This window comes from Acinonyx jubatus, chromosome B1, assembly GCF_027475565.1.
Source record: "Acinonyx jubatus isolate Ajub_Pintada_27869175 chromosome B1, VMU_Ajub_asm_v1.0, whole genome shotgun sequence".
In the NCBI taxonomy this organism is placed as follows: Eukaryota; Metazoa; Chordata; class Mammalia; order Carnivora; family Felidae; genus Acinonyx; species Acinonyx jubatus.
This window is the reverse complement of record NC_069382.1, coordinates 60,494,929-61,071,644: the sequence shown is the minus strand read 5'-3', so window position 1 is coordinate 61,071,644 and position 576,716 is coordinate 60,494,929. Positions and strand designations below refer to the sequence as shown.

The following is a 576,716-nucleotide window of genomic DNA, read 5'->3' as shown; positions in this document are numbered from 1 at the left end:
CTCACAGTATTCCTTTTATAGAATGAAACTTCAATATGTGACAGAACACTGAATTTTATTAGATGACTAAAACCATTAAAAAAATACAAGGTTATTTTTAGAGAATTGGGTGATGGAGGTCTTGTGAAGGTTTTATTAGTAACTATCAGCTGGACTTGACAAAAATTTTGGTTAAGCAGGGAGGAAACCTGTGTGCCTTGTCACATTCAAAATGCTTTCAATAAAAGTTAGTATTAGGGTACAAACATACACATATACAAAACTGCTTTGCCTTGATGGGTCCAATCTTAGTATTACCAGTCTCATGAATTTCAGTCCTCCAAAATAGGTTTATAAAAGGCAAAAGAAAAATAAAGAAATAGGGCTTCCAGTAAAGGCATGGGAGACTGTGAAGTCTTTATCCTGCAGAATAAAAAAAAGCAAGTATTAGGAGAATCAGACTTCATTTTTGTAGACTTGGTTTTCTTATGTTCAGTCTGTGCTTTCTCAAATATTTCCTCCATTTGATTCCAAATTTTGTTCTTTTCTTCTCTCTTCAAAACTTTTCTTAGACTCTCCCTTAAAAAGTAGTATTTCTATTAATAACCAGTATTGATGAGGCAAAAGATTTTTAAAGATACAACACAAAATTTATTGAGTGTACTAAAATAAATTCCAGTATTAAGATAGCGTAATTGTATTCTAGTTTTAATTGTACCCCTTGTGTTTCAAGGAGAACATCATCTGAGAAAACTATATTGAAGGTAATTACAGAACAAACTTCCACGTCAAGGATGAAGGTATATGTTAGTCAATCAATTTTCTTAGTTCAAAACAACTGTGTAAATGGACTAGAAAATAATTTAAAATCTGCTTTTAGGAATCACAGTGGAATGAGGAGCCTTAATTATTAGAATAGGGAGAGATTTTTAAAATCATTTAGTTGTGCTCTTCATTTTATAAATGAGGGAACCAAGGCCCAGAGAGATCACTGACTTTTGCAAGACCATGCGGCTAGTTAATGGCAAAACCAAAATGGCTACCAAAGACTCCTGTCCCCCATTCCAGTCCTGCGTACATTATACCATGCTAGCTCTTCTATATCAGCAAAACCTATAAGTATTGTTATGGAACAACATGTGGTTCTAAGAACAGAATGAGAGTAAATCTTAGGATACAGCAATTAATAATGTGTGGTTTTTCAGTTAACTCTATTTTTCTCTAGCTAGTCTCTATCTCTTCAGAAAAATGTAAATATTGTGATGAAAATCTTAAACTTTTAAGGAAAAGTCACTCTATGGCTAATGTTAGGTAAATTGAAAAAGGAAAATAAATTTTTGTCAATAAGCAAGGCACAACATGGAGAACAGACTTCTCAATTCCACCCATTCTTGGACTTGTCCCAGTAGGTAGCAGGACCTCTGTACCCACAAGGGCATTGGAAGGTTGATAATTTTTCTTCTGGTGCAACATATCCATTGAGTGGTGTTCAACTTTGGTTTAGACATGAGAGACCACCTTAAGAGGATCATGTACAACCTTGTGCATTGCCCTTCTTTCCTCTCTTCCTTGCAGAACCCTCTGAAAATCTCATGTCATTGCTTTGCAAAACTCAAATTATGTATTATTCATCCTTGAATATCACAGTAGTATATATTTTATTTTCCAGATGGAAAAGTCTTTGCCATAAAAATCAATAATTTTAAAAAATATATACTAGTTAAGAGTAACTTGGTAATGATTCAAAGGAAGAATAAGGCTATTTTCACCATGAGTAAATCCAAGTGAATCATAAAACTTTCAGTGGCGTTGGGATCAAAACATGGACTGTTCTCTTTTCAGTACATGGAAGCCACATAAGAATGTAAGATAATCTAATATGAAACTTTTAAAAAATCTTTTATATTTTTTATTATATATTGCCTTTAGTTTAAATTTCTAGATAGAACTAAAATGGTCAAGGCATGTTTTTAAATCTAACTGACTGCACATTCAGAAAAGCATTTCTTTTCAAATATCAAGAGCAAAGAGTGTTAATGTCAGATATCCCAAGCTCAAAAACATTTTAAGGCTATTTTAAGCCTTATGTTAAGCTAATTTATACTTAAAGTATTCTTACATTTTACATCACAATTTTGGCTGCTTAAAATCTAAATGGAAAAATATTTTTAAAGCCCAACAGAAAGATTTCTGAGAAATAATTTTAGTGGAAGTTAAAATATACTAAAACCATTCAGGTATACAGGAAAGGAGATGTCACTGTGTTAAATGTTAGAGTTGCCTTTAAAAAATATATTTTAACATGTAAAATATAATTTCAGAATGTTATTCAGTTTGGGTATGTGATTATAATAGCAGTGTTTTAAAACTGAAATCAATTAATTGTTTCATTATTCAAACTGAACAAGATACTAAAACAGTAAAAAAAAAAAAAGGTCATGAATTAAAATATGTAGGTGGTGGCTGATTTATGTCTTTTTCGGTCTTAGCCATTTCAGATAACTTGCAGTTTAATAATTTTGTTTAATAGCAACAATTAAACTCTTTCTCTATGTATCCAATTTCTTTTTGACCACGCCACTTCCATGTGTTCTCTTAGATATGAGTTAACAAGATAAATGAGCGCAGAAACTACGAGTAGGCTGCAAAAGGGAAAATGCTCCCGGAGAACATCTGTTTTGGGTAAAGCAATTTAATTACAAAGATCATGGTGGTATCGTCAGGATTTATTTCAAGAGAAGAGCAAGAAGCAAAAGAGGGCGGTGGGAACCCTTGACACCCTCCTTTATCATCAGCAATGTAGGAGCCAAGAAAAATCTGCCTCCTTTTGTTTGCCTTTGTATCAATTTCCTCTTCTGAAATAAAGAAGTCTAAGCAAAGTGGTCTGGCTTTTGAAATAATATAGATATTCCATGTATATAAAATACATACACATAGACACACTTGTACATAATAGATACGCATACGTGCACACACACACACACACACACACACACACACATTCCAGTTTTAAGTGTATTTAGATGTATTCTCTGAGCAGTAAAATCCACCTTAGAGAGTTATAGACACTGCTAAGTTTTCTGAGCTTTCCAGGCCTATTCTAATTCGTATAATGATTTAACATCCTTGTTATGAATGTGTAGGCTCAGGAGTAGTGGTTCCCCTATGTGCCTTCAAGACTAACTAAAAAAGCTTTCCAACAAAGCTTATGCTGGGCAAAGACTTGTTTAGGAAATAACATGAAGTTGACTGTGATTTATGGAGAAATAGCAGTTTACACTAAAAACAAAAAAGATAACAGGAGAAATCAGCTATTGTACCATTTGTTTAGATACTAATTTTAGCATCATTAAAACTTTGATGGAATAATAATTGTGTAATTCATTAACATATTTCTTTTTTTTAATGTTTATTTATTTTGAGAGAGAGTGCACACATGTGTGTGAGTTGGGGAGAGGGGGAGAGAGAGGGAGAGAGGGAATCCCAAGCAGATTCCACACTCAGCACAAAGCCCTAAGTAGGGCTTGATCTCATAACAGGGAGATCATGACCTGAGCCCAAATCAACAGTTGGACATTTAAATGACTGAGCTACCCAGGCGCCCCTAACGTATTTCTTTAGTGGCGGTATTTGAGATAGTGAATATTCAGAATCGAAGGCATTTGTCACATCTACTAGGACAAACAGGCAGGAGCACACAGTGAAGTCGAAGGCGGTTCACAGGAGGTTCACAGGAGGTTCACAGGAGCCCATGTTGGTTCTTCTTTCTCTTGGGCTACCTTAGTTGCTTCTCAGGTCCAGACATGAGCCAAGAGCAACTCTTTCTGATCATAGATGAAGAGAAGGAAGAAAGAGGTGTCTTATGATACCATTTTGAATGAAATGGAAAAAAAAATGTGGGTTATATGACAAGCAACCACATTCAAAACATGGATTAACAGACTGAAGTCAGATGTGTCCCTCAACATGTATTTCAAGGTCCACCAGTGGGCTGTGGAAGCTTCCCTGAAGGGTTTAACATGCATCCAGACTTGCAAGTCCTTTCCTTTTGTTCTGACAGGTAAGTGGTCCGAAAGTCCTTCGATTTCTATTTTTCTTTGTATAATTGAGGGTTAATTACTGAAACTAAAGGACATTTCCGATAGTTGCTAACATAGTATGCATACACTAAAATTAGCATGATAATGAAGTTGCTGAAGTCTCTAATTCCATAATCTTAATAGAATTCCAGTGATTTAATGTGATAAAGCTCTTCCTACACAGTAGAGCTAATAAGTGGTAAAGTCAAGACTTGAAAACATTTCTCACACTAGCAGAGTGCTCTTTATAGTTCATTCAGCTGAGTACTAGGTTGGATCAAGGAACCAGGTTTCAATACCTTTATTGTCTGGAACAGGATGCCAAATCTAAGAAGAGGAAATTTAATTAGGAGTAAAAAGTACACAGTTTTGGACTTCATTTTGAAATACCAGTTGCAAAATATAGAGTTAAGGAGTCCTTATTTTGTGTAGCCCAGACCTCTGGGAGCCCCATGTCCTCTACCTTTGATATCCCAAAGCGAGTCCCTTCATTCACTCCAAAAGTCAATTGGGGGGGACTCAGTTTATAGCAAAGGAAGTGAGACAGCAGGCACATGAAATCTAGTGACTGTATCTCATACCACACCCTTGAGAAGCTGTTGGGCTGAGACAGTGATATTACTCAGTGATGAAAAAGAATGAAATCTTGCCATTTGCAACAATGTGGATAGAACTAGAGTATATTATGTTAAGTGAAGTCAGTCAGAGAAAAACAAATACCATAGGATTTTACTCATATGTGGAATTTAGAAAACAAAAAAGATGAATACAGGGGAAGGGAAGGAAAAATAAGATAACAGAGAGGAAGGCAAACCTTAAAAGACTCTTAAATACAGAGAACAAATGGAGCATTGCTGGAGGGAGGTGGGTGTGGGGATGGGCTAAATGGGTGATGGGCATTAAGGAGGGCACTTGTTGAGAGGAGCACTGGGTGTTATATGTAAGTGATGAATCAGTGGGTTCTACTTCTGACATCATTATTACACTATATGTTAACTAACTTAGATTTAAATAAAATTAAAAAAAATTAAAACAAAACAAAACAACTTGTTGAAAGCACTGCATTCAGGATGGTGTTCTAAATCTATAATTGTTATATAGTGGTATGTTTCCAAGGGATAGAATTCAGGAGTTTGGGAACCATCACTCTCTGTTATCCTATTGGTGAATTTATGCTTCCCTTCCCTAAATCTCTTAGATTCTGTGCGTTTAGAGGTCTTGGTTCCCAACAAGTTCCAGCAGGAAACATAGACGCATTCCACTAAACTTAAAGCTTCATTTTTACTCAAGCCCTTTAGGATTCTTAGGCTAAGGGACCAGCAGGCAAGAAGAGGAGTTAACATCATGGCAGAGATAATTGACCATGATGATGAGGGAGAAGAACAGTTGTTGGTACACAATAGGGGCAACGAGGAAGGTGTTTGTCATTCAGGTGATCAACTTGGACATCCTTGCTCAATTTTGGTGGTAAATGTATATGTGCTACGATCCTTTCTTAAGTTTTTTAAGTTTTTCGTTAAGAAAAGCGTTCTATCAGAACCATGGAGAAGTTGCTCTCAGAACATCAATCCCTCTTTGGGGCCTCTGGGTAGTTCAGTCAGTTGAAGGTCTAACTCTTGATTTCAGCTCAGGTCATGATCCCAGGGTTGTGGGATCGAGCCCCACTCAGAGTGGAACCTGCTTGAGATTCTCTCTCTCTCCCCCCCTCAGGCCCTCTTCCCCGCTGCTTGCACTCTCTCCCCCACTCCACAGAAAAAAAGAACTTCAATCCCTCTTCACACTCCAATACCACCTCCTGGTCCACATAACTACTGTTTTGCACCTGGAACAGTATCTATCTTGTCTTTTTGCTTCTACTCTTGCGTCCCACATCTTCCACCATGTCATTCACTATAGTTCACTAGAGTGAACCTGTGACAACAAAAATCAGTCATGTTATTTCCCTGCTGAGAACACTCCAAAGGTTTTGCATTGTCCTCAGAATAAACTTAAACCCCATAGTCTTAGGCTATACAGAACTTCCTTCCTCCTATCACTCTCCCTCTTGCTTACTCTGGCCAACCACATTGGCTTCACTCTTTCTTGATCATGTCAAACTCCTTCCCACATCAGAAGCTTGCTTCCCTCTGTTGTCCCTTCTGCTTGGAATGTCCTTTCTCCTAATCTTTACATGGCTGGTGGCTTCACTTCCTTCAGGTCCAGGTTCTGGTCCCTGGACAAATGTCGCTTCCTCAGAAAAGTCTTTCCAGACCACTCTATCTAAAATACCCTCACACCATCCATCACAACCTATCTGCTTAATTTGCTTTAATTTCTTTCAATGTATACAAAACACTGTACATGTAACAATTTCTCATAAGATAGTAATATAAATATTAATTTGTTACTTAGGTATTAATTGCTATTTAGGGATCATTGTCAAAATCCCCACTCAGTGTAAGCCCCATGAGGATGAATCTTTTTCCTCTCTTGTTTATCTTTATAACTCGAACACTGCTTGGCATGTGTTAAGTGCTCAGTAATTGTTTAATTAATGAATGATGACATTTATTAAATGTTGACCAACTGATGGCCTCAGTGAATCTGTTGCCTCCTTTTGCAGTGTATCTGGCTTCTTTTTCTATCTAAAAATCAACTAAATGGAAACATTCTTAAAGATATTGTGAATGAAAGATCATTATATTCATCCTTTTTACAAGAAAAGGTACTTTTTACATGGCAACGTTATACAGTCTATTGCTCTGAAGAAAACGTCTGCTCTTGAGCTTGCTTTGGTAAGAGTGTTTCATATGCCTGGCCCAGATTTTAATTATAAACTTCCAGATGAGTCATTCTTTCTTTGGGAACATTTGTCCTACCTGTTTCCACCACTTCCTCTGGAGAGGTTAATCTAAATTCTGATAATACTGAGAAGAGCAGAACTTGCGTTTTGTTCTTTTTATTAACAAGTTTAAACGAGTTCTTTGGAAGGTTTTCTTTGATTTGAAGCACATTAATTATGACTTTTAAAATTGAAGTCAGCTGTTAATACATAATTCACAGTACTGACGTCACTGTTCTCTTTCTCAGTAGTACAAAGCACTATGTGAAGTAAACCTTTGCCTATTGTTACAATAAAGTTCATGAGCCTTCAAGCCTAATATTTTTCAGGTAATCTTTCAAGTAGCTATAGACGGTGTAAAGCCATTCCTAAGCAAGAGAACTTACTGATTTACATTTTATTTAAACCAAAAGTTCTGATGAAATGTCCAGCTAATCAACTTAAGAGGTTTTTTTTTGCTTTTGTTTTGTAAGAAGTCAAGACCACTCTATATTTAACTTAGATATTAAACTGTGTTTCTCAGGAACATTCATAATTAGAGAAAATTGCAAAAATAAAATTGGAAACTATCTTGCCGACAGCCCTGATCAGAGATTTGGGGGCACGGTGGTATTGTCTTTAGGAGACTAAAGTGACATGGGCCAAATAGCATCTTACCTTCTCCACATCCTTCCTCCTCCAAAGGCAAGATCCTCACTCAGAGAAAGACTTCTTTAAAATTCAACTCAAGACAGAGTATAAAGGAATGTTTGTAGTCATCTGCTATGGTAGATAAGATAATGGCCCATAAAGAATGTCCATAGCCTAATACCCCGACCCTGTGAATATGTTAACCTACATGACAAAAGGTAGTCTGCAGATGTGATTAAGTTAAATACAGATTGGGAGGTTATCCTTCATTATCCGGGTAAGCCCACTATAATCATAAGGGTCCTGATAAAAAGGATGCAGGAGAAGTCAGAGTCAGAAGAGAAGGTGATACAACAACACAAGCAGAGGTTGAAGTGATGTGGCCATGAGCCAAGGTTTGTAAGCAGCTTCTAAAAGCTGGAAAAGGCAATGAACAGATTCTACCCTGAAGGCTCCAGAAGTAACCAGCCATGTGAACACCTTGATTCTAGCCCCCTAAGACTCATGTTGGACTTTGGACCTCCAGAGTTGTAAGATAATAAAGTTGTAAGGTAATAAGCCACTAAGTCTGTGGTAATTTGTTACAGCAGCAATAAGAAACGAATATACCTACTGAAGCTAGATGGGACATGTGTTTCACAGACTCCTGAAAAATGTCCTGTCCATGTGGGTTACCAGGTAAAGCCTTCCTGTTGTGGTTACAATGTCAGATTTGCAAACGGGGATGATATTAATTTAGTTTAAAATCTGTTCCACTGGGTGTTGTATGGAAACTAATTTGACAATAAATATCATATAATAAAAAAAAATCTGTTCAATGACAGAAAGTTATTGAGTACTTAGCATGCTGCAGAAATTATTTGAGGTTGAGGGTTACTACAGCCAAAAGACATCATAATATCAAGGAACCCTACTTGTCAAATATTTGCCTACAACCCAACCTCTAACTTTTGGGATAAAGAAGCTCTTTAGACTGTGGTTTTGAGGTAGGTGATACTGGCAAATAGAGATCCATTTTCGCATATAAGATTAATTTATGTTTCAGCATACTCCGTATCTTAATTCTTTTCTTTATCTGTTCAAATCTAGTCTGAATCTAGTGCAATGGTTCTTGAGCAAAGGGCATTATTCTGTGGAAGACATACCAAAATCTCAAGAAGTATAGGTGTAATTTGTGTAAGGGCACTTTAAAATTGCCATTGCTTTAATTTTTGTTATATTATTTGATACATTTGCAATTTACAAATGAAATTAAATGAGCACATAAAATTTAAGGTTGAGAAACACGGATCCAGAGTAACTGAGACCTGTAGGCTTTTTTCTGGGAAATTCTTCTCATATCTTTTTTCACTCTTTGCTATTATTATGAAATCTTCCTATTGCATTGTATTTAGTTCCTCAACTGTGTCATTAATTCTTCCATGATGAGGACCACTTCTTACTCATCCATGTATCCCACAGCTAGTACAGTGCTTACCATTTAGTATATATTTAATGCATGCTTAATGAATTTGAATTCCTATTCTAAGATATTTAAGATTATTTGCCTAATAATTTTTAAATCTCAGAGTAGTTTTCACAATGTTGGTGCCAGCAAAGACATTTGGTACTTCTGATCAACCAATTAATCATTTGGTTAGATTACAGTTACAACCTTGTATCCTATGTCAATCTTATCTTTAGATTATTTAATTAATCCTCATGGATTATTCTGATTAATTTTTTCTGCAGTTCTAATTGAGGGGTCTTATAAAAAATTACATTATATTTTTATAAAATTAATTAATTTGTATCATGAGCTGGCCAGTTAGGGCTCTTTTGTATTTTGTGCTTCATAAATTATTAAATTTATGTGAAAATATTTATCTCCTTGTTCTTTGATTTCTTTTTTTCCTCCACTGAAGTGGCAATTCTTTTTTCAAAAAAGTTCTTGATTTATAAATGACTTCCATAATGTATCTATATCTTATTTTGTTTGTAAACTATTACGTTAATTTGAAAACTAGACTTTTCTAGTTGACATAATCACTTATAATCCTATCAATTTCTCTGTTAGAAAATATTATATTGATAATAAAATTTCAATCTAGTTTATCCTAGAATGAGAATTTTCTTTGAATTGCTAACTGATCCACCACCCATACCCTCAGTCCCTCAGTCCAGACAGGGCAGAAAGCAGGAAGAGTTCCTTATCTCTTTTCTTATGGATCTTAAAAATAAATTTCAAAAGCATCACTGGGAAAGATTACTACTCCCATTAAATTTTTAATTTGAGTGATTATAATATAGAAAAATGAAATTGTGTGAATTCTTTGCAGATGAAGTTCTATAGTTTTATCTAAAGATAACTTACTTTGAGGAACTCCCTTTTTTTATCATCTGAAGCAGCCTTTTCCAAATACCTAACATAGCTAAATGAAATACATTGACTTTTTAGAGTACTAACCACCTTGATCATACAGAAAATTGTGTTGCTGTTGCTTTCAAGAGATATCTTGATGCCTATAGTGAAAGCTCATGACACATAGCAGTGCAATAGTTTTATCTCTTTCATGAAATAATTGCTGAATGGGAATGGGCATGTCCACAGAAGGAAAAAAGGCAAGGAAAGAAAACTTCCAGTAATTTGGACTATGATGTCAGCAAGATAGCAGAATAGGATGTCCCAGGCCTTGTTACCCCATAGATATAACAATAATAATAAGAACTCCAGAATCTAGTCAAGAAGTTACAATACCTCAAGTGAGAACAAAATTTAGAAAAAACACCTTGAAATGGTTAAGTAAAGCAGTTTCATTTTGCTCAGGTCAACCACTCCCCCTAGCTTGTACAGCTCGGTGCTAAGAGAGAGATCCACCCTGTTTGTAATTTCTTCCTTAGAGTAAGCAGTAACCTTGCAGCATAGAAGGAAGTGGAATGATATGGTCATAGTACTAAAAGAAAAAACTGCCAGTCAGAAATACTATGTCTGGCAAAACTATCCTCCAAACATTAAGGAGAGATAAAGACATTTGCAAACAAAAGCTGAGGAAGTACATTACCACTAGGCCTGATTTACAATAATGGCACAGGAGTTCCTCAAGCTGCAGTGAAGGGATGCTAACTAGTAACATGAAAACACAAAAGTATAAAGGTAAGAATATAAACGAATACACAATATTGCAATAATAGTGTGAATTACTTTCAATTTTAGAATAGAAGTTATGAGATACAAAATTAAGAACATGACTATAAAAATTTGTATTGGATTCAAAATATAAAAAGATGCAAACTGTGCTGTCAATAACATAAAGTGTGTGTGGACGAAGTAAAATTTTAACTTTTAGTATGTGATTCAATTGAATTATGGGCTTAAAGTAGACTCGGGCGCCTGGGTGGCTCAGTACGTTGAGTGTCCGACTTCGGCTCAGGTCACGATCTTATGATCTGTGAGTTCAAGCCCTGTGTCGGGCTCTGTGCTGACTGCTAGGAGCCTGAAGCCTGCTTCAGATTCTGTGTCTTCCTCTCTCTCTACCCCTCTCCCACTCATGCTCTGTCTCTCCCTCTGTCAAAAATAAATAAAATTAAAAAAAAAATTAAAGTAGACTGTAATAACTATAAGATGTTTTATATAATCCTTATGGTAACCATTTATACCTCATGGTATTACTTATATGTATGATACCCAAAAGAAAAGAGAAAGGAATCAAAGAACATTGTTACAAAAAAATCAACAAAACACAAAGGAAAACAAGAGAAGAAAAGAGGTATACAAGCACCACAAACCACACATAAAACCATTAACAAAATTGCAATAGTAGTCTTTTCTTATTGCAAAAGTCTTACTTATTTTAAAAAGAAATGGACTAAATTCTTCAATCACAAGACATGGGGTAGATAAATGGATAATAAAACAAGACCAAATTGTATGCTGCCTACAAAAGATTCACTTATAGATTTAAGGTACACATAGACTGGAAGTGAAGGGATGGAAAATGATATTCCATGCAAATGGTAACCAAAAGAGAGCAGGGTGGCTATATTTATATAAGAAAAAATAGGCTTTAAGTTAAACACTGTCACATGGGACAAAGAAAGACATTATAAAGTAATAAAAGATATAAATGATATATAAGTATATACTCCAATTCATTAGGAAGATCTAACAATTATATCAGTACCCAATGCTAGAGCACATAAAAATATAAAGCAAATATTAACAAAACTGGAGGGAGAAATAGACAGCAGTGCAATAGCAATAGGTTACTTTAATATCACAGTTTTAAAAATGGATAGAACATCCAGACCAAAAAAATCAATAAGGAAACAACAGATTTGAACACTGTAGACCCAATAGACATAAGAAACATATACAGAACATCCCACTCAACAGCAACAGAATGCATATTTTCCCCATGCATGTACATAGGACATTTTCCAGGATAGACTCCATGTCAGGCCACAACAAGGTCTTAACAAATATAAGAAGATAAATATTACACCAAATTTCTTTTCTATACCATAACGGTATAAAACTAGAGATCGATAACAGAAAAAAAAAAATTGGAAATTCCATGCATGCATAGAAAGTAAATAACATACTCCTAAACAACCAATGGACCCAAGAAGAAATCAAAAGGAAAATCCGAACATGTCTTGAGACAAATGAAAATGAAAACACAATAAATAGATCAAAACTTGTGGGATGTGGTTAGGCAGTACTAAGAGAGAAATTTATAGCAATAATTGCCCACATTAAAAAAGAAGAAAGATCTCAAATAAGCAACTTAAACTCATACCTTGGGGAACTAGAAAAAAAGGAACAAACTAAGTGCAAAGTTAGCATAAGGAAGGAAATAATGAAGAACAGAAATAAAACAAAGACTAGGAAAAAATGCAAAAGAATATCAACAAAACAAAGACTTGGGTGTTTTTGAAAAGATTAAAAAAAATGTGGCAAACCTTCAGATGGACTAAGGAAAAAAAAAATAAAGAAGACTCAAATTTAAAAAGCCAGAAATGAAACAGAAGACATTACAACTGATGCAACAGAAATAAAAAGGGTCATAAGAAACTACTGTGAAAAATTGTAGGCCAACAAATTGGATAACTTAGAAGAAATGGATAAATTCCTGGGTACATACAATTTACCAAGACTCAGTCATGACGAAAAAGAAAACTCGAATAGACCAGTATAGAGACTGAGTTAACAATCAAAACCTTCTCACAAAGAAAAGCCTAGGCCTAGACTTCACTGAGGAATTCTACGATCATCTAAGAAAGGATCCTTCTCAAACACTTCTAAATAATTGAGAAGGAGGGAATACTTCCAAAATCATCTTATGAGGCTAGTATTACTCTGACACCAATCCAGACTACAAGGAAAAAAAAAAAACACTATAGGCCAGTATCCCTGATGAATATAGATGCAAAAGTACTCAACAAAAATACTAGCAAACTGAAATCGACAGCAAATACACTGTGATTAGGTGGGAGATATCTAATCCCCACCTAGGATGCAAGGTTGGTTCAACACATACAAATTGATATAGGTGATTCACCACAAAACAGAATGATGGTGGTGGGGGGATCATGATCATCTCAACACATGCATAGGAAAGAAAGAAAGAAAGGAAGGAAGGAAGAAAGAAAGAAAGAAAGAAAGAAAGAAAGAAAGAAAGAAAGAAAGAATCTACCAAAATGTGGCATCTTTTCATGATAAAACCTCTCAGCAAATTGAGTATAGAAGTAATATACCTCAACATAATAAAGGCCATATATTATAAGTCCACAGCTGATATCATACTCAACAGCAAAAAACTGAAAACTTTTCCTCTAAGATCAGGAACAAGGTAAGGATGCTCACTTTTGTCACATCTATTCAATATAGTACTAGAAGTCCTCAGCAGAATAATTAGGCAAGAAACATAAATAAAAGACATTGAAATCATAAAGGAAGAAGTAAAATTATCTCAATTTGTAGATGATATAATCTTATATGTAGAAAACCCTAAAGACACCACACACACACACACACAAAACCCCCAATGTTAGAATTAATACACAAATTCAGTAAAGTTGTAGGATACAAATAATCAACATACAAAAGCCAGCTGTATTTCCATACACAAAGAAGAAACCAGGTGAAAAAAATTAAGAAAAAAACTTTTATTGACAATAGCAGCAAACAGAACAAAATACCTAAGAATAAACTTAACCAAGGAAGAGAAAGACTTGGACACTGAAAACTATAAAACATTGACAAAAGAAATTAAAGGAGGTACAAATAAATGGAAAGACATCCTGTTCATGGATTTAAAGACTTGATATTGTTAACAGGTTCATAATACTGATTCAATGTCATCCCCATCAAACTCTACATGGATTTTATTTTATTTCACAAATATAGAAAAAAAAATCCTAAAATTCGTATAGAACCACACACACACACACAAAAACAGAATAGCCCAAACAATCTTGATAAAGAAGAAAGCTAGAAACACCCTACTTCCAGATTTCAAAAGATGTTGCAAAACAACAGTAATTAAAACAGTATGGCATTTGCAAAAAGGCATAAATATGGATCATTGTAATAGAATAGAGAGCCCCAAATCAATCCACGCATGTACAGTCAAATGATCTTTGATAACATGCTGAGAATACACAATGGGGAAAGGATAGTCTCTTCAACAAATAGTGTTAGCAAAACTGAATATCCCTATGCAAAAGAATGAAATTGGATCATTATCTTACACCATACACACACAAAAACCCCCAACTCCAAATTGATTAAAGACTTAATGTAAGATCTGAAACTTAAAACTGCTAGAAGAAAACATGGGAGGGAGGGGGAATTTCTTGACACTGGTCTCAAAAATGATTTCTTGGATATGACACCAAAAGTAGAGGCAACAAGAGCCAAAAATAGACAAGTGAGACTATATCAAACTCGTAGAAGCAGAGGATGCAATGACAGTTGCCAGGGGCTCCAGATAGAAGAAATGAAGAGTTGTTCAATGGGTATAATGTTTAAGTTATGCTAGATGAATAAATTCTAGAGGTCTGTTGCTTAGAGTTAACAATATGGTATTATACACTTAAAAATGTGTTAAGAAGGTAGAAATCAAACAAAACAAAAACAAAACAAAGGGACATAAGGAAACTTTGGGAGGTGTTGGATAGATCTTTACCTTGATTGTGGTGATGGTATTGTAGGTGTTTGCATGTGTCCAAACTCATCAAATTGTACACATTAAACATGTGCAGTTCTTTGTATATTAATTATACCTCAGTAAAGATGGTAAAAAAGAAATTCTGTCAAAAGTAATGGTTTACGTAACTGTGAAAGTGTCTCTACAAGTATTAGTGATGTTCCTTTAAATTTAACGCTGACCACAATGCTTTGTAATTTTCCTTTCAAACACTGGATTTTCCCAGCATGACACCCAGGGCTGGCATTAGTAACAGACACTTAAAAACACTCATGCCAAGGAGTTAACAGGAAATATCTTGGCAAATTCAGAGTCAAAAGGAAAGCACAAAATTGTCAGAACACATATCGTGTTTCTCAGAATTATCTGTATCATGTTGGAAGTTTTTATACGGAAGTGTGTGTTGACACAAATGATTAAGGCCAGGATTCCTACAATTGACAGGAAAATGACCTATAAATAATGACCTGTGATGGACTTGTCATACAGTCATTAAGTGAAATATTCTAGTACCAGTTTCCTCCCTTTGGTATCCCAGTTTCCGGCTTCTGTGAAGTACTTTTCCTCTGCAAAGATCACTCACTTTATCTGAGACCATCAAGTTTTCTTTGGGCTTTATCAAATGATAATTTCATTCTCTCTCTTAGTAGATAACAATATCAAATAGAGTTTCACAAGCCTTTTTGGAACACATTTTGCTTGCACAGAAATTTTCTCTGGAGAGTTTCTTATTTCTCTGTCTATATCAAAAGCAAAATAAAATGCTTGAAGTGTTGAAAGTTTAGAATTTCTTAAGTTTAAGATAAAAGCTAATTTGTATAAATCATTAAGCAATCAGCTTGGCAATTATTTTATGCACAACAGAATATATATTTTGCTATGAAATTAATAAAGTTCAACATAACTCCTTGGGTAATGGTATTCAGAAATGTGCAAATGAGTTACATATTAAAATTCCATCATTTTACCATATACATACATGAGATTCTCTCATATTTTTGTATTACCCAGCTTTCCTTTTAACATAAATGTTGTAGCTTCTAACATTTCTCATGATATATATTTTTGGAAAAATTATTTTATTAACTAAACACTGAATCAGTTTCTCCAGCTGAGGGATGTAACTCTCAAGGCTTACAGAAAAGTAATAGTGGGGGCAGTGAATGAAAGTATAGTTCTCTTCCAGTTTTTAGGGGCTCTAGCAGGGTTGTGTTTTGTCATTTCCTCCTTCTCAACCCTAAAATACCCTGTGGACCAGCGCTCCACCTTTTGTCCTTCCTTTTTTCCTTCTCTTCTTCCTTTCTTTCCTTCATGTTGATGGGTTGAGGATCCTAGTGGGAAAGTAATATGTGGTAAGCACTATCTTCTAAATCCACAAGCAAGACGCATATTTTTAGTCACTTATAAGAGAAGGAAATAGAGAATTTAAAACCATGGTACAACGATCATATTATATTTGATCAATGTACCATATGATAAAAGCTAACACGTAATTAAGCCTAAGAAATGCTTACAAAAATCACTCCATCACCAAATAAGGAATAAATACCCTTTACATACTAAATTCAGTGATTTACTATGTTGCTTATTCTAAATTCTATGTCTGGGATAACTTTTTTTTTTTTTTTTTAGAACACAAATGACCACGTTTAAGCCCCCTACATAAATAATTTTTAAGAAAGAAATAACACATTGATTTTGTACCAGTGTTTAGAGGTTCAGAGATAAAAGGCACCCTAATAATTATTTCATTTAAACCTCTCATTTCATAGATAGTGAAAGCGAATTTGAGCGAGTTAGGGTAAATGTGACCTTCCTATGTTTACATAGCCAGAAGCGAAACTGGTTTCTAAACAACTGAGATTTTGATACAACACGATATATGTCTGTAAGGCAATGGTGGTTATGAGACCAGGACTAATATTTCCCCGGAACTGGCAGTTTCTATTTTGTGTCTGCCATCCTCCTACACTCTCTTTGGCTACCTGTGTATCAATCCACACTTCTGTGTCATTTACTCTACAGGCTAAAGAATATGAAAAGAGGAGTAAGTCCCAGCCATGTCCTTAAAAAACAAACAAACAAACAAACAAACACAGAATCTCTCATAATCACAATGGAGAGACAGAATATGAATGTGTGAAAATAAGTAAAGGAGAAATATAGTACTAACAGTAAAGGCCAGTCCTTTACAGTCCTAAATTGTGTCTCTCTCTTCAGTGTCTTTGCCCCTTGAATTACTGTCACCAAAGTTACGTGAAAACCTTTCTAGAGCGCCCCTTTGACTCTAGAAACCACCCTGAAATCATCCATGGGTGTCCTTCAGAAAGAATCCAGAACGACTTAGGTAAGCAGCACTTGACACACTATGAACCATCTGGAAAAGCCTCCGAATTACTTTTCCAGTCTTGGGTCTCATTATCCACCTAAAATGGAACTAGTCTCCAAACTGCATGGCCCACTATGGCCTGAACACTCCCTATTTTTTAAAAAATTACCTCTGTGCTCCTGTTTATGCCATGCTATATTTGATGCCTTATCTTCATCATGTTCATCAAAATTCTGCCATCACCTACAGCCCAGGTTGAGTGCTGCCTTTTCCATCAAGCTTTCTTTGCTCAGTCAGCAGTGATCCTCTGGTGCCTAGGACATCTTAAAAAATATGGTTATATTGTTCTTGAGGCACTTAACACATACACCCTTGACCTCTGCTTCTTTTATTTCTCTTAATATAGTGCATATTCACTAAGAACTGTAAATATTGACTTCTGATCTATCTATATTATTTAGAAAAATTACTAATACATAGAAATAGATTTTCATGGAAAATCTCAGGAACTAATTTTTAAAAAAGTACTAGTTAAGAAGGAGTTTAACATTTATCTGGCCCAACTTCTCACTCAAAAAAGGAAAAACAGTGGCACCTAGGTGGCTCAGTCGGTTAATCGTCTGACTGTGGCTCAGGTCATGATTCACAGTTTGAGAGTTCGAGCCCCACCTCAGGCTCTGTGCTGACAGCTCAGAGCCTGGAGCCTGCTTCAGATTCTATGTCTCCTCTCTCTCTCTGACTCCCCCCCCTCACTTGCGGGCTTGCTCGTGCGCTCTTTCTCTCTCAAAAATAAATTGACATTAAAAATTTTAAAAAAAAAGCAAAAGCATAAGGAGAGCTGGGGGGAACCTGGGTGGCTCAGTCAATTAAATGTCTGACTTCGGCTCAGGTCATGGTCTCAAGGTTCATTAGTTAGAGCCCACATCATCTGAATCCTCTGCCTCCCTCTCTCTCTGTCTTTCCCCTGCTCATGCTCTCCTCTCTTTCTCTCTCTCTCTCTCTCTCAAAAATAAAATAAATATATTTTTTTTTAAAAAGGAGAGTTAGTATTATTTTTGAACAGTTATAATCAAAGAAAATCTTTGCAGCATTAGGGTAGGCAAAGACTTCTTAGGACAAAAAAAAGCATGAAGTACCCAAAAAATTTTAATTGGACTTAATTAAAGTAAAACATCTGCTCAGCAAAAGACATTACTGAAAATGAAAGCCAAGTCACAGGCTGAAAGAAATGTTCACAACACATGTGTCTATTTAATAAAGGACTTGAATCCAGAATACAGAAAGAACTCTCATAATTCAACAATAAGATGACCAAACAAGGGGAGTAATATTTGAACAAACACTTCACAAGTAGACATACAAATGGCTAATAAGCTCAGAAACAGATGTTGAACTTCATTAAGTCATCAGGGAAATGCAAATTAAAACCATCATAAGATACTACTACATACCCATTAGACAGCTGAAATTATTAAAAACAAACAAACAGGGATGCCTGGGTGACTCAGTCGGTTGAGCGTCCAACTTCAGCTCAGGTCATGATCTCATGGCTCATGTGTTCAAACCCTGTGTTGGGTTCTGTGCTGACAGCTCAGAGCCTGGAGCCTGCTCCAGATTCTGTGTTTCCCTCTCTCTCTCTGCCCTTCCCCCATTTGCACTCTGTCTCTGTCTCTGTCTCTCTCTCTCTCTCTCAAAAATAACCATTAAAAAATAAAAAAAAAATAAACACACACACACACACACACACACACACTGAAATGAAACCTTAATAATAACACTTGTGTTGAATATGGTTACCAACTGAAACTCTGATATACTGTTAGTAGGCATGTAAAATGGTAAACCACTTGGGAAAACAGTTTAGCAATTTCTTACAGTTATATATACCCTTTTTGTTTGGACACATAGATTTCACTCCTAGATGTTTACCCAGGAAAAAATGAAAATATATGCCCGCAAAACACTTGTACATGAATGTTTATAGCAACTTTACTCAAAATAGCCCTAATGTAAAAAAAAAAAACCAGATGTCCACCAACAGGTAAACAGAAACACAAATCATGAAATATTCATATGCTGGACTAATCCTCAACAGTAAAAAGAAACAAACTACTGATACCTGAAGGAAGATGATGAATCCCCAAATCTTCAACCTGAGTGAAAAAAGCAAGGCGGAAAAGAGTCCATATTGTATAATTCTACTCTCTAGTAGCCAAATGGTTGGCCATGCTGCCAGTGGAAAGGGGATTCACTGAAAAAGGGCTTGGAGAGATTGTTGGTGTGATGGGGATGTCCTATATCTGGAGTGTTGAACTTTTACAACTTCACAGAAAAAACACCACATTGGCCTCCGCAGAGAGTGGGTGCCCTCTCCTTGGGAGTCCACTTATTCACATGTTAACAAATTAATTACAAAATATGTCCTATGCTTCAGGCTAATTTAAAATATATTGAGCTAGTGAAACTTTACTATATAAACTTAGGGTAGCTTTTATAGAATTGCAACAGAGCTGAACATGAAAGAGAAATGCATGGTTTGAAAGGTCATTCTCCAAAACTCTTGGGGCCAGATGTGTTTTGGTATTCAAAATTGTTTGGATTTTAGAACAGTAATGTGGTGTATATACCATATATTACATACTAGGTGCAGCATCCGTTGAAGTGTTAATATTTTTGTAGTGAAGCACGTGAAAATTCATATAGAGGTTAATGTCAGTTTAAGGCACATGTATAAGCCAAATAAGTTCTAGTACCACATTCATTCAAAACTTTCAGCTTTTAAAGTGTTTTGGATTTTGGAATTGCAAGTAAAATACTGTCTGTAGTTCAATTTACCAGGAATTAATAAAATGGCTCAACAAAGAATATGCCTGCTGTGTTTCAAAGTTATATAAGTGATAAAGTGATAAACTGCTTACTTTTATCAAGTATAGACATCTTGGCCAACATTAAAATCATGGCCTTGTTCTTTCAGTGGAAAAGATAATCCCAGCCGAAGATAAAGTTTCTGGTTTAGCAGCCTTACTATGAAGATGAAATAATGTTTCTTACTTGAGTGAAACATCCTTCTACTATTTATTTTCACTTTAAAATTTGTACCTGTATCATAAAGCTACATGAAATGAAAAATATTTCTATGGAAAATAAGTTTTCTTCATTAAAATGAAAAACAAGGAAGCTCAACATGGAATTGAAGACAGAAAATTTAGATTTTTCATTAGAATCACTGCTTAGTTCTCATTCAACTGGGTCTTACGTCTCCCATATGCTGGCCATGTGCCTACTGTCATGCACGTGTGTGTATTACACATTTGCCTCCATTCTGAAGGAAACGCTGGTAACTATGGTCTGGTATGGGAGGTAATGTGATATAGTACAAAGAGCCTGGGATTGGGAATTAGTAACTCTGGTCTTAAATCTCAGGTGCTCTCTTAAAAATGTTGTGACTGCAAATAATTTAAATTTTCTGAGCCTGCTTTATCATCTGTAATTTCAGAGCTGTAAAGAAAACTTTTCTGGATTGTTTTTAGGATAATGTGAGATACTGTCAATCATCCAACACAGAGTAGGCACTTGATAAGTGGTAATTATAATAATAAGTTTAGCACAGTATTATTAAGACCTTAACATCAAAATCTATGATTGATTAAAAAGGGAAGTATAATTATGTCAGAGATCAGCTTAGAACTTCATCTTATGAAAATGCTATTCTGCCTCTCCCTGAAAGACTATTACATGTTTCACCACCGGAATTTGGCAAGCGCTACATTTGATAAGAGCTATATTTGATGAAACTGCACACTGTCTGCTGTTTTAAAACATCTTAGGGACACCTGGGTGGCTCAGTCGGTTAAGCGACCGACTTTGGTTCAGGTCATGGACTCGCAGTTCGTGAGTTCGAGCCCCACGTTGGGCTCTGTGCTGATAGCTCAGAGCCTGGACACTGCTTCAGAGTCTGTGTCTCCCTCTCTCTCTCTGCTCCTCCCATGCTCTCTCTCTCTCTCTTTCTCAACAATAAAGATTTAAAAAATTAAAAACAAAAATCCTTTGTGAAGCCTGTGGTCCGGAATTACAATCTAACTAGTATAAAAAAGGTTCAGAATTCTAGAAAAGGAAAGAAAATTTTCACTCATAAGGAAAGATGTAAATTATAACTAGGGATCATTAAAAACTTAAGGCTCGGGGCGCCTGGGTGGCGCAGTCGGTTAAGCATCCGACTTCAGCTCAGGTCACGCACGATCTTGCGGTCTGTGAGTTCGAGCCCCGCATCAGGCTCTGGGCTGATGGCTCGGAGCCTGGAGCCTGCTTCTGATTCTGTGTCTCCTTCTCTCTCTGCCCCTCCCCCCTTCATGCTCTGTGTCTCTCTGTCTCAAAAATAAATAAAAGTTAAAAAAAAAAAACTTAAGGCTCTGATTGAATTTTGTCATAGTGAATGAGATTTAACTCGTTTGAAGAAAGTTTGGCCATAATATCTGATGATGCAAATGAGGGAGGGTATTTCCTTGTAAAATATCAGCTAGAAATAATCAACTAGAATCCAGTAAGCCATTTATTTTTGAAATAATTTTTTCAGGCTAATTACTTCGGTTTCAAATTCAGTTAAGCAATTGACTTATTCCTCTTTTATTTATTTTTCACTACTCAGTTCTTATGGGAAATCCTATCCAGGTCATCATAGTACAATTGAAAACAACTGATAATGAAAAGAATGCTAATTGGTTTCCTCTCTGTCTTATCACTGATCTGTATACAAACTAATGCTTCCACATTCTTCCTCTTGTTTGTATCCAACCTCTCTAGATATCTAGACTTGAAAAATTTTTGAAAGTAATCATGAACTACCAAAGCAATTCACAGCATTGATAAACTATATTGGTTAGTAGACAGTGCAATGAACTTGGACTAGAAATAGTGTGTTTAAAGTCATTGGATCAAATATTTATTGAACAGGCACTAAACCAAGTGTTAAGGATAAAAACATAAGACTCAGTTTTTGCCTCTGGGAACCCAGAGTTTAACAGGGGAGGTTTGTAAATAAACAAAGGCAATGCAAAATGATACATGCAATAACAGATTATAGTCAAAGTAATAAATATTTAGATGAATAATAAACATGCTGGGTTTATAGAGATGGGGCCATTACACCACCTAATCCCGGTGTTCTGCTCAAAGATTCCTGTGGCCAAACCAACATTGCCTCAAGTTAGGTGAGCCAAGAACTATCAATCCGTCAATTCTGCACACTTTAGAGACTGTCACGACTAAATTATTGAATTCCCAGGCTCTTAATTCCTATTTAATTTATTCAGTATTCAAAGTTTCAATGACCTCTTTAAAAGAATTTATAACCTATTGCAAAAAACAATCTATTTCCTACCGCATTATGCTGTTTATCTTCCTGAGACAATTTCTTCTAGCCCCTCCTCCTCTTCCTTTCTCCCCACCCATACAAAAGTTCCCCCTAAAAGATCTACTTCATAACAGAAAAGTCCGCCTACAACATCAGCTTCTTTTTAGAACATTCCTCCCACCTCTGCTTCAACTCGATCCTGGCTTTCTTGAAAACTCAGTTTCCCTTATAGGTCTCAAGATGTAACTTTTATTTTTCTGTCATCTCCATATATTAAACATCAAGCAGTAATGTTAGCAGATTTCAGACATTTGCTTTTCCCACTGTCCAGTGAGGGCTCCCACTGCTCTGAGGCTCGCCACTTAGTCATAGCACACACTCACATACTTTACAGGTAGCACCTATCAGCCACTCAATAATTCCTCATGATTCACTGAACACCTTGACATCTGAGTCACGGATAGACTGCCCCTCCGCCCTAGATTTCTGCTATTATCCTGTAAGATTTCCAGGTCCATGGCCAACCCATTTAGGACTCTAATTACTTGTTTCCAAAGTTCTCTTCTACATCATTCTGACATCCATTCTTAAAGCCATAATCTTGACAAGGCCATAGCCTGAAGCTAATAATAAGTTTATTTTTCAGCTAAATCTATGATGACCATTCATCAACCTTTGCAGGGTCGTCAGTCCTTTGACCCTTCCACACTCTACCCTACCCTTACTTTATCCCAACCCCACCTCCAATCATGACCATGACCATAACCATAACCATAATCCTTATCTTTTCTGCCTTCCTGTTTAGTTTAGATTCCATGGTCTACTCTTTAAATTACTCCTTTTTTCCTTGTAAACCCCAATTCCTTCCTTTTTTCTTTCATTGCATTCATTGAGCAAAACTAAATTCTAAAGGAATCCATTTTCTGTGTCTTGGGCAGCGAATGATACCGGAAGAAATAACAAACAGAGCAAAGTAACACTATAAATTTATCATCACCAACTTCATCTAGGTCATTACCAAATCTCTCACTGGCCTCAATTATTCACACATTCTATAGTTTTCTCAGTCTCTATTTACATCACATCAGACTCATCGTTTTTCAAGCGCAGGTGAATTTACTTCCTAGACAAGAAAAATAGGAGCTATCAGATGGGCACACCATTATTTCCCAACCACTCAACGTATAAACCTAATTGCATTTGCACCTATCCACTTCTTCTCCCCTCCCGTCCAAACAGAAGTATTGTCCTTGATCCTGCTTAAGGTCAGTCCTTCCACCAGTGCCCTAGATTCAGTTTCCTCTCACTTTCCCAGGAAGCATGGACTGTTTCTTATCCCATCGTTCTCCTATGTAATCAACCTCCTTCTTTCAAACAGATCCTTCCCATAAATATTTGAAGAGTTCTTTTCATCTTAAAAACAAAACAAAAAAATACCCCAAAACATAAACAAAAATAAAACCTTCCTTGACCCTGTTTTACTTCTATCATCTTATCTCTCTTCTTATCCTGAGCTTGACAGCCAACTTTCTTGACACAGTTGAGAACCTTCATTATATCCTCTTCTTACCTTCCCATTCTCTTCTCAACATACTCTGAAACAGCTCTCACTATTATCAACAATGACCTTCATGCTACTAAATCCAAAAATCAGTTTTGTGTTTCATGGCCTACTTTTCTCTGTGTAGTTATGACCACTTTGGTTAGAAGTTAGTATAAAGTAGTTGTTAAAACTGTGGGCTCTGGAGTCAAACAGGCTGGGATAGATTCCCAGATCTGCCAATTACTAGCTGGGGCTGAAAGCAATTAGTTAAAAAAGAAATCTCTCTGTGCCTCAGTCTCTTTCTCTATAAAATCGAGATAAAAATAATACTTACTTCATAGGTATGTTGTAAGAATAAAGTAAATGAAAATATGTGAAGTTCTTAGAACATAGCTTGGCTCCTAGTAAGTTCTCAATAAATGCTACTATTAATTCTATTGACCTCTCCTTTCTTCTTGAATAACTCTATTTTTTTGGCAACTAAACTTCACACTTTCTTGGTTTTGGTAGAATGGCTGCCCTGGAGACCATATAAAAAAATAAATAAACAACATACTCAGTGGTTTAACAATGTCAATTCAAATAGAGCTTCTCTTGTAAACCTAAATAGAAGTCATTCTTTTGTATATACGTATTTATTTTTATTTGTAAATGGCAGGGCAGAAACGACTGAACATTAAACTCAACATTTAGTATCTGGGTTAGTTATAGGATCAAAATGTAAGGTGTAGGCACAGACTATCCAAGCGCCCTAAGTAAAAAATAGGACATTGATTAGGAAGAGTAGGGATATTGGGGTAGATGTTAACAAAGATGAAAATCTTGAATCTACTTTAAACTTGCTTTCAGTGGGATGCTTATTCTCTTCAAGACCTATCCCTACCATCCTTATTGTGTCCAGAGCTTTAATAGAAAGATCTGAATACATCCCAATGTAAAAAGCCCAACCTAGGAAGAAATAGTTTACACTCCAAAAGATTGCAATATTTGTCTAAGTTATGTTGACATAAACCTAGGGAATACACATGAGAATATTTTAAGAATGTTAGACTTTATATTTCAAACAAACTCATAAAAATCTCCACTTAGATATTTGCAAAAGAGAACATTCAAATTCTATATATCCAAAAATAAACTCATCATTAATCTCTTAGAGATAGTTACATTGGAGGTTCCTCCTCTGTAAATGACTAAGCTATCCACTCATTTGCATGAGTGACAGACCTGGGATTGACTCTTGACACTTCCTTCATCTCCACTGCCCATAACCAATGATCAATTACTGACTTTTTACCCACTAAATAGCTTTATACATATTTTTTTGTTTCTCTTTTTTATAAATTTTATTTTGGAAAATTTCAATAATACACACATGTAGAGTATTATCATTAACTTACATGTACATCCCCCAGAATTATCAACCTTTCCCAATTAAGTTCCATCTATCCTCTGCCACCATTTTTCTTCTGGACTATTTTTTTAAATTTATTTAAATCCAAGTTAGTCAACATATAGTGCAATAGTGATGTCAGGAATAGAATTTAGTGATTCATCACTTACGTATAACACCCAGTGCCCATCCCAGCAAGTGCCCTCCTTAATAGCCATCACCCATTTAGCTGATCTCCACACCCCAGACCCCTCCAGCAACCCTCCACTTGTTCTCTGTATTTAAAAGTCTCTTCTGGTTTGTCTCCTTTTATGTTTTTATCTTATTTTTCCTTCCCTTCCCTTATGTTCATCTGTTTTGTTTCTTAAATTCCACATATGAGTGAAATCCTATGGTATTTGTCTTTCTCTGACTTATTTCGCTTAGCATAATAGTTCCGTCCACACTGTTGCAAGTGGCAAGGTTTCATTCTTTTTGATTGCTAAGTAATATTCCATTGTGTGTATGTGTATATGTGTGTGTGTGAATATATATATATATATATATATATATATATATATGCATATACCACATCTACTTTATCAATTCATCAGTTGATAGACATTTGGACTCTTTCCATAATTTAGCTATTGTTTTTTTTTTAATTTTTTAAACCTTTATTCATTTTTGAGAGAGAGACAGAGTGTGAATGGGGAGACAAAGAGAGAGGGAGACACAGAATCTGAAGCAGGCTCTAGGCTCTGAGCAGTCAGCACAGAGCCTGATGCAGGGCTCGAACTCACGAACCATGAGATCATGACCTGAGCTGAAGGTGGACACTTAACTGACTGAGCCACCCAGGCGCCCTTATAATTTGGTTACTGTTGATCCACTAAATAGCTTTCTAAATCTTCCACTGTTATTTTCACATTTCTTCATTCCTCAAAGATTCAGCACCTGCCACTGTCTTTAACATTTCGATATCTGTGTAGCTCATCTGCCAATATCATAGACTCTAAATCCTTGACTATCTCTCTCCCAGTGATCTTTCTTGCCCCCTATCTCAGATACTAAACTTCAGAGTTTCAGGGTCCTGCTTTTGTTAACAAAAGCAAAACAAAACAAAACATTATAGTTCATGAAAATTTTCCAATTTAAGCAATACATTCTCAACCAGTACCTCCTGTCTTGCCAGCTAATACCCACTAGAATGGAGGCTCTCACAATCCTTTCATGACTCTGGCACCTCAGCACATCAAGCCTCACATCTTTGCTCTCTCCTTGTGTTCTCTCTTTCTTCTTATCCAGTTTAAATTTATGGTCAGTCACAGTCATTCCTCGCATATGCTCTGAACACCTTTGCCTTCCTCTCACCTTTGTGGTACTGTTGCAAAATGACAAACTTGGTCCAAATCTTTGCCTAATTTCTGCTTGCAGGACGGACCTTGTCTCTTCTTTCACAGAGATTGGCTAATAGTTCACCAAAACTATTTTCCTTTCCATCTGGTCACAAAGCTAGACAATATTTCCCAGCCTCTGTTGACTTAAGATAGAACTAGGGCATTGAATTTTAGTCCATGAACTATGAGTAGAATTCTGCATACCACTTCCAGGCCTGGCATAAATAAAATTTCTTGAGATCCTCCATTTTCTCCCTTCCCCAATTTTACAATTAGATGTCAACATCGAGGATAACCTTGGAAAACATGTGTTGCGCTTTAGCCAGGATCACTGAAAGTCACATTTGCACCACCTCGGATTCTACCTCCACTGCTATGTCCCACTACCCATTAGACTTTAGCTTATTGAAATATAAATTTCTATTGTGTTAGGCCTTTATGATTTCAGGGTTAATCTGTTGCAGCAGCTATTATTACCTTAACAAATAGAACCACCATAGAATCATGTCTGTAGAAAATACAAGCTGTGCTAACTGGTGTAACTTTAAAATTCATGATCACTAATCACCTGACATTAACACTAAATTTCTGTGCTTTATTCAGTCTTCTACTCTCCTTGATAATAATTCATACTTTTCCTCTTATCTGAAAACTTACACCTGGTCTCTCCGCAAATCCCATTGTCAATACCTTCAAATATATTTTGAATATATACAGAATCTAACCACTCTTTCACAGTCAGGTTCAAATATTTCTACTGAAATAGTCTCCTATTTGATCTCTCCTTTCGGTCTTTTCCAACACAGCCACCAGGGTGATCCCACTAAAATGCAAGACAAATTATTCCAGATCTCAAAGTCCTTCAATGGCTTTCTATCAGTGAGGGCATAGTACAAAATCAGAAACAACACTGGACATTTCAAACTGAGGGGACCCTCACATAGGCAGGTGTTGGACAACTTAAAGACTGAATGGGTAACACAGCAATTAATAACTGTGAGCAACAAATGTCATCGTTGGGCCTGTGAACAAAAAGAAAAGAGCTAGGATACTAGAGGCTAGGAACTTAGAAGGAGGGCTCCGCAGAGCTGTTTCTCATATGTCTAAGGGGGAACTACTGCCAGGGTGCTGCTGGTTTCTCTGAGAGCATGCCCCAGGACTTGCTAGAAACGTCATAACATACTGGAGGCTGGAATCAACTGCTGCTTCTGGGCAATGTTAGCAAAGACAAGGAAAACAGGAAGGAAGTTCCTTCCTCTGTCTTCTCTTTACATATCCTGAAGGTAGAATCTAAAAGGAAGTCAGCTGGCAAATGTAACTGGGAAATATAATTTGCAAAATTCCATCCCTAGTCTCAGCACCATAAAGACATCCATTTTGGCTACCCAGCACTCATAAAAACTCCTCTACACATATTTTAACTTCCATGCAACAACAAAAAACAATCTCATGCTTCCACCCAGCAGGGTCAAATTCTTTTATCCAAATGAAGTCACTCTTGCACTTTTCCCCATAAACAAGAGACTCAAGTCTTAACATTTACTGTGTCCCATCTCTGGGGGATGTTAAATCATCTTGTTCAGTTACAATCTCACTAAAAATCCTTACATAAAGTAATAGGGATAAAATAAAAGATGAAACAAATCAGTGATTCCTCTGGGCTCAGATGGATTCATTCATCTGTCTGTGGTCCGCAGCTGGGATGGCTGGTCTTTGGACTCTCTTGTGTGTCTGGGGCCTTGGCTGTAATGGTTTGTCCGTGTTCCATGTGGTTTTTTAACTTCCAGATGGCAAGGAGAGGCTTTTTTATGTGGTAGTTGCAGGGTTCCAAAAGAGAGAACAGAAGGATACAAATCTCATGAGACCTAAGTTTAGACTCACATAGTCACTTCTGCCATATTCTATTGACCAAAGGAAGTCACAAGGGCAGTCCATTTCAAGACATGGAAAAATAGACTCTACCTCGAAGGGAGGGGCTGTGGAAATTGCTATTTTGCCCTATGCTACATAAAACAAGGAAGGAAACATACATAGCTCTACTTTACCCACTACATCTTCTCCCTCAACTGGCCTACTGTGAGATGGACCTTTTTACTCACTGCCCAGTCATCTACTTTGAACAGTGGTCCAACACAATTTTTGAGTTCTTATATAAATTAGCATCAACTTACATCTAGTGCACAGTTACCTATTAAATGTGTGCAATCATATTTTGAGAAAGCTTGGAAAGGTCTTACGGTTTATACTTGTGGCTATGTTGTAGGGTCTTTTCTCAAAAGTATCTAGTCTTCTTTGTAATCACAGAACTCCAAGTCAATGAATTGGCTTAGGTTTGGGAAGTGGGTGAGAAGCCGTGAATACTCAAGCTAGATTCCTACTTAGAATTTACTATATTGACTAATTAACACTTTAGAAATCTATCCCTATATTTTACTCCTAGGATATTTCATGCTTAGAAATCAAGTAGCCATAGTAAAAGATCCCTGCAAGGCAAGATATTCAGATTTCCAACCCTTCCTTGGGATCCCTTATAGTAATCTTAAAAATCTTGATTCTTGAAGTTGCTACTTAACTTCTGCTACTCTATGATCCCATGATCTACTGAAATTAGGGATTCCTGTTCCATTATAGAACCTCCCACTGTCATCTTCAGCCTTTTTAGATGACAGCGACTATAGAGCTTTACAAGGATACTGGTGCATGCCTTAGTGAAGGCAATATCCCCTGGGCTCCCCTGAGACATGTGGTGAGGTGGTACTTATGCAAGTTTCACAAGTCCTCTTTTATATTCCTATATTATCCCTAAGCCTTTTCTTTATATTAGGTTAGTAAATTCTCATCCAACCTTACTGAAAAAGGGCCACCATTGAATTAAATAAACCAAAAAAACTGTTAGGACAAGTTTCATCTGGTCAACCTACCATATTAAATCTGGAATAAGAACACCTATGTTGACTATTTTATCCTGATTCAGTGTCACATTCCATCCATCTTGTTCTAACAGCCTTATGACATATTCTCACATATAACCCTTAGATTCATGCCAATATAATTTAGGAAAATATTTTAATGCTTTTGGGGTATAACCTGTTTCTCCCTGGGTCAAATTTTTCACTTGTCTCTATTACAATGTGCTCAGATTTCTCTAGCTGTAGGACTAGACACAATAGGAATGGTATATCTTGAGGAGAATAAGCATCTCATTGAAAGGAAGGCTCAGAGTAGATTCAAGATTTTCAGCTTTATTTGTGTCCACCCAGATATCCCTAACTCCTTCCCAATCAGTGTCATAATTTTCACTTAGGACAGTTAGAGAATCTGCACAATAGACCTTCCATTGTAATTCTGTATCTAACCCAAATACTTAAATGTTGAGTTTAATTTTCAGCCATATCTGCTCTTTATATACAAATTAAAATAAATGCATTCATACAAAAATCAGAGATTTTTTTAGGATCACAGGAGAAGTTCTGAGATTGTTAAACCCCTGAGCATGTCATTTTCCTTTTATATATCCCTAGTGCAGTCATAAATAGCCATTCTACCCCACAGTCATCATAGTTATCATTACCACTGTATCAGTCAACTGCAGCAGCCACTTGGTCCCCTAAGATATTTATTTCAATAAGCACTTTATCCCAAGTAACTGCAGGTGGTAATTTAATTAAATAGTGCATGCCATGGCAATATCAGTATCCCATTTTCTATTGACAAGGAACTTAGCATTAATTAAATTCAAGGTCAAGGACATATCTAAAACAATTCTATAATCCCATCTTTGAGGCTTTCCTGGGATTACTCTTGTTACCTGACACTGTAATCATCAAGAAAACAGAAACCACATTAAGCGTTTTTAACAGAGGGCACTTATTTTATTTTTTTAAGTTCATTTATTTATTTGGAGAGAGAGCAAGAGTGAGCAAGAGCTGGGAGAAGCAGAGAGAGAGGGGAGAGAATCCTAAGCAGGCTCCGCACTGTCAGTGCAGAGCCTGATGCAGGGCTCAAAAACATCAACCGTGAGATCATGACCTAAACAGAAATTGGATGCTTAACTGATTAAGCCACCCAAGTGTCCCTAACAAAGGGCATTTAAACAGAGAATTTGTAACATAGGTGTTTGAAAGTGAAGGGGGAAAAAAAAAGGAACATTGTAGTAACCCAGATGTTAATAACTCAGGAGGGAACTTCCATTCTTAGGTCCTGGGAACTGGGGGTAGGTGGGAAAATTACCAGAACTTAGAAGATTAAATGAGGAGCCCTATTGCATTGGTCCTTAGACCTCAGAGAAAGGGGTCCCAAATGGCTGCTGCTGGAACCTTTGAGGAGGTGCCACAGGACAGGTCCTGGAAGTGCTCAAAAAAGGTGAAAGTTGAAGCCATCGGCTGTTGTCAACCAATACAAAGAGAGACAGGAAAAACAGAAGAGTGTGTCTCTTCTCTTTTCCCCTTGCCTTCCAATCTCCCTTTACTGCCTTCTACTGACAAAAGTCAATAGGAAGCTATTTGACTGACTGGGAAATGTAATTTACAGTCTCAGCTCCAGCACCGTAGACAAGAGTATTGAGGAAAATAGGTAAATAGCTGACACGGGCTCCCTATCTCACCCAGAGTAAATGCCAAAGACCTGCAATGATCTCTAGGTTCTGCATAACTCAGTCCCTTGTTAACCTTCCATTTTTATCTCCTATTCCTCTCCCCCTACTCCTTCTGTTCTTTCCACACTGACTCCCTGCTCATTGTTGATCACATTAGGCATGTTCTTATCTCACAGCCTTCACATTTGGGGCTCACTCTGCATGAAATCCTCTCCCAGAAACCTTGAAGGCAGGCTCCCTCATTCTCATCTTCTCAAAAGTTACTTTCTCGAGGAGGCCTTCCTTGGACATTCCACCTAAAATTTCAACTCATCATAGCATTTCCCTCCCCTGGTTTCTTTTTTCCCCTATGGACTTATCATTCTGTAAAATACTACATATTTTCCATATTTATCTTATGGATAAATATACTACAGAAGGAGTAGTATAGCTTCAATGGTAGAATTTTAGTTTTAGGGCACAGAGACTTTCACTTGTTTTGCTCCCCTAGTGAAAGGACAGTGCCTGGCACATATTTGACATTCAGTAAATCTTTTTTGGATTAATGAATACCTGCTAACATAACCCTAGTCCTAGCCAACTCTCATCTGAAAACATCCAATAGTCTAACTGCTATCTCTTCATCCATTCTTAACCTGTAGGTCCATTTTCAACACTGGTGCCATAGTGGTTTTTAAAAATTAATTATATATTACAGTATATTGCAGGCAGCTAGAGGACAAAAGACTTGTATTACTTATAATTATATCCCCATTTCTTTGGGTCCTGTATCTAAAATTGACTTACTTAGATAAACTTGACTCATTCAGAGTTCTTTGTTATATAGACACAGGATGGGGATGTGTATATTTTATGTAACATAAAAGTTATGGTCTTGAAATCTTGTCTGTGGACCAACATATATGTTAAATGCTAGGTTTTATTTCAAAGGAGTTTAAAATAAATATGCATTTCTTTGGAAAATTCCTTGGGAATGAGGCATAACAAAATCTCACTTAAGATAAGCAGGCATATAATAATCAAAGTCCTCAAAGTCACAAAATATGAATGTGTCTTTCATATTTAGCAGTTATTTAAAGGTCTAAAGAGAATAATTGTTTAACAAAACATCTACTAAGTTTTCTCTGATTTCTCAAATATAGTAGTAACATGTCCCCTTTTCTCATTGTCCAAACTTTACTTCTATGATCTCTGGAAAAGCTGCATTCTTTTAGAAATGAACAGGTTGGTAGAGTCTGATGGAAGAGTCGGATACAACATGAGTCTGGGCAACAATTCAGCATGTCTGCCTGGTTGCTTCTCTTGCTTCTGAACTACCATACCTTTGAGTTTTGCTTATGCCAGGCTGGTGGCTAGAGGTATATACCTTCTCTTAATGGACTGCAATGGCCTGGAGGTTAGGTTTTATTCCCTTTGTGTCCACAGAGGTTTTTTTTCAGGTAGGTATTAAAATTGGTTGATATAATTAATTTAAAAATTGGACACAAAGAAATAAATGAAGCAACTTTACTAACACATCGATGGAACTTATTAAGCACAGCAAAAATTGTTAGATTCAATGCAAAGAATGAATGCCCATATTTATCCATTATGTAAAATTTGGTGTTCTATGCAATGATCTAGGCTCATAGGTCTTGTGCGTGAGTTGAGTGAGTGAGTGAGTGAGTGAGTGAGTTGGTGTGAATGTGTGTGTGTGTTTAATGGTACAAGCCTAATTGAAAGGAGGAGTTTTGATAACTCTCAAAACAATGCTGGCTTTTTTTTTGCACAAAATACAAACTGCTTTAAATAATTATGAATATAAATTCATGCATGTTCATTTCCTACCTTCAGCTTCTCCCCTGCAAATCTTGGGTCCTAGGACTTTGCAGAGCTGTCTTCTTCTCGGCTCATGCTCCCTTACTTCCTTTGGAGTATATGTTACGCAATGTATTGAAAGGCAAATTGTCTATCTTAATCTCCAAGGAAAATGCAGAGTCACACAAAAATATGCACAAACAGCTGGGGTACAGGTTGACGATAGTGAAACCAAACTTTTTTTTTTTTTAATATTGGAAAATGTGAGTGAAGTTACTTTTTATAAAACTTCCCTGCTGTTTTCACAGCACAGCATGTAGCCCTATGAGACTCTATACACTATATTTTCAGAGGCTTTTAAAAAAATGAGCCAGTGCTGATTGTCTAATCTTTACAAAATACTTACATCTCTGATGAAAAAAATCAATCCTCCACATCTAATGGTAGGGTTCTCAAAAACAAATAATATAAAGGCATTTGTTGGAAAAACTGTGTTTCCAAGCATATGAATATAAGAAATATTTACTTTTTTCTTAGAATTATTTTCACTGGTTCATCTTTAATGTCATTAGTTTTTGCTATCATGAATTAACCTTGGCTTTGTGGGATCTATATGGTTGGATAGCCACCAGTATTTATCTTCCTTTAATGTTTACTGAGTGCTTACATATATATTGTCTTACAAAGAAGATATTCTTCTTATCTCCACTTCACAAATGTTTGATGACTGCTTTTGCAGGTGTTATCTAATGATGTTAAGGTAAAATCTAAAGATCCAAATAACTTAGAATATTTAAGAGATATATTTTTGATAAATTATCAGATACTTGTGTCATAAAATAAATATATTCAAGTTTATCCTTGTAAACCAATTAAACTAGGAAGAAAAATAATAATAAATCTAATGTATCTGTTTGCATGCGATGTCAGTATTTCATCATTAAAAAGATGCTAAGAATTATATTTTAGTACTAGTGACAGTAGTCTAAACAAAAGATATATAGCTCAGTGGCATGTTAAAGGAATCTGAAGCTAGGAAGCTCAACACGGTTGAGGAAAGCATGTTATATATATTATACATATATTGTGTACATACTATATATAGGGAAAGAGGGTCTTTCTTTCTGTTCTGTGGTACTCAGCACACGTTTTCCATTTTCCCAGGCACAGAGTGGTTTCTGGAGCTCACTGTTTCTGTTAGCATACAGGGGAAAGAGAAAGGCCGGAAGGTTTTTCCAGAAGTTCCACCCAACAGCTTCCACCTATATCTCACAGGCCATCCTAGTTGCCAGAGTGCATGGGAAAAGTAGGCTCTTGGCCACCTATCACCACAGGGGTAAAACTCGAGACTAATTATTGAAGCAGAAATGGAGAATGGGTTGGGGCTTATAACTTACTGTTTTTGCCACTCACCCATAAAGGAACATAGAATTTTCCTCCTTTTAAGGACAGTATCTACTTAATCCTCCAAACTATTACCCTACATGTAAACAATGCCCCGCTCAGGGATTAAAAAGGATCACTGATTAATTTAATCCTCTGATTAAAAAGTAATCAGAGAAAACAAATTGAGTTTAGTGAAGGTGACCGTTGAAAATGGAAAGTTATCTACTGTCATTCAAAATACTGTATGATGGCAGTAAAACAATGACCTAGAACTCGAAAATGTGAAATTACCAGTAGTCACTGGGTGCATGGTAATTTACTAAGAAGTCTGGTAAAGAGTAGAAAGTCTGGTTACACACAATTTTCTCTATTAAGGAGTTTGCAGTACTGGTTGTTACCCAATAAAAAGCTTATATTATTTTTAGGAGAAAATAAATGGCTATAATTTCTACCTCATTTATGAAAAATCTATATTTTTCCTCTCTAGGGATCATTTGTTGAAAATGCCTTGGGACCATTAAGGAACTGTTTAAATTATGACTATTGTTTTCTGGAGTTCTGAAAGCTAAAAGGAATCAAATCCTCTTTCCAGAGTCTTACTCATTCCTATCGTGGGCATGACTTAAAATATAAAATCCATCAGGCTACTGACATAAAGCATTTAGAAGAACAGTAAATGACTGAAAATAACAGTAACTCACCATCTCAAATGTATGTAATAACATGAAAACGTGCTAGACCACACAAGTAATACAGCACAAGTATATTAAATGAAACAAGATAGAATTTAATATATAATTTTATCGAGAACTGGTTAGGAAAAATGATATAAATATTGCCTTTCATTTCTCGGAGAAGACTCATTGGCAAAAACATTTGGAAAGATACATACACACATAAATGCCTTTTTAGATATGTGAGTGAGTATAAATATACATGGAAAGTATTCAAACAGTCATAGTCTTTAACATAGTAATTCCACTTCTGGAAATCTATCTTAAAGAAATAGTCCTAAATACTGCAAAAGAAGGAAAAAAAGCTTTATGCTTCATCGTCATGGCAGCAATGTTTAGAAGTAAAAATCTAGAAATAGTAGTTGTTCAACAAGGGCCAATAACTGGGTAACTAATGGCACATTTACTCATTGAAATACTGCATTGTTAACTGAAAGGACAAAAAGAGAACTCTAAGGTATCACAGAGGTAGTAACTGCTGGAAACACCTATCACCCCTGGGGCTGGGGGTACAAAGAAAAGAAATTGAAGTCATTAAACTTAGTTCCCTACTACCATCTTACCTGAAGTTCAGACCTCTGAAAAGGCAGCCCAGCCAGTCGACACTGATGTATTGAGGCGAAGCATGATGAAGCTGGCTCTCTAATCCTCGAAACTGCAAACTGGATTCACCTGCTGCCACGGGAAGAAACCGCTACTTGCATCTCTAGGGCGAAGTTCAGGGCTCAAGCAGCAGGTAGGAAGCTCTCAGGAGGCTGCTTTCGCCTCCAGCCTTCCGCTCTCCCTGTAGCGCCCCCTGTTGGCAGAGTTTAAAGCGAGAACCAGCGGGCAAAGCACACACCTTTCAGCCCTACCTGTGCTTCTACCTGCGGGAGATCTTGGCAGCTGTGCTCTGCCCATCTCCGCGTTCATCTTCTCTCTCATCAGCTCCTATGGCTTCTGGCTTCTGGCTTTTGGCAAATTGAGGGGGAATTGGGGTGGGGTGAGGGGGAAGGGTGCTCCCTGGATCCGCAGGGCCTAGCAGGCGCACACTCCCCCCTGGCTCACGCCAGACAACAGATAGCCAGGGCCGGCTGAGGAGGGATGAGCTTGTGCCCCACCATCGCAAGGCTGGGTGTAGAAGGGTGCTTTGGAGATGGGAGACAATAGCCCAATAACCGACGTACTCTTTATTCATTGCCTGTCTTTCCATCTGGAAAATGAACTCAAAGGACAGGGTAGCTTTGGTTCTTAAAACCATGGCCCATGGCCAGTGCCCCATAAATATTGTTGACTTAATGAAAAGAAACTCTCTGTTACTGAAGGAAGAGGGAAAAACTGTGAACAAAAATTAAGGCATCTTTATTTTTGTCTTTTAGATTTTCCTAGTCCACAAATTAATAAATAAAAGGCATAAGCCAGCAGGACCCTTCTCCTCTCAGTCATCCTTGTCCTGTCTCTTTTTAACTGTTTGTAACTTTGGAGTTACTTAACTTTAGGGATCCCGGTTTCGTAATCCTAAAAATAGAAACAACACTTTCTTTCAAGTGTAATCTAAGGCCTGCTAGGATGATATATGCAGGATACCTCCTACCATGCAGGGCACGTGTTTGTTCATTGGATTGTGCTGCGGAAATCAAAACACACGGTCCTACACCCTCCAGCCAATGTGCACCTGGCATCATTTCCACGTAGATATGGTTTCTAAATAATAATAAAAACTAACATTTACTGGGCATTGATATTTGTGCCACACACTGTAAGTGTTTTGACTGTGTAAGTGTAAGAACTCATTTAATGCTTCCAACAATTTATGAGGCAGATGCTTTTATTTTTCGAATTTTACCGAAGAGAAAATTAAGGCGCAAAAAGCTAGATAACTCTTCTCGGGTTGCGTAGCTAGAAAGTGGCAGAGCTAGAATTTGCAGATTTGCCAGGCAGAATTCGCCAGGCAGAGCGAGGCAACCTGGCTTGAGGGTCCATCCTCTGAGCCCCTGTTACGTTGTTTCTTTAATAAGACTCCTAATGATCTGATTTATTAAACTTTTTTTAATTTATTATTTTTCCAAGTTTTCATTTAAATTACAGTTAGTTAACACAGTGTAATATTAGTTTCAGGTATAGAATTTAGTGATTCATCACTTAAATACAATACCCAGTGCTCATGACAACAAGTGCTCCCCTTAATAAGGGATGGGTAATAATCTTATTCTTCATGCTGATTCTGGGTATTTGCAGGACTATCCTGTGTGACTGTTAATAGGCACTTCACCCAGTTCAGCCAAAAATTTTAAGGAGACTTACTGGCTTAAACACACACACACACACACACACACACGCACGCACATCTGAGTGAATTGGATACAGCAAGATTGAGAAGAGATGGTGTCTCATGAAGGCATCTGGGTAAAGCTTAAATCCAGCCAACCTAATTATAAACTGTTGTCCCCCTATTATGGAAAAACCCTGTAATTGGATATAAGAAAATCCTCTGTAAAAGCTTGCTCCTCAGGCAAGGTTTAACACTGGTCTTAAAAGCTCAATTAAATATGATCAAAAGAGTATTTCAAAAAAGTTATACTTAAAAAATTGAAGGTAAGCACTTTGCCACATTAATGCAGTGGTCATTGGATGGTACTACAAAGGGTAATGTTTTTTGTTGTCTTTTCCTTTTAAAAATAGCTTTTGATAAATTTTTCTAAATGAGAGTAAATTATTCAAAACAGAATGTTTGTCTCTTAAGTCTGAGAGAGAATTGGTATTACAAGGAGAAAATTTAGATTAATAAAAATAAAGGGAATTATACATAATTGCGTCATTGTGTGTTAAAACTTTTCTGTATTTTCCAGACTTTTTCCAGTGTAAAGACATCATATACTGCGTACGTGTGCAGAAATTTTGACCAAAAATACCAGATCATGTTATTCATACTGCTTTATACTCTGTTTTTCTTTTCACTTCTCAGAATCTGTGAATGTCTTCCTCTGTGAATAAGTACACATATATATCAGACTTTACAATATATTTATGCATATTAACATAATTTTTAACCAGTCTTGAGTTGTTGGATATTTAAGCAGGCATTTTATAGCCAGTATAGCCCCAAATTGATACATTTATTTTTAACCACTTGCCTGATAAGTTCCTCAGTATAAATTCTGAGAATTAAAATACTTGTCAGTAGGCAGATGCCCTAAGTCTTTTAGTGCATATTGAATATTTGTCCTCCAGAAAGATGACCCTAAATAACTCTTCTGCCTCGTAGTATATCAGAATGCCAGTTTTCTTAGAGACACATCCTGCTCTTCATCACCTTTCTCAATAAGATAAACTAAACAAAATCAACAGACACTATTTTATTTTCCTTTCTTTGATAACTGTTGAGCCTTATGTGCTTTTGTCATTTGCATTCCTTCTCCGAATTGCCTGTTTTTGTCCTTTGTCCATTTTATTTGTGGGATTTTTTTTTGTAAGAGTTCTTTATCTTACATTGTTTTTAATATGTTGCAAAAACCTTTACCACTTTTTTACCCAAAGCTTGGTGAATGAATTATATAGAAATTCCCATTCACATGTATTTCATATATTTCACTCTAAAGTGAGGATAAAATGCACATCCAAAGGAGTCCTGGAGTGTCCTAAATCCCCAAGCAGAAACAAGAGCACGAAAATCCCTGAAACACTAGAGACTCCTAGCTTGGCACCGAAGTCACAGGAAGAGACAGTGCTGGGCTCATGACACACTCTCAGGAAGAAAAGCCAAGAATTCAGTCTGGCTGAGAACTATCCCTTTGGCCACAGGGAAACATTTCTCTTCATCAGTTTCTTCATTGGACAAAGCTAGAGATGGATATCAAACTCCACTGGGTAGCCTTCCCGGTTCCTCTCTACTGGGTCAGGGTCACTCGTCCCTTAGATCTCAGCTCAAACACCACTTCCTCAAGGAAGTCTTCCCTGACCTGGCTCCCAGGTCAAACCTCTTTTTGTGTGTTGTTCATGAGACCCTGTACTCCTTTGCAGCATTTCCCACTGTTGTGATTTTATATTTATTTACCTGCTTATTTGATTCAGATCTCCTTCTCACTCACTGGAATGGGTGCTCCCTGAGGGCAGAAACTGTCTGGTTTTGCAAGTTTTCATGTCTCTACACTTAAGCTTGTCACACAGAAATGCATAACTAGGATTCGTTAGGCAAATTGATTGCATATAAATATGCATTGTAAATTACAATTAATATCCATAGAGAGAGGGTTCAGCCATTCTCCGTGAATACTTGGGACGTTTTCACGAAGTGCTGACTTGAAGAGCCACTTCAGATATTATTAAATAGAAAAATCTAAACATGGGAGATCTAGCTAAACAAGGCCTGTGTAAATAGAATGACTTTCCATTAAACCCCTCATAACTTTTACAAAGGCTATTGATTAGATGCACAGAAACGAAAGATTAAAGGAAAAAAAATCCTCTGCACTTGTGTAGTCGAAAATGATAGCCACCAGCCGCACGTGACTATGGAACAGTTGAAAGATGGCTAGTCGAAATTGAGAGATGTTGTACCTACAAACTGTGCATAGGATTTCAAAGATTTAGTATAAAACAAAAGAGTGGAAAAAACACCTCAATAATTATTGTACTTGAAGTGATATTTTGGATATATTGGGTTAAGTAAAATATAGTACTAAAGTTAATTCTAGGGTGCCTGGGTGCTCAGTGAGTTGAGCGTCCAACTTCGGCTCAGGTGATGATCATATGGTTTGAGCCCCGCACCTGGCTCGCTGCTGTCACCCCAGAGCCGGCTTCGCCCAGAGCCCGCTTGGGGTCCTCAGTACCCCTCTCTCTTTGCCCCTCCCCTGCTTGCACTCACTCAAAAAATAAATAAATAAACATTGAAAAAAATAAAAATAAAATTAATTCCACCTGTTTCTTTTTACTTTTTTATCGGGTCTGTTAGAAAATTTACAGTTAAATATATGACTCATAATATATTTCCATTGGAGGGTGCTGCTCCTTACTATAACTCACAGATACAAAAGACTTCACCTAACTCAAATTAGCTCTACACTTATTTGCTACCTATTTAAAAGAACTGAAACCTCAGAATTCCACAAAAGAGAAAAGTTTGAGTAATAAAAACATGTTATAAACATCTAAATACTAAAGCTTTCTCAATGGAAGTCTTCAAGTTGCTACCTAACATTCATTTTCTCTCATTTTATCCACAGTTTAACACATTTTCTTATTCACTCTCTCTCTTTTTTTTAATGTTTATTTATTTTTGAGAGACAGAGCACAAGGAGGAAAGGGAGACACAGAATCCAAAGCAGACTCCAGGCTCCAAGCTGTCAGCACAGAGCCCAATGCGGGGCTCAAACCCACAAATTGTGACATCATGACCTGAGCCAAAGTCGGTCGCTCAACAGACTGAGCCACCTGGGGCGTCCCTTCCCTACTCACTTTCTAAACTCCAAAAAGTCTACTGCAAGTATTGAGCAAAGTAACCAACAGCAAGCACACGTATTTGAAAATTCAAACTCTTACTCCTTCACTTTTTGTGAGGCTGGCAGCCTGGTACCAAGGTAGGCAATAAGAAATACAACACAAAGAATACTATGAAAAAATACTATGAAGGTAAGATAGTACAACAAATCTAAGTTGTGGGAGAGGGCAACATGTTCCTGCTTTGTGCAGGAACAAAAGTGATACACCCTCTGTAGTCTAATATAATTGATCTAAGAAAAGCTAAGTGATTGATTATAGGGCATATTCCATTTAAGAAAACATAGGACAAGTTCTATCTGAAATTATAAAAAGGAAACATTGAAGTTTAGTGATTTCGTCTACCAAGAACAGCTATTCACCTAAGGTAAAGGGGACAACAGTGACAGGTGGAGAGAGGTAATAGGAGATAAGAAAGAATAGGGGCTGTGTGCTGGTTAGTCAGTTTTATTATAAAGGAGCTTACTTTAAAAATCAGTCATCTTTTATTGTGTAATGTAAGGAAATTTAGGACAAATATAGATTTGATAAACAGAATGTTGCGAAATAACATCTTAATATCGATATCAGTTATTGCAACCCACCTATCAGTAGGAAAATGTTCTGCCCTGCCTCCTGTCAAGCGCCATCCTCCCCATGCTTTTATGACAAGATTTTAGTGGAACCTTTGGATTATTATACGCTTTGGCCGCGGTGAGTGAATGACCGTTAGGTCTGTTCACTGACTTCAAATCACATGTTATCAGTGAAACCTTCACTGCTGAGTTTCCTTTCATTGTATCTCCAGGCTGACCATTTCCTGTCAATGTCCTTAGAACGGAGAATATACTAAAAACTGGGGTCAGCCACTATGCCACTACCTCTACACTTCTGGCTTTGAAAGATAAAGCAGTTTTTATTTTGTTTTGTTTCAAAATATTATTTTTTTCTTTAAAAAAACCCCAGCATTAGATTTTTCTGTGATTTGTTTCATGTTAAAAATCAGCAAGATATATTTTAAACAATATATAGTGTTGTCCAAAGAGTCACTCACTGCAAAATGAAATAATTTCTCATTGTTCATATTTTGCTTCATTCAAGAATTCTCAAGCTCTGTCCAGCATAGTCTTTGAGACTGCACAGAATAGGAGCAACTCAAATCTGACTATGACCCTTGTGATACTGGGACTTAAGAAAACACGACGAAGACTGTATAATGATTGGCTCATGGAAAATAACTAATTTTTTAAAAAGCTCACAGTGTATTAGTTAGAACTAACATGTAATATATTTCAAATATCTATCTACAAAATTTGTGTTCACCAATTGTGTTCCTTTAGAATAAATTTCATTATGGGTTGTTTCCTTATTTTGTCATCTTCAGAAGTATAGTTGAGTCATTATTTTGACCATATTGGGGGAAAATGAGCTTATCAATCTATAAAAGAAAATAAACAAAACCCCAAATCTAAATATCAAAATAAGAAGACTGTAACTGTGCCTGGTGACTGCGGACAGTTAGCACAGCTGCTTGAAAGTGTGACAGTCATCCTCGCCCTTTGGATTTCTCACGTTATTATTAGACTGGCTAATGACCAAGGTGTGAAGGATTAGGATTCTGGGCTCTCAGTAATGAGCAGTATACAACCTGCTTTTATTGGAATGACAGAAGGAGATGGAAGCCACGTGTAGGTGGGGGGAAATGGGATGGAAGAGGACGTGGTTAACTGCTTATTTTTGAAAAGGCTTGTTATTGTGTTGTTGTCATTGCTACTATTAAAGCGAGTTCCTTCCCTGTCAGCTTCAGAGCACATTTCCTGCTCTGTGAGGAGAGAGCTATCTTCATGAACAATAAAATAAACTGATAGTTGTATAATATGAAAAAAAAATCACTTGAACCGAGGGGTAAAATGGTCCAACTGTTTTATGTAGTCACGTGGCGAAGAATGTTCTTAATCAACAGCTCCAATGTAACTGGCAAGAGTCACAAGCAGGGCTGGATTCCCACACAGTAGATTAACATAATTCTGACAGAGGAAGGACTCTTCTCTGGCAAGAGGGCCTGGGCAGGGTTCTCTGGGCAGGTCTGACTCAAGGACACAGTGTACTATAAGAAGAAGAGAAAAGACAGTAAGTGACAGTAAATGGAGGCCTGAAGAAAAGATGCCCTACCTTTTGTTTTAGTTTCACTAAGCTTCTGAGCGAGAGTGAGAGAGAGGGAGAAAATATATCGGTTGTATGGTTGTTTTCAAATTGTTGTTTGCTATTATTATTTTGTATTTTTGTTTGTTTGCTGATTTAGGGTTGGTTGATATTTTTAACTAAGCCGGTCACTTAGTTTTTCTCATTGATTGAATACCAGCTGAATCACTTTTTGCTTCTAAATGAAAAATTTTGATTCTCTTGCAATTGTCCACACTAGTATAATCCTTTCTTTCTTGCTTGCTTGCTTTCTTGCTTTCTTGCTTTCTTTCCTTCTTGCTTTCTTCTTTCACAAGTTCCAGGGTCTCTGCCTCTCTGTTACATGCACTCCAGGGACAGATGGCAGAGGAAGGCACCACCTGTCTGACAAAAGACACTACCTGGTTGGTGCTCTGAATGTCATGCTGAGAAGCAGTAGCTGTCACCGAGGAAGTATCAATTGTTATATAATTGCACAGTCAAGCGCTTGGTCATATTCAGTTTTGCTGTTAATTATGTGCTGACTTATATTTTTAAACGTGGTTGTTTATGTGTCTGCAAACTGTGAACTCCAAGAAGACAGAGATGTCATGCTTCTTTTATAGCCTCCAAATTACAAGAAACCTAAAAGAATGAAACAAATATTTGACAAATGATATTCCACACCGGACTATAATGTTCACGAGGGCAGAGCTGGTACCGTTTTCTTCACCATCGTATCCCTAATGTTACACACAGTTCCTGACATATAAAGTGCTCCATCAGTATTTGTGTAATGGACAAATAAATGAATTTTTTATATATATCATGAATTGGCTTGTCAGCTGAGACTGAGGTTGCCATGAAGGGCAAGAAGGGTAGAGTGGAGAAACTTCCTGCTCTTGGCTGATACAGACTACTGTACAGGAAGACCATCTTTTTACAGTTGGTTTTCTCTACTCTATTGGCCAATGGTGAAAAATAAGGGCAGATTCAGAGAACTCTCAATGGGATCTATTTGTGCTTTTAGATCTTCTGAACCAGGATATATGCCACCAGCCTCTACCCCTATTCCCACCTCCCAATTTCCCCATCAGAGAATGGACTCGGGCCGAGCACCTCACTTTGTTTTGGTTAGCAGGACCAGCTTATATTTTCTCATCAAGTAATATTATCCTTTGTGAAATTCACAGCATATGGTTTTGATTATTTTACACTTCAAACTCAGAGGACAAAAAAGAAAAAAAACAAGCACAAAACCTCTTGTCTGTAACATTTTTTGCAAGGCCAGTTACAGCTCATGACTCCACGAGAACCTAGATTCATACACAAGGCTCGCGGGTTTCACCCACAATTTGTTAGTTCTCCTGTTTCAACACAATTCCCTTCATCCTCTTCACACACCCTAGATTAGGAATTATTTTTCTATATCCTGCTTGGCACATGGCATGTGGACAGCAGTATTTGTTAAGTGAGTGAATGAATGAATGAACGGATGGCCTGGCATTTTCTCTTACTAACACATTTTCTTTTTCTCCTTGAGAGGAGCTGCTATTTTTCACAATACATCCATTTCGCCTCTGATTCATGTTCATGCTCTCTATTTTAAGACCTCATGCTGGGAAATCCTAATTTCCTATGTCATAAGGTTGATTTGACTACTCAGAATCTTCTTAACCTTGGTTTGTTACAGCAAGTTCCCAGCATTCTGATTCATGATCGCCTCATTAAAATCCAAACAAAATATACAGACACGCCTTAGGATATATTTATTAGTTTTTGTTTTTAGCTCTCCTTCTCCCCACCAAATTGAAACTATAGTTAGAATTTTTTTTTTTAAAGCAGCCAAATGGGCATTTCAAATTACAGTTTGACTTACCTAGAGATAAATATGAAGTTGAAAAAGCAGTCTAACCATGATCATGTCAAATAGTTAGGAATACATTTGGGCATCCATTTTAAAAATGCAAATGAAAATAATAAATATATATTTTTAATGCCCTTAGGATGTAACATCTAACATGATGACTACAGCTAGCATTGCTGCATGATATTTAGTGAAGTTGTTAAGAGAACGGATCCTAAGAGTTCTCATCACCAGGAGAAATTATTTTCTTTTCTTTTTATTGTATCTATATGAGATGATGGATGTTAACTGAACTTATGTGGTACTCACTTCACAATATATATAAATCAAACCATCATGCTATGCACCTTGAACTAATACAGTGATGTATGTTAATTACTTCTCAATAAAACTGGGAAAAGTCTCTTTAGCCTTTGAGCTCATAACTTAGATCTCTTATCATCATATTTATTTTCCATTACCAGAAAGATAACATTTTAAATTAGCATGCCCTTTAAAAATTTTTACTGTCTTTCTTTGAAGTAGGCCATCAGATAAAGGAGTACAGGATTTTTCGCCTTGTGTTTAGAAGCAATTAGAACAAATTGACTGAAGGGAGAAATTATGAAAATTTCTGATTCTAGTTCTATCCCCTTTGAGATTCCCAAGACTGTCCTGTGAAATGCTTGGACTATTTTTCTTTTAGAAACTTTCTACTTTTTGTTTTAATCTGCAAATCTGATTTCCTGAGATAGTTTCTGAATGTACTCTTTTTTGTTTCCAGGTAATAACAAGAGGAGATTAATACTTTATCTTGGAATAACTTTAAGAACTCTCACAATTATCACATAGATAAAACTTGACCTTGGTCCCATCCCTCTGTCTATCCCATCTGTTTGGCCCCAGCCCCCAAGGCCTCTCATGAGCCAAAGGACCTCACTCTGAGCTGGTTATTAAATAGCCTGGAAGAGTGTGTGGCTGGTAACTTAAATGGTATTATTTGCAGTAACATATTTCATCACAGGATTTTATAAACAGAATATCCCTGAGTCCAGGAGAAATGGTTGCTAATGATGATATTTATTGGGGCACTATTTTAAAGTGTCCTGTGACAGTCACCTGCTTGAGTCAAGCCCTATGAACAGATCCTTTAGGAAGCACTGGGCTGGTGGCAATGTTGAATAGATGTTGTAAAAACAAACAAACAAATATTGTTCACAACAGGCACCAATGTATGAGGATCAGATAACACAGATTGTCTCTATTCCCCAACGGTAAAAAAAAAAAAGAAAAAAAACCCCGGCAAATTACCCACATTTATGCCTGAAGCTCTTCAGTGGGTGGTTTTGTAGATAAAAAGGAGGGGTAAGTTCTAAAACATGCAAGAATGAGAAAGGGGTTTGTTGGTGTACATCCATTTACACACAGGATGAGTCAACTACCAGATTCTAGAAACCCAACTAATTTTCTGAAGAAAAGTTGTCACATGGCAAGTGTTCTTAAACACTGTGAAAGTCATTACTAAGATTTATGGATTCAATAGCTACAGCTACAGAATCACCTATTGGGTTAAATGACCCAAGGCTTTAGATTTCAATTCTTCAAACTTTCCAGATGAAAACTAAAATTACCTTTAAAATATATACATCTTATATCATCTTATTTTAAGTTTCCTAGAATATTTTATATATATATAATTAATTTGTCTGTATCTGTGTGCACGTTTATTAATTTTTTTAATTTGTAGATACTCGTGTTCATTTGCATTTTTTTCATAAAAACTAAAAAAGACTTCTACTTCATATACATGTTAAAAATACAAAAAATGTTAAGTATGAATAATAAGTACACTATACATGCAAGTTAATATTAAAATAATTGATATTTACAAATCTAGATTATAATATGGATATTGACATCTGATTTGTTTTCCTTGTCATTCCACAAAAATTCTCATGAAAACACAAAAAAGAGAAACAAAGACTCAGACCAGTTTTATTCTCTCCATTTTAAATTCTGCTTTTTGATCTTATTAAGTAGCTCTTTTTTTAATGTTGTTTATTTAGTTTTGAGAGAAGGAGAGCACAAGCAGGGAGAGAGGTAGAGAGAGAGGAAGAGAGAACATCCCAAGCAGGCTCTACGCTGACAGTGCAGGGCTTGAACCCACGAACTGTGAGATCATGACCTGAGCCAAAATCAAGAGTTGGACTCTTAACTGACTGAGCCACCCAGGCACCCCCATTTAAGCAGCTCTTAACACTGTTGTATTTTAATTTTTCTTTTTTCTTTTCCATGCAGTATTTGTTATTCCAAAGAATGCATGTGACATAGATTTAATTTATAAAGCATACTAATAAAATGAATGACCATGAGCTCTTTTCCTACCCCATGTCCTGCCTCACCCTCTAGGCATAACCACTATTCTGAATTTTCTGTTTGTCATTTTCCCCACCTTTTTTAGTCTTACTTCATATGTATACAGTCCTAAACATCATCTTGTTTATTCTTCATCTCTTTCAAAATATCACATGATTTTCTGAGGTTCGCTTTTTTACCCAACATTATATATTTAAGAGTAATCTTTGTGGTATATAACTCATTTACAGTGTTTAGTTGTAAGCATAAACCATTATTTACTTTCTGATGAACATTTGGCATCTCCCAGCTTTTTGATATTGTAAACTGATACTATGAGTATTCTTTTACTTCCAGTGCACATGAATAAGTCTTTCTCTAAAGTAATTATCTAGAAGCACTGCTGAATTGTAGCGTATCAATGTCTTCAATTTTACTAAGAAATGTTGATTATTTTTTTCTCTAAATCTTTTGCTTATACATCCTCACCAAATACTTGCTATTATCAAAGTTCTTTTTCCCAATTTAGGAGAATAAAATAGAATCTCATGATGTTCTTAATTTGCATTTCCCTGATCATTTATGAGGTTGGATACTTTTTTCATGTATCTATTTACTATTCTTATTTTCTCTTCTGAGAAATGCATGTCAATGTTTTCTTCCAATTTTTTTTCTATCATATACACTGTCTTTTATTGATTTTTAGGACTTCCTTATATAGTATGCATACTAACTATTTATTGGTTAGAGTGTGGCTTGTTTTTTTCACTTTATGGTCTTTCGTGATGAATAGAAATTCTTAATTTTTAATGTAGTGTAACTTACCAGTCTTTAATTTTATAGTAGTGCTTTTTCTGACCTCTTTCAGAAATCCTTCACTGCTCTGAGAAGATTGGACTTTCCCATGACAGTATTTTCCTGTTTTTTGCCCTAAAAGTTTTAAGTTTGTCTTTCACAGCTAAATCCTTAATCTATCTGATAATTATTTTCATATGTATTGTGAGAGTGGGATCCAATTTCATTTTTTCCACATGGATACCCAACTGTCCTAGCACTATTTATTGAATATCTTTCCTTTCCACAGTTATTAAACACACTTCCTGTTTCATACAGTAAGTGTCCAAATAAGCAAGGGTTTGATTCTGGGTTATCTGCTGTTTCACTGGTCGATTGATCTATTACCATGCCACACCACACTGTCCAAATTAGTACAGTTTATGAGTAAATCTGAGTAAGTATGAGGCAGGTTCCCCTACTTCAGTTTTCTGTTACAGGAATGTCTGTTTTCTTGGCTGTTTGCTCTTATGCATTAATTTTAAAGTCATCCTGTCAAATTCTACCCAAAATTCTAAGGGATTTTGATGAGAATTACATAAAATCTGTAGATACATTTGAATGACAATTAAAACTTTGTGATATTGAGTCCCCTTAGCAACAAGTGCTGTTTATCCTCGTTTGTTTAGGTCCATTATTATTATTTTTTATCTTTTAAAAGTTTATTTATTTCTTTTGAGAGAGAGGGAGAGAGTGCACATATGCGAGAGGGGAGGGGGGAGAGAGAGAGGAAGAGAGAATCCCAAGCAGGCTCCGGGCTGTCAGCACAGAATCCAAAATGGGGCCCAATCTCACCAACCATGAGATCATGACCTGAGCCCAAATAAAGAGTCAGATGCTTAACCGACTGAGCCACCCAGGTGCCCCTAGGTCTATTATTTTTAATTGAAGTATAGTTGACACACAATGCTACATTGGTTTTAAGAGTACCACATAATGATGTGGCAAGTCTATGCATTATGTTGTGCCCACCACAAGTATAGCTGCCGTCTGTTACCATCCAACCCAAATACCATTGACTGTATTCCCTGTGCTGTATTTTTTATCCCTGTGACCTATTCATTACCTAACTGGAAGCCTGTATCTCCCACTTTTCTTCACTCATCTTGCCCCTCCCCTCTGGCAACAATCAGTTTGTTTTCTGTATTTATAGGTTTGTGTCTGCTTCTGTTTATTTGCTCATTAGTTTGTTTTTTAGATTCCACATATAAGTGAAATGATCCTGCATTTGTCTGATATATTTCACTTAGCATAACACCCTCTAGGCCCATCCATGTTGGTGCAAATGGCAAGAACTCAACCTTTTCATAGCTGACTAATATTCCATTGTATATATATGCCCCATCTTTCTTTATGCATTCATCTGTTGATGGACACAAGATGCTTCCATATCTTGGCTATTGTAAAGAATGCTGAAGCAAATGTGAGGGAGGGGAAGTTACACTGACTTTTATACCTTTCAAAAAAGTTTTCCAATTCTCTGAATAAAATATTTCACAACTTTTGTTAGAATTATTCTTAGGTATACAATTTCTTTTCTTCCTATAGTAAATGGCAATAGTCTTAAAACTGGATTTTCTTAGCATTTGGTGCTGACATACAGAAATACAATGGCCAGCTAAGTTGGTCATAACACTAGCCAGCTTGCTAAATTTGTGTTACTAATAATCTGTAAATTTGTGGGGAGGTGTTCTTTTGTTTTGTTTTGTTTACAAACAATTGTATCATTTGAGAATAATGACAAGTTTGTTTCTTTTCAGTTTGTATAACATTTATTTCTTCTTCTTGCATTACTATGCTGGCTAAGATCTCCAGTACCATGTTCAATAGTGCAGTAAGATCGTGTGTCCTTAACTTGTTCATGATTATAAAAGGAGTTTTCCTAATGTTTACTCATTAGCCATGGTGTTTCTTTTAGCCTTTCTGTGGCCTCTCTAAGACTGAAGGAATTCCCATTTATTTCTAGTTTGCTAAAATTTTTTATCATTTGCAATGCTGCGTTTTAACAAATTTTTGTTCTGTATATAGTTGATCTTGAATGTGATAACTAATATTTATAGATCTTTGAATGCTAAACTATTTTGGATTCCTAAGATAAATACAACTTGGTCATCTGTGAATAATGCTTTTTATCCACTGCTGTATTCATTTTGGGCCTATTACATTTTTATTCATGATTGGAACAAGTCTATAATTTTCCTTTCTCATATAGTTCTAGCCTGATTTTGGTGTCAAGGTTAATGTAATGTCAAAGGAAGGGTTGGGGAGAATTTCTGTCTCATCAACTATCTTTAAAAATGTATGTATATAATATAATATGAATATTGTATATATGATCAAACAATTGGCACTTTAAAAGTTTTGTCTAATTTGGCTGTAAAACTATTTGGGCCTAGTGTTTATTTTATGCACATTCTAACTACTGATTCAATTATTAACATATATTTAAAGTATTCTTTTTCAAATCCGTTTTATAAGTGCTACTTGTCTCAGAATTTGTTCATTTTAGATATATTTTCCACAATTTAAAGGTTTTCTTGGGGCGCCTGGGTGGCTCAGTTGGTTAACTGTCCTACTTTGGCTCAGGTCATGATCTTGCGGTCAGTGAGTCAGAGTCCCACGTCAGGCTCTGTGTTGACAGCTCAGAGCCTGGAGCCTGCTTCACATTCTGTGTCTCCCTTTTTCTCTGTCTCTCCCCCACTAGCACTACATCTCTCTCTCCAAAATAAATAAACATTAAAAAAAGTTTAAAGGTTTTCCTGGTATTTTCTTACTCTCTTTTAATCTCTGCTATAACTATAGTTTTGTTATCTTTTTAATTCCTATGATGGGCCAGTTGGTTGTGTTTTCTCTCCTTTTTCTTGAACAATCCCTCTAAAGATTTTCTTTTGGTTTAGTTGATCCTCTTAGGTCACTTACTTCTGACATTTAAAAAACTATCTCCTAACTTCTGCATTCGTTCTTCTTCTGTTTTCTTTCTTTCTTTTTTTAATGTTTGTTTATTTTTGAGAGATAGAGAGAGAGCACAAATGGGAGAACGGCAGAGAGGAGGAGACACAGAATCCAAAGTAGGCGTCAGGTTCCAAGATGTCAGCCCAGAGCCCAATGAGGAGCTCAAACTCACAAACCATGGTGTGAAAGCACAAGTCAGGGAGGGGCAGAGAGAGAGAGAGGGAGACAGAGGATCTAAAGCAGGCTCTGAGCTGACAGCAGAGAGCTCCATGTGGGGCTCAAACTCATGAACTGTGAGATCATGACCTGAGCCAAAGTCAGACACTTCACCAGCTGAGCTACCCAGGGGCCTCTTTTCTTCTGTTTTCATACACTGGATGATTAACTCATTAATTTTCATTTTCCTTTGAATACAAAATTTGCGGCTATAAACATCTGTACTTCAAAGTACTACTTTCACAGCAATTCGCAGGGCTTGATATGTAGTAGTTGTATGATTGTTGATTTCTAAGTACCTTGAAGTTCCCATTAGGATGTGTCTTTTTAACCCGTAAATCAGTGGAGGGTACTTGCTGGGACGAGCACTGGGTGTTGTATGTAAGCAATGAATCATGGAAATCTACCCCCAAAACGAAGAGCACATTGTATACACTGTATGTTACCCAATTTGACAATAAATTATATTTAAAAAAAAAGAAATGTGTTTTTAGATTCCAAATATTGTTACGTTGTTTTTTGTAATCATATCTGAATTGCAGTGTCCAGAAAACATGTTCTTATAACATGGATTTTTAAATTACTTTAGACCAGATTTGGGGCTAATGTGTAATTAATTCTTATAAATGCTTTATACACACATTACATAATGAATATTCTCTAATTATTATGTGTTGAAATCAAACTTGTTAATCCTATTGTGCAGATCTTCTCTGTCTTTACTAATTTTTGACTATTTCAATTGTCAATAATTGAGTGAAATGTGTTGAAATTTCTCCCCCTGATGGTAGATTTGACAATTCTTCCCTTTTGCTCAATATACTCTTACTTTCTATATTTTAAGACTATTTTCCCCTCCACAGGGATCTGAGTTTAGATTTGTTAGATCGTCTTGATAAATTAAAATTTTATCGTTATCTAATAATCTTTTTTAACCTTTAACAATGGTTTGATTTTAAAGTTAATTTCGTCTAATACAAACCTAGCTACCCCATCTTTCTTTTGACATTATTGTTTTGGTGTATTTTTATTGTAGCCTGTCTTCAAGATGACCCCCAATGGTCTTCAACTTCTGGTAATCACTTTCTTGCATAGTCCCCTCCCACAGTGAATAGGTTTGACCTACATAATCATTAAGATATTGCATAAGTGGCAGTGTGTAGTTTCAGGCCCAGCTTACAAAAGACACCATAGTTTTTTGGGTCACCTACTCTGAGGGAAGCCAAGTGCCATGTGTTGAGGGTACTAGGCCTATAAGAGGTCCTTCAACCCCAAACAGTCCTTGAGATAACCATAGGCCTAGCTTACATCTTGACTACAATTTCTTGAGAGACCCTGAGTCAGAATTATGCAGTTCAGCCATTTCTGAATTCCCGATCCTTAGAAAATGTAAAACACTGCATGTTTGTTTTAAATCTTTAAGTTTTAGGGGCGCCTGGTGGCTCAGTCGGTTTAGCGGCCGACATCGGCTCAGGTCATGATCTCGCGGTCCGTGAGTTCGGGCCTCGCGTCGGGCTTTGTGCTGACAGCTCAGAGCCTGGAGCCTGTTTCAGATTCTGTGTCTCCCTCTCTCTGACCCTCCCCCGTTCATACTGTGTCTCTCTGTCTCAAAAATAAACGTTAAAAAAAATTTAAAAAAATCTTTAAGTTTTAAATACATATCGATAGTGAGGTAGGTAGAAGGTAAAAGCTAATTGCATCCTTTTACTTTGGCCTTCCCATGTTCTAATATTACAGGTAAATAACATAGAGCTATATCTCAAAATCCAATAAAATAGTCTGTCTTTTAATTGAAGACTTTACTGATTTACTATTATTGATATATTTTTCACATATTCCTACTACCCATATATTTTTTTAGTTTCACACTTTTTTATGCTCTTTTTTTCCTTTCTTAATTAATTGAGTTCTTTTTAAAAAAATGTTTTAATGTTTATATTTGAGAGAAAGAGAGAGGGAGAGAGAGAGAGCGTGATCGGGGAAGGGACAGAGAGAGAGAGAGAGAGAGAGGGACAGACAGAATCTGAAGTACACTCCAAGCTCTGAGCTGGATCAGCACAGAGCCCCATATGGGGCTCAAACCCACAAACTGCGAGATCATGACCTGAGCTGAAGCTGGATGCTTAACTGACTGAACCATCCAGGTGCCCCTAATTGATTGAGTTCTTATTTCATTTATCCCTCTTTGATGTTAGCATTTATATATTACTTTTTCTAGTGGTTGTTATAGAAATTTTTGCCACTCATATTTAACTTACAATGTCCCAAGGTATCTAAACTCCTGTTTGAATTTTATCAAGCAGTAAGAACACAATAACACTGATTACCCACCCCTCTGACATTCTATTTTTGTCTACTATTTTAGAGTTGTCCATTTAAATAAAACCGCAAAAATCGGACACTATTTTTATTACTTTATGCAGACGCTATTGTTTAGGTTAAGATACGTCTGCCATTTTATCATTATGTTTTTCTTGCATCTCAGAATGTCCCTCTGTAATAGTTTGCTATTTGCTGAAATATATCTTTTAGGAGTTCCTACAGTTAAAAAAAAAAAGTTAGCGGTAAATACTCTGTTTTTGTTTATTTAAAAAAGACTCTGTTTCACTTCTGGTTTTGAAAAATAATTTTTCAGGGTAGAAAAGATTTGATTCGTTTAGGACCTATTGTTGAGAATTCTGCCCTTTAACTTTCAGTCTTTAGTAGGCAATAGGTCTTTATTCTCTTGATGCTTTAAGAGCTTCTCTTTGATTTGAGTGTTCTGCTGTTCTGCAATTTTTCCAAAACATATCTAAGTGTAGATTTCTTTTTATTTATATTGCTAGAGACTCATTATGCTTCCTAAATCTGCAAATTCCAATTTTTCATTTATTTTGCAACTTTTCAGCCATTATCTACTTACACGTTTCCTCCCTTCCACTGTCCATATTCTATTCTATTCTGGCTTCCAACCCTACATGTCTTGAAGCTTCTCAACTTCTATCTTCTATGTATCTTAACTTCTTTTTTTATGTATTGTATTTCTTTTTTTCCCTCTGCGCTACATTCTGGGTAGTTTCATTAGATATATATTCAGTTTACTAATTATTTCTTTAGCTGTGTCTAAAAGCTGTTTACCTAGTTTATGGAGATTTTTTTTTAATTCAAAAATTGTATTACTCATTTAAAGAAATCACATTTTGTTTTTGTAAAGTCTTCTGACCATTACTGATGGTTGTGTATTACCTACTCATATTTGTGTCTCTGCATCTTATTTTCTTAAGCATTTATGATATACCGTGTAGTAAGGAGAATAATGACCCACAAAAGCACCCATGTTTTAATCACCAGAGCCTATGAATATGTTAGGATACATAACAAAAGGGAATTAAAGTTGGAGATGGAATTAAGATCACCAATCAGCAGATAGGGAAGTTGTCTCAGATTATCTATGTGTGCCCAATGTGATTTTAAGGATCACTAAAAGTGGGAAAGGGATGTAGGAGAATGGGTGCAGAGGAAGAGATGTGATGGCAGAAGCAGAAATATCCGAGAGGTACAACATGGCTGGCTTTCAGGGTGGAAAAAGAGGGTTATGATCCAAGGAATATGGGTGCTCTCTAGAAGGTGGGAAAAGCATGGAAATAGATTCATCCTCAGAAATTTGAGAAAGGGACATAACCCCATCACACAGAAATTCTAAGACATCTGACCCCCAGAGCTATAATACAATAAATTTGTCTCCTTTCAAACTACTCAGTTAGTGGTAATTTGTTACAACAGCCATAGAAAACTTATGCATAGTTATTATATATTCCATATCTAACTACTTCAATATCTGAAGTCCTTAAAGACAATTGTTTCTGACATCTGCTGACCATTACTCTTGTGGCTTATTTCTTCTTCTTTTTTTTAAGTTTATTTATTTATTTTAAGAGAGAAAGAGAGACTGAGAATGCATGCATGCAAGTGGGGAAGGGGCGGAGAGAGGGGGAGAGAGAAAAATCCCAAGTGGGCTCCACACCATAAGCACGGGGCTCAAACCTACGAACCACAAGATCATGACCTGAGCTAAAATCAAGGGTCGGACACTTAACTGACTGAGCTACCCAGGCACCCCTGTGGCTTATTTCTTCTAACTCTTTGTGATACTTTTATTTTCAACTTGTATTTTCTTGATCTTAATTTGTAGAGAGATTCTGTAGGACTCACAGGTCACGTTTTCCTCTGACTCTACCAGGGGTCTGGGACAATAAAAACCTGGAAATTAATTTAATTCTCTGGACAAGTGATTTTTATATGCAGACATAGCTATCAATTGATTTCTTTAAAATTTAAGGGAAAAATAACATACATATATACATTTGAAAAAAAAATTCTTTAACTCATTGTTCCAGTTTGCTCATTGTAATGGTCAGAGGTAAAACCAAAACAAAAAACCAAAATATGTTTTTTTCTCTTCAGTTGAAATGTTCATGCAAACGAGATTATGGATTGTGACCTTTGTCCATAACATGTTTACATACGGCAAAAGGAAACCTTGAAAGAGTTGGAAAATCAGAAAATGTTGACTATGTGTATAATTATTGACAGATCTTGTGTAGGCTTTCTAATTAGGACTTAATTCTACAGGATTTTATTTTGGTTATCTAAACTATAGACACAAATGTATTACTTACTTTTTTTTAAATATTTATTTATTTTTGAGAGAGAGAGAGACAGAGCATGAGTGGGAGAGGACCAGAGAGAGAGGGACACAGAATCGGAAGCAGGTTCCAGGCTCTGAGCTGTCAGCACAGAGTCCAACGCAGGCCTTGAACTCATGAACTGAGATATCATGACATGAGTCGAAGTCAAACGCTTAACTGACTAAGCCACCCAGGCGCCCCAAATTTATTCAGTTTTAGCCAGTTGTTTTCATTTATACTTCCATGAGATTTAGATAATGGAAAGCAAAAACATGAGAGGCACTACAAGTCAATGAATTTGCCATCACAAACTTGGATAAGAACCTTGGAAGGAAGGAATTTAAAGCCAATGATGGAAATTAGATGTTACCACGTTTACTTCTTTATCATTGATGACTTTCACCAACCAAAGTTCTTCATATATCTTTTCTACACAAATAAGGTAAAACTGTTTGTATTTCATATCAAATGATTGTATGACTAATTCATAAGTGTGATTCTCTAGTTCTGTTTAATTGCCCTATGGGAAACAGGTTAACGTTGTCAACACCATCTTTTTAATGTACACTATGATCTATTGCAAATGCAAATTGTGGTCATCTGTGGGAAATGATTTATTTTATTTTATTTTGTTTTATTTTATTTTTTTAAATTTAATGTTTATTTATTTTTGAGAGAGAGAGAGAGCAAGGAAGGGAGAGAGAGAGAGAGGGAGACACAGAATCTAAAGCAGGCTCAAGGCTCTGAGCTGGCAACACAGAGCCCGATGTGGGGCTGGAACTCACAGACCACGAGATCATTACCTGAACCAAAGTCAGATGCTTAACCGACTGAGCCACCCAGGTGCTCCTGTGGGAAATAATTTATAAGTGTATGGAGCTAGAATTTTTTTATCTGTTTTAAAGAAAATGAATTCACTTTGAGAATGAAATCATCCTGTTTATTCCTCTTCATTTCAAGATTTAAGTATGAAATTTAACTTGCCCTTTCTTCCATTATTCATAGTGCATGTGAGCATGACGTATAAACCTTCCAGCAGTTGGATCAAAGTCCTAGGTAGAAAGCACATATAGACGTGTGTAATGTGCATGTGTATCACACAGAAGTATGTTTTAGAAATCCAATGATGATGGGGCACCTGGGTGGCTCAGCCAGTTGAGCAACAACTCTTTTTGTTGTTGTTGTTGTTAGTTTTTTTAATGTTTATTTTTATTTTTTAGAGAGACATAGAGACAGAATGCAAGCAGGGGATGGGAAGAGAGAGAGGGAGACACAGAATCCGAAGCAGGCTGCAGGCTCTGAGCTGTCAGCACAGAGCCCGATGCGGGGCTCCAACTCACAAAATGCAAGATCATGACCTGATCTGAAGTCAGAGGCTCAAGTGACTGAGCCACCCAGGTGCCCCTAGCATCCAACTCTTGATTTTGGCTCAGGTCATGATCCCAGGCTTGTGAGATCAAGCCTCACATCAGGTGCTGCCCTGAGTGTGGAGTCTGCTTGGGATTCTCTCCCTTTCTCTCTCTCTCTCTCTCTCCCTCTGCCAACCCCGCCTCTCTCCCCAGCTTGCATGTGCTCTCTCTCTCTAAAAAAATAAAAATAAAAATAAAAATAAAAATAAAAGAAATGCAATGATGATTTTGACTTATTCAGTTGACACTTCAGAACAGAGTCTTGCATCTCTGCCTGACTTGTATAACCTAGAATGCCTTCTCCTACGAGTATCCTGAGGTTTCATCTACACTGGCTAAACAGTTAAAAAAAAATCACTAACTTTTAATAAAAGGACTTCAAAAGTTCAGGCAAATTTCCAGGATGGTTAATTCAATGCTCACCAAGGTCATCAAAGACCAAGGTTTTTTCACCTCTTGTGTCTGAGATCCTTACTTTTAGCTTCCTCCTGAAGTTTTGGGAAACTGCCTGCAGCTGCTCCAGATATCCCTTTTGAACATGAAAATACCAGGGGGAAAAGAGGAACGACTTTTCCTGTGACTTTCTCCTAGGATAGAGGGAACATTTCTTATAAGGCAGACATCGTTCTTGTCTTATTGACAGGATGAAACAGTGCTCGTTCCTGAATTGGTCATTGGCAAGGAGATGAGGGTTAATCTTGCAATATTCAGGCTCACTCTGAAATCAGAGGATGGTGTCAGTTTCCACTGAAGCACTTACATTAGTGGGAAGGTTTTATTAGGAAAGAAGAAGGCAGATGCCTGGGTGGCTCAGTCGGTTAAGCGTCCACTTCAGCTCAGGTCATGATCTCATGGTTCGTGGGTTTGAGCCCCGCATTGAGCTCTGTGCTGACAGCTCGAAGTCTGGAGCCTGCTTCGGATTCTGTGTCTCCCTCTCCCTCTACCCTTCCGCTACTCATGTTCGCTGTCTCTTTCTCTCTCTCAAAAATAAATAAACATTAAAAAAAGGAAAGAAAAAGGGAGAAAGCAATAATGAGTAGGCAAACAAGTGTCAATTACATCACTAAAATATTTATGTCTTTAGGTTTCAGATTGTTACAAGAAAGTCCCTTAATCTTTAAATTAAAACTTCTAATTTATATTCTTAATAAAGATTTTTAAATGGCCAATATCTGAACAGTTAACTCTCTTGCTATATGATTGAAATAAATTCTTATGACTGAAAAACAGGGTTAATTGGTCCACCAGACAATTTCACAATGAATCGAATCATGGGAATGAAACACCAAAAGTATATTAGCACTCCTCAGCATTGCTATTTTGTCCAGGCAAATGTTCAAATGCAACTGGGACTAAAACCAACCTTATTTTCTAAGCAGAGTATGAATTCTTCTAGAGGGGAAAATAAAGCAGCCATCTTTAAAGGTATAGAAGCATTTGTTTCCAGTCATTAACATCCTTCAGGATGTGCACTAGAGCGTAGCTTAGAAAATGTGTCTTAATCTACTGAATGGCAGAATATTAACAAAGAACAAAAGCGCAAAAGTCAAGGGAATGGCTGAAAAATTACATCCAGACAAGTGGAATAATGCACAGCCTCTCAAATCATATTTTAAAGAATACTAAATGACATGGAGGAATATGTATAATGTAATTTTAATTAAAAATTAGGATGCAAACTACTTATTAGGATCCCATCAGCAAACCAATTGGAAAGATGTAGACATTTTTCATTGTTTTCTCTCTATATTTTATGCTTTCCAAAAGTTCAAAGTTGTGACAGATTGAAGTGTTACTGGGTATTCTCTGTCCTCCTTGTCAAAGAATTGTGTTTTCGCACCCCATCTCTTAGATTACTTGCTTTGATCAACTAAATGTGTGTGGTGTGATGTCTGCTACATTTGAGCAGAAGCTTTGGGACCACTGTGAGCCTCTGTCACTGCTCTCATCTCTCTGCTCTGAGCACGACATGACCAGATAAGGGTCATTTGTCATTCTGCATCCATGAATTAAGAACCCACATGGAGCTCACACGTAATGTATAAAAGACAGAAACCTCCGTCATTAGAACCTATTGATATTTGGGGGCTATTTATTACATCAGCATAACTTAGCAAAAGTTACCTAATAAAGAGGTCTTGGGCTTTGTGTTTCCATTCAGAAGAATAATAAATCTAAAATCACACTGAAAAATATGAATGTCGTGTACAATTACGCCACAGATACTGCTGGGAGGAGGAACATGCCATTGCGTTCTGGACCTCAGGGAGAAGAAACGGAAGAGGATTTATTCCAAGTCCATTTATACAGTCCTGCTGTGCAGTGTTGAAGCTTTTCTTTCTGTTTGATATGAGCATCCTTTATTCTTTTGGTTCTTTGCCTCCTTAGGAATGCTTCCACTATCCCCAAGCAACTATAAATAATCCAACAAAACATCTAGATTGCTGTTCTTCTTCACTTGTCACCACCTCTCCTCTCCTCTCCTATCCACTTCAATCTGATCAGGAAGGTCACCATCACTGTCAAACCTAATGGCCTTACTTAGTGCTCATTTTCTTGTTGTTTTGTTTTGTTTTCTAGGCTTTGATTCAGGTGTGCACCCCTGTCCTTCCTGAAACTTTTTCTCTCTTGGTTCAGGGGTGCTGTAATCTTGTCTTGCTTCTTACACTGCTGGGACCATTCCTGTCTGTTCAGTTGGCATTTCTTTATTTTGCCTTCTCTTATATGAACGTGTGTCTTAAGTTCTGTCTTTAGAATTCTTTTCCATTCTTTTTTTTTTTTTTTAACAATGTCTTCCTTGTCACACGTATCCTTTTGTGTCAGAGATGCATAGAGGAATGAGCAATGTACCTGTAAGTTGCTTGGATCTTTCTCATCAGGAAACAGTGGCATGGCTATTGGTACATAAATCCTTTGGGAGACTGTACTGCATCTCTGAGATTAGTATAAAATTACACTACAGGAGTTAAACCTGTCTTTGTTCATTAGTGAAAAATCTTCTCATCGGTGAAATTATTCTAAAAATTGTCCCATGGCAATTTTAATATCTAGCCTCATTTTCCAGAGCCTTTTCTGGTATGATATACGATCACTATTCCTCATAAACCACATTCAACAACAAGAAATAGTACTGATCTTGGCAAGATTAATAAGTTATGTAATTGCTTGGGATTCCAAATATGAGTTCATGGACTGTTACATTCGTGTAGAAAAAGAGCCAAAATGTAAGCTAACAATTTTACAGAGCCTGCAGCAACAACACTTATGCTAGAAGATGTTTATTTTCTGTGAAGCAATGAAAGCTTCTGTAAAACTTTGCTTGTTTTCCCAGTTGTTCTATTGGAATCTAATTAATGGATTTTCCCATCTTAGGTATTTTTTAAAGAAATAAAAATCTTACTCCTAGTCAGAAAAATTCATACTCACCCTGAAGTCATGTATTGTGACCATCTGTCTTCACACACAGAGCTGTCCTGAAGATATGAAATGTATTGTGTTTTAAAGACCCCTAGAGAAAATGATTTTAGAGCTTACTTTTGGTGACTTATTCCAATGACTAAATCCCCTCAGGAAATTATTTCTCATCTAACCTGAATATTTCACAATATGCTTAAATGTTTCCTTTTACTATGTCGTCACTGAAAATGTCTGTAAAGAAACCTGTCTAAACTGAAAAACCATTTTTTAAACTACTCCTTGCCAACTTTCTTTAATCTAACTCAAGATTTTTTTTTTAAATAGTGAATCCTAAATCATTTCTGAGATACTCTGAATGCTTTCCAACGAAGGTTCTCGCTTAATCCCCAATGTTTAAGTTATGTGTTATATATATTTGTTTTCTTAATTTACAGTTCTATAATTCAGAATATCCTATGTTATGACCATTTAAATATACATTATTGTAAAATGTGTGCATTTAGTTATGCTTACAAAAAATGATCTTTGAACAAACAAACCCTCCATCAAGTTCATAGCAATAACTGTCAAAACAAAAAGATGGTCTAAGAAAAAAGTTTTTTTCTGTTAATTTTTTTTAACTTCCTGGCTTTTGTGGCTGCTGTTACTCTCAGGCAGGATTATCACAGTGTAACATAAATAGGAGATTAACTTTACAGTCACTCTCCATTCACCATAAAACTTCTTGACCTACTCAAGTCCAGTAGGGTCAGCGTTTTCTTTGGCCAGCTTGAATCTTTGGCTGTGGTACCGTGGGGCTCACGCCATGGAATACTGTCAGCACAAGGGATATCCTTTGGAAAACAACGCAAACTCGCCCTCCTTTTTTTTTTTTTTTTTTTTTGCATACAACTGTAGGGAAACTCTCATTCCTCAATTCATTAATGTCAAAGAGTCTAGAGAAGTTTGTAAGGATAAAGAAAACCCTGCTAATTAACCATTGTGTTGCAATCATAATCAAGATTTACAAAGCACTTTTTGTGCCAGGTAGCACATAGATTGCACAAAAGACAATTTCTGCTGACAAATTTTCTGCTGGCCCTGTATCTCAAGTCTCAATAGTTGGACTCTTTGTGCCAAAGACTTCTGATTAATTAGGAAAATTCAGCAAGCAATTATGAAAATAACGCTCCAAGTCACTTAAGCACGAGGTAGTGTTTTCCTGTTATATTTCAAGTAAACAAAGGGATACTGGTTGATTGTTGGAGAGGAGTTGATTGTAACCTTTGACTCTAAATAATGAGCCTGTTTCTTAATTCCATTTAATGGTTTAGAATTCCAAAGCTATGGAGTTCATTAGGGAAGCAGAGGAAGTAAACACATGGAAAACAGGGAAAGAGAACCACTCACTCCCAAGTGGCTTCCTTTCCCTAACATTAATTTGCAGGTGGACCAAATCCATAGCCACTTCTCATCACATACAGACAAACGAAATAACTTTTAGCTGTCCTCATGCTATTTTTCATCCTAGAAGCTGGTTGTACATGTGGTCAAATGAACCGACGATGGGAGCGGTGCTGAGGGACTTTGGACTACGTATGAGTGGAATTACTGAGAAGTTGATAGAGACGGATGTTTTCAGTTACAATTTTAACTGGACACAATGGCTTCTCCACAGGAAAGTTCATGGATCCATAAACCTACTCCACTGCTCCCTTACAGGAAAGGAGCTGTTTATTACTACATCCCATGCCACCTGCTCAGCTATCAAGTGTTCATTTGTTCTCTTGGGAACAACAGGGTGGGGTAGTTACTAGAAACAGGGCTGAAAGCCAGCAAGTATTCCACTTCCAAATTCTGGCTGACTCCTCGAGTGACCTCTGTCTAGTCCTCTCAATAAAGCTAACCACTGCTTGTTTAAAACTGGAGCCAGATATGTACTGCCATGGGAAATATCCACACTTCACTGGTATTTTTTGGGCACAGAATGCATACAAAATTATCCTTGTCACCAATAGGTGTCTATTGGGCATCTTCTATTAATATGTGGTAAATGAGTTAAAGGGCATGTAGTATGTATGCATAGATTTACATATATGCATATAATAAACCGAGTTTGTTATAAAGGGATTATTTTGTACATTGTTTTGTAAAGCTTGTTTTTTGTAAAAAGAATTTAGGTAGATTATGTAAATTAAGAAATTCATGTAATTAATATACATATTTACATAATTAAGAAATTATGTGAATTAATGTACAAATCTATTATGTAAATTAATGCGCAAATTCCATAAAGTGAATTAGCCCTGTCACAGTTAGTTGTTAGGTGTTGTCTATGCTGCACAAAATCAATTTTAAAGATAACCGTCAGTGACAAAAAAAAGAGTACAAAAGTTCTCCCCACAAAGAGCCAGAAGGCTAACACACAAAATAATTTTTTTTTTTTGGCTGTTGTTATTAGAAGAGAGCAAGAAAAAGGTACCTGCCCTTTGGACTGTATGTTTGCACGATTAGAATCATGAGAGTGTATAATGACAAAATATCCTCTGTACCGTCTAAAGTGCGTGACAGCTCCTGGGCATGGTGATATTTCATAAATGGCCCAGGTGGCAGAACCCCTCCCCACCCTGCCAGCAGCAGACCTCACTGGTAGCTGACAATTGAATGTACTATCCTTGACTTCAACAGTTGTCAGAGAGAGACAAAAAAATATTCCAGAAATTAAAGATGTTCGATAGTATGGATGTCCAGACGTAGAATGTGGGGTAAGAGAAATGCTCCTTTCACACTTTAGCAAGCTTTGGAAACAAGGAAGTGATCACTCCAGAGATTCCCAATGGTTTAGAAATACCAAAGCTAACAAAATCTCCCAATATCTGAAAACCCAAACCACCCAGCTTAGATTCTTGAAGAACTTTAATGTTACTGCACTATGCAAGAAAAACAAGTACAATACCAGTAATAGTGAAACACGATTGGAAGCTCCTAAAACCCCCACTCATGAAAACGGTTAGGACAAGGAGCTGAGTCTTATCGAGGTAGCTGTGGACAGTAGCACTCAGCCGCAGCACCCAACCCCACCAACTCCCAGGACCTCCTGCTACCATAGGAGTCCTGGGTTTTTCAAGTGCTTAATGAAGTAATTAGTTGGGAGTTGAAGATGGAAGAGAACAGAACGGTAGGAGCACAAAACATGACAACGTACTGTTAGTTAGAGCCTCTGCTGTCTAGCAGCTAGCTTTTCTAGGACTCCGTTCCTCATTTTAAGCATGATATCACCCCAAATATTTTCTTTGTCACAACTATCTCGTTATTGACAGCCTCAGGACAAAGTACCCAGGAGAGGAGCTATAAAGGAGGAGATCTAAATTGATTTGCAAGGTATACCAGACTTTTCCTGTCATTTTTTAGGGATGCACATAAGGTGTCAGTTATCTGAGACAGGTCTAAGTTTTGCCTTACGGATGCAATCTGTTCTTTTCATGATTTTGCACATGTGATATCATTGTTCTTTGATATCATCAGATCCCCATCAAGAGTGATATATTAGTCAGCTTGGTCTGTCACAACAAAATGTCACGGAGTGGGCCACTTAAACAATGGAAATTTATTTTCTCACAGTCCTGGAGACTCAAAGTTCAAGATCAAGGTGCCTTCAGGTTTGGTTCCTGGTGAAGACTCTCGTGGCTTGAGGATGGCTGCCTTCTCACTGTGTGCTCACATGGCCTTTGCTTGATGTCTATCCTGGGAGAGGGAATTCAAGAAGGAGGAAGACCTTTGGTGTCTCCTACTCTTTGTATAAGGATATCAGTCTTTTTGGATTAGGGCCCCAACTTTATGATCTTATTGAAACTTAATTATCTCCCTAAACATCTATCTCCAAATACAGTCACATTGGGCTTACGCTTCAACGTATGAATTTGGAGGAGACAATTCAGTCCAAAACACATAATAAATATTGATTAGTATTAATCAGGCATATGCACGGGGCACTGGTATTGTTCAACTAACTTGGTAATACTAGATAATAATTGTGTAGATTAAACTAATTAATAAAATAAGCCAATTGAGAGCATTATGCTAAGTGAAATAAGCCATGCAGAGAAAGACAAACACTGTATGATCTCACTTATGTGTGGAATAAAACAAACAAACAACCAAACAAACAAAAACAACTCCTCTGGAGAGAACAAACTGTGGTTGCCAGAGGTCAGGAGAAAGTATAGCCATGGTCAATGTATACAAAATTCCAGTTATAAGATAAGTTCTGGAGTTGTAATATACAGCATGGTAACTATAGTTAACAATACTGTATTGTGTATTTGAAAGTTGCTAAGAGAGTAAATCTGAAAAGTCTTTATCATAAGAAGAGAATTTTGTAACTGTGTGAGGTGATTGACAGTAACTACATTTACTGTGGTAATCATTTTGTAATGTGTTATGTATCAAATCATGTTCAATACCTTAAATTGACACAATGTTATATGTCAATTGTATCTCAATAAAGCTGGAAGGTAAGATAAGATAAGATCTCACTTTATGCCATACACAAATCTAACAGGAGACGCTTCATAGTATTTATTGGGATCAAACAGACTGACTTAGAATCCCAATTCTATCACTTACTGGTTATGGGAACTTAGGCAAATAGCTTAAAGACTGAACCCCAGATGTTTCATATGAAAAAGGTTACTATAAGGATTAATATGAAGTACTTTATATTAAGTGTTTAGCACAATATCTGGCACATAATGTATATCAGTAAATGGTAGTTAATATGAATTATCATTCCTATTATGCTAATGTAAAGATCAAAATCAAATGAACTTTATTAGCAAGTAGACAGTTATCAGAATTCTGTGTTAAGTTGAAACTTGTGTATTCTTCACACTGCCAGGAAGGAATTTTCCTGGTCTGCTTTAGGGTTGTAATTCAGGGCAATGTTCTCTCTCGTGTACCTAAAGCCCCCCAAAGGCTCGTAACTTGCCTTAGGCTCAGAGATGGGCAGCTGGCACAGTCCACACAAGATGTCAGATGCTCAGGTGCCTTCTTGAGGCTGTACTCTAAGAGAAGAGTCATGGGCCATGACAGACCAGAGTCCCGAGAGACGGGTCAGTGGACAGCATAGAGCTAGTGACTGTTGTATTCTTGAATGTGACACCTAAAATCACATGCACCACACACGCAGGCCGAAACACTGCCTCAGCCCACAGACCAGTATTTGCTTATAAATGTGAGTGAAGATGGATCTTTTGATTTTAAGCTATTAAACCTCCTATTTTGGGCCACATGGGCTTCAGGGTATTTTAAATCTTCCGAGCAAAGCAGTAGATTTGATGTGATCATTTTTAATTACTACTTTTCACACAGCTTTTGACATTTATAAGCAATTTGGTTCTTTCCTAAACATGAGTTTATAGATTTCTCTAGGTTTGGCATTGCCCTTGTTTCTTGGCACAACATTATGTTACTATTTTTAAAAACGAGCGTGACAGTGTAGATACTGAAATGGACACTTTGAGCCAAAACAAAGTTTGCATTCAGTTGGAAGGACCAAGAGGCTGACATTCAAATGTCAATGGATTCCCCTGCTCACTTTTTTTGTTCACATTGAAAGATTTGCTTTAAAATTTGTTATCACATGAAACAATGTCAGTTTGATTTCCAGCATGGGGAATATTCATAAGTGCATTTAATTTCAATTTCAGTTGCCTCTTAATGACTTTATTTTGGAACATATCCTTAAAAATTATGCTATTCAAATAATTTATCTCTTTCAACCTTCCTCCCCATAAAAAATTTAAGAGCACGAGACATTGTAAAAACCCTGTGTTACATAAGGGTGTGGTGGCTATTATTACATAAAATTACTGAAGGTATTTTAATTCCTAAATTGCTCTTGCCGTCTGGATTATCTATATTTGATTTTTCTCAAGCTAAACTTTATGTCCCTTTAATGGCTCTCAGTGACATTATTATTTAACATGTAACAGGATGATCTTCCAGTTTTTTTTTTCCTTTTCTAAAACCTAAGTTTTTTCTTCTGCTAAAACCTGATAAGGTTAAAAGTTGTATCTGAGTTTATTGGTTTCATAATCAGGGAATTTACTTTTTGCAAAGAGGAAAATCAATATCAGATCCTTTGGAAATGAGTGCAGTGAAATTTTGGCTGGTCATTTTTTGAGAGACCAAGAAAAATGCTGTCAACCATAATGCTAAATTTGGAAGTGCAATGTCGAGCCAACGGGTATTTTAGCAAGGCTGATGCTATACTTGGGAATTTGTCAAGTACATAAATAATATTTCATAGCACATTTGGCTGTGTGCAAAGTAGATACAGAATTTATTCTTCACCCTAACAACGAGAAATACCACACATTTAAAAATGTATTAGGGTGAGTTCCTCCATTCTGTTCTATTTATTTTCATGGTGTTTATTAAGGAAGCACCGAGGCTTCTTTTAAAATGTCATATCTGAGCTAACACCATGGGGTTTTATCCACCACATGAACTTTACTTGTATTCAGACAGCTAATGGAAAAATAAATAATTTAATCTGTACTCCTGGACAGCTATTCCTGTGGGTTAAACCAGCTGCAGGCTGGCCCAATGAGGATTTTTTTTTTCCAACTGTCCATCCTTAAACACTCACTCCTCTCTCTCTCTCTCTCTCTCTGTCTCTCTCTGTCTCTCACCACTAGCTATTGTTCTTCCAGAGTCTTTGGTGAACACAAGGACAAATGTGCAGGGGTCACTGAATGCACAATTATGTCTATGGTGAAAATACAATCCACTGAGGAATGACATTCTATTGTTCCTGGAGACAGCGTTTTGGAGCTCAGACGTGCCTTGGAAGAACAATTCATATCTGCCTTGCAGGAGCGGACACAGGTTTCAGACAAGTTAAGTCAGACTCTGACTGTCATCTGACTTGGGGTCCTTTCCATTTGTTCCACAGCACCTCTTGCCTGAAAACAGGTTATTTTCATTTCCATGTTGACAAAGAACTCTGATCATTTATGGATACTTGCATTGATTTGTTATACCTAACTTTCTGTGTTTGACAGTCATAATTTAAAAAAGAGAAGAGGGTCCTGTTGCCCTCCCACAGATCCAGAGAGTTTAGGTTTTGAAAAGGATTTGACTTTTTTACATGTTTATTTTTGAGAGAGAGAGAGAGCGCGCACCCACAAGTAGAGGAGGAGCAGAGAGAGAGGGAGACAGAGAATCCCAAGCAGGCTCCAAGCTGTCAGTGCAAAGCCTGATGTGGAGCTGGAATCCATGAACCGTGAGATCATGACCTGAGCCGAGGTCAGACGTTCTACCAACTGAACCACCCAGGCACCCTAAAGAGGTTTACTTTTTAAGAGAAAGACATTTTGTTCCTCTGAACACCCAGAAAGAACCCTAGGTTTGAGGCCCCATTAAGGAACCCCAACAGTGCTGTCCGGGCACTCTGTGAAATACTCATTTTGGAAACCAGGAAAGCACAGCTGAGCACCATTTGTCCTGGTCTACACGTGGCAAGGAGGAGGAAGAGGAGGAGACCTGTTGACAGGACAGACACAGCCTTCCAAGTAATCTGTCACTAATTTGACAATAAAACCTATCGAACATTTTGCATATTTTAAACTGTAAAACAACCCATGACTGTTATCATCTTTATTTCATAGAGAAACTGAGTAAACTGTGCAAAATCATACAGCAAGTAGATAGGAGTCAAATTGACCCAGAAAATTCAGTTTCTGAGCCTAAGCATTTAATAGTTTCTCAACCTCCTGCCTTCTCTCTCTAGAACTAAAAGCCAGCCATGTTCTAAGTAACGTTGATTAGTATCTTTTAGGTTTTAACATCTCATAATAAGGAAAGTTTTCCATTATGTTTGCCTTATGACAACATAATTGTAACTAAATAAATCACCCCTTTATAATGTTATGGAATTTAGGCAGTTGAATTAATTGTAATCCTTCATTTATAACACATTATAACAATTTGTCCATGTAGGACTCTGTTTTTTCTTTAAAATTTTATAATGATTATCTGGGAACTTACTACTCGACTTAAGAACTAGGATGCTACCAATAATTTATGCCTCAGCTGACTCCTCCTTCACCCCTACTACCAATTCTATTCCACAGTAACCTTTATCTTGAATTTCATGTTTGTCTTTTTACTTTTTAAAAAGTTTTATCATTTATATGAGAGAATATTTTTTTAAATCTTTGTTTTTGAATTTTCAGTAGTATCATATTGTGTCAATCTTCTAGTAGTGGATATATGGATATAGCTATAGCTCATTAATTTTCCCTTTTGTAAAATCGTTAATTCGAAATATATTGAAATTTATTTATCCATTCTTCTACTGATGGATATATGAATTATATCCAGCTTTTGTTTTTTAATGAGATAGTGGTATAAATATTCGTACATGTCTTCTGGTGCACATGTCTTCTCAGTTATAAAACTGGGAAAAAGAATGCTGTGTTATAGGATTTGTAAATACTAAAGTCTGCAAGAAAATGCCAAATTGTTTTTTTTTCTGAAGGAGTTGTACCAATTTACACTCCCACTAGTAATTTATAAGCAAGACCACTGATTTATTTTTCCTTTGAATTTTTTATTGCTAAACTTTGTATGATAATAAAATGGTAGCTCACTGTGGTTTTGATTTGAATTTTGCTAATTTAGCAAAACTGAATTAAAGTTGAAAACTTTATATTTTAATTGGTTTATGTGTTTACTTTTTAAAATGTTCATTTGTTTATTTTGAGAGAGAGATAAAGAGTGCGTTCAGGAGGGGGGCAGAGAAAGAGGAAAAGAGAGAGAATCCCAAGCAGGTTCTGTGATGCCAGAGCAGAGTCCGATGGGGCTGGAAGTCACAAACTATGAGATCATGACCCAAGCCAAAATCAAGAGTCATATGATTAACCAACTGAGCCACCCAGGCACCCCCTTTTTGTTCACTGTTAAGACAAATGTTCCTATCTTTTCTCCTTCTCCTTCTAAGTTGCTTAGTAGGAATTCAGTATGTAGTGTATAGCAACCATTTTATACTGGTTATTGATGTTTCAGAATCATCTTAGTTATTGCTTTATCCTTTTAAACATTTTCTCTGATCAACAGTTGTTAGTTTTCGTAGTCTAATTTGCCATTATTTTATATGTAGCAATTTTTATAGCTTATATAAGATTAGATACACATTCCCTAATTTTTTTAAATTTTGCTTTTGATATTTATGTCAAAATTTATTTACAGTTAACATCCATGTAAGCAGTGAGATAAAGGCACATTTTTGTTTCCCTCTCACTGTTAACTATTTTCCCAGCTCAGTTATTTCAATAGTCTCTCCTTTCTTCACTGATCTTCCATGGCACCTCTGACAATATTAACATTCCTTCTATTTTTAGATCTGTTAGGGTCCTTCTACTAGCTTCCACTGGTTAATTTCTTTCTTTCTTAATAAATGTATTAATTTATTTTAATTAATTAATTTATTAATTGTAATTTATTGTTCTACACTTACCTAATTACTATAATTTACAATGGGGCTAGCTCTCTGGTTGGAAGTCTTTATTTCATTTCCTCCCCCTAGTTTAGATATATTCTGGCAACACTTAATTGTTTGCTTTTCCACATAAATTTTAGAAAAAGCATGCTGAATTCCATGAAAAATACTATTGAAATTTTAATTGGTGTTCTATGGATTTGTGAGACATTTGGGAGAATTAACACCTTTTTTAAAAAAAATTGTTTATTTATTTATTTATTTATTTATTTATTTATTTAGAGAGCAGAGAGAGGGAAAGCAAGAATCCCAAGCTGACTCCAAGCTGACAGTGCATAGAATCTGACTCAGGACTTGACCCCATGAACTGTGAGATCATGACGTGAGCCGAAATCAGGAGATGGACATGTTACTGAATGAGCCACCCAAATTGATACCTTTTATACATTGCTTTCCTAGTCATGGACATGGGCCACCTCTCCACTTTTTAAAGTCTTCTGTATTTCCTTTAAGTCAAATTTTATCCTGTACTTCATCAAGGTCTTGCAACTCTTTTTTTAGGTATGTTCTTTAGGTATGATACTTTGTTTTTGTTGCTAATGTAAATGGTGTTATTTTAAATTATGTTTTGTATTTTTTCCCACTGTATAAAGCTATAATTGACCTTTGAATATTGATTTTATATCTGGCTATCATGCTGACCTATATTATTATGTGTAATGATTTTTAAAGATTTTATAGATATATAAAAATATATAATAAATGGACACTAAACAGTAACAATTTTTTTTGCCTTCATTTAATAAGATAATCTTATGTACTTTTCTAATCTGTTGATCTGGTTGAAGGCATTTACAGATTTTCTAAAATTAAACTAACTTTGTATTCTGGATATAAACTGAGTCTTGGTTTATTATCTTTGTCTACCCACTGGTTTCAGATTGCTATTATTTTGTTAAGCTTTTCTTTAATAATTGCTATGAATGAAACAGGCTTTCAGATTTCCTTTTTAGTTCTTGCTTCATTGGAAACATGGGAATATATTCCTAGTTTGTTCTCTAGAGAATATATCTAAGATTAGAATAATCTGTTACTTGACAGTAATAAAAGTATCCCATAAAATGGTTTGATCCTGGTGTTTTCATTGTAGAAAGATTTTAATTATTGTCTCAAGTTTATAATTATGGCACTATTCGAGTTTCCTATTTAATCTTAAATCAGTTTTTGATGTCATATTCTTCTATAAATGTATTCATTTCATCTAATGAATCTAAAGCTTCATCTAAGCTTTCAAATTAATTTACCAAGCTATTGATCAATAACATTGCCTGTTTAATCTCTTGTATCTGTATATCCTTTTTAACTATAATCTTACTCATTTATACCTTTGGTCCAGAGTTCAGTTAAGCTACTCCATGGCACTGCTGCCTCAGCATCCATTTTGTTTGGGCAAGTGACTTGCAGGGGCCTTGAACTGACATTAGCCGCTGAATAGCAGCCACAGAGTCACAAGCAAATGTAACTTCCTATTATGACTTCTTCAACAGCCCTTGTGATCAGATCAGCTGTCTTCCCTGCCTCCCATCACCTGAATGTTTATGTACCTCTTATCTGAGACCCCAGTGGAGCTAACTGCACCCCGACTCTTCTGGTTGGAATTGACCAACTCTAATAAAAGACATGTGTCCCAGATCCTGCCTCTTTGTCTACATTTTGCATTAACTTCTCTCAGTTGCCCCTTGAAGGGGGATGTGCATTTCCTCCAGGACCTGTGAGTAACAAACTGCTCTATTTTAATTCTTCTTCTGGTCTGCTCACCATCTGGCACCCTGTGCTCCACTTAACCAATGTTAATTTAACAAAGTCATAACATTTTATTTATATTTTTCCTGAGAAGTCTAAGAAAAATCACCATTTTACTTTCATTGATCTTTTCTAATGTATTTTTTGTTTTCTATTTCATTGACTTCTCATCATATAGTTATTATTCCCTGCTTTCAAATTCCTTAGGGTTTACTTTATTGCTTTACTCCCCTAACTTCTTAAGTAGGACTGCTTATTAATTTTCAGTCTTTTTTACTTTAAGTACTTAAGGCTACAGTTTTCCTTTGTATCACAACTTTCGCTCTACCACCCACCCCAGGTTTATATATATATATATATATATATATATATATTCAGTTATCAGCATATTTAAATGTCTGTTATGATATATATTTTTTAATATATGGATTTTGAGAAGTGTATTATCTAATTTCAAATTTTCGGGAGTTTTAATACTTTTATCTTTTCCTATTACTTTCTAACAAAATTTCCTTGTGATCACAGTGCATGATCTTTTTGAAATCTATTTTCTGATATTTGTTGAGACTAACCTGTATTCTCCTACTTGGTGAATTTTGGGCACTTTTCGCAACTGCCTAAGAAGAATGTGTATTCTCTAATAATGGCATGCAGAATTTTACATATTCCCGTTAGATCAAATTTCTTATTTGTGTTATTTAAATCTTCCTCACCTTTGCTGCTATATTTGTTTGCTTAACCCATTAAAAATTCAGAAATGTATTGACTTTTTTCAGTTTGATGGTAGATATGTCAATTTCTTCCTTAAGTTTCTAGCAATTTTTGTTTTGCGTATTTCAAGTTTATTTTATTAAGTGTGAGAGTGTTTAGAATCATATTTTATTAGTGAATCACATTTCTAGCGTTATGTAGTAAACATGCTTAAAGGTTTTGGGGGAAGTTTTTTGACTTAAGATCAATTTTCCTCAGAAGTAAAATAAATATGCTGTCATTTCTTCCTGGTATTTGCCAGATACATATTTTTCAGTTATTTTTTCAATTTTTTGTACTTATAGTTTATGTTTATTTCTTGAAATAGACAAGAAAGCCAACATAGAATTGTTTTTTTTAAGAATCAAATTTGAAAAATTCTCTCTTACCCCATAAGTATATTTGAACTTTTTTTCTACTTGCTTACTTCTGATTTCCATTTGTTCAGATTATTATGTTCTTTTTCCTCTCTTTCTTCCATTAAAAAGAATAACTGATTTTTTTGGTTGTTGTTCTTTTCCCTATTTTTTTTGTTGTTGTTACTGTTGTACTTGCTTGAAATGTACAACTCCATTTCTATTCTGTGTGTGTGTGTGTGTGTGTGTGTGTGTGTGGTCACCTTTGACATTTTACCAAGAATTTTAACTTGACAATGTCCAAAGTCCAAAATAAATAAAATAAAAAAGACTCAACTGCAAAAACAATAAGATATTTTAGAGAATTTTAGCTTCAGTATTGCAGTGTGCTTTGTTTTTAAACCCCACAAATTAAACACCACCATCTTTTTTTGATACAGAAAATATTGTTTGGATTTTTTTTTTTTTTACTTTAAATATCTTTTTGAGAAGTTTCTTTAGAGAAGTTCCCTTAAGGGGAAGTTCTCGCCATTTTATTTAACTGTAAAAATCTTTATTTCGCCCTCTGAGGGTTCTATTGAGAATAGATTACAAAAGGGCATAAATGGCAGTTAGCAGGGAGTCAGCTAGAGGCTCCATAATAACACAGGCAAGGGAAGATGGTAGACTGGCTAGGTTGATAAGGGTGGAGTTGGAGAGAAGTGTATTAGTTCCAGACATATTCTCAAGGTCCAGTCAAAAGCATTTCCTGATTGAATGTAGCCTGAGATGGAAAGAGAAGAGTCAAATTTGAGAAAGAGTCAGGAGGACGTGAGAAACTGAAAAGACGGATTTGCTATTAAGATGAGGGACTGCAGGTGAATAACATTTGGGGAAACCCTCAGGGTTTCAGTTTGGGGTATGCTCATGTCATACGTACTAGAAACCAAGGGAAATTTTACTTATATGAGCCTGGAGTTCAGGGGAAAACTCTATTTTCTGGTCAGCTCCATATAGGTGATTTTTGAAACAATGAAACTAGATGAGACCACCAAAGAAGTGAGTACAGGGAGGGAAGGTCTAAGAATTGAGTCTTAGGAGACTCTTAACCTTAAAAGAGAAGAAAAAAGTGGAGGAATCAGCCCAGGAGATAGAAAAGGTGCATCCATTGAGGCAGGACAGAACGCATCCTTGAATCCAAGTGTGTAAAAGAGAAAGATTTCACGGTCTGTGTTTCATGCTACTGATAGGTCAAATATATAGAGAACAGAGAAGTGACCACTCATTTAACAATGTGGATGAAACTAACGATGACCATGACCCAAGCAGCTTCGGTTGAACAATTGAAGTAAAGGACTAATTGGATTAAAGTGGTGGAGAGTAAGGGCAAACAGCAATTTGTGAGAAAATTCTCTCCAATTGACAAAAATTTTGAGAGAAAAATCCCATTTGAAAAAATTTTACAGCTAAAGAGAAATGTATCAGCAGCTGACAGAGAAGGGGGGTAGATACTTGAATCTCAGCTTGAGCTGAGTAGTGTAGTAAAATCACTAGCCACAGCGACTGTTGAGAACTTGACATGTGATAAGTACTAACTGAGATGCACTGTAAGTACAAAATATACACTAGATTTTGGGGCACCTGGTTGGCTCAGTCAGTTAAGTGACCAATTCTTGGTTTCAGGTCATGATGTCACAGTTCATGAGTTCAAGCCCTGGATCAGGCTCCACGCTGACAGCACAGGGTCTGTTTCTGATTCTCTCTCTCTCTCTGTCCCTCTCCTGCTTGCATGCTCTCTCTCTCAAAATAAATAAGGAAACTTTAAAAGTATATATATATATACATTAAATTTCAAAGATTTTGACCAAAGAAAAGATAAAATATCTCCTTAATTTTTATAGTGATTACATGTTGAAATGATAATGTTTTGGATCTATTAGATTAAAAATACATTATTAAAATTAGTTTTATCTGCTTTTGAGTGTTCTTTGAAATGCAGATACTAGAAAATTTAAAATTACATAATGACTCACTGTCTATCTCTACTGGACAGTGCTTGTCTAAGCAATTATGTCATCTAAGCAACCTCTCTATGCCCAAGGGTATGAAGTGTGAGGGATACAAAAATAAAGAAACTCCCATCCAGTGGGAATTTAAACACTTGGTAAGTAAACAGTCTTGTCTCAATACTTCTTTTCTGGACTCTATAATACAAATTTATGCATAATTAAGGATAATCAAAGAAAACCTTAAGAATAGGAAAGATATCTGAAGCAACAATGAAAAAAAACCTCCTCCCAGGCCTTTGAGATGTTTGTTTTAAAGCTTTCAGCAAGATTTCATGGAAGGGAGGCTACGATGACTTCATCTTCTCAAGGTCTCACTGAAATTAGTAGAACTTCACAAAAGTGTTAGTTGCTATAAAATTTTATAAGTATTGTGTCCGTTTAAATATATGATTGCATAAATATGAGACACTTTAGCTAATAAGTTCCCTGAATATTCTGTGCCATTGATATTTTGAAATTAATTTGATTTCATGGTACTTCAAGCATGAAAGGAATGCAATTTTCACTAAAAACTGCTTAATCTAGTTATTATCTGACTATTTGTATTCTCATTGGATATTTGATGAATGCTTGCTAAAGATACGGCTTCATCCCATGCCCAGTAATTACATAATTACTAAGGATGGAGGAACCCAGCTGTGTTTTGGTTTCACTGAACGTCTTGAACTATTATTCAAACATTTTGGGTAAAATAAAATCTAAAATGCATTTTGCCAAGGACTTTTTCCATTTAGTTTTAAACCCACGTACATTTCAGAAGGAAACATTCGTTTACAATTAACTCATCAAAGTTTTTGCTAAGTAAGAACTGTATAATGTTCAAGAAGCTGGATAAGCCATTTAATGGTGTTTATTTGTTCATGCATTTTTTTTCATCCTCTAACAGAATGTCACCTTTGTGAAACAAACACCATTTTAAACCATTTTGTCATAAAACAAAATCTACACTTTAACAAAACACTGTAAAACACTGTTTTAGTTGTTTTAACTGTGTCCAACATGGAGCCCTCCTTTATTATTGAAAAAAATTTTTGGAAAGCTGAGTTATCATTAGTTAGAAAAAAATTAAAAGCCTAGAGATAGAAACTTCTGAGGTTGTGTAATGCTCCCTTCCACTGGCAGCATTAAACAGAGATTGTATATTTGCTAAGTGACTATTTTGTATACTGTTTTTAATTTACATAAAGTAGGCAATGACTATCACAAAGACTGGCATGAAACAGTTACTTAATATTTTCAAATGGATGAATGAAAAAATTATAAATGAATGATCGAATATATTAAACTAACTGGAAAATATCCTGGACCTATGCTACACAGATTTTAGATTCCATTTAATAGAACTGCTACATAGACAAAACAATGTAATAATATCATGTTGGTAATTTTTTAAAAATTGTTCGTGTTTAAAACAAAACATATTTGGGGCACCTGGGTGGCTCAGTCAGTTAAGAATCCGACTTCGGCTCAGGTCATGATCTCGCAGTCAGTTAGTTCAAGCCCCGCGTCGGGCTCTATGCTGACAGTTCAGAGGCTGGAGCTTGCTTCGGATTCTGTCTCCCCATCTCTCTGCTCATCCCCAGCTCATGCTCTGTTCTCTCTGTCTCTCAAAAATGAATAAAGTTTTTAAAAAATAAATAAATAAATAAATAAACAAAACATATTTATGTAAAATGAAAAATATATACATTCATTTGCTTAATCATCTTGAATAAGGTGCACATATTATATGCACATATTATATGATATGCATCATAGAAACATGTAATATATTATATGTTATGTATATATTACATATATCCATGCTATACTGTATAACATATATACAAAATATGCACATGTACATATAGTATATAAAATACACATATTCAAATTATATATACTATATTTTATTATATATTTTAACATTTGTATGTGTATACTTGTGAATATATGTATATATATTATATTTGTATTATATTTTATGTATGTTGTAAATAAAATTAAAAATATAGATACAATTATAATAAAAATATACATAAAAAAGAATTTAGACACTTGAAGAGTAAACAGCCTTATCTCAAATCTTCTTTTCTGGCCTCTATAATACCAATGTAGGCATAATTAAGAGTAATAAATGAAAACCCTAGGAACAAGAAAGATATTTGAAGCACAATGAAACAGCATCCTCCCAGGCCTTTGAAATGTTTGTTTTAAAGCTATCAGCGAGGGTGCTCGCTTTGGCAGCACATATACTAAAGCTATCAGCAAGATTTATATATATATATCAATATATATTATATATTATAATATATAATATATAAAATATAATATATATTATATAAAATTGTATTTATATAAATCTGTTATATATTATATATAATATATATCTGTATTACATATACTAATATAAATATATATTTACATACATATATACCCAAATATATATACAAATAATATACTGTATAATAGTATATAGTATATGTATTTCTAATATGTGTATTTTATATACTATATGTATATGTGCACATTTTGTCTATATAGTATAACATGGATATATAAATATATGTATTACATTTATATTTTGTATGTACATATATGTATATGCAGGTATATATATGTTTATATATTTTTGTATATATATGTGTGTGTGTGGATATATATATACTTACACTATCTCTTCTGATCATCACAGTGATACCATGATATATTAACCCGATTCTCTAGAGAAAAATACAGAAGGAAGAGGCCATCTTGTTATGTAAATAATCAAAATATATCTGGAAAATCTAGTCTTTTTTTTGAAAAGACTTCCAAGATGAGATATTACCATTGCACTGGATTTCTTGCTTTCTTTGGCTGTATTCAAAAATACATATTCTCTAGATGTGTTCTAGATTCTCCTGCAGATTTATATATATACAAGATTTACTCCACAAAAGGGATAGGATAATGGAGGTCATATAAGACTCTTGAAGTCTCGCCAGGCCAAATTCTTGAAACCACTAATGTAGGGTATTTTCCCCACCACTGAGCTATCTCAGATCTTCCTCATCCTTTCATATACAGCTCTCTTTGGTCTTTTTATGTTCACAATAAGTTCTTGTTGTATAACTGTTGCCATAGGTTTATCTGTCCTTCAATTACTTTACACTTAGTATATTATTTACACGTATTATTTATTTCACATTTAAAATCAATAATATAATTTTAAAAAAGAACCCGGTAAGGTTATACATAAATAAATTCCAGGACATATGCATCTAATTTTGCTTTGTCTGTGTCCAGTAATAGGAAATAAGCAATTTTTGGTATTCTTTATATCTTTGTACTCAAGGCTAACTGTCTTAGTGATTGTCAATGAACTCCCAGAGGAGTGAATATTTCACAGAAGCTTGTGCTGCCTGATCTGTTTCATAAGTTGGAGGACATGGAGGTTAGATATTCTTAGAAAAATTTTCCTCGTTTCGCTTTTACTCTGAGTTATGTGCTTAGGGTGCATTGAAAGACCCAATTTATCTCAATCAAGCTCTCACTTCAGTTCATCAGATCTTCTCTCAATTCATTACCACACATTAAATTTGGTTGAAAATGTGCCCAGAGACATACGCATTGTGTGCCTTTTCTTAAACTAAAAGATAAACAAATAAAGAGTGTATTCTGTTAAGTGAACAGATGCCGAAATCCCATATTCTATATCTATCACCAGACTGTGAAATCCTCATGTCTTTCTGAGAACTGTTAGAACTTCAGTTCTGGTTTGAAGTGCTATTTTACTGGCAGGCTTGCACATGCCATATGAATTTTATGTACACATGTGAAGCGCGGCGGTGGCTTTGCTGCCAGAAAATGAACTGTTCGAAGACATGATCGATTTCTGATGCTGGCAGCACACAGATTGGCTTTCTGTATACAGAGCATAATACACAGTGCTGCTCCATCTGACATCTCTTTTTAAGACTGAGATCCTGTTAAGTTACTCCAGACTATATGCTGAAGTCAAATAGACTGGCTATTCTCCATTACTACAGTTGAATTCTGGTTTAGATGAACTTCCATAGCAGGTGTAATGTCTCTTAGGTTTGTACCGCAAACTGCCGGCAATTCCTTTGCCAACCTTTGCTAGAACAGAAGCAATGAACTGTGTCTTGTTAAGGGTCCCTCCATAGCCTGAAGAGGGAGTCCCCCCTTTCTCCCAGCCACCTTGAACCTATCCGTGTGAAGAAGTCACCCATACAGGAAATTAATCTAGCACATGTTGACCACAGACACCGATCATGTAGCTTTTCTTTTTAAAATAAACATTTCACCACGCTCTTTCAGTTTTGGGGCAGTGAGGAGCTGCCCAAGCACACACAGAGCTAAGCTGAAACTGACCTTTCCACTCAACTCCAGAGAAAGGGCAAGTGTGCCTGCACAGATGGTGATGTGCACTGCCGTGTGCAATCCATTTCCATGTCAGTGGGCATTTTGGACTTTTCAGAAGCAACTTCAAAAGTATTTTAAAGTAGAATATGATACAGTGGACTGTGCTCTAAGTGTTTACATTAAACAGACAAACTTTTTTTTTCCCTGCTTTAAGGGCTAACAAAAGTTAGGTAAGTGAAACCAAGTTATAAAAGTAATATTTTGTGCTTTGCGTGTATGTGGTGGGGGGCAGTGGATTTCACCTTAAATAGTATAAAAGTCTTACTGAACCTCCAGCTTTACGACCAACAATCATTTGTGAGACAGGAAAATGTAGTGACAAAACTGTATCATAAAATGTGTTAGCTATTATATTATATAAAATATTAGTCAGAAAAGAAGGAGAGGAAAAAAAAGTCACTGGACAAAAACAAGATCTACAATATCCAGTCATGTCTTTGCCATTAGTCAGCCACTTAACTCCTCTGGCTTTTAATTCTATCACATAGAATAAGAATTCAATTTACATTGGCACTTCTAAAATAACCTGGTGGGAGCCTAGCTCCTCGTGATCCCCAGTAAAGAGTTTTCTAATCAAATAAGTTCAAGAAATTCAGATATGGTATTCTCTCCTTGAACAAATTTAGGAATATGTGAAGAAATTGGCATTTGAAAAACTTTGAGAATTCCGGCAATCAGAAATCATGTAACATTGTTTGACACAGTGTTTGTAAATTTTATTTGACCTTGAAACTTTATATCATTAAAATGCTGGGAGGCATACTTTGGGTATCATTGCTTTAAATACTTTCTAAAATTCTGTTGTTCTGAGTTTTTTTAATATTTACATTTCACCATCGAGTTGATGGCAATATTAAAAAATTGATATTTTTAATTAATATAGCACTAATTTGATGTTTTACCACTTTAATTTCACTCTCTCGTGTATTGAATATCTTCTATCTCAGAAATGAATGTGAATAGCATTGAGGCAATAAACAAACTCTGGTCTCCAGATTCCATGATCATGTTCTGTATCCTCATAAACTTGTGTATTTGATGTCTTTGATCTTCCAATTAACTGGCCATGTAGGGGAGCAAATTTTCTACACCCAAAATTTGTCTCTTTGGCATATGGATTATTTTAGGTTGATTATTTTTGGGAACAGAAGGATCAGGAAGATCGCTTGACCTATCCCCCAACCAAGGGCCTAAAATTTAGATAGAGGATCTGCTCCAGAAAGGAGCTATCACCACAGATAACTACAGTATGATATGAACTGGGGGTGGTAGACAAGGAAGAACTTACAAAGTCTGCTAAAATTCCTCTCCATGTCCCAATGTTTCTGGACGACCCAGCAAACATTTGTGTTTACCAAACATTTACTCTTTCCATTCTTTCTATAAATCGCTCTCCTTCCCTGTGAAGTCCCAGACCCCTTACCCGTTCTCCTTAGTCTAGAATGACATATATACCTCGTTTTGCCAGCCTGGCTTTGGAATGTCTCAGGTTTATGTGGATTCCCCATAGGTATATAATTAACTTTGATTTTCTCTTGTTAATCTGTCTCATGTTTTAGTTTAACTCTTAGAAAAGTCAGAAAAACCTTGAAGAGTAGAGCAAAAAATGTCCTACCCAACAACCACTTTAACTCAGATACTTTATACGCACTTTGTACACTGTTAATTTTACTAATGCAATCTTAAATGGCAAAAGAACTTAAGGTCCAGCAAATACCTGCCAACATTAGAATTCAAAGTTCAAATTCTTTGCTGTGTGTCTTAGCTTACTGGACTCTGTACCATCCGAAGGACTGACGTGATCCAAACACTTTAAAAGAAAGTAATAGATAGCTTGTATTTAGTGCTCTAGACAAATTACTCTGATGCTTGGTTCACGGGCAAAGTTTGCAGTAGAGGAATTGAGGAAATGCTATGGGATAAATCAAGTGCGGCTTAAGAATGGCACTCTTTATGGTTACATGACAAGAAAAAGAAAAATATTTGGGAACACCCGAATCACATCAGATGCCATATAGCTTTGTTACCTTGAAATGACTCAGCTAATCATCTGTCAGCTGCCACATTGGGCGCCATATGTCTGGTGATCTCACGCAGCTAAGATGCTGCCTTCTGAATCAGTCGCATAGCTGTGATTCATACTATGCTAGATAATCTCCCCCTACATTCTTCTCCTCTCATGCTATTTCAGCATAGAAAGAGAAGGAAATAGAACTTCCTTTTCTTTTTCATCAAATGTGCATTGAGAGGTACATATGACGAGGAAGTTGAAATAAGTCTATGGATGCTTCTTTTCACCTATGGATGCTGAATTCACCTAGAATTCAGTCACGACTGTTTAAATTTTTTTTTCAACGTTTTTTATTTATTTTTGGGACAGAGAGAGAGACAGAGCATGAACGGGGGAGGGGCAGAGAGAGAGGGAGACACAGAATCTGAAACAGGCTCCAAGCTCTGAGCCATCAGCCCAGAGCCCGATGCGGGGCTCGAACTCACGGACCGCGAGATCGTGACCTGGCTGAAGTCAGACGCTTAACCGACTGTGCCACCCAGGCGCCCCAGTCACGACTGTTTAAATGAGTCTATGCAGAGACTTAACACAGATATAGTTTATCCCACCTCTCAATAGTTACCAATATTCTTGTGTTAGAAATTGACACAAATGTATTACCACGGGTGCCAAGTAGGATTTTTTTCATGTGTTGGCTAAAGTCAACAGTATGTAATAGAATATTATAAAACCTCTCATTTCACCTGATTGTCACACCTATTTTGGGGAAAAAGAATCATGCCTTGGCTATAGTCTTGATCACTTTTAGGTGGAAAATGTAAACATTGTTACACATAATATTCCCACCAAAAGGAGATTTTGATTTTAAATTGTATCCGGCTGGAAATATCAGTACCATAAATGCTAAGTGAAACAGAAAAAAGTGAATTAAGAATTTAAGACAACATTAAAAACTGGATTGATAATCTAATACAATAAATAGAGCTGAATCAACAAAATATTTGTAAGATTGTACGTCACAGCATGCCTAGATTTTAAGTCATGAAACAGACACTGTCTTAACAACGTGTGAAAATATCACACATCTCTCATAATAAAATAATGAATAAAATAGATGCATTTTAGCTATTATGCATTTCACTATTACAAAAGGGCTAAATTTTGAGACAGCTAAAAACAAGTATACCAAAACCCCACTCACTCTGGTCCCACCTTTACCACTGCCAGTAACTTCACACATCCGTACAGAGTTAGCAACCCCAATAAGGCATCTGAACACCAAATGAAGGGAGAGGACAGAGGAGTCTATCCTTGCATCTTGAAACATCTAGTTTCAGGACGAGCATATTTTTGGTAGCATAAGAGACAGAAAGAACCTGGAAGCATGAACTGGGAGTCTCAGTACTTTACATACAACTTTGAACTGTCAAGGGAAGCATATTGTGGGATAAGAAGAAGCCTCAAAATACAGCACACTATCAAATAATGAATGTTTATATTGAGAACTATCCATATTGATCATTTTTCCAGTGAAACTTTCTATCATGCAATCTGATCATAATTCACACTCTCTAACAGCTGATGAGCTATTAGACTGGATAAATTTAACCTTGATAAATACGGGAAAAAATATAAACCATCTTAGAACCTATAAAGAGTTTGAGAAATAGCAAAATAAAGGGAAAGGGATTATATTCTAAAGCTCAAAGTAAGAACATATCTCTGAACGTGATATTTACATATCAAAAAAAGTTTTCAGTCAACTGTTGGGCATTCTCTGAAAATACATACAGTATCGAGAAATGGGAGGATGTTGAACAATTGAGAAAGGCTGAGTTGGAAAAGAAGGGGAGAGGCAATCAGATGAAAAGGAAATGAAAACAAATAGATGACAAACAGTCCTAAGAATAATAAAAGGTAAAAGCAAATTAAAACGTACAAGATAGGCAGTAAAGAGAGGAATTGCTATTTCAGGAAAATGTTAAAGGCAGCAAACGTAAGATGATCTATGAAATATAATATGTGAGTGATAAACTGAATGGGTAGCCATGCAGAAAATGGCAAAACCCCTGGAAGCATACATCAGGATAAATACCAAGTAGACCCTAGATGCAAATGAAAAAATAAAAACACACAAGTTCTAGAAGGCATTGTTATATTTCTCTATAATCTCAGAGTGGGGCAAACTTTCCCAACTATGACTCAAAATCTAAAAACAATAAAGCTCTACTTGCTGGCTCAATCAATAGAACACACAGCTCTTGATCTCAGGCTAAGGCATGTACTGCTACGCTCCTATAGTGATTTCTCGGATGGATCTTGGCAAAGTCCATTGAAAACCTTCTGGAAAGGACTCACCATTCTAGATGCCATATAGAACACTTGTGATTCATGGAAAGAGGTCAGAATATGAACATTCACAGGAATTTGGAAGAAATCGATTCCAACTTTCAGAGATGACTTTGAGGGATTAAGACATCAGTGGAGGAAGTAACTGCAGATGTGGTAGAAAAATCCAGAGAATTGGAATTAAAAGTGTAGCCTGAAGATGGGACTGGATTGTTGGACATCGTGATCAAACTTGAATGGAGGAGGAGTTGCCTCTCGTGGATGAGCAAAAAAAGTAGTTTCTTGAGATAAAATCTACTGCTGGTGAAGATGCTGTGAAGATTGCTGAAATGACAACAAATGATTTAGAATATTACACAAACTTGGTTGAAAACACAATGATGGGGCTTGAGAAGATTGACTCCAATTTTGAAACAAGTTCTACTACTACAGACAAATCATTCATGAAGGGAAAAGTCAATTAATGTGGCAAACTTCACTGTCACCCAGCCATTCAGCCATTCACCACCACCCTAATCAATCAGCAACCATCAACACAATGCAAGACCTTCCACCAAAAAAAAGGTTGCAATTCCCTGCAGGCACACATGGTTAGCAATTTTTAGCAACAAAGTACTTTTAAGGTAAGTTCATTGGTTTTTTTAGACATAATGCTATTATATACTTAAAAGACTACAGTGTAAACATAACTTTTATATGCACTGGAAAACTAAAAAATTCATTTGTCTCACTGAATTGCACTATTCGCTTTATTTTGGTGATCTGGAATCAAACCTACAATATCTACGAGATATGCCTGTATGTCACTTTACTGCTTCCATCATTACTTATTCGGTAAAATAAATTCATCGATGTTTTCATTTCACATATATATGAGTTACAATTTCAACATTATTTAAAAATTATTCTTGCGGTGCCTGAGTGGCTCAGTGGGTAAAGCGTCTGACTTCGGCTCGGGTATGGTCTTGTAGTCTGTGAGTTCAAGCCCCACATTAGCTTCTGTGCTGTCAGCTCAGAACCTGGAGCCTGCTTTGGATTCTGTTATCTCTCTCTCTCTCTGCCCCTCCCTTGCTCACACTCTGTCTCTCTCTCTCAAAAAAACAAACCTTAGCAAAATTATTCTTTAACATAAGTTTCTATGACTTTTTCCTCAATAAACTATTTTGAATTATGGGTCAACTTGGCTAAGACAACATTTTTCAAACAACAGAAAAGATTTAATGACATGTAAACTCTTTACAAAACAAGTTAAGTGAAAAAATAGGTTACGAAACAGAATGTACAGTACTTTTTCTTGCCTACATGTTCAACAAATTCAATAGGGTTATTTCTCTCTTATTATCTCTGCCTCCTGGCTGCTGTCTTGGACCTTTTGGTTTGTTGACTTTTACATTTTTTAGTGAGTCTCCTTGATTGATTTCATTTCAAGTATGCACAAGTACTCTCTCCTTAATTTTTCTAAAACCCACCTAACAACAAGCATAGAGTTTGCCAAAATGTTGAAAGCTTGGGTGAAAATAAAGGGGGAATTAAAATGCAAAGAAAACACTAGAAGTCTTTTCTTTTCTCTTTTAATGTTTATTTTTGTATTTTGAGAAAGGGAGAGCACTCACATGTGCACGTGCTAGTTGGGGAGGGGCAGAGAGAGAGAGAATCCCAAGCAGGCTCCTCACTCAGTGTGGAGCCCAATGCGGGCTCTATCTTACAAGCTGAGCCGTGAGATCATGACCTGAGCTAATATCAAGAGTCAGATGCTTAACTGACTGAGCCTCGTAGGTGCCCCATAAAAGGCTACAAGTCTTAATGCTAAAGATTCTTTATCACTGTACATAGAATCCACTAAGAACAATGTCCCAAAGAGGGCCATTCACCATTGGCTGTTTCTCTTCTCAGCTGTGTTTATCTTCTCTGCAATGTTGTAGAAACTGCCCCAATTTCCTATGAGAAAATGCTGCTTTCATAATAATCTCTACGAAGATCTAATTGTGTCTCTAAAGAACAGGTGACTTAATGTTTCAGTCAGAATCCTCTACATTTAGATTTCTTTCTTATTGAGATGGTCGGAAGGAGCCAACCTAACACCTTCATGTCTAATCCCTCTTAAAACGAGGGGAGAGAATGCCCCAAACACCAAGTGTATCTTTCACACCATGAAGAAACAATTTTTCATGCCCCTAATTGCTACTTTCTGTCTTTCACAATGTTTAATCTCCACTTACCAAATTCAGCAACAGGAAGACATTTTTGACAGCATAAAAAACAGCAGCTTCTCAAAGTTACATATATTTATAATATTTTCTTCAAGCCCCCCAAAATAATAATAATAATAATAATAATAATAACAGCAACAACAAAAATTACAACCATGATAATGATTATAATGGAAATGCACTAAAAACACATGAAAGAACATCTAAATGAAAGGGTTTGAGTGGTGCTAACCAGGTTGCTCTATAGCAAAATATAATATTTAGTAGCATTTGGTTACTTCTTAGTAGTTATTATTTGCATTATAGCAATACAGTCTCCAAAAAAGTATGAGGCCTAGGCTACAAACCATCTGATGTTCATTTCAACAGAATAGAAGTATGTTCTATGTATTTATTTATTTATTTAAATTTTTAGAAGTTTATTTATTTATCTTGAGAGAGAGAGAGAGAGAGAGCACAAGCAGGGGAGGATCAGAGAGAATGAGAGACCGAATTCCAAGCAGGCTCCACACCATCAACACAGAGCCCAATGTGGGGCTCAGACTCATGAACCACGAGATCATGACCTGAGCTGAGATCAAGAGTCAGACGCCCAACCAACTGTGCCACCCAGGCGCCCCTAAATGTAAGTTTTATTTGCAAATAAAGATAAAATCCAAATCTGTGTATTTATATTTGACTTTGCAGTGAATATTTTTCCTGAACAGTTGTCTGAGCTCTGAGGGCAGAGTGCTGTACCACGGTCAGGATGGTGAGTGTTTCCCAGCACCGTTAGGTTAGATATGGGCTGGATGATCTAACAGATTTCTCACTGAGTTTTAACTAGCATATCTGAGGTTTCACTAAAATGCTTTGATACACTGAGATCTTAGTGTATAATGAGGCCAGAAAAGCATACATCCACACACACTTTTCTGTCATACTTTCTAATTTTTGTCTTTTTTTAAAATAGCAAAGTGGTTCCATAGCTGTGTTTAATCTTGTTCAGATCCCCTCAGTTTCTCTGACTGGCGTTAGATGGTTTGGTTTTCTTGGCCACTGTTAATAACTCAACTTTCTGAACTCAATACAGAATAATTTATTTGTCTTCCTTAATGTATAATTTTTTTGTGTGTTATTTGCTTGATATAGGGGTTTGGTGTTTATCATATCCTACTGAGAAGATACATCCTTTGGAAAATCATTGGCAGAGATGGTTTTTTTGCATTTTTTTTACTTAGAAGTACTGTCCTTTGGGGCATTTGAAGGGTCTGGAGTGATACTGGGGAAAAAGTCCTTTAGTTCCAACTATCACTTTAAATTAAAAGAAAGTTGTAGTGGCGTCCAGGTGGCTCAGTCAGTTAAACATCTGACTCCTGGTTTTGGCTCAGGTCATGATCTCCCGGTTCTGTGAGTTCGAACCCTGCATCAGACTCTGTACTGACAGTGAGGAGCCTGCTTGGGATTCTCCCTCTGCCCCTCCTGCTCTCTCTCTCTCTCTCTCTCCAAATAAATAAACTTCAAAAAAGAGTAAAGTAATTAAAGTTAAAAATATTTAAATTAATAGAAAGGTAAAAAAATTAAATTGGCAGAAGATTTATAAATTAAGGAATTTACCCAGAATTTTTTTCTGCCTTTTACTTGGAAGAAAAGGGGTAATTTACTTTGTATTTTAAGGCACTATATGAACAGTTTAATTTTTGGTTCTGTCCAAAGAAGGCAAACAGTGTCAAATTTGGTCATTCTTATTTTACAAATTGAACAATATAAAATGAGAATTTGGTGCAATAATATGAGATAGTTCAGTAGGTATTAAGACTTTTGACTTCTATGTTTGATTTTTATTTGTTTTGTTTCTTGCCTGGTGTTTTACACACAAACACACACACACACACACACGCATGCAAACACACTATACCAACAATATGATATGTGAAATCCAATTGTTGATGAGGAAAATAATAAACCCAAAGAAAATTTATTCTCTCATGAATATTACTCAGAGTTTACTATGAAAGAATCAGTTCTAAGCCTGGTGCCTTTTCTTTAAAAAAAATTTTTTTTTTAATAATCATTTACATGAGAGAGAGGGAGAGACAGAGCAAGAGCAGGGAAGGGGCAGAGAAAGAGGGAGCCACAGAATCCGAAACTGGCTCCAGGCTCCGAGCTGCCAGCACAGAGCCCTACGCAGGACTCGAAATCACGAACCGCGAGATCATGACCTGAACCGAAGTCGGACGCTCAGCCGACTGAGCCACCCAGGCGCCCCCTGGTGCCTTTTTCATGCTTGTGTTTATTTATTCGGGTAACCTATTTCTTAATCTCCACTTGCGGAGCAGAAAGGCTTCTTTAACCTCAGATTACTCTTCTCTCACTTCAGAAAGATTTCCAAATATTTAGAATTTAGAATGATTCTAAGTAAAATATTGAGTAGTGATAGTGGTTTTTTCAAAAATTTAAAAATTTGTAGGAAGTCCTTTGTTGTACAAGCAATGAGTAGAATTGTTTGAAGTTTAATAGATGTAAGAAAAAATATGACAGGTTATGGACACAAAAGCATTGAAAGATACTATGTATTTAATACACTTAGTTATAAAAAATTTCAATTCTTGTTGAACTCTGTGGTTTTTTTATTTTTCACAAATTGCTATTTGATTGCCTCCTTCTAATTTGATAATAAAAATAAATGCAAAATAAGGAGTATAGATTATTCTGATAACTTAAGTACATTGAACAGTACTTTTTCTTTACTTTGTATTTTTTCTTTGTAATTAAGTATCTGATGGAGTACTTATAAAATATCTTTTTTTTAATGTTTTATTTATTTTTGAGAGACAGAGATAGAGCATGAACTAGGGAGGGGCAGAAAGAGAGGGAGACACAGAATCCGAAGCAGGCTCCAGGCTCTGAGCTGTCAGCACGGAGCCAGATGTGGGGCTTGAACCCACCAACCGTGAGATCATGACCTGAGCTGAAGTCAGGTGCTTAACCAACTGAGCCACCCAGGTACCCCTATAAAATATCTTTTGTAGAGAATATGACCTTTTTAGGACAATAGTACTCTTTAGGAAAATATTGGGCTTAGGTACTAGTTTTGTGGGCTGCTATAGAATGAAACAATTAATATGAAAACTTTTACATTAATTTTTTTCCTGCAGTGACTTCCTACATCTAAAAGCTGGCCAATACGTAAACAATGGGTGATCCTACTATAGAGATGAAAGTGTATGTATTATCATAGTATAGACTTGTAAGAGTATATGCTAAAAAAATAAATGTGCAATGTATTCATTATTATGCATATAAGGCTGGCACTGTGCGATTCAGTCATATTCCTTAACAGTCTGGATTTAAAATAGATGTATACATGCGTATCATTGTCACCATTATTTGCTCACTGTTGATAGCAGAACACTGTCTGAAAGACAGTCTTATTTTTAGCTTATTTACATCACAGGCCTATTCTTTTCTGATTTGGCAAAGTCTTACCATCCCACACAACTGAAATATTCGACTTGACATTTCACAGATAAACTATTATTTGAAGCAAATAATGTAGCATTCTTATGGAAAACATTTTTTATAATTCAAAGATGCTTGGACTTTTCCACATTCTAAAACCAGAATTTCCTTTGTGTAGATTGGGCAAGTACTTAGTATTATTTTAGATGAGTGTTTCTAGAAGTTACAATCGGTTGAACATACATCCTATACAGAAATTGCATGGAAAATGTTATCCTATCATATACATTGTCACTGTTAAATAACATACTTTACGTGTATAATGGTAGTGAAAAATAAGACTGATTCTTTATTGTCTTAAATCAGCTTTCTACAGTGGTGGAGGAGTGGGAAAGCGTTCAATAGCTAACATTTGGTAGGTGAGGGAACTGAAGTTCAGAGAAAATGGATTGTTTGCTCATGGGTATGAAAGATACTATGTAAAGTGACTGATTCCAGTGTGTATCTGTTTGACACTAAAGTCCATGACCCTAAAAGACTTACTTTAAAGACAGACAATTCAGCACTGGAAGGCACCGTGTTTTAGCCACTTGGCAATATGTTCAAATGTAATAGGGCTGACCGGGTCAAGAATGGGGTCTAGAAGGCATTTATCACTTTACAGCCTTATGCGCTTTATTTAATTCAAGTATTCCCTTCCATGTGCACAATACCAAGAGTGGCTTGTTGCAAGATTCCAGGGGCCTTCACATTGCATTCTATGTCACTTGGATTCCTAGGAGTATATCTACGTCAGTGTCATTGACCTTATGAGAAGTACACAAGAAGTTTAAAGATGCTTCCAATCTTTGCATACAGTTCTTCCATAAGCAAACAAACAACATGGAGACCACAAACGAATTAAAACAATTTATCATGAGTTAAACATGAAGGCACAGTTGTTAGCGAATGTGCAGACTTCAATTTAACCTTTTCTCTACTTGCTCTACATATGCATCCATGTGTCATCACACTGGCTTCTACAATTGTTCGTCATCGCAGGCATGTTATAGCCTCTAAACTCATTCCTTCTGCCTGTGGGATTCCGTTAAAATGCTCTCCTTTTGTCTAGTCATTTTGGTGAAGAGGACATTAGGGAAGGAAGTGATATCTGATTTACCCAAAAGACTAGAAGACCTCATCCTTTCCAGGAGTGTCTGAATGTCAAGAAGAAATAAGATTTTAGTTTTGGAAAGCCTTCCTAAGAAGAAGCTTGAACTTGATCTGGAAGCTTGAGTTCGATCTCAGAAGCAAGCTTGAACTTGATCTGGAAGCTTAAGTTGGATCTCAGAAGCAAAGGAGGCAAATGCTATTCTGGGAGTTGGGAAGAAATAGGATGGCGAACCTCGTAAATGGAAGATAATAAATATTTTAGGCTTACAGGATATACTGTTTCTGCCACAACTACTCAATTCTGTTGTGTAGCTCAAAAGTGGCCAAAACAATACATAAATAAATGGTTGTATGTTTGTTCCAATAAAACTTTATTTACAAAGGCAGATGACTAGTTCACTGACTGTCATTTGTTGATCCCTGTTAAGGTCCTTAAAACCATAAATGATCAGTGTTTTTATTTATTATTAATATCTTAATAGAATAGAAGTTGACAATAATAAAGAAATTAACTTAAGAAAATGAAGTCCATACCTTTCCTCTAAGTTAAATTCTCTGTGCCTCTCAGCTCTTCCCAGGACCTAGAACCTGGCTGATGCAGAATGCCAGTTGGTCATTGTTTAATTATAGAATATTTCTATGTGGTGAATACTTTATATATATCATTTTGTTATGTCCTCACTTCACAATGAAAAGCTGAGTCTTGGGGCGCCTGGGTGGCTCGGTCGGTTAAGCATCCGACTTCGGCTCAGGTCATGATCTCACGGTCCGTGAGTTCGAGCCCCGCGTCGGGCTCTGTGCTGACCGCTCAGAGCCTGGAGCCTGTTTCAGATTCTGTGTCTCCCTCTCTCTGCCCCTCCCCTGTTCATGCTCTGTCTCTCTCTGTCTCAAACATAAATAAACGTTAAAATTAAAAAAAAAAAAAAAAAAAAAAAAAAAGAAAAGCTGAGTCTTGGTGGTATTGGGTTAGTAACGTGCCCAAGACTGCACAGCTGGGAAGAAACAGAGCTAGGTTTCCAACCCAAATCATCTGAACCCTACCTTTAACCGCCCTTCCTCCAGGTCTCTACTGAGCTGATATTAAAGATACAGACTTCGCGTAGTAAATTTAGATGCCACCAGAAATATTTCTAGAATAATATGAGGCAAAATGACAAATGCCTAATCCTTAATTCCAAACATTAAAATAATCCACTATCCAACCATGTCGAGAACACTGGCTGTGGCAACTTTGATTTCAGGGTTACTGATCACTGAATCAGAGTCACCAGAAACTGCTCCATTCTCAGTGAGTACAGAATCCCAGTTAATCCTCTTTTATCCTCTTTAATAAATCCTGTTAGGACAACAGAAAATAGTAATAAAGTGAAAACTGCCAAAATTATGATGCGGTTCAAAAGGCATCTTTTATTTTGTTTTTCCATTAGATACTTAGCAAACATTTTAAATAGTCCTATTACACAGACAACATTGCAAAATCGTGAAAACCCAGTCGTTTTCTTTACTGAAGTGATCTCATCTAGGACTTGAGTTGGTAACACAAAAATGTATTTTCCACTTTTTTTTTGAAGAGTTTAAACACAAAATTCTTACTATTTTATTCCTTTACGCCTTAATTTTCTTTTTCATTTTCTTTTAACTACAAAATGCCTGGGCAAGGCAGAGAAACACAAAAATCCCAACCTCTTTGGTTTTCATGCTTCAAGTCTAGTGATGGGGAAGTATTTCTAAAACATGATAAACCCTAGTTTTCCCATAGGACTGAACAAGGGAAGGAGAATAGAGGACTTAGCAAGACAAGATTCCCAAAGTAAAGGATCAGGAACATAGAGAGAGTCAGGCAGGCTGGATTCTATTTCAGCCCTGCCATTCACAGTGACTCTGACCTGCCTTATTTGTTAAGTTAAAATATTTTGGTTTTTAAAAGTGTTTCTTCAGGGGTGCCTGGGTAGCTCAGTTGGTTGAATGTCTGACTCTTGATTTCGGCTGGGGCATCAGGGTGGTGGGATTGAGCCCCATGTGGGGCTCCGTGATGAGTGTGGAGCCTGCTTGGGCTTCTCTCTCTCTCTCTCTCTCTCTCTCTCTCTCTCGCTCTCTCTCCCTGCCTCGTTCCCCCCACCCCCCACCCATTCCTGCCTCTCTCTTTCTCTCGCTCTCTCTAAAATAAAAAATTTTTTAAATTTTTCATAAGCTCTACTTTCCATCATTTTGATCACTTTGATTATTCCAGGAGTCATGTACAGTTTTCCTGTATATCTTTTACAGTTTTGTGAGCAGCAGACATACCCAAAAGACATTGGTATTGGCTACCAGCAACACTGGCTAATGTTGATGAGGCACATGACCCTCTTACCTTAAGAGCATGCACTTAGAATATTGTGGGCTGTTTTGTTTTCATTTTGATTATATGCTCTGCTTTCTTATTACCCTAATGTGGACTTCATCAATTTTTTTATGGTATTGTCTTTAAAAACTAATTGGAAGTTTATTTTCCAATCTAGATATCAATGCATCTCCGGTTAAGTGTTAAAACTATGTTCTCCTGACTTATGGGTTGCCTTTTCTTTAATTTTGGTGTATTTTTCACCAACAGTTTTGTGCTTTTTGTGTTTAAAATATCCTTTCTTATTCCAATGTTACAATATTTTCCTGTGCCACTTTGAAAATTTTCATAGATCTATCTTTTTAATTTAGGTCTTGAATCTGCTTAAGATTGATTTTGTGTATGCTGAAACGCAGTGATCCATTTTTTTTCCGTTAGTATGATCAATTGTTCTTACCAATTATTAAAAAGTTGTCTCTTTCCCCAGTGATCTGTATGACAGTTTTTCTTATACTAAATTTATATGAGTTAACCTATGCCGATACCACAAAATATTAATTAACTTAGTCTAATTAGGTTTATTATATGCATATTATGTTTTGATATCTGGTAGGGTGAATCTCCTCAGCTAGTTCTTCATATTTAGGAGTTTCTTGATTATTGAGTTTTTATTCTTCCATAAAAATTTAAGATTAATGTTCAAAAATAATTTTTAGAAGTATAATTATAATTACATTGAATCTATAGATCAATTTGAAGAAGGTTGTGGAATTTGCAACATCTAATAATCTTCAATAATAATATGAATAATGTTCATATTCATGGTAAATATTTCCACTTACTAATGTCTGTTAAAGGTTTTCAAGAAGTTTCACAATTATTTGCATATCTTTTATTGAAATTATACTTAGATATTATATGTTTAAGAGTAAATTTTTGTATCTTTTGGTAAATTGTATTTTTTGAATGTTTGCTGGTTAATTCAAATACAATTGATTTTTCCTATTAAATTTGTCCCATCCACATTCACCAAACTTTGTTAATAATTCTAATTATTTTTCTGTGGATTTCTTTGATGTTCCTAGTAAACAATCATGTCAGTTACAAATAATAATTTTGGTTTTTCCTTTTCTATTTTTTAAAATCTTTGTTTCTTTTTCTTTCCTTAATGACTTTATTTGGCTGATGTAGTGATGGTGGATATTATTTCTGATCTTCAAGGGAATTATTTTAATGATTTACATTAAGTATGATGATTGGTATAGATTTTTCACTGATACACTTGCTAAGTCTTAGAAAGTTGCCTTCTGTTCAGAGTTCTCTAAACATGCATGGTAAAAAACCATGAATGGATTTGAATTTAATGAACATGTTTTCTGAACTGTTGAAATGTTTGTTTGTTTTTAATTTTTTTTAATTTTTATTTTTGTGAGACAGAGCATGAGCAGAGGAGGAGCAGAGAGAGAGAGAGAGAGAGAGACAGAATCAAAGCAGGCTCCAGGCTCTAGAGCTGTCAGCACAGAGCAGAACCCGGCTCTCCAACTCATGAACCACAAGATCATGACCTGAGCCGAAGTTGGAAGCTTAACCGACTGAGCCATCCAGGTGCCCTGAACTGTTGAAATGATTATATTGTCATATTCTTCTAATATGTTAATGTGGGTAATTTACCAATTGATCATTAATCAATTTTCTAATATTAAAACAACCTTCATTCCCATTTATTTACCTAATTTTGTTCTACAAATATTTTGTTCAGGTTTTTGCATCTATGTTTTATAAGTGAAAATGGTTTTATGAGTGAGAACATTTTTACCTTTATCGTAAAGCCCTTATTTGTTTTTATATCAAACTTGGGCCAGACTTTTTTAAAAAAATGGATTTGGAAATAGTTGCCACTCTTTCCATGTTTTTAATATTTTCTACAATTCTTAAGACAATTATGGTAGTGTATACCGAGAAAACCGTCTCAGTCTATGTTTCTTTTGTGTGTGGAATTACTTCAGTGGTTACAGGGTTTTTTATTGGGGTTTTCCATTCTTTTTGAGTTAATAAAAAATTCTTAGAATTTTACAATTTTTAGAATTTTTTTCCCAGTTTGTTTACATTTTAAATTTATTGGTATAAAATTCTTCATAATAAGCCTTTTGCTATCTCTTTAATCTCTTAGCATCTGTGGTTAGATACCTTTTTTATTTCTGTTGATGCTTATTTTGTTTTTTTATTTTCTTTTCCTTCATCAGTCTCACTAGAGGTTTCTCATAGAACCGATTCTGGGCTTTCTTGATCCTCTCCATTATATATTACTGGTCTATATTACTGACTTTACCTTTATTATTTCCCCACTTTTATATATTTTGGGGCTTGTTCTACTATCTTTTTTTTTCATCAATCAGGTAATTCATTTAACAGTTTTCAACTTTTCTTCTTCTCTAATGGAAATGTTTGAGGCTATAAATGTCCCTCCAACAATTAAATTAGAATTTATTTCTCAATATTTGGTATTTTTTGTTCACTTTTAATGTAGTCTATACATATTCTCCTTTTCATCATTTCTTCTTTGCCCATGAGGTGTTTAGTTATTTTTTCGCTCTTTTTTTAAATATTATTTTTCCCAACTCAGAGAATTGATATCTCAAACAATTATGGAAATTTGACCATTTAATCTGATCATTGACTAACATTTATTCTTTCTGTTACAACTAATTTTTACATGTAATTGATTTTTAATTGGATTCTGGCAAATAATGTAATATGAAATATACAAATCTTTTGATATTAGGGTTTGTTGATGGCCCAGGACATGTTAATTATTTGTGTGCTGAAAAGCATATGTTCTATTTAATTGTTAAGTATAATGTATACATATCTTTAAATAAAATTTTTTTATTATACTCTTTAATAGTACATGCAAGGGGCGCCTGGGTGGCTCAGTCAGTTGAGCGTCTGACTTGGGCTCAGGTCATGATCTCACAGCTCTGTGAGTTTGAGCCTCGCATCGGGCTCTGTGCTGATGGCTCGGAGCCTGGAGCCTGCTTCGGATTCTGTGTCTCCCTCTCTCTCTCTGCCCCTAACCCACTCGCATTCTGTCTCTGTCTCTCTCAAAAATAAATAAACATTAAAAAAAAATTAAAAAAAAATAATAGTACATGCAAGCAATACTATGGCACTATTAAAATCTGAAATATTTTCCACAAATGATATTTTGTTCTTTCAATTACTGAAAGAAGTGTTTGAAATATCCCACAATGATGGTTGTTTTCTCAAATTTCATTTCTGTGAACTTTTGCTTTAAATATTTGGTGTTACGTTATTATAAAAGTTACACATAAAAAGTTTAGAATAGCAATATTCCTTATAAATTAAATATTTTTCATACAAGTATGTGTGTCCTTGTATTGTTTCATGCCTTAAAATCTAACTGGTATTGTGTTAAAGTTGCTTCAAGTGTTCTTTTTTTAGAATTTGCTTTTGCAGTCTTTCCTCATGTTTTAAAGAATGTTTGAAAGCGAAACATAAAATAGATATAATGTGGAAATATATATTCTTTAGGCATTATTCTTACAGCTGTCTTTTCTACCTTTTTCACCAACTTTATTGAGGTATAATTGAAAAATAAAAGTATATATATTAAGATGTGTATTTGAATTTTTTTTTTTTTACCATTTTTACTTTTTGAGCTTTGTATCTGCCCTAATTTTTATTTTTATTTTACTTTCTCCTTATTTGCCTTCTTTTGGATTCTTTTTCTCTTTATTACTTTTTATCCTTCTAGTAGCATGAAAGTTTAATAGTTTATTTTTATTCCTTTCAGGGCTGTATTATAAAACTTAACATGCATATTTTAAAAAGCTTAGTATTAATAATTTTACCCTATTCCTGGACTTTCATTACTCCCTTTATTTTACATTCTACTCTTGTCCATATTTTAATTCAATTTTTTAATTCATTAAATCAGCCATTAATGTTATGTTTTACACAGATATTTTTAACTTAAAATAGTTACCATTGATCACCAGTCCCTTATGCAGTTCAGGCCATTTACCTGGAATCATATTTGTTTTCCTAGAGTCATCCTTAAAGTTTCCTTTAGTAAGAATCTCTTGGTGTCCAGTTGTCTCCGTTTGTTTTTCCTCAAGTGGTATTATTTTGCTCTCTGTATTGAAAGGTAATTTAACTGCTTGATTGACAACTGATTTCTCTCAGTTCTTTGAAGATTACACGGTCTTCTGGTTTTGATAGTTGTTGAGGAGACAGATATCACTCTACGTATCATTTCTCTGTACATAATTTGCCTTTACCTCTGGTAGCTCTTAAGACCCTTTCCTTGTCTTTGGTGCTTTGAGGTTTGCCATGATGAGTGTAGGTATGGTTTTAACTGTGCCCAGCTTTCTGAATCTGAGCATTGCTGTCTTGACAATTTGGGAAACGTCTGTGTCATTATCTTTTCATTATCACCTTTCTCCCATTGTTTCCCTTCTGTCTTTATTTTAGCTTTCATGTCTTTTTAATCTGCATTTTGTTTATGTCACATTCTAAACAATTTCTTCAGATTTATCTTTGAGTTTACTAATTCTCCTTTTGCAACAGTGTAATCTGCTTTTAATACAAGAGCCAATTTAAATTTTTTTAGTTATACTTTTGTTTCTAAAAGTTCTTTTTTTTAAATAAATCTTAAACTCCTTTCAGTTGTCTTTTTAAAAAAAAATTTAATGTTTATTTATTTTTGAGAGAAAGACAAAGTATGAGCAGGGAGGGACAGAGAGAGAGGGAGACAGAGAATCAGAGGCAGGCTCTAGGCTCTGAGCTGTCAGCACAAAGCCTGATCAGGGGCTTGAACTCACGGACCACAAGATCACAACTTGAGCTGAAGTCAGGCGCTTAACCAACTGAGCCACCCAGGCACCCCTGTTTTTAAAAGTTCTGATTAGTTCTTTTCCAAAAATGCTTTTTTCCAGTTTCTGGGTTCTTGTTCTAGTTTTTAGTTTTATGCTTGTATATATTTTCAGTGTCTTCTTTTTATTTATTTAAACATAGTAGATACTATTATTTTATATTTGTACCTGATTTTTCCAGTATAAAGAATGTCTGAAATCTGTCCCTTCAGTCTTTTGTTTCTGTTGCTTCATCAGATATTTTGTAATATTTTACTGTACACTCATGTGTTTTGAGAATTTATCTGTGGGAATTACTACTTTGGCTGAAATTGAGTTTTTCCTAAGAAGATTGTGTTTATTTATACTAGGTATCTGAAAACACTTTTGGTTCAAGACCAATTTAAAATAAGTTTTCTAGGGTGCCTGTGTGGCTCAGTGGGTTAAGCATCCAACTCTTGATTTTGGCTCAGGTCATGATCTCAGGGTGGAGACTGAACCCTGAGTCAGCCTCCCCACTGGGCATGGATCCTTCTTGGGATTTTTTCTCTCATGCTCTGCCCCACTGGTGCTCTGTCTCCTTCTGTCTCAAAAATTAGATAAAATAAAATAATAAAATAAAATAAAACAAAACAAAACAAAATAAAATAATTAAAAAATAAATACATAAAATAAAATAAAATATGTTTTCAATTTGAGACTTTGAAAACCTGCTAGTAAATTCTGGCCACAAACCCAGGTGTGTCCTAATTTATTATTCTTAATTATCAGTATATTTTTTTCCTTTTACCCCAACAAGATAGACATGTTTTTTGAGATATATTTCAGTCCTTAGTTTCATTTTTTTAAAGTTTTTATATCTATCTATTTATTTAAGTAATCTCTACACCCAATGTGGGGCTCAAACTCACAACCCTGAGATCTAGAGTTGCATGTTCTTCCAACTAAGCCAGTTAGATGCCCCTGTCCTTAGTTTTATTTTGGATTTTCTTTACACTAAGGGCATAACTCTTGCATTCTCCACTTTAGTTAGGTGTTTCTGTTAGCTTTCCTGTCCTGGGAAATCTGTAGATTTTGTTTTTCTTAGCCTCTCAACATGATGAAAGCTGACTGAAGAACTCCAAGTTTTGGTGAATGCCCTCAGGTTAGAAACCTTCTTTGGTGCTAGCTTACCTCCCAGATTCCCTCTATTACCTCATTTTAGTCCTCTTACACTCCCTTCCCTTTTGTAGGCATGACAATAACTTCAAACTATTTTAAAAATATTTACCACAAACAGCACTTAAGAAAGAAAGAAAGAAAGAAAGAAAGAAAGAAAGAAAGAAAGAAGCAAGAAAATAAAAGGCAAATGCTAGAGGCAAATATCTGGTTCAAAGAAGAATTTAACTACCCAGAGGAGAGAAATGATGAAGTATCAAAGGAAAATTTGGTTGTTACTATGAATATTTCTGTGAAATATCAAGTAGCAGTGTTCTGTAATCTGTCCTATTTCACAGTGGAGGATTATTCCTTATGCGTGGCATTGATCTGCTTTTGGTAGCATTGTTTTCTCCACCCACAGGACTCACATAGTTTGTCCATCAGTGCCCTGTTATCTTGTGCCTGGAACACATCTCCCAGAGCCTGCTAAGCCTGTGGTCCTTTCTCCCCTGTCAGTCCTGTACTGTTAGATCGACCAATGTAGAAAAAGGATGGGGGGGCGGAGGTAGATTTGGAGATACTAATAGGGAGGAGAAAACAAGTCCCACGGAAGTTTGAAGCCTCTATACTAATTATTTAATCATAAAGTTCCTCCCTACCACCCCTCCTCCCTGACTCACTCCATATTCTCTTTGACCTGTAGTTACAAGGATTATCTCTTGCCAAGTCTCAATCTGGGTTCATTTTAGCAGCTCGAATCCAACCAGAAAAACACATGTTGTTTTTAAATTTTATTAAAAAAAATTTTTTTAAGCAGTCTCTATACCCAACGTGGGATTGACTCACGCCCTGAGATCAAGAGTGAGATGCTCTACTGACTGAGACAGCCAGGCACCCCTCATATATGCTGTTTTTAAAAGCTAACACATTTTGTTTCTGTTTCCTTACGCTGTCTTATAATTTTTGTAGTTGCACAGATCTATGCTGCAACAGGAAATGAACAGAGTTATTTGTACTGATTGATATTCCCTGCCTACTTCCTTCTTATTTTTAGTTTTATTTATACAGGATGCATAATGTTTAATAAATAAATGAGCCATATTTATTGTTAACAATTTCTAAAGATTTTAACTTCAATTTTAAGTCTTTTGCTGACAAGGTTTTCAGGAACTCCAATTCTCCATATGGCTAGAATTGGAAGTCCCCACTAAGTTTTTCTCACAATAATAAGATTGATCACTTCAAAGAAGTGACTTCCTCAAATGCAGTTTTGATGAACACCATGGCGCAGTTGTAAGGAACCTAGCAGTTGCCAAATAACAGACATTATTCATGAAAATACTGTCTCAGAGAATTTAACCTGGTGGGTAGTTGGCAATTCATTAGGACTTAGAAAAGCCTTCGATAAATCTAGTCCTATGGGAGCCTCACTATATTTCTGAAGTTCCCTTCCCATCAGAAACAAAAATACTCTGAAACCAGTTGTGAGCCCGAACGAAGGATGCAGAACAGTCTAATGGCAAACAGTAGGATAAGAAGCAGCGATTTGACCCCCACTGGGTGTTTTTGGGCATAGTCTCACACGGGAAAGTTGAAATTAGTTTGCCTTGATTTCTCCATTTGTAACAGAGACTTGTTACAAGAAGCAAGCAAAAGAATAGATAAAAAAGCTCTTTTGAAAGAAAAAAAGTGCTTCCGACATATGAAATAACACCAAACTCGTAAGAAATGTTAACAGGATCTCTTAAGACTATTTTTTCCCCCTTGGTTTTATTGACCTTGTGACTCTTTAAACCAGTGCAGCTGCCTGAGGAATTCAAATAGCGTTAGGGTGACTTTGGACACTCACCCAGGGCATCAACCCCTCATCAGTGGCCTGATGAGTTTCAAATCATCCTTGCTGTTCTAGTGCCCTTCCTGGTGAACTGGGAGTGTTAGGCCAAAGAAGTTCTAAGAGTTAATTTTCAAAAGTGGTAAGAACAAAGTAATGATTACTATTTATTCTACAAACAGAATAGTTTAATTTTAATGTCCTTTGTTCTTGATTCCTTTCTCATGATCATCCAAGATGCTTCTCGAACAAGCACAACATAACAAGAACATTTCCAGGGCACTTCCCAGAAGGTGCTCTAATATTACAACTGTCACTCAAAGATTCTAGATTTTGGTTAAAAAGGAGTTCCCAGAAAAAACTGTGGTTTGCACAGCAAAAACATTCAACTTGCCAATAGTCTTGTTTTTATTTAGTTACTGTGTACACAGATATAGAAAGAGGTAGAAAGAACATGGTGCTGAGGAAGGGGATGCCTTCCCAATAGTGAGGAAATTGCCAATAATTCACAAAGGTGGAGCCTTAAAAAGTTGAAAAGGTCACTTTCCCAGCTGTGACAACAGTAAGCATTTGTTTTATACAAAAGTTATGCTCAGTGTTATCTGTTATATATTATCTGTATAAATCATTTTGACCCATGTTACTTCTTAAATAAAATTATCTACTTTACAGTTGCTTCCTATTCCTATGTCATCAATATTTATTGCTTTTTCTTAAGTTAAAGCCCTAGTGTAGTTTTAACATACTATTTTTGAAACTACAATTTTTACTTGCAACATTCTGATGTCGTATGTGAATTGTAAGGGAAAGTCAAAGGTTTTATGAAGCCAGAGTTTAGGAATAGGAGAATTCAATTCTTCTGTGGATAAAATAGAAATAGAAGCTTTCCAAAGCTTCTATAGTTATTGTTAAGGTATTAAAATATTAATTCAGTTATGAGTTCATTTTAAATTCATAAAAGTAAGCATGATGCAAATTTAGCAGTTAAAAGGGCTTAAGAATCATTATGTCTGATAACAGTGACTTACTGTGAAATACAGCATCCCTACCATATAATGGTGTCTATACAGAGGTCTTTATTAATTTAGAAAAGTTTCTGATTTTTTTTTGTGGTCAAACAATTCTTTTTAAAAAGAATGCCTAATATGCAGACTTGATTATCTTAAGACCAAGAGTGGAACTGGAAAAGAAGAAAACCGAAGGGTAGCTATTCTATAGTACTCATTTTCTCCCGATGTGAGTCTGTAAATTGTTTCTAATACCTCATAAATGAAAAAGAAACATATGTCACAAAGGACACTTGACCACAATAGTGTACAATAAAGGCAAATCAAAAAACATATTTTCCTTTCTCGAAGTAGCAAGGTATGGCCAAATTGCTTCTTTTAGAAAAGACTAATAGAAATGGAGTATTCTCTTCAAATGTTGTAAGAGTAAAAACTCTCAAGTGATATTCTGTTATCCATACCATTTGTCTACTGCTCCTCATTCTTCATTTTCTCTTTGTATGTCAGGTGAGCTGTTCCCTTGAACTGGACTGTGAATAGTATTCCTCCTGCATAGAATTCTAACTGCGTGCCACATTCTCGAGCATGCTCTGACATATTTGGAAGTGTTTTCTGATCCATCAAGACTTTGAGTAGGTTTAATGAGGGTTATTGGTTAAATACTCATTTTTATGTTTGTTTCTTACCTGTCTACGACAGATCATTCACAACATGTTATTCATTAGACCGCAAGTGAAAATCATGTGACTTCTGGTATGATTAATTTTAGTCCACATGCTATGTCCTTTAAAGAGTATAAATCAAGTGGTATGCTTCAAACACTTCCTTTGATTTTTTTTTCTTTCTCATCTTTTTATACCTTAGGCTTCTTTTCAAGCATGATATGAATAGGTGAAGAATGGGGCCAAGTATTAATAACATAATAAAGTAATACTATTGATAATTAAGTAATACTATTATTATTATAGTTCTTTGTTTCCATTGTGTTCTCAAATCTTCTGCCTTTTGTAAGTAGTTTCTGTCACAAAGTTTAAAAAAAGTACCTGTGTCTATGAATGTAGATATATGTCTGAGAAAGAAATGAGGAGAATACTAGCACGATTTAAATCTAAATCTCCGATCTAGATCAGTGAGACATCTTTATAAAAAATGAGAAGAAAAATGAGATAAAAAATGAGAAGAAAAAAATCCATTACAGTGTCTTGTTGGGGTCATTATTTATCTGTTGCAAATGAGGAATTATTTGGATCATAGAATCTGTCCGATCCTTTTGCATCTTCCTTTTCCCAAGAATTTATTCAGTTTCCGTTGTTCTTAGCACAACTTGCACGTGCAACTCGAGATCACTCTGCCTGATGAAAATCACCAGAAGAGAGAAATCTGGATTACTGATTACGTACTACCATCCAAACCTAAATCTAACAAAGGGGATTGCTTCTGTTGGTTTTATTTGCTCCAGGTCAGTTTGTGGGGGCGGGCCAAATAGAAATGAAATATTTATTGCTGATGAAAATAAAGCGTTTATCTGATAAAAAAAAAAAAGAGGCAAATGGAAGACCTAACAGAGGCATTATATATCAAATAGCTGCACTATCAGACCAAGTTACACTGCCCCATGCTGCGGTCAGCAAGAAGATAAGGTCCCCGCCGTCTGTTCTCTGAAGGTCCTGAGTTTAAATCTCAATGGGAGATGGCTGCAGAATGCCAGGGCACATGGAAAGGTACTTTGTAAATGTTGCTTTCTTTATGCCGAAGCAATAATGATTCTTACATACATTTGTTTATAAAAAGGATAACATCCCACCCATACACTAATTTTAAACAAACTAATATATAATAGAAAGTCGAGATCCATTTTAGCTTAGCTTATATGTTTCAATCTCAGCTAACACTCTTTGGGACGTACTATATACATAGAAGAAAAGGCGTCAACGATTATACCTGCACTGTTTAGTTTGTCTAACCATTAATGCTTCTGGATTCCAATGTTGTTTAAATTCCAGTTGGAGGATGCAATTTTAAAGTATTTAAAAGAGCCATCAAGTGAAACCCTACAGTTCTTCCTAATGGATGGCAATGTAGTAAGTGAAGAGTTCGCAATTAGGTTGAGGTTGCTTGAGTTATTAACACAGAAGGAAACAAACTTACTCTTAAATGTGTGTTCCTATATTTGGAAATAACCTGACAAATGTTGGCATCTGGTGCTTAGACTGGATTGTAACATAGGTGCAGGTAACTTGCAGTGGTTGTTATAATACTCAAGAGGAGAGGGCTCATATGTCTCTCTCTGGGGTTTCTGCATTATGTCCATTTCAATTTCCTATGTCTCCGAGTCTCCTGTTTATATTTCCTGGTCTCAGCATTTATGTCTCAAATGATCTTCAATCCTGGAAGCTTTTACAAAAAATTACAACATCTTTTTTTTTTTCTCAAAATAAATGTCCTCAAAATGCAAAAGCTTCTCCTCCACTTCCTCTCCTTTCACTGCTCACTCCACCCATGTATGTCTTTCTCTCTCACCTCCGTGCTACTAGTAGTCATTTCATAATGAATAATAGCATTATGTGCAAGGAATCCCAGTGGGTCTCTCAAAGGAAGGATTTCTTGTCTGTGCAATCCAACACATAATTCAGCGCCCTACATAAGGACTCTAAGGAAAATTTTGATCTTTCCTTTCTTCTGGACACTGTAGCCAAAACAACCCTGATAGTTCCATAGTATGTTACTCTTTGGTCAAAGCCTTCCTTCCTCATTGCTTACAAGCGTGGACATTCAAAGCCCTCCACAATCTGACTTCCCCCGTCTCTTCCAGGCTTGTTTCTAACTGCATGCACTACACTCCTGCCAACCACGCATCATTACCGTAACAAGTCATGCCTTTTCCTGCCTTTGTGTTTTCGTTCAAATTTGTTCTTCCTAGAACATTCTTGGGACCTTTCTAACAGTTCTGTTAATTGATTTTTCAAGCTGTAGGCAAATACCACTTCATTCATGATCTTCCAGCTACCACCAGTGAGAAATAACTTCTCCCTTCTCAGTATTTTGTAACTGTTTTTTTTTTTAATTTTCTTATTTAAAGCACTTTTTTTAATGCTTATTTATTTTTAGAGAGACAGAGAGCACGTGAGTTGGGGAAACACACCTCCGGAGAGAGGGAGAGTGAGAATCTGAAGCAGACTCCGCGAAGTGCAGAGCTGGACCTGGGACCTGAGCGCACAACCATGAGATCATGACCTGAGCTGAAATCAAGAGTCGGACGCTTCACAGAAGAAGCCAGCAGGCGCTCCTGCAACTGTTTTTTAGCAATTACTTTATTTTCAATGATGTTAAACCATAATAACCAATTGCATAAAGCAAGAGTTACGTCATTCATCTTGGCAAATGCTTTCTCCATGTGATGTTGCGTACTCCCTGATAGAAAGTACTTGATAATTATTGAACCGCATTTGCTACATATCAAATAGGTGTTGCTTGTGAAAACCGAATGCTAAAGGTATGTAGAGCAGTTCTGGTTCTCTTGTCTTGGTTTTTATTCACACGTTCATCTAACAAATATTTATCGAACACCTGCCTGACACTTTGTAAAGCACTGTAGGTATAAGAATTGACAAAACAGTCTTGGTTCCTGCTCTCACAGACCACCGCTCTCTGGACTGACCGGTTTCATGGGATTTCAATTTCTTTATCTGCAAAATGAAAGGCTTAGGTTATGCAATCTCAGAGGCTTCTTCCAATTTTAAAATTATGAAGACTCCTAAGCAAAACACACTTTGTAAGGATATCCTTATTAAAAAAGACACGAACTAACTTATTATGCATTCTATGTATATATTTATAAATAAAACACACACACACATGTTTTCTTTATAATGTGTCACAAAAATATGACTGTCATAAACAATTGAATAGGGGGGGTAGAAAATGAATTGTCACTTGTTAATTAAGTATGGTAGTCAAAGAAGTTATCAGATATAACCTCCATCTTTTTATTTAGTTTTTATTTATTTTTTAATGTTTATTTATTTTTGAGAGTGAGAGAAAGACAGAGAGCACATACATGCTCAAGTGAGCAGGGGAAGAGCAGGGAGAGAGGGGGACAGGATCCAAGGTAGGCACTGACAGCAGAGAGCCAATGCGGGGCTCGAACTCATGAAGCATGAGATCACGATCTAAGCCAAAGTCACGAACTCAACCTACTGAGCCACCCAGGCACCCCTATACTCCATATTTTTTAGATTTTGGATGAAAATATTGTTCTTTCTCCTTATAAGAATCAAAAATTAGGATGATATTAGAAGATATGGGAATTTGTATATTGTATATACTTTTTGTCAGATGGAGGTAATCTTTCTACATAACAACTTCATCATTATATTAAAATTCCCCTTTACTAATATGTATTTTACAAGTAACACTTGGAATGTTTCCAGTAGAAAATATGGTGATGCTCTTGGTATAATGGGGTCTGGTTGAATTAGTTCTTACATTACTTATTTTAAGTAGAAATTATGTATGTTATCGAGTCTGCAATCTGAGGAAACTTTGTAAATTTTCTTCAGACACTCGTTTACAGTAGACTGTCTCCCATGAACCCTTGAACATGGCTAGAAATAGCCCTGCAGCTATGAGATTTTCTTTCACCAGTTAAATGTTGTATAATATAATGACAGTTAATCCTTTTAAATCCTTCAAAGCATTTTAAAATAAAAAGGCACAGTATATTTCCAGCTATGTACTAATGCTGATTATCCCTGTTGTTTAAAAACCTTTAGAAAACTCCAGTATATGAAAAATGAATAAAAATATTCTGTATTCTTTGAGCAAAGAAAGATGCAGAGCTAAGGTCCAGAAATGTGATATCCTGATTGTTTGATTGAAGGCTGTCTTTTCAGATATCTATAGGTGCTTTCAGTTGGAGAATCTGGATCTAGCACATTCTCAATGAAAGCGAGGTAAAGAGGGTAGAATTGAAAAGTAGAAAGGGTAAAGTGGAAGAATTGCTTAAAATCAAAATAATACCAACATAATAATTACACTGTTATCACTTAAATAGAACCTTTATTCTATTCTGAGAAATTATCAGACTGAGTTTATAAAGTGAATACATGTTTACACAGATGTGAAACTGCTGTCTAGGCTCATTATCCCATCATGATTCAGTTAAGTCATACTCTCAAAGGAGAGTGATTTGTTATATTTGTGAACAGGTGGCAGCTTCATCTACTCAGCGACCAATTATGTAAAGCAGCATGAAAAGAGCCAGGGTGCCAAGGCTGGCAGAGAGAGAGAGAGAGAGAGAGAGAGAGAGAGAGAGAGAAAATCTGTCACATGTTACAAAAACAATAATCATTTGATTTTTGAATGAGGAATTTTTTTTCTTAAGTGAAATAACTCGCTATATAAATGTCTATCATTGTAACATCCGTCTGAGTATCTAGTAGTGATTCTATTAGTGCAGGTAAGAAGAATGAAACTTACCACCATTATATTTCGATGGTGTTTTGCTCTAGGATAGGCTGCTGGAACTCGTTTCCAAGAGAACTGACCCTTAAGAGACAGACTATCTGTTAAAATTTGAAAAATACTGACAGATCAGTTTGCAACTACAAGAATCCTGGCTGCAGGGTTAAAAACATTGCCTATCAGAGCTATTGTTCACATGCAAATGTATCTATTAAGTACAGATTTTCTTATTGAATTAACTAGTCATCTCCTGAAAATGTGTAAAGAGGGTCCCTAGAGAAATGGGGGACAAGTTTGGTTAATTTTGAAGAAAGTCAAATGATCAGAGAAGTTTCTGGAGACTGAAAGTTTCTAGAAACCAGGAACAGCATGAATGAATGGGACCCTAAGAGGGTGAGCTGACTGGGGAAAGACACAGAGCCAGCTCTTTCTCAGTCACCAATGACTAGAACTACCCACAATTTATAAACTGCCTTTCTCCAATACTTCTTGGTAAAAGCCTTTTATGCTAAAGCTTGTTGAGTTTTGGTGGGTGATTAATTTATCTGATGACTTAATGAAAATACCCAAAAGCCCAAAGATGAGTTGAAGAAAAGTTATTATTCCTTAAGCCTGGAAATGACTTAGGTGATGATTAACAAGTGAAAAATGTAAAGGTGTTTAGACTATTGAACTTTAACCCTACTTTTCATTTTTTATATGGTAAAGCTTGCCTTCAGAAAGTGAAAACAATAATAATCAAAGCCACTGTATTTGTTGTGAGCATTGGGAAAATAATGAAGTCTCTTTGTTTCAAAATAAATATTTTCTTTTCAAAAATGTTTGAGATTCAAATTTCTGCTAAATATATTGATTTAGTAGAATCAGCATCACTAGATTTGGGCCAATCAGACACAAGCATGTAGGATATTTAAAATTTACTGGGAACCATTCTAACTGAACTCATCTTGGCTTTACCTTGTTGCTGTATGTCATAATGGATTTCTTAGGTTTGGGAAAAATTGAGTTTCTAATGAAAACTTCCTGGAGAAATGATGATTTCAAGTCTCTGATGGCATGTAGTTTCTTTTGGCATTTGGGGATGATACAGTTAAAAATGGGAATAAGTATTCAGTTGTGCCTATCTGAATACGTAAGTTGCCTGAGAGGTCTTCAGTGGAATCTGCCTTAACTGAATGTTTTGTAGAACACTTGATGTTGAATAGTTCATTAATGTCTTATGTAAATTTAAGCTTAAGTTAATAAGCAATCAGTAAAAGTTCACTTACTATATAGATGTTTACACATAATTTAGTGGATAGGCTAATTCATGCTTAATTTGAATGAATCAAAATTTCTATCTGTATTTAGTTTAGATTTAGATAAATTTTTCTAACTTCCATTGTCTTACACTTGTGTCTGCTTTTCTAAGGAGCTTACTTGAGTCTTTGGGCTTAGCTATTTCTGCCTGATTTGGGATAAAGATCTGTTAGAGATACAGGAAAAGAGAAATGTACAGCATTGAGAATTTCTATGGGAATGGAATATTTCTCACTTTTATAAATCAGATTAGTCAGATATGAATTATTAAAATAGTCCTTTTAATCTGTCTGCAAGGTTAGTTGGAGAGAAAATCAAGCTGTAAACCTTTGGGGTTTTCAGTACCTCTTAATTCAGTATTATTTGTGAATTTGACTATTTGTAAATTTGTAAATTTTTGACTAGATTTAAATAAAATCAGGAAATTCTGATCCCTCTGGCAACACATAATAATCCTTTCATGTTTCATTACCGACCCCCAAGTTTTTTATCCTGTTTTTTAAGGAGAAAACTTCACTCTGGTTTTATCCCATCACTGCTGGTCTGTACAATTTGCTTCCACTTTTTTTCAAGTCTCTTTATCTTTCCATTAAGTTCCATTTCAAATAATTAAATTTTAGTTACTTATATTTTCCAGTCTCCAATCTACCAGTTTATTAATTTGTGACCATTCATTTGAAGTTTATCCATGGTAGAAAACTATTCTAAAGATCATTCTTTTTTTTTAACATTTATTTATTTTGGAGAGAGAGAAAGAAAGAGAGAAAGGAGTGTGAGCAGCAGAGGGGCAGAGAGAGACGGAGACACAGAATCCAAAGCAGGTTCCCGGCTCTTAGCTGTCAGGACAGAGCTCTATGCCTGGTTCCAACTATCTGGCGGGGAGATCATGACCTGAGCCGAAATCAGATGCTTAGCCGACTGAGGCACCCAGGTGCCCGGAAAACTATTCTAAATGTGGGGGGAAAAGTAACAAATACCTGTCAGAAATACTTTGTGTCTATAACAGCAGAGCAAAAGACTCATGCTCCTGTAGAGTATTATTTAAAGTGATTGTGAGTGGTAAAGTATTTTTTCCAAGTATTTTAAGAGTCTATAAACTAGCTTTTCTTTTGCACATTCATGTGTGGGAATGAGCAAAGTGTATAAAGGGAAAAGGAGAAGGGGAAGCCTTATAGGTGCAAATATCTTTCCTGAATCTGTCTGATCCACTGAACTGGTTTAATGTCTCCGGAACTATAGCCAAGGCCTGTACAGTTTGGCTGAGATTTCTAGTTGGATCTCCTCCTTTTTTTGTATAAATACAGAAAATGGTAACCAGCATATATTAATAAATGAAAGATTTTACTATGCCTTGCACACACTTTCAGGATTGGTAAGGCAGTATTTCATATGTTAATGTTGTTTATCTCAAGTAAAATTTACATATACACAAGTGACATTTTCCTATCATTCCCTAAATGAAAAGGATTTCTTTCTTAATATCGTGATTCCTTTTCCCTATAAGAATTAATTGCATGGGCAGCCTGTGAGAAACTTTGTTACTTATTACACATGAGTGGAATTTAAAAGGACATAAACGACAGGATTTTATATCAAGAATAAAAGACAATTTCCACATGGGAAAACAACAATTTGAGAAATCCCAGTTATCAGAGAACCTGTAATCTAATCAGCCATCGATGTCTATAAATTCAGTAACTAAATCTATCTAGAAAGCAGGTAGTATTTAAAATAACATTATCTTGTGTTGAAAGATTATGTTAAAATAACATTCTTGATGGCACCCAGGATCTTTCAGCACATGGTGATCTCATAAAGATGTGGACTGTACTCATTTTCTTATTCAGCCTCATCTGTAAGCTGCCTTCTGAGCAGATCCGGGTAACCGAGCTCCCTTATCAGTTCATTTCTCATGATTATTTCTCTCTATAGATTCAGGAAAGCGCATATTCCCAATGTTTTACTTTCCACAATTTATTCCTAACCTCCTCTCCAACTTTCCATTTTTCTTTTCCAAAGCAGCAAAAATCTCTAGTATTGAGATACGTATATACATATGTGTGTGATCTCACACACACACACACACACCCCGCTCTAAAATTTTTCTACTCAATGTTTTTTGTGTGTATGTATCTCTTGCTCATTTTTTCAATGGATGTCTAAAACTTTCATGAAAGACAAAAGCTGATTTAAGAACTTACTATTTACTGCACACTAGAATTCATCTTATAATGAAAGTCACTTTCAGTTCATTTAAATGAGACAATTCCTTTACTCACTCTGGAGAGGATTGACTATCATGGATGGCAGCCAGTTGATTCTGCCAGAGAATTCTATTTCCACAGTCATTGGAAATTTCTCACATAGAGATAGTAATATCCCTGGTGAGGACAGTGATGACCCTGCTTAAAAAAAATGCTACCAATGATTGGTCAGATTTGGAATATATCAAGCTGTTTACAAATTGTTCTACTAATATATCTTCCATGACTATAATTGGGAAGGAAGTTACGCAGGCTAATGGAAGGTTCCAGGATTTCCCTGTTCTCTTTGTTTGGCATTTACCTCCATATTTATTTTTCTTAATTTACTCTGACACCTGCCTAGGTTTCTTTTTAAGCTTATTTTTAAGTCCTGTTAAAAATATTAGGTTGTTATATTTGCTTCTAATTCCCATTTTTCAATTCTCTATATCAAAATTAAACAAATTATACTTCACTATATTTGTGAAGTTCTTTTATATTCCATTATCAACCTGGGAATCATCCTCATACTGTCTTCTGTAGTTTAAGATGATTATACCCCTTAATTTATACACTCTGCCCTCCTTTAGTCCCAAATAACTAGAATTTTTTCTTAAATTGTTCACAAAATAATTACCCTTTATTATTATCACATTAACAGCAATAATTTATATTTCTGGATTACTTAATAAGTATAATGCTAAATGCTTTGCATTACTTCAGTCAGTCTTAGAAGCAACTGTCTCATGTGAGTACCATTTTAAAGATGGGGAAATTGAGGCACACAGCATAATAAATCCACCCCACATTTTCGGTTATTCTCCAGTTTACCTATTCGTTGGCTCGACTCATGCCAAAGCTCTCTTTTAAACAATGACCCTTAACCTCTGCAGCTGTCTGGAGCCCCTTTTCCTTTACTGGCTCCCCTCTATCTTTTTCCTGCACTGGCTTTTCCTGACATGATTCTGTAGTCAGGCTGAGGTCCTTCCCAATCACCTTTCCATTTAAATTGCGAGTTCTTTTTCACCTCATAAATCCCTAAGTATTATCTGGGAGTCAGCTGTAAATCTGGGCCCTGTATACAGGTGAACTCTTAGATGCCATGATATCCAGGAGCTGGGAAATTCATCCTCATGAGTGTTTCTGTCAGTAGAGGGCAGGAAAGCATGCTCCTTCTGTCATGTGGATTAGCGATGATTGTAACTGCTTAGACTTCTTGCTGGAACGCATAGCCAAAAGAATAACTTGATATTTGATTCATCTTCTTGGTAAACCAGACTTTTCTTCCACTGGGAATGTTTGTTATATATAAGTCTTCTCTGTTGTTTGTTAAAGGGTGGGAAGGGGGGGGGGAGGGAGGAAGTACATTCACCCTGTTGTCTTTCCCTTCCTTCAAACCTGGTGTGAAATTCCACTGGGCGTACTTTCCAAAATTTGGCCTGAGTAGCACGCACAATGATACATAGTGTATACAGGAAGCAAAATTCAACAGAGTACCTTTGGCTACCACCCATGCTTATACAAAAGAGGAAATGGGCCATTATCCTACTCTCTACTTGCTGAACTTTGGCTACCATTGCTGTGAGGACAATATTTATTCTCATCTCACTTCATTGAAACTATTGTATTGTTTTCAAGGCACAGTATGAGGCATGAGGAATAAAACCCAAGCAAAATAAAACCTTACCTGCCACATCAGCCAAACAGCTGATAAGTCGAAGAGAAAAGAACTTTACAAAATTAGGTATACTTAAACATTGTATTTGGATATAAGGTTGTTTATAACATGGGAGTTGATAAACCACTAAGATTTAGTTCCCTGAGGGCAAATTGTAGAATTCATAAGTGGGAAGGACATCAGGAGTTGTCTGGCTTATAGACAATTTATCAATTTTATGATGTTCAGAATACAAATGTACAGAAATTCAGAATCAAAGAGAATAAATCCATTGCCCAGTGTTAGTTACTAGACAGTTAGGGACAGAATCGAGTTGTGGATGAGGACCTCTGGATTTTCTGAGTAACATCCTTCACATGTACGACACACTTAAATACTGCTCATCAGGTAGGTGATGTAAAGTCTGAGTAGCTATGGATTTGATTTATAGTCAACGTTTGCTTATCCACATTTAACATATCCTATTTGTAAATTTTCTGCTACAAAAATGTAATCTTCTGCTAGTTTTCCTCATGCTGCGTCCAACTTTACTTATACTGATATTATTTCATTGTAACTAAATACTGCCATTATACTCCTTCTGCAGAAACACAAAGCGATTTTTTTCTGTTTGGAGGAAATTGGGGAAGCCTTCACAAAAAGGCTTTTAGCTCAGGATTCAAGACGAGAGGAAGTTTACTAGGATGAGAAAGAAGGAAGCATTGACTGAGTCAGTAGTTTGTGTGCTTAGCCCCGAGGACAATGCCTGGCCCTGTTGTAGGTATTAATTGGAAAAAGTCAGGGTTGTAAAAACTTACCTTACAGGAGGGAGGGAGAAAGTTAGGCAAGAAGGAGGGGAGATAGATAGAAATAGATGAGGGGGAGACAGAGAGAAAAGGAGGGGAAGACAGCGAAGAGGAGGAAAAGAAAAAGAAGAAGGAAGAGGGGAGGGGGAAGGAGGAAGAGGAGGGTGAGGAAGAAAGGGAGAGAGAAATTAAATAATTTGTTACAATTACGCAGTGAGAAATATGTTTCATTTGTTAGAGTATTTCTGCATTAGGAAACATTTAATGGGTCACTTAAGTAAGACATGATAGGCCCCTTGAGGCTAGAAGGAACCGGCATAATAATATAGTATTAAAAGTACGTGTAATTACACTGCATTAAAAAAAGGAGAAAAAAATAGTATAAGCAAAACAGAACCTTAGAGACACCTAATTTTTAATTTATGTGACAGAATCAGTGCTAGAAATAAGCAATGACATAAAAAGTACTATTTCAGAGACATCTCAGCTCTGTTTATTAATACAATATTATAACATTGTCATCTAATATTGTCATCAAATCAATGTTTTTTAAATTCTCATTTAGCCAAAAAGACAATCATTGTAAGTCACAAATGTAGCTCACATCTAGGATTAGAACGCAGAAACTCTTGTTCACATACTTAAATGCTCATTTTGTTGAGTCAGATGTATAGCATCTCACTTCGTGGGGGTCTATGAATAGCAAACAATTATTTTTATGGATTTGTACACTATGAGAAAGAACTTTTGAGATCCATCAGAATGGATCTGATAGAAGCTTTTTATAGAAGCTTCTGATAGAAGCTTTTTAAATTTAAAACAGTGTAAACCTGTACTTTCTTATAGAGAAATAAGTTACTCTATAAACCTTAATTTATTTATCCATAAAATGGAGATTATAAACTTATAAGTTTCTTTTTTGGAGGATTAAATCAAAATAGATATAGAAAGCATCTAACACAATGCCTGGTATACATAGGATGTGCTCAAGTGTAAATTCCCTTTCCTCTTGTCTGTATCATCTAAGAACTGACATTTGCTTTTTATCCCCAGGGAGAAAAAAAATAATTCAAAAGACAGGAAACTGAGTTATCTAGTAAATTTGGGCTAGAGTAATATAATATTTAAGATAATTTAACTTTTTACCTAGTGCTAGAAAAATCACTGCTTGATAAGCAATTAACTTGGTGCTTAATAAATCCTTAGATTATTTCTATGGACAATTTTGAAATCGTCAGACAAGACTACAAGAGGTAGTCTTGTTTATGAATGAGACATCTTGTCCTTGCATTAATGTATCTAATCAGCGTAAGCAACTAGAAGGGGGAGCAAAAAGAAATACAAGTAAAAAGACAAAGTATATGATAATCCAATGCCCTATCTTACCTCCCTTTCTAAATAAAAAAAAATTCTAAATATATAGACCTATGTTGGGTTATTGCTCATTCTTTGTAACATCTTGATCATGAAGCACTAAAAATAGATTCAAGTCCTATTTATGTAGTTTCCCTATCAAATAGACATTTCAATCAATCAATCAATCAATACAAATATTTCACAAAATTTTGACTCCTCTCCTATCTCTATTTCTCGAAAGAACAAAACAGAAAAAGAGAAGCTAACTCTGCTAATATTTCCCTAAGCTTTATTTTATTTCTATTAATTCAACTTAGATGAATTAAATGGATCATCAGTAGGTTAATGTCTCACAAGGACACCCTAGATCTCTGAATACTCTCCCATCACTGTTAAAAAAAAAAAAATCCTCATGGAAGGTGACGTTTTAGCTGTCTTGAGGTGTTTTTATTCTAAATTCAATTATCTCTAAGACAGAAAGAGGGTATTAAATTTCTCACTATAGTAGACCATATAATGCTAGATGTTTTGTTGATAATGTAGAGCTTCTAGTTTTAAGAATAACTAAACTCAAAATATGGCTGTCCATTAAATCAAGTTTCCTTGTAACACTCAAATCTCTCTTTTTATTTAAGTACAAGTTTATAATTAAAAATAAATTGTGGTAACAATATTCATACTGAAAATGCTATTAAATTAACACTTTTATCTATGTTATTTTTTTCTTTTTTAAAAAAAATTTTTTTTCAATGTTTATTTATTTTTTTTGGGACAGAGAGAGACAGAGCATGAACGGGGGAGGGGCAGAGAGAGAGGGAGACACAGAATCGGAAACAGGCTCCAGGCTCTGAGCCATCCGCCCAGAGCCTGACGCGGGGCTCGAACTCACGGACCGCGAGATCGTGACCTGGCTGAAGTCACGCTTAACCGACTGCGCCACCCAGGCGCCCCTATGTTATTTTTTTCAAATTTGACTTGTGATGGGTGAAATGATTTTTTTATATTATTTTAAGAAAGATTGATTAAACTTCATTTTAACTAACCAAGTAGGGAAACAAGAATCACAAAAAATATTACTATATTAAATTTTTTTTTTACGTTTATTTATTTTTGAGAGACAGAGAGAGACAGAGCACAAATGGGGGAGGGCAGAGAGAGAATGAGACACAGAATCTGAGCGGGCTTCAGGCTCTGAGTTGTCAACAGAGCCCAATGTGGGGTTTGAACTCACAAACCATGTGAGATCATGACCTGAGCCGAAGTCAGAAGCTTAACCAACTGAGCCACCCTGATGCCCCAAAATATTACTATATAAGAATGGAAGTTATTATTGAAAAGATATGTAGAACCCATAACTGAATTATCATTCGATTTATCCAGTATTTTCAGAACTACTTAGATATAAATACACCCTTCTCCATATCCCATATCCCATCTGCTTTGCTGTGAACCAGGATCGATAGCCTTCTCAGTTAGAATAAAACAATTCACAGACTATCCCATTTTTTTTCTCACAGAAGCAGCATCCCTCTATTATGGGCAAACTCTTCTGGGCAATGTGGTCTGTGACATTAATAGTGTGCATGCTATCCTCCAGGATATTCTGTATCCTCAGAGCTTCCTTACCTACAGCTGCATTGCTCTGGATTGTGCAAAAAAACGGACAGTGCTATGGAAGGAGCAAAAGCAAAGCATAGGTGCCTTTTTTTTTTTTTTTTTTGGTACTTGCTTCTCCCCTGCCCCCCCATACAATAAAATAAAAAAAAAATAAAAATCTTCTTTAGAAAGTTAAAAACTTTGATGAATATACTTATAATTTGTTTCTGGCTTAGTGTTAATATTTAGCATTTCTAGGTCTTTATCCCACCTTTCCCTGCCCTTGAATGCCAAAGAAGCACTTATTCCTTAACTTCAACCTCAAGTTCTCACCTATTGAGAGGGTCCCCTCCTTTTGTGTATACTCGATTGGATTCTCTTCTTATGTACCTTCTGGCCTCTCGTTATTACCCTTATCACCCCCCCCCCCTTTTTGGATTTACACTGTATTATAGTTAATTAAAATAGAAGGATTTAATTGTACTAGATACTCATTTATTTGTATTATACAAATATTGCTTGAGTTACACTTTCCTCCAGGCTTAGACAGTTTGGAACATTTCTCAATAAAATTTAAACAATTGTCTAAATGTCAGATTTTAGCCTCTGTGCATCCTTTTTATTTAATGTGAAAGATATCATGCATGTTTTCTGACTTGTGTCTGGCCCTCTGAATAAAACCATGTTTGACTCTGCTCTCTAATTAATGGAGTTCATTTTCCGGACAGGTCTCTATTGGCAGTGCAGGATGGATCAGAGCCAAATTTCTGAGGTTGGTTGCTCACAGAGTAGCCTAAACACACACGCACTCACGCACTCACTCACCACTTCAGCAATGGAGGTTTAAGGGGGTCCTTCTGGAACAGCTTCATCGCAAATGGAAATTTCTTCTCTCGTCCTCTCCAAAACTTCCACTTTAAATTATATTTAGGCATAAAAACTTGCTTACTTTGTCCTGAGCTTCCATGCCCTATCACGGGAGATACTGACCACTCTCAGTGTATCTTCTCTCACTTTCCCAGAGATTTAAAAAGAAACAATTTTGGACTGTAAATTAATTTCAAACCATGTACAATGGGGAACAGGGACAGCATAGGGTGTTGGTAAGGAGTATAGTCTCTGGAATGGACAAGATCGTATCATGGCTAAACCACTTACAGGTGTATGACTGACACTGGTGATCAACCTCTGTTAATCTCCATTTTCTTATCTAGAAAATGGGAAAATTTTAGTACCCAGCTAATGGTGTTGTTGTACAGATTAAATGAGATCTAGTAGGACACATGGGTGGCTCAGTTGGTTAAATGTTCGGCTCTTGGTTTCAGCTTAGGTCATGATCTCACAGTTCATGAGTTGAAGCCCCTTGTCGGGCTCTGGGCTGACAGTGGGGAGCTTGCTTGGGATTCTATCTCCCTCTCTCTCTGCCCTTCCCTGCTCACACTCTCTCTCTCAATAAATAAATAAACTTTAAAAAGTATAAATAAACAAATGAGATCTAGCATAGTGTCTAAATGATAGCTATTACTATTGTTTAAATTATTAACATTTTCTCCACCATGAAACAAGGCTGTAATTAAGTATGATCTGTTGTAACTTGGTTAAAATTGATCAGCAGCCTCATCTGATTTGGAGATATTTTAGCTCCCAGAAGCTCTGAAATATTTATAGCAGCTAAGGGAAATTCTATCTAGGCTTTACAGTAGATGGGAGCACAGCTCAATATGTCTCTGACAGATGTCATAGCCTGGGATTCTCTTATTTTTTTTATGTTTGAAAAAAACTATGTTCTCTCTAAGAATAAAAATATTTAAATTTTATTTTACAAAGTGAAATATTTTCTCTTAACAAAAAAAATATTGGGAATATTATAAATAAATGCAGAGGTTTTGTAGACTTATTATTTTGAAATAAAACCCAAGGATACTACAGGTCCTTGGGGGAAAACATTTTATGTAACCTTATGGAAAGATTTTTCTGTAGCAACATGGGCAAACAAGCAAACTTGCAGCTCTAAAAGCTGCCAAAGACACTGAAGTTAGGTGACACGTTTGCAGAGAGAATGGCACGGAAGATTGTGGCTTGCAAGAGTTCCTTATAGCCGTGTGTATCAAACTTTGAAATTGAGACAATACACCAACCGGTAAAAGTATTAAAAAATATATGGAGACTTCTGACATACACCATTTTATTGATTTCTCTTCCCTAGGGAACACTCAAACACAACCAGATGGAACTAAATGCTTTGGAAATTGCTTTCTCTTGAAGGCAAAGGTCTGAGACTGATTCTTCCTTATTTATTCTGGGCCTGTATACAAAAATACTTCTGTTTCTGGAGTGTCTAATTTGAGGTTTTGGAGTAGCAAAATATCATATCACTTGATTATAAAATGATAAAAATAACTTGTTCTATTTTAGGAACATGCAGTAGGATGAAAAGAGAAGGACCTGACTGTAAGTTTATCTTAGATTTCAGTATGTAAGCATTCTAGAAGTGTAACAAAAATTATTATTTTTGAAAGTCCTTATCATTTGAGAGAGAGAGAGAGAGCATGAGTGAGAGATGGGCAGAAAGAGAGGGAGACACAGAATCCAAAGCAAGCTCCACGATCTTAGCTGTCAGCACAGAGACCATCGCGGGGCTGGAACTCACTAGCTGCGAGATCATGACTTGAGGCTAAGTCGGATGCTTAACCAACTGCGCCACCCAGGTGACCCCAAAATTATTTATTTAGAAGTCCCAAGCAACAGAATTTTCTACTAATATATTTCTTTCATTCTTGTTTTCTTACCTGTCAGCCAGATTTCTAAAATGTAAGTACAATCAAGAGAAGAGGTGTATTAAAATTGTATTCAAATTAAGGAACTACTAGGAATTCCAAATTCTATCTCCAATAATAACTTCATTTCATTCTCTTTGAGAAATCACAGATCTTATATATGTATATAATCTAAGGAGTCTATTGATATACAAACTATTGACTCAGGGATAGTCATTTACAAAAAGCAATAAAAAATAAAACTGAAATGGAGCTCTGGGTTTTATCAAAAATAAATAAATAAAAGGTCAAGACTTTCAACCTGAAAGGAAATGGTTTGCACTTTAAAAAAAACTTATTGATCAATAAAATATACTCTTGTGAATTACTGCTACTACTATGTGACATTTTTTATTCTAATAAAAAAGATTTTAAGCTACGTATGTTTTTCTTAAGTAATGACGCATAGAGGTACTTGTCAAATCATTTATACCACTAATCTAAGTCATACTGATAACCTTTAATAAAACAGTAACAATTAAAGATCATAGGCTAAAAGAAATGGCACTTAACATTTGACTTAAAGCTTGACATGTTGCCACAGATACTAAGATTAAAGAGTATTTTTAAATTAATTGCTTTTCTTTCCAATAGAGTGAGGAAATCATAGAGTGTGTTGGGCTTCCTAACACATTTGTAAAACAAAAACAAACACAAACACAAAAACAAAAAGCAAAAAACCAAAAACAAAACCCTCAAAGTTTTCCTGTTGCAATAGTGATCAGTCCTATACTGTATTAGATAAAGTCCAATAAAAAACAAAACAAACAAACAAACAAACAAAAGACACTTTTGTGATTGGAGGTGGGAAGAGTGGACATAACTGGTATAAAAGATTTTTCAAGTGGCAAAGTCTGTGACAGCTCTCATTCGCTTCTCATGCCTGACCTGGGTCTGCTTCCTGAACAGTTTGTTATCCCTGGCGGTGTCCACAGGATAAACTCAGGTTTTCAAGTTATCCAGGGCCAAATATACATGAGGATTTTATTTCCGGGGCCAAATATCCTTTAGGATTTTATCTGCTGGCTTCAGTCATTTGTGGGTTTTGACTACTCGAGGGAAAAAACAAATGAATTCAATATGCTTTGCAAAGCTTTTTTTTTTTTTTTTTTTTTTTTTTTAAAGGATCTATTATTTATTTGGAACCTGTTTTGTTAAGAGATCTTCCTGGACCAAAATGTAACCATTGATCTCAGAACAAAAATACCCTCTTGAAAACTCAAGAGGAGTATAGGAAATTAGTGAAAATTGCCTGAAGAGTAACTGCTGTCTTCTCTATGTCACACACACACACACACACACACACACACAAATATGAGCACACATGAGCACATGCACTTTCAAATCTGTAGAGATGATTAGCCATGTGAATCTGCTCTGTGTTCTATAGATCATGAAAAAAGTCCGCTTTCCTATAAGGAAAGAAAATGTAGTTGCTACTATTCATTAAAAGGCCTGAAGATTATATAGGCTAGGTAACAGAATGAATTAAGAAAGAAGTATATTTGACATTATTCTTTCAACAGTGTAACCAAATTTCGTGTGAGATGCCAGAGCCTCGAATCATATGGTGCCAATTCATGATCATCGGTCGGTATTTATAGCATGCCTACTTAATATGTGGCATTATTACAAATTCTTTTTCTTCAGGCCGTGGTTCCTAAAGATGACCCTTAAAGGTTTATAAGCAATTACAAAAAATAAACAAAATAATATCTACTCAGAAAAATCTTAATTAGTGATGTCCCTTGAGGAAACCTTTGGCCAGAAAAATTTCAATTAATTCAGAATTGAAATCCCTCGTACTTTTTCAAAAATCCCAAAAATATTTTTTTACCAATTTATAAATCTCTATTTTTTCATACACAATTTAAAAAGTAAGTTTTGAAAACCTGTTCTATTATGCCAAAACTTTCTCTGTGTCTTTGTCTCTCTCTCTCTCTGCACACACACACACACACACACACACACACACACCACTACTTACAATGAATTAGACATTGTCTTTAACAAGGTTTGAAGCTTCTGGCTTCAAATTTGCCAATTTTGGGGCAATCATTAGTATCAATTCTTCCAGAAGATAGTTAGTTTTCATTCCCAGAAAAAATAATGTATTTCTACCATAATCTAAAAATTTCATAAATTGTGAAGATGAATTGGAATTTCCTATTAGATATTCATATTAATTAGATAGAAAGCTTTTTCTTAGTAAGAACTTAGCCACGTATGTGGAGGTTGAATACAATAATTTGAAGAGGCCCCAGCTTTTCAAAATGGACTTAATCAATCGTAAAAACAGAGAGAAAACAGTAACTTTGCTGAAAATTCTTGTGCCTTTTTCTTACGTAAGAAAAGAGTAGATTTTTCTATGTTTATAAAGTTAAAACAAAATTGTTTTTCTTATATCAGACTATTAAGTGGCAATAAATTTTGAGACACTATTTTTTAAGTATATAAATACATAGAAAGACTCTATTGATATGCATATTAATATAATGTGCAATACAATTAATATTATAAATGTTGGTATGCATATTGATATCATCATGGTTTATATGATGAGAAAAATTCCTACGTCTTCAAAATGTCAAAAGGAGATATCCAATCTTTTCTTACCAGCATGGTATTAGTCATTATATTTGTAGCAAACTTTATGATGCCAATAGACATACGGAATATATACAATGAATGATTTTCTAATTGTCTAGAAAATTTAGGCTTAAAGTGCCTTGCTTGGAAGAGAACTCTGAAAACAGAGTCACCTTCTTAGCTCTCAGTTCATAGCATCTGTCTCTCCTAAGCTAACCAATGATTTGTCCTCAAGAGCTCTGCATAATCAGCAGCCACTGGAGTCTCTGAAAACCCCCAGGAAGGGAAAAACTGAAGCCAGGCCTCCTCTCTGTGGCTTGATGGGAGCCTGGTGTCGACTGATGGGGGAGGTGTAGCTGGCAGATCAGAAGGGTAAATCCTGGAGGAAACTGCACCTGTGTGAGCCTCAGGAATTGAAGATGAAGGCCAATGGTGGTCGTACCCAAGTGTGTCAGGACTTCCTGGCTTCCAAGAAGACCATATGGAACTACAAGGGAAGGCCAGCTGTGTATATACATGGTAAATATTTGAAAATAATAATAATTACGATGTTAATGAAATTATCAAGATAATTTAACTGTATAACTTCCACTCAAGAATCTCTTAGATGGTGCTATAATTATCTTGTTGTAGTTTTTTGTGTGTGTGCCTTACCTGATCTGGACACTTAGCGAGATCAAGGTCTGCTCTTTAATATTAGCGCTCATTTTCATAATTCAGTTTAAAGTTTAAAAAACTTTGAGAGTTAACACTGAAAGTGGTACAGACCAATACTGGCCGACAATCTTGAGATGACAGGTCACTTGTCTGATGCCTTGTTTTCTGAACCAAAAAATGAAGGTAATGTCATAGGCCATTCAGTGGTATATTTTTGTTTGTTCATTTTTAACCTTCTTATTTATCCTCTTTGAATTTAGTGAGGCTCTGAATCTCATTATTTCTTTGAGCTGTGAGTTCCACAAGCTTATCTCCTCATTTCATCTCTAATTTTCATTTACTCGTATGGCCTCTAATGTTTGACATGATTAAGTTTGCTATGACTTGACAAAAGAGTTGATATTTTGGTTGTAATATAGTATTGACTCTAAGGAATTTAATTTTTTTATGTTTCCAATTGAACTCTGAAAACCACGTAGGTCTCTAATTGAGCCTTTTATGTTGGATTAACAGGGCACCACTCAAATGAAATGTTTTAATCTTACATTTTCTTAATATGAAAAATTACACATATATTTTTGTCTTATCTAAAGATACATTATACCAAGAATATTATTAAATTTTACTTTGGCATTCAAACTGGATTCATTTTCTTTGTCATAATCTTTTTTAGTTCAAAGAAAAATTTTTTTTTCTCTTGAATCATTTCTTGCCCTGTGAGCCGCCATGGTGGTGAAGTTGGCATCTGTTCCAGATATGAATGTGTTTAAAGCTGGTTTGTCTTTCTCTCTCTTTCCCACCTGCACACAGCCACACACAGCCACAGATGACACACACACCACATATTGTGCTCACACACACTCCACACATCACATACACGTGCACTGAGAAATACTATTAATCTGTAGCAATCCAGGGGAATTCTAGACGTAGAATTGGACCACCCATGGGAAAGTGCATTTTTCATAAATGAACTTCTGTGCCAGGATTTCTGTGACTGCTGAGATGTGCACCATGGTCATATGGGAAGAACAAAATGCTCCTTTGCCAGAGCTCAGTTAACAAATTAGTACTATAAATACTATCAGCAGTCATATAATATCTAGCAACAATAGAGGTATCATTTTCTATCTTATATTGCCAGTAGAGCAGTGTGTAATTGCATATGGCTCTGCGAATTATTCTTTACTATCAACTTTGATAATCTCCAAACCACAAGTTAAATAATTCAAGATTATAAGCTCAAGTAATATGATATATAAAAATTAATATATTACTACTTTTTAAATATTCCTGACATAGAGGCTGACGTAAAAGAGCTATTTTTACTGTTCTGACAACCATCTGAAGACTCTGGCCGATGTTTGAAAGCTCTTTCAACTCAGAACTCCCTCAGATGTTCTTTTATGATAAGGAAGAAAGGAGAAAGCAGAACAGCTTTGTGTTCTGTGGTAATGAAGGAAGGTCAGAAACCACAGCATATAGATTTTTGGAAGAGTCAGAACTTTTTAGAGAGAAAAGATAAAGATTATTAGCAACATTGACCTTGCCATCCCATGTAACCATTCCTAAAGCTAAACTGAAGTCTTTGTGAAACAAATAACATGTTGACCCTCAAAATAACCTCATGGAGACTATGCACAATGGAGCAGCAAGGCAGAGGTGACCAGGGATTCAGTCTTAAATTACAGCAGCAACATCAGACTCATAGAGTAAACTCTAAACAGAGTTTCACCCATACTTTATCTTTTTTTTGTATAGTAGGAGGACTGTAAATACTATTTTTTGTTTGCGATATCGCTATAGTAATCATATTAGTTACCATGTAAATAGACATTTTTGAGAGTGGCAGGGACAGTGCGATTCTGGAGCAATGGGACCAAACTGGGACTCACTGGGGGAAACCAGGATGCGTGGTCACTGTATGAACATACTTGTGGTGGAGAAGTGATTTTATTATCACAGGACATACATTAGTGTATACCCTATGGAACCTCATTAGTAGCTTCTAATTATTTGAGACAACCTAAAAATAAAAAACAGTTCAACTGAGATGTGTTGCCAGGAGGAAAGAATGACTGGGTGTTATCCAAGTTTTAATCAATGACACTTTAAAAATTATGTTCAATAGACAATGATAGCATGGCTTAATAAATATCAGAGTGAAGTCTTGTGTATGCATTGCAAATATGATATAAAACTTTGGTCTAAATATAGGTGAGTATCAGTGAAATATTCCTAGGATGTGGTTTTTAAGCACCAGCAGAACAGTGTGGAAATTCCTGTAAAATATATGATCCTCTCTCAGAAATTCCATTATGTTTCTATTTTGTGGAAGGATGTTTATAATTAACACCTAGCCCAAAGACTGAAGTAATTACAACTAAAAATACTGAGAAATTCTTTAAGAAAAAGTAAATCTTTATTTGAAATAGTATTACGATATACATAAACACAAAAGATTGGGCTAAATTTAGCAATTTCCCCCAATTGCCCAACTTAATTTTTAAGGCTGCTTTTATGTAAAAATGTTATATTTCACTAAAATGTAAAATTTTCCCAAAGTTAACTTTATTTGATGTGGGACAACTAGTAAATACACACATTTATTTTAAGTTTTAATTGAATAAGTGAACTTAAAAAGCTGAACCAGTTATATGTAGTGGCACAATCTATTTAGGATATTCCAAATCCAAAATCCATCTGTACAGTTCACCGATGAATGAAAAGAATACTGACATCACATGGAGGAGACCTGCCTTGGTGGAATTGGTCCTGAGCAACTGCAGGTTCATGGTTAAGCCTCTCTAGACTTCAGTTTTCTTAACGTGTAAAAATGAAAGTACTGAATTAAAGTGTACAATGGTTCCTTTCCAGCTCTGACACTAGATACTTCTGTCCTAGTGACTCAAACCACAGAAACCATTTTGCTGTCATTTGGCCATTAATCTTCAGAAAATTATCCTCTTGTCGTTGTAAGAATTTATGTCTTACCAAGAATTTATCATAGAATGGCTTTCATTGAAATGTGTCAAAAGTTAACTGTATTTAAATGAATCTTGGTAGGAGAATTTTTGGTTTGAACAGTCCCCTCCCCTCCTCCGCTGCAGAACCATGGGATGCAGGGGCTGTGCGGCCAAGCGCATCAACTTCCTCGTCCTCATCCTCAGAGGCTCTGTCCTCAGGCCCTGGCCGCGGGTGCTGTGGTCCTCCCGCCCTCAGGGAGTGGCTCTCCACACCATCCCAGCTTGGACTGTTCCAGAGAAAGCGGCTTCCTGCCCAAACTGGATGGGACACGCCTTGGAGGAGGAGCGTGGGCGGGGAGGAGGGGCAGGGAGGGGGAAGGTTATTTCCAAAGTTAATTCCTCAGAGCAATTAAAAGGGACTCATCCGTCTGGCCGCACCTAAAAAAAAAAAAAAAAAAAAAAAAAAAAGAATTTGACCTGTAAGGAGTGTGCCTTTCTAACAGTTTCCGTCTACGTATCTTCATGTTGACAATCAGTTGCGCAGAGTGGCATATTCTCTAAGTAGTGTGCTTCAGCTGCATTTTTATTTCACTTTTACATGAGAAAATAATCAGAGTTGGTTCATAAGGATTCAATTTCTGGAGAGATACGGAGGAAATTTCTGATTTGTTTTTTTCCTCCCAAATCGCTGCCAGCTACAAGTGAGATTCCATATGTTGTGTGGTATTTAAAGAGAAACTGCGCTTGATTTTTTTCACACCTGAACTACCCTATTTCAGATGTTTCAAAGAATGTCTACCTAAAAAGAAGCTGCAAAATAGATTATAAAATTATTTTGGCATCATTTACTGAAGAAAAAATGGATAGTATTTACTAACATATTATCACACCATCACATATAAAAGAAGGAAGCTGATTACTAGTTACTAGAGTACCATTTAAAGCAACTGATCAAACAAAAAGAATTTTAAGTCTCTTTATCTTGCTTGGAGTGACTTCCACACTGAATAGTTACACCTGGCTATACATTTTCTGACTCTGATTTTTCTCTGTAACATTTACAGTTACAAGAGTCATTTACAATTTCTAGTATATAGTCATTTATTACCATAAACACTTGTAATCGTGATTTTGTAATGACAAACTTGAACATAATTCAAGTGATCTGGGTCTCTTGTAAGTGTTCTCATGTCCATAATAAGTTGAACATGCTCCTATTATCCACAGTGCTGTGGAGAATGAGAACTGTGTCAGCGCTAAATCAGTACCTACTGGTGGAGGCTGTCATAGCAGGTCTGTCTGTGGGTGCAAAGTCAGATTCATAAAGCATTTATTAAGTCAGATTCCACAACTTTAGGGTCTCAGTAATCACTGAATCTTCAGAGCCTTGAACATAGTAAGTATTAATAAAAAAATCTCTACTAAAACCATAGGGAATGAGAAATCACCCCAAGAATAGATACCCTCTTGGTATGATCATAAAATTTATACCATCTCTCCTTTTTAAATAAGTGCTCTCTAATAACTCAATCCAGTAAAAAAAAAAAAAAATCAGAACATAATTACTTCAAACTATCTTCTGCTATGCAATTTTATGTATTTTTTTCTTTTTTAGTTGTAGCTATTTTTACAATACCCATCATAAAACTGGTTACATGTTTTTACTATGGCATACATCTTGCACGTAGGCTTAATCTAGGCCTTTTTCTCCGGGAATCTTAAGAACAATGGAATGCACACGGTGATGCAATGGTAGGGTATCTGTGGTTTGAATCAAACCATAGAATGCTGTTAACTGTTTTCTCAACTACAAATAATGGAATATCATTTCTAAAATATGCCAAATAGAATTAGGCTCTAAGAATGTTATAGCATATATTTCAAAGCATCTTATTTTTCAACCCAGAGAATGCCATGCAAAACCTTGGAAGTGCTTATTCATGCCTAAAGTAGAAACATAAATATAGGCTTTTTTTGTTTTTTTTTTTTTTAACCAACAGGAATTTAATCATTTGGTCACAACTTGTTACGTTAAAAAAATAAATAGTCCAAGAGATGTCTTAAAGTCTTAAATGGGCTCTTCCAAAATTAAACATAAAAGTTACATCCTATGACATGAGGAACAGTCCTGTACACAGAACTATTATAAAGCAATGCTGACACCTATAGAGAATGTATGCAAATATCCAACTTTAATTGGTATATACCTTATTGATTGGTATTAATACTTTAAATTCCACCTATCTTGATGTACAAAAAAAAAGACAGCTTAAATTTGATGTGCTGCTTTTAGAAAGGATTTTTAATTTCTAATAAAAAGGATCTTTTACTGTCCTTTCAATAAATTTCACTGTTGCAACAGTATTAATGTGAGTGGCAAATCAAAATGATTTGATTATTTTAATAGTCAAGGGTGGAACCGATCTTACCAGCCTCACTGCTGTGGATTCATCTGCTGGTGCTAACTGATGACATATGTGAAACATGCTGACAATAACAAACTAACAAGCTTATTCTTTTTCCTCCTATATTTGTGTAGTATTTCTAGTGAGGTAGGAGAGCTATCTTTCTGAGAGAGCTAAGATAACGAGTTCCCAAATGTATTACTGGAGGCCAGAGAGAAACAGACTGCCTTTGTCCAGTAGTTTCTTTATTGGCTCTTCAACTCCCATGATTTAGAAGAACTATTCTCCCAAAATTAAACCATGACGTGAACTTGGACCAAAGAATATTTTTTATATAAGTAAAACTCACTACCCTCTTTAAGGAGCATTAGCTAAAGGAAGGCAAAAACCATATCCTTTATTAAACAAATATTTGAGTGCCTAGTTGTCATGGGAAGAAATCAGGATCCCACAATGATGAACAATCAGAGTCTACTGGTACCAACTGAGCTCAATATCTCATGAGCTATTCTCATAGAAAACATCCCATTTATTTGCAATTAAAAATACCTAAGAATGACTTTACTAATGAAAGCGCAGTAGCTTTATCAAGAACAAGTACAAAATTTTATAGAGACAATAAACTTGACTTAAATGAAAAAGAAAGATGTTTCTGAATAAAAATATAGATTAGTATAGAGATGTCAATTATCTCTTAATTTGTAGATTTTATATGATTTCAAAAAAAAAAATCCTAACAAGTCTTCATTGGACTTTTATTTGTTTAAACTCGTTAGAAGTTGTAGAAGTCAGAGTTTTCTAGAAAAACCAAGCCTAGGCTCACTGGCATGGGGGAGGGCCATCTACTTTACTTAGTCTACCAATTCAAATGTTAATTTGATTCAGAAGTAGCCTCTCAGACTCATGCCAAATAATGTTTAATCAAATATCTGGGCACCCTGTGGCCCAGTCAATAAAATTAACTCTCACAGAGGCTTATGGGTCGAATTAGCTAAGAGCTTTTTGAACAAGAAGACTAATAAGAGAATAGTGTTGCCAAATAACTATATGCCTATAAAATGTATATTGCATAATATATATTATATGTCATATTGTGTGCATATAATACAAATCCAAATAATTAGAACAATGTAGATCCAGCATTATTTAGATGGACACTTGGAAAGGACAAAGTCCATAGTTTATAAATAGATTCTGGTATCACAAATTATTGCAAAAGGAAGAATTAGTCAGTAAAATAGTGTTAGGAAATTTATTTCCCAGTTTATTAAGCTAGCAGAAATATAAATAAAAAGTACAGATGGTAAATTGAATTTATTATCTAAACTGTAGATATGAATAGAGAGATCATAAAGTAAAATAAAGAGTGACTGAATTAAGACCATCATAAGTGGAAATTTCTGTGCCACTAATATGTCACATTATGTCACATTAATTAAAAAAAATAACAAACTTGGGGAAAATAATTACAGTGATTACAAAAAACACATGTGAAGAAAATAAAAAAAGTCTAATTGAAAACTAGGCAAGGATTATAAAAGGTTATTCCATGAAAAACTAATAGAAGTGTTTAATAAATATAAGAAAAATTGTTCAACACCACTATTATTTAATCAAATAAATTCTAGTTAATGTGATAATACTTCTTTGCACTTTAAAATTGTCAAAGATTTAAAGTAGATTATATTCTTTATTGGGTAGGAATATGGTGAGAATACACATTCTCATATGCTGCTGATAGGACATTAACACGGTAAAACCTTCTAAAAAGGTAATATATAAAATGGGCTTAAATATAGATCATGATTTTTGACAGTATTTTCACTATATGCTTTTCTTCTATTGAATTATCCTGAAAAAATATAGTCTAAGTAAATAATGAAAGTGGTTTAAGATCTAAGTATATGTGAGAATACTCATTGAAGCACTACAAATTGGGAATAAGTCTAAAAGTCCAACAATTGAGATATGGTGAAAGTGACTTTGTTGCTTCTATAAGGTAGACTATTATGTAGCTAATAACAAAATATTTTCAAAGAAATTTTAATATGCATGCAGAAAATTTATTGAGATAAGCAATATGGCTACAATATGGGGTTCAGTCAGGGTGGAGAAGACCTGTTTGGATTTAAGAACTTAGTTTGAACATGCTAACTTTGAGATGTGTAAGGAATATGCAAATAGAGATTGGCAATTCAATATATGAGACTTGAGCAAAGAGGAGATATAAATAGGGAGGTGAACATATTTTACTGACCTTTTCATTTCTGTTTTTAGCATCTCTGGTCATTCTGGTTAGGACTCTGTGTAGTTGTTGACTATTCTTTTTCCCTTGCTATCCTTTCCACTGGAAAACAAAAGTTAACCGAGTTTATCAAATTCTATGAATGACTTCTTCATAGCAATTCATTTTTTTAATGGAGTACTTAATACTCCATTGAATGAACTGACAGTTTCGCTGTCATGACTGTGACATGAATTGTGGCAATATATTCCTCCACACCTTTTTGCTTTTGAATAATTCCTGGAAATGACACCAGATTAATCTTCCAAAACCATCAACTCTATTATATTTCTCTCTTTCTCAAAATCGTGAATGGCTCATCAGTATGTAACTCTTCTTCCCAATATGTAACTCACATTCCAGGCAATCTGTATCATTAGCTTTAGCAACCATTTTTTTTTGTCACAAGACCCACCTTGATTATTTGTTCCCATGGGCTATAACCTCTTTCCCTCTTCTGTAACTCTTCACGTTTAAAAAATCACATAAAGGGGCGCCTGGGTGGCGCAGTCGGTTAAGCGTCGGACTTCAGCCAGGTCACGATCTCACGGTCCGTGGGTTCGAGCCCCACATCGGGCTCTGGGCTGATGGCTCAGAGCCTGGAGCCTGTTTCCGATTCTGTGTCTCCCTCTCTCTCTGCCCCTCCCCCGTTCATGTTCTGTCTCTCTCTGTCCCAAAAATAAATAAAAAACGTTGAAAAAAATTAAAAAAAAATAAAAAATCACATAAAATGTGTTATCCTGTATGGTGTCTTCTTCCAATCCCCACAGACAAAATGTTTCATCACACTGAACTTTTTGTGGTTCTCATATTTACCCTTTTTATTTTAAAGTAATCTCTACAGCCAGAGTGGGGCTCAAACTCACAACCTTGAGATCAAGAGTCACACGCTCTAGTAACTGAGCCAGCCAGACAACCCTATGTTTATGTTGTAGATTACACTTATCCCATGCCAGTCTATATTTTGCTGATTTGTTAAAAGTCTTACTTCATCTCCTAATTTTAAGTTATTTGTAGCAAGTTGCAAACTTTAAACATCCCTATTTTGGCAGATCTGTCTGACCCAAAACAAAACACAATGCAACAACAACAAAGACAAACAAACAAACAAAAAAGCAAAGGTAGTGACAGTCTTCATTTATATGAAGACATTAACACATACAAACTTAGCTTCCTATTTTAAAGCAGAGACAACCTGTTCCTTTTCCATGCCTATGTGGGCTTTAGCAATGCTGGCTATATTTTGGCCACACAAAATCTTAATACATTTCAAACAGCAAAAAAATATGCAACATCACCTTCTTTGATAACAATAAATAAAAGGAAATTAAAATTAGTATTAAATTGATAAAAAGAGAAAACAAAAACTCAGTTGCTTTGAAATTAAAAAATAAATCTAAATAATTCATGAGTGAAATATAATAAAATTAGGATAAAACCACATACTATCAAAAGTCATTACAAAGTGAAGAATAAACCTTAGGAGATAGTGTCTGAGCTTCTTACTAAAAAATACATCATATGGAACATACAGTGACTTCACTTGCTCAGTATTCTTTCAGCTTTCAATTAGGAGGGCTCTCTGAATGACAGGCACTACAGAGCTAAACCCTACTTTTACTTCACTTCCTTGCAACTAAAGTTTTGGATGTGAAATTGGCTCTTCTAAAAGGTACACTCTCATGAGTTCTAGAATACCACTGTCCAACAGAAATTTAATGTGAGCCACTTACAAAATTTTTAATCTTCTAGCAACTCCATTACGAAAAGTAAAAAGAAAACAATGAAACTTTTTAATAATGCATTTTGTTTTATCCAATATATTCAAAATATTATCATTATAACATGTAATCAATAATTAAGTATTGTGATATTTTACATTCCAGTTTTCCCCTTTAATCTTTGACATCTGATATGTGTATTAAGCTTAGAACACATTTCCATTTGGACTATGTCGAATGCTCAGGAGCCATAGTTGGCTATTGGCTACCATGGTGGGTAGCAGTATTCTAAAAGATGACAATGAGAGGAGCCCTTTCCTGCTTTTAGTAGGCACTGAGGTAGACAAGTTGGGTATTCGACAGTAGAGTTTCAGTGTTGCTTCAGAAATAGGTAGTGACAATAACTTTTTAATTTCTGTAACAAAGCTGAGGAATGTGTTCTTGAAGTCAACATCTCTAGCAAAGGCTTTCTGATTCCTTCTTTTCTGACTGTATCAAATGTGGTATCTCCCTTGGCAGGCTAGTTCTGTTGTCTTTTTCTGGGGTCATTCCTGCTGGATTAGAATCAAGCTTGCTTTTTCAGGCCTTCTAACATCTCTCTAAGCACACAATTCCACCAAATTTATTTCTGTATAAAATAGAATGTTTTTTGCCCCTACAACTGAAATCCAAGGGTTTATTATATGACATTATCATAGATATTTTCATGTTTAAAAGGATAAAAATGCACTGAGGATTTTAAAATAATTAAAAAAAACTTTAATAAAATGCACATAAAATGAAGAAATAACTAATAAAGAAAAAGATAAATTAGCTAAAAAAAGAAAATCTTCTTGACTAGCCTAATAAATAAGTAAAAGCTAAATTGGAAATGCATACAATTGGAAATGAAAAGAGCATGAGTTATTCAATAACAAAACTAAATATAATACAAGACAGTATTTGCATCAATGTTTGACATTGTAGTGTTGAAAATCTTGACTAAACAAATGAAATGGAGACTACAACTTTAAAAAAAAATGAAATGATCAAATTTGATTGAAGATATAGTAAAAACTTCAATATCCATGAAAGAACCAAGCATCTCAGAAGATAGAATATTATCGTTTTACAAAGGAACTTCCACTGATGGAAAAGTCACTCTTGCAACAGTTTAAAAGAAGCAAAATCAGGGGCGCCTGGGGGGTTCAGTTGGTTAAGCCTTCAACTCTTGTTTTCAGTTCAGATCATGATCTCATGATTTGGTTCATGGGATTGAGTCCCACATCAGGCTCTGTGCTGAGAGCACAGAGCCTGCTTAAGACTCTCTCTCTCTCCCTCTCTCTCAACCTCTTCCCTGTGTGTATGCATGCATGCTCTCTCTCTCTCTCAATATAAATAAACTAACTTTAAGAAAGAAAAGAAAAGAAAAGAAAAGAAAAGAAAAGAAAAGAAAGAAAAGAAAAGAAAAGAAAAGAAAAGAAAAGAAAAGAGAAAAGAAAAGAAAAGAAAAGAAAAGAAAAATCTTTCTCTAACTTACTGGCATTGTTAAGTTGAGTGCACTTTTCAATTCAGGTAACCAACAAAAGAATTGATAAAATTACTCAAGAAGAGAGACAGGTATCTAGCATGTAACTGATGAATTATAAATGAATGTTTACTCACAGTTTTTTAATTACTAAAGAAGTCAGAGCCTATTCTACCCAGCATCATGTTTGTGAAAGGATGAATAAAACAGAAATAGAAAATATTGTACGCTGTTCACAAGACTTCTTGTGTTCACAGTTATTTCTTTAGTCATCATTTTATGATGATGTGCCCACTTTGAATTTCCATGGCAGCCAAATAATCAGCTCCTGGGTCACTATTTGCACGTAGTAAAAGCGTACTTTTCTTCAGGTAAGAAATGATGTCTTTTGTGTTTGATTCCCTAGAGTATATAACAGAATGATGGGTGAATTGGAAATAAAATAAAATTGAATTTATTTCTTTTGTTGGTTTACTTTGTGTGTCAGGTTCGTTTGAGAGCAATAAAACAACACCCATACTTACAACAAATTCTACCATATAATCTTTGAATATCATTAAACTTGCTACTAATTTCTCTCTGAGTAATTAGATAGCTTCTGAGTTATCAAGTCTGTTTATGGTGGGTATAAGATGATGGCCAAGTGAGGACCAGGACAGCAATCTGGATATGGTTGGCCAGTTCCCCTCCACTCATTAGGTAGAAGAAATGCCTTTATCCATATCCTTGTATATATGGAGACAAAGTTAAGCAATGTTGCTCCCAATGGCTGGTTGCAATGTCAAGTCCTTTCTAAAGTGCTAACACACACATACCTTACAAAGAACTTGTAACAACGAAAGATACAGGCATTCAGTTCAGATCCTCAGTGAGAAACTTAAAGAGAAAATTCAGACTAAACGCAAAGAAAATGACTACAGCTAAGATTTTTATTGGCTACCTCTCACTCAGGTGAAACTTCAAGGTAATAAAATGTTCAGTTATGCTAGAAATGGGCATCATCTGTGATTGTTTCAATTGCTATCATTCTGATGATCCATGCTCACAAAGTATCAAAGATTCAAGTAGCTGATGTTTTAAAAATCAATATAAACTTTTGACTATATGTCACCTAATTCCACATATCTGGTTGAATTATATCTGTTGATTAATTGAAATTACACTTTCAAAATTACTAATACAAAATTTTAAACCAGCCCAGTATTGTCCAATACGATGGAAGAAAAAAAGTCACATAAATCCCTATTTTTTCTTAGAATATTCTTTAGTGTAAAAACCAATTTATAAGACACAGGCTTGTCAAATCACTGTTATACACCTGAAACTGATATAACATTGTGAGCCAATTATTCTTCAATTAAAAAACAATCTATAAGAATTTTAGGAAGCTAGATTTATAAAAATAGTTCTAGGAATATTTAGACTAAATTTCCTACCTAGAAGGAAGAAAGAGAGAAAGAAAAGATAATCAGAGAAAAAGTTATATGGCCAAATCTAATCAATTAATTGTATGCCCTATTAATTGACTATATAGGAAAATATTTTGTCATTATATGGGTAGATTTTATCCGATGAAATATTATTTTTTTAATGTTTATTTATTTCTGAGAGAAATAGAGGGAAGGAGAGAGAGAGTGCGCAAGTGGGAGAGAGGCAGAGAGAGAGAGAGAGAGAGAGAGAGAGAGAGGGAGACAGAATTTGAAGCAGGCTCCAGGCTCTGAGCTGTCAGCACAGAGCCATGCAGGGCTCAAACTCATGACCTGAGCTAAAGTCAGATGCTTAACCCACTGAGCTATCCGGGCACCCCTGATCTGATGGGATCTTAGGACATAATGAGAATCACTCTCACAGTCAAATCTCAGAAAAATTACATTTACTGTAATAACTATGTACATATATACATATGTAGAGTTCTGTAACCACAGTTTAACATTATACATATTATATGTGTATGTGAACATAAAATATTGCTGTGCTAAATATTTATAGGCATAGTTCTCAAAAAAAACGGCCCTGGAACAGAAGTTTTAAGAGATGGTCAAAAAAAGTTTGAGATTATCAACAACAAAGATGACTCCCTAATTACGCTAAGTGAAAAAAGTCAACCTAAAAAGAGTTTATGCTATATTGTTCCATTTCTAGAAAACTCTAGAAAATGCAGACAAGCCTACAGTGACAGAAAGCAGATCAGTTTGTTCGGAAGGGGAGTGCAGGGTGGAGGAGCACAGGAAAATGAGACATGAAAGAATACAAAGGGACATGAGGGAAATTTGGGAGGTGACCCATATACTTGCTATCCTGATTGTAGTGACGTCTTATGGGTGTGTGCATATGTGAAAACTTACCAAATTGTACATTTAAAATATATATGCTTTATTTTATCTCAATTATATCTCAATAAAATCATTCTTAAAAAAGTTGGAGATTCAGTTAAATTACATACATTTATTTAGTCTGGGGGACATAGATATTTTATAAAATAAATAAAATATAAAATATGTTATTCATGAAACGTATCTCCAAGAAAATATTTATTTGATCAAAAGACTTACCTTATTGGGGGCACCTGGGTGGCTCAGTCAGTTAAGCGTCTGACTTGGGCTCATGATCTCATGATCTCATGATCTCATGGTTCGTGAGTTCGAGTCCTGTGTCAGACTCTGTGCTGAGAGCTCACAGCTTGAAGCCTGATTAGGATTCTGTGTCTCTCTCTCCCTCCGCTCCTCCGCTGCTCGCATTCTGTGTCTCCCTCAGAAATAATTAATGAATTAACAACAACAACAACAACAACACAAACACCTTACCTTTTTTCAAGAAGAATTATAGATTGAACTCATGCTTCTTGGAACATCTTTACATGTTATGGCAGTAAGGAGGTATGGAGTGTTCCAGTTTTCTAAGTGTGGATACATTTTATAATTCCTATAGCAACTATAGCCCTGAAACACTGAAAAACCATATATAAGTGTTTAAGTGTAAAGCTCATTTGAATTGTATTAGTTATACCAAATGTCCTGATATAAACAAATGCATTAATATGCTTACTGTTATTAACATCAGAAAGATTAAAATGTAGAATGTTATAGAATATATGTGAAATTTGGGAAGAAATATAAGAGTATTACCCAAGGTAAGATCAAAGAAATAATATTTTCCATCTTTGCCTGAGAGATTAAGTAAAGGCTAAAATAAGGCCAAAGAAGATGAATGAAATTTATATGGCATCGAAGGAAGCTGAAAGGTGCTTGTTTGTTCCTCTTTCCTTCTCCCTTATATTCCTTATTAAAGTCCAACAACCGTATAAAAATTCTTTCCTTATTTCCTAAAGCGAGAGTGATCATTTTTCATAGAACATCTGTGATTTTTCATTGTTCATCATATAAGGTACTTATCACATTCTATCAAGTTATACCTGTTGTTCATCCTATTAGATTGTACATTCAGTCAGGGTGGCAATCATGTGTCATTTGCCTTTATGTACCTATGTTATACTGTTAATAAATACATTTGACCTCAAACAACTATGCATCATTATCAAAGTTATTAGCTATCACAACTAAAGTTTCTAGCATGCGCAGCATGCCAAGTGGTACACTTTGTGCTTTGAGAATTAAGGCCATGATATTCTTACTCATGCCTCATTCACTTATTTATGCATTTACGTTTTGCACTGAAATGCACTTAATTAATATCTTCATTTCAGAGACTAATACTATGCTTTATAGGATTACTTAAAATACAGTATAATTATATACTCTCTTATACATACAATTTGCAAAAATTTGCTGGAAAACAAATATCAAATGACTGCCCACTTTAAATTATTTTATTTTTTCCTTTGATACCCAGCTTATGTTGTTATTGGATGTTTCACCATTTTCCCTTTCATTTGCATGCATTTTAATTTTTTACAGTGTAGTATTAGAAGATATTTAATGACTGCAATGTAATTCCTAGAAAACCTGAGCAAAAACGTCTAAAGGTACATATTTTTAAACATTTTCACTCTCTCAAACCTGAATTAATGCTGTGATCTAAAAAAAAAAAAAAAAAAAAAAAAGAAAAAAGTATTCTATGAGCCTTCCCGAAGTTCTTTTCTATCTCTGCAGTTCCTGTAGGGACTCAGACCCAGCAAGGAAATTTATGTTGGCTGACAACTTCTGGTTCTCACTAGAGGTCGCAGGATGTCAAAAAACTGACCAGCAAACAAGGACACAGTTGCCAGAGGTAGTCTGCACAAAGCATCCTCTTTGTATGGTCCGGGCAAGGCCTCAGACAGTGAGCCAATTAGAACACCGGACTCTAAAACCTGTTAAGGCTAATTAGTGCTCACCTCCTGCACCGCTTCTGCCTTTGAAACTAAGAGCTTCAGCGCCGCGTGGCCTTTAAAGACCTAGCAGAAGAATAGGATCTGAAGGATTGCTATAACATTCTACAGAGTAAATGCTTCAATACAGTTAAGGTTATCTGATGGCTAGGGTTAGTAGTCTATTTTCTGTCTTGTGAAGTGGCAGACATATTTAATTGGTATCCCAATGAGTATTATAAATTCAACTCTTACAAACTCATTATTTCTTTAAATATTTTAGTAATCATATTGCTAGAAAAGGAGGTAACGCTACCTTGTCCTTTTCTTAACACGCTCTATCTGGTAAGTTTCACATGCAAATATTCCTCTGGTAATTTCCGTTTTCAAGTTTGATTGTAACAGCCCTTTCAATATTCAAACTCTGATATGGATCTCATACTTATTTATTTATTTATTTATTTATTTATTTATTTATTTATTTATTTTGCCCTTCATAGTAACTAGAGTATTATCAAAACAAAATAATGCTTAAAATATACAAAATCTCTTGCAATTGTGGTGCAAAAGTACCAATTATAAATCCTCAGGAGAACTTTTAAATGGAGCAACCCTTCTGAAAACTTACCCTGAAATGAGCCAGCATAGTTAAAGGATTAGTCTTATGGAAAAATGTGACAATTGGGGAAAAACAGATCTCCTCTTTGAGGGCAATTCAAAAGCCACAGGGAATCTTACAGATCAAAAAAGTTGTCATCACTTCAGCCTATAGTATTCGACATGTGAGAGAAGAAACAACTGATTCTGCAATAAAATAAGTTCTATTGAGTTAAATTAAAATTTATCATCCCATTGTTCCCTTTGATGTTTCTTATTTGGGGAAATTATTAAAAATAACTCAGATACTGAGATCAAAGCAGTAAATATTGATTCAGTTAGGAGCAAGTTAATTTTGAGAGGTAAGAAGAACACAAGTTAGTAATTGGTCATTCCTGATATTATATTTTTTGTATAGTTAAAATCACTTATCGGCACTTACTCTGTTTTATGAAGAGCTACCTGTTTACGATAGGTTTATTTATTATTTATTCTTCGGGAACAGGTCCTGAGAACTGAGGCATTTATGTGCTGGGTTATTATAATAAAAATGGCTAATAAAAGGTCCTACAACATATTGAATTAATTGCTCTACTAATTGCTTTCCTGTTTTACTAGTAATTAAGAGCAAACGGCTTTATGTTCTTTGCATGTGGTCTGATGATTTCAAAAGAGTAAGTCATAAACTTTGCACTGATTTTAAAGCCAAACACATGACAATTTCCATTTCTTGTAGCAATTGCTATTATAGGGCAAGAAAACAAAGGAGAACCAAATTCATTTCTACAGGTTATCTAGAAATGTTTAAATCTTCTGTTATCCTTTTTTGAAATTACTAAAACATTTTATTTTAAAAGGCAGCCTGTGCTTAGAAATTGCTCTAGCAATATGATTTAGTTACTTTTTATGTTAATGTTGGAGCCATTATGAATGAGCAGACTTTTTGAAATCCTTCTGTAGAACAGAGAGAAAAAGGGACAGCAACCCAGTCCATCTCTGTGACAACCAGAATACTCAATAGTGAGGAGTGTGATACTAAGCACAGCCTTACAAATGAACTGTGACCTCAACTCACAGATGGTGGTGTTTTTAGAGGAGTGGTAATAATTTGGAAAGCACTGGGTATAACCTTCTATCAAATACATGCTAACTAAAGTAGAAAACGGAGGAAATTATCCGGAAATGTCAGCACTTTCCCTCTAGCAAAAAATTAAAGCACCACACCCATTGTCCTCTGAAATAGCTAGATAATTGAGGATGAGGGGTGCTTTCAAAACCTTGTCTGGGTAATTAGCTTTTGATAACCCAGCGCTCCTGTGTACCCTGGCAAAAGCAATGTGGATATTCTAGTGCTCTACTGACCTGTGAGACAATCGGAATCCACTGTTCAGACAATTGGTATCCTTGGCTCAGTTGTGCTCAGTTCTGTTGACAGATTTTTTTTTCTTTTGGGTGTCAGACATAGAGTAAATCTGAATGAAAACTTTCCCCAGGAAGCGAGGAAGAGAAATCACATAAAAGGAAATTGTCCCCTCCGAGTTGGAGCCGCCTCAGCGTCTCAGGATTTTAGAGCTGGTGTTGCTAGCCTTGAGCACACCATGTTCACCTATTTTAGGGACCATTAGTTAATGTTGTTAAAGTGCTGTGCAGATGAAAAGCAATACATATATAAATAAACACACCTCAGATGCTTCATATTGATCGGAATTTGGTTTTATGGTGCAAAATTACTGCTTTAGGAGTTGCAAAAGTGACCCAAAGTGAGTTATAATGCTTGAAGATGAAGGCCAAGGTCATTAATTATTGCCACCTGAAAGCTCAGTGCAGCTTACCAAGTGAATTTGGCCTGGCCCCGAAACCAGCCCAGAGCATAATGGTGAGTTTAGAAGTACAGAAAAACCAGTGTGTAAGTGCAGCTGCATATGATGAATAGAGTTAAATAAGTTATAAAATAACCTGGTGATTTTACAATGCATCATAAAACCTGAAGTCATACATGTTGTAAATATATACCAACCAATTACCCAACAACTTATTCTAGAGGCTGGTAGAGAATGTCAGCTTTTCCCAGCTAAGTCAGTTTGGCATATTGTGTTTTTATTTGCTAATTACTGCAAGAGGCTTGCTTTGATAAGTCCAGGCTGTCAGAAATTTATTTTCAGAAGGTAAATTAATAAAGTTAGTTATGGGGATCACTGCTATTTGGACATTTAGTCCCTAGTACCTACAGAATGGGATGATGTAATCCTGAGGTAAATGAGTCCTGTTATGAGGAAAGGCATTCCCCTTCTCCAGTCTCCCTTCAGATTCTCTTTTTACCTGTGATGGGAAATCTTGCTTTCCCCTACTGTTCTATAAGTGCTTATTACAAGTTTCCTTTCTGAGTCTCTGATCTGATTGTTGATGCTCTCATGGATGTTTGTAATTTGTGGGCGGGAGAAGAGACCAGGACTTCCTAGCCTCTGAGCTGCTGTCAAATGCCCGGCTCCATGCTAAATGATTCATGTACCCGACGTGTTTGCATTGCAAGATAACCGTATGAAGTGAGCATTTTATTTTGAAGGTAAGAAAAATTGAGCTGAGAAAGAGTAAGCGTCCAAAGACATCTTGTCCAAGGGCAAGGATTCAGAGACATTTTCTGATTCCAAACACTGCATTTATGTTAAGTAGGTAGAGTTTAAAATTAATTTTCAGGCTTATTCTAGTGTAAAATATTTCCTGTGATGGAATATTAGAATACTACTTAGCTTTTTGAAATAAACTGAATTCTATTTTTGTTAGTTAGAGATATGTATCTGGTGGGATTCATGCACAGAAAATATGGGGCCTTTGTCATGGAAAAGATGTGCATGGAAAAAACATGGCGTCTACTTCTCAGGACTTGAATGGAAGGCAGAGTAGGGACACTTCCGTGTAGAATATAACCTGGGGAGTCAGGACGGATACAATGCAAAATGAGGCTTCACCAGAGGCTTGAAGAAAGACTGGGCTTTAGCTGGGGCCAGAGGTTCTTGGCCACTATCACACATGCATTTCTCCCTGCCCATCACTGGTCAGCAGGAAGGACTAGCAGAATTGCAGGCCCCCAAAGAGCAGACAGCTTAGGGAGCCAGTGGAGGATCAGAAGTTATGAGGTGACAGTAGTGTGTTTATGAAAGACATACTTATTCTCTTATCGCTTATTTTTATTTATTCATCTATTTATTTTTACATTTTTAGAAAAGTTTATTTATTTATTTTGAGAGAAATAGAGAAAGCATGAGCAGGGGAGTGACAGAAAGAGAAGGAGAGGGGGAGAATCCCAAGCAGGCTCCCCTGGCAGTAGGCAGAGCCCTACGCAGGGGCTCAAATTCACGGAACCGTGAGATCATGACCTGAGCCAAATCAAGAGTCCGATGCTCAACCGAGTGAACTACCCAGGCACCCCTATTTATGTATCTATTCATCTTAGCCCTTTATAATAGCATAGGATCAGAAGAATGTTAGGAAGTGATTGACTTGGATAATGGCCCTTATGTAGTTTGGGCATTTCTATCTCACAAGAAGCTGGTACTACTTAGTTATTTTATTTTTAAAATTAAGTTATCCTCATTGCACTGGAAGTATATAGTATGTTTTATTGAAGATGTCAGTGACTATTTTTTAATCTTCTTGAGGAAAGTTGAATGAAATGAAGTACACATTTTATTTGATAAGGAGATTGCATAGCAAAAGTTGGGAAACCTACATTCTAGACACTGGTCACAGATGTATATTATTGGGGAATTTATAAGCAACACCACCAATGTCACCTAAATCTTTATTTCAAACTGATACAGGCTGTATTAGAGGGATTTACAAATAAAATTGTCCTAGCTTTATTTAATTTGTACCCAGGTGTGTGTATGTGTGTGTGTGTGTGTGTGTGTGTGTGTGTGCGCGCATGTGTGAGTGAATTTCTTGCCTGACGGTGGAAAAGCTCACAGTGTACAGGATTTTCACACAAATCATTAGGAAAATGCCGATTAATAATAATAACCACCTTTTAAAATATGCTTACACCCACCCAAAAGTACACTGCATGCATAATCTTACTTCTTATTTCAACACTATCGGATATTTTATTCTTGTTTCAAAAACCAAGAGAGAGAAGCTAGGGAAGTAATTTGCCTGAGGCAAAACCGCTACTAATTGACAAGGTCAGACTTAAAACTTTGTTTTCTGCTAGTGAAACCCATGCCCTTAACCAATCTGTCCGTTGTCTCTTTCCAGCATCACCTTGAATAAATCACTCTACCTTAGAGTTATACCACTTAGTTCCATTTAGTGAAGGAGAAGGCTCTCTTCAAATAATATGTTTAGAGGGGCTGGATATAGTTTGACTTTTCAGAACTCACTTAGGATGATAATAATAGCAAACAGATACCAAAAGTGCCCTATATATGGAATTGTAAAGCGTATCACATATATTAACTAACTTAATCCTTATAACAACTCTATTAAATATTATTATTACCCCTAAGATTATCCCTGTTTTATGGATGAAGGAAGTGAGGACAGACAAGGTTAAAAAAAAAGTGGATTCAAAGTTACCACTACTAAGCTAATAAACAGAGCACTGGAATTTTGATTGGGGGATCATTTCCAAGCTCCATATTTTTGTACCTCCCTCGCTAGTTGTTCAGGGGAAAACAGTGAAGATTCAGTGTAGGCCTGGAGGTCACATAGTTGAATACCTGTTAGTGGACTACGGTTATGAGTCCCATCGGGTGAGAGATGAGATGATTTTCTTCTTATTCCATTCCATTCCTTCCATTTTCCTTTGGCAAGCTGATGCCTGAATGAAGAATACAATCATTTCTGGATGTCATTAGGCAATAATACATGGTTACCGACACAAATCAGTGGCTCTTCTTGAGACTTAAATAGTAAATGATGCTTAAAGAAGCGACCCAACCTAAAGTGCTAATGGTAAATACACGCAGCTTCTGTGTACAAACATGGCCTTTTTGCACTGTGTTACTAGACGTGACAGTGAGTGATAAGTAAGAGAAGGAATAGACTGAGGTTTGGCGTGTGGAAGCCGCAAAAAGGTTGTGGTCCACAGACAGTGTGGGGCTCTATGGGTACATAGCAAGTGAGTTAGATCGGTGTTTATCAAGTATCAGTTAACCTTTATGTGCTACCTTTATTTTCTACTTAATTTCATAAAGCAACCAACTTGCTTTTTAATCTAAGTAGCAGGAGAAATATATGCAATTGCGAATTTGTTAGTTAATTTTTTATAACATATGTGTATATGGGATATACAGATGTATGTAACTTTTCATGTTTTTTTTAGAAGGTTATCACTGTGTTACCTAAAATGATCTCAGGCAGTATTGGTAGTTTAAGTACCACACCTTGGGACACTGAAGTAGAATTAGGAGATGCTATGTAGACTTGCTTAGGGCAGAGAGAGATCCTAAGAGAAAGAAGGTGAGATACAGCATATGTGTGCTGTAAAGGATCGCATAAGAATGGGGGGAAAGCGAGAGTTACAAGAGTTAAAAAGCCATAAAAACAAAGGGGATCTCTGTTCCCCACAGTTGAGGATATGTTAGAGAAGAGGGTAGTACAGCACACCAGTAAGTACCAAGGAATAATCAGACTGGTTTTTTTCTTTTTTTTTTTTTTTTGATATTTATTTTTGAGAGAAAGAAAGAGATGGAGAGAGTAGAGGAGGGGCAGAGAGAGAGAGAGAAAGAGGAACTAAAGCAGGCTGCACGCTGACAGCAGAGAACCTGATGTGGGGCTAGAATTCAGGAAATCTTAAGATCATGACCTGAGTGAAAGTCAGATGCTTAACCAACTGAGCCACCCAGGAGTCCCAATAACCACAGACTCTTAGTCAGTAGTCAGACCAGAAGCCTTTGAAGGAGAAAGGTTCTTTCTTCCTTCCTCCCTCCCTCCCTCCTTCCTTCCTTCCTTCCTTTCTTTCTTTCCTTTTCTTTCTTCCTTTCCCTCTTTCTTTCCTTCCTTCCTTCCTTCCTTCCTTCCTTCCTTCCTTCCTTCCTTCCTTCCTTCCTTCCTTTTTCTTTCTTTTCCTGGGGGAGGTGTATGTCTTTTTCTTAACAAACAAACAAACAAACAAACAAACACCTTCTGTGACACTTTTGTTGTGAAGCTAATACTGCCTTCTGTTCATTTTTTCATTCTGTCTCTGACACTATATTTGTTACTTAGGAAACAGCAATACAGACAGATTTTGATTGAATGTAGTTTCATGCTAATTATCAAGAGTTGGGAGCATCCTGTAATAGTGACATATGAAACAATGTGACATAAAAAAATACCCATAGAATGTGAAATTTAAAAAAAATGTGAAAGTCAGAGGTCATTTAGGCCCAGAGAATCATCTCCTCATTGAAATATATTTATCTGAGATGCCTAAAATGTAATTCCAAAGAACAGCAGCATTAATTCAAAGCAGGATTTTTTTTAAAAGCCTTGAAACAGTAGGTTGAACCATATGAAATTGCCAATATTTTCTGTTTTTAACCTTCAGAGAAGACAATTTCACAGAAGCCAGTCAATATATATACTATTTGGTTAACAGGTTAAAGTGTTTACTTCAGACAAGGGGAGTGAGACTAAGGAAGAGAGGAAAACGCATTTGATTCCATTCACATCTAAATTACAGTAAAACCTTGGATCCTGAGGAACTTGTTGTGTGAGTGTTCTGCAAGATGAGCCAACATTCTAATAACTTTTGATATGATAAACGAGTGATGTCTTGCAATACAAGTAGTGTCTGATGCGGAACATCACATGATCACAACTTAGTCAATGGTTCTTGAAATTTGCATTGATATACGAGTGCTTTGGATTACAAGCATGTTTCCAGAATGAATTATGCTCACAAAACAAGGTTTTTCTTTTTTTTTTTTTTAACCAGGGACATGAGCAGGATATATTCATGTATTACTTGGTTTCCTAACAACAACAATCACAATTAGCTTTTTACAAAATGACTAGACAAGAAAATAGACATTTCTAATTCAGATTATCCACAGGGCAAGTTTATTTAAATTACTGTGACAGCCAACAGGATATACCAGTTGGCATAGAGTGTATCTCTTGCTTTAGCTCTCTTGGGTGACTTTATTCCCTAGAGTGCTGGGGGCTGATGGAGTTCTGCTGCAGGTGGTGATGGCGGTCAGGGCCAGGTGCCAGCTAGAAGCCAAGGTTACTTCAGCACATGTCTCACTAAAGGAATCAATCTCCTCTTTTTATCTTCCTAAGGGAGACTGGATTCACATCCTGCACATGTTTGTGGCTACATTCTGACTGAACATTCAACTCCTTCCTAACATGCATATTCTTGCTTTTTGTTTTCTTCAAATTCTTGCAAATTCATGTTTTTTTAATGCACCCGGGAAAAAAGTCTACTTTTAGTTTGTGATCACAACAACTATAGAAACAAAATTTAAAGGTAAGTATTTTATTACTATAGAGTTAGACTCAGTAAATATTTTAAAATAATATTTATAAATAAATCAGGGTTGAGGCCTAGGATATTGTGGTGTAAATAACTATTCTCTACAGGTAATTTTAGCCTTAAAGAAACATTTCTATATTTTGATTTGAGGTTCTAAATCTAGAATATAAATTTATAAAATTGTGAAACTGAGCAATGATAAATTTTGTATGGAAACCATAATAGGCATCATTATATGATGAGGCAGATGTCCCTATATATTACCTTTTTTTTTTTTTCAGGGAAAATGAATGAATATACTTATTCCTGCAAAGTAAGTGAAGTTTAAGTAGACTCCAGGTACAAACTCTTCCAAATTTACCTATGTTAAAAAGTCTAGGAGATGTTTGCAGTCATTTACATCAGCAAGGGACATTTTAAAAGTTTGGGGATAGCAGGTAGGGACAATGCTAGCAGCTTTTCAAGAGCAAGGATCCTCTAAAGGAAAGTTGCGTTTTCTAGGCATTCAGATGGGCAGAATACATTCTTGTTTAGCCCTGCACTACAGCAACACCATTATTAATTATGCAAACCTTTTTTTTTTTTGGATGGGTAAAAGAATTTGAGAATGACTCAGCAAGAGATTTCAAAACCAAATACCTCTACCTACTTATTGAACATGTTCTTTTCAGATCTGCTCTCTGTTCTGTGACCTGGGGTTAAAAGTTTGAGATCTACAGAAGAAGGCTTTGTTACTGCATCGGCCTCTGAGAAAGCCCCAGTTTTGCCAGGAATATCAAATCAGTTCTACCTAGTCCTCTCATCCTTTTAGTCTTAGTTTAAGTTGGAAATAGATGATACTTCTTTGAGTTTAGCCTCCAATATTTCTTTAACAAACATAAAACCTGGTCAAATCCACTAACCTAACTGGGTCTACCTGTCAAAAGTATGTGTGTGGGAGGGAGGATGGTTACTTTCATACTTTCCTCTAGATAACACTGTATATTGATGGAAAAGGGGGGCATTTAAATGTTAAATAAAAATGCAAAGGGAACAGAAGATTTTTTACAAGCCACTGCCAAAGTGACAGTTCAAGATTGAGTCGGAAAAGGCAAGACTCCCAATCACCAGTCTGGGGGAGAAGTCCTCTCACCTATTTTGGAAACTGCTTGCAGATGTGGGGAAACCACTGAATTGCTCACAACAGGGGTTTTGCAGAGATTTCCTCTGATTTTTTTTTCCTCCCCTATTTCCCACAACCTGTGTTTGTCTTGCGTCTGCTAGGCTGACATGTGGTTTACCTCGCTGATCCTGCTGCCAGGTTTTACACACTCTCCTCAGAAGTAAAACAACTGAAGCCGAAGGATACCGAGCAACTCTGGGCATGGGCGCCAGAACTGTCACAGAAAATTTGCTTCCCGAGTATTCCTTCCAACTTCCCTTCCTGCGCCCACGTGAGCCAGAGAGCCAGCCCATCAGCAAGGTCTTAGCGTTTCCTGCTGCTGCAATCTGTAACTTGATTTTGGATTTTTTTTTTTTAATTGCAGTTCTGGGGATCTTAGTTCTTAGCAAAACTTTGTTGGTTGGAGGACTTTTAAAGCAGTCTATTTCCTTACCCAAGTCGCGAAGGCTCAGACACTTTTCCTCCATTCCCGGGCTGCACTAAGGTTAAGCCGCAGCAAAGGAAAGAAACACACACTCGCTGTTTATTTGGGGGGAGGGGAAGTAGAGGTTTGCAGCTAAGTTATCACGATCCCTCGCGCCACCCCCGGTCTGGCACTCTCGGCTGACACGTACATCATCTATTAATTGCTGTTCGCGGACGCAGATACATAATATATTCATTTTTATCTTTAGTAAAATATAAATGGAATTGTCAGCGCGCTCGTGTCTGTTTGTTTGTATAAGGCTATCAAAAGAAGTCAGAGAGGAGGCTGTGGCCCGGATCCTGACCCTGATTGTATGAATAAGTAAGCAGGATGCAAGTGATTGGGTTAGATGCTGCGAAGATTTTTTTTTTTTTTTTCAAGTTAGGAAGAGGGTAAAAAGACAGCCTGGGGAAGGTGGGGGGGAGGCAAACGGTGCATCCCCACATCCTCACACTTTTGCTCTTTTCAGTCAGTTGCTTTGCTGGCTTCTGCAGGCTTTTAAGGTCTCGCGGCGTAGAAATGCCTGCCCCCCACCCCCTTCCTCGGTCTCCCCTTTCAGTTCAGATGTGCTGATGTGCAGACCGGATTCATCTTCCCGGAGCGGCGGCGGCGGCGGCGGCGGCGGGCGCAGGCGGCGGCGGCTCGCGCTCGACCGCCGGGTCCTGGCAGCGGCGGGGGCGCGGCGCTGGAGCCCGAGCTCCGGTGGCAGCTGAGTCCGCGGGGCGCCGCTCGCCCAGCCGCGGCCGCGGGAAGTTCGGCAGCCAGAAGGACGACCTGGCAGGCTGCGAGCGCCCGCTCCGCGAGAGCCGAGTTTGCCCGCAGCTGCCCCTCCCCGTCTCCGGGAGCCGAGCTCCTTACCTGCCCTCCGCCCACCCGCGGGCCCCTAGCCAACTTCTCCCTGCGACTGGGGGTAACAGGCAGTTCTCGCCCTCTCTCCTGTCCCGACGGCATCCGTATGTCTTCGGACACCTGAACGCCCCAGTGTCGCCGAGGAGGCTCCCGGTGGGGAGAGGAGCACCGGTTCCCCTCGCACCGCACATCAGCGCGGACCGCGGACGCCTCACCTCCCGGTCCCGTCCCTTCCTTTTCCTCCAGGGGAGGAGGATGGGGTTGGAAACGCTTCCCCCGAGGATGCTCGTGTTGCTGGTGGCCTCGGGGATTGTTTTGTACGGGGAGCTTTGGGTCTGCGCTGGCCTCGACTATGATTACACTTTTGATGGGAACGAAGAGGATAAAACGGACACGATAGATTACAAGGACCCTTGTAAAGCCGGTAAGTGCCTCTCCAGGTCGGGACGGTGGCGCGCGGGGTCCGTCGCGCTGGATTTCCGAGGGGTGGCGGTGGGAGCTCACCTGTTTCCTTCCCTCTCTCGCCAGCCCCTCCGCCGTCCCTCCTTCTCTTGCCCTCCTTTCCTTCCCCTCCCCACCCCCCAAGTGGCAGTCGCCGTGGCCCGAGTTGACTGGAGTTCTGTGCTAGTGGGATCGAACGCCAATCTCCCATCTCCCACTTTGGGAAAAACGTCCAGAGTTCGGATTCCCTTCCCCTCCCCCAGCAAAACGAAACAAGACTTACACACAGCTGGCTGGCCGTGGGTTTTAAATACCAACACTCAGAGGGCTATATGTATCTGGAGGGGACTTCACCTCCTCTTTGTTCCAGGGTGCGGTTCCCCGGTGCTCGCCCGAGACCCAGCTGGTTCGAGTTCCCCCAAATATAGGTGGGGGTGGGATTGCTACCTCGGGACACCTTTGCTTCCCTCTTTTGCCAGGGATTTCAAGTGTGGGATCCGGGCGAAAAGGGGATTGTGGGACGACCTTGGAAGCTCTCATGCTAGATAGAATTCGAATGCATTTGCCCATTTAAAATAAACCTTAAAAAAAATGTCCAAGTTGTTACCCCATTCAAACTTGCGCCTTCCTTCCTGTGTACGCCCCCTGGGAACCGCAGTTTGACCCGCGCTGCCTGAAGCTCAGCTTCCCCTCGCGGGTCCCCAAGCGCGCCGGGATCTTCCCCTCTCCCCCCCAACGCGTCCAGCGCCTCTGCGGGTCCTCCTCCCGCTCGGGGCGGAGCTTAGCTCCCGCCGCCTCAGGTCGGATCCGCACGTGCCGCGGCCGGTGACCACGTGAGCGCAGCGTCCCGGGGGCTCCGGAGGCGCCAGGTCCCTGGCCCTGCGCAGCGGAGGTTGGGGTGACCAGAATTCAGTGTGGTGGACTCACGACCAACTTCGGAAGGAAGGTTACGAGGGGTGTTGGGTCCGACTCGGTAGGGTTGTTTGTAAGCACGTTCTGTCCCATCTCTAGAGGTGTGGGCTTTGGCGAAGCAGAGAGGAAGGGAGTGGGCAAAGTGCCAAAAGTGTGTCTGCCTCTCCGGATTCTGTGCGGGCTTGGTCGGTATGTGACTGCGACTTCTTCCCTCTTCATAGCTAGGTAAACCTTATTCAGCCTTTCTTGGTCCTGAAGGAAGGAGAAATGCACACAGTGAAAGAAAATGCTGGAAATTCCCTTGTTGCTTTGTACCGTTGATGACACATTGCTCTGACAAGGAGCGAATGTGTGCTGTGTGCGCGTTATCAGATCTTCCTTGGTGCCCTCTTACTGAAGATAGTTGTTCAAAACTTGGAGTAGCTTCGTAGAAACTTGTCAGTCTGGAGCTTGGAATTCTCATTTGATTCCATTTGGTTTGTAAGTTTCCTCCTGACACCTTTAACACTAAGTCTGTCCGGCCAGAAGTTTCTTGGGCCTTCCCTGGTGGTTTGGAGAAGGAGACATTCTGCCAGGATGGGTGACTAGCGACTGGACAACCAGAATTCAGTACTGTAACAACTCCCCAAAGCACACTTTTTATTGGGAAATTAGTTTTGAGTCATGTTTACAGCTGGGTGAAAATTGTGTACTTTCTTGTTTTACATAACGTAGAAATGAAGTGTTTCTAAAGGTTGTCTAGGGAAACATCTATTCTGATGCTTTCTTGTGTGAAAAATTCAACCAGCTATTAATATGAAAAAACCAGGGCATATGTATCATGGGCTTGATTTCAGGACAATAAATATTGTTTTCCATACAGATTCAAGTAAAAGTTTATGTCTTTGAAAATCATTGACTTCAAATATGAATATAAGAAGTGTCAAAAATTAGTACTATTTTCAGAAATTGTGTTGTTTTTAGACTTATGTTAGAAATTGTACAGAATAAGATTCGGCGAACATACTGGTTTTTGTGTTTTGTTTTGTTTTTTGTTTTCTACTTAAGACTGTTTTCAATTTTGAAATTTAAATGGTTGCACCATGTGTATTGAAATATGACTCAAGGATAAATATTTATTATCCTCAGTAAATAAACATCTAGAGTAAGGAAAAAAATTCTAAGAGCGTTTAGTTTTGTTTTTTCCTTTAATATTGGTTTATTGTTGAGCATAGCTGTTGAAGATAAAACAATGAAAACAACTTTGAATGGGTTATTACTCTAATCTTATTTCTTCCCTATCTTTGAGTACAAGAGGCATACCTGTGTGTATGTGTATGTTGTGTATGTATCATGAAAGAGAGAGAAGAATGGCACCAGTGGTAGGCTGAGAAGTATGTCCAAAATCTGAGATCACTTAAAAAAATTTTTTTTAATGTTTCTTTGTTTTTGAGAGGGAGGCAGGAAGGGAAAGGGGGAGAGAGAGAGAGAGAGAGGGGGGGGGGAGGGGCAGAGAGAGAAGTAGACACAGAATCCCAAGCAGGCTCCAGGTTCTGAGTTGTCAACACAGAGCCCCCATGCAGGGCTCGAACCCATGAACCATGAGATCATGACCTGAGCCCAAGTAGGATGCTTAACCAACTGAGCCCCCCAGGGGCCTCTGCCATCACTTTTTAAATGATCAACCCTACCTTTTAAAATTCAGTGACGTGAAGGCTTTAATTTACCATCTTGGCTAAAGAGTGGCAAAATCCTTTTTGTTTTTCCCTTGGCCTCTCTTTTGGCACTATATAAGACAAGTAAAAGTTGTAATAACAGGAAAAAAATTAAATAGTACATTGAAATCCCAAACAAGAGTCAAAAAAAGGTCACTAAAATAAGAAAGACAGATATGTGAAAAAGGCCACACAAAAGCACGGAGGGTGCTCTCCAGATTCTGGGATACCTTTGTCTGCCCTTTCCAAGAGCAGAGTGGAGGACGTGGGCCATGAAATAAAGTGTCCTTCTCTAACAAGGGTCCTAATTTTCCTCAGACTATACAGTGGCTTGATGTCATAATGACTAATGAAACCATAATTTTCAGTTCAACACAACAGCCCAAATGGGTGGAATTTGTGAATCTTCCCATTACACAGATAGGAAAACAGATGCTCCATGAGGTCAAATGCTTGTTAAGATTATCCAGAACTTGATTTGAAGTCTCCTGGCTGCAAAACCTGCATGACAGATAGACAGACAATAACACTGCATTCTTAGCTGGCCTTTTGGAGGTCTTCCTTGAAATGCAAACAATAGAAATTTGTCTGGGTTTACTTAGAGTCTAGACTAATAAAAGTGCAGTTACTTTCATATCTGGTAAGTATGAAATGACTAAGAACATAGTAAGTCTTTGAGGTCAGAGGTCATAGCTGATTTTTAATGTTTATCACAGGGAGATAGATTACCACTGTTGGTATCTAGCTAAAGTTCTTAATTCCATCTCGATATCTGTAGAGTATAAATGTTGATCTTCATTCCTCATCTACAAACTTCTATTTTAACCAGTAATGTGACTCAAGAAGAAATATAAATATAACATTAAAATTGTGCCATTCTTAATACATTTGTGAAATGGTATAATTTGTATATCCATGAGAACTCTAATTTCAAGTTCATGGGACAGAAAGGAAGCCTCGGGTTAATTTAATTGAACTTTCACTTAGACATTTGGGTATAAGCAAAAGTAGGTTAGGTTAGTACAGCACAGCTTCATGTATATTTATATAGCCAAATCTGTTAGGACAGAATGTAGGTAATTAATCTTTCTCTCTTTGTAGATAATCACAAAGAAGCAGATAATTCAAAGGAGTATCTGACTGTCTTTCTTCAGCGTAGTATGTGGTCCTCTGAGTTTGCAATCCTACTCTCTCTAGTTCAGAAGGTTCCTGAGGGACACCAGGAAGCTGATGCTGCAGGAAGTCATTCCAGAACAGAGACTGTTTCGGTGTTGTACTGTTCCATTCCATTCCAGAACATTCCCTTGTTTCAGTGTGGAACTGTTCCAGTAGGTGTTAATCTGAGTATTAATATCTATGAAGAGCCTGGGCAAATTCAGCGTGCAAGTTAAACTCTCAGATTTGTCTAGAGGTTCCCTGGAAAAACAGAAACCTGATAAACTCTGTATTCCCTGCCTTCCTCCTTTCTTTCTCTGTTTGTACTTAAGGGGTATCTGGAAAGCTCAGGCAATCGAAATACAAGAGGTGAGAAGGGGGATTGAAGAATTTCTATTGTGAGTGATGGGTAGAGGCGGAGGAGATCGATGACGTAAAATGTTTGTCTAGAAGATTTGTCCTTATCCTCTTGGACAAGTGTGAACACCCTGAAAAAAAGACTTTCTACTTTGAATCTCCTCAGTAAATGACTCCTTTGCTTGGAAAAAATCCAAACAAGATTAAAGGTCAGTGACTTGCAAGGTTAAATTTGCCTTTAGAGTGGCATATACAAGCCTGTTTACATAGAAATAGGCTTTTGGCATCCTAAAGGATTCTCCTTTCCGCTTTTCTTTGCAATTAATGTCCCAGGGTTCTGGTATACTAATTCTTCATCAATTCTTCATGGGATAATTTTCATAAATTCATAATTTCTTGGTAAAGATCTTCTTTCTTTTGGTCCTCAGTGCTGCACTTTCTAGCTTCATTGCCAGCCTCTTAGGTATGAGGTTTTAGAATTTGATGTCCAACCCAGTGTCTACTTTATTCTATCATAGTATTAAATATTGAGGCATATATTTCTTGGTCAGCACCTCTCTAGGTTGCCAAACCCTCAAGTTAAAAATGCATTTCGTAGAGTGGCTTCCCTTAACCAGCCTCTTCTCTTTCAGTTTTCATTCCTCAGATCTTGCTTTGTTCTTTTTTTTTTTTTTTTTTTTTCCTTCTCCTGCTTCTGGTGCCAACTCAGAAGTGGCCAGAGTACAGTTTTTGCAAAAGGGATGGATAGACATTATATTCTATACACTTGAATTCTGTTCATCATTTACAATAGTAATTCTTCAGCCCTTGTCGTGAGGGTTCACATCCATTTTTGGCCCATAAATGGCAGTTACTGTCACTAGGTATGAATTAGGTGGACTATTTTTTTCTTAAATATATCCCCTAGAGGAAGCTGGCTTTGAAACTCCTTTTTGTTTGTTGATTTATACATCGTCTCCTGGTGTCTTCCCAGTTTTTGATCCCTGAAGAAGGTGGTATCATTTACAAGTTCAAAATCTAACTGGAATCCCCTCTCTGAGGCAGTTCAGGTAATAATTAATGGAGTCTTTATGATTTCTAATTCAGCAGGTGCTGTTTGAGTCCTCCCTTCTCTGTTGAGGCCTCCTGAGTCTATGGTGGAACAGTTAGACGTGCCTAAGAGCCCACCTAGCAAAGGCTTTTTGAGAAAGTTAGCACATAATTCCCTACTTTTCCTCTTGCCATCATGATGGCTCACTTTTCTATGAAGGCCTGATGTATGCCATGTATAGTTTCTTCTACAGAAACCATATTGTCTTCCCCCATTATGTATGTAAGAATCCTATTTTTGTGCATCTTAGCAACTCTCCCTTATTTAACATTTATTCTCACTTGCCTGTAGTTACCATCATATTCTTTGTAAACCTTAAGAATATTAGTCACATTAATGATCCCTTTGGCCTCTTCAACAGTGAGTGTACTGGACAGAGGTTAGCCTTTCAATTTTTCTAGAACTCAGGTAGATAGTATTGAGTGGTAGTGATTTACCATCATTATTGTTTTTCTTTTTAGAATATTATCTATTGTTTTTAATAGTACCTTAGACCCATCTACTTAAATATTTAAAATTAGGACTGCCCTAAGCTTTTCTAAGAATGCTTGGAAAAGATAGAGGTGAATAATCCATTTAAAATGAGGCCTTGCACATCCTGCTGGGACCATCTGGTGTCTGGGGAGATAGGGGGAGGGGGCCGTACTGCTCCCCTGAACTGTAAGAAAGCCCCCTGCAGCATCTGGAGCCCATAGCTAGGCCTGGGCCAGGCTGAGGCTCAGGTGCCTGGCAAGGTTTCTGGGCCTGTAGGATATCCTCAACTGAGGGAATTTTGAGGCCTCTTACAGTTTTCATATTCCAAGATCTGAAATTAATCCTGGACTTATCCTTCCTAAATGAGGGAGTTAAGAGTCCTCTCCCCAACCCTGGATATAGTAGAATGATTTAGCAGTATGGCTTTAGTGGTTTATTTCCTTTAGTTATCTATTGAGTAATGATGCTTAGGGAGGAACATTAAAAACAATTTATAGCCTTAAAGTTATGGAATGAATTGCATAGAATATGTTCTTTCCCAGAGAGCAGGAGGGAGGGAATCCCTTGCTTATTTATTTAGTTCTTGCCATTGTCAGCCCTGAAAATGGGATATTGACTATTAGATTTTGAGACACTGTGGGTTGGCTAATGGAATGCTTATTTTATCAGCTCTTTACAAAACGTGGGCTAATCCTGTCAAGCTGTTTTAAAGAGCTCAACTATATATTTGTATTAAGAAGTATTGTAAATTAGGTGTTAATTGAAATCCAGAAAGTGAACCAAGGAGACATTTGTCTTACTCAGCTCTTCTCTTGCAATTTACGTTTATAGTTTGAGCTAAACTATTTGCTCTAGACCATATTAGAAAAAAAACACGAAACTTTCTTGAACGATAATAGTTCTAAAATGTTGAAACCATACATTAGAAGGTCAGAAGTGCTTCCAAATATATTATTTTTCTCAAACAAAATCCAATGTTGTGTAAATACTCAAAGCATTTACCTTGATGTTTAAAAAAAATATATATTTCAACAGTTTTTGACACACTACACCATTTTACAAATCAAGGGAGTTGTATGGGGATGCAGTCACAAAGCATGTATTTACTATCGACAGTTGATATCTTCCCTGTGTTGTTGAACTTCCTATTGATGACATTTAATTTGTGTGTTGGGGGAGCGTAGGTGGATGTGTAGGAGGGTAGAATAGTTTCTTCATTCTTTACATTTCTCATCTGTGTTAAACTGTTAGCACGTGGATTGTGTACCACAGGGACTCCTTGAATGGCCCTGGGCCTAGTAGCTGATCTCAGCATTTTTGAGCTCTCTTCTTTGGCCATGAGTAGACTTGAAGTGCTTATTAAGATCATCTCTGCTCTTGTGCAGCATTGGGAACCCACTTGGCACCATTTCAGTGGACCAGTCATACTGAAAGGATGGTGCTCTATTCCTCAGGGCTGAGCTCTCTGACCGCAAATACCTAGAGGTGAAGGTTTAGGATAGTTTGTGTTTTGTACTCAAATTCTGGAAGTTAATTAAACCTTTAAAATATCTCCGGGAAGAACATCGTGTGTAACCAGAAAACAGGCACATGGAGACCTTTCTTAGAGAATGAGTTTTTGGACCTCACTGTCTAGGAATTGCCTTTGTTAGTCATGTCAAAATAACATAGTTCATCTTTTCACATTAAATGTTTTACATAGTCTTCTATCTTCACCATATCGCCATCAATTAATATTATTGTTACCTCTTTTGGACAAATGAAGAAACAGACTCAGAAAGACTCAGTGGTGGGCCTGTCATGATACTTACTGAGTGGTGAGAATTTGAACCTGAACCTGGGTTCTGTATTTCAGATGCCTTTTTTTTTTTTTTTTTTTTTTGAATCCCCTGTAGTGGCTCCTCAGCCAGTACAAATGTATTAAGACTGGCAGTTGAAGTGATGGTATTTGTGCCCTGGGCCTCTATCCCTTTTGGCAAGTGGTTTTCTGTAGTGAGAATACATTTTGTCTTTAGCATTCTGGCTTTTATAACCCATATATTGTCAGAGTGAGGCCAATACTTTCAATTGCATGGAATACAGGGGAGACCCTAGTCCCTTTCAAAAGAGTGTTCTCTAAGTGTGGAGAGTTGTAAACTAAATGTCCAATTATGTACGGGACGGATACAAAATGCATACGATTAATTTTAATAGTGTTAGAGAAATATTTGAGCGCTAAATAGTGTCAGGGAGACACTGCTGCCCATTGTCCCAAGTATTTAATTGTGACAGCAGGCTTCTCATGTCAGTGAAGGCAGAGGCTGAATTGGATTTGAGCAGAATTCGTCGTCATTAGTGTCTGGTTCTTGGCACAGGCTCTGACATTTTGTGTGGTAACTCGTTAAATTGTTTCACACTTTGAATTTGCTGTCTGAGTATTCATTGAATGCATGATTATGAGCCCATAAAGAGTGTGAAGAACTTCCTTTCAAATGCAGGTGATTCAGGAAAGTGGTTTATTGAGTACAGTATGTATGTAAATGATGCGTGAATGCCTTTGAGAAAACAAATATGCTGTGAGAAGGCTCTTAAATAACTTTATCTTTTCAATCCTAACTTGTCTGAAAGCCCTAAGGTCAAAAGCTCCAAAGCTTTGGGGGATCATAGGGTTAACTAAACTTCTTGGAACTCCAGTGTGGTTTCCTAAGACTAGGAAGTCTGGCATGTTCAAAATATATACTTTATGTAATATTTACTAAGTTACAATTTCTTTGAAGAAAACATGCTACTTTTAGCAAATTATCATGTGTTCTAGAAGGAAGAGTTCCTGCCTGTATTTTTTCTCTGACAAATGGGTAAGAACAAAATCTGGTGAAACAGGCTTCCCTTTTCTGTTTCCTTCTTTTCTAAACATAAGAACCAAGGGGAAGTTTTTCTTTTATATATATTTTTTAGTCCCAGGGGACGAAATAGTATATATGTGGACCTGGGAAGTGTGGCCTGCAGGCAGTGACCAGGGGAGGAAAAATTAGGGTTTTCCATCTGGAATGGGTAACGGAAATAATGACTTAAATCAGGTTGCCTTATGTTTTTGTGGGGAAAGAGATTTGTGAGATTTGCTGGGTGAACTAGTGTCCAAGAGTAAAGACAGAAAAAAGATATTGATTATAGGATATACTTCCATTGTGTCCAAGATTAGAAAGTTTACAATAAGACCAGATTTCTAGTGTATGTCATGGTAGAATGGGGCTTCATGTACAAAACTGTATGCATCATAAAAAGTATCCTATAACATATCTTATTTCTGTATTGCATAGTACCTATAGCTTAGGGTTTTAAGGTAACTTATCATATGTTGCTCTGTGATAGAATCAGAATTTGAATCCGGAACTCTGGATTCCATGTGTTGTCATGATGCTTCATTCTTCCTTTCCTCCTCCCCCTCCTCGTCTCCTCCTACTCCTCCTCTTCCTCCTCCTTCTACCTCTCTCTCTCTCTCTTTCTCAGATAGGTATATTTTTGAAAATTGGGATTGGCTTCAAAAATTATTATTATTATTTTTTAAGATTTTAAGGAGACAGAATAGTGCTGCTATTAAAAATTTGGGCTCTGGAATAAGAAGGACATGACTTCTAATACCAGCCCACACATATGGTAACTGTGTGTGGCTTTTGGCAATACCTTTTATGCTTCAGTTTTCTCATCTATAAAATGGAGACGACGTTATGACCCTCACGGTGTTGTTATAAGAACTAAATGAATGTGAAGTAAAAATCACTCTGTCTGCAACAGAGTAAACACTGTATAATTTTTACTCATAGTGCCATAAATATATAGGAGGTAGAGGATTTTTTTTTAATTGCAACTACTTATTGGTGGGAAGGTGTTCTTTATAAAAACATTTGTAGATAAAGTTCTTTTTTCTTGTCATATACAAAAATGCATTCATATCTCAAGTTCTTCATATTTTACAGTTGAGAGGTTAAATCCCCAGTAGAAAAATAAGGGAGGTTTGGAAAGGTAACAGGCAAGGTTTGGCTATTTGCTCAAATGCTTAATAGACCCAAAATATAGTGACAGTTTTCAATTCCCATTCATAATATGTGAATAGAATCTTGGCTATATAGTCTTTCAGCAATTTCTGGTACACATTATATTTGCCATCTGGATTAAGTTGAAGAGCTTACGTACTCATAATCCTGTGTTTACACAGAGCTAAGTGTAAGCACATGGCTCTAAACTACAAATATTCGTAAATTCATCAAACCTTTATTGAACACTTACTGTGGATGAAACATGGATTTATCCTTGGAATTCCAGAAGATGAAATATGATACAATCCCTGACCTGGTGCAGCCTTAACTTTACCACTTTTAGGTAGAGAATACCTAAAAGTAGATAATATGCAGCTAATGTGTTAATAGTTGCTTATATACTAATCGCATAACTATATGCTAAAATTATTTCAATTTAGTATTTGAAAATGGATGCTATTATAAATGGTGACAATCAAGAAATATATTCTTATAATTTTTTCCTCGAATTTTCTTTACTCATGATATATGAAGAGTGAAGGGTAGAGCTATGAAAACTTCTAAGCAAGTACTTTGCAAGCTTTGTTATTTGGCAGTGGACTGGGATGGGATGTAACTAATAATTGTGCAGTTATTTGGAAGAAGTCTGTATTGATAATATGATTTCCGTTTGTTTTTCTCAGATAGCTTGATTTAGAAATTTCAACTTCTTTTTGTCATCTTTTCCTACATTATCTGCTAGAGTACATTTCTGTCCTTTACGCAGTATCCTTATCCTTAAATACATCTTAGTGTACATGGTTGACTCTTTGCTTACAGGTCCAGGCAAAGCAAAAATAGATGATAAATGAAAAAAAAAGGAGTCTAGTGTTTTTACTTGCAGTGTTCTCCTGTGGTTTTGAAAAGGAAATATAAGTTTTGTTTTCTTTAAATAATTCTGTGTGGGTAGTGGTATGGCAGTTGGAAAACAAACTGAATTGGTAGTAAGAAATATAATTTCCACTACGGACTTTGCTGTTGTATTCGTATGTAACCTTGGGGATGTCCCTTGATTTTCTGGGACCTAGTCCTTGAGGTTAGGAATCCCTAAGTCTGAGCTACAAAGCTCTCTGCACCCTGGTGTCTCTGACATGAGAAGTAAGATCTCCTTTGAAGTGATACCAGGAAGTTGTGGGACCAACGGCCTATACTGTTCATTGAGAGGAAAGGGAAGATGTTTACATCTCTCCAGCAGGCACTTTTATGAAGACCTCACGTTTCTCATGGCTCCAACCAAATCATGGCAACCAACAGATTGCAGCTGCAATAGGGCTGTGCAGTTCCCTGACTTGAATTTTGCCAGAATTATCTTTGAAAGCATTTATGAATAATTTCCGATTCCTCTTTTCCAACCTCAGTCCATCAGCAAAACATCTGCCCAAACAGCGACCAGGTATGTGAGCAGCACCTATGTGTGTTTCAGAACTTGTTAGTCTCACATCACCACTAGAATCGAGTGTTGCTCTATTTGTTTCATAGAAGAGATGATTGCACTGCAGATGAGCAGAAAATGGCCAGTGGATGGGGAAAATTCACTTCTTTCAAGTTGGAGGTCAATATTCATAGTGGAGAGAACAAGAGCTCTAAAGAATCTACAGCAAAGTTTTTCTCACTTAAAGCATTTTTTGAAATATACAGTATATTAAAAGATGCATTCTTATGTCAATTGATCACATATCTATTCTTGAAAACATTCTTCTACTTGGCACAAGTGTGTACTGTTAATTATCTGTATAAAATTAAATTTCTCAAACTTTCAATTTATCTGAATTGTCTAGTGAATAGTTTTTTTCATCATAAGTTAATTTATGTAAATTTTTTTAAATGAAGAGTCTCAAATTCTCAAACAAATCATTGCCAAAAGAAGTTTTCATTCTTGAGCTTTTATGATAGTAAAGAATGAACTCCAATAGAAATTAATAGCCTGAATCTAGGTAGTATGGTTTAACTTAAAGAACACTGGATATTGTGTCAGGAGACCTAGGTGCATGTCTGGGGTCTTCCGTGTTTAATTATATTATTTGGGTTAATGCTGCTGAATTTAAATTCTCTCATTTGTAATATGGGATAGTGATACCTAGTCTATAATAAATAGGTAAGGATTAAATGCATAAGTGTGGTGCATTGTACAGATGTAAATTAATACAACCAATATTTTACACTTGGTGTGTTTCAGGAAGATTGGAGAATACAAGATGTGTCCCTTCTTATAATAATTTCAAATCTACCAGAAAAAAAGCAACAGATATTTCAGTTATGAATATGAAAGTGTAACAAAATATTGCAGTAACACAGAGGAAGGAATGCCTTAATTATGTTTGGGATTGGGAAGACTTCTTAAGGATGGTGGCATTTGAGTTGGATCTTGGCTTATAAGTTTCTTCCTGGACAAAAGGTGGTGCAAAACTTTATAGAGTCAAATCACTAAGATAAAAACTGAAGCTATGTATGGAGACTCATGGAATTTTATGAAAGAGAAAGTGGTAAATAGTCTAATGTGGGTAATGCAGAGGGTATATAAAGGTTTGTGCTTTGGCAAGAGATGATTTGGGAAGGTGCAATATAAAAAGATTTTTAATGCCCAGAGGGGGTGTGAATTTGATCCCCTTTGCAGTGGGATAGGGATTTATTGAAAACTTAGATCAGATTACTGGCTTGATAACAGTCTTATTTTTTTAAAGATAAGTGAGGATGTAAACAGTGGTCTCATGTGGTAGCTGTAGGAAGTAAGGAGCAAATGGGAGCGTGGAGGCTTGTTAGAGCTATAGTAAAAGTAGTGGCCAAGTGTTGATGAGTATTTGCATTTGTACTGTGGCCGTAGTTATAGAAAAGAGGGATTGGATTTAAGAGACCAGTCACCAATTGGACAGACTTGGAGTGAAGGTCAGAGGGTAGAAGAAAAGGAGGACTCAAAGATGATGTCTCCATGGCTGTATACTTGAGTGACTGGAGGAGAAACAATGATACAGAGCAAGATAAGAAGCACAAAAAAAAAAAAAAAAGAAAAAGAAAAACAAAACAAAAACCAAGTTTGTCTTTTGTAAGCAAATAAATTTGGTTTTGAAATCCCTTTGAGTTGCACATATCTGCTGTTTGTTATCATAGGTCCCTTCTTGTTATTCTTCGGGAATATATTTGTTGTATTTAGACTTTTGTATTCTATATTAACTTTGAAATCAACTGTCATGCCCTACTGTTTAGATTTAGATTTGAATTGCCTTGAGTCTCTGGATTAATTTAGAAAGAATTATTTTTATGATATTGAGTCTTTAAATCCATGAATATGGTATGTATCTGCATTTGTTTAGGCTTTCTTTAATACTGTTTAAGAAATTTTTAGTGTTTTTAACTATAACAATGTTTTCTGCATGTTTTGACAAATTTATTTATATATATTTTCTATTTTTTTTTATTAAAAAAATTTTTTTTTTTCAACGTTTATTTATTTTTGGGACAGAGAGAGACAGAGCATGAACGGGGGAGGGGCAGAGAGAGAGGGAGACACAGAATCGTAAACGGGCTCCAGGCTCTGAGCCATCAGCTCAGAGCCTGACGCGGGGCTCAAACTCACAGACCGCGAGATCGTGACCTGGCTGAAATTGGACGCTTAACCGACTGCGCCACCCAGGCCCCCCCCATATTTTCTATTTTTTGATGATACAAAATTTCTTTTAGGCCATGTGCTGCTATTACATAGAAATGCATTTGATTTTTGATATGTTTACTTTTTACCCCAAATCCTTGCCAGTCTCTCATTAATTTTAATAATTTATCTGTATATTCTTCACACAGGCAATCAAATGATCTGCAGTAAAGATATAGTTTGTTTCTTTACAATCCCTATGCTTTAAATTTAACTTAAAACTTTCTTGCCTCGTGTGCTGATGGTATTCCAGTGTTATAGGAAATGAGGACTGAGGACTAGATTACTCTGTTCTCAATTTTAAGTAGAATGCTTTAAGTTATTTATCAATTATGCTATTTATAGTCTTTAAAACATAAGATACTTTTTATCAGATAAAGAAATTCTGCTTATACTGAGATGATACGATTATGTTTTTTTTTTTTTTTTCTTTTGCCATTTAGTGTGGTGGATTAGAATAACTGATGTACTAATATTAACCCACTTTGCATTTCTGGGTTGAACCCAATTTTTAACATAATACATCATTCTTTTTCCTTCCCTCCATTCAGTTTATTGATACATACTTTAGAACTTTTGTTTCTGTGTTCATTAGTTAAATTGACCTGACTTCTTTTACTGTTCTTGGATTTTGGTGTCAAGGTTGTGTTAGCCTTGTAAATACTCTGGCATATATTGTGGAAGATTGGAGTTATTTGTTCTTTTAGTGAACTGAAAGGATTTTTCTTCATTTCTGTCCAGTGTATGGCATTGCTAACATTTCAGTACAAGTTTAAACTAAATTCTCCGCTTGAGTTTATTGTGCTACCATCGTAGTGTAAATTCAGAATGCAAACCTACTTTCGGGGTGATTTTTGCATATGACATTTGAGGATGTTTGCTTTTCTCTCTTCTGTTTAATTTCAGGCTTCCAGATAATCAGGTTTTGTGCAGTTACCTGGGGTGGTAGGAATTTAATTTTCATTCTTCCTTATACTGAGACAACCCAGATGATCTCAGAGTTTTGGAGGGTTATCCTGTTATTCTTTCAGCTTTGGTGGGGCTTGCATGTGTCTTCTTTCTCCTGAGCCCTGGCTGACAACAAAATTCAATAGTCAGGTCAACCAATCTAGGCAAAAGCCCTCCTTTGAGAGCTGGCTTTAGTCTTCCACATACTTCTCTGGGTTCCCTCCTTCACTCAGCCATGAAAATGTTTACTCATCCTGTCATACATCAGGGAGATTTTTAAAATATTTTATGTACCAATTTTAGTTCTCCAGGAGGCTCCAGTACCTCATCTGCCATGTTGGGAGAAACAGCAGTCTTTACAAAGGATTTTAAATATTAAAAAGGACTTTATAATGTTAAGCGTCATCAAGGCATTTTTTTTTAAATTTAAAAATTATGGTGATTCAATGGCTTTATTTAAAACTAATTTACAAAAAAAATAAAATAGTTTTCTTTTAGGTTGTTTTTATATGCAACTCTAGTAAAAGCTTGACCTTCAAAAAAATAAAATAAAACAAATTTATTATTTTATGCTAAATATAACCATAAAGTTATATTGATATGTATATCAATATACATATACATTGGTATATGTACCATATGTCTAATTTGGTTCTTCATGATCAAGCCACCATTTGTTTTTAGCTGACTTTTCATTAGCTGACATTTAGCTGACTTTCATTCAGTCCTAGGTATGCGTAAGAAGACCTCCAGAAATTTCCTGAATTTTGTGTGAAGATTTCATTGTAAATGTCAACATTTTTATGCCCTTCACATGAAAGAATTCAATTCAAATTTAGGGCGGAAGAAAATCCAAATGAATTCAGAGCAAGCCATTGTGATTTGCAAGGGAAAGAAAGACACTGCTTGAAGGAAGCAGTACTTGGTCATCTGCACTGACTTGCTGCCTTAAGGCAAATATGATTACTCTGTAACCGTGTTAGGAAAAGCTAGGATTTTACTTTTCTTTAATTTACTGTGATGTAGATTGGGAATGTGTTTCAGCATATTTTGATATGTAATGCATTCTATTTTATTGATTTTGAAAACATAGAAAAGCAACCCACCATTATTCGATCTATTATTTTTTTAAATCGGTAAGGTTTTCCTTTCTCCTTTAAAATAAGCAGAATTTCTTTAACCTCTCCTCACATGGTTGTGAAAACTTTTACTAATATGACTTTAACCTCAATTAACAATTAACTCATTCAAAATTTCCTGTATTACTTTTTAGTTATAGGTCCTCAAAGAAAATATTATTCTTTAATTTGTAAAAATATAGCTCTGAGTGTACTCTTAGAAATTATAGCCAAAACTTCTCACCTTGGGGCACGACAATGCTGTTTTGAAGTCCTGACCAATCCCAATTATCATGCTTAACCTGTGTTGAAACAGATTATGCAAATAAGTAGAGTGGGTGGTGGGGATTTGTACGTATGAATGGAGGTGAGTTAGTGCGTGTGTCATTCACTGATTCAGTAGGATTTGTTGAAAACATGCTATTAGTGATTTCTTTGAATTAAGCATTGCTCTCTCTGTGCCTCTTTCTTTTAAAACAGAGATAGTCTTTGCTGGGTAAGTAAGTATTAAGTCATTAGTGTGAAAATCATTAACGTGGAAGATTAGGCCAGTTTTATAAATGTGCTAGGAACAGACAATAAGAGGGTGGAGAACACAGCTCTGAGGAGAACCCAGTCCGACTTCACCACTGGTGCCTTTGGGCAGCTCTTTGGGTACTCGGATGACTCTCTTGCGCTTAAACTTTTGAATTCTTTTTATTGGTGCCTCTGCATTATGCTCAGTTTTCCTTAACCTCCATCTGGGTTGTGGTTATAGAAATTTTTCTATTCTAAAGAAATTCTTCTGACCTTATATTAGAAGAGTTCTTCAAGATGGTAGCTATTTCCCTCAACTTCATTCCTTGTCAGTACTCCAAACTATCCTTGTCATTTTGAGTCATTAGTGAGCATGTAAGCTTGCCCTGAGCTTTTGAGTGAGAGTACTTGATAGTCTTATAAACTTACAAACTTCTATAGAATGATAATAATTTTTAAACTGCTCTTTTTTAGTAAGGTTTTCTATATAGGTGGTCACTACTTAAAGAAAATTTGATCCAAATTGAGTGACCATATTTCTGAAATGCGACTGAATAAAATCTTAATAAATTCAGACTATGGACCTTCTGCTTCTGACCAGACAGGGGTAATAGGGACCAGACTATCACTGTGCCTGAAGAAACTAAAAAACTGGACAAAATATAAGGAATAGTAGTTCCAAGACATTGAGCATCAAGCAACCAAGGGCAGTGGTCTTTGGGAGATGGGAAACAAATGAGATGAGCCCTATCACTGCCTCAGCTTATTCTGTATAGGACAGGGTTGGAGAATCCAGAGACCAGAAGTTTCCCTGTGTTGAGGATATGGAACTGAGAGTCCAGAATTCGAAGCAGCTAGAGTTTGTGAGGCAAAACACCAGAGAGGAGATTGATGCACAGAGAAAAAGTTCTGGAGGTCTGCAAAGAATCCCTTTGTTTTGTTTTATTCAGCAGTGTCCAACCCGAATAGTTAGCTGACTACTGATTAGTGCATGCATTTAAGAAGACTACCCAAGGTTCAGGAAAGAACTACCCCAACAAGATAGAAAATTTCTTGGCGCTCACATGGAGCTGGTAATAGTGTTCTGTTCTCACCTAGCAGAATGGAAAAACTCCATAATTTACTGGATAGAAGGTAAAATCTGGGAAATGTTTTTCTAGTGTATTAGGAAAAACTTAGCACTAGACTAAACACCGTGCTGGTTCTTTCCAACAAAACTTGAAAAAAAAAAAAAAGACCGGAAAGGATCCAGATAACTTAACTGCTTCCCAGAGCAAAACTCAAGGATGTTCATAGGAATATAAAAATATCCAGCAACCAACAAGTCAAAATTCAATCAGTATTGCATCTGGCATGCAATCAATATTGCTGCATTGCTTTAAGAGGCAACAAAACAAAACAAAAACAAGAATAAAAAAACAACCCCCCAAAACAAAAAGAAAATACTGGAAACAGTGGGAATGTCTATCAGGAAAATGATTAAAATATGTTGTATTGTTGAATAGTCAGTAAAATGAAGATATTGAAAGAATTAGTTAAGCCTGTGTCTTTTGACCTTGAGAGATATTCATGGTATAATAAATGAAAAAAAAAATGAGTTTCCAAAAAACCCACAAACAAAAGTTATATATTTGTCTATATATGGTTTACATGTGAAAGATAAATAGAAAAAGATAAGGAAGGATACACACCAGAGTATTAGTATTTGTTAGTTAAGGAAATGCAATTGAAATTGGGTGTGGAGACCATGTATAGGCATACCTGACTTTATTGTACTTCACTGAACTTTGCCAATAGAGTATTTTCTTTTACAAATCAAAAGTTTGTGGCAACCCTTCATTGAGGAAGTTTGGCTGTTTGTGCCATTTTTCCAATAGCATATGCTTACTTCATGTCACATTTTGGTAATTCTCACAATATTACAAATTTTTTATCATTATTATATTTGTTACCATGATCTGTGATCAGTGATTATGACTCACTGAAAGCTTAGATGATGGTTAGCATTTCTTAGCAATATATTTAAAATTTTTTTTAATGCTTATTTACTTTTGAGAGACAGAGTCCAAGCAGGGGAGGGGCAGAGAGAGTGAGACGCAGAATCCGAAGCAGGCTCCAGGCTCTGAGCTGTCAGCACAGAGCCCGATGCAGTGTTCTAACTCACAAACCATGAGATCATAACCTGAGCTGAAGTTGTACGCTTAACCAACTGAGCTACCCAGGTGTTCCGAGCAATAAAATATTTTTTAATTAAGGTATGCACATTGTTGTATTTTTTAATGCAATGCTATTGTACTTTTAATAGACTATAGTATAGTGTTAACCTAACTTTTATATGCACTGGGAAACCAAAACATTCATTTGACTCATTTTATTGTGATATTTGCTTTATTGAGGTGGTCTGGAACTGAACCTGCAATATCTCTGAAGTCTGCCAGTAATTTTTCTTTCATATAATTGAGTTATTTTACTTGTAAAAGAAACATAAATTGTCTCATAATTTTTTAATCCTTAAAATATTTAACAGAAAAATAATGACAAAGACTATATGGGGATATTAAAGATTGTTTTATAAAATGACAGCATAAAAATATGAATTTGACTATATACTTTGATTTTACAGCTGCAAAAATGAGACATGCATGTATATAAAAACTAGAAAGCACTTCAGAAGTTTTTGTTAGTGTTAGATATATGTATATTCTCCCCCACACACCTTTTTATATCTGAATGTTTGTGGGTAATATTAAGGATAGTTCTGTGATGTAAACTGTGTAAAATATACATGGATATGGACAAAGTATAGATGAGAAAATGTAAAAATTAGCAGTATTAGAATGGCAGGTTATGAATCATTTTGTTTATTCAATTTCCCCAAACTTTATGTGACATTGTACTGTCTTTATAATAAAAAGTAACTCAAAACTCAACAGGGCTTGCAAAGAACCACACAAATATGATTTACCATAAGGAGAAAAATCTCAGAAATGATACAGATGATAGGACTAGTAGGCAAAGACATTAAAATAATTATTACAATGGTATTTTGTATGTTTAAGAAGCTAGAAGAAAGATTTAACATGTTATGTGGAGATATAAAGGGTATAAAAAAGACCCAAATCAAATTTGTTGAGATGAAAGACCCAATGTTTGAGATAAAAAATACACTAGATGGTATTACCAACAGATTATACATTGCAGAAGAGAAGCTTGGTAAATTTGAACACAATACAAGAAGCTATGCAAAACGGAACACAAAGAGAAAAAAAGACCTTAAAGGCATGAGCAGAGAGCAGCAGTGAGCTGTGGGACAAGGTCGAAGGACTTAATACATAAGTAATTGGAATTCTTGAAGGAGAAGAGATAGATGGGAGCACAGCGTGGTGGTGGTGGAACACAGCCTAGAAAACTATTTGAATAAATAATGACTGAAAATCTCTGAATCTGATGAAAACAATCAATCCGTAGATTCAATCATCTCCATAAACCCCAAGTATAAGAAACATGGAGAGAACTGCACTATGTCACATTGCAATCATATTTTTAAAATCCAGCGATAAAGAGAAAATATTAAAGAATCAAGAGAAAAGAGCACATTACAGAGGAACACACAAAGGAATTGCATGTGGAGGAGCAAAGATAAGAATGATAGCAGGTTTCTCGCTGTAAGCAAAGCTAACTAATGGATGGTGCAGCCACATGTTCAAAGTACTGAAAGAGAAACACGGTCAACTTAGAATCCTTTACCCAGTGAAGGTATCTTTCGGAAATGAAGGTGGAATACTTTTTTCAGACACGCAAAAGCTGAACGAGTTTGTAACTACCCAACTTACCCTACAAAAATGTTAAAATAAATCATTCAAGTAGAGAGCAAAGGGCATGAGATGACAATCTCAATCTACTCAAAGGGATGGAGAGCCTGGGAAAGGATAGCTAAAGATGTTTCTTTCATTGTGTAAATCTCTTGTGTTGTTTAACACTTCCTTCTGCTCTGTCTTTAAAAAAAAATTTTTTTTAATGTTTATTTTAGAGAGAGAGAGAGTCAGTGTGAGCAGGGGAGGGACAGAGAGAAAGGGATACACAGAATCTGAAGCAGGCTCCAGGCTCTGAGCTATCAGCACAGAGCTGGTGTGGGACTCGAACTCATGAACCATGAGATCTTGACCTGAGTTGAAGTCACGTGCTTAACTGACTGAGCCACCCAGGTGCCCCCAAAGTCTGGACTTTTAACAATTGTCTCATTTTGCTGCTCCAATTGAAAACATAAAGGAAATACAGAATTAAGGAAAAAAATCTAGCACATAGAATTCGTGGTTAATTTATGGTGGACAGTCAACCGATTTAGGTGAAAAGCAGAGAATTATTTAAATTACAAGGAAGAAGATAAGATATATTTAATTAGTTTTAGATTAATTATTGCAGTTTCCTCGGGCTTATCCACAAAAGAATAATTACACGACTAGCCAATTTCTTAAAATTTGCTTTTGTTCACCCTTCGTGAATTACCTCTTTGAATTAGGCCTGTATCTCAGTATAGTCATTTTACAGGATAGTAGACTAAGGCTCCTTTTCCCAACTTCTCTATTTCTCTATTTTGTCTTTGTCTTTTCCATTTGATTTGATGTCATATCCCTGGAACTGTTCCACTGAGGAATCAAACTCACTTCCAGAATTTTAGCTTCCTAACTTTGACTTCTCCTTAAACCTGTTTTATATTTTCTGCATCATTGTAGTAGAGAAATCAGAAAGCATTTATTTTGCTAATTGTTTGCAACTAAAACATGTAAAACAAAACAAGCTGAAGAGATCCTGACAGCTTGCTTACTTTTCTTGAAATTATTTGAGTTTGGATTTTTGACACAGTGGTCTCAAAAAAGTTTAAAAACGATAAACATACAACTTGGTAACTGTTTCTTCTTATGGAAACTATGCTTGTGACCAGAGTTCAGCATGAACTAATATTTAAGAATATGTCATGGTTATGCTTTTATTAAAAGACCATTATGTATTCATTTTTAGACTCAGGCCATGATGCCCTTTCTCTTTTAGGGCCATAGTAGATACTTCTTTCAATATAGGAAGCAAGATGTTAAAGTAATACCTATTCATTATATCCAAATAGGTACATCAGCTATAAAAAATGTGTACATTTTCTTTTAGTAGGCACCTGTGGAATATGTGAGAAATTAAAGAATATCTCGTAGAGAGTATCTTTTTAAATATATATATATTTTTAATGTTTATTTTTGAAAGAAAGAGAGAGAGGTTGAGAGCACCAGACGGGGAGGAACAGAGACGGGAGACACAGAATCCGAAGCAGGCTCTAGGCTCTGAGCTGTCAACACAGAGCCTGACATGGGGCTTGAACCCACGAGCCGTGAGATCATGACCTGAGCTGAAGTCAGATGCTTAACCGACTGAGGCATCCGGGCGCCCCTCATAGAGAGTATCTCGTCCTAAAAAGAAATTATAATCTGGGCAGGAGCAACAGAATAAATATACCAATGATTGTAATTAAAAAAATGCAGAGTAAAGCCAGTTTCACATAGGACACTTTATAAACTTATGATAAGTTAAACAGCATTGCAGTATTGAATTACCTGATATAAGTTGAATTGAAATATAGTAGATGTTTGCAACCAACAGTGCGATAGGAAAGGTATTCTTTTACTAGTTCATCTTGGAAACACTTTACAAAGCTATATGGACTGGGTTTTAAGTAGATAGAAAGGATTGGATTATAATGGAGACTAAATATTTTTATAGAGCTTGATTTTTTTGTCTCTTTTTGTCACTTTTCATGTCTCTAATCTGATTTTACAACAACCTAATAGAACAAGTAGCATTGTTATTCTCATTTTAAAAATAGTTTGAGACAATAGGTTAATGTCTCAGGTGTGAACAACTGGTAACTGGTGGTGTTGCTCTTCTTATCCAGGTCTTCCAACTCTGAATCCTCTGTTTTGCATTATACCACCCTTTAAAGAGGAGAGTGGAAAGCACTAAGCTAGACTCATTCTGCCTGGAACTCAGGTAAAGGAGGTTGGAAATTAGGCTAGGAGTCAGGGTTTAGACTCGGAAGCTCCTTAAATGCCTGAGAATAGATTTGAGGTAGGAGCAAGCAAGAGAAGATGAGTGGACCATTGCAGTAATCCAGGCAAGATATGATTGTGGCATAGACCAGGTGTGAGTTAAGAAGCTGAGGGAAGTGTTTGTATTCTGGATACATTTTGAAGACAGAGCCAACTGGATATACTGATGAACATAATGTGGGATCTTGAGAGAAAGAGTCAAAAATGGATCTAAAGTTTAAAACATGAGCAACTGGAAGAATAAGATTACGGGGAACACAGAGATGAGCAGGTCAGAATTGAGTCTTAAATGTGTGGAGGTGAGATGCTAATTAGGCATCCAAGTGGTCATGTCAAATGGCAGCTGGACGCATGAGTTTAGAGTTCAGAGTAGAGTCTGGGCTGGAGATCCGATGTTCGAAGTTATCAGGTGGTACTTACAGAGGTGAGATTGGGTGAATCACTAGGGGGAATGATTGCAGATAAAGAAGAGAAGAGGTGTAAGAACTTGGTTCTGGGGTACTCCGGCATTCTGAAATCTTGAAGATGAAGAACCATTAAGGTACTTGATACTGATTCAGTTGCTTTAGAATAAGCTGGAATGAGGCCGCCAAGAATGGGAAAGCTGTAAGGGCATGTTGAAACAGAACTTGAAAGCAACTTGGAGAGTTGTGTTTTTTTTTTTTTTTCTCCTAGACCATGCTATGGGCATAATGGTATGTTAGGCATGGAGTAGTTCAAGAAAAGTCCATCATAAACACTGTAGTGATTAAACATTTTTATTCATTAGATGAAGCAATGTTTATGGCTGTCACAATAACAGAGTGAGAAGTAAGTAATAAGGAGTCATCATCCTCATTTTTAACATGAGGAAACGGAGACCAGAGAAGGTGACTGAGTTGCTTGTAGTTTTACAGTTTATAGTAGCATATATTTTTTTGTTACAAATATCAAGTTAATTTTCAATACCCTGCTGTCAAATATCTTGCTAAATTTCTACAAATGTATTTTATAAGTAGGAACCAATTAGAGGTCAGAATAAAGTAGAGAAAAATAATTGATGTTAAGGAAAATCACAGAAGAATGTTTAGAACATAAATAGTGACACAGTCTACGGGGACATAAGGAATCACGGGGTGGTTAAGAGCACCCTGGACTGAGAATCAGGAAATTTGTATACCAGTCCTGGCTGCTTAACTTTCTGAAAGCCTTGAAATCAGTGTCTCAGGGCTTGGTGTATTGCTGAAAGCACATCTATGATGTGGGAAGGTATTTGTAAACGCATTAAAAAAGTCTCAGAGGACACACGTACCAAGGAGTTACTTCTGGGGAGCAGGTTGGATTGGGAGGGGCAATTAAGGGAGACTTACTTTTCTCTTCAGTTCTGTTTGATTTGTTTATAATGAACATGTGTTACTTTCTTCAGTTTCATGAAAAAAAATGAAGAACTCTAAGAAAAAGTTCATTTAAGCAATTTCTAGACATCAGCAGGAAGACATAGTTCATATCCATTTGATCTCCACGTTTGCATTTCTCCTGTGAAATGAGGGAGTTTGAGTAGAGTCCCTAAAACTAATTCCAACTGTAGTACCTGTGATCCTATGGAAAGCCACACATTTCAAGATGTGGCGCCCTTTCCTCACTACTACATGAAAGGGAATCTTTGGACTAATGTATTCAAGAAAATTGGGTAACTGAAATGTATGGTACATTATAATGCTGAACTTGTAATGTGGATTGGATAAGTAATTTCGTAAAATAATACATTATTTCCCATAACCATAATAACCACTTGAAATAGTTACTGTTGTTATCACCCATCCATCATTCAGTTTTACATATGAGGACATTGGGGCTTATCAAGATTAACTAACATGCTTAAGTTCACACAGCTAAGTGATGAAACCCAAGCCTGAGTTCTGAGCCTGAAATCTCAATCATTAAATACATCTCTCTCAGTCCTTTGGGGGGTACACCTTCCTTGATGTGGGGAAGCAGCGATTTATTTCAGTTTACAAAGTGGGAAAACCAGAGTTTGCTTGATTTTGTCAGATGCCTTGTTTCTGAACTCACTCTCTTAATCCTTTTCTTTTATTTCTTTAAATGTTTTTATTTATTTTTGAGAGAGAAAGAGAAACAGAGAACTAGTGAGGGAGGGATGGGCAGAGAGAGAGGGAGACACAGAATCTGAAGCAGGCTCCAGGCTCTGAGTTCTCAGAACAGAGCCTGACACGGGGCTTGAACTCACAAATTGTGAGATCATGACCTGAGCCGAAGTCAGATGTTCAATTGACTGAACCACCCAGGCACCCTCCCTTATTCCTTTTTAAGTTAACTTCTAAATGAAGTGCTCACATCTCCTTCCTGTGCCTCTCATGTTATAAAACTACCCTCATATTCTTTAGTCTTAAATTGCATTGCCCAGATTTTAATGTTTCTGAAACACAAATCTTAGAACTTATGGGTCTGCTGAATGTGGCAATATTTCTTTTTTTTCTGAGGAAAAGTTAGAGTCAAAGATGTTCTTAAAAATGATAGATTTTCTGTTGGCAGCATTATCACCTTCTTTAACAGTCTAGGGCCCCATGCGTCCAATTTTCCTTGACTGTCTTCCTGGTCCTAACAGGAAGATCGCCAGCTTGAGTCTCTAACGTCCATTTCTCTCTTAATTGTCAGACACGGAGCCCTTCCAGTTTGACTTACTCCTTTGCTGCCTTCTAATTCTCATTCCAGAACTTGATTTGGGTTGTCGATTGTTCTGCTTTCCTACCCTCTTTCTGTCAGCCATGTGAACAGCTCTCAAGCCTGTCAAAGTATCAGAATGACTTGAAGAAATTTTTGGAATGACAGATCCTGAGGTACAGATCAGAAGCGTAAAATCTGTTCCTTCAGTTGGAACATGGAAATGTATATTGAAAAATGTGTCTTGCTTCATGCATTGCCAGTCTAGGAATTTCTGCCCATTGTGATACCTTTACCTGGAGCAAGTGCCTGTGTAGATGTCCTCCTGGCTCAGTGGTCTGCATTCTCTACCTGCTGTGGGAAGTTAGACGATGAGTTCTCACTCTGTCATGGCACTTTGATTAGAAACTTTATTACTGCAAACTGTTATGAGCAGATACTCTAATCTCCAGAAAAATGTGCCTTTTTTGTCCTTAGAGTTGTGTAAGCACATAGTAAATTACACTTAGAATTGTATTCCCAATAGAGGTGCTCATTTTACATGTAATGAAAAGAAAAATTTGGGGGTTGAGTTCCTTGATCTTTTTCCTTCTTTAATCAAATATAAATTACTTTATGCATTGGGGTTTACAAGGAAATATTTTTTTTAAAAAAATCATCACCATACCACATAAACTGTGAAGTAATTGCATGTTTATTCCAGTTTTTGAAATAAAGAGATTTCAGCCATTTTCTCAGTGAGCACTTTTCTTATTTGAATAACTAGTCCGTATCATTGATTTTTTTAGTTACCTTCAGTACACCATGAGTTGATGATTAAAATACTCGATGCAAATGAAGTTTTTTATATTAATTTAGTTAGTGACTATTTAATGAACGTCCACTCAATGCTAAGAGGGTTATTCAGTGCTCAAGACAAACAGAACACAGTTTATGTCTTTACATTCCTGACTATTGTCTATTTTTATTGTGTGAGAAGAGCCTTTTCAGAGTCAGCACCTCGTGTTATTTTTCTAAGGCAGCACATGCAGATTACTTTTTGAACTATGGCGTAATTACAGAGAACCGCTTAAAGCAAATGTATAATTTATTCACCTGAGAAATTCAGGGCAAAGCTGATCCTGCTTAGGTATGAAAGTGTAGTTGAAAAGATGTTAATACTGTGTTCCAAAACAGAATCCCATGTTATTGAGACTCTCCTCCTGCACCTTACCCTTAATTTCCAGTTGTGCAAAATAACAGCTGTCTCATAGGAGCCATTTAAACTGAGGTACTGTGTAAAACACTTGCATTTTAGTTTATAGTTATTTACAGCATACACTGGGGAAGTTCCAAGACTACAAGAAGTGAATGCAGTAAGTCTCCATAGTCCTCTCTCATCCCTCACCTTCCTTAGTGGCTAATAGCACCAATAAGGAATGATGTTTAAACTCTTTTCAGGATTTTTTTTTAAATATATTCATTTCCTTCATTTGAATAGTATTTTGTATTTAGTTTTTACTTTTTACCATTTGCAAAATGTCAGGGTGTTTTTTTCCATTGCTATCCCAGAGAACAGGCTTTATTAAAAATGTTATATGTATGCAGGTTTGGAGAAGTCTTGAATCTACTTATGTTATTTTTCCCAGGTTACCTTTTGTAAATAAACATTTGTAATTTTTTGATTCTGTAAAATGCAACTTGTAGCGCCGTTCAAACTCATCAAGTACTCTGACTTCAGGAAAGCTATGTGGAGGTCTGATGTTCAAGCCAGTTCAGAGTTCCCTGAGAACAGAGAGAGAGAGAGAAAGAGAGAGAGACTGAGTGATCCCTCAGCTGAGACAGAGGGATATACCAGGCTAAAACTTGGGCAATGCCAGTGTCCTTGTGAAGAACTGGGAATGGTCTGAGATGTTTGCAGTCCCTGCCGCAGGATCCTTGCAGGCTAACGGGATAGCCTGGTATCGTTTCATAGACATTGGCCGAAACTTTTGATTCAGAGACAAAGATGCTTAATACGTCTAGCACAGCAAACAGTATGAACTCCATGTTTGTGAGAGTTCTTGTGCCCCAGGTTCCTCAGGAATGCCGTGGAGTCAGCCAGGTGGACGGTACTAATTCAGAGGATTCCCCTCTCAACCGGGGATCCTGAGATTAGGGAACTCTTTTATAATGGACTGCAAACAAACCTGCCCAGACTTTGCCCTGGTGAGAGATGTTATGCTACTCAGCAAACAAATCTGCCGTCTGCTCTGTCTGCATAGGTTCTTCTCTCTACAAAAATCCTTCAAAAGATGGCCTAGAACCCAGGACATCAATACTTCTGCTTACAAGATGTGCTCACAAGAGACCCTTGGAGAATTGTCCTCCAATAGTCCTGAGCAATGAATATGCTCATGGTTTAAAGTATTCTTACCAGATTTTTTTTGCCCATTCTACTAATTCTCCTTTACTTGAGTATGCCTTGGAGTGTATCTTTTTATATCCTCTTTACCAGAGGCAATTTGATGATTAATAGCTCAGCTAAAATATAAATATCTGAGCGTACAAAGGGGAGGGGGAACCGATCATCATAGATCAGGCCCTCTTTCATACAAATGTACTATATGGCAGGCAATATTGTTCTTTTATGAGGTTCTGGGAAACATATTAAATAATAGTAGCCCAAACTGGAATTTCCTTTTAATGAAGATGGTCTAAGGGAAAAAAAAAAGGGGGAGGGGGAAGAAGAGAATAAGGAGCAACTCTTCAGACAGGATTCCATAACTACTGAGAACAGAGCAAGTCTCTTTCTACAGTTAAATCTTGTGGCTGGGACTGAATGTTTAAGATAATTGAGTGATCTGATGAACTACAGGTTTGTATCTTTCTTTGCCAGGTACTTAATTGTTCTCAGGAAGATGGCTCTTTTGAAGTGAATTTTGTGTTCACTGCTCATATTATTGACATTCTTAATGCTGAGGATTATTTAGTCACCCCTCCTTCAATATTACCAGCTGGAAAACTGAGGCCCAGGAAGTCTGGTAGAGTGGCCTGAAGTTACACAAGAAAGGCAGAGCTGAACTAACATCTCATATGTCCCCTGTAGGGCATTTGTTTACTCAAAAGATATACATTATGTCAAAGTCAAAATGTAAGAGACAGAGACACAGACACACAGACACACACACACACACACACACACACACACACACACAGAGAGAGAGAGAGAGAGAGAGAGAGAGAGAGAGAGAGGGAGAGACGGAGACTGATCTCAGCAGGAATTATAATCCTGATGTGGAGAAAACTCCCCTTGTCACTGTAAATACCGACCCAAATTAGTACTGTATTTGGGAACTGGCCAGAATGTTTGAAGGTGCATTTCAGTTTACGACTAGAGCTTGGCCCTAATGTGGGAAAATATTAATTGCCATTCAAAATCACTTTAAAAAGATGAATATCTGAGACACAAATACAGGATCGCCTTAAGCACAATAAACAAACAATTAAACCAATTATAATTTACCAGTGAAACTTCCAAGTGTTGAGAAATTGGCCTTGTTTCATGTATGGTGAAAGGCAGAGAATGTCAGAGTGGTTTAACTGTTTTCATCTGTGCTAAGAGGCTATGGCTGTGTTGAGCTGGAAGGGGGTCTCACAGAGCATCTGCTGGGATGATTTCCTCCCCTTTGAGGGGCCCTGGGCTCTAAGAACTCTGAGGCAGTGCAGAGGGACCACTGAGGATGAAGATCTTCACTCTTACTTCTAATAGAGCTTCTCTATTTTTGCCACACCTTGGCTTCTGTGACTTAGAAAACAAACTCAGAAACTCAACAACATAGTATTTTATATCTTGAAAGGAGTTTGGGTCCATGCATTTATTAAAACTAAGTGAGTATGCACTTAAGATTTCTGTTTTATTATATGTGTGTTTTATGTAAAAAACTAAACAGTTACCGAACTCAATTATAGCATGCTGAAGTATTTAGGGGGAGATGTGTCGATGCCTGTGATTTGGTGCACTTGGAAGTGCACCAAAATAAGGTAGATTGTTGCTCGGATACATGATGAAGCAAGGATAGTCACATATTAATGGTAAAATGTAGGGGGGAGGATTTATGGGTGCTCAGCCTATGATTCTTTCAACTTTGCTGGATGTTTGCTGTATGTTTGAAATTTTCCTTAATAAATTATTTAGGAAAAAAACTCACCAGTATACTTTGACCCTCTCATTTTTGTAAGGGAAGAAAGTGAGATTCAGGGAGAATAAGGTTATGTCATTGACAGAGCAGGAACTAGAACCAAAAGATCTTCAAAGAACTGGTTGTGCTGCTCGTTTTACATCCAGATTTGAGCATTTGCCCCAAGATTTCTTTACATAAATATCCGAAAAGTCATGAGTATTATCAAAGATGAAAAAAAGGCCTTTACAGGGTTATTGAAACTCCTACTTTTAGAAGGATTTCTTCTCCTCCCCCTCTCCTCCCCCACTCCCTCCCGTTTCTTCCCCTCCTCTTCCTCTTCCCCCTCCTCCTCCTCCTTTTTCTCCTTCTTCAATCTGTTTTTCATGCTGGTAGCATTGAGACAATTTTTGGGCTTCTTGTAGTGTATAATACACTAGAACTGATTGTGAGCTTATATATTGTATGGTATTTCTGGGCCAACTTTCCATTCTGTTTTTCGTTTTATATAAATAAATGCATGTATTCTTTTGAAAGTATGGAAATGAAGTTAACATTTTAAGAAAAGGTCCATGAACTTTATGTAGATTCTTCTAAAGCCTTTTCTGGGCAGAAAGTTGGTTTTGCCTCTGGTGTTTGACTGGTATAAGTCATGATCAAGGACCACCTAAAAATGACTTCTCCTTTATTCTTGTGCTCTGCTAGAACATTTAGAGGGTAAGAGTCTCTGGAGTCAAGCTTGCCTTAGGTTTAAATCCTAGTTATGACATTTCTAAATGTGAATACCTGGGGAACTTACTCAGATTATCTGATCTTTCTTTCTTGGGTATAAAATGGAGGTACTAATAGTACCCTACAGATTGTAGTATTCCATGACATCAGCCGTCACAATTTTTATTAGTGGTAACCTTAGAATTTGCTAGTGAATGACTTATATATTTGCATTTTATATTTACATTTTGTTTCATTTATTTTACTCTTTATTTATAGCTGATATTTGCTTTCACAAGGGATTGTGCTTCTGAATATTTATAGGATTTGCTTCTTCCCTTGTCCTGTCAATAAAGCATACACACTCTAATTCTCCCAGTTGTTTGCACAAAGCCATGAGTCATCTATAAAGCACATTTTAGTTAAAATTAGGTTTATTTCATAACTGTGTTGTCCTTTAAAAGATTTTTTTTTCTTTCTCAGGTTTTAGTATTGATTACCACTTTTCACTTTCCTCTTAGGTTTCCAAGATGTTAGAACTGTAGACTTGTACAAGTAAAAAATAAGAAATGTAGACTTCTAAAAGAGTGAGAAATTAAAATTTTAGTCATCAGTGTGACTTAAAAAAATTGCAATATAAAGATGCTACTTTTTCATAGTAAGTGAATAAAAACTTACTTGTAGGTGCAATTTGAGACTAATGAAAATGTTGGCTTAAAAGTTGTTGGATAGGTGTATTTTATCCACCCCAACTCAGTACATGTGTGTGTGTGTGTGTGTGTGTGTGTGTGTGTATATGTATATATATATGCATATATATTAATACATAATATATATACATAACAATACATGTATATATTAATACATATAAGATATAAATATGTATATAATAGTAAATCATTTTAAAGAGAAAAAAATCAGGCTTATATTTATATGGTTTAATAGTTGTGTAATGCTTTCTTTGTCTACCATTTGAAACCCCTTTTTTTTAAAAAAAAAATGTATATTTTATAGTTTCCATGAGTGGCAAAATGAGCTATGGTACAGAATTATAAAATTTGGTGGGTGGGAGGAAACTGAGATCGTCTGGAATTCTAGATTTGCCATTTTTAAGTTTTATTTCTGGAAGTCTAAAAAAATACTTATGTTTCATTATACTCTAATTACATCAAATTAGAATCTCTGTGAATGGGGACTGAATATAGGCCTACTCTTCAAAAGCTCCCTGGCAATCAGGGTCAGAATCATCCATCTGGTTGTGTGTGTGTGTGTGTGTGTGTGTGTGTGTGTGTTTTGTTTTTGCCAATATTTAGAAAGGAAATGTATGTGTATTAAACTAGTTTAGCTATGGGATATCTATTAAATTATTTTAAAGATGGGAGAGTGAACAAAACAAATACATTCTGTAATTAAAGCTCATTTAAATTATTTTACCTATTTTATGATATTCATATGATTTTGTTCTTACCTAAAAACAACAATATAATTCATTGACTTTCTGTATGTTTCAGAATTTTTTTAAATATGGAGGTGTAATATCATTCCATTAAAGCTCATTTCCAATGAATGGCAATATGGAAACGTGTTTATAACCCTTTTATGATATATTCTTTGGAGAAATGCAGTTCATTCTAGGTTTACATCACCATTTCTTGCTGTGGTGGGATAATGTTATAGTCTCAAATGGCATGTGGCCAATCATGGATGCAGTGTTAGTGCCTCTTGAAGGCCTTGTTTAAAACACTCACTCTGGGATACTACTGTGCTTCTTTACTTCCAGACTGACCACTGCTCTAAGCAGTGTTGGGGCAATGCCTGGGCTGCCCGAGCCCTTGAAGTTCAAGAAGAAGCACCTGGACTTCTCATGATGGGAGGTCAGAGTCAATGTAAGTGACTTCCTAATTTGGGGGGCTAAATCCCTTCAGTGATTTTAGGTCTGTATGAAGTCAGCCATAGAAATGATTATTTTCAGTGTGTGTTTTATGTCATCAAAATACACCCAAATATTGCCACTGACTTAAAATAAAACTTTAGAAGTATTTCTAAAGTAGTAAATTCTTATGCATCTCTGGTGAAAAGCATAGTTCGAAGATACAATTTTTTTTGTTTCATTAGGATTTCCCATTGATATTTTCAATTCCTCCAAAATATTACTTTGAGGAAATTGGAGTTACTGGAAAATATACATCAATTAAAGTTTAGAGAAAACTTAGAGAATCTAATTTAAAATTTTCTTGGACTTTAAAGGTGAGCATAAGTAGATTCATAAATGCCTAAGTGGGCAAAGCTACAAATTTATATTTTTGGAGATTGTTTTAATTCTGTTAGAGTTTGAGCATTGTTGAACATTGTTGCTCAGTACAGATTTATTTCCTTTCGAAGTTGTTACTTCATGAATTCCCAACCATGTAGGAATTCCCAAAGGTAATAGCTTAGTAAATTGTATCATAAAATACTTGGTATATGTACAAATGGATAACAAAAAATAGTAGAAATAATGTTCATTTGTGATAAATTACAGGGATTGAATTTTTCCTTTCGGGCAAAATAATGAAGTTACATTATGATGCATGTATTAAGATGGAATTTTCATTATGAACAAAGAGGAGAAAATATATACTTCGAGTTTTGTTCTCATCAAGTCCTGAGGATCTAAATATCTTTTCAAATAGTTTTTCTGCGTATAAGTTATAAAGTAATGGTATTTGAAGATGATGAGGAGATCATTTCTCTTGTACAGTTGAATTCTAGAGCTCTTACATAAAGTTATAATACTTCATTATATAGAAGGGAAAAGAAGGTTCTACAGTAAGTAAAGATTCAAATTAGTTTCTATTTTTCTGTATAATGGCTTGCATCTAACTCTGACAAACAAATTTGAACTTATACAAAATTAATGTTTTATATATTGCTACTTCTTTAATTGAATCCATCCTATATAACATATTAAAATAGTGGATACTGGAAAGAACACGATATATAAAGCAAAAAGCCCCAGATATATTTTAGGTGCCCGTTCCCCAGTTTACTAGAGTGTCATTTAAGTTCACTGAGTGCCTACCCTTCTAGATTGTGAGGATGAAATGAGATTACATATGTAAGATTACTTGGTTAACTATTACAGGCTGTAGAAGATTTGTTAATCTTTTGGGCGCAACACTTAGAACAAAACACTTCAGATCTGGGTATTTTATCCAGCAGCCTTAAATAAGATTTTCTTTTTTGTGTAACTTTTATTTTTAAAAAAGAGCAAGAAACAAAGTGATTCAAATATACAGTAGGCTGAATGCATGGAATAACAACATCAAAATACTTAGGAAAGCAGCTTAAGCTACCCTGGCATGTCCCGGATCAGACGGTCTTTACCAGCCCTCCTCCCTCTCCCTCCTCTGCCCTCTTTCTAGCTTCCCCCTCTCCTCTCTGTCTTTCTCCATTCTGTTTTTCCCCCTCCCATACCTTCCAAGGATGATGGGACTTCCTGCTTGTCTCCTGACCTTAGGTTTTATACCCTGCAGGCCCTCTCCTTCATCGATATTATATTGCTTAGACATCCTGGCAGGTTTTGTATAAAGTTTTTGACATCTTTCCCTTGATGTTTCGTAGTAAGACAGGGTGAAGCTCTAAGCTGCTGGACCAGAAAAAGGAGAGCAGTCTTTGGTCCCCAGTGAGTAATAAAACCACAGGTGGTGTTGACAGGTGTGTATAGTCACACTTCGGCTGAGAGTCTTCTGTGGTTTGAAACTCCTTGGATGGATCTGTCCCTACCATTCATAATTCAAACAAAAAAGTTTTTAAAACCACACCACATGTTTAGAATGAAAACTCGGGGAAGAACAGAAACAGAAAAGTAATGCATTAAAAAGGAAAAGTAAGCAGAGTTTGAGAAGATGCACATAAAAATCTGAATCCCATAAACAGATAACAGTCAAAGTTGATTTTTTTTTTTTTTTTTGATTTGAGATGGGAGGAAAGCTCTCAGATGAGAAAGACAAAGAGAACTCATTTTTACCAGGGTAGCTGTGCTTGTCAGAGCTGATCCCAGAACAGCTGACTGGGGCTCTGAGAAACTGTATGTACCAGTTGACCTGGGCCGAGAGCACTGAGAAGGGAGAAAAAAGCCAAAAATGAATGGGTAACAGGAGGTAAGAAACTTATTTATCTTGGCATTCATAATTTAAACATCTTAAATCAAGGGGAGTATCTGTTTTGAAACTCTTTAAACTTATTAGAATCAAATACTTGTGTGATTCTTTGTTACTGGTTGTTTGTTTTTGAAACCTGTAGTTGAATGAGTGGTTTAGAAAGCTGGATATTTGCATGAATATTGTTTACCACTCTGTAATTACCCTAAGGCAGAAAATCGGGGTTGCTTTTCCTCTGTTCCCTTCATTTATTTGTTATAATCATCCTTTTCCTTCCCTGCCTATCTTCCCATGTCTTTTCTTGTTCTCCTTCCTTGTTTTCTGTTCTCTGCCCCAAGATTTTAGAATGATTTCTATCGATGCACAAGCCCTAATTTGACCGTGGGACACCTCAGAAGTATTTTCCTCAAACGTACCCATCATAAGTAATATTATTTTAAAGGGGATTCATGTGCCACGTTGAATTTTTATATTTTCTCTGTTACATAAAGAGACTGATGTTGATAAAGACATAAAAGTTAAACAACAGGGAATTACTTCAATAATTTGGGCTATTTGTTAGCATTGATTTAGGATTTTTAGAACTTAATCTGTGTAAAAATTGGGATTTTGGAACGTGATCTTTAGACAGAGTCTGCCCTTTGGGGGTTATGATCTAGCAGTTAGCACAGAATTTGAAAGGGTTGTTCTCTGGTCATTGAGATTTTTTTTTTTTTTTGGCCTGTTCTTCCACATTTGAGTGATTCTTGAGGCTCTGTAGTGTACCTGTCAGGTGGGGATTAGCTAGCGTGTACTTGTCTTTGGATAAATTACAAGAACGTGCCACCTCTGAGCAGAAGAATCCTAGTAATGAACTTTTCCTTTCAGATGTGGCTTGGCACTGAGGCTGGGCTGGGTTTGCGTCCCCTTTGTCACTCAGAATCTGTTGCACATGTATAAATAGTAGAATCATATGCAGTAGCCCTGCCTCCAAGCCACAAGGCTATGAGAAAAATGGGAAATTTTCCCAAAAACATCATCAAAATCCCAAAATACAGCAGGCACTTTCTTTCATTTAGTCAATAATAAGAAATGACTGACTTTTGGAATTAGCAGATTATCAACATTTTAGCTATCAGTTTTCAAAGTTTTATAAGTAAACTATTTTAAGTATAGTCATATAATCTTAATTATTAGAAGAGGGAATCTGAAATATAAGAATTGTTTCTATACTATTTAATGAGGCATTGGGGTAGGAATATAATGCAATTTTTAAATGAAATTTAAATTTAAATAAGAGATTAAATTTTGAATATTGTCACAAGTTGGAGGGTTGGTGGCAGTAATTATGATTTGCCAGTCTTGTTAGCATTCCAGATTCTCAAATAACCTGGGAGCCTGTGGATTGCAGTGGAAATAAAATAGTGTGTGTGTGTGTGTGTGTGTGTGTGTGTGTGTCTAGTTTGATTATCTGTCTCCTTATTATCTATATCTGCTTTTTTTATCAGGTTTTAAGGCCTTATTGAGGAGATAGTGAGCAGGATGGAAAAAGTTCCTGGTTAAAAACCTCATACTTAAAGCTGTGATATTCCTCTTAATTGCATTTAAAAGCGTGAGTGGGTAGATAAAACCCCATAGGAAATGAAATTTGGCTATAATGTGATTGGCAATTTGCCCTTTCCCCTGGTTAAAGTTCCTATTTTATGGAATCAGGAAGATCACAGGGGATGGTAACATGGGGTGGGAAATAGGAGGCTACTCTGTTCAGGAAGCAGAAGCAGAAGGGTGAACCTGGAGTGTCATTTGGATCCAGTTTGCACAGTGTAGTGATGAAACCACCTGAGTTTCAGGGATCCCTGCTGTCGTTCTGGACATGGCAGCTGGCATTAGTGCCATATGCTGTCTTCATTGCTGTTTAAGCTGAGTGGACAGCCACCATCCAGTGGTGCCCTGTCAAAGCCAAGAGCTGGAGGCCAGACCCCAAGAATTCCCAGCCAGCCAGTTGTGTTTGCTGACTGTTGTTTCATTAACTTTGCAGAAATGGGACGTTGTGGTTTATACAATTGAACAAGTACAGTTTTGGACTCTACTTAGTAAGTCATGATAAGGTTTTATTGGACTAGATGAATGGAGTAGACTAGGTTTAGGTTATTCTTTTTTTTTTTTTTTTTGATAAACCCCGATTTTATAAAAAATAAAAATTAATAACTCTGGCCATTGACTATTCATGTTTAATATTTCAGTTTTGAAATGTGAATTTGTTACACTCCTCAGTTAGAAATTAGAACAGAACTATAAATCCTGGAATTACTTTTAAGAATCAAAACAGAAAAAAAAACGCAGGTACATTAAAATCTTAATTAAAGACTTTTGCATACCATGAAGGAAAGCATGGGTTTTGGATATATACTCAAATCAAGTCAAAGATATTTGCTTCCTCTTTCACTAATTTTTATTTCCTTAGATTGTGTTTTGTAGGAATAATGAATTTGTGATTCTTATTTGTGATACTGAGGAAGGACTTTTTAAATTTTTTGTTTTTCAACGTTTATTTATTTTTGGGACAGAGAGAGACAGAGCATGAACGGGGGAGGGGCAGAGAGAGAGGGAGACACAGAATCTGAAGCAGGCTCCAGGCTCTGAGCCATCAGCCCAGAGCCTGACGCGGGGCTCGAACTCCCGGACCGCGAGATCGTGACCTGGCTGAAGTCGGACGCCCAACCGACTGCGCCACCTAGGCGCCCCAAGGAAGGACTTTTAAACAAGTTTAAAGTAAAACTGAAATAAAAATTATTAAGGTTATATTTACAACACATTAAGTATGTTTAATCTCTTTTAGAACTATAAGGTTTAGCAAGTCTCTTTTTCTCTTTCTTCTTTCTTTCTTTCTTTCTTTCTTTCTTTCTTTCTTTCCTTCTTCCTCTCTCTCTCTCTTTTTCTTTCTTTCTTTCTAGTTGTTGTATTAACAGTTGTATAGGCCAAGTGACAACATCATTGTTTTTAATAAAATGGATTAATAGAAATGTAAGAGGATTAAGTATTTCAGGTTCTGGCTTCTATGCTTAATATGAGAATATTGGTTTGAAGCCAGTATATGAAACATGCTAATTTATTGGTACTTTGTTTGAAGTAGTGTAGATTACCTCCTCTGAGATTGTTCGCCTGGGGCCGTCAGTCTCAACCTGGAGCGATTGTGCCCCCAGGGGACATTTGGCAAAGTCTGGAAACATTTTTGGTTGTCACAGTTGGGGAGGTGGGCTGCTACCAGCATCTAAGTGAGTAGAGGGGGTCAGAGATGCTGCTAAAATCCTACAATGCACAGGAAAGCCTCTCACAACAAAGGATTATCCAGTCCAAATGTCAGTAGTGCTGAGGCCAAACAACCTTGATCTAGGGGTGTTTACAATTTGGCTTCCTCCTTGTCTCTTTTCTTTTTTCCTTTTCCTTTTTCCCTTTTCCATTCCTTATTCTTAAAGAGGCATGTGTAACTTGGTGAGGAGAGGAGTGACTGACTCTCTGTTTTGTGCTAAGGTAATCTGTTCAGTCATTTCCCAAGGTGTGGTATTGTGCAGAATGAAAAGGGACTCAGGAGAGCTGTCCTGTAGCTCTAGCCCTGGACATGTTTCTTAAACTCTTTCATTTCTTTGTCTCTCAAAATCAGAGCTGAACGGGATCTAAGGTTTCTTCTAGTCCAACAAAGTTAAAATAGTTCGGCTAGACAATTTATTCAGCCTGACATGAGTACCTCCTCTGTGTCAAATAACATGCTAGATTCTATGAGTGAAATGACACAGAAGACCAGAATATGTGGTTCTGATTTCTAAACGCCCACAACGTAACTGAGGAGACAGATGTAAACAGATGTGACCATGCACTGTGATGAGCATTGTAATGGAAGTGTGATCAAAGTTCTGCAGGACAGGGGAGGACAGCTACTACCTGAGGTAAACAGAGCTGGGTAGAACCTCATCAGAAGGAAAGTAGAATTTGACAGACTGTTGGAGGGTTAGATGAGGGATTTGCCAGAAGGCAGGAAGGGCACTGCAGGCCAAAGGAATGGCATAAACAAAGACGTAGAATTATGCCAAGCCTTGGAATATTCTCTACCTCTGCAAGGTTTCCGTATGGCTGGAACATTATCACTGCATAAAAATACTCTTCTTCTGTTGCCTTAAAATATCAGAAATTTCCAAAAGAACCTTAAAGCTGAGAAAAGTAAACATTACCCCTTCGCCCTGGTCCTAACTCCTTACCATTCACTCGTTTCCAATGTGTACACCCCAAGCACTGCCAGCCTCAGTTCCAGTCTGAGGATTCCCTCAGGCTCCTGGCTCTCCTACTTGTTTTAACTTGTGCCTCCTCTGCTGCTTCATTGCTAATGTTGTGGCTTGTGGTGCAGAAAAGTCAGGAACAACAAATCCAATTAAAAAAAAAAAAGTGATTTTTTCACCCCATCAAATACCCGTGAAATAAGTTTGAATTTTAAGAACCCCCTTGGGGCAATGGGCTTGAGTAATTAGAACTGCTGATTTAGTTCACAAATGCAGGGGAACCAAGGGCAATGTCATCCCATTCAGTTCTTCTAAAGTAGAGAGCGTGATGGCAGAGATCGCGCCAAGGCTTTTGGCACAAAGTGACAGTAGTTTTTGGCTTTGGGTGACCAAAATGCTGCTCGGCATCGCCGAACTAGTGGTTCTCAGCTTGGCTTAAGTCACCATCACACTCAGTTTTCTTTTGCAGCTGTGAAAGTCGGTATCCTCCTTCAGATTAGGTCACTAAAGGAAACAAGAGTATTGAAAGAAACTCGTCTTCCTACTGTCTGTAAAGAAGTAGACAAATTATACATGAGTTTTCCCTCAGCAAGTCTGACTTTTTCTCAGGAGAAGTGAATTGAAATGGAATAACTCCTTCTGTTGCTTTCCTTTGGAAATATCCAGATATAAAAAGAAGCTATGTAGTAGATATCACAGTGATGAGAGTTCAGGAAATTGGTCTTCTATTTCCAGCCAAGCAGTCGACTCTCTGTGACACTTTATTTCTTGATTTCTGAACTTCTCCTTATAGAAATAAATCCTGTGATACCTGCTGCTGTTCATTCCTTAGGACTTAGGAAGTAATGTCTGTATTGAAGAAGTAAAAGGTTTTATAACACAAGTAAATATTTTTCCAACCTTGATGTCCATTAGTGCCCTGTTTGTATGATTAAATTCTAAGTAGTCTGATATTTGGCAACATCTTTTTTTTCCCCCACCAGAATGTAAAATTCATGATTAACTCTTCATTATGAATTTGTTTAAGCATCACTCAACCTAATAAATATCCCAGAAAAGAGCTGACTTGGCTGGAGTTGAATCAGTACAGCTTTGCTAATTTGGCCACTAAATTAAGCCAATACTTTTTAATCTCGATTGAGCTAAAGGGGAATGTTCAGAAATCAAGGCCTGGGTGTATTCTCCCAGAAATCACTGGAGTTTGGCTGTCTTCATCAGGTTGGTAAGAGGTGGAGAAGGTACAAATAAATGTGTTTAAGGCCAATGTGTCCCCTTCGATAGGTATAGAGCAGTAGTGGTAATATCAGAGGGACTATAATGAAGAATTAATGGATAAGCAATCATAAGTGTGATGTAAGAGAACTGAAAATAGTTTGAGTTCTTAAATACTGTTCATCATGCAACAGGTACATATTCTTTCGTCATCTATTAGATTTTGCTTTCTATATGAATAGTTATTTATTGCATGCTTGAGACCTGGAGTAGACAGTTTTATTGAAATAGTCATATTCATTTACATGCAGCCTGTGGCTGCTTTTGCATTACAATGGCAGACTTAAATAGTTGTAACAGAGAACATATGGTCCACAAAGACTAAAATAAAATATTTACTATCTTAAAGTCTGTTGACCCTTGCTTTAAAGAAGTGCTTTTTTGTAAATGCAAACTAATTTCTGTGATTTTGATAAATTCGCTCAGGGTCATTATTCTCCTAGGCAAAAGAAATTATTTTCTTTCAAAGAAGTGGAACCCTAAATACTTTCTTTGCATCTTGTTTGGTCATACTTGAGAAATTCTTTAAAAATGCAAATGTTGAAATAAAATGTATAAGGAAATACGTTGTTTAGTTCATAAGCACTCCAGAAAAAACATAGACATATAGTAGTGTAGTGACTGTAAAGTGATCTTGAATAGTATGTCACCAGTTATATTTGGGAAGTGAATAGATAACAGTCACAACAGCAAATGTTTATAAAGTACTAATTCTGTGTTAGGCACTGTTCTAAGTACTCTTTATGATTCCTTTCTTCAGCAACTCTTTGAAGTAGGATAATTATTATCCTTAGTTTATAGATGACATTTTTTACTTGTGAATACATTTAAAGACTTAAACTTGTAAGAAAGACAACTAATAAAATACCATTTATAATTTATTTCATGGATTTATTGATACAAATGAATACTTATGTTTCTTGAGATTATAAAGCCAGGTCACTGTATCCCATGACTAAAGTATTAAGAATGACAGAGAACTGTTTTAATTAACTTAGGAAAGTTATCTTGAATTGTAATTTGGTAGTTTGCAGTTCTGAGCTTAATTTAATTTTTAAGCTTCTTCTAAGCTTAATTTAATTTTTTACACAGTTAGATTTCTACTGGGTTTATTTTTCTCTTCCTTCAAAGTTAATGCATTCAAGTGTGCCCATATTGGAGACTGCAGTGGCTAGCCTTATCTTCTTCATGGGGTTGTTCTCAGTTCATTCTGAGATACTGCACTTACAAAGAGGAAGTGGCCTGAGGCAAAGCCACGTTTCTTGCAGGTAGTAGATACTTGAGAAGCTCAGGATACAGTCCCCTCACTCTATGGCTTTTGGTAGGAAAACAGGTGCTATCCTAACTTCATCAGTAAGGATGTCAGAAGAGTGACCAATAGAGTTTGACTGCAAGCAGATGAACCCATGGAGAGAGAGTCAGAGAAGGGTTGGATATCCTGGAGTAGGTAGTGAGATACCTGCTTACATACCACCTACCATCTCCGCCTACTTGGAACTTGTCTTGGGGAAGGACTAAGATTACAGTGAAAAGAGGTGAGGAGGACTGGCCAGGAATGCTACCAGAGACACCCACGACCAGGAATTTCCCTCTTAGTCCACACTCATGTGAATAATCGCCCCTGCCCTTCTTCCTTTTCTTGAATCTATAGCACTGCTATTTCACCTCTTCCACAGATCACCATAAGCTTGTGAGTCTGAAAATGTCACACACCCTGTTCCTTGTATTACCGTCTCTTCCAGATTATTTCTTTCTACTGGGACATTCTCAATTTTGTGTGTAGAAAGTGAGTATTTCTAACAAAGTACTCCTCCTCACTGACTCTCATCATCTTTATAAAGTTCTGTGTAGCTGCTTACATTGAGACAAAAGGGTAGGTTCCTATATAGGTGTAGCTTACAAACCTTTCAAATTGAGGGTACTCAGCATCTGCGATAACCTTGCCTAGGTCAGAAAGCAGAGCTCAGGTGTGAGGCTCAAAATGGAGACTGCGAATGGGAAGTGAGTACTGCGTTTAGTTTAATCCGAATCACAATTCAGATGCCTTCTTGTACTTTAGAATTGGTTTGTAGTCTAGTGTTATTAAAGAGAGTTGGAATTACTTGTCAGAAAAATATTTTAAAAGAATTTAATAATCATTAAATCATTATGTATATAACTGTATATCAATTATAAGTATATAATTATTAATGCATTAATAATACATTTAAATACATTAAAATCAGCAAAGTTTTTGTGTTCCCTTGACTGTGATAGAAGCCTTCCGTGTTGTGTGTGTTGATTTAAAAATTTAAATCTGCTGCACTGTGGAATAAACTGTGACACTGAACTGCTTGATGTATGGAAAGCTCCGGTGTCAGTGTTGGGCAGAGAGAATACTGCACTTAACTGTACAGTAAGATCCTTATTTTCCCTCGGTATGTTTACTGCTTCCGATTAGAATGTTAAAGTGGCTTTAAGTATATGAAACTTCTCAAATTCTTGTATAAGACTTCACAAATTTATATGGCACTATACGTGTCCCCCAAACCCTCAAACCAAAACCTGAAAACCAAACCAAAAACAAAACCCTAGCATTTTTCTCTTCTGTGTCTTATTTTTAAAGCTTCCTTTGCATGCTGCTGGTGGTGTGGTTTGTGGTGGTGGGTACTTAGAGCACCAAGTAATTACGTCAGTTTCATTTTCCATAATTGTTCAGTAAGCTCACTTCCCTTATCTGATCAGTTTCTCCTCATAGACTCGCTGAGATGTTATCTGGGTGTCTGGGGGCAGGGAAGGGAGGCTGTTTTGTGACATCCCCATCAGATCTGAGCATCATCCAGTGCTCACACTGGTCTGCTTGGGGGAGACAATTCTGGGCTTGTGCCCACTGCTGTTTTCTTGGCTGGAGTTCACTGTGGAAATCAGGGATGATGAACGCATGTCCCTGCTGACGCAACCATTGTTTAAAAGCCCAAGGTTGACAGTCCATCCGTTCTGGCAGTCTGTCTTTTAGCTTTTAATTTCAGGATCACTTTGATGATCTTTATACTCCGTGATCAACTGTCTTTGTATCCTGCTAAGGGCATGGGAGAAATACCCCTGAATACCTTCCTTGACTCATGAGGGTTTGAGAGGAGCTTGGGGGTACTAACTGGTGTTTTATTCTGGCTCGGTGGCCCCAATTGGAATAGATCCACTTGACTGTCACTTTCCTCCTGGATTTTCTAGCCCGCTCAGCATTCAGCTTTTCTTTTAGCATGCTGAGCCACACCCCCCCTCCCCTGTACCCTTTGCTATTTCAACACTCTTGATGACTGAGTCCCCTACTGCTTTTCTTTATCCTTCAAATTTCTATGAGCTCTTTTTATTTCTCCTTTCTGTGTTGCTGGAAATTCCCCTAAGTCATATCCACTGCCTTCTCAGGGTGGCATTCATCCTCCCTCTTTAAGTGCAGAATGCCTGCTGGGAGACACTCTTTATCATAGAGGAAATAATTTTAAAAATACCATGGTGTTTTCAGAATCGTTTCTGTAACCTCTGATATGTGACTTACACTGACTGTTCTAGTCCTGGCAACTACAAGTCAGAGGATGAGCCTCCGTGTCAGGTAATGATTCAGATGTCTTTTAAAAGGTACAGAAGCCGTGCTTAGAAATCAGGCACAAAGACCTGACGCCCAGCTTTAAAAGAATGACCCGGGGAGCTAAAGGCAGTGAGGAAGAAGTTCACTTGAAAAGAGAAGGCAAGAGATTTTTCTCCTTGCTCTGTACCGCATGTTTTCATTATAGTAATGGTTGATTTCATTCCAGCAGACTCTGGGATCACCTCTAGCCAATCTCTTGATGGCCACATCCCCTTCTTCGTGCCCTCTAGAATCTAATTGTTAAATTATTTTTCAGGTTTTTTATTCAAATTCCAGTTGGCTAATATACAGCGTAATATTAGTTTCAGGTATACAATATAGTGATTCAACACTTCCATGCATCACCCGGTGCTCATCACAACAAGTGCCCACCTTAATCCCCATCCCCTGTTTCACCCATCTCTGCCCACCCCACCCCCCCGCTCTGGTAACCATTAGTTTGTTCTCTAAAGTTAAGACTCTGTTTCTTGCTTTGCCTCTGTCTCTCTCTCTTCTTTTTTTGTTTTTTGTTTTGTTTTGTTTTGTTTCTTAAATTTCACATATGAGTGAAATCAAATGGTATTTGTCTTTCTCTGACTCACTTATTTCACTGAGCATTAGACTATCTAGCTCTATCCATGTCATTGCAAAAGGGCAAGGTTTTGTTCTTTTTTTGTGGCTGAATAATATTCCATTGCATACCAGATCTTCTTTTTTTTGTTTGCTTCAAGTTTTTTTTATTAAAATTAAAAAAAATATTTATTTAATTTTGAGAGAGAAAGAGACACAGAGCACGAGTAGGGGAGGGACAGAGAGAGAGAGAGACAGAGACAGAATCTGAAGCAGGCTCCAGGCTCTGAGCTGTCAGCACAGAGCCCGACACGGGGCTCAAACCCATGAACCGTGAGATCATGACCTGAGCCAAAGTCAGACGCTTAACCGACTGAGCCGCCCAGGTGCCCCAGTTTCAAGTTTTTATTTAAATTCTAGTTAGATAACATATAGTACAATATTGGTTTCAAGAATAGGATTTAGTGATTCATCACTTACATATAACACACAGTGCTCATCACAACAAGTGCCCTCCTTAGTATCCATCACCCATTTAGCCCATCTCCTGCATACCTCCCTTCCAGCAACCCTTGGTTTGTTCACTGTATTTAAGAGTGTCTTATGGTTTGCCTCCCTTTCTCCTATTTCCCCTGTTCCCATATGCTCATCTGTTTTGTTTCTTAAATTCCACATATGAGTGAAATCATATGGTATTTGTCTTTCTCTGACTTGTTTTACTTAGCATAATATACTCTAGCTCCGTCTACTTTGTGGCAGATCTAATACATTTTAATGTGTTCATCACAATGGCCACAGGATCCCCTAATAAACGATAGCCGTAGTATTTCTTATTGCTTCAAAATACATGGAAGCTACTAGTGGGAAATGGAATGAACTGAAATTCTGTTTTTCCTTTGTTCCGGAAAGTCCGTATTCTGGGATCTGATGTTTTGTTGAAGATAAAAATAAGAATTTGAAAAAGAATTTTAGTAACTTAATAATTTAATTTTTGATTAATAGTAGATGATATTTCTTGAGGGCCCGAACTGTTTCTGGCACTTGGTGTAAAAATTTTCCAGTGTTAAAAACAATAGTGACAGTGGTTATTCCCATTTTGCGATGAGGAAACTGAAAATCAGAAAGGATCAGTCATAAAACTGAAAAGAAGTGGGATCAGGATTAAAATTTACATCTGTCTGAAGTCAACACCCCTGCCGTTTCAAGTTATTAAGCTTCAGTAAATAGATCATGTTAGAAGTAGCTCTGTGACAAAAGACCTTGTGACAAATAATGTTTGTCGCTTAGTTCCCTCAGGAACATGCCGAGGGAGTGATGCGGGAAGAGTCCACGTTACTTGTCTGACATCAGTCTCTTTTGCTGTAGCAATATATCAATTTAATGCAGTACTGACTTCATGCACGTGATCTAAGTTCAACCTGTTTTAGGCCTTACTATTTTAAAAATAAAACTCAGATGTGGGAAACCAGACAAAATGAACATATAGCTTAGTGAATTAGAAGGTGTAACCACTACCCAGGTCAAGAAGTAGAACCATGCCCGTGGCTCCAGAAGCTGTCCGCGAGCTCCACCCCGGTCAGAGGCCTCTCCTGTTCTGCCCATCTGCCCATGTAACCACTACCCTGATTTTTGTAATAACCACTTTTCCCTATGGCTTTATCAGCTATGAGTGCATTCCTAGACACTGTAGTTTAGTCTGGCCCATTAAAAAATGTGATAGATCTTTGAAGTCTCTTAATCTACAGGTTCCCCTTCAATCTTGTTCTTTCCCTTGTAATCTCCTTCAGGAAGAACTTGTACCCTTTAAGTGTTATAGTTTACCCTAATCTACGTTTTGCTGATTTGGAAACTTGTGGTGCATTCAGCCTGTTCTTCCGCGTTCTAGATTTCTTGCACTTAGCAACCGGATCCAGACGTATAATCAGACTCAAGTTACATCTCTCTGGTGGTATATGTTCCTTTTATCAGGAGGCAGGCACATCATGTCTAGTTTTAACTTTTTGTATTAGTAGCTGTTGACACTTAAGGCCTATAATAATTCCATTAATTCCTTGAGAGTTACAAAAATGGTCATTCTTTTTCGTTTATATAAATAATTTCATAAAATATTTTTTCTCATTTATTTTTTGGCTAGTAGTCAGAAGTACAGTTCATATAGGAAAGGCACGATAAATGTTTGAATCTTTCCCTTTACTTACATGGTTTTGAAGACAATAATTTCAATTGCTGTCATCCTCTAAAAGGGACCAATTACTATTTTAAAAAATCATAATTAACTAATTTGAGCACATTTGACATATTTTATTTCACAGCAATTAAATAAAATTGAGAATCTGTCTTCCTTTGTACTGCTTTTAAAACTTAAAAAAAATTTTTTTTAACGTTTATTTATTTTTGAGACAGAGAGAGACAGAGCATGAATGGGGGAGGGTCAGAGAGAGAGGGAGACACAGAATCTGAAGCAGGCTCCAGGCTCTGAGCTGTCAGCACAGAGCCCAACGCAGGGCTTGAACTCACGGACCATGAGATCATGACCTGAGCCGAAGTTGGACGCTTAACTGACTGAGCCACCCAGGCGCCCCATATACTGCTTTTAATTGTGGGGTTTTTTTTCTTTTTTTGGGTAGTTTTCTTAGTGGTTACTCTGGGTTTTATAATATACATATGTGACTTATCACCATCTACTGGTATGAACATTGTACTGTGTTAATTGAAGCATGAAAGCCTACCTTCCATTTAGGTCCCTTTACCATTGCCATATTTAAGTATTATCGTCTTAAGTACCCTATGATATCACTTACGTGTGGAATCTAAAAAAGCCAAACTCCTAGAGGCAGAGACTAGAATGGTGGTTACCAGGGACTGTGTGGTGAGGGAAATGGGGAGATGTTAGTCAAATAGTACAGACTTCTAGTTTTGAGATGGATAAATCTGGGGATCTAATGTGTAGCATAGTGATTATAGTTAATAATACGTAGTATATACTTGTAAGTTGCCGAGATGATAGATCTTAAGTGTTCTCACCACAAAACAGATATGGTAGTTATATAATGTTACAAGGTGTTAGCTAAGGCTACAGTGGTAGTTGGTTCACCATACTCACGTGTGTCAAATCAATATGTTGTACACCTTAAAGTTACACAACGTTATATGTCAATTGTATCTCAGTAAAACTGGGAAGAAATCATTGTCTTGAGTATCAGATCATGTTGTAATTTTTGTATCAATCATCAAATAGGATTTATAATACTTGTGAGGAGCATAGTCTCCTGTAGACACCTAATTTTCTGGTCCTTCTGTTGTTCCTACTCCCTTCTCATGTTCCAAGATTTCTTCATCTATTTTTTATCATTGTTTCTTAGCCTATTCACTGGAAAAAAACTAAGAAATATTATATACTTTTAAAGATAAATTACCTATGAGTTCATTCAGACACTGCCAATTCAAATTTTGGATCCCTGGGTTTTTACTTAATCTTTTTATGTCACTTTGGTTCTCAAGGACACAGAGGAGTTAGAAAATTCCATAATTATTCTATCCCCTGTACTATACACAGTGTTTTCTGAACAATACTAGGACTATTATTGCCAGTTCTGATTACTAAAAATAATAAAACAAATGTCTTTGCATATGATACATCTATTAGCCTTCATTTTTTGTCAGTTTCTAACAGCAACATACGATCTTTTCTTCCTTCTAACCTTCATTTCCTTTTGTTCTCTAAGTGCCTATTTATTAAATGCTGCACACAAGCTCTTTTGTTGATGTGCCTCTACTCATTTTGGTTGTCTAAAGTTCATTCTCTAGTAGTTCTGTAAGAAGGCTAAGAGTAGCCACATTCTCTGAGTTCTTTCATGTTGCTAGCAGTTTGTATTCTTTACACTGAAAGTTTTGTTGGGTAAAAACCTTTGCCTCATATTTTATTTTATTTTATTTTTTGAGGATCTTAATTATACTCTGCATTTATTTCTGAAATAAGGCACTACTCTCAAAGAAAATTATTTTCTTTCCTTAATATGCCCTATACTCCTTTTGTCTAGATGCCCACAGGATTGCTTTTTTCTTTCAAGTCCAGAATGTTACTAGATTATACATTGGTGCTGATAGTTATGGGTGGATACTTTCAGGTACACTATGTGCTTTCTTAATATATAATTTCAACTATGCTTATTTTAGGATTTTTAAAAATCATAATCTTTATCAGCTGTCTTGTTTCTTTCAGGGACTGGGTATAAAATAATAGAGTGGACACAGTTACCCTTAATTATTTTGAAAGTATGGCCTCACTGTTTTTTAGCATCTAATATTATGTAAAAATCAGCAGCCCTTCTATTTCCCGTTAAGTTGCATGCTTCTCCTTTTTCTGCTTTCATACCCACTGTTGTGAAATTTCTCCAACATTTGCCTTAGTGTAAGTCTTCATTCATTCATTCATTGGACAGGCTCTAGGTGAAACATTTTTATGAGGAGAATCTGGTTCTTCAGTTTGAAGAAGATTTTGTCTATGTTTCTTTAATTTTCTCCTCTTCTTTTAATTTTCTCATTTTATAATTACTTTTTAAATGTTTTCAGCATTTATTTATTTTTGAGAGAGAGAGAGAGAGAGAGAGCGCGCGCACAAGCGGGGGAGGGGCAGAGAGAGGGAGACACAGAATCTGAAGCAGGCTCCGGGCTCTGAGCTGTCAGCACAGAGCCCAACACTTGAACTCATGAGCTGTGAGATCATGACCTGAGCTGAAGTCAGACACTTAACCAACTGAGCCACCCAGGTGCCCCTTAGTTGAATGTTTAGCCTCCTGGATTAATTTTCTAATTACTTTTTCTTTTGTTTTCCCATTTTCCATGTGCTATAGACTGTTTGTGTTCCCTCAAACTTCATATACTGAAACCCTAATTCCCAATGTGATGATATTTAGCAGTGGGACCTCTGGGAGGTAGTTTAGTGATGAGGGTGGAGCCCTCATGAATAGGATTTGTGCCCTTATAAAATAGACCACGGAGAGCTCCCTTGCCCCTACCTCCATGTGAAAACGCAGCCTGAATTTGGCCTGCTAAGAACCAGGAAACTGGCTCTCAGCAGACATTGAAACGGTTGGCGCCTTGGTTTTGGACTTCCCAGCTTCTAGAACTGTGAGAAACGAATGTCTGTTGTTTATAAGTTACCCGGTCTGCGGTATTATAGCAGCCCCAAAGGATTAAGACTCCATCTCTATGTCTTTTGTTTTTTAAACATAATTTTCCTGCACTAGAGGTTGCCTTTTAAGTTTACAGTTTGATATGTTGACAAATGTATGCAGTCCTTAAGCTGGCACCACAATATCCCACCCCAGCCCCCATTCCCTGTGCTCCTTTGTAATCAGTCCGTTTCCCCACCCTTGTCTCCTGGCAACCTTGACTCTGTTTTCTGTTCCTAGAGTTTCCCCTTAAAATCACTGTTCTTCTATCTTGCAGGTTTTTGCAACTTGCAGATAGTTTTTTTTTTAACCTACCTTTCTACTAAATATTTTATTTAAGCTATATTTAAAATTTTTTCTAACATCTTGTTTCATGACTAGAATGTCATTTTATCTGTCTATGGATATTAATTATGGTTTCCTAGAAGTTTTTCTGTATTTCCTCAGAGTTCCCTTTTTTCTTTGCTTTGCTCTTCCCCCTGCACCCCCCACCCCCAAGTTGATTATGTTTCTTAGATGTCTGATTGTTCTTAACTATCCAATTATAATAAGTGTCAAGTACTAAAATGCAAATTGGAAGTTCTGTGTGCCTGGGTGGGTCTTGCAGGATTTGGGGCTTCACTATAGAGTGATTATAGGACTAGCTGGTCATTCACTGGTAACTGCAAAATTATCTGTAAATGTGTTTCTTAGTGTTGGCATGCTACCTTCAAAGAAAGAGTCACTAGTGTCCTTCCTAGTATTATGAGCCTCCAATCTTATAAATTTGGGGCAAGAAAAGGGGACTGTGGATTTCATTGATGACCATGCAAAATATCACTTAACCATTGTGTTTTGAATATCACTTCTCATCCTGGGTTTATTCTGTGTTTAGTGTCCCCAAATCTGACGTCTAATTGGCTCAGTTTCTTCAGAATCTATAAAACTTTTATTCTTCTGGGTAGCTTGACAGATCTCAATGGAGTAGGGTCTGGGAACTCAACCATTTTTTAAATAGATTTTAAGATGACCCAACTGTTTTCAGCCCAGGTTCATCTCAGCCTTCCACTATACTTGGAACTTTCCATCGTTGAACATTTTGAGGGTTCCACAAGGCAAATTGGCTTATTCCCTCTTCATTAATTCTGTGAAGCTTATCTTTCTTCCACTCTACTAAGTCACTTACTCTCCTTTTACCTACTTACTGTTTGGGTTACAGATATTTGTAACTTTCAGCCTAGATGGTGTCTAGACTTTTCTTTCTTGTTGTATTTATTGCTTAGGGGGAGTTTTGGGAGTTTAAGTGTATGGAAATGTCTTCACACATCCATCTTGAAATGAGAAGTCTGCACCCTGAATACCCCTGTGGACTTCTTATATATAAACTGTAGTCTTTTGTGGCATTTGACACAACGTACTACTATTGCTAGAATTTCTTTCCCTTTGGCTTTCCTGGTTTTCTTTACTCTTATTCTTGTATGTCTACCTTATTCTTTTGTTTATTCTTATGATGCCACTTTCATCCATATTATGTCTTAGACATGGATAGAATTCTGGGTTGTAAAATTATCAATTTTCTGTCTTTCCATCAGTGATCACTTAGACTATCATATTGAGCTGTAACCAAACAGTAGTTCTAGATTTCCATCTTCTTACTGGGCATTTTTATTTATGTATTCTACCTATTTTAATAAAAATCAAATAATAAAATTAAAGATCTCTTCCTTACCAAATCAGCTTCTCCTCTTCACATTGCTAAACCAGGACACTACAATTTTCCTATGCAATCAGGCTTGATATTTTAGAATTGCCTTTAATTACAGCCTGCATATTTAATTGGAGAGTGAAGCAATCCATTTGATTCTTTCTTCAAAACTATATGTGATTGCATTCCATGTTTTCTTTCCATTGCTGCTGCTTGAATACAATTTGAGTTATTTTTTCCTTTATTATTCTTATTATTCTAGTAAGAGATATATATCACACATTTGTATAAGTAAAGTAATCTGTTGGGTGTAAATTCCATCAAACTGATATCAGGAAGCTGAAATTCCTAAGAACTGTACAAAATAATTCTGTCTCTCTCTCTCTCTGCACATATGCACACACACATACACACATACACAGCGTAAAAATAACCAAGAGATTGGTAATTTTATGATGAATAAACTGGTTGTATGGGGAAGATAAATTTATTTTTTAATTTGTTCAAGAAAAGAAGATTTAACACTAATATGTACATGTGTAAACTAGAAACTTTTAAGGAAAATAGCATGTGATTTTTGCCCTTCTAGACATTCCTGTCTATATTTTTGTTAAGACAGACGTGATGTGGATATGTAACCTTTTACATATCTTGTGTCATCTATTTTCTTACAGAGCAGAATGCACATAGGCAAACTCTATTATCTATGTGGGTCTTGCAGATACAGTATTGGATGGGGACAGACTCCCTTGCATTTTGTAAGCATTCACCATTTATTGGGTTGTTTCTTCTTGGTATTCTATATCCTGCTGTAAATGTTATACATTTGCTCAGTCCTGTCTCTTAGAATCGCTTATCTTATTATTCTATATACAGAATAATTCAGAATTTAACATGATTTTGTTATACCAGAGATTCATGATCACTCTACATCATTTACATCAATAAGACATATTTTCTGTAGCTTCAGAGCTTTGTAGTTGGCTCAAAGTTATATAAAAGCTTAAAACAGATGCCTTCTTGGTACTTAAATTTGAAAGACGTGATTTTTTTTTTCTTTTTGGTGACTTTTGTTCTACTGTCCTTACTTCTGAACCTAAAGCATTTGCTAAATATCACTTTGTTATTATAATGATGCAAAAAAAGATTCTGCTCCTTATTTGCCAGTTATAAAAGAGAGGCCTTGAGAAAGTGTAATTCCTGTGAGGTCCTATAGAATAAAGTGAGCTTGTTCCAATGATGAGGCAAGAATTAAATTTCAGGAGAAAAGTGGAGGTAAAATGAAGACAAGAAATTGAGCATAAAGAGAGTATATACCAGGAGTGAGTGAAACAGAAGTACAAGCCATTATAGAATCTGTGAGGAGGGAAACAGAGAACAAAATATTTAATGAATGATGAGGCTTAGACATATTTTAATAATTCATTGTTGGTGAAACTTAGCAATTGATCTAACTTAGAATGACACCTTAACAAATCATTGGGATTTTTATAGCCCAATGCCAACCTGAAAATGTATTTAAGTTTGAAGTATATCCATTTGAAAAGGAACCTAAAATTAAGTTAAAAATAGGAAATAATTGCCTGGACAAAGTACTCCCACATGCAGAGAGTAAATGTTATAACCAATACCTAATGTTTATTAGCTTGCCTGCCTTCCTTCCTTTCCTCCTTCCTTTTATTCTTTCTGTTTTTTATTTTTTAGATTTTATTTTACTAGATCATAAAATGTAATTATTGTACTCAGGTTCTTTTTCCTGTTATTTCATTCTCCTTTCCTGTTACCTTGACTTTTTAAAATTTTTGGATTTTTTAAAATTTGGGAGCTCTTAAATAAAAAATGAGGAAAAACAACATTTTTTATTTGAATTGTATTGTAGCATGTACATTTTTTTAAGCCACTGGACTTCAGGTTGTGTTAGAATAATGGCCTTAGGAGTTCCTCCGGCCTGAGTTTAGGTCCTGGCCAGGACACTTACTAGCTGTATAATCTGGGCCCAGCTGCTTTTTCCTCTGTTGGCTAAGAATAGCAAATATTTGAATAGGTACTGTGTGCCATTCTTTCCAGTTTTGGTCATTAATTCATTTACTCCTCACAAAACCTGTAGGTATTATTAACCCATTTTGCAGATGAGGAAATGGGAGCAGAGCAAGACTAAGTAGCTTTCCCAAAAGGACCATACATCATAATTTCTTCATCAGGGCTATCTGCTGAGATCTTTTCCAGTTTCGCCTTTGGCCATTTCTCTCCACAAGCCTCATGCTGTCAACAATGTTGGCACTTGCACTTGCTGGAAGCTATCTGGCCATTTCCCATCCATGTGGCTTTGTAATGCACTTTCCTGTGAGGTTCTTCCCTCCCCATCTCTTCTCCTGCCTAACTCTTCATCCTCCTTCCAAGACTAAGTTCAAATCCTGGCGTGTCTTCTAGCGGAAAGGCTTCCTTCTCTGTGCACCTGTGGCTGAGTTAAAAAAAAAAAAAAGATGCTGGGCTTCTATGGCATTTGTTGTGTTTTATCTTTTAATTTTGCATTATACTCATTGCTTTTTTGGTCTACCTCCTTGACAGGCCGAAGCAGAACTTAACGACCTGTGTTTCTATTACCAGAATCTAGATAAGTACCTGTCAGTATAGTGATTGAGAGAAGTATATAATTTTTGAGTTACAAGTTGTATAGTTTGAACAAGTTCCTTTTTTTAGCTTTTGCCTCTCCAGTTGTACTAATGGGTTCAATAGTCTTTTCATCCTCAAAGAATAACTGTGAGAATTGAGATATAATATGCTAAATGTGCATGCATGTCATGAGAAGCTTACACAACAAATGAGAGCTGTTTTGGGGATTATTATTAGTGTCCGAGATTATTCACGTGCATGGGCTTTCTCAGAACACCCAACAATGTAGTATATTACTGGTCCTGTATCTTCTTGAACACAATTTATTTTCGTGTCAGAAAACATTTTGTTCGGTAAAGTATTTCATTTAATGGTTGAAAACAGCAGAAAAATTCCTTTAATTATCAAAGGTGAATGGGAAATTCAAGTTCCTTTTATTTCTCTTTAAACTTGCAATATTTATCTGGGTGCTTTAAATCAAAATTAATTGCACTGCAGGATTAATTCCATTATTCATTTACTATACTCAGCATATGAGAAAGGATTGCTGGCTCATGCAAATAGAATAATTGCTGAAATGGGTTTTTCCTCTTTCCCATCAAATTCTTTAACAATTTAAAAACTTATTTTCCCAACTATAAATTTTAAGCTTTCTTATGGAGAAGCAAATGTTAATTTTCTTAGAAATCTCCTTGAATAAAAAAGAACCTTACTTTATTAGTTGTATACTCTATAATGTCAATTTTATTTATGCCTTTAGAAATCTTCTTAGAGAGCTTTGGAGTTCCACATTTTAAAAGATCATAAAAAAGATCATCTCTTCTCTCTTGGTAGCATTTTACTTTTTTTTGTTTCTGTCAGATATTTTTAACATGATTTTTCTAAATAGTAGATTAAATTTATATAATAAAGTAAGCTTCCTTTAAAAGAAAACTGCTTATCTCCTTAAAAGTGAACCTTTAAAATACTCATGCCAGGAAGTATTAAGTAAACCATGAATCTGAGTTCTAGTTGTGGTTATTTGGAAATTGTTTCCTATAGTCCTCCTAAGCCACATGTACTCTTTGGAAAATGTGAAGCAAAATACTCATTACTGACCTCATCATTTAAAGCCATAGTAAGGCAAAATCATGAAAAAGAAAATGCATGCACCATATAAATAAAGCTGCTAAAGTAGACTGAAGTTATTTTTCATTTCTGACGTTTTGCCGTGTATTTTATTGGAGTTGAATATTTATCGTTATTTTTTTATTGTTGCTGCATATGCACAATATGTATTGGCTTTTGACCATCATAATATTATTGCGTTTAGCTCTTCCCCCTTCCTATGAGGATTGACCTCTCTACACCTGTGTGTATGTATTTTTAGTAGTTTCAAATTCTTGTTTCAGGCCTTATGGACTCAGCTATTTGAGCATACGCAGTCTTCTGATACAACTTCATTATAAAGGGATAAAATGCCCCTTTGGAGGACATTCAGTGTTTGGAGATGTGCTTATTATTAGTGATCCCAACAGTTGATTTGAGGCTGTATCTTAGGGGAAGATGTTTTAAAATGCACTACATGAAGCTTATTTTTGTACAAAGCTGTCCAATGTGTTTATAAAACCCAGATTTCTCATCTGCTGTCTTACGACCCTGCCTGACTTGGCCTTTATTTGCTCTCCAACTTTGTCAGAGGACCTTATCTTCTGACTCTAAGCACTTACGTCTCCATGGTCATATTTCAGTTCTTCTAGCACACACCGTGTCTCTTTCTGGACTCATGGTTTTGCATACACCTTTCTTTTTGCTTTCATGCTCATGGCTTATTTACTTAGTTGACTCATTTTCATTATATAGGTCTCAATTTAAAAATTATCTTCTCAGAGAGGCCTTCTCCATCAAGCCAAAATTACTTGTTCCCCCATGTTGTCTGTCATAATATTATTTATTTACCTGATTATACCTATGTTATGTGTTGTGTTTGTGTTTTTTCTTATTGTCTTCTCTACCATAAATAGTAGACCTTGAAGAGAAGCATAAAGAGATCAAAGCAAAGTTCCTGAGGTAGGAAGGAGCTTTATGTGTTCCTGTGTGCTCCAGTGTGGCTGGAGCATAATAGCAAGATAATGGCATGAAATGAGGTTATAGAGTTTAGCAGGGACTGGAAGACCATTTTAAGCAAAATTAGATTTATTTCATTGTATGAGGGGAAATCCTTGTAAGGTTTTATGCAGGGATGAAAAGGTCTATAATTAAAGGAATTCTGATTCACTGCTCTTGGAGACAAGCATTGGATGTGGGAAAGTAAACTGGGAAAGCCCATTCAGAGACTTGCATTGGATGTGGGAAAGTAAACTGGGAAATCCCATTCAGAGACTTGTATAACATCTAGGGGAGGAGATGGGCATTTGGACATAGTGGTAGTTGTAGAGTGGGAAAAAAAAGAAGATAGAAATTGAGAGAAGATACTGTTGGTGCCGTTTTTGTAGATGGGTAATTCTGGCATTGGTGTTACAAGTTTGGATTTGAGGATTAAAAGATTTTGGACATGGGGCACCTGGCTGGCTCGGTCAGTTAAGTGTCTGACTCTTGATTTTGGCTCAGGTCATGATCTCACAGTTTGTGAGATCGAGCCCCGCATCAGGCTCTGCATTGATGACGCAGGGGCCTGCTTGGGATTCTTTCTCTCCTTCTCTGTGCTCTTCAACTGCTTCTGTGTGCTCTCAAAATAAATAATAGATAAATAATAAATAGATAAATAAACAAGCTTAAAAAAAAAAAGGTTGTGGACATGCTGTGGTGAAGATATCTGAGATCCAAGTAAAGATGGCAACTAGTGGATATATGAGTTTCAAACTCAGGAAAGAGGTTTCAACTAAGGAAAGGAATTTGGCAATCTTTGGTATGTTACTACTATTCAGATACACAGAACCGGATATAATTAATTGGGAGGCACTACTGAGAAGGAAGCAAGTCCAGGGAAGAATCTTAAGAAATCCCAACATTTAAGAAGCAGATTTTTGCAGATCCAGCATAGAGAGTCAGGACAAACAGCAAGTAGCACAAGAGGAAAGCTAGGATTGTGAAGTTCTGAGAGAAGAATGAGTGGTCTGCATTGCTTGATGCTTCCGAGAGGTTGGAGTAAACCACCTGAAATATCACCAGTGTTGGCAAGAGAAGTTTCGGTGTTGTTGTGGTGGTAAAAGTTGGGCAGGAATTGGTCACACAGAAGAGGAGGGGTAAAGGTAGCATGTAAAGATAACTTAAAAAAAATTATTTTTAATGTTTATTTTTGAGAGAGATAAGTTGATGTTAGCTATAAAGTGATATAAAGTGTCAACTGTAGACTCTACACGTTAGAACAACCACTGAAAAGATTATATGAAATCGAAATAGATTTCCCCTCTTGTGAGGGGACTTTGCAGATGGAATTCAGGTCACTAAACAGTTGACCTTAAAATAAGGAGGCTACCTACTCTTCAGGTAACTACATCAGCTCTTGAAAGCAGAAGACAGAAGAGTCAGAAAGATGTAGCAGAAGTCAGAGATCTGAAGTGTGAGAATGAGTAAGAACAACTCAACCTGCTGTTGCTGGAGGTACAAGGTGAAGAGGAAGGCTTGTGACCTTAAGAAGCTGAAAGGAGATCCCGAGGAATAGCAGACCTCAGGGACTTTGCCCTGCGGCTCCAAGGGAATGGATTCTGCCAACCACCTGAATGAGCTTGGAAGCTGACTCTACCCCAGAGCCTCCAGTAAAGAGGGCAGTGTCAGCCTAGTGATACACGAAGCAGAGGAACCAGCCAAGCCACACCGTGCCTCGGCTTCTGACCTACAGCAACTGAGATAAATGGTGTTGTGTTAAGACACAAAATTGGTCATAATTTGTCATGGCAGCAATAAAATTTAATATAGACTTTGCTACCTGGAAGTAGGGAGCTTCTGTAACAAATGCTTAAAAATGTAGAAATGGCTTTGGAATCAGACTATATATAGGCAGAGGCTGTAAACATTTTGAGGAACATGATAGGAAAAAAATAAAAAGCTTAGATTGCCTTGAATAGGCCAGTAGAGGATATGGACATTAAGGATGCTTCTGGTGAAGAATTAGAATGGGAATAAGGAGCATGTTATTGGGAACTGGAGGAATAGGGATGAATTCTATATAGTGGCAGAGCACTTGGCAAAACTGTCCTGAAGGCTTAACTTGTAAGTGATGAACTTGGATATTTACTTTATACATCCAAAGAAAATGTTAAGGGTATCATTACCTGGTGTATTAGTCTGCTCAGGCTGTCATAAGAAAATGTCACAGATTGGATGGCTTAGGCAATAGAAATTTATTTCTCACAGGTCTGGAAGCTGGGAAGTCTAAGATCAAGGTGTCAGCAAGGTAGGTTTCATTCCGAGGGCTCTTCTCTTGGCTTGTAGGCAGCTGACATCTTGCTGTGGGCTCTTGTGACTTCTCGTGCTCTCGCAAAGAAGGGGCGAAATTCCTCCTGTCTCTCCCTGTGAGGACACTAGTCCTATTGGATCAGGACCCTACCTGTATGACCTCATTTAACCTTAATTACTTGTCTACTCTGAATACAGCCACACTGAGGGTTAGCATTTCAACATACGAATTTTGTGGGGAGGATACGAACATTCACTCCATAACACCTGGCTTCTTCTTGCTGCTTATCATAAAATGTGAGAAGAGAAAGATAAATTGGAGGAAAAACTATTAAACAAAAAGGAAGAAGGATTTAATGCTTTTGGAGGTTCTTCGTCTACCCAGATGGGAGAAGACTCTGAAATTAAGAGATTTATTGTCAGTAAAGAGTGCTCTGGAGAAAAGGCTAAGGGTGTGACTCTACAACTCTTTCAGAAATTTCAGAAAGATAAAAATATCAAGCCTTCAGGTACTAAAAGGCTCTGTGAAGAGATTAAGGGTGACTTACAGATCTCCTCATTCAAACCAAGGGGCTTCTTGTCATCTGAAGTGTGTTGTCCCTCTGCCCATCTCAACAGAACCCAGAATTAGAGAAAAGATTACCTAGGAAAGATTTGTAGAGAGGCATCTTGTCTACTGGTGTGAAATTCACATGAAGCCCACAAGGTTCTTGAGAATTGTATACTGGTAGAAACGCTGCCAGCTGGGACAGAAAGGGACAAGAGAGTCTGAGATGACATAAGGCTGTTTGATCTCGAGAATTCTGCTGGCAGGTAGATAGAGCTACCACGGATAGAATTACCCAGCTGCAGCAGGTGCTACGTTTTAGAGAAAACAGAAGGCGAGTCGGAGAGCAGAATCATGAGCCCAAAGAGTGAAACTAAGACCCTAGAGGGCAGAACCAAGTGCCAACGAGGGGTCTTCCCAAGCCTTGTAACCTAATGTATTTTTCCTGCCTAGATATTGAAACTGCTTTGGGCCTGGGACTTTGCTTTACCTTTCATTTTTCCCCTGTTGAAACCAGCATGTTTGTAACTGACAACCTTTGCCTGTCTCAGAGTCCTGTACTGGGGCAGATAACATGTGTCTTTAATTTCATGGGTCCATGGTTAGAGAAAAATTGTTCCTAGGAGTTCACTTTAATGGATTACTCACCCACACTTGATTTAGCTGAGAGATTTTGGACTTTTGAGCAGATGAGATTTAGATGAGATTCTTATGCTTTGAGTTGATGCTGTAATGGGATGAAACTCTTGGGACATTGGGAGAGATGTGAATGTGTTTTGCATTTGGGAGAGACCTGAAACTTTGGGGGCCTGAGGGCAGACTGCGGTAGATGTGATTCTAACAGTGTTCCCCCCCAAATTCTCTTCTGGCGATTCAATTAAGCTACTCCAGGTACTGCTCTGAAGGGACATTGCAGATGTAATTAAGGTGTAACCAGCTGATCTTAAGATGGGGAAATTATCCCGGTTTATCTAGATGGGCTTACTGTAATCACAAGAGCCCTTATACAGAAGAAGAGGTAGGTAAGAACATAAGAGATTCAGCAAAAGAAGTCAGATATGAAGTGGGAGAAGAACTGAACCCCTGTTATTGGAGGGTAAGGTGATGAGAAATACAGGTAACATTAAGGACCTGAGAGAGGTTCCCAGCTAACAGCCAGCCAAAAAAAAAAAAACAAAAAAACCCAAAAAACGGGACCTCATCTCTACAACTGCAAGGAACTGAATTTTTTTGGCAAACCGAAAGAGGTTGGAAGCTGATTCTTCCCTAGAGCCTTCATGAAGGAGTATAGCCCTACTGACACCTCACTTTCAGCTTGGTGAAGCTCCAATTTGAGCCACATTTTGCCTAGGACTTGTGGCCTGTGGAAACTCTGATATAATAAGTGAATGTTACTTTAACACATTCCATTTTTGCTAATTTGCTACAGTAGTGATAGAAAACTAACACAACAAAACATAAGGAACAAGTAGAAAAGTAATACTAAAATGTCAGTTATAAACCCAATCAAATCAATAATTACATTAAATGTAAATGGTTCACAGCATTAAAAGACTAAGATTATTAGATTAGCTGTAAAAGAAAGAGCCAGCTATATGTGGTCTACAAGGAAACTCACTTGAAATATAATGTTAATAGGTTAAAAATAAAAAGATGGAAAAAGATATACTCTACAAATCTGAGTAAAAATAAAAGTTAGACTGACTATATTAATGTCAGACAAAGAAGACTTCGGAAGAAGGAAAATGACCAGGGACAAAAAGGAATATTATGTAATGATGAAAGGGTCAACTCACCAAGACATAATTTGTGCAGGGCTTTTATAATAATGTTTCAAAATATGTGAACTAAAAATCAAAAGAAATGAAAGAAATAATGAAGGGTACAATTATATTTGGACACTTCAACATTACTTTCTCACTAATTGATACAACCAATAGACAGGAAATAAGCAAATATATACAGAAAACTTGAGCAACATAAGCAACTTGGCTTGACCAACACTTACAGAAAATTCTTCTCATAGCAGAATACACATTCTTTCAATAGAGGTGTACATGAAACATTAACCAAGATAGACCACATTGTGGGTCATAAAACAAACCTTATTATTAAGTTAAAAATTATTTAAGCTATGTTTTATATTTTTTTACTATAATGCAATAAAGTAGAAATTGATGACAGAAGAACAGATGGAAAATCAAATATTTGGAAATACTAAATAATATATCAATACTATCTCAAAATAATCCATGTATCAAAGAAGAAATATCAAAGGAAATTAGGAAATATTTTGAGCTGAGAGAATGTTAATCTGTGACATATCAAAATATTTATGTTGTTGCTAAAACAGTTTTTAGGGAGGAATTTATAGTGTCAAATGCTTACATTAGAAAAGAAAAAAGTTCTTTGGGGTGCCTGGGTGGCTCAGTTGGTTGAGCATCCGACTTCAGCTCAGGTCATGATCTCATGGTTGGTGGGTTTGAGCCCCACATCAGGCTTTGTGGTTGGCAGTGCAGAGCCTGCTTCAGTTTCCCTCTTTTTGTCCTTCCCCAACTCACACACTCTTGTCAAAAATAAACATTGAATCGGCCCCCTGGGTGTCTCGGTCAGTTGAGCATCTAACTTTGTCTCAGGTCATGATCTCACAGTTTGTGGGTTGGAGCCCCACATCAGGCTCTGTGATGACAGTTCAGAGCCTGGAGCCTGCTTCAGATTCTGTGTCTCCCTGTCTCTCTGCCCCTACCCTGCTTGTGCGCTCTCTCTCTCAAAATAATAAATAAACATTAAAAAAAATTTTTAAGAAAAAAGTTATCAAATCAGTAACTTGAGCTTCTGCCTTCAGAATCTAGAAAAAGAAGAGAAAACAAAAGATAAAGCAAGCAAAAGGAAGGCAATCATCAGGGCAGAAATCTCATAAGTTGAAAAGAGACAATCATTAGAGAAAAATCAATGAAACCAAAAGCTGATTCTTTGAAAATAATTCAATAAAATTAACAAACTTCTATCTAGATTGGCCAAGTGAAAAAGACAACACATAAGTTACAAATATCAGGAATGAAAGTGAGGATGTAATTACTGATCCCAGAATTAGTAAAATGGAAAACTACAAAAAATCCTCTATGCACCTAAGTGTGACAGCTTACTGATTCCTTGAAAGACAAAGTACCAAAACTGATCTAAGAAGAAATGGTAACCTGAATAGCCTGTGTGTATTAATGAAATCAAATTCTGGTTAAAATCCTTCAAGGAGAGAAACCTTCAGGTGCAGGAGGTCTGGAATTTAGGGCAAAGTGTTGGAGTCAGCAAAATAATGGGCAAATCAAGGCTGGTCAGGCTATGGGGCAGTGCCCAAACACAGGTTTATGGCACCAAAGGGAATCCCAGATTTAACCCGCTGGCAGAAATGGGGCCACTAACAAGAGGTCTGTCCTGGTCTCATTGGCCCATGAACAATTAATACCAGGCTTTAGTAGCTATATTCAAGAAGGTCTAGGTGGTCTTTGAAGGGCAGAAAGAGTCTCAAGAGGACATGTCTTGTCAAAAAGGGAGGGCTAATGATGTGCATTCCCTTAGTGATCCAGTGGGTATGCTGAGAAGAATTTTGATTAAATTGTGTCTGCGTAATTGTGTCTGACTAAATTGAGTGTCACTTGTGTATGACTTGGTGGTACCGGTGGCAAAGATAGTTCCTCCTTTTAGCGCTGGGTGCTTCCATATGCTCCCTGCTCAGCCACTGTGTTCTACAGGGGAGTGAAGTTTCTTTAGGTGACCAATACAAGCACCTTGCTATACTCTAGAAAGAGTTTTAACTCTTTTATACTCATTGGTCCATTTCTATGAAGTCAACCTAATTTCAGTTAGTCATGCATTTACATCCTTTTTAGAGTAGTGTTGTTAATATTAGAGAACACAGTGCTAGGGACGCCCGGGTGGCTCAGTCAGTTAAGCGTCTGACTTCGGCTCAGGTCATGATCTCAAGGTTCATGAGCTTGAGTCCCACGTCGGGCTCTGTGCTGACAGCCAGGAGCCTGGAGCCTGCTTCAGATTCTGTGCCTCCATCTCTCTCTGCTCCTCGCCCCCCCTCAAAAATAAATAAAAACATTTACAAAACTAAAAAAGAATAAAGAACACAGTGCTAGAATACTGCTAATCCACTTCGTATCGTACTTTGTATAGCGTTGTGCTTATTTTCACACTTTTGTTACAAATCTGAACAACTGCTCTGATGGCCAGGTAGCCCTGAACAGGTAGAAATAAAAAGGTTGATGTTTGAAGTTACAAATAGTACCTATAGTAAAATATGTCTCATTATATTTGAAAACAAAGAGTTTCCTGCTCATCAAATTAACGTACTCTACAATTTGGCCATGTCAAGGAAAATGTGAAATGATTCTCTTTTAAATATGAAAAATATTCAAGGTTATACTAAATTTCTATAATATTTCATAATTACTTTGTATATATTGCTAGCCTGTTGAAATTGTGAAATCTTATAGATCAGGTAAAACTTCTGCAAGCATTTGGAACTATATTCTGGTTTTGAAGAAAACTTGTCTGGGAGTGAGTTCTGAATTGTGAATGATCTTGAATGTGTTTTTGTTTATTTATTTATATTGAGAGAGAGAGAGGGTGCGAGCAAGTGTGAGTGAGTACGAGCAGGGGAGGGGCAGAGAGAGAAGGAGAGAGAGAAAATCCTAACCAGGCTCAACACAGAGACTGCACTGAGCCTGACACAAGGCTCCATCTCATGACCCTGAGATCATGACCTGAGCCGAAATCAAGAGTTGAACACTTAACCCACTTAGCCACCCAGGTGCCCCTGATCTTGAATAGTGATTCGAATAATGAGGAAGTGAAGTAGGGAGATCATGGACAAGGAATTAAAAGCCTGAATTTTAGATACTCTTCATCATTTTGTGACCTGGGACCCTTCACTTAATAATTGTTCTTGCGTCTTACAGATTTCTTATGAAAATTGATGAGAACAGATGGATTGAAGGGTTTTAGATACAAGTAAATGAAGAAGTGAAGGATTATTGCCCCAGGATGTTGAGTGCCTTCTAGAGACATACATGGTTACTGTTTTTGTGATTCTAAAGAGTGGGAGAAAAACATAAATACTTTCAAAAAGTCTATAGATCCGGTAATGTAAAGAAAAATTGTCTTTGTTTTATCTTGCAAATTATAATAGGCAAAGTGTGTCCTACTAAGGAGTAAGAATGAGCTTAAAAAGAAAAAGGAAACTTGAGGTATGATACAGATTTCATTGCTGACATATTTGCTTCATTTACAACTTCACTTAATTATAATGCTGGTAGATTCATTTTTTTCCCCCAAAATTTCTCCAACAGCCTTAACCTGTCTCATGTGGAGTAATAATGAAGGACAAAATAAGATATGAAAAGCAGTTGTCTTGTCAAGGCATAGTAATATAAGTATTGGGTTTGATATTGCGATTATGAGCGTCATTGGTGAAAGGATGTGTGACTTCAACATTTTGACACTAAACCCGGGATTTGGGTAATAGAGGATCGGATGATCCAGTGTGGGCGACAGGTCCAAGTGAGTGAGTATAGTACTTGTCCTTTGATATTTATTGTCATTACGCAGGTTCTCACGCAACCTGCAGTTTTTAGGAACCATGAGGTGCTTACTGCCAGATGGACAGCTTGTGCTTCTTGCATACTTTGGCTCCCCCAAGCTTCCCTTCTCCATCTGGAGTCTGGTTAACTGTGCCAACGCTGCAGCACCAGGAGCAAACTTCTACCTGCCTCTCCCCGGCTGTGTTCTCTCCATGGAGCATCTATTTATATATCACCTCATGCTGCAGCACCCCGCTGCTCTTGTTATCGTTGCTTTCCATTTGCCGAGATGGTAACCACAATGGTATTTATTCGTCATAAAAAACACCTTTCAGATGGGTCGTCCATTTGCTCTTTGTCATATGTTTTGTACAAATGAAGAGTGAATTTCACTCGGTTTACTCAAGGACACAATGCTACTTAAACACTTCTCTTTATTTAATAGTAGGTCATCATTTCCCTTCAATCTTTTTTTAACTTTATCAGGGAAAAGTTGTTTCTGAATTGGAATGTGAATGCTAGCCTTCTGTAATTGAAATAAATTCCAATGGGGAACCTTCTCAGAACGTTCTAGGCCTAAGAAGGGACCCTGTGGCAGATTCTCTTGTAATAAAGTTGTAATATTTCCTTGTATCTCTGCTTTCCTTGATTTTTATTTATCAAACATAGGTGCTCATCTAATTTAGGTATTACAAACTTTACTCCATTGGCTAGAATTGTTAATTTGGGTACTATCATCTGGCTTTTATTTTTAAACTCAAAATTTATTTTTATTATATCTTATTTTAGATCTTTATTACTGTAACTCCTCCAAATAATTACTGGCTTCTTTCCAATATTCACTAATTACATTTGTGTAAGAATGCTGCAGAGGACCACACAACATTCCCCAATAACAATAGGAACACCAAAGGATACTGGGAGAAGAGGATTCTAAGAATATCTTATTGTAAGAATGACTGTAGCTATTTGTTTGAAATACTCAGAATACCCGTACATTTGAGAAAAGTAAAAGGGATAAATACACAGAGGAAGCAAATGGGTTCCCCAAAAGGAAGATATTTTTTAAAGATCTGGAAAATATGGGGCACCTGGGTGGCTCAGTCAGTTAAACATCTGACTTCGGCTCAGGTCACACTCTCACAGTTCTTGGGTTCAAGCCCCACATTGGGCTCTGTGCTGACCGCTCAGAGCCAGAATCCTGCTTCAGATTCTGTGTCTTCCTCTCTCTCTGCTCCTCCTTCACTCATGTTTTATCTCTTTCTTTCTCTCAAGCATAAATAAACATTAAAAAATTTAAAAAAAAGATCTGGAAAATATTCGTGGACTCATAAGAAGATAAATGGAACAAATTATGACTATAGGCTTAATAATAGTATGGTGGACGGTGGAGGAAAAACCAGCCAAACACAATACTAGGGTGTTATAGAAAAAGAAAACAAATGGTCTGATACTCTAGATTTTTAAAAATGTATTTATTTTGAGAGAGAGAGAGAGAGAATGAATGAGCAGAAGAGGCACAGGAGGGGCAGAGAGACAGAATTCCAAGCAGGCTCCGTGCTGTCAGCACAGAGCCCAACATGGGGCTCAGTCTCACAAACTGTGACACCATGACTTGAGCCTAGCTAACTGAGCCACCCAGGCACCCCACTCTAGATTTTTTTAAGTTTTATTTATTTTGGGGGGGGGGAGAGAGAGAGAGAGCACTAGTGGGGGGACAGAGAGAGGGAGAGAGAGAATTAGCATACTCTGTGCTGTCAGCATGGAGCCTGACGGGGTCTTGATCCCAAGAACTGTGAGATCATGACCTGAACCAAAATCACGAGTCAGACACTTAACTGCTTAACCGACTGAGCCACCCAGGCGCCCTGGGTTTTTAAGATTCAAATACAAAGATTTGAACGAGCACATATTTGAATTAAATGAGCACATATTTGGATGAGTTTCTTCTCATGATGGTTATAACTATGGTATGTTCATCATATATTGTATTTTATTTTTTTGGGAGGGTGAATTGGGGAAATTATATTTTCCTTACAGCTCAAGGAAGGTTGCACTTTGGTTCTGTAATTTTAAGACTTTATAGTGAGGACTGAAAAATAATGAATAAACAAGAAAAAAGAATCCAGGTGAAGGGAAAATGCATAATATCATTGGGAGGCTGGAAGGATCTCAGTTTTCTATAATTTATCATAAACTATGAGGAGTAAGGGTGAAATCTCAATAGGTAAGGGTCTGTCTCCTATACGTGATAGGAGGGGATGAGTCTCCATGGTAATGGCTCTGAGGTTTACAGATTCACAGCAGCTGTGCATTCAGCATGAACACAGATGCAATGAAAGAAATGTGTGGTTGGGAGAAATGGAAGAAAGAGATACCAGGGCAGCAGTACATTATTAAAAACATTGCCAATTACTGAAATAACATGTGTTAAGTGATGTCTTTGCTGGTGTTGTGTGGTCACTAACACCTAATGAAAAACTTCTATAAGCTGATGTGCCAGAATCTCAAGATTTTAAACTAAATATGGCAGAATCCCATTAAGATTTTACAATGTGGGCCGGGTGGAGGGAGACATACTATAGCATATACATCATTATACATTATTATTATTCACTGTGGCATCTACATTAAAATGAAGTGCGATAAAAGAACAATACTAGAAGAGTAGTTGTAGTTAAATATTTGGGCTCTGGAATCAGACTGGGTTTGAACCTAGTGATCTACTGGCTAAATTTCTTTAAGACTCGATTTCTTCATTAGTGTTTTAAAATATGGGGGTAAAATTAGACTACTTTGTAAATCGTTGTGTGTCAATCCTTGTATCATACTAAGTGCTTGTTATACACAGTACGTTAGTTATGAGAATAATTATGAATAATATGTTGTGAGAACTACCTTGGATTTGCAGGTTTTAGATGTCAAATTCTTTGTGTGTTTGAGTGTGTGTGTGTGTGTGTGTGTACACATGTTTGGAAGTTGTGCACCCAAGACTCAGACTTTTTAAGTTGTCACACAGATTTAGGCCCCAGTTCTGACCTTAATGCCAATTAGCTCTGACCCTGATGAGCCACTGAATCTCTCTTTAATGTCCTCATATGTTGTAATTCCTACCTCAGAGGGTTGCGGTATGGGTATAAAAAGATTCTCTGAAAGTTCTGCCAAACATAAATAAATCCATCCGTTTCAGTCATCCTTGCATAATTTGGGGCATTTATATTTCATTTTTAATATCTGAGAACTGTGTTGATTGATCTTACCTGATTGCTTATGTTCAGAATGTTTAGATTTCTAAAACTGCATTTTTACTTTGTCCATGACTTTGTTTCTGTGTTAAATAAGAGTAACCAAAACCTAAATATAGATGTATCATAGACTCAAAAAGACTTAATACTACGTTTTTTTGTAGACGTGTTTGGATAATTTTTGATGAGATTACATTTACCTTTAAGAAACCCTACAGATTAAAACCCCTTTACAAAAGATTTTACGAACACCCATTTACTCTGAAGTTAGATTTAGAGCTTTTTTGAACCCTAAAAGGTCGAGCTTTGGATCAAAGCAAACGAAGAGCTCCAACATGCAGCACAAATCTGTGTCATAAAACCATTTGTTAAATGGGCACTTTATTTTATTTCTTGGAATTTCTACCAGAACCTTACTGCTAGAGCTTTTAAATAAGCTTACTTACTGGCTTTGAGTCTAAAAACTAGAAGAAGACGGAGCAAAGCTTTTGGAAGGAAGGATACAGATCGCTGGGGAAGTGGGCCCATATAACCAGAGGAGGGCACAGTGACCTTCATGTCAACATAGATGTGTATTCCTGCAGTTTGCAATCATCTGTGTTCATAGTGCCTACTGTGAGTCACTGAGAAAGAATGTCCGTAGTCTTTTCATGAAGCGAGGCACACGTGTGTGGTTTTATTTTGTTGTCATCTAAGAATTTGATGCGGAATGTTCAGTTGCCCAGTATACTAAGAAGCATTACAGTATTTAGAGTGGCATCAGGAAAGGATGTGGATTTGAACTTAGAAAGTACAAGGATGGGACGGAAAGGGAGCCACTGCAAACAGCTTGAATGAAGGCAAAGAGTGGAACAAAGCCTGTGGCCACAGGACAATGAGAAGGCCAACAAGATGGACAAAGGATGAAACCAGACTTAGACGTGGGGGACACCCAACCTTAGGGCTTATAAATAACTATCATACTTCGAGCTAAAGTACAGATTTATGGGCCCTATCTTGAGATGATAGATTCCATTGCATTGGAGTTCAAGGCCACGTATCAACACTTTTCCTAACTCCTTGCTAATGCTAATGTGTACAGTCCAAGGCTCACACTTGTTGAAGATGAGGCCATTTGTTGAAGGCACCATTTTGTGCAGAAAGGTAATGTTAGAAGTGTTCTAGAAAGATTAATCTGATGGAGTGGTATGCCAGAGGCCAATATGAAAGCTACTGATGAGTTCGTTTATTTGGTGATGAGAGGCTGGCCTGGCATACTGACAGAAACATTAGAAAAGATGGAAAAGCTCAACAGAATGGGATGAGGGCCAAGTCAACAGAATGGGATGATCCACCCTAAATATGGGATAGAGCAGAGGGAGAGGGCAATGACAAAGCTCACATACTAAGATATTGCTGGAAAGGAAAACAATTTTAAAGGCAAGGGATGGAATATATGTTGGGTTTATCCCCTATTCGATTATAATTAATCTAGTTTTTATTTAAGGTTTATTCATAAGTTAATGCAATATTCTACTTTCTATTTAAGATTTACTCATCAGTTCACATAACATAACAATAAAATGCTGGGTTTGAATTGCAGCCCCAACCAAAATTAAATTGAGACAAGTTTGTTTACCTCACTGAACTTCATTGTTCATATCCATGAAAGGACTGGACCAACATCATAGGATTATTATGAGAATTAAGTGCATGCATAGCACGTTTTGCATTCCTTGTCCGAGTTGTGAGCATCAGAGAGAAGCCATCTATGATGCTTTATTTGTCTTCGGTCTCAGAATCCCGTTTGCAGAACAAGAATTTTAATTAATTTGTACATGTTGCCTTTTCTTTCACAACCTGGAACTTCTAAACACGAAGTACATATCTAAATTTCTGAGATTGTTTTGGAAGAAATATTGTATTAGTAGCCATAATATAACATGCCTTCAGGACTCATGTGCTTCTAACAGTAAGCAAACTGTTGCTTCTAGGCCAAAGCACTTCTAAGTACACTTCTTCTGCATGCAGTGCCAATGCTGAATGCTTATCCCCGGCTGCTAATTCATTAGTTCTCTGCGTCAGAACATAGACTGAGCAAGTGAATGGCTAAAAACACTGCCTTTTCACTGCTCTTTAGAAATGAGGTTATCAGTTTCAGGCTCAGTTCTTACTTTTTTGGGCTATGTGTTAGAGGACCATTATTTGCTAAATAGCTGTATTAAATACGTATTTATTAAAACATGGAGGTATTAGCTCTCCCAGAGAAAAGCTAAGCCAATTTGATCACACTGATAGCTTAAAAAAGGGGGAGATGATAAGTTTTGTTTTGCCAATATTTTTTTACGAAAAAGAGATTCAAACTGCAATATATTCTACCACAGTGTCATTTTTTTTCAAACCATGGGATTGGAATTGTTATAGTAGTTCATCTCTTAAATTAAAAGCTAGCTTCTTTGTCTGTGTGACTGTAGCAATAGTTATGATGAGCTACATAGGGAACTTGGGTCAAAGACATATTGATTGTGGTTTTGGAAAGCTACTTTCATTGCTGCCTGGGTGGTGAAAAGAAAGGATATAAATGTGTATGTCTTAAGCCTTGGAAAACCTGGAAGTGTTTTGAGCTTGGCAAAATTAAGTTTCACATTAAGATGTTTTGTGTTTAGCAAAACGCAAAACATATTTGGAAGATTGCTTTCTCCCTTAAGTTTATACCTCTGAGTATTTTAAGCAGTATGTTAATTACTGATTCATTTCAAGTATTTTATGAGAGATTTCTGATAACTATGGGACCTTCTTCTTTGAACTTGGAAATGTTGCCTTGCCAATATTAACTTGTATTCTGGTCCAGAAAGTTTGAGTTCAGTTTACAATTTTAATTTATGCCTTGATGGTTGGCCAAATATCGTCAGTCATGTTTAATTATATGGAAATGCTTAACTAGTTTATCTTCTCATTACGTATGTAGTTTTACCTTTATTATTATGTTTCAGTAGGGAAAGAGTTCAGGACCCTAACCCGTTAAGCATCAAGACTGTCTATAACTTTTATATGGTAGAGTTGGCATGCATAACATCATAAGTATTTATGTATACACACATTAAAAAATGCTGCGTATATGTCGCATATATTCGTAGAGGCTCCAAACTCAACAATTCTAGCTCTAAGCCAAGTTCTGAGAAAAAATATATGGAAAATATCCTCAAATGGATACAAGTTATGATAATAGAGAGTGTCATAAATTGTTTTGTGTTTTTTTTGGTTATTATTTTACAGATGATCTAACAGAAATTACTCAGTGTCTGCTTTTTTCTTTTTTTCACGGATGTGTGGCATTCTTGATGTCATGAAAATAAACTGTAGAATGCGAGTTCAGAATTATTAATCACTGTACTTAGAAGTACTGTACTGTACAGAATCGCTTTACTGTAATTTTCATATTAAAATGTTGAAAACATTAACTGATCCTTTGAAGAATCTTTTTTTTGTATATTTTATCATTGCTAGAGCACATTCTTATCATGTAAAGTGTGTGAGAAGTTATTATTCCTAGCTAGAGTTTTACTGTGTGTAATGTTGTATGTATAATTTCACAGGAATCTATAGTTCCCACACACATTTTAATTCTTTAAAAATCTAAGGGAATTCATTAACTTAAATACACAAGCTAGAGCAGATTCTGAGTGTCTCATTACTTCATAAGATGTAAACATTAAACTTTTGATGGCATTTTAAGGCCAAGGAAGACCTCTTTTTGAATAAAAAAATAAATTAAAAAATTTTAGTCTCTGCTTTTACCTATTTTTATAATTAATCAGGTAATTTTTATATTTATTCACTACTTTTGTGCTTAGAGATGCTCTATACTAGAAGTGAAATGTTCTAAAAATACTGTAAACATTGCTGCTTCCTTAAAGAACCTTTCTTTCTGTGACATTTTTAAAATGTACAAATAAAGGAACAGAAACATACACATTCATGATGGTTTTGGAAATGATCCAATGGGAATCCACTACAGTGGAGAGACAACATGAGTGGGGGAGGGGCAGAGAGAGAAGGAGAGAGAGAATCCCAAGCAGGTTCTGTGCTGTCAGCATGGAGTCCGATGCGGGGCTCAAACCCACGAAGAATGGGATCATGACCTGAGCCAAAATCCAGAGTTGGATGCTTAACCGACTGAGCCACCTAGGTGCCCCCAAATTAACACATTATTTAAGTGACTATAATTACTCTTTTTTGAAGAATAAATAATATATATAAAATTGAATTGGTTCGCTTGTGATCCGGTATCTATCATGTGCAACAGAAATTGGAATTCATGAGTTCTTTTTTTCTTCTCCAAAGTATCACCCTGTGGGTTGGCAATATTAGATACTAGATTGTCCTCGCCTAGTCTAGGTGGGTTATCTAGTGGTGTCACCTACACCCACATCCCTAAGGATGCTAAGCCACTGCTTACGGTACCCTTCTCAGGCCATGGCTCCTGCATTTATAATCACGATTGGTGAAGAAAGTGTTATGAGGTGCCCAAGAGGATTACTCGCTGTCAAACATATTTCTCCATTTCCAGGTATGCAGCAGTCCTAGTTCCTGATCATTAGGATCAGTTACCCTGTCAGGATGGTGACACCTTATCTTACCTGCTGGTCCCTTGGCACAAAAAGCTGAAAGCGCCCTGGCAGCCATCATAGTTTAAAAGTTCGGTGGGAATCTTGTCTTGTCATTTGGTAGAAAAGCTCTTTTCTTGTGAACCAGGATGTCTAAATGCTCAGAGTCCTGAGCTGTGGAGATATGGGCAGCTGAGAGTGATGGTAACAGGGCCATTTCTGTTTCTCTCCTTGGCTTTTTTTTGTGATGCTGGTCCACACTCAGTTGTTAAGAATTTGCTAATTTTACATGTTTTCTTACTATTCAATTTTAAGGGCTATGTCTTCCTTTCATGTTCTGTTTCCAACAGTTCTCAAAATGTCTGTATGGTTCATCCAAGGATATAGCTGTAGGCCTCTGTGAAACGACTGGAGAATCATTATCAAATATTTTTTATGGCATTAAAGAGTTATTTCTGTTGGAGCCCTGATTCCTCCTTCAGTATATGGATTCCAGTTCTGAAAACTGGCTTATATCTTGAAGCTCAGGATACTTTGGGGGAGATGGGATGGAACTACTCTTAATCTCCTGAACATCCAGCTTTCATATTTTTGATTGAATAATACCCTTTGTTGGCTGCCCATCTATTTTACCCTTGGATACCATGTTCTATTAATTGTATCATAATACTCTGAGGGTCAGGGCTCTTGCATGAGACTACACCCTCGCCATGCCTTATGATAATTATCTCTATCTGGCTTATGGTAAAGGAGCAGAATCCTATGACCTTGGTTTTATTTTGTTTTGTTTTGTTTCTTTTTGGATTCTGTTACACCTGTTGTCAGTGAGCCCAGTTCTGTAATACTTATTATCTTCTGCCATCAGTCTTGGCTTTCAGAAGATTACCACCTCTTAGTGATTCTGTTTTTTCTTTCAATAGTGTGTTCCTTATAGCCTTGGTAAAGTGGTGAATCTTTAGGGCCCTTTGATATTGTATAGTCATCTGGTGGGTTTTCTGACTGAGCATAGTACGTCCATTCAAGCATACTTACTTCTCTGAGACTTCTAATCCCTCTGACATGACCCTTCTGGCATTTCTCTCTTACTTAAGGTAGTTCAGTGCTTTTTCCTAATAGCATGTTTGCATCATCTTTGGTGTCCTTTCAAGGGTATTAAAACCTATATCACAGGACAGTGCTTCCAGAGGAATGAACTCTGTCTTACATAATTTTATGTCCCACTCTTAGATTTGAGTCCTTGAGCAATCTCTGGGCTCCTACAAGTACAAGTTGGCTAGGTTCTATAGGTCCTTTTGGATATAGCCCTTGCTTATTTTGGGCCCAGCTCATCCTGGTCAGGTTATATTGTTGTTTAACCCTAGTTAGTGGTTTAGTAGCCAGAAAGGGAGGCAAAGGCAGATCTTGAGTGGTGCATGCTGTTTTTCAGGATAGGGTCACTGCATAATCTTTAAAAAAAAAAAAGGAAGGACACTGGTCCTTAATAAGGTGGAGTAGGCCCTTCTTCAGACCTGGAAGTTTCAGATAAATCTTGAGGTTCAAGATTTTTAGGTGCCTCAACTCCTATTCTTCATCCCATGTGTCAGTGTACCATTATTTTGTAAGTCGAACATAACTTTGGTATAGCTTACCTGCTGAGATTGGGAAGATAACCCTACTTTAAAGTTCTATAACTCTTAGTATTTGGCTTTGGACCTTTTTTTAAAATTTTCTCTGCCATCAGTCTGTAGAGGATGAGAGCTGATGTTAGGATGAGAGTCTGAAGTTGGGGTGATGTGACTATACCTTTAAGCATTGTCCTCTGCCAGTCATATGATGCCGGTTACATATATGGAGTGGGTTTGGCTATGGATTTTGTTGCTCTTCAGCCAAGAGAGCTAACATTGACGTCTTTCAGTCAAAACCTTTCCAGCATCTGGGAATCAATTCTTCAAACAAGAGGTGGGATCTGGGCAGCCCATCAAAGCATCCTCTAAAAATACGCCATAGAAAAGACTTTATTAGTGGTATCACTCTCTATAGTTATAGGGGCAGTGCAGACAGGGAACATCTAGGTTACCATGCCCTTAACTATAATGCCATGCCCAAACACAGTTACAAATAATTTCTGCCAACTGTTTAAGGAACAAATAATCCCATTCTTACACAAATGATGACTACGAAAAAATAATGTCTGCCAGCTCATATTATAAGGTTAGTATAATTTTGATTCTAAAGCTAGACAATGAAAATAAGAGGAAAAATAGTATGGGTCAATTTCTTTTATAAATCAAAATGCTAAAATCCAAAATAGGTGCATAAGGGTCTTCTCTAACTGGATAAAGTGTTTAAGATGTGCTGCTTAAATATGACTCAAAAGCACAAAACATAAAGGAAACGTGTATCAAATTTATTGTGTTGAAGTTAAATGCATTTATATGAATTGAGTACATTGAATTAACTATAATCAGCATCGACTATAAACCAGACACTACTGTCATGAAAGAAAATTGGTATCAAGAGTGTATAAGAAGAACCTACAATCAATAAGCAAAGGGCAAACCTTTCAAAGGAAAACCATCCCCAAAATTGGAACAGCCCATTCTCAAAAGAGAAAACTTTTCTAAAAATGTATACACAATACTTAGTCTCACTAGTTATCATGCAATGTGTTTTTTAAGATTTGTTTCTCTTTATATGTACATTTACATAAAGAAAATGAATTGATTTCCTAGTGTCCTTCAAAGGTGCTCAATTGTTGTTTTAGTGTTATGTGCTAATGGACTAAATGGTGTACAATACGATTGTTGATTATCCTTATTGATGCTTCAATTGTCCCAGTTTTGGCCAGTGGAGGCTTGTTTACTGATTTCTGAATCCTTTAACATAACACTTTTATCTCTGTAGCTTCATTGCTTTCTGGTTTATGGTATATATTCCAGGCCCATCTTATTCATTTCCTAACTAAAACTTAGAATCAGTAATTTTTCCCAAAGAGCCCTGATTGCTTTACTGGGAAGTTTTCCTGGGTGCTCACGGTGTTTATTACCAGTATGTTGGTCATTCATTTTTTCACCCCTAGGCTTTATTTTTTTTTCTAGGTCAGAGTTAGGAAATATGTGTATATATTATTTTTATTGTGTTAAAAACGAGCAGACAACTCGATTATTATTATTTATTGAACTTCTCTTTTGTGCTTGATATTCTGCTAGGTACTAGGAACTCAAAAATAAATAAGGCAAAATCTCTTTCCTTAGGGATTAATAATTTAGTACATTACAGCATGGTGACTAAGTTAATAATACTGTATTGTATAGTGAAAGTTGCTAAAAGAGTAGATTTTAAAAGTTGTTGCCCTACACATAAAATTTATAAGTGAATAAGACAATGGGTATATTAACATATATAAAATCACTACTTTGTACACCTTAAACTATACAATGTGATATGTCAATTGTAATTCAAGAAAGCTGGAAAACAATTTAGTATATTAGGTAGGTTCCTTTAACAACCATTTAAAGACAAATTGACTATTTAGCCTTTTTTTTTTTTCTATTTTACCATTCAAAACATTAGTAGGCTCAGGTTCCTGAGGGTCACTTTGAATCATTGCGAAGAATATTAAAAATAGATAAAACTGCCAGAATTAGTCACACCGCCCTAGCAACTGCTCACAATATAAGTTTTACGTTATATACCTATAGCTCTAACTACGCTATCTCTGAATGACAGTCCATCATTACAATTGGCTACAGTACACACTTAAATTACTTTTTTCTCAGAGACTGTGGCTCTAATAGTTATTCATTTGCTACTTCATAAGAGACCACTAATGAAATACACGAAAAAAATGGATTTTAAACATTACACATTAGTCCCTTCTGGAGGGCTTCTTTCAGACCTTTTTAAAATTAAAAAAAAATTTTTTTTAGACATTGTTTTATAAGTCTCTAACAACTTTTCTTCTCTTTCTTTCTTTTTAATGTTTATCTTTGAAAGAGAGAGACAGAGCATGAACAGGGGAGGAGGAGGGGTAGAGAGAGAGGGAGACACAGAATCCAAGGCAGGCTCCAGGTTCTGACCTGTCAGCAGAGAGCCTGACATGGGACTCATACTCACTGGCAAGGAGATCATGACCTGAGCCAAAGTCATATGCATAATCGACTGAGTCACCCAGGTGCCCCAAGCCTCTAACAACTTCTATGTCATTTTTTAATTTTTATTTTTTTAAATGTTTATTTATTTTTGAGATCCACACAGAGAGAGAGAGCAGTGAGGTGCAGAGAGACAGGGAGACAGAGAATCCCAAGCAGGTTCTGCACGCTCAACACAGAGCCTGATGTGGGGCTCAAACTCAAACTATGAAATCATGATCTGAGCTGAAATCAAGAGTCAGACGCTTAACCGACCTTAGCCACCCAGGCGCCCCTATAAGCCTCTAACAACTTTTAAAGTGAATTAATATATGGATTGTTTTTTTATGCCACTGGATTATTTTGCTCAATTATATATATATATATATATATATATATATGTAAAATTTTTATTCAGGTTATGCATTTGGAAGCTTTTTTTAAGAACTTGTAATTTATTCTCTTTTAAAATGAACTCATCTGTAACACTACAGAGAGATTGTGGATTTAATGGCCAATTTTTTTTTAATGTTTATTCATTTATTTTTGAGAGAGACAGAGAGAGACAGAGAGAGAGATAGAGAGAGAGAGAGAGAGTCCCAAGCAGATTCCATGCTGTCAGAGCAGAGCTCCAGCTCATGACCTGTGCTGAAATCAAGAGTCAGACTCTTAACTGACTATGCCACCCAGGTGCCCCTATTTATATTTCAACATCTGTTTTCTTTTCCTTTATTACCCTAAACAAGGCTTGAAACACTATGGGCGGATTACTCAATAACATTAATATTGCAACTAGGTAAGCAGAGTTGGGTGGTTTATCCTTTCCCATATGCACATTATGATTAACTCAGTTTCATTTAGTGGATACTTCCTTTGTAGATCACTTCCATTTTCTCAATAAAGTATGTCATCTCCATATGCCAATGCAGGTAACATTCTTGTTTCTGCAAATCTGAGAAGAATGGAAACACTTATTTCCCCATGTGAGACCTTCTTCATGTGGTTAAGATGAGTCACCAGCATGGCCTCAAACTGAAGTTTTTAGACAGCTTCTCAACTCAGAATCTTGTAACTGTAACAAATAACCTAAAGCCAATGCTAATAAACTGCTACATAAAATAAAAGGCATACATTCTATGATGAACAATAAGGCCTGGTAAGTTTTTAAAATTAAATTCTATCAGCAGGTTTAGTGATATGAATAAATAATATCCGAGGGTTTTCTGAGCCTTCAATGGAATGTCGATGAGGGCATTTTACTAATAATAAGCACGACACATTTATTTTTATTTTTTTTGGAAGTTGCTTTATCTTTTATTTTTCAATTTTTAAAAAATTTTATTTAAACTCTAGTTAGTTAGCATACAGTGCAATATCGGTTTCAGGAGTTGGAATTCAGTGATTTATCACTTACATATAATGCCGAGTCCTCAACATAACAAGTGCCCCCTTTAATCCCCATCACCTACCTGCCAATCCCCAACCCACCTGCCTCCATCAACCCTCAGTTTGTTCTCTATCGTTAGAAGTCTCTTATGGTTTGTTTCCCTCAGGCTCTTTTTTTCCCACTTCCCATATGTTTATCTACTTTGTTTCTTGTATTCTGTATGAGTGAAATCATGGTGTTTGTCTTTCTTTGACTTATTTCGCTAGCATGATATACTCTAGTTCCATCCTCTTTGTTACAAATGGTGAAGATTTCATTCTTTTTGATGGCTAATATTCCTGTGTGTGTGTGTGTGTGTGTGTGTGTGTGTGTGGGTGGGTGTGTACTATATCTTCTTTATTCATTCATCAGTCGATAGACATTTGGGCTCTTTCCACAGTTTGGTTATTGTTGATAATGCTGCTATAAATATCAGGGTGCACGTGCCCCTTTGAATCTGTATTTTTGTCCTTTGGACAAGTGTGGAAACACTACACATTTAATGTTAGTATAAGCTACTGACACTTTATAGATCTTTTATTTATTAAAAAAATTTTTTTTAGTGTTTATTTTTGAGAGACAGAGCGTGAGTGGGGGAGGGGCAGAGAGATAGGGAAATGAAGAATCTGAAGCATCTCTGGGCTCTGAGCTGTCCGCATGGAACCTGATGGGGGGTTGAACTAAGGACCCATGAGATCATGACCTGAGCCGAAGTCGGATGCTTAATCGACCGAGCCACTCAGGTGCCACTATAGATCTTTTAAAGTACCAGTTTAAAAGGTTGAAAATAATATTGACAGGATATTTCACTGTTTGTTTGTTTGTTTGTTTCAATTTTTGCTTGTTTTGGTGTGAGTAAAGTTCCCTTTATCTTCCCAATTATTTAAAATCCCTGAGACTATGGGAGGAAGAAATAGAAATCAGTGCATGGAATCCAGTTTTTTAGGATATCAGTGAGTTTTTAAATTCTGTAAAGTTTATTTCACTGAGTACATGTTGTTTTATGGGTTGGCAGTGGGGGATATTAACCAAAGAAAAACCCCGCCTTGGACTTGTGCTCAAGAGGAAATCTTATACAAAGGTTGGAATGTAGCATTTTCTCTCAGTCTTTCCTAACAGTAGACTAAATAAAAAATGGAAAAAAGTGGGGAAAAAAAGATTCTGTTTATGTGAATAGATGACCAGCCAGTGGCTAAAATGTAGATAAAATATAGAAAACAACAAATTTGCATGAACAGTCTTACTTCCAGGAAGACATTAAGATTTATTCCAAGAGCTAGTGTCAATATTTAGAAAATAAACAAACTTAATTAAGAAAGAAGTATCAGGGTTGACGCCCACACAAGTGGCCACAAGTGTAAACAATTAAAGGCCTGAGGGAAGAAAAAACAAGTGTTTGCTCTGTCATTACAAGATGTATGATGTGGGAAACATAAATAAACCAAATCTTGGTAGCGGTTGCTTATATATTCATTTTTGAACAGTGTAAGAATGGCAGTTTTTAAAAACTGACGGACTACAGTAATTTGTTTTCTAAATTTAAAGCTTGTAACAAATTATTAGGTCATATGCAAAAAAAAATTCAGTATTTATTTTTACATTGTTTGATCAAAGTACGTTTTTGTCAGTGTTTTCTCTTTTGAGACAGAGTTCAGAATGAATATTTGTGGTATGGGTGATATTTTAAAAATGTTCTGAGAAATCCTATCCATGGGCATTGTGGGCTATAAATGCAGATTGATATGGTATTTCAATGGATCTTTTGTTATGAGAACAATTTTGTTTTCTGACTTAAAAAGAAAGATGTTTATTTGAAAATTTAGCATTTACTCATATCCATAATGTACAATTGCATTAGAGTAGAAAAATATAAGATTTAAAGAAGACAACTTGTTGCTTGTGATCTGTATTCATAATCTATTGGTCAATCTAGATTCATTTTGAAACTCATTAATATCATGGAAAATGACTTTATTATCAAATGTCTCCATATTCTGGAGAAATATTCTTTGCTTTAACGTGGTATATATGTATGTGTGTATGTATGTGCATATGTATATGTTTGTTTTGCATTTCAGATTGAACATTTGATTTTGTATTGTGATTACGTTTTATTTCCTGATTTAGGAAATAATCAAAGAAGACTGTGTTTCACTCTAGTGACAGTTATGGGTTCTTTGAAGAGACCTTTCAATTTGGAGGATGTTTGGACAGGTTTTTTTTTTTTAATATATAATCAGTAATCCAAACTGTATCTAGATTTTTATGTCACACTGTATCCCCTCCCTTCAAAAATTCTGTCTTTGGTGGATGAAGACATCTTGTTTGAAAATGGCCAGATAAGAGTCATGTTACCCAGAGGCACCTTTCAATCCAGTTTATGAGGGAAGGATATATAATCCACTTTATTAAAATTTTTTTTAATATTCACTTATTTTTGAGAGACAGAGAGACAGAGCACAAGTGGGGGAGGGGCAGAGAGAGAGGTAGACACACAGAATCTGAAGCAGGCTCCAGGCTCTGAGCTGTCAGCACAGAGCCTGACGCGGGGTTCAACCCACCAACCTCAAGATCATGACCTGAGCGGAAGTTGGATGCTTAATCAACTGAGCCACCCAGGCACCCCAGTGTATCATTTTATTTAACTCATCATTTGTATCTCACTATGTGAACACTTTTCTTTTAATGTTTATTTATTGTCAGAGAGAGAACGAGTGAGCAGAGGAGGAGCAGAGAGAGGGGGAGAGAGAGAATCCCAAGCAGGCTCCATGCTGAATGAAGCTAGACATGGGGCTCTATCTCACGAGCAAGATCATGACCTGAACTGATATCAGGAGTCGGATGCTTAACCGACTGAGCCACCTAGCAGCCTATGAACACTTTTTAATGCAGATGAGAAGGCTTTGCTCATGTTATGTGATAATATATGGTAGAAGTGAAAATGCAGATCTTGAAAAAAAAAAACCTAGAAATTATTTTAAATAAAACATTTCATAAAACATTTTCCTTCCAAGATTTTATTTAAATTCAAGTTAGTTAACATATAGTGTAGCATTGGTTTCAGAAGTAGAATTCAGTGATTCATCACTTACACCCAGTGCTCATCACAAATGCCCTCCTTAGTACCCATCACCCATCTAGCCCCCCCCCCCACCAGCCCTCCAACAACCCTCAGTTTGTTTTCTACAGTTGAGAGTCTGTTTTACACTTTGCCTCTCTCTAACCCCACCATGTTCATTTGTTCTGATTCTTAAATTCCACATAGGAGTGAAGTCATAATTGCATTTGTCTTACTCTGACTTATTTTGCTCAGCATAATACAGTCTAGTTCCAAAGGTCATCGCAAATGGCAAGATTTCATTCTTTATGATGGCATGGGCTGTTTTCTTAATAACATTCACTACAATAATTGGACTGCAAATACTTTTTTATTATTAGAAATTTAAGAAGGAGATATACTGCATAAAAAAATTCTTGGAGTGCCTGTGTGGCTCAGTCAGTTAAATGTCCGACTTTGGCTCAGGTCATGACTTGGCAGTTCGTGGGTTCAAGCCCTGCATCAGGCTCTGTGCTGACAGCTCAGAGCCTGGAGCCTGCTTTGGATTCTGTGTCTCCTTCTCTCTGCCCCTCCTCCACTCACACTCTGTCTCTGTCTCCTCCTGAAAAGTAAATAAACATTAAAAAAGTTTAAAAAATTCTCATTCTTATATTTTTTGAAGAGTAATTATGAAAGTCTATATAAATATATACATATTTATTTCTATGTTATATTAAGATTTTAAAAATTTCAGATAATTGTTTCCCAAACTTGGAACTTAAATTGACTTTTATGTGTGTCATTCTGGGGGAAAATTTTATTCTGTGCATATGAGATGCCAGCTGAAAATTATTTTCCCTTTTAAGTATTGGAACCTTGTATGCAAAATGGTAATTAGAATTTTGCCAAATCTTACTTTTCCTTGGGAATTTGCTTAGTGGTTGTCAATCAAGTAAAAATAGTTGACTTTTGAGACTTCATTGTTGTCCTTGTCCGAGGAAATTTTTACTCAGCCTTTATTGTAGGCTAGAGCAGCCAAAGCAGCCTTGTCAGGCCTTCACATGGCATCATTCTTCCTAAATCCAATATCAATAAAAGCAGAAAGTTTAAACTGTATATGAAAATAGTGTAATGAGCAAGTGCTCTTGGCTATTGTTGAATCTTTGAGCTATCTCTTCAAATCCCATAAATCTCATGATAACAGATCTCCTAGTTCAGTCCGTATTTCCTGACCATATCAGTGTGATGTGTAGAGAAAAGCAGACACATTTCCCATAACTGCACTTAATAATATATAGTACTGGAATAAAAAAGAAAGACAGTTGCCCTTTAAATTTTTTTTTTTTTTTTTGAGTATATAACAGTAATCCACTCTGGATTGAAAGGATTTAAAATACTCCTTCCTTGGAATGGTGAATATCAGTATTTTGGGTCTTAAGGCAAACCTGTGAAGTACATAGCCTGGCTAGCCTTATTTTTGTCATGCACGATTTATAGCCCGATGCACGGTATTTTCTCATTCGCATTTTTTGTGTGTCTCAAAACATATTGAGGACCTACTTTATGTCAGGCACTCTGGCAAGTGAGGGTTTAAAGATGAGTGACACATGCTTCCTGTGGTCAGTATTTTCAAAATTAGACTGACGAATCAGACTGTTGAAAACATGGTATGAAATCTTGCGTGCTGGCCTACTCCTGACGGAGGCACAGGCAGGACACAGAAGTCCTTCTGGAAGGACTTTCTGTAGGTAATGCCCAAGGAGCCTCCATTACAGTACACTGTCAAGTAGTAACCAGCTGTCAGATTCTTTAGCATTAATTCAAGTAAATGCATCCGTTTTTGTGAGGGTGTTTAGTTTGCAAGCATTTTCTCCTGAATGGACGGGAAGGCTTTGCTTTTGGCAAAAGTAGTGGCTCTTTACTTTGTGTGATCCTTTCTGACAGCCTGTGGTGGACCTCTCCCCTGCAAAACTTGTGACTGAGCGCATAAACTCCTATGTATGTTTTGTATACAGCTTTTAGGAAATCGCAGGCTCGAAGCCTCCTTAAAGTTGACTGCTGGATCCCAGCTTCAGAATGGAAGTGCTAAAGATCTTTGGGGAATCCTGAAGTGGGTGGAAGAAGTGTCACTGAAAGTCGTGGTGTAGGGAGTCCCGACCTTGGATTGCCTATTCTGACCATACATTCTTTTATAAGATATGTTTATTCTACCTACTACAATAAAAGCTACTTGCCTTCCTTGGTCTTCGATTTAAAAAAAGTAAAAATGTAGTACAATGAATGCAAATAGCCTTCAGAAGAAAAACAATACCTGTGGTTTTCCATGTAGTTTAAAAATTGTTCTTGACATTTTATGTTGGCCTATTGGTTAGCTCCAAACCCATTTTTGACCATAGGAATCCAAGCAGAATTCCAAACAGATAGTAAATATTCCAATTGCACTTGAGCATTTCCCTAGTATTATGATCTATAACCAGTTTCCTGTATTCCTTTCAGTTCTGATAGCCCCAACCTCAAATCACTGTACTAAATGGGGCTAATGAGTAGTAATTCATATTTTTCAAACTATTTCTCATTTTTGTGATGCAAAACAAATAGAAAATACCATAAAGAAAGAAAAGTAAAAAAACCCCAAAGTGGATTTGAGAATTAGAAATATCTTGGAGCCTGAATAACAAATACATACTAGATTATAATGCAAATTCTAAATCCATGTAATATAAGGGGTTGTGGTCCAGTTTGCTACACCAATGCATGAGTAAAGTATTCTAGCATGGAGAAATAAGACACTCAGATTTATGTAGAAGATGGATTAAGATGGGGCGCCTGGGTGGCGCAGTCGGTTGAGCGTCCGACTTCAGCCAGGTCACGATCTCGCGGTCCGTGAGTTCGAGGCCCGCGTCAGGCTCTGGGCTGGTGGCTCAGAGCCTGGAGCCTGTTTCCGATTCTGTGTCTCCCTCTCTCTCTGCCCCTCCCCCGTTCATGCTCTGTCTGTCTCTGTCCCAAAAATAAATAAATGTTGAAAAAAAAAATTTTAAGAAGATGGATTAAGGAAACCTTCAGATGTGTGCAATACAAAGAAAGAAATTGTGCGTTTTAAACTGTGTGATGGGTTGTAATTTTAAGATGGCTGCTTTTTCTTTTTTTGCTAATGTTGATAGTATCAACATTTAAAGATATATATGGCCTGCAGTGTATATCAAGTCTGCACAGAAATGAATTGGCTTTGTCGTTCACTACTGCTTGTTCTCAAAGAAATATTTGGTTTTCTCCTGAAGCGGTTCATGGTGTATTCAGACCTGCCACACCATTCTGAAGCTTTGAGTTCAGGAAAAATAACACTAAATAAAAAAAAAAAAAATGGGTTTATGTTTTCCAGAACGGTTTTGTTTCCTCTTAAGAATCATCTGGCCTTGTGCCTTTTCTTCTCCCCAGAAGTAATGTTTTTGCTCCTGTGAAGTGTTATATCTTTGGACTGCGGATCTGTTTTTGATATAATCCATCCATCAAGACATGAATCCTATTGCATGTGAAAAGTCGTTACAAGAAAATAAAAATCTAAAACACATTTGAGTTTTATTTTACTCATACTACTTTTATTATATAAATGGGGTACTGACAAACTACGTTTTGTTTGGTTGAGTGCCTCAGTGTTCAAGTTAACAAGCTGATTCAGAGAGGAGTTTATTCTTGAGGAAAAAAAAATGATGCTAGTCAAGATGATGGCAATGACAATTATTTGCAGTAATGGCAACTTGTTAAAAAGGTAGGATCTGAGCCTCTCCAGACCTCCTAAATCAGAGCTTCCATTTTAACCAGATCTGCTGTGATTCCTATTCGAATTAATGTTAGAGTAACACTATTTTAGTGTCTCTAGTTGCTGTAAGAAAGGAAGAGCCAGGCTGAGAGTCACTGCCAGTCCGTGCCCTCAACTACTTGTATCGTAAATACAAGATGTAAATAACTAGCAAACTTTAATTTACCTTAAAGTGTAAAATCTTGGGGGGAAAAGGTGCAAAATTTATTTTTTATGAAAACTAGCCAGTCTTTTATGTAATTGCAATTTTTTTTTTTATTTAGGCAGGTCATCTATTTCTTGAGATGTCTGGGTTTAGGGGAGTGGAGCATCAGCGGTTTCTTCCACATGCGTATGAAGCCGATTAGAATCTGGATTCAATTTCAGGCATCAAGACCAGCCTCTTAGCCAGTGCTATAAACTGTTCTACAGACCTTTCATTACTTTGTCTCTACAATAGTGAAAGATAGTAAGCATTTCCCTACTTCATGCTTTTCCATTGACAGTAGGGCACAAGAGAGGGGTTGATGAGACGATTCAAATTTTAGTGAATATTTTTCCGCATGTTGAGGTGATAACCTTCCTTAAACTAATTTCTATCTTCTCCCTCTCTAGATTTACACATAAATCTAACCCCTTCTTATATCATTTTGCATGAGGGAACTAAACTGGGTGAATAATTCTACATAATAAACTTTTGACCAAAGCCTAAAGTATTGTATTGCTTTCGGCATTGAAATGTAAATTGTATAAATTAACTAACTTTATTAACTAGTTTTTTGTAGTGAAAATTCGTAAGTATTAAGTTTTAAATCTACTAAAAGTCAGTAATTGGAAAAGTATGGAGGATTTTTTTCACTTCCTAAAGTTCTAATGTATTTTCCCCCTTTCCCATTTGGTTTTGCAAAAGAAACATTTGAAGTAAATTTTAGAAAAGAAAATTTGTAAGCCTGTATCAAGAAACAATATCCCACAACTTCCAGGGCATTTGTCAATGCTTTAATCTCATGATTATTCTCTAAATTTGCTGTGTTTCTTAAAGTTATTATATTTTGACATCTGGCAGCACTAAGAGATTGATTAGTTTAGCTTTGGACTCAAATATACAAAGAGGGCATTTTTTGTTGATGTATATTTCTGACTTTAAAAGAGAAATTCATATACTGATTTTAAAGAAATTATCTCATTTTTTCCCACAATGGTTTGTAGAGCTTTATTTTATTAAGCAGTATAAAAGACTGGATATAAAAGATAGTGTGTTTTCAGGATTTGGGTCAATGATTTTGAAGCTCCTGAAAATTTGGACAATGTTTTATTTAATATGAAAGATCAAAGGTGTAGCACCTAGTCATTGACTAAGTCAGTGAAGTGACTTAGTCACTTCAACTAACATTGACTAAGCCAATGAACTGACTTCAGTATTTATTTATACATTTCACAGAAACTCAGAGGCAATGCCATATTTAGGGAAAGTGTATCATAATTGCATACAAGTGTGATGAGTAAGGTGCTGTGACAGTAAAATATTTAGTTACTACTACCTCTCCTGCTACCTGGCTGTGAAGACCTGCTTTTGGTCACAGGCATCCACTGCAAATTCAAACACACTTTCATTTATTTGCAAATGATGAGTGCTGAACTCTTTCCTAAGATCCCCCATAAATTAGTGACCATTTCGTTCAGAGAAATGACTTACTCCCTCCCCTCCCTCAAACATTAAAGTAAGGAAATGTGGGTCATATCCTTTTATAAGTGGCTCATATTATACTATTGCAGGTTCAATATTCTATTCAGTTATAAGTACTTTCTGAAATATCTATCTGAACCACATTTCCATAATTTTCTCAAAATTTTCTGATTAGCTTTGTTTGCATTGACTTTGCTGTGAAGTATTTCATTTTAATTGAACTTTTCTTTTTTAGCTGTGTTTTGGGGTGATATTGCCTTAGATGATGAAGACTTAAGTATCTTTCAAATTGATAGGACAATTGACCTTACACAGAATCCCTTTGGACTTGGACATACCACAGGTATGGTTGATTATTTGATTGAATTTGTGTTCATTTTGCAGAAAAGATACTTTTGAAATGCTAAAAGTACTCTTTCAATCACTTTTCATGTCCTGCTGATCAACTTCCATTTCTTAAACATAAATGAGCCTATTTGCAAATTTATATTTTGTTAATAGTTTTAATTTTATTAATTTAACAAACCTTTTGTAATGTTTACCATGTCTCAGGCCTGATTTAAGTGCTTTTCAGATATTAACCTTTTGAATCTGCATAATAACCCTATGAGGGGTGGCTATACTAATATTTTTACAAGTGAGGAGATCAAATTAACTGTATTTCTTATTTTCTTCTTTCAAACTGTATTGTTTTTCCCATAATATACACTTAGTTTGTTTTTAGAATATGTGAGAAATAACCACTTATTTTATCAATTTCTTTTTTTTTTCTATTTTAATGAACTGACTACACAGAATTTTTTGCAATTTCGATTTCTATAAAAATTTTTAAAAATTGCTAAATATGAGGAACATCATTGCTGTTAGTAGTCTTGAGGCATTGTTTTTGTAAAGTTTTATAATTACTCTTATCCTTATAATTTTATAACTAAAGACACTTTTTTTTCCTCATAATTAACCTTCTTCTAAACCTATTTATATGTGTTTCAGGCCTGTCTAATATGAAGTTATAATTGTTACAAAATCATCATTTCAAACATATAAATTCCATTCTTCAAAAATGTTTCTTATAACTACTTAGGAATGAATACATTCAAATATTACCTCATCTTTCTAGAATGTTCAATGAAAAAATTTCAAAAATTTTTCTCAAGTAGCACAGCAAAAATGTGACTGTGTAATGCAAATAATCAAGCAGATTATTAGTCAGTGAACAAGCACTCTAACTTATTTGCCTTATAAGGACTTAATTGATTTTTTCCTCCAAGAGGCTTATATAATGTAATGGTTTTTGTTATTATTTTTGTTTTTATTAGCTTTAATCTAGGTAAATAAGTTTTGGTATTAATTTCAGTGGGGGAAAAGGTATTGGAAAGAAATAGTTCAAGGTCCAAGAACAGTTGGTTGTCTTTATGGGTTTCTGGCCCTTTCATCATCTTAGCCTAAAGAGACTCATGAACCATACTCTGGTGATATGAATTCATCTGCACTTGTTCAGATATCATTAGTGGTTATATTGTTTGCTCAGTGCTGACTTTTTGTTATTTGTGTATTGAAAATTAAACAAAAAAGGAAAATAGGAGATAAAATTAGGAGAGCATTTTAGTAAAGCCCTGGAATGAGAATCATAGGACTTGGGTTTTCCTTAAATGCTCTGGTTTCTGACTTGATGACAGGAAATCTACCTTTTCTAGCCTTTTTCTAGTTGGTAAAACTGCGAAAGGACATATTTCCTTATCCTGACCTCTTCTTCTACCTTTTGAGCTATAAAATTCTTTACATCTATTTTTATAAGTGTTGCCAACTACATAGCATAACGGAATGCATTTTGCTGCTGAACATCCTTTTGGATTCCTGTGACGTTTTTCTAATTATGTGTTACTGTTTTTTATAAATTATCAAAACTAATTTTCTAGTTTTATGTGAACATATTATAAAGTGTAACATGCTTTTAAAAATGTTTTCAAAATTGATCACAGCCTTGGAGCAAGACTTGCACTATACATTTGCTTTTCTAATGTTTTTATTTCCAATGGCTGATTTGACTTCTGAAAATATTCAGTTTACATTGGAGACATAGCTGGAATGCAGTCAACAGGGCAGAACAGCTTGCTGTAATCCTATATAACACTATGTGATGTCAAGGTCACAGTGAAGAAAAATGTTCTGAATTATCAATAGATGACTCAATTGCCATGATGTCCAAATAAAGTCATTTAGATTGCTCTCTGGATCACCCTCACCCCCTTGATTTCAGCTACCAAAATTGTGTTTGTAGAATGTTTACACTCTCCTAAGATTTATGGGTATTCATGACTCTAACACTCTAAGACCCCATGAAAAAAAAGATGTCCAAAGAGAAACCAATGTAGCCTGTTGCTATGGTTTATTTGCAAGAGTTTTAAAATACAACGAGTTTAATTTAACTGTTTTCTTTTATTCTTAAGGTGGATTTGGAGACCATAGTATGTCAAAGAAACGAGGGGCTCTCTACCAGCTTATAGACAGGATAAGAAGAATTGGCTCTGGTATATCAATGTTTAAAGTTGCAGACGCTTGACTTGATGTACAGTAAATATTATACTAGTAGCAGTTCAGTTTGTCATTAATATGCAAAGCATGTAAAGGGTATAGGATGAGAAAAAGTCCTGTATCATTTTTGTTAGCTGATGTTTAATGTAAGTTTCTTAGAACTTAAGTTGGAACTTAAATTTAATGAATAGAACGTGAAGTTGAAATGTTTTTTTAACTTATTTTCAGCTTCTCCTTATTATAAGATGTATTTGGGGGTTATTTTACGGTTGATATTTATTTTCGGTGCAATGGTTATCACACTAAGGTGTTTTTATCAAGCATGGAACTACATCAGTTTTAATCAAATCAAAAAATGTTTAATCTGACAAAAAATGTTTGTTTTGAAGTAAAGTTCACTTAAAGTAAATTGAGAAACTGATTTGTTAGATTAAGAAAATAGTTGAGAATGTTTGATCCTTCCAAAAACATACATAGAAAAACAGCCTTCTGGTCTCATAATTAGTTAATACTTCTAGTATTGAATTTGTTAAACACTGTATATTTTAGAGTTTTTAGAAGAGTTTTCTGTTCAAAGTTTACATCCTAATGTTTTTTTAAATTGATGAATTGTTAATTAAATAATTGATAGTACACACTTCCAAGCAATAATTTTCCCAAGCAAACTAGACCTGTTAGGGACACAGGAATAGGGGCATACTTTCACTGTTGTGTCTGAAGTATAAACCAGTGGGTTATTTGTGTCAATGGTAGTAGATGAATAAGAATGAATAATAATGAAGATTTAGGAAAAACAAACACAGTAACAAAAATATGTTGGGGCACCCGGGTGGCTCAGTCGGTTAAGCGTCCGACTTCAGCTCAAGTCATGATCTCACAGTTTGTGAGTTTGAGCCCCATGTCGGGCTCTCTGCTGACAGCTCAGAGCCTGGAGCCTGCTTCAGATTCTGTGTTTCCCTCTCTTTATTTCCCTTCCCCACTCATGCTCTGTCTCTCCCTCTCTCTCAAAAATAAACATAAAAAATTTTTTTTTTTTAAATATTTTGAAAGGCCACCAAGAAAATTAATGACTACAGACTCAAAAGCTTCTCTAGGAGTAGGCTGCATTTTATGTTGGCTTGTTCACGTTGTGTACTGATCTCTAAATAATGCTAGGTCACCTGGATGTGAATCCAGAGGAAATTTGAACAGAGATCTACTGGCATTCCAGGAGGCCGAGACCATACCTAGCTCAACATTATTTCATTTACCCTCTCTGTAATGCAATCTTCATAATTTTAGGCCATACGATAGAATATCAGTCCCGATTTAAAAGAATGAAGGATTTAGCAAGAGTTAAGAGGAGTTTCGAATATCTTGTGACTTTTTAAACAACATTTATTTTATTGTCTGGTGGTGAATTGGCAGTGCTCTAGTATTAGAATACAGGAAACAGGTTTTTTTTGTGGCCTACAAGTCTGCCTGACTTCTATCTGTTGTAGACTGTTGTATGAGAATTCATTAAAGTTGCTAAGAGAGCATCATTAAGAAATAGGATTTTGGGGCGCCTGGGTGGCGCAGTCGGTTAAGCGGCCGACTTCAGCCAGGTCACGATCTCGCGGTCTGTGAGTTCGAGCCCCGCGTCAGGCTCTGGGCGGATGGCTCAGAGCCTGGAGCCTGTTTCCGATTCTGTGTCTCCCTCTCTCTCTGCCCCTCCCCCGTTCATGCTCTGTCTCTCTCTGTCCCAAAAAAAATAAATAAAGGTTAAAAAAAATTAAAAAAAAAAAAAGAAATAGGATTTTGACGTGAAACGCTCAATATGTTAATGTTTTTCAAGTATGTAAGGTAAATGAAGTTCTTTAATGAATTGACTTTAGGCATATTTACACAAATATGTAAATAAGACATTTTAACTTCAGTCTTTTAAGAGGAAATGATTCCCTGACCAAGGACTTCTGTTTCACAGAATGTTTTAAATGTCACTGCAGGCTTGGAGCAAAACAACACAGTGAAGGGAAAAGTACCTCTAAAATTCTCAGGGCAAAATGAGAAAAATCGAGTTCCCAGAGCTGCTACATCGAGAACAGAAAGAATATGGCCCGGAGGTGTTATTCCTTATGTTATAGGAGGCAACTTCACTGGTAAGATATTCCCAGAGTGTTTATTTTTATGAAGAAATATTATCATACAGATTAAGTGTGTATTTTTGCAGAGTTTTATATATATATAATTAATATATAAAACATAGTATTAAATCAAGCATGAGAAATACTCCAGTCACCTTGGTTGTTAGTTTAGAATGTTTTTGGAATTGAAAAATGTCTTTAGTGTTGAGCTCTAAAGGTTGAAAGTACTGTTCTGGTTTTTAAACTGAGCTTCAAATGTGCTCATGTCTGGAAGCTGATTTCTCTTCCAATGTCAGGTAGAGTGTATGTCCGGTTTATAGAGTCTTGTACACATGTATTAAGGCATTGAGTTCAAATCTCTGATTGTAAGGGGAGTGTCCATTCTTAAGAGCGCTCGCTTGTGGTGCTCCAGGCTCATCTCTGTTGGTTGGTGAGCGTGACAGCATCTGAACTGCCCAGGCGGACTCAGGACGAAGGGGCCAGCATGTAGCCCTGCTGCTTAAGACACACACTCTTTTATTAACATCCTGCCATTTTTCCAGGCAGCCAGCGAGCCATGTTCAAGCAAGCCATGAGGCATTGGGAAAAGCACACGTGTGTGACTTTTATCGAAAGAAGTGATGAAGAGAGTTACATTGTATTCACGTATAGACCTTGTGGGTAAGTGGAACCAGGGAATGACTTAAGCAAGTGTAGACAAGGGGGGGGAAAATCCATAAGTAGGATTCATGTCTCAATATTTGATTAGCATTTTGCCCATGAGAAAGTGTGAATTATACATAAGAAAATATATTAAATTTTTTTTAATGTTTATTATTTTGGGGAGAGAGACGGTGTGTGAGTGGGGGAGGGGCAGAGAGAGAGGGACACACAGAATCCCAAGCAGGCTCCAGGCCCTGAGCTGTCAGCACAGAGCCCAATAGGGAGCTTGAACTCACAGAGTGCAAGATCATGACCCGAGCCGAAGTCGGACGCTCAACCGACTGAGCCACCCAGGTGCCCCAAGAAAATATTATATTTTAAATAAATATATTCTCTGATCACACACTTTGATCATACACCTACCCCAAGTGTATTTCTCCACCAGGTCAACTACTTTTCTTTGTGTTGCAACTGTAACAGTGGTATGGCCAACATCCCACTCATCTGAATTGGAAACTGGTAATATTGTCTGGTGATTCTCTTGTGCTCTGTCTAAAACCTATGCATAAGATTACATTGATATTCACCGTGTCTGTTGATTTCCACCTCTAGCCTATGTCAGTACCTCAGTGCATATTTATCTCTTAGTCGTGCCACACCTGATCTATTCCGAACGCTCTCCCGTGTTCCTTCACCAACTTCCTGCCACTAGAATTATCTTCAAAAAATGCCGGACTGAGCAAGATACCACACTTTTTGAGGTGTTTCAGTGCTTCCTCGGACAGTGGCGCTTTCTAGATTTTCTCCTTACAGGCGGGTAACGAATACTCTCCAAAACAACTGTTCCCGTAAGTTGTGAAATGCTGTGTTACATTTCAGTAGGTATTTCTGAGGCAATGTGCTAAGGAGCACTATGAATATTCAACCAATTGAAGAGAATATAGAACCCAGTGTTTTTTAAACTTCTTGAAACACGAGAGCACCCATGCCCCTCTTTCAAAAGTGAAGAACACACATCAGTATCCCAGAAATGTTAGCCTGCGAATAAGATCCAAATCCCTTGATATAACATTTAAAGAATGCCATGAACTTACCACAGCTTCCATCTGCAGCTTCTTCTGCCACCACGTCTCTGCACAAATCCTAGAATGTAGCCAAGTGACATTAATAGCAGCTCCCCAAGCAGTGCTGTGTCCTTTAAAGACGGTTTACTGTGAGAGGTTTCGAGCTTCTCTCCCCTCTGCTTCCACATTCGAACATTTGATTAAATGGAATGGGTGCTTGCTGAGAACACTTGCTAGGGTTTGCCGTCTGCTTTACATTGCATCCCGTCAGGAGGCACGCGCTCTGGGTCTACCACGTCAGTGATGCCGCTGTTGAGCAGTGGAATCCAGCACTGACAGCCAAGTCCCTCCATTGTAAAAGTTCTCATCATTGCAAAAGAGTGATGCTCTAATGTGGTTCTTTCATTTGATCCCGTCTACACTTATTAGCTAGAATCCTTCTATACAGAGGGATGTTCTTTAGTCAGCTATAACTATCTGAATACCCTCTAGTATAGTTTACAGTGAGAAAGTAAAAATGCTTAATTCCTTTGGAGGAAATAGTTCTTGCCCGATCACATATAATTTAGAGGAGGGAATATATATTTCACTAGGTACTGGGGGAGGATTATGTGATCTGGAGGATCTGGAGGTACTGGGGGAGGATTATGTGATCCCCCACTAGGTACTGGGGAGGATTTTTCTATCAACATTTAACCTCACTTAAAAAGTAATAAATTTTAGGGGTGCCTGGGTGGCTCAGGCAGTTAAGTGTCTGACTTTGGCTCAGGTCATGATCTCATGGTTTGTGGGTTTGAGCCCTGCGTCGAGCTCTGTGCTGACAGCTCAGAGCCTGGAGCCTGCTTCAGATTCTGTGTCTTCCTCTCTCTCTGCTTCTCTCTAGCTTGTGCTCTCTGTCTCTCTCTCAAAAATAAACAAACATTAAAAATTATTTTTTAAGTAATCAGTTTTAGTTTTGGCTCTATCTAGGGGTCAAAATAATACATTATTTTTTTCTGTATAGTTTTGGAAAATGCTATAATTTTTTAGTTTTGACTTATTCAGGTAATGTTTTCTTCCAAATTACTCTAATTTTAGCTTGACAGGTTTTGGTTACATTTGGAATGCCTCCTAGTTCTTTATATCTATTTAATATTTAAAAGATCCAAATCTAGACTGTCCTTCCTTCCTTCTGGTTATCTAATAGGAATGGATATAGCTCAGCTTACATATTTCTAAATACATAATGTATTTAGATCAATACATCTTTCTTTTTTCTTTACCACCTTTCAATTTTGTAAAACAAATACAAACAAAGCACTGGCATACATTATTTTATTGATAAATTTCTGTTTGTAACAAATTCATAGTTCTACTCATGTTCTTTCATTAATTTGGCTTTTTTTTGAAAGTGTTTCATTTTACTTGTTTTATTCTGCTAAACTATTTTTGCCATTCACTGTCATTTCTTCATGTTTTTTGCTTGTGCTTTTCTGATTGCTTGGACTGCCTTTGTTTCCATTTTTATCAGTGGAAATCATTCACATATTTCTTTGTCACCCATTTCTGAGCTGCCCTCAGTGGGTCATTGCTCTACCCACAGCTATAATAGTTACATTCCCACCATTGGTTCATAGGTCTGCCTTCATCAGTGCTGAGGGCTGGTAGCTTATCTCTGTGTCCCTTGGGACACCCAGCATGCTGCTTTACAGATAGGTGATCGAGAAAATCCTGACAATTTATGCATCAGCTAAAGCACATTCAATGTAATCCTAAAAGAAAATTATGTAAGGATTTAAAGATGTATTGTAGAGCATGCACTTTAATGATTACTGTAATGACTTCAGAGAAATGCATACTGAAGGTGTGAATTGCCCTCAGATCTTTAAATCTGTATTTACACTCTTGGAATTAAACTTTTGAGTATTTACATATACATATAATTTTGACTGTTATGGTAGTAATATTGCATTTGATCATTTGTTTTGATACTCAGTTTCCCTATATTACATTTTCAGTGATGGGAAGAATGATACATTTTATAGGAATCGATCATTGGCTTGTTAACCATTCTGACCATTTTGTGACTTCTAAATTTCATTTGGAACTACCACTATTGGCCATAATTTCATGAAACAGTTATTTCATCATTAAGGAGATTTTTCTGTGATAATGCTGTATTTAAATCTCATAGATATTAATCAAAATTATTAAAGAGTTTGGTTGTTGGTAATTACACAAAATACTGAGGGCCACTGCAGTCAGATATATGTCAAGTCAAACACATAACACTCTTATTGGACTTTAGTACTGTGTCTTTTATATCATAAAAGCTGTTGCACATAGGGCATCAAATTTAATAATATCTAGTGTAAATCTCCATTGAATACGGAGAGGCTGTAAAGTAGTGCCACTGATACTGATGGCAACATTGACCGTTCTATTTCTGCCTTTAAAATGGTAGGCAAACACATCTTACCACTTCATGTCACTTTTTTCATTTTACTTACCCACTGAGCTTACCCACTAAGGCAACTTGTAGCTATTGTAGTTTTTTCTTTTTAATGTTTATTTATTTCTTTTGAGACAAAGAGTATAAGCAGGGGAGAGGCAGAGGGAGAGAGAGAGAGAGACAGAGAGAGAGAAAGAAAGAAAATCCCAAGCAGGCTTCACTCTGTCAGCGCAGAGCCCAATGCAGGGCTCAATCTCATGAACGATGAGGTCATGACTTGAGCTGAAATCAAGAGTCAGAGGCTTAACTGACTGAGCTACCCAGGCACCTTGCTATTGTAGTTTTTAACAAAACAACAGGGGGCTCCGGGGTGGCTCAGTTGGTTAGGAGCCTGCCTCTTGATATGGGCTCAGGTCATTGGGGTGAGATGGAGTTCTGTGTGGGGCGTCTGTGCTAAGCATGGAGCCTGCTTTGGATTCTCCCTCTCTCTCTCTCTCTCTCTCTCTCTCTCTCTCTCTCTCTGCCCCTCTCCCGCTTGCACTCTCTCAGTGCTTTCTCATTCAAAATAAATACATAAATAAATAAATATTAAAAATATAAAATAAAACAATAAAAATAGAAGCTAAAATAACGTCCTCATATTAATAGAAGAATTATTAAATGTGGAACGACTTGTACTATTTAGCACGTTCTATTTCCCCTCTTATTTTGCTAGAATCAGCTTTTTTTCACTAACTATTTATTGGGTGCCTAATTCCATATCACATTTTTGGTAAGTGGGAAAATAATAAAGTTTTTAAAAAACAAAAGGTAAAGTTCAGAACTTTTTAGTATATGATATCTTTGATCCGTCTTCAATGGGACGTATGCTTTAACTCTCTCTTCCTATGTTGGCAAAACGTTTAAACTTAACAATAAATACTTTTTAAGTGAATATTTATTGTCATCAGTGGCATTTGTATATTTCACAAGATTATTAATTATTAGCAAAATGATCATTTTATAACAACTGGTTTGATTTATTTCTTTGTAAGGCAGAAATTTATATATTACTTTTGTCTACTATACAACCTTATATTGCTGAATATCCTCTATTTTTTAAGCACAACTTTAAAATTTTTTACAGTCTTATATTAGTTTCAGGTGTACAATATAGCAATTCAACAATTCTGTACATCGTGTGGTGCTCATGTCAACAAGTACACTCCTTAATCCCCATTACCTCTTTAGCCCATCCCCTACTCTCCTCCTCTCTGGTAACTATCAGTTTGTTCACTATAGTTAAGAGTCTGTTTGTTTAAAATTTTTTTAAAAAATATTTATTTTTGAGAGACAGAGAGAGACAGAGCATGAGCAGGGGAGGGGCAGAGAGGGAGACACAGAATCTGAAGTAGGCTCCAGGCCCTGAGCTGTCAGCACAGAGCCCCACGTGGGGCTCAAAGCCACAAACCATGAGATCATGACCTGAGCCAAAGTCTGATGCTCAACAGACTGAGCCACCTAGGTGCCCCAAGAGTCTGTTTCTTAACTTTGTCTCTGTCTTTCTCTTTTTATCCTTTTGCTCATTTGTTTCTTAAATTCCACATATGAAGTGAAGTCATACGGTATTTGTCTTTCTCTGATTGACTTATTTCACTTAGCATAATACTCCCTAGCTCCATTCAGGTTGTTGCAAATGGCAAGGTTTCATTGTTTTTTACGGCTGAAGAGTATTTCATTGTATATATATATACCACATCTTCTTTATGTATTCATCAGTCAGTGCACACTTGTCCATTTTTAATGGGATCATTTGTTTTTTGTGGTGTTGAGTTTGATAAGTTCTTTACGTATTTTGGATACTGTCCCTTTATCAGATATGTCATTTGCAAATATCTTCTCCCTTTCAGTAGGTTGCCTTTCAGTTTTGTTGACTGTTTCCTTTGCTGCGCAGAAGCTTTTTATTTTGATGTAGTCCCAGTAGTTTACTTTTGCTTTTGTTTCCCTTGCCTCAGTAAGCCTATTTAGAAGGAAGTTTCTACAGCCAATGTCAAAGAGATTACTGCCTGTGTTCTCCTCTAGGAATTTTATGGTTTCAGGTCTCACATTTAGGTATTTAACCCATGAATATCCTCTATTTTATATTACCTCTCTTATTCTACTAGATAGTTTCTTGAACAATCTTACTGTTTTCCTACCTGCTAAATTTTAATGATTCCTTAAAAACAACTAACCAAACAAATAAGCTTAGGGTTAACTTATTTACTTATTTATTTTTATTTTTTTTTAGATTTTATGTTTTAAATTGTCTTTAGCTTTGGTCAGTTTGGTTATTCAGATTATGGCAGTAGTCACTTATATCCTTACCTACAGCATTTTCATTTTGTGCCACTTACTGTACCAAATGGCAGGCTATAAAATTGAACATGAGGTGTTTTTCTCTGCAAGGGAGTTACAGTTTGACAGAAGAGGTGTGCCAGCCAGGATTCCTGCTTGCAAACAATAGGGACTGGTTAACGTAAGCAGAAAACAATAACTCATTGGATTACTACATAATGTATAGAATCACATGAATGGAAAAAGTGGAGAGCCAGGTTGACGGAGGTATTGGGGGAAGATTATGTTTAACCCCTGGCCATAAACATCTTCACCCCTGCTTTGGGTACTCCGTGATAACCACCAGAGTCTTAGCTCCCTTCTGCACTTAACAAGACCTGTTCTTGTAACAGTATTTATTAATTTATTAATTAATTTATTTTGAAAATGGTCTTTTCCCAGTTTTCTTATAATGTAAATAACATAGAACATTGTATTAGTTTAATGTGTCTACCATGAAGTGTTGATATATGCATATGTTGTGAAATGATTCCCACACGGGTTGCCTGGGTGGCTCAGTTGGTTAAGCATCCAGTTTCAGCTCAAGTCATGATCTCACGGTTCGTGAGTTCAAGCCCCACATCAGGCTCTGTGCTGACAGCTCAGAGCCTTGGAGCCTGCTTCAGATTCTGTGTCTCCCTTTCTCTCTGCCCCGCCCCTGCTTGCACTCTCTCTCTCTCTAAAAAATAAATAAACATTAAAAATTTTTTGAAATGATTCCCACAATAACTTTAGGTAACAGACATCACCTCACATAGTTGCAACATTTTTATTTTCCCGATGAGAACTTTTAGATTTGCTCTCTTAGCAACTTTGTAGTATGTGATAGAGTATTACTAACTTCAGTGACCATGCTATACATTACACTTGCAGGACTTATTTATCTTGTAACTGGAAGTTTGTACCTTTTAACCCCTTTCACTCATTTGACCCACCCACTACTTACCACCCCAAGCTCTTGCAATTACCAGTGTGTTCTAGGTATCTATGGAGCTGTACTATCTATAGCCTGACTATATTTTAGGTGCTAGAGATATCAGTGTGTAAAATGTGTAAGTTGTCTGCCCACAAATAGCTTATGTTCTAGGATAAGGCGTCAGAAAAAACCATGAAAATAAATGAAATATAAAATGTATTAATAGACCGTAAATTCTAGGGACAGAAAGAAAAGCCATGTAAATGGTATGGAAAGGCATTTGCACAAAAACTTGAAAAAGTAGGTGAAACAACTCATATGCTGCCTGGGAGAATAGAGTTCCTGACAGAGGAAATAAGTAAAAAGGCTTTAAGGCAAGAGCTTGTCTGTATGCTCAAAGCACAGCAAGGAGACCACATGGCTCAGGTAGAGTGAGTTACAGGGACAGTAAGAAGAGATGGGATCTGTATGGTAAGACATTTATGTGTGAAGACCATGTAGGATCTTTACAGTTATTTGTAAGTATTGTACTTTAGATTTTCCTCTGAGCTTTATTAATCAGCTGAAACAACTTTATGTCATTGTAATACATAACCCTTAAACCTCAATAGCTTAGAGTAACGTATTGATTCCTTATTTATAAGGATATTGGATACAGATATTGATTCCTTATTTATATTGCATGTCCATCACTGGTTGGCTGTGTCTCACTCCAGAGTTATCACTTTAATGTTCAGTATGATGGCGAAACCTCTTTTTAGAACATTGCAATTGTGGCAGATCAAACAGAGACAGTATTGACAACCATGTTGACTATTAAAGATTCTCTCTGGGGGCACCTGGGTGGCTCAGATGGTTAAGCATCTGACTTTGGCTCTGGTCATGATCTCAGGTTCCGTGAGTTCAAGCCTGCGCCAGGCTCTGTGCTGACAGCTCAGAACTTGGAGCCTGCTTCAGATTCTGTGTCTACTCTCTCTGCCCCTCCCTTGCTGACACTCTTGTCTCTCTCACTCTTAAAGATAAACATAAAAAAAAAATTAAAGATTCTCTCAGAATTTACACAGTTTGTGCTCACATGACATTATCCAGAGCAAGTCACATAACCAAACTCAACATCAATGGTATAAGGAAGTATAATTATCTTCCAGTGAGGGGTAATGAATGTTTTTGAACATTGACGCAATTTGTCATAGAACCATTGGAGAATATTGAGAAGAGACATAATATGACTTTACATTTTTAAATTATTTCAATGTTCAGTAAAGACTGCTGTGGAGAGGACATCTTCTTGGATGTCATGATAGATTATCTTATAGGCAACTTCCAATGGTGCTTTGGTTCCCCAGTCTGAGGCAAAGGTAAGGAGTAGCAGGTTTGAGATTACTTGATTACTGTCTGTGGTTCAGAGAGAGGTGTCGCTTCTCTATAGATGGTGAAACTTTTTCTTGGGACAATAAATAGAACTTTTGGTGGTCAAATTTTAAAAGCAGCACACGAATTAGAAATAAAAAAAACAAAAGCCATATACAAGAAAAATGGCATCACCTGAGCTACATTAGAGGCTAATACCTAGACATCCTTAAACCACTTTTTTATAAAGTACACATATTACACTGTCATTCCACACCTAGTTCTATGTGCATATATTTAGTTATTTATTCATCTGAGCATCCAGAATTATTCTCGACCTAAAACACTATGAATCAAATCACCATATTTTTCTTCTTTCACAGGAGCATTGTAAGTCAGTGGGAAATGTATTTTCAATTTCTGTTATGGAATCCCACCTTGTATATTGGAAATTGCTATGGGTGAAATTATGGTAAAGAAGGCGTTTTAGATTAAATAAGTTGACCACATGGCTTGACTATCTCCCAGATTTTGATTTGCGAGGTATTTTCTTATTTGAATACAACCAGCAAGAATGACTTAGCATGTGTAATTTAGTTGCTATATAGTCATCAGATATTTGTTTAACTACTTCTACATGCAGCTCTATGGTAGTGAATGATTCAGTTTAAATATCTCCAAAATTTGCAAATTTTGTGTTTTTCTACATCTAATACTTTACTGTTTGGGTATTTGATAAATATCTGTGTTTAGGTTGAAAAATGCTATTAAATATGGGAGCAAAACCAAGATTTCCTGTTTTTTTTTCTTACCGGTTACCTCTTTTTTTGTTATTGACTTATCAAGCTTTGTTAACTATTATAATAGACTCATAAATAATAAATCTGTGGCATAGGATAAGATGGTTAAGGCTTTAAAGCCTACAGAAATAATTGCAATGACAAATATTTGTATTTGTGAACAATCAAAAGAACTACTGAATATGCTTACTGTGGAAAGTGAAAACTTGTGAAATTCCTTTGAATCATTTGGGCAATTAATTTTTGGAAATTTTCTATTTTAATTTGATAAATTTAAAAAATTGTTTGCTTAAATCATTTTTGATCAAGAGCAAGAATTTAGAATAATAGTCATAAAAGTAATCGCGGGGCTTGAAAAAGTTTAGAAGACAGCAGAGAATCTATTGCTACAGAGATCAGGGGACTAAGAAACAGTCATGAGGAGCTAAAAAATGCTGTAAATGAGGTGCAAAATAAAATGGAGGCGACCACAGCTCAGATTGAAGAGGCAGAGGAGAGAATAGGTGAATTAGAAGACAAAATTATGGAAAAAGAGGAAGCTGAGAAAAAGAGAGATTAAAAAAAAATCCAGGAGTACGAGGGGAGAATTAGAGAACTAAGTGATGCATTCAAATGGAATAATATCCATATCATAGGAGTTCCTGAAGAGGAAGAGAGAGAGAAAGGGGCTGAAGGTGTACTTGAACAAATCATAGCTGAGAACTTCCCTGATCTAGGGAAGGAAAAAGGCATTGAAATCCAAGAGGCACAGAGAACTCCCTTCAGACGTAACTTGAATCGATCTTCTGTATGACATATTATAGTGAAACTGGCTGGCAAAATACATGGATAAAGAGAAAATTCTGAAAGCAGCTAGGGATAAACAGGCTCTAACGTATAAAGGGAGACCAATAAGTCTAGTGGCAGATCTATCTACTGAAACTTGGCAGGCCAGAAAGGAATGGCAGGAAATCTTCAATGTGATGAACGAAAAAAATATGCAGCCGAGAATCCTTTATCCACCAAGTCTGTCATTCAGAATAGAAGGAGAGAGAAAGGTCTTCCCAAACAAACAAAAACTGAAGGAATTCATCACCACTAAACCAGCCCTACAAGAGATCCTAAGGGGGATTCTGTGAGTGAAATGTTGCAAGGACCACAAGGGACCAGAGACACCACTACAAGCATGAAACCTACAGGTATCACGACTCTAAACCCATATCTTTCTATAATAACACTGAATGTAAATGGACTAAATGCTCCAACCAAAAGACATAGGGTATCAGAATGGATAAAAAAACAAGACCCATCTATTTGCTGTCTACAGGACACTCATTTTGGGCCTGAGGACACCTTCAGATTGAAAGTGAGAGGATGGAGAACTATCAATCATGCTATTGGAAGTCAAAAGAAAGCTGGAGTAGCCATACTTATATCAGACACACTAGACTTTAAATTAAAGGCTGTAACAAGAGATGCAGAAGGGCATTATATAATAATTACAGGGTCTATCCATCAGGAAGAGCTAACAATTATAAATGTCTATGTGCCGAATATGGGAGTCCCCAAATATATAAAACAATTAATCACAAACATAAGCAACCTTATGGATAAGAATGTGGTAATGCAAGGGAGTTTAATACCCCACTTACAACAATGGATAGATCATCTAGACACAGGATCAATAAAGAAACAAGGGCCCTGAATGATACATTGGATCAGATGGCCTTGACAGATATATTTAGAACTCTGCATCCCAAAGGAACAGAATATAGTTTCTTCTCGAGTGCACATGGAACATCCTCCAAGATAGACCACATACTGGGTCACAAAACAGCCCTTCATACATATAAAAGAATTGAGATCATACCATGCATACTTTCAGACCACAATGCTATGAAGCTTGAAATCAACCACAGGAAAAAGTCTGGAAAACTTGCAAAAGCATGGAGGTTAAAGAACACCCTACTAAAGAATTAATGGGTCAACCAGGCAATTAGAGAAGAAATTTAGAAATATATGGAAACAAATGAAAATGAAAACACAACAATCCAAACACTTTGGGATGCAGCGAAGGCAGTCCTGAGAGGAAAATACATTGCAATCCAGGCCTATCTCAAGAAACAAGAAAAATCCCAGATACAAAATCTAACAGCACACCTAAAGGAAATAGAAGCAGAACAGCAAAGATGCCTCAAACCCAGCAGAAGAAGAGAAATAATAAAGATCAGAGCAGAAATAAACAATATAGAATCTAAAAAAAAAAAAAACTGTAGGGCAGATCAATGAAACGAAGAGCTGGTTTTTTGAAAAAATAAACAAAATTGATAAACCTCTAGCCAGGCTTCTCAAAAAGAAAAGGGAGATGACCCAAACAGATAAAATCATGAATGGAAATGGAATTATTACAACCAATCCCTCAGAGATACAAACAATTATCGGGGAACACTATGAAAAAATATATGCCAACAAACTGGACAACCTGGAAGAAATGGACAAATTCCTAAGCACCCACACACTTCCAAAACTCAAATAGGAAGAAATAGAAAACTTGAATAGACACATAACCAGCAAAGAAATTGAATCAGTTATCAAAAATCTCCCAACAAATAAGAGTCCAGGACCAGATGGCTTCCCAGGAGAATTCTACCAGACATTTAAAGCAGAGATAATACCTATCCTTCTCAAGCTGTTCCAACAAATAGAAAGGGAAGGAAAACTCCCAGACTCATTCTATGAAGACAGCATTACTTTGATTCCTAAACCAGACAGAGACCCAGCAAAAAGAGAACTACAGGCCAATATCCCTGATGAATATGGATGCAAAAATTCTCAATAAGATACTAGCAAATAGAATTTAACAGCATATAAAAAGAATTATTCACCATGATCAAGTGGGATTCATTCCTGGGCTGCAGGGCTGGTCCAACATTCACAAATCAATCAATGTGATACATCACATTAATAAAAGAAAAGAAAAGAACCATATGATCCTGGTCAATCGATGCAGAAAAAACATTTGACAAAATTCAGCATCCTTTCTTAGTAAAAAACCTCGAGAAAGTCGGGATAGAAGGAACATACTTAGATATCATAAAAGCCATTTATGAAAAGCCCACAGCTAATATCATCCTTGATGGGGAAAAACTGATAGCTTCCCCCTGAGATCAGGAACACAACAGGGATGTCCACTCTCACTGCTGTTGTTTAACATAGTGTTGGAAGTTCTAGCATCAGCAATCAGACAACAAAAGGAAATCAAAGGCATCAAAATTGTCAAAGATGAAGTGAAGCTTTCACTTTTTGCAGATGACATGATATTATACATGGAAAATCTGATAGACTCCACCAGAAGTCTGCTAGAACTGATACATGAATTCAGCAAAGTCGCAGGATACAAAAATCAATGTACAGAAATCAGTTGCATTCTTATACACTAATAATGAAGCAACAGAAAGACAAATAAAGTGATCCCATTCACAACTGCACCATGAAGCATAAAAAACCTAGGATACACCTAACGAAAGATGTAAAGGATCTGTATGCTGAAAACTATAGAAAGCTTATGAACAAAATTGAAGAAGTTATAAAGAAATGGAAAAACATTCTGTGCTCATGGATTGGAAGAATAAATATTGTTAAAATGTCAATACTCCCCAAAGCTATCTACACATTCAATGCAATCTGAATCAAAATTGCACCAACATGCTTCTCGAAGCTAGAATAAGCAATCCTAAAATTTGTATGAAACCACAAAAGGCCCCGGATAGCCAAAGTAATTTTGAAGAAGACCAAAGCAGGAGGCATCACAATCTCAGACTTTAGCCTCTACTACAAAGCTGCAGTCATCAAGACAGCATGGTATTGGCACAAAAACAGACACATAGACCAATGGAATAGGGTAGAGACTCCAGAAGTGGACTCACAAAAGTATGGCCATCTAATCTTTGACAAAACAGGGAAGAATATCTAATGGAAAAAAGAGTCTCTTTAACAAATGGTGCTGGGAGAGCTGGACAGCAACATGCAGAAGGATGAAAGTAGACCACTTTCTTACACCATTCACAAAAACAAACTCAAAATGGATAAAGGACCTGAATGTGAGACAGGAAACCATCAAAACCCTAGAGGAGACAGCGGGAAAAAACCTCTCTGACCTCAGCTACAGCAATTTCTTACTTGACAAACCCCAAAAGCAAGGGAATTAAAAGCAAAAATGTACTTTTGGGACCTCATGAGGACAAAAAGTTTCTGCACTGCAAAGGAAACAATCAACAGAACTAAAAGGCAACCAATGGAATGGGAAAAGGTATTTGAAAATGACATATCGGACAAAGGGCTAGTATCCAAAATCTATAAAGAGCTCACCAAACTCCACACCTGAAAAACAACCCAGTGAAGAAATGGGCAGAAAACATGAATAGACACTTCTCTAAAGAAGACATCCGGATGGCCAACAGGCACATGAAAAGATGCTCAACATTGCTCTTCATCAGGGAAATACAAATCAAAACCACCCTCAGATACTGTAACCTCACGCCAGTCAGAGTAGCTAAAATGAACAAATCGGGAGACTCTAGATGCTGGCGAGGATGTGGAGAAACAGGAACCCTCTTACACTGTTGGTGGGAATGCAAACTGCTGCAGTTGCTCTGGAAAACAGTGTGGGGGTCCCTCAGGAAATTAAAAATAGATCTACCCTATGACACAGCAATAGCACTGCTAGGAATTGACCCAAGGAATACAGGAGCACTGATGCATAGGGGCACTTGTACCCCAATGTTTATAGCAGCACTTTCAACAATAGCCAAATTAGGGAAAGACCCTAAATGTCCATCAACTGATGAATGGATAAAGAAATTGTGGTTTATATACACAATGGAATACTACGTGGCAATGAGAAAGAATGAAACATGGCCTTTTGTAGCAACGTGGATGGAACTGGAGAGTGTTACGCTAAGTGAAAAATAAGTCATACAGAGAAAGACAGACAGATACCATATGTTTTCACTCTTGTATGGATCCTGAGAAACTTAACAGAAGACCATGGGTCAGGGGAAGGAAAAAAAAAAAGAGGTTAGAGAGGGAGGGAGCCAAAACATAAGAGACTCTTAAAAACTGAGAACAAACTGAGGGTTGATGGGGGTGGGAGGGAGAGGCGAGTGGGTGATGGGTATTGAGGAGGGCACCTGTTGGGATGAGCACTGGGTGTTGTATGGAAACCAATTTGACAATAAATTTCTTATTTTAAAAAAATAAAGAGGAAATAAAAAGAAATAAAAAGAAATACAAAATTGTTTGGCATCTTGTGTATCATGATCACCAACTATACAAGACCAATTACTTACCCTCAATTGATGTCTCAGGGTGTGATTCTATAGATAAGCATTTTAATGTAAACCTTAACTATCAAAGTTTTAGATATAATTATATTTATATTAGCAAATTTCATAATTATGCCGGCTGTTGATTTTTCTTCACCAGTTAACTTTAGATAATTTACCTTTTGAAACTAATTTTCCTTCATTCTTCTTGAGATAAATTCTCCCATGAGTAGGAAAAGTAACTCCTACGTTTTTGATTAACTGTCTTTCTTTCATAAAGAAATTTAATTCTGTTTTTCTTAAAGAGGAAAAATAAACTTTGTTTTTATATTCAAAACTGAAATAATGGATTATTGCCAGGTAACCATAGTGACAAAGTAGTTACTTACCACAGTAGATGGATTTTGAGAATAAAAAACTATATTAGTATTAAATATGGGCTGATAATTAATTGTGGGTTTAGCACATTAATCACCATCATAAGTATTTGATTTTCTGATATCTTTTGAATTCTCCCAGTGATGATTGAAGGCATATCTTGTAACATATGAGTTAGTGAAAAAGCACTTCCAGTGATTATGTGGGGATGTGTGTTGTATGTAAGTTTACCAGGATATTAGAAATGGGCTGTATTTATTGATGAAAGGCTGTTCTGCCTCTGAATGTATTGGGCTTTGTAGGCCATCGTAATTCTTGCCAAAGTTTCATTTATTCATTTACTGTAACTCATTTATCATTTCCACCACCATCTCCCTTTTCTCCTTTATTGCAGATGCTGCTCTTATGTGGGTCGGCGTGGAAATGGGCCTCAGGCAATCTCTATTGGCAAGAACTGTGATAAATTTGGAATTGTTGTTCATGAATTGGGCCATGTGATAGGCTTTTGGCATGAACACACACGACCAGATCGAGATAACCATGTCACTATCATAAGAGAAAACATCCAGCCAGGTGAGAGGCTTTAGAATATGTTGGGTTTAAGGTTGACAGAATATCTTTTAGTTGTGTTTACAGTATTTATTTAAGTTTTTCTTAAAAAAATGTGAACTGATTTTTTTCGATATGGTAGAATCAGCATTTTGCTGATTAAAAAAATACCCATGATGGTATTATATTTTTAATTTGTTTTCCTTCAGACTGGATGATCTTAGGTACTTTTTATGCTTGATCTTTTTTCTTAAGGTTTAGCTGTTTTATTTCTAAACTTCTGTGCTTTCCAAGAATGGGTGTAGGCTATTGAACCACAAATTGATAGTATTAAATTATTTACAGCATTTTTAATACTTAGCTCTATACTTTATGTGGTAGGGATTTAGAAAAGATCCCAGGTTTGACATGAAATGTGCTGCTACCATAGAAATCTATATTATACCAGGGACAATTTTTGGAGAAAATTTCAGGGAAATGAGTCATTTCTGGGATAGTCTAAATAGTTTCTTTGAGAATTCTCCTTCAACTACCCTGAAGATAAATTCTTAAGAATTTTTTCAGTAGTTGAAATATCAGATATAATTAAAATTTAATTTTCTCTGATAGTTGATGTGTGATAATAACCTTATTTTAAAGCTTTTTATTTAACTTTCATAAATTCTTAAAGATCAGTACATTTCATTTACCAAAAGATGAATTCTGTTTTTTGGAATCATCTTATAAGGTCATATGTATTTCAAGCATTAGAAAAGTAAATATTTGTCCTTATTTCTTTATTCGTGGCAAGTTTTAAGTTACAAACATTGAATTCCTTAGAATTTCTTGTAATTAATGGTATTGATCTATGTATTTGCTCATCACATGTTTGGTTCTAATTATTTATTGAGGCATTGTTAGATGTTGAAAATGCTGTGATGAAAAATATAAGGCTTAATGTGGGGTATGTGCATATATATACATGATTGTAAGTGGGTGAGAAGAGTAATTATAGTCATATGATGAGAATACCATAAAGTCCAAGCAACATGTAACAAAATGCCTTGGTGAGTCAAGGGAGATGTCACAAAGGAACTGAAATTTGGAAGTAAAGTAGAAGTATTGAAAGTGCACCGAAGAGTTATAGAATTTTAAGCTGTAAAAAAATCATGATCATAGCTATAATTATAGAAAATCAAATCATTTTTATTTTCCCATTATGGCTACATGGTATGTTGCAAATGGGAGATGAGTTGGTAATTACCTAATGAGGTTACATCATAGGGGATATTCTATGTGAAGCTAGGGAACTTAGATTTTATCTTTTTTTTTTTAATATTTATTCATTTTTGAGAGAGAGAGAGGGAGAGACAGAGTGTGAGTGGGGGGAGGGGCAGAGAGAGAGACACACGCAGAATCTGAAGCAGGCTCCAGGCTCTGAGCTGTCAGCACAGGGACTGATGCAGGGCTTGAACTCTTGACCTGAGCCGAAGACTGGCGATTAACCAACTGAGCAACCCAGGTGCCCCGGATTTTATCTTTTAGCTACTGAGAATAATTGGTGATTGAAAGCAGGACAAGTTCTGATTTTTTAAAAAAAAAGATAAAAAAAAAAAGAATTCTTTCGGCTTTGAGATCCTTAACTGAGGATGGGAAAGTTGAGGTGGGGAGGATGAACTTAAGTTAAGGAAACCTATAAGAAGATTAAATAAGTAACTTATAAGAGATGACTAAGTCTTCAGTCAAGGAAGTGCAGTTCAAGAAGAATAAGAGGCAATGACCTTTCAAATATATTTTAAGAGGAACACTAACATAGGAAGGAAAATCTTCAAGGATTTATTTTTAGGCAACAGGATGAATGGTGACATCATCAAATGAAGGAAGAAATATGGATAAAGCAACATAATTTTTAGAGTGAGAAAGACAGATAATGATTTTATTTAGCAAATCCTTGATTTTGAGAAGCCATTGGATTATCCAAATGGAAGTGGTTAGTACACAAAGGAAAAGTGAGTCTAAACTTCAGGCTGTATCTAGAGAAGGAAATTTGATGGTAGATTTGACTGTCTAGGGAAATATTGAAGGGAGAGGAAAATACACCTGAGGATAGAAAGTAGGAGATGGCAAAAAATCCCCCCAAAGACCAATAAGGTTTGGTCTAAAAGGTAGAAGAAAAATCATTGAATATGATGTCCTAGGGAAGAGGTCATTTCAAGACTGATAAAGTAGGAGAAGAGGAGAGGTGGTTCCAGATGGCAGTCTAAAAATATCCTGAACTCACTTCCTGCCATGGACACAACAAACTACAGCTATACATGGAATACTTTCTCTGAAAATATCTTGATAACTAGATGAACAGGGCCTCTCCAACAAAGGATTAAAGACCCACATGGAGAGAGGGTAGGAGAGGTGGAGACATACCTGCTGCCAAAAAATCCAGTTCTAGGCCTGATGACCCCTAATCAGATGAGATCTCAAAAGTACAGCACTTCCCCCTGTGGAGCAAGGGGTTTGGGCCCTACATCAGACACCTCAACCTTTGGGTCCTGCACGGGAAAGATGAGCCCCCCAAACATAAAACCATGAGGGATTGTATCCAGGAGAAGAATAGAACTGGAAGGAACGGAGAACCTGCCTTTAAGGGGCTCACATGCAGACTCACGCACCCTATGACCCAGTGCAAAAACAGCAGCTTGAAAAGCACCTAGTCCTTATGTGAAGCAGACCCAATGACTAATTGTAAAGTGACCACTAGACAGGAAGGAATGTGTTGGGACTCTCCAGGGACAGAAGGAGTGGTAGGTGCCATTTTTTTCAACCTCTTTCTCCTTGCTAATGCCGACACTGGTGGGTGCCATTTTAGCAATGTCTGCCTAACCTGCTTGCGCAGGTAGGCGCAGACCCCCTCACCGTGCCTCAGCTATGCCACAGCCAGCTGGGAGAGCACCCTTCCCCACACTAGAACCATGTCACAGTCAGCCAGACAAGAGGCTTTCCCTCCCAAAGCACAGATCTACCACAGCTAGGCAAATGCCCTACCCCTCCTGTGCCATAGCCATACCACAGCCGGGCAAGCACCTCACAGCCATGGCTGTGGCTCTGCCACCACTGGTGGGTGCATGTACCCCACACAGGGGATACCTTGGAGTGTCTGGCTCTGGTAGCCAAGGGGATTTTGTTCCTGGGCCTCATGGGTCATCTTCTACACAAAGCCCGTTCTTCGAGACTGGGAGATGTAGCTGTTCTGCCTCATACACGGGAACAAATACAGAAGAGGCAAAATGAGACAGGGGAATATATTTCAAATGAAAGACAAGACAAAACCTCAGATAATGATCTTAATGAAACAGAGATACATAGTCTACCTGATAAAAAGTTCAAAGTAATGGCCAGAACGTTGCTCACTTCACCAGGGAGAAGAATGGATGAATACAATGAGAACTTAAACAAAGAAAATATGAGAAAGTACCAAATAGAAGTTACAGGGTTGAAGAATACAATAATGGATGAAAAATACACTAAAGGGGTTCAACAATAGAGTGGATAAAGCAGAAGAATGGATCAGAGAATTGAAAGGCAAAGCAATGGAGCTCACTTAGAGTAGCAAAACGAAAAAAGAATTTAAAAAGGTGGAATATCTTGAGGGACTTATGGGACAACATTAATTAGAATAGTATCTGCATATAGGAGTCCCAGAAAGAGAAGAGAGTGAAAGGAACAGAAAGGTTATCTGAAGAAATCATGGCTGAAAACTTCCCTAATCTGGGGATGGAAACAGACATCCAGCTCCAGGAAGCCCATAGAGTTTCAAATAAGATGAACCCAAAGAGGTCCACACCAAGACACCTTCTAATTAAAACATCAAAAGTTAAATACAAAGAGATAATCTTAAAAGTAGCAAGGGAAAAAGCTTATATACAAGGGAAATCCCATAAAGCCATCAGCAGAATTTTTAGAAGAAACTTTAGCAGAACAGAAGAGAGTGGCATGACCTATTCAAAATACTGAAAGGAGTGGGGGGGGGGGGCGGGAAACCTTCCAACCAAGAATATTCTACCAAGCAAAGTTATTCAGAATTGAAGGAGAGAGAGTTTTCCAGACAAGCAAAACTTTAAAGGAATCCATAACCATTAAGCCAGACTTACAAGAAACTGTAAAAGGACTTCTTTTTTAAATTGTTTTAATGTTTATTTATTTTTGAGAGAGAGGGAGAGAAACAGAGCATGAATGGAGGAGGGCAGAGAGACAGAGAGACACAGAATCCAAAGCAGGCTCCAGGCTCTGAGCTGTTAGCACAGAGCCTGACGTGGTGCTTGAACTCACAAACCGTGAGAACATGACCTGAGCTGAAGTCAGACACTTAACTGACTGAGCCATCCAAGTACCCCTAAAAGGACTTCTTTAAATAGAAAAGTACTGACGGTAATTAATGACAATAAAACATAAAAAGTAAAAATGTCACTGGGAAAAGAAAATGTATAGTAAAGGTAACAGGTTAATAACTGATAAAGATAGGTCAAAAGAAAAAGATAGATTAACTATAATAATCAGTTCAAAGGTACATAAAATAAAAAGATTGAAAATGTGGTATCAAAAGCAAAACATGGGCAGGGGGGAGTAAGAATGTAGTTTTGGAATGTATTCAAATTTAAGTTGCTATCAACTTAAAATAGACTGTTATATACATAGGATGTTATATGTGAATCTGACAGTAACCATAAGCAAACACTTATAGTGAATACCCAAAAGAAAATGAGAAAGGAATCTAAATATAACACTAAGGAAAGGTATCAAACCACAAGGATAAAAAGAAAGACAAGAAGAAAGGAACAGAGAGGAATTACAGAATCAGCCAGAAAACAGTCAACAAGATGGCAATAAGTACGTACCTATCAATAATTACTTTAAATGTAAATGGACTAAATACTCCCATCAAAAGATATAAAGTGGCTGAATATTTTAAAAACTACTCACTTATATGTTGCCTATAAGAGACTCACTTAAGAACTAAGGACACCAGACTGAAAGTGAAGGAATGGAAAAAAGATGTTTTCTCCACTGAGTCATTGAAGAATTTAAAAGAGAAATTAAAAAATACCTAGATACAAAGGAAAATAGAAATATGATATACCAAAATCCATGGAATGCAGTAAAGTAATTATAAGAGGTTAAGTTCATAGCAATACAGGCCTATCTCAAGAAACAAAAAAAACAAAACAAAACAAAAAAAAAAGCTCAAATAAACAATCTAACTTTACACGCAAAGGAACTGGAAAAAGAACAAATGAAGCCAAAGTTAGTAGAAGAAAGGAAATAATAAATGGAATAGAACTTAATAGATAATAGAAAAGATCAATGAAATTAAAAGTTAGGTCTTTGAAAAGGTAAAATTGATAAACCTTCAGTTAGACTCACCAGGAAAAAGAGAAAGCTCAAATAAATAAAATTAGAAATGAAATAGAAGTAACAACTGATACCATAGCAATACAAAGGATCATTAGACTAATATGAACAATTATAGGTAAGCATATAGGGTGACCTGGAAGAATTAGTTATGTTCCTAGAAACATACAATCTTTCAAGACTGAATCATAAGGAAATAGAAAACCTGAATATACTAATTACTTATAAAGAGATTGAATTAGTAACTAAAAACTCCCAACATACAAAAGTCCAGGACCAGAATGCTTCATTGGTAAATTCTACTTAATATTCAAAGAAGACGTAATACCTATCCTTCTCAAACTATTCCAAAAAATTGAAGAGGATGAAATGCTTCTGAACTCATTTTACAAAGTCAGCATTACTCTAATACTAAAACCAGACAAGGGCAGCACAAAAAAGGAAAATTACAGGCCAATATCCCTGATGAATATAGATGCAAAAATCCCCAGTAAAGTATTAGCAAATATTAATAAACCAAAATAATCCATTAAAAGGATCATACACTATGATCAAATGCATTTTATTCCAGGGATGCAAGGATGGCTCAAACGTGCAAATTAACCAATGCAATATACCACATTAACAAAATATAAAAATGAGGAGAAAATGGGTGATTGGAGTTGAGGAGGGCACTTGTTGAGATGAGCACTGGGTGTTGTATGTAAGCGATGAATCACGGGAATCTACCTCCAAAACCAAAAGCACACTGTATGTTAATCAATTTGACAATAAATTATATTAAAAAATAATTATTGGAAACAAAAACCCCACAAAACATAGAAATCATATGATCAATTAAAAAGATACAGAAAAAGCACTTGAGAAAATTCAACATCTATTTATAATAAAACTCTCAACAAAGTGGGTATAGAGGGAATGTACTTTGACATAATAAAGACCATATATCACAAAATCACAGCTAATATCTTACTCAGTGCTGAAAAACTGAAAGTGTTTCCTGTAAGGTCAGGAGCAAGACACTTTTGGCACTTTTATTCAAAATACTATTGGAAGTTCTAGCTACAGCAGTTCAATCAGAAAAAGAAGTAAAAGGCATACAATTTGGAAAGGAAGTAAAATGGCCACTATTTATAGATGACATGATGCTATTTGTAGGAAACTAAAGGCTCCACCAAAATAACTCCTGGTGCCAATAAATGAATTCAGTAAATTTTGTGGAATACAAAATTAATATATAAAACTATTGTATTTCTATACACTAATAAATTATCAGAAAGAGAAATCAAGAAAACAATCATTTATGATTGCATCAGATGGTATAAAATACCTTGGAATATGTTTAACCAGGGGAGTGAAAGACTTGTATACTGAAGACTAGTAAGACACTGATGAAAGAAATTGAGGAAAACACAGATAAGTAAAAACATATTCCATGTTCATGGATTGAAGAATTAATATCGTTAAATATCCATGCTACCCAAAGCAATATACGGATTCAGTGCAATCCCTATGAAAATTCTAATGGCAATTTTTAGAGACCTAGAGCAAATAATGCTAAAATTTGTATGGAGTCGCAATAGACTCTGAATAGACAAAGCAATCTTGAGAAAGAAAAAACCAGAAGTATCATGCTCCCTGATTTCAAACTATACTACGCAATTACAGTAATCAAAACCGTATGGTACCGGCTTAAAAACAGACTCATAGATCAGTGGAACAGAATAGTGTGCCTAGAAATAAACTAAAACATATGTGATCAATTAATCTATAGCAAAAGGAGCAAGAACAATGCAATGAGGAGAGGATAGTTTCTTCAATAATTGGTGCTGGGAAAACGGGACAGCTACATGTAGAAGAATGAAAGTGGACCACTATCTTCCACCATTCACAAAAATTAACTCAAAATGGATTAAAGTCCAAAGTAAGACCTGGAACCATAAAATTCCTAGAAGAAAACATTGGCAGTAAGCTCTTTGACTTTAGGCTTAGCAATGTTTTTTTTTTTTTTTTTTTTTTTGATCTGATTCCAAATGCAAAGGTAATAAAAGGAAAAATAAATGTGTCTACAACAAACTAAAACACTTCTGCGTAGTGAAAGAATCCGTCAATAAAATGGAAGGCAACTTGCTGAATGGGAAAAGACATTTGCAAATCGAATATCTGATAAGGGGTTATTAGCACCCAAAATATATAAAGAACTCATACAACTTAACAACAAAATATAATCTGGTTAAAAAATGGACAGAGGCTCTGAATAGACATTTTTCCAAAGAAGACATACAGATAGGCAACAGGCACATGAAAAGATGTTCAACATCATTAATCATCAGGGAAATGCAAAATAAAACTACAATCAGATATCATCTCATACCTGTTAAAACAGCTTTTATAAAAAAGACAAGAGATAACAAGTCTTGGAAGGATATGGAGATAAGGGAGTCTTCATGCACTGGTGAAGATACCATAGAAAACAGGATGGAGGTTCTTCAATAAATTAAAAATAGAACTACCATATGATCCAACAATTCCACTTCTTGGTATCTATGCAAAGAAAACAAAATTACCAATTCAAGAAGATATATGCATCCCTGTCTCCATTACAGCATTATCCACAGTAGTCAAAATAGGAAAACAACTTAAGTATCCATCCGTCAATAAATGAATGAATAAAGAAGACCTCTGTCTCTCTCCCTCTCTCTCTCTCTCTCTCTCTCTCTCTCTCTCTCTCTCTCTCTCACACACACACACACACACACACACACACACACACACACTGGTATATTACTCAGTCATGAAAAATGAAATCTTGCCATTTGTGACAACATTGATGGACCTTGAGGGTATTATGCTAAGTGAAATAAGTCAGACAGAGAAAGACAAATCTGCATGATTTCAATTCTAATTGGAATCTAAAAAACAAAACTAACAAACGCATAAACCAGAACAAAACTGAGATTCATAGATACAGAGAATAGAGTGGTGGTTGCCAAAGGAGAGGGGATTTGGGGATATGAAGTAGGTAAACAGAATCAAGAAGTATAAACTTCCAGTTATAAAATAAGTAAGTCATGGAGATGTAATGTACCGCACAGGGAATTCAGTCAGCATTTTATTAACTCCGCATGGTGATTGATGGTGATTAGATTTATTGTGGTGACCAGTTTGCAGTGTATACAAGCATCTAATCACTATGTTGTACACATGAAACTAATATAATATTGTATGTCAATTGTACATCAGTTTAAAAAATGATGAAATCATTTGTAGTGTTGATTATCAAGGAGAAGTAAAGCAAACGTTTACTCCCAATATAGGAGGCTCAAATGCCTGAGCCAGCTATCAAAGTTCATCTTACTTTATATCATTAAGAAAGAAATAAAAAGGAGACAATATTTCAGGAAATGATTTCAACTATCAATTAATGAGAAGTTTGCTGTTAACCATAGCTATTAAGTTTCTTTTATTACGTGGAGAAAACATCTTATAAAGGAAGTAACTTTCAAGAATGATTCTTACTCTTAATAACAGGACTCTGTTTTAACATAAGGATGTATTTAAAACAAGCAAGAAATATGTAAGTAGTATATAAATGTATAATACTTAACACAGTGCTTAGGAAATTATGGCTATTCATACTCTGGGTGACTCAACATTCAGGCAAATGGAAAAGAAAGAATTTATTGTGTGAGATTTTCTGAGTATTTGGAACTAGTGTAGCAGGGCAATTCTAGTATGAAAGAGTTCATGCTGGAGATTAATCTTCAACAAATTTATGACTTGCTCTGGCTCAGAAACTTAAGATCAACTGTTATTCAAGGGCAATGTCTAATAAGTGCAGACTTTAGCCTCACATTTATATGCAAAATTAGTAACTACAATAGGAACCAGATTGTTACAAGGATTGCATTACTTCATTTTATTTTTATTTTTTTTTAAGTTTCTCTATTTATTTTGAGAAAGAGAGAGAGAACAAGCAGGGGAGGGGCAGAGAAAGAGCAATGGGGAGAGAGAGAGAGAGGAAGAGAGAATCCCAAGCAGGCTCTGCATTATCAGTGCAAAGCCCAATGCAGGGCTTGAACTCATGAACCGCGAGATCATGATCTGAACTGGAATCACTATGACATCATGACCCGAGCTGAAACCAAGGGTCAGATGCTTAACCAGCTGAGCTGTCTAGGTGCCCCACTTTAATCCATTTTAGAATATGCCTTCAAGAAGAAGGTTTATCATCTTTTTTTTTTTTTAATTGTTTAGGGTGAGTTCCCCTGGTTCTCTGTATCTCTGGTCTTCTTCCCTTTATTCATGAAATAAGTTAAGTTTTCTTTATTTGGACCATGTATGGTTATATTGTTTTTATTTAGCACAAAACACTGAGTCACCTGCATGTTAAGTGCTCAATTATATGCCTCAGAATCTATGACTAAAGTTGCTTAATGTTCCACTTTCAGAAATTTTTATGAAGCATTTTGCTTTAACTAGAGAATATCTTCCCATAGTGTGCTTGAATTTTGAAATCTCCACTCTCCACTGGGCATAGATTAGTATCTATAAAATCAACTCCATAGCTTTATGAAAACCTCACCTCAGAACTGGATATGTTAAAACATACTTATTCCTTATGAAGAAGAGAGTTTTAACAGTTGCTTCTGTGAGAGGTTGGCAAGAATACAGAATATTTCCTGAAAATAGTTATAGTACAAATAGGCACATCAGAGATTTGTGGAACACATATTTCACTGTACAAGCTGGTTAGCTCATTAAAAACTAGCTAATGTGTGAATTAATTGAAAGATAGACCAAAACACTTTAGTCTGGGACTTGGGTTCTGTCACTTCAGGATGATTCTTTAATCGTTAGTGCTGAGCACACCACTTTTCCTTATCACATGCAGAAGACATACTATACTTTGGTATCACTCTATTTCTTTATTGTCGTTAGGAAAATTTTATTAATGTGATATTTATATTTTTCATAGTAATATGGCAGTTGGAATAAAAACCTAGTTAGATGAGTGTTGTACTCTAGAATACAAAGCTAGTTAGATGAGTGGAATAAAAACATAGTTAGATGAGTGTTGTTCCATTTTAAGTTGGAACCTTGAATTTGGAATTCTAGGAGCTCACCTTTACATTTTGATCTTTCAAAGCTTTTTAAGTTACGTGAGCCACTAAAGCAGCTGTCTTTGGCTACTGAAATTATGAAAACAGAGTCACTGAGGTCTCATCTCTATCTGAGGAAATTCTCTGTTTCTGGAACAACTGCCATGGATGTACAAATCTAAGTCTGTTATTTTCAAATTTCAAGAAACCGTGTAACAATACAGATATAAACAACCAGTTGAGAAACCTATTAAAAGGAAAATGTCCAGAAGTTAAAATAACAGTTGTGAAAAGTAAAGCAAAAATAAATTATTAAGTTCTCAAGCATATTCTTCCCGATCAAAACACCCTCCAAGTAGAGGTTGGAATGGATTAATCAGAGAGAATCTTGTTTCAATTTTGAGTGAAATCTGCTGCTATTGTTTTTGCCTTTAGTGACAAAGTCACATAGCTAAAGCCTGCAGTGTTATGTGTACATGCAAATACTCTTTTTATATTTTTCTCAGTGTTCCAGAGAAAGACTCTAAAGCAAAAGATAATTTTGGTTGATCTTGGAAAATGTAAGTCCTAAGAGAAAGGGGGAGTCCCATTTGGTAACGATGTAACTTTTTATAATCATTCCTGCAGTGTTGAAAAAAGCAGTGAGATTAAAAAAAAAAGTATAAGAACATAAAGCATATACATGCAAAACAATCCAAAGTATGTTTTTGATAATCCACCTTTTCCCCCCCAAATTAACTTATTAATGAAATTCAGTATTAATGTTTCAACGTGATGTTAAGTGAAAACAGCATGCATACTTTTGCACGTACCTGGGTGTTCGCATTTAGCTGCAACTTGCATTTAGTAAAAAGCAGATGCAGGCTTAGGAGGGGCTCTTCTGTTCTTGTCTCTGTCTGCTAAAAAGCTTCTGAAATGTTTCTTAGGTCAAGAATACAATTTTCTGAAGATGGAGCCTGGAGAAGTAAACTCACTTGGAGAAAGATACGATTTTGACAGTATCATGCACTATGCCAGGAACACCTTCTCAAGGTTGGAGTCTCAGGTTATACCTTTTGACTTTTAATTCCTTTCCTCCGTGTGGCTCCTGACAAAGCTATGCTTAACATTAGAACTTGAAGCTCTTTCAAATACTGTTTCCCTCAAGTACAAGAATACTCAATTAAGGTTTATAGCCAACACCAGCATTTGAGATTTTAAAAACATGCTTTCACATTTCCTATCAAATACATTCAGATTAAAAATTAAAATGGTATGAATTAATTAAAACTATTTTATATTCCTAAGTCAATTTTAAAAGTCCAATGAAAATTATTATTAAACCAATCAGTATTTTAAGTTGGCATAGCATCATTTAAGGAAACTTAGGCATTCACAAATCACATAGGGTACTTGGTTGTTGAGTTGGAATGTTTATTCTCTATTTAAGTTGTGTTCTCTACTGTGTATTTTCTATTGCTCAACTACTAGTTATGCTTGAAAGGTGCTTAACTAATTTAATTCTCAAAGAACATATTATGAAGATATTTTGCCTCATGTAATTTAGAATTTCACCACTTATTAACCTTAAATTCATTTCATTAAAGATTTAATGCTATTTTTAAAGAACGCAATAAATTTCGGTTTCAGTAACTTTATTCTAAAGATGACGTCATCGAGCAAATAGTTCCCAGGTAAGGAATTTAGATCTGTCAAATCATTGAAATCATCCCCTTTCCCCATTTATGCTCATTTTACACTCATATGTCCATTCTAACTCATTCTTTGTGTCCACTTATGTCCACTTCACAATTCATCTAACATCTATTTCTTTTTTTTAATTTTTTTTAAGTTTATTTATTTTGGGGGGGAGGGGCAGAGAAGGAGAGAGAAAGAAGACACAGGACTCAAAACCACAAACCGTGAGATTATGACCTAAGCCAAAGTCAAGAGTACAATGCTTAACCATCTGAGCCACCCAGATGCCCCTCAAACATCTGTTTCTAAGGACAGGGTCAGAAAGGAGATAAAAAATTCAAATTAATACCCCTGTCTTTTAAAAATAAATCCTTTTTTAAAAAAATATTTAATTTTTTAAAGATTTTTATTTTTTTTAAGTAATCTCTACACCCAATGCCCACGTTGTAGGTTGAACCTACAACCCCGAAATCAAGAGTCCCATGCTCCACCAACTGAGCCGGCCAGGTGCCCCCTAAAATAATTCTTTTTTTTTTTAATTTTTTTTTAACGTTTATTTATTTTTGAGACAGAGAGAGACAGAGCATGAATGGGGGAGGGTCAGAGAGAGGGAGACACAGAATCCGAAACAGGCTCCAGGCTCTGAGCTGTCAGCACAGAGCCCGACGCGGGGCTCAAACTCAGGGACCGCGAGATCATGACCCGACCTGAAGTCGGCCGCTTAACCGACTGAGCCACCCAGGCGCCCCGCCCCTAAAATAATTCTTAATAAAAAGTAAAGAATGATGTGTCAATGGGCCTTTAATACTTAGATACATTTTTAAATTATGCTCCTTTAAAAAGACAAAATTATATTATTTAAAAAATTGAGTGTGAACTGTATTTTAATAATTATTCACTGTATTTAATAATTATTTTCTGCTGGTGTGTATATATACATATATATGGTTTATACCTGTAGTTTATATATTTATAGACTGTGTGTGTGTGTGTGTGTATATATATATGTTATACAGATATAATATATATGTAATATATATGCTGTTTTTGGAATTGAATTTAAGTTTTGGTAGAAATACACCCATAAATTTGGCTTGAAATTAATCTCAAAGAGTTATAAAACTTTATTTTTAGATCAGTGTTTGGACTTGAATTTTCCATAGAAACATGTAACAAATGGGATTTGGGTCCCAGTTCAGCCAAGGCACCTCTCGTATGTTGGTGTATTATATTATTTAGACCTAAACTGACTTTTGATTCTTTGCAACATAGGAGGTAGTGGAAAGAGGAGAAAATAATTCATTCTTTCTGTCTTTTATAGATGATGAATCTATACCAAAGTCTAAAATATAGATTTCCTCTCATTCTGCATTTCTTTTACATGTTTAAATTGCTTCTTTTTCTTCTTTTCCATAAGCCATCCTGCTCTTGCTGCCTGAAGTCCATCGCTCCCACCCCCCACACCATGGTGCTGCATGCCAGCCAGTCTTGACCCATTATTTGTCTTATTCTTCCAAAATTATCCTATTCAGTCTTCCCAGTGAACTTAGAGTGAAAGTAACTATATCTACCTGTGAGAAGAGTTGATGAAATTCGCATTATTTTATTGTTTGGATCTTTAAAGAGAATGTTTACTAACTTGTGCATATATTTAAAAACTGAATTCCAGGAGAAAAATTAGTTGTCACAGTTCTTAGCCACCACCTCCAAAGTATTTGAAGCTCTGTGTGTGTGTGTGTGTGTGTGTTAAAAGACACTGAACATAAAATTTGCAATCTTAACTATTTTTTAGTGTACACTTAGTGACGTTAAGTATATTCACATGGTTGTGAAACAGATGTTTGGAACTTTTTCATCTTGCAAAACTGAAACCCAGTGCCCATTAAACAATAATGCCCCATTTCCCCTCTTGCCAGCCCCTGGTGACTGCCATTCCACTTTGTGTTTCCATGAACTTGGATACTTTAGATACCTCATTAAGTAGAATCATACAGTATTTGTCCTTTTGTGATTGGCTTATTTCATTTAGCATGATGTCTTCATGGTTTATCCAAGTTGTAGCATGTGAAAGGATTTCCTTCCTTTTCAAGGCTGAATAATTTTCCATTGTATGTATATACCGTGTTTTGTTTATCTATTCATCCACTAATAGACATTTGAGTTGCTTCCACTTGTTGGCTATTGTGAATAGTACTGCTATCAATATGGGTATGCAAATATCTTTGCCAAATCCTGTTTTCAATTATTTTGCATATATACCCAGACATAGGATTGCTGGATCATATGGTAGTTCTATTTTTAATTTTTTGAAGAAACTTCATCATGTTTTCTATAGTACTGCACCATTTCACAATCCCACAGCAGTACACAAAGTGTTCCAATTAATCCATATCCTTACCAACATGTGTTATTGTCTCTTTTTTTTTCTTTTTCTCTTTTTAAATAGTAGCCATCCTAATGGGTATGACTTGATGTTTCATTGCGGTTTTGATTTTCATTTCTTTGATGATTAATGATGTTGAGTATCCTTTCGTGTGCTTTCTAGTTGTGTATTGTCTTTGGAGAAATGTCTATTCAATTCTTTTGGCCATCTTAAAGTCAGATTATTCATTTTTTGTTGTTGAATTGTAGGAGTTCTTTATGCATTCTGGCTCCTTATTGGATGTATAATTTGCAAATATTTTCCTTTTTTCATCTTTGCTGCATAGTTTTTTTTTATTTGTGTAGTCCCACTTACCTGTTTTTGCTTTTGTTAACTGTGCTTTAGTGTCATATCCAAGAAATTATTGCCAGATTCTATGTCATGAAGGTTTTCCACTATTTTCTTCTAGGATTTTTATAGTTTTGGGATTTGTGTTTAGGTCTTTAATCTATTTTTAGTTAACTTTTTATATAGCTTAAATAATTGCCTAACTTTATTGTTTTATGTGGATATTCAGTTTTCCCAGTATCATTTATTGAAAAAAATATATATATACATTTCTGATTGTTTTTGGCACCCTTGTTAAAGATTATTTGCTGTATTTACTAGGGTTTGTTTCTGAGATTCTTATTCTGTTCCATTGGTCTATAGGTCTGTCTTTATACCAGTAACACACTGCTTTGATTACTTTAGCTTAATAATGTGTTTTGAAATCACAATGTGTGAGTCTTCCAACTTTGTTGTTTTCAAAATTTTTTAACTATTTGAGGTTTTATGAAATTCCATATGAATTTTGGGTCTGTTTTTCTGTCTCTGCAAGAAATTATATTGGGTTTTGATAGAGATTGTGCTGGATCTATAGATCATTTTGTGTCATGTGGACATTTTAACAAATTAAGCATAGAATGTCCATGCCATCCATAAGAATGGAATGTCTTTCCATTTATTTTTGTCTTCTTTAATTTCTTTCAACAATGTTTTGTAGTTTTAATTTAGAAGTCTTTCACCTTTTTGGTTGGGCTTATTCCTAAGTACTTTATTCTTTTTGATGGTATTTTAAATGGATTTTTTTCTTTTTTCTTTTTAAGTTTTTAATGTTTATTCATTTTTTGAGAGAGAGAGACAGAGACAAAGCAAAAGCGGGGGAGGAGCAGAGAGAGGGAGACCCAGAATCTGAAGTAGGCTCCAGGCTCTGTGTTGACAGACATGGGGCTCGAACTCACAAACTGTGAGATCATAACCTGAAGTCAGATGCTTAACCGCCTGAGCCACCCAGATGCCCCTGGAATTGTTTTTCTTCATTTCCTTTTCAGATTGTTCATTGTTATTGTATGGAATTGCAACTGATTTTTGTGTGTTCAGTTTGAATGCTGCAACTTTGCTGAATTTATTAGTTCTAACTTTTTTTGTGGACTCCTTAAGGTTTTCTACACATAGGATTATATGATCTGCAAAGAGAGAAGATTTCAATTCTTTTTTTCTTATTTTACTTCTTTTTCTTGCCTAATTGCTCTGGCTACAACTTCCAATACTATGTTGAATAGAAGTGGTGAGAGTGGACATTTCTGCTTTGTTCTTGATCTTAGATGAAAAACTCAATTTTTCACTGCTGAGTATGATGTTAGCTGTAGGTTTTTCATTCATGGTCTTTATGTTGAGATGGTTTCCTTCTATTCCTAGTTCATTGAAAGTTTTTATCTTGAAAGGTGTGAATTTTGTCAAATGAGTTTTCTACATCAGTTAGATGAACATGTGGTTTTTTGTTCTTCATTCTATTAATGCAAATATTTGAAATTTTATATATTTTTTCTATCCTGGATCCAGGGAGTCTGTAAAAGTTTTAGTTGTTTTCATGAATGTAGCCCATCAGCAGATTTGGGTACTTACTTTTAGGGAGAATAGGACTAGATAAATGGGATCTTTATATGCATGGGTAATTTGGAATATAGAGGCTTGTTAACTGGGATTGCCCATTTTTCATTAATAAAAAAATTACAAAATTTTACAAAGTTTCTTTAAAAAGCATAGCTCATTCACTCTTCTCATGTAGATGGAGCCAGTGAAGATTAGTATGTGAAGCCTTTTGTAATCTGTCTCTGGCCTATTGATAGTGCCTCACTGAGGATAGTCAGGAAGAGCCTGCATTACTTAATGGCCTGGATGTGGAGGGAGAGAATTGTTAACTTCCTGACCACAAAGAAAGAACAAAAGAAATGGTGACTTACCCCCTTCTGAATGAGAGGTTACCTCAGTAGAGAGAAGAAGTCAAAATTCATCACTCTGTTGTCTGACTTTGAATATATTCATGCCAAGATGTCCTTGACCTTTTCAAGTTGAACTGTTTTGAAAACTGGAAAAAATCAACCTTTAAAGATTACAAATCTGTTTTTAGAAATAGAAAACAGTGAATACTTTTTGGTGCTGAAGTACTACAGAAATGGCAGCCCTTCACTAATTTGGACTTACCCTATTTAATGTATATGTTGATTCATGAAGTGTAGTTGAAGAATGGCTTTTCTCAATGCTACCCTATTTTATAGCTCTACCTCCCCTTCAATTGCACTGGCCTAGCTGTAGTTGCATCTAATTAAGTATGTGCAAGCTCTCACTTTTGCTAGTCAACTCCCATAAATCATTAGTTTCCCTCCCTACTTTTATCTCAGGCAGTATGCATGTGGCATTCTATAGATACTTAAATTTATAGAGTTCCATTCTCTATTTGCGTTATCCAGGTTTTATCTAAAAGATCACTACCCTGACCTCAGAGCCAGAGAGGTTAGTCATAAAATACTCATAGATCATGTCACTCCTCTGTTTACCATCTTCCAAATATTAACAGTTTTGCTCAGGCTAAGAGTCACATTATCTGTGTGACACTCAAACACTTTAAGGATCCTCCCATCTCTGAGCCATTGAATTTCCTGTTTTTTCTCTCTGGAAGTCTCTACTCCCATTTACCCACAATGCCCCCGCCTTCACTCCCTTCATGTTTGCCCAATTTGTCAACTTCCAAGTGAGTTTTCCTTTGATCTCACTGTTTAAAAGCTACCCCATCACTGGGTAATCAATATCCATCTTCACTTCTTTTTCTCCATAGTACCTGTCACTATCTCAGTTGTCAGTCTTTTGTTTAATGTCTCTCACCCCACACTAAAATGTGAGAATCATAAATGTTTATTAAAGGCTATAAATCCAGACTTACAACAGTGCTTGGTTAGTATTCCCTAAAGGAAAGAATAAGTAGAGGTGAAATTTCCTTTAACTTGTATTTAATATACAATGTATTGATTAAAGTTTTGGAAAGGCGTATCATGTCTTTCATCTTATTTAAAATTTTTTTTTTACAATTGTATTTCTTAATTTCAAATACTTTTGGGGCACCTGGATGGTTCATTTGGCTGAGCTTCCAACTCTTGAATCTGGCTTAGGTCATGATCCCACATGCAATTGAGCCCCGTGTTGAGCTCTGCACTGAGCATGGAGCCTGCTTAGGATTCTCTCTGTCTTTCTCTCTCTCTCTCTCTCTCTTTCTCTCCCTTTTTTGTCCCTCCCCTGCTCTTGCTCTCTCTCTCTCTCTCTCTCTCCCTAGAATAATAATAATAAAAAAACTAATTTCAAATACTTTTATAGAAAGCTTTTCTTTTTTTGAAATCCTTCTTACCACTGGAATAGTTTCCCACTCTAACTTTTAAGCTCAGTTCTTCCTTTAGAGCTATAAATGTTGATATTCATTGCAAAATTAAGATTATCTTTAGTGCAGTATATTCAGAATTTTTAGTTTTGAATATTAAGAAGATGTTGAGTTTTATCACGAGCTTGGTCTCACAACTCAGTGTCTCTAAGTTAGCAGCATGGGTGCATTGCTAGTTTTATCCTCTTAATTTTACCACAAAAATTTTATTTTCTAAGTTTTTTTAAAATTTTTTTTTAACGTTTATTTATTTTCGAGACAGAGAGAGACAGAGCATGAACGGGGGAGGGCCAGAGAGAGAGGGAGACACAGAATCTGAAACAGGCTCCAGGCTCTGAGCCGTCAGTACAGAGCCCGACGCGGGCTTGAACTCATGGACCGCGAGATCATGACCTGAGCCGAAGTCGGACGCTTAACTGACTGAGCCACCCAGGCGCCCCTAAGTTTGTTTTTTAATGTTTATTTTTGAGAGAGATAGAGAGTGCAAGCAGGGAAAGGGAAGAGAGAGAGGGTGGTACAGAATCCAAAACAGGCTCCAGGCTCTGAGCTGTCAGCACAGAGCCTGACGTGGGGCTCGAACCCACAAACTGCAAGATCATGACCTGAGCCGAAGTCTGATGTTTAACCGACTGAGCCACCCAGGCACCCCGAAAATTTTATTTTCTTTCTGTGTGTGCATTTATCAAAAAACTATTTTGCTTTAAACTGTTGTTTCAAAAATTTGACACTTTCTTTTTTCTTGTTCTTTTAATATATACTTTGATACTTGGACTTCTAAGAATACATGGGTTAATTAGTAATTTAACTAAAAAATAACATATTTTGCTTGACTTTTACAATCTTGGTAACCTTAAAAATATTATACATTGTCCTTAAAAATAGATTTCTATGAGGAAAATTTGTTTTACAATATTGTAATCCAAGGGTTCTTAGATCTGCTTAAAATACTAAAATAAAAACCATGGTTTACTTGGTGTGGGAAGCTATGTAGAATTCTAGATTTTAAAAATCATTTCTAAATTAAAGTGAATTTCATCATTGACTTTATGCTAGGTATACAGTTTAACACAACTTTTTTTTTTCCTACTTCGATGAACGTGTTTTGAAAGTCTGGCGCACTATTTAAATTTCAACACTGATGCTTTTTCCTTTTAATTGACACGATTTTGAAAAAAAATAATCTTATACTTGTAAGGAATGTAATTGTCGTAATTTGGTGACTTATGTGTGGCTTGCTTCTGATTTTTTTCAGGGGGATGTTTCTGGATACTATTCTCCCATCTCGTGATGATAATGGCATACGTCCTGCAATCGGTCAGCGAACCCGTTTAAGCAAAGGAGATATTGCACAGGCAAGAAAGCTGTATAGATGTCCAGGTATTGCACCATACGAAAACAGAGCCATAATTGTGCCTGATTGCGCTCTTCCAGATGAATAAGCCACAGTTTACTGAACTGTTTACTTGTGTCTCTCCATGCTGGCAAGTGACGTATTCAGTTCAAAGTCAGTTAATCATAAAATGAAATGAGAGAACTCTGGAACACCCATTGATATAATTAAAAACAAATTGCTAGAAATCAAATTTAAGGCACAGGGATAGTATGTTTTATTTGTTTTAACTTAACAAGTAAAAGAGCAAAAAAGCATGATTGTTTCATAGTTGTTATTAAATAGTTGCATGATTTCATAGTCAAATGTTGAATTTTCTTGCCAACATAAAAAGAATATTTTTTATTTCAACTTCAGAATTGAGTACTAAATGATCTTTTTTCTTGCAAATACTATCATTAATGGTATACAAATTCAAATTTTATTAGTTTGAATTTTATAACTTTTTTTGAAAAAACTGAGTTCTAGCCATGTTGCTAGTGAGTTACTGTATGTTTTGCTACTGGATAAAGTTGTGAAAAAGAGATTAAGGGAAGGTGTTAGTAAGAATGTTCCAAGACTCAGTCGTCTAAGAGAGAAAAAAGGGTTTGCTTCCAAACTGGAAATACTGCATACTTTATGCTCCTCCTCCATAGTCAAAATCCTTTGAAACATCCTAATTCTAAGAAATATGTTTAGCTTTGGTTAGCACAGCTTTCCCCCAAATTTTGGTTCATGTATATATGAATGTATGTGTGGTGTTTATTTTTTTAATGTAAATTTCCACAGGAAAGATGGATTTATAAGTGAATGGTACCACTGTGACAAAAGAAATGAATGATCCTTGGGTAATTTCTGTCAATACTGGATGTACCATACTTTTTAACTTTGAGTGTAGAAAATTTGTGGGAAAATTGTGTGACTAATAGCACTTAAATGAGTAGAAAGTTCACGTATAAAACCAGTTTGATTGTCTCTCTAAAAACATATATACATATATATAATACTTAGAAAGCAAACTGAAGATACGTTTGCACACTGAATTGTAAGAAAGGCAGTGAGTAGGAATCAAAAAAGTAGTAAAAATTTGTGACACTATAATTTTCAGCCTATAGGTCTTAAATATTTAAGTTATTAATAGGAAAATAAGTATAGTTTTCACTTGAGATTTTCATTATGTACATACATAAATAGGCTATTTTTTTCTTTAAATGCAGTAATAATGTGTAAATTGGTTTGTTAATACAGTAAAACCACATTCATGAAGGTACCATCATCAGTGAGAAAGATATCTTGTGTTTTTAAAGCAGTATAAAAGGCAAGTTGCTTATTAATGGCATGATGAAGACAGAGCTAAGAAATATATGTATTAAAAAATAAAAATATATTAACTTTTAGTTCACGAAATCTTTGAGAATGACTTTTTTCCTATCTTGGACTTTTTAATGCCCACCAAACAAATCCCTCCTTGTCTCTCTTTTTTCTGTCTCTTGCTCTGTTTCTCTCTCTCTCTCTCTCTCTCTCTCTCTCTCTCTCTCTCTCGGCCAGTGTGTGTGTGTGTGTGTGTGTGTGTGTGTGTGTGTGTGTATGTGTGTGTATTTCTCTGCAATCCTTAGCTTTGAGCCCTGTATATGGTTATGTATTTAACATTCTTCATTACTTTACAATGGGGAGTCCTAATGATATTGGTATAAATATAGGCCAAATAAACTTAAGTTACACTGATGTAGTAGGTTTACCAGTAACTCCAAGAATATCAGTGGAATAATGTTAAAGAGTCATAACTGTACATAGAAGACTAAATAGGATGACTTATTTGAGAATCACCTGGGAAGAAAGTGTTTATAAAATGAAATCTGGTTGTGTCTTTTTTATTTGTACTTTTTAAAAAAGTTTATTTATTTTGAGAGAGAGAGAGAGAAAGAGGGCAACCGGGGGAAGGGACAGACAGAGAGAGAGAGAGAGAGACAGAGACAGAGAGACAGAGAGACAGAGAGCAAGAGAGAGAATCCCACGTAAGCTCCGTGCTCTCAGCATGGAGCCCGATGCAGGGCTGGAACTCATGAACCCTGAGATCATGACCTGAGAAACCAAGAGTGGGAAACAACCCACTTGAGCCACCCAGGTGCCCCTAGCTATGTCTTGGTTTTAATACAGAAAGAAGGTATAAAACTGCATATTCCTTTGGAGTTTCTCTTGTTTTCTTTTGTTAGAAATTGCTCGTGAATAGATCCAATCAGAGGCATTTGGCTACACCATTCCAACTCTTTACTTTGTATCAGTTTATGCTGAAAGCTCTGTTAGATCTGCATTTTATAAAGGTATTCCTTGAAAGTTTAATCTTGAAAGGAATGCCAACCTGATTCACACTTAAATATGTGACGTTGTGGCTTTTATGGTCTGTGATAAGTCCAAGGGGCCCTGGGTCCAAGAGGGCAGACTTCTAATGGGCAGGTTATAATTCGCAGACTGAAAATATTGTTGCTGTTCCACTAATAACATAGGAAATGTGTTTTTGTCTATTCGAGATGAACAGCATTAAAATATATGTATTTCTAATTCCATTAAAACAATATGCACTGTTGTTTTTTATGAGACTTTCTAGCTGATAAAGAACGTGTAATCCGTTATTATGTTTGTCTATTTATATATGCCAAAGATATAAATTAGATTTGTATGTGAAACCTGAATTACTTATGCAGTCGGTGCCTACTAATTATGAAAAAGCTCCCTTCATGAATAAAGTTGTGTTTTTAAGGTGATGGAACAAAGATAACGTTTCCTTTGGTTAAGAATTATTTTCATTGCCATTTCTTGTTCTTTTAGAAGCAGACAAGAACAATCTCCTTATGCATTGTTAATATAAAGAAAGAATATGATCCTTCACAGCCCTGGCACTCTTCTGACATAAGAGCTGGTCATCCATCGCTAGGCCACGTAGGCCCAGAAAGGGGAAGGAAGGGAAACAAAGGGAGAGCTGCTAAACCCCAGGATTCATTAGGTTTCAGGACAGTGCTGCTCAAAGGCCAAGCCTGTGTCCTTTGGACAGCTGCCAAGTCTTTCTAGCATTAAGGAACCCTAAAAGGATGCCCACTAATGCTGCTTTCAACACCTGTCATTAAAATCCCTTGCATCCTACATCCTGTCAGGACCAGATACACCCATGTAGTGGTGGATTATTATTATTATTATCATTATACTCTTCATCTTCCCTTTATGCCAGTAATCAGCAGTTTGCTTCTGAAGGAGATCTTCTCTAGGGCACATGAGTTGGAGTGGATATTTCTTCTCTTCATAAATCAGTAATGTGTGCTATTGTTTCTCTCTTTGTTTTCCTTGTGAGTCTCATTTTCTCAGTGTATTTTTCTACTTTGATCTAATCATAGGATTTCCTTTCCTTTTTTATTTCTAAACTCTTTAACAGTCACTGGTCTTCATTTGCATTTTCTCTTAATTTAGTTTTTATCTAGTGCCATAACCCCCCTTTTTTTTACTTAGTACTTATACCCACTATCAACCCTAATATTCTCTCAGTAAATCTTCCCCAACTAAATATGTCAAGTAACCTAATCAGATCAGGAAAAATATAAAATAAATGGTTATGTAAAAAGAAAGAGCCTTCTGAGAATTAGAATCTTTTTTGTTACATAGAAGCATACACGTATTCACACATCAGCACACGTACAGTCCGTGTTCACAGATTTAAAAGCTCTCAGTGCTGGTACATAACAGTATGTGCTCAGGATATCCCTGTCTATGGATGCGCATTTGTGTGGAGGTTTTAGGGATGGAAGGCCAGGTTCAGCAAGCATAGAGTCTGAATATTAAAAACTTCACACTGCTTTAAACATTTGTTTCATTAAATTTACCTTTAAAATTGATATAAGGTTCTTGGCAGTTTGCCAAAGCATTAATCTCTTGGTTCCTCATCTAATTTTCTGAGATTCCAGGTAGTATATACCTTGTATACAGGCTTGTATATACACAATTCTTGGCAAAAATACTGCCCCACATGCAAAAGAATTAACTCAGCCATTTTTTCCCGCATTTATTCGTGGACTCATTTATTCATCTCCCTGTAAACATTCCCTAGTTCCGTGGATGGTACCGTGCAGAGGTCCTCAGGCAGCCGAAGTCAGAACTGTGGTGAGCATTCTCACCTCGTTCCTCCCTCACTTTTTGCAGTGAGTCAGTCCTGCTGCCTTCCTAAAATCTTGCATTCTTGCACATCCCCTCGTCCAGAGAACCTCCGCTTTTGTCTGGGTTGCTGAAATGCCTCCTAATTCACCTCTTGCTTCCATTCTTACATCTCTTTATTTCTCTGGCCATGTTTCTGTTAAAGTGGCTTTTTAAAAAATGTTTATTTATTTTAATTTTGAGAATCCAAAGCAGGCTCCAGGCTCCCAGCTGTCAGCATAGAGCCCGATGCAGGGCTTGAACTCAGGAACCTGAGGTCATGACCTGAGCCTAAGTCGGATGCTTAAATGACTGAGCCATCCGGGAGCTCCTAAAGTGGCTGTTTAACATGCAAGTGTTGCTCTGCCTATTTGTAGGATAAAGGCTAATTTCCTTTACATTATGTCACTTCAAGATTGTTTCCACTCTTTCCTGAGTGTTTTCTCTAGTTAGTTCTCTACAGAACTAACTAGTTTGTCACCTCTGCTTCGTCGCGCTCCTGACACCATAGTATGCTTGCCTCTGGCCTCTTCCTCCAGCCAGAAGGCTGGCAACTGCATCCTGGTAAATCCTAGCTCATATTGAGGACTCAGCTCCTATGTCACGCCCTCCTTAAAGACTCTCTGGTCTCCCAGAACTCTATGGCGGTAAATGCCTTATTTGATCCTGGTCTTTGTATCTTACTCATCTAATCATCAGTTCATTTGCCATTTCCCACACTAGAGTATAAGCTGTCATGGGCTTGGAGTTGGGGTTTCCCTCTTGGTGTTCTGAAGCTGATGTAGATTAAGTGCTCAATAAATAGTTGCTGTATGAATGAATGAGTCACCGTTAACCCGTGAAAGGCACCGTGCCAGATGCTGTGGCCACAGAAGAGGAAGCATAGACAACACACACAAATGGCTGAGGCTCTGGGGTATCACACAGACAATATCACTTGGTGAGGAAGTAACTCATCCTTAAAGGATGCTACTGCAGTTCTGCGAGGAGTGCACACTGGGGGAGGATGGCTCCTTGGAGTGGGCGCTTATGCTTCATTTTAAAGGGTGATTCAGACTAGGCTAGGTAGTTACTATTGAAATGTGCTTTAAAATATTTCAGTAATTAGGGGCACCTGGGTGGCTCAGTGGGCTGAGCACCAGGCTCTTGGTTTCGACTCAGGTTGTGATCTTGTGATCCTGTGATTCATGACTTCGAACCCCCCCTGAGGTTGAGCCCCACGGTGAGTTTGAGCCCACATGTGAGCTCAAGCCCCACATTGGGCTTGCTGCTCTCAGCATGGAGCCTGCTTCAGAGCCTCTGTCCCCTTTCTCTCTCTGCCCCTCCCCCACTCGCAAGTGTGAGTCTCTCTCTCTCAAAAATAGAACATTGTAAGAAATAACATAACTGGAGTAATTAATCTCACATTATTTCTCAGGTGATTTAGGATTCCTTTTAGCATTTCCTTGTCTTAAAGTCATTTTAAACCCACATTTTATTTATTATATTTAAAAGCTTACGGATGTAAGTATAAGTTAATTAGGTAGTACTAAGTTGATTGGATACAATTTTATTTCTTCCCCTAATCTAGAATTTGTCAAGCTCCTTTGGGAAGAGATTTATCTAACAGAAATTATTGTGTATATCTACCTATGTTTTCTGTAACCTTAATAAAATTATAATTGTGATCCTATGGAATATGGAGAAAGTTAAGTTCTCAATCTTTGGTATTTGATAATATTACAGACATTTGATAAGGACAGTATCTGTAGATGGAAGTGAAGACAGCTGCCAATTTAAGCATGTAATTAATAGGAAAAGAGTTTGTAATAATTGTTCAACAAAACACAATCCAAATAGCATTTATACAATTTAAACACAATTTTCTATTCTGGAAGAATAAGGTATATGCGAATTACCTGATTCGGAAGTGAAATTGATCCTATGATAAAGTACTTAGAAGGTTAACTGCCTTTTTGTTACTACTTGTTTTTTATTATGGCAAAACAAACACATAATATGAGGTCTATCTTATTACCGAATTTGTAGTTGCACAGTAAATACTGTTAACTCTATGCACATGGTTGTACAGCAGATCTCCAGAACTTTTTCATCTTGCATGATTGAAATTCTATACCCACTGAGCAGCAACTCTTCACTTCCCTCTTCCCCAGCCCCTAGTAACCAGTATTCCACTTTCCACTTCTATGAGTTTGACTCTTTAGAACCCTTCTGTAAATGGAATCGTGCAGTACTTATCTCTCCGTAACTGTAATGTCTCTGTAACTGACATTGGCATAATGTCCTCCAGATTTATCTGTTTTGTAGCATATGACAGATTTCTTTGTTTTAAGGCTGAATAATATTGTTTTATGTATATACTGTAGTTTCTTTATTCATTCATCTACTGATGGATGTTTAGAGTATTTCTGTCTCTTGGCCAATGTGAATAATGCTGCAGTGAATACAGGAGCACGCATGTCTTTTCAGGATCCTGTTTGCAATTCTTTTGAATAAATACCCAGAAGTGGGATTGTTGGATCGTTTGGGAATTATATATATGTATATATAATTTTTGAGGAAATTCCACACTGTTTTCCATGGTGGCTCCACTATTTTATGTCTACCAACAGTGCACAAAGGCTACATTTTCTCCCATTTCCATGCAAATACTTCTCATTTTCTGCTTTTGTTTGTTTGTTGATAATGGCCATCCTAACAGATGTGAAGTGTTACTTCATTGTAGTTTTGATTTGCATTTCCCTGATGATTAGTGATGTTGAGCATTTTTTTTTCATATGCATGTGGATCATTTATATGGCTTCTGTGCCCATTTTTAAATTGGGTTATTTTGTTTTTTCCTATTGACTTGTAGGAGTTTCTCATATATTTTGAATACTAACCCCTCATGAGATACATGATTTGCAGATATTTTCCCCCATTCAGAAAGTTGTCGTTCACTCTGTTGATTATTTCCTTTGGTGCACAGAAGCTGTTTTAGTTTGATGTAGTCTCACTTGTCCATTTTGCTTTTATTTCCAGTGCTTTTGGTGTCATATCCAAGAAATCATTGCCAGAATTACTGTTCTCAAGCTTTTCACCTGTTTTCTTCTAGAAGTTTTATAGTTTTGGGTCTTACATTTAAGTGTTTAATTCATTTTATGTTCATTTTTGTGGATGGTATAAGAAAAGTGTCCAATTTCATTCTTCTGTAATGTGTATATCTGGTTTCTTCAATGCCATTTGTTAAAGAGACTATCCGTTCCCCATTGAGTAGTCTTGTCACCCTTGTTGAAGATCATTTGACCATATATATATATATATATATATATATATATATATATATACACACACATGGGTTTATTTTTGGGCTGTCTGTTCTGTTGTTCTATATATGTCTATCCTATGCCGGTATCATACTGTTTGGAATACTGTAGCTTTGTAATATGTTTTAAAGTCAGGAAGTGGGAGACTCTAGCTTAGATTTTCCAAGAGTGTTTTGGCTATTTTGGGTTTGTGGTTCTTTGTGAATATCAGGATTTAGTTTTTTCTCTTCCTGCAAGAAATGCCATTGAGATTTTCATAGAGATTGTGTTGACTCTGTGGATTGCTTTGGGTAATATGGATATTTTAACAATAGTATGGCTTCCAATCATGAATATAGGTCATCATTCCATTGATTTGTGTTATCTTTAATTTTTTTTTCAGCAGTGTTTTGTAGTTTAAGGTGTACAAGTCTTTTGCCTCATTGGTTTATTGCCAAGTATTTTATTATTTTTGATGCTATTATAAATAGGATTATTTTCTTAATTTCCTTTTGAAATTGTTTGTTGTTGGTGTGTAGAGATGCAACTGATTTTTTTGTATCCTGCAACTTTGCTGAATTTGTTTATTAGTTCTAATAGTTTTATGTGTATGTGGAATGTTTACTGTTTTATACCTTAAGATTGTGTCATCTGCCTACAGAGATAGAAGTTTAATTTCTGAATTATATTTAGTTTTACAGTAATTTTTATTAGGACAGTTATAATAATAATTTTCCTGTTTATGTTTCTTTATGTCTTTTTTCCCCTCCTAAATATGACATATTAAGTTCAAACACGTATTCAAACCCTTTAGACCACAATCTTCCTGGAAGAGGTTTCTATGGGTTAAGAGGATTCAGGGCATAATAACATTTGACCCCTACAAAGCAACTTTATTAAGTATATGTTAATAAGATGACCACTTAACAAAAGAAAACTGAAGCTGAAACTTTTGTGACTTAATTGTATGATATAATTAATAAGTGGTAATCCCATAACTAAAACTTAGTTTTCTCATCCATGGACTTCGTTGAGTAAATGAACCGACAATGCATTTTAACTTAGTAGTGCCACTTTTTTTCCTTGCTGATTTTCCTTTAGTTTTTTAATAATAGACTTTGCTTTTTACACGTGAGCATTAATTAATGTATGGCTGGGGAAAGTGAAATATCTTTTGTAGTAGGGATCAGGTAGCCTGGGACAACCACACTTACTGAGGTAAATGCACAAACAGTTATAGGCATTATGAGCAAGTACTATATAATAGATTTACTTAATATATATTTTTAAAGTTTATTTATTTTGAGAGATAGAAAGAGTTCACATGTGTGTGTATGTGGGGTGGGCGAGGTGCAGAGGGAGGGAGACAGAGAATCCCAAGTAGGCTCTGTGCTCTCAGCACAGAGCTCCATGTGGGGCTCTATCTCATGAACTATGAGATCATGACCTGAGCTGAAAATCAAGAGCTGGATGCTCAACCAACTGGGCCACCCAGTTGCCCCAAATTTACTTAATATTTTGAATTAAATTGTGTATTCTGGTTATTTTCACTTTATAAAGTTTTCCGTTTTATCTATTTATCAGAACAGTGTTATTTGTGTAAATCTATGAATGAAATATACTTAATTGATTTATTTCCACTTACTAAATCCAGTACCAGCATTCTGTGTAGCTTAGTGTAGTTTTCAATCATTAAAGAATTTATTTTTATACTGCTATGAATTATAGTTTTTTTCACTGACACACACTCAACTCCCAAATGATTATTTAGCATCTGAACTGATCCTACTCAGAAGTGCATTGTTTGCATTAATAAAATCTTAATAAATTTTCATTTTTCTCAGGATTCTTGTAATGTTACATTTATCAAGAGCCCTTACATGATTCATGGAAAGTGCTGAATTATGTATTTGACCTTGAGCATTGTTATTTTATTCTAAAGTTGCTTTTATCTGCCTATTCATCAGAATAAACACTGCTTACTTCCACTTAAAATGTATTTTGTTGTGCAAACTTAATATCTATGTTTTCAAATAAATATTTATATATCAGACTTTTTACACTTCTGTTTTGTTTGCAAAGTCACCATCTTTCTTTCTTCATTTAACTTAAGATATGCAAAACCATTTATTATTTATGGAGGATTTGTTGAGACGAGAGTTCACCTGCTGGTAGCTATGACTCTGTAATATGGTAATATCTCAGTCTGATTTCAGTCTCCTTCAGAGAGGAGGGAGTTTTATTTTAAGTTATTGAGTGAAGGTTATAAAGATGACAGGCTGCAGTGGAGGAATTATTCTTGAATTAAGCAGCCTAGGTTCATATGGCACATGTTATGTCTTACAAAAGCAATAGGAAAACCCATTATAGAACGATTCTGACCACTAACCTGAACCAATGAACTAATTGTATCTTTGTTGAAATGGCCTTAGAGATGTCAATCACACAGATCTTGAGGCTGAGCAGCTGATAATTTGCTCTTTCAGTTGACTGATAATTACTTCCAAGAAATTAGACAGCCTTAGTAAGAGGAAAACATAATTGCTTTCCCAGTAATTTTTACTTATGATCAACAGAAATGAAAGAGTAAATAAATGTCTACATCTTGTTGGAAAATTTTATTCTTCCTTCATGTTTTTAACCTTTCAATTTTTTTCAGTTTGAGAAAAATTTTCATTGTGTATGATATTTAGATACCACACGTTTATTGGTTGTATTCTAGTGATTATTTAAGATTTCTCTGTTGTCAACTTTGATGTGATATTTGCTATTAAACTGAGCCTCATTTTATACTGAAAATATTAATAATGTTTCATGTGATCCCATAGCTACATTAACCAGATACCCACTGGCCTGAATCTGAGTATGGGTGACCTATGGATTCCTCAGGAATGAATGAGGAAGGTCCCCATGAGGAGGAAATTTATGAATGCCATATTATTTATCTCTTAATCTTGTTTTATGGTTAGCCCTAATGATTCCATTAAGTACGCTGAAATCCTGGTAATAGAGCCATAAGAAGAAACTTAGGAACAAAAAGTCTTTATAGTGTACAAGTATACATTCTTGTTTAGCAACAAAAGACTCAGGGCTTTGTTTATGGTGTCCATGTCTTTCCTAAAAATTAAAGAATGACCTTATCTCTTTAAAAAATCAAATATATATATCTTTTTTGTTTTCCTTTTAGCATGTGGAGAAACCCTTCAAGAATCCAATGGCAACCTTTCCTCTCCAGGATTTCCAAATGGCTATCCTTCTTATACACACTGCATCTGGAGAGTTTCAGTGACCCCAGGGGAGAAGGTAGTGCATACCATCGAGAGTTCTTATTTAGTCTTATATATAAATATTAAGATTCATCTTCTTTTAAATATAATTTGCTTTATTTTTATTGTTATCTGATTCTTCAAATAATAGACTGAAAACTCAAACATTTTATAATGGCAATTGTTTAAACTCTGGGAACTTTCTGAAAAATGTACTTTAAAAAATGGTAAATTCTCTAAAAGTGTTGAAATAATACAGATTATGTTCTCAGGCACAATGAAATTAAATTAAAAATAAGTGTTAGATAGATAACTAGAAAATCCCACACGTTTCAAAGTTAAGAAATATATATCAGATATCCAGTTCAACTAAGAAGCAATTATAGGGAAGATGAGAAATTATTTTCAACTATAATGCAACAAAAATACTGAATAGCAAGTCAGTACGATTCAACTAGAGCAGTACTTAGAAGGAAATTCGCAACTTAAATGCTCACATTAGCAAATAAAAAATGCCCTAAACTAATGAGTTAGACATCCCTTTTGAGTGACTAGAAACAGAGTACTAAAATAAACAGAAAAGTACATAATGGAGGAAGTAATAGATAAAAGATAAAATTAATGAGATGAAAATAGCATTATATAAAGTCTGAAAAAGTTGGTACATTGAGAAAACTTAGCAAAATAGGAACATGGTTGAAAATAGATCAAACAAGAAAAAGAATAACAGAGAAAGCACAATTATCTAATAATCAGAATAAAAAGGTTATCATAACCATAGATGCTCTAGATGCCTAACATTATGCCAATAACTTAAATACGGAGATGAAATGGGAAAATTCTTACAAAATACTGTTGACTTCTAACTCAAGAAGAAAAAAACAACTTGAATACTCCTATAACCACTAAAGAAAATGAATTCCTACTTAATTAAATTATTAGATCTTTTTCAGCAATGAACATTCAGTCTCAGATGGCATAATTGTGAGTTCTAGCCAACATTCAAATAGGTGTAATCTTATATAAACTCTTCCAGGGTATAAAAAGGAAGATCCATTCTGCTATTTATATGGCTAGCAAAAACTTTATAGCATTCCTGACAAGGACAATATAAGAAAGGAAAATTATAATCCAAACTCACAGTTGAATATGGATGTAAAATCCTCTGTACCAAACCAAAGGTAAATGTATATGCGTGTACGTGTGTATACACAAACACTATTAGATGTGTCTCTCAGTTAAATCAAGAAGAAATCTCTATTGCTTATTTAACAACAACAAACCCTGAGCAAACTAGGCATAGAATACTTTATTAATCTCAGAAAGAAAATTGACAAAAATTACTGCAAATATCATTATTCTTGGGAAAATTCTGAAAGTATTTATTTCTATCACACCACTTCTTTTTCAACATTTTTGATGGAAGTCATGGCATAATAAGGATTGAAAAGGAAGAAAGTTTCCCTTATTATATGTAGTTTGGTTATACATTTAAAAATTAGTCAGAAAGGAAATGAAGAATCTATTAACTTCTGGATTCTGTCTTGAATGCTAATCTTAAAAGTCTTCCCAGACCAAGATTGTATTGATATTTATATTTATTTTTGATACTTATTAAATAATTTCTATCATTTGCTTGTGGCTGATTTATCTGGAATGACTCAAATAGACTTAGAGTTTTGGTGAAAATTAAGTTAAGGTTAAAGAAAGTTTGATATTCCTGATAATTGAATGTTAAGACGATCATTGGTATGGAGCTGTCCAGGGTGTTGCAAAAACTCAAAATGAAAATTGAATGAAACATTTGTGTGATGTGAAGAATTTTAAACATAAAAAGTTACAGCTCATTTGGAATACAGGAATGCATACATAATTCTTCATACAGTTGTTTTCCGTTTAAGAACTGAAACTCGGGGCGCCTGGGTGGCTCAGTCGGTTGAGTGTCTGACTTGGGCTCAGTCATGATCTCACAGTCTGAGTTCGAGCCCCGCATCGGGCTCTGTGCTGATGGCTCAGAGCCTGGAGCCTCCTTCTGATTCTGTGTCTCCCTCTCTCTCTGTCCCTTTCCTGCTCATGCTCTGTCTCTCTCTGTCTCAAAAATAAATAAAAACATTAAGAAAAAAAATTAAAAAAAAAGAACGAAAACTCTATGTTATAATGTAATTACAGGTGTTGATCAATTTCTGTTTAGATTTCTGAGTAAGCGTTATGAGAATATATTATGAAAGTCAGTCTTAAAAAGGTGCTGAAAAGCAAAATATAACATCTGATAAATGAGAGTAAGTTTAAAACTATACATAATTTTGAAAATAAAATTCTAGAATACGAAAAGTTTTGGAACAAGATTAATCAAATTAATCAACTCATAAGAGCAAAATAGTATCAGGAAAAAAATTGTTCTTCCTAACCAATTGCAGCACCCATACTATCAGTATTCAAAGTTAATTCACTTTTCTTATCAGTATGAGTACCAATAAAACTGTGTTTTCCAAAATATTGCAAATAGGAAGAAATCAACACATTTATCATCTTTTAAAATTATTTTTCTTAATGTGTATGATGATGAGCAAATAAATTCAATTAAGTGGTCAATGAACAATATCAACTCATTTTTCATTCTATGTTTTTATTATTTTCTTTACTTCAAAATTTGGGTTTATTCGCTATTCTTTTCACTTCTTTAGTTGGAAGTTTAACTCACTAATTCCAAGAATTTTTTTCTTTTCCAATACAAATCTTCAAGGCTATAGATTTCCTTCTAAAAGCTACTTTATCTGAATTTCACTAGCTTGACACTGTGTTTTTGCTATTTTTCAATTCTCATTTTCTTCTTTGTCTCTTATTATTTCTTCTCAACCAACATATTTTTTGGTAACATACATTTTCTTATTTGTAAACACATGTTGTTTTTCCAATCAACTTTTTCTTATTAATTTCCCCTCTAGTCACTTCTGATGAGAGATTATAGTATGTAAGGTGTCAGTCCCTGAAATATTTTGAGGCTGGCAGGATGACCTTGGAAGTGGCCAATATTCATGAAGAATAATTGTTTCTTTAAAATGTGTTTTGTGCAGTAATTGGATGCAAAGTTCTCTATATATGCATTAGTGTTTTAATTGTGAAGTGTTATATTCTCTAATGATTATTTTTTACTTCATCTATCAAATAGAAAGGTATCAAATATTTGTCAGTATTCAAAGGAGTTACTAATTTCTCTTTACTTTCTAAAATAAATACTATTTAAAATATATTTTGTTTTATGTTATTAAATTTTATATACATGTTATGTTTAGAATATAACATCTTTTTGATAATCAACTGTTATATACTAAATTTCTTTATCTCTAGTTATGATTTAGGTCAATACTCTTATTTTTTTCTGATATCAATAAGGATGCACATTCTTTTGATTTATATTCTTGCCTGATGTATATTCATCTTGCTTTAGACATCAGTCATTCTATGATCTTGTGTCTTACGCGTGTCCCTTTTAGAAAGCAAATAGTTTGGTTTAATTTTTTATTTAATTCATGATGGCTAGTTTTGTCTTTAGCTAGAGTGTTTATTGCAGTTACGTTTATTGTGGTTACTGATGTATTATTATTTCTTTTTTGCATTCTGTATGCTCCACTCTGTTTCTTTTATTTTACTTTTTGCCTTTTTATGTATTGAATTTATGGTTTCATTTATTTTCTCTCTATTGGTTTGAAAGTTTTAAGTGTGTATTTTCATATTTGGTATGCTTTTCTACCAGTCTTTTTTTTATAAATGTTTTTAATGTTTATTCATTTTTGAGACACAGAGACAGAGCATTAGTGGAGGAGGGTCAGAGAGAGAGGGAGACAGAGAATCCAAAGCAGGCTCTAGGCTCTGAGCTGTAAGCGCTGAGCCCAATACCGGGCTCAAACCCATGAACTGTGAGATCATCACCTGAGCCGAAGTCAGACGCTTAACTGACTGAGCCACCCAGGCACCGCTCTAGCAGTCTTTTTAATGGAGTCATATTTAATTAGTATTTTTATCCTTCTCCCAAACCGTAAAAATATCCTAAAAAAAGATTACAATTCTCATTATCTTCATTTTTAGATGCTGTTATTTTTGTATTTTTCTTCCAGTTTGTTTCATCCTGACATAAATGAGATATTATTGTTTTTTTGCACTTAACATTTGTGAAACTACGCACAGATGTTTACCAAATTTTTTTATTCTGGTAAAAACACGTGGAAAACTTGCTGCCTTAACTATTTTTAAGTGTACAGTTCAGTAGTGTTAAGTACATTCACATTGTGATGATGGTGATTTCCAGAGCATTTCCATTTTGCAAAACTAAAACTCTGTACCTTTTAACCAAGTCCATTTTCCCCACCCCTCAACTCCTGGAAAACACCATTCTGTTTGTTTCTGTGAGGTTGATTACTTTACATACCTCACATAAGTGGAAGCTTACAGTATTTGTCTTCTTGTGACTGGCTTATTTCATCTAGCATAATGGTCTCAGAGTTTAACTATGTTTTAGTTTGTGACAGGATTTTCTTTCTTTTTAAGGCTGAATAATATTACAGTATATGTATAGACCGCATGTGTTTATCCGTTCATCCATTGATAGACATTTGAGTTGGTTCCATCTTTTGGCTATTGTCAATGGTGCTACCGTGAACATGAGTATGTAGGTATCTCTTCACGACAATCCTTTCCATTCTTGTGGATATATTCCCAGAAGTGGAATTGTTGGATAATTTGGTAGTTCTGTTTTTCATTTTTTGAAGAATTTCCATATTGTTTCCCACAGTGGTTGGATCATTCTACAATCCCACCAACAATGTAGAAAGGTTCCAATTTCTCCACATCTTTACCAGTATGTAGTGTTTTCTGTTTTTGTTTGTTTGTTTGTTTGTTTGTTTTTTGTTTTGGAAGTCACCATCCTTTTTGGTCAGAGGTGATATCTCATTGTGGGGTTTTCTTTTTTTTTTGTCTTTGTTTTAATTGACTTTATTATTTTTTTAAATTTACATCTAAATTAGTTAGCATATAGTGCAACAATGATTTCAGGCATAGATTCCTAAATGCCCTTTACCCATTTAGTCCATCCCCCCTCCCAGAACCCCTCCAGTAACCCTAAAGAGAGAGAAAAGGAGAGAGAGAGTGCGCCTGCAAGCAGAGGACTGGGCAGTGGGAGAGAAAGAATCTTAAGTAGGCTCCGTGCTCAGCATGGAGCCCAATGTGGGGCTTGATCCCATGGAATCATGACTTGAGCTGAAATCAGGAGTTAGATGCTCTACCTACTGAGCCTCTCATTGTGGTTTTGATTTGCATTTCTCTGATAATTAGTGATGTTGACTATCTTTTCATAAGCTTTTTGGCCATTTGTATATCATCTTTGGGGAAATGTTATCTTCAAGTGTTTTGCCCATTTTTTAGCTGGATTCTTTTATTTTTTCTTGTGGAGTTTAGGATTTCTTTACATATTCTGACTATTAACCCTTTATGAGATATATGATTTGCAAATATTTTCTTCTTTTCTGTAGTTGCCTTTTTAACGTGTTATTTGTTTCGCAAAAAAGCCTTTTAGTTTGACATAGCACCGCTTAACCCTTCCTGCTTTTTTTGCTTGTGCTTTTGTGCCATATCCAAGAAATCATTGAATCATGAAGCTTTTCCTCTATGCTTTCTTTTAGTTTTGGGTTTTGCATTTAGGTCTTTAATTCATTGTTGAATTAATTTTTGCATATGGCTTAAATTAAAGCTGACTTCATTCTCTTGTACATGAGTACATTCTCATTCTCAATAGCATTTGAAGATTTATCAAATACTTTTATTCATTATTTCTTCTTGCATTTCGGACTTCCATTAAGGCTTATTTTTGTCCTGCCTATGGTTTATACTTTAGATTATTTTTTTATTAGCATTTTTGGGAAGTATTTTTTTCTGTTTGGAAATGTGAAATATTTTTTTTACTTGAATTCATGATAATGTAGTTTCACTGTATATAATTGGCTATACGTTTAACTTTGTGACATATCAAAACTTGCAGAAATACTTTCTTTTTTTAATGTTTGTTTATTTATTTTGAGAGAGAGAGTGCACATGAATGCAAGCAAGTGACGGGTAGAAAAAAAGGGAGAGAGAGAGAATCCCAAACAAGCTCTGCACTGCAGAACCCGACACAGGGTTTGATCCCATGAACCGTGAGAACATAACCTGAGCTGAAACCAAGAGTCAGATGCTTAACTGATGGAACCACCCAGGCACCCCGGCAGGAATATTTTCATTTGAAATATTTCTTAATGTAGGATCCTGGAAATTGAAGATACCAAAAGTGATTTAATGACACCTAAAAATTGAATAAATTATAACCACATAAAATAAGTTTACAGAAATTATTATAAAATTACGCTGTTTGCAGATGATTTCTCATGGCAGTTTTTTCAAATTCTAAAATCTCAAGATTTCTCCCATGTAATAAAATGCATTTTAAGTGCATTGTATAGCAATATGTAATCTCTCCATTTATGTTACTAAACTAGTAAAATTCTGATAAGCATACACAACACATGAAAAAATTGTCAAGCGCCCTACATATGAATATAAAAACATGAATGTTGTATAAATTTAATCAAATGAAATCAAGCCGCATAATTTACAAGACTGCAAATGTTTTGGCTCAGTATTATGAGGATAGTTCAGTATTATAAAATCTATTATTTTGTCAAATAATTGTATCAAAATGGAAAGAAAAAGCTGGCTAAAAATTTCATAAATGCTGGCAACACTAGAGTTCAATATGTATTTTGAATGACAATGTGATGAATTAAGCATAGCAGGAATGTTTTCAATTTAGTAAATATAAGAAACGAATATTTATTGAGTATTTACTATGCCAGGCACCGTGTTAAACTTCTCATGCCCTATCGGGTTTAGTATTGTAATTATCTCTATTTTATACATGAAGAAGTTGAACTTAAGAAAGGATTGAGTAACCCCCTTGACACCACACAATTTGCAATTGGCAGAGCTAATCATAAAATTTTTCTTTAGTTATAGAGAATATATTTTATCTTTTTACAAATTGAGAAGAATCAACTAAAAAAACACACTTAAGTTGATCAGATAAAACAAATATGTTAAAATGGAACAGAGTTTAAAAACTGAAGGCTTTAATGTGGGACTAAAAAAACTAACTTGTCATGTAGCAGCATGTTGAGATATGTATCATATGTCAGGATATATTAAAATTGTCAGTTTTTCCCAAATAAATATATAGGTTTTTTTTTTAATATTTACTTATTTAATCTATTAGTTTGTTAAAATATTTATTTATTTTTGAGAGAGACAGAGTGTGAGCAGGGGATGGGCAGAGAGAGAGACACACACACACAATCTAAAGAAGGCTTTAGGCTCTGAGCTGTCAGCACAGTTTGAACAGCTGGGACTTGAACTCACAAACTGCCAGATCATGACCTGAGCACCAGATCATGGCTGAGCCACCCAGGTGCGCTTATATATTTATTTTTAAGTAGGCTTCATGTCCAGCGCAGAGCCCAATGTGGGGCTTAAACTCAAGGCCTGAACTGAGATCAAGAGTCGGACACTTAACTGACTGAACCACCCTTTTTTTTTAAATGTTTAAAAATTTTTAAGTAGGCCAAATTAATGTATGGCTTTAATGTAATTGCAGTAAATTTCCAATAGATTTTTGTTTTATACCTATACCCAATTATTTCAGAGGTTATTTATAAAATATTAAGGGTTGGGGCGCCTGGGTGGCTCAGTCGGTTAAGCGGCCGACTTCGGCTCAGGTCATGATCTCGCGGTCCGTGAGTTCGAGCCCCGCATCAGGCTCTGTGCTGACAGCTCCGAGCCTGGAGCCTGTTTCAGATTCTGTGTCTCCCTCTCTCTGACCCTCCCCCGTTCATGCTCTGTCTCTTTCTGTCTCAAAAATAAATAAACGTTAAAAAAAATTTAAAATATTAAGGATTGGAATAACCAAGGCAAGTTAGAAAAAAATGAAGAAGAGTGGATTGCACTGTAAGATGATAGAAAAACATTATGGAGCTTTGGTAATTCATACTCTGTGGTAATATCAAAATAGGCTTCTGAATCAATAGAAGAAACTAAAAAGACCAGAACTGTGCTTGAGGGCAAAAAAAACTTGTCATATATTTGTTTATAAAGATTATTTTTCAAATAAGTTGGGCAAAAATTTTTTAAATAAATAATAATGAAATCATTTTTAAGTAAAAAAAATTTAAACTTACGCTTCATATTTTTCTGAAGAAAACATAAGTGATTTGTTTTGTTTTGTGTTTCTGGAAAAGTGGTGTTGAGTACACAAATCAAAAATAAGATAATGAAAAATAATACATGAGAATAATTAAATAAATCAAGTCTCTTTTTAATCATACAAAACCACAAATAAGAAGCAAGCAAAGTGGAAATGCTCTCTTCTTGAGAGATCTAGACTTTTGATACTGACTTTGAAAGGTATAAAGGGATTCCAGAAACAAGGAAAGTGAGAGTAGTGTCCTGGGAGGAATTATGTACACCCTGAATAAAGGATGCTGGAATTGGGGTGCTTTTTCAGGACACAACGGCAAGAAGTCAGGGATGGGTGGGATGAAGATTCTGTGTTTGAGGTAGTGAAAGATGAGGCAGCAGTGGTGGGTTATGACCCTAGAGTCGTGATGTCCAGGCTTAGAAATTTATGTTGAGTTGAATGTGAAGCCACTGGTACCCAACTTTGAAAGGATTAAAGTGGCCATACAGGTAGGGTGAATTAGAGACCAGTGAACCTGAAAACCAAACACGGCTTTTGAAATTATTTCAGTTAATGCAAAGAGGTATGGAGAACAAGGTCAGTGAAAATGGAGGGAGAACATTAGGGGAATTGTGCAAATTAGAACTGATTAAGTACGGAGTGGAGTAGGAATTAAGGAAGAGGAGGTGTGAAAAATGTTCCTCTGAGTAGTTGGTAATGACACATCAAAATGTCAAAATCCAGGTATTATCATATAATTTTAAGTAGAGAAATTACCTTTATGTCATAATCCAATGCCTGTTTTTCACCTGTCATATAATAAATCCCTGATGGAATTAGGGATCTACCTGATGCATACAACTAGTTTGTTGTAAAGCAGGGACTTGAGCCAAGGCCCCAGGTTCTTCTGTCTATTCTTTAGATTTTAAAGTAAGAATCCCTTACTTCAATGTGTTGATTTTCCTGTGAAACCTTATAATTAAGCTGATATTTTTATGTTTCCCAGCATAGTTGGATTAAGTAAATTGGGTCAGTGGTTTTATTTATTTGATAACTGTCTTCAGGATTTATATTGTGAAGATTTATATTTACCATGAAAACATTAATACATGAGAATCTTAACAATGCTTTCAGATTACCTTAGTGGTTTGCTAACATTATCCAATTAAATCCTTCTGATTGAACTCTGCTGAGACCAGCTTGATATTGTGGCCTCCAGGGCTTTTATGGTAAGAAAATACATTCAAACTAAGAAAGTTTAAGTAAACTAGCAAACCAAGAAGCTAGAACCCAGTCATAAATGCCCAGTCATAATAGCTTTCAGTTGCAGAAAAAAAGATGTAAATTTTTTCCCTTTGCCATGATACAATTCAGGGCTGAACGAAAGCGTAATGATCAATTATTCCATGAGTTTGCAAATTTTTCTGGAAAGGATATACAGTAAATATCTTTGGCTTTGCAGTTCATACAGTTTGTTTCAAATGTTAAATTCTATCATATTGCAAAAGCAATCACAGACGATATGTAAAGGAATGGGTCCAACAAACTTTTACAAAAACTGACTGAAGGCTGGATTTGACCCATGGAGGATAGTTTACTGATCTTCTCACCCCTTAGTCTTATTCCTGAGAAGAAACCTATAGTCCCGCTAGAGATAATTAGGTTTTTCCAAGCTCTTTCTGGCTGGAACCCAGAAATATATTTTATTTTACTGCTTTTGATTCTAATATTTTTTTCTAAAAAGCCATTTAATGATATCAGTCTAATTGATAACATTTGTGTCTTCCTCATCCTCAGCACTGTAAGGTATAAACATTATTCTGATTAGTCCTTCTGTGGTGCTCATGGAATTAGTGTAGGTAGTCAGTAATGTCTTCATTATGCTGACAGTAGTTTTTTGATTATTTTTTCTCTGGAGATATGCAGGCATCCAGTCCCTTGTCTGTTGATCTGCCTTTTTTCAAGATTCTGTACTCTGTACAAAGTATTAATAAGCAAACTCCACAGCAATTGTATCAATTTAACTTAGTAACTAAGACTCATAACAGATCACAGGAGATCTTAAAATTATTCCTTGTATCTCCTTCAATCCCATGTTCCAGGGAGCCATGATTAAATTTGTATTGATACTGCTAAATTGATACTTACAGTAAGAAATAAACATTTATATAATTGTGCTAGGTAGTTTTTCCTTCATCATTCTTCAAAAAAGGTGCAACATATTTCATAAAATAATATAATGTAAGACAACCAGATATTTTCCAAGTGCTTTTGATTTGCAGTTCCAAGTATGGATTCTGCTAGCAACCTTAGTCAAAGGCCAGCATTTTACTTCTAGGTCAGAGCCCTAAGATTTGATTTTAGAAAACCTATCTTTATTGCATTTTCTGCTTCTAAAGGACTCTGTGTTTTATATTAAAATCAGCCATTTTTGTTCCTCCACAGTGCTTGGCATTTAAAATAGAAGATTAAAAACAAGATAGGAAACTTTTCTGTTTAGAGTTATCCCCTTCCAACTGTGTGTGTGTGTGTGTGTGTGTGTGTGTGTGTGTGTGTGTTCCGAACTTCAAATATTAACTACTTGTTAGCAATCCAACCACATTGTTTCAATTTTGAATACAATTTAACCATATACATACTTCCAATTTAGCTGATTTCTTTCCCTCCTAGAAGAGGAAGTGATACTATTTGCACACCATTATAAAATCCACCTTTAGATCCAAGAAGGAAACCATAAAATGAGCCTTAGGGTCTACTGTTTGTGTCTAAATTCTAGTTTTGCCATTTTTACTATAATAACTGAGTTCTTATATGATCCTACAGATTCGAATCCCTGGTGGTTGCTGTAGAGAAAACACAAATGTAGAATGAAACCTAATATCAGGCAGTGGTAGTGTTTTGCATTTGTAGCAGGCTTAAAGTAAATACAAAGTTAAGGAGAAAAACCAGAAATTATTTCTCAATTATGTCGTAAGAATAACCTAATGTTGCATTGGTATTCAGAGATGGAGTCGAAACGTATTGGGAACCTCAGAAAAAAAATGGTTCGAAACTATGTATTTTGATAATCGAATGTTGAGGAGTACCGAAAAAGAAAGAAAAACATGATCAGTCCTGTGTCCTTGGATATTTTGGAAATTTTTGTAGCATTTTTGAGAATATTTCGAATGATAAAATTAGGTGAAGGAAAAGAAAAAGGAGAAAAGGAGAAACTATAAATAAGATAGAAATAAATGAACAATTAAATAAAACCAGGTTATGCTACACTTACTGTATTACATTAAAAAAACAGAACAGTGTGCCTCTACTTTCATCTCTTTGGAATTAAGAAAGTACACGTTCAAGGAAACCAAAAAAGGTCAAATTTAATGGTGAGATGTTAATGCCATTATAAAGTACAGACTTTGATTATAGTTAGACAGATTCTTAGTTTCTATCTCTATAAAATGAGTATATGGGCAATTATCATCAATGTTGGTGTACAGTTTCATTGATCATTGTGTTGCTGAAATATAAGATGCCATGAGAAATATTTATTATTATGCTATATCTTCAATTCTTGGAAGAAATAAGTTAGTTTAGGATTGATCTGACATAGGGGCGCCTGGGTGGCTCAGTCAGTTAAGTGTCCGACTTTGGCTCAGGTCATGATCTCCTGGTTCGTGAGTTTGAGCCCCACATCAGGCTTCGTGCTGACAGTTGAAGCCTGTCTGGGATTCTCTCTCTCTCTCTTTCTCTCTCTCTGTTAAAATAAATAAAGTATAAAAAGGTATTTTAAAAATCTTTAAAAAAGGATTGATTTGCCATAGTTTCTTTCTTATGTTCAGTGTTATGTTAAGTTACTTATGTTAACTTATGTTAAGTATTATATTCAAGAAAGGGGAGAAGTATATGTTTTCTTACACAAAAATGGCGGTACTTTTCTGGAATATGGACTTAGCATTGATTGCTTATTTATATATTTTACTCATTTCTTGAGCTCGAGAGTACCCTTACATTCAGATTTTTATATTATCACCAAAGGATTCTTTAAATGTTATTACAAGCTATAGTTTTAGATTAGAAGCATTTATTTAAATACTCATAATTAGTCACTTTGGGCCAAAGTCCATTTCAGCTTCTGGAGTGAAAAACAGGTTTACTACACACCTCAAGTATCTTAGATACTTTAAGCAGAATAGAGTTTAGAATGAGTTTTTATGAATAAAAAAACTATTTTCCAAGTGAATTTTACTTCAGATAGGTATATTTCTCATGTTAGTTTCGCTCTACTTTTAGTGTAATCAAGAAGAGTTAATTATTTGAAAAACAAACTCTTGTTATAAAGCAGTAAGAAAATTATCCTTCTTAGAGTTGTTCTTGAATTATCTGAATTATCTTAGCAAAAAGCAGCATGACTTCAAAACAAAGTACAAAATAAGGGGTCATGTGCAAGATCTTCTAACTTAAAAGGTCTTTGAATGTATATTCTTGGATCTAGAGAAGCATAATGACATCTGTCTTTGATTATACTTACATGGACAAATTCAAATTTTAGAGCTGTATTTAAAACATTTCAACATACACAATGATATTATGTTCTTGGAACATGGCACATGGTGGTAATTTTTAACATAATTATAGATGTCTCACTGGTCGTCTTTGATATAAATTATTAAAAAGAAGACGTTCATGGCAAAATCAGAATTTCTCATGGTTTAAGTCATATTTATCTTAAAACATTCAAAACAAACTATTTGAATAAAGATTTCTGTTTGTTTCAATATTGTTTAAACTACTTCTACAGAAACTTGGCTTTGATTGCTAAAATGTTTAGTTTAACTATTGACATTGTGGTTCTATATTGTCAGACATCAAGGAGAATGAGAAAACATTTTCTTTCTTTGGGGCATTTGTCAAGAAACTATATTAAGGGTATACTAACAGAAAAAAGAAAAAAAAAGAAAAGAATTAGCCATGAATCTGTTTTCTTTGTAGTCCCGGATTCCTAATCTCCAGCAATCAAACTAGCGTGTGCGGTAACGATCATTTTCGTCTTTGTGTCGTTTTGCTCCAATTTGCAGATCGTTTTAAATTTTACCACGATGGACCTATACAAGAGCAGCTTGTGCTGGTATGACTACATTGAAGTAAGAGACGGCTGCTGGAGGAAATCACCCCTCCTTGGTAAGACAGTATTTACCCTCTATGTGGCCACACATATAGTCTGTCCTGCCCAAAGTAGATTGTTTCGTTTTGTTTTAATTTTTTTTAATTTTTATTTATTTCTGAAAGAGAAAGGGTGCGAGCTGGGGAGGGGTAGAGAGAGAGGGAGACACAGAATCCTCAGGCAGGGTCCAGTCTCTGAACTGTCAGCACAGAGCCCAACATGGGGCTTAAACTCATGAACCGTGAGTTCGTGACCTGAGACAAAATCAGATGCTTAATCAACTGAGCCACCCAGGTGCCCCCCAGAGTAGATCCACTCAAGAGTTATCTTAGAGTTAACAATGTATGGGGTCCACATTTTAATTTTTTTTTAAATTTTTTTTTTAAGGTTTATTTATTTTTGAGACAGAGAGAGACAGAGCATGAACGGGGGAGGGTCGGAGAGAGAGGGAGACACAGAATGTGAAACAGGCTCCAGGCTCTGAGTGGTCAGCACAGAGCCCGACGCGGGGCTCGAACTCACGGACCGCGAGATTGTGACCTGAGCCGAAGTCGGACGCCTAACCGACTGAGCCACCCAGGCGCCCTCCACATTTTAATTTCTATTGTACTCTTTTCAACTTCAGCAAAAATACAAATAAGTAGATTGATTTTAAAGTAGCTTACATTATGAGGAAATACTTGGATCTGAGTATAACGATTTAGAATAGCTTTCGCCTATTTTTAATCTGAGCATTATTGTTTTAATGCAGAAACCAGATCGATTATGTGAGTGTGCTTATAAGTGTTTTGTTTGCTAAGGCAGTAGAATGTGAGCTGTTAGCTACATGTTTGGTGGCTGATTTCTTATGCCACACATGTTAGCCCTTCCTCTAGGCGTCACATTTTTGCTTCTCAGAGAGTTTTTTGTGGCTGAGAAGAGCCATTTGTACTTTGTATCATAAATTGTAGCTCATATTTGGTGCTTACAAAAGTCGACTGCCAAAGTTTAACCACAGACCACACCATTAACTTGCATGAGGGACTTTACTGTTGCCCTCTGTTTTACTTAAAGGTGAGTGCTGTTGTGAGCGTGTATCTACTCTCTCTTTATATACATTTTTTGAAATGGCAACTATGCCTTTATTTTTAGGAGTAGCTCTGCTCAGTTGTGTTTATGTGCCATACAGATCTTTTTTCTTAACATCTAAAACCTGCTGAATGGACGCTGTTGTAGTCAAAAGTGTGTTAAAAGCCTTAATAAGAGTAAGAGATTCTAGAAGTGTTTAAAAATAAGGAAAAAATAAAGAGTTGAACTAGTTTGATAAGTCACATTGAGGAACACATTGTCTTGAACACTTAGTTTCTTAGTCTAGGTGAAGCAGTTTGTTATGTGTGTACGTGTGTTCATAAGAACACATTTCATTAAATTCATATTGAAGAACCAAATCTAAAGCTAAGTATTGAAGCACACTTCTTTTTTAGGATGCTATAAGGATATAGTATGCTTCAGGATATGCTTCAGTATATAAGTGACTCACCAGACTGGTTCAGCCTGATCGTGGTTTTCTGTGGAAAGTTTTTCGCACTCTTTCCCCCAAGACCTGATCCTTAAAGTATAGCCATCAGATTGGCAACATCAGAATCACTTGCTAGAAATGTAGATATTCAGGTTCTACTCCATTCTTTCTGAATTAGAGACTGTATCTTTCCATACTCGCTGGCATTTCTTATGCACATTGCAGTTTAAGAAACACTACTCTCTTTTGCATGTCCCTAATTTACTTTGCCATTTAGGAAGACACCTCTTCATCTGTTGTTTCTTAGTATGAATTTAAGTTGACTACCATTTTTCATTTAGTGAACTTATGTATGACATCCCTGCCAGGGGCACACAAAAATGGGTGACAGTGTATTGTTTGTAAAATTATTTCGTGTGGATTGCTGTATTTAACCATTTTGTCCTCATATGGAAATGTAAAGCACAGTAGCAGACATACAGCGAGCCAATAAATACTTGTAGAAGGTTGAGGGAAGAAAGAAGGACTGACAAGTGTTATTATATTCATTTGGTATTATACTCAATTAGATACACAATTAGATAATTGTGGATACACAATTAGAAAATAATCACAACTCACACCCAGGTCTTCAGGTCCTGTTTGCCAACCTGCCTACTGCACTACAGATTATAACTTTATTTATGAGATGGAATATGTCCAGTAGTGTAAGATCCTTGAAGCAGTACGTGGGTCTCCCTGATGGGTCGTCATTGAGCCGAACTAGACCAAGAACTCCACTTCGGGCTGAGACACATCGTTAACCAAGTTACTATACTCGACAGTGACCGCTCTGATCTCAGATCATTTGTACCTCTTTCTGTTCTCCATGAAAGAGTAGTCCCAACCTTAATGTATTGTCTGTCCTTTTACAAATACGTCTTTTGCACTAGCTGTTTCTTAATTCTGTAGACCATGATACTGACATCAGCCAGCCAATCTGAGGATGGTATGTTCCTGTATTTTATAAATAGATTTGAAGAGATTATTTTATTTGTATACCTTTATTAAGTAAATATTAAGCATACTTCTAGCTCTAGTTACTCAGGATAGAGTATAGGAACCAAGTCAGGCTATATATAATGTGTATATACATATGTATATATAATTATATCTATCTATCTATCTATATATATCTATGTATAGATATAGATATATATATATATAATTTGTAGCTAGAGTGGAAAGCAACTAGAATATAGAGTCATATTTAGGAGTCTCTCTTTATTCTTTTATTTCTTTTAGGTAGATTCTGTGGGGACAAGTTGCCTGAAGTTCTTACATCTACAGACAGCAGAATGTGGATTGAGTTTCGTAGCAGCAGTAATTGGGTGGGAAAAGGCTTTGCAGCTGTCTATGAAGGCAAGTCGCATTAAGTTTTAGAGATTACTTCCCCTTAGATCTCTTAGCAGAGATGTCCTTTCTCTCATTGTCATTAGGATGATATTGTAACCATATTTTAATTATGAAGTTTTCTAAATCTGGGTTATAATATCCACAAGACTGATTTTAAGAAAACTACTCAGTCCATTTAAATTGCAAGAAGAACCTGTTTTTTGATACCAGTGATAGAATAGCATATAAATGTACGCAGGGGTATGTGAGGGGAAAATGGCACAAGAGCTCTTGAATTTCCATTTGTTTCCATGATAGTATTAAAATGTCATGAAGAAATTATGATTTTTCCTTTGTACTAGATTTGTGTCTAGTTGGTCCCTATACTGCTGAAATTCTCTGTCATAGGAAACTGCACAGAAAGCAATTGTACACATTTCTAGGGCATGCTTTGTCTAAGTGGGAGAGTCAGCATTCAAGGGAGAATTTACTAGGTGCTTTGTCCTATACTTCTCTAAAACAATAAACTGGCATTGTGCGTCCGTCTGGGCTTTAAAAGCAGCCCTTTTCTTGCCAGGTTGTGGGCTGAAGAGACCTTTCTTGCTCCTGCCTCTGCTAACACACGAGTTTAGGTAATTTAGAAGACAGAAGATTTCTGCTTCCCTTAAACTTTTGAATAAACGGAAGCATTTTGTTTTAGAGATTAACTGTATGGCAGTGAAGAGGGTTATTTGGATGAGGCCACAGATGTTGAGCACATGATGCTAGCCTACTGCCAGAGGCCCAGAGAGTTCTGTGGAGCGTCTCTCTTGATCAACTATTTTACCTAAAGGTCAAAAGACTGTAAGAACCAGCTCAGGGAATCATACAGAATATGATAGAATATTCTGTCACATGGAATACATTTACAAAATCTCCAAAGGTTTTTAAAAGTTAAAAAAAAATGCTGTCTTTTACAAAGATGTAAATAAATAGTGACCAAAAAAATCCTATAGTCCCCTGCTGTTATCTAATATTTATAGTTAACTGACTACGTTTTTGCCATCTAAATATTTACAACAGTACAACCAGCCAACTTTGATTTTTATAACCTGGTCTTTATGTACTCAGCCACAGGCACTGAACTAAAATGTTATCTCAGAAGAAAATGAAAACGGAATGGCACTTCTGGGTTTATTTATTTGATTATTTTTGCCCTCAGCAATCTGTGGAGGTGAGATACGTAAAAACGAGGGACAGATTCAGTCTCCTAATTATCCTGATGACTACAGACCGATGAAGGAATGTGTGTGGAAAATAACAGTGTCAGAAGACTACTATGTCGGATTGACCTTTCAGGCCTTTGAGGTAAAGTCTTTTGGGCAACCTTCACGGAACATATCCTCCATAAATGACAGTGCCATTTAAGGGGATCCTCATTAAATGAGCAGAGAACCAGAGAATCCACTTTTCAATCAGGAGAGAAGCAAAGGATTGCCTATAAAATGTAACATCAAGAGTGAAAGAGGTGTTTTTTTTTTCTTTCCTTCTTTCCTCTTGTTGCAGACATTTTCAAGAAGATTAAAGTGAGTTTACGTTAACTGTGCCATTTGAATTAGAATGTTTGAAGTGCTGACCACAGTTTCTTTTGACAAATGCACAGGCTTCCTTCCCAAGACTGCTTGAAGAGTCCATTAAATAATAGAACTTTTACTTCTCTTGTAAACTAAGAGGTTAAAAGGTAGACCCTCGTTTTTTATTGTTGTTGTTATGAACAAAATCCCTTCTTCACCTTTTTACCATTAGGCAGAAAACTGTTCCTATCAGAAATAGAGATTTAAGTGTTTTTCGCCTTTGATTTCATCAAAAATGTATATCGGGGAGGAGATCAGCACCAACATTGTGTTCTGAGATGAGGGAACAATAAACCAAAGGTTAGTCAGGATTCTGGAGCAAAGTCTGGGCTCCAAACTACCCAGCTGGCTGATGAGTCATTTCGGTGGGGCTGGCGGAACTTATTTCAGATTCGAAGCCAGCAGATGGGGACATTTGTCAAGAACTCCATGGCATTTTATATCAAAGAGTCGGCCTGGAAATTAGACCCCAAGGTGAAGTGGGAAGGAATAATGAGGTGGTGTGAGTAGGGGCAGACAGGGGTCGGAGATCTAGATGCCATTATTGGAGATTATTTCTTCACTGATTAGAAGGCTGATTCTCTGTCCAAGCAGTCAGAAGGCTGAAGAGAACCCCATCCTCTGCCAGAGTATCCTTGCCACTGAGTGCAGTGGGTGTAGTGGTGGCTCTGTCTCCGTGGCAGAAACACCAGGGGAGTCCAGGCATCACCCATGAGCCCAGAGACTCTCTTGCCTCCACGTGCAGGCTGTGTAATACGTTTCTTTGGTACTTACCTCTACCCCTTTGCATGTGCCATTTAATTTCCCAGACATACTTCCTTTTATCGTGAAAAAATCGTCTTCTCTTATGTGATCATGAGATTGTATTATATGCTCCTGATAATTTTGCATTGCTGGAAAACTTAATTCTTGAAATTATTTGACTCGTATTTGAATTTTGATATTTAAAAAAAAAATTTCAGTGTTTATTTTTCAGAGAGAGAGGGAGACAGAGACAGAGTGTGAGTGGGGGAGGGGCAGAGAGAGAGGGAGACACAGAGTCCGAAGCAGGCTCCAGGCTACAGAGCTGTCAGCACAGAGGCTAATGCGGAGCTCGAACCCACGAACCATGAGATCATGACCTGAGCTGAAGTTGGACGCTTAACCAACTGAGGCACCCAGGTGCCTGGAATTTTCTTATTTTCATGGGTCAGTAACATGGCAACAATTATTCAAATAGACCACCTTATTGTTTTTTTGTTTTGTTTTGTTTTTAATGTTTTTTTTTCAACGTTTATTTATTTTTGGGACAGAGAGAGACAGAGCATGAACGGGGGAGGGGCAGAGAGAGAGGGAGACACAGAATCGGAAACAGGCTCCAGGCTCTGAGCCATCAGCCCAGAGCCTGACGCGGGGCTCGAACTCACGGACCGCGAGATCGTGACCTGGCTGAAGTCGGACGCTTAACCGACTGCGCCACCCAGGCGCCCCTAGACCACCTTATTGTTAACAGTAAACTAAGACTGCATAAGATTCACCTCCTATTTAGACCAAAATAGCCAGTTCAGTGAAAAATTATCTACCTAAGACTGCTTTATTTGTATTTTTGTGATGTCGCAGATAATTAAGAGATGAGCTCTCTTTTAATATATAATTGAATGTTTTATGCAATTTTATTACAGAAGTGTTTTCAGTGGAGGCATATAAAACTAAATTCCATGCACCCCAAAACTGAGATACAATTTCTGAGATACAGGAGGCTTAGCTGGTTTGCAGTCATTATTTATTTATTTTTTTAAGGCCAATATAGTTACAGCGATATTCTTCAACAATAGGATAGTGTAATGACTGGAAAGATTTACATCTCAGTCACTTAGAACCATAGCTGACACAGAGTATTTGCTGAAGGAATACTTATTGATTGAGTGAGTGAATAAATTGTTACTGAGATTTGGGATTGGGGAAAAGTCCTGTCATAGTTTGGCTGACAGTACATTTTATCTATTATTTCTAGGTTTCTGTCCATCCTTATATTTCTTCCTCCTCTTTAATATACTGGACATATTTAAATGTCAGATAGGTCTCTCATCTTTAAATGACCAAAACCAAACCTTTGATTGTCTTGTGCCTCTCACTAACCCACTCTTCTTCAGTCTTCCCTATTTTCGTATTTACTATTTCGGTATGTCACTATTTACTCAAGGAATACCCCTGATTCCAATATTTCCCTTAAACCCCGAGGACAATCGATTAGCATATTTCATTTGCTTTGTCTGCAACAATGCCCCATACATGACCACTTTATCCCACTTTCTGGCAGCTACTCGGTTCTCACCGCTACTCCTTCTCTTGGAGCTTAGTGAGAGCCTCACATCTCTACTCTTGCCCCACGTATCCTGATCTCCACACAACAACCAGAGTGATACTTTTACAGTGTGAGTTAGGTCATAACACTAGGCTTAAATTCTTTCAGGAGTTTTCCGTTACACCTAAAATAGAACCCAGACTGAAGGATCATAGCCCAAGGCAACTCATGATTGGTCCCAAGTTCCTCTTACTCTCTCTGAGCCAGCCCCTCTGGTCTTCTTATCTCTGATGCTCTTAACACCTCTAAATCTGTGCTTTTATTCCTCTCATTTCATTTGGATCTCTGCTTTATCATCACTTACTTAAAAAGTCCTTGCTTAGTAACTCTAAATATCAAAATTCAAATACGAGTCAAATAATTTCAAGAATTAAGTTTTCCAGCAATGCAAAATTATCAGGAGCATATAACACAATCTCATGATCACATAAGAGAAGACGATTTTTTCACGATAAAAGGAAGTATGTCTGGGAAATTAAATGGCACATGCAAAGGGGTAGAGGTAAGTACCAAAGAAACGTATTACACAGCCTGCACGTGGAGGCAAGAGAGTCTCTGGGCTCATGGGTGATGCCTGGACTCCCCTGGTGTTTTTGCCATGGAGACAGAGACACCACTCTCTCCCTCTCTCTCTCTCTCTCTCTCTCTCTTTCTCTCTCTCTGTCTTTATATATTATATATATATATATACATATATATACACACATATATGTATATGTATATATATTTATGTATATACATATATATATACACATATATAAGTGTATGTATATATATATTTATGTATGTGTATATATATATATATATATTTTTTTTTTGCCTACAATTGTCTATAAACCAGTCTTCTGTTTTATTTTAGTTCATTGGACTTATAACTACTGGAATTTGTGTTATGGGTCTGTTTGTTTACATGGTTACTGTCTCTCTCACTAAAGTATGATCACCAAAGGGTAGGGATCTTAATCTGTCTTGTCAATTACCATATCTCCAGCACCACCAGATGTGTGATTAATACATGATAACGGGAGAGATGAAAGAATGGGTGGATTATAGGTAAGAGAGTGTGTGAATGCATGATTATTGGTGGGTGGAAATTAATATATTCCTTTATCAAAGATACTAATGTTTCTATGTAGAGGGAAACAAGTTTAGATAGGTAGGTAAGAAAAATTTGGATTATGTGGACCTGATATGCCATATAGCTCAATTTAGACTAGATCCTAGGTTCTAAGAAATTGAGAAGTGACAAGGAATGTAGAGATGTTCTAATATATCATCTAAATCTTTTAGATATGGCAAGTGAACTTATGCCATTAACCTAGTATCATATAAGTCAGTATTAAACCAGCATCAAAATCCAGGTATAGTCAATATTCATTTTTTTTACAGATTCTATATTTTCAAATTTTCCTACTAACTAAAGTTAATTTGTAACCCCCAAATTAATACTCATGGTTCTTTCTGGGTCACTCATGGACATGCACAGAGTTGCAAAATATTTGAGTCATCTGACATGCACATTCCCAGCTATGATGTGCCTTATGGAGAAATGTATGTGTTATATAAACATTGTTCAGGCATGCGTTATAATGCAGTTGCCAGTGAGTTGTATTCATGAATTGGCAATATATTAAGGTGTCTTTCAACAGAAACACACATAAAACAAGGCTGTATATTGATTGGTTGACAAAAATTTTGTGACTAGAAGCTCACAAGAACCTAATTTTGTAGTTTTCCAGGAACAATAAATCAGTATTCACTAATTCAGTGTTTTTAGCAACTTTATATAACTAACTACCATGAAAACTGAGAATCAACTGGTTATATGTTTTTAATTTGTTCTGGTGGTTATTAGGTGATTTGTTTCATTTAGTTAATCGTATCTGTTTATGTCAATTTATTTTTATTTATGTAATATATTTTCAATCTTCAGCTTATACATTTTATATTGAAGATGTATAATTAAAAAAAAAACAGCCCTCACCACTTCATAGTGTTTTGTGGTTTTATCTGACAAAACAGTTTTTTATCAGTCTTTGCCTTTTTTCAAAAACTGTTTGTTTTTATAGCTGTTTTATTCTCTATGGTACACTCTCCCCTTTTAGGTAAAAGGGCCTTTTAAGATAAATTTGCCCATCATTTTGTTGAAGTCTACAGTAAAGAACTTACTAGTTATCTATTATTTATACCTTTCTATGAATTTATGTCATGATTTTACCTCTCCTAATGCTACTTAGATTTTAATATAGGTACAGAAAGAAAATATGAACAAGTGTCTTTATTCATGAATTTCAGTTATCTTTGAGCAAGAAAGGATACTATCTGGAGGCCAATAGAGTCCTGATACTTCTGTAATTATATTTGGGAAGCTTTTTCCTCTCTAGTAGTTACTGGTGCATTGCTTCGTAAGGCCGATACGGAAGTGGGTTTGTACATGAATGTTTATCATGTCAGACATCATTTTGGAGTTATTTGTAAAGAAATCTCTATACTGCTATTTAACTGGAGCACTTTCAGTGTGCAGAAATACAGAAGAGAAAAAGTTTGGGAGACTGGAAATGTTTATAGTAACAACTTCAAAGAAACGTCAATAAAGCAGAAAAGAAGTGAAATAAACCCAGAGCTTACTTATGTTTACATTGAAATCCCACATCATTAATTTAAGTGGGATTAAGTTTGAGGTACTTGTCAACCTTTCTAGACACGCTGATTTGGTTATTCTTCCCTTATGAAAATCACAAATGTTTAATAGTCTTACCCATCACTACTGCAAGCTGTAAACTATACACAAAAGTTCTTATCTTAATACTTTGTGGCTTGCCCAACTAAAAGTAATCCTTTAATTCTTCTAAATAATTTATATTGGTTAAGTTAAGTAGTCTTTTAAATGACCTAGGAAGCCAAGACAAGGAGATCTTAATTAGTTAACATTTTTCTGTTCACATTGTACTATTTGGCTAAGAATATATCTTGATTAATGACTTCAAAGAGAATTAAGTAGCTCTTCAGATTTATGGTTGAGGCTTTAGTTCTACTCTGAAAGATTAGCTTGTGTTCATTTCCAATAACCTGCTCGAAGTCACACAATTCATAATTGGTAGCACTATGACTGAAATCAGTTCCACAGCCTGTGCACTCTTCAGCCCACATCCTGGTAGCAGAGAGAGGCATTTATATTCTCTCATAGTATTAATTCTTTCCCTTTATGACTGTCTTCATTTGTGCACTTGTGTTGTTTAATCAACACGTGTTTGTCATTCAGGGACATGTCTGCTTTATTCTCCACCGTTTATCCACTGTCAAGTGTATATTTCCAGGCAATAGTAGGTTTTTAGTAAATATTTATTAAATTAAAGAGTTAAAAATACTTGTGTAATGAAAGAAAAAAAATCCAACTGGCAGCATTAAAAAACCCAAGTCACATGAAAATAGAACTAATGCAGAGCCATGATTTTCATTTTCACACAGTTGGACGTATATATATTTTCTCTGTTTTTGACCTGTGATGATCTAGTATTAATATTAAATATTTAATAGTAATAGCAAAATAATATTAAATAGTGAAATATGAAATATGATAGTAGCAAAATAATGATCTATTGTTAAGCCTTTCTTTTTTTTATTCAAAATTCATTTTGTTGATAGCATTATGTCTCAAACTTTACTGGATTTTTTTCCCATTATTAAAATTAATTCATTTTTATTTTTATGTTTTTAACAAAAGAAAATCAAATTTCGTAGCATACTTATGGGGAATCCACACAGACAATGAACTTCTCCTGAAATAGTTTATTTTTAATGGTAAATGCTAATGTACATTGTTTTTTAGTCATACTTTTCTTAAAATTTTTTTCCTGCAAAGCAAAAAGTAATGACTTTAGCATCGTTCCCTGTGTATAAGATTTTAAATTATATTATTTTTAAAAGTTTAATCATTTATGTAGTGGATTATATTTTAAAATTACAGTCTAACAGTCACAGGAGAGACTTGTTTTCCTTAGTATGGTAAAATAAATATAAAATTTACTATCTTAACCATTTTTTGAAGTTTATTTATTTATTTTGAGAGAGAGTGAGAGTGAGAGAGAGAGAGAGAGAGAGAGAGAGAGAGTTAGCAGAGGAGGGTCAGAGAGAGAGACAGAGAGAACCCCAAGCAGGCTCCACACTGTCAGCACAGAGCTTGAACTCACGAACCATGAGATAATGACCTAAGCCGAAACCAAGAGTTGGACACTTAACTGATTGAGCCACCCAGGTGGTCCTCCCTTAACCATTTTTAAAGTGCGCAGTTCATTAGTGTTAAGTACATTCACATTGTTGTACAACCAGTCTCCAAAACTCTTTTCACCTTGCAAAACAGAAACTTTGTGCTCAGAAAACAACCCCCTTTCTCTCCTCCCCCCCCGACTTTTGGCAACAACTTTCCTACTTTCTGTCACTATGAATTTGACTACTCTAGGTACCTCATGTAAGTGGACTCATTCACTTCTTGCCTTTTTGTGACTGGCTTATTTCACTCAGTGTAATATCCACAAAGTTCATCCGTGTTGTAGCACATGAAACAATTTCACGCGTTTGTAAGGCTAAATAACATTCCATTGTATATATATTTGACATTTTGTGCATTCATTCATCCATTGATGGACATCTGGATTATTACGACCTTTGATTATTGTGAATAATGCTGGTATAACCATGAATGTGTAAACATCTCTTTGAGACCCTGATTTCAGTTTTTTTAGGTATATACCCAGAAATGGGATTGTTGAATCAAGCAGAGAATTTTTCAATCCATTTTCACTTTTTCAGGGACATGGGAGAGCTTTTATTGAAACTATTATCAAGAAGTTTTGGAGTTTTCAGAGATTTTTACAAATAACTAGGTAGATGTTTTTGCAATATTTATTTGGAAAGTTGATTATAAAATGAAGGAAAAGTGTGCAAATGGGTCCTAAGCCTGGGCACGATCCCTTCTTTTGAGGCTGGCTTTTCCTTCAGCGTCAAAGCTCACTCACATGCACTGAGCACAAAGCTCTGCGTGTGTTTGTAGTTTTGGAATGAGAGGCTGACTACTGTAGGTTACATTTAATTGATTTGGGTTCTTGCTAAATAAACGTCACTCCGCTTTTACATGCTTCCTCTCTAACATGCCAGGACAGGCATGAGCGCCCACGTAGTAATGAAACGTAACATTAACCCCTTCTGGCTGGTCTTGGTAGTCATTCTTCCTTTTGTGTGTGTTTGGATCTACTTCCAATATCATTTAAATACAGTTTTCCAAAAACTGTTCAGAGCTTACTGTCACATTCATTGTATCCTATGTGTACATATTAGGTCTGTTTACATTATGATAACCTTGCCCCATTTGAATATGGTTTATGCTCTGATTATCTTAAAGTCTGTAATAAATCAGCATCATCATTATCAAACCACATTTATTATATGTGTAATTGTGCATGACACTGCATTCAGGTTCCAGATATGAACTGTGTCTGTGATGTAATTCAAGAAGAAACTACTTTTCCTTTTCTTTTCTTTTTTAACATTTATTTATTTTTGAAAGAGAGGGAGACAGAGTGTGAGCAGGGAAGGGGCTGAGAGAGAGGGAGACACAGAATCCGAAGCAGGCTCCAGGCTCTCAGCTGTCAGCACTGCCCGACAAGGGGCTCAAACCCACAAACTGTGAGATCATCACCTGAGCCGAAGTCAGTCGCTTAACCAACTGAGCCATCCAGGCGCCCCTCTTTTTTTCTGTTTTTATAAATCTTTGACTTTGGTGTTCTTTTTCCTCGTGGAGCTTACTGACATAGCACCAGTGCACTTATCAACTCTTTAGTTTCAATCATATTTATTTCTGTCTATCTGTTCTATATATTTATGAAGTAATTGATATAGCTGGAGAAAATGTTACACAAGTGACATAAATAAGAGAACTCAAACTTTCATTTGTGCTCTCCCTCATTACTGTTGTGTAGATGTAGTTGAAGAGGCATAATTATAATTAACACCAATAGAGCAGAGTCATTATGCTCACATTGCAATCAGGATTAAGGCAGTTAAACTGGAAAAATATGTAAACAAAGAGCATTGAGATCATTGGTAAGATATTTAGAAGTGTTGTTATACAGGGATAATATCATAAATATCATATATATAAGGCAACTTTTATTTTGTAAGCAGTTGAACAGCTGTGGCGTTTACTCTGTAAGAATACAGTATATGTTTGTTTTGTTAGCCTTAACACCAAATGCGTGATATTTAATAAGTAATACGTAATTCATAAATAGATATTAGTAGAATTAATCCTAAAATCGGCCATTTTGATGCATTTCACCCATGAAGTATTTGCACTTTGTGTATCGTATAAAATATTTAAACCTCTACTTGTTTACTAAGTAACCTGAATATGCAGGTACTTTAAATTAAAATTTAGAAGGATCTGTTATATATCTGTTGCAAGGACAGAGTAAGTTTTATGTGCAGGGAAATATCCATTATCCTATTTCTTTTGAATCACTGAAGAAGTACAAATGTTTTGGCTTCTTTTTCGGTAGTGTCTATCTTGTTTTCTTCCTTGTTAAAATAGTAATTTTGAAAAGCAGTTATCTACTCAAAGTAGTGATTGAAAACCAATTCTAATTAACCTTATTTTTACTCAGTATGGCTTATGATATGAAGCAATTTTATTTTTCTTAATTGACTTTTGAAAAGCAGCTTCTTTCTTTGTTGTGTGTTCTCACTTCTTTTCTTCTTCTAATTCATTCTTTTTCTTCTCTTCCAAAATGATTCGTGGGTCAGGAGCAGTTCTTTCTGTGCTGCTCAAGCAGGTGAGGAGAGGTTGGCTTTCTGACACCTTTGGTTCTTTTCCCTACAGTTAGTCACTAGTTCTGTGTTGTTATTTATTCTTTTAACGATACCGACTCTACACCTGGAGAGTTGGGGATATTTATTTATGTGTCCCTTTGACTGAAGAAAAAGCCTTAGGCATCTGGAAATGTTCTCATATTTATAGAGAACTCTGATTTTGAAAGGAGTAGGGGCACCTGGGTGGCTCACTTGGTTAAGCATCTGACTCTTGATTTTGGTGCAGGCCATGATCTCACAATGTGAGATTGAGTCCTCCTGCATCAGCATCGAGACCCCTCATTGGGTTCCACTCTGGGTATGGAGCCTGCTTAAGATTCTCCCCCTCTTCCTCTCCCTCTGCCCTCCCCTGCATATGTTACTTCTCACACTTCTTGTTTCACTGAATATTTTTCCATAGAATTTATTAGTCGCTAATATTTTATGATTTAATTATTTATCCTGTTTGTTATCCCTTTGCTCTCTACCCACCAGTAACGTGTAAGGTCCAGGAGGGTAAGGCTCTTTGTCATTTTGCTGAAGGATGCATACCGTATAGTTATGGGTTCATTTTTGGCTCCTCTCTTCAGTTCCATTGATTTATGTGTCTGTTTTTGTACAGTACTATACTGTATACAAGCTTTGTAATACAGCTTGAAGTCTGGAATTGTGATGCCTCCAGCTTTGTTTCTCTTTTTCAGGATTGCTTTGGCTATTCGGGGTCTTTTCTGGTTCCATACAAATTTTAGAATTCTTTGTTCTAGCTCTGTGAAGAATGCTGGTGTTGTTTTGATAGGGATTACATTGAATGTGTAGATTACTTGGGGTAGCATAGATATTTTAACATAACTTGTTCTTCCAGTCCATGAGCATGGAATATTTTTCCATTTCTTTGTGTCTTCTTCAATTTCTTTCATAAGTGTTCTGTAGTTTTCGGAATACAGATCTTTTACCTCTTTGGTTAGGTTTATTTCTAGGTGTCTTTTCGTTTTTAGTGCAATTATAAATGGTACCGATTCTTTGCAAGATATGCAAATGGCTAAGAGACACATGGAAAAATGTTCAACATCATTCATCATCAGAGAAATACAAGTCAGAACCACAATGAGACCACCTCAGACCTGTCATAATGGCTAAAATTAACAACACGGGAAACAACAGATGTTGGTGAAGATGCATTAGAGGGGAACCCCCTTACGCTGTTGGTAGAAATCCAAGCTGGTGCAGCCACTCTGGAGAACAGTGTAGAGGTTCCTCAGAAACTTAAAAATAGAACTACCCTGCGACTCAGCAATTACATTACTAGGTATTTATCCAAAAGATACAAAAATACTGATTTGAAGAGGCACACCCGCCCCAATGTTTATAGCAGCACTACTAACAATAGGTAAATTATGAAAAGAACCCAAATGTCCGTCAACTGTGAATGGCTAAAGATGTGGTATATACAGACACACACACACACATATATATATATGTATATATACACACACACTTGTATATATATATATACGTGTATATATATGTAGGTATATATATGTGTGTATATATATTGGTATACACACACACACACACACACACTGGAATATTACTCAGCCATACAAAAGAATACAGTCTTGCCATTTGCAATGATGTGGTTGGAACTAGAGTATACTATACTAAGCAAAATAAGTCAGAGAAAGACAAATACCATATGATTTCCCTCATATGTGAAATGTAAGAAACAAAACAGATGAACATTAGGGAAGGGAAGGAAAAATAAAATAAGGTAAAAACAGAGAGGGAGGCAAACCATAAAAGACTCTTAACTGTACAGAACCAACTGAAAGTTGCTGGAGGGAGGTGTATGGAGGAGGCCTAAATGGGTGATGGGTATTAAGGAAGGCACTTGTTGGGATGAGATCCGGGTGTTACATATATAAGTGATGATTCACTGGGTTCTTCTCCTGAAACCAGTACCTCAGTATATGTTAACTAACTTAAAGTTAAATAAAATCTTGGAAAGAAAAAAAAAAGATTGCATAGCAAGCAGTGAGAAGAGTGCCTAAAATAGAATAACCACTGAATATTTGTTGGAGGAGTGAATGAATCCTGATTTGTGAATGGCAAAAGGAAAGCAGCAAATGTGGTGATTAGTTCTGACCTAATCTGTGTTTCAAAGTCTGTTTTTTCTATTTGTTCTTATGCTTTCTTATTTGAAGTCTGTCGTTTTTAATGTATTGACAAATCAACAAGTGATGAAATAGATTCTTCAACCAACTTTACCAGCAGTTTCATCCATTCAGGTTGTGATTCCATGGAATGAATGTATCTCCTGACATGCATCGTGTAACAGAATTCCAATAAGTAGTGAACTGTATGTTGAAAAATAGTTGACAAGATGTGATACTTTGCATGGTTTATTAATTATGGATGTCTGTGCTTTCTAGCTTTAAATATCTAATCAGTAGTTGACTTACTAAGACTTTAGGGCTAACACCCATTTTCTATGAAAAGAATAAGGATTTTATTTAGAAATTGTCTTATAATTTGAAAGCCAATTTGTAAATTTTGGTTTGTTGTTTTTAGAAGTTTGGGGGCCAAAACATAGGTCCATGAACATGCAATTCTTCATAAAGCTTTATAGGCCAAAGGTCTGAGCTTTTATTTGCATTTAGTTGTTTGAAGAAAGAGATTGAGTTCCTGTAGATTATAGGGGTTAAGAGGAGTGTGTAGGGGTAAAAAGGCTCACCCGAACAGCCATGTTACCTTGAAAAAGGGCTAGCCAGTGCTGATTCTACATACACTAGTAATATACTAGTGTATCGTTCAACTATATAGCAGTCTTTCTATAGCTGTGCTAATTATGGGTAAGAATTTCATGGACAAGAAAGAATGTAATTTTATATTATCAGATTTTTCTTTAAAAAGAGATTTATGAACTTAAACAGTGCAATATTGATCAACAGAATTTGAATCAAGCTTCTCTGTGAATAAAATAACAGTTTTGTTGATAAACTACCAGCGATTTTATGTTTCAGCACAAATTATACATTGCTTATACCATATTTGGCCCAGATTTTTAATAACCGTCTGTATTTTCTTTTGCTTTGTACTACTTGTATTTTTATTTTCTTTTATGAAGCAGTTAGCATTTGTTGATTCTGATGCACTCTTCCATAGATTTTTTTTTACCTCTTCCTGTGTACCAGAAAACTATGCCCTTTTTCATGGGTGTTGTTGTTGTGATATTGTCATGCACACTCACAAGAAAAGCTCTGTAAGTAATTTGTTATGTGACTATGTCAGCACTGTGGCACTGAGCATATATAATAGTCTTTGTATAGAAATTATTTTATCTGCTAATTAGATATATCTTCACAGGGTCGCCCAGGTGGCTCAGTCAGTTAAGCATCTGGCTCTTGCTTCCAGCTCTTGCTGACAGCAAGGAGCCTGCTTGGGATTCTGTTTCTCCCTCTCTCTGCCCCTTTCCCCACTCATGCACACACACACACACACACACACACTCTCTCTCTCTCTCTCTCTCTCTCTCTCTCTCTCTCTCAAGATAAATAAACATTTAAAAAGTTCAAAATATGTATATCTTCGCATATTTTTGTTATTGCAGGTTGAAAGACATGACAACTGTGCCTATGACTACCTAGAAGTTCGAGATGGAAACAGTGAAAATAGCCCTTTGATAGGGCGTTTCTGTGGTTATGATAAACCTGAAGATATCAGATCTACCTCCAACACCTTGTGGATGAAATTCGTTTCTGACGGAACTGTGAACAAGGCTGGGTTTGCTGCCAATTTTTTTAAAGGTAATTCAAAGTGATTTAAAGTGTGGTATTTCCTTTGTGAGGAATAAATGTGATCTTTAACTTCGAGTTAAGAGAGGAAAGTTATACTGAATGCACTGTTGGGAAAGATATTTGGATGACTTTTGATAGTAGAAGGTTACCGGTATAATACTGGAATTAGGAACTTTCTAGAACAGGCTGGGAGCCTCATTAGGATATTCTGTCATCTGCTTTTTATGAAACAGTCAAGATGGCAAAATCCAGAAAGGGAATGCAGACAGGGAGAAAACATTTGCAATATAATAAACATGGGATTCATGATCAGAAGAAAGTTTACTGATACATCATTCATCAATTGATTTCCAAGTGACAGCATTTCTAAACCATCCTATAGATAATAGCATTCCACCACGTTGAAAATAATGTATGGCCTTCTTCGTAGGATATTCTGATACCGAAAATGCCTTTTTGACAAAGAATTATTATTGATCAGCTTTAATATTTACTCACATAACCAAATTTTAGTGTATTTTCATGTCTCATATTTGGGGTGTATTACTTAGGTAAAAAGAAAGTCATTTTAGTGCACATAGTGTCAAATTTGCATTTGGAAAATTCATAGGCACTTAACATTAAGTGTGTCATTGTAAAAACTCTTTTATGGGGAGAGAAACAAAACTTTCTCTACACTGATTTTTATATAATAAATGATGGATTTAGTTGTGTATGTCAAAATTTAGTGTGATTAATAACCAAACATTTTAACATTTCATTTTTTAAAGAACATTATAATGGATTTTCCCTGAACATTACTTCGATATTCACCATATGATTTGAAAGGCAGAAAACCTTGGCGCTTTCACTAGATGTATTAAAAGTGGTTATTAAAATGTACGTTCACATGCTTTAGTTCTTCTCTATATGTAGGATTTTACAGTAGAAGAAAAATTCTATCAAGATTCTCTCCTGTGATGTTTATATATTTGGTTACCAAAAATGCTTGGACTTTGGCCAACACAGAGTTTCTGCTGAGAATACTGTTTGCTATTTTCTTAACTCACACTAGGTTATTTCTGAAGGTTGAGATTATGGAATATCTTATCATCTATGCTGTTTTAAATAGTGTATATTTTTATATGTATTTATTTCATATATATATATTTATATTTCCATGTATAATTAAAATAGCATATGTATTTACAAAATACGGAATTTTAATATTTCCTGGATCAGTATGTCTATATAGAAAATGCTGAAAGCTTTACATTTAATGAGGTCCAGTAGTTTCTTTAATTTTTTTTAATGTTTATTTATTTTTGAGAGAGAGAGAGAGAGTGAGAGAGAGAGAGAGAGACACGTAGCATGAGCTGGGGAAGGGCAAAGAAAGAGAAACAGAGACACAGAATCTGAAGCAGGCTCCAGGCTGTTAGCACAGAGCCTGACGTGGGGCTTGAACTCACAAACCATAAGATCATGACCTAAGCCAAAGTCGGATGCTTAACCAACTGAGCCACCCAGGCGCCCCTAAAGAGGTCCAGTAGGTTTCTGAATTTTCTTTCTTTTTAATTTACATTTACCATAAGCTGTTTCTTTATGGCATTTTTTTTTAATCTAAGACTGTATTGTAACTTTTTTTGCGCACTACATTTTTGCAGTTAATGGCATTTCTTTAAAAGCATTTCTTAGGATATCTAGCAAACTATACTATGAAATCAACAGGTGAAACTATATTTTTTCAGTAAGCCTTTCTATTTTATTCTGGAAATTTTATACATTGTAAGAATTCTTTTAGCCCTTAAAAATCAGAAGAAAACCCACATACTTGTCTGAGATAAGGTGATCTTCAGTTGGCACTGATAGAAGGTTCCAGTCCCTCCCTTGGTTCTTATACACTAATTAGATTGTAGTGACATGAATTCTGGTACACCAGCTGTCAAGGGCTTACAAATTGCCCCTGCCCCTTTGTTGAAGAAATCAACTGTCCCTGTTTTATTCAGTTATTAAGTGTCACATCTTCAGAAAATTTTACACCTTACTATGTAAAACCAAATACTGTATCTCGTTCTCTAACTCTGGCCATCTTTGCAGAGGAAGACGAGTGCGCCAAACCTGACCGTGGGGGCTGTGAACAGCGATGCCTGAACACACTGGGCAGTTACCAGTGTGTGTGTGAGCCCGGCTACGAGCTGGGACCTGACAAGAGGGGCTGTGAAGGTAGGGCTGCATTTGCAGGTGGCGCTTCCTGCCTGAATCCTCCAAATCACCACCGCCGCTCCATTCCTTCTTTCTTTCCTATCCTGTCATTTTCTTCCCCTCTGCTTCCCTCTTTCCTTTCCTCCACAGAAACCTCTTTCCTCAAGAGGTTTCCTCAAGAGTCCTAAGACTCTGTTTCGTCATAGCTAACATGACTCCTAGCCTGGGTTCTTGTTATAGAATCAGTCATTTCCTCCTTTGGTTACCAGGCCACCTTGTTTATATGTGTATTTCTCTCTCTCTCTCTCTCTCTCTCTCTCTCTCTCTCTCTCTCTCTCTCTTGCTGTCACTATTTATCTATATCATCCATCTATCCATCTATTTCTACTTTTATCTCTATCGAAACCTAGATTTTTATCCATCTGTCTGGCATTTATTTTTACCTTTTCTTAACATATTTTATGGGTACATCTCCCTTACTAAAGTGCAGAATCCTGAATCTGAATTTTTTTTTGTATCTTTAGTATTTAGCACAAATATAAAGTTGGAGCTAAATGTGTTTTATCGATAAATGATTCATAAACAAAGAGGTCTTGCTGTTTTCCCCATTTCCTCTACACATTCTGAGAGGGGATTTCTTGCACAATGTTTTGTTGCCATGTCCTGTGATGTCTTCCTTCAGAATTTAAAGCTTTGTCTTTTTTTCCCATCTCCCCTGCTTCATCCTATTATAGGCCCCATGCTTGGATTACAAAATAAACACACTGGTCTTCCTTCCAATGGTCACTTCCTCCTTTATTCCTCTTTCAACATGTCTGCCCAAATCATCTTCATAAAGCTTGTAGCAATTTAGCGTTACTTATGATGTATTTATTAAGTTTACTTTTGGTGGTGCCCACAAAATGCAAATGGAAGTTCCCTAAAAATGAGCACCTTGCTCTCTCTGGTGTCTGCAATAGAGGACATAACAGTGGCAAACATGGCGGACGTCTTTGCTTCCTGACCTACTTTAAAAAGTCAGTCTCTCTGTTTCTTCTTAAAAGTTTCAACTTTTCTCTGTGACAAAAGTCTCCATCCTGTCTATTAAACTACTGATCTGCTCTCTGTACTCAGATAAAATAGACACAGTAGGCGATGCAGTATCTTTAAAACAGAGGACATTGTATACCAGACAATGTGGTTGTTAGTTCAGTGTGGTGCCTAAGAATAATTATTTTACTTTGTAATAATTTACCAAAAAGTGGTAGATGTGAAAGTACAGGAAGTTTTTATAATACATGAATAAATGTAGTAATATACATATGTACACATGCATATATGCATACATACACATGTATATACAAAGGCAATTAAAATAAAGAGAGCACTTACTTTAGGTAACTCTTGACTCCCTAGGAATTAGTTACAAACCTTGTACAATATGTGTTCTTTTTACTTTTGGATACCCTATTTTGCTAATTTCACTAACAATAAGCAAGAGAGGTAAGGTATTAAATAGTACCTCTTTTAAATAGATCATCCAAAAGGGGGAGGAAAAAACAGTCATTAAATGAGGTTTTCAAATAACAAATATGATCTATTTACTCTAGTGTATCCAGCTTGCTAGCTCACTAACTCCCAAGAGTTGCTCATCTTGGGCAAAATGAGTTTGAAGAGATAAACAACTGATTTTGGTCTCACTGCATCAGCCTATATTGATGCTTACAACCATACTGTATACTACCCATTTAAAAGATAAGAGAACTGACACCCAGTTTTCTTTATGTTGTTTTCCTAACTTTAAAGTGATCTGAAATGTTGTTACACAGTTGTAGCTTGTTTGGATCCAAAACTACAAGTTAGTGCCTTGTAAATGGGATTAGATAATTAAAATAGTTGTAGTAAAAACTAAGGAGCCGAGACTGAGGCTTTCTAGATTTTGAAAAATCTGGAAGATGGTTGAAATTTAATGCTGAGATGTTTGGTTATCGATGGAAAGATGCTAAGAAGGGAATGACTCTATAGGAGAAAACTTTGTCCTTTTCTTTCCTTCTAGCGGCTTGTGGCGGACTTCTTACCAAACTTAATGGCACTATAACCACTCCAGGGTGGCCCAAGGAGTACCCTCCTAATAAAAACTGTGTGTGGCAAGTGGTTGCACCAACCCAATACAGAATTTCTATGAAGTTTGAGTTTTTTGAATTGGAAGGCAATGAAGTAAGTGAATAATAAATGCAATTTTTTTGTTGTTGTGTTTTGGGAACCTCTGAAGACAACCTGGTAAATGGAAGGAAGGAAGGGAGGAAGGAGGGAAGGAGGGAAGGGTTACAGAAGTACAGTCATATAGATGTTATAGTCTTTGCTGTACTGTTCATTTCTGCAACTGTTTGTAATTTCTGTTGGCATTGGATGATATTTATTTATTTTTTTTTTTAATTTTTTAAAAAAAATTTTTAATGTTTATGTATGTTGAGGGACAGAGAGACAGAGTGTGAGCAGGGGAGGGGCAGAGAGAGAGACACAGAATCCAAAGCAGGCTCCAGGCTCTGAGCTGGAGAATGAGTCCCAATGTGGGGCTCAAAGTCATGAACCACGAGATCATGACCTGAGCCCAAGTAGGGCACTTAACCGACTGAGCCACCCAGGTGCCCCAACATTGGATGATATTTTAGACTGTTTCTGGGAGACTGAAAATTACCTAGAGGGAGTTTTTACTTAGTGTATTATTATACAGCTTCATTTATCCAAGAAATATGGAAAAATTAAGGTCAGCTTCATGTCACAGAGACTTTTCTAAAAACATCAATCAACTAATATCCACTGCTTGAGTCAAAACAAAAATAACTATTTAAGGTCTCCTGGGTTGGTTGAGCATCCAATTCTTGGTTTCTGCTCAAGTCATGATCCCAGGGTCGTGCGACTGAGACCCATGTCGAGCTCCATGCTGAGCACAGAGCTGGCTTAAGATTCTCTCTCTCCTTCCCTTTGCCCCTCTCCCCCAACTCTTTGAAATAAATAAAGTGGGCGAAGAAGCCATTTAGAATAACCTGCTATATTTTACTTGTGGCGATGAGTATATTTTCAGTATTAAGTAGTTTTTCATTATGAACATGTTCATGATTATAAATAAAGACTAATTTTTTAATCTCAATCAAAGAAGCATTTAGTTGACTCTATCTTTCCTTTACAAAATATAGCTTATTGTAATAAAGGACCCATTTTCTGCCAGGTGGCCACATTCAAACAAGCGAAATCATTTATTTGAGAATTCCTAGGTGCTAGTGCACACACACCAAATTCGAATGGAATGTCAAGTCTAGAAATGAGAACTTTTAGGACTGTGTCCTTTGTATGATTGGTCAACATTGGTTTAATTTCAGTTTTGTTGAGTTTTCCCACTTCCTTTTCTTTTTTTTTTTTAATTTTTTAACTTCCATATCCTTTCTTCCAATGACTTCTGTGATTGTTTTAAAACAAACATGATTTAAAACTTTTAAGTATGATAAAATCAACTCAAAAATTATTTTGTCTCTGACATATACACACACACACACACACACACACATACATACATATATATGTTGAACACTTATAAAGAAGTGAGATAACAGAAATATAATGTATCTATTCTCCTGGGAAATAATAGTTGGTAATATTTAGGGATTTTTACACCATTATTTTGTCTTTGTATGTGTATCTTTGTTTTTTCCCCCCTCCTGCTTTTCTTTATTTTTTCTTAATTCCTTTTATTTTTTTTCTGTTAATTCTGCCTGTAGTAGTCCATCAAGGCACTCGTGTGCATTTTTTTAGTCCTACTAATGGTTTTGAGGTAAGAAGTTCCTGACTTTTGTGTTTCCTTAAAGGAAATTAAAATCTGAAAGGTGATGAACTTATGTATTTCAGAGAATTATAGAAATGAGAGCTCAGGTGGTCTCTTTTGAGACCTTCCTTACATCATGTGTACATTTTATGATGGCAAAAACTGTTTATGTTTCTAACATACTCTGTCCACATGACATATCATTTTCCTTTAATAATTCCCTGAAATTTTGAGAAATATTGAAACGAAGAACAGATTTTTATAGCAATTTTAGAAAAGGTTTCATATGAGCGACCCTTTTTGAAAATGATCATCTCCCTACCAGTTCTGTGATGTGGTATGAACTTAGTGTTGAATGACTTCTACTCTGTCAGTTTCTCCTGAAGCTATTAGTTGTGACAGATACAACATTTTTGATTCATTAGTTGATAGATGTTACTAGGAAGGCTAGAAGTTTGTATTCAAGAGGATGGGGGGATACGTGGTTTTAAATAAATGGGTCACTGTATTCTGAAAGCATTTTTCCCATGGGTGCTGTGTTCTTTGTTCCTGGAAGGACCCTTTATAAACTCGATAAGATATCCCAAGTTTCTTAAACTTATAATGATGTTACTATGTGGAAGGCTGTTACAGAATTCTGTGTATTTTTGTGGTTTGGTGTCTTGCTTACTTAAAGACATGAGCAAAAACTTGACTTATAGAATATCGGGCAAAGTTGAAAGTCCATTGTTGTATTCATTATATTGATATCCAAAGGAAGGATGATGTCAAACAACTTTAACCTTGGTAACATTCTCCTAGTCTGTGCCAGAGCCCTCTCTAAACAGAGGCTGAAGTTGTAAACTTTTAATTTTTTCCTAACAACCTTTTGCTTATTTATCACCTAATTAATATCACAAGAAACTTCAATTTGAGTTGACATATTGCAAAGTACAGATCATGCCCCAGGGTTCAATCATATGCATTGTTAAACCTTGCTAATTACACATTTATGTAATAAGGTCATTCATGCAAGATATATTCTTTAGAATGTGCTCTGTTGGAACTTTGGAGAAGTGTATTATGGAAACATCTGTTAGAGTAGCCATAAAATTGCTTAAGAATGCCTGGCGTTCACGTAGCTTCTTCCACTTTGGTGTTGTTAGTGCATTACATATAAAACAGAATGAGTCTACTTTATTTTAGTGTAAATTCCCCTCTCCATTCCACCACATAGAGTTTTTATTTGTTTGCAATTCTATGGTATAGCTACAGAGTAACTTTATAGTGCCTAGCAACTCAAAGAAGTTAAGAAGTAGCAATTTGTTTGATGAATTTGAAAGACGAGGTATCCTTTTTCTTGTATACCACAGTGTCTGTGTCTTCTTTGAAATTTCCTAAGGGTACTCTTCTGATTAGGACACAGTGTTTCTGGGAGACAGCACTGGACCAAGGCAAACTCTGTGCTGTTTTCACTGAACTGCCATGTATGATAAGTATTAAAAATTTCTGAACCTCAGTTTTCTTATCTTTACGGTAGAAAGGAAGGTTTCTGTTGTTAATGGTTGTTTTATAGACTTTAAATGTACCAATTTTTTTAGACTTTTAAAATTTTTCTTCTTTTAAGTTTATCTTTATTTGTTTTGAGAGAGAGGTTGGGAGCAAAGAAGTGAAGGGCAGAGAGAGAGGGAGACGGAATCCCAAACAGGCTCTGCACTGACAGCACACAGCCCGATGTGGGGCTCGAACTCACAAAATGTGAGATCATGACCTGAGCCAAAACCAAGAGTCGGATGTTTAACCTACTGAGCCACCCAGGTGTCCCTAAATGACAATTCGATGTAATTGTTGTCAGCGTTAACTAAGACAGCACATGACAAGTTCTTTCACAGTTCCTAGTGAAAATATCTAAACATTTATTTATTTATTTTTTTTAAGGCCGCAAAGGATGTTCTTGTGACCATCAGCACCATTATCTCAACAAATATTCATCTCAGTTCTCCTAAACTCTATTCTTTGGGAAAAAAATATATTGTAAATACATATAAACAAACACACATTTGTATTACAAATAGGTATTCAGAGCAAAATTCACTAGTCTATTTTTCATGCCATCCACCTCATATTTGGACTCTTTCTCTGATTTTTTTTGTTTGTTTGTTTGTTTACTTGTTAATTCCAATTTGACTACCAGAGGACTAAAGAGAGAAAGAAATAGTAGACTTTTCAAAAATGAATGTCAGTCCTCTGACACTTTAAAATCTGTGACTATACAGTGCCTGGCTAGCTCAGTCAGTAGAGCATGAGACTCTTAAAATCTGGTGTCTATAATAATTTTGTTTTTTCTAGGTTTGCAAATATGATTATGTGGAGATTTGGAGTGGCCTTTCCTCGGAGTCTAAATTGCATGGAAAATTTTGTGGTGCTGAAGTGCCTGAAGTGATCACATCTCAGTTCAACAATATGAGAATTGAATTCAGATCTGACAACACTGTATCCAAGAAGGGCTTCAAAGCACATTTCTTCTCAGGTATCAATATTCCATGCGTATATGGTGGACTTTCAAGGTGGATTGGCTTAAATTATTATCTATTCTTCATAGTTTTCTGTAAATGTAACTTGGAGGGACATAGAATGCACGAACATTTATTGTAGGTTTAACCATTTTTTTTTACTTATAAATAGAAGGTTAATAATTGGGGCCCTGATAAAATGTAGCTCCTAAACACTTAACAATCAAATTTTATGAAGGCTAATACAAATAACACAAAGTTATTACAGTGTTTTCATATGGTGACTTTATAAACGGATGGGGATAATGATACAAGACTTTGAAAAAGTGGCAGGCTTTTTCAAAATGGTTTATCTTTGTTTTTGGAATATCTGATCTCATTTTACCAACACATTTTTTGGTCTTATTATTTAACAACCTTTTTCTTATTCCTTTTATTATATTTTCATTCTTATTGCTAAATTGATATTAAAATCATACTTTGCCTTACCACTATAGAAAAGATTATAGTATGAAACCTACAAATATTGACATTATAATTTTACTAAAAATAAGAGATTATATTTAACAGTTGACCCTTCTGTTTGGAATTTAATAGTTAGTTTAACCAACTCATAGTAAAATTTCCCTCTTCTAGAGCTTGTATTTGTTAGAACATCCCTCAACTTTAAGGAAATATATGGAAATATCAGTGAAAATTCCTTTTATTTTTCCAATTTTGGAATCATACTTTACTTATAAAGATAATATGCTGAAACTTCAAAAGTAGATAAAATTATAATAAACCCTAGTATAGCAATCTATTCTGCCTTTCAGACTGGCAAGCAGTTTAAAGCAACTGAATTCCAATTATATTTTAATATTAGGTAATTTGGATTGAGTTAATTCAAAGTCCATTTATTCCAGTCCCCATGTGTTTAAAATTAATGAGATTTACAGTGCCCGGGGTTTGTTTGGGGTTTTCAGTGTAATTGAAGTTAATGGTTCACAAACTCCATTGAGGTCCACGTCATACACAGAAGTACATTCAAAATACAAGGGATCTTGGCTGTCTTACTCACCTTGCCTTTCTTCCCCCAGATTTAATTGCCTTTTAAAAATTCATCTCAGGCATTCATTTAAGATTTGTGTTATTCAAAGTAGCATTTTAATATCCTAATTTGATGAAAGCAAGGCTTTCTTAGACTTCACTATTTTCTGCATATCATGTTTTACAAATTTTACGTGACTCAGTGGTTAGAGATAAGGGTTCTTATTTTAGAACCACCAAAGTATTTATTTTAAAAATGGAAATTATAAAGTGAATAAATTTTATCATAATATTAATAATATTCAGGATCCTTTTCACTGTATCATAGTCCGACATTTTACTAAATAATTACCTTTTTAAAAGATACATTCTCCATATACTGGTGGCAAAGGATGCTTAAATTTAAAGTTACTCAGAATATTTAAAACTCATTATCTGATATTATTGGTCAGGAAATCTTTCAAATTGTAAAGACAGATTGTTTGTGTCTTTAGAACGATACTGTTGAAATATACAGCATGCCACTTTAATTCTTATGATACAAATATAAGGGGACATAAAGAAGATGATGTTCTCCAGCACATGCAAGTACATAGTCTTTATTCCTGTCTGTGTAGCTGTGCTTTGTAAAATTATCTGAGTACCTTGGGAGTACTTGAGCCCATAACAACTAATTTTCTGTAAATCATGTTCACTGATGCAGATCATTTTAGGAAATTGTGTCTGTTTTTGGTATTTATCAGTGCTATATTTAAAAAGTATAAATCAACTAGGTAACATTGAGTCTAGTCTAGATTGTTTGATGGAATGTAGGTAGTGAAGTAAATGGAACAATGAATTTCAAGGGGGAAATTAAACCCTGAGTGTTCATAGGATAAATTCCATTTTGAGAATTTATTATGCAGGCATGCATCACCTCTTTAATAATCAAAATAAGGATGTAATATTCGCACTATTATAGTCACCTGACAGAAGAAACAGCTGAGGAGTTAAGTAAACGACTCAGTGCTACAAGCATTTAAACATTTTTTTTTAATTTTAACTTTTTTTTTAACGTTTATTTATTCTTGAGACAGAGAGAGACAGAGCTTGAACGGGGGAGGGGCAGAGAGAGAGGGAGACACAGAATTGGAAGCAGGCTCCAGGCTCTGAGCCATCAGCCCAGAGCCTGACGCGGGGCTCGAACTCACAGACCGCGAGATCGTGACCCGGGCTGAAGTCGGACGCTCAACCGACTGAGCCACCCAGGCGCCCCAGTGCCACAAGCATTTAAACCCCAGCATGTCCTGGTTTGTCTAAGAGCGCATCATGCCCTTTGCAAGTAGCCTTCGTTATGTGTTACACTCAACGTATCTGTGACCTGAAAAACAACAGATATACTTTTCACTTCTTTATTAGATTAATAATTTGTAACTCCAAGGTAATTATCATTAACTATACATTTCCATTGTTTCTTTGTGATGCATTGAAAAATATCAGCCGTTTGTCAAATTCATATTTAAAATACTGTGGTTCTAGATGAGTATTAAATCTATTTTATGTTTAATTCCCTGGGAGTTTAGGTTGGTGGGGACGATGTTTGCTCAGGGAAAGGGGAGGTAAAAACATTATATTATAATAAAGAGCTGCTGTGGTACTATCAAGAGACAGTAACACATTTGTAGTTTACCTAATGTCCTAAACATGATCATCTTACAAAGTCATAATTTACAGAAGATCACCTATTTTAATAGACATGCTCTATCCACATTGAAAATGTTATTTCAGAGATCTAATAATGCTTTAAATGTAATAATATATAATTATGTGTTCAAAGTTCAATAATTCATTATATTTATTAGAAAGTAGGCATGTAAACCATGGGGATATTATATTTCACAAACAAAATTGAAAGATTTTTGTTTGTTTGTTAAAATTTACTCTTGGGGTATTTGATAAAACATATTACTGGATTTATTGTAACAAACTCTTTAGAAAGAAATTTAGCATAGGGATCAAGAGTCATTTACAGCGACTATTCTAGTTGTCTCAGAAATCTCGTTCTTGAGACATATTTATAAAGAGATATTTCAAAATCTGGAAGAAGGATTTCAGTATACTATGATAGTGATAGAAATTAGAAACAACCTAATTTTGTGACAGGAAGAAAATGGTAAATAAATTATATCAAATACACTTTGTGGACTTTTCCACACGGTAGAGATGGTTTAAAGATTCTGTGGTGTGTAAAGTTGTATGCGACAAAACATTAATGGAAATCTAGGTACAAACTATCTGGACGCTATGCATACAGCTAAGCATGTGGAGGGGAACAAACCTGAAAGTTGCTGTATAAAAATACCAAGAATGTTTGTGCTAAGGTGGGAAGACGGTGCATTATAGTTTTTGTCCAATTTCTTTCAATTTTCAAATCAAATACAAAAATAACTTTAGAAGAAAAACACATAGCATATTTCTTTTTTTTTTTTTTCAACGTTTATTTTTATTTTTGGGACAGAGAGAGACAGAGCATGAACGGGGGAGGGGCAGAGAGAGAGGGAGACACAGAATCGGAAACAGGCTCCAGGCTCTGAGCCATCAGCCCAGAGCCCGACGCGGGGCTCGAACTCACGGACCGCGAGATCGTGACCTGGCTGAAGTCGGATGCTTAACCGACTGCGCCACCCAGGCGCCCCCACATAGCATATTTCTAACTGTTACCCCAAATGTTTCTAAATTTGCAAACATTTACCTAATAGACTTTGACCTTTGAGAGTGAAGAAATTTTTAAAGTCATCTCTTTCATTAATTACTTCATAAATACTAATACAGGTTAATAATCCTAATGTAAGTATTTTCAGTTGATTTAAATTTTATAATTTTAACTTTATAGTTATTTATTAGTATTATCTTATTATAGACAATGGAATAAATGTGTTATTACTGTATTGTATATGTTAATTGAGAGATATGAAGTCCTAAGTGATTCTATTTGTAACCAGCGTTCTAAATATTTCAGAAGTGACTATAAGTTTATGAAAACAGAGGGAAGAATATAACATGTTCAGCTATTTTTTCCACAGTCTTGTACTAGGAATAATTACCAAGGAATTCAATAAATAGAAGAAACAACATTTGATAGTAGGTAATTCCATATTATTTGGAAACAAAAATTATTCAAAATCTAGCTTTCTTGCAGCTAAGTGATACATCAAGAATAAAAAGACAAGAAAATATGTTTAGATTTTAAATGTGTACAGTGAAATCAAATATTTATAGCATCATTTCCAAAAGAGAAATATTTAATAAAATAATCACATAGATATTCCAGTTATTTTCGTACACAGCTTCTCATTTCATTTTTTTTTAAGTTTATTTATTTTGAGAGATAGAGAGCACATGCAGGGTAGAGGCAGAGAGAGAGGGAGAGAGAGAATCCTAAGCAAGCACTGAGTTGTCAGCACTCACAAAACTGTGAGATCAGGATCCGAGCCAAAATGAAGGGTCGACACTTAACCAACTGAGTCATCCAGCGGTGCCAATAGCTTCTCATTTTATTTTATTTTTAAAAATTTTTTTTTCAACGTTTATTTATTTTTGGGACAGAGAGAGACAGAGCATGAACGGGGGAGGGGCAGAGAAAGAGGGAGACACAGAATCGGAAACAGGCTCCAGGCTCTGAGCCATCAGCCCAGAGCCTGACGCGGGGCTCGAACTCACGGACCGTGAGATCGTGACCTGGCTGAAGTCGGACGCTTAACCGACTGCGCCACCCAGGCGCCCCAATAGCTTCTCATTTTAAATAAGCACTTTATAGACCTAAGAAATGGAATCAGAAGAATGACTTTTAAGAGAACTTATTAGCAAAATAAAGAATTCTGTCACTTACATGTTGATGAAAATAAGAAACCATCACAATAAGTTATGATTTAAAATCTTAACATTAACATAATAAAATCTTTCATTAGACATGAAAAATGCTATAGCTTGAACACTTAGGAGTTACTACTATATTAAACCGCAGAAAGTCCACAAGGTCCACCACCAAAATCAAAGTGTCCTATACTGTACTGATTTCGAATATATTCTAAAAACAACATAATGAAGTACTAGGAAAGCTAATAAGGAAATAAGGACAAAGTCATGATATAAAATTGTGTACCTCTTCAGTTTTTTAGCTAAATCAGAAATGGCATAAGCATTTCCTAAAAGATGATCTGGTCAAACAATATGTTACTGTTATCTTTTTTAACTGAATGAGGTTTGTTTTTCAGTTAACACTAATACCTTACTTCATATGATAGTAAAACCACACTTAATTTTGCACGATTTTATACTTGAACACAAGGACATAAATCTGCACAGATATACATGATATAGTTTACTTATTTTACGTGGTTAAGCAAAGTTAACTGTATTCTTCTCAGAAGAAAGTTATTTTTTTTAAATGGATTAAACTTAAAGGAAATATTAGTAGGATTTTATGCCTGCAAAAGCAGCAATATTTGTCAAACTTGATGGGTTTTTAAAAATTTAATTTTAGCATTCATTATTTGAAAAGACTGTTAAAAATGATTTGGCCAATAAGAATTAAACATTCTCTCTTCTTTAGGTGACGATGTATTGGTGAGAATTAAATTAGAGTTAAATATTAGAGAATTTGGAGAATAAAGTTCATTTAAGAGCAGTCTCTCACAGATCAAGTACTGATGGACCCAGTGACTTGCTCAGTGACCGAAATGGAATAAAATCCAGCTTTCCTGACTTCCAGTTTGTCTGTGACAGATGTAGAAGTCATAAAATGTGTGACTTTTCTACCTCTAAATTCAAGTGATTTCAGCAGACATGCTCTTCATTTTCTCCAGCTTTCACTGCATACAGTTACTTCTTTAAGGAATTTTTTTAAATGTTTATTTATTTTTGAGACAGAGAGAGACAGAGAGTGGGGGAGGGGCAGAAAGAGAGGGAGACACAGAATGTGAAGCAGGCTCCAGGCTCTGAGCTGTCAGCACAGAGCCCGATGCGGGGCTCGAACTCATGAACTGTGTGACATCATGACCTGAACCAAAGTCGGATGCTTAACTGACTGAGCCACCCAGTCGCGACCTCCTCCCCTGCCCCCCGCCTTTCTTTTAAAGAATTTTTTTTTAATGTTTCCTACAGTTAGTTCTATACCTTGTTCCTCCTGTACACCAGCTCTCCAATGGAATGCTTGTAGATATTTTTAGAAATTCAGGCTGATATTATTCTAAGAAAACTTCAAATGTTAATGTGATTAATTTCAAATAATTAAACAATTGAAACTTTCCTATGATTTTGACAAGTTTTTATTATTAATGATACTTAAAGTTTTGCATGTTTTGGAAAGAGCGAATTGTCCTAGTCATAGCTCTCAGTAGAATTTACTAGTGCCATTGTTTCCTCAAGATTTTTTTTAAAGTTCTGGTTAGTTAACAGACCGTGTAATATTAGTTTATTAGTGCTGTTCTGAAGATGATCACTTACTGTTAGTTCTATGTAAAACTAGAATGTGCCGTGTATATGTGCGCATATGCAAGGGAGTGTATGTGTTTATGCGGGAGTGTGCATGGGCCTGTGTTTTATCTTTTGTCATTTAGTGTGAGTATGTCTGTTCATATATGTTTCTGTTGTGTTTGCATGGACCCTTTACTTTTTTTTCCCCTACAGACAAGGAAGCTTTCTGCAAAGAGAAAATTTTTATTTTTGAATCTTGCAAGAATTTGATACAGGTTACCACTTCAGTTCCATCCAGTATGTATTATTCATAGACTGATGGCTTCTGATAGTCTCAGAGATACTCTGAAGGCCTCTGATGGGAAAATGCCACCTCCTTTTTTCCTAATAATGGACCTTTCCTTTATCTAACATGAAGGAATGGAAAGCAGATACGTCCATTCCAAAGAAGGAGGCTAATTTCCATCTGCAGAAAATAAATGTTTTATTTCTACTCAACAAAACATTTGTTTCTCTCACTAATAAAAACTATTTTTAAATTTTTGTGCCTACAGTATGAAACTACTGGAAAATTGCAAATAAGTTGATAGAATTCTCAATTATTAAATTTGTTATGCAGATATTCTGAGAAATATTTAAAAACCCCATTCTCCTCCCTTCTCTCTTTTGGATTTTCCTTGTTCAACATATTTGTACTTTGTGTGTCCTAGGAGGAGAAAAGGAAAGTGAAATATAATCATGTGTGCTAATAGTTTGTATCTCTAGTTTGATGACTTCCATATATAACAAGTCCAGAATATATTTGTGCAATTTGTCTTTTATGATGCTATTTCTTATGAACAGATAATCAGATATTACATTCACTTTAATTAGAAGAGTTTATTTACTTCTATTGAAACAACTGTTTTTAAAATAAGCACACTGTATGCACTACTCCCTAGATAACAACATTAATTTAAATAAATAGCTTTCTTTGTCTCTCCAGTGTAAATTGTGTGCATAATTTTAAGTATTCCAATATTAACTGAAAATTTCTCCTTTCATTTGATTATTTGACACATGGAGGCACAGTTTTCTATGCTACTTTGCTGGGCATGATAACTTTACTGCTTTTAGTTGCCGTTTTGATTTTGATTAGTCTAGTTTTGAATTTTAGCTCAACTCTAGTGTGTATATATATATCTATATATCTGTATATATAGATATGTATAGTACATATATAAATATCTATACTGTATATACTATGGAAATGCATGTATAGTATATATATAAATATATATATAAATGTATATATAATATATACATAATTATATATATATAAATATAAATATATACATGTATATATAATATATACATTTATATGGTATATATAGTATAGATATTCTAACACTGTATTTTTATTACTCTTATTTTCCTGTGACATTGATTATATTTGGCACATCAGATGTGGAGATGAAGGCAGGAAACACCAATCAACAAGGAAACTGGAAAATAGTACGATGGTTACTTAGACAATAATGACCATATAAAATCTTCTTTCTCCTCTTTCTCTTCTTCCCCTCCTTCTTATTTTTCTGCTAAAATTATTTTTAAAAATTATAAATAAAAACTTATTTTTAATTTAAAACCAGCTCCAGATAAAAAGATAATTCCAGCAGTCCCTGCTATCATAGGGTTTGTCACTGAGCAGTTAATCTGTTCACCAGTCGGTTGTAAATGGGAACTCATTTTCTCTAAACTAATTTGCTTGCAGTTGTTAGATTTCCAAAGAACTCTCGGAAATCTGGTTGACCTAGGCTCAGTCAGTTACGTGTCCAACTCTTGATCTTGGCTCAGACCATGATCCCATAGTCATGAGATTGAGCCCCACATTGGGCTCTGCATTGGGCATGGAGCCTGCTTAAGATTCTCTCCTCCTCTCTCTTTCCCCCTCTCCTGTGCCTGCCCACCCCCCCTCCCTCCCCCCCCCCGTTTCTTCTCTGAATAAATAAATAAACTTAAAAAAAATGTCTGGTTGACATATAGTACAACTAAAGTTCACTCTATCAAGTTTTGTTTTAAGTACACCAGACATTCATTATTTAAACATTTTCATGGGAAATACGTGTCTGTTTCAGAGTAAGTAATGCTGGCACCAGAAATTTTAACTTGGTTATTTCCCTTTAACAAAGATGAAGTGAGTTTCTACATCCACTCATATGTGTGTATACATATGAAGCATCTTAACTAAAGAGTCTCTGGAAAGTCACATTAAAATTAGCTGACACCATCATGGTAAGAAGTATGGCTTGCCATCCCCCTGTTTTGCAGAAGTCATTCATAACTCATAAACCATAATTTTCTCTGTTGACACAATTAAGAGAGTGGGGCTTTGAAATGATTTTAAATTTTTCTAAAATTAATTTTAGGAGGCTAATTCTATATTAACTTCTGATTTCTTATACATGTTGATGCACTGTTAGAGAACAATTGTCTTTATTCTACTCTTTTTTCTTTTTCTTAGGCTACATAGTAAGTAATAAAAGTGTAGGGGAGGTATTAAAGATAGCACATAAATCACAGATACATTGATTCTTATACATTCCTTAAAACTTTGGGACTGTCTGTATGCATTTTGAGTATTCCGATATTACCAATACATGAATGTATCCCATGTGTGTGCTATGTCATGTAATCAGTCTCCAAAAGTGAAAAAAAATAGATGCATCCTTAAAAATTACTATCAGATTCTTTGATAAAAAAAGTTTTTCCTAAACCCATTTCCATAGAGTGAATATTGATTTGATAAAAATACAAAAATAGCTTTAGCTATCTGGGTGCCACCATGAGCTCACAAATTCTCACTAGAAAAATCAGTTGACAGTATAAATTATGAATTTAGCCAACCTCTGATATAACTGTCATGTGTCCTTTTGTTCTCTTTGCTGTGGGAGTGATGAAAGTCTGAGTGATGTGTCATCATCTGTGTGTGTCAGGAGCAATCTGCCAGTTTTGACTTTAATGGACAAGCCAGCCATGGAATGACAGCTGAGTGACATAGTATGGTGGCTGATGCCTCTCACTGGATTGACTGCCTGCTAATCTAGTTTGGCTTTTTTCCCTGTAGTGAATTTGTTGGCTATTTCTTAAAGCTCATGTTTCCTATTCTAACCTTTGCTTCTAGCACACTAAAAGCCTCTTCAGGGTATTACTTATTAATAAACTGGTCTACTGGAGTATATTTGCTTAAAATATATAAGTTAAGTTACTTCTTTAGGATAATCTAATGATACTTGTGTTTTGTTTTGTTTTATTTTGTTTTGTCTTGGACTGTTATGAAGTGTCCAGATTCATTAGTGCTAACCATAACGGCAAAGTTAACAAAAAAAATCAACTGCAGTAGGTATGCTGAGTGATTTTTTTTTTTAAGTGATTATACACAAGTTTTGGAACCTTGTTTAGCCTCTGTCTATACACCATGGCTAACGTATTAAAGAATTTCCCTCTACTTAAATGCCAGTTCTTGCAATTATTCAAACCACTCACAATTTTAAATTTATTTTTAAAAATTGGCAATAAATGTTTAAGATTAGTTGGAGAAAGATCCATTCATTTCCTCTCTCCTACTCAAAATTCCTACTCCAGCATCGGAGTGTAAGGCTACAGGTTGTCATCCTACAGCCAATAGTCTTAGACACTCAATTCATGGTATAAGGCTCCAAGCTAAACAAGGAGTGGGTAAAACTAAGACACTCTACTTATTTATTTATTTTTTTATGTTGGGAACAAAGAAAGCTGTGACTTAGTTTACCCTTTGCCAGCGTTAACTGCAACTAAAAGACTCCCCTTTGATATCCTTTGTTTTTAAAGCTACTTACTAAAGTGTGGGGTTATCTTTTCACCAGACAAAGATGAATGCTCTAAGGATAATGGCGGGTGTCAACATGAGTGTGTCAACACAATGGGGAGCTACATGTGTCAGTGCCGTAATGGATTTGTGCTGCATGAAAATAAACATGACTGCAAGGAAGGTACGAAGGGAGTGTTCTTTTCTTGACAACATCCAGAATTTCATGCAGTTTGGGTAAAGCACTGCTTCCAAGTAGAGTTAATCATATCAATGAGTAGTATCATTGTTGACTGTTCAAATGTCAAAAAAAAAAAAATGTACGGTGTTCAGATATCCAAGCCTACTAATGGAAACTTCATAATACCCAAAAGTTCTGCACTTCACACATAGGTGGCATTCGAATAACTTTGTATAAACAGATATAGAAGTGGCTGTGATGCCATCTGGCAGCCAGAAAAGCACCACATTATCCCCAGGTCCTTGTAGAACAGACCCTGTAACAGTCTCCACATTTAAACTTAACTTCTGCTAAATGTTTTGCATTTGGTTTAATTTCCCTCCCCAAAATATCTCATCTATGCTACATGAGCGATGGCACTGTAAATACCAGTAGTATCAAACTCAAATGCCTACCAGAGGAAAGACATTTGAAAATGGTGCCATTTAAAGTTTTAAGTCATGATTTTGGCCAAAAAAAAAAAAAAAAAGCATTCTAATAGCACAATATTAGTCTATTCATTTTTGGTCCTAAGCTCTCAAAATATTCTAATTTTATAAGAACAATTATCTGTATCTCCTTAACCAGTATGAGCTAGATGGAAACAAGAAATTGTTATTCAGTTCTGATTTCATTCTTAGAGGGTCTGCTCCTGAATTTTCTACTTAAATTGGATTTGTGCCCATTTTGAAAGAATTACCATGGCAGATTTTATAACTTTAGTTATTAGCACATACAGATTGGTACGTCTCTGGCTAGAATCACAGTTAGATAGCAGCTCTTTGTATTAACATTGGAATTGTACAGGATATCCTGAACTGACCCTTGTTCCATTCAGTTTCTTTCAAATATTGTCACATGTCAGGGTTATTTTTTCTGCTTTTTCATTGAGCTAATGATATTACCCAGAATCATATGCAAACAAGAATTTCTTTTATCCTTTTTTCACTTTCTATATGAGAAGATAAACCCATGAAGACTGATATTTGTAACTGAGTAAAGTTTTTTGTTGAATAAACAGGCTGGGGAATAGTCCAGTTATTTCGCAGCATTGGAAGATAATTCAGAAAAAAAAAAAGACAGGCAGCTTTTGCAAAGTATGAATATACCCTGTGGCTCACAAGTAGCAAATATAATTTAGATACCTTATTTCTCTGCTTATTTTTAAATATTTTTAAAAATTAAATATTTTTAAATATTTTCAAGAAAGGATTTCATAGGAAACTTAATACACAACAAAAAAACTCCCAGTCTAAGTTAGAATGGGTAGGGTGCTGCTTCATAAATTACCGAGAATGGACACAGCCTGAGGATATTAAATTTTTTTTTTTTTGATATTAAACGTTTTTGAAGTTTGATATAAACAATGTGGAGTAGTCTCTTTTAAGGTAAGGTTATTTTATTGTGAAAAACATAAAAGAAATTTCATATTAAATGAATGGAATAGTCTTTGAAATTAGTTTAAAAGTTATTTCCATGACTAGCAGCTGTTTACTTATTTTTCCCCTTAACGCTTCATTTTACTTTGATGACATTAGGGTTCATTTAGTGTAGCAGCTAAAACTATGATTTAGATATCAAGTGTTTACTTTAACTAAGGTTGAGGGAAAATGTAAATACATGATCCATAAAATGGCTTAATGATGTCAATTAGCTGTAAATGATGTTTCTGCCAATGGGAAAAAAATGAATTGAAAATGGTGTAGTCCACTGAATCCCGTTTGTGGCATTGCACTCAAATATTTTGTACATGCCAAGCGTTGATAGCTTTGATGTCAGTATATGTTGCTCTGTTAAAATCTGAGCTTTCAGATCTAGCAATTTAAAATAGTTCATTTTTTTAAGCATCTATCTGATTCATTGTAAACAATTTCATGTGAGCAAGAAAACAAACATTGCCTGATTATGCTCAGCAACATGTTTGCCAAGGCAGATGCCTGTGATAACAGAGATGGGCATGGTGATTAGTTAGTACTGAGGAAAATCTTTCAGCGGGATAGTGGGTAAATGGGCTACTTTCTTGCTAAACCAACCCTGGGCTAGATTTCCAGACTGACTTATATTATCGTTGTTGGCACAGCTGAGTGCGAACAGAAGATCCACAGTCCAAGTGGCTTCATCACCAGTCCAAACTGGCCAGACAAGTATCCAAGCAGGAAGGAATGCACGTGGGAAATCAGTACCACTCCTGGCCATCGGATCAAATTAGTAAGTGAGCTCATCCTTCTTTCTATTAAGTGGACTGCCCATGTATTTTGTGGCTAGCACACGGAGATAAGTTGAATGTTTATTTAATTGAATTGCATTAGTGGGCTGCTGGAAAATATTTTCTTTCTTATGCTTTCCTACTTACACTAAATAAATCCCTGATTTCCTAGATCAAGGTGACAGTAATGACAGCCATGTAGCTCTCATGTGGTGTTCTTATCCTGGATGCTTTAAAAGGCATTATCAGCGTTACTGCAAAACAGTAGGCTCTATTTCCTAACATGTTATTGGTAATGATATTTGCAAATGGGGAAAGTAAATGAACAAAAACACATCAGAAATTCAGCAAGAAAGAAATAAAATGACTATCGGCCTTAAACCCAACATAGCACTGGCTGTGCCCATTCTGTATACCTCATAAACAAAGCATATGTATTTTTTATAAAATTAATTTCGCCTTGTGGCTTGTGGAATGTCATTTTTGCATCACGCAGTTGCCCTTTTTTTAGATGGATACTGATATCCTTAGACTTCCTCTTCTTAAGGAGACACTACGGCTTACTGTGTCTGTGCATACACAGAATAGAGGCCATGTAAGGATAGAGCAATGAAGTGGCCATCTACAAGCCAGGAGAAGAGGCATGACCAAACCTGATAGCACCTTGATCTTGAAATTCTAGCCTCCAGAACTATAAGACAGTATTTTTTGTGTGTTTTAGCCACTCAGTTTATGGTAGACTTTATTCTGTGTATGCACAGACACAGTAAACTGTGGTGCCTTCTTATCTTCTTACAAGGACACTAGCCCTATGGGACTAGGGCATCACCTGTATGACCTCATTTAATTTTGATTACCTCCCTAAAAGCCTTATCCCCAAATGCATGCACACTGTGAATTAGGGATTGAATGTATGGATTTGGGGAGAACACAATTCGGTCCATAACACCATCTCTTTGCTGAAATTTCCCAACTGTTTGTATGTTGTCTGTAGTGTTACTAGAATCTTTTGCCTATTAATCATAGTTACTTTAAATTCCATTTCATAGTTTAGACATAGGGGTCATGTCTCAGTGTGTTTTGTTGGTTATTTTCTCTCTTAGTGGTGCGATTTTTTTTTTTTTGGCTTGTTTTTCTTGCCTTTTTGTATGTCATATAATTTTTATTAAATGCCAGACATTATGTGGATAACAGTAGAGACTTTATGTCTGGAAGTAGACACATCTCTTCTGGAGGCTATTAGCACATATGTGGGCACAGCAGGGGCTGGTGTTGAGGAATCTAGTCAGTAAAGCTGAGTGTGGGTTTTCTAGTTCCTACCATCACCTTCAATGCGACATTGGCCTTGAATACCTTTTTCTTAGATTGGAGGCTGGGATTTCAGACGCATTTTGCAGTACTGCTACTTTAGCTTCCCTGTTCATCTCCACCATAACTTGTTTCTCTCTCCATACTTGTCCTTCCCCCAGTTTCTTGTTCCTTGGTATTTGCTGCTCCGGTGGGGAAGGCAAGGGGTTCTCTGTTGTCTTAGTACAGCTTGCACCTTAAACAGGCCCCGATTGTTGAGGTCTTGGAAATGGCCTTCCTCAGCAGTCCGCCTCTTCTCTCTGTGGTGACCAAACTCCATCTTCTATCTCTGGTTGGTCTTCCACGAGAGAAGACCTTCTATAGTGGTAGCAAGGTTGCTACCTATTGTTGCTGCCTTAAGAACCTGTGACCAGCAGTTCCCCAGGGCAAAAAGTGGCTCGTTGTGTTGTGTTGTTTTGTTTGTTTTTTTTTTCTGTCATTGTCATTGTTGTTTTACCTTTCCCCTGGCTTCCGTGAGTCTTTGTCCTTGCCCTGGTGGTGACGGTTTTCTTTTCCTTTCCCAGAGGTTTACAGTTTGTTTTTCAGAGAAAAGCTGCCTCTGGGCTTCATGTTTTTGCTCATGGCAGTGACCACTTTCCTCCTCTAAGCCTGCAACACTTGAGAAAGTGTTTGGCCTTCTCCTGCTGTGCCCACAGTTTCTCTCATGAGCAGGAGATTGAGGTCCATGGAGAAGAGACTGCAAGTGGGTGCAAACTCCCCTATGTCTGTAGCTCCCAGGGGCTCTGGACTCTTCCCCTAGTCCACACCTGACCTCTACCAGTTTATTGCAAAGACTTCTTACCTAGTTATATGGCACCCAGCATCTCTTCCTTTCAGGGTCTGCCACTGGTGAACAGGTGTTTGTGTCTCCTCTCTCCTTGGAGGAGGCTGAGATTCAGTGGACTGCATATTACTTGGTTGACTAATGACGTCAGCTCTTTGATGTATTCAGCAAAGTGATCTTTAAAGTTGACATGGGTTTTTCTTGTTGTTAGGGTAGAAGCAACACTAGTTCCAGCTATCTATATCCAAGGGGAAATAGAACTCTTGATCTACCCCAATTTAAACATGACAGTATTTTATTCTTTCTTAGTTATATACCTTTCAGCTTATTGAACACCCCTTCCAGTTCTAGGGCAGTATATTCCTTCACAAATTGCAAGCTTTAATTTTCATGCAAATATTCCACTTGAGGGTCAGAACATAAAGCATGTTTGTCAACAATAGTCATGCCTGCTCGTATCCTAAGAAGGAATTTCCCGGAAAGAAAACAGAAGCTCTAGGCAAATGTTGATTGCATTTGACTTTGTGATCTTTGTGGTGTAGTTATGGTCTAAAGCCAGGCTTTCTCAGAAATTAGCATTCATCAGAATTACCTGGACAGCTTGTTAAACACACATTACTGACACCCCAAAGTTTCTGCGTTGAAACATAATACTAATTCCAATTCCCTTATCCTATTAATGGTGTTCATACAAAACCTAACTCTCAATACACTCTAAGAGCTAGAATCACTAGAAAGTGTGTCATAACATTAGCTACCAACTTCAAGTGATATTTCAGTTCTGTAGTTTTTAATTCTTACTATTTCAACATTATTGCTTTTGTTTACTGTCATTGTTTCCCTACTTGTTATATAACTACTAACTAATCTACTTTAAAACCAAAATCACCATCTGTAGCAGGTAGCAACCAATGGACGTTTGGCCCACACTGTTTATAATTCCACATCACACCATTCAGTCACTTTCCTGTATGGTTAGACATTTATTATATAGGAGATTTTTATCAAAAAGATACAGTGTTCCAGATAAATGCATTTTGCCTGGTTCCTTTGAAATTCTTAATTTTCATGGAAGAACTGAAACCCAAACTGAATTTGGAAAATGGATTCCAAGGAAACTTGAAAAATTATTAAATCTTTTAATGCCCTTAGGCCAAGAACTGCTGATAGATACTCAGTTACAAGCTAGTCTCTTTATTATGGGCTAAGGCAAAGAGAAAAAGTAAGGAAAACATTTGATCTCTCTTCGGTGCATCTTGAAGCTTTCTTTACAACTCATATATTGTTACCCTTCTTTACTTAGGCTGCATGGAAAAATAAACATTTCTAAATATTTCACATATTCATAGAGAAGCAAAGGAAATTATTCCTAAATACAATTTCATGAGATATAAAGAAAGCCACCATATTTGTGAATTTTAAGAGACCTGCTGTTCTTTCTAGCACAAACATTCCTTTAACTTGATACAGAGTTATGTTGGCTGACATGCAAGTAATCATTTGTGGGTAAAACCAACCTTTCTCTGTGTTTGAGATAAACATATTTTAGTTAATTTGGTTTATATATAAGACTACAAATATCGAGCCTATTTAGACAGTGTTGGAATGATGGAGTAAAACGAATAATAAAATCCAACGCCCTTTGAGAGATATGAGCATTCTTGTGCACAGTATTTACTTATCATGAATATATTCTTTCAGTTCATATTGTGATAATCCCTATATAATGTATATTAGTGTACAATAATATAAGGGCTGAGCTATATATAAGGAGTGGTCCGCTTATTACAGATATGCAGAAATTTAAAGCTTTTGGCATTTTAATGCAACTATTTTATGTACTGTTTTAGTTATCTATTGCTTTGTAACAAATTAACCCAAAGCCTCATGGCTTAAAACAAGCACTCTCCTGTGCTTGATGATCTGTACTCTCCTGACAGATTTACTCTGTAGAGTCCAGAATGTATAGCCAGAATACTATTCGGTTGTTGTATATACCACCTGATACACAAGCAGAAAATCTTCAAAGGCGATTTTTTTGAGGGGGGGGGGGCACCTGGGTGATTCAGTTGGTTAAGCATCCAACTTTGGCTCAGGTCATGACCTCACGGTTTGTGAGTTTGAGCCCCCCATAGGGCCTGTGCTGACAGCTCTGACTCTGGAGCCTGCTTCAGATTCTGTGTGTGTGTCTCTCTCTCTCTTTCTCTTTCTATCTCTCTCTGCCCCTCCCTGCTCACTCTCTCTCTGTCTCTCAAAAAACAAAACAACAAAACACAATAAAATAAACGTTAAAAAAAACAAGAAAAAATTTAAAAAGGCAAATGTTTTAAAAATATTTTTTTAATATTTATTTATTTTTGAGAGAGAAAGAGAGAGAGAGAGAGAGAGAGTGCAAGCAAAGGGCAGAGAGAGAGGGAGACACAGAATCCGAAGGAGGCTCCAGGGTCTGTCAGCACAGAGCCCAATGCGGGGCTTGAACTCACCAGCTGTGAGATCATGACATGAAAGCTGGAGAGCTGGGATCCTGAGAACCTGAGAGTGTGTTTTAAAAAGTTGTAAAATAGGCACTCTCTCATACGCAATTCCACAAATAAAAACATAAATGTTCTCAAATTTGCCTTTTCTTAAGAGTGCTCTCCAGATAATAAAATGTAGCTTCACAGGGTACTTCTTGCGCCTCACAACATCATGCTTGGACTAAAGAGCACTGAGAACTAATGTCAGTATAATGCCTAATGGTTTCAAAGTGGAATCATGCATATTATCTCAAGTTGGGCTCACAAATGACACTTGTGGAGAAGGATGCAGTTTAGGGGGGTTGGCAAGTGTGTAAAGCTGGCAGGGGTCTAAGGACCTTCAAGCCCAAGATTCTTTCTGTACCTTTTACTTTATTTTGTTTTATTTATTTTAGCATCCTGCATCAGAGAGAAAAAAGATCCATAATTGCTACATATGTGTGCATATATGCTAATTTCAATGGGAAATGTTAATAAGACAAAGTTATAATGATGAAGTAAAATGAACATACAACAGAGAAATAAAGAGAGATTAGGACCATATATATTTTGAATTTAAGGTGACTTGTGTCTAAACGTCAGGTTTCTACTTACTAGCCATCTTGAGATGATACTTGAGAAAGATACTCATCCTTTTAGTCTCCATTTCTAGATAGGAAATTGGAGATAATACTTAGGAATGTTGTAAGTGTATCAAATGAACTTGTATATTAAGTATTTGGCATAATGCCCTGTAAAAGCCAATAAACACTGATATATGATATCCAAATAGCAATTAGAATTATGACAATGATCAATAATAAAAATTATATACCTTTTTATTGGGTAATTGAACCATGATCAAGTTTTTGGGCAGCCTTATGAAGTTAAAATTCAGTACCAACAATTAAAAATACAGCTAATAATTATTTGTCAGAAACTTTTTTCTTTAAAGAGCCGATAGGAAATAATATGGACTTTGTAGACTGTGTAGTCTGTGTTGCAACAATTTTAATTTGCTGCTTTGGTGTGAAAGCATCCACAGACAGTACACGAATGAATGGACGTGGTTGTGTTTCAGTAACTGTTTAATTGCAAAAACAGCCTGAAAACTAGATTTGCCAGGCAGAATTTACCTAGTTTGTTAAGAAAGGGTAAAAGGGTTTGAAATCATGAAGTCCATCATTGTTTGTGGTTATTTTCCCTGAAATCACAGAGGGTGGAAATATTTAGCTCTTAATTTCTGTGGTAGACAGAATAATGTTCCTCATCCCCCAAAGATGTCCGTGTTCTAATCCCCAGAACTTGTGCACGTGTTACCTTATGTGGCAAAAGGAGCTGTGGTTAAATTAAAGATCTTGAAATGGAGAGATTATCCTAGATTATCTGGGTGGGCTTGACGTAATCGCAAGGGTGCTTACAAGACAGGAGCAGGAGATCAGAGAGGAGATGCTATACTGTTGGTTTTGAAGATGGAGGAAAGGGATATGAGCTGAGGAATGAGAGTGGCCTCCAGAAGATGGGCAAAACGCAAGGAAACAGATCATCACCTTCCTCTGGAAGGTCTGGTGCTGCTCACCCATTTTAGACGTCTAACCTTCATAGCTGACAGGGAGTGAATATGTGTCATTTAAGCCACTAAATTTACGATAATTTGCTACAGCAGCAATAGGAAACTAATACATTTGCTTTCTCTGTGTTTGTGTGTGTGTTTAACTAGGAGATGCTGACTATGTGATAATAGCTTTACAATAGAAAGAAACCCTGATTAAAAGGTAGTTGGGGGGAAAATGTTTTCTTATTAGAAAAGAGATCAAGTTCTGAATGAATAAGACAAGGGTCTATTTTACTCCTGGTTTCCTCCTGTCTTGATTCTGGAGACTCATCATTACATTTTTGGTACTTTTTTAATGTTTTGAATTGCTCCACATTAAATAGAAAATAAAACAAAAACAAACCAACAAAACAGAAACAAAATTCCAGGCATAGGAGCATATAGCAATATGTGCTCATGTCGTGTTTATTTGATTTATCCTATCCTGGAGTTTTGCGAAGTTATATAGTTGCAATTTATAGCTTTAGATATGGGATATTTAGAAAACAAAAGCACCTACAAATGTTACATAATTCTCCACTATAAATTCACAGAAAGTGTATTTGACCACAGCTATAGAGGACTCATGGGGGGAAGAAAGGTCATTTGAATCAGAAGGCTAGGGTCTGTATTCCATGCTGCCATTTTTCCCAGTGGCCTTTACTCCTTCCAGTATCTTGTGGGAAACCAACTGACAGTTCTTACCGAAGACAGGAAAAGCCGAAGGATGGCTGGGCCCAGGGAGTGCTAAATCTTACCTCACAGCTGCTCAGATTGCATCAGTGTCTTTCATTCGCTCGCTTTTAATGGTCACGCTGGCTAAATTTTATTTTTGCATTGAATGCTATCATTTTATTTTCTTGTCCTTTATGAATATATATGGCAACTCAGGATGACTTTACCCTTTAGCCACCGCCTGTATTTTCAATCAAAGTACCTCTACAGATGTTCATGTGAGGCTGCATATGGAAGCCTGGCAGGGGGCCAGGTAGGTAGATTAGGCTTGCTTGGGAGTTCCAGAAACACATAGTTATTCTTTCCACAGCCCAAAATGAGAATTCAATTTTATTTCTTTTGAATGAGACTCCTTAAGCTCTTGGTTTGCCTTGTGGGAAATCCATTAGTATTTCTGATGAGAGCTCATGGTTATTTGCTCTTTTTTGTTTTGTTTTGTTTTGTTTTGTTAAACTTAGATTAGTAACCTTAAAATCATAGAAATATAATCATGGAATGAGTAAGGTTTAAATGTTCGAATACTAAAATGCCTATAAAGTTTTAGTGTAAACACCTAAGAAAAATAAAGTACCAAAAAAGAGGGCAGTGTTTCAGCAGAAATCAGACTTTCTTACCGCTCCATACATTAGCTTTGCTTAGCTGTCCTGTTACCATTGTGTAGTTGAAGGATGTTTGGGGATTCTAAGTGTCTTCGGGGGTGCGAGGGAAGCAATTCTGTGACATTGATTCCTGGTGGCTGGAAATCTCCGTATTCTGCATTATTTAGATATAGATATTCATGGCTCAGGACGCATCATAAAAGAAAATAATAAACTGTGTGTCTCACTGTATCTTTAGGAATTCTACAAAAATATTTTTCGAGGTTTTCCCAGTGTCCCATGGACCCCTGTAATACCTTTCAGTGGCCTAGAAATGTTTTTTATTGAGGCAATGTCACTACATATGGAGGTCTCTAATGTGAATATCTCTATGATATTAAGGGCCAGATTTATGAGATCTCGGCATGTGAATTGGTCACGCTTTTGCTTGTGTGGAAGCATTTGGGTTAGACTGACTTCTGGAAAAGGACCACCCAATCTTTGCAGATGAACTAACAAGCTGCTACCAATTCCAGGAGGAAAAGTCACTAAGACCTTAATGAAGGAGAATTGTTTGCATCACTTGGGAATATGTCAGCTGCAAAACTTTTGCCTAATTTGACTTTTCCAGAGTCAGTCCGATTCCATTAGTAATTTGATAAAAAGCGGGAGCCAGTTGGCTCCAAACCAGGTGTCAGTATGCCCCCAGCCCACAAGCGCACTGCCACTCTGTGTGGTGTTGCTCTGTTCTGTAAAACAGATGTTATGATTCACTCCAGACATCCTGCATTTCATTAGGGAGTGAAATAGTCACTTAGTTATCTCATTCACTTACTTTTCAATGGACTGAACATGTGTGGTCTGTAAATTCTAATCCCATTTTAACTTTTACTTACAGGATATGCTTTAGAATGCCATCACCCCACCCCCACCCCCATCCCCACCCCCCCCATCGTTCTTACAATTTTCACTTCTTCACAGTAAGTTTTTCTGGTCTTTTTAGATGAATGACTCTAAATCACATTCAAAAGAGATAGTTATTCAACATGCAATGGTTTTCAGATGTTGTCATTTTCCTGAAACAGTGTTGTTGTTGTTTTTTTCTTGAAATAACCCTAGTCTTATAATTCAGAAGCTTGGTTTCATATTTAATCCGCAGAAATTCTAAGTGAGGATAAGCCAATTTTCTCCTGTTGGTTTCTTAACAGTTACAAACTGACACTGAGACTGTGTATATGTCACAAAAGTCCTAGAAGCTGACTGAGTACCGTCTCATGAGATGCAGAAAACCTGAAGGGTTGGCCTTCTCCTTTTACAGCATTTCCGTCCTTGGGGTTGGCCATAAACATGGAATCGGTAGACAGGTAAACGAATGGACGTCCAGCCGACCATCCATTCAGAGTCTTCTATATCACTCATACACTGCATCTACTCTACTCCATTCTCTGCCACTGGATTGCAGAAAATCCCAGAATTCCCAGAAGGGGAAAACTTCAGTGATCACCCTGCTTTGAATGTTGTACTTCATGATAAATACACTCTGCTAAAGTCTCCTTGTTCACTGTATCTTTCTGCACTGTTTTTTGTTGGTTTGTTTCCAGTAAGACTCTTTGTGCTGTATTTAATCTTTTTCACACTATCCAGTGTCTTGGTAGAATGCAGCAAACAATCCTTTTTACCCATTATAATTATAATACATAATGACTCTCTGAGGCTCCTTGGTTATAACATTTTAATTTATGCTTTTAAGTAGGATGCGGCGGAATATACAACAGCAGAGATCAGACCTCTTTCTTTTCTTTTGTTTCTTCTTTTAAGTAGCTTCCATTGCTTTCTCCTCCTCCCTAATTAATATAAATTGCTTCTTTCGTTTCTTCCCTTACTCCTCCAAAGTCAGTGATAGTAGACGGCAGCGCGTTAAGGGATAGATAACTGTGGTCAGCACCAAAGGAAAACCATTCTTAATTCTTAGTCGATTTTTTCTTTCAAAATTACAAAACTGATGGTTTTAATTAAACTTAGAATTGTGACAGTTTCACCATATTGCATTAAATACGTGTCTGTAAAAAGTTTTGTGCAAATATTTTAAGCTGCAGAGACCACAACAACATTAGTGAATTTTTTGAGTACATGTTCTCTTTCTTTGGTGTTGTTTCCCTTATTATTTTGTTTTAGCTTTGCTCCATAGACTTTAGTGGAAGCTATAGTTTATTTCTTGAAGGCATGATGGTTTTCTCAGGGAAAGGAAAAAGCCTTAATTGGCGATGGCAAATAACCTAGAATTCCTGGAATTATTAATAGTTTGGACATTACTATTTTCAGTCTGTCTCGATTACACGTTCCTTTGTGATGTTTAATATGTGTTATACATTTAATGAATTTTCATTTTAAGAATTTGCTTCTGTACTTTGTTAAAGCATGGAAGTGAGGCTGCTGGCTGGCTGATGAACTCACAAGTGTAGGTAGTGTGCTACATGAGGGCGAGTCTTTCGCTAACACTGGTTTCTGGCCCAGTGAGTAGAGTTTGATAGTAATTCTTGCTACAAGTATAAAAAAATAATTAATTGGTCAGACTCATACATAAAAATTACTATGCAGGAAAATTAAAATAATTTTTAAAGGCATACTAAACTTGGCAAGACTCTAAATATTAAAATAAGTATACCATCTATCTTAAAAGTAAATTAACAATAATGTAGCCTAAAATCATATTAGGACTCTCTAATAATATGAGTTTGTAGGATCTAAATAAAGAAGTATATAGTGAAAATTCCCTTTTAGTTATCCTATTAAGATTTACTGTGCTTAATTTTTGTGAAGATATAACAATAACTATAAGAGGTTTTCTGCTTAAGTGTCCCAAGGTACTTGTACACAAAGTACATCCAAGGTAGTATATGATGTTCAATAGTTTATGATCATCAAAACCAGAGGATTCAACTTTTTAAAAAAAAATAAAAATGTTAAAATTCAATTTTTGTTTTCTGATGCATTCAGTGTAAACTTAGAATTATATTCAGAATAAAATGTCACTTTGTGATTGCAATTTGTCTATATTTTGGAGTAGATTGTCATAGTAGATTTAGTTGAAATAGTTGAATAGTAGAATTTCACCTGGAGTTATTGCATTGTTTTCCTCCTTATGTTTTTGCAGAGATTTTACATCCTGTTGATTTCACACTCTTTCAGTAATGCTCCACATGGATTTATTTATTTATATGTCCCGAGCATGTTTTATTGATCTGTATTTCTGCTCCAAAGGAAAGAACCCATTTTGAGTGATATGTGATTTTTTATTTTTCTTTTCCTTTCTTCTTCTTCTTTCTTTTTTTGTTTTTAACCAGGCCTTTAGTGAGTTTGAGATTGAGCAGCATCAGGAGTGTGCTTATGATCACTTGGAAGTATTTGATGGAGAAACAGAAAAATCACCAATTCTTGGACGACTATGTGGCAGCAAGATACCAGAGCCCCTTGTGGCCACCGGAAATAAAATGTTTGTTCGGTTTATTTCTGATGCATCTGTTCAAAGAAAAGGCTTTCAAGCCACACATTCTACAGGTCAGCAAATCAGGGCCATGTTTCTCTTTCTTAAGATCTAGGTTTCTCTTCCGGGAATGAATGCAGTGGATCCTATACCAGGAACATTAACGAATCTCTGAGGACAGTAGAAGAAATCTCACTGGAGCATTTTGTAAAATATTTGAGAGCAATGTTGCATCCTACCTATATGTCTTTGTAGTTGTTGAACATTAAAAGGAAATGCAATAATTTGATCTCATTCATGTTCAATGCAGTATGACCAGGTAGAATTATCTCTAAATATTTGTATAATATGTTCCATATTCACTTTGGCAGTTTGATTTATATGTTCTGTTTAACAGTTAAAAGTCTATATCTTAGTATTCAAGAATTATGTTTATCTAACATCCTACCTGGTTACCTAGATTTTGAATTAATATATTTTTATAAATCTCACTTTTGAGATTTATCTCTCTGTTTTACAGAGCCTCATTTGTTTTTCCCTTTATTTGGTATGCAACACAATCTTTTTCCTAATCCTAATCCCTAATTTGACTTTGTAATGAAAATCTTCAAGAAATAAGATATAATTTAGAAAAATATGGAAAATTTTAGACAAAATGTAGAATAACATTTTTTATAACTTGGAGCCAGCCTAATAATATATTTCATAAATGTCTAGGAAATGTCCTTTTTTTTCATTCAGTTAAAAATAAAAAATCAGTTGATTGTAGTTTCCTAAAGTCATTTAGCTTATAGTGCCACCTAGTGGCACTCATGATGCATAAACCGTTTAGACACCGCCTGGTAGAAATCTATCTTGGTGTAAAACGCACTAGAAATAGTATACATATTTTACCAGGAAACATTTTGAGTGTAGTAATTTTCATCATGGTTTCCTGATTTTTTGTTTGAATTTTTTAAATTTTATGTGAGAAATCAGAATTTTAATTATTCCATTATCCAATATTACTTTCCAGTTTAATACATTTTGTTATGAGCATTAGATTTAAATTGAAGTCTATATGTGAGAAAGTGAATATTGTCCAGGGCGCCTGGGTGGCTCAGTTAGTTGAGCATCCGACTTCGGCTTAGGTCATGATCTCACAGTCCGTGAGTTCGAGCCCCGAGTCGGGCTCTATGCTGACAGCTCAGAGCCTGGAGCCTACTTCAGATTCTGTGTCTCCCTCTCCCTCTGCCTCTTCCCCACTCGTGCTCTGTATCTCTCTGTCTTTCAAAAATAAACATGAAAAAACATTTAAAAAAAAGTGAATATTGTCAAAATATTGATCATACTAGGAATTGTTAGACTCGTTGATAATTCAAATTAATTGTTTCTCAGGATTAGTATAAATATTTATATTTAAAATTATTTATATATTTATATATATATATTATATATATTATGTTTGAGAAAAAGTTTTTCATGGACTATAGACATTTCGTACTGATTTTCCACCGATTTGACATGTACTCTTTAAATATTTTCCTGATAACTTGTTATGCATTGAAGGGGTGGAATGATTGGAATCCCATTACTTCATCAATACTTTTCTGATAGCACAGAGTTTATGGCATATATATACTTACTTTAATATCCTGAGTATCATAAGTTCCAAGAAAGCAGTATAAAAATATGCTGTCAAAGTTCTTGAAATATCTGACTATATAATATTTTTAATTTTCCTGTCTATGAATTCCTCTTTCTTACGTTAGTAAAAACTTACTTTTATAGTATCTCATGCTATCTCTTCTTACCTTTGGTTAAGTAGAAGGATTAAGACTTATATCATGTTCTGGTATGTTGATACATTTGGGGTTTGGGTCTAATGATGCCATTACCTAGCTGGGAACGTTGGAAAGGATCATTTCTTTGGATCTGTTTCTTTATCTGTAAACTACTATTTAAGGTTTCTTATAGCTGTAAAACTCCACAACTTGTTAATTTTGCATGGCCTCTGCTCATGAACCCTATTTGCAGTGTTTATATAACCCTTAAGAACCCATTGTTAGGATCTAATTTCTCAATGAGATCACATATTGAGATCTAATGGTCTATATAGCATGCATTTGGCATTTAGGCACACACATGCACTTAATATATACACTTTACGTATACTGAATCCTCAAAAGACTATACGATGTGTTATTCTCATTTTTCAGATAAAGACTATATGATGTGTTATTATTCTCATTTTTCAGATAAAGACTATATGATGTATTATTATCCTCATTTTTCAGATAAAGAAATTTTAGAAATCTCTAAAAATTAATTAATCATTCAAATTCTCATTTTTCAGATAAAGAAATTGATTAATTATTTTTTAGAGATTTCTAAAATTATGTCAAAGCCTGAATTTAATCTTTATACTACCTATCTCCAAAGCTCACATACTTTCCACCACAGTATATTTTCTCTTAACGTAAAAGTTTCAGATTAGGAAGAAAAAGGATACCAAACTGGTCTGTTATTGAAGCAATGGTAGAGATTGAATTTTTCCTTATGTAAGTTTTAAAAAAACCCTCTGTTTAAAGTATGTAACTGGCTAGGCCTATTTTATTGCCCTGTTCTGTTCACATTTATTCAAATACCCAATTGAGCAACGGGAGTCCTATTTTCATTAGGTGAAAACGTACCCTGGATATCTTTTAATCTGGCCCTGTCATCTCACAGTTAAGGATTCTGAACAAAAACTTAAATGCCTGAAGTAGAACAAAAAAAATAATAGTTGGTATTAGAATCCTGGCTTCTTAACTCGGGCTCATTTGCTGTTATCAAAATTTTTCATATTATCTGTTTGTATTTTTTTTTCTTTATGCATAAATTTTTGCTCTCCCTTAACCAGGCATCTTTCCTGGGTAGATTTGTTTTATACTGTTACTTTCTAGTAGCCATACATGTTGAAATCCTCTGAGGTGCTGCCTCCTATTTATGTCTCCTAAAGCTTTCTCTTTAATAAGTTAATTTATCCCATAGTCTTTCATCACATATTTATTTGACACCTGCTTTGGATAGACTGTAAGGTATTGGTAATTTATAGCAAAAAATTTAGCAATTTGTGGGAGTTGATAAGGAAATAGAAGGAATCCCTGCCTGTTGACAGCTTACAGTCTGGCAAGTTAAACTTCTGATTTTCAGATGTTTCTCTACTTAGGATTTTTCAGTCAATTTCTACTGACAAGACAGCCAAGTCCAGTACTACCTCAGTCAATTTTTTCTACATGTATAAACTCTTATTCATTATTTAACTGCTTCTAGAATATCTGTAACTCTTATTGATGGGCCCTGAAATACACCTTTTAATTTGCTTGAGTAAATTTTTATATATTTCTGTATAAAATTTGAGTTTTATCCACAAGTTTCTAATACCATGAATTTTGAAGCCAGCCGATGAGAAATATTGCTCTAATATGGTTTTATGGCTACTTTTTTTCACAAGTAATGCTATGTAAAAAAAATCCACGAGTAATGGACTTTATTGGGAAGAGTCCTTTTCATTCTCTGATAGTGTCCAAATTCTAAGCCTAAATATATTTTAATCAGGTAACAAATGGTATTCCACTACCCTTAAATAAACTTATGAAAGGAAACAAATCCTCCGGTTAAAAAAAAAAAATATATATATATATATATATATATATATATATCCTGTGTATTCTCTCAGAGGATATGGCTATCATATAGAAAAAGGGGGAAATGTGAAGAGAAAATAATATTTTAAAACATGGTCAATCTGGGGCGCCCTGGGTGGCCCGGTCGGTTAAGTATCCAACTTAGGCTCAGGTCATGATCTTGCAGTTCACAGGTGTGAGCCCTGCATCGGGCTCTGTGCTGACAAGTCAGAGCCTGGAGCCTGCTTTGGATTCTGTGTCTCCCTCTCTCTCTGCCCCTTCCCCACTCACGCTCTGTCTCTCTGTCTCTCTCTCTGTCTCTGTCTCTGTCTCTCAAAAATAAATAAACATTAAAAAAAAAAAAAACAGTCAGGGAGGCAAACCATAGGAGAGTCTTAACTACAGAAAAGGAACTGATGGTTGATGGAAGGGAGGTGGGTGGGGGGTTGGGCAAAATGGGTGATTGGCATTAAGGAGGGCACTGTGATGAGTGCTGGGTATTGTATGTAAGTGACGAATCACTAAATTCCACTCCTGAAACTAATATTACACTATATGTTAACCAACTAGAATTTAAATAAAAACTTGAAATATTAAGAAAATAAATGAATAAAATAAAACATGGCCCATCTGGTAGGACTTCTTTCCTGTAGCATACAACATCATACTATTTATCAATGACATTAAAAAAAAATAATACATTATTAAACTTCTTAGCAAGGAAATTATTTTGATCTAACTCAATTAAATTAGAATGTCCACTAAAGGCATTTGTAGGTCAAGTTACAGGACCTCTTTGGGAATTTAATATTTTATCAGGAAACAAACAATCATGTCTTTCCAAATTAAAAGGAAAGTTACCCTCAGGCTTCTCTTCCCTTCTTGTCACCTATCTTATGCAGCTTTATTTTCATTTTCCAGAATTCTGTAGAAGATGTTCTGGCAGCTTATAAAGTACATTCAAACAATTGATTTAAAAACAATATTGCTGACATGCTACACTACTTTTATATTGTTCCAACTTAGTAAATGAACAGAATATTTGCAGGGAGTGTATTTACCTAAAAAACCTCCTTTATAGGGACCATATTAAATGATACATGAACTAAATTTTGAAGAATTGCCACAAGGATTCTCAAAGACGCTTGTAAGCAATTGCCCTCATTCTGCCTGTTATTTTCTGCGTATGGAATTTCTCTCAGGGCATATTAAAATCACACCTCTTCTGCATATAATATTCAAATGTTTGTTCTTAAAAATTTTATTCTGTGGACTAAATTCTGTCTCTGTCTCTGTCTCTTTTTCACTGTTGGATCATTAATTCCAGATTTATTAGTTTGAGCAGTGATCCATAGGAATGCAGTTGTGCTCTGAAACGGATAAACGAAAGCCAGTGAACTTCCTGAAACATTTTTAGTCACCCTTAAATGTAATTTATTTATTTTGAATATTGCCGTTTTCTAGAAATTTTCAATAAAACCCAGTTATAACCCTTCACTGTCATTTTCAGATTCACAAATGTTTCATGAAATCCCCTTTCCATTTTTGTTTAATTTTTTTAAATGTTTATTTTTGAGACACACACACACTCACACACACACACACACAGAGCCTGAGTGGTTTCATGAAATCTCCCTTTCCATTTTTGTTTAATTTTTTTAAATGTTTATTTTCAAGAGAGAGACACACACACACATACAGAGCCTGAGCGGGGAAGGGCATAGAGAGAAGGAGACACAGAATCTGAAGCAGGGTCCAGGCTCTGAGCCGTCAGCACAGAGCCCCACACGGGGTTTGAACTCACAAACTGCGAGGTCATGACCTGAGCCGAAGCCAGAGGTTCAACTGACTGAGCCACCCAGGAGCCCCTCCTTTTCCATTTTGTTCCACTAGTTCATTTCCTCCTTGATTTTTGTTGGAAGTTGGGACTGGCAAAGAATTGTATCTTCTGGATCCCGGTCTTTGTCTTGCTACTTTGTTTGTACAAGGCAGGCACACTGAAACTAAAGCCTTCTTCCCAACACACAGTCTGTGCCTTCAGCTCTTCCTGGCTGTGGGATAAAAGTTTTTTAAAAAGTTGAAACCAAAACAAATCCGGCAATTATATCAAACTTTGAGAACAGGTAGAATTCTAAAAAACCTCTAAATGAGATTACACTGGTTTATACACTTACATATTACATTTGGAAATATTTTTCACAAAATATTTTCCCGGGCTTCAAAAATATAAGTCTTCCATTATGATAGCAGATTAATAGTGTTTTCAGTTGTTTTTTTCATTTTTTTCTGGCTTTTCATTTCATACCTGAATGGATCCCTAGCAGCACAGATGATGGCATTTCAATGTTCTCACTGGAAAATTATGGCAGAAATGGTGGTAGCTTCCACTAAGACAGCCTTTCCTATGTGCCAGTGCCAGTTACCTTCCAAGCATTTTACACATATTAAACCATTCACTCTTCATCTAGACCCCGGGGTGGGGCTACTGTGTATGATGCTTGTCTTAGAAATGAAGTGTGAGATACAGTCCCACAGTGGATGAAGGGCAGAGCCCAGATTTGGACCCAGGTAGTTTGGCTGCGGGGTTCTGTCACAGGGGAAGGACCGTAATTTTTGGACCTAGAAGAGCGCCCTGCCCTGGTAGGAAGGGTAGGATGTTAGGTTCGCAGTCTGTAGGACTCAAGAGACAATATTTAAGAGATGAGTCCAGCTTTCAGCTTTTTACATGGGCAATAGTAGCACCCATATCGAGTGATTGTGCAGGATGCCCCATCTGCCACCGGGAACATAGAGGGACATTGACATTCACCATGGAGCACAGCCTAGGGGGCAGTCATTCTCGTGGTTGGAACTCCAGTTGGATATCAGCCACACACACGAATCTAAATGTCTTTGTGCCTACATATATTTAGACACATCTGAACGGTGGTTCCATCCTGGAGATTCAGAAATATTTTGTTATTGAAAGTCACCAAATCACAGTGTGGGTAAACTGTACACAGACCTGAAAACTCCAGCTAAGTGTTTGTAATTGCTCAATCCATCCTCACAGGGTGCTGCTGAGGATGGTTTGGTCGCATGATCATGACAATGTCACAGTTGTGGTTTGATAGCCAGTGTCCTGCTTGTCCACATCTTTTCATCTTGGGCTTTCATTTCTGTCCCCTCCCAACTTACTCCAGTTTTCCTGAGATTTTCCCGGTCTTAGCACTGAAATTGTGGCTTCCCAGGGATCTCTCAGTGCTTGACAAACAGAGATAGAGAGAAACTCTACTTGTTTCTGACATGTTTATATCCCTTTCTTTATCTCCTTTACCCCCGACTCTCTGCCATAATAATACATATAATGCCTAGTTATTAGGGATAATAACCTATATAGGCCCTAGTTATTAGGAGGTTTGGGGGCGAAGATTACAAAGTCTCTGAGAAAAAAAATTTTTTAAGTGTTATATCTAAATTACACTGGCTATAAATTTTTATGCATACTTATCTATTTGGTGTATTTACCTCTAATGACAAAAGCAACAACTGGTAATCCATAAGTTTATTGATATCTCTCTGGAAAAGAAGCTGTGAAAAGAGCATTTAAATTTTTCATTTATTACAAACACAAATATACTTAGTAGCTTCTGGAACTACAAAGGTAACTGCAATTAAGGATGTGTGTATGTTTTTCCCAACCCAGTTAGGTGAATATTTCTACCCAAGTCAAACTGTTCTATATATTGTATGTAGAGTTCTATATCATGCACACACACATAGAAATTTTATACATTTTGTTGATATTTTTAAAGCTTATTTATTTTTGAGAGAGAGAGAGAGACAGAGAGAGTGGGGGGTGGGGAAGGGCAGAGAGAGAGGGAGAGAGAATCCCAAGCAGGCTCCGCACTGCCAGCAGGGAGCCCGATGTGGGGCTTGAACTCACAGACTGCAAAACCATGACTGGAGCCAAAACCAAGAGTCCGACGCTTAACCGACTGAGCTACCCAGGTGTCTTATATTTTGTTGATTTTTAAATTCTTTCTTATTCGTTTGGATTCTGGGTTCTTAATCAATTAAGATTAAGCTTGAATGAAGATAATGATCTTTTTTCTATTAGAACTAGTTATTTGGAACTAAAAACAGTATCGTGTGTAACAAAAATATTTATTCAGAGTTACTAGACGCTAGGCACTGTTTTTAATTTTTTTTTCAACATGTATTTATTTTTGCGACAGAGAGAGACAGAGCATGAACGGGGGAGGGGCAGAGAGAGAGGGAGACACAGAATCGGAAGCAGGCTCCAGGCTCTGAGCCATCAGCCCAGAGCCCGACGGGGGGCTCGAACTCACGGACCGCGATCAGAGCCCGACGCGGGGCTTGAACTCACGGACCGCGAGATCGTGACCTGGCTGAAGTCGGACGCTTAACCGACTGCGCCACCCAGGCGCCCCAGCTAGGCACTGTTTTAAGTGATTTTCATGTATTCATTAAATCCTCAAAGCCCGCTAAGATTGCTACTGTTGTTATATTGTTATCACCTGCATTTTGCCCTATGGATCAGAGAAATGGCATCACTCATATAAAGTTAACTGAGCTAGTGGGTGTTGGAGGTGGTATTCCAACCCAGCAGTCTGCGTGCAGTGCCCGTGTCAGTACCTGTTGCACAGACCCCACAATTATGGGACACACATCCGGTGATGAAAATGAATTCAGAAAGTAGAGAAGGGTTAGACTACATCAAATCTGAAAGGGGACTTGTGACACCTCACTGGATTGATTTCATTTTTCTTTTCCGGGCAGAGTGTGGCGGCCGACTGAAAGCGGAACCAAAACCCAAAGATCTATACTCGCATGCTCAGTTTGGTGATAACAACTACCCAGGACAGGTCGACTGTGAATGGCTGGTAGTGTCAGAGCGTGGCTTTCGCCTGGAGTTATCCTTCCCGATTTTCGAGGTGGAGGAAGAAGCGGACTGTGGCTATGACTATGTTGAGCTCTTTGATGGTCTCGATTCGACAGCGGTGGGGCTTGGTCGATTCTGTGGATCAGGGGTAAATACAGTAGCAGCAGGAAACCATAGCCAGATTAAAAAAAAAAAAAAAAAAAGCTCAATGATTGGTGATTGCTATGTGTGCATATACAAATTGACAATATTTTTACAAAAAAAAAAAGGTTACACTGTATTGTTATTGGCTTGACAAATTATACTATGCCTCTTCTCCCTCACCTCTTTCTCTATCTCTATTGAATTTTCTCAATAATCTCACGCAAGAGGGATGAATTTGGTAGCTCTAATTTGCTGTTAGTGTCCACATTCTAACTTTTTTATTCATGTTCTTCTTGTGTAATAAATATTTCAACCTTGAAGAATCTAAAGGCAATACATTTAAACACGCACCTTTGACAATTGGGTCAACTTCCTAAATTAAAGCATAAAGGCAAAGTAATATGCACACAACCCATGTTGACATTCCCCTCTCAAAGAATACACCTGCTGAGTGGTGGGGTCCACCAGTGCTGTGCGGACTCAGTCAGTGCTACCAGAATGCTGTTCCACTGCAGCGTGTCACTTGTGCATGGGACAGAATGCCAGCGTACAGGTCACAGAGCGTTGCCACAAGAAATAAGAAAAAGGAAAGCTTAAGATAAATATCAAGTGGTCTTCTGAAGACTTATTTTGTTCAGAAGACATTAGGCCCCCCCGCCCCCGCTCTTTTTTTGTCTATCAGTGTCTATTGCTTAAATAATACTGAACATGAATACTCTTGAACTCCTGTCCAAATACCAGCTGCAGTGAAACAAAAAAGATTCTTGGTGTTTAGATTATTGAAACAGGAAGGGAGGGATGATTTGGATTCTGGAACTGTCTCTGCCTCAGAACACCTTCTGAAACAAACTTGATAGCTCTTTATGCTCTTTGAACCTCACTTTATTTATTTCTAAATCAAAGGAACTGGGCTTAAAATTTTGGGGGGAGAAAAAAAAAACGACACACCAACTTGAAAACACACTTCTGTTCCAAGCCCAGCGACATCACTACCTATAACTATGATCTTGAGCATGTCATTTGCTTCTCTGAAACTCACATTTGCTTATCTGTAAAATGAAGAAGCCACACGTATTCACTATTCCAGGTTGTTGAGAGGATTAAGTCATATATACCCCACTCCCCCCCATCCCAAATATGAATCTCAATGAAGAAGAAAATGACTCCTTCTGTTTGTTTATTTGCCTGTATGTTTCTTTTTGTCTTTAGCCACCAGAAGAAATCTACTCCATTGGGGATGCGGTTTTAATTCATTTTCACACTGATGACACAATCAACAAGAAAGGATTTCATATAAGGTACAAAAGTATTAGATATCCAGACACCATGCATACCAAAAAATAACACCAAAACCTCCATCAGAACATCAAGGAATGTGCGGAATGGAGAGAAGACGTATTTTTTTTTAAATGAAGATATTAGCACAAATGTTTTATATAACGAGTGTGAACAGAAGAAAACTGTAAGACCAGAATTATCTCTGTACTACAAGAGAAGTTTTCACCTAACTCTGATCAGCATTACCAGGAGATTGGAGCTCCATGCTTGATGGTATAAATCGAAATAAAGCTGGCGGAAGGGCGTCATGTTACTTCAAGGAAGACTCCACAAGCTTTTGTTGACAGCTTGATGCAGATGCCTTGCAATTCAAGCAGTTCAGTTCAGGGTCTGTGACCTTGCAAAGTGTTCTTTTTGACAATTCTTCAACATTTGGGAGAAATAAAATGGTCTTGCAGGTCATATACAGAAAAACCCTCTTCCTGCGTCTGAGGATAATTGCTTTGGCTTTGTATCTTGGATGCAGATCCGTATAGGATGTTGGGAAATGGGAGTCTTTTGAGGGTGCTTTGTACTTTAATTGTGGGTGTGTCCGATGTTTGGAAACTGGAATACTTCAGCTTAGTCACTTTCCTTGCAGGCCAGATTCACCTCTTTGAGACGCAAATGATCTTGTGACCACTTCATTTTACTGGCATTTTGACAAGTTGGAAATGTCAGTAGTGTCCATTATTGCAATTAATCTCTAGACATCATTTATTTAAATGCTGGAAAATGCCCATCTGATTGGTAAACTCAGTTCTTTCAGTGAAAGTGCTGCCTTTTCACACCAAACTTAAGAAACGCTGTGATGTCTTAGAACTGCGTGAGAGAACTCCCAACAGGTGTGAACAGAATTCTTCTAGTGACTGCCTGGATGGTCCATTCTCAAGTCACCAGAGCTGCTATCGTCTTTTCTGTTGTTGTCAACCTGTCGTAGCTGTTATTGCTGACGTTGTCATGGTTAATGTTGTATTTAAAAAAAAAAAAGAAAGAAAGAAAGAAACGAAATGTAAGTAGGCCATGTAGTCATTGAAAGATTTCTTTCTTTCTCTCTCTCTCATTCTCTCTCTCTCTTTCTTCTTGGGATTCAGTTGAAAAAGGATTTGTTTCCGAAAGACTTTCTATGGTGCTATTCCATAAACGTTTTTTTTTTTTTAAACAAAATTTTTGACCTTTGAGCCAACCACCTGTAGACTATGAATGTCTCCCTATGTCTGTCTGGTGGCATTTGAAGACTAAAGACTTGTCAAACGTATCAAGAGTATATCATTGCAAGGGCAGCACTTGTCCTGTGGAACAACTACTTATAATGCCTTAGAATTCTTGCACATGATCAAACAGATCCTCCTAGAGACACACATTTCAAAAGGTTGAACTTAATAATGTATGTGAATTAGCAACTCCATGAGGAAAACCCATTTCCGTGACTGAGAACATCGGGTATAAATACAGTGTCTTGCTTTTGTTGTAGAAAATGAATTTTCTGCTTTAAAGCCATGCGTGTTTTTAATATTGTGTGTGTATATGTGAGGTTGTCTGGGTGAGCAGAGCTATAAGAAGGTGAAACGTAGTGGGGGATGGAAAAGTTAGAATTTATGTGCCAAGTTCTACTTAGAATCCTGTCTGAAGTAGCACCTTTCTTAGGAGATTTCATGGACAATTAATAGGAACTTCTAATTATTATCAACCCCATTATAAAAATGGCTTTTTCCTTTACAGAAACTCTGTTTTGATATGTTTTGATGTTGACGTAGATTACTACGTGAAATACCTTAGTTTCTGTTACCTGTCCATGAACATTTGACATTCAATAAAATTGGGTATTTCTCTTCATTTTTACAAATTAAACTATACACACAGGTGTAGCTTGTTTCTTTTCTTTGTCATTGCCCTGAAAAATATTTTCTTGCATTTGAATTATACTATGTAAATACATTCTTAAAACCAATCTTTGGTTCTTATTGAACATTACTTTGGGAATGTGTCACTTTTGCCTGCAATATAATGAGCTTTCTAGTGGAGCTGATTTATTCCAGTAACTTCTTCCATATTTTTTCACTAATCTGCAATTAGCCAAAATATATCAGGAGTGAGCAAAAAGGAGGAAAAAGTTATGAACACCTAACGTCTACACTATGCCTGGCCCGGTGCTAGGCACATGACACTAGCTTTTTTTTTTTTTTTTCTGTTTGAGGATTGTGGTGATGTTCTCATTTTGTAATTCAGGACTGGAGGCTCATAGAAGGTATGTAACATTCCCAGGGTCACAGTGTAAAGTGAGATGTTGAAAGCCAGCTTGTCTGATATAAAAATCTGTGCTTGTTCTACGAAATGTAGTCGAATCGATCTGGACATGTATAAATAGTGGACAGTGTTTTTATGATGAAACTTTTCCACGTAAAGTACACTTTAGGGGTGAATTACAGTAAAACTTGCAGGATAAATATATTGTTCTTTTCAGGAACAGCATGACAATTCAAATATCAGCTGTAGATATCTTTAAGAACCACAATTAGTGCTAGAAATTAAAGAAACAAAACCTGCTCTATAGCTCAGAGTTAGTAACCATGGACTTTTGTTAAAGTAAATATATTAAACTATTTTATCTGGCGTGATAGGGGAAATGTAGTGTTCTACATTAAGAAATATTTTGGGTATTACCATTGACATCATATTAGGCCACAACGAGCTGCATTCAATAAAACTGAGAAGTGAAAGTGAAAAGGTATTTGGAGATGTCACAATTTCAAGTCTTCAATGTGAACATTAATTTTTAACGTACCTTATGTCAGATATCAATTCGTTGCATACTATTTTTATATTAATTCAGTTTGGGCTTAAATATGTTGTTAATTGCAAGTACAAACAACTTTGTTGTCATTTTGTTAATTATTGTTAGCTACTGTTTCAAGCGTTTTATTAAATTAATTTTGTAAATTATTTTCAACCCCTACATCAGTATATTGGTTGTGCTCTCTATTTGCCAAAGTTCTAACTCCTATACAATCCTCACTGGCTATCCACAGAAAAAAACTGCTCCTACTTCCTATGATTTTATTAAATTATTTTTCAAGTCAACTTGAATATTAATCTAGTCTATTTATGAGGTCATGACAGCATAATTTCACAAAACAACATTTTTTGAAAGTATGCGAGAACAAACAATATTTCCAAAGTCTCCAAATGTCCCCTTCTTGTATTGGCTGGCTTTTTGCTATCCAGGCCTAATTTTAATGTATCACAGTATCAGATTCAAATGCTGTCCAGTTTTGTTTTTAGAGTTCTTAGTCTCTCATATTTGGTTTCTATTATTACTATATATTTTCAGGGTAAGCCTCAAATACTAAATTTTGTTCTCCCATAGAGAAAATTTCTAAAAGCATCTAATGACTAATTATTATTCTTCAGAAGTAAATGTAAACATCTTATTCAATGTTACTTTGAATTCAAGTAAATGTTACTTGAATGTTACTCAAGCTCATTCAAGTAAATGTTACTTTTTAAAAGTAAACTGTAGCCATGTGTGACATTTAAACCTAACTTAGGGCAGTTATCAAAATGTTTGGAAATTGTGTTTAGTGACAATGGGAATGAAACTTGCTTTTTGGAAAACCTTTAATACCACTTGTGAAATCTGGCACGGGAGGAAGAAAGCAGGAACAATAATTACCTCGTAAAGATTTATAACTTGAAGGAATACCTTCTATTTAATAAGTTAGGTAAAATGAGCATATCAAAAAGAAAAAAAAAAAAGTTGGCCTGCGAATGAATTAAAGCTTTTTATGCTTCAATGCATAGTAAATGGTTGCCAATGAATAGTTAGCTGTTAGTCTTTAGTGTTACTGTTATAAAATTAAGACATATTGCCATTAGCTTAGGAAATAATTGACTCAATGCACAGATCTAATACATTTTGAGATGTTATTATTAGTCTTCAAGCTTTCATTTGACATCAACTGGTTTCATGGCTCTCCTTTCAGCCCACCCCCAGCGTATTCACCCGCGTGACCCCAGTCCGGTCCTGGTGCAGAGACCACGCAGAACGACTCCAAAAGGATTATAGGGCCCTGAGCACATCTCATTATATATAACCCCCTTCTCATCCAATATTTTATATAAAAAATTAAAACAGTAAAATCAACCTTTAACTTGAGAAAACTTGTAAGTGGCAACATATCCGGGTTAAAGCAAATGAACACAGAAGACTTTAAGAAGCCGATATGTGGCTGAAGACGTGGATAAAAGGTCCTGGTAGCCGGGTCTTATCTTGCCTTTGCGGCCAGGGTGGAGGTGTTAAGTGAATAATGAAATTACTTATGTTTATTATGGGTCATTTCTATCTGAATACAAGCTACTGGCTTTACCAATCCCTTTGCTCTTACTTTGCTCTACCTACGTTGTTCATATAGCTGGAAAACTAGTTATACAGCATTTTATTTTTGGCCAGCTATCGAAGTTTTGAGCATACTTGCTTCTGAAATACACAATAGCAACTAAGGTTATTCAAAGCAATTTATAATAGTATAAACATGTGCTTAATGCTTCAGTGTATTTTAAAAACTACATTTAAAAAACCAATTCCAAGTGTTTCTTCTATTAAATAATATAAAGGGGTGATTATATTAGTCATAATGTTTAACTACACAACAAATCTAAGAACTGACAAATCTCATATCTGTCAAAAGCTCCATTGGGAGTTTTTTTAAAAGAATAACTTTTAGAAATTGGATTAAATTTGATAATTTTTTATCAAAATGTGAAAGTGCATCTATATTCCCTTGTGATATTTTTACATCAGAATCAGTGACTCACAGAAATGACAGCTAAATGCTAAAATACTGGTGTTAAGGTTGAGGTCAGGGGGAAGGGGTTATTTCAAGGCATGCCATTAAATTATTTAAATAGGAAGATTTATTTAAATACAAAGAGCAAATAAAGTGAAAGGCTTATACATAATAAAGCTTAGATATACAAAGCTATCCTAAAAAAATATTTAGTGAACATTCTTTAGGAGGCTATAATTAAAAATCAAAGTAAATTGCAAGAAGATTTCCCACAAGGATCTAATATATTTGTTAAGGTTCTTTTTATACCACTGAATGTCTATTATTTGTGTTTGAATTCCCTGGGAACAAAAGGTCTTTCATAATAGGTTTTGTCATTTTCCAACCAAAAGACTTATTACAACCATGCACTTTAGTTTATTCACTCATTTATTTCTTCATTCCAGAAATACTTGCTTAATTTAATGCCTTCTAATATGCTCAGTACTTGCTAAGAATTTAATGAAAGGTTGAAAAAGAAAAAAAAAATCACGTTTGCTTCTGTGAAGGTTAAATTCTAGTTAAAGAGATAAACACTAATAAAAGCGATCACAGACTGTCAAAGTTGCAATATAAAACATGCATGTATATTTTACAGCCATTTGTGGGACATTATTCCAAATAACACGGTTTGTATTTTGAGAAAAGCATTAACATGCACCCTCTCCTCATCCTTGGTTTTCTACTGTCGTATTACTTGCATTTATTTTTAAAATTTCAATTACCCTCTAAAATTAACTTTTTTTTTCATCAATCGTTTGTATTTTCAACTTATAAATTATTCATTCTCAAGATGGATGATGGGGGTGACATAGTTTATCAAAATTCTGATATTTGTTCATGTAATCATTTAACAAGTAAAACTAAACAATGTAACTTATAAAAAGCACTATCTATTGCCAGCGCCAACAGTGCTTGATAAATTCTAATTAAAAAATTTTTTTTTGATGTTTATCTATTTTTGAGAGAGAGACAGTGTGCAAGCGGGGGAAGGGAAGAGAGGGAGACACAGAATCCAAAGCAGGCTCCAGGCTCTGAGCTGTCAGCACAGAGCCCAATGTGGGGCTTGAACTCACAAACTTTGAAATCTCGACCTGAGCTGAATTCAGAAACCCAACCAACTGAGCCACCCAGGTGCCCTGAATTCTAATTCTTATTATGATACACATTAAGATGCTTGAAACCTAAAATCTCCAATCCATGCTGGCCTAACTGGTGGAAAAGAAATGTTTTGCAATAACAGTGTGACTTGTGGGACAGTGAAATGTCTCACTGACTCACTATTTGCACCCCTCTTCAAGTCAACATGTATTTTTTTTTAAATATTGGTCAGGTCCATGGAATAGCCAAGCCTCTCAAGAGCATACTCACATACAAGGCACTCCAGGGGCATATACTCGCCAAACATTAGCCCTACAGATAATGTTTCATAGAATGGGATGTGATGGCACAACAAAAAATTATAAAATATTTAGGTAAGAGTAATCCAAAGTAACAGGTGGCATAGTTATACTTCACGACTTTGGATACTGGAATTATATGTAGAGCAAAATGATTTAAAAAAGAGGAAATATATGGGAAAGGTTTAGACACTATCAAAATACTGAGGGTTTTTTGTTGTTTTTTGTTTTTTTAGAATAAATTCACAGGGCACCTGGGTGGCTCAGTCAGCTGAGTATCTGATTCTTGATTTCAGCTCAGGTCATGATCCCAGGGTCGTGGAATAAAGCCCCAGGTCAGGCTCCACTCCTGATTCTCTCTGTCTCTCTCTCTCTCTCTCTCTCTCTCTCTCTCTCATTTTGCCCCTCTCCCCTGCTTGAGTGCTCTGTCTCTAAAATAAAATTAAATAAAAATTAAAAAGAATAAGTTGAATTTGTAGAAATAAAATAATACAGTAATTGAAATTTAAAATTTAGATTAGATACAGCTGCTGATAATAATTTATGAACTGGGAGAGCTTAAAAAGAGGGAGACAGATGAAAAAAATTATATTTAAGGATGTGGAATAGAATGTGAATATTCAGCATATGTTATTAGGAGTTTAAAAAAAGAATGTAGAGAATGGAGGAAAATATCCAGTAGATAATATCTGAAATGCCTCAGAATTTTCCGAAGATGTGTATCTTCACATTCTGGAGACACAGTAAGTTCCCAAACAAAATAAAAAGCAAGCTACAGCCAGACACAGAGTACTAAAATTGCAGAACGCGAAGTTAAAGAAAAACATCTTTAAAAGTAACCAAAGAAAAGACTACCAAGGAAATTATTTTAGAAATACAGTGTATTCTGAAATAAAATCTCAAGATATTAACAGCAAGTGATTGTTGGTCTAAATTTTTGTGTCCAGTTGAACTACTAATTACAAATGGGGATTAAGTCAATTTCAGTTAGTAAAAACAAAGAGTTTACCACTAACAGATATTCATCGTTAATGGAATTTTCTTTTGGGGTGCCCGGATGGTTCAGTCGATTGAGCATCAGATTCTTCATTTTGGCTCAGGTCATGATGTCACAATTTGTAGGCTTCAGCCCCCAATCAGGCTTCAGCCTGTGTGCTGAAAGCACGGAACCTGCTTAGGATTCTCTCTCTTTCCCTCTCTGCCCATCTCCCACTTGAACTCATTCACTCTCCCTTTTTCTTTCTCTCTCTCTCTCACTCACTCTCCCTAAAAATAAATAAACTTTAAAAAATGCATTTTCTTCTGGAAGAAAAATGGAAAAATGAGCGAGTGATATGCAAGAAAGAATAGTGATCAGAGTAACTGGTAATTATGTGCCAGTTTAAAACATATTAATACTATAAAAATAATAACAATGACTAATTTGAAGAGAAAGTGGAATTATGAGACTTTTTTTATTATAATTGTGATTTGACATATAATTTGACATATAATTGTATTATATACAACTAAAGAGGGATCATTAGATTTGAGGAGTTCTAAGTTTCTCATAGTGTTTGAGAAAAAGATTAACTCTATACTTTGTTAAATACCTGGTAAAGTTATAAGAATAACCAAAAGAATATAAGCAGGATAAATAATTTCTAACCAATAGAGAGGGAAAAGTAATTTTAAAATAATATTAAGAATAGTATTAAAAAACTGGTGAATCACAGAAAAAAGGAAACAAAAGGAAAATTATAAAATAAGATGGCCAAAACAATAATATGTAAATTTTAAAATTTGAAACATATATCTGACTGGTATTTTTCTAAACGTGGAACATATTAACTCATTTAACCTCATAGTTAACTATTAGTTATATTGTATTGTCTCCATTTTATCAGTGAGGAAATAAATATACTGGTAATCACAATAAATGTAAGTCCTATAATATTTCAGATTTAAGGAAAAATATATTCAGATTGGATTAAAAATTCATTCATAAGCTTTTAAAAAGGATATTTCTAAAATATAGTATGAGGGAATTTGAAAATGAAAAATCACCTAAGGTAAATTCTAAGCTAAAGTTAACTAGTGTTTCTAGAGTAATATAAGATAAATCTTAAGGCACAAAAGATTATTTAAGATAAAATTATGACTCCACAATGATAAAAAGAAATAATACATTAAAATAATTAAAAACGTAAATTTGGACAAATGTAAGCACACAGTCTCAAATATATAAAATTGTCAAAATAATAAAAAAAGGTAATCCATGATAAGAATATTAAGATCTCAGTAAGAGAGATATTAACATATAAGATATTTGCAGTCTGTATTCCTGATGAAATGTTAGAACCCAAATTATATAAGTGAATCTTAAATTTAATAATATACAAACAACCCAATAGATCAGGAGTTGGCAAACTATTTCTTGTGGGCCAAATCTAGATTGCTTCCTGCTTGTGCATAACCTGTGAGTGAAAAGACTCAGCCTTTTGGCAAGAACAGTTAGAGTTGAGGACATTGCCTGTTGGCCTTAAATCCTAAGCTGTTTGGCCCATTACAGGAAAAGATAGCCAACCTATGCAATAGATAAATGTGCAAAGGTGATATATAGACTATTCACAGGTGAGGAAATCAGAATGACCAATAAATAAGAAAACATGTTTGACAACTATTATTTGGAAAATTCAAATTTAAAAATTGGGATACCTCTTATATCTACTGCATTTATAAAACTTTAGTTTTAAACACTATCAAGTGTTTGCAAGTATTTATAGCATAGTAACTCTTACACACTGCTGGAAAGAATGTAAATTGTACGAATGTTTTAGATAGCTACTTGACCTTATCTAGATGCTTCTAAACCCATTGACCAGGAATTCCATTCCTTTATATGGAGATACTCTTGAACACTACTTACCTGATTTTAGAGAAGCCACTTAAACTGCTGGAGCTGGGCATCAGAGAAGCTGTGAGGCTGCAGAAATTCTTGACATGAGGCTAGCAAAGAACAAATACTTTTGCAAAGGGCTCAGCTCCATTTGCAACAGCGGGCAATGAAAAATGTGTTTTGAATTGAGAGACAATAAATAATTACCAGACAACTGGTAATATATAAAACGACATGGTATTAAGTATATAAATATGTATGATATATAACATATTTTGTGATCTTTAAGATTTTTAATTTAAATTCACAACCATAAGAATTAAATATTTAACTAAATTTTAAAAGTGGAAGTTTATATATACCATAAATTATGCAAAAATAAAATTTCCAGCCAGAAGTGACAATCTCCTCCTTCTGTTTTTCCTTTTCCCCTCTAGCTCCTCCTGAAGAAGAACAACATAAATAAATCTATCATTTAAAAAAAACATTATTTCAAAGAATTATTAAATAAGGTAAAATAATTGATGTATACCTATGTTAATTTTTAATTCAGATTCAGCATTTTTAGAGTTCACAATAGCTGGTGAGGTAAATATTACTCCAATTTCACAGATGGAGATCTTGAATATAAAATAATTTTTTTAAGATCACATTGTGTCTGTGATAAAGAAAATATATTGAAAACAAGTTGATATATACATTATGTTTTAAGCTTTAAAAAGTAATCATAATTCAGATTTTTGTTTTAATCTTTATGCTGTCATTTTGAATATCAATATATTCAAAACTAAGTCTCCCTTTAAAAAAATTTTTAATGTTTATTTTTGAGAGAGAGAGAGAGAGAGCATGAGTGAGGGAGGGGCAGAGAGAGAGGGAGACATAGAATCTGAAGCAGGCTCCAGGATCTGAGCCATCAGCAAAGAGCCTGATGTGGGGCTCGAACTCACCAATTGTGAGATCATGGTCTGAGCTGACATCTGATGCTTAACCAACTGAGCCACCCAGGCACCCCTAAGTCTCCCTTTAAAAAAGGAAAGCCACCAACTTTCCATTAAGTCAATGATTTAAGCAGCTTGATTAAATTGTATTGACTTCTATTTAGAGTTATAATGAAATAGCTTGTTGAAAACTAATATAGTCTATGAAGAACAAACAGAACAATAGGGTGACTTTTTCAGTTTTATTGACAAATATAATTGACAAATAAAATTGTAAGATATTTAAAGTGTACAATATGATGATTTAATATAAGTATACCTTGTGGAAAGTTTCCCCTCATTGAATTAATTATAATATCCATCATCTCACATATTTCCTTTTTTTGTGTGTATGAGAACATGTAAGTTCTACTCCTTAGTAAATTTTAATTATACATGACAGTATTATAGGATATAATCGCCATGTTATACATTAGATACTTGGAACTTATTCATCTTAAGACTTGAAATTTGTACCTTTTTGTCAACCTGTCCCTATTTCTCTCTCCTGACGATCATTTCTTTTCTCTGTTTCTATGGGTTCAACTCATTTTTAGATGCCACATGTAAGTGCTACTATGCATTTGAAGTTAAATTATTATTAGCTTAAAATACTGTTACAAATATAAGATGCTTTATATAAACTTCATGGTAATGGAAAATCAAAAGCTTATAATAGATATACAAAAGGTAAAGAGAAAGAAATCAAAGTGTATTACTATAGAAAATTATCAAATAACAAAAGAAGAAAGTAAGAGAGAGAGAAAGGACCAAACATATTACAAAGCAGTCAGGGAACAATGAACAAAATGGCAAGAGTAAGTCTATTCTTATAAATAATTACTTTAAATATCAATGGGCTATCTTCCCCAATCAAAGGATATACAGTGGCTGAATGGTTTTGAAACACGACCCAACTGTTTCTTCTTTACAATAGACCCACTTCAGCTTTAAGGATACACATAGACTGAAAGTGAAGGGAAGAAAAAGACATTCCATAAATATGGAAACCAAAGGAAGGCAGATGTGCCCATACTTATATCAGGCAAAATAGACTTTATACCAAAGACTGTCAAAAGAGACAAAGAAGGTCACTATATAATGATAAAAAGGTCAACTCATCAAGAGGATATAATAATTATAAATATATCTGTACCAATATATGAGCATCTACATATATAAAGCAAATATTAACAGTTCAAAAAGGATAAACAACAATACAATAAAAGCAGAGAATTTGATACCCCATTTTCAATAATGGACAGATCTTCCAGATATGAAATCAGTAAGGAAACATTGGACGTAAACTTGATGTTAAACAGATGGACATAACAGATATGTACAGAGCATTTCATCCAATAGCAGTAGAAGGTACATTCTTCTCAAGCACATGTGGCACGTCCTCCAGGATAGATCACATGTTAGGCCACAAAATGACTCTTAATAAATTTAAAAAGATTGAAATCCTATCAAGCATCTTTTCAAATCACAATGGTATGAAACTAGAAATCAGTTATGAGAGAAAACTGGAAAGTTAATAATTGTGGAGATTAAACAATGTGCCTCTGAACAACCAATGGGTCAAAGAAGAAATCAAGAGAAATAAAAAAACAAAGCTTATGAGATAACATTTACATTTAGGAGAAAGAGAGGGTCACCTGGGTGGTTCAGTCGGTTAAATGTTGGTCTCTTGATTTCAGCTCAGGTCATGATCTCATGATTCATGCTGACATCATGGAGCCTGCTTGGGATTCTCTCTCTCTCTCTCTCTCTCTCTCTCTCTCTCTCTCTCTTCACCCCTCACCAGCTCTCTCTCTTTCTCTTTCTCTCAAAATAAATAAATCAACTTAAAAAAAGCAAAAAGAGAAAGCTCAAATAAACAACCTAACTTTACACCTCAAGGAACTAGAGAAAGGAAAAAAGTAAGTCCAAAATTAGCAGAGAAAGGAAAAAACTAAGATCAGAGAGGAAATAAATGAAAGAGACTAAAAAGACAATAGAAAAGGTCAATGAAACTCATAACTGTTTTTTGTTTGTTTGTTTTGTTGATGATAAAATAGACAAAACTTTGTGAAACTTACCAAGAAAAAAAAAAGAGAGGACTCAAATAAGTAAAATTGTAAATGAAAGAGGATATATTGCAACTGGTAACTACACAAATACAAGAATCATAAAAGACTTCTAGAAGCAATTATATGCCAACAAATTGGGCAACCTAGAAGAAATGGATAAATTCCTTGAAACATATAATCTACTGAATCAAGGAGACTGAGCTTGAAGAAATGGAAATCTGAACAGACCAATGAGTAGTCAGGAGATTGAATCAATAATCAAAAACCTCCCACTGGCCGCTGGAGAAGCTTGCAGAATCCTGCGGCTGGCTGCAGGCCTGGCAGGCTGTCCACACTGAAGGAGCCAATGCCCACTTCCCTTCCTGTCCTCCTGTTGCCAGAAGGCCCAGGTGGAGGGGGTACCCATCCGGTCGTTCACCACACATGTGAGGAGGCAAGGGGTTGAAGGTTGCAGTGTGTTTGGAGACCATGCTGGGGATGACATGTAGGCTTGGGGTGCCACGGGGTATTTCAAAAAATGGGGAAAATACAGGAGAAAAAATGGTGAGGACCATGGTATCAACCCGATATAGCAAACATTTCTCTTGAGAATCTATCTCACTGGAATTTGGATTCAGAAGTTGCTGTTCCTGAAAATGAAAACCTTTCTCCCTGGAAGACACAGTGTAGAACCACTTGGAAATTTCATCTAACAACTGATGTTAGAACTTAATTTGTCAGAAAATGCTTACAAAAGAACACAGAATGGTAAACAATGGATATTTTAATTATGGAGTTATCCTTTACTGAAGGAAGTATCACAGAGAACAGAGATTTCAGAAAATCATCAATGGGAACTGGTAACCAATAATCCCATAAGTCTCCTTACTCTGAACCACTCAGTAACTAATGCTTCAGTTGATAAGCAAGCTGGTTTTTATTCTTGGACTGCAGATGCCATTAGGTCTCTGCTGGTCCTATGCTGCTGGAGACTTTTTGAAGGATAGAAAGGAGCTTCACATTGATCCACATTGAACTATATAAAACAACCACAGTGCTGAAACTTTAAATGCTCCAAACTGGAATTTGAAACATGGATTACAGCAGTGTGGAAGAAAATTTAAGAGATCAAAGTGATCCATCTAAAAATAAAAAAAAAAAAAAACAAGTGACATTTTACTCAGATATTTTTAAATATTTATTTATTTATTTTGAGAGAAAGAAAGAGCATGAATGGGGGAGGGGAAGAGAGAAAGAGAGAGAGAGGGAGAGAGAGGGAGAGAAAGAGAGAAACAGAATCCTAAGCAGGTTCCATGTTGTCAGCATGGAGCCTGATGCAGGGCTCAATCCCAGGAACTGTGAGATAATGACCTGAGCCGAAAACAAGACTCTTAACTGACTGAGTCACCCAGGTGCCCCTCAAATATTTTAAAAAGATGGACCTGAACCTAAAGCCAAAACCAGTAGAAAACCAGAATCTTTCTGTATTCTGATTTTCTTTACTACTCATTTTAGTACACTGGTCTTGCCCAGATTAGTCCTCTCAAAGTCCAAAAATTGGAAAGGAAGAGTGGAATACCCAGAAAGTTCTGTTGCACATTTGACTACTCATTTATTGGAAATGGAAACAATACAACATATGATTATACAAAAAGAGAACAAAGACTATAAACTACTTCAGTAGTTACTGAACTATTGACTTTTGTACTTCAGTAGTTACTGAACAAACATCTCCCTTCAAAGCTACACCCAAAATGAGACAGCCAAATCTTTCTGACTCTTTGAGGATTTAGACAATTTGTGTAGATAAAGGCCAAGAAAAAAGAAAAAAAAAAACAATTATTGTTTCTTGCAAGCTTGAACAAAATGCTTCCCAATGGAATTGGAACAACATTGGCAAATACAAATGAAATTCTAGACCATCGTCTCTAAAAAGTTTATCCAGCACAAAACAACTGATTGCCACTTATGATGATTTTAAGTGTACCAAAATCTCCATTTGAAATGCATGAAAAGAACTTGCAGCCAAGCAGATTATTATCCAAACACCTGGTTAAAATGGTCTCAACAAGGTGTCTGCCATATAGGTCTCCAATATCAGTTTCTCCTATACCTCTGTCTTTTCCTGATAAGCAAAGGGAGAATTAAGGCACCAGTGACCAAAAAACCCCCCAAAAACCAAAAAAAAACCCAAAAACAAAACCACGCCCCCCAACACACACCCACACCACACACAACTTTACCAAAAAGAACATAGTATTGAACAAGACTATTCTAAGTGCTCACCCACTGACCAAAAATAACTCTTTCATACATCTCAGTGTAAGCAAATCTATTCCGAGAAGCCCAGTTAAAATACAATTAATCAGTCTGAGATACAGTTATTAAACACACACACACACACACACACACACACACACACACACACCAATTACTTGATGTGATATGGAGTGGAACTTGAGAAAAGCACTGATGAGATGTCTGTATATAATAAATCCATGGGCATTCATACTGACATACTTGATAATATTTTCCATGTTTGAAAGAAATGCTTCACTACATAAACTATTCTATTAAAAAAGTTGTTCTTTTGTTGTGATTGTTTTCCAGTATAATTCCATCATCAATAAGTGGTATAATTGACCTAAAAAAATATCCCAACAAAGACAAGTTCAGAATCCAATGGCTTCCCTGGTGAATTCTATCAGACATTTTAAAAAGAATTCCAAAAATAAAACAAATGAGGGAACATTTCCAAACTCATTTTACAAAAAAAAAAAAAAAAAACAAAAAAAAAAAACAGAGACAAACCAAAAAACATATAGAGAGTAAACTGATTGTTACCAGAGGGTAGGTGGGTGGGGAGGATAGCTAAAGTAGATGAAGGGGATCATGAGGGGATTAAGATTACACTCACCTGCCTGCAGTTAATATAACACTGTATGTTAACTATACTGGAAATTAAAAACGAAACAAAACAAAACTCATTTTACAAGGTCAGCATTACTCTGATACTGAAGCCAAACAAGGATATTAAAAGAAAAGAAAATTACAGGCCAATATCCCTGATGAACATAGGTGCAAAACTCTTCAACAAAATATTAGCAAACCAAATTAAACAACACATTGAAGGATCATACACCACGATCAAGTAAGATTTGTTCCAGAATGAAAGGCTGCAGCAACAGTTGTAAATCAATAAAGGTGACACGCCATATTAACAAAATGAGGGATGAAAATCATACAACCATCACAACAGATACAAAAAGGGTATTTGACAAAATTCAACATTTATTCATCACAAAAACTCTCAACAAAGAACAAAGAAAAAATACCTCTATATATGCGACATATGTCAAGCCCACAGCTAACATTAAACTTGATGGTGGAACACTGAGAGCTTTTCCTCTAAGATCAGGAACAAGAGAAGGACTCCCACTCTGGTCACTAATATTCAACACAATATGGAGTTCTTAGCCAGGGTGATTAGGCAAGAAAGGAATAAAAGGCAATCACATCAGAAAAGAAGAAGTAAAATTGTGATTATTTGCAGATGACATGATACTAAATACAGAAAACCCTGAAGACTGCACCAAAAAAACAATTGGAACTAACAAATAATTTCAGTAAAGTTGCACTATACAAAATGGATTCACAAAAATCAGCTGCGTTTCTATATAGCAACAGTGAACTATCAGAATTTAAGAAAATAATCAATTCCATTTATAATACATCACCAAAATATTCTTGAGAGAAAATGCTATATCAATAATTTGACCAATACCTAGTTACAGAACACTGACCGTAGGGAAATTGGAAATCTCAAAAGAGCAATCATTTTTTGAGAAAATTACAAGAAATACACATCCTGAAAGAACTGTCATATGTTAGAGGAGAGATGACAACAAACAATGTGGCTGTTAAAACAACATAGGAATAAATAATAGAAAATTATGATATTTGTCCATGGAAGATAATTGACAAAAAATACACTTAACAGCTCTGTTCCAGTAGGTTCAGTTAATCATGTATCAGAAGCTGAAATTTCAAATGGGAATTCAGAAGTGAAGTACATTTGACTCATTTTAAGTTTTAGCTTTTCATAAAAGGTTGTCTTAACTTCAAGGTAATAACATTGGGAAATTGATAATTCTATAGAGCATTCTTTTATTCCCCTACTTGTTTTTTTCTGCCCTTTTGATTGTGAATGTGATCAAGATTTTACTTAATAGAATATGAGAAGAGTGCTCTAAATAACAGAGATTGTAAAACATTTCTGTCAGCATGTTATCTATGAAGAATAAATTTCATTTTGTGCTATAGTTTCCTTCAAGAAATTCTTTGGAGAGTGGCAACATAAATCCATTTAGCACTATATTGTGGTTGGATATATAGATTTTGATATAACATAATATGCTTTTAAAGCACTACAGTAGAGGTTTCAAAAATTATACTGAGTTCACTTCTGTGTGTGCCACCAAATTACTTTTCATGCTGATTGCATTTATTCTTATACTGACTTTTTTTTCCTGTGTAAGGTTTTGTGATTCTTGAAAACAAGCAGTAGATATTATTATTTTTCCCCTGTACCCACAAGAATTACATAATAAAACTTCCAATATTTAGAATTGGATTGAGTTGAATTGAAATAGGATTGAATTAAACTGTGTTGAACTACCTGTTGTTCCAGAAAGGGTCTATTCAGAAGGTGAGTACCTGTCATTCTGGAATCTGGGATATTTTCTGAGGAACACTAGCTACTATTGCTGTGTAACAAATTAGTCAAAAATTAGGTGGCTTAAAACAACAAACATTTGTTTTCTCATAGTTGCTGTGAATCAGGAATCAAGTGAGGCTACCTGGATGCCTCTGTCTCAAGGTCTCTTACAGGGGTCCTGTCAAAGTGTTGACTAGGCCTGTGATCTTATCTGAAAGCTCGACTGGGGTAGAAGCTAATTCCAGGCTCACTCATGTGGTTGCTGGCAAGATGCAGTTACTGGCTATAGGCCAGGGGTCTCCCTCCCTCAGTTCTTAGCCACGTGCATCTTTGACTAGGGCAGCTCAGAACACACTGGCTTGCTTCTCTGGGTGAGCAAGAGAGTGAGAGAGAACAGTCAAGACATAAATTAAGGCTATTTTTATAACCTAATCTCAGAAGTGACACTCCATCACTTTTGCCATATTCCCTCATTAGAAGTTAGTGACAAGGGCCAGCCTACATTCAAGAAGAAAGAATGAAACAGGCAGAGATCACTGGAAGCTACCTTAGCGGTCATCCGTCATAGTATCTTATGCCCCTGATTCATACAATCCAGCTTTTCACTTATTTTCTGTGTCATCTATTATTATTTTCATGGGAGAGAACACAATTGAGCTTATTAGTTTTTGTATTATTATTTTCAATTTGTTATGTTAATTATACTGTGCCTTAATCCAAAACATTCATGATATAACTAGTTTTCAAAAATTATTTTGTCATCTATGATGAAACTAATAATGACTCATTTAATACTAAGAAATACATATCACCATAAGATAATATTTATGTTAAGAAAAAAACTACAGTAACATGATTTAATTCTATGCATTTAGTGGTATTTCTCTTACTAAGTATCACTCTTAGCCTCCTTTCCTAATATGCATGATAATTTTTCTTTTAAAATTTAAAGCAGGGAAGCCTGGGTGGCTTAGTCAGTTAAGCGTCCGACTTCGGCTCAGGTCATGATCTCACAGTTCATGACTTCGGGCCCCACGTCAGGCTTGACACATTCTGTGTCTCCCTCTCTCAGTGTTCCTCCCCAGTTCGTGCTCTGTCTCTCTGTCTCTCTGTCTCTCTCTCTCTCTCAAAAATAAATAAACATTAAAAACATATTTTCAAATAAAAATAAAATTTAGAACAAAATAGGGGAAATAAGAATTTCAATAATCTTGAAAACAACATGCACAAATTAATCTGTACGCTAATTATTTTTGAAAAATTACTGAAATCTTATTTTGAGTTTTTGTGACTTTTGCTACTGTAATATCAACACAAATTTTCTTTTTTTAATGTGTACTCATTTTTGAGAGAGAGAGGGAGAGAGAGAAAGAGCTTGCGAGTGAGGGAAGAGAGGAGAGAGAGGGAGACACAGAATCCAAAGTAGGCTGTAGGCTCCAAACTGCCAGCACAGAGCCCAACATGGGGCGTGAATCCATGAACTGTGAGATCATGACCTAAGCTGAAGTCTGATGCTTAACCAATTGAGCCACCCAGATGCCCCTCACTATGAATTTGTTAAAGAACCTTCAAAAAAAAAAAAAAGAGCTGCTAAGGTAAAAATTGTTAGGTTTCCTGAAGTAATTGACATTTTTCTTTTTATTTCAACGGAGATATTAATTATATTTATAATGGAATTGACCAGACGAAGGCATCTTTGTGGCATGAATCGAGGAAACAATGAAAATAAAATAAAAAGATGTGTGAAGGCATCACTTACAGTTGGCCTAGTAATTATAGACGGTTACCATACATTGGACCTGGAAAAAGTCATAGTGGTTGTTTTTAAATTTTCTTTCCTATTTCCTTCTTAGAGTTCCCCCCAAAAATGTTTGTGGTAGTAAACACGTGCTGTTGCCCTCTAGAACAGATGTAAAGCCAGCATACTACTGTTGCCTACGTTTTTCCACCATTTTTCCACCATTGCTTATAATGTTCCTTAGGATGTCCTTGAGCTAAATAGAGACAAGAGGAATATTGTATATGTTATCTCACAATTTGCAGCTAAGTAATGTTTCTTACTTAGACCATTTTGCTCCAGCTGTTTTTACCACTACAAAAGACTAAAAGAACACAAATAAACAAACAAAAATCCAAACCCTGAAACATAAGTAGTTTAATTACTATAGCAAAAAAGCATCTTTTTTATATTTGAAATTTATTGTCAAATTGGTTTCCATACAACACCCAGTGCTCATTCCATCAGGTGCCCTCCTCAATGCCCATCACTCACCCTCCCCTCCCTCTCACCCTCCCATCAACCCTCAGTTTATTCTCAGTTTTTAAGAGTCTCTTATGGTTTGACTCTCTCCCTAACAATTTTTTTTCCTTCCCCTCCCCCATGGTCTTCAGTTAAGTTTCTCAGGATCCACATAAGAGTGAAAACATATGGTATCTGTCTTTGTATGACTTATTTCACTTAGCATAACACTCTCCAGTTCCATCCATGTTGCTACAAAAGGCCATATTTCATTCTTTCTTATTGCCAGGTAGTATTCCATTGTGTATATAAACTACAATTTCTTTACCCATTCATCAGTTGATGGAGATACAGACTCTTTCCATAATTTCGCTATAGTTGAAAGTGCTGCTATAAACATTCGGGTACAAGTGCCCCTATGCATCAGCACTCCTGTATCCCTTGGGTCAATTCCTAGCAGTGCTACTGCTGGGTCATAGGGTAGGTCTATTTTTAATTTTTTGAGGAACCTCCACACTGTTTTCCAGAGCAGCTGCACCAGTTTGCATTCCCACCAATAGTGTAAGAGGGTTCCCGTTTCTCCACATCCTCTCCAGCGTCTATAGTCTCCTGATTTGTTCACTTTAGCCACTCTGACTGGTGTGAGGGGTATCTGAGTGTGGTTTTGATTTGTATTTCCCTGATGAGGAGTGACGTTGAGCATCTTTTCATGTGTCTGCTGGCCATCTGGATGTCTTCTTTAGAGAAGTGTCTATTCATGTTTTTTGCCCATTTCTTCACTGGATTAGTTGTTTCTCAGGTGTGGAGTTTGGTGAGTTCTTTATAGATTTTGGATACTAGCCCTTTGTCTGATGTGTCATTTGCAAATATCTTTTCCCATTCCGTCAGTTGACTTTTAGTTTTGTTGATTGTTTCCTTTGCAGTGCAGAAGCTTTTTATGTTCATGAGGTCCCAATAGTTCATTTTTGCTTTTCATTCCCTTGCCTTCGGATATATGTCAAGTAAAGAAATTGCAGCTGAGGTCAGAGAGGTTTTTTCCTGCTGTCTCCTCTAGGGTTTTGATGGTTTCCTGTCTCACATTCAGGTCCTTTATCCATTTTGAGTTTATTTTTGTGAGTGGTGTGAGAAAGTGGTCTAGTTTCAACCTTCTGCATGTTGTTGTCCAGTTCTCTCAGCACCATTTGTTAAAGAGACTGTCTTTTTTCATTGGATATTCTTCCCTGTTTTGTCAAAGATTAGTTGGCCATAATTTTGTGGGCCCACTTCTGGAGTCTCTACTCTATTCCATTGGTCTATGTGTCTGTTTTTGTGCCAATACTATGCTGTCTTGATGATTACAGCTTTGTAGTAGAGGCTAAAGTCTGGGATTGTGATCCCGCTTTGGTATTCAGAATTACTTTGGTTATTTGGGGCATTTTGTGGTTCCATACAAATTTTAGGATTGCTTGTTCTAGCTTCGAGAAGAATGCTGGTGCAATTTTGATTGGGATTGCATTGAACGTGTAGATAGCTTTGGGGAGTATTGACATTTTAACAATATTTATTCTTCCAATCATGAGCACAGAATGTTTTTCCATTTCTTTGTATCTTTTTCAATTACCTTCATAAGTTTTCTGTAGTTTTCAGCATACAGATCTTTTATATCTTTGGTTAGGTTTATTCCTAGGTACTTTATGCTTCTTGGTGCAATTGTGAATGGGATCAGTTTCTTTATTTGTTGCTTCATTATTAGTGTATAAGAGTGCAACTGATTTCTGTACATTGATTTTGTATCCTGCAACTTTGCTGAATTCATGTATCAGTTCTAGCAGACTTTTGGTGGAGTCTATCGGGTTTTCCATGTATAATATCATGTCATCTGCGAAAAGTGAAAGTTTGACATCATCTTTGCCAATTTTGATGCCTTTGATTTCCTTTTGTTGTCTGATTGCCGATACTATCACTTCCAACACTATGTTAAATGACAGCAGTGAGAGTGGACTTTCCTGTCGTGTTCCTGATCTCAGGGGGAAAGCTCTCAGTTTTTCCCCATTGAGGATGATATTAGCTGTGGGCTTTTCATAAATGGATTTTATGATGTTTAACTATGTTCCTTTTATCTCCACTTTCTCAAGGGTTTTTATTAAGAAAGCGTGCTGAATTTTGTCAAATGCTTTTTCTGCATCGATTGGCAGGATCATATGGTTCTTTTCTTTTCTTTTATTAATGTGATGTATCACATTGATTGATTTGCGAATGTTGAACCAGCCCTGCAGCCCAGGAATGAATCCCACTTGATCATGGTGAATAATTCTTTTTATAAGCTGTTGAATTCCATTTGCTAGCATCTTATTGAGAATTTTTGCATCCATATTCATCAGGGATATTGGCCTGTAGTTCTCTTTTTTTGCTGGGTCTCTGTCTGGTTTAGGAATCAAAGTAATGCTGGCTTCATAGAATGAGTCTGGGAGTTTTCCTTCCCTTTCTATTTGTTGGAACAGCTTGAGAAGAATAGGTATTATCTCTGCTTTAAATGTCTGATAGAATTCCCCTGGGAAGCCATATGGTCCTGGACTCTTATTTGTTGGGAAATTTTTGATGACTATTTCAATTTCTTTGCTGGTTATGTGTCTGTTCAAGTTTTCTATTTCTTCCTATTTGAGTTTTGGAAGTGTGTAGGTGCATAGGAATTTGTCTATTTCTTCCAGGTTGTCCAGTTTGTTGGCATATATTTTTTCATAGTATTCCCTGATAATTGCTTGTATTTCTGAGGGATTGGTTGTAATAATTCCATTTTCATTCATGATTTTATCTATTTGGGTAATCTCTCTTTTCTTTTTGAGAAACCTGGATTGTTGTGTTTCCATTTTCATTTGTTTCCATATATTTTAAAATTTTTTCTCTAATTACCTGGTTGGCCCATTAATTCTGTAGTACAGTGTTCTTTAACCCCCATGCTTTTGGCGGTTTTCCAGACTTTTTCCTGTGGTTGATTTCAAGTTTCAGAACATTGTGGTCTGAAAGTGTGCATGGTATGATCTCAGTTCTTTTATACTTATGAAGGGCTGTTTTGTGACCCAGTATGTGATCTATCTTGGAAGATGTTCCATGTGCAGTCGAGAAGAAAGTATATTCTGTTGCTTTGGGATGCAGAGTTCTAAACATACCTGTCAAGTCCATCTGATCCAATGTATCATTCAGGGCCCTTGTTTCTTTATTGATCCTGTGTCTAGATGATCTATCCATTGTTGTAAGTGGGGTATTAAAGTCCTCTGCATTACCACATTCTTATCCATAAGGTTGCTTATGTTTGTGATTAACTGTTTTATATGTTTGGGGGCTTCCGTATTTGGCACATAGACATTTATAATTGTTAGCTCTTCCTGATGGATAGACCCTGTAATTATTATATAATGCCCTTCTGCATCTCTTGTTACAGCCTTTAATTTAAAGTCTAGTGTGTCTGATATAAGTATGGCTACTCCAGCTTGCTTTTGACTTCCAGTAACATGATAGAGAGTTCTCCATCCCCTTACTTTCAATCTGAACATGTCCTCAGGCCCACAATGAGTCTCTTGTAGACAACAAATAGATGGGTCTTGGTTTTTTGCCCATTCTGATACCCTATGCCTTTTGGTTGAAGCATTTAGTCCATTTACATTCAGTGTTATTATAGAAAGATATGGGTTTAAAGTCATTGTGATGTCTGTAGGTTTCATGCTTGTAGTGATGTCCCTGGCACTTTGTGGTCCTTGCAACATTTCACTCACAGAATCCCCCTTAGGATCTCTTGTAGGGTTGGTTTAGTGGTGATGAATTCCTTCAGTTTTTGTTTGTTTGGGAAAACTTTTATCTCTCCTTCTATTCTGAATGACAGACTTGCTGGATAAAGGATTCTCAGCTGCATATTTTTTCTGTTTACCACATTGAAGATTTCCTGCCATTCCTTTCTGGGCTGCCAAGTTTTAGTAGATAGGTCTGCCACTACTCTTATGGGTCTACCTTTGTAAGTTGGAGTGGAGCCTGTTTATCCCTAGCTGCTTTCAGAATTTTCTATTTATCCTTCTATTTTGCCAGCTTCACTATGATATGTCGTGCAGAAGATCGATTCAAGTTATGTCTGAAGGGAGTTCTCTGTACCTCTTGGATTTCAATGCCTTTTTCCTTCCCCAGATCAGGGAAGTTCTCAGCTATGATTTGTTCAAGTACACCTTCAGTCCCTTTCTCTCTGTCTTCTTCTTCTGGAATCCTTGTGATACAGATATTGTTCCATTTGATTACATCACTTAGTTCTCTAATTCTCCCCTCGTACTCCTGGATTTTTTTTTTATCTCTTTTTCTCAGCTTCCTCTCTTTCCATAATTTTATCTTCTAATTCACCTATTCTCTCCTCTGCCTCTTCAACCCATGCTATGGCCACCTCCATTTTATTTTGCACCTCATTTATAACATTTTTTAGCTCTTCATGACTATTTCTTAGTCCTTTGATCTCTGTAGCAATAGATTCTCTGTTGTCCTCTATGCTTTTTTCCAGCCCAGCGATTAATTTTATGACTATTTTTCTAAATTCTTTTTCTGTTATATTTTAAATCGTTTTTGATCACTTCATTAGATGTCACTATTTCCTAGAGTTTCTTTTGAGGAGAATTCTTCTGTTTTTTCATTTTGGATAGTCGCTGGAGTGGCACAGAACTGCAGGGCACTTCCCCTGTGCTGTCTGGAGTAATTTGCATTGGTGGGCGGGGCTGCAGTCAGACCTGATGTCTACCCCCAGCCCACCCCTGGGGACACAGTCAGACTAGTGTGTACCTTATCTTCCCCTCTCCCAGGGGCAGGACTCACTGTGGAGTGGTGTGGCCCCTGTCTGGGCTACTTGCACACTGCCAGGCTTGTAGTGCTGCCTGGATGGGATCCGGTGTATTAGCTGGGGTGGATCCAAAGGTGCACAGGGATGGGAGGGGCAGGCATAGCTCGCTTTGCCATTGGAGGTCCCCTGCAGGAGGGCCCTGTAGCACCCAGGATTGAAGCAGCCCCATCGGAGGGATGGATCCACAGAAGCACAGCATTGGGGGTTTGTGGGGTGCAAACAAGTTTGGTGACGGGAACTGGTTCCCTTTGGTATTTTGGCTGGAGGATGGGAGAGGGAGATGGTGCTGGCCAGCGCCTTTGTTCCCCGCCAAGCTGAGCTCTGTCTCCCGGGGCTCAACAACTCTCCCTCCCGGTAGGTATCCTCTTGCCCTCCCTGCTCCCCGAGAGCAGAGCTGTTGACTTTTAACATTCCAGATGTTAAGTCCCACTGGCTGTCAGAACTCAGGGAGTTTGGCCCATCTGCTTTTGCAAGCCAGATTTCAGGGGGCTCTGTCTTGCCGGGCAGGCTGCCCCTCGACTGTCCCAGATCCCTCCCACCAGTCCGTGTAGCGCGCACCATCTCTCCGCCCTTCCTACCCTCTTCTGTGGGCCTCTTGTCTGCGCTTGGCTCCAGAGACTCCGTTCTGCTAGTCTTCTGGTGGTTTTCTGGGTTATTTAGGCAGATGTGGGTGGAATCTAAGTGATCAGCAGGACAAGGTGAGCCCAGCGTCCTCCTACGCTGCCATCTTGCTCCTCTCTCAAGCAAGAAAGCATCTTAGTCTTGAAAAATACTGGGGCTAAGGCCCAAACAGCTGGGCGTAGTAGTGGGTGGAGAGAAAGGAAATTTCTTTGCAGGCAATAGCTTATTTTTTGTTTTGTTCAGGCAATTTGCTTGTTTGTTTATTTGCTTTTGTGCTAGTTGCTTCTGTGTACGTCCTAGCATTTCTGCAATCTTCTAATGATATTTTCAAGATAGTATCTTGAAGTGGATTGACTAGGGGAAATGTACGTTTAAAGCTATTACTAGTCAAATTTTAATTTTCAAATAACTTAAAAGTGTTTAGAATAATTTAGTATGTTTTGTAAAATTTTCCTCAGTAGATATTACACTATTATTTTTTTTAATTTATGTATTTATTTGGAGAAAGAGAGTGAGCACAAGTAGAAGAGTGGCAGAAGAAGACACACAGAATTTGAAGCAGGCTCCAGGCTCTGCACTGTCAGCAGTGGAGTCGAAGGTGGGGCTCGAACCCAAGAGACATGAGATTATGACCTGAGCAGAAGTCGATTCCTTAACAACTGAACCACACAGGCATCCCAATATTACTTTATTTATTTATTTATTTATTTATTTATTTAGAGCGTGAATGTGAGCACTAGCTGGGGAGGGGTAGAGAGGCGGAGAGAGAGGGAATACCAAGAGGGCTTTTGTGCTGTCAGTGCAGAGCCTGACTCAGAGTTCAATCTCAGGAAGCCCATGATCATGGCCTGAGCCAAAACCAGGAGTCAGATGCTTAACTGACTGAGCCACCCAGGAGCACCTGACATTATTTTTTAATTAGTATGATCTTTAATAGTAGGGTATTATGGCCTAACATTTAATTTAAAAGTGGAAAAATATGTAAACTTTACATAATCTGCACCTTGTACATTTCTAGGGGAAGAGACAGATGTTTCGTCTTAGGTGCTACGTGACACCGGCTTATTAGTATGATTTTTAAGCAGGCTATTGTCCCATTTCTATAGTCTCTTTTCCTGTGTTATGGCAATTTAAATAAGAGAAAAGGTCTAGGAGCACTCATATTCAAGTGATGTCACTGAAGAAGCAATGTGTTTTGTAATCGTGTTTATCCTGGTGCAAAAAGGAGACTTGGAAAGGAAAATGGTAGGCAGAGTGCAACATGGAATGCTTGCTACTCCCACCTTCCTTCCCTCTCTCATGTCCATGATTAATTTGTCCTTTCTTTATAATAAAACTAGCTTCTTTCCTTGCTTCATTATATATGTCTGCCCCATATTCTTCTACTTTTCTCACCAATTACTGTTTTATTTATTTTACGTATCTCTGTAAGCAGCTTATTTTTTTTTCCTGAATTAAGTTTAAAGAAGAATTCATATATAGGAGTCAAAGAAACAGCTAACCTCGGTTATATCTTTTCTTAGCATAAGTGGCTTCACATTTTCAGGACAGAGATATAATGCTAGGCTGTCACGGTTGGAAATTAAAATGTTTATTACATTATTTAAACTAAACAAATACTGTGTTATAATCAGTACCCACAGGGGCATTTGGGCCACTCAGTTGGTTAAGCATCTGACTCTTGACTTCGGCTTAGATCTCACAGTTGTGAGATCAAGCCCCGCACTGGGCTTGCGCAGTTGATTGAATCCTGCTTAAGGATTCTCTCTTTCCCCTCTTTCTCTGCTCCCTTCTGCTTGCTCTCTCCCTCCCTCTCTCTCTCTCTCTAAAGAAGTAAGCATAAAAAAACAAAATCAATACTTACAAATATAATTAAATGAAATATATGTGAATATAGATGTGTGTGTGTGTGTGTGTGTGTGTGTGTGTGTGTGTGTGTATGCAGTAATAGGATATACTAAGAAGTTGGGAGAAGTGGACTCAGGGGAGAGCTGAGATAGCACAATCACTGAATACAAGTTTTGTGTGAGCAGAGCTGGAAAAGAGTGGTTGAGAGCAAGAGAATTTCAATGAGATAAGAAGCTTTTGAAAGATATGGGTAAAGAGAATCTATTTTAACTTTTGCTGTGCATTTTTTAAAGTATAATTTTTTCCATCTGCCACATTTTCAAGAGATGATCTTGTCTAAAGCTTTTGAGTATGAATTTGTATTTCTTTGGGAGACAATATTTTGTTAAAATAAAGCTTCGTATGGGAGAAGAAAGGCCAAATATATATACTGTTTTAAAAAATTGTTATCTGGGAAGAATGCTAATTTGTAATCTACTCAGGGGATTTATAAGATGCTCAATTTGGTACAAATGTATGAGAAAATAAGCTAAGATGTGTGATGAAATATATTTGTCTTAGAATGGTGCAGAGCATGAGATAAAGGTTTGGTTACAGTGATATATTTATTAAGAAAGTATTCCCAGGAGAAATCCAGAAAAGAGAATAGAAGTTAAACAGGGTAGGAAAAAGAGCCCAGAAATGGGTCCAATTTCAGGGAAGTTATAGAATGTAAATTACACTGGAGTGGAATTCTCATCCTGAGTCAAGGTCGCTAGATGCTCATGGATGAGACATTAGCTAAGGGCCATCCTAAAGTGATGGTGTTGGGGAGGTAACCCCCGCATGTATTTCTGGTTCTAGATTTTCTGGCTTCATTGTGGGTGAAGTTGGTCAATAGCTCAAGGCCAATTCTTGGAAGATAGTTGCAGGTATTACCCATGGGAAACAAAAAGCATACAAAAAGAAGCAACAAAAAGAAGGGCTAGCAGAACAGGTAAAAGATCCAAGATGGTTTGGACAGAGCAACAGCAATGTCAACTATAGTATTCTATATATTTTTGTATCTGATTAAATACAAAGCTAATCCCTTTAAAATAGTTATTGATGGGGGGCACCTGGGTGGCTCAGTCGGTTGGGCGACCGACTTCGGCTCAGGTCATGATCTCATAGTCCGTGAGTTCGAGCCCCGCATCAGGCTCTGTGCTGACCGCTCGGAGCCTGGAGCCTGTTTCAAATTCTGTGTCTCCCTCTCTCTCTGACCCTCCCCCGTTCATGCTCTGTCTCTCTATGTCTCAAAAATAAATAAACGTCAAATAAAAAAAAATTTTTAAAATAGTTATTGATGGAATGGATAGTAACTTACAAAAATGAACATTTTCATTCCTACTGTTTTGCAATGAATTGTACAGGGAATGTAATGTCTAGACAGAAAAATTTACATTTTAATAGAAAAGATATGGATATCTAAGAGCTATTGAAAAAGTGTTAGTACAAAAGATTTAAAAAATAATAAGTCATAACTGACTGGTATAGTTTCTGGAATAAACTTGGGCTGCTTATTTTGCTTTATTGTTTACCTTTGTTTTGCTTTATTTTTAGTTCCATTAAATGTTAACATTTTAGCACACTTGATTTCTTTCTCTTTGTGTGTGTGTGTGTGTGTGTGTGTGTGTGTGTGTGTGTGTTTGTATAATTCCGGGGATAAGTTGCCCACATCACAACGCTTCATTCTTTAAAAAAAAAAAAATTAACACTTATTTATTTTTGAGAGAGAGAGAGAGAGAGAGAGAGAGACAGAAAGAGAGGGAGACACAGAATCTGAAACAGACTTCAGGCTCTGAGCTATCAGCACAGAGCCCGATTCCCGGGGCTCGAACTCACCAACTGTGAAATCATAACCTGAGCCAAAGTTGGACACTTAACCTAATGAGCTACCCAGGCGCCCCAACAACACTTTAGTCTTAAGTACTTCAGCTTTTATATCCTTAGAACAAAGTCATTCTCCTATAAAGATCATAGCACAATTATATTATTTGGAAAATTTAATATTGAAACAATGCTATTATTTTATAGAGTCAATATTCAAATTTTCCCTATTATTCCTATTAAAGTCGTTGGTTATCTCTAGGGAAATACCTATACCAAACCTGCACTTATATCCATATCTATCTATCTATCTATCATCTAACTATATTTTAGTTATAGTAAGTTATCCCTGTTATAACTGATGATCTATTACAGCTAGTTTTAATTAAACTAAACCAATTAATTATTGCATTAATGAAGACTCATTACATTTCATTGTCCAAACATATTTTAAATTTTGTATAAATTTCTCACGATAATTTACTTTGTACTTAATATTTTATTTTCAGAACAGCTTAGTGTTTTCTCTGACTACTGATGAATTGGAATCAATCATTTTTGATAATTTTTTCTGAAATTAATTTCTAGTTAAATAAGAATTTAAAAAATAATATTGTTTCTTTAAAAGTATGGGTTTCCAGAAAAGCATGCCATAATCCTTCATTATGTATTACTAAATTATTTCCATGTGCCAGGCATTATTTTAAGATATTTAATTATATTAATTTATTTAATTTTCAGAAAAATCCCACAAGATAAATATTATTATATCATCCATTTGTTCAAATGGCAAAACTGTCACATTTAATGTAAAAAGTACTAATTGCTACTTTCATTCTCCATCTTTCAGTCTTTCACAAACTATAATTTATGTATTTTGCCTAGGATATTCATTTCATGTAGCACTATTTTATTTTTTCCTGAGAACTTATGTGTATCAAAGGTCCACAGCTGCATTAATCTTATGGTTGTTAACATATTAAAGTTTATTAAAGATGTGTGTGTCACTAAGCTTGAGGAAAGTGTGAAAGTAAGAATGTATTTTAAAATTTTGTATTCTACATTTCAGAATAATAAACGAAGTGAAGTCTAACTGTGAGTAGTTGGATAATTTTAATCTGATCACAGACTCATCAGATTGTGAGATTGGTTGGTATAAGGAAGAAGCCAGTGATATAATCCTTAATATTGTCACAGTTAATTATCGAGTACACTTAATTTCTCAATAGTGGACATAATTTTTCAAAATACCATATGACTTCACTTATAAGTAGAGTCGAAAAAAAAAAAAAAACACCAGTAGGCAAGCAAACAAAATGCAGTCTCAGATCTACAAATACAGAGAAAAAACTGATGGTTTGCAGAGGGAAGGGGGTGAGGGATGGGTAAATGGATGAAGGAGAGAAGGAGAGACCGCCTTTCAGGTATGGAAGAAGTCGTGGGAATAAAAGTCACAGCGCCTGGGTGGCTCAGTCAGTTAAGCGTCCAGCTCTTGGTTTCGGCTCAGGTCATGATCTCACAGTTCGTGGCTTCGAGCCCCTTATCGGGCTTCACGCTAACAGTGCAGGGCCTGCTGGGAATTCTCTCTCTCTCCCTCTCTCTCTGCCCCTCCCCCCATGCATGAGCATGCTCTCTTTCTCTCTCTCTCTCTCTCAAAATAAATAAACTTAAAAAAAACTTTAATTTTTTTTTAAAAAGTCACAGCATAAGGAATATAGCTAATGATGTTGTGATGCAGTGTTGTATGGTGACAGATGGGAGCTACACTTGTGAGCACAGCATGACATACAGAGTTGTCACTATGCTGTATACCTGAAACTAATGTAACATTGGGTGTCAACTATACTCAAATAAAAAATTAAAAATACAGCTGTGACGAAGCTATTTCATAACATGTTTGAAGACATTTTGTTTTGCTTCTTTCAGTTGGGGTTATCTATGTCCACATCCCTGCTTCCTCTTGATGTGGATTTTCAAGAGTTGACTTAAATAAATATGAGGTGGCTGCATTAGTATACGAATTAGTGTATTAGTGTGATAAGGTTATAATGTCCCTGGAAGTCCTCAGGTCTCGGCCCTAGTTTTGTTTTCATCTAAAACTCTTTTTCTAGTCTCCCATCCTTAGAGGGAGCGGATAACTTCTGCATTTACATAGCCAGTGCCGACTGCTTCATTATGCTTCTGATCTAAATATCAAACTGCCAATTAACTTTTCAAAAGCACCTCAAACTCAGTGGATCCAAACTGAAGTCAAGGTTCGGTGTACTCTGTTTTCGTGAATGATATTTCATCTCCAGTTGTGTAAGCCTTAACCCTTGGTATGGTATGAAAAATCCTGCTGCTTTCCATTCCATATTCAGTTTGGTACCAAGTCTCATCAATATTAATTTCTAAATGTCTCTCCATCAGTCTGCCTCTCTCCGTATCTGTTGCTACTGACCTCGTACAAGTAAGCATCATGTTTTCCCTGACCTTTTGTAATAGCTCACTACATGTCAGTCACCTAAACTCTCCTCATATATTAACTTACTTAACCTTTATCCGATGAGGTCTGTACTCTGATTATCCTGATTCCATCTATGAGGTAATCTCTTAACATCACGCAGCCAGTAAGTGGAAGGGCTGGAATCTGAGCCAGTTCTCTCAGGTTCCCGAGTACGCCTTCGCACACACCATTATAGAACTTGATCTAGGAAAACAAATATTTTATTGTCCTTGAACTCATAAACAATGGATCATTAAAATTTTAATTGAAGTCATCTTGAGTCTCCAATTCGACTTAGTAAGATGGCAAATAAATCTTTTTCATCCTGGAGCTCCTTAAACTATGACTCTGAACAAGATGGGGAATAGAACACGAAATCTTAGCTCACTAAAATTCTTCCTCTAGGGAATTAAGATAATGTGATCCAGATCTTTTTTCTTCTAAAACCTGACATTTGGCTTCACACAGGGAAAGGATCTGGAGAAACTTGAGGAATAAAGATTTAACACGTCCTTAGACTGTGCCTGTCCTGTATCAGTTCCCTCAAGTAAGCCTTGGGCAAGAGCTGCATCACAGTCTATTTACAGTGGAATCCTTTGACAAGTGCCTGGAGTACAGCTCTTCTCTCCCTGTTGATTATGGAAGGATCCATGTGATTTAAATTCCAGATACACAGGAGGCAGACTTGACATCCTGTTTTGAAAGCTGAGGAGACTGACCTGCATTACCTTTCAAAGTGCCTTTCAGATTTACACAGAGACAGACTCCACGACGTGCTGCAGATTTATTTAATTGGACTCTCTATTTTAAAAAGACTTTATTTTCTGAGGCTATGTTCTGTATTAGGATGTGATGGAGGAGTTCAAAATCAAAATCTCTGTGACTGGGTTGACACAATACCCAGAGTCACAAAGCCTTGAAATCCATCAAATTTCCTGGAAGAAATATCTTATTTTCTCCCCAGAATCAGAGAGAATCTTTTGAAAAAAAGAATCAACAATTTATACCCTCTTTCCTGATATCATGGCTTCGTCTTATTACTGGACGATATTAAGGCAGTTGACCCTAATGCCTAATATCTTTGAAAGCTTCTAATTGGAAGATCCATCTTTGAACAACTGTTTCAAATATTGGCTGTTGCGTTTCCCTCAGCTCCGACATCCGCTGAATCATGGAGCAGTACTGAGTTGTTTTCCTTACTGTCGGTTGTGATGACTTGCCAGTAGCAGCTCCTGGTGTCTCATATTCCCTAGCACTTCCTAGGTTACTAAGCACTAAGGCACTCTCTAGTTTACAGCCTCTTTATAACTCATAGGACATGGAAACCCTTGGCTAGCTCCCCAGTGGGGTTCATACGAAAGCCTGTGCAAAGCAAAATGGACAGCCTGATTCAATCTCCTTAGAGCTTGCTTGTTATTGTTTACTACAGATACCCTGACTTCCAGCTCACAATGAAGTTTCATCCTCACTGATGTTACCACATACATCTACAAAGCCACAACTTAGTAGATAGGAATAGCTTATAGGTAAGTCTAAGGTAATCTTCAACTCTTATTTTTAAGCTTAGGCTTTCCCATTACTCAGGGTCCCAAACCAGATAAAGGTGTTAATCCATGATCTATGATACGTATGAGTAGAGATGATTACAGGAAACTCTAATGTTCCCTCACCTCATTTCTACTTTTGCCCCAGGTGGTTATGATGGCTTGATATAAGATTTTTCAATAATGTTTCCAGATTTGGAAAGAGGTGCGCTTGAGGTTTGTACTAATTCCTGTTCTCTTTGTTGGTAGAAATGTTAGTTTTGTAGATATCAGTGAAAAGCATATATGTAAAATTAGGACTGCCTTTTTATATAGGAGCAGAGCTGGATTTTTATATATAAAAAAGGGTTAGCTTCAGAGAGTAGGAAGGGAGAAGCCCTACAAACTGCAAGGCTACTCCCCATCCTGGAAATAAGATACATCCTCCCCTGGGTGGGGAGATCCGCGGAAGAGAACTATCTAGTATCAGCATAGGGCGCAGAGCACTATCCCACCAGCGATCATCAACCAGTTCAGTTCTCTGTGTCTTCTCTGAATGAATATAACATTACACTCACTCCTAAAAATTTGGAGCCAGAGATGACTTACAATTTCCTGGCAATTGGGAGATTGAGTCATAGAATTGAAAATGCTGGCATGCTCTTTAAGAATAATTAGAGATTCTGGACAGAGCTTCTCAAGTTAAGTATGAGCAATAATGAGAAATGATCTGGCAAAATACCATAGTACCAAAATAGCATGCTACGGAACAAATGAAATCTCAAAGAGGAGAATAGGCCCAGCTGAACATTAAATTCTTGAAATAGAAGAAAATATTGAGATAATCACAGTAAAGGCAGAGGAGAAATTAAAAAAAAAAGATTACAGTAGAAAAAGACTACAGTGGGGAAGACAGGTCAGATAATCTGACATAAAATAATTGCTGCCTCAGAAATAGATAATCCATATAAGAGAGAAAATAATAAGCGATACAGCATAGGAAAATTTTCCTGAAACGAAGAAGTGACTGAATTTGCAAATTAAATGGGCACACACTGAATCTTATCTCATTAAAGTTAGAGAATATCATAAGAATGAAAATATAATTATTCAGTCATTCAATCTGAATAAAGCAAGAAACTTGAAAAAAAATAATTTGGCCTCAGACATCTTCATAATAACCATCAAAGCCAAATAAGAGTAAAAATGTGTCTGTATGGGTAATCTAGATAAAGATCCATCAGAGCAGGAACTAGATCTCCCTTATTCACTGATAGCAGTGAATCCACAGATCCTGTAGCAGTTTATGGTACAATATTATGTTCTCAATAAATGCTTGTGGAATAAATGGATATATGTTCCCGAGAAAAGGTGGGTAGTTATTGAATATTATAACCAGTCAAGTTACCACTCAAATATAAAGGCACATTCTGAAATATGAGACAACTCAGGGAATGCATCTCTTAGTAAATATTCTTGAAGAAAATCCAGTTGAGTAATAGATGAATCAAATTAAGAAGCCCAGGAATGAAGAATATATGCTACTGTATCATTTTTGTAAAACAAACACATCCCTTATTCTGAAAGAAGAGCTGGAGGGAAGGGTTGAGAAGAGAAAAGACTCACCTGTGTTTCACCCACCTGAAGTGTTTTCACTTCAGTGGGAAGTGAAATAAGTTGGAATACAGAAGCAAGAGTGAAGGGTTTCTGGAATGAGAGATGAGAAAAGTGTCGATATTTGACAAAACTGTCATGGAGGACAGGAGGGATTTTAAGAAGGATGGTGGGAGATCTGAAAGTACAAATCAGCATCATTTATTTTTGTTGCTGTTGTTGAATTGTCTTTGTTGCATGCAGTAGCTTTCTGAAATTAGCACACTGTGTCTTAAATGTATCTATGTATATGTTTGTGTAAAGTCAGCATGTTAGACTTTTGAAGCCAGGGGTTGTTATTGCTTCAAAGCTGTACTCAGAGTATGTACAGCAATAGTTAGCATCTACTGTGGGCAAAGTAGGTAGGTATTCACTACCTATGTGTTGAATGGATGATATTTTATTTATTTATTTTTAATTTTTTAAGTTTATTTATTTTGAGAGAGAAAGAGGAGAGAGAGAGAGAGAGAGAGAGAGAGAGAGAGAGAGATAGCTGGGGAGGGGCAGAGAGAGAGAGGGAGAGAGAGAATCCCAAGCAGGCTCCATGCTATTAGCACAGAGCCTGAGATGGTGCTCGATCTCACCAACTGTGAGACCATGACCTGAGCCAATATCAAGAGTCAGACACTCAACCAACTGAGCCACCCAGGTACCCCTAACAATTCCTCTTTCTAAGTGACTTGCCCAAGATCCCATAGCTCTCAATTTAAAATGATTCCTACTCTGCTATATTAGCTCTTTGCTTTACTGGCTTTTTGAATAATAAGGTACTGCAGCATATAATATTTCAATCATTTCAAAATACACCCAAACAACATCATTCTATTTGAATATTTATGTCAATATTAATGTATAATGGGACTTTAATTCTTTAAACATTAGCTTCTCACTTTCTTCCTTAATGTTTCAGTATGCATATCATAATTACATATCTACAGAATAAAAAAAAAAATCATGGCTCATCTGAAATCTGAGCATTCTGCCAAATTTCAGGACCTATTATCAAGGCCTTTTTACACAATTATTTTTCTGAAATCTGCCCAAATTCTGTTTCTACACTTCCTTTACCACCCACCTAAGATCCATAGCGGGTAGGAGAGGAAAGAAAAGAATATAGATGCTCTGCTTACACCATTCTTCCTGCTATTAATGCTGCAGCAAGAACATTTTTTTATCATTGGATCATTTTCCAGAATGTACGCTTCTTGGCCCATTCCATATGCATGCAAAAAGAAACAGTAGACCAAAATGCCTACAAGGAAAAATACGATTTTGCAAGGGTAAGACCAATGTATTATTTTGATCTTGGAAGAGTCTAAAGAAATTTGATTCTACCTTTTCTCTTGTTGGATCTGTAGTTTATAAGATCTCCCATGTGAACAAAGGAAGTCTAATCTAATGTAATGATTTGTTGTTGTTACAATTGTTACCTACAAAATTAAACTTGAATAGATTTCAACATATTTCTATTTTTTATAAGAGAGTGAGTGCCTTAAACTTTAAGTAACAAAGTTCAACTTCACATTTATCTATTTTAGGTGGGGTGAGCGACTTAATTCTTATGGATTTTTATGCTGGATAAAACTCATGCAGACTGTGTGTGTATGTGTGTGTGTCTGTCTGTGTGTATTGCCTTCAGATTCTCCTTCAAAATTTATTTATTTAACAAAAGCTTAAAACTTAGAGCTCACTTTTTCTACTCATATTGAACATGCCACACTTTTGCCCAGTTACCCTGACTGTAAGCAGCTGTTGAGATTAAATGCCATAAGAATAAATGAAGATCATGGCTTATCAGTAAAATAAAATGAGTTTTTTTGACCAAAGCAAAACCTTAATGACTACCATAAGGATTAATTTTAATTTTTTTTAACGTTTATTTATTTTTGAGACAGAGAGAGACAGAGCACAAACGGGGGAGGGGCAGAGAGAGAGGGAGACACAGAATCGGAAACAGGCTCCAGGCTCCGATCCATCAGCCCAGAGCCTGATGGGTAGCTCGAACTCACCAACAGCAAGATCGTGACCTGAGCTGAAGTCGGAGGCTTAACCGACTGAGCCACCCAGGCGCCCCAAGGATTAATTTTAAAAGTGTAACACTTCATTATCATTACGTTCCACCTCCTTTGGTAGGATTTTAAATAAATATAGAATCGATTTAATTGGCTAGAAATATATTAGAGAGCTAACATAATTAAAAGCATATTATATAGTATAGATGCACTCCGTGTCAATCTCAGCTCTAGAATGACTTTATGAACTTAATTATTAGTTTTAAATTCTTAGTAAGGAAAATGTGAATCTTGCATAAAGCTGGATAACTAGGCACAAGTGTTTTAGAGTTTGACAATCTGCAATTTAATCTATTTCCACTACTTAGGTCTCAGTTTTGTTATTTATAAATGGGACTAATGAGTGCACCCTTTTCTGTTTCTTTTCCCCGATATTTAGGAAAAATAAAATGAGATAATTTGAATGAAATTGGAAGCAAAGTATTTGGCACATACTAAAACTTCAATGAATAGTTAAGTATGAACATTATTAAGATTAATAACTAAAACATTTGAGTTAATTTCCATCTTTCTTCTTTTTTTAAAAAATTTTTAACGTTTATTCATTTTTGAGAGAGAGAGAGAGAGACAGGGACAGAGCCTCAGTGGTGGAGGAGCAGAGAGGCAAGGAGACTTACAGAATCCGAAGCAGGCTCCGGGCTCTGAGCCTTCAGCACAGAGCCCAACGCAGGGCTCAAACTCACAAACCGCGAGATCAAGAGCCAAAGTTGACCACTTAACCGATTGAACCACTCAGGCACCCCCAACTTATTTCTAAATATATATAAACCATATTTTTGCCACTGTATAGACAGTAAAGCAAAAAAATTTTGGTACAAACTTTTTTGTTGTCTCAAAATTTTCATGTAGTTGAGTTGTGTCCTTGCTTGTTCTCATCCTTTAAGAATAATTTGCAACTCTTAAAACTGGAAAAGTGGTAAATTTTACTGTCTTCCCCAGATATATCTTCCCCAGATAAACTGACCACTAGTCTTAGTTACTATTAATCTTTTAAAAAATTAAAACCATTTGCTAGAATTATAGTGGAGTCTGGCATTAGTTTATTTAGAGACTTTGTCTTTTAATTATATGACCACCAATGAGTGAATTCTAATAAATTTATCTCTCTTCTTACCCAATCTATTTGGATGTGTTCTTACAAATTTCATCTCCCAAAATGATTCCTCCATAATGAGCACAGATATTTAAAAAAATCCTTCAAAGACATAATATGTCAAACAAATAGAATACCATTGTGTAAATATGACACATTATTTGGCTAGATGCACAGAAGCAATGATGTATTAACAGACAAAAATATCAGATTTGTTGACATTTTGGTCACAGTAGTAGCTTTGTTTCAATCTCTATAGAAAAACACCAACATACAGAAATATGCTGACATTCAAACCAAAGCAATGGATATTTATTGGGAAACTAATATCTGCAAGGTCTTCTGCAACATAATATGGAGGACTGAGTGAAGTAAAAGACACAACAATTCTGTCCAATGAGCTTATGGAAGGGGTTGAAAATATTAAAATGAAAAGATGAGGAAGCAAACTGCTTGTTCCAACAAAAGAGGAGGAAACAACAGGGAATGTGGTATTACTGTCCGTATCTGGGATGTGGGTAATAAGCGAGATAAAAATACAGAGAAAGGAACAGTCTTTTTCAGACATGGGTGGTCATGGGTTTGAGCAAGTTTTTAAATCACAAAAAGGAATTGAATAGGTTCCTGAGGAGAAGAGAGGTATTCCAAAAGGATGAAACATTACGATCCAAAGTGCTGAGGTTACATACTAGGCTATTACTCAAGGGAAGATAATCAAGAAAGACATTAAGGAACACAGGGATATCGTGTGGGCTTGAAGGATTCTTTGAGACAGCAGATGGCAGGCAGGGCCAGCCTGGTAGTTATTTCTTTCTCACTCTGCCTGAGAATATTAAATTGGCACAGACCTACCCATAGGTTTAAATAAGTGCATGTTAAAATTAATATTGTTCAGGGTTCAAATTTTAGAAGGCGATTTTGTGGTTGCTTCTTTGCAAAGCATAGCACATTTGATATATATTGTTTGCTACTGTATTAATGTGTGGGACAACTGAATACTTCAAAGTAAAATATTCAAATTGGTATTATTCCCATCTGTTAGTTGGCTCATAAATCTACATGAAAAGTCATTACAAATCCAATTCAGCATTATATTACACATGCTTTTAAAATGAGTTTGGTATATATTTCTTCCCAGGGGTTAGAGACCTGGTGTTCATCCAGAGTGAGACTCGTACTCTAATATGAGGTTACGCACACTGGCAGATTTCAATAGCAAGCAATTTATAGATGTTTCAAATTTTCAAGTATTAAGTCAATGCATTTAGTTTATCTAATTATTTAGATGTAAAGTTAAGTTTGATGGCCAAATGACTAGAAAAACTACCACTTATCAACAGAAAAGAATCATAAAATTAGAGTAGAGCAGAAATACAGTTTTGCAACATATCCACTTTATTTCATTTCTGGCACAGTTAGTTGGGTTAGGAGTCGCTAGTTTTTTTGTTTTTTTGTTTGTTTTTAACTATTAGTAATAGTTTGCTAAGACTCAAGAAGGAGCACGAGCATAGTATATAGCCACAGCTCAGTGTAATTTCTTCCAAATAAAATAAGCTCTCTAAGAACCATGCCAAGGAATCACATAAGAGTCTCTTCAGTTGGTTCTTTTTTCTTTTCTTTTCCTTTCTTTTCTTTTCTTTTCTTTTCTTTTCTTTTCTTTTCTTTTTCTTTTCCTTTCCTTTCTTTTCTTTTCTTTTCCTTTCTTTTCTTTTCTTTTCTTCTTTTCTTTTCTTTCCTTTTCTTTTCAAGTTTATTTATTTTGAGAGACAGCACAAGCTGGGGAGAGGCAGAGAGAGAAGGAGAGAGGGAATCCCAAACAAGCATTGTGCTGCCAGCACAGAGCCCGATGTGCGGCTCAAAATCACGAAACTGTGAGAAATGACCTGAGCCCAAACCAAGAGTCGGATGCTTAACCGACTGAGACACCCAGGTGCCCCTCTTCAGCTGGTTCTATAGCAATTATTTGATTCTTTCTTTTCTCTGTTCCTGCAGAGGAGAAAACTCACACAGTTCATATTAGAGCTGATTGCGTTGTAGTTTAAGTCCTCTGTGCTCGTGACACATATCCATTCCTTACTTCAGAGGGACTAAGCTTAAAAATCCTTATAATATGCTTGGCTTCCTGCAGCTCACTTTAAAAGTGCTTTGGAGGAGTTATTTGCACATTTTCAAGATCCACTGTGGACCTGTCATGGATTAGACCATCTTTCAAAGCACTATAGCCAGCAATTACATAGCAGGACCCTTCGGAAGGATTTCAATATGGGTCGCCTTACGACATATATTTTTCGGGTACTTGATTCATGTGCAGACTAAATTCTCTTAGGTGTGCATATATCTAAAAATAAGAATTCAAGATCTGGACAATAATGCTATATGGTTCACTGACTATTTTAAACAAGTTTGATATTTGAGAATATAGGTAATAAGGGCCCAAAAAGCTGGGCAGATGGAGAGAAAAGTGTCTTGCTAAGCATTCCTGTCATTTTGGCTGAAGAAGTCTTATTTCATGAGCAGAAATAAGAAACAGAAGGAGCATGAGCAATTCAAGCTCCGAGTTAGGTTGATGGGATGGGTAGGGGACACTGTAGCAATTCAGAAAACAGCCAATGTTTCCATCCTGGCCTCATGACTTTTTTACTATTTGTATGTGTATTTGTATTTTTTGTCTTTCTGTAACTGAACCACACCACACCAAACCAAACGAATGGACCAGCAAATAATCAAATGCATATTTTTGTTTATTGAGGGATTTTTGGTTAGGACTGGCAATGACAAGCACCACGAGTCTCACCTTGTCTACACTGAAGATACATCTCACTAAAGTCTTATTGTTGGAAGTTGTGTTCGAGGGCCAACTCTCCTCCTAGGAAATAGAGATTTGTTACTATGATATTGGGGATCCTGGACTCTCAGTAGTGAAATCAAGTGCTTACACTATGGAAAAAGAAGTTAACATCATTTAGATTGAAACAACACTACATTTTCCCTCATCAAAATAGATAAAGGTTCTAACATAATAATTTAAAGATTATCTGATAGATTTGTTTTTTTGAAAAGTATTCAAAGTCACAAAAATTAATTTCTAAGGAACTGGTGAAATGCTACACTTGACTTGAACAACCAAGTTTGTAGTGCATTGTACTTAATTATAGGTAAAATAAAGATATTTATTTATCGGTATGACTTTGCAGGCTTGAAAACAAATGAAGAAAAAAAAATCACAAAGTTATCCAAGCATTCCCTCAGCAGTATAATAATGAAACATTTATTTATTCTGAAGAACACAGGGAACTGATGCTGGGGGCTTTATGATATTAATAACACCCGAAAACTCAGAAGCTGGTAGAATGAATGACCTTTCCCTGAAGGAACTCTTAATATTTGGTGTTGTATTCCTTTGGACATTTGTAAGAAACAAGAACAAATAGAAGAAGAATGTGCAAACCATGTGGGAACAAGGAAGCTATTGAACGAAATGTTTCAGACTGTGTTCATCTGTGCCCATCTGTTCTTATTAGACGAAATGGGACGTTCTCAAGCTCTTTAAAGTTAAATGAGATTGGAAAATGTTACATTATGTGTTAGAATTATTGGTAACTGGAGGCAATATTCAGATTTTCCCCCTATTGCCTCCTTGGGTTTGTTACCTCCTCCCATTTTGTTCTCATGCTATCATAACTCCTGAGGGCTTGAGGCCACCAGATCATCACTGGGAAAAGTGTTGAGATACAAATTGGATTTACAGCTACCCACTGGCTTGCTTGATATGCTAACTATCATTTAGCAATAGAAGGATTCTTTCAACCTATAAAAGCCTGAAGTTATAACATCTGTTATACACAAAGCTAGTTTTAAGACCTGACATTTATTGAAAAGGAGAATGGAATTATATTTGCTTGAGAGTTTACTCGGTTATATCCCCTGTACTCGCCAAGATCCTCAATGAAAAATAGAACAATACAGAATAAATTGTGTGCTTATGTTATTATTTAATTTCAGAACTACTTTGGGTCAAGGTGAGTGGTTAGTTGGGCTCCTTAGTCTCATGTTTCTCAGAACCACACAGGAACATAGAACTAATCTGTACTTTTTCATTGAAACATGTGCTTTAACTTATAGGCACACAGTTGGCAAGTTATAGAAACTACATCATCTTCAGTTTTGAATTTATGCCTCATGTCTCATTAAAGTCAAAATTTTCACTAAAAGATATTTTGTTGCTATCTTCCCTCTGGAGCCCATGTTTCTTCTGTGCTTTAACCCAGATCATCCCCTTTTCACCCAGCAGTCACCCCCTACCTAGGAGTTCTCACTGATTTTTACTCCTTCCTCATGGTCCACGTTTAATCACAATACCACATAGTGGTTATTTGAGTGCTTGAATGGTTTTTGAATCATTCCCTTGTTTTTCATCCTTTGTAAACCAGTCCTGATCTGGACTCTCATTGCTCACTGGCATCCGTTTGGATTAATGCAACAGTTTTCTCAATAGTCTCCCAGCATTGAGACTATGCTTAGATTCTATGCTCTTTGGAGACACTGAAGGGGTCAATTGAAAACAAAAATCTGACCATGCAACTCCATCTTCAATTCTTTGGGTTGGTACCCCTTTTCTGAATGGTAAATAGCAAGCTCCTGAGTATGAGGTATATGATCCTGCATGAATACCTTTATCTACAGCGTTAGATTTTCTCAAATTGTTATAAGTCTTTCTCCCGGGAACCTCTCTTTTTATCATGTGCTGTTATCTATGTGTTAGCATGATGATGAGATCTTCTACTGCTCCAGACCAGACTAAAGGTGCAACCTTCACTAGTTTCTAAAAAATGACTGTTCAAGTAACATGTAGTGGTACGTTAGAGCGTGTATTTTTTCTTAATGTTTATTTATTTTGAGAGAGAGAGAATGCATGGGAAGGGGCATAGAGAGAGGAAGAGAAAGAATCTCAAACAGGGATTCTATCTCACAACCATGAAATCATGACCTGAGCTGAATGCTTAACCACCCAGGTGCCCCAGATAGGCCAGGTATTTTATGGCAAACATCTCGTAACACTCGTTGTCTTTTGCACAAAATTTTACTTCTCTCACCATCATTTCTTCTCATTTGTTGAAGGCTACGCTATCTACCATGAGGGATATATCTATATATATTAATGTCTCTTTAATTTTTTTAATGTTTTTATTTTTATTTTTATTTTTTTGAGACAGAGAGAGACAGAGCATGAGCAGGGGAGGGGCAGAGAGAGAGAGGGAGACACAGAATTTGAAGTAGGCTCCAGGCTCTGAGCTGTCAGCACAGAGCCCGATGCGGGGCTTGAACTCACGAAACCATGAGATCACGACCTGAGCTGAAATGAAGAGTTGGATGCTTAACCAACTGAGCCACCCAGGCGCCCCAAAATTTTTAATGTTTTCTTTATTTTTGAGAGAGAGCATGAGTGGGGGAAGGACGGAGAGAGAGGGGACGGAAGATCTGAAGCGGGCTGTGTATGCACTGACAGCAGCAAGCCTGATGCGGGGCTTGCACTCATGAACCATGAGATCATGACCTGAGCTGAAGTCAGATACTCAAAATGACTGAGCCACCCAAGCACCCCAGATCCATCTTTAAAACCATAATGAGGATATTCTCTTTCTATAGTATACACATAACATTTTTTTAATGTGAAGAAATATAGATAATATACATACATAGGAGAATTGTTTGGACATGAAAGCTTTTACCCAAAAGAGCATAGGGAGATTTGTCTTGCCCCCATCCCCTCCCCAAGAGACCTCAGGTGGCTTCCTTAATTGTAGGCTACATTTTACTACCCTGTCCACCTGCCACTGTTGAAATGGAATAGTCAAATGTGATAGATTCGTTTTGACAAAGAGACCATGTAACTTGATAGAAGGAGCCAGGATTGGATTAGGAATTAAAGTACTTGATTCCTAATCAAGTAACTGGTTCCATTATTGAGATACTATGTGTTTTGTGAAAAGGACATGACTCTTCTGGATCTCAGTTATTTTATCTGTAAGAGTGACATAGAATTGAATGGCTTCTATATTCTTTTCTGATTGTAGTAGATCTGAATTCCAGGAATATGTCTCCTTTTGTCTGTAGTTCTTATAGAAGATATTTCCATAGGGTGGTTTTAATAATTCTGGTAGCATTTCCAGTTTCATATAGCCCCAGATTATTTACTAAACTTCTATCATTAGCCCATTTATTTTAGGTAAACAGGTTATTCATTTAAAATGCAAATGGCCTTTGAATTTCCTGATAGAAAATTGTAGGGCACTAAGCAAGGAAGAGATACCACAGAAGGGCACCCCAGAGATGTTTGGGGGTTCAGGGTTCCTTATATTCTGCATTTATCTCTCCTATGACATGGTCATGCCATGTGCTCTGCTTGTCTGATAGTCTCTCTAAACCTTCCCATTGTCCCCATCTGGTTGGGAGGGGATGAGAAGGGAACTTGAATGTCCTCTCTAATCACAACTCTTTCAAGAGAAATCCTTAAGTTTGACTAAACAAATAATCATCACAAAACTCAGTATTAGATTCTGCACTAATTCTCGGGATACAAAGACCCAGGATTGCTTGACCTCATTTTGAGAAGTGCATATTTTAACAGATGCAATTCAGGAACATTTATATGCATTTTACTATTTTTAACAGGGACTCCTCATTATTTTTTTTAAAAATGTGAATGTCTTTAGTCAGCCTAGGTCTACTTTGGTATTATTCTTCTCATGCCTAAAGGCTGCAGTACTGTATTTCATGTGGCCCTTTTTGCTTACTTATGTCACTTTGATGACCACTGAAGTAAACAGATTTGTGACCCTGGTGGGGCATAATGTAAACAAATAATGTCATGTGCTTGTTTTTTCACTACCGTAGTGTGATGGTGTGATCAGGTAGAAAATGATAGGGACCAAGTCTCAAAGGCCTTCCTACTCTCTCTCAGGACCATACATCAGCCCACCCAGTTTATTCTTATGAGAACTTGATGCTTACAAGGAAAACATGGGTTTCAAAACTTCAGTTTGTAATGTTAGCGAAAGGAGAACTTGATTTCACAGGAAGCTTATATTTTACATTACATTCTAGTGTGCCTTCATCCCAGTAATTTTTGGATTCAGTCTTTTATATTTAAGTTTTTAATCCTCTCGTCGGGAAACTTTTGGCATCAGGCAATGTGATGGCCACTGAGTTAAATAAAGTAGGGACTGTAAATGCTATGTCCTGGGCGAATGCCTCCAAAAAGATGGTTTAAAAATAGAAAATGCTTACAGAATTAAATTACTATGGTAATCTGAAGGCTGCTGGATTTCTGTTTTGTTTACAACTGTGTAACCCCAATTCTTTTGACACTTGACTTAAAAAACATAGCTCCCGGTCATGATTCTGTATTCCAAGTTCCAGCCTGGCACATAGTTTATAGCTAATGTGATTTAGTCTGGAGAAATGTGTTTCATAGCAGAAGTGATGATAACACAGCCATGGTCACAGTGAAGTACACAGTGAATTCACTGTCCTATTATATTTGTCATTTGTGGTCTCTGATAGGATGTCTGTTTCAGGTTGTCCAAAGCAGGGAGCATACCTGCACAATACCTTGTGGCCCATTTGCTGGAGGAAGAGTTGCTATGTTGGCATCCACTGTGGGAGCCTGATAAGAAGTTTCCCCTTCAGAACCTTCTCCTCTACTAGTCATTCTTGCTTTCAAAAGACCAGAAGTACTCATTTGAAAAGGCACCATCATTTCTTGCCCTACAGAAAGATTTTTCTGAAGGATAAAGGCATTGGAAAGCATATAGAGAAAGCTGGCAGTTTTGTACGTGTTGCGTTTGGAGGTCACTCAAGCCAATCAAAATTAGGCCTGAGGAAACTCTTTCCAACCCTCCTCAGCAAGGAGCATAAAACCAGGGCAGCAAACAGGTAGCCTTTGCCTTGAAGTGAGTTTAAAAAAATCTGCTCGATCCTCCCCTTTGTACCTGGATTTCCTGGACTCTGAGTCGGATTTATTGATTTAAAAATTATTGCTTTTTTTTTTTTTTTTACTCTTTGCTAATTTTCCAAATTTGGACATGGGCCCCCAAATACATATTTGCATTTTTTATGAATGCTTTTGAAGTGTAACTGCAGACAGCCCTCTCCTGCTTATTCAAAACCACTATACACATGGCATTATTTTTGTTCATTAGACTTTCAGGCCTGCTTTTCTGAATTAGCCCTCTTATTGGGCTACTTATACTCAGAAGTCCCCAATCATAGGCAACGTCTCACAAATTCGGAGCCTCAGTTAAAAAAAATATACATATTGGTGGGAAGACTAGAAGAAAATAACCCACAAGCTATGCTGACATAATGCCGTTTCACCATCTTCACTTTTACTCAGGAAGTATGATGCTTTTAAACGTGTCTGTCTTTTTAGCTTTGAAAGAGATTTGGGTTATGTAAATAAAAGACCCAAATGGTGTGCTGTGTGACTGATTTCACTGATGATCTTTCACAGGGAGGGTCATTTACCAAACATGTCACAGTTATAATTAAGAGCAGAAAGTCGGAGGGAAAATATTTGTAATACATAAGAGGAAAAGATATTATGCAAATACATTATAAGTTCCTCTAAATCAATAATGAAAATGTAAAAGTCATTAATGAAACAAGTAACAGTGCAGTAGAAAGACTGCAAAAGAGAAAGAAAATTAAAAGCCTGTCATGAGATAACACTCTTCACACATCATATTAGTAACATTCAGGTTGTAACTTTCAGTACTCTTACCCATAACCATAGCTCTTTCCTTAGTGCTTGAAAGAGTTCTGTTCCTCAACCCCTTTGGAATTACACGGGCCAAGTGATGAGTCCTGATGGGTGGCAAGAAGGCAAATGTGTTATTATTGGATATCGACATGAACATGGTCTCTCTTCTCCTTCTATGACAACGTTCAAGAATATTTGTTCCAGATGGCTTAGTGACAAGCTTAGAAGAGAAAATTTTGGTGATAGACAAAATTGTGTTTGTGTTAGACCACTGCGATTTAGGAGTTATGTATGTATTTAATTTTTGCTTGGCACCAAAACACTATTTTGACTGTCACAAAAATTAGAAGGTGACATCCAATGGTGCTAGCTGTGTGGAGAAGTGGGCACCGATTGCTGGGGAGAGTGTCAATTGCTCCACTTTTTTCCGGGAGACATTTAGCAATTTGTATCCAAACAAAATTTGCATGCCAATTAACCAACAATTTCCTTTCTATGGTTCTATCTAACAAGGATACTTTGACAGAGGTGAAGAAAGATGCCTCTTGCAGGAAAAAATTTTAGTGTTTATGTTATTTATTTTGAGAGGGGGGGAGAGAGAGCAAGCACTAAGCAAGGGAGGGGTGGGGGGGCGGGGAAGAGAGAGAATCCCAAGCAGGCTCCGCACTGTCAGTGCAGAGCCCAATGCCTACGCGGGTGTCTCAATCTTACCAACTATGAGATCATGACCTGAGACAAAATCAAAAGTTGGTTGCTAACTGACCTAGCCACACGAGCACCCCAGCCGCTTGCATAAAATTTTTAAACAAACTATTGAAAAGAACTAAACATCGATGAGTAAGCAAAATAGTTTATCCAGAAAAAGATACGCAGCCGTCTAAACAAAGTACTCTTACATTTACTACCACAACAAAACACTCTCGGTATATCATAGTGAACAAGCGAGCTATAAAACAATAGCAAGCTTTTAGAGTCTTCCATATCATACCTAGTTACACATAGAAGGGAATGTAATTTTAAAAGTTAAAACATTTTTTTAATGTTTATTTATTTTTGAGAGAGACAGAGCATGAGCGGGGGAGGGGCAGAAAGAGAGAGAGAGAGAGAGAAGGAGACACAGAATCTGAAGCAGGCTCCAGGCTCTGAGCTGTCAGCACAGAGCCCGATGTGGGGTTCCAACGTGGGAACTGCGAGATCAGACCTGAGCCGAAGTCGGACACTCAACTGACTGAGCCACCCCGGTGCCCCTAAAAGTTTTTAAAAACTGAGACAAATGGATACATGTGAGAAATAGATTTGAAAGACTTGTCTTTCAGAGAAAGACTTGAATAACTAAGCTTTTGAACAGCTGTTGTTTAATATGAATAGAGCAGGTGAGGGGGCAGACCTTTGGGATTTATATCACACATTGAGTTGTGCGGATTTGTTATGACTATCATATCGTACTGTGTAACCTAAAAACTCATCCATGGTAAAATATTTGTATAATTTTAGGATTTTTAAAAATGGTTTATACCTTAGCTTTTTATTTTTTAAAGTTTATGTATCCATTGAGAAAGAGAGAGAGAGAGCCAGCAGGGGAAGGGAAGAGAGAGAGGGAGAAAGAGAATTCCAAGCAGGAATTCCCACACTGTCAGCACAGAGCCTCACTTGGGGCTTGGACTCATGAACCGTGAGATCGTGACCTGAGCTGAAATCAAGAGTCAGAGGCTTAACTGACTGGGCCACCCACGTGTCCCCATACCTTAGCTTTTAAAATTCATAGTAGAAATGTGACTATAGATTTTGGCTTCATTGCTAACAGATGCAAGGTATTTGGTAGTTGTTACTAGTCTCGCTTCCTGGGAATAAACAAAACTAAATCATTTATGTGTAAAAACCAAAACAAGTAAAAGCAGCTATTAAATGGAACATATTTCTAGCTCAAGATGTTACAGGCATATGTGCTTATATCTTGTCCTCTTCCAAACTCCAGTGAAATGACTCAAAGGATAAAAGAAAAGTTTAAAAAAAATGATGATTCAGTATTAATGTTAAAATAAGATTGGATGCCTTACATAAGCCAGAAATAATAAGTGATTCTATTAGGGGAAGAATATCCCAAGAAGGGTGGAAGGGTAAAAAATTCTCAAAGGAACACCATTAATGTTCAGTGGGGACAGGATGAGGAGTGGGATATTTCGTAAAATACAAACACTGATATGACCTCTATCTCCAAAATGGGTAAATTGCACAGTACATCTCACTCTCACCTAGACCTAAGTAAAGAGGCATGCCACCTGATGCCTAGAGGCTGCTTGGGCTGCTCGCCGCCCCCCCCCATAGGACAGTCCTGACTGTTACCTAGGGGTCTTCACTGAACTGGGAAGATCCCATGACTTCAGAATCTCCTGACTCCTGGAAAGCAAGCCTTGTTTATAATGAAAATCATCGTAAAGGCTTTATGTCCAATAAATTTTACTAAATGGAATATGTGTGGATTAATGGTAGAAAAACTAAAATTATTTGGTGTGTAAAAGAAATAAGAGATAACTGTATGACACTCTTTAGGTACATTATTATTATTTTTTCTCCTTTATACAAGGTAGTGTTCCCTGATGGTAAGAGTAACCAGTCATCTAAAGATTAATCTACTTCCACATGTCTATTTAAAATACTTCTGGAGTTTTTTTCTTAACAAATTGTTGGGGTCTGAAGAAATAGCTTTCCATAATACTCTCTCAATTTACTACTAGGTCATTAAAAGTGACTTATTTTATTATTTACTTGAGAAGAAAAAAAAAAAGAATATATGGTATATATTTCTATCTCATTAGATTCTTGGAAAATTGTATTTTAGTAGATATTAATAGGTTACTAAGAATTGCAGTCAATTGCTTTAGAATAATTACTTTATTTCTTTTTTATGAGTTAATCAAAGTACTTAATATGCTAATTTGCATTGTGAATATTCAGGTAGCTTACAGGCCATGCTCTTTCCTGGTATTATTCTGTCATGGAACATTACTCCCTAGAATCTCTTGTTATTATCTCTTAGCATTTTGAGTTTCAAAAAATAGCTTAAAAATTTCCATTAGAATATTTTAAAAAGTACCAGAATGTGTAAAACATGGTCTTTTACAATATGATTGGGTTTGTTTTTATACCAGTGGCCTTTTTAAAAGAACTTTTCCTCTACTATGAAATGTAGAGTTAGTGTTAAATGAAGGAAATTGTATTGCAAATTATTTCTAGTTAACATCCATTGTCATACCACAAGAGATGTATTCCTCATGATGAGAACTTTTAAGAGCTCCTCTCCCAGCAACTCTCAAATATACAATACGATATTATTAAGTATAAGCATGTTAACTAGACTTACTGTGGTGAACATTTTGCAATATAGATGTATATTGAATCACCTGGAGGTAATATAATGTCATAAGGCAGTTACACGTCAATATCTATCTATCTATTGGCAAGGAATTTGATAAGTGGATTCTAAAACTCACAGAGAAAATGAAGGTCTAAAATTTGTTAAGATAGTCCTCAAGTAGAATACTTGAGGAACTTAGAAAATACCAAGATAGATGAAAAAACTCTACTGTTGCTATTCGTTACAGAGCTAGACAGGCTAATGCAGCTGAATAGAAAGCAGAAATACAGATGTACTTGTGCATATGACAGTGATGAATTGCACATTACAGGGGATAGAATGAGTACCAGAGGATATTCAGTAAATGGCAGGGGACAATTGATTACTTTATCCCATGCACAAGAATAAGTTTTTGATGGACTTGCAATTTAAATAGGAAAGGCCAACATTTTAAACTTTAATAAAAATTGGGGGAAGGATTTATCACTTTGCAAAAAGGAATGTTTTCTTAAATAAGGCATGAACATTGCAATAGTTGTTTAAAAGTCTGATCAGTATTACTAAATAGAATTGGAATTTCTGTCCTTCAAAGGAACATCATAAAGTAAATGAAAAGAGAAGCCAAAAACTTGGAGAAGATAGTTGCAACACATATAGGCAACGAAAAATGCATATTCAGAACATATAAAGAACTCAAAAGCAGTAAGAAGTCCATCAGAAAAATGAGCAAAAGACATAAACAAGCATTTCACAAAAAGGCAAAGCTCAAATAGCTCACATCCATTTCTAAAAATAAACGCTCAATGCCATTAGTCCTTGGGGAAGATAATATTAAGTTATAAGATACCATTTCACATCCATATATCATCAAAAATAAAAATCTTACCATACCAACTACTGGTAAAGAAGTATAGGAGTAGGAAAAAAATACTTCTTGGAAAACTTGTTTGAGGAAAATAATGTATTCAAGATGAATTAATATAGTCTCACTTAGAAATGAAAATATTAATTTTTACTGTTTTAAATTGTTTTAATATGTGTTTATTTATGTATTTATTTATGTATTTATTTATTTTCAGAGAGAGAGAGAACACAAGCAGAGGAGGGTTAGAAAAGAGAGAATCCCAAGCAGGCCCTGCACAGGCGCAGAGCTTGTCCCAGGGCTTGAACTCATGAACCGTGAGATCATAACCTGAACCGAAATCAAGAGTCAGATGCTTAACTGACTGAGCCACTCAGGCACCCCAATTTTTACCTTTGTAAACACTCAGAATTGGTGCAGGAAGATTCAGTATATTTTAAAAAATGAATGTTGAGGTGGAATGACCATCTCTTCCTGTGCTGAGATACAGATGGTGACATAGGATACATGGTCTGGGTACATAGACATATATAAAATGACCCAGCCTCTTTCAACTGGTTGAAGGAAACTTAAAAAAAAAAATTAAGTGTTTATTTACTTTTGAGAGACAGAGAGAGAGAGAGAGAGAGAGACAGAGAGAAAGCAGGGGAGGGGCAGAGAGAGGGAAACAGAATTCAAAACAGGCTCCAGGCTCTGAGCTGTTAGTACAGAGACCAACACAGGGCTGGAACTCACTAACCATGAGATCATGACCTGAGCTGAAGTTGGATGCTTAACCTACTGAGCCACCCAGGCTCCCCTGGAGGAAACTATTTAATGGAGGAAATTTAAAAGTTTCTGAAACAATGATGCTAATCTAATTAGCTAAGCCTGGATGGGATGGGATATATTCGTAGGGGGAGATAAATGGCTGGGGTAAAGAACGCACACAGTACAGTAGAAAATGTGACTGTTGCCAGGCAGATGGAATATCGGTTCAAATAAGGCAGTGGGGACAACAGATCTGTCATTACAGTCTAATGCAGTACTTGCTTCTTATATTTAGGTGCTATATGACAATGGAAAACACTTGTACCAGCTCATGCAAGAGAATCTGAGCAGGTACAATTCTGATCTCGGTAGTGGGACAACTCTGAGTAATTTAAAAAGCAATTAGTATCACAATGATTTTTTCCCAGAAAATAGAAAACAGAGTTAGCAAGGACAGGCTGACCTTGATGCTTTACTCAAGAGCAATCTGCCTAAAGCTATTTACAGCATGAATATGTGCTCCTCCTTTTTGGTTTGGCTCATAAGTCTGCCTTGGGAATGAACTATTAAACATGGACTTAATACACAGGACTCTGTGTTGGTGTGTGGGCGGCAAACAAAGCTGCTAGCACAACCTGGGTCTGCCCTACCAGAGTTTTCCGGTGTGAGGCCATCTCCTATGAGAGAAATACACAGGAAGATGAGGACAGTAGGAAGAATCACTTTTCTGTTTGTAACTTTTCAAAATCAAATCTAATTTTAAAGTATTATAGCTGATTTTAGAGCAAACTCTTCCTTCGACAGAAATAGCATGGCCTTGGGAGCATGGGCTTTTACTCATGCACTTAAAAGGAATCTTCCATCATGGCTCTCAGAAATAAGTGCAGAATATTTTAAATGAACTTTGCAACAGGGGAAGTGCCTTTCAAATAAGATGGAGTAGGTTTTAAACCTTTCAAACATCTTGGATAAGCACCCTCCAGCTCTTTCACATTTCTTCAGTGCCCTTCTCACATGCAGACACTGCATATTTCCCACAGATTTTGACTTGAGTTCTTGGAAGCTTAAGTACGTGGAATGACATAATTTTCCATGGTTGTCTAAAATGTGATGGCATTTTGTTTTTTCTACAGCTTCCATGAAAATGGTTTCTATTTTTTTTCCTTTTCTGAGAAATGAAATGCGTTAAAAGAGGCATTGATTTACTTTGCCCAAAGCTACGGCCATATGGAATCAAATGGGAACAAAGAGATGATCACTGGGACTGGAAAGACAGAAGTCACTGGGCCCTTGTTAGAGCAGGTAGGCACTATCCTGATAGGCACAGAGTCCTCAGTGGAATGGCCGAAAGGAGATGCGGAGGTCTTCTGCATCAGCAAAAGTGTTGGCTAAATAAAGGTAGGTTCCATAAGAGTAGGTCAATGCATAATCTATCAGGAAATGAAAATAAGTGAATATAAATGCAGATCAATTCATGGATGTGGTGGTGGGAAGATGAGGAAATCTATTTAGAATGATTCTATTTCCCCAGGGAAGATGAGGAAATCTGTTCAGAGTGACTCTATTTTCCCAGTGAAATCAGAAGCAAAGTCATCAGGTGAAAAAGAGAAAGAAGAATGGGTGTTGAGAATTTGAAAAGAGAGGATAATAATGAAATAATCATCCTGAATTGACTAGGAGTGAATTGATTAAGAGTGAATTGACTAGGAACATTAGAGTACAGTTCCTGGCTAATGTAAAGGTCAAGTAGACATTCAGGTTGTGAAGAATCAGAAAAGCCAGGGTAATGGATTGATGATATTTATGAGATTGAGACATTGTTCCAGTGGATTACTAAAGCAAGCTAGCTGGGAAGATAAGAGGTTATCATCAGAGAATGGAAGGCGTGCAGAAATCAGGGTGACAAAGCTATGGAATGGCCACTGAGTAGGTTTGAAATTGGTCTTTTGCATGGGTATAGAAATAACCCAGAATGATAGCATGAGTGTTGGTGAAGAGAAATATCACAATCTAGGACTGTGGTATGAGAGAGAGAGAGAGAGAGAGAGAGAGAGAGAGAGAGAGCGCCAAGGACATAAACAGTTGTCTTTAAAAGTGAGTGATATTATCTGGTGGTTTGGTCTTCAAGAAGTAATGCTTCTTGAGGACAAGGGAAAATGATTTGGCAGATGCAATGAAGTTCACTGCAGGTATCTACTGTCTTGGAAAAGCATCACATGACAACAATTATTAGAATGAGTTTGAAATCAGATTAACTTTTACCATTTAGTAGATGTGGTGTCCTTATGTAAATAAGTTCTGGGAGCTCACTTTACTCATCAGTAAGTTGGGAATATTTTCTGTCTCATAGGGTTGTTTTAAGGGCTAAGTGAGTTAAATGAGGGTAGATGCTTGACACATGGTGATGGTTCAATAAATGTGGATATTACCTACTTGCAGGCTGTGGAAGAAGCAGTATGGGAAGACAGAACTGTGCCACATCTTAACAGTAATGCAGGGTAAATTATGCTCCCGGGAAGTAATCTAGTTTCAGATAGAGCAGCAAACTGCTTTGAGGGTAACCTGAAAATGTAGGATATTTTGCTGACAGCCAACTCAGATTTCACAGCTCCAGTGGTAGCCTCAGATATGTAGGAAGATTGGATTTTTAATACACGAGGATAACAATCCTTGTGGTAATGGGTGAAATGGAAGTCTTCCATTAGTGTCTGTAATAAATAGCTTTGTAACATGTGTTGGGATTATTCTAATATTATTTTCAGAAATTCTAGTTATGACCTAATTACAACCTCTTTCTCAATTTGACCTCTCATGTGGTTGGTAGACATTTAGCGAGTCATGACACAGTATCATGAGCATTTTCAACTGGCTTGAAAATTCTAAGTGCATGAGAGAATGGGGAAAACAACATCTCACCTCTGCCAAAATACTGTGCATTTAGTTTGATTCACCTGGAAAAAATTAAGTAAGAGAAGCAAAACATAATTAATTTAGAACTATCAATAAACATGAGCCTAATTTACCTAAACAAATCCAGCTATATAAGACATAAAACAAGAAGACTATTGAATAACCCCGAATTATGTAGGGATTGGGAGAGTTTTATTTAGACCTACATCCAAATTTGGATTTTTCTGTTCACTTGTAATTTTCCAGCTTTTTGTCAATTTGTCTCGTCATTTGTACATTGCTTTCCTTTCCCCCAAATCATGTACATTCATGCTTCTTCCAGCAAAAGAAGTTATAATACAAAGCAAAACACACAGAATTTTTTAAGGAATTAGTGAAGCAGTCAGATTGTACAATAACTTTTAGAAAAATGCACTAAGGGAGTACTTACTGATTCAAGTGCAAATAATCACAGACAAGTGGAAGAGGTAGAAGATTTGCAAATGGAGGGCTATGATAAAGGATAAAGGCAGGTGCCAATACAGCTCAAAAGTTCCCAATCCCCCAAATCTCTGAGGTTTTAGAATTTTACCCTAGATATCTTGTTAGTACATTTGTGAAAAAATTTAGTTTCTAAACTGCAAACTCTTTTTTTCTTTTAGGTCCCACTGTTAAAGATTCATATATGGTGCATTTTGAAGGAAGGAAATGAATATAAACAAGAGGAGCCAAAAATGATATGATTTGAAAATCAAAAAGCAATAAAGCATATGATAGCTATTACAGATGTTTGCACAAATTAGAAACCCCGCTGGCTTTCTAGAGCTTTTCTAGGTCAGCACAAATAAAACATCACATTAGGGATGGTCTTCCCCTTGAGGAAATTTTGTCCTAAATTTATCGGTTGACTGATAAGTTATGCTTTACCATAAGAAATTATTAAGTATTTATGAAAGTGTATTTTAGAAGGAATAGTACTGTTTGTGAAGAAAGGGATTATTGATTTATTGCATTACCATCAGATTATTGCTAACAAAATCACAAAAAATTTTATCTTATTCGCTCATTTTTCTTTTCTTCCTTTAGTTTTTAATTTTAATGTCAATCTTCTCCATCTTTATTTCTTTATCTTGTCTTTTTAGTTTTTTACATTTATGCCTCACAATGACAGCTTCACTGTGCGACAAATACATATGAAAATGAAAAATGTCAGTCATGTTCAATTGTAGAGCAAAACTTAAAGACTAGTCTTTCATATGACTTAGGAAAGGAATGAAAAAATGCCCCAAAGGGCTTGAATTTTTCTAACATAAACAATTCCATCCAAAATAACAGGAAGATAGTATAGGGAAGTAAGGAGAATATACACGTATATGAATGCACAGATACAAACACTGATGTTAATTCAGGACAGGCACATACTTTAGTAGATCCATTACTAAAAGTAAAAGGAAACATAAAATTATTTAGCAGGAGATAAAATCTGAGCTCTTAGGGATATACTTAAACAGAATTTGATATCTTACTAAATTGACTAAGTGCAAACCCTGTCAAACATCATTTAACCTTTGCATAAACACTGAATGAAGTAAAATTAAACAGATAAACCAAAGGGGATTTGGAGGGCAAAAAAACAAATTAACACTGTTAAAAAAAATCTGAGAGAAAGTAGTGAGAGCACAGTGGCATTGGTAGCGTAATTTTGGATCTATCTGAGTGCTTGAGTTAAAATATGCAGAATAACTAGAGGGTAAAACCCAAAGAAAAGACAAACAAACAAACAAACAAGACAAAAAACAGAAAACAGATAAACAAAAAACCCGAAGGCATATGGAGAATATGTACAATAATTTTGGGTAACAAGATATCCCCCAAAACATTAATGGGAGGGGAAAACCATCAATAACCACAAGACCAATATGTTTTTAGCATCTGCTCTGGGGAAAGCACAGGAAAACAATTAGGCATCTGACAGATCATGACAAGTGGGGAATCCCTAAATATCTATTCACTGCAATACAAATGGCCAATGTAGAAAAGCTAATGAAAGCAGGAGGAATTTTGCTCACTCTTCTAGTGGGTAAATGGAAAGGTATATTAGATCTAAAGGGACAAGAGCTATATGGCTCTCACGTACTGATGGCAGTGAGTTACCAGACATTCCTTACAGAACAGGCAGTCTACTCTGCAGAGAGGATAAGACCAAAGGATAGAAGGCCCTGATAAAAGTAGGAGCAGGTTACAGAGCAAGGGAATCTCAGAATGCAATATTTCAGGGGCGCCTGTGTGGCTCTGTTGGTTAAGCCACCAACTCTTGGTTTGGGCTCAGGTCATTATCTCAAGGTTTGTGAGTTTGAGAGGCTCTGTGCTGACAGTGCAGAGCCTGCTTGGGATTCTCTGTCTCCCTCTCTCTCTCCACCCCCCCCCCCAAAATAAACATTTTTTAAAAAAGGAATACAATATTTCATACTTTTAAACACTACATGAATAGAAGAGAGAGAGATTTGTGAAGCTATCTGAACCAAACCTCCCTCTACTGTTCAATAAAAAGAAATTCACATTAAAAAACAACAAAAAAGATGAGAAATCCAAACAAAACTTTGTTTAAATTACTATACGAGAAAAATATAAAAAGGGAGAATTACCTTCTTACAGAAAATAAAAGCCTTAAGAAAACAATCCCCTCAAACACTTCAAGCTAAGATCCTCAAACAGGAAGATCTGAAAGAACCACATAAGTCAGAATTACGAACTCAAACATGTGATCATGACACTCAAGGAAGAATTAGAAATTAAAAATGTTTTAGAAATTAAGAATACTGTAGAAGAAACTCAAGAGCAAATAAAAACTGTCTTTGAAGAAATGAAAGTTGAAAAGGAGAACTTTTCACATTCAAAACAACGTAAAGGAAGTGACATAAAAGATTCAAGGGAAAGTGGCAAGTATTGAAAATGGTCAAAGAAGATCCAGGATATGGAGAAAGGTGAACTCTAAAGAAAACCAAAATAAGAGAACAACAACAACAAAACCACAAATAATCATTAGGGAAAGAGAAACTGCCCTGAAAACACAAGAATGACAAAAGGATTTGAAGAAAAAAAAAAACATTATAAAAGAGCATACTGAGAGATTAATACCAAGACTGAAGCTAGTAAAATTACAGGACCTTAAGAAAAAAGCCAATAACCTCTTTGAGTGTCTAGGCAGAAAGAATATGTGATTTATAAGGAAAATAAAGCAAAGTTACATCAGACTTTTCAACAACAATACTGTGTGACAGAAAAATAAGTAATATATTTAAGATTCTAAAGCAGAGAAAATGGGAGCAAAGATTTTTGTATTCAGAAGAAACAATCCTTATCTTAAAAAAAGATAGGAAGGGGTATTAAAATGCAGTAAATTTAACATACAGAATATTGTCCTACTGGGACTTTTCTAAGGAAACTATTAGAAAATGAACTTCCATAACCAAAATGACTAGAGTGTCATCAAATTGTGATGAGTGGTTAGCCTTGCTCTACTATACAGATACTTACAGAGTTGAGAATGAATAAAGGGTAAAGGGAGAGATTATAGAACATAATAGCAATATATCTGATGATGCAGATATAAAATAAACATTAAAAATTGAGATAGCATATCCAAATAGTGAATGTTTTCATTAATTGAAATAATGTTACTATTAGAATTGTTACTCTGAGACTATTCTATATTTATTGTAATTTAAAACAAATCAGTGCATATGGAATATTCTGTCATTCCATTTGTCCTTAACAATGAGGATTCTTGACGTGAAAAGAGAAAATACAGATCTAATACAGAAGATGTTAAGTAGAAGAAGATGTTATAGTGTTATATTTGAATTGGAAATAAGAGTATAATCTCATGAGTGATCTTCTAGTTCTGTCTATAAAAAGACCTGGAAATAATAAGCCAACTGTGCAGTAACGAGTATTGTTAGTATGCAGATTGTGGCCTGTAAGTACTATTTCCCATGAAAAGAAACCAAGAACTTTTAGAGAAATAGTTGTTTCTGATTCCAGATCTGGGCAGGAAGCGTATAAGATGAACCTGGAACATCTTACCATACTAGACAGTAAGGGAGCAATCCGACAACATATCATCTCAAAAAAAATTAGGAATCCCTTTGAAGATGTGCTCACTGGCCAAAAGTGAGACAATTTAAGTTTCATTAGTGATAACAATTGTAACTAATTGAAACTCATAAAATATATCTAAATGTATGAGTTTTTAATGATATTAAAACATATCAATAAGTGATTGCTTCCTGAGAAGACAAGCAACCAAGTCATTATTTTGAAAACTGGTTATATTATATAATAGGGAAAGAATCAGGCACTTATCCTTCCTTTCCTGTATTAACCGTATTACAGATATGAAGTATGTCCTTATAAAAGCATTTCAGCTAACGTATGTAAGCAAAATGCTAGAATGAGTATATCGCCATTTTGAAGTCTCCAATAAACTAATGACTCTAGGCTTTGAGAAACAATGGCTGCTAACATCCATAAAGTGTGAAAAACAGATATTACGTGCCTCCTGCTGAAAGAACAAAACAAAGAACACCAATAGTCTTGCCAAAGGGATAGAGCACATACCTAATTAAGTCTCTAAGTCTACCTATATAGAGTAAAACCTTGGATTACAAGTAATTTGTTCTGCAAATGTTCTGCAAGATGAGCAAACATTTCTAATAAACTTTAAATTGATAAATGAGAGACATCTTGTAATACGAGTAGTATGTGATGCTGAACGTCACATGATCACAACTGAGCCAATGGTTCTTTTCTCTCTCTCTCTCTCTCTCTCTGTCTCTCATCCTCTCTCTCTCTCTTTCTGCAGGATCATGGATGATCGTCTCCCATGCTCAGATGCTCAGTCTCAGACCATGGTGCTTGGCAGAAATCAGTGAGTTAGTGAATTAGTGCCCACAACTGGCACTAATGCATTTTTTGTCACTTCAAACACTTATGGACTGTCCTTTGCTTTTCCATACAAGAGTAAGCTTAGGAATGCTTTGCTTCATTCTAGGTCATTGGATAGGTTCCTTGTTAAAGCTGCACAAAAAGAAAAAGATTCCATTGAGCCAATAGATAGCAGTGATTCTGTTAGTGATAGTGAAAGTTGTCCTACACAATAACCTTCCTCTCTCTTGTCACCCTCATACCAGCCACGAAGGTTTTCAAAGGTAAGTGCAGGTTAATTTGTTTATTTTCCTTTATATTTTGTACGTTCTATATTATTTTATATTACATTACAGTATTGTAATCATTATATATGAATATTTCAGGGTTGTAGAATGAATCATTTGAGTTTCTATTATTTCTTATGGGACAATTCACTTTGATATACAAGTGCTTTGGATTACAAGCATGTTTCTGGAATGAATTATGCTGACAAACCAAAGTTTTACTGTATCTGAAGGAAATACAGAGGGCAGAGGAACATGTTAAATTGAACCATTGGTATGCAATTAGCAAAATCTGTAATCGGTACATCAATAATAATGGAAACATGATGTTCATAACAGGGAGGGGAGCTGAGGGAGTGTATAGGAACTCTACTTGCCATTCAATCTTTCTGTAAACCTAAATCTGCTCTAAAAAAATGAAGTCCATTAGAAAAACAAAAGTCAGGGAGAAGCTACATTTGGAAGAGAGGGGGCTGCTGTTGGGTTGGGGCATAGGTAGGAGCTTCTGGGGTCGTTCGGCTTTTATCAAAAATTTCTACTTTTTTGCCTGGGTGTTTATTATAGCAGTACTTGCCCTATAATGATTCACCAGGGTACATGTTTTCTGCAATTTCTTTTTTACTTAAAGGTCAGGTTGATTGAAATATAATTATTATAGTGAAATTCATCCCCTGGAGATGTGAATTTCATTGACTACAAAAAACACAGAGCCATTCAACCATCACTGCGTCATGATATAGAACAGCTCTATTGCCCTCAGTGACTCATACCCTTTACAGTTAATCCCCCCTGCCTTATACCTGGCAAACACTAATTGGTTTGTTCTCTGTTCCTTTGGTTTTGCCTTTTCCAGAAGGAATGGAGTCATACAATAAGTAGCCGTTTGAGTCTGGCTTTTTTCACTCATCATTTACACCTTTGAGATTCATTTGTCTTTTTTTTTTTAATCTTTATTTATTTTGAGAGAGAGATAGAGTGCAAGCAGGGAGGGAGCAGAGAGAGAGAGGGTGATACAAAATCTGAAGCAGGCTCCAGGCTCTGAGCTGTCAGCACAGAGCCCAATGCGGCGCTTGAACTTATGAACTGTGAGATCATGACCTAAGCCGAACTCGAACACTCAACCGACTGAGCCACCCAGGTGCCCCAAGATTCATTTGTCTTGATGCCTGTGTCAGTAGTTCATCCTTTATATTGCTGAATAGTACTCTATTGTTTATTCATTCACCTTTAGGTGGATGATTGTTTCCAGTTTTTGGTGATTTTGAGAAAAGCTGCTATGCATGTGATTCCTTTTTTATTTTTGAATTTGTATACAAAAAGTAAAAAAAAAAATCTGAGCATCTTACTCATCTTACAATGCTAGACTGTATACTGTATATCCGGAAAACAGAAATCGCTTATTTACAGAATGATCATTATGTCAAGATACTGCTCAAAATATGGCCACCTTAAAAATACATGGGAATTCTATTTTTCTATTTAATTTTTAGGAAAAAGAGGAGAAAACAATGAAGAAAATCTGAAAGAATAAAAGAGGGAAAGGAATTAGCTGTTACATATATATATATATATATATATATATATATATATATATATATATTACTTCAACCCACATGATTATAAATGTGAAGTTTGTATGTATATACTAATTTGGCCGATGGGATGAGTAGTTGTCACTCTCTTGCTTTATTTAACTCTGTTAAATCATCCACTGTGTACTTTTGTTCTGACTGACCTAATAATAGAATGATATATTCCTGTTCTCAACAGGATTTTTTTTTAATTTAACTTTATTTATGTTTGAGAGTGAGAGAGGGAGAGATGGAGGGACAGAGAGAGCGGGCGACACAGATCTGAAGCAGGCTCCAGGTTCTGAGCTGTCAGCACAGAGCCCAACGTGGAGCTCAAACACACAAACAATGAGATCATGACCTGAGCCAAAGTCGGATGCTTAACCGACTGAGCCACCCAGATACCCACAACAGGATTTTTAACGGCATGAAGACCAAGTCAGCAGGAACATCATTACCACTTTCCATTTGCTGAACATTTATTGTATGCAGCATGGTATATTGAAGGCTTTTCATTGATAGTATATATATGTAAAGCACTGAGGAGTAGGTTTTATTATCCCTACTTTATAAATGAAAAACTGAGATAGAAATTAATTAATTAATTAATTAATTAAATCAATCAACCAATGTCATATCTAGCTAGGATCCAGTTGTAAAAACCCAGCTCTGCCTGGCTCCAAGGTCAGCAAGTAGAAGAATCATGTGGAACATGACTTACATAATGTACTAGATGTAAACATCTTTTAGCTTTTTCCTCTGATAATTTTCTGATGTAAAAATGAGAGACTACCTTATATTTTTATGACTTTTAATGTTTTATTTATTTTTCAGAGAATGCAAGTGGGGAGGGGCAGGGAGAGAGAGGGAAAGAGTATCTGAAGCAGGTTCTGACAGCAGTGAACCCAATGTGGGGTTTGAACTCATGAACTACAAGATCATGACCTGTGCTAAAGTCGAATGCTCAACTGACTGAGCCACCCTGGTGCCCCTTTTATGTTTTAACTTCATGTTTAAACTTTCTCAGGTCTAGAACAACCAGACCTTATTGATTTATTAGTTAAAACAGCTACACTGACCTCTTACTGCTTTACTGATATGATTTACAATTTGTGAGTGGCTGGGAAGCAGGCTTACGTAAAATTGTTTCCACGTATGGAGCAATATAACAAAAGTATTAAGACCCCAGCCTCTATGGATTATGCTCAGACCCCTCTTCTGAGATTTGTCGATTGTGTCGTCTTGAAGAGTTTGTTTGAATCTTCCGGGCTTAGGTTTGCCCTCAGGAGAATGGGAATAATATTAATAAACCTGCATCCTAGGGTAGAGAAAATTGAAGTGAATAGCGTGAGCAAAGCTCTCGGAAAAGTACATAACTCACAGTGAAAATTCAGTAAATGTTAGTTATTCAAATGTGGAAATATTTTGAGGTAGGGTACTATCTTTGTATTAGATTTTTCTTCCATTGATTTAAGCAACCTACATCCAAGTAAAATCAAAGATCATTTCTAATAACTAAGGTGTACAAATAATTATCCGGATGTGTTGTAAACAAGTGCTTAAGACTTCAAGTCTTATCTACTTAATGAACAAATGGATTCAGTGACTTCATTATATTTATTAAAGGTCATCCACACCTTCCACTGAACTGGGATCCTGCCACTAAATGTTGCTCTCTACTGGCAATTCTTTCACAGCATTTTTTAGTCCTCGTTTTCCTTCTTGTGTGATAACATTATAATCATTTCATAAAAAGTGCTTTGGGGTCTTCCAAATTTTAAATCTCTTAGTATTAAGGGTTTTATTAGTTTCTTAAATTTGCTGTGACAAAGTGCCGGTAATAGAGTGGCTTAGAACAATAGAAATCCATTATATTGGAGCTCCGGAGGCTAGAAGTCCAAAGTCAAGGGATCAGCAAGGTCATATGATCACTCCAAAACCTGTAGAAGAGAATCCTTTGTTCTTCCTTGCCTCTGGTTGTTTGCTGGCATTCTGGGCTTCTTTGGCTTGAAGCTTCTTTGGCTTCTCTACCTCTATTGTCACACGGTGTTCTCCCTTCCTGTATCTGTGTCCTTTCTTCCCTTCTTAAAAGGGCATCGATTATATTGGTTACAGGCCCACCCACTCCAGTATGACCTCATCTTAATTAATTATGTATGTAATGACCCTATTTCCAAATAAGGTTCCTTTTGAGCTACTCGAGCTTTGGACTTGAACATATATTTGGGTGGGGGACACAATTTAACTCAAAACAAGGATAGGAACAAGCTTTTATAAACAGGTCCCATATTCATAGATTTGTACATTTTAGGATGAGCATCTGCAAATCCATGCTGCCCATTCAGACTTACTTAACAAGCTCTCCTGATGGAGGATCAGATACCTACACTGGTACCATTTAACTGTTCTCAGAGTAGAGCACTGTAACCTACCATGTTATCATTTTATAAAACTTGTATTCCTTGTGGATTATAAAAATGGATTTAAAATTGCAAAGGAAACAAGGAGCTATTCTTACTTCCAGGTATGAAAAATAAAATAGGCAGTTTCTTTTGATATTTGAACATAAAATTTCTCGTGTAGAAGAATTTAAATTTATTTTTAAAAGTGTGTTATCACTATGTTTATTTGAGACATGGAACTGTACTTTTTTCTTTGTAATTGCACCAAACATTATTATGTAGTTAATTTTACCTAAGAAGGTGCTAGGCATTTTCAGTATAAATAAAGAGACTCAGCCTGAACTTTTCATTAATTTATTGCTTAATTCTACCAACTCTCAGCTAATTGGAGATAGAACACAAATTACCAAACAGAAACTTTGAACCTGTGCAAATAGGATGTAGTCATTATGCTGTATGTGTTTCGCGTTAGCTTCATTTTAATGAGGTGGGCAAAGGGGTTGCAGTGGAGCTTTGCAGAGAAACTGTGCTTTCCACTAAGAATGCATGGAAAAGCCTATTTCTTCCTCTTGCCTTTGACTCCATTTCTTTTCGGCATGTACCCAGATTTGCTTGTGAAATCTACATATATCTACATACATATCTACATATAAACGTAAATTGAATGCAAGTACTTAATGTTATGTTTCTCTTGAGCTCTAAAAAAATACCTTCACCTAGATTTGAACATTTGGATATTTTTGTCTCAGTATTTTCTGCCCTTTCATGGCAAATTTTGCCTGGTTTCATGAACCTACTCTCCTGTGTTCCCACTTTAGCTTTACTTAATACACATTGGCCAAAGAAGCGTTGCAAGTAGTGAACACCATACCTGTGCTTCCCGTGTGTGTGTGCGTGTGTGTGTGTGTGTGTGTGTGTGTGTGTGTGTATCTCCCCATCTTTGAAATGCTCCAACATCTTCTTGCTTCCAAAATGTGCTGTATTGGGTGATCTGTCTAGTTGTTTGTTCCCCAGTAGGATGTTACTTCTCTAGTAGATTGTTCCAAGGGTTCATGGACTGTTCTTCATGCCTTAACATTATTCCATAGAAGACCTACCCTTGAGATGATAAATACCTCTTTCCAAGACTTTAATAATAGAACAGCAAAAATCTGTAGCGCCATGTGGCTCTACCCTTGGAAATAACAGATATTCTTTTAATTCATATTTTTAATTCATATTTTCTTGGAGGCTTTCTATTTTTGTGCTCCTTTTCTATAAAAACACATCATCATGTAACTTTTTATATCTTGTTAATCAAGGGAGGTCTCTGAAATAATGACAATTAACATTTACTTAGAGCATTCTGTGTGCCTGGGATTCATTTTTTTTAATGAAGCAACTGTATTAAGGAATATTTATAATATATCAAGGACCATTTTTCCTAGATTACAATAATTTATTATCCTTCCCCACCTATGAGGCAGTCACTACCATCGTTCTCCTATATAGACGTTATGGCCTGAATGTTTGTGTCCCTTCAAAATTCTTAGCTGAAGGCGAATCTGACCTTGCTATACCCTGATCTTGGACTCTAGCCTCCAGAACTGTGGGAAACACATTTCTTTTGTTTAGAAGCCACCTAGTCTATGTTACCTTGTTACAGCAGCCCAAAGTAAGTGGCACAACAGATGAGGAAACCAAGATACAGCAAGAGTAAATACTGGTAACGTGTCAGTGAATGGCAAAAATAAGTTTTGAGCTTTGAACCAGGTCCTAAGCTCCTGGATGGTGTGCCATAGTGCTTCTTGATGACCCAAAGTATATAATGGGGGATATGGGCTGGAATAGCAAATCATACTTTTCTGTCGAGATATGTATTTTCTGTACCTGTACAATTGTTAAATTGTAACCGCGGAAGGCACCTCCCATCTCAACGAAGAGAAATGTTTGCAAGGTAAGAATTACCCATGTTCACTATGACAAAACAAGTAAAGTTATTAAGAAAACATAAAACCTTCCCTAATACAGAGCAATTTGTTATTTTTTCCATATGGAGTTCTCATCTGTCATTTGTTTTAGGGCTGCTTGAGTTAGACCGGAAACTTCCCTATGTTTTCAAAGTTAGTATAACCTAACATGGGGATTTAGGTATGCTTTGGAGTCAGAGGGGCACAGTTCTGGTTCAAAGCTTCCTTCTGGTACACTTAATGACAACTAATACACTGCAGATATATAACTCCATAAAGCCAAAGCTAGAGCAAGTAAATTTACAGAAAGTTTCTCCTTCAATCATATTAATTTTCTACAGTTATCTCTAGAAATACAATAAAACCTTGGTTTGCAAGCATAATTCGTTCCGGAAACATGCTTGTAATCCAAAGCACTTGGATATCAAAATACATTTCCCCTAAGAAATAATGGAAACTCAGACAATTTGTGCCACAACCCAAAAACATTCATATAAACATGATTACAATACTGTAATATAAGAAAAATACAAGATATAAAGAAAAATAAACAAATTAACCTGGACTTACCTTTGGAAACCTTCGTGGCTAGTCTGAGGGAGACAAGAGAGAGGAGGGTTATTGTATAGGGTGACTTTCACTATCACTAATGAAACGACTGCTATCTATTGGCTCAATGGAATCTTTTTCTGCATGGGAGCCATTGTATATTCTCTCACAGATGTTGACTACAGTACAGTATTAACAAATGCTTGTCATATACTGTATTTAATGTAACTGGCAGGGGAAAAGGTCTATATCTGCAGGCAGCCTGATCTGCAGGAATGAAGCAAAGCATCCCTAAGCTTTCATTGTTGTGTAAAAGCAAAGGACTGTCCATAGGTGGTTTGGAAGGACAAAAAATACACTAGTGCCAGTTGTGGGCACCTTCCAATGTTCTGAAAAATCACTGATTTCTGCTAAACACCGTGGCCTGAGCCTGAGCATCTGAGTATGGGAGATGATCAACCATAATCCTGCAGAGAGAAAGAGAGAGGGAGAGAGGGAGACAGGGAGAGAAAGAGAAGAACCATTGGCTCAGTTGTGACCATGCGACATTTGGCATCATGTACTACTTGTATTGCAAGACATCACTCATTTTTCAGGCTAAAATGTGTTCAAAAGCTTTGCTTGTCTTGCGGAACATTCGCAGACCAAGTTACTTGCAATCCAAAGTTTATGTATTTGAAGTGGGTGAAGCATTGTTGAATCTTCTCAAATAACACAGTCTTATGGCCTCATTTATGACAGCTTGGCTAGTGGTTCTCCTCTGATGGTTGGCCAATGCAGTTATAGTAGATGAAAATATCTAAATGCCTCTTTATGAGTTCTGAAGTTTTATAGAAATGTGCTGCTATGGAATGGAGTCTGGAAGTCAGGGCTAACTTCTGCTTGAAGTATTTCCCACAGCAAGTATTACTCCTAAGGCAAGTGGGATTTTTGGATTCTTGGAGGGAGTTGGGAACCAGCTGCAACGAGTCGGGGCGTAGTCTTGTTGCCATTTGTGGGCTGTGGTATTATTTTAACCTCAGTGGCACCAACAGTTAATACCGTAGGGATGTTTACCTCTCCAGGGCTTTTAATTATTTTTTTAATGTTTATTTATTTATTGACAGAGAGAGAAAGAGAAAGAGAGAGTTTGGGAGGGGCAGAGAAAGAGAGAGAGAGAGCGCAGAGCCGGGCATGGGGCTCAGACTCACAAACCATGAACGGAGCCAAAACCAAGAGTCAGATGTACAACCAACTGAGCCATCCAGGCACTCTGACCATGCCAGGACTTTTAAATGAATGATTATATCACAGCCTCTGCCACTATTTCCTTAGGTTCTCTTTTTCTTTCTTTCTTTTCTTTCTTTCTTTCTTTCTTTCTTTCTTTCTTTCTTTCTTTCTTTCTTCCTCTTCTTTCTTTCTTTCTTTCTTTCTTTCTTTCTTTCTTTCTTTCTCTTCTTTCTTTCTTCCTTTCTTTCTTTCTCTTCTTTCTTTCTTTCATGTCTTCCTTTCTTTCTTTCTCTTTCCTTCTTTCCTTTTCTTTCTTTCTTTCCTTTTCTTTCTTTTTCTTGTGACTAGCTGTCTTCACTTGTCAGGAAATCAGGATCCACACAAAGTGATTATGGAAATCTAGTTATTTTACTGTTATCAACAAACAGTCATCCCAAGCCTGGTCTTATTCACAAATAGAAACGTTCTTTTAGGTAATTCAAAGTTTGAGCTATGAATTGAAGCTGGTGGTTTACTTGTCCGTAACGGCCCAGGGGCTATTATCTTCCTCCCCAGTCTGATGCTGGTCATAAGAAGTTCTGCTCATAAAGAAAATTATCAACCTTTGTCTTTTAACTTATAAACACTAGATGTCAGCATTGCTCTTTTTCTACCAAACAAATGGGCTTGGTGAATGATGTCATAGCCTGTTCTTTCAGAAAGAACATTCTTCAGAGAAAATTCTGCAGTCACAAAATCTTTTACTCAGGTGGTGCTTGCCATGTGCTCTCTGGTCCATTTTGACATGGTTTCTGTTGTTTAAACTTACCATGATTGCTACTTTTCTTATTTAAAGAGCAATATCTTTATGAAAGAATTGAAGGCAAAATGAAAAGAATTTGAACATTGGAGGATATTTGTCAAAACGCTTTTAATAATATTAATAGTATAAAAGGCAATTAGCACTAATCACTTCCAAATATAGCTCAAGTATCTGAGCATCTTTGAAAAATTGGTGAATAAAAAGCAGCTTTAATACAAGTAACGGCACTCGGGAAAGCACTGTGTGTCAAGTATTGCAAACATTGTACATGTTTTTGTTTCTTTTATCTCATTTCTGCTATGACTGTTTAAGAACACTTAATTAGACAGCTATATTTAAACATTTTGTCTTCCTCGGGAAGTGAAAGCAACGCCAAATATCTTGAAACAAAGTTACCATGACATTTGTAGCTGAAGCCACAGGGTCACTCTCAACTGGCAGATTCAGCTTTTCATATTAGCATGACTTGCTTAGGGGCTAAATTTATCGAGGGTTTTGTCATCCACTTGCTTTTATCAGCAGGTTGTCCTTTGGCACTTATTCATGTAATATTTTAGTCACTTGTCAATTTATTCAGCAAATAGTTTATTGAGTGCCTACTATTTTTGGGGGGTAGTCTTCTAGGTACTGGGGCTACTGTAATAAACAAGACAAACAATACGATCACCTTTGTTGAGCCTGCATTCAAGGATCAGGATCGAGACTGACAAAAATATGCAAAAATGCTCATCATGCAATCTCAGGAATTTTAAATTCTATTAAGAAAGGAAAAGCAGAATGATGGAACATCACACAGGAGAACTGGTTTACCAAGGATAGTCTTTGAAGATATAAATGTGAAGTTCACATTTGGGCCTAGACCTGAATAAAGGGGGGCAGTGGGGCATGCAGTATAATCCAGAGCACAACAAATATAGTTTACTATGCAACAGAGATAAACTAGTTATACTTGAGGAGGCCCTCGAACCATGAGTGTCATGAATCAGAATCAAGTTGCAGAAGACCAGTTTTGGAGCATTTCAGGACTGAGATCATGAAGAATTTATAATGATAATGATGGTGATTGTGCCCTGGATGGTAATAATAGCTACTATTCTTGAGACTGGAAAAGCTTTCCATTTATCATATTCCTTAATTTTCACCACAACCCAGTGAAAAGGACAACATTGTCTCCTACTTTGGATATGACAGAACTAGGTTATGAGTTTAAGTACCTTCCCTAGGTTGACAGAGCTAGTGGGAGCTGATGCAGCTAGAGGAAATATAGTCATTTTGACAGTAGAACCTGTATGCTCAACTACTAAGCTATTGTCAGAAGCTAACTCCTTAAGTCTTTAAGCATACTCTGTGTTTCTGATGAGGTACTACAGCAGAGAATTAGCTGATGCCATAAGGTATAAGAATAGACACTAAAATTAAAGGTGAGGAATAATGAGTTCTTATTTCAGCTCTTCATCTTACTCACTTACTCATCAGTTACCAGTTTCCTCATCTACAAAATAAGCATAAAAAAAGGGCCAAAACTCACAGACTGGTAATCTTGAAGATGGTTATACTTCCCTATATGTGTTTTTCTGACCCGTACCTTGTTGTTGTTTCTGTTAAAATAAATTAAATTAGTTTTTTTTAATGTTTGCTTATTGACTTTGAGAGAAAGAGGGAGAGCATGTGCACATGTGTGTGTGTGCGCACAAACACACACACACACGTGAATGAGGGAGGGGCAGAGAGACATGGAGAGATAGACTCTAAGCGGGGTGCTCCCTGAGCACTGACATGGGGCTTGATCTCATGACCCTGAGATCAAAACCTGAGCTGATATCAAGACTGAACCTGACTGAGCCTGACTGATATCAAGGCTGATAACTGACTGAGCCACTCAGGTGCCCATAAAATAAATAAGTTAAAACACTTGAAGTTAGAATTTGTCATGTAAAATTATGGATATATAGTTTAACCTGAAAAATACAAAAAATTAGCACTGTTGATCCTATATTCTTCAAACCAGTTGGTCACCAATAATTCAGCAATAGATGGACCCCTTCAGATGGAGCGTGAGGTCTCTACTTCCCCACACTCTCACTGTGTCAGTCACTACATAATCTGCCAGGTTGGGCTAGGATTTTTAATGAGATATTCAGGTCCAATTGTTCTCTGAGGTCCTTTCTAGCTCTAGATTTCATGTCTCTACTTTATTCTTCTCCAGTAATATATGAAATTTGGTGGCATAAAAGAGAGAGTTATTGAGCAGAGAAGGCCAGAAAAGGCCCACTGACATTCGAAAGTTTTTCAACCTCACCCTTTAAGAGCGATATCCCTTCTGTTGGAAGATAAAAGATGAGTTTGAGGTAGACCAGAAAGACAGAGCTTCCTTCCATAGCTTTTGTAAAGTGTGATGGCTTAATTCTGTTTCAAAATGTGAATTGACAAGCCATCAGCAGGCAGTATCTAAATACAACATAAGATATACTCCAAAGGAAAATGAAATTATTTTAATTAGTTGCATTTATAAATTACCCACATCTCTGATTTTTTCTGTATGTCTATTTATTGAATGGATCTGCATACTAGAAATGGGTTCCAAAGTTGTCAACACTTATAATAATCTAAATAGAATCCAGTTAAGTATATCATTTTACTTTTACAGGAATGAAAATATACAGGTGTTTATTCACTTTTACCCCACTTTGCATGTATGTTCCTCTTCTTTGGGACACTGTAGCTCACTTTGATGCATGGTCTGCTTTGTCCCCACTATTGGAAGCTGAGGAAAGATAATTGTTTTAGAATGAAAGAAAGAGAAGTGCTGGGTTCCGTGACTCGTTTTTTTTTTTTTTTTACCCAGCTTTTCCTTCTGGCTTAAATTAAAGTATTTTAAGAAAAAAACTGGTATTAAGAAATCAAAATAAAGCCCAAGTGTGTAATCTATACTCTTCTAATTAATTTGTCTCAAATTTCCTTAATTAACCGATTATCTTCAGGATTGCCAGGTGAAGCTCACCTATTGGCAGGGACAATGTGATTCAACTTAAAAATTATTTTATAACAATCCTGGTAACATCTTCTTTTTTGATCACACCTCAACTTTGTTCCATGTTAAAGTTCTAATCATCTGCGTGCTTTCCTCTAAGTATCTTCTCAAGATAAAAGTCCAGGGAAAAGCTACAGATTTCACAATCAGGAGGAACAGAGAAGTAGGATTCTCTAGCTTCGCTAGAGAAAGTAAAACTAAAAAAACTCTTGTGTTGTTTCTCAGAGATCTCAACAGACATCTATATAAAGTGAGAACATTTTAGAGGAACATGTACAAGGGGCTCAGATTCCTTTTTAGAAATTCTGGCATAGCACATGGTCACATTAATTTCTTAGAGGAAATACATGAGGTCACTGTATTCTGATTATGATAGAATGTCATGCTCTCACATATTAGTCCTGAAGGGAGCTATTAGGATGTGAAAGAGTTCACACTGTGAGGCTGCACTGCTCCAGTCCATATCCTGGTTCTGGTCTTAACTAGCTGTGTGGTCGAGGGCAGGTTATTAAACTTCTCTGGACTTCGAGGACCTCATCTATAAAACTGAATATTATATGAGTTTATTTTTGCACATCATTTAGAGCAATGTAGGTAAGTAGTAATTGCTATATTTTGTTAAACCAACCATATTTTATATTTTGGCATGTGTATTTAGGATGTATTACCTTGAAAGACCTTAAACATTTCATTGTTGTTAATTAAAATTCTCTGAAAACAAAACCTTCAAGTGTCGGCCAAATTTAAGGATGCTGACCACATCTGAAATAGATTTTAACTTGATTTATTACTTTCACTACGATTATTTGGAAATTGCAGAACAGGAGGCAAACATCAGTAAAGGGATTTTACAAACTCTGCATACTCTTGCAAATCTAGAGGTTGGGAGAGAAATATTAATTTCAGATATCTATTACGTAGGATGGTTATAATTGGCCCAATTTTGTGTCAGTCGTTCTGAATAGCAGAACTAAATAGCTATTCCAGATAAGATTATAATTTACTGAAAAATACCAGGCTACAGGGAGAGGTGATTCCTATTTTATTTTATTTTATTTTATTTTTTTATTTTTTATTTTTTAGGTGATCCCTATTTTAAAGGATTAAATCAATCCTATTTTTAGAGAAGAGTCATTTCTTCAAAGGTAATGGGGTAAATTTCTAAGATGAGAGCTTTGAAAGTCTACATGTAATTGTTCTTTTTCATAAGTGACACAGTAATTTTTTGCCAAATGAATTTCAGAATTCATTCTTGATATGAGTTTGGAGGAAAAACAAGAAGATAATACAAGCATTTCTGACTTCAGAACACGTCTTTTATATTTGTTCATGATTTGTTATATCATGATATTTTATTTTTATTTTATTTTTATTTTTTACATTTTATTTATTTTTGAGAGAGAGAGAGAGAGAGAGCGCGCGCGCGGGAGGGGCAGAGAGAGGGAGACACAGAATCTGAAGCAGGCTCCAGGCTCCTAGCTGTCAGCACAGAGCCCAATGCAGGGCTCAAACCCATGAACCGTGAGATCATGACCTGAGCCGAAGTCAGTTGCTTAACTGACTGAGCCACCCAGGCGCCCCCATGATATTTTAAGTAAAATGATACAGTCACAGAGTTCAGGGACAACTGGAGTAGATAGAAATAGAAATATTACCTACCTCATTAATCTGCTGCTTCATCTATCATATATGGTCTTTATTATTTGAACATCTATCAGTATGTTCTTTCCACACACACTTTGTTGAAAATTTTTAATCATAAATGGATATTGGATTTTTGTCAATAGTTTTATAATGGAAACTTTTATAAAATACTTTTATGGGTCCTGATGAGTTACTACATCACATTCAAACAAATCAGATTAAACATGCACATAGTTCTCAACTTCTTTTAATGTAAACTGAGCTGCTTAACATGATACTGAAGAAAAAAACTTTATGTAAAAAATATTACATTCTGACAATAAGAATGCATTTTAGTATCATTCAAAGTAAGCTAAGAGAGAAGCACAAGCTATTGGAAAAAAAAGAAAAAGATGAAAAGCCCTCCTGTTGACCTTGCAGCTACAATGTTAGATTAGTGGGCTCTTACAAAAAAATACAATTAATAGCATTGGCTGAAAATACAGCCCAGAAAAGAGTTCTCACATTGTATCCAAAGTACTCGAATTAGTTTGGAGGTAGAGATTATGTGAAATCTTTAGAGTTCAACTGGATAAGAGTATCTATTTTGCAAATCTTTCCTTTATGTTTGTTTTGTGTGACTTTTTCAGGCAGGAGAATATGAGGAAGACTTCTTACATTTTAAAATGTTTGACACGTAAAGGTAACTCGATAATGGAGCAGTTTGAACGTTTATCTTTTCTAATCACATTCTTCTGTTGTGCTCTGTCCAATTTCTAATTCAAAGTCGCTTAACAGTGTTTAGGCAGACCCCATAGCCATCCTTTCATTTTTGGTTTTCATAAATTTAATCCAGTTGAAAACTCCAATTTTCTCTCTTCCTCTGTCCTCAAGCAATGGCTTAACCCTTTGCTGGAGGGACTTGGATGGAGAGGCTTCTGCTTTTTTATGTCCCTTCTCCATCTTTTATTTAATTCTAGCTACTACAGTGATAAGCAGATGGTAGGGTAGCAGGGCAAAATCTCTTCATATAAATGTGCATGTGATGTTATTTCTGTAATGTTGCTGCATCATGGGCAAACACTGTGTCAGCAAGAGTGTCTTCTGTGAGGCAGGAATCTGGCTGGTGATCGCTCTTTCATGCAGATCCTTTGAACTTTTCCAGTGCTCACTTCCCTCTGGAGACCAGGTCTGACTTAACTTCTTCCAACCATCCACTTCAGCTCCCTTTCAACCTCCACTGACTTCAACCCGTACAAACTTTGATCTCCTCACCTGGAGAGTCGCTTTCTTGTGTGGAACTTGAGCAAAAGAGAGCTACTTTGAGATGTAACTTTACCCCCTTGAAATAACCCTTCTTTGCAAAAGCAAATGGTGAGCATGTAGACTCTTCCACAGTTGTCCTACTTTCCCTTCCAATTTTCTGTTTCTCTCTGCAAGTAGATTCAGGGCTGATCAACAAAGAAGCTGTCCAAGTAGACATCCAGTGCTTCTTGGGATATGTTCATGACCTCTTCCTGAGTCCCTCCTAATCAATATGAACTTTTCTTTTGAAGCTCCCTTAACTTAGCTTCAAGGGACTTTGGCACAGACCTCTTCTCCATGACTATTATCCTTAGTAAGAACCTCAAGATTCTCATCATCCTGCTTTTCTAAAACACCATCAATTGCTGGCTGCAACACTATTTTATGTATCACTCAGTAAGTGAAAATCAAAGCTACCAATTAAACTATGCCACAATGGAATCTTGTTGCACATTTTTAAAAAATTATATCTTATTGAAAAGAGCTCTTCAGACACAGGTAGACTTTATCGTGTATCATTTTTATGCATATAAGAACAGAAAAATATACACACAAAAAATTGATTAATACATTTCTAGAATGACCTCACAGTCAGACTCTGAGTCTTCTAAGTCACTTTGGATTTACATTCATCAATGTCCATGTTTTTTTGTTTTTGTTTTTTTTTTACCTCAGTAGCATACTTCATGTCATCGAGAGTTGTGGGGAGTCTGAATAAAATCCATCAATAACCAAATAACCACTGTCCTCAGATAAGTTTTGCAATTGTGCAGATTTGGGGACCTGTAGACTCCCCTTGAAAACTGTTTTGAGCTGTGTCTCATGAATTTCTGCCTCTGTCTCCCTGTACAAACATCTGGCACCCAGGGTTAACAGCATCCTCCACTGTTGTCTGCAGGACCCTCTTCCATGGCACTAGTACTCATTCTGTAAGTTTTGATATTGACTCTTTTGTACACAGTGTCTCATGTGAATGACAGTGGCAACTATATTTGAACTTCTGCCAGGCCTAAGTGACTGTAAGATAGTATTGATTGTAAGGACACTTGATTTCAGAATTGTTAAGACATGAAAGAATTGTGTGTCTGAGAATCACTAAAATATAGTCTATAGACTTTGGATTGGCAGCTGTGATCTACTGAGACAATGCTTGGTTACCTAACCTTAAGATCTGAAGGCATCCTCTGGTCCTTATTGCTAGAGATTTTTCTTTAGGATGTGGATTTCTTAATTTTCTCCCCTCTGGTTTGAACCTCATATGCTCGTTCTAGGGCAACAGGAAAAGTTTGACTTTGCAGTCTCTTTCATGTACAAAATAAGGGAATTTTTAAATATTTTAGAGGAATTGCTAAGATGCTATAAAACAAATTGACTATGAGTTAACAACCGTTATGCCAGCGATGGCCAAAAGAAAAAAAAAAGGACAGAAAAAAAATTCCCACATAGGAACAGTGGTTCAACAAAGTTACTAAAATCATCATGTGGTCACAGTTTGTTGCAAGAATAAAGCATAAGCAGCTAAAAAAAGAACAGCAACTTTCAAAATAGTTGCATATTTATGTGGTAGCTTGCCTGAGAGAAGAGAGATATTTTGAGTTTAGAAAATTAAGTCAACTTAAGACATGATGCATTATTTTATTATGGTGTGGCATGATCGTATTTTTAAATACTCACTTCTTTATGCCCCTCATTTTTTGTTGTCTATTGCTCTTTCTTCAACTCAAGCATTAGAATCTTTCTGTGATCTTACCTTAAGAGAGAATTGTGTGAGCTGAAAACAAAATAAAATAAAATAAAATAAAATAAAATAAAATAAAATAAAATTTTAAAATTTAAAAAAATTAAAAAGAAAATAAAAGAAAACAATAAAAGAATTGATTCCTGGCTCTGGTTCATTAAAACGTAAATCTCACAGGGAAGAGTGAGGAGTCTTGAAATACATAAAGTGTTTGAGAGGAGGCATTTGAAAATGGTGGGTTATTCTATTTCTTCTCTGCTGCCATTTCCTGCCTGCCCCTCCCAGAATATACAAGAAGAAAATTTCTCAGGCTGGAGAAAACGAGACGAGTGGAAGGAGAAGCAATACTTTTCACCACTGAATTATACCACTTTTTAGCACAATTCGTTATATGATCAGAAGATTGGAACAAAGCACATGAGCCTACAATTATGCTGACAAATATTTCATAAAATACAATATAATGGGGAGACCATGTGCAGTTTTCTAGGACTGGCTATATAATTTGTGTGACCCAACACAAAAATGAAAGTGTGTGACTAAAATACTAAACCATAAAGCTTTTTCTTTTCTTGTGCAAGTTATCTTTCTATTTATTACAGTATTTTGTATTTGCTGTTTGATGTGCTAAGTAAGGAAAAATTAAAAATTTAAATTATTACCATGAGCTTTACTCATCTTCTTTAAGTTGTGCAATACCAATTTTAAATGCAAATATAAGGGCATTTAACTCATATGTGGAATCACCAAAGTTATACAATTCACATTTTGTAGCTCATACATGCATATGCATTTAGTTCTTACCAGAAGAATGGGAACACTGCAGGAAACCATCTCACTAACTTTCATTTCACTTCTTCATACACATGAATTCAACCAATACTCTACTCTCAGCTTACTGATGATCAAGGAAGTACTGAGTGGAAAAGAAACTATGAGTTTCTCCATGTTTCCCTTTCCTTCCACATCATCATGTTAGTGTAATACAAGAAAATAACATGAGTAAGAAAGGATGTGTGAAGTTCTTTGCTGATTCATGTTTCTTCAAATGTCATTGCCTTCTTGCTTTGGAAACAAATATGATTCAAAAGAAAGCATGGCCTCCCAGGGCTGTCAGCACCTCCTCCTTACCTCAATTACTCAGTTGTACATGTAAATTTCTTACTTTGTACTTGTTATGAGTCTTGCTAAACTCCCACACAACATAGTCCACTGTGCTCATGGGCATTGTAGATACTAAATGGGGGGGGGGGCAAGGGATGGTGGACATGTATATCACACATATCTCTTCTGTTTACACACAGGCTCTATTAATCCTTTGGTGCTATAAAACACAAATGCAAAGATAAAATTATTTTTATATGGCTGAATAATGTTCCATTGCATATACATAGCACATCTTCTTTACCCAATCATCTATCAGTGGACACCTGGGCTGTCTTAATTGTTTGGCTATTATAAATAATGCTGCAATAAACATAGGGGTGCATATAGCTCTTCCAAATAGTGTTTTCCTATTCTCTGAGTAAATACCCAGTAGAGCAATTACTGGATCATAGGGTAGTTCTGTTTTTAATTTTTTGAGGAATCTTCATGCTGTCTTTCACAGTGGCTGCCCCAGTTTGCATTCCCACCAAGAGTGCATGAGAGTCCCTTTTTTCCCACATCCTTGCCAACACTTGTTTTTTGAGATTTTGATTTTAGCAGGTGTGAGGTGATATCTCACTGTGCTTTTAATTGCCATTTCCCTGATGATGAGTGATGTTGAACACCTTTTCACATGTCTGTTGGCCATCTGGATGTCTTCTTTGGAGAAATGTCCATTCATGCCTTTGGCCTATTTTTTAATTGCATTATTTGTGTGTGTGTGTGTGTGTGTGTGTGTGTGTGTTGAGTTGTAGAGGTTCTTTATATATTTTGGGTACTAACCATTCATTGAATATGTCATTTGCAAATATCTTTGCCCATTCAGTAGGTTGGCTTTTAGTTTTGTTGGTTATTTCCTTTGCTGTGCAGAAGCGTTTTATTTTGATGTAGTCCCAATAGTTAATTTTTTCTTTTGTTTCCCTTGCCTCAGAAGACATATCTAGAAGGATGTTGCTATGACCAATGTCTGAGAAATTACTGCCTGTGCTCTCTTCTAAGATTTTTATGAAACCTTGCCATTTGCAATAACATGGATGGAGCCAGAGAGTATTATGCAAAGCAAAATAAGCCAGTCAGAGAAAGATAAGTATCATATGATTTCACTTATATGTGGAATTTAAGAAACAAAACAAATGAACAAATAAAAAAAAAGAAACTAAAAAACTCTTAACTGTAGATGACAAATAGAGGGTTACCAAAGGGGAGTGGGGTAAGCAGATGAGTGAAACAGGTGGAGGGGATTAAGAGTACACTTATGTCGGGGTGCCTAGGTGGCTCAGTCGGTTGAGCATCTGACTTCGGCTTAGGGCATGATGTCATGGTCCGTGAGTTTGAGCCCCGCGTCAGGCTCTGTGCTGACAGCTGGGAGCCTAGAGTCTGTTTCACATTCTGCGTCTCCCCCTCTCTCTGCCCCACCCCTGCTCACGCTCTGTCTCTCAATAATATATAAACGTTAAAAATTTTTTTTAAAAAAGAGTACACCTACCTTGGGGAGCACTGCGTAATTTACGGAACTGCTGAATAACTATATTGTACAACTGAAACTAATATCACATTTATGTTAACTATACTGGAACTTTAATAAGAGATAAAATTATTAGGAGTTTTAAGACAGAAACAGCACAGCATTAAACCAAGCAGGAAACCCTTGAGAATATGGAGACCCAGTGCAACTGATCAGGTGACACACCCACCTCGCCAGTCCCCTGACCAGTGATCTGTTCAACAGCCGATTCAAGACCCCAGATGACAGTAAGTGTTAATGGCCAGATATATGAGTGAAGACACCTCCCCTGAATACCAGCCTGGGGCTATTGACTCAGCCTAGCCTTCAATTTTCCTAAATGAAGTGCCAGATACTAGGCCAGATTTCACATTTTAGAAGATTTCCATTTTAAAAGAACAAATTAGAATATTTTGCAAAGATGACCAGACATAACCAATAAAATTTTAGGCTTCAGTGGAAAAACTGGGTATATGTGCTTCTTATTGCCCATTCCCCCAGCCATATAATTACATATGCAGCCACCTAGTCTTCCAAAGCATTAATCACAAACTACTGGTATGTAGCCATACTTATCTGATTGACGAGGAGATGATATTAAATTTAGTGGATTTCTATACTAGTGTTGCCCACTCTTTGGATTGGTAAAGTTAGTCTGAAAAAACAGTAAGGGAAGGAGTTAAGAGTGTGGACTCTGGAGCCAGACTGTCCAGAGTTTGAATCTCAATTCTATTCCTTACCAGTTGGATGATGTTGGGTCAGTTACTTTACCTCTCTGTGCCTCAATTTCCTCTCCTGACAAATGTAAATAATAACAGTACCCAGCTCATAGGATGGCTGTATTAAATGAGCTATATAATGCAAGCACTTAACATTTGACACATGAGAAGCACACATATGTATTAGCTACTATTTTTAATAGTTTATTTATAGACTTAATTAATAGTTTGGATCTTTTGTAGAGGAACAAAAGTAAATTTGGATATGGAATTGTGTCTGAGTTGTTGGTTTTTGGCTTAACTCTATGAAATAAGATCAGCTTTGTATGCTTCAAAAAGTACATAGTTCAAAAATATAAGAATTCTTATAGGCAATTTACAGCTGATTTTCAAACTATGGCAGGTTATTGTCAACAAATCCAATAAAATCAATAATTTGTAAAAAAAAACCATGAAGTTAAATAAATTTTGTTATTTAAAATGTGAATTCACTTTAAAAAATTCTCTGGACCTTCAGGTCAAAACTAAATCAATATCCTTTATTTGGAGAAATAGCCCATGTAAGAGTACCAAGCAGAGAAAATTACTGAAAGAATACTCAATGGTATCTATTACCAAATCTCTACTGATCCACAGGGATGGCTTTAAACTTGTTGCTTTAAGTCTCTGCTGCTTGTCACTGATTGCCCTTCAGAGTTATGTTAGAATGATTTTTTTTTCTCCTGCTTTTCTGTGCTGATTGCCTCTGACTTACAGCTTCTATTGCTGCTAATATCATATTGGTAAATGGCAAAAAAACCAGTTCTAAGATTGTGGTTTTTTCAATCATTTCTATTGTTACGTGTTTATTATTATCAGTCCTTCCCAAATTAACTGTCCGGTGCATCCATGAAAATTAGTTGCAGTTTACTCATAAGGTGGCTTTCTTGGGCTTACCCATCACTAATTTTAGTACCTAGACTCATGGAGAGAAGCTCCGGTGGGTTGACTAGCTTTATGCTCTTCCCTGAGGTGAGGGTGAACAAGGTAGCCAGCATGCCTTTGTGTGCAGAAGATGATTCGTATTAGGATACCCCTGAATTTGGTTAACATATTCAGTGAGGAAAATTTATTAACATGGTCGACAACAGCATCTTGGGGATATAGATATGGTTAATATGGAATGTAGGAAGTTATAACGATATGTGTGTATGGGTATGGCCATTATTTTTTCTATCAGGCATACAATGGAATTCTAGGCATATATGAATGTGTGAAAAATAAACATTCATATGTTTAAAAGAAGCAACGACCTTCTACAGAATATTTTGATATGCTATTTAACTTCGATTCTCTTCATATCATTTGGCTGTGTCTTTGATTTGGAATACTTCTTTTTTGGTATGACTCTCCTGACTCCGACCAGTGAGATAAGCTATTTTCCTTCTTACACTGAAATGGGTAAGATAGGAAATCATATTTCTGGTGAGAAGCCAACAGCTGTCTTGCCCTCTGCACACATAGAAACCTCGGAAAGGTATTATTCTACTGTAGCAATTATTTTAAACAATAACTAGCTTCAGTGAATTATTTTTTTCCCCCTTTTCTACTGGCACTTAGCTGCAGGTCAGCAGCATCAGAAAAACACCTTATTTCAGGCAGTTGGACTATTTCTTATCTCATGGAGGGCATAAACAAGAGCTAAAGATCATAAGATTTCTTCTTTCTGTTTCGGTCTGCTAGGTTTTTGCTTTGTGATTCATCCTTTGTAGTTAGCTTAAAAGCATAATGATGATGATTTGTAAAACTTTGGTCGAATAAACTAAGGAAAGTTCATCCCAAAATGTTCAAGTTTACTCTTTCTCCTCAGGTTGCATAGTTTGAAACAACACAGCAGGTTCTAATATCCATGAAATAAGAATCTTATGAACAGAGGAAACCCATTTCTAAGGACAGTTGGAAACCGCTTGCCTGAGCCGCTTCTGCTTAGAATCAAAGATGCCATGTGGTGACACATTTCTGAGGAACAAGATCCTTCTGTTTGTGGAACTTCACACTGTTTGACTATTTTCATCCCAAAGAAAAATCCAAAATGGGAGACAGTTTGATCTTATAATTTAGTGTAGTATTCAGAAAGGTACTCTCCTTATCTCCCAGGAAATTCTGAAAGAAGTCAGCAGGATTGGTAGAAAGGACAATAAGTCTGCAAAATCTCTTCTTTATAAAACTTCTTCCTCTAACTCGGGAGCCAGATGGTGTTTACATGAGTCAACTCCCACCCAATTGGCATTCTCAGCCACATTTAAAGTAGGAAGATGAAGATGGGAGAAATTACCAGAATATGCTTTTGAGGACAAAAATTAAATATATCACAGCTTATGATGAAGCAATTTTAAGATAATGTTTCTGAACGTGTGTATCTTGTGTTGTCTTTACCGTAGAAAATGCTTAGAATATGTAAAATCTTTTAGATGTATATAATGACCTTTATATATGTGTGTGTGTGTATATATATATATATATATATACACATATATATATATGTATATATATACATACATATATATACACATACATATATATATATACATACACACATATATGTTATATATTAAATGTAATGACATATTTATATATAAAATATACCTATATTTTATACATATATGTATATACAGTTGACCCTGAAACAGCATGGGTTTGAACTACTCAGGTCCACTCAAACGCGGATTTTTTTCTTTCCTGTGAAAAGCTTCATTGTTTTCATTTGGTTTTAGGCTTGAGTGAGGGTTTCAGCCTCATTAAAAAGCTGCCTCATGGCTGGAAGGAGAGGCTCAGGCATAAGCCCTGGCAGCAGGGGGATGCCAGAAGATCCCCTTATGGGCCGTTGGGCTCTACAGGCTCCTGGTTAAGCTTGAGGGTGAGCCTTTAGAAGAGACACTTGCCCAGCTCAGTCTGGGGGCCAGGCAGCCTATGGTTAGTCAGGTGGTTAGTTCTGGGTGACTTTCACCTCCTCATCCAGGAAGTGGCTCTACAGGAAGTCACCCAGATGGGGGTTTGTGCAAGCGGAGCCCAGGGCATGCAGATCCAAAAGGCCGGCTTCAGGCTCTTCTTCTTCAGGACTATGGCGGCTTCCGTGGCAAACAATTTTACCTCACTCATCTTGGGATGGCTTCTACATATCTTGGAAGAGGGCGTGGCCCCCATGCTGGTTTTGCATCTTTTGGAGAGGCTGAGTGCCCTGGTGCTTCTCCTCTGCCAAGTCACACAAGTGTCCCACACCATCCAGAGCCACAACATCCTGGTGGGAATAGAAGCCTGGGGACAGATAGGTGTAGGAGGCCCACAGGTGCATGTTGACCAGGAAGTTTGGCAGCTTCCACCTCAGTGGAATAATTCTGAGGAATCTGGGGGCTTATGGTTGATGCAAAATAGGGAGCTAAGCTCAAAAGATGGTGTTGACTACTGCCTGATGCAGGGCATGGCTGAGAAGATAGATCGATCCCAAGGTTTCTACTAGAAAGGAAATTGGAGAGTGATGGAAGGCTGGAAAAAGAGGCATCCCTGAGTCTGTTTTGTCCAAACACTGTTGAAGAGACCCACAGGACTTCTGGGTGCACTGTCTATACAAGGATTTTTATAGTTCAGTATTATCAATGTATTTTCTCTTCCTTACGATTTTCTTAATAACATTTTCTTTTCTCTAGCTTACTTTTTTATATGAACATAGTATATAATACGTACAACATACAAAATATGTGTTAACTGACTGTTTATGTTACAGGTAAGGCTTTTGATCAACAGTAGGCTATCAATAGTTAAATCTTTGGGCAGTCAAAAATTATACATAGATTTTTGACTTTGCAAGGGTTGGCATCTCTAACCCCAACCTAGTTCAAGGGTCAACCCTATATATATGGCTATATTAAAGATAAGCTCTAATTATAAAAAAAAATTTACCTTGAAGAGATTTCCATGGCATTGATAGTGAAGAAAACATAGTATTGAAGTTCCCCATGTTGCAAAGAAACAAGCTTTCATAGTCAGTTGAAACCAACTAAAATATAAATGTTCAGAGAGAGCAAAGGATGATTCTGGAATTTTTTGGAAGCTTACAGAATGGAGATGTTTGATCAAAAGGTTTTAGAAGGAAGCAGAATTTGAGCTAGTATTTAAAACAGATGGAATATGATAAGGATATTAGAAAGCTCTTACTTACAGAGAGAGAGAGAGTTTGAAAATCGTGCTTGGGAAATGTTATTAACAAAATAATACTAGACAGGTTGTCTGTGTTAGCCTCTTCTTAATGCCTAGAAGCTTTAATTTATTAAAAACACCTGGAAATTAGATCTTGACTTATGTCACTGGAGTAGCTAACTTTTTTGTCAATCAGACAAAGCAAACTATATCAGGCAGAAGAATAAGTGCCACTTAAGGAGAGGAGGAAAAAAAAAACATACGTTTCAGTTAGATTTTATTGGTGAAGCATACAAACATACTAAGCCTGAGATTGTGAGCTATTTAGGATGACAACTGCCAATTTATTATATACCGACTTTCCTTTTTTATATTGTCATTTTGTAATAATTCATGTGTAGGGCAACAGACTATGAAAATAAGCTATGTGAGGTTTGTAAATGCAACCTTGTGCAAGAAATTAAATTCGCTCTTGGTAAATAGGGGTTTTCTGGTGATAATATATTTTAAGACACATAAAATTGTCAACTTTTCTTGTGTATTAAAATTAGCTATTTTGGTTTCTATTTCTAAGTTCCTTTTGAATCACATTTTGTTTCAAACTTTCCTTCATATATCACACTTATGCTCTGTACTTTCTGTTAAACTTTGTAGCTTTGCATTTTGAAAAGTGCAGATGATTCTTAAAATTAAAACGTGTCTGCATTTTTTAAATAAGTAAAAACACTTTTCAACTAAAATTACAAAGTAATTGTATATTCAAAAGAAAAAGGAAATACCTTGTGGATTAATTAATTATATGCAATATATAAAGGTATTACATATGTTACATATATTTTCATAGTTTGGATTATTAGCCACTAAATATATATGTAATAAATAACACACAGGCAGAAATATATCTCATTGAAACATTCTATTAGAAAGCTCACATGAATTTTGGTGGTTTGGAAACTAAAATCTTGACTTCAGTACAAGGGATCAATTCATGCTTTTCAAATAAAAGATATCCAGGGATCCTTTACTTGGGATTTTATGAATAAAACAAAAGGAGTTATAGAGAATGGATAATACTAAAGTCTGCATTGAGAAGCATTGCATTTTACTTTATAAGTAATTTAAATAGAATTCACATTCAGCAAACTATAGGTACTCTACACTAATGTGCTGATATTTATGTCCAGTATATCCCTTTTCCACCTACCCCATCCTTCCCAAGGATTAAATTATTTTAAAAAGAGAGTAGCTGGATATGATCACAAAATTATTTTTCCTGGTCTAGATTACATATTTCTTTAAAAATATATATCTTAAAGCTCAGAGTAATCTGCGGATCCTATTTAGCATGTCCCATGTTTTTCCTCACTTGCTTGCAAAAACTACCTTATCACTTTTTGCAGAAAGTCTCAAACTTTATCTTTTTTTTTTTAAGGAGTCTTTGTTTTCCTCCAGTGAATCTGTACATCATCAGCTGGCCCCTTCCCTTATCTGTCTAGGAAAGACTGCGCAGTGCTCTGTCTCTCTATCACCCCGGGAGCCTCTATTCTTTATTTGAACATATGCCCTCATGAGAAAGGATGTAAGACAAGTATGAAAATAAGAAAGTATTTACAGGAAACTAAGCTGAGGTACAGAGTAGGCACTTGTTATGGTTTTAATGTTTATTTCCTCCCAAAATTCATATGTTGAAATCCGAATGCCCTATGTGATGATATGAGGAATAGAGCCTGTAGAAGGTGATTAGATCGTGAGGGTGGAGTACTCATGAGTGAGATGAATGCCCTTGTGAAAGAGGCCCTAGAGGGCTCCCTTGTCCCCACTTCCATGAAAGGATAGGCCAGGGAAACGTCTTCCAACCCAACTGGACTGGCACCCTGATCACTGATTTCCAGCCTGTAGAGCTGGGAGAAATAACTTTCTCTGTTTTTTTATAATCTACTTCCCGTGGTATTTTGTTATAGCAACCTCAGCAGATTGAGATGTTACATGAAAGAAAAATTTTTGTGAGAAAATTCTTGACAGTGTTCTGAGACTAGATCTTGACTGATAAGAATCTAATCATTGTATCTACTCAAATGAAGAAAAATGAAAAGATTTTGAATGAGAGTTATGTTCTGAAAACTTCAAGAAGGATAACACTGTAAAGATGTGTAGGTTGCATTAAAAGATGAGGAGAGGAGGGGCGCCTGGGTGGCTCAGTCGGTTAAGCGTCCGACTTCAGCTCAGGTCACGATCTCACTGTCCGTGAGTTTGAGCCCCGCGTCGGGCTCTGGCTGATGGCTCAGAGCCTGGAGCTTGCTTCCAGTTCTGTGTCTCCCTCTCTCTCTGCCCCTCCCCCGTTCATGCTCTGTCTCTCTCTGTCTCAAAAATAAATAAATGTTAAAAAAAATTAAAATTAATCCTTATGGTAGTCATTAAGGTTTTGCTTTGGTCAAAAAACTCATTTTATTAAAAATTAAAAAATTCAAAATTAAAAAAAAAAAGATGAGGAGAGGAGAATTTTGCAGGAACACAGATTACACGTAATGGGTATCTGACCAAGATTAGTGTGTATGTGTTCTCAACTCTGCATATACTTTTGAATCACTGGGAGCTGGTATATAAAAATATACTAAAGCCTGGGTCTTCTCAGACCAACTGAATCAGAATTTCTAGCGGTGTGGTCTGGACTCTTCCTGGAATTTTTTTAAACTTTCAGGTAAGTGGCTCCTGGGTGGCTCAGTCGGTTAAGCGTCTGACTTTGGCTCAGGTAATGATCTCGCAGTTCATGAGTTCGAGCCCCACGCTGGTCTCTGTGCTGACAGTGCAGAGCCTGCTTTGGGTCCTCAGTTCCCCTCTCGCTAGCCCTCCCGCTGCTCATGCTCTCTTTCTCTCAAAGATAAATAAACATTAAAAAATTAAAAAAAAAAAAAAAACCTTTCAGGTAATTCTAATCTGCAGCCAAGTTTGAATACCACTAGGTCAGCATTGACTCTAAGGAAAGAAAAAAATGCTACCAGGCTAATTTGTTAAATCAAAATCCTGGTGATCAATGAAGTGATATATTTTACATCCAGACTGCCCTTACTCCCCAAATGGAAGAAATATAAATATACCTTTTCCCTTTTCCCCATGGGGAGAGTAGCCCATGAGTTTGGGAAAAGACAGGAAGTTTATAATATTTCACCAGAAAGCCTCTATTTTCTCTCATAAGTAGGAAATTTGGTAATCTAAGGGAGGGATGTAGTGGAAATCATTTGATTATTCAAATGAAGTTAATATAGTTATTGTGGATAATGGGACAAAAAGAATTAGAGACATGTGGAAAGATTTTGGGGACTTTCAGAGACAGACTGAAGTTAATGAATATACTGTGAAAGTCACCTGAGTACAGAAGGAGAGAGTATGGAAATAGAATTCTTCCAGCATTGAACTTTTGTTTTTGCTTTTGTCGCTGTTGTTTGGTTGGTTTGGGTATTTTTTATTTATTTCTTTTTTTTATTTTTAGTTTGTTTGACAAGGAGAATAGGGATAGGGAGGAGCTGAACGAGGGTATTGGCAAGAAAATAACTGAAGTAAAGAAACTTAAAGTCAAAGCCGTAAAAGTGAAAATCAAAGTAGAGTTATGGATAAGCATATATTGAAGGTTAAAGGGAGACTTAACTGTGGTTAAATATGTTTTGGGAATGACTGAATGAGAAAAATAGATGACTAAGAAGTTGTATTCATACAATTGGAAGTTAGAGTCTAAGACAGACCAAGTAGAACAGTTCTAGCTGATACAAGGTCTCCTGTTGCCCAAGAATGTAAAAGTGTAGTGAAGTGAAGGTTAAATTCAATAGAGGGAGTGTGTTCAAGAATTCAGAGGTTAGCTGCCTGGTAGGTCTTCTATATGAATTCTGATAAATGTCAGATGGACTGGACCAATAAAGAAGATGGAGGCAGGTTGTCAAAGTTCTTGATCAACATAAAGAAGAGGGTGATCGAAGACTAAGACATCTGTATATATACTGCCTTAGTCATGACTCATTTAAGGATACGTCATTCAAATTCTTAGCCATTACTACCAATTCCTAGAGGATGATATACCAAATATATTAATAATATAGGGATATTTGCAGCATAACTCTGAGTCTAGTTCACAAATTGTCTCTTGGAAAAAAGTCCCCTCCTCTGAATTGGTTGTTACATGCATGGGCCATTGCCCAGTGAGTCCCAGAGCAGTGTAAGGAGTGTTGTGATCACAGGGTGAGCCATCTCAGACAATAAGCATCAGGATGGCACTGTTACCTTATTCTGGTGACCTTATCCAGAGTCTCAATTTGACAGCAAGTAGCTGTACATACATTTTTATTTTTACATTTGATTTCTTCTGATTTATTGCATTCACTTTTTGTCTGAAGGACTAACTGGTTTATATGTTCCTGTCATTTTGTATTTTCATTCTGCTCTGGCATTTTCCAAAGTTGTTTTCTCTTATGCTTATTTACCATTCCCTAGATTCCCATCCCCTAAGCATTTGTCTTTCTGTCTTTTCCTCTTCTTTTTCTTTTTCTTTGGCTTATACTTCAAAATACAAGGCCTATAATTTACAAGGTAACAACACATTAGGTATAAAGAAAATAATCTTTGTTTATTTTCTTTTCATTCTGACATAATATACTCAATATTCATAATGGGAAATTATCCTTAGAAATGTCTCCTTTGATTCCTGCTGATCCAGTGAAAACAATATAAAATTTTCTGGTGATTAGGAGTATATGCATATGTGTAGAGGAATCTACGGTTTGGCTGTGCCTTATTACCTCTGAGCCACGCAGTAGGGACATGGGCTAGTGCTACCTTCAGCCCTCCCTCTATGCTGCCTCCTTCCTGTTTTTCTTTTTCCTTGGGTTTCCTCTCTTTATTGGTGAAAATCCAACCCCCACCAATATAAATAGCTCTATGGTACTTTATGGCACTCACTCCCTGAAGAACCAACTGGAACAAACTGAAAAGTTCAGTTATAAAATCAGGTATGTATAAGAATTTATAAATGCGAAGTCTGGTTTTTCAAACTAATATTAAATATAGATTTCGTCAAGCACATGAAAAATGTTGGCTACCTACCCCATATCCAACAGAACAAAATTCCGATCAATAAATGATATTACTGTCAATATGTAGACAAAATTTTCATAATTTCACAACATTTCAGTATGGGAAAGACTTTTTAAGTTTGAAACCACATGAGCAGCAACAATAGTATAATGGATTTTACTTCATGAAAATCAAAGTTTCCGTATGGCAGAAAATACCATAAACAAAGAGGAAACGAAGTGGACAATATATTTTCAACTCATTATAAACAGAGTGCTAATTCGTCAATACATTAATTTAAAGAGGTCCTAAAAATTAATAAAACATATATAAATAAGCACAAGAAGTAAGCAAATTATATTATGAGAAAAGTAATATTATGAGTTTAATACTCATATTAGAAGAAATATACAAATGAAAAGCATGACAATGCTAATTTTTATTAATTTGATAAAAGAAAAATGTTTGAGAACACATTATATTTATGAAGTTATGGGAAAATAGGCATTTGTTCATTTTTTTATTGGAATGGAATGTAAATTGATAAACTTGGAGTTATTCGTGAACGTTTCAAATTTGAAAAAAAAATTCACCTAAAAGATGTTAAGAACATTTGAGTCAAATATACTTTGACCCGGAAATTTCCCTTCTAAGAACTTTTTCTTCAGTTTCAAATGCATATTTGTGAAATACAATTGTTTTATAATACCAAAATATAGGAAACAAAGTGTCCATTGGTAGGATGTACTTAAAAGTAAATTGTTATACATCATACATGAAACAATAATGGTTATAAAATTGAGATTTTGTGTATGGATATAATAGAAGATATTGTTAGATGAAAAAAGTAATAATTAGAAAAAGTAAAGAATTAGAATTGTGTGTACATTTTCCACCACTGTATGTTTTTAAAAGCATGTGTCCATGTGTGTAGGATATTGTTCATAGAATAAAAAGTCATACAAAACTGGTCGTTGTGGCTGCTGTTGCAAAATAGACTTGAGTGACTTAGGGACATTGATGGGAGGGAGGATAAAGAAGTTAGTAGATGTTCCAAATGCCAAGGAATATTGAAAAATTGATACAGGATTCACTATCTACTTATTACTATATATTTCATAAAATCAATTTTTGTATTTTTTTTTGCCTTTTTGAAATTGTGACCTTTGAAGATAAAGGGAAAAAAAACCCATACAGTCTATTACAGCTGTTAAGAATACTAAAATTTTAAGGGGATGCATTGAACCACCTTGGCTTAAAATAATGAATTAGATATTGAATGCATATTAAATCTTTTCTAAAAATCATTATGTTGTCATACTTATATTACCTTGAAAAAATAAAGTTGGATGAGATTTTCAAAATAAAAATTGGCTACTATTACGCTTATCCTATCTTTTGTCTCATAGGCAAAGGAGAAATGGGTTCACTATCCAGATCATTCAGTAACAACAGACGAACCAAAAACTAACTACACAACATGGGCTGTAAATAGGTTTGTGAAATTTATATGAACTAAATTTATTGGAAACCTGTCACAACTTTATATTTGCTTTTTTTTTTATCTAAACAGAGCTAGTTCTCTGAGTTCTAATACATTAAAAACACTATATTTTTACCTTTAAGGATGTTTTATAGATGTAAATGCTTCCTTAGAAAGCACTAAATCTGATCATAAAGAAATCATACAGCAAATCTTAATGTCAAAAACTTAATGTTGCACACTGTCTTCATTCCCCCAAAGCCACTAAAAATGGTATGCTTAAAACCACCATTAAGTCTATTTTACACATCAGTAAAATGGCATAGATAATGAAATGCAGTAAAACCATTACATGCTTCCATTAAGACAGGTTAAGTAGTGAGAAAACATAGTTTGGTTTTGCTACCTGACAAGGTAAATAGGAGTTAAAGATCTAATCAATTGAATAGATAAATTAAAACAAATATTTATGATTTCAAACTTAAACTCAAGGTTCACTCTCTCCAGTTTCATATAATACTAGTTAGAGCAGTGTATCATTCTGGCAGAGCAAGTCATCACAGAGATGAAGGGAATTATCATGCTTCCTTTCTAACAAGTTTCATGGCCAGAAGGGTGAAAGCTGATAAAACTTCCTTTTACTTATTGCCCTGGAATTCATTAACATCTGGGCTGCATTAAATGGGATTATAATAATTTTTTAAAAAAATTTATAACATATTTGTTGGGGTATAATTGACATAACGTAACATTAACCTTTTAAAAGTTAATTTATTTATTTTGAGGGAGAGAGAATGCACACGTGCCAGCAGGATAGAGGCAGAGAGAAGAAAGGGGGAGAGAGAATTCTAAGCAGGATCTGCACTGTCAGCACAGATCTCATGAACCCTGAGATCATGACTGGGGCCAAAATCAAAGGTCAGATGCTTAACCAACTGAGCCTCCCAGGTGCCCAATATTTATATTTTAAAATGTGGAATTGAGTGGTTTTTAGCATATTCCTAGAGTTGTGTAAACATCACCCCAAATTTGAAAATATTTCAAATAAAGACTATCAAAAATTTCAAATAAAGACTACATACTCTTTCAGTCATTTCATGTTTTTCTTGCCCTCCCACCCCAAATATCCGTGGCAACCATGAATCTACTTTCTGCCTCTAGGCATTTGTCTATTCTGGTTAATTAATATAAATGGAATCATAACAGTGTGTCAACTTTTATGACTGGCATCATTTACTTAGCATAATATTTTGAGGTTCATCCATATTGAACCTGCTGTCAGAACATCATTCTTTTTTATTGCCAAGCAACTATTTCACTGTATGGATATACCACATTTTGTTTATCATTCATGGATCAATGGATGTTTAGATTGTTTCTACTTTTTGGTTACTATGAATAATGCTGATATTCATGTATTATGTTTTATGGGGTATGTGTTTTCACTTTTGTATATCTACCTAACAGTTGACTTTCTGGGTCATATGGTAAGTGTATGTTTAACAGTTTGAAGAACTAACAGATTGTTTTCCAAAATGGTGGCACCATATTGCCACCATCAGCAATGTAGGATAGTTTCAATTTCTCCATATCATTTTCTCTTTTTTTAATGTTTTTAACCTTTATTCACTTTTTGAGAGACAGAGACAGAGCATGAGCAGGAAAGGGGCAGAGAGAGAGCGCTCCAGGCTCTGAGCTGTCATCACAGAGCTTGATGTGGTGCTTAAACCTAGGAAACGCGAGATCATGACCTGAGCCAAAGTTGGACGCTTAACCAACTGAGCCACCCAGGCGCCCCTTTCCATATCCTTTTCAACTCTTGTTATTGTCTGACATTTTATTTTAGCAACCCTAGTAAATGCAGAGAGGTATTTCACTGTGATTTTTATTTGCATTTCTCTAACGGCTGAAATGTTGGACATCTTTACATGTGTTTATTGGACATGTGTATATCTTCTTTGGAGAAATATACGTTAAAGTCTTTTGTCAGTCTTTAATAAGGTTATTTTTCTTTAATTGCTGAGTTGTAAGACTTCTTTAGATATTCTTATATAGTCCCTTATCATAAGTAAGATTTTCAAATATTTTCTTCCATTCTGAATATTTTCTTTTCATGTTTTTGACACTATCCTTTGAACCCTCATAGATCTTACTTTGGGTGAAGTCCAACTCAAAATTTTTTTCTTTTCTCCCTTGTACTTTGGTGTCATTTCTAAGAAACAAAGATTATATATGTTTACTACTCTCTTTTCTTCCAAGTTTTATAGTTTTATTTTTATTTTTGTTTTCATTTTTTATTTTTGTTTTTGTTTTTTTTTGAGAGAGAGAGAGAGAAGCAGAGAGAGAGAGAGCTGGGGAGAGGGACAGAGGGAGAGAGAGAGCATCTTAAGCATGTTCCACATCCAACATGGAACCTTAAGCAGGGCTCAATCCCAGGACTCTGGAATCATGATCTCTGAGCCATTAAATGCTCAACTGACTGAGCCACCCAGAGCCTCTAGTTTTAGCATTCACATTTAACTCCGTGTTCCATTGTGAGCAAATTGTGGTGTTAAGTAGGGGTCTGGCTTTATTCCTTTGCATGTAGATATTCAGTGGTACCTGCACCATTTTTTGAGTGGCGTTCTTTCACTATTTAGTGTCTTGGCAACCTTGTCAAAAACAATTTACTGTAAGGGCCTATTTCTGGACTTTCAGTTCAATTCTACTAACCTATATAACTAACCTTATGCCAGTGCCATGCAGTCTTGATAATTGCAATATGTTTTGAAATTGTGATCTTCCAATTTCTTTTTGTTGTTGTTGTTTTTCAGTATATTTTTGGCTACTCCAGGTCCTTTGGATGTCCATATGAATTTTAGGATCAGCTTGTCAGTTTCTGAAAAGAAGTCAGCTGGAACTTTGATAAATGTTGTATTAAATCCATAGATCACTCTAGGGAATTTTAACAATATTAAGTCTTCGAAACTGACTATTCATTTAGATTTTTAAGTATTTTCAACAATATTTTATAGTTTTTAGTGTGCAGACTTGCACTTCTATTTAATTTATTCCTGAATATTTTATCCTTCTTTATGCTGTATTAAATGGATTGTTTCCTGAATTTGGATTGTTCATTGCCTGTATATAGAAATACAATTGATTTTTGTATAATCATATTGTATCCTATAAGTTGCTGAGCTAGCTTTTTGCTCTATTAGTTTTTAGTGGATTGCTTAGGTTTTCCTAAGATGTCATCTATGAAAGAGATAGTTTTATTTCTTTCTGTCCAATATGTGTCTTTTATTTCTTTTTCTTAGCTCATTTTTTAGCCAGAACCATCAAGTTTAATGGTTTTATATATAGCCTGCTACATAATCATACTTAAAATACAATAGTTATTATACTGGTAACTATAATTATTAGACAAAAGTTCCCAGAATCATCTCTTACATATGGCTTTGGACAAAAATATTTTGCATTCTTGATTCTCAACAGAACACAGTGAAATACAATGTTAATATTAGTACATTTTTTGCATAGAAAACTTATTTTAGTTTTCTATGGAAACATTCTTTTTATCATGTCTATAAAAATATGAAAATCTTTTGAACAATCAAGTAATGCACAGGAATAATAAAAGAATTTGAAAGAAAAAACTTATCATGAAGCAGGAATGGGTGACTTGCATTTATGCAGAAATATTTATGTTTCAAGGGGTTATGGCAAAAGGAAATGTGTGAAGTGTAGGAACAAAACAATAGTTATAAATATCAACCAAGGCCTCATGACTAGTTACATGAACAAAGACTATGATGGCTCTGTGTGTTTTATTTCTGAATGATCACATACTCCTCTCATAAATATATCTCGATTAATTTATCATTTCCTTTCTCCTCCTTCCCCTGATTAATGTACGCATTGTGATTGGTTCTTAACTTTATAACGTGGGCTTTAAGCAGTGGAATATTACAGTAAAACCTTGACCCAATTTGAGAAGAAAGTCACATGTCCTCCTGCTGGATGCCACAACTGTTGCCCAGTGTTATGTAAGTGCCTGCATTAAGCTTTCTGATTATATTGTAATTGATGGACATTAAGTTGTTGATTGCTAACACAACTATCTCAAAGACATCCATCTGGAATAAACATTACCAGCTGTATGACACAGCTATTAGAAAAACAATTAGATAATGAACCAGGCCACCCCCACCCTTGAAGTTCCTCTTTTAGAAAGCCATGGGTAACCTGGATAACTGACTGATTTAGTGACTCTGTTTCTCCTTTACCATTAATTCCCCCTCTAACGCATTAAATTTGCCAAAATACAGTGAATCTGTGAAACCTTGAGCACATCATCATTAGACCCTATGAAGGCAGAGCTCCAGGTCCATACTCTCTCTCTCTTTCTTTATCCATGTGGGACCTTGCTGTGTGGGACGTAGGACTTGTGAGTAATGAATCTTGTTCTGCAAAGATCTCTGATGGTTTTGCTGAGGTATGTCCTGCAATCATAATAAAAACCACAAGAGTCCATTTAGCTACAACATTAGCGCTAATGTGTTAGGGTTCCGTTGCTAAGGAATGTGGGAGGAAAGAAACCTCAAGATAAGTGAAGGCAACCTAGCTATGTGCGTTTGCGACATCCCTCATGACTCTGGTGTCTGTACCTGACATCCATCACGACCTTGTAACATGAGACCACCCAGTCAGACTGTATGTCTATACGTTACTCATATATGGGAGACGAAGTAGGAAATGCATAAAAGGTTGCACCATGCGGCATTTGAGGCTCAGTTTTTCGGGGATTAATGACCCACCCAACTGAACCCGTGGTGGCACGAATAAGGTTGCCTCCTAGCATGAAAAGCCTCTGTGTCACGACTCTCTGTGCGAGAATCCTGCTACACTAATGGTGGTAGTGGGGATGCCTGTGCGGGTTGCTATGAGTAAATATGGGCCCAGGGGAGCTCCTCAGGTACAACTAGCCAAGAGTATCACTATCAGTAGTGTTTCGTATAACATAGCTAGAAGTGGATAATTCCTGGGTTCTTCAGAAGGTTCTGGTAGGAGTAATGGGGTCTGTTTAATTCTACTGACTTTTGCTCTCATGGTCACAATTTGACTACTTGAGCAATCTGCATCAGATTCTCTCACATCCATGTAAAAATTAAAGAATGTGGGCAAGGTTTTCTTTCTTCTTTTTTCCTTCCTCTCCTCTTCCTTCCTTTAATTTATCAGAGAAGAAAATAGTTTTCTTACTATTCCAGGAGACTTTCTGGCATGTCCCATTGTCCAGAACTGAATCACCTGGGTGCCTTTAGCTGCAAAGGAATTTGAGAAATAAAATATCAGACATGTTTAGCCTCTCTAAAGAGAGACAAAAAAGAAAAAAAAAATAGGGTAGGAAAACTGAATAACTACCAAAAGGGTCTGACGTAGGTGGTTCTTGAAATAACGAATAGTGGATTCAAGTTTATCCTATTAATATAATAGGGAAAAGATAGGATAAAATAGGCAGAGGGGAAAGGTTAGGACCTGCGTCCCTTGGGTGGGGAAAAAACACATATTTTGGAACAATTCTCTGAGCCGTTGACCACAGCAAACCCCCAATGGTGTAAGAATGTAAGAGATACCATCTACTCACCCTCAGGTTCCCCTCAGGAATTTGACAATCAGAATAGCTACTAAAAGAAGTAAACCATAAAACTTATGTTATACAAGGGACAATATGACCGATAGTCGACTCCTCCCACGATGGAATCGAGCCAATCGGGAATAGACAACCCAGCACCTAGAGTTATCAAGGAACAATGGATAAGGGAAGGGGGGGCAACCAGAACCTTATAAATCAAGGGCCCTTGCCTGTAGTCACAGGTTTTCACCTTCGAATGCTCCTCTCTGCTAAGACAGCTTTCATACTACTCTTCCTTTCTTATACTCTAATAAACTTCTGCCTGGTGCTTATTTTGTGTCCACCTTTTCATTCTTCAAAGCAGTGAGGCAACAAACTCCAGGTATTGAGGTAAAAATCCTGCAACATTTCTTTGGGTGCTCGTCCGAGGATATCAACATTTTCTAACCATTAATAAAGAGCAGCCGATATCCCCTCTTTTCTTTCTATCCTAAGTAAAATTTTCAGACCAAACAATGGGCACCCATCAGCCAGTTGAGAGAGAATAGCCTGGCTGCCATTCTCAAGTCTTCATGACAGGCTCCTTGTGTTTCTTCTCATCTGATCCCCCAACATAGTTGGGAACTTGGTGTGATGGAACCCTAATTTCCTTTTAAGAAGAGCCCCTAGAAGCATGGGACTCAGGGCATGCCAAACAGCAATTGAAGGGTCCTGACCAAGGCTACTCTTCGGTGGATGCCTGAAGGCTGTTAGCAGAACCTGATCCCTGACCTTCCCTTTGAGTATTCATTAGAATCCTCCTCTTTCTGTCTCTTAGTTTGTGTTTTAGCATCAATTTCAAAATGCTGGTTTACCGTACATTTGATGGATATACAGGAGAGAATATACAGGACCCCTTCTTGGTACTTACTGGTCTTGGAAAAGAAAGATGAAAAGATGTATGATTTTAACCAAAAGGGCAGGACAGCATGCCCTTTTGAGTTGTTTTGCTCAGGCTGTGACTAAAATTGCCCCTGCTTTGATCCAAAGGCTGGGAAAATGATGGCGATGTCTTTGGCTGCCAGCCTCCAAATGTTCCACATTTGTGTTGTTTCCGTGAGGCAGGGGAATGCTTTCCTGTGCCATATGAGGGATGGAGGACTGTGATATCTGAAGGGCTTTTATCAGGATACATGGGACCCATTTTGCTACACCTAACCCAGTGTATATGACTTATACTAATCTAAAGACCTTAAAATGGACACCTACATGGCTGGAATATATTTATGTGGGCATTGCTGAAAAGGGCAGGAGAGTAGACCTTGACTCTGGCCCTTTTTGCCCTCCTCAAGGTGGCCAATGACCAATATGTAAATTACTGTCAAGCCACAATAAAGCTAGTACATCCCTCAACAACCAGGGGGAGTCTTGTTTGGTCACAGTAGATACCCCCAGAGTCCCACAGGCGGGAAGCAGAAAGGGTAGCGGAAATCAAGGAAGACAAGGTCAGCTCTTGGAGGTGGAATCAAGCCTGGGTAAGAGCGACTACTCCCAGCACCTGTGAGACTGACAGGGCTTTTGGCTTTTGGCTGCCAGTAGCATACCCAACCAAGAGGAGACTCTCCTGCCCAACAACTGGGATCAGGAGATGAGGATTCTCCTGGCCAGCTATAGGAAATTAAGATGAGGGACACCTTTTCCTCTTTTTCCTATAGATGAGCAATTCTCCAACAAAGAGCAATACTCCTCTGGGACGCATTCTAAAAAAGTTGGGATGATTGTGATCCACAAACCCTAAAGAAAAAGTGATTCATTTTCTTTTGTACTGAGGCTTGGCCCCAATACAAATTGGAGGAGAAAACCTGGTCGCCAGAGGGAAATATCAATTATGGTACGACCCTGCAATTGGGCTTGTTTTGCAAACGTGAGAAAAATGGGGAGAAGTCTCTTAGGTTCAGTGTTTTGGGGCCTTAAGAAAAAATCGAGATGCGTGTAAACAATGTGAGGTCAATCCTGATTTAATGTCAGTCCTTTCTAAAGTCCAGCCAGCAGGAAGGGAAACAGTTAAGGGCCCCTTGCTTGTACCAAAAGCGGACCTAGAGAGGGAGGAAGGGAAGTCTCCCACCTCAACCTCTTCCTTCTCGGGTCCTCCATCTATATACCCGGACTTAAAACATGCACTTCTGCTCCCTGCTGCCCACCTTATCCAGGCCCACCGCATAATATACTTGTTTCCCTACAAGAAGCTGGAGTGCCAGAGGAGGGATGCAAGGAGGCGCCACTATGATAAGATTACAAGTACCATTTTCATTACAAGAGTTAAGACAGAGAAAAGGAGATCTAGGTAAATTTTCTGATGATCTGGATTAGTATTTAGATGCTTTTTGGAATATTACATATGTTTCTGAATTGACCTGGAAAGACAGAATGCTTTTGTTGACTCAGACTCTTAATGAGACAGAGAAGCATGGGGTTCTTCAGGGGCTAACAGATATAGGACAAGCAACTCATTAATTATCATGGGACTAGAGGTCCTGTAGGGAACTTCCAGTTCCCTCCTGGGGCCCAGGCAGTCCCACCCCAAGATCCTAACTGGGACTATGATAATCCCATTGGGGAATGGTGTCACCACCATTTCCAAACCTGTATTTTGGAAGGATTAAAAAGAACTAAGGATAAGCCTTAAATTATGCTAAATTAGACTGTATCTAATAGACACAGGATGAAACCTCAGTGGCTTTCCTAGAAAGGTTAAGGGGGGGGGGCTCCTATTAAACATATGGCTATCTACCCTAATGCCCCTGAGGTCAAGACAATTCTAAAGGAAAAATTTGTCACTTGGCCCCAGATATTCAGAGGAATTAGCTGTTAGCCCAGAAGGGACCCTGGAGGAGCTCTTATAAGCTGCCAATTGGGTATATTACAACTGAGATCAAGAGGAAAATAAGAAACAAACAGAAAAGGAGTCTTAAGAAAAAAAAAATCTGAGGCCTTAGTTATAGCCTTACATACAATGTCAGACCAGACTTTCCAAGGTCTTGGCACCAAGTGCCATTTATGAGGCCATTCAGGACCCTGGAAAGGAGAATAGCCTCAGAGGGGATGTCCAAAGTTGAAACCTGCTAAGCCATGCCTCTTGTGTGGAGATAATCACTGGAAATCTGAATGCCCTCAGGGACCTCAATCAATGAGAGCTCAGACAACCAATGTCCCTGACAGGGACTGACCAGGCCTGGGGGTCTTTACAGTGGCTCCCCCAAACCAACTGCCTATTGGAAACCCAGAGCCAAAAGTAAACTCTGGATATAGAAGGAAAAGTGGTTGATTTCCTTTTTGACACTAGAGCCACCTTTTCTGTCTTCCTTTCCACTCCCAGCCAACTATCGAAATGCTGTGTAATGATTAGAGGCATCTCCAGAAAGCTTATGACTAAATTTCTCTCTCAGCCACTGGGCAGCATATGGGAAGACTTGGTCTTTCACACTCTCTTTTCATAATGCCAGAGAGCCCCGCTCCCTTGTTAGAAAGGGACATTACAACTGAATTAGGGACTATAATGCTACTAGCTCCAGGACAGATTAACAAAATTTATAGTAATCTGGATATGGAAGATCAATCATTCCTTGAGGTAGAATCACCTCATGGAATTGTTCCTATGGAAACTGGATGGTCAAAGGAGAAATTGAGGATTGAGAACCAAAAACTAGTTCAGGTGCTTAATTATTCCAATAAACAGTATCACCAGTTCCAAAAAAAAAATATGGAAGAGGGAGGAAGAACTATGGTTACGTTGATGAAAAAATATGATTAGACATACCAGGGATGTTTTGGATGGCTACAATGTGACTTTCCTTCCAATGGTGTGGCTCTTTCCCTAGGAGGCATTGCATTTGGAATATTAACACTTGTAGGTCTGATACTCTTTTTATACATCATTCATATATGTCATCACATATGCAGAAAAATAAGACATCCAAGAAAGTTTTCCTAGCCCAGATGTTCCAAACACCCTCCCTTTATATCAGACCTCTGGACTGACCTCTGAACCTGCCCTGACTGCCATTCCCCTGTCATTGCCCCCCTTCAGCAGAAAGCACTTAAGATCAGGTCGGAATTACTAACGGCAGTTAGGAGTCATGCGTTTGGAGGGGGGGAATATGATAGGAAGAGATAGGTTTCAGTAGGTAGAGAGGGAGAGATTAGTACCTGAGGTTCCCATGTGGGGAAAAACACAAATTTTGGAACAATGCTGGGAGCATCTGACCACAGCAAACCCCTTTGGGGGTAAGGTTCCTCTTAAGAATGTAACAGACCCCACCGACTCCCCTTCAGCTTTCCCTCAGAAATTTGACAAAAGTCCTGACTAAAAATACATAGAGCTACAATGTCTATCACATAAGTGCTCAACAAATGTCAGTTTCCAACTTTTAACAACATTTTTTGTAATATGTCTTTAAATGTTTTCCACCCAAAGTGGTTTTATCAGATCAAGCTCAGTTATTAAAAAAAAGACATAACCAACAAAAACCTGAAATTCCTTTACTCATTGTACTTTTGTATTGAATATGGAGAAACATTATGTTTACCTTTATTTTAATTAACATGTATAATCTTTCTCACTGTCCTGTCTCTTGTCTCTATGTAATATTTTTCATTCTATACCTTTCCCTTATACCAGAGAAATAATTTATGTCTACCCTTATATTTATTTAGATATCAATATAAGTTTAGATTTCATAATTTAATTTCCAGCAATAAATGATTAATCCAGCTTTTTACTTGTTTTAAATATCTTAAAACATTTGCTATTTTCCAAATATTAAACATAAATTTGGTAACAAATCTGTATTAATTTAATATAAAGTTTATTTCTAGACATGGTTTTGATTGTCTTCTATATTTACTACATACATACACATGAACACATGCACATACACAATAATTTTTCTAAATAATTGTAGATGTATTTCAAAGCTTCCATCTTTTGCACCGTCTATATATCAAAGTACATTATAAAACAGGCTATTGACTTAGAGAGGTATAGTCTTTTTTTTAAACATGGCATTTTATTTAATTTTTATATATTTCTTAAATTAATTAATTTTTTAATTTATACCCACGTTAGTTAGAATATAGTGCAACATGATTTCAGAAATAGATTCGTTAATACCCCTTACCCATTTAGTCAATCCCCCCCCCACAACCCCTCCAACAACCCTCTGTTTGAGCTCTATATTTGAGTCTCTTATGTTTTTCCCCCTCCCTGTTTTTATATTATTTTTTCTTCCCTTCCCTTATGTTCATCTGTTTTGTATCTTAAATTCCTCATATGAGTGAACTCTTAGGATATTTGTCTTTCTCTAACTGACTAATTTCACTTAGCATAATACCCTCCAGTTCTATCCATGTAGTTGCAAATGTCAAGATTTCATTCTTTTTGATTGCCAAGTAATACTCCATTGTGTGTGTGTGTGTGTGTGTGTGTGTGTGTGTGTGTGTGTGCACGCATCACATCTTCTTTATCCATTCATCTGTCGTTGGACATTTAGGCTCTTTCCATATTTTGGCTATTGTTGATAGCACTGCTACAAACATCGGGATGCATGTGCCCCTTTGAAACAGCACACCTGTATTTCTTGAATAAATGTCTAGTAGTGCAATTTCTGGGATGTAGGGTAGTTCTATTTTTAATATTTGGTGGAACCTCCATACTGTTTTCCAGAGTGGCTGCACCAGCTTGCATTCTCACCAGCAATGCAAAAGAGATCCTCTTTCTCTGCATCCTTGCCAACATCTGTTGTTACCTGAGTTGTTAATGTGAGCCATTCTGACAGGTGTGAGGTGATATCTCATTGTGGTTTTGATTCATATTTCCCTGATGACGAGTAATGGTGAGTATTTTTTCATGTGTCGGTTGGCCATCTGGATGTCTTCTTTGGAGAAGTGTCTCTTCATGTCTTTTGCCCATTTCTTCATTGGGTTATTGGTTTTTTGGGTGTTAAGTTTGATAAGTTCTTTATAGATTTTGGATACTAACTCTTTATCTGATATGTCGTTTGCAAATATCTTCTCTCATTCTGCCGGTTGCCTTTTAGTTTTGCTGATTGTTTCCTTCGCTGTGCAGACGCTTTTTATTTTGATGAGGTCCCAGTAGTTCATTTTTGCTTTTGTTTCTCTTGCTTCCAGAGACGTGTTGAGTAAGAAGTTGCTGTGACCAAGATCAAAGAGGTTTTTGCCTGCTTTCTCCTTGAGGATTTTGATGGCTTCTTGTCTTACACTGAGGTCTTTCATCCATTTTGAGTTTATTTTTGTGAATGGTGTAAGAAAGTGGTCCAGGTTCATTCTTCTGCATGTCGCTGTTCACTGTCCAGTTTTCCCAGCACCACTTGCTGAAGAGACTGCCTTTATTCCATTGGATATTCTTTCCTGCTTTGTCAAAGATTAGTTGGCCATATGTTTCTGGGTCCATTTCTGGGTTCTCTATTGGGTTCCATTGATATGAGTGTCTGCTTTTGTGCCAGTACCATACTATCTGGATGATTAGAGCTTTGTAATACATCTTGAAGTCTGTGTATTGTGATGCCTCCAGCTTTGATTTTCTTTATCAATATTGCTTTGGTTATTGGGAGTCTTTTCCGGTGCCATACAAATTTTAGGATTGTTTGTTCTAGCTCTGTGAAGAATGCTGGTGATGTTTTGATAGGGATTTAATTGAATATGTAGGCTGCTTTGGGTAGTATCAACATTTTAACAATGTTTGTTCTTCCTATCCAGGAGCATGGAATATTTTTCCCTTTTTTTTTGTGTCTCCTTCAATTTCTTTCATAAGCTTTCTATAGTTTTCAGTGTATAGATTTTTCATCTCTTTGGCTAGGTTCAATCCTAGGTATTTTATGGTTTTGGTGCAATTGTAAATGGGATCAATTCCTTGATTTCTCTTTCTGTTGTTTCATTATTGGTGTATAGGAATGCAACTGGTTTCTGTGCAATGATTTTATATCCTGCGACTTTGCTGAATTCATGGATTAGTTCTAGCAGTTTTTCGGTGGAATGTTTTGAGTTTTCCATATAGAGTATCATGTCATCTGTGAAAAGTGAAAGTTTGACATCCTTCTGGCCAATCTGGATGCCTTTTATTCCTTTGTGTTGTCTGATTGCTGAGGCTAAGACTTCCAATACTATGTGGAATAACAGTAGTGATAGTGGATATCCCTCTCATGTTCCTGACCTTATGGGGAAAGCTCTTAGTTTTTCCCCATTGAGCATGATATTAGTGGTGGGTGTTTTGTATATGGCTTTTTTGATCTTAAGGTATGATCCTTCTAGCCCTACTTTCTTGAGGGTTTTTATCAGGAAAGAATGCTGTATTTTGTGAAATGCTTTCTCTGCATCTATTGAGAAGATCATGTGGTTCTTGTCCTTTCTTTTATTGATGTGATGTATAACATTGATTGTTTTGTGGATATTGAACCAGTCCTGTGTCCCAGGTATAAATCCCACTTATTTGTGGTGAATAATTTTTTAATGTATTGTTAGGTCCCATTGGCTAGTATCTTATTGAGGATTTTTGCCTCCATGTTCATCAGGGAAATTGGTCTATAGTTCTCCTTTTTAGTGGGGGTCTTTATCTGGTTTTGGAATCAAGGTAATGCTGACTTCATAAAATGAGTTTGGAAGTTTTCCTTCCATTTCTATTTTTTGGAACAGCTTCAAAAGAATACGCTTTAACTCTTCTTTAAACGTTTAGTAGAATTCCCCTGGAAAGCCAACTGGCCCTGGACTCTTTTTTTTTAGGGGGGGGGGTGGAAATTTTTATTACTAATTTGATTTCTGGTTATGGATCTGTTCAAGTTTTCTATTTCTTCCTGTTTCACGTTTGGTAGTTTACATATGTTTCTAGGAATTTTTCCATTTCTTCCACTTTGCCCAATTTATTGGCATATAATTGCTCATAATATTCTCTTATTATTGTTTGTATTTCTGCTGTGTTGGTTGTGATCTCTCTTCTTTCATTCTTGATTTTATTTATCGGGTCCTTTCCTTTTTATTTTTGTTCAAACTGGCTAATGGTTTTTCAATTTTGTTAATTCTTTCAAGGAACCAGCTCCTAGTTTCATTGATCTGTTCTACTGTTGCTGTTTTTCTTGTTTGCTTTTTTGTTTGTTTTTGGTTTCGATAGCATTGATTGCTGCTCTAATCTTTATTATTTCCTGCCTTCTCCCGTTTTTGGGTTTTATTTCTTGTTCTTTTTCCAGCTCTTTAATGTATAAAGTTAGGTTGTGTATCTGAGAACTTTCTTCCTTATTTAGGAATGCCTGGATTGCTATATACTTCCCTCTTATGACTGTCTTTGCTGCATCTCAGAGGTTTGGGGCTGAGGTGTTATCATTTTCATTGGCTTCCATGTAGTCTTTAATTTCCTCTTTAACTTCTTGGTTAGCCCATTCATTGTTTGGTAAGATGCTCTTTAGTCTCCAAGTATTTGTTGTCTTTCCAAATTTTTTTCAGTAGTTGATGTCGAGTTTCATAGATTATTTTCTGAAAATATGCATGGTATGATCTCGATCTTTTTGTACTTGTTGAGGGTTGATTTTTGTCCCAGTATGTGATCTATTCTGGAGAATGTCCCATGTGCGCTTGAGAAGAATGTGTATTCTGCTGTGTTTGGATGAAATATTCTGAATATATCTGTTAAGTCCATCCGGTCCAGTGTATCCTTCAAAGCCATTGTTTCCTGGTTGATTTGGTGTTTAGATGATCTGACCATTGCTGTAAGTGGGGTGTTGAAGTACCCCACTATTAGGGTATTATTATCAATGAGTTTCTTTATGTTTGTGATTAATTGATTTATATATTTGTGCATTCCACATTTGGAGCACAAATGTTTACAATTGTTAAGTCTTCTTGGTGTATAGATCCCTTAATTACGATATAATGTCCTTCTTTATCTCTTGTTACAGTCTTTATTTTAAAAAGTAGATTGTCTGATGTAAGTATGGCTACTTCAGCTTTCTTTTGGTGACCATTAGCATTATAGGTGGTTTTCTTTTAATTTGAAGGCGTCTTTAGGTCTAAAATGGGTTTCTTATAAACAGCATATAGATGGATCTTGTTTTCTTTTTCCATTCTGTTACCCTATGTCTTTTGATTGGAGCATTAGTGCATTGACATTTATAGTGAGTACTGAAAGTTATGAATTTATTGCCACTATGTTGCCTGTAGAGTTGGAGTTTCTGGTGGTGTTCTCTGGTCCTTTCTAGGCTTCTTTGCTTTTGGTCATTTCTGGTGTGTGTGTGTGTGTGTGTGTGTGTGTGTGTGTGTGTGTGTCTGTGTGTTTCCCCCATCTTTTCTCCCCTCAGAGAGTCCTCCATAAAATTTCTTGCAGGGCTGGTTTAGTGGTCATGAACTCCTTTAATTTTTGTTTGTCTGGGAGACTTTTTATCTCTTCTTCTATTTTGAATGACAACCTTGCTGGATAAAGAATTCTTGGCTGCAAGCATAAGAGACTCTTAAAAACTGAGAACAAACTGAGGGTTGATGGGGGGTGGGAGGGAGGGGAGGGTGGGTGAGGGGTATTGAGGAGGTCACATTTTGGGATGAGCACTGGGTGTTGTATGGAAACCAATTTGACAATAAACTTCATGTATTGAAAAAAAAAAGAATTCTTGGCTGCATATTTTTCCAGTTCATCACATTGACTATATCCTGCCACTCCTTTCTGGACTGCCAAGTTTCTGTGAATAGGTCTGCTGTATACCTGATCTGTCTTCTTTTGTAGGTTAAGGACTTTTTTTTCCCTTGCTGCTTTCATGATTCTTTCCTTGCCTGAGTATTTTGTGAATTTGACAATGATATGCCTTGTTGATGGTTGATTTTTGTTGAATCTAATGGGAGTTTTCTGTGTAACCTGGATTTTGATGTCTGTGTCTTTCCCCAGGTTAGGAAAGTTTTCTGCTATGATTTGCTGACATAAATGTTCTACCCTTTTCCTTTCTCTTCATCTTCTGGGACCCCTATGATTCTGATGTTATTCCTTTTTAATGAGTCACTGAATTCTCTAATTCTTATATTGTGCTTTTTGCTTTAGTCTCCCTCTTTTTTTCTGCTTCATTATTCTCCATAAGTTTGTCCTCTATATTGCTGATTTGCTGCTCTGCTTCCTCCATCCTTGCCGCTGTCATTAGAGATTGCAGCTCAGTTATAGCATTTTTTATTTCATCCTGGCTAGCTTTTACTTCTTTCATCCCTGCATAAAGGGATTCTAATCTATTTTCAACCCCAGCTAGTATTCTTATTATCATGATACTAAATTCTGGCTCAGACATCTTGTTTGTATCTGTGTTGATTAAGTCCTTGGCTGTGATTTCTTCGTGTTCTTTCTTTTGGAGTGAATTCTTTTGTTTTGTTGTTTTGAAGAAAGAAAAGGAATTAATAAAGTTAAAAAAAATTAAAAATGTAAAGGAACTCAAAAAATCAAATAAATGATGCTAGATTCTACGTGTGTTTTGGTCTGGTTGTTAAAAAAAGCTTGATAGATTAGAGATAGAGAAATAAAGGAAAGATAAGAAAATAACAGTAAAGGGAAAAAAAGGACAACATTTGAAAATTTGAAACAATGAATATGATAAAATAGAATAACATGAAATGATGAAAGTAAAATATATTTTAAAAATTTACAAAAAAATAAAAAATATAATAGAAAAAATTAAAGAAAAACCTTTTTAATAAAAAGGGAAAATAAAAATATTTTTTTCTCTCTCTGTATTCAAGAATAAGAAAAGAAAAGGAAAAATAATAGAGAGATGGACCAACAAAAAGAATGAAATACAATTGTAATTGTATCTGTTTTTCCCTAGAAATCAAACAATGAAGCACTTTATAGTCCTTCAACCAAGCAGGCGGAGAGACTTGGGGTATTCCTCAAGAAAGTGGCTGGCCCTGTTGGGTGGGGCTTAGTGCAACAGCTCCATTTTCCACTAGATGGTATTCCTTAGCTTACTGGGGTGGATTATTGTGGCACTTGTAGGCATGTATGTGCATGTGTGGGAGGGTTGAAAATGGCATCACACAGCTATCCAGTTTCTAGTATCAGAACTCTGGGCTCTCACCTACAGCAATCAAGCACCCTTCCTAGTCTTCAGCTTCCATCCACTCCCTGCTTCTACATTGTCCATGACTAAACTGTCAGGCACCTCCCTCCTGAGTTTTATCTCAAATGGGGCTCTGTTTCCTGACCCCCCACTTCTGAGGGACTGTGGCTTTGACCTGTTCTGAATCTTGGTGGGGGGGTCTCGCTGAGTAATGGCCGGGTGTCAGCCCACCCCCAGCAACGCTTGGGAGACCAGGCTGCTAAGATGCCTAGAGACCACAGCTGGGTGCTAGTGCTCCCCAGAAAAATTCACATGATCATGTAGCAACAGTGTTTCAGGGTTTATGGAAAATCACAACACACATCTGGCACCAGGCTTAACCCTTAACGTCCTTGTTCCAACACCAGCGAATGTGGTTGTTCTCTGAGGTCCACTGGGACCTTTGCCTGTGGGGAGGCCACACAGCCTCTATCAAATGTCCTCCCAGCAGGGAAACAGCCACTCCTTGTATGGCCTGAGGATGCCTCAGGCTTTGCTCTCTGTTTCTGGGAATTCATCTTCCCACCAGAGCACTATCAGGTATCCAGCTGCAGAGTTTCAGATTCTGTGCTTGCCCTGTTTATAGACTCTTAATGGAATTTAAATCCTCTCCTTTCTCCCTTATTTGTTCAGTCCCCTGTGGCTATTTCCATTCTTCCACTTTCTCTCCAGCTGCTTTGAGGGGGGGTGATTTCCCCATACTCTCTCCCTGTCTCCATTCTCTCTCCACAGGCAGAAAAATCTCCCTGCCCTCTACAGTTTCTGTCTACCCCAATTCACCTCTCCTCACCATGTACCTGCTGACTTCTGCGGTTGAGGTTATGCAGATTGTTGTGTTAATCCTCAAATCAGTTTTCTAGGTGTGTAAGATGTTTTAGTTTGATTGGGCTGCATTTCAGAGATGAGAGATGCAAAAAAATCTTCCATGCAGTTCTGCCATTTTGGCCCCTCCCAGAGCGGTTGTAGTCTTTTAGTGATCAGCTAGGTGGAGGCAGTATTCGCTTAGATCAAGGATCTCCATAAACCCAAGGGAAAATATTTGGGTTTTATTTTACCTCCTCTAAAATATGAGAGGGAAATAATCCAGAATTTCTTACTACATATACAAAAGTTCTTTTTTTTTTATCACTGATGTATATTTCAAGATACATATTTTGTATGCAAATGATTACATTATATATATATATATATATATATATATATATACTGAATTTTAGCCATTATAAATAACAAAATCACTCAGGAAAATTCAAAGAGAAAACAATAATCAAAACAAAAACAAAATAGGTTATATCACATTGGATAAAATGACATTTGCTATTATTAATAATGTGTGGTTAAGGCCACGTCCTCTTAACAAAAGTACTTGGGCTCAAAAATCCTCCCAGATGCTCTGACAATTTATATAACCTTTCTGAGCCTCAGTTTTTATCATCTATAAAATGGAGATAATAATAGCACCTATGAGGGTGTCTAGGTGGCTCAGCTAGTTAAGCCTCCAACTCTTGATTTTGGCTCAGGTCAGGATCTCGTGGTTTCTGGGATTGAGCCCTGTCTCGGGTTCTGCATTGATGATGTGGAGCCTGCTTGGGATTTTTCTCTCTCCCTTTCTCTCTGCCTCTCTCCCACTTGCTCACACTCTCTCTACAAATAAATAAACATTAAAAAAAAGAATAGCATCTATGTCATACAGTTATTATTGGACTAAATGAGTTAATATATGTAAAACACAGACTAGGAATCATCAGGAAATGGTGAAATAGTAAGCATCAGCTATTATTATATTATTGTTACTAACGATTACTATTTCCACTAGTGATAATGTCTTTTTTTTTTTTGAGTGTTTATAATCTGCCATCTATTTGATGCAGAATTTACATACTTAACTAATATTCACAAAAAATTGTAAACTAGTTTAGGAAGAAATAAACTCAGGTTAAAAGTTATTAAAATACATATCCAAAGTCAAATAGACTTTTACTCTTAACCACTAGCCAAAATCTAGGTCAGTGACTGTGTTTCAAAGGGCCACTCAATATGATTGTTTAATAGGCTGAGAGGCTAGGGAGAAAAAACAATGAGAAAAATGGTGAAATAGTGAAAAATAGTGAATAAGAGAAGGAGTAGGATGGGGAATAGAAGAACAAATGATACGGAGATTATGAATTAAAGAAGGACATGTTATAGAATTAGAAAATGCCAGTTGAAGATCATGAGAAGACTAAACCTGCCCTTTGCATTCTGCATACGTGCCTGAGAGAATAAAGCCTATTAAAATGTATTAATCTGTTGAAATAGTTAAAATGGAGAGGAGGAGTGCTGGTAATTAATTTCCAGGTCATCTGGCAAAGTCAGCTGAGTGGAGGTTATTCTACTATAATGCTAGAAAAAGTATAGTAGAGGGGCTTCAATTTAAAATTTCAATTTCCACCTATAATTATAATTACAATGGTTTTCATGATGATCTTAATCCCTTTTAGGTAACACTTAGTTTTTGAATGTTGATATATGATCTTCAAAAGTCATCTTTGATATAGAACTTGACATAATTTAAACATTAAGTAGACCATTTTGCTTTGAAATGATTATAATTGTTGAAATTAAGATGTTTGGGATATTTGCTGACTCTGAAATATGTTTTGCTTATTTCACAGACCAATGGCTTTTTTGAGAGAGATCTGACCTGGACTGAAATTGATGTCCATATTATCTTCTTAACAATGTTTACACCAATTTTATGAATTATAGTGTTTCAGATCACAGCACTTATATTCTCTATTTAATTTGTAAATATGGGAAACAGTAAGAATATTATTATTTAAGACAGTGACCGTTAAATAAAGTGAGATCAGTTCTGAGTGTATTCAAAGCACTCAGGTTTTGTTTTTATAGAAAGTAGAAGTGCCACACCCAGTATTTTATTTGATTCCTCCACCCATCAGTGGTCTTATCAAAGGTCATCTTTTCTCTCTTACCTCCTATTGGAAAATCTAATTCTCAAGATAGATCAGATTATTTGATGATTATCATTTTTCAGCATAAAAAAGTAAAACGCAGTGAATTCTGACATTCATAGTTAACTCTCTGAACACTAAAAATGTAGTTTGTAATAAAGGAGATAATTGACGGCCTTTTTATATCAGTGTTTTTGCCAGACCATTGAGTCTTATTGTAAAACAGACAAACTATAAAATTCAGTGACTTGCATAATTATACCTCAAGATACAATGAACAAAATTGAACTTCTTTAAAATGTTCTTGTTCAAATAAATAGTTCAGTATTGTGGAAAATGTAGGTAATAATTGTACTGAATGCAATGAATTTTAAATTTGGTTGTGGCAAAAGAACATATTTAAATACGCAAGTTATAAAAATAAATTATGTAGTACCAAAAGATAATAGTTAAAAACCTTAAGAACAATAAAGAAAATACAATTGATTTTATATTAGACACTCTAAGGGGACACTTTATTAAAAAAAAAACTGACAAAGTACAAACTTTGATTTCAAGGAAGTTGCTCTTGTGATCAAATAAGTGTTTCTGAAACTTCTTAGATTAATTTTACATAAATTGTGGTATGTATAATCTATTTAATTCCATGAATCATCATCAAAAGATCTGTTATTCGGTTTAGCAGAAACGTGCAGGATGGGGATTCCATTTAATATTTACATGCCACATGACCATGGATAAGTCGAATGAAAAAGTCAACCGTACCCTTTGTTATACCCCCTTCTGCTTTCATATTCTATAAGCCTACAGTTTGTATCCCTTTGTGAAATGTTATACATAATTTTCCATAGATATAATTATAATGTACTTAAGGGAATTAACTACTGGATAATTAAAAAAAAGATAAAATTCTTTTGCAAAGCTAAAATAATTTATTTAAAATATGTCACTGATTTCTGCTTAAAGTAAAACAAAACTTTTTGGAGGGTTTGGTTTATTTGCTTGGTTTTGACTGAAAATGATGCCCCCCAAAATCTGCATCTTGGTATCCAGATATTGCTTTTGCAAATGAAAAATAAATCTATGTATGGAACAATAATCAAGCAATAAGGTAATTTTCTAATTTTTCATCACTCATTTTCAGCACTAAGAATTTCAAACCATGTTGTATATAAACATGTAATTTTTGAAATATGAGAGAAAATAAAAGTATCAATGGTTATGCATATTCTGTGCAAATCTAAAATCACTTCATAATTTAAGAACATATAACGCATAATAATGTAAAATTCTATCATTAATAGTTGCAGTCTCTTGCATTGAATTTTACTTCTAAATTTTTGTCATACTGAAAATGATTATATTTTTCCAGATCAAAAGAAACATGAAAATTCAAGCACAAAAGGGGGAGGTACTAAGGCAAATAACTCAGCTATCTTTTCTAAAATCTTTTTAAAAAAAGTTTTAAAAAGTTTAAAAACTTTTTAAAAAGTTTATCTTTTTAAAAAAAGTCATATATCATTCATTTTCAGATACTGGAGAACAATAGGAGATCATAAATTAAGGATCTTAATTGAAATGAAATGTTTGCCACACGGACAATATTAAAACTTTTGAGCTATGTCAAGTTGTTTTCCTGTTTCTGGTGCATTTTGATCTTTTCCACAGATTTCCAAAATTCTAATTACCTTAAGTAAAGACAAGTTTTTCCACAATTTTACCTTATTGGATTTCTTGATATGAGCTTTTAAATTTTCCTTTTTAACATTTATTTATTTTTTGAGAGACAGAGAGAGACAGATAGTGAGCAGGAGAGGGGCAGAGAGAAAGGGAGTCACAGAATCCGAAGCAAGCTCCAGGCTCTGAGCTGTCAGCACAGAACCTGACATGGGGCTTGAACTCATGAACCAGGGAATCATGACCTGAGCTGAAGTCGGACACTTAACTGACTGAGCCATCCAGGTGCCCTGATATGAGCTTTTGTAAACTCAAATATGAAAGCAGACCATTCTAGCATAATTTTTTATTCTTGTAATAATACACCTGACCCACATCTGTTGAAATAAATCCACTCTGTTGTCTCAATGGGCTGTGTGGGTAGAAGAAACACCCTCTTTTGGGGAGGACGGATGACAAGGATCCTTCACCCTTGTTCTTTTGCCTGCACACCATGAATGACTTTTAGCTTTGGACTACGTTATGAGATTTGGGGCCAGTGCAGTTTTTTGTCTTAGGGCCTGAGGAAAGAGCCAAAAGGAAAGTTACTTGTCCTATACTACCTATCTGAGGGAAACTAAACATAAATGTGCATGCATTATATTTTGAATTCAGTGGATTACAAAAGTGAATTTGTTGATAGGTAAATAGCTGCCTCTTACCCCCAATAAGTTGTTGCTATCGATTATCAGGTTTTTTGAGTCACTTCTTCCATGGTTCATCTCAATAAAAGACATTGACTGTAGATTACTTTGAACTTGATGTTTAGGTTTTAAGGCCAATAAATGGAATAAATTAGAAAAATGCATTTTTACATAGGAACTTACTGTAAGACCATATCATGTATCTTTGATATCTTTCCATATTTTACATCATTATAATTCAAAGTGAAAAATTCTATTAAATACTAATCCTTTTGATTTTAACTATGTTATTAAAATCACCATTAACTTTCAAAATAAGGTAATGATGATTCCAGAAATAGAGGGAGGGAGATCTGAGACAGAAAACAAGATATGAGAGGATCTAACAACTAATAGTCAATAAATGAATAATAGGTTTTCTTATAGAAATTCTCCTTTAAGAATTTGTATTAACATGAATTCTGGAGTTAGGGGAGTCTAAAACATTTAAGAAAGAATCAGACAAATATCTCCATTGTCTCCATTTTTATTCTAGAAGGAATAAACTTGGCAGAATGCTGGTTCATCTGAACACATAACAATATTATTTTCTCTGAGAAATAACATTTAAATAACATTTCTCTGAGAAATAACATTTCAAACATTACATGACAGAATCACCAAGATTGCCACATATTAGCCATTGTACCAGGTATCTGTTGTAGTTGTTCACATAATAATTCATTTAATCCTAAGAACACTTCCCTAAGGAATGTACAATTTTATCTCCATTTTACTCAGGAAACTGAGACTCCTGATATTTAAAAACTTACACAAAGTTCAGGAACTAGGAAATGGCAATTCCAATCCAGCCAATTGGTCCCCAGAACCTGTCCTTGTAACCACTAATTTGCCTTGCAATTTTTTTAAGTTTATTTATTTATTTTGAGAGAGACAGAGAGAGCATGAGTGGGGGAGGGGCAGAGAGAGGGAGAGAGAAAGAATCCCAAGCAGGCTCCACACTGCTAGTGCGTAGCCCGATGTGGAGTTCAAACCCACGAAGCCATGAGATCATGACCTGAGCCAAAACCAAGAGTCAGATATTTAACTGACTGAGCCACTCAGGCACTCTTGTCTCTCAATTTGTATTTACAAACATAAATGACTACAGAATCCTTTTTTAATGAACTATCTTGTGGTACATGTGTCCCACAAAATCCACTATGGGAAAACATGTTCTGGTTGCAGATCACTGTATTACTTATGTATTTGGACACTTAGGAAAATGGAAGTAAACATTTTTCAAGTTAATAGTTGGAGTAAAAGCGTGAAAAATTGATCTTAGCTTCTGGTAAAATAGAGTGGAATTCATGGTTTTTATAGTATTTTTTCCCCTATTTTTTTTACAACATTTATTTAAAATGCACACAAGTTCTATCAGTTTACTTTGTGCTCTAATTATTTTATCAGCAAATACTAAAGCATGCTAATAAGAATTGCCCTTTTTAAAATGACTTTCAAACTGCTCTTCAAATTTATCATAACTATTTTCCTGACGGTGTATAAAATAGTTGATTCTAAAAAGAACTCTTTAAAATGAAATAAAGCTGCTTATGCACAATTCAGAGCCTTATCTTTTTACATACACCCTGAAGAAACTCAGAAAGCTTAGATTTATGCATGTTTTATTTGGTTAAATTTGTGAAGTATTTGGTCGATTTCTGAAGACTTACAATTGCTTTTGTAGTGCAGTCAGGTGTATATTTTCTTCCCTTCTAGTTTATGAGAATGGCTATGATTTATGCAACTGATATAAAACTGCTTTGAAGCTAACATATGCCAAAGACAGTATATAAAGCTAATAGTCAAAATCATCTCCCGAAGGCTATTGCTTTCACTGGGTATTTGGAAACTGTCAAGTTGAGGAAGCAATGAGAATATAAGTTTTGCACAATTCAGTTTTTGTTGTCTTCCGGGATGAGAGCTAACTAACATTATTGACAGTGAATTTTGGTAGATAATAAACTTAGAACTAAGAGTGATTGGAATTGATAGACACTTAGAGATTCTACTTAAATTAGAAACTACATGTCTACCTTCATTCCAAATGGCTATTAGCTGCATAACTAACAACATGTGGGGAAAAATTATCTCCTGGTCAAAAGTACAATGTATTTAATAAGATATTTCTTTTAACTGTTTATAACAAAGTACTATAGCATAAAATATCTTTTATTTCCTCCATTGTCCCATTTGCCATTAAATCCAATAAGAAAAAGCTAATTGTGCTTTATTGACTGTTTAATTAGAACATAACATATATTATTCTGTCATCAGCATTTATGATACATTCTATTTTTCACACTATCTTATTTTTTTCATGGTTTCTCTATACTCTTAAAATGTTCCTCAAACATTTCAAACATTTATTTTATACTATTTTTTTAGATTGCATTCTAATGTCTTGTATTACTGAATGTTCTCTTTTACCCTATAGTGATGAGGTCTCATTGTTTGGCAAATGCTGTCTAAAAAACAACACCACCACCAACCAAAAACCCACAACTTTTATCAAAGTTCCTCTTCTTTGAACACAGTCTGACCCTTTATATATCTTTGCTCTGGTTGTATAATTATTTCCATGGTAAATTCAGCATTTGAAAACCTTTCTCAGTCCATTTTATATGTATTATAGTTGTGTCTTACCCTAAGCTTCTATTTTAATAACCTATCATATGTGTTTGTAATGTTTCATGTCTATGTGAGCTCATCTTTAGTAGCCACTATTCTTTTTCTTTAGGTACCTGAGATAAAAAATGAGTTGTTAAAGTATCTCTTAAGAATTAACTTTCATTTACTTTTTCTCATTATCCATTACAACCTTTCGTGCTGGGCAAGATAGAATCCTGACCTGTGCCTTGTGCTTTCTAGATGTTTCCACACTTTGCTTAATCAATACAGTGATCTTTGCAATATGAAATAATTCTCAATAGTACAAAGCAACTATGTTCTTGCTTCTTTTTCTGTTGTAATAGGAGTGTAAAAATATTTATTGAATTGGTTCACTATTCTCAAGAATTGCTCTTGGCCACTTTGAAGAATTTCAATATTAAAATAATTCATATGTCCTATGTTACCTCCTACCTCTTTAACTTTGAAAAATAGAGGTATATTAAATGCTACAGTTGTGAATAGATTACATTGCTATAGATATTTTAAATATAAAATGTATTAAATATTATAATATTAAATATTATTATATTAAAATATAAAATATTATTAGAAATTTCAGATTAAAATGTCACATATTTTGGGAAATTTTCTAAAAGACAAACAAATAAGGTTTATGAAATATTTATTTAATTAGCATGTTGCCTTTACATTTCTACACATAACTTTAACCTTATTAAAAGCCTTTCTTTATAAATATATGAAAAAAATTTTTTATTTTTGTTATTTTTCATCCAGTAGGTAGTATTTCTAAGTATTCTTAGTAGGAAAGTTTCTGCGCTAGCATTCTGTCATTTGCTATATCAGAAATAACAATGTAATATCTGCCAGTGAAACCAAGTGTCACTGATGAAAACTCTAAGTAAACAAAATTTGAAGGATCTGTTTCAGAACAACTAAGGTACTTTATCAAAGCCCACTTTCAATTGCTAGTGTCTTATGGAGAGTTACTTCTATATCCCTAACACCCATCTGATACTATTTATTTTCATAAGAATAGACTGATTTTAGGGATGACCCTTAGTTTAGTAATTATAAGGCAGTATAATCAAGTCTATATTTTTAATCCTGTTAATATATGTTAAGTTTCTGTTAAATATGTAAAAAATTTTAATGTTTATTTATTTTTGAGAGAGAGAGCATGAGTGGGGAGGCACAGAGAGAGAGAGGGAGACACAGAATCTGAAACCGGCTCCAGGCTCTGAGCTGTGAGCACAGAGCCCGCCCGATGCAGGGCTCAAACTCTGAACAGTAAGATCATAACTGAAGTCCAGAGCTTAACTGACCAAGCCACCCAGTCGCCCCTTTGTCAAATATTTTAATAATAATTTTTCCAGACCTGAGTTCTTATTTTTGTTTGTATGCCATTTTTCGTATATTTTTTTTTCCTTTTTATTTCGGTTCTTATTTTCTGCATCATTTCCAGATTTGAATAAATTTACAGTTAATTAGCTAGAGAGACCCCTACCTGAACCCTCCACATTGAACAAGAACAATAAAGCTGTGAAGCACTTCTGTTTTGTTTTGTTTTGTTTTTCCCTCAAATTCTGAAAAATAGGGGCGCCTCAGTGGCTCAGTTGATTAAGCATCCGACTTCAGCTCAGGTCATGATCTCTCAGTTCATGAGTCCAAGCCCATGTCGGGCTCTGTGCCGACAGCTCAGAGCCTGGAGCCTGCTTCGGATTCTGTGTCTCTCTCTCTCTCTGACCCTCCCCTGCTCGTGCTGTGTCTCTCTCAAAAATAAATAGACATTAAAACATTCTGAAAAATACACTTAAATTTTATTAAAATAGCTCGTGCTGTGTCTCTCTCAAAAATAAATAGACATTAAAACATTCTGAAAAATACACTTAAATTTTATTAAAATAGCCACTCATTTATGTAGTATCTCAATTTTATATTTTGCTTTTACATTTGCAGATTATAATAGGTTAAAAAGAAGAAATATAAATACTTTCTGGTAGTTTTATTTTTTTTCTTTCTCTTATTGTACTATTTTTCTGTCATTTACCTAATACTACATAATATCTGTGTGTAGAATCATGATTGTTAAGGTTCTTCAAGGTAAGGTATTTTGGCCTTCTACTTGGAGAATATATAATGATGCAGTAAGCATGACAAGGAGAAGCAAACTGTATTTTGTAACAGAACAATGAAATTTGACAAATGACGCAAATCTAAGAAGGGGATCATTTTTTGACTAATTTTTAGCTGATTGGTTTTAAACTAATATGATTTTTGTTGATTTATTTGCTTCTTTGGAAATAATAAGCATGTTAATAGGTTTGCCCTTATGCACTTATGGTTATGTATTAAGATGATATCTAATATGAATGCTGAAATTTAGCATAAGGTGAAACAATTTCATACTTTATTTTTACTTTTGGATAGTTAATATTTATTTATTGTATATAGAATATATACTAATGTACTGATATACAGCTTCAAAGTAAATTCTTTTGTGCAAGACTATAATATTTGGAGGCAAATTTGCATAGTTCAGGACTGCTTATAGCATATCCTGAAACTTTTCTCCAAATTAATATTCTTATATGAAAAAGAAAAAATGTTTTTTTTCCTAATCAGATACCAAAGAAGTTTTGATCTTAAGCATATTTATTATATATAATTTTTATAATTCCTCTGAGAAAATTATTTCCTATTTTAGTATCTGCTGAGACATGAAATCTTCATTTGTGAGCAAATGCAATTCACTGTCTCCTGGACAACTTCTCAGCATCAGTACAAACAAGCGAATTGAAAACTTTAACTACAGAGGAAATGGTTTTCTACAGCTTCATCCTTGGTTAAGTGGAAAGGATTTTTTAAGAGAAACACTCTTCTATGAAAGATTTGAACCCACTTTGAAATTTTATGTGCCATGTTTGAGGTACAGAACCTGATCAAAGCAAATACTCTCCTTGCAAGGGCAGCAGATTTTGTTGATTGCATGAGGGTCCAGGATGTAGAATTCAGACAAGAAAAAATTTAACGACCTCTTTCCCACCCACCCCCACATCACTTGAGCATGTGACATTGCTCTACGTAAATCTTTCAGATCAATGGTGGCGCGACAAACATCGAGGTCAGGGTCCTGAGGGTAGGGGAATGCAAGAAAAAAGAGAGAAGAGAAAGTTTGGGAACAGGAAGGTCCCCTGGGCTGATGGCCCAAGTGACAGCTTTATTGTTGCTGTACACAATCTTTTATATCCAGACTCTTATGCGTCAGGCCATTCTAAGAATAAACAGGTTTCACATAATTGCTGCCAACGAAAACATTTAGTTCTGTGTTTCTTGTGCATTTTCTAGACGGGTCACAACAAGACCTTGTTGATAAGATTGCTAGCAAAACACAATTCCCATGTTTGTTTCTATCTGACTCGGGGTAGAAAAAGGGAGGTAGCATTACTGCCAACACCTGCAGACCACAAGGCTTCAGGAATTAACTTTCTCAGCCTTGACAAGGCTTTCGTATGCCCTTGAAAGTGGGGGAATGGGAGGGGGAACCACCGGGTTGGCTAAGTCAACAGGGAACGTTGCTCGACCCGGTCTCAGCCTGGCACCAGGGCCCGGCCCCCCACAATGGTATAGAAAATTATTCGGTGGTACATCTTGAGTTCATTGTTCTGTAGATTTAGGTAGAGCTGGTACTTGAATGGTTTCCAACTAGTTCAGACTTCAGTTTGATGTGACTTAAATAGTATTAAAAAGCATAATTTTTTTTTCCTTAGGTTAACAAGATATAAGATACATATGTGCTCATAGTGTTACTTTATCTCGCCGATAAACCATGAGAAAATGTAATAGGAAAATACATTGAAACAGGAGAGGTTATAAAATAATTAGGGATAAACATTATAAAATGTGCTCGAGAACTTTATGTGGAAATGTATAAAACTTTAAAAAAAGACATAAAAAAACTTGAATAAAGGAAACATTATGAGATGGAAGCAATGATATATTTAGCATGAGTTCAACTTCTCCATCTAATAAGCATATCTAATTCAAAATCAGTCAAAATAATAGTAATATTCTTTAGTGAAAAGACCTTTTTTTCCTTCTATTCAGGAGAAATCTTTCATTTTCTTGGCGAAGCAGCCTCAAGTTCTAGCTCTTTTTCCCCTCTTCCTTTAATATTTTAATTACTAAAACTTTCTATCATATTTTAACACCTAATAAAGTTAATAGCACATCATTGATTTACTTTGTAATAAGTTTTCTTATTTATCTTTTCCCAATGAAGTTTAGAATGCTTTGTTCTGAAAATAAAATGTATATTAATTTTAGGGTTTAAAATTAATTTATAAATTAGCTTATGGAAGATTAACATTTTTATGATTTTTTTCAGAAACATTTTTATGATTTTTTTCATGATTTTTTTTATGATTAGTTTTCTAAAAATTTGAGTGTTCTTTAGGAATTTAAAAAATGTCTTAAATGTAGGCTTGCACAGTTTATATAATTTGCTAAATTGTATAAGCTTGATTTGCTTGTATTTTAAAATTTTGTTCAATCTTTGCTCAATTTTGATATCAATACTGTATATTTATTATCAATATGGTTAACTAAAAGAAAATACCTATTAAAGTGTTTGTATTTATCTTCAGGACCAGTAATTTTATGACAATATATCTTGGTGTTTAATGTCCTGGGACATTTTTCCTTAAATAATTCTTTTTTCCTTTAGTATGAAGTTATCTTTTTTATTTTAGAAAATTTTTCTTTTATTATATCTTTAAGTAGTTGCTTTGTTTTGTTATTCTGTCTACCTTCTGGAAAATTAACTAGATGCGTATTGGATCCATTCTAACTTCAATATTCTTATTTTGCCTTTAACTTATTTTAACTCTTTTCTCATAGCTATTTCAATCTTTTTATTATTTTATTTTCTAGATCTTTCCTGACGATTTCCACTAATTTTATTCTTCCATTAATCTTTCCAATATTGCACTTGAAATTGTTTATATATTTTTCTTTCATTTACTCCTCTGTCTTTCAGAGTTCATTTTATAACTTCTAATATCTCACCATCACTTTTGTGTATTACATTTTCAATATTCAGTGGTCTTTTATGGAAATTCAATAAACATTATTTAAAAAAATAATTGCGTGATATTTATTAGTTATTTGCATGTCCTCCCTTTTTCATTTGTTAGCATTTCATTTTTTAAATATAATATTAAGAATGGATCTTTTATATAACAGACTTATTCATACTGTAGATTCATAGGCTCTCAAATTTAGCAACCCTTAGATGCAATGATAACATTCATTTTAGTGATCTCAGCCCTAGGGGTAAAGTAATACAAGGTTAATATATCATTTCCATTACCTGCTCAAAAGACAGTTGGGCTCCTTTTTTTCTTTTGTTTTAATTTATATGATGCTATAAATGTAGCCAACATAAGACACAATTCAACATTTCTTGTCATTTTTAAATCTCCATTTTAAAATAATCATGTTAAGTGAGTACATGGTTGACACGAGGCAAATAGCTATGAGTGTTTGTTCATACATAGTGTTTATAAGTCAATATCACATTCTACTCCTAATATTCCATTGCAATATGGCTAATTAAACTTTTAGTTTCTCTGTAGATTTATGACCTTAAATTAATTCTATGTTTTGAAAATCTGTTGCAACTAAAATTTATTGTTTCCAAGAAAGAGAAAGTGACTCAGAATAATACACAATTGAAAAAATATGTATATGTACATATACATATGCATAAATATAGACATATACGCGTGTGTGCATGTAAGGAAAGATAATCAACATTCTTTGAACAGGTCATAGAAACCAATGGTCTTCATAGAACAGGCTCGTGGACAAACCCATTGTTAAATAAATTAGCTCCAACTTATTTCTCTTTTCATGTTATTCAGTCAAGATTAAAAGTTCTGAAAGAGAAATAGTGCCTGGTTGGACTCTTTCTGAATGGATGTCCACTCCTTGGCTAGGAGAAGGAATACCATCCTCTATAACTGAATCATTATAGCCTGATTAGAGAAGTGTTTCTTCAAAGCACAATCACAATACTAAGAAAGTAGAATAAATTCCAAGAAAAAAAACAACAAACATCCACTGCCCTAATGTATTCTTGACTCTTGATGAAAATATGGACATAATACAACATTAAGTCCTTTTTGCTTCTCATATTTTTCTTTTTCAGTAAAATCCATCTAATCTGCACAATACAAACACGAGTTCAGTGGATTCTCAACATTGGCCTCTCATTAGAATCATCTTACAAGCTTAGGTAATTTCTGATTCAAAGTCCTGTCCATAGAGTGTCTGAGGTTGGAGGTTGGGGGTATTTTTATATGAACACTTAAAAAAAATTTATTAACTACTACCCCTGGTAATTATCATGTGCAATTGGGAGGAGACCAATCAGCTTTGTGGTTAAAAGGTTAGGTTCTAGGGTCAGAGCGTATGGATTGAAATTTCAGCTAAATGTCTTGCTAGCTCGTGACATTGGGCAAGTTATTTAAACTAATTCATGAACTAGACTTCTTGGAAAGAGTAAATGAACTAATAGATGTAATTGCACTTAATACAGTGCCTGACAAATTATAAGCACTTAATTACTGTTAACTATTAGTATTTTACTCAGTTTGGCTTCACTCTTGAGATATTTGTTCCATGTATCTTATACTGTTAAATTTTTTTTAAACAAGCCTTATAAATGAAGATACAGATTGTAGAACATTTACATGAACACGGGATACAATCATTTATGTAATTTCAATTCTTAATCTGCCTATTAAGAAGCCCTAAGCTATGGAATAAGTGAAGTCAGTGGTTAGCCCAACTCCATAGTGACTGGTCAGAAATGGATCAGCAGGCATCATCCTCCACAAGGCATGCTGGTAGGTTGCAAGGGCCAGCAAGGAGGTTTCTCCTTTGTTTGGAAAGAAAGAGTATGTCCAGGATTCCCATGCATAGACATGGTGGTGGTGGGCCCACAGTCACATTTCCTAATGTTGGCATGGGGCGTGGAACAATTTCCCATCTCTGTCTTACGTGCAGCAAATAGCTTAGGTCTTCTGTTGTCAGGTTTCTCATCAAATGCAATAGATAGAAGGGCTTTTCTGCAGGTGTGCTTCCAGAGCCAATGAGGATGGGGTTTTGCCAAGTTCCAGAAGTTAACAACAGGGAGTCTCCCTTTGTCCTTACTACTAGGTCTGAATCTGATCTTTTTTAAATGTTTTTTTTTAATTTTTTAATATTTATTTTTTTGAGAGAGAGAGAGAGAGAGAGAGAGAGAGAGAGAGAGAGAGTGCGCACCAGCCAGGGGGAGGGGCAGAGAAAGAGAGGGAGACACAGAATGCGAAGCAGGCTCCACGCTTTGAGCTGTCAGCCCGATGCAGGGCTTGAACTCATGAACTGCAAGATCATGACCTGAGCTGAAGTCAGAAGCTTAACCGACCCAGCCACCCAGGCGCCCAGGTCTGACTCTTTGATCCAAGTTATTCTACTGGTACCATCTTTGTTAAGTTCAAGTTCAGGATACATCTCTGGGGTGGCTTTGCAGATTCTAGGACTTAGAAATTTCTTTTTTATACTGATTTAGTCACTTCAGCAAGGATTTAGCAAGGGGAAGAGGTTAAGCATGTATATTCCGTCAAATATGGATTCCCCTCAATTCACATTCTATATTAGTTTGGTGAAGTTAATGAAACTTAAAACTAAAGATTTTTTTAAAATCTGGTATATTTATAAACTTCAATAGTAAAAAAAATTATTGTTTTATTTGATAATTGGCTTTTATGTAAAAGCCAGAGATTGTATTTTTTAATTATATAAATCCAGTCAGTGATTTAGGAAATAACTTATAACTGACACTAAATCCGAAACATATGCAAATCTCTTCACATGATTGGAATGATAATAAGCTTAATCAAGTGATGTATAATTTAATTTTTAAGGTCATAGAATATACAATTATTTGAATAGACAGATTTTAATTTCAGTAAAGGGAGGTAAATAATCACTGAACACTTTTTTAAAAATTAAAAAAAAATTTTTTTTAAATGTATTTTTGAGACAGAGAGAGACAGAGAGCAAGCAGGGGAGGGGCAGAGAGAGAGGGAGACATAGAATCCGAAGCAGGCTCCAGGCTCCAAGCTGTCAGCACAGAGTCAGATGCGGGGCCCGAACTCACAGACCGTGAGATCATGACCTGAACTGAAGTCGGACGCTCAACTGACTGAGCCACCCAGGCACCCCCCCCTTTTTTTTTTTTTTTTTTTTTACGTTTACTCATTTTTGAGAGACAGAGACAGCACAAGTGGGGGAGGGGAAGAGAGAGAAGGAGACACAGAATCCGAAGCAGGCTCCAGGCTCTGAGCTGACAGCACAGAGCCTGACTCAGGGCTTGAAGTTACAAACCATGAGATCATGACCTGAGCCGAAGTCAGACACTTAACTGACTGAGCCATCCAGGCGCCCCAATCACTGAACACTTTTAAATAGTCTTATGTCATCCTGTGAAATGTCTGTGATCTTCTTTATTCTAACTTATCAGTACTGAGTTTATGGTTCTCTCAGGAGAATAAATGACCAAATAATGAATCATAAAATCTTTTGTTGTTGTGTTTGTTTTCTGAAGAAGATAAATATATTAATTTAGCATTAACTATTACTTTTGTAATAAAAGTGGACATAGTAAAAATTCTATAGACTATTTTCATCAAGAGTAAAATAACAATTCCAAACTAGATATTATCATATCATATGCAGTATGTTATTAAAATAAATATGCCATGACCAAGTAATAACTTAGAGATTAAGCATATTTACATTAGAAAATGTATTGTGTACTTGATCACATTAATATAATATTAATATTATTTATAAATAAAAGGATGGCAAATTAGATAACAAGAAAAAGCACTTTTAATTATGTATTTGTCCCCAAGATATTATCTTGGAACATTGAAGATATTCTCTTTCCTTTTCCATGTAGACCTCAGTCGTTTATTATTTCCACTTCTCTGGCCTCAGTGCTGGTAGTTGATTCCTTTATCTCTGTTGCTGTTCCCCTTAAGGTTCCTTTTTGTCTTCCTTGTGTTCTTGGACTGTATCATGGTATCTTGCCTTCAATACTACCTTCTGCCCCAGCCCCCACAATGGAAAATAGTGAATAAACAAAATTTGGCCCTCAAAGCAATAAGTACATTTTTTTAAATTTTTTTTTTTTTTTAATGTTTATTTTTGAGACAGAGAGAGACAGAGCACGAATGGGGGAGGGGCAGAGAGAGAGAGGGTGTGAACAGGCGAGAGGCAGACACAGAATCCAAAGCAGGCTCCAGGCTCCGAGCTGTCAGCCCAGAGCCTGACGCAGGGCTGGAACTCACGAACCGTGAGATCGTGACCTGAGCTGAAGTCGGACGCTCAACCGACTGCGCCACCCAGGCGCCCCCACATTTTTGAAAATAAATATAAACAACTGGTCAGAGAAGTACAACCACTTTATGTTCTTGCATGCACATGCAAAATGACAGCCTTCATGAGCGTCAGCTGGCACCGTGGAGGGAAATAGGAGACACAAGAAAAGTTAAACATGTTAATTTGAGAAGCCCATGTGATTGACTGTTCTTGTACAATTTTTAGAGTAATAAAAACTCTATATCATACTCAATCTATACATACACTGTAAGTTAGTGTATGCTTTCCTTTCTAATGTTGTCGTTTCCTCGGAATGCTGAATTACGGCAGCAAGTAAATTCAATTTTGAAAATAATTACATTTGTGCTACTTTGATACCTACTTTACATGAAGGAAGTATTCTACCAAAACGTGCATATTTTAAGCAATGATATCTTCTTGTTTAAATTTCCATGTATCTTTAGAATCTCTTCTTTTCATAGGTCTTCCTACTGACTGCAATGTTTATGATTACTTCTTATCTGGAAAAAAAATGAGAAAATGTTTCCCCTTTAAGAAAAGATATAATTTGAAATGTTTGTAATCTTCCTATTTTCACTATCTTGAATTTTGGGATGCAAAAGTTGAAATGGGAAAGTTCACTTTTCAGTAAAAAGACTCCCTGGATGTTAAACTAGGAATCAGAACTTTTTTTTTTTTTCAAAAGATTATCTGTTTATACTTTAGTTTCCCTAAGGCTTTCTTTTTCTTAGTGTGAATGTTTAACTATATTGTTAACTTAACATAGAAATTTAATATTTAAAGGCAGTGTTTTATAGCTTTAGGGGACAACCACAGATAATGTGAGGGTCTTATGAAGACCCAGACTAAAGAATGTTCTCAGCTCCTGAGATGTCTCCTGTTCTCTCCCGTCACACTTCTGTACACCTGACCTCCTGCTTGCAATCACTTTCCTTCTTCCGTGTAATCATTGTTAGAAGAGGCATTGTTAGCAAAACGTCAAGAGGCAGGGTTGCAAAGGACAATTTTTTAATATGTTTATTTATTTTTGAGGGAGAGAATGTGAGTGGGGAGAGGCAGAGAGAGAAAGGGAGAGAGAGAATCTGTGCTGTCAGCACAGAGCCCAGCGCCGGGCTTGAATTCATCAACAGTGATATCATGACCCAAGCTACAATCAAGCGTTGGTTGATTAACTGAGCCACCCAGGAGCCTTAGAGACAATTTTTAAAAATATGAACAAATATTAGGTATCTCTATTCTACCATAAGAGGATAGGTCTTATTTGTTTGAATTGTACAGTAATATTCACTTGTAATCTAATAATTTTCATCATTACACAGTTTTTCCTTTTTATAGTGACATTTATTCTTTTCTACTTATGAGAGCTATATAAATATATAGAGAGCTTATATGCAATTTATAAAATGATTAATTATGTTAAAATAAAATTACGTGAATATGAATTTCATGAGGGTAGGAGATGTTTTGTTTATTGATTTCCAGAAACTTACAGACCAAAGATCCCTTAACAAAAGTACACCCAAATTATGAGAGAAAACATTCTGCAAATTTCTTCATGTAGTGTTTTTTTTTCCTTTGTGGTAAGTTTATAAACTGTAAGGATTTTTTTTTTATGTAAACAGTGTGATAACCATTTATACTTAGAAACTTTCTAAGTGAATAGTCTGTTCAAAAATTACTCTCTTTCTCTTTGGTATATACAAAAACTGAGAGATATAGGGAAGGGCATGAATGGTGGTGTCTACCCATAAATATTTTTCTAAGTCTGAGTTGGAATTCACTATTTGTAACCAGGTAATCATTTTTTTAACTTAATCTGCTTTATTATAAACTGTATGACAAGAAAAAATTAATTCTAGTCCAATTTTGCACAACAAAGTCATACATAAAATTATTTTAGCACTGCTTATGGGAGAGAAAGATGAGAAACTTTTTTTCTTTTAAAATATTTTGCTAATGTATGAACATATTCCCAAAGCCTTTTTTTTCCTAGGGAACACATAGCAAATTTAATCTATAATAGCATATCTTTGGTTTTCAGTTTTGTTTCTGAGAAAACATAACTGTCTTTTAGCCAAAGGGGCTGTTGTCAGAGTTATGTCATTATTTTTATGGCACATGGAGCTTTTAGTTGCAACATTTATATTGAAAAGTGGCTCTTCCCTCTCTAGTGCCTTTAACATATTATCACATCCATGGGTAATTCAACATTGCTTCATACCAGATCAAAAAATTTTGCTGATGGATATCTGAACTCTTTATGAATTCAAAAGATTTTAGAGGTTTTTCTCTTTTATATAGGAAAATATGTATCTTTTTATGATCTTTTCTTTCAATGTTGGAAGTTATTGGTGATAAAGAGATATAATGGAGGATCATACTTTTTACATTTAGGAGATTCTTTTAAACTTTACAATCCTGAGTTTCTGCATTACTTATATATAGTGTGTGATACAATTCCATCCAGTTAAGGATAAGCTGGCATGCATTTTTTGTTATATTTTTATTGGTTGTGTAAACTTTAGATATGTTGGTTTGATATGTTAGTTATGTTTACATCTTTTATTGGCTTTAAAAATAAGATTGCGGAGTTCTAAAAGTTCCGTGTAGATGCCTGAGAGGTCCATGTCTACAAAGAAGAGTTTTCACTTGCCAATTCCAACCATCTCCAATGGAAGCAATTCTGATATCTCTTGAATATATGGCATGATAGCTAAAATAAGTTTGAAAATTACTAATTCACTTCCTTCACCCCTTGGTGCAACTCACATTAATTGACTATTTGAGAAGTTATGAGGTGTGATTTGGGTCGTGAACTGAAGTTACTTTTATAGTAAAGAGAGGACATATTTAAAGGTATCTTACTATGTCAGGATCCCCAAGACCATCCTCAGGCTCAAAGATTTGCTAGAAGGAATCGCAGAACTCAGAAAAGTTGTTATATTTACATTTATGGTTTATTGCAGTAAAAGGATACAATTAAAACCAGCACAATCGACATAAAGGTTGAAATCTAAAAGAAACCGGGCACAAACTTCCAGGTGTTTCATCCCCATGGAGTCATACAGGAACACATTTAATTCCCCCAACAACAATCTGTGATAACATGTGTGATGTGTTGCTACCTGGGAACCTTATTTGAGCGTTTGTTTCCAGAGTTTTCATTGGGGGTCAATCACTAAGCATGCAGAGATTTTGGAAATTCTTTCCCTAAACATGGGTCATCTCTGCCTATTGGCTAATGCCCACGCGTTACTTAAAAAGTTCAAATTACTTCATTTCACTATGACTCATATGAATTAATGTGTAAATAGTCTCAGAATAAATGGCCCAAACTTGTCAATTACCCTTTAATAAAGCTGGAAAAAATAAGTAAAACAAAACACATTGTCTAAACTTCATTTATTCTAGGTCCACAATTAAACCAACATATATCACAAGACAGTATGGATTATAAAAACTGAGCAAGGAGTTGCGGGTCAAATATACAATGTAGGAGAATAGGGAGAGGTAGTGGAGAAAGAGCTAGCAATTCATCAAATTGTAATTATTTTCCCTAATGCATTAAGGAGTTTAGAAATGTGTAATTCCTTTTTAAAATAGTTACAGTAATTATGTCATTTCTAGAATTTCATTTAGCACGATAATCAGATGACTTGATTGCAGTGAATCATCTGAAGGATATATATAGAAAAGTCAAGAAACATAATTGGTAAAATCAAATTTTTGATTGTTGATGTTTTCTCATTTAAAAAATATAATTACCATATTGTTTGAAGAGATAATTTCGGAGAGATACATTTTACTGTAATTTTTTTATTATGTTATTATTTAATAATAGATCTTAGATCTTTAATTTCGAATGGTCAGTTTTAATGGGTGCATTTCTAATTGATGTGTCATTTATCATTAATGAATTAAAGCTCATTCATAAAACACCATTAGTTCACCTTACCCTCAAAGCATTAGCTCACATAGCTACACGTGCAATGTAGTAGTGCAGAAGATTCACTGCCATGTTCGACATCATTATACCATTTCTTAAAGGCAATTAAAATGCATATGTTGAGAATATTCTCCCGAGAAAGGGAAAATGTCTGCTAGTGTGAAGAACAATTATAGTTGTTGCCTGTGGACATTAGTTCCCAGAATTATTGCAACGTGTGTCATTTTGATCTGTTTCAGTGTCATGCTGTGAATACACTGGTCAGCTTCCAGCAATTTTCAGTGGGATTTAAATTAATAACTAGCTGATGAGCTGATACTTAAAAACAGATGGGACTCATATAGCACAACAGAAAATTCATCACCAAAAGTCAGGTTAAGCAGTGAAGAGAATTCCAAGAGCATTGTATTTTAAACTATCTTACAAGACAGACTTATGGCTTCAAATTGAAATGGCATGACAAAAATAACACTTGATTATTCATTAAGCTTTGCATCCAGTGGTAAAGCACTTCAAAATGTAGGACAGTAAAATGTTATCTTTCTGCAGATAGAAACCAGTAAAATACTTTTCCACTGATGAATACAAATAATTACAATAAAACTTCTGGCTCTGCAAACACTTCTCACAATTTTCTTAAATTTAAAGCATGTCATGTGTTACAAACTACTCAAAGTTATTAGCTTCCTAAATACAATACATATTTTTCTTATTTTATAGCAACCCGACAGAGTTATTGAGTCTAAGAAGCTTCAAAACTTTAACAAAAATATATATCTGTGCATTAGATTTTCTGATTAGTTATTCTTATATAGAATTATCAAAAATATGCATGTTTAAGCACATTTCAGCAAATGATTGTAAGTATATAATTTACTCGTTCATTTTTTTCAAAAAGGGCTTACTGGGTAGTACTCACTATATGACAGACATTGTGATGGAAAACACAGTAGATATGCTATAAAGTATTTTTATAAAAGACAATCAAAACAAAACATCTACAATTAAGTAAATGTTTTTGTTTTCCTGTTATCCTTCGACCAATGTTTTAGGAAATTCAGTACTGACACTTGAGGAAAATGTTAACATATAGGAAGGAGGTATTTATCAATAGCACTGGTGGTAGGTGCGGGATAGAGAAGGTACTCCCCTGCAGTAAATGTGTCCTAAGACATGCATTGCCTTCTATAGGTCTCATGGGTGCTGTTTCTAGAGAACGGCTTCCACAGACTAGCAACATTTTAGCTGCAAATTTTGCATTAGCTTAATACTTCAAGATAGGTTATGCATCAAGTAACATTCTTTCCTTAAGCCTGTAATTTTAATATGTATGAGTTAATTTGGATTCCATATCTAACCGATGCTAGAGTGTGGAAAACAAGTTAACCTTATCTTAGGCATAACTAATTATTTGGAAAAACTCAGTTTGTTTTTTCTCCCCTCCCCTCCCCACCTCAAACATGTCAATAGCTAAATGTTGAATAGGTATAGAATGCATAAAGATGTTATAAATATCCTGGAGTTTATTTTCTATTCTAGGCAATATTTTGCCACTATATAAAAACTGAGATTATATTCCTTGTCTACATGATTCATTGATGGTGAAACTGATTATTTACTATCTCTAGAAACTTTTCAATAATAAGACTATTGGTATTTTGAGGATTTTACCTAATCAGAAACCTGTTTTTGTTGTTGTCCCAAACTTAGAACCAATTTTTCTCTACATCTTTGCCGGTTTTTTCTACTTTGATTTCTCTCACTTAAGATTTTTATTTGATAGTTTTGTTTTCCATGACATTTGCTAAGAAATTAGTGTCAGAAAGAAATTGGACAGTCTCTTTTCTCAAAAAAAAAAAAAGAAGGATGGAAAGAGGAAAGAAGGAATCAAGGAGGAACAAAGAGAGGGGGTAAAAGAGAGAAGAAAAAGAAAAAAGTAATACAGAATCATGGCCAAGACTTTGAGCCATGGGGCCATTAACACAATTATTTACAATGTGTCATTTGGATGGTGCTATGTTGCACCTTGCAAACAAAACTCCCATACACATTCATCAAAAATAGGGTCTCCTTTTCTTGGCCTCCCGTGCGCAGGTGCATTCTGTGCTCTACCCAGAGGTACTTAACATGGAGACACGTTCCATCAAGTGTGGCCAGAATCTAGCTCAGGCTCCGCTCTCCCAGTGCCCTGGTGTGGGGCTGCTTCACAGGGACTGAGGATCCGTCCAGAGGAGGCATTCTGACAATTCCTGGGAAAGACCAGGCTCCCCTGCTCTGGGTCAGTGCTCCTCCCTACTGGAGACTGAAGCACCGACAACCAGAATGATTCATTTGGGCTAGGGAAAAGTACACTGGGACAGCTCTTCCACAATGATTTGAAATATTTTATATTCTTTATCTTTTGTTTAAAAGATTGTATATTAAAATAAGGTGTGAGCTTTGTTTACATCTGGAAAGTAGATCTGGATTTTAAGGAGACATGTTTTTGCTTCCACTGTGTCTTTCTGCATTTCATATCAAGTGCATTTGTTTTACACTTTAACAACAACAACAACAACACATCATTCAAAATAAAGAACAAAAAATAAATAAGAGATTCCTGTCTTTTATGCCCAAATCTGAAAATAGAAACCTCTGTGACCTTGGCAAGTCATGTGCTTTTCTATATGTCCAGTTCTCCGTAAATTGAGGTCTTTGGACCTCAAGGACCTTTGCAGTACTAATATTGTGACCTATGTTATGTAAGTTCTGTGAAGATGTAAGAATAAGAAGGAACAGCCTAGAGAAGCAGTCTCAACTCCCAAAGCCAAAAATCCAAATAAAATCCATGGTTTGTAAGGCTTGAGTGAGCACATAATTTGTCTCCAAAAAGGAGTTATTTTGAGAGAAGAAAGGGCTAACATAATAGAATTTTTCAAAATATTTGAATTGATTTTGTTATCGTTACACCCATAATATTGTTAATATTCAAAACTATTTTTAAAAGGATTTCTTTTGAGGAGCACCTGGGTGGCTCAGTCCGTTACATGCTGGACTCTTGGTTTGGGCTCAGGTCTCAACGGTTGGTGAGTTTGAGTCCCGGATCTGGCTCTACACTGGCAGTGTGGAGCCTGTTTGGGATTCTATCTCCCCCTCTCTCTGCCCCTCCCCCACTCCTCCACTTTCTCCCTCTCTCTCTCTCTCTCTCTCTCTCTCAAAATAAATAAACAAAAAATTTTTCTTTTGAAACTTAATAAAATTTTGTGAAGTCAAGCAAATAACTTATAAGGATAATTCCAATATTATAAAATAACAAAAGCAGAACATTGTTATTGGTAAATGCTCATATTATAACCATTTTCTTAATGGTTTCTGTCTGTAAATACCATACCTTTAGTTATTTTTCTAAAGAATGTTTTTTTAAGCTTCAACTTACCATTTTAATTTTCATAAAGTTGCCTTCAAATACTTCAAAGTTGTTTTCCACAAGTCATACATTTCAAATTTTGACACGTATAATAGATGCTTTTCTGTAGACAACACTAGTTTTAATTGATATACTCTCTGTATGAGTCCAAGATAATATCAGAAGAAGTTCTAGTCAATGGAGGATATTCTCAGTTCTTTCTTTTGATATTATAATTGATGAATACTTGAGAAAAATTATTTTCATAACAATTCAGACTGCCTTGTTTGTAAAAATATTTTTACCACATAAGACCCATCAAATAAATTGTTTTATTTTCTCTTATGCCAGTGACAGGTTCATATATTTTATTTTCTGTCTTCTGCTACTAATGTAGTAAAATCCATTGATCGATTCTCAAACACTTAATCCAACTTGCATATTTTTTACGTTTGTTTTTTTACATTGAGGTATAGCTGACACACAATGTAACATTAGTTTTAGGTGTACATCCCGGTGATCTGACAAGTCTATATCTTAGGCTGTGCTCACCACAAGTGTCGATGGCATCTGTCATCATACCATACTATTACAATACCATTGACTATATTCCCCATGTGGTACCTTTTATACCTGAGATTTACTTGCTTCTAATATAGTATTATTTTGTAGATTGCTTCATTTCACTTTTTAACATTGCCTTTAAGAATTTTTGTTTCTGTGTATGAAAGAATATTGACCTGTAGTTTCCCTGGTTTTAAAATCATATACGGTTTTGATATGGATAATGTTTTCCCTCTGTATCGAGTAGGAAGTATTTCCTGTCTTCCATTTTCTGAATTCAATGTTATGAGATTTGTGTTTTGACTTACCTATTTGAAAGAATGCACCAATGTCATCATTTGGCCTGGAAGATTTTTAATTTCACATAAAACTTCTTTAGAAACATAAGACTCTTCATGTATTACATTTCTTCTTGTATCCGCTTAAAAAATCTGTGTCTTTTAAAGAATAATTTTCTGTATTTTTTATGATTTCCAAGTTGCTTTCCAATTTTGTCATAATGCTATTCCTAATATTCCCTCATTATCTCTTTAATATTTATAAGATTTGTTGTGATGTTCTTTCTTTCATTCCTGATATTGACAATATGTGTTTTCTCCCTTCCTTTTTTGTTTTTGCCTTGACTCAATCTGGCTAGATTGCTATTAGTTTTATTGAAATTTTCAAGAAATCAGCTTTGGCTCTATTAACATTTTTCTGTCAATTTTCTATTTTATTAATTTTTACTCATCTTTATATCTCTTTCTTTGTTTTAATTTCTCTTAGCCTTGCTTTTTGGTTTACAGTGTTATAGTTCATGAATGCACCTTGTTAATTACGTCCACAAGTATTTCATTTGTGATACTGTTTTAAATGGTAGTGTTACTTTAAATTTATTTTTTGTCACTGCTAGTACATAGAAAGTACAATTGGTTTTTATATTGGTCTTAAGTTTCACAACCCTAGTAAATTCACTTATTATTTCTACTAGTGTTTAGCACCTTCCTCTCTGTTATTGATTCTTTCTTCTTTATTTCTTCTTTCCTGTCTGTGTGGATTAATTATGTGCACTGTTGACATATAAGCTACATCTCTTTTTAAATTTTTCTAATGTTTTCCAATGTTTCTAATGTGTCTAATATTTCTAAATTTCATATTTTAAAACTTACAGTATATTTTTAAGTAGTATAATTTCTTGTTTAATATAAGAAAGTTAAAATAGTATACTTGTATTTTCACCTCTGTCCTTTGTAGATATTGTTTTCATATAGTTTACTTCTACATAGCATATGAAGAAATAAAAACAATAACGGTGATTTTTTTTTGCTTTTTACAGTCAATTACCTAATTTAAACATTGTATTATGAAAATCTTCATCAAGATATAAAACATTCTCATCACCAGACAGAACTCTCTCATGTCCATTTCTAGTCTATTCTTGTATCATCGTCCCAGATGAATACATTCTTCCAATGATAGCTTAATTTGGCCTTAAACAGGCTTAAACAGGTTATTTTTGTATTCTCTTACACAGATAACTTTTCCTTAAGACTTTGAAAGATATATCTGATATAACAATGAAACTCTGATTTTTTAATATTTAGGTACATATTTTCCATTTATGGTTCTTTTTATTTTCTTGTCTAGACACAAATTTCTACCAGGTAACATTTTCTTTTTTTCCATTCTAAAAAAAAAATTAATTAACTTCTTTTGGAATTCAGTTTTTCTAATTCTGACAAAATGTCTCTCAACTTTTGTTGGCCTAAAAATGTTTTCATTTCATCTTCATTTTTGAAAGACTTTTTAGTAGATATAGAATACAGGTGACAGATACTCTTTTTCTTTCAGTATTTTAAAAATGTTGATTCATTGCCTTGTGCATTGAATTGTTTTTTTACGAAAATCAGGAGTGACTCATCTTTTTATTTTAACGTGACATATATTTTTTCCCTTTACCTTGGTTTCTTTAAAAAAATTTTACATTGGTTTTTATTGATTTTACTTTGGTTTTCATGGTGTTTATCCCGCTTGGAATTATTTGAGCTACTTGGATTCATAGGTTTATAGTCTTTAATCAAACTTGGAAAGATTTTTTTGTAATAATATTTATATTTTTATTGTGTCTTAGTCCTCCTGAGAATCAAATTGAACATACACTAGATTGCCTGCTATTGTTTTTCAAGACACTGAGGCTCTGTTTACTTTTTCACTGTCTTTTCTTTCTGTCTGCATAGTTTGTGTTTCAGTTTGCATGGTTTCTCTGTCTGTCTTCAAGTTCACTAATTCTTTTCTTTTGCACTAATATGTCCTTAGACCATTCAATGAATTGTTTATTGCATATAATGTATTTGTCCACTCTAGAGACTCATTTGGTTCTCTTTTAAATCTTTCTAATTTTATTTTCACTATATTCTTAAATGAATATTTATAGAAGATATTTAAAACTTTCACATGAATTCATCTTGAATATTTCTGGGGTCATATTTATTCAGTGAATTATCTCCTGCTTAATATGTAATAATTTTCTGCTTCTTGATATAGCTCATATATATTATATATATATATATATATATGATCAATATATACCTATACATATATATACAGATAGATAGATATTATTTTTATTCAGATGTGAGATAATATGCTGACTATATCTAATTTCCTTTTTTGAAAAGTATTCTTTTTTACTGCCAAGAAGCTTGAAATCCTTTTTTGAAAGACGCTTAGAAGAATGAAGACTGGGAGATTTTCTTTATCACATATTAAAGATTTGAAATATGGGTGCCTGGGTGGCTCAGTTGGTTAAGTGTCTGACTTCTGCTCAGGTTTTGTCTTGTGGTTCATGAGTTCAAGTCCCACATCAGGCTCTGTGCTGACAGCTGGGAGCCTGGAGCCTGCTTCAGATTCTGTGTCTCCCTCTCTCTCTGCCCCTCTCCTGCTCACACTCTGTCTCTCTCTTTCTCAAAAATAAATAAACATTAAAAGAAATTTTTAAAAAGATTTGCTATAAAACTATAGTAGTCAAGACAGTTTGGTCATGGTGCAGGGATGGAAAACAGACCAATGAGACAGAACAGAGCAGCTAGAAACATACAGGTACGACATTTTGATATACAGCAGAGGTGCCTTAGTGTACTTTATGTAACAGCTTTGTTTAAATATCTCTCCCTTTTGAATCCTATTAGAAAAATAACATTACCAAGGATTATAAAATTTATAAATTACAAAATTTATCCTCAGTCTATATGTTCAAGTGAATTCATGCAATAAATCTATTTGCTCCCTCCTTTTAAAATATTGAAAATTCTACCATTTTCTGAATATACTGCTTTCTAATTGCATGCCTTTGCAAATGCATACATGCTTTCACACTGTACTTCTCTTTGCTTATATTTCCCTACCTCATTCTCTGTTTACTCCTTCATTCAGTTATATTCATTAAATCATTTTGTAAAGAATTCTATTATATACAAGTCACCAGTGATACAATGTAGAGTGCAAACTGACTCTTGCTGCTGAGAAGTGATAATGGAGTATAAGATTCTGAGAACTGAATTAAAGATTATAGAACAACAATAACAGTGTGTCTCTAGTTTGAGTAAATCAGGGAACTGTGTTATCCTTTACTAAGATTGTGAGTTATATGAGGAAGCAGTTTGAGGGAAGAAGATTGTGAAATTTATATTAAACATGTTGATCCTGAAGCATACTGGACATTCAGGTACAGATTCTCTGCATGAAGTTAGATTCTCCATATCTGATTTTGCTCACCATTGTATGTTTAGCCACTGCACTTTTCCTGGCACCTGGTGGACCCTCTATAAATATTTATTAAATAAATGGAGAAAGCGATGTGAGATAACATATCTGGCATTCAGCCCAGAGGTCAAGGCTGGTGATAGAGATTTAGTGTTTCTCAGAGTATGAGTCATGGATTCAGCTAAGCCAATATTTGTGTGTCAGGCCACCCAGGGAGAAATATAGACTAAAAAGAACATTGATTTTTTTTTCTCTTTGTGGAGGATGGTGAGAGCAGAGCTCTGAGATATGAGATATCTTTTAAAAGAAAAATAAGGAAAAAGAAGGCCATGGGGTCAAAGAAGCTAGGGGTGGGGAGATCATCAAAGAGGGATAAACAAGAATTAAAAGGCAAAAAACTGAAGAGATACTGTTCAACCTTACAGAACACTTTTCTGTGGATGCTGTGCTGCTGTGTAAAGTTGTACAGGTTGTGCCCTACTAAAGATGGTATTTACTGAGGTACCAATACTGTGTATTGATATTGATATTGATTACCGCTACTTTTCAGCTGACATCAGCAAAGCACCTTCTTTTATTATGAAACTTATTTTGAGGTAAGGCTGTGATGTTTCACTTTACAAAAGACACCACCTCAATATCAGCGGCTCTGATGAAATGAGTAGATGCAAGACTACAGTGGATTGAGAATTGGGTGTTTGTGAAACAACAGGGGTAAATAGTGGAGACAATATAAATAAACTTTAGTGCACAAGAGAGATGGCATATGGATGGGAGGGAAGATTCTGTTGGTTATTTTAAAGGGAGTACAGAACATATATATTTGCTGAAAACAAAATGTAGAGGGAGAGATGAAATAGTTGAAAAGGTAGTAGAAATGAAAAAGTGAATTCCTTGTTGTTGTGGGAGAGGAAAGAACCTAAGACCCTAGACAGGAAGGTAAGACCAAGGTATTACTCAGGGTTCTCCATAGAAGTAGAACCAAAAGGATGCATGTATGATATATACATATATTTCTGTTTCTGTATCTCTATCTCTCTGTATCTATCATCTATTTGTTTATCTATCTATCTATCTATCTATCTAATCTGTTGAGAGGGAGAAAGATTTATTTTAGGGAAATGGCTCATGTAATTGTGAAGGTTCAAATCTAAAATGTTTAGAGAAGGCCAGCAGGCTGGAGACCCAGGGAAGAGTTGGAGTCTGAATCCAAATGCACTCTGATGGCAGAATTCCTTCTTTGAGAAAAATCTTTGTTCCACTAAGGCCTTCAAATGATTGGATTAAGCCACCTTTATTACAGAGGGTAGTCAGCTTTACTCAAAGTTTACACATTTAAGTGTTAATTTCCACCCAAAGAAGAAGCCATGCTGTGCTTCAAGTCTGCAGGTCATCTGCTGGTGGAATCCTTCGTGCCTATGATAGGTCACTCATTTGTTCTATTCAGCCTTAAATTGATTGGATGAGGCATTATGGAGACATTATGGAGACAAATCTACTTTAAAGTCCACCAGTTTAAATGTTAATATCATTGAAAAACACCTTCATAGATATACCTTAAATAATGTTTGACCAAATATTTGGGTCCTCTGGCTCAGCCAAGTCAGCACATAAAATTAACCATCACAACTAACAAGGCTAAAATAGATGACAATATCAGGGCATGTGATATGGAAAGGCAGTGGCTACTGTTCTGATCCAATAGATTATCTTTCTATATGAAGTTGGAGTGAATTAGGAAGTAAGTTAGTAAGGGGTATGAGAAAACAAATGGCAGTTTAAGTGACCATTGAGGCAATATGGGAGAGAGAGCTAAATTATCACAGAAAAGAATTCCTGTGTTGACCTTGGAGAGATGGGTTTGAATGTTACCGATTCACACAGTTTTAATGGTCCCATTGTACTCAACATCCACGTGACTGGTTAGAAGTCCAGTGATCTGAGCTTAAGAAGGCAAAGGCAATGGGCCAAAAAAAGACCAGGAAATTTTTTTAATGGTGAAGGAGTAATGGAAGTTACAGTTCTGACATTTAGGCTGACTTGAGAAGGAAGTGAAGTCAGAAGTGGGGTGCTTGTGTTGGGTGTAGTCTTCTAGGAAAGGGTGTCCTTGAGTTTGAAGTGTTAGTATCTCGGGGATGGGACATGTATATATCTCAAAAAAAAAGTTTCAAGAAAATGACTCTATGGATTTATTTTTAATCATTAAAAAATTCCAATATCTTTCATTTGGTAACTTTGCTCTATTCTCTTTGGATACTTAAATCATTCATTTATTAAAACTTCTGACACTATAATGGAATTATTTATCCTATTGTCACCACCACAAATCAAGAATGCTTGGAGTGGTCAGGAGCACAGCACATAGAAGCAGTAGAAAAAGTGTTTACCAATTGAATAGATGAAGGATGAGCAGTTGGTTTGCTCAGTTGGTTTGCACTGACGCACCCATTATAATTGGTAAAATATTGAAATCAAACTATCTTTCAATCCTCTTAGTTATTTCCTTCTACTCTGATCACCTGACCCATCCCTCAGCACACTTAGAACGTCCTGTAATCTAGCAACCAAGGGGATAGAAGGAATGGAAAGTCAATAGGTTGATAAATATTTCAAATGTATCCCCTAGGCAGACAGGTGTATGTATGTATGTATGTATGAATGAATATATATTTTGGTGTACAAAAGAATAGAATTCTAGGGTGCTTGGGTGGCTCAGTTGATTAAGCATCCAACTCTTGATTTTGGCTCAGGTCATCATTTGATGGTTGGTGAGATCCAGCCCTGTGTGGGGCTCTGTGCTGATAGCGTGGAGCCTACTTGGGATTCTCTCTCTCTCTCTCTCTCTCTTTCAAAATAAATGAACATTTAAAAAAATTAAAAAACATTTTATAACCAAAAATTTTTGTGAATGAATATTTTCTTGCCTCAGATTTTTTCTAAGGCCTTTATTCAGAAATATAGTAGGTATTTAGTCATTAAACTCCTCAAAAATAATACCATAGAATTGTTCATACTTAGAACACACGCCAGAAGTTAGTTGCATTTCATCCAGTTTCTCTTCCTGGAGGCTTATGACATTGAGCAGAAAAATAAATAAGTAAAAAGTAACTCCGGTGCCTCACTTTGGAGGAGGATAGTCTCCACTAGAAATAAAATTATGAAGACAGGTAGTCTTTCAGGCCCAAAGCACTGCTCTAGACTCTCATATTAGAAAGCAAGGTGTCTCAGAATTAGTAAGACAATATATTTTTTATCATTAGACTAAGAACACCAAAGATGACTCAGTGAATCTCTTTGGTTTCAGACAAGTGCTTCTCCTTCCTAATAATGAAGCAGCCAACCTAGCTTCTCATGGTTATTAGAGTTGATTATCTCAGCCTATACAGTGGCTCCATCATCTGCCTCATAGTCTACTGACTTGAGGAGCTCAAGTGTCTTATGGTTGAAACTTGAAGTCCAGTGAAATTTTACAGTGATTCCTGGAAGAAAGCTTTCCCGCTGGGAATCAAGTACTGTAATTTAGCAGAGTTTAAGTTTGCAGAATGAGAAAATTTAGATTTTACAAGTAGATCAAAGGAAGTGTTGATGGGAGCGGTCAGTCACCATTATTATAGATGTGAGTAGATTATCATAGATTATTATAGAGTGAGCGTTATAGATCACTCATATGTATACCACTGCATACATCTTATTCTGAAGGACATTCCATGATCTCAGAGAGTGTTGTCCCTAAAATGATGCCTTAGATGAGTCTATAGGAGATATAAAAGTCATTATAGCATTCTATTAGTTCAGCTACTTCTGGTGACTGCCAAATAAGCCTGATAAGCTTATCCCTAATAAGCCAGAGAATTCTCATGGGCATACACCCATTGTCACACTGCCTTGAAATTAAATGGGTCCGTTGAACTGAAATGATGATATTATGTGGGACCCCATGTCAGTAGGTCAAGCATTCTATAAGCACATGGACAGCGGTGGTGGAAAGACCAACCCATATCAAGAGTACATATTGAATCTAATAAAGACAAGTTGTTGAGCACCCAGAATAGAAGGAAGCTGATGAATTGAATTAACATCTAGTGGCTGTCTAGTCTCAATAAATAATGCCACATCAAAGCTTAAGGGTCAGTCTTTGCCACTTTATTCTTTGTTAATTAGCATTGGTGGCAAGTATAACAAATATAACAAGGAGTTCATACCTTGGAAATTTCATTTATTTCTTATAGTTTTAAATAGTACAAACGTGTTGAAAATTTGCTTGGTCGTATCAGGAAAAAACATATCTGAATATATGTATTCAGCTATGTAGAATTGAATATATCTATTCCTAGGTATATATTAAACAGAAATGTTTACATTTGTGCAATAAAAGATGTGAAAAAGATTGAAACCACAATTACTTGATAATAGTCATAAAATGGAAGCAATCCAAATTCATCAAGAATAAGATGGATAAATAAATTATAATATATCCCTTCCATGGGATATTACAAGGTAACAAAAATTGAGGTACTACTACATGCTAAAATGTAGGTAGTTTTCTCAAGGAATGAGTTAAGCAAAAGGAGCAAATACACAACAATACATACTCTGTGATTCCATTTGTCGAAAGTGAAACAACAGGTAAAACTTACCTATGATGTTGTAAGTCAAGATAACAGTTACCTGACTCATTGCTTTTGGGTAGTCGCAATTTTTTGAGTAATGGGTTTACAGGCGGTATTTACACAAATGTGATCACTAAAAATGTATTAAGCTGGACTATTATGATGTGTGCATTTCTCTGCATCTTCAAGAAAAACGTTGCAGGCATACGTCATTTTATTATGCTTTTTTTGCTTTATTGTGCTTTGCAGATATTTTGTTTTTCACAAATGAAAGTTTTGTGACAACCCTGCATTGCAAAAATCTATCAGCACCGTTTTCCAAGAGCATTTGTTTGGTTTATGTCTCTATATCACATTTTGGTAATTCTCACAATTGTTAAAATTTTTCGATATTATTATGCTTGATATGGTGATCTGTGATCAGTGATCTTTGATGTTATTATTGTAATTGTTTTGGGGTACCACAAACCACACCCATATGACTGAACTTAATGAATAACTGTTGTATGTGTTCTTACTGCTACACCGACCAGCTGTCCCCCCATCTCTCTCTCTTCAGGCCTCCCAATGCCCTGAGACACAACAATATTAAAATTAGGTCAATTAACACCCCTATAATTACCTCTAGTATTATAGTGAAAGAAGATTCACACAACTCTCACCTTGAATCAAAATCTAGAAATGATTAAGTTTAGTGAGGAAGGCCTGTGCAAAGCCAAGATAGGCACAACAGTTTTCTGTTGAGACAGTTAGCTAACTTGTGATTGCAAGGGAAAAATTCTTGAAGGAAATTAAAAGTGTTGCTCCAGTGAGCAAATGGATGATAAGAAAACAAAGCAGTCATATTGCTGATTTGGAGAAGTTTGAGGAGTCTGGATAGAAGATCAAAGCAACCACAACATTCCCTTAAGCCACAGCCTAATCCAGAGCAAGGCCATAACTCTGTTCATTTCCAGGAAGGCTGAGAAAGGGGAGGAAGCTGCAGCAGAAAGGTTGAAGCTAGCAGAGGTCGGTTCATGAGGTTTAAGGGAAGAAGGTGTCTCTATAACAGAAAGTACAAGGTGAAACAGGAAGTTCTGAAATAGAATCTGAAGCAAGTTATTCAGAAGATCTAGCTCAGATAAATAATGAATATGGTTACACTAAACAATGGATTTTCAATGTCCATGAAACAACCTTCTTTTGGAAGAAGATGCTATCTAGGATTTTCTTAACCAGAAAGGGGAAGTCAATGCCTGGCTTCAAAACTTCAAAGGACAGCTGACTTTTTTATTAGGGGCTAATGCAGCTGGTGACTTTAAGTTGTAAATAATGCTCATTTACCATTTCAAAAATCCTAGTGTTCTTAAGAATTATGCTAAATCTACTCTGCTTATGTTCTCTAAATGGAAAAACAAAGCCTAAAGGACAGTACATCTGTTTACAACATTGGTTTACTGAATATTTTAAGCCTGTTGAGGCCTACTGCTCAGAAAAAAAAATATTTCTTTCAAAATATTACTGCTCATTGATAATGCATTTGATCATCCAGAGCTCTGATTGAGATGAATAATGAGATTCATGTGGTTTTCATGACTGCTAACATAGCATCCATTTTATAGCCCATGGGTCAAGGAATATTTTCAACTTTCAAGTTTTATTATTTAAAGAATACACTTCATAAGGTTATAAGGTGCCATAGATAGAGATTCCTCTGAGGGGCCTGGGCAAAACAAAGTAAGTTGGAAAGTTCTGGAAAGGATTCACTATTCCAGATGCTATTAGTAACTTTTGTGATTCATAAGAAGAGGTCAAAATACCAGCATTAATAGGAGTTTGGAAGGAGTAGATTCCAACCCTCAATAATGGTTCAAGACTTTAGTGGAGGAAGTAACCACAGTTGTGGTGGAAAAAGCCAGAGAACTGGAATTAGAAGTGGAGTTAAAGATGGGACTGGATTACTGGAATCTCATGATCAAACTTGAACAGATGAGGAGGTGCTTCTCATGGATGAGCAAAGAAAGTGGTTTCTTGAGATGGAATCTACTCCTGAAGAAGATGCTGTGGAGATTGTTGAAATGACGACGAAGTATTTAGAATACCATAAAATTAGTTGGCGGGGTTTGAGAGGATTGACTCCAATTTTGAAAGAAGTTCCACTGTGGGTAAAATGCAATCAAACAGCATCTTATGCTAAAGATAAATCATTTGTGAAAGGAAGAGTCAATTGATACAGCAAACTATATTGTCTTATTTTATGAAATTGCCACAGACACCGCAGCCTTCAGTAACTATCATCCTCATCAATCAACAGGCATCAACTGAAGCAAGATCCTTCACCCGCGAAACATACGACTTGCTGAAAGCTGTGAGGACCGTTAATATTTTTCAGCAACAAAACATTTTTAAATTAAGGGATATACATTGCTTTTTAAGATATATTGCTATTGCACACTTCATATATTGCAGTATAGTATAAACTTTTACATGCACTGGGAAACCAAAAAATTCATTTGATTCACTTTATTTTGATATTCATCTTATTGCAGTAGTCTAGAACCGAACCCACAATATCTCTGAGGTATGCCTGTACTTACAAAGCATGATTCCGAGAAAACCAGTGGGAACATCATATTCTTTTTAGAAACAAATTCCATCAGAATATCTTAAGGACAGAGCAGTTGTGGTATAAGAAATCTTTGCTTTATGTTGAAATGAATTAAACATTGAATTATTTACAAATAATTGCAGATATTTGAATGTAAGGAAAGGAAAGTCAGCATTGCCCCAAACCTGAGGGGCTCTCATGTTTATAAGGCCAGTGGTTGTGAGAGCTTCTCAAAGAGTTTTGATTCATGGAAGTCTTATTTCCCACAGCTCCCTGTGGATAGAATAAGAACACTAAGGAAAGGGGATGATCATCCTCTCTGAGAGAAGTCCTATGACAGGACCATGCTCTATATCAGTGACATGTGCCCCAAGGTACCAAGTTGCAGACACCATCCTCTGAGGCAACACTATCCGAAAGTAGGCAGCTCTTCCGAAGACAGCTATCCTGTGCCACCAGACTCTCAGCCTGGATGCGAGAGGGCACATTACCCATTCCAAAGCAATGCATTCCAGTGTGGTTGTGATTACTGTGCTATAGCTCCAAAAAGCCAGCTTCTTTGCACCCTTAAGCTCAATGACAGAAACAAACAGTTTCTCTAAACATGAATAAGTATATTATATATATAAAGAGAGAAATGGACATATGCATGATAAACTGGATTCTGATACTAGAAAGTTTTATAGGCATTGCATTGTAAAGGGAAACATCTTAGCTATACATATAATTTCTAGGTTGATGCCAGTATAAATATATGATCCCAAAAATTGTTTCATAATTTTTCACTAATTCAAAATACATTTCTTGAACATTTGGTCAATGAACAAGAAGTGATTTTTGTCCTTAGAAAAAAGCCTTATTCATACTTCACAAAACAATCTAAAATTGCAATTAGAGAAAAATCTCTAAACTTCCAGCCATCAGGTTGACATATCTTCAATATACCTATGCCCACCTTCTGGCCTACTATCCTGGAAGAAGTAGGTTTCTTGTGTTTGGGGCTAATTCTGCTTATATACTTTCTTTATGTTCTCTTTTTCTTTTTTCTTTTTTTCCTTTTTCTTTCCTTTTCTTTCACTCGTTGCCCCATCGGGATTTGAACTGTACTCAACTGTCATCCATTTTACAACCAAATTTTTGACTTCTTACTTATGCGGTTTAAAGAATTTATTAATGGGGGCGCCTGGGTGGCTCAGTCAGTTGGGCGTCCGACTTCGGCTCAGGTCATGATCTCACAGTCCGTGAGTTCGAGCCCTGCGTCAGGCTCTGTGCTGACAGCTCAGAGCCTGGAGCCTGTTTCAGATTCTGTGTCTCCCTCTCTCTCTGACCTTCCCCCACTCATGTTCTGTCTCTCTCTGTCTCAAAAATGAATAAACGTGAAAAAAAAATTAAAAAAAAAGAATTGATTAATGTTCTATTACTTAGGCCTGAAGGCTGGACAGTGAGCATGTACATATTTCTTTTAAAAATTACTACTACTTAAAATTCCTCTTATATGAATATCATATATATTATACATATGTATGATTTTATATATAACATACTTTATATATATTTATCAGTAATTGTTAGCAATATATCAGTGCACAGGGTTCACATGAATCTATTGCCATGAGCTCACAAAATTTAGCAATGAATAGAGACAGTTAGACTCATAAATACATAAATTATGAGTTGTGATAAGTTCCAAAATGGAAGGATAACATGGGTGCTTGAGTGTAGATAAAAGGGGACATATGTGAGTTTGGAGAACTGTCTTAAGGACATGATATTAAGGCTAAAACATGATTATAAATTGGTCAGGGAAAGGATGAATGAAGTGAACAGGACAAGAATCTCACTCCTAGCAGGGAGATGAACATGTTCAAACATCCTGAACATGTGCAAAGAACATGTGCAATGAACCTGACATTTTCCTGAAACAAGGGCTGGAGCAGAGTGAGCAAAGGTGAGAGTAGAATAGGGGCCCATAATGAGGCTCCAAGTGGCCATTGAGCCATATCAGGTAGGGACTTTGGAGGGGACTTTTCGCTTCCTGTTTTACTTTACTTCTTTGTCGCTTTTACACCATGACTGTGTTTTGCTAATTGCCCTTCTATCTTTCCCCTCTTTCTCAGGTTCTTCATCTGCTCATCTTGCAAATGTTGTTATCCTTTATCAATGACTTAAAAAATGCTATACAGATTCCCCCTAGGAATACAGACAGATTTTACAAGGTCACTGGGACATGTATAGTATAGGACCCAAGGTGCATTTTTAAAATTTCATAGCACTATTACCTAAAATTTTTATTCCTGAGAACTTTCCTCTGAGACAGTGTAAACTTTCATAAGCTTCTTCTTTCCATTCTTTAGAAAGGATGACATACCTATCATACAGTCTGGATCTTACTATCGTGCATTCCCCGGGTGAATAAACCTCTGGTATACTTATGGAGCCACAATTCAAAGTATTGATATAGGTGTTCAGAAATGAACAACTCTAATGACCAGGTACTGAACACTTAGCAACTTAGTGGTTTCCAATTCTTTTCTTTTATCTTTCAATAGATGGAAGAAGAATGGGATAAAAAGGTGATAGCTAATCATAAAAAATACTATTTAGTATCAGATCCCTATTCAGATTTTTCAGGTCAAGGATATCAAAGAGTTGTATGACACTCTTATCATAAAATAATTTTAAATTCCTGCCCACTTATCTATATGGACAATGTACCTCAGCAATCACCTCTTATAAAATAAAAATATAAATAAAAATAAAATTTATGCAGAACCAAACTTGTTCTAGTCATAGGTATTATTCCATCAAAGATACATGGGGAGAAAAAGCTCGATATCTCCTGAGCTTGGTTTCCAGCCTGGTGAGTTTCTGTTCTTTCTGCCCTGAATGGCTACAGTATGCAGGAGTCAGGTATACCCTTCAGAAGGGTTGAGTTTGGCTTTTTATTTTTTAATTTTTAAAATTTTCACGTATGTATGTATTTATTTATTTTAAAAAAATGTTAACGTTTATTCAGTTTTGAAAGACAGAGCGTGAGTAGAGGAGGGGCAGAGAGAGAGGGAGCCACAGAATCCGAAGCAGGCTCCAGGCTCTGAGCTGTCAGCACAGAGCCTGACAGGGGGCTCGAACTCACCAACCATGATATCATGACCTGAGCTGTAGTCGGCCGCTTAACCAACTGAGCCACCCAGGCGCCCCTAATTTTTTTAAAATGTTTTATTTATTTTTGAGAAAGGGAGAGACAGAGTGCGAGCAGGTGAGGGATAGAGAGGGAGGGAGACACAGAATCCAAAGCAGGCTCCAGGCTCTGAGCTGTCAGCCCAGAGTTCGACATGGGGTTTGAACCCATGAACTGTGAGATCATGACTTGAGCCAAAGTCAGAAGCCCAACTGACTGAGCCACCCATGCACCCCATGGCTTTTTAACTTTTAGCCTTGAATGGCGTCATAATCCTGGAAATGTTTTGAGGAAGAACCTGGCTTGTGTTTGTGTTAGGCTCATTTCCTCTAATAGGATATTTTCTTGTAGGTGCCATGAAACTGGGGGTTGCACACTTCCATTCAGCTTCTGTTCAATACCTAGCTTCATATACCACCTAGAATTCAATAAATATTTCATGAGGGAAAAGTCATTTCCATATATGTGACTCCTCAAGTTTCCAAAAAATCATGCAAGTCCTGCTAAATATAACTGCTAAAATATGCACTGGTTTTCTTTTCTCCTAGAAAAATCTCTCTGTTGGGCCAAGCTTGATCCTGGGAAATTCTTCTAGGGAATAAAACAGTGATCTATTAACAATGATGTATTAACTCTGAAAGGATCGTATATTTCTAGAATCAAAGATACATTATCTAAATTAAATAGGAAATGCTAAATTATATATTTATAAAAATGTGCTGTGGGATTTATTGGTGATAATTAAAAAAATTAATCTTTATTTTTGAGAGAGAGACAGAGAGACAGAGCAGGGTTCGAACTCACAAACTGTGAGAACATGACCTGAGCCGAAGTCAGACGCTTAACCAACCGAGCCACCCAGGCGCCCCTTGGCGATAATTTTTTTAAGTTTTATTTTATTATTTAATTTGAGAGAGAGAGAGAGAGAGAACATGAGCAGGAGAGGGACAGAGAGAGGAGAGAGAGAATACCAAGCAGCCTCCACCTGTCAGCACAGAGCCCTATGCAGGGCCAGAACTCACGAACTGGGAGATCATGACCTGCTGAAACTGGGAGACAGACACTTAACCGACTGACCCTCCCAGTTGCCCTGGCGATATTTTTATGGCAAGAGTCTATAATTATTTTTTGAGTGTTCATCACTGAATATATAAGTTAGTGACCATCTGAAAAGTAAAGTCACATTTTAAATGTTGGGATGAGAAAAGTCTGGTGTGGGGAAAGTGTGGTAGGTGAATAGGAAAGTATAATGGTATTTGGACAACAATTTGGAAACGTAAGCTTTGTCTCTGAGGAAAAAAATACTTGTCACCAAAGAAGAAGAAATTTAGCTTTTCTACTTTGTGTAGAATGCCCTTTCACTGAAAAGTACGTAATTGTCATTTATTATGTTCATTGGTGTATACATTTCAAAAGTGGAGATGTTTTTTCTTCCTTTATAAAAAACTCATGTGTGAGAGAATATTAAATGTTCTAAGTTGCATACCACTTACAAAGAAAATAAGACTGAGAATCAAATCATAAATGTATACCAAACACTTTAAAGATCTTCCAAAAGAACATGCAAAACATGTACTTGGCTCATACACAGCAAGAGAGGGAAGGAACATAATATTCATTATTTGGAATAAAATTTTATAAATAAATATTCAGAATGGGAACCCAAGAAAGACAGTGATACCTCTAGAGACATCCAAAGCCAAGGATGTTTGCTTTCTGGGTCAAAGAATAACAAAAGTCAGTATCTTTACCCCTCTGGGTTTATATTGCGTTTCCTTTGTCTTTTTCTTTTTTAGGGGAGTGGACGTGATGTTGAATAGAGCATGAAACTAACAAATTTCTTAAAGGAAAAGTAAAAATAATAGAAGATTTCTATTTAGCAATAGGCTATCATATTAAATCCTTGACCTTTATCAAAAGAACCTAAATATTGAATTTACTAATAGTTATCTTGCAGTTTTGCGAATATTAGTTTTGCGTGACTTGTTAAAATAAAGGTCGCATTATACTGCTCTAATTATAGTGAACTTTTTTGATGATGCTAATAGCCATCTGGACCCAAAAAGATTTAATACCATTTTGAAATAGCAATGATCGTGGAGAAATGAAAGGGGTAAGAAAATTAAGTAGGCTCATGGAAACAAAAACCACACACACTCATCCAAAATAGTAAACTCATCAATTTTACCAAATGTAATTTTCAAATACCTGCTTTAAACACGCATATAAAATTAAAATGTATGATTATTTCATTTTCCTCCTCTCTTTCCATTACCTTATATGAATTATATAGGTGCTAAAAGTCTGTTGAGCTGCACTGCAGTGTGATCAGATTGATTGCTTTTTTTGTGTGGGAAATCCCAACTTTCAGGGATTTGAGCTTCTTCCCTTGGGTTTGCTAATTTTAGTGGAGAGAAATTCTCCGATTTCCTGGATGAAGGTTGTAAAACTAATTGCCAAAATTTGGTAGAGCCAAGTGAAAATTTGAGAATGGGAATCTCACTGCTTAGTATATAGACTGTTTACTTAATCATCTATCAGCTCCAGGGCCACCACTGGCAATGAGCTTGCTGTTGCAGAGTTTAGAGGGAATGGGGTTCACCTTCTCCCAGAAGTGAAATTTTTAATCCTCTGCTAGGATTATGGGAGAGGGAGTTAGCCAGGCATATTGGAAGAGAAAGAAGATCTGGGAGAAAGACAGGCCACACTGCTTTTTCTGGAGTTCCACCTGCCTTTTCTTTTTGGAAGTATGGTGTCTTGAAGATTCTGACTGACACCGTGGGTGATCTCTGTACCAGCCATCTTGCTTCTGGGCTTCCCACGCTGTCAGCATATGTATCAGTGCTCTCTGCTGGTTTATATCAATTGCACCTACTTTTGCCTTCCAAAATATTAGAGTTGTTGTATTCTCCCTGTTCTCTTTGGCCTCATTGGTTGATGATGGATGCATGCTTTAACAATCATTTTGGTTGGGTTTTGGAAGATTGGTTGTAAACACATGTGTGGACCATCAGCATCTTTTAAAATAGGCCCCTTATCCTGTTATAGTGAATGATTGTTTTGTTTTCTAAACACCATTTTGTTCTTTTCCTCTATCAGGGTTTTTACCCAACCATGTTGTATTTTTAGGCATACAACTTTGAGGTTGAAATGTCTTCACTCTATAGGGTTGTTAATTTGGAGACAACTATGGCATTTATGAATATGAAAAGTAGAATACCATAAGTTTCTTAGACCAATGGCAAAATAGGACCACAGTCTGTGAATTTGAAAGGAATCTACTTTCTGAAAATGAGTTTGTCCTCCCCAGAATGTATTTTCAGAAGCAAATGAAAAATTATGTTTGATTACTGAACATAAATTAGTAGAAATGGGTCATTGCCAATGCACAGGGAAATATGTGCCTTATTCAAAGACATGGCAGAATATGTGATTTAGTATAAAATTTGGATGATATGGCAGATGGACTTCAACAATAAGAATTGTTGGATTATCTAGAGGCACTTCATGGAAATCTCCCTAGTAAAGGGAGAAGAAATACTAATGGTGATGCCTTACTAATGGTACATTGGTGAAAGTTGAAGTGAAGCCAAAGTAAACTCATGACCAACAATCCAGCAAGAAATGCATCTTTCCAGTGAGGTCAGAGGGAAGGAAGCTGAATTACAAGGCCCTAGTGGGTATTAATAGAAATGGAGGATAGATACTGGAGAAATGTCAGATGTGAAGCCGTGTTATCTGGCTCAGGATGTCTTACCCTTTCTACTTCATATTTGTGACATTTTCTAGACTCCATTAGTAGCAACGAAGTCTTGGTAGGTAAGATTCTGTTCTTGCTTCAGTAAATGGCCTTTTGCCTTGTGTCTGAGATTCTAGGTCTCTCATTTCATTGTTCACAGGGTGGGTGAGAGATTGAATAAGAGAGTAGAGCAGTGCAAATATGAGCTGCTCAATAAGACTTACTACATTGTTTTGTGGTATCTCCAGCAGGGATGATTTCTAATTCATCGTAAAAAAAATATGGAGAACTCATATGCATGCAAATTACTTAGCATGCTCTCAAATCTCTGAGATGACTTTCTTATTTCCGTAAACCATTGAATATGTTTGAAGATAAAGCACTCCAGTGAAATCAGGTTTTTCACAGTTCTGGGCTCAATAAAAGCAAGTTTTGTGGGAGGAACTTTAGTCCACTAAAGCCAAAGACCTTTCACAACTATTTGTATAAACCTATCTTGTAGATTTCCAGAAGAATTGTAGAATGTGAGGTTTTTATCCAAGTATATATAAACTGGATGTGTCTCACATGTTTTAGCCTTCTGATAGGAGAACATTGCTTGTTTCAATTTCCAATCTCAACTAAGTGAAATGGCAAAATGCTTTTAAAACCATTTGCATTGGCTTTTTTCCCTTGATGGTTCATTTATTATTATCTTATCCTAGCTTCTTCTTGACTGGAACTGTGTTAAATGGTGCACTTTATACTGTTTTATTGCATCGTGCATAACACCATCCCAGAAAGAGCATCACAGTCAAAATATAAACAAAAAAATAGATGAGAAATACAGAGATAGAAATGTAACTGAACCAGAATTAGTTTGCTCCTTGGTGAGTCAGGAACTGCACCAGGTGAATTGTTGTACGAAGAAAACTTTATTTGTAGCAAACAAGGAGAGAACTTGGAATGATTTCCAAAGCTGTGACTTCCCAATGGAATGTGAATGGGTACCTTTTGTTTAGGCTTAGGATGAATACTTAGGGAAGCTTTGTCATCATATGTATAAGGCAGCAGAAGGTCACACATGCACCTTAAGGAAACGTGCCTATGCCTACATTGTATGTTACATAAATGAGGTTGAGGCTCCTTCTTTGACAGAGATTTTAGTATAATAATGAGGTAAACGTAATTGCTGGTCATTCCAGGGGTCACTCCACAGTCCATCTGCACGGGGTCGAGTCAGGGGTTTAGCTCCAATGGTCTGGGTGCTCTGGGCTAGTGAAAGGTCCTTGTCAGGGCAGTCCCCATCACCTAAGGGGTGATTTGGGGTTTTATTTGCCTGAGTTAAGAGATAAGTTGGAAAGAAGAGCTTAAGGAAAAATGTAAAACAAAGGTCAGTGAGTACAAGCAGGTGGGCAGTAAAGGTCAAGTCTTGGAGTCTAGCAGGTGACAGAAACTGACAAAAATATACATAGAAATTGGAGTCATGTGATTCAATTTCAAATATTTGACTTACCACTTACTGGTAATACTGGTAATTACTGGTAAGTAATACCACTTACTTTTGTGGTATTAGTAAGTATTAGTCAAGACACTAACACTTTGAATCTTACCTTTCCATGAATGTAAAATGTCAACATTTATGGCCATCTGTATGGGTTATTGCAAAGATTAAGTTAGATAATGCCACTTAAAAGCAATTACTTTTCAATGACTTCAGAACAGTCAATCAAATTAGTTTTGATCTGGGATGATTTTCATAATCCAATTTTTATTTTCCCATTAATTATTTTTATTTACCTTAGTAATTTCTACTCCATGAAGCCGGTTTTTCTAAAACTGACAATGTGGGAACAAAATAAAAAAATAGGTATGTTCATCTACTTCCAGTTAAGAAATAAACACTATTTAATCGGATGTAATTTATTTGAATTGTTGTACACCGTAGTCTTTGACTGATTTATTCTATGTAACATTATTTCCTAAAATATACTGGCAATATAATGAAAAAGATCACATGATTTAATATAAAGTAAAAATATTTTGTAGGAAAATCAGCATTGCACTACTATACTCCTATCAGGATATTTGCATGCTAATTTATTTAAGAATTATAGTTAGAACTTTTAATACTGAAAGAAAAAAATAACAAAAATACTTGTCCCGAAGGATATCTGAATTGTAAATGAGTAAATCTAACAAAAGAAGCCAGCACCATGAAAACAGGCCATAACACATCTTCCGTAGCACATATTAGTGTTTCCAAAAATAACATTTTAACTCATTTCCTTCAGCTTCAATTATTTGTGGATTAGCATAAATATATATTTTGAAAATTCTCATTGGTAATTACTAGATCCTTTCTAAATGGCTGATTTCTTAGCCAAAAATCATACATTGCTTGATGGACTGAATTATTTCTATAAATTACTATCAGAGAAAACAGAGAGTCTTAAAGCATAATTATAGTTCTAGGTCATGCTTTTCAATAGTTAATGAGTATGTTGATGTAGAAAATGTATTTTTATATCAACTTAATGCATTAAAAGTCCAGTTCTTGTAATCTCAATTCTAGTCATTATTTTGAAAAAGAATAAGGTCTCCATAGTTTCCAATCAAATAAGGAATCATGTCTGAAATCATGATAAAAAAGTAAATTATGGGGCACCTGGGCCACTCAGTCAGTTAAGCAGCCAATTCTTGACTGTGGCGCAGGTCCTGATCTCACAGTTCATGGTTCGAGCCCCTCATTGGGCTCTGTGCAGACAATGCAGCGTCTGGTTGGGATCCTCTCTGTCTCTCTCTCTCTGTCGCTCTCTCTCCCTATCTTTTAACCTCTCTCCCTCTCTCTCTTGACCTTTCTTTGCCTTTCCTCCACATGTGCAAGCCTTCTCTCTCTCTCAAAATAAATATACTTTAAAAAAAGTAAAATATCTCTTCTAGTCAATGATCAGAGCCTAACGTGGAGCCTGATCCCAGGAGCCACAAGATCATGACCTGAGCCGAAATCAAGAGTTGGACATTTAACCAACTGAGCCACCCGGGCGCTCCAAGCTCAGGTTATTCTTATGCCATTTAAGATGTGAAAGATTTTCTTGCTAAATGGAACACACTGTTATATCATGATAATAGAAACTTCACAAATAAAAGTGTGTACAACAAAAGTTTGTTTTACTCACCCAAATTGTTGTCATCTGTTCCTATGTATAAAGTATTTCTCTTAAAATTCATACCATTTACTATAATACCCACTAATCAGCCTTTTATAATAATAGTATCAAACACCATTAACAAATGTTGCCATAACTTTCACCACCCCTGCACGTCACCTCTATAACTACTGACTAATACTTTTCTTTATATTAAATGTTCTTTTTTTTAGACTTGTCAACTTACTTATATGCTTACAGCTTGCTCATAGATGAAATTCAGAATGACTAGAAATAAACAGAAATAACTATTAAGTAATGCAGTAAGGGAAGCAAAATAGGACAATTTTATTTTAGGTAGGCATTTTGAGTATAAAGCCTAGATTTTCCTTATTAAAAAGAAAAGTATCGTCTCTTCTTTTAAAAAAGTATTTTAATGTTTATTTATTTTTGAGAGAGAGAGAGAGACAGAGTGCAAGGGACTGAGGGGCAGAGAGGAAGACACAGAATCCAAGGCAGGCTCCAGGCTCCGAGCTGTCAGCACAGAGCCCGATGCGGGGCTCAAACCCACCAACCCTGAGATCAAGACCTGAGTTGAAGTCAGATGCTTAACCAACTGAGCCACACAGGTGCCCTGAAAATGATCATCTCTTGATCATACATGCTTGATGAGGCAAGCAACAAAGTGATACGCTCTCCTTTATTAGAAAGAATAAAAGAAATTGTAAAAGGAATAACTTCCATTATGTTTTTAATATCACAGTTATGTTAATTTATTCTTTGCATATTAATACAAAATTTATGTAATTAAAGGTCAAATAAAATATTTTTAATAATAACATAAAAAATCAAAAGATTAATGTTCTTCGTGAATGTTAGATGCTCAAATCCATAACTAAACGCAGGTTGAATATTTTCATGATTAGTTTTGTGTTGGTTATGTATGAGTCAAAATTCATGCCTGAATCTTTACCAGTTTAACAAGAATAATCTCATCATGTATCTGGGTTATAGAATGCTGGTTTTCCAGAATCACTCTCCTTAATTGAACACTACATTTTAATAAAAAAAGTTTAATGAATTCCATTTTGCCAGCGAATCATGAATCTTGTCATGAATCTTAGAATTTTTCTAGCGAAAATGCTATACTGAGTTTATAATGTTTCACCATTGTGGTGATTATATTTTAAATCTGAATTCAATGAAAAACAATATGAACTCTCCATAAAAGTATGGCTAACATATTTTTATTAAAGTTTGGAAAAATGTTTGTTAATACTCTTGTATCATTTTGATAATGCCTACTGTTAGCTGGTAGTAAAACAAATAACAATGTTAATAGATGATTTAGGTATTATTGAAACTCAGTGCTAAACCGTGCATCGGCGCCGTTGTATTAATTGTGTCCTGTAATCTTTTCTCCCATTCCTTCACAGTTTTCGTATTTACCTCGCCTTGTACAAATGGGACAATGTTTAATTCAATAAAAGAACAATAATTAAATGACAAATTAGACTATTTGTGACCTTGTTGGATAACACAATTACATTAATACTATTGAATGGTCAATCCTTGTTATCAAAGTAAGAGTAAAAAGATGTTAGTTATTTGTTGTTTAAAATAAATGTTTTCTCAAGATGCCTGGGTGGCTCAGTTGGTTAAGCATTTGACTCTTAATTTAGGTTCAGGTAATGATCTCATGATTCGTGAGATTGAGCCCCACATAAGGCTCTGTGCTAACAGCAAGGAGCCAGGGTGGGATTCACTCTCTCTCTCTCTCTTTTTCTGTCTCTGCTCCTCCCCCTCTCATACTCTCTCTCTCAAAATAAGTAAACTTTAAAATAATATGAATAAAATAAAATAAAATAAAATAAAATGTTTTTTTAGTGTGATCTCCCAGAAAATACCGACAGTTGGTACTTCAAATAAAGACCACTATTTGGCTATAAGTATAACATTTAGAAATGAGGGAAGATTAAACTTCTGAGCTGTATCAGGTTAGGAGACTGGAACAAGCAGTTAAATGTTACACTAAGCAGTTAAATGTCAGTCTGGTTCTGATGCAGTTCTAGGTTTAGTTTGACAAAGAATAGGGTTGACCCAGAAACATAATAATGAAGACATCTTTTACTGTTTTTAGTACTATAAACAATAAAACCACTAAAATAATGAAAGCTTGGAATATATTATTAAAACAGAGATCTATGTTCATTTAAGGTGTTTTTCACTGTAAGTTCTGCAATATAGTTTTCTAAGCCTACATCCTGAGAAAAATGTAGAGTTTAATCAAACACAAATAAAATAATTAATACACCAATATGAAAAATAAAAATAAAAAATTTGTTACACCCAGTGCTAAGATTTGGTTATCATGATTTTATTGTCCAGTTTAGTTGGGTTTATTTAGGATATGGGAGAATTAAATCAGTATAATGAATGCAAATATGTTTATATGAATACAAAACAAAACCAGCATAGGAAGAAACTAAGGTACTCGGAGAAACTGATTACTTTATGAGTACTGTTAAAATGAAATGAGCTGAAGTAGAGTCTGGAAAAATACAGGCCCTAGTCAAAAAGTTGAGAGAGCTCTTTGGCTAGGCACTTGTAGCTTACTCTGAATAATATAACTCATATCTTATCATTTATTTAAACACTTACTGAATATCAAATAAATGTTATGTACCAGGCTATCCAGGCTCTGAAAGAATGTCCATGAAAAAAAGACAGCCCTCATGTCTCCTGGAGGAGACTACCTGGGGAATAAGAGAAAAGCATGTAGGATGACATCTGGAAGTTAGGAAAGGTTTCCACCCTGAAGTGACTTGAGTTGGATTTTGAAGGATGCACAGGAATCAGTCAAAATAAGGAGGAAAAGATCTTCAGAAAAGAAAAAAAAAGCAATGGTCTGCATAAAGAAGCAGGCACATTGGAGGATGTACAAAAAGCTTCATATAATCTGAAGCATAGTCTGCTTTTCCTGAAATGGCTCGTCACAAATTTGAAGACATTGGGAGGCACTAGGAGATATAAGAACATTATTTTTTAAATAAAGAATTAAACTTCATCATCAAGGTTATCATTAAAGACTGTAATTCCTTCTTAGAAAGGCTGTTCAAATTTTGGTATTTCAATTTTATTTCAGAGTAATTGAAAAGAATTAATTGCAATGTTTTGCAAATAAAATCTGATGATCTTGCCTTTTAGATGGGCAAATGGACTTTGAAGGAGACTTTGTTAGGGAGACTGGCTGACACAATGTAAATGCATCATTAATGGAACTAGGGTTAAGGCGATAGTTATAAAAGAAAAAAGAAAGACAATATCTGCAAGATATATGTAATGAAAAATGGACAACTTTGTTCTAGAGTAAAGAAAAAGACATAATTCTATAATGCATGTAAGTAACTGATACTTTAAAACCAAGAAAGAGATATTAAGAGATATTATAACTATTGGACTTGAGGAAATAAAAGGGGAAATGGCAATTTTGGAGTAAACGTAGAATGCTTTTTTTTTCTCTACATTTCACTGCGGCATGTGCAAGAAAGGGAATCCAAAAGTCAGAAAGAAATAAGAGAAGCAAAATTTGATTGGCTATATGGATCTTTAAAACCAAAATCACATGTGATTAATGACTAAATCTTGCCATCTCTTTTTTTTTAAATTTTTTAATGTTTATTTATTTTTGAGAGAGAGAGAGAGAGACAGAGTGTGAGCAGGGGAGGGACAGAGAGAGAGAGGGAGACACAGAATCCAAAGCAGACTCCAGGCTCTGAGCTGTCAGCACAGAGCCTGACATGGAGCTCAACTCACAAACAGTGAGAACATGACCTGAGCTGAAGCCGAAAGCTTAACCTACTGAACCACCCAGGGGCCCCTCTTGCCATCTCTTTATTGATGAATAAGCGAACTGAGTAAAATTGTTCTTTAAAGTTTCTTACTACTCAAAATTCAGGGTTATAGTCATTCTGCTATCTGAATATGCCAATGCACAGCTAAGGATGTTTGGATAATTAAACATGTGCACTTTACTACTTTTGTGGAACATCTATTGCTTTCATCAACGAGGAAACATTTAGCTGATTCATAATAACAGAATAATGTGCCATTAAATATATCAGATATACAAGTAATTTGCCATGAAATAGTGTTCCTTGCAAACTGAAGTGATAGAGGTCTAATAATGAAATAAGTTAAAAAATGAGGAATAGGCGGTCAAGAAGTTGAAATGTAATCAAAATGTTAACATGCACTTTTTCTACTTTGGAAAAATTTTCAGCAAATTACTCTAAAATTCTTGATAAGTGTATTCACTAGTTTCTCTTAAAAGACAGACATGTCTTTTTTTTTTCTTTTAAATCTTTGTGTCAATAATACTCAAAATAATTGTGATTAAAAACAGTAGCTATCTCTTCACTAGGTGAAAAGAATGAAAGTCTCAGTTTCTTTGTAATGACTGATATTTTCAGTCAATAAATTATTTTTTTTAATTTTTAAATGTTCATCTTTAAGAGAGAGAGAGAGAGAGACAGAGGGAGAGAATTAGTGGGGGAAGGGCAGAGAGGGAGACCGAGGATCTGAAGCAGGGTCTGCGCTGTCAGCACAGAGACCGATGCAGGGCTCGAACCCAAAAACTGCGGGATCATGACCTGAGCTGAAGTCAGGTGCTTAACTGACTGAGCCACCCAGGCACCCCAATAAAATTCTTTTTTTAATCAGTAAACTTGAATCAACTTTCCAGATTTTAATGTAATCTACCAAGTTATATATATGTTCCCCTACTTATAATCTTCTACTTCTAGTGCCCTGTATTAAATACACTATGACCACAAAATTGTTGTGCGAATGAATCATTTTTTAAGAAAGTTATAAAAATAGAAGACATTTTAAGTTTATATATTTAGAAAGTGACTCGGTAAGTATGGTAGAAAGAAACAGAAACTATAAGCTAATATTATTCTGCAAAATGACTTTCAAATAACCAGTGTCCATCATTTTTTTTTAATAAAGAGAGGGTCTCTTGAATGATTCCATTCGTTACTTTTCTGATTAAGCATTGCTGATGAAAAGAGTTAAATGTTCACGTATGAAAATGATCATACTGTGTTCTAAATTGGTTATCATAAGGAGATTATGAAAAACCCAAATGATGAGTAGAGATAATTGAAATAAGGGAATAGAAAACAATATGACTTTTGTGATTCGTAGACCTTTATCTCCCAGGACACAATTAAAAGTTATACAACAGAACTGAGGATCTTGTCAAACACAGCTGGCAATACAATATGTGAATAATTTCTGCCTCAGAGGGAGATGAATACAGCAGAATGATTTCAGTTCATGGTAGGATTTATAAAAGTCTTATTTGGAGCAGGCATTTCTCACAGCACGTGGAGATGCAAAGGGTATCAATTTCTGTAGTCTTCAATTCAGCTGTGCTGTAAACAATATTAAGGTTACATGAAGTATTAACTTAAAAGTTCAAAGAATGAAACAAAAATCTCTTGTTGCCCAAAGGAATATCAGAGAAATGTACGTTCAACGGAATTTTGTTAGCATGGAAAGTGTTTATTTAGATACACAAAGCAAATTGGCTGTAGAACTAGAAGTTGAATGCTAAGCATCCTGATTTTTATGCTTTACTTACTCACCTTTATTATCAGTTGGACTGATAATAATTATATAAGACATGAGTGTATATGTATCACACATATATAGCAGATAACATATAATACGTATATTTTATATGTTAGATAGTGGTTGCATCTATGTGGAACAAAATGAATGAAAATTGTGAGAGGCTATATCTTAGAATTTTGTAATAATATTTGAATACTAGTGCAATTAAAAACAAAACTCACTCTCTATATTTGATATTTCCTAAAGAATTGCAAAACAAGTCAGTTTTCAATTTATATGCCCGCAAGTTAGAGAAGTTCAAAATGAGATAATGGTATCAGTTATTTTGTCATTCTCTAGAAAGTTTATTAATAGAGAACACACTATCAATTTTTTTGTCAAGGATTTGACAGGGTGATGATGTGATGCTAGGAAGAATAGAAAGAGGTCTAAATGTTTGTAAATTCAGTTAGATAAACATTTTCTCTTAAAAATAAGTACATAATGACAGTTTCTCGATTCTATGGGTATTTCCTTCAACATCTATCATCAAAATTGCACAATTAAATTTTTGAATATTCCCTAAATTGTATTAATTATTCCTAAAGAATATTAGTCCTGCATATGTTGGACTGAGGGTTGTCTATTTGAACACTGTTTAAATATATCACACTGTTTCATTCCCCCTCCTCCTTTTCCACCAGATATTTTGTGTCTTAAAAGCTTAGCTTTTGAAGAAGGGCAGCGGAGGTATATTATTATGAATTTGCAAAAACAAACATTGCATGTGTTTCAAATATGTGTATACACACACAGCCAATCACACAGTGATTGGTAGGATATAAGGCAAATGACAATGCTGGATATTTTTTGTGAGAGATCATAGATAATGATCATTTTCTTCTCCTAGTCTCTCTTTTCTAAAATGAAAAAGGATTATGTCTGGTTAGAGAGGAAAACATTTATTTTTTTTAAGGAAAAAAGCTACTTGATAGATCAAACAACATAAAAACGTAGTTTTAGAAAAAAAGAATCTCACAGAAGGTAGGACTATTATAGTTGTTATAAATAATATAAAAAGTCTGATAGTCAAAGAAACTTTTTGTATATCTATATAGGATAATCAAATGTAAAAATGCTTAGGAAGATTAATTTAATGAGGACAATTCAGATGCTAAAACCTATAAAAAGGCAATATGCTGAGGCTGGCTTTAATATCTGATGTATACAAATTGCTGATGGGTAGAAAGAATAATTGCATAGACTTTTAGGAACTCTAAAATTTATAGTTAGTACAAAAATCCTTGATGAGTACTTTAAATGCCATGAAATGTTCAGTTATGAAGTAACATTCTGTTTATGCACTCTGTCACACTCACTAGTCAGAATTAATAATACCTTCCAGGTAACAGTGTTGAAATCATTCTAAATTTAGTTTCTTGGCTGTAGAGGAAGTTTTGCTTAGATCTTACACCTTAACACTTCAAAAATTCATATTAAGTAAAGTGCCACAGATCAAACACTTGAAATACTGTCATATTTCAGAGTAAGTTGGAATGTTCATTTGTTAGGAATGGCAACTGGAGAAGAACCACTGCCACTTACTGGCCTGTGTCCTCTTCCTAGAGGTACACAAGAGATTTTTTCCAGCCTTCCTTACGTTAGATTGGGACTGTGTGAGATGGTGTGAGTTTGCAGGATATTCTTTCTCTCCATTTTGGCTTCAAGCAAAGTGCTCTAAGGTGCTGCTGTTTCTACAGAGACACTGGCTGCTTTCTGCGGGGCAGGAGACCTGTAGAGAAAAGCTTTCCGACCCATGTTGGACTCTTATATGAGCCAGGAGTAAACTTGCTTTTTGAGTCTATGGCATAGTGAACTCTATCTTGGCAAATGCAGGAATGCTAACCAATAGCTGAGGAATGATATGTTTCTTGGTTAGTTTCCTAATGTTAAGGTATTTTGGTTTGGGTAACAGCATATATAACTCTTGTTTTTTGGTGTTTTGTTTTGTTTTGTTTTTTGTGGTGATGAATTCATTTTTTGCCACACTCCAAAAGTTTAATGTTGAAATGTTCAACGTTAAAAAAATTAATGTTGAAATTAATGAAATTAATGTTCAAATTTCATGTTGAAAACACATGAAAGTAGACCCTGTCATTACACTCTGTTTTTCCCTAGGAATTGTAATGGGAATTAAAAAAATAGCCCATAAAACACTAGAAATTGCTCTTTTCTGTATTCCAAGGCAGGAAGTCTCGTTTGTTTTAGCCATGGATCTATTATTTGGGAAACAGATTGATTGAAGTTTGTGATTTAGAGAGGAGTGGTTTAGACAAAACTTTCTGTGTATGCTAAAAAATAGGAATTTGGGGTATAGGGGTGGCAGCCTAAGTGAAACCGGGTGACAGCTGGAAAAAAGTGGACTTAAGGGAGAGGGAAGATGTTGAGACTGGGGAGCAAGGCAGAAGTGGAATCAATTCTGTAAGATTTTCCTGTTTGAGACGTATCTCTGTCAGATAAAATCTTCAGTTAAAGTCTAACACATATACATGTACACAACACACCCTCATCTCATTACTGGCAGTTGAAAGAGTAAAGGAAATGTTGGTATTCAAGGTATAGTGGTGTGCAGAAAGAACGCATGGGTTCAGGAGATGAAAAATGGTTTGTTAAGCAGGCGAAGGCAAGAAATTGCCTAGTTCAGAGGTGAACTAGAAACAAGGCTGTTTCTTGACAAATATGCAAGTGGAAGGTACTTATCTATGGAATAAGAGTGGAGGTGCCTTCCTGCTGAAACTCCCACAGCTCCTACAACATTTCATTTGTATAGTGAAGGAAAAAGTGATCAGGAATCCTAGCAGACTTGGAGGTACAGATAAGAATTCTTTATTACTTTTATTTTTAACCACATATTTTGTTAACTTACTAAATGTTGCCACTTTTTAAACCTCATTTTCTTAATGCTTATATATTTATTCATTTTGAAAGAGAGGAGGTTAGGAACAGAGACAGAGAGAATCCCAAGCAGGCCTCACGCATTCAGTTCAGAGCCCGACGTGGGGCTTGAACCGAGGAACCAGGAGATCATGACCTGAGCTGAAACCAAGAGTCGGATGCTTAACTGAATGAGCCACCCAGGTGCCCTAAACCTCATTTTCATAGTGATCAATGTAAGAGCATGTTTAGAAGAGCTATATCATTAACTTAATACTTTGGTAAAGTCAACTTATAGTAGGGATTACAAACAGCTAGCTAGAACATTTATGTAATTATGTTTTCATATGCACAGGGTAAGGAAATTTATATGTGAGTTTTTCCCCCAAATTTCAGTAAGAAGTGTGACCTATGAAGCTTCGTCTTCAATATATATGGGACATATATGCTTCTCTGTATAGACAGCAAAGAGCAGATTAATAGCCCAGTTTTCTGGGGTCAGGATCCTATATTCAAATCCTCTCTGTATCACTTACCAGTCAGATGATCTGTAACAAGTTACTTAACTGTCCCCTGTCTCAGTTTCCTCACATACAAAATGAAGATAATAATAGTACATTCCTTTCAGGAGTTTTGTAGGAATTAAATTAAATAAATATTGTAAATAAAATATCGTGGTGGTCTCAGGTCCCAGATGTAAATTTTCATAGCAACATCCTTTCATTCTCGGAACTAAATTATATGGCCACCCCACATATAAGACTGCCAGAAAAGCGATTGGTCAAAAATAACTTCTCATATATATTAACTAATTTATTAGTATTGCTATTGTTGATATTAGTATTTATTGGTTTAAAATGATAAAATGAAACTTTAAAGGGGCTTCTGGGGGGCTCAGTCGGTTAAGTGCCTGACTCTTGAATTTGGCTCAGGGCATGATGCCAAGGCCGTGGGATGGAGCCCTGTGTGGGGCTTCGTGCTGAGTGTGGAGTCTGCTGAAGATTCTCTCTCTCTTTCTGCCCCTCCCCTCCACTTGTGCTCTCTATCTCTCAAATAAATAAATAAATAAATAAATAAATAAATAAATAAATAAATAAGGGGTGGCTGGGTGGCTCAGTTGGTTAAACGACCGGTGCAGGTCATATTCTCACAGTTTGTGAGATCGAGTCCTGTGTTGGGCTCTGCATTGATGGTGTATACCATGCTTGAGATTCTCTTCCTCCCTCTCCTCTGCCCCTCCCACACATACACACACTCTCTTTCTAAAAAATAAATAAGAATAAAGATTAAAAAATTAAATGACAAATACAATTAATATCTTTTATGGGAATCAGATTATGTTGAATATCTCAGGGAAGTCTTATTCTATTCTCTGTTTACACCACAAATTGTCATGTGAAATGAAGTCTTCATTTTCATTTTATTTCTGTTTTGAATAATAGTTATCAAGTACCTTTATAAATATTTAGGTATGTGTTTCTTGATGAACTAATAAAACATATAAAGACAATTGCATCTTTTAAGACTTCATGATGCAACTGTGGGAAGCACAAGCCAATTTGGCTAATAAAAAAATAAAAACAAATATATCAAATAGTTGGAAAGTCAAGAAAAAGATCTAAGTTCAAACGAAGTTTGTTTCAACCATTAATCAACATACTTTACCAATTCCTACATACTTTACCAAGAATCTGGTTTTTCTTTGGATTCACCCAAACTTTCATCAATATTGAGATTATCTTCTGGCTTGACTCAGTGGCCCATGGTAGCTCTAAGCTCTTATCTTTTGCCACCAAAATAGCTGCAGCAGTTTTAGACTTTAAAACATCACATCATACCATGTGCGTTTATTGGTATAATAAATGGGTTCAATCCTTGAAGTCTATGGGTAGCAAAAATCTACAGGATCCAGTACTTGAATTAGGACCAGAGTCATGACCAACCCTATTATAACCACATCCCTGGGAAAGGGCAGAATTCCCAAAGAAAATAGGGTATACAAGAATAAGAAGAGAGAAATATATTCTGAAGAAGACACCAACAAATGTTCACTGCCATCTCCTCAAGTACATAATAAATGCAGATGGAATAAACAGTTATTTTGCCTGTATCAAATTATATCATATAATATGATATAAATATAAAATATATATATATCATATAATATGATATAAATATAAAATATAAATATATATATTTATATAAATATAAATATATCATATAATATAATATATATATATAATATAACATATATATATATATGTTAGCTGTCTACATCAATTAATGTGATATGATTTTTCTTTTTTAACCTGTTGATGTGGTAGATTAAATTTTGAATGGTAAACTAGGCTTGTATACCTGCAATGAGTCCCAGCTGGTTTTGGTGTATAATTTTTTTTATACATTGTTGGAATCAATTTGCTAATATTTTGTTGAAGATTTTGCATTTATGTTTGTGAGAAATATTGGTCTACAGTTATACTTCTAAAAAAGTCTTTAGCTACTTTAGTAATCCTGATTTCATAGGATGATTAAGGAAGTGTTTTTTAGAAGAGACTTTTGGAGAAATGATACCATACTTGCTTAAATATTTGGTAGAATTCACTGGTAAAACTATCCAGACCTGGTGCTTTTTGCTATTCAATATTTATTCAATTTTTTAAGCGGTATATAGACCTATTCAAAGTATCTAGTTTTTCTGTGTTTTGTAGTTTGTGTCTTTCAAGGAATTTGTCTATTTAATCTATGTTATCAAGTTGATAAGCATACATTTGTTTGTAGTGTTCCTCTATTATCCATAAAATGTCAGTGGGTTTAGAACTGATGCCCCCTCTACTTATAATGGTATTTGTGTCTTCTGTCTTTTTTCCTGGTTAGCTTGCCTAAAGGTTTATCAATTTAATTACTCTTTTCCTATAAAAAGCTTTTTGTTCAGCTGATTTTATTGTTTTTAAATTCATTGATATCTGCTCTAATTTGTACAGGCTTAAATTGCTCTTTTTGTCTAGTTTCCTAAGGTAGAAACTTAGATTATTATTTTACATCTTGTTTCTTTAATATACACCTTTCGTGCTATACACTTTCCCTAAGTACCTTTTAGCTGTATTCTCAAAACTTTTATAAGTTGTATTTCAACTTTTATTTAAGTAGTTCAATACATGTTTTAATATCTCTTGAGATAACTGTTTTGATCCATCTTACTTAGAAGTGTGTTTTTCAATCTCTAAATATTTTGAGATTTTCCAGCTATCTTTCTATTATTTGTTTCTAGTTTAATTTCACTGTATTCTGAGGGCATATTTTGTATAATTTCTATTATTTTTAATTTGTTAAGGTTTATCTCAGACCCCAAAACATGGTTTATATTGTCAAATACTCCATGTTAGTTTGAGAAGAATCTGTAATCTGCTGTTGCTGGCTGGAGTAGTCTATAAATGTCAATTAGATCAACTAGATTGATGGAACTGCTCAGGTCAACTATATCCTTATTGATTTTTCTGCCTGCTTGAGCTATCAATTACAGAGAGCAGAATAGTAAGTCGGCAACTATGGTAGTAGATTTGTCTTTACCTTTATCAGTTCTGTTTTTGCTTCTTATATTTTGATGATTTTTTTTAGATATACACACATTTAGTATTGTTATATCTTCTTAGAAAATTGACCCACTTATCAATATGTAATGCTCCTTTTCCCCTCATGATTGTCCTTGTTCTGAAGTCCATTTTTTATGGAATTAATATAGCTACTCCAGCTTTCTTTTGATTCTTTTTAACATAATACATCATTTCCTATCACTTTACTTTTAATCTATCTGTGTCTTCATATTTAAAATGGGTTTCTTATAGATAGCATACAGTTGGGTCATGTTTGTTTTGTGCATTCTGATAATCTCCGTTTTACCAATTGTATTATTCACATTTAAAGTGATGATTGATAAAGTTGGATTAATATCTACTACATTTTAAATTGTGTTCTGTTTATCAGATTTGCTGATAAACCTTCTTGGTTTTAATTAAGCTTCTTATATGATTCTGTTTCTGTCTTCTCTTAGCATATTATACTTATTTCTAAAATATTTTTTATCTACTTCCCTAGAATTTTCCATATGTACTTTTCACTAATTTAAATCTTTTATATAACACTACATCATTTCTCATGTAGCTCAGTTACCTTGTAACGGAATATTATAAATTTATTTTTCCCATCCCTATATATTGCTGTCATTTGTTCTATTTTTCCATATACTTTAATCACCAATATATTTGTTACTTTAAATAGTCATCTTTTGGATAAATTAAAAATTAGAAAAATAAAATATTTTATTTAACCTTAACTTTTTCTTTATTCATTGCTCTTCGTTCCCTATGTAGATCTGAGTTTCTGATGTATATAATCTTCTTTCACCCTGAAAAACTTCTTTTAACATTTTTTGAAAGGTGGGTCTGCTAGCAAAGGATTCCCTCAATTTTTGTCTGAGAAAGCTTTTATTTCTCCACTTTTGAAGGACGATTTTCCTCAATAAGGAAATCTCAGTTGGTGGTATTTTTCTCTCAACATTTTAAATACTGTACTTCACTTCCTTTTTGTCTATATAATTCCTCACAAGATGTCCATTGTAATTCTAATTCTTGTTTCTTTATAGGCAGAATAAATTTAAAGATTTCTGGCTTCTTCTTTCAAGATTTACTCTTTTCATACTTTGAATATTATATACCTATCTTTTTTTTGTTTGTTTTGTATTTATCCTTTTTGATGTTCTCTGAGCTTCCTGGATCTGCGGTTTGTCTGTCATTACTTTTAGAAAATTCTAGGTCATTATTATTTCAAATATTTCTTCTACTCTGTTCGCTCTTCTGGTGTTCAAATTATGTGTTAGATGGATGATACATCTTTCAAAACTGTCCTGGAGTTTTTGGATAATCTGTTCTATATTTTTTTCATTTTTCATTTTTAGTTTGGGAAGTTTAAACTGGTCTTTAAGTTTATTTATTATGTCCTTACCCATATCCAGTCTTATGAGCTGTCAAAGACATTCTTCATTTCTGTTTTATTGTTTTTGATGTGTAGTTTTTCTTTGCAGAAGGCTCAGCTGTAATCCATTATTATAGTGGATTTCTGTCCACATGGTGGTAAGGTGTGGAGTAAGGGAAGCGTTCAATCACTCACCTAAAATGTCAGCATTGTAGTTGGGCCATGTCTCTGTGTTATTATTAATCTTATGAGCCCATTGGAGGCTTCCTTCATTTCTGTTATGTTTCTTATTTCTAACATTTCCTTTTGATTCTCTTAGAGTTTCCATCTCTCTTCTTATATTACTCATATATATATATATACATATTATCTAAATGTATATATATAATGTATGTATATATAGAATATATATTATATATATAACACACATATATATTATATATGTATAATATGTATAATATACATATTATATATGTATTATATATAATATACATATTATATATATGTATTATATATAATATATATATTATATATGTATTATATATAATATATATATTATATATATGTATTATATATAATATATATATTATATATATGTATTATATATAATATATATATTATATATATGTATTATATATAATATATATATTATATATATGTATTATATATAATATATATATTATATATATATGTATGTATTATATATAATATATATATTATATATATGTATTTACTTTTTCTTAGCGCCCTTAACATATTAATCATTGTTATTTTACAATACCTCTCTGATAACTCCAATACCTTATTGCATTATCTGTCTGGTTCTGATGCTTGCCTTATCTCTTCGGATTATTTATTTTTCTCCTTGCCTTTTAACGTGCCTTCTAAGTTTTTGTTCAAAGTTATACATAACGTATCAGGTAATAGGAGCTGATTTAAATAGGCATTTTGTATGTGGTTTTACATTAACTTTCCTAAGGATTGGCTTGTATTTAATCTTTGTTGTAGCTGTAGGTGCAGAGACTTCGATTTCCTCTTCCCTAAAGAGTCTTTATATTTCGGTTCTTTCAGCTTTAATACACTGTTTACTGGAGCTGTGTTGTTATAGTGATAAGACATCGTGGAGGGGTGCCACTGTATAATCTTATGATTAAATCTCAGTCTTTAGAAGGCTAGTTCTTGGGCTGTGATCTTCACAAGTATTTTTAGTCTTTTTCTCCATTAGCTGAGACAGAAAGACTAGAGGGTTCTGGAGTGGAAGAAATGTCCCTTTTTGGGTACAATATTACTGTGGTAAAGTCGTTACTCCTGACGTATATAACCAGTTGTACGAAGAATGCTCTTGGTGTATTTCACAAGGGTTACTCTTGCCTTCCCACTGCCAGAACCATAAGGGGGTCTTTCTTGGCCCTTTACTATGAAAACCTCATAGGGTTTTTGGAGTTACAAATTATCAAAGTACAAGGACTCTTCTGAAAGTGAGCCCCAGGAGTTTTTCACTCTTAAGCTAGTCCACATTCAAGTTCCATAACGTGGTAAGTTATTTAATTGTTTCTACTAATTTACAGTTCTAGGAGTTTTTTGCTCTATAAGCAGATTTCAACTGCAACTATCTGAATTATCCTGTCTCTCTGGATTTTAGGTTGATAGTTTGCCATGAAACTTCAAATATTAGAGAGATCCAAGAAAAGTTATTAATTTTCATTTATTAAGTTTTCCTTATTTTGAGAATAGGTTTGACAACTTCCAAATCTCTTCATATGGGAGCTGAGTGGATACTTATATAGAGATATAATAATTTCAGATATGATTATAATATTGTAATGACCTCAGAAACTTAAAATGACCACTTCAGGCAAATTTTAAGTAAAAGAATTCACATTACATAATTTTTAATCATTAACTTAGATTTTAAAATTATTTAATTTAATCAAGTATTTGGCATGCAATGTATTTTGCAAATTATTAGAACAATTTAAAGATTACTACAAAATATTACAAAATGGAATGATTTTTGAAAAATATTTAATCAATCATGACAGAATTGCAATTATATTTATTCTTCTATATTTGAATATATGTTTTAACTGATGTTTTACATTTAAAATATTGTTTTGATGATTTTCAAGAATGGAAATCATTCTGGACTTTTAAAATCTAGAGTGTTAGGCCACCAAAAAAGATGATGTATGCACACACACACACACACACACACACACGTTTTGCCTTTCCTTTAAAAAATTAAATCTAAGCTAATGTAGCAATACCATAGATCATTGGGTTTGGGGGGTTACTGTTTTTTTGATTGTTTTTACAGACACTTTAAAATTTTTTATCTGGATTACAGAGAAGGTGTCTAGAAAATTCTATTGTGTAATTCTTTAGACTTCTTTTCTAAGGCTATATTTAGCAGATTTGAGCATGAATGCTGTAGTTTTTAAGCTTATATTTATGTAGTGGCTATACTCCTAGCCTCTGAAAACCACCATTCTACTCTCTGTTTCCGTGAATTTGATTTTTTAAAGTTCCAAATGAGATAATGTAGTATTTGTCTTTTGTGCCTAACTTATATCACTTAGCATCATGTCCCTTAGGTTCATCCATGTTGTTGCAAATGAAAAGACTTTCTTCTTTCTAAGGCTGAAAAATATTCCATTTATATATAGGTCACATTTTCTTTATCCATTCAATCAACAATGGACACTTAGATGAAATCCATGTCTTGCCTATTATTCATAATACTGAATTGAACATGGATGTAGATATCTCTTTGAGGTATTGATTTTAGCTCCTTTGGATATATATATACTCCGAAGTGAGATTGCTGGATTATAATGTAGTTTTATTGAATGTTTTGAGGAGTCATCATACCGTTTTCCTTAATGGCTCTGCATTCCCACCAATATTGTCCTAAGGTTCCTTCTTCTACACATCCTTGCCAACACTTGTCATCTTCTGTCCTTTTGATGATAGTCATTCTAACTGGTATAAGGAGATGTACTGCAGTTTTGATTTGCATTTCTCTGATGATTAGTGATGTTGAGCATTTTTCATATATTTTCTGGCCATTTGTATATATTTTGGAAAATATTTATATTCTTTTTTTTTGCCCATTTAAAAGAAAATCAGATCACTCATTTTCTTAGTATCAACTGTTTGAGTTCCTTATAGATTTTGGATATAAACTTCTTATCAGATGAATGGTTTGCAAATATTTTCCAATTTGTAGGTTTTCTCTTCACTTCGTTTCCTTTTATGAAATAATAGGAAATTTATTTATATGTTTATATTATATTTATATAATATCTGTTTAATATTTTGTTTTTAACACTGGTTACTGACAGAGCTCCCGTGGAATTTCTTAGGTAATAACAGTGTTTTTTGTACTAATGAGGCAACTCTTGGTGAGCACCTGGATAGCTTTAGGATGGGAACTTTCTTTGCAGATGGAAGAGAGGCTGAAAATGGAGTTAATAATTGATGATACCTACATCATGAAGCCTCCGGAAAAATCACAATAGTATGGGGTTCAGCGAGCTTCTAGGTTGATGAACATATAGAGGTGCTGTGAGAATGGTGTACCCAGAGAGGGCACAGAAGCTCTGTACCCTTCACATAAAACTTGTCCTATGTGTTTTTTTTTTTTTTTCATATGCATGTTTATCAGGAGCCTTAAGTATATCCTTTTAGAATAGACTGGTAAATGTAAATGTTTCCTTGAGTTCTGTGAGCCATTGTAACAAATGATTGAACCCAAGCAGGGGACCATGGGAACTCTGATTTATATACAATCAGTAAGAATTACAGGTGACAACCTGAGACTTGCAGTTGACATCTGAAGGGGGATGGCAGTCTTATGGGACTGAACCCTTAACCTGTGGGATTTGATATTATGTCAAGGTAAGATATTGCCAGAATTGAGTAAGACTGTAGGACACCCAGCTGGTATCAGAAAATTGCTTGGTGTAGGTAAACAAAAACAAAAACAAAAACAAACCTCACGCATTAGGTGACAGCATTGTCAGAAGTGAAGTGTTCTGTGTGAGTAGTGAAAGGAAACATAAGAGGAGCTGTAGATTTTCCTATCGACTTTCGCTGTGGAGAAACTTTTCAGTTTGATGCAGTCTCACTGGTCTGTTTTTGCTTTTGGTGCCTTTGCTTTTGTTGCCGTATAGAAAGAGTCATTGACCAAACTAATGTCAAGAAACTTTCCCCCTATCGTTTATTTTAGTAGTTTTATGTTTTCAGGTCTTATCCATTTTGAGTTGATTTTTATATATGGTATAAGAGTCTAATTCAATCCTTCTGCATGTGGCTATCCAGTTTTCCCAGTCATATTTATTGAAGAGCCTGTCCTTTATTTATGGTGTGCACTTGGCACCACTATCAAAGATCAATTGACTATAAATGTGTGTATTTATTTCTAGGCTCTATTCTGTTACTTTGGTCTATATTGTTTATTCTAGTACCATGCTGTTTTGATTATTAGAGCTTTGTAAGATAGTTTGAAATCAGGTATTGTGCTACTTCCAAGTTTCTTTTCTTATTCAAGATTGCTTTGGTTATTTGGGATCCTTGCAAGTTGGTATGAATATTAGGATTTTTTTTCCCTCTCTGTAAAAATGCCATTGAAATTTTCATACGAATTGCACTGAATTTGTAGATTGCTTTAGGTAGTATGGACATTTCAATAATATTAATTCTTCCAATCTATAAATATAGGATAGCTTTCCATTTATTGTGTCTTCTTTAATGTCTTTAATCAATGTTTTCTAGTTTTAAGGGTGCAAATATTTTGCCTCCTTCATTAATTTGTTTCTAAGTATTTTATTTTTTATTGATGCTATTTGCACATGGGATTGTTTTCTCAATTTCTTTTTTTTTTTTGATAGTTCAGTATTAGTGTTTAGACATGCTACTGACTTTTGTATATTGATTTTGTATCCTGCAACTTCCTGAATGTGTTAGGTAGTTTTAATAGTTTTTTTGGTGGAGTGTCTGGCATTTTCTGTTGATAAGATTTGTAATCTGAAAAAGGGACAGTCTTACTTCTTTCTGATTTGAATATATTTTATTTCTTTTTCTTGCCTAATTGCTCTGGCTAGGACTTGGAGTATGATATTAAGGTTAGTGGGCATCTTTTTTTTTTGTTCCTAATTTTGGAGAAAAAAAATCAACTTTTTACCATTGAATTTGATGTCAGCTGTGGACTTGTATTATATGGCCTTTATTATGACATTTTTTCTATATCTCATTTGTTGACAGGTTTTATCACAAAAGGATGTTAAATTTTGTCAAATTTTTTTTTTCATCTATTGAGATGACAATATAATTTTTTCCATCATCATGCTAATGTGATGTATCACATTTATTGATTAGTATGTTTTGAGTCATCCTCGGATTTAAGAGATAAATTTCACTTGGGCATGGTATATGATCCTTTTAATATGCTGTTAAATTTGGTTGTCTAGTATTTTCTTGAGAATTTCTGCATTAGGAATCTGTTCATCAGTGATATTGGCCTGTAATTTTCTTTTCTTATAGTGTCCTTTTCTGGTTTTAGTATCTGAGTAATTCTGGCCTCACAAAACCTATTTGGGAGTATTCCTTCCTCTTCAATTTTTTGGAGCATTATGATAAAGATTAGTGTTAATTCTTCCTTAAAACTTTGCTAAAATTCATCAGTGAGACCATCTGGTCCTGGGATTTTTCTTTGTTGGGAGGTTGTTTGTTTGTTTGTTTGTTTTTTATTACTGCTCTAATCTCTTTACTTAACATTCGTCTGTTCAATTTTTCTATTTCCTTATGCTTCAGTCTCGATAGATTTGATATTTCTATGGATTTGTTCATTTCTTCTAGGTCATTAAATTTGTTGACATATAATTGTTCATAGTAGTGTTTTATGGTCCCTGTATTTCTGTGGTTTCAGTTCTAATATCTGTTTCATTTATAATTTTATCTGTCCTGGCCTTTTTTATTAGTTAGCCTAGCTAGATGTTTGTCAACTTTATTCTTTTTGAAACAACAACTCTCATTGATTTTTTCTATTGTTTTTCTGGTCTGTTTGATTTATTTCCATTCTGATCCTTGTTATTCCCTTCCTTCTGCTATAGACTTAGTTTCCCACCCCATCTCCCCCAGTTCCTTGAGGTATAAAGTTACATTGTGTATTTGAGTTTCTTTTTCCTTAATGTAGCCCTTTATCACTACAAACTTCTCTTTTAGATTTGTCTTTGCTGCATCCAATAGGTTTTGAATATGTTGTCTTTCCATTTTTGTTTGTCTCAATACTTTTTAAAAATTTTTTTTGATTGCCTCTTTGACCTATTGGTTGTTCAGAGGGGTGTTGATTCATTTTCACATATTTGTGAATTTTCTAGTTTTCTTTGTGTTATTAATTTTTAGTTTTACATCATTGTAATTGTTAGGGGTTCTTGACATAGAACCTTACATTGGTGAATACTTGCTTTTTAAATTTTCTTTAATGTTTATTTTTGAGAAAGGGGAGCAGCAGGGACAGAGAGAGAGGGAGACACAGAATCCGAAGCAGGCTCCAGGCTCTGAGCTGTCAGTGCAGAGCCCAAAGTGGGAGTTGAACGTATGAACTGCAAGATCATGACTGAACTGAAGTTCGTGCTTAACCAACTGAGCCACCCAGGTGCCCCTGGTGAAGGCTTGTTCTGTGGCCTAACATATGATGTAGCCCAGAGAATGTTCTGTATGTGCTTGAAAAAAGTGAGTATTCTACAGCTGCTAGATAGAATGTTCTCTATATGTCAGTTAGGTACATTCGGTATACATCGTGCTTCAAGTTTGCCATTTCCTTATTGTTATTCTGTTTGGATGATCTATCCATTGTTGAAAGTGGGGTATTGAAATCCCCTACTATTATTTTATTGCTACCTATTTCTTCCTTCAGTTCTGTTTATATTTGCTTTATATTTGAGTGCTCCAGTGATGAGTGCATGTATATTTACAATTGTTAATATCCTTTTAATGAATTGACCCTTTGTTATCATATAATGTCCTTCTTTGTCTCTTTTGGAAGTTTTTGAATTAAAGTCTATTTTGTCGGATATAAATATCACTTCCTCTGTTCTATTTTGGTTATCATTTACTTGGAATATGCTTTTCCATCCCTTTGCTTTTAGCCTATGTGTGTCTGTAAAGTTAAAAAGAGTCTTTTAGGCAGCATACAGTTGGATCCTGTTTTTTTAAATTATTTTTTAATTCAGTTACTGTATGTATTTTGATTGGAGAATTTAATTCATGTATATTTAATCACTGATAAATTAGGATTTATGGTTGCCATTTGTTGTATTCTATTTTTTAGTTCTGTTGTTCCTCTTTCCCTCTCTTACTATCTTCCTTAATGATTTCATGATGTTTTCTAATGGTATACTTCAATTCCTTTCTGAAATTCTGAATTTTGGGTTTGTGGACACTAGCTGGTAATGAGGTGAGCCCAGAATCTGGGCTATAGGGGCCAGTTTGGTGTTGGGGGTTCCTGGAGTCTGGGTCTGCAGGGTCTGGTCTGGCACTGAGCAGACTTGGAACTTGGGGATGTGGGAGTCAACCTGGCACTAGATTCACTGGGATGGGACTGGTGCTTGGGTCTGAGGTAAATTTGGGGGCTCGCATCTCTCTTCTTCCCCCATGAGTTGGATATCTCTCTCTGGAGTACTGCCTGGGCTTAGGGAAGGAATGACCTGGATAATGTGGAAGTGCCCTTTCTACCTTCCTACCTTCTTATTTTTGTGCTCCATTTAGGTGCTAGCTGGTTCCTTCGCTCTCGGGAAGGCATTTTTGTGAATGAATAATTGTTCAAATAATGTTTCTTTGAGAGAACAGGCACTGGAAACTCCTTTTTAGCCATCTTGCTAACACCACTCTTCTCGACTCAATTTACTTTTTTTCCTTTTTGTTCCATTTTAACTACCCCACCCCCTTCTTCACTACAGCAGGGTAGGCTTTGCAATCTGTAGGGGATGATTTATAACTCAGTTGCAGAAACTTGTGATGCTTCTCCAAGTTGTGCTACATTGTGTCCTTGACATTTGCTTTCAACTCTGAAATTTCTTTCTTTACTTATTTTGTAGGATCTTATTTTGTATATTGGGGCATTTTCTCTAGGCCAAATCTCATCAACAGAATTTCCCTAAAGACTATGTTTAAGGGCAGAGTGTTGGGCAGTTGTTCAAATGTTGGTGCAAATGTTTCATTCACATGCATACCCCATTGCTCAAACCCTAACCAAATATTTAATGTATGACTCAATATTTAAAGGTGCTGGCTTCCCATTTATATTACATTCAGTCGCTAACCATAATTGTATAATATTTCATCTTGTTCTGAAAAGCAAAATTTAAATATTTAAATGTATCACATCAAAATTTATCAGATTAAATATTATCAGATTATCAGATTAAATATTATCTGCAAGGTACTTTAAGTATTTGACAGTATAGTATGATACATAATATAAAATACAGTAATTATAAATAGCACCTTGTTTACAAGATTGGCGTTAGAGAGAAGGATTAACTTCCATCTCACAAGTTACCTGTTATATTTTCTTTTTTGGTTTGTAATATTGTAAATTGAGCTATATCATATTTTAGTCTGGTGTAATATTATAGAAAAATCTCATATACAGAACATGTATGACCTGTCCATATGTGTTTACTGATCAAAAGAACACTTTGATTAAAGGCCAAACCTCCAACTGTCTAATTCTTGATTTTCAACATTCAAAAGAAGCATTCCACATAATTTATACAGCTCTGGTAAACATTGCATTTTTTTTCTCTCAATGCCCATTCAGAACTTAAATAATAAGTCTCAACATGATTTATTTAATAGAAAACCAAGAAAAGCCTTCAACTTAAAAGTTGTGTAAGAGCTTGGGGCACCGGGGAGGTTCAGTTGGTTAAGTGGCTGACTTTGGCTCAGGTCATGATCTCATGGTTCATGAGTTCAAGCCCCACGTTGGGCTCTGTGCTGACAGCTCAGGGCCTAGAGCCTGCTTTGGGTTCTGTGTCTCCCTCTGTCTCTGGCCCTCCCTTGCTCTCTCTCTCTCTCTCAAAAATAAGTAAACATTAAAAACAATTAAAAATTGTATAAGAGCGTTAATAGATATGTATGTGAATGTTTATGTTATTCAATAAATGGAAACATAAAATGTAAAGTCAAACAATTTTCTTGAAATAACGAGAAGCTACTCTTCCTGAGCCTTATTTTCCTTTTTATAACTCTCTCTTTATTATTTTCCGTTCCTTATATAACCAGTGTTTTAAATTGCACCAACTAGTTTACATTTTAGTTATTATTTGTTTCAATATATGTCAGTCTCATTTTGATTATTGTTCCCATTTCAACTATTTTTCTACTTATGAAAGCGTTTCAGTTTTATTTGTAAAGGAAGAAATTGTGTATTTTTGCATAAATTCTTATTGTTGAAACAAAACACCAAAGAGGGTTATAAGGATAATAACCAAGAGGTTATGATAAGCAATAACTTGCAGCTACATTATAGATTTGTAGCAATAAGAAATGAACATATTTGATTTATATTGATTTCTTTTATTATCATTATTGAAATTGATACCATATTTTAAATTAGTTGAGGACAGTGGCCATCATTAATTATACTAGTGAGCAGTTTACAAAAGTCACAAAAAGGTAATTGATGACCAGCGTTGATCACTTTGTTTGCCATGACAAGCAACCGACCTCTGTAAGGCAATAACCACTGATAGATTCATTCCATGGAAGCCATTATACCCAATCTTTTGGTGTCTTTTCCCAATTGTATCTCATAATATGCTTCATTATTCTTAACCCTACAACAGAGAGTAAAGAGGAAAGGAAAAGAAATGAAACATGAAATATCAAATTGTTAATCTCATTTAAACAGAACTTGGTCTTATTTTTGGTTCTTCCCAACTCACCTTTTGCAACAAGGCAACAAATAAAGGTCAGAATGTGGAGCCTGAAGATCCATCTGAAGAGACTGAATTCTTAGAAGATCTCAAAAACCAAAAATGTATATAAATATAAAAATCCATTAATCCCTGCACTGAATGGTAGCTGAGGAACCACTGCAAATCAAAAGCTGTGGACAGGACTCTTTGCTCCAGATGAGTTGTGGGGCTGGCTTAAATCTTATCAGTTCAAGAAGATCACAGGAAACACTAGTTTCACACTGAGGACTCTGGAAATAGAGGTTTTCTACACAAGCCTCCTCAGATAGGTACTAATTTATTAAACTTTCAATTTTGTCAATAAGATCAGAAAGTAATACATTCCTATGTAGCTAATCTGTTCCTGACCAAGAACTCCTGACTTCTACGGATATGTCAAGTTGTTTAATGAAAAAATATCAATGAACGAGTAAAGAGTAAAGAAATTCAGCAAAGAAATGAGGAAAAAACAAATTGAAAATTAGCAAAGAAGGATACTGTTGAAGCAGCAATAATGGGACTGAAAGGCTGGAACTTTAAAAAAAACAACAAATTTTCAGGGCACCTGCGTGACTCAGTGGGTTGAGTGTCTGACTGGCTCAGGTCATGACCTTATGGTTCCTGAGTTTGAGCCCCACATGGGGTTCTGTATGGACAGCTTAGAACCTGGAGTCTAATTTAGATTCTGCGTCTCCCTCTCTCTGGCCTCCCCTGCTCACACTCTGTCTCTCTCAAAAGCACATAAACATTAAAAAAAGTAAAAAAAAATTTTTTCAGAAACTTATTTATATTCCAAAAAAATTATCTAAGAAAATAATAACAATACAAAAGTGAAGAATCTGAGTGAAAAAAATAAGTCATAGATTACAGAAAAGAGAAAGTAATGTAAACAGTGAAAAATAATTAGTGAATTCAAGGAAATTTTCCAGAAAGCTCTTAATTAATAACATAAGAAATAATTTTAATATTTCTTTAAACTGAAACATGTTGATCTTAATTTAAAAGTCTCGCTGGATCTCAAGGAATACAAATAAAAAAGGCATGGATTACATATATTAATAATCATAAAAGATACAAAGGAAATTTTACAAATTTCCATAGGCAGAGAACAGATTTCTGTCAAAGGAAAAAGAATTATGTTAATAATTTTTTCATCTGAAGTTTGAAAGCTCAACCAACAAAAAAACTGTGTCATCTAAATATTGTTTTCACAAAAAGGTCTGTAATTCAAGGGTCATGGAAAACAATACGCAATATCAATAGTGTAAGTATAATATTAATAAGTCTTACAAATGTCTATACCCCTTAAGTCAGTATTTAATTTGAGGAGTCTGTTCTTAGTAAATAATAAAATTCAGTCACAAAGATGTTTTTTGACATATTATTTACATAAGCAGTACTTTGAAATGTATTTCCTTAGACTTCTTACTCCTTCTGGATTTACTATTCATGCTTTTCCCTACAACTAGAATGTTTCTTTCCTTTCAAATGACATAATGGACTCTGCTTAAACTTTAAACTTCAGTCATCTATGTTCTTTTTCTGAAGATTTTAATTGTTCCCCTCCAAACTGCACAATTGTGTTCATTATCTCCATCATTCTTTCCATTATTTCTTTTGACTCATTTTATTGAAAAATGGTATTTACGGTTCTCTCCTTTCATTTGAAGAATGTAGGCTATAACACACTTTATTTTTTTTAATTTACTAGGTTCCTATCGCTTGTCACAGTGGTGGGCTTATTTTAGATGCTTAATGAATACTTGTGGATTAATATAATAAAACTTGCTTAATTGAGTACTCTTTGGAGACACGTTTTAATTCAAATGTCCCTGTTACAAATATTGGATTTGATGGATTTACTCCCACTTGTTTGGTTATGAGTTTTAAAGTTTCTTCTTTGCTTTGTGATTTGAATCCATACACACAAAGTACCTATAATAAAAGTAACTCTTTAAGTCATAACATTTGGAAATATAACTTCATAGAATATTAACATTTCCATTTAGTAAAATTTTCTCTTTCATTCATCATTTAGAACTATGCCTGATGTCTCCACAAATGCCCAAAACTTCAGAGATTTAGCCAACTTTGATATTATTTTAAGTCTATTGTTTTTGACCACACTAAAGTTTCTATTTTAATCTAATAGTATAATTTATTTTATTTTTTATTTTATTTATTTTGAGAGAGAGAGAACATGGGCAGGGAAGGGGCAGAAAGAGAGAGGGAGAGAGAGAGAATTCCAAGCAGGCTCTATGCTGTCAGTGTGGAGACATGTGTGGGGCTCAAACTCACCAACTGGGAGGTCATGATCTGAGCCAAAACCAAGAGTTGGACGTTAACCAACTGAGCCACCTAAGCGCCCAGGTTTTATTCATTTATTTTTGATCTCTGAGCTCTCCTGATTAATTTATCTCTTTTCAAACTGTACTAAGATGACTTTTTTTAGGTTACTGTATTTTCCTTTTCTCTGTTTCTCCTTCCCCCCTTATTTCTTGTGTAAGTCTCTCCCTCCCTCCTTCCCTCTCTCTCTCTTCTGTTAATTCCTTAAAGTAAGAAATGAAAAGAATGAAAGCTATAAATGCAGCCATTTTCTAGAGCAATAAATCCTTTGATCAAGATCTAAAGGTAATGTAACTATTATATATAAATATTTATAAAGAGGATGCTCAAAGGTTTGATTGTCATCTTCTGCTTTGGGAACATAGGATGCAGGGAACCTAAATGCTATCAATTACACAGTTGGCTGTTGAAGAGAGAGTCAAGGATGCCCTCTATTCTGAACAGAAACAGAGGTCAGGGATAATATTGTCTATAATTTTGTCTTCACAGATTCATTTTTACATATGACCATTGAACACTCAAATGCTTTGCAAAGCACCCTAACTTTGTGGTTCAAAGTACTTATGTCACAACTAAAATGGGTCTCAATTACCTTATTCTTCCAAAGTTACTAAGATGACTGAACTTTTTCAATAAAACCAAGATTGTTGATGATTGAGAAAAGGGCAATAAAAATAAAACCAAAAGGTCATGCTAAGGCCAGAAATAATGAATTGAAATGAAAGTATATGATCCTGGCATTCATATAAAATAAAACCAACCATGAAAATTCACAATAAGCTCAAGGCTGTGTGCAAAGTATAATAAAGAAAAGCTAGTCCTAAATGAATCCCCAAGGAGACTATGCAGAATACCTCTCTGAATAAAAGATGAATTATGAAATACTTGCATTTGTTGAAATTATTTAAAGTGATTGAAATAGCAAGCACACTTTGGCATATATTTAGTCACTTCAGGGTACTGATATGTTATTAGTATTCAGCGCTAATACCAGTGGGCACATTTGTATAAAAAAAATTTCTTTCGTTTTTCAGTGATGTGAATGCAGTATTGTTTCCACATGCATACATCCCTCTATAGGCTTAATGAATGTATTTGCTTGTTGACAGGTGCATGCGTGTATTGTTAAATTGAATATGTGATTGATAGTTCCTTTTTCAGAAATGTAAATTGAATGTTTTTAAAGCATTTTAATCTTACCTTCAAGAATGGTAGAAAATAAATGCTGTGTGGTTCACCCTCTTTGTAAGAAAAGTGAAAAATAAACCCCATTCCTCACCAGTGTGTAATTTTATCCCTCAAGTCCTAGATTCGTCATTTGGGAGTATGCTGCATTTTATATGCAGCTATGAGAGACAATGTGTATTTATTAAAGACCAGTCACATAATATTATATTTTTGAGCACCAGAAAATAAACTTTCTTATTCATCAAATGTTTTTTGAACACCAAATATGCCAATAATATCAAAACAATCACTGTAGATACAGCAGTGAACAAAAGATATAATGGAGCATATATTCTAATGAGATTGGAGAGAGAAAATAAACTGAATGAAGACTGATATAGACTATTAGATAAAGATAAGTGATCTGGAGAAAAATAAAACAAGGAAAGGAAATGGATGTTGCCTAAGGTGGGATATATACATTTAAGTAGTGTGGAATAAATATGATGGTATACACTCATACTTATGAATGAAATGATATGATGTCTGGCATATTCTTGAAAATAATTTTCAGTCCAACTCAGGGAAATTGAAGCAAATACAGATGAAATAGGATTGATTATGAGTTTGTAATTTTTATACCTGTATAATATGTGCATGGTGGTTCATAATATGTTCTCTGCTTCTGTAAATGCTTGAAAATTTTCATAAGTTAAATAAAAGTACTCACAAAATATTTCTCTGAGAAAATAACATTAACATGACAAACTAAAGAGACACCTGGGTGGCTCAGTCGGTTAAGCGTCTGACTCTCAATTTGACTTTGGCTCAAGTAATGATCTCAAGGTTGTGAGATTGAGCCCCGCCTCCACTCTGAGCTGGGTGTGGAGCCTGCTTGAGATTCTCTCTCCCTCTCTCTGTGCTCCCCCACTGTGCATGGTCTCTCTCTGCCTCTCAAAATAAACTAATAAACTTTAAAAAAAAGAATGAAGAACTAAATGAGTTGAACTATCCACATGGAGGAATAACAATTACAAACTCTTGAAATTATTGCATGCTTGGAAGATTCAAGATGTGGTGTTGTTAGAGTGGAATGACAGAAGTTGAGAATATCAGGAAATGACATTATTTAAGAAGCAGGAAGCCATATTGTGTAGGTAATGATAAGAATTTCCCCATGAGTAAGATTGAAATCCATTGGAGAGTTTAAGCACAGAATACTGTATTCTGATTTATATTATATATGTATTTTTTAATTTTTTTTAACGTTTATTTATTTTTGAGACAGAGAGAGACAGAGCATGAACGGGGGAGGGTCAGAGAGACAGGGAGACACAGAACCGGAAGCAGGCTCCAGGCTCTGAGCCATCAGCACAGAGCCTGATGCGGGGCTTGAACTCACGAACGGCGAGATCATGACCTGAGCCGAAGTTGGACGCTCAACCGACTGAGCCACCCAGGCGCCCCATATACTTTATTTTTATTTATTTTTTTATTTTTGAGAGAGAGAGAGAGCAGGAAGAGGCAGAGGGAAAGAGAGAGAGAGAATCCTAAGCAGGCTCCATGCTCAAGCACAGAGTCAGACATGGGGCTCGATTCCATGATACTGGGATCAGGACCTGAGCCAAAGTCAATTGTAAGAGGCTCAACTGATTGAGGCACCCAGGCACCCTGACTGATATTTCAAAAGCATCACTATAAAGGAAAGTAAGGACGTTACTAGAACAGTTATTTGGTTATTTAAAAATGCAGAAGATGATGGCTTAGGCCAAAGGGATACTAATAGAGTTAGTGAGAGATGGTCAGATCCTGTATATGTTTGCCAGTAGCACCAATAGGATTTGTTTAAGGAATGGATGTGGCTGTGATTTATGTGAGAAATAAATGACTCCTGGGAAATTCTGAGTTTGGACCTGTACAGATGGAAGGTGAGGGCTCTTTTCTATTAACTGAGACAAGACTGCAAGGAGACTAAATTGGGAAGGGTGGGAATGCCTTGGTGGTCAAGGGAGACATCAGTGGAAAGGCTGTTAATGTTTTGAGATAGGAAAAAATGATCTTTCAGACCCCCTCTAGAGCTGTGCAGGTGAAAAGTGGAAGCTAGAGGAGTGACATCCTCATAGCAAGCATGTAGAGCTTTCTCTCAAAAAAGTATTTTAGGAGTGCCTGGGTGGCTCAGTTGGTTAAACATCAGACTCAATTTTGGCTCAGGTTGTGATCTCACAGTTTCCTGAGATCAAGACCCGTGTTGGTCTCCATGCTTGGGAATCTCTTTCTCCCCCTCTCTCTCTCTCTCTCTCTGCCCCCCCGCCCCCCGCACTTCTCTCTCTTAAAATAAACAAATAAACTTAAAAAATATTTTCAAAAAAGCAGTTTATATTCCTGAATAGTACTTTAATAAAACATTCAAATAAGTGTAGTTCTTAAACTTAGTTTCAACTTAGGCACAAGAAACGTATAGATTTGGTTAGTGTTTTACAGTTCTCGGCAGTGCATCTGAGTGGCAGATTATAATCATAGTCCATGACATCATATGCATTTCTCAATCTGCAAATCTGCAGAAATAACTGTTACATAGGCACTAATTTGGCACCTGCCTGATACCATGACTTTTTTTTTAAGTTACATATTTGCTTTGGAAGAAGATAGTTTCTTCCAATCAGTCTTTCCATTTGAAAAGGACTTTCACACATACCATATGATTTGATGCTGGCAGTGTAGGAACTTTGCAGACACATCATTTCCCTTACTTTAAAAATGCAAAACTTGATGCTAAGGGGTTAACTGACTTCCTCACAGCGAGGACTAGCCCGTATACAACTGGGACTGCAATCTACATCACTTAACCCTTTTACCTTGTATCTCCTATTAAGGTTACTCTATTACTCGACTGAATATATAAAGAAAAAATATATGCATATATAATGTAAGTATAATAATATACAAAATTATTATATAAATATACATATAGAAATAGTTACCTATATACACGTATACACGTTTCAATTTTCTACTGCTGCACAAAAAGCTGCCCCCAAAGTTAGTGGTATTAAACAAAAATCATTACACTGTTTCCAGATTCTGACTTCACAGATTCATGTCTTTATTCCCTGACGAATGGGAGCTAAGGTTGAAAGTTTCAGATATTTAGGGCCACTGGAACACCTGGGGACTGGAGTCAACCGGAGACTTTCAGCCACATATTTGTGCATGGGATGGTATGGCTTAGAGAGTGGATTCTCTTAAGCCTGATAATCAGGATGCCCACCTTGTTCCTCTCCATGTGGGTTGCGTTTCCTCCCAGCATGACAACTTCCGAGTAGCTGAACTTCTTCACTAAGACTCAGGACTCCAGTGAATGAATGAATGATCCGTGAATATTCAATGGAAAATGAATATTTCAGTGGAAAAAGCCCTTTATTACCTAATCGTAAGAGTCTCAAACAGCCACTTCTGTCAACTCTGTCAAAATATTCACAAGATTCAAGGGGAGGCGACATAGACCCTGTTTTTCAAAGGAAGGCATATTACATTACTGTCGCTAATAGGCAACTAGTATTTTAAAATACTTCTTTTATTTATATTATAACAAAATGGCAGCCATTTTCATCATCAGAGTCTCTTAAGTGATGCTTTAATTGGAAACCATTTTCTAGTCAGTTCTCCTAAAAGTTTCAGAAATATTTATGGTTCTTTCTAAAAAATGCTGTAAGAAGTTGCAAAGGATACACATTTACATAAATATGTATTATAACATTTATGTTGTTATTTTGTTGATTGCTTACTTAAAAAGATACCGATTAGCTTACATTGAAATGAAAGAGTCAATTAAGCAGTATGATAATGGCCACCCTGGGCCTAATTCTAAAAATCTAAAGTACTTAGGAAAAGCATATGACTTCATCTTGTTATGAGGAAAATCAGGCCTGTCTTTTCTGGGGAGTGAGGAAGAAGCCTTGAAATAGAGGGAACAGAATGTATCAGGTGACAGTTTGGATAGAGCATGGCCATTCTGATAATCTGAACACCGGTCAGCACTGTTGAGCTTAATACGTGGGATAAATGGCTAAATGAGATCTGGATCAAGAAGGACCTGGCAGGACCTGACAATGAAGAATTTCAAGCAGGCAGAAATTGTTTTCACTTTAAGAAGACGAGGCTGCCTGCAATAGAGGGAAAGGAAAACAAACTAGAGGCAGGGACCCAGTTAAACCAGGTGAGAGATAGTAATGGCATGAGTTGAGGTAGTGACATTAGAGATGAGAATGAGTTAAAGGAATCAAGACATAGTATAAGATGCATGGGGGAACTGGTGATCAAAAGCATGCAAAGTGTGATAGGATGGAAATCAAGATGGGGATAATAGGAAAAGAATCAGGTATTTTGTATTTGGGGGAAAGGGGCAGGGTGATTAACAGTGAGCCCTCTGAACATGTTAATTAGCTCTTGAGCACATACTGAGAGATTTTCAGTAGAAAGTTAGATACACAGGCAAAAGACAGGGAGAGAGAGTTCCTCGGCACCTCACGACCTGGCAGTGTGTTTGGCAGGCAGCCTCTTCCATCTGAAGGTTTCAAAATATCTTATAAATTGAGTAGTGCCATTTGGAGAACTTTCTGCTTATTATTATTATTTTTGTTGTTGTTGTTGTTACAGGAAAATGACTACTGGGGGAATTAATTAGTTTAGCATTAAATTATGACCTAAATCAGGCAGAACCATTTAAAGATTGTATCTGATTCAAATCTTAAGATTAGATAACAGTAATAAGAACTATGCCTTCCAATAAATATCTGTACACATTTTTCCCCCTATTTTCTGATTAGTAAAGTTCTGATCTCTTTCACAGTGTCCAATGTTGCAACTTGGATTAAAATCCAATTTGAAAGCTGTGCAAACTCATCTGCGGTTTTCTTTTTCTACTTATGAACTTGGCTCAGAGAATGAGGTTTTCACACTTTTTTTGGCAGAATACTGTGAAATTAAGTTGAGGTGTATTAATCATTTTTTAAAATTCTGTATATTATGATGTTTCGACTCTGAAAATGCTTGCCGGCTGGGAGGAGACTGCCTCTTCCCAGGGTAGCCATTTCTTAGAACAGAGGTCACAGAACGCCTCTTTCATATGCAAACTAACCAATCCAGAGTCTAGTGCCAATCACTTCCTTATCTAGCTCTCACACACCACACCGATATTTCCCCCGCCCCTGAATCATCTTTGGGCCAGAGGTACCTGTCAACCAGAGGCCACCCATGTAGCCAAAAACCTGCTGGAATTACTCAAACTAGGCAATCCTAAACTGTTTACTCTCCCTGCCTTGTTTCTCCTTTGGAAACTCCAATGAACTCTGACTCAGCCTTACCTCACCTCCTGTCTTCTCCCACCTAATCAAATCTGGTGCTTCCCCCATGGCACTATATGGCATGTGGTGATCCTCTCTCTGCCTATAAACTATTAAACTCTGTCCTATGAGGTATTGTTCTCAGTTCTTGTGGCCATGCTGACTTTACCCCACCATATTCCATATTTATGTTCTTAGAACACTAGGAGAGTTTTCATGGAGAAAATGAATTTTGGCAGATGTAAATAATTAGTAATTGAGGAGGGAAATGAAAATGAAAGTGTGTCAGAAGAATAGCCCAGTGGGATGTAAGTTTGTCCCGGGGAAATGAGTAATTAAACTAATAAGATAACTTATCTTCTTCATCATCTCTCACTAGATTATTATAATGCTATTTTACTAAGGTTTGAGGGATAAGATTTTGTGAGTAACACAGTAGAAAAAAAATTTTTTTTCATGAGTTTTGGCTTCCAGAAATATGAATATCAAAGGAAGGATTCTCCGAAGACAAAAATTTGACATCTCTCCATTTACTTACAGAAAAGCTGATATATGATAAGTAGGAGAAAAACTGAAAGATTCTTCATATGATTTCACTCATATGTGGAATTTAAGAAACAAAACAAACATAAGGGGAAGAAAAGAGAGGCAAACCAAGAAACAGACTTAACTATAGAGAACAAACTGCTTGTCCCCAGAGGGGTGCTGGGGTTAGAGAAATAGGTGATGGGGATTAAGGAGGCACATGTGATGAGTACTAGATGATGTATGAAAATAAATTTAATACACTTGACACTACACTGTATGTTAACTAACTGGAATTTAAATAAAACAAAAAAAAATGGAAGATTCTAGCTAGTGTTTTGCAGCTTGTATTTAATGGACAGGTGTAAGAATTGAGGCTGAACTATAGATTATTATTTCACAATGATTTTAATAATTTGGGAATTATTAGGTTAACAACAAGTTTCTGAACTCATTTTTTAATTATACATTTACCAAAAAATCAGTCTTAAGTGTCTAGTATTCTTCTATGGGCTGAGGGTACAGTAATGAAGAAGCGACAAAATGCATTACCGCAAAATGCATTACCACATAATAGTAGGATGGGAGAGACAAAAATCTAGAAATAAATAAGTACTAAGTATTGTAGGAAGTAAATGATAGAATGTTCAATCCATAATAGGTGATAAATATTCTGGATTTTTGGCGATATGCTGGATTGGAATTACCTCAAAAGTTTTTACTGACACACTAAAATATAAAAATGTCCTACATCATCTAAAACCGTAACTGAGTTTACAAGAAAGTAGTTACTAAACAGGGAACAGGGAACTGAAACCCAACAGCAGTGTGTGCACGGGCCAGAACTGCCACTCTCTGAGGTGGAGGGCGAGAATTTATAAAATGCGCAGATAATTGTCTTTGGCATTGAGGTGTGATTCCAATACCACATATCAAAGTATGAATTTATTTGCATCTTGTTCAGGGCTCATTATGACTCTTCATAATGAGAATATGTTTCTTCCATTGATTCTTTTTTTTTTTTTAATGTGTTTTTTTTTTTAACGTTTATTTTTGAGACAGAGAGAGAGAGCATGAATGGGGGAGGAGCAGAGAGAGAGGGAGACAGAATCGGAAGCAGGCTCCAGGCTCTGAGCCATCAGCCCAGAGCCCGACGCGGGGCTTGAACTCACGGACCGCGAGATCGGGAGATCGTGAGATCGTGACCTGAGCTGAAGTCGGACACTTAACCTACTGAGCCACCCAGGCGCCCCAAATGATTCTTAAAAGTTCTCAAAATTACAGTCTGTTTGAATTGTATTTCTTTCCCATTCTCTATTTCCTTTATCTGAAATACCTTCTGAAAGTATAGCATAATCCCAATTCTACCCTCAGTGACTCAAATTTTGTTCCTAATTTGTTTTTTTTTTTAATTTCTCAATGGTGTATTATAAATATTTTTCAGAAACATATTTTGTTAATTATTTTTTCTTCAATGTGTATAATTTACTTCTTATGCTGTGCATTCAGGGCCTCATTTATTTTGAATGAAAACAATTTCTATTTATATAAGTTGTGAATTGGTTCTCTTTTCAAAACTATTTTTTCACTTTTTAAAACCTCTTAATTTTATGCACTTGAGTCTTTTATATCTTTAGTAATACCAAACAGGTAAATTAGGGTCTAACTATTCTAGTATCTAAAGTTAAGGAGGATGAGAGGGTTCCAACAACTCAGTTGCCAACTGAAACTCATTCATAATGGATTTTTCCCCATTGTTATTATTTTTTTTTTTATAATTTTGACAGGTTAACCCATATTCAACTGAGCTTAATCTGTGGAAATAGTATTTGATCTGCACAGAGGTCATATCCATCCAATAAAGGTTTGGATTTGGTAGTTGTAAGAAATCCAGTGGTATTGCCATTAACTGATTAATATCTTTCATTCTGAGTTCCTAATCTCAAGAATAGTAAAAATACAATTCAAAACTCCAATGTAGAAACCCATAGATATGGATAATGATTATTCCAACTCAGAGCATAAGCCAAAACAGACAAGTTTGCCTTTTGTTTTCCATATTAGTAGGCTGCTTTTTTGGTTTGTTTTTGTTTTGCTTTGTTTTGTTTTGTTTGTTTTCTTTTGTTTCAATATAGCTTTTACCTGAGATGAGTTTTGTTTTGTTTGTTTGTTTTTTGTTTTTGTTTGTGTTTTTAACAGATTCAGTGCAAGTGAGCAAAGGACAAAGAAAGAAGGGAATCACTTAAGCTCATGTTTTACCCAAGGGGCTTGAGTTTACTCGAAGCGGGACTGGAGCTCATCAGCGTGGGACTCGAACTCAAGATCTGTGAGATCATGACCTGAGTCGAAGTCAGATGCTTCATGACTAAACCACCCAGGAGTCCAAGGAAAGTCTTATATATGAAATATTCCCAGTGAGCAAAACTTTAAGCAATGCGTTGGGCGTTTACTTTGTCTGAAGGGAGAGATGGGCAGAAGTGCAGATCTACCAAGGTTCATTGGCAATTCCAAACAGTTTGGGTGGATGTTCAGGACTTGGGAGGAATACCATCACAAGATTGGCGAAAAGGAAGTCTAGGGCAGAGAGGATAAACCTGTCAGGGGAAAGAATATGAAGATACTGTATCCCATGTAAATGTGCACCACGGGTATCCACTGCAAAGGAGGCTCTTAATCAGGAGGGAAAAAATGACGTGCTCTGTGGATATCAGTCAGCCTCATTTCCTAGCCATCCCTCAATAGGCCCATAAACAAAATTCCCATGGTGGTGGAAATGGAGGTTATACATGAACTCAAAAACGTGGACTTCCCTTTTCCAAGATGATTCAGTTAATGTTGCTTGGTCTCTTATTTGTCAACGCCAGAGACCAATACTGATTCCCTGAAATGGAGCCACATGTGTAGAAAAATGCTTAAGAAAACTATGTGCCAAAAGAGTTAAATGTAGCAGGTATCAAATCATTGTTTTTCAAATCCAAAATCACTTTTCTTTGCCGCGTTTTCCCTTCACTCTCATTGTATTAATGGCTCCGAAATCTACTATGTGACCTTGGAAAAATTACTTGACCTCTTCTTAAACATTTTAAGTAGTGCTAATTGCACTATATTATATGAGTGACTAAATGGTAAAAAAATGTTAAAGGAATTTAGCATAGGAATCTAAGTATCAAAAGCAGAAATAGAATTACAGCTCCTTGCATTCTAGTTTTGGAGCACAAAGTAATGGAGGTTATGGATGTGAGCAGGAAACAGGCTGCAAACTCAACGTAAACTTTATGTTTCAAATATTAACATTATGTCACAGGCAATGCATTTGCTTGTTTGTTTGTTTGTTTTGCCTTATAAGCAACACATTTCGACTTTTATTAGGATCTCACCAATATGGAGAATGCCGGGCGCATGAACAAGAAAATGTTATATATTAAATAATCAAGCTTTAACAGTTGCTTGGAGAATTTAACAAATTTATGACCCACTTGAGGTTCATTGTGAAGATGAACTTCGTTCTAGTAATTTCCATTCCAGGATTTGTTTATGGCACAGCGTTTTTCCTCTTTTATACAAAGGACATGTACTGGTTTGATTCTTAAGAAGTTTGTTATAGAAAATTAAAAAAAAAACAACAGAAAAATACCAAATGCATCTGTGTCCTCACAAAAACATAGATACTGCTGTTAACTGTGTGGATGGATATTGCAGAAGTCTTTTTTGTTTCACTTCATTAGTAAGGAGCACATAAATATACACATTGCCACTCTGAAACAGCAAAATAAAATTTTGTAATCATCTCCCAGTTAACAATTTATCAACATCACATACATATTTCCTCTATTATTAAATATTAATTATATTATTATAATTTATTAACTCATTTGTTATTTGCTATATATTTAATATGTTACTATATTTTAAATAATTCCATGTGATATATTATATGTTAATCTACAACCACTGTGTGGCTTTCAAGTTTCCCATCGTGTGGATTTATTTATTGAAGCTTCTATTTGACATTTTCAAATATAAACAATACTATAACGAGTATTCCTTTTTTTTAATAATGAATACTCTACATTAAAAAGTGCGCAACACTGTTATCTTTTCCAATAATATTTTCTTTTTATTGGAAATTAAATTTTTAGATCAGAAGACATATATATTTAAATGATGTGGATATGAATTTCTCCATTGAAATGGTTTACCAATTGCCACCATTGTGTAAGAAGAGTCCATTTTTAAGTCCAACAGAGAAAGACAAATACCGTATGATTTCACACATATGTGGAATTTGAGAAGCAAAACAAAGGAAAAAAGAGGCAAGAGGAAAAAAAAAACAGACTCTTAAAAAGAGGACAAACTGGTAATTGGCAGAAGGGAGACAGGTGAGGGGATGGGTGAAATAGACAAACGGGATTAAGAGTACAATTATCATATTGAGCACTGAGTAATGTATAGAAATACTGAATGATTTTATTATACACCTGAAACTAATATAATACTGTATATTAAGTATATATACTTATATATATATACTCCATATATATTATATATGGAGTATATATATATACTTAATATATATATGAAGTATATATACTTCAATTAAAAAAATAAATGCACCAACATCAACCACTTAAAAATAAAAAGAAGCGTCCACTTTTTCCAACACTTTTAATAGTAACATTCAAATGGAGCAAACATATTTTTTACTCCTCACTTCATCCTGTGGACATAAAGAACAGGTAATTCTCTTTGTGAATACAGTGACAGATTAAAATAAAATAAAATAAAATAAAAGTAAAGTAAAGTAAAATAAATAATATTTAGAATGCCCCCCGCCCCCAGCATTATCATATGCTGCGGATATCCTTGCATCAGGAAAAGGTCACCAACATCATAATATTCAATATTCTAAATGTAATAATTACATATACAGCCTTGATCATAGGAAGATGATAGATATCATCATACAGCTTACTGCAAAAATCTAAGTTTTGTTTTGTTTTTGTTTTTGTTTTTGTTTTCATCTACACATTTGAGATGCAGGACACTCAGATCACTGGGCTTCCAACATGTTTTACAAAATTTCATTGCATGCCTTATTCATTCCAAGCAATCCCTCAGAGAATTAGAATATTCAACTCTGGCCACATCAGTTTCTGATCCTTTCACAATTCGAATGCAAAAAACATTTACATACATATTACAGTCAAGAGTCAGTTAAGCTGATTTACTTGTGCCTCGTCAAGTCAATTGGAATTATTAAATTTAAAAGTCATAGTAAGAAAGCTAAAACTCAGCCTTCCAGTTTTATTAATATACTTTAATATTTTCAGAAAATTATATCAATATTTCAAGAACTTATATTTATTGCATGCTACAAGAAAGAATAATACAGGAAAAAGTAATGACTAGTAAAAACAATTTTTTCAAAACAAACCTGTTTCTGAAATGGTATGTTAAAATAGATGAATCAATAGGGAATTGTATTTGATTAATACTTTCTATTGTGAACTTTCTGTATTTTATCCTTTATTATTCTACTTTTGTTTTCTTTTTAGCATCTGACTTTTGCTATAAGATGATGATATAATTAAATACTGCCTTGAATAAAGAGTAGCTCCTCTCCATCCACTATGAGTTTTTATTAAATATTTGTTTAGTGAATTCATGAATAATGAAATAGTTATTTCCTTTATTTTATTTAATTTCATGCCATTTGTGATATTCAGTTCACAGACAGGGCTTCAATCAAGAGAAAATGAACAGAACATAGTTTAATATAAAATAGAAATAGAGAAAAATAGCCTGACGTGGCAGAGGAGTGACTTCCAAATTCCTGTTTTATGAAAATAGTATCTTATTCCATAGAATTATGGGGATTTATATTTAGACATTATGAGGGAAACTTTGTTGTGAAATTAATCATAGTAAAAGGAAGGGCCAAGAAAGTAATTATTATAGATTAAAAAGAAAAGAGAGAAGAATTGAAAATAATTGGAAACCAGTGGAATTTAGGAACTACTTCTGTAATGTTTACCAGTAAGTAAAGTAATCTTTGAATTTTTTTAATGTTTATTTACTTTTGTGAGACAGAGAGAGAGCACAAGTGGGGGAGAGACAGAAAGAGAGGGAGGGAGACACAGAATCTGAAGCAGGCTCCAGGCTCTGAGCTGTCACCGGCAGAGCTTGAACTCACAAACTGTGAGATCATTACCTGAGCTGAAGTCCGACGCTTAGTCGACTGAGCCACCCAGTTTCCCCTAAAGTAATATTTAAAGAAAATGTAAAAAAATTATTTTTCCTGTTCAGATAAAAAGGATAGGAATTTTTTACTAAAGGGTACCAACATCTAGATTAAATTTCTGGTAAGTTTTAAAATTAAACATCCATCATTTAAAAAGTCACTATTAACTAGAGTAAGTAGCTTCAGGCTTACAGAATAATAGATCTTTTAAAGATGCAAGAGAGTACATTTGTAAAATAGTTTGAGTGCACAATTACTACTTTGATATACTCTTAGTATTTAATGACATCTTTCTATTTTAGGATACAATGAACACTGTTTTATTATTACATGAAAAAAATCATGGATGAAAAATCTTAGTGGCAGAAGCAACTTTATCTGCTAGTTCAGTCCAATTCAAACAATGTAGTAGTGCAGTGATAGAATGTGGTAGAAATCCCACTGCATGCCTTCTGAGTCTGCGTTGTAAGAGGCAAGTAGCATCTGCCTGATCTGCCTGGTTCTTATGGGACGTGGATCACTTGCTTAGAACCCAGTCACCATGTTGTGAGGGAGCCAAACAGCCACATGCAGAAACTACTGAATGGTGTTTGGCCACAGTCCTCTCTATGGTCTCAACCAAGAACTAACATTAACTGCCCAACATTTGAATGAAGGAGTCTTCATTACATTGTAGTCCTCACTTGAAGCCCGTGGAGTAGAGAGAAGTTCACCCTTCAGAGCCAAATTGTAACTGAGAAGCCTAATATAAGTCACTAAGTTTTGTGATAGATTTTTGTATAACAATTGATAAATGAAAATATGAGTAATAATCACTTTTACATATTGTACATTGGTAGGGTTATGCAAAATCAATACAGAGAAGATGGAAGGGCATAACGATATGGGGAAGGGTTACAAGAAAAAAAAAGTGATGTATAAAGCAAGAGAGAATGATTCCAAATCATGTTAAAACTAAGACAGAATGTGGCTCTGACAAGGTAGGTTATACGATGGTTGTTTTATTACTGTAAAAATGATTAAGTAATATTCAAAGAAGCATAGACAGCCTCTTATTAAAGTTCCAGAACCAAAAATCAGAAGACCTTTTGTTTAAAAAAGTGGTTTTTTTTTTTTTTTTTTTTTTTGGTATATTTTGAATACTAAGTCTTTATCAGAGAAGTCATTTGCAAGTATCTCCTCCCCTTCAGTAGGTGGTCTTTTAGTTTCGTTGGTTGTTTCCTGTGCTGTGCAGAAGCTTTTTATTTTGATGTAGTCCCAATAGTTTGTTTTTGCCCTTTTTCCCTTGCATCAGGAGACATATCTAGAAAAGTGTTGCTACAGCCAATGTTGGAGACATTACTGCCTGTGTTCGCTTCTAGAATTTTTATAGTTTCACATTTCACATTTAGGTCCTTAATCCATTTTGAATTTATCCTTGTGTCTTTTTGTCTCCATTTGCAGAATACTTTATTGAAATAGATGTTTTTGGCTTAAATAAAAATAAAATTGAATACCTTGCTTGACTAATAAGTGATATATCCTCAACCACTGAAGTAAACTACAAGCCGCCAAGGAACTTCCATGCAAAATGAAATCATTTTTCTTTCACAGTCTGTAAGGTAACTACTGCCATGGGTAAGACTACCTTTGGTTTATAATATTTTTAAGACAAATTTTAGAATGGGGTAAAATCGTCTCATTTTAACCCCAAATCTACGTATATAGGTCATAAGTTCATGCCACTCCTAAGGTGGAAGTTTGTACTAAACGTTATCAGATCTATTCATAATAAGGAGAAAAACAGCCTTACTGTCTGTCACTCAGACATGTTTAAAAAACAATATTATGCAAAGACTCACCTTAAATACTTTCTCCTATTTCCTATTGTCCATATTATAGCTTCTCATGGATTTTTTGGCACTACATCAGCCATATACTGGAATACTTAATAACTAGGATATGCCTTAGACAAACCAATTATTTCTGTAACAAATTTACAAGAATTGCAACATAGGCAATGGTAATTGATTTATTGTTAAGCTCCAGATATGTCTATTGTCTCATTTTTCACTGAATGATTACTCTATAGACCATTTCATGCAGAAAAATCGGCTAACAACTGTAGCTGAAATTTCTTACCTGCTTCTAGTTCCTCTTTATAAAAAAGGCACCTGAGAGCCCTAGGTAAATGTTATTCAATAACACAGGAAACATTGGCCAATGAATTTAAATACGTTATCATATTATGAATCCGCAACTGCCAGGAAGCTTGAACCACAACAAAATTTTGACCACATTCCTTTAACTTTTTGTGAGTTGTATGCATTGGATTACTATTGGAGTTTATCTGTAATATATTTTAGTCGTAACAAGTGCTGGCAATTTGCCTTAATTATAGGCATCAGAGTTATTTTTCAGTAACATATATTTAATAGCCATAGGGGTTTCTGTAATAGACAGAGGAACCCAAACCCTGGTTGAAAGTTTGAAGGTTCTGGAGGGAAAGCAGTGTAGAAAATAGATAATTCTTAGGGGATTATATTCTCATGTGGGAGAAACAGTATATAAACAAGTAAACTGATAAGTAAATTAGTTATACATAACTATATCTACAATGAAGAATATAAAACAGAATAATTGGACTAAGACTGATGGAGTGGGAATTTCAGATACATAGCATAGAAACTTACTGATGTGAAGGAGACAGCTTTGAAAAGATTGGGGAGGTCTTACTCCAAGCAAAGAGGAAAAATCATCCTGTCATTTAAAAATCAAAAAGAAGGTCAATGTCCTAAGGACAGTCAATAAATTGTGTGTATGGTTGACAGAGCATCTCTACTTCTTTCTTCAAATTTACTTTCACTACAGGTTTTGCTATAGCTGTTAGAGATAAGAGTTTTATTTTTCATCACAATGTGGGCTACCGGCCATAAGGGAAACATTAGTGAATATGATCGAGATAAGACTGAACTCTAGTGAACAATGTTGAGCTAAATAATGGAAAAGGAGAATCCTACTTGAAGTATTAATGAACAAATTTTATTCTTTATTTATACTTCCATTTTATAAGCTTCCGGTATCAGGAAGGTATAAATTGACAACAGTTTCAACTGCTTGTCCCCAGCAGTTTGTGCAGCCCAATATTTACTCATTCGTACGTACTTCCCTTTTCTATATCCACATGCTGTTTCTCTATTGCATACCTCTTATTCCTTCCTACACATCAATACCACAAGGAGAAAGGGAGGTCTAAAGAGCTCTGATTTTCTTATTGAACAATTATTCCTCAGTATCTGTAGCATGTTGTGCACGATAAACCAAGCTACTTTTCTTTTAACCTTAATGTTATCAACTTAGTAAAAAAATAAACATCTTTCCCAACTGAATAATGAAACTTGGTGCCAATATCGCAAAAAAAAAAAAATGCAGAATGGCTTCCTTTTACCTTATTCTACTTAATAAACATGAAATCATAAGAGAAAAACAATGCAATGTGAATAATAAGAATAGCAATAATTGGCCACATTCATATTGTAACTTTTTCAAAGTCCAGTTCCTTGTCTTAATCTGTTATTTATTTTTGTTCCATTATTTTCTATGTAATGTGTACTTTTTAATACTTTTTAGTATTTTTTAAATACTAAAAGAAATAAAATAAAATATAAAAAAATTATTGTGTAACAAGATACTAATTTTAGACTCTTTGCTAACATTAGTGTTATTATACATGTTTGAAGACAGTTGTTTAAATTAATGAATATAGGCAAAGTCTAAGAAATGTTTTCCAGAGAAATGGAGTTGGCTTAAATTTGTATGGCCACGAAGTATTATGGGAATTGGATGGAGACTTACTACCATCAGTGATAGTTAATATATGTTATAATAATCATAATTGCATTGTGTTGCTCTCAGTCAGTCGAGGGAAAAACTGTAGGTAGTTGAAATTCATCCAGAAGACAGCTGCTTGGACATGTCAGGAAACTAATTAAAAAGTTCCAGGATGAGCATAACACTGAGAGGCCAAGCTGAACATGTGAGCACCATGCTGAGTTTGAGATGGCACGAACCACTACCAGCTTATTTTCTAGTAAGAAACGGTTCTCTTTATTATAAGGGCAATGACAGCCCATAAAGGAACATCGGCCACAGGGCAACTAAAGTCTTCCTTCAATGAATGTTCCCTGGAGAAATACGCAGTGGTGAGATTTTGAGGTAAATATACCATAGATCATCATTATGACAGATGAACTCTCTGGAACTGTCCAATGACAGATTGCCTGTTAATAAATAGCTTGTTAATAAGTAGCACAACTGAGACTTCAATGTTGACGGAGTCAAAGGTCAAATCTGTCAATCTGCTTATCCTGAATGTTTGTCCTTCATAGTTACTACAGGTTTTTATTAGATAAAAGGTGAAAGAAATATGTTTTAAATTTGAAACAGATATTAATAGAGTATTACTTGTCTTTTTAATAAATCCAAGTATCACACAAGCTCCAAAATGCCCTAACATTTGTATTAGCAGCCAATGTATATGGTAGATACATAGGAGAAAAATGTCCTTTAAAATAATTTATCTTCTTTAGCCTATCGACATTATAATTACCATGGACAATTTTACTAAGTGGTCTGAGACTTCACAGTATTCCCAGCCAGGAGGTGAGTAATGGAAGTAGGATTTTTGATGAGCTCTAATTGGTTGTGGAGCTGGAGGAGTTATTTGAACTGAAAGTTAAGTAAGCAATTTCACATATTTTAAGTCCAAAATGACCATCCACCTCCACAAGGTCATCGAATAAATTCAAACGCAAACACTTGGGGGAAACGTGCTTGGACGTAAACACACAATGCTGTGTTAACAGACTTTTTGTAGCCCTCGCAAAGTTGAATGTGTTCAGCTACATAAACACATTAACACTTGCTGGTCCCTGTCAGAAAATCAGGCTTTGTTCTACCATGGATTTGGCTAGCCTGAAGTTACATAAAGAGGTGCGGGAAAAAAATAAAGAAATCACATTTACAGAAGTCCAGAAAGGTGCTACCAACTGATAACATGACGACATCGGTATGAAGGCAACATTAGAGATGATAACAGACTCTGTGGCGTTCCCTTGAACCTAACTTCCTCCTTCCAGCATGTTTCATATACTAATTGACAGCAACAGTACATATATACATCTGCTCTAAAAAGCTGTACATCTTCCACTATACAAATATGGCCTTTTATGTATATTGTAATCAACAGTCATGATAATTTGCTTTAAATTAATGTGAAACAATGAGGCAATGTATATTTTATTTTCAAGTATAAAATAAGACTAAATCTGAAACCTCCAAATTTGATTAAATTTACTCATAAAAGTGGAAAATTTATATCTTGGCTGTTAAAGTGTTTTCAGAGGTAATAATCTATTCTTCCTCCTGTATTATATTTCAGAGATCATTTGTTGGCAGCCATCCTTTGCTGGTCTTAATTGCTGCATGAAGTAGGCACAACACTTGGTAAAAATTGCTGGATGTATGATTATTCTATCACATAAAGCTAATGGCAATTAGGATGGTTTTGTGCTCATATTTGTAAATTTCCAACTAGTCTTGAAAATAGCTTGAAAACACACATCTCAAATTACTGCCACTGACTTCCTACCTGCAAGTAATGAGGATAGGATGCTAAAAACAGCAGAACCATGAGCAGGGGTGAGATTTTTATTACCTAGGAAGAGAATGCACCATGCAGGTTTTTGTGGTCGGATATAACTGAAATATTTATTGATGATCTGTAATTGGTGTCTATTAGAACAAAACCTGTAAGAACACCCAAAACCAGAAATGTAAAGAGACATAAGAAAGACTTAATCTTTTTGGAAGGAATGTTGGAAATTGTAAACAGCTCTTAGTCATCAATCAGATAATAAGATATTCAGTTAAAACAGCAATGCATAAAGAATCATAACTTGGAGCTTCCCATTTCTTCTCCAACAAAATATTAATAAAGACCTATAAATGGATCTCTTTTAACAAGGCATGTACACACACACACACACACACACACACACACACACACACACACTACTGAGAAGGAAATGATCCTCAGAAGAATTAAATTACTTATATGTCAATACTAAGATTTGAATCCATCTGTGACAGGCTGTAAAATCCATGTCCCTTATATATACTACACTATTATATATCTAAATCATTGTAACTTTTTTTTAAAAGAGAGAGAACGAGCAGGGGAGAGGAACAGAGTTGGAGAGGGAGACAGAGAGAATTTTAAGCAGGTTCCACGTTCAGCAGGGAACCCGACATGGGGCTCAACCCCATGACCCTAGGATCATGACCTGAGCTGAAATCAAGAGTCAGATGCCCAAATGACTGAGCCACCCAGGTGTCCCTTAACCATTGTAAGTAATCTTATCCACTAGGTATTAAGTGCCTACACTGGCCAATCACCTTCTATTTATGACTTATAATCTATACCACCTATAAGACTGTGATGGTTAGTTTTATGTGTTAACTTGATTGGGCGAAGGGATGCCTAGAGAGCTACTAAAAATATTTCTAGGTGTATTTTTGAAGGTGTTTCTGAAAGAGATTAGCATTTGAATTGTTGACTAAGTAAAGAAGATTATGCCCACCGATCTTCATGGGCACCATTGAATCTTTCAAAGACTGAATAATAATACCGAAAGGTGGATAAAGGGTGAATTTAATCACTGCTTCAACTGGGACATTTGTCTTCTCCTGCCCTTAGACATTGGCACTCTTGGTTCTTAGGCATTTGGGCTGAGACCGAGATTTAGGCAATGGCCTCCTTGGTTCTTAGGCCTCCAGGTTTGGACTGGAGCTATAGCACGGGCTTTCCTGGGGCCCAGCTTGTATATGGCAGATCATGGAACTTCTCAGCTTCCAAAATTATGTGAGCCAATCTTTCATAATAAACTTATTTCGATATACCCTTCTTTGTATTCCATTGGCTCTATTTTTTTTCAATATATGAAATTTATTGTCAAATTTTTTTCCATACAACACCCATTGCTCATCCCAAAAGGTGCCCTCCTCAATACCCATCACCCACCCTCCCCTCCCTCCCATCCCCCATCAACTCTCAGTTTGTTCTCAGTTTTTAACAATCTCTTATGCTTTGGCTCTCTCCCACTCTAACCTCTTTTTTTTTTTCCTTCCCCTCCCCCATTGGTTTCTGTTAAGTTTCTCAGGATCCACATAAGAGTGAAACCATATGGTATCTGTCTTTCTCTGTATGGCTTATTTCACTTAGCATCACACTCTCCAGTTCCATCCACGTTGCTACCAAGGCATTGGCTCTATTTTCTAGAGAAATCTGACTAGTAACGAAGTGGACAGTATTATTCTCATTTAATGTACAAGAGAGCTGATTTAAAGGAGTTTAAGTAACCTGAACAATGTTTTATAATTAGAAAGGGCACCACTAAATGCCAGCTCAGTTGTCCCATTGACTATGTGTTGCTTCTCAAGGAACTTGAACTTGGAGAATTTAGTGATGAATTCTCTCTAATTTTTCAAAGAAATTAAAAATGATAGCATCTCTAACAAGCAGATTATAATTTATATATATTTTTAAACTGCTCTACAATAAAAATATAAATGAAAACTGTGTCAGTGCAATTATTTGTAAATTATGTTACTCTTTTGAAATGAAATTTCTATTACATTTTCAAAATGAATTTAAAATAAAGAATAACTAGAATAAGTGAGGAAGTGGACGCTCATTAATACTTAGCTAAGGAAGTGTTGAGTAGCTGCATAAAGACCAAAGCCTGAAGCACTTCAATGATTATTCATGCCCTGCAACATTCTGCCAAGAATGAACTAGTTCAAGGGTCATCAGGAGGATATACACATCATTATGGGATCATTTGAATGAAAAAGTTTCACCTTTAATGCGGTGACACAATCGATAATCAATAGAGACAGGGAGTTAAAGCATAGTCACAATGAGAACCACTTAACCTGAGTAATTACCTCTTAATTTCTGAGATAATGTTAGAATGGAAGAAAGGAAGCTAAGTCTGCATCAACGATTTCACTTAGACAAGTGTTAACAATTGGCATAAGGTTTCTAAGCATGAATTATAGTTATTTTTTTTTTCAAAGTAAAACCTGGTCTTTTTCATTAGTGTAGTTTTTCTTTACGTGGTTATTTAAACTCGATTAGTGTGTAATATGCTGAATGTCAAAGTCTCAGCATCTATCAGGTTGGTCAGGAATATCTGAAACAGTCTTTAATTGTGTACAATAGGACTTTGTTCAGTGGAATAAGACCTATAACAGCATCAAAATCCAGATGTAAAGGAGGCACAGGTAAGTCTTTCCAGTGCTCCTTCTTCACCTTTTCTGAAGAGGGAAGGTTTGGGAAAAACTTTTTCGATTAGCCATCCTCCTTAATCATTTGGCAAAGTTATAATGGGAAATGAATAGCAACCCACAGTACAGGTAATTCAATATTTGTCCCCATAAGGGCAACAAGATATTTATTCCAATAAGCACCATTTATGATGCCTCCTTATTTTTGTTGCCTTCAAATTTTAACTTTTAAGACAAGAGTAGATTTGAACAAATGATTATTTGTATTACTGCTTTTGAGTAAGAATGCTAAACATCATAGTGTCAATTCTACTCATGGAAATACATAGATTTGCCACAATGCCAGTAAAAATAACAATAGATTTTTTTTTCATGAAATAAGCCTGGATTATTTTCTTGTACTTAACTGTATATTTTGTTTGTTTTGTTTATTGCAGATTGGGATGTTCTGTGTTCATGTATATTCTTTTGCGAATGTAATTTTCTTTTTTTTTTAAATTTTTTTAACGTTTATTTATTTTTGAGACAGAGAGAGACAGAGCATGAGTGCGGGAGGGTCAGAGAGAGAGGGAGACACAGAATCCGAAACAGGCTCCAGGCTCTGAGCTGTCAGCACAGAGCTTGACGCGGGGCTCCAACTCACAAACCATGAGATCATGACCTGAGCTGAAGTCCGACGCTTAACCGAATGAGCCACCCAGGCGCCCTGCGAATGTAATTTTCTTAATATTGCATCTTTTACCTCACTTAAGGTGAGCACTGTATTTTAATGATCCATCCATGTTTTGCTTTCTATACATTTAATCTGTTGCTTTTTTAAAAAAAAATTAAAGTTTATTTATTTTTGAGAAAGAGAGAGACAGAGAATGAGCAGGGGAGGGGCAGACAGAGCGGGAGACACAGAATCTGAAGAAGGCTCCAGGCCCAGAGCTATCAGCACAGAGCCCAAGGCGGGGCTAAAACCCACAAACCATGAGATCATGACCTGAGCCAAAGTCAGACGCTCAACCAACTGAGCAACCCAGGCGCCCCTAATCTGTTGCTTAATAATGTTTGCTAATATTTTATGGTGTGCGTACACCACATTTTATTTATCTGTTCTGCCAATCATAGACAGCAACATTGCATAAAATATCTGCCTGCTAGATATGATACTATGACAATATTCTAGTACATCTGTACTTATGTAACTAAGCATTTTTGTGTGATATATACCTAGGAGTATAAATTATGATCCATGAGTGTGCCAGGATGTTTTTCAGAATGAATCCCTCAGTCTACATCCCTGTCACTTAAATATTTCTGGAATCCTACCCTTATTTCCATCTCATTATTGTTGATTTTGTTTAGGTCCTAAATTATGGATGCAGTGACCTCCAAGTAGGTTTTTCAGTATTCCAGCTTATCTCTTCTAATTAATATCATACCACCCATACCAGAACCAGAATGATCATTCCAAAAGACACATCTGATTATGGTAACTTCTCTTGCCTTCTCTATTTCTGTGGGTTATCTTTGTCCTCAGAATAGAGTAAAAATATTTATATGTATAACTTATTTTAAACTTTCTCTCTTCCCTACTGCCTATGCCTCACCACTCACAGGCTCTGCCAAACACAATCAGACACATAAAAGACAATTAACAAAGTCATCAGAAATATCTTGTATTCATAGTTCAGTAAATATTTAGAGATACCATATGCAAGGCAATATGTTTTTTAGAGATATAATAGAGAGCTAGCTGCAGATACTTTGTTTTCTCATAGAATTTGCATTTTAGTTTGGGATATTAACAATAAACAAATAAACCACCAAATAAAAATAAATAAATAAAGAATAGCCTAGTGCAAGGCTATATATATCTTCTGTATTACTTTCTTAATATTTTGTACAGGCAAGACCATCTTCGTGGAAATTCCATTTCTCTTGCTTTCTTTATATTCCCATTGCAAACAGTGTGTGTTTTCTTCCTACTCCATTGAAACTGTCTTTGTTTCCCCACTGCAAAAGTGCCTAAGTAAGAGACTTTAAAAGGGTCCATTATTTTCATTGTATATACACATTGAATATAGGCAGGTATGTCATTGAAAAGCTACATAATAAATATTTTCTGAAGTAATTACTATATAAAATTATCTATCGAGTATATAGTTGTGTAATTTATTAATTGTCAATTAATGCTCAGCAATCTGGTGGATATTATAGTGAATGCATAAAACATGAGAATGTATCTTCTTTAGGGAGGCTATAATACACTTGTATAAACAGCTAAAGCTCATGGTACAATATTCTCAGCGGAAAAATGTTGTGAAGAAGAGATAATAGTGCATAACCATATGGGAATGTGCCATAGATCAGCAGGAAATTAGTTGACTGAGTAGAGAATGTACACGTGTAGGAATATAAGGGGCATGTTCCAAGGAGAATGTTCAGAATGTTCATTCCTAAGCATGGCATTTGAAAAACACACTAAGATCAATTAAATAAACTTGTACTGAGTACATAGTATGTTCTAAACTAGTATGGATAGTCTCTGTGAATATACTGATAAACCCAACGGCTAGTGGTGAGACCACTTTGGATTAAGTGGGTAATTCAAGTTGGAGAGGGGGAAGATAGAAAACAGTCTGATTAAGGATAATGGTGATGGATGTTCTTGAAGGCCAAATAAGCACAGCACTGAATTTGTAGGCAATAGACTTGAAGTTGAGACATTTTATATGATACAGGCATGCAAGAAAAAGCTGACTTGATCACAGTGTGTATGAATATTATTAGCTATCAGCAATTAAAATGAGTGACAGCATCTTACCTCTGTTAGAATGGCTGTTATCAAGAAGACAAGGTGTAACAAATATTGGTCAGGATATGGAGAAAAGGGAACCCTTGTGCATTGTTGGTGGGAATCTAAATGGATACAGCCAGTATAAAAAAAATAATAGTATGGAGGTTCCTCAAAAAAATATATATATGTGTATAACTATCAGTGATACATCAATTCCACTTCTAGATTTATATTTGAAGGAAATGAAATAGCTATATTGAATAGATATCTGCAACCCCATGTTCATTGTATTATTATGTACAATAGCCAAGACATGGGAACAACCTGAGTGTCCATTAACAGATGAATGGATAAATAAGATGTGATATATGTGTGTGTGTGTGTGTATATATATATATACATATATATGTATATATATAATGGAATATAACTCAGGCTTGAAAAAGAAAGACATCCTGCCATTTGCAACAACAAGAATGAAATTTGAGTTCATCATACTAAGTGAAACAAGTTAGACAAAATGACAAATACTGTATGATCTTGCTTATATGTGGAATCCATAAAAACAGAACTCATAGAAACAGAAAACATGTGTGTTTCCCAGGGGGAGCTGGTAGGGTATGGGGGAGATACTGGTCAAAGAGTACACACTTCCAATTATAAGATAAGTACATCCTGGGGTTGTAATGTACAACATGGTGAATATAGTTAACAATATTGTATTATATATTTGAAGTTGCTAAGACAGTAGATTTTAAAAGTTTTTACCACATGCACAAAAAATTGTAACTATGTGAAGTGAGAAGTGTGTTAAATAACATTGTGGTAATCATTTTGCATTATATACATATATTGAATCATCATGTTATACACCTTAAACTTATATTATTTGTCAATTATATCTCAATAAAACTGAAGAAGAAAAAAAAAGAGAGAGAAGTACCAGTTAGGAACCTCTGTTTAGTGATAGGAACTTTTAATATAATGGTGGCAGTGGAAATACGAAGGAAGACACAGACGTTAGATATATTTTTAAAAATGTTTAAACGTTTTTATTTACATTTGAGAGAGAGAGGGAGGGTCAGAGAGAGATGGAGACAGGATCTAAAGCAGGTTTCAGGCTCCTAGCTGTCAGTACAGAGCCCCACGCGGGGCTAGAACACATGAGCGATGAGATCATGACCCGAACCACAGTCAGACGCTTAACTGACTGAGCCACCCAGGCGCCCCAGAGATTTTTTAAAAAGTTTGTTTGTTTGTATGTTTGTTTATTTATTTATTTATTTATTTATTTATTTATTTATTTATAGAAAGAGAGTGCGAGTAGCGGGGGGCGGGGGGGGGTGCAGAGAAGGAGAGAGAGGATCCCAAGCAGGCTCTTAGCTGTCAGCACAGAGCCTGGGGGTATGGGGGGAAGCACTAGGTTCCATATGAGATCATGACTTGAGTCAAAATTGAGAGTCAGAAACTTAACCTACTGAGCCACCTAGGTGCCCCTGTTAGAGATATTTTTTGAAAAATAACAATTTATGCTTGATCGAGTATTAAGTCTAAAGTAAAGAGATGAGCTAAAATGGCTTCAAGTTTTGCATTTTTACTCTAGAAATAGGTACCTGAAATATATATGCAGAGATAACTTTTTTTCCCGTAGGAGAATATGGTGTGTTTATTTTTATACTTAGTGAGTTGAAATAGAAAAAAAAATTATAGTTAGTTGAAAATATGTGTGAAGTAAAAAGATACCATAAAAGCAAAATGCCAATACAATTAAAAAGATAGAAGAATATTAGTATTTTTTTGCATCATTGGATTAATTATATTTGCTATTGCACCAGAGCTTTTAATTTCATTTTCTACTATCTATAATATGTTTATGCTCAATTTAGTAAATTTACATACATTATATACAAAACTTGTTTTAATAAAACTGTTTGAACAACACTGATCACAAATTGAATTCATTAAATTCTCTTAAAATTTAAATGTGCAATAACATATTTATTTTGTCTGATGTTTAAAATTTTCCCAATATTTTAATATAAACATTTATATATATATATGTTAAATATATATATAATATATATATATAAACATATATATAATATATATATGTTAATATATATATTAAATATAAATATTTAATATAAACAATTTAAACATATAAATATACTTAAATTTAAATTAAATCCATCCTAAACTATAACATCAGGGCTTTTATCCATGCCATTATTTTTTCTGTTTTGTATTTTATGCCTTCTAAGAACTATTGCAATATTTACATGATATTTTCCAGGGTTATAGTAATCTTAAAGCACCACTCCTCCCCATCCAATCTCCTTTTGGAAAAAAAAATACTTTCAGGCCAGATAAGGTTATGAATCAACTTATTCTTATTTATCACTGACCCTAAATATTTCATGTCTAATTCATGTTATCAAGTTTAGCTTCCTTTTTATGGTAAACTTCCCTTGTTAGACGAGTAAGACTCATAAATCTAATCCTTTTATTTAAGCTTTAGGTTATCACATCATGTTGTTTGCATAACCTATTTATTTATTGTGATGATGCAGCTACCTGACTTATTATCGTTGTTTCAAAAATTGCAAGTGCCTTACTAATCTTATGCACAGGTATATCAAGCTGTAGGAGATAAGGAGGTACCTGTGCCTTTAGTTCCACGTGTTAGGGCATTTAACTAATGCATCATCTTGAAACACACTATTGAATACTATTCCATTATATGCGTGAATGCTGGTTCCTGACTCAAGACATGGGAAGAGCTGCCTTGCAAAGGGTCTAGTTGGCTTAGGTTGAGTAATAGCATAAACCATAATGCTGGTACTGGATAAGCACTGGCGATAAGTGAAAGTGCTGCTACTCCTGGACCACTTCTAGGTTGTAGACGGGAGAATGTGTGCTACTTGAGATTATGAATTCATATTTATTTTTCCAACTCTATATATAGGGTTGATTCCATCTTTATTGTAGGGTTTCATTTCCCAATAAGGCTTCATTCCTATAGTGGCAATCTGAAAATAAATGGGTCAATTGAATGAAAGCTGAGAACAGTGTCAAAGAGTTGGAAACAAACAAACAAACACACTGAACAGCAAGCACTGGTTACTGCATTTATTAATTAGTCTCACGTTAAACAGAAGGAAACCAGCAATACTATTGGATTATTACTGTGGGCAAAATAAAGTGATGAAGGAAGGATTGGATAGCAAACAAGTGGAGAAGGCTGAGCTACACCCTACATTGTCACAGGCAGGGAAGAGAAATACTTAGAGTACTCATGCATATGTCAAAGAAGTCAAGAAGTTGCCAGTAGAGACCATGATGTAAGATTCTGGAGAAGGAGTGCTCAAACCTAACAAATGTGGATATAATGAATTTACAGAAAAATAAGAAGTAATTGGCTTTATAGAATAGGATAGATAAATGTTATTATACAGAGTCATAATTTTATACAATGTATACAAGTTTTATACAATTATAAAAAAGGAAGTTGGAAAAAAATCTTTTGCTTCCTAATTTAATAACAAAGGTGTTGTTAAAGAACAGGGTGTGGTTTAAGTGAAGGCATTGTTTAAAAGATAAGGTTTACATGGGTTTGCCCCTTATATATATATTTTAAGCTTATTTGTTTATTCTGAGAGAGAGATAGTGTGCACACAGGGATGGGTAGAGAGAATCCCAAGCAAGCTCTGCACTGTCAGCATGGAGCCCAATGTGGGCCTTGGACTCACCAACCACGAAATCATGACCTGAGCCAAAATCAAGAGTCCGACGCTTAACTGACTGAGCCAGGTATCCAGCCTCTTTAATTAGCAGTAATTTTATGGCCCAAAGTAATCCCAGAGAAAAGAACAAGATGGACCAGATCTACAACTGGAGTTAGGCACAGAGTATATCATTGAAGTCCAAAGGATTATGAATCTTAAATATCTCTCCAGCCACCTAAGTGAAGTGGAAATCTAGTAAATGTGGCTTTGATTAGGTTAGTGTACTGGGTATAGTAATGTATTAATAATAACTTTATGTGTCAACTTATTTTTAATCAGATTCACCCTCTGCTTAATATTAAGAGATCAACCAGGTACAACCCATCAGGGGTCATTCAGTTCCCTCAAGGGACCTGTTTAAGAATGTTTGTGATTGTGCTAATTGTATTCAAATTGTATTGGACTAATTGTAAATTTTAATGGACAAATCCCAAAGACCATGTGAGCTGTCTTTCAACCTTCTGATTCTAAGAAACGTTGAATAGATCGAAATAGTGAATTCACTTTCCAAATTTGTTCCATGGGTTGATTAATTATTAGAGGAATCTGAATCATCAAATGATTTATAGCTGCTAGTGGTACAACTAAAACAAAAAAATAAAATAATTCTGTCTGCAGAGTTTAGTCAGGAAAATTGCTTTGTATTCCTTAATTGCATTTCTTTTGCAATGTTATTTGGCACATTGTAGGTACTCATCAATATTTGTTAAAGAAATAAATGCCTCCATGCCAAATTCTTTCTGCTAGTCTTCTGTAACACACAATAGCCTTATAGTTTCCCGTTTCTCAAATCTCTCTTTCTTTGCAGTGTAGTTTATAAACAATACAGAAGCAATTAAGGTGTACAGGAGTTTCTGGCGATGGCACTTTAAATTAATTTGTACATTCTGTGATAGCTAAATTAATAATAGCATTATCCTGGACAAGGAAAGAGTGACCTCTTACTGGAACTTTTCTCTGGCGTTGTCATACATTATTGGAAGCTAAGACAATGGAAATAATTAATTTTCCTATCTTCATCTTTCACAAAAACAGTTCTGCTTCAGCCAAATTAGCAAGTTTTAAGTAACTTTCAAGTCTTATAATTAAAGCTGTAGTAATCTTGCTTATACTTGCTTTTCAAGATGATTTGAGCTAAGAAAAAGGTCTAGAAATGTATGCCACCTTCAGGGGCACTATGGTGACCTTGTTTGTCCCTAGTTTACAGAATTTCTTATATGCAAGATTGCACTTGAATATTTATAGAAAAATAATAAAATACCCTCAGCAGCTTTTTTATCTTCAGGTAGAGTAACTACTCTCTTCTTGTAGTATTACCAAACCAGATGGTTATTTAGATGAAAGAAATATCATGGTTAAATATTTACTTATATATCCAATATTTATAACGTACCTCATAGATAATTCTAATGTCTGCTATATCTTTTTTATTGGCCTTTTGGATAACTAAGAATGTTAAATTTGTTTAACATTAAAAAAATTAACTCTTGATCCCTCTAACTGGCTTTTTCCTCAGTGCTTCCATCTCACTTAGAAGCAACCAGATCCTTCCCAGGGTCAGGCTAAAAACACTGGAGTCATCTTTAGCTCCTTCCCTACTTCTCATACCAGTCATTCAAAGTACCAGCCAATCCTGTTGGCTCTGATGTGAAAATAATCTAATATTATACCACATCTCACCACCTGGAGAAAACACTTGTGAAAGTCACAAATGAGATACGGGCTCACTGAAATACTGACATTTTATCAGAAGCTTATAGAACACTTTACCACCATGCCAATGGGGCTCCACTGTAGTAAGAGTGGATTTTAGCTCCAAGTGCTACAGGGCAGACCACAAATCAAAAACAGCAGAGCAGATGAAGAATGCCTCTGATTGGCTCACCAGCAGACTGGTTCCAGCTGAGGAGAGAATCAGTAGATTTGAGAATATACCAATAGAAAATTCCCTAACTGAAATGCAAAGAGAAGAAGAAATTAAAAAAAGAAAGAACAAAATATCTAGGAATCATAGGCCAGTTTTAAGAAACATAGCATATATATGTGAAATACAGGAAGACAAAGAAAGAAAGAATGAAGCATAAGAAATAATTGGAGTAATAATGGCTATACATTTTATAAAAGTAATTACAGATACCATTTATAGATGCAGGAAGCTCAAAGAGTACCAAGCAGGATGAACATCCAAGAATCTACATGTAGGAATGTCATATTCAAACTGCAGAAAACCAAAAACAATGGGATAATATTGAAAGAATTCAGAAGAGGAACAACAACAACAACAGCAACAACAACAAACACCTTGCCTATAAGGAGCAAAGATAAGAATTGCATTAGACTTATCAGAAACCATGCGAGTAAGAGAGTTAAGTGAAATATTTAATGTGTTGAAAGAGAAAAGCCTAGAATTCTCTATTCATTATTAACATTTTCCTTCAGAGGTGGTGGAGAAATAAAGACATTGTGGTACAAATAAGCCGAATGAATTTATCACTAGTACACCTGACATAAAATGAATGTGAAGAGTAGTACCTCAGGGAGAAAAAAAATGTTAAAGAGGCAAATATTATGGGTTGAATTTCTGTGTTCCTTCCAAATTCATATTTGAAGTCCTAACCCCAATGTGATAGTATATGGAATTGGAGTCTTTGCTGGGTAATTAGGTTTACATATGGTCATGAGGGTGGTTCCATCAAGATGGCATTAGTGCCCTTGTGAGAAGAAAAGGACATGTGTGATTGTTCTCTCTCTTCCCCATTAGTCCATATCAAGGAAAGACCACATGAGCACACAGCAAGTAGGTGATTATTCAGACGCCAGGAAGTGGATCTTCACCAGAATCTGAGCTACTGGCCCCTTACTGTTTGACTTCCTAGCTTCCAGAGTGGTGAAAACATAAATTTCTGTTGTTTAAATCACCTAGTCTATAATATTTTGTTATAGCAACCCAGGCAGATTAGGATGGTCAGAAACTCCAATCTGAAAGGTAATGAAAGAAAGAATTCTGGAGAAGAAATAAATGAAAATAAATAAAATCTGTTTTTTTTTCTTATTCATTGATCTAACAAATAACTTATTCATGTAATATAAGTAACAATGCCCTGGGTGATAAAAGATTATGGATAGGTGAAGAGACTTACAGCAATGTTATAAGGATGGAAGGGAAGAATAGGGAGTACTCTGTTTTAAGAAAACTGTGCTACCCGTGAAGCAGAATAGGGCTATCTGAGAGTGGAATGGGTACTTAAAAGTACATGTTGTAAACTTTAAAAAGAAAGCATAATTGATATTTGAAGAGAGAAATGGAATCACGTGAAACTGTATAAAGACTTAACTTTAAACCAAAGAAGGCAGAAAACAAGAGAGAGAATGGGGCGCCCAAGTGGCACAGTGGTTAAGCATCTGACTTTGGCTCAGGTCATAATCTAATGGTTCCTGAGTTTGAGCCCCACCCTCAATGGGGGAGCCTGTTTGGGATTCTCTCTCTCCCTCTCTCACTGCCCTCCCCATGCTTGGTTGTGTGCTCTCTCTCTCTCTCTTTCAAAAATAAGTGACATTTTGCAGGTACATCATAGCTTAATTTCATACTTAAAATAAAGAGATAAAAATAACAACAATGCATTGGATTGAAAACAATTACAAGCTGGGGCACCTGGGTGGCTCAGTCGGTTAGGCATCCACCTCTAGATTGCAGCTCAGGTCATGACTATCTCGGGATTCTTGAATTCAAGCCCCTCTTCTGGCTCCGGTGATGACAGCTTGGAACCTGCTTGGGATTCTCTCTCTGCCCCTTCCTGACTGGCAAGAGAATGTGCTCTCTCTCTCTCTCTCTCTCAAAAAAAAAAAAATTACAAACAAAATAGATGTTCTGATAATAGATGGCACAACTCTATCAGTAACCATTTTAAATGTGAATGCTCTAGACATACAAATAAAAACACAAAATATAAGAGGTGAGAGCCAAGTGGACTGAAACTTTTGGGGAAAGTCTTCTCGGCTTTCTTAGGCCCAGCTTTTCAATGAACTCTTAGTTTGTAAGCATTCTCTGACGTTTGTCCTCTGGTCTTTCGTTGATTTTGTGATTCCCTAAGTGATATGATTCCAATATATTCCCATATGGCGTACTTAACCCGAAGTCTCTATCTGTATTTTCTGTGATGATTCCTATCTGAAATAATATTTGTGTCCATCCTGGTCTGTGGTAAACATAAGCTGACACATTAGAGAAAAAAAATTTCCCCATAAACAAAATTCTGACTTTAACAATGCATGTTAAAGCACGCTTTATTTTGATTGTGTCTCTGAAATGGAGTCTCGTATTTGGGGACAAAATTCAATTTAGTAAAAACAATTGTTTGTTAATCCAATTTGATCTTTCAGTTATACTGGTAATTTTTTTTTTCTTTAGGATTACAGTACAACTCATTTTCTTGGTGGTAGATTTTCAGTGCCAATGAGAATGAAAGTTAGATAGGAAAAAGAAAATAAGCCACTTTATGAGGTGAGGTAGCAATTAACCTGTAAAAAAGGTAGCAGCAAATTTATAAAGAGATTTATGGTTGAGATCCAGTCATTAACTACTCATCAAGTGATGCCAGCAAAACAATTCAAAAACTCACAGAGAGCAAAAAAAAACTTCAATAAATTAAAATAGAAATCAAGGCAATATAAATAATATAAAACACTTCACAACAGGTCTTCTGGGAAGACACGTTGAATAAAATGATGTTAATAAGACTTGTTCATTTTAATCACAGATATGTTGCCGTCTATGGTTTAGACTAAGCCAAGCTTGAATATTGGTAAATTGAATGTTTTATGGCTAAACGTACTGAAACTTTAAAATAATTATAATTTGATGGGTTTTCAGTTTGTTGAAACCGTTGGCCATTTGAAGCAAGTTAACACATCCTTTTTCTCATTAAGATCTTGTTGACCCTAGTTCACAGCTCAGTACAAAGCAGGCAGTTTGAATCAATTTGACTGATTGTTGTTGTTACAAAAGTAAGAACATAATTTTATAGCTGCTCTTATTCCTGACTTACAATCAAAGCAAGAGTTCACTTTAAAAACTATGGGGCAACCGTTTTGTTTTCTAATTAAAATGCTAGACTTACAAGTTTATAGATTTTAAATGAAGCTATTTACATTCATAAAGAAGGATATCTTTCTGAACCAAATTAACATTAGTGCAACCAGGGGACGGTTAGTCTACTACAGACATTTGAGGATTTTAAGACAATTGTTAATATTGCTTCTCTCTAAAATTACCTTAAAGTGGTGGTTATCAGATTGCAGAAAGCCACAACAACAAAAAAGATGTTAGCGAGAAACTAGACAAGAGCAGTGGAAGGAATGCCCAGAGGCCAAGTCTCAAGTCCTTGAAGGGGAATGTTAGAGACCAGAGCTGGAAGCAAGGACGGTGAAAAATAAGCCACATTAAAAACCCAAGGGCACAACATCCTCACCTTGTGGCTCCCAAGACCTTGGACCTGACAGATCAAGAACCACAGATAGGGAACATGTATGTGCTCTCCTCTTCCACCTCTGCCCCAGGGTAACCCCTAGACTCATTATAATGCCTTTATGTTGGGGGTACACTACCCCCCTCCCATGGAGAAAGGCTGCCATGATGGTTCAGGTACAAACTTCTTAGGCTCAAAAACTCCTCCTCCCAATCTGTGGGAGGATTTTCCCAAAGGATTGGAAGCAGCCTCATTAGAGACCACCCACTTTATGTCACAGCTCCTTCAGTCCTGAGAGAGAGGCAACAAATAGCCAATCCCAAAATAACAGGGGGTTCCACTTCCCAGAACCTACCTGCTTTCCTACCTTGAGAGTGTGCTTTCCCTTTAGCAAATGACACTGTGCTTGGTACTTTCCTTTTTATATTTCCTTGTCCATATTCGAGTGTGGATCCTCAGTAAATATTTTTGTGGGGAATGCAAAGATTTAGACCTCCATTTACACAATGCAGACTCTTCCACCGGTAACAGTATTACATTTTTCTGGGGAACTTGAGTTCTTGAGATAACTTGTTCTTTCCTTGATAATTTAGTTTAATATTGGTGGGCTATGCAATAAGAGTCAAATGACCTTTATATATTAATGCAGTTTGTATATAATTTAATTAAAATAGTAAATACGAGCTTTTTAGTGACACTTATGGGAAGAGAATTTAAAAACTTTTTTTGAAAATGTTTATTTTTGAGAGAGAGAGAGTGTGTGTGTGTGTGTGTGTGTGTGTGTGTGTGCGGGAGAGGGACAGAGAGAGAGGGAGAATCTGAAGCAGGCTCTAGGCTCTGAGCTGTCAGCATAGAACCTAACATGGGGCAAACTCACAGACTAGGAAATCATGACCTTAGTCAAAGTCTGACACAACTGACTGAGCCACCCAGGTGCCCCTGAAAAGACATTTTTAAAAGATATATTTTTATCTTTGTACAGAAATTGAAATGGGTGCTTCTTTATTTCCAGGGACTGAATAATGTAAGTGTTTATCATTCAATGACTATACCTTTTATTTATAGCTATAATACAGAAAGTACATTATATAAATCTCAAGGCTCCTAAGCTTCTGTGCACAAAAAGAATAGAGTATTTAGAGCATAATTCAACTACTGCCAGCCCTTATTTCATTTCCTAAGCTTTCCGACCAAATTAGAGTGTTGGACAAGTTTATAGCCTGTGACTTTCTTTTCTGGGTTAAAAACGGTTTGGACATTTAATAAGTTATTGTGCCCTACAATTCCAACTATTTTCTATTGTGATTTTTTTCTTACAATGATACAATGTTACATATATGTATATATAATAATGTATAATATTATATGTAATACATAATATAAATTATAATATATACTAAATATAAAAGACAATAATATATATTTTGCATAATAGTATATAATATACAAACATAATAATATTAAATATGTACACACACAAAAATCAGAGACTACGAAGTTCATTATCTTTTTTACTTCCTTACATCCTTTAATTTTGCTTTTTAAACATATATTCATATATCATTTGCTATTCATTTTGTATTTGCTTTAACATTTACTCAGAACTTTCTTTGTCTTTCTTTCACTATTTGGTTAACATTTGGTTACTATTCGGCCATCAAGCCGCCCGAGTACAAATCACTCAATCTATACTATACAAAAACCAAGTTTTGTTTTACATGAATAAATTTGGCACCAACTGACAAGTAGCATAAAGTTACCTCTCCAGTTAGCTATTTGGTGGGAGTCACCCCATGTATTTTCTTTCATGTTTGACTTATTCAGATGCTATGAAAATTAATACTTCATTAATCTGGTATAGATTAGGGAAGAAAGCATTCCATCTATATGGATTTTCTAATCTTGAATTAACAGCATATGTCTTTTCTGAATTATGAAATATTTCCAATTCAAACATAAGTTACAAGTTTACTACCTAGCTAGCCCAACTACAAACTTTATACCTTAATTTTGAAAGCGAACACTTTCAGTGAACTGTGAGAAATGAAGAGAGGGAAAGTTACTTGGAAAATAACCACTGGAGACATTTTGTGTGTGCCATTTATTGATTTAATTTTTTTAAGTTTATTTTTATTTATCAAGAGAAAGAGAGAGAGCAAGCATGGGCGGGGCAGAGACAGAGGAGACAGAATCCCAAGCAGGATCCGCACTGTCAGTGCAGAGCCGGAAGTGGGGAACGAACTCACAAACTGTGAGATATGACATGAGCCAGTCAATAGTCAGACATTTAACTGACTGAACCACCCAGGCGCCCCTGTGTGTGTTATTTAGTATACAATTGCATGTACTAAAAATGTATTTCATATAATATTCTATCCCTGTTATGAAGGGAATTTTCAAAAAAGCAACTTCTCTCTCAGAAAAGCATTTGTTAACAGGGCATAAATAAATAAATAAATAGATAGATAGATAAATAAAAACTTTTTCTTTTGTCGTTCATTAGTTTCTTCTGAAATTCATTTGCAAGAAGGTCTTAATTAAAATGGCCAGTTTCTTAAAGGATCATGTTTTCTGCAAACTTTACAGTGAACAGGAAAAAAGAAAAGAAAGAAAAGAAGTGAGGGAGAGAAAAAGGGAGAGATGGAAGGAGGGAGGGAAGGCAAGAGGGAGGAAGGAAAAAAGGACAGAAGGAAGGAAGGGAAAGTTTGGAGGGGAAAAGGGATGGACAATAAGAGAAGCAGCTTATACTCATAACTTTTAAAAAATTCTGGGTCATTTATTCAACTTGAAATTTAACAATGTCTGATTTTATCAGAAAGATCTGAAATGAAAAGAAACTATCATTTTTTTTAAGAAACTTTAAAAATGTTTATTTACTTTGAAAGACAGAGAGAGAGCACACAAGCAGAGAGAGAGGTGGAGAGAGAAAATCCCAAGCAGGCTCCGCACTGTCAGTGCAGAGCCTAACGCAGGGCTCCGACTCACAACTATGAAATCATTACCTGAGCTGAAATCAAGAATTGGTTGCTTAACAACTGAGTCATCCAGGCCCCCTGAAACTATCATTTCTTATTTAATTACATATATTTTTTGAATGAATGAATTTGAATGTGTGTGTGTGTGTGTGTGTGTGTGTGAATGTGAGTGTGAATATGTGTGTATTTAGTTATTTATTTTGAGGTAAAATCTAGATACAGATTAAAGTACTTAATATATACCTTAATAACCTTATAGATTAAGGTTACTTAAGATCTTAAGTGTACGATTTGATGAGGGCTTTTTCTTAAACTTTTATTTGCATTTACTTTATGCAGTATACTCCTGGGCCATGCTTTTCTGTCTTTTCAATTTCTTCTATGATATCTTCTTTCTTTTGTGCAGGCTCTTCTGATTTAGGAACAATCTTACTCTTTGTCAGTTAAGTCTCATCCCAATGTGGTAGAACGATCTCATGTATGGATTAATCTGGCTATGAGCCCTGTAAATTCTACACTGTATTTTGGGGGGCTTTGTTCACCCGGATGTGAAAGTTTAGAAGTAGGTTCTTAATGACCAGAGAACCTACTTCTAAACCCTTAAATTCAGCATTACTTTCTGTATATTTAAGTATGTGCAATAAAAATTCAACACTCTTTTTGGGCCACCTACCCTGTGCCCAGTCCCAGTGTTTGGTTGAGGCACACCAACAAATTCCACTACTGTTGCTTCTGCAAAGTGACATTCTTCAGATACCTGGTGGCTTTTCAGATGCATATCTTTGAGAGCCTGGACAATTTCACATGTGCTCTTAAATTGAACATGAAGATTTGAACCTCTTGATTTGCATGACTTTGAAGGGTTTTGTGGGTCAAGTGAACAGTGAACTATTTTCAGAGATCACCTTAGGTCGCTTACAGGAAGAGCCAATTTGATAATATTTGAGAAATATATAAACTGATATAACCAATATCAAAATCAAAACCTAGAAAGAACATTTTTACCACGTCAGGTATTTCCTCAGTGCTTCTTTCTAGCAATCTCTGCTCCTCATAGGAAGCCAGTGTTCTGATTTCTATCACCATAGTTTAATTTTATCTGTTTTTAGACCTTATACAAAAGAAATCACACAGAGTGTATTCTTATATAAGAAGACTCTTATATAAGAGAACTCTTCTGTTTCATTTTTTTAAATTTAGCTCTGTTGTTTATTTTTTATTTTTTTAAGTTTTTATTTATTTATTTTGAGAGAGCAAAGAAGTGCAAGCTCTCTTTCTCTCTCTGGGGAGAGGGACAGAGAGAGAGAGAGGGAGAGAGAGAATCCCAAGCAGGCTCTGCACCCTCTGCACAAAGCCCGATGCAGGGCTTGAACTCACGAACTGTAAGATCATGATCTGAGTTGAAACCAAAAGTCAGACGCTTATCCAGCTGAGCCACCCAGGCTCCCCAATGCTGTGAGCTTTGTAAATCAATCAATTGGCCAAACTTTGATTCGTTTATTTCTGGATTTTCAACTTTGTCCTGTTGATCATTATGCATTAACTAGACCAAAGTTATATTGCATTGTCTTTATTTTGGAATTTAGATCAAGTCTGCCAACTTCACTGATCTTTTTAAAGATCATTTTGGCTATTCTAGATCTTTTGTATTTCCAGATGCATTTTAGAGTTAGTGTCACCATTTATTAAGCTTTGGTGCAGTGATTTTGTAAGTGATTTTAAAGAATCTACAGATTAATTTGGAGAAATTTTACATCTTAACAGTACTCAGTCTGTCAATCCATGATCAAACTAAGAATTAAAGAAAACATCCTCTGATTAATAAAGAACATGTACCCCCCCACACACACACAAACAAACAAACAAACAAAAACTAGAGCTAATGGCTTGCTTAATAGTCAAATTTTAAAAAATACATATGTCTTGGAATAGACTTTGGGTTCTTGCTGATATATCAGCGAGAACCCTGATATAGAGTACTAGATTGCTTGCCTGACAAAAGCAATTTTAAGGATAGACAAAGCATATGAGGTAAACATTTAGGTTCTAAAAAATAAGCAGTGAAGTATTGTAATATTTGTGGAAATAAAAAACTAAGAGGTGGATCCCACGATTGCCTTGGTTTCTTACTTGCGGTCCCTTCTTATCACAACACAGGGGGACATAGCCCAAAGAAGCAGATGTCTCACTGAGGAAGTACAGATAATCCATTCCAGGTTGTGAAGGCAACTGAACTTTAGAGAGTAATTTATCAGAGAAAAGGGTCTGGAAAGAAGTTGGGAAGAGGGAGCAGAAGTCTTCATTAGATTCCCCTATGGACTTTGGAAAATGTAAAAGGCTGAGATGCCAGGAGGACATTTAATGTTTGAAATGTTGAAATTCTGGCCTAGCCAGAAAGAAAGCTTTTCACTCAGCAGCTCATATATTGAGTGGAGACCCATGAAAACAAAATCCATGCCTAAAAATGAGGCTAATGCCCTGGAATACAAGCCCAGCTAATCCAGTAAAAAATGATAGAAACGGAAGTTAAAGAGGGAGTTCTTAAAAAAATCCAGAGAAAAAGAAAATGTTTATGTAGAAAACAATATAAGTGGTGATTGATTTCCTATGAGAAATAATGGATATCCAAAAAATATGGATATATTTTAAATGCTACACTAAAAAAGAATCTGTTAGGCAGAATTCTATATTCTTTTAAAAAATCCATGAAGAATGAGAGTAAAACAAAGAAAACTTCAGGTAAATGAAAGCTGACTGAATCATCAGCAACACATATACAATACAAGAAAATAATATAAGAAGTTCTCCAGGCTGTTGGGAAATGGCATGACATGTTAGTCTGAATATAGAGAAAAAATGAAGAATATTGTAAATGATACATATAGAATAAATAAGTATAGCAGCATTATATATAAGGTCAATATTCAAAAATAATGTCTCTAAAACACACATGCATTTTTTTTTTGTTTTTACTGGAAACTTCACAACATTGATGAGAAAAACCAAATGAGACCCATAGAATTGTGTGTGTGTGTGTATGTATATATATATATATATATATATATATATATATATCTCCCATGTTCTTAATTTGGAAGACTCCGTATTGTTAAGGAGTCTCTTCTCCCCAGACTGATCTATAGATTCAATACAATCCCAATCAAATTATAACAAAATGTTTTGGGGAGAAGAAATAAACAAAATTATTCTAAAATTTACATTGAATAGCAAGTTAACCAGAGTACTCAAAACTATTTAGAAAAGAGAAGAAAAAGTTGGGGGAGTCACTCCAGCTGATTTCAAGACTTACTGTCAAATCCCAGTAATAAAGACAGCATAATATTGGCAAAATGAATGCATAAATTTGACTCAAGTGAATACAGCCAGAAACAAGTTACAAAGGGCCATAAAAACTGTGGGTTGAAGAAATTTTCCATATCTCAACTGTGGAAATGGTTCCCTTACTGAATACATTTGCCATATTCTTTGAACTGTACATCTAAAAAGAGTGAACTTTACCTACCAACAAATTTTATCTCAATAGATATAATTTTTAAAAATACACACTTGTTATAGTTGATATCTTTTTGTTTCTACTGACATTACTCTCATAATCTATAAAGCAACTTGAAGTTGGCATGAACACTAACTCCAAATCCTCACAAATAATAAAAATATCACACTACAAAACAAGTTACTTTTCAATATTGTTGTGGATGTTGAATCAGTATTAATGTTGAATTGATTGGTACTAAATATAGAATTTGAAATTCAAAAATGTTGTTTCCTGGGGTTCCTGGGTTGCTCAGTTGGTTAAGCATCTGACTTTGGCTCAAGTCACGATCTCGCAGTCTGAGTTCAAGCTCCATGTCAGACTCTGTACTGACAGATCAAAACCTGGAGCCTGCTTCGGGTTCTGTTTCTCCATCTGTTTCTGCCCCTCCCCTGCTCATAGTCTGTTTGTCTCTCTGTGTCTAAAAAATAAATAAACATTAAAAAAAATCAATCTGGTATATCTTTATTTTATCAGTATTTGGAAGGACTTTCCTCTGTTTTTTAATCTTGTTTATCACATTTTCCCCATTTTCCATTTATTTCCAGGTCTATCATTATTACCCCTTCATCTCATTTTCCTGTTTATTCTGATTATATTTTCTTAACATCTTAAGTTGAATATTATACTCAGTTTTCCATATTTTCTAATATAAACATGAACTGTTGTATAATCTTTCTAAATATTTTTTAGTTGATCCCTAAGTTATCATATGTGGTATTTTACTTACTCTTAGGCATTTTATTTTATCTCATTTTATTTTTTATTAATTTTTTAAAATGTTTTTTTATTTTTGAGAGACAGAGAGAGACAGAGCATGATCGGGAGAGGGGTGGAGAGTGAGGGAGACACAGAATCCAAAGAGGCTCCAAGATCTGAGCTGTCAGCACAGAGCTCGACGCAGGGCTCGAACTCACGAACAGCTAGATCATGACCTGAGCTGAGGTCAGTCGCTTAACTGACAGAGCCACCCAGGCACCCCATTTCATTTTATTTTTCAAGCATTTTAGCTTTACATTTC

The 576,716-nt window shown here is 35.9% G+C and overlaps 1 protein-coding gene, 1 long non-coding RNA gene, 1 other non-coding gene and 1 pseudogene across 8 annotated transcripts; 3 read left to right on the top strand and 1 right to left on the bottom strand.

The window, feature by feature from the left end:
- Window positions 1-124,743: 124,743 nt before the first annotated feature.
- On the bottom strand, window positions 124,744-136,545 carry LOC128314224 (uncharacterized). Its single transcript, XR_008295715.1, has 3 exons — window positions 135,615-136,545; window positions 129,808-129,897; window positions 124,744-125,583 (listed from the first exon to the last, which is right to left on the bottom strand). It is a non-coding gene; the product is annotated as an uncharacterized LOC128314224 (long non-coding RNA).
- A 10,852-nt stretch (window positions 136,546-147,397) lies between these two features.
- On the top strand, window positions 147,398-359,353 carry TLL1 (tolloid like 1). Of its 6 annotated transcripts, XM_053216743.1 has the most exons (23): window positions 147,398-148,325; window positions 233,844-233,951; window positions 236,056-236,136; window positions 238,108-238,260; window positions 238,788-238,905; window positions 253,879-254,057; window positions 265,444-265,549; window positions 273,560-273,684; window positions 284,324-284,439; window positions 297,720-297,822; window positions 300,588-300,704; window positions 301,879-302,024; window positions 302,974-303,031; window positions 305,773-305,780; window positions 315,085-315,280; window positions 317,348-317,473; window positions 319,488-319,648; window positions 323,580-323,760; window positions 334,111-334,236; window positions 336,353-336,480; window positions 347,356-347,569; window positions 355,925-356,175; window positions 357,381-359,353. In XM_053216743.1, exons 1-23 carry the CDS (start codon window positions 148,157-148,159, stop codon window positions 357,513-357,515), a joined length of 3,105 nt encoding a protein of 1,034 aa, XP_053072718.1. In that variant the 5' UTR covers window positions 147,398-148,156; the 3' UTR covers window positions 357,516-359,353. The 6 variants fall into 6 exon arrangements, with proteins under 6 accessions (XP_053072718.1, XP_014932314.1, XP_026924369.1 ...); XM_027068568.2 differs by lacking the exons at window positions 302,974-303,031; window positions 305,773-305,780 and adding an exon at window positions 179,685-179,790 and having other exon boundaries at window positions 148,186-148,325; XM_053216741.1 differs by lacking the exons at window positions 147,398-148,325; window positions 302,974-303,031; window positions 305,773-305,780 and adding exons at window positions 148,332-149,315; window positions 179,685-179,790.
- LOC113603191 (small nucleolar RNA SNORA62/SNORA6 family) lies at window positions 346,412-346,559 on the top strand. The gene has a single exon (XR_003424732.1). It is a non-coding gene; the product is annotated as a small nucleolar RNA SNORA62/SNORA6 family (small nucleolar RNA).
- A 10,756-nt stretch (window positions 359,354-370,109) lies between the features above and the next one.
- LOC113601290 (protein FAM217A-like) lies at window positions 370,110-371,768 on the top strand (annotated as a pseudogene).
- Window positions 371,769-576,716: the final 204,948 nt, after the last annotated feature.

Coding starts and splice junctions, on each gene's coding strand:
- TLL1 (XM_053216743.1), top strand. CDS start 148,157: ATGGGGTTGGAAACGCTTCCCCCGAGGATGCTCGTGTTGCTGGTGGCC. Junction 302,025..302,973: donor TGACCTTTCAGGCCTTTGAG/GTAAAGTCTTTT, acceptor TCTCCGTGGCAG/AAACACCAGGGGAGTCCAGG. Junction 319,649..323,579: donor TTGAATTGGAAGGCAATGAA/GTAAGTGAATAA, acceptor TGTTTTTTCTAG/GTTTGCAAATATGATTATGT.